At 27.5% G+C, this 576716-nt stretch overlaps 4 protein-coding genes and 1 long non-coding RNA gene across 5 annotated transcripts; 3 read left to right on the top strand and 2 right to left on the bottom strand.

Moving 5' to 3' along the window:
• Window positions 1-211531: 211531 nt before the first annotated feature.
• On the bottom strand, window positions 211532-448077 carry LOC129966150 (corticotropin-releasing factor receptor 2-like). The gene is made up of 12 exons (XM_056080542.1): window positions 447850-448077; window positions 259105-259245; window positions 255968-256059; window positions 248789-248892; window positions 246533-246662; window positions 245416-245572; window positions 234302-234432; window positions 229600-229685; window positions 226460-226595; window positions 221517-221558; window positions 218667-218911; window positions 211532-213136 (listed from the first exon to the last, which is right to left on the bottom strand). The coding sequence occupies exons 1-12, from the start codon at window positions 447959-447961 to the stop codon at window positions 213100-213102; spliced, it is 1413 nt and encodes a 470-aa protein (XP_055936517.1). The 5' UTR covers window positions 447962-448077; the 3' UTR covers window positions 211532-213099.
• Window positions 448078-483146: 35069 nt separating this feature from the next.
• Window positions 483147-489926, top strand: LOC129965970 (protein-lysine N-methyltransferase EEF2KMT-like). Its single transcript, XM_056080284.1, has 8 exons — window positions 483147-483422; window positions 483619-483747; window positions 484765-484869; window positions 487052-487129; window positions 487222-487277; window positions 489058-489299; window positions 489587-489724; window positions 489801-489926. The coding sequence occupies exons 1-8, from the start codon at window positions 483330-483332 to the stop codon at window positions 489908-489910; spliced, it is 951 nt and encodes a 316-aa protein (XP_055936259.1). The 5' UTR covers window positions 483147-483329; the 3' UTR covers window positions 489911-489926.
• Window positions 489927-490799: 873 nt separating this feature from the next.
• Window positions 490800-508458, bottom strand: LOC129965969 (mitochondrial-processing peptidase subunit beta-like). The gene is made up of 14 exons (XM_056080283.1): window positions 508338-508458; window positions 503143-503361; window positions 502911-503040; window positions 500446-500644; window positions 499810-499889; window positions 498980-499092; window positions 498779-498883; window positions 497797-497835; window positions 497594-497688; window positions 493908-493973; window positions 493650-493766; window positions 491997-492054; window positions 491820-491895; window positions 490800-491163 (listed from the first exon to the last, which is right to left on the bottom strand). The coding sequence occupies exons 1-14, from the start codon at window positions 508398-508400 to the stop codon at window positions 491099-491101; spliced, it is 1425 nt and encodes a 474-aa protein (XP_055936258.1). The 5' UTR covers window positions 508401-508458; the 3' UTR covers window positions 490800-491098.
• A 12476-nt stretch (window positions 508459-520934) lies between these two features.
• Window positions 520935-524856, top strand: LOC129966510 (uncharacterized). The gene is made up of 3 exons (XR_008784265.1): window positions 520935-521035; window positions 522538-522770; window positions 524301-524856. It is a non-coding gene; the product is annotated as an uncharacterized LOC129966510 (long non-coding RNA).
• A 21863-nt stretch (window positions 524857-546719) lies between these two features.
• On the top strand, window positions 546720-552177 carry LOC129966404 (zinc finger protein 726-like). The gene is made up of 3 exons (XM_056080826.1): window positions 546720-547494; window positions 549503-549601; window positions 551886-552177. Exons 1-3 carry the CDS (start codon window positions 547095-547097, stop codon window positions 552170-552172), a joined length of 786 nt encoding a protein of 261 aa, XP_055936801.1. The 5' UTR covers window positions 546720-547094; the 3' UTR covers window positions 552173-552177.
• The last annotated feature ends 24539 nt before the right edge of the window (window positions 552178-576716 follow it).

The raw sequence follows: 576716 nt of genomic DNA, 5'->3' as shown, positions 1-576716 counted from the left end.
TTTTAGCCACTTGAAATTTAAAAGTCCCAAAGTGCTAAGATGATGAAATTTACTTCAAGGTTATAAATGTTAAAATATTGTTTTCTGAATGTATTGCATACAAAAAAAAATTAAAAAAAATTGTTTTCTGAATGTGATGCATAGGAAAAAGCATGGTGCTTCTGGTATATCAGTACGAAATTTACAGAATTTATACTTGAAATGAGTTTTATGGTTGGTTTTTAAAAAATAAAGAATTAGGGTTGAGACACAACACTAAACTTTTAAGACTTCGAAAGCTAAATAGTATTAGATATATACGCAATAAAAATTTTTAAGTAATAAAAAATATTGCCTTTAAGAAACCAGCACCCGTTGGAAACAAAACAGGCAGTTATGATGCCAAATTTGAAATCATTAATAGAAATTGGTTTTGCGGGAAAAACCACTAGCATATAATTTAATAGGGGAAATATTCAGCCGTTCCTAGGCGTTGAAGAAAATGCGATTCCTTTTATTGTTTGATTAAATCGGGAAAATTCATATCTACACTATAAGCATTAATCTACATATTTAATATGCTTACTTTTATTACTTAACTGTGCTAATTAATGCATTACTTAAAACTGTAATTTTGTTTCTTGAATTCGTTATTAATTTCTTGGAAGTATTTAGTACATGTTAATTTTGTTAAAAGAATTGCTGAATTTTACTATTACGTAATTGAACTCATAAGCAAACATAGCCTTCAGATAAGTGATGAGACATCTTTGTATTTTAAGACCTTTGCAAAATGGCATTATTTCCACACTAGCAGTTTTCATCAACAATTTAACTAAAACTCAATCATTTCATATGGATCACACGTATTTAAAATCAAAATTTCTAAAATATTCTTAAAGTTTCTTTTCAAATATTAATATTTAAAAAGAAATGGCTTTTTAAGTTTTTAACGTCTTTTTTGAAAAAAAAAAATATTTTTCAGTTTGGTTTAAAATAGTTGCAACGGGTAGTAGCTTTCTAATTTTTGGTGTTTCAGTAATGAAATCTTTTTGGTTGAGTGTCTATCACCAGCAACTAGAAGGAAAAAAAAATTAGTTGCATTTATTTCGTCAAAGTAATGAAACTTCTCAAATTTTTAGATTCAAATTCAGGTTTATCGCAATACATTTAGGGTATTTTACCCTTTTACATATTTGTAGTGATGATATTTGATGTGTTATAATAGCAAATATTATTGAAATCTTCAGATAGCAATACATTTTTCTCTTTCGCATAAATCTGCTGAGTTATCTTTGCAGATATATCCTCTAAAAATGTCAGGTTTCATTGAATGCAGTTTACGTTCATTAAAAATGTCACGTCTTTAAAGAGCACATGGAAAATTTCTTTTAAACCTTGATGCTAAAAATTGAAGATGCTTGAAGTAGCTAAAGATCAAAATTCATTTCAAACAAAACTGAGGCGAAATTTTTAATATTACAATCTACGTACTTGAGCCTCTTTCTACTTCTGTATAACTAAAAACTTTCTTCTGGAGGAACTGACATTTTCACAATCGAATACATTATTGATTTCCTAATATTTAGTTATAAATTTAATCGTCGTATATACAAAGTCGCAGAGAACAATTATTGAAGCCTCGGAGTTTTCTCAATTACTAAATTTCCTTTTTACTAGGAGAACGGAATAATTAATTTTCATGTTCTTAACTTCATGACTTAGTGATATTATGAGTTCTTTAATATAAAGGTAATTTTAAATTATGTGTCTAATTTTCTGTACTTTGAACAGTTTTGCAGTGGACTATATTTGAATATGAATTTAAAATTAAATTTAACCGTATTTTAACGAAATTTACTGGATAAATTACCAGGACAAAATGCAGACAATATTTAAACTATTGGGTACAATCATTCTTTAAAAGTAATTTCACTGCGATATTACATTTTTAATTCCCGTTTTCTACTGAAGAAAGCTATAATTAATGTTAACAAAAGTACCTCCTAATAGTAAGATTATTAAACTTAGAGGAATTTGTTTAGTATCATTAAAATCTCTTGAAATTTTAGTGCAAATTATCTAATTATTATTAGAAAATATACTTTAGTAAAAAAAATGTTACTAAATTTCGAAATGTTTTCTTTGTGTCATAAAATTAAAAATTTTCTTTGCTAATTTTTTAATATATATGGAATGCACTAAAGAGTTGGATTTTTAAGTTGTATTAGTTAATAAGTACAATAATAATGAAACAGTTATTTGAATAATGTTGCCATGGGATGAATAAATTCAGAAGCATCATTAATACTGAAGTGCAGTAAGTTGCATTTGAAAAAAAAATAACTTGCATTTTAGAAAATAGAACTGATTTAAGAATACGCTTATACAATATGTAATGGATTATAAATAGAATCAGTATGTCATAAATTTTGTCTATTCTGATTAATAAGACTGTATCTGAAACCAGCGCAGCTAAAATAATTATCAAGGTTGCTCATTTAGCTTTGGGAACCGATTTAAAGGCATAAGTAGAACAAAATGATCCACATTTTGGTTCAGATTTGCATTGTTCGGTTTCTTTTAAATGTTTATTTGTTGATAATAAGTTTGCTTAAAAAATTTCAAAGAACTTTTAAATTTCATTTTTCTCCTTTTCAAATACAGAATTTTGATATTAAGAATTATACGTTATAGCAAAATGTTTTATTTTGTTTTAAGTGCAATTTATAATAAAATGTATTTTGCATCTTCATCCAAAATGTTTAACAAAAAATTTAAAGTGTTTAAAAAATCTATTTGAAATTGGAAAAAAAAAAATCTTGAAGAATATAAAATGATTCCAAAATTTAAAGTGTAAAATATTGAAATTGTGGATTTTATGAAATTATCTATTAGTATTGTTTATATGTATTATATTATTTAAATAAAATGACTGAGACTCCAAAAAGTAATACATAAAACTTTGAAAATAGAAACTAATCTTTGCGCACAGTGTTGAACTTGCAAATTTTACTTCTATTTTTTTCGAAAAGGGCATTTCTGTGAAATTTTCAGAATAGTCTTGTATCAAACATTGGCAGAAGTTAATATCTAAATAAAAGACCCTTAAAAAATTCTTGAATTTAATAATGAAAGTTTGAAAGGAAAATTGAGAACTTGAGTGAAATAATGAACTCAATGTTTAAATTAAAAGATAGCTAGCTTGGAAATTAAAAAGTTAATTAAAAAAAAATATAAAAATGTTTGTAAGCTTAACAAAAGCAAGCTTCTAAAATTAAAAAAAAAGCAAGCTTGTAAAATTAAAAAAAAAAGCAAGCTTGTAAAATTAAAAAAAAAAGCAAGCTTGTAAAATTAAAAAAAAAAGCAAGCTTGTAAAATTAAAAAAAAAAAAGCAAGCTTGTAAAATTAAAAAAAAAAAGCAAGCTTGTAAAATTTAAAAAAAAAGCAAGCTTGTAAAATTTAAAAAAAAAGCAAGCTTGTAAAATTTAAAAAAAAAAGCAAGCTTGTAAAATTTAAAAAAAAAAGCAAGCTTGTAAAATTAAAAAAAAAAAAAGCAAGCTTGTAAAATTAAAAAAAAAAAGCAAGCTTGTAAAATTAAAAAAAAAAAGCAAGCTTGTAAAATTAAAAAAAAAAAGCAAGCTTGTAAAATTAAAAAAAAAAGCAAGCTTGTAAAATTAAAAAAAAAAAGCAAGCTTGTAAAATTAAAAAAAAAAAGCAAGCTTGTAAAATTAAAAAAAAAAAGCAAGCTTGTAAAATTAAAAAAAAAAAGCAAGCTTGTAAAATTAAAAAAAAAAGCAAGCTTGTAAAATTAAAAAAAAAAAGCAAGCTTGTAAAATTAAAAAAAAAAAGCAAGCTTGTAAAATTAAAAAAAAAAGCAAGCTTGTAAAATTAAAAAAAAAAAGCAAGCTTGTAAAATTAAAAAAAAAAAGCAAGCTTGTAAAATTAAAAAAAAAAAGCAAGCTTGTAAAATTAAAAAAAAAGCAAGCTTGTAAAATTAAAAAAAAAAGCAAGCTTGTAAAATTAAAAAAAAAAGCAAGCTTGTAAAATTAAAAAAAAAAGCAAGCTTGTAAAATTAAAAAAAAAAAAGCAAGCTTGTAAAATAAAATCTGTAATTGCTTCATATATTGTTTATTACACTTGAATTGAATTATTTTACAGAAACGCTCGATTTGCTTGCAAGCATATATTAAATCATATTTTGGTATATGGAATGAAAATGCTCTGTTATGCAAAATGTATGTTTTTCACCATATGTAAGAAATAAGGGTTATATAACCATATGTCCAAAATCATGTATGTATGTAATCATGTGTCTACAATTAAGTAGAAACTTTATATACATTGTAATTAAGCTATGTTTTGTTTTTAAAGTGTATTTCATGTGCCGTAGATACATTTATAGAAAATTATTTGTAAACTTTATATTTTAAGAGTAATAGAATATGTTCCTTTTTTCATCTTTGAAGTACTGACATTGAGATGGAAAAAATTACGGTATTTAAAAATATTTTTGTAAATTCTAAAATCTTTATAAATCGTTGATTTGTATATATATAATTTATCATTGACTAACATTAGAATTTCCTAAAATGCTTTCCTTCGAAAAATTTTAAAAATCATTAGATTTGAAATATTTATAAATACTAATATTTTTTGAAAACTGCATCATTAAACTCTATTCGATAGCTTGAAAAATATTGTGTAATATTAGTACTGATTGTTGATGGATTCCAAATATGTGTGCTCAAATACTTTCTGTAATTTATCTATGAACTGTTTGAAAAGGATTGATTGCTGCTCAGAAGTTTCTAAAGCGCTATATTATGTGCACTCGTGTAAAAGTTATTGCTGGAACTTTGCAGCGAGATGTTGCTTCAATTTACTCAACGAAGTGTAATACTTTACAAAGATCTGGACTATATCTCATTCTCATATAGCATCATAACAATTAATATTATGATCGTAAATAGATTAGACCAAAATTTGTGTCCAGGCACAAAAAAAAAAAAAAAAAAAAAAAAAAAAAAAATAATGCTTGACACACACGCATAAAAAAAGCTGTAAAATTAACAGCATCTTTCTGGTGGCACCATAGCTATTAGTGCTGAACAGTATTCCAGAAGGGCACAGAACAAACTTTGCAGATTCATTTATTGGCATGCATGACATGAACCTCTCCTGGAACTGAAGCCTCAGTGGCCGGATATGCTGCTGATAGGTATTGAATACTTTTGAATAAAGGATTCTTAGTCTCTATTTTCACAGATACAGAATATCTTCTATCCAGCACTGTAGATTACAAGTGCCTGCCTGACAACTTTGCAAATTTTTCATCGAGTGAGCCTCTCTTTGGACTTAAAAAGATGTACTTTTGTCAAAGACAATTTTTATGTTGAGAATCTTCATCCGGCTATCTGCACTGACTGCATCAGAAATCTTTAGTCGGTAAACTTAAACAGAACTGGCGAAGTAGCCTTTCTGCAAATTGAGCGGGGGCAAATAGTCTGTTTAAATTGTGATTTGCCTCGTAGTATATTTGAAATGACAAATGACAATTGCCAATTATGTGGTTGGCTTATGCAGATCAAGTGACTTTTATTACTCCTGGGAAGGTTACTACTCCGGTAACTATGGCTACTACTCCCATAGTTTGGAGACACAGGGAATTGGCAAACTCAGTCTGCTATCTGGATTTAGATGAATATAATATGGACTTCCCTATTGGCACATGATATTTTATGATCGTCAAGATGTGCTTCGATATTCTGAATGCCGGACAATACGGTGCGAACATCGTAACAATGCCGTTGAGCATTTCTTGATAATAGTGGTAGACTGTGCAGGATCATTTCCAACACACACTCCTCCGTTAACCTGTGGTCTCCACTTTCCACGAGTGTTATGAATGTGGATTTAAGGAATAGCAGGAGTAAATCATCAGTTATCATTCTATGATTAACTGATAGAATGAAATATATCATAAGAAACTTTCTGAACAGCAGTAAAACATTGTTGTCAACAATGTTGAAAGTAACTAAAAAAAACTGGTTTCAGTGACGATCTGAATTGCTAACTGAAGAAATACCTTCTTCCTGCATTCACTGTACTCACCTTCTATATTCTTTTGGAAGGGACTCCAGTGAATTCCAGATATTTATGAATCGTCTCTGAAGTCATCTGGAAACAAGTGCAAACGAAACTTTTATTAAATTTTTCATATGGAGATTCGGTATTCTTTCCAATGCTAAGCAATAAACTTTGAGACTGAAATTGGATTCAGCAAATAAATAACTGTTCAAATATTGGAATTGTGGATGCAGAAATACATCTGTATTATATTTATCGTTCACTGTGATTCTTCCATGTTTTATGGTGATGCAGTTTTCAAAAATATTTTTCACAGTATGAACTGATCATAACGTTTAACACCTGTTAAAATATTGAATATGACATTTATAAAATTATACAGGAAATTTTTTAAACTATTAACATTAGAGAACCTCCTGCCCCCGCAAAAGAATTCCAAGTTTAGTTATATGCTTGTTAAAAATTCTTTCGAAAGAAATTGCAGTACTTGCTCATTGGCTCAAAAAATTATCAATATTAATATTTCTGAGAAAATTCAGAAATTTAATCTTTTAAATTTTTTGCTCACTTTCAAATATTTTTTTCTTGATTTATTAAAACTTAAAAGTAATGCAGTTTTATTTGAATTCGCAATGGACTGAAAAAAAAAACTGCATTTTTCAGAAGCAGAAAGATTGAGTAGGTACTTTTGATTGCGAAAAATATTTTTCTTCTTTTGATTCAATACTTTTCTAAAATATCAACAAATTTGTTTGAACAAAATACTGTTTGGTGTCTCAGTCTGTAATCATATTTTTATATTTAAAAGAATAAAAATATTATTCAGAATCTTAATATGATCAGTTGAAATGAACTGCATGGGGAGACCTGTCTAGATAAGTTATTTCAGACTTATTTCTAGATTAACTGAAATATCATCACAAAATTATGAAAAATTTTAACCTAAGACTTATAGCCTGGAAGTTTCCAATTTCTAAAATTCTTTAAAATTAAATAAGATTCTGTATGTTAAAATTTGGTGATAGTATGCGGAGAATTCCCACTTCACACGTTTCACTAAAAACTGAAGACTATGCAGTTCTGACAACATTTTGAATGATTGCTTGTAGACTTGTTTATTCTATAACAACTATTGTGCCTTTAAAACTGGTTGATGTTATTTATATGCAATTAAATTTATATATTTATAAGCATGTTTTTTAATATTATACTAATGTAAAATTTTCAAATTGAAAGTTTTTGTTTTGTTTGTAAAGGGGAGAAAAAAAGTATAATCATAATGCAAAAATAAAAAAGTCAAAAGAAAAAAAGAGAAAAATAAAAAAAAAAAAAAAAATAAATAATAATAAAAAGAAAAAAATGAAAAAAAGAAAAAAAAATGAAAAAAATGAAAAAAAAGAGGGAAAAATTAAAGAGAAGAAAAAAAAAAAAGAAAAAAACTAAAATAATAATAAAAATGAAGCATAAATAAAAAAAAATCATACGATTGATCAATACTCCCCTGAGTTATTTTGATGTATTCTCTATCAGTTGTGCAATTTTTAAATCAAAAACTGTGTTTGAAATATTTCTAATATTACTACAATGTGTATGTATCTTTTTATAAAAACTGATAACTCATTTAAAAAAAACTGACTGCTAAAGCATTTTCAGAATCTCGTAATATACAATATATTACAGATTAAGGTAATTGAATACTTTCGAAAAATGCGTGAAAATATTTAAAAATATTGTGAACTAAATTTCCTTACTGTTAGAAACTACGAAAAGTTGTTTGCTCTAGTTGTAAACTAACGTTTTCTTTACTCATGTTTGAAAATTTAGCTCTAAATGCATTTATCAGTGTTATTTCAGAACTTATGTATTCTTGTCACAATTATATTTTTAATTTTCGTATTTTGATTCGCCGATATTTGCTTTCACTATATTTAAGAAAGTGAACAGTTCCAATTTTGTCGTCGTGCTTAGATTTCAATATGTCAGTCAGTCAGTATTTTTTTCATTAAAAAAAATTTGGAATCAAAATGTACTGATTTTTTTTGAAAACTCTCTTTAAATAATAATAATAAAGGTTAACGATAAATGTTCCAAATATGACATTGTACTGAATTCATTTTTTTAAGTTTAAAAAAATTATCTTTTAAAACAACGCGACAAACTAAATTTTCGTAGTTGTTTTATTTTCTGTTATACTTATGAAGATGCAATTGTGTATTACATGAAGTTATGATGAACTTTCAGAAATTCTGAAGAAAAAAAAAATGAATCAGTTAAAAAATACTTGTTTTATTTTTATTATAAATGTTTTATTTATAAGAAAAATGTCATTTTTTGTAGCATTTAATTTAACGAGCAGCTTTTTTAAGTACATAATTTATAAATATAATTATTAGAATTGGCTATTTGAGCAACTTTCCTTTCTTCTAAATTTGAAATTTTGTATATATAACTCATCCAATAATTATAAGACAATTGCTGTTGAAAAAGAAACGAATGAATTGCTGTTGGAAATGAATGAATGAATGAAAATCCCAATGAAAAAATGTTTCTCATTCTTTAATTTTCATTCATAATGTAGAAGCATCAAATATCCCGAGAACGCATGCATTGCAAATAGTCTGCATTCTCTTAAGATTAATTTTCTCTTAAAATTTCAATTCACTAGAAATTCGGTTCACTGCAAAATTGGTCAAGTTCATTTAAATGAGATTTGTCGAAATTAAAACCCGATGGTACATGCATTTGCAAAATTTTTTTATAGATATCATATACATAATTTGTCAGTTTCTATATTATCTTTCTTTATAAAAGTTTGAATGTCTCGCCGTTCTGAATCTTCATTCTGTTTTCTCAGTACAGTAGCTTTCTCAAAAAACTGCAAACGAACCAGCATTGAAAACTGCTCTGATCTGTTAAGCCTGTTTCATTTATTTTAAAGCAACGGAATTCTGTTGCATCTGTAGTTAACTGCATTCAAGTAAGGATGTTTTCACAGATAATCACAGAAAAGTGAGGATAATTTTGAATTTGAAGAACAAAAGAGAAAAATGCATTGATTATAAATGTGCTGAATCATTGATAATTTAGTAAATTTATATATCAGTAATTTCTTAAAATAAAGTGCAAGTTTTTCATTTGAGTGGCTGATTTGACGCAAATTTAAAACGCTGTAGATATCAAATTCTAAAATATTTTTGCATTAATATAGCACGCGAAATGATAGAATTTAGGAAATTCTAATAATTTTCTTAGATTTCGATTCTTTACCAGATAGCTCCAGTAAATTAATAGTTCCCGAATTAATTCTAGGATAAACATTTTCAAGCCTGTTTTTTAAAAATCAGTCTAAATATTTCCTGACTAGTTGCAATACGTATTTTAAAGATTGTATCTTCACGGAAAAGAAAGAACCTTTTATTAAAAATATTATTGCCACAACTATTAAAAAATGATCTGAATGATTACCGCCTAATTAGCAGAAGACTACTTTTTAATTAACTACAATACTTATATAGATGATATTTTTTAATCAGAATTAAACTAAATTCAATGTTTTTGTAGTTAAATTATCTATAACCTTTTGGTCAATAAAATCTGGTTTTTGCAAGTGTTTTGATGAATCTATGTTGTCCAATACTGAAATTTTAATAAAATTGATGCAAAAAAATTGTACAAGTGAGTTATTTTGTTGTATTGTAGATTTCTAGGGTCTTTTTTTAAAATTAATTTTTCAAATTACAAAAATAAAACACATATTTTCTTTTTTATAAACAGCAGCTACATGCAGTTTTGATATTCTTTTTAAAAAATCAAGTTTCCAAACTTTTTTTGACTTACGGTGTTTAAGGCTATCTGAACTTTCACAGTGGAATTTTTCTGCATAAATTTAGTGGCTTGTATGCGGAAAATTAAAATAATAAAATTATTTCAGCATCTTTTTTTTAACTTTGGGATAAAGCTTTCCTAATCATTGCAGAAGTTATTCATAAATTTCAGTATTTTTTGCGCATGAGTGCAATTAAAAGTATAAGTTATGTTATAGGAACATTTTTATTTATTAACCTTTTTTGTATATTATGCACATCATGAAAGTTTATTATTTTAAGTCTAAAAAGAAGTTAATTTCCCCTTTGTTTTTGTTTTCCTGGTTTAAGACGAAAATAGTTTTAAGGCATTTTATAGCTCCACCGAATTCTGCTGAAATTGAGTTGAATTATTTTTATCCTATTCAACAGATGACAATTCTTGCAATAACGACAATCAAAAAGAGAAGGCATGAATGTAATGTAATGGATTGCATATGTGTGATTTAGCAATATATAATTGAGCTCAGATGATCTGATATGAGGTTGCGATTGAAATTCCACAAATGTATTTCGTCCAATCCATGTTATTATAAGAAAAATATATTTTCGACGTATTTTTAAATATTTTTTTACGCACATTATGCTGTGCTTGTATTAGAAATGCAGATGTCTATTTTTACTGATTAACCTTAGATTAGAGATAACAATTGACCTTCTATAATAAAAACTATTTTAAAGACCATTTAACCAACGGGTGCTGGTTACATCAATTATTTAATCTTCCCAATAAAACTGTTAAATATTCAGCAAAAAATAACACAAGGGTTGCAACATAATCCGGCAGCATTGCATATCATTTAATTTGTTGGCTTCAGAATCAAAATTAAGATTAAAAAATTCATTTAATTTCAATGTTCACAATTCAAATAAACAAGTAACAATTTTTCCAAGCACTAATGGAAGTGCTTCAAGCTCTCTTCGTTATTAAATGCTCCTTGGTTTGTAATCGCATCTTTTTGACTTGAATTTTAATATTCGTGAAATCAATGATAAAAGGAAATGCATGAAATAAAATGCATGAAAAGGAAATGCATGAAATTCCACAGAGAGGCCATATTCTTAAAAAAAAAACCCGCTTCAATTTGAATTTTAACATTGGTGAAATTAATAATAAATAAGAGAAAGTAATATAGGACGAATCTCGCCTTTTTCTACAGAAGGGCCATTTCTTTTATTGGATACCCTTGAATTTTGATTCTTAAAGTCAACGATAAATAAAGATTGTATAACAATTTTTTTCACCATTAGAACAGAAACAATTAGGGAGAAGATAATGCCATGTCACTTCGTAATTTTATAACTTCAGCGATATAGGCCGAATCTTCAATTCTTTCATTGAGGAACCATTTCCATTAGTAGAATTCTTCTAACAATTAAACTGGAAGTTAAAATATAAAACTAGAAGGTTTCTTTTAATACTTTAAAAATAACTTAGGAAACAAAAATTGGGTAGATGATAGTAATGATACTCTATATGATTTTTAAATATAATTTTCAAAATTCTACTGTTGGGAAAGAATAAAACTTCTCGTAATCTCTTCAACTGTAAGAACAGTCAGAAAGGTTGATTTGATTTGGATGCATGATTTTATCTGTCGTTACACATGCAAGTTGAATATTTCCGAAGATAAAATTTTTACCTCTGACCTGAAATTAAAATACCCTTCGAAAAATTATCAGAATTTCTCAGGACTTCATTCAGTGATTTCTGTTCCAGGAAAACGATCAGGGTTCTTTCGATTTCATTTTTTTTTTGGTGGGGGGGGGGGTATTCTGTTGGTATTTATTTTTTTCTGTAGTTTCTCAAAACTTGGAGGGTTATAGATGTTACCTCAAATTTTTTTAAGAAAAATAATTTTAAAAGGATCTCTTATTCTTAGGGCACCGCTGCATATGCATTTTGAAGTTTTATGTTTCTAACAGTAAGAAGACGCATGCCAAATTAAGTCTAATTGAATGATCTGGATTGTCTCTTTCCAGTTAATTTCTTTTGGAGAAGTAACTGTCGTTTATGAAGTCAGTCAGGTCCTGATTTTTAGATAATTTCTTAAAATTCAATCCGTAACACTCATCCGTATTCAATGAAAACTCCTAAAATATTTTTGTTAATAATAAAACTTTGTAATTCCTTCGACTTTCCCTAATTATACGACGAATAGAATAATAATAATAAGCTTCTTAAATATGACTTAAGTGATTATTGCAGGCAACATACTATGTTTAGACGAAAATAACGCATTGCTAGTGTTTCCGTTTGAGTAAATTCACTCAATAGAAAATAAGGTAAAAATGTTACTTGGCACACAACAAAGTTCAAAATTGATAAACATTTAGCTATAAAAGCATTAAAACACATATTAATAACGTAAGAATCTTGATAACCTTTCAAAAACCTTAAAGCATTTGTCTACTGGAAACTTGCTAAATTTTATGAAATTCATATGAAAAAAAAATCATTAACTAAATTCGAGACATGTGTATTCATATATTGTTGTATAAATTAGATCCGTTTGGTAGAAGATATGATTTGATTCCATCTTTGCAAGAAATATTTAATATTAAGTTTGAGATAACAAACTACTTTCTTCATTCGGATGATTTATATGCTGGTTCAGTACGCAGAACCGAATCTCTAACCTTTACCACCCCACTTAAAAAATTTGCCATAAAATGTTCATTAAATAGAAATTAATTAAATTTAAAAAATGGGAAAAATTGGGCTTGAACTTTTATATCCTAAACTGTAAAAAGAAAGGAACTAAACTGCTTTGAACAAATTTATTCAAAATTAACATTTTTTAAAATTAAAATTACCATTTTAAATAAAAAAAAATTGCATTACTGTAGAGGTTTATAATTTATAGTATATTTGAAATCGGTAAGTTTTTGAAAATGTCGTCTAATATTATATAAAACACACCTGGCATTCTTTCTCATTAATTGAATTCATCATCATTACCTTCACTATCTGTAGTGTCTTCCCTTAACTTCGTATTGAAATGTATCGTGTTATTTAGGATGTTTAACAATCCGTGGCTTAGTAAACTTGGAAAAAGTTTCCAACTTTTATTTTCCTTAACAAGATGATGATTGTTACAATTTTTTATGACAATCAGTTGCATTTTCTGGACTTTTACAGATGAGAAGTGTCCATATATTGAAGGGAAAAGAGTTTTAAAAAATATCATTGTATAGAGATTATTTGTAGTAATATTAAATGAAATCTACATGCTAATTAAAAATTTTGTTGAAATTTCTTTAAATTATAAATTTTATCGAACGGAAACTACAGTAATAATGGCAAGAATTCGATTCTTTTAAGTGCAGGATTCATGGCTCCTATCTTTCTTTTCAATTGCTAGTTTAATTTGTCATTTGTAAAAATTTCGATTTCCTCAAATGTTCCTTAGTTTCAAAACTGCTGATTCTGTTTCCATTGTTGCTTTAATATTTTTGATGAAGGCAAACTGAATATTTTTTTAGTAATTTTGTTGAACGTTTTCGTTGTGATAAAATTAAGGTGGACTGTATGTTATTTTATTTAGGTACTTACCTTTTATGAGTTTCTATGGTCTATTAAGCTAAACTATAGAACATTTGGAAAAAATATTTTCTTTTATAAAATGTAATGTAAAAAAAATATGTAGTTCACTGGATGCCAGAATTTTTATTCCTTCATTAATAAGTTTGAAGGAAATATGTTTTCTTTCCATAGAGAAAAATGTAGTGGTATATGTCGATGCACATTGTTCTCAAAAATGCATGTGTTTAAATAATTCGATCTATTGATTAAATGCAAATTGTTTAAACGTGAAAATCATTTTTCAAATGAAATTAATTCCCTTGATAATGGAAATAAGGCAAAATATTATAATGTGCACTAGTTTCTAAAGTCGCTTACTAGATTTTTCATTTTCTAAAAGAATACATGATGTCATTTGGTTCTAGACATGTGCAAGATTTAGAGAAAATTACTTGTAATTAAATATTGATACAAGCAGAGTAGCATGATCGAACACATGCATGTTTTCACTTAAATGACACACACACACACTAATAATAACCATAAAAAAATGTCAGTGAAAATTATTTCCGATTGACATGCTTCCTTTATTTCATTATCACCTTTACTTTCTGTTACCTCATTATGTAGGGGGGGGGGGGAAGGGATGCTTTCTTTGCGAGAGAGAAGATCATAGACCTCATACAAAATTTTTGGAAAACATTCAGATCAGGCTTCCACCGTAGGCGAGAAAGCATTAATTTGAGTTCTAACACTTTTGGTTGCTTAATAAGTGATTTACAAATTAATACGATAATTCAGTAGATAACGAAACTCTACTGGTAGTAAACGGTAAGAATTATATTATGTTAAAAATATGAATGTTAAATCTGTTATGTTTAATATGATGCAACGGAGTTCATCAGAATTTTTTTCTAATGATATCCTTAAAATGAGTTTGTGTGACACATTAGTCATAACTTTTCTATCCAAATATTATCAAATCTCCAATAAGCCATGAAACCCAGCTAAAAATAAGATTTCACTTTATATCTAGATGTTTCAAAAATTTTAGTTGATTCTTTGTGTTTTTTCATGCCTTGTAATTTTATCAGTAGAAAAAAGATGAATTTTGTTCAATTTTAAAATTAAATCTCATACATTGCACAAAGAATTTATTAACAAAACATTACATTAGAATTCTTGGAATGAAATGAATTTTTTCATTGCCAAAGAACTTGTTCGGAAATGGAAAAAAGTATACTTCGAGAAACAAATTTGCTTACTGTATTTCTTCAATGGTCACGTTTAAGTTTCTATAGATTAGAAGGGAAATTGTTAGATTTACTTTTTGTAAAACCGTTTAATTTCGTGTTGAAATATTGAAAATGCTATAAAAACATTTCAGAAATTAGTATCGATTTAATCCTTTGCCATTAATTGTCTTGAAATGTCTTTGTATATCAATTTGTTCTCAGAAAATTAATAATTTTTTCACATGTTTTTCATGAAGTTATTTTTCTAAGAAAAGCGCAGAAGTAAAGATGTAAATATTAATGGAAAGGCAAGGTTAAACCTCTCTAGATTTCTTCATTATTGTCTTATTATTATTTGGGATTGCACCAACATCATTAAAATTCAAGAATTTATTATTAACTGAATACTTTTTAACTTGTGTTTAATGAAGACTTTTTACTTGAGTTTAATGCTCTATGAAACCATGTATAGAATCTTCAGGATATCTACTTTTGTCTCCTTGACTTTTGAGCGTCATCTTTTATACAGATTAATGTAAGTAGGACAAGGGCAGCTGGAACAAATGGTTGCAAGAAATATTGCTTCATGTGTCATTAGTTCAGTATATCTTTTCTGAAATCTTGATATACGGAAGACCTACCACATTTTTAAAAAAAAGCAACTTTCAGGAAATTAAATGGCTTCATCGAATTTATTCTTTTTTCCTATCGCAATTGATACCGATTATGAATAATCTAATAAATTTTAAAATGGTTATAAATTTAACAAAATAATTGTCAGAAATATTTTTGAATGTAATAATTGAATAGGAAAAATAAATTTTAGACAAATGGAGAAAATTGCTCTAAAAGTTATTTAAATTCTATTCGTTTGTCTTATAATGCCGTGTGTAATAGGGCTCTTGCATTTCTTTTCTATCCCAAATAAGTATGATTTCAAAAACAGACCCATTAGCGGCGTGGCTAAGCTTTGTATGGAGCCTTTTATTATGAAATGGAAGGAAGGATAATAAATCCCACGAATGCTAATCTTCTCTTTAAGGATAGATGAAGCCAACGATCCCCACTCACAAGATACAGTGCAAGAAGAGGAGGGGGATTCCATTTCAAAAATTTGGTGTCGTATCGAAAGTTGTTCACTTTTTCTCGTGCTTAAAACTCTGCATGGTCCTTGGGCGACTATCTTGCCTTGAATCCCCCCCCCCCTCCTCTTCACTACTTTGGCTACGTCGCTGTTGGGTATTCAATATTTTTTCAAATGCCAATCACTAAAGCAAGCTATTACGATAATCACAAATATGCCATCCCCATTTAAAAATATTGCACAATTTCATTCCATCTTTGTGCACTGCTAAATTCCCACCCCTTCTCACCTGGTAAGCCGTACAGAGGCAACAGAAGTCCTTACTTCCCAACACTGCGGACGTGATATGCCCCCATCCCGAGAAGGGTCGCATCGAGTGAATCCCTTCAGCGAAACGAGATGGACGACGGACCGACACGGGGAAGATCGCGACACGGATTAAAGGGAGAATTCCCTTATATTTATTCATGTGGAGTTCGGTAACTGTGTTAAAAAATTGCACTTGCTCTCATATATTTTAGAATATGATTCTGTAACTATAGAATACGAAATTCTGTTTGTATTATGATAAAATTTAGAAGTGAATTAATTTTTCTGAAGGTGGGTGATATATGGATGTTTTACTTGTGGTCACTTTTAAGATTTCCAAGGCTTCAGGTGAGTATTAAGTTCTAAAAGTAATTGTGTCAGACTTTTTCCGTAATGTTTATAATTTGTTTTAAAAGCAGATGACGATGTAAAAGATTTTATGTGTACACAATATAATAATATATATAATATCATATCATCATATTCTAGTATAATAGGTTAAGACGTTGTCGCACGCTTTTTATTTTACGATCGTACTCAGAAACATGTATTTTTACAATTTTTCATGACTGCATAAGGAAATTGCGCGTCTGTTGTAGGTTTGGAAATGAAAAATCTCATTTTCTCATAGTTTTTCCTATGAAAGCTCTCGACGGTTGTAACTGTCATTAGTTCATCAGGCATTTTTTCTCCGTTATTGCTATTGCCGTCATTTGCGGCAATGTGTTACATAGCTTAAAATCATTTAATACAATTTTGTTTAAAAAAATAAACTTCGATATTCTTTTGTATCGATAGCTGCTTTTTGTTAGGATATTATTCATTCATGGTTAAGATGAAGCCGACACCACTTATGACAGATTGTTTTCAAATGTTGACCAGTGATGAGAATGCTGCAACTTAAATTACATTGTGTATTGGTGTCTTTCAGCACAACTTTGGATTTTCATTTTGTAATTAATATTGAACAATTAAGAACAAGACAAAAAATTATATTTTCATTTGATGCTGTTGAAATTAACAAGCAAAATTTAACCACGCAGTTGCTATATTTAATTTTAATTAAATAATAAAATAAACTTTAAAATAAATGTTAGCAATTATTTTTCGTGCATTTCTTATGTGTATTTTTCTTTAGTAATTCGTTCGCAAAAATTTCCTAATATGTGACCAAAAAATAAATATATAAAAATTTAAAGTTGAAAATAAATGCAAGTGCTTGGAAGTTATTTCCATATTTAAGAAGAATTTTAAAATCTTATTTGACTTACTTTCTCATATAGGTAGTACAGAGAAAGTATTGTAGTCATCAAAAACTTCAAACTCGAGATTTCGACGAATCTCCATATTTTATACCTCTGCGAGTTCGAAAAACATATTTTCTGAAAATGTCAGTCTCTCTGTCTGTTAGTTATCTAAAATTACACTTCCATCTGGAAGGGTGGAATTTGGCATATGGCCTTTACACCAAATTTGCAGATTTCAAATTTTGAGCAAATTCCATGCGTAAGAAGTCTCTCTGTTCCGGCTGTTCGAATGTAAGTTAATACGATAACTGCAAAATGAAGAAAGCAATATGAATAAAGTTCGGTATATAAATTTTAGCGTCTATAGTATAGACGCATATAAAATTTAGAGCAAAATCCAACATAGAGTTGATTGTCTGTCGGTGTGTACTTTCAGAAACATATATACGCAATGAATTAAATATATAAAATGTGTTGTAATTTAATGCAATTGTGTCAAATCTTTATTTCAATAGGTTGGAAAAAATATATCTAAAGAACAAATTCGATTTTCGGATACTATTCGATGTCGGGGATTAATAGCCAAATAGTCGCCAGTGATCACACGAGAGATTCAGTGAAAATGCTAAATTCTCGCCAAAAGTTAATATTTTGTAACTAGTGTACGCCAATGCCATGTAAGGCTCATTTTGGAATAACCTTTATTAGGGAGTATGCGGGAAAGTTTCGGGGAGACTATTCCTGCAGGTTTGTTAGTGGTTTATTATTAATTTAAATCCGATCTTTGTAATTAGTTTTGATTTGATTGTTAGAGATAGATATCCCAAAGAAATGGTAACAAATCTTTAAATGTTAATCTAAATGCATGTAAAGTGTATTACGAACAGTTTTTTTTTTTTTTTACTCATACTCTTCTTTATTATGTCTGGAACTAGCTGAAACACAGCAAGCAGAATTAAAGCTTGATAACAATATTAATTTCTATAAAGAATAAGACTTCTATAAGTTAAATAGTAATTTTCTGTTATTACTTACTGTTAAGTAATAGAATATTTTTTATATTCAGTAACAAAGAGATAAGGGAACGGCGGCGTAGTTGTAAAAGCGGCAGCCTGTAAGTTTACTGAGTGTCAAAATTTTTGCTGAATGCAATTTATAGAATAAACCCTTATACATCAACACAATTAGGGTTCAACCAAAAGGGGCGAATATGTGCTCGATATTTGCACATTAGAGAAAAAAATTATAAAAAATAATTTAAAATTAAAAAAATAATCAAGACAATAAATATTTTGATTTAAGTAATGATTTATCTTTTCTTTTTACCTAGATATTATGTTTTAAAAAGTAGCATTCATTTTTTTCTAATCGCCACATATTTTAGGAATCAGCAAAAATGTCCGAAACTATGTGATGAGGCAAATTGAAACAAAATCTTGTCATTGTAAAAAAACATATTACAATTTGCGAGATTGATCTTCATATGTGTTTCATTCATTTCGTTCAAGGTTTTGTTTGGAATGCTACCATGCGTCCTCAAAATCAGATTTCTCCCTAAGGATGCATTTGAGAAAGAGGTTAACAAAGGCTCATCTAATAATAATAATAATAAGTTTCTAATTGACCCGCCTGCATAGGAACAAAACAAAACAAAAAAATAATATGGTAAACATTAATAGCAAGTGGAAAAAAGGGAAAAGGATAAGGGCCTACAAAATGCGTGCAGAAACTGCGATATCCTAGCCGCCTTTGGCAACCAGCTTGTTCACTTAGATAATTGACTTTTTAAATGACTCTGACTTAATTATGAATAATTATGTCAGAGATTATCTATCTGTTGACGGTCAATATTTTTCAGCTCATGTTAGATTTTCAGTTTGGGGTTCATTTCTTTTACATCTTGTTTTCCTCTGACTTAATTGAATGCCGGCCTTCTCCAAAATCTTTCCAATAGCATTTTATAGCTTCATTAACTAATGAAACATTGAATTAAGCGTAGTTGTAAAAACATTTAATGAAGCAGTTTGACACGTGTAGAATTTGCTTCTATTTCACTGATGCCATTCAGCAATAAGTAATAACGGTTTCTCTGTCACGTAGTTTACGTCTTATGCATATAGATTACACTAACGTCCTGTGATGATGTTGCTAAGGTTATTTTCTGCATTTTTATCTTGGGTTATTCTGGGATGAATCAAATAATTTTAAGCAACGTGCAGATGACATGGATAGGAGATGAGCTGTTCCATCTCCCACCCTTGAATCTTTCACGTCACATTAGCAGGAATACTTTTGGCCTCATCAAATTTAGCGTATTCCTTATTTGCTTACACCGCTATTCTTCGGTAAGTTGTGTTTCGATTCAGGAACACTCCGGAGCCAAGGTATTAAATGAGTCTACTCTGGCGTGCAATTCTCATGGAAGAAAAATAGATTCAGTATTTTATAGGCTTTTTGAAGTCTCGCAGTATCTATGCATAAATAGTCAGTTTCCGAATCAACATCGATTCAGTTTGCAGTTTGTGTTTGAAATATTTAGTTTCTTGCGTATGCACTTGTTGAAGAAATTCTGTCTCAATAATGCTTGTACGATTTTTATATTTTTCATGTTAATCTTCAATGCATTATCTTTCGAATTTTGAAGTGTCGTATGGAATTTCAACGAAATTCATAATTTTTATTAATAATAAAGATGATTGTGTTGACGCTTTATATGCCGGATCATTTGCTATACAGCTGCAAAATTTGGCAGATTGTACCTTGTAGGATGGGAATATAATTTTTTTATGATTTTAATTTGCATTTTAATTAACCTGGATTTTTAGGGTTGCTCACCATAACTTCTGCAAATATAGTCACACAAAAGGGTCATTCCAAGCAAAATGAGCAAAAATGTAAAATAAATAAATAAATAAATAAAGACATTTCCATGTAACAGATTTTTATGAAATTTGATATATGGCTTCCCTTTAGACATATATGAGAATACCCAAAATGATTTTGCTTAATATTTTAGTTTTTTCACGCAACTGAAGAGTTAACACTTTGAACAGCTTCTTCACAATTGCTTAATGTTTAATTTTTAAAGCCCTGTACATTATTAAGTACTGAATATAAACAAAGTTTCTATATTGCTGTAATCTTTGGAACACGGGCTACTTATCTATTTCAAAGTTACTTCTTAAAATAAAACAATCAATCTTGAACTGAAGTGTAAAACTGAAAATATTTATATGAGCATTATTGTAATTAATATCCAATAAAGTACTAAATACCATAAAGCGAATACTTTACTTTTGAAGTTGCTTTTTAATTCCTTTATCATTAAAGTTCTGCACCTTTAACTATATTGCGTGAAAGGAAAATTTTCCTCTTTAAGTAGGCTAAAAAAAAAATTAAATGAAGGGGAATCTCAGTCAACTGTCATGTTTACAAGAATATATGCCGATTCATCGATTAATTGTTTTGAAAAAAATCAAAACTGCTTTTTGATTTCTAAAGTTAATTAATTTCAACAGCGTTAACAACATCAAAATAACAGCATTTATATGCAATCATTCAGCTTAATGAAAAATAAACTCTGGAGATAAAATTAACAATTATTCATATTTTTCATATTATAATTATTCATAATAACAATTTTTCATATACAAAAATTTTATATTTTGGATTTATTCATAGGTCTGAATGATTAACTTAAATTATTATTTTCATTAATATTTAATTTTCATTGACTTTTTGGCCACAAATTATTTGCACATTTCACATATAATGACCCCAAAAGAAATTTCAATTAAAAAAAATACCTATTGATGCCACTAATTTAACAGTCTTGCAAAATTTTCTGTATTTTGGCAATTTCTTAAAAATATTTCTTTGCCAAATTTTCTGTAAGAGGTAGCATTGTTGGACTGAAATTCGAATCGTTTCATTAGTTGACTGATCGTGTGATTTTCTTGTAATGTTGAAAGTTAAATAAGAGTGAATTTGTTTAATATCTATGTAGTTAACGAGATGAAGTGAAGCTTCAATGTTACAAAATTTTATGAAATGAGTGAATCAGACATTTATATTCTTAATAATACCATGGTGTCATGAAGCCGGCCTCCTTTGGAAAGCTTCATGCATACAATGAACGGAGCTTACGCAAAGACAATAAAAGTAACGCATCCTTTTATGTCTAGCCCTTTTACTGCAGCCTGGATATGAAGGTACATCTAAACGATTTAATAGAAATTAAAGATAAAATCCCCAGTTACCAGAGGCGACTTTTATGAAATATAAATAAAGGACCCCAAGACAGTTGGGATTTATTACTGTCTGATAAAATGTCGCAAATTTATTCATTTCGAAAATGGTGTAAGGTGGTAGTCTAAAATTTCATTGACATTTCGTTAGTAACGGTTGATTAAGTTTTTTGATACCGCAAGAAATTTTTTAAAAAGTTCAAATTATTCTGCATTAGAATGCATTGTATTAATTTCTCTTAAGAAATTTTCAAACGTACTCATTAAGGAGAAATGTCATTAATCCATCTTAAATTTGTTTTATTTGTATCCCTGAATATGTCTACTAAACTGTAGAACCTGAAATCACATATTGGAGCTATTCGATTTTTATTCCAAAATAAATAAAATAAGATTGGTCAATGTGTTTTAACTTAAAATTAAATATTTTTGTATTTTTCATTTTTTTAAATTTCATTATATTAAAATTTAGAATTTAGGATTTAATATTTTAGTTGAAAGCAAGTTTTTTTTCTTTCTGATACACACATGATTGTGAGAATATTATAAAGAAATGTTGTTCAAATTCGCAATTTTTACAACTTCTAATTCATCAGTCATAATAAGGCAATGTATAGCCCTATTTGCATTTTTAAAAATATTTAATAAACGATTATTTTTTCAGTTTAAATTCTAATGAAATTTCAAGCATATCGTGAATAATGAAGGTCTTTGAATTTATGAAATATCTAGGTTCCAAAATAGGAAAATAAATTCGAGTCGCTATATAAGGAAAATTATTATACTTAGAGACTCAGTAATGTTCTTAAATTACAAATTTCTATTTAAATGAATTTTTAAGTCATGAAAACGAGAAAAAAGTCGAGACTGATACTTTCCTATTCACTTTATTAATTTAAACACTTGGCATAAACTATAAATTTACTCATCCTACTTTATGAAGTTTTATTGACAAAACGTGCTTCATATATTTTCTCACTTTTATAAATTTTATAACGCAGCAGCACCACCATTTTTCTTGAAACTGCAGTCCCTTTGGTATTGTAAAAAAGGCTTGAGGGTATCTTTTTATGTAAGGTTTTTTGACCTTTTCGTTACCAATTTCGACATTCACTGGAATTTATTTTGTACATTCCTTAATACTTTGCAACACGCCACGATTCATAAAAAATTCAACTAGCACAATATCTTCATTTGCATGGGAAAAATTGTAATTCTATTCCTTCTTTAGTAATTCCCGTGTTTTTCGGTTACAGTAATTTTTTCATGATAGCCGATTCGGTTGATTTTGTTGGAAGATTGACAGGTGAGCTTGAACAAACGCTTAAGATATACGTGAGAACTAAGCAGTACACAGAAATGATCTTATTTAAACTTATTTTATGGATTCTGAATCACATGTAAAACAATGCCGTTGTCTAGTAGAAAATGTAGCGAGCAAATTTCGTAAAATAAGCGTTTGCTAAATGAAAAATTGAATTCAAATGTATTTACACCTTTATTTAAAAAATTGTACAGCAATTAATACTCAATAATATTGAAATTTTAGTTTGCATTTTAAAAAGTTTTCTATAACATTGTCAGTAAAACCGAAATCTGATCTGATTTGAATTGGGGAAAAATTCCAGTTTTTTTATTCTGAGAGCGTTGCATCAATAATAATATAAAAACCCTCAGGATGTGCCTTGAACTGTTTCGTGTACATAAAAAGAATCTATCGCTTTTTCTGTTTCGCAGTGAGGTATTGTAAAAAGTTAGGCCCTATAATAAATGTAACATTTGTTGACATTCCGTTCACTTGAACAGATGAGAAAACCGCCAACTGGGCGACCTATTTGGTCTCAGTTTTAGTACCAATAATTTGGATTCTTCAACCATATGTTGGAATTTATCTATCACAATGCATTTTTGAGTTCAAGGTATTTGCCATTTTTTAAAAATATTTTCTATTTGTGATTATTTTCTATTTATTATCCCAGTGTGTATTGTGAGTAAAGTAACCGTGACTTAATTGTAGATGAAAAATTAGTTTTAATCGTCGGAACTAAATCTGTCTATACCCTTTCTTTGACAAAAGCATTTCGACGTGCGTGGCATGTCTTTCCTCCGCAGGTGATTAAAAAGACATTTTTTAAAAGTTTTTATTCGTATCTTAGAAATAATATTGACTACATTCTTTTTGTTACGAAAGTATATGGTATTCTACGCATTTTAGGCATCTATTAAAAATATTTTAATATGAGAAAAAATTTTGAATTTAAGTTTTTTAAATGTCAAAAGCATTTAAATCTGGGCATAAATCGAAGGCGATGCATTTACGGACGCTTTCCCAAATTTTAACATATTGACAGCATTTCATTTGGCTTTCAAATGCTACTGATCATGCATTTCTTGAAATATAGATTTTGTGCTTAGCTTTATATATATATTTCTTATATTTCAATATAAGAAATATATATAAAGCTCGGTATGTGTGTGTGTGTTGGCGCTCTACAGACCAGACCATTTGACCTACAGCTACCAAATTTGGTACGTGTGAACCTTGGAGGTCGGGAATGTGCACCTGGGGTCAGTGTTTTTGAATTTTTAATTAGAATTTTAATTAAAAATTAACTTTCCCGCCAAAAAATCTTCCATTTTTTTTTTTCTTTCTTCATCACCAAATGAGCAAGGCTTCAGTTTTTTTCCGCACTCTAATGAGGCTAGGGTTAACATTTTTCGGCCGATTATTTCAAGCGACTCATTTTATTTTTAATTATTTGATGCATTTAAAATTAAACATTATTAATTAATCAATCTTTCAGATTCATTCTGAAGTACTTTTGAATTAAAATAACACAGCATAAGGAAATTAAAAATGTCTAGTCTACATAGCGTTACCCCAACTGGCGTAGAAAAACTCACGCATTTGCGTTACCGTAACTGGCGTTGAAAATTCACGCACGCGCATTGTTTTCTGACTGTCGACAACTATTATCAACGGATGATTCTTGATTTAAACTATTTTTAGGTTAGTTGTATGCTTTTGTAATTAAATTGTATTTAAGTTACTTATATATTTTTTGTATATGCTTATAGTTTTAAGTACATCGTTTTTTAAGTGGGTTTTTTTAACCTGTTTTCAACCGATTATTTTAAACGATTCGTTTTATTTTCAGAGTGTTTGAAGCTTTTAAAATTAAACATAGTTAATTAATCAATCTGTTTATGATGAATCTGAGGAAATTTTGGTGACAAATTCTTGAGATATTACATAAATTAAGAAAAATATTCTTTAGTGCCCATAAAGTTTAAACGCTCAGTGACTCTGTTATAAGTAACCATGTTATAAAAAAAATGCTTTGTTTCAGTAAAAAATATTATTATACTAATTGCAGATTAATTCTTTCCACTTTAATTTAAAGCATAAATTCTACGGGAGCTAACAGAAAATTAGAGATACATATTACGTTATGACTGAAGGCCTTTATAATATTATGAGTGAATTATATGACTATCAAAATTTGAAGTTTTAAAATATTTTGATGAAGAAGATATTAAAGTAGGAATTGCATAAAATATTTAATTATTAAAATTTAAACGAACATTAAGATTGGCGAATCGGCTGGTCGCCAAAGGCGGCTAGTATATAATATATAAACTCCATCCATCAAAATAATATGAAATTGAGGAAAGAAAATTGCTTTCCATTGCCAGTATAATTTATTAATAGTTTCTACTTTTAAATGTGGAGAATATTATCTATTCCTTTAGAAGTTTTATTCATTCTCACAAATAATGTCATTTTTTGAAGAAATTGCTGAAAAATGAGAATTTTAATTCTTAATAATTTGTAGAATTTAACTATTTAATTTAAAAAATATTCTGACCAACTATTTCTTATTAATTCAAGCATAGCAAATTCCATATTTTGTAATAAGAAAAGGGCTATTTTTTTATTTAAGTTTATTGATATTTAAGTGCTTAATATTTCTAACATATGTCTCAAATTTCATAAAACTAGCCGCCTTTGGCAACCAGCTTGTTCGTCCAGATTCAATTTTTAGGTTGGAAAATGATTTATGAAGTACATTAAAAACCCCTTTGTTATTTAATATGAATGTAAGACATTGGTTTAACTTAATCAGTTTTCTATTTTTTATTGAGATGCAAATTAAAAAGTGTAAATCCTACTTCGCAGATATTTTCCAAAGAGGACAATTTTTTTTAAATTTTAACTCTTAACAAATGCATGCAATTGAGCGTCTTGATGGATGAGTTTGAATTTCATCATAACATTGTTTCAGAATGAAACCAAAGTAAATAATAATAATAATAATAATAATAATAATAAAACGAATTGTAAAAAAATTAAATTTATATCATTAAAACGATTTTTTTTGTGGTTAAAACAGAAGAACTGGCTATCAGTTTTTCTGGTGAAAAATCTTACCACACTAATACGAAAAATTAAAAAAAGTGAGATTAATGTAATTTACAACTTCTTATCTAAAAATGCTAGAACATGGCTCCATTTGCAACCATATACTCAGTTTTTCTGTCTATTTTAAATTTTAAGATAATGTAAAAGCCATTTTTGTGAGATAATAGTTTTTGAAGAGGTGAATATTAACTTTTTTAGGTTTAGAAACTCGTTATAAGTTACCTATCTCGGATGTTAATGGTATTGCAGAATAGATAAGTAACAACATCAGAGATTTCATTTAATTTAAATCGATGATGCAGCCTCTGATGTTTTGATTATTAGGGAATTAAAATCTTTTTTAATTACTGGTGTTGATAATATTCCATACTTCATTATTAAGGAATGGGCAGAATTTTTTATTTATCCATTGCTTTTTAATTTGTCGTGGAGAATTGTATTATTTTCTCATATCTGGAAACATACAAAAATCATTTGTTTTTCAAAAAAGGAGAGGCACATCATTATAAAAAGTATCGTTTTATTACTATTTGAAATCCTATTATCTCAAATTTTTGAAAATATAAGTCATTAGTCTTTTCCAGGAAGTCAAAAACCTAATTTCTTCATTTCAACATGGTTTTATTCCTAAGCATTGAACTGCCAATAATTTATATTTCTTGACAAATAAGATTACTTATTCGTATGAAGTTGGATCTGAACTTAATGTCCCTTGCGCTGACTTTTCGGATCCTATGACTTGACCGATTTGGGAATCCTTTTAAAGTTGCGTATTTTTAATTTCCATGTCTACCTGACGAATTGGCTCCATTCTGATTTATCTAATAGGTCATTTTAATAATGTTGTTTCACGTTAGTTCTTGAGTATCTCTGATGTTCCTCAAGGCCCTAAATTGGGATCTTTACTTTTTGTTTCATTTGTTAATGACATTGCCTACGTTCTGGTCTATGGGTAGAGCGTCTTCTCCTTGATCTGGGCGTCCCGGGTTCGAGTCATGGTTAGGGCATGGTTGTTCTTACCATGTATTCTATCTCAGAGGTGTGTGAAAGGAGTTGTGCAAGCGAGTGTGGGAGTGTATTCTTCATATGAGCTAAAGTCAGATTTCTGCCCTCGGGTGCTCTGGAGTCTTACCCTCAGAAGCTACTGCACCCTTCTTTCTCCGTATCTTTTGGACTTGGTTTGAATTGGAGTTCAATCCAAGGAGAATAAGCAACAACATTAAGGACATTATTATTCAATGTTTTTAAGTATTCTCAGTGTATTTTATTTGCTGAGTACTTGAAGTTGTTTCTTTCAATATGTAAATATAATTTCAATATGTAATAAATATTTCTTCAATGGGTAAATAAAATAGGTGGTTCAAGGTCGCAGGATTTTCTCCTTCTCCATTACCATGATTTGGACAAATCTTGCTTTTCCCCCGCGTTAGTACGTTTCACTTAGAAGTTGGGATTAGGAAACAAAAATTGAATGGTTAGCTTTCAAATATTAACCAGAATCTGGTTAATATTTGAAAGCTTATATGTTACCGAAATATACAACACCATTTTGATTTTCTGTGATGTTTTTAAAAAGAGCTTTATAAATATTTTAACGCAATTATTTTTCTCTGAAATTAAAATGGCAGTGTCAGCAAACGAATTTTATTCATTCGTCAAACTTCCTTAATAAATTAAAAATTGAAAATTTTACTCAAATAAATTTTCTAACTCTAATTTTCGAATAAACTCACGTTCGAGTAAACATTTACGCCTGTTTCTATTATCCTGAATACTGTTATATATTCTTTTCTCTGACTGGAATCTTTGATGAAATGATAAACCTACTACGAGAAAATTATAACATTTTTTAGCTTCATTAATGATTTCAGCGAAGTGTTGAATTAAGTGCAGCTATAAAAATGTTCTATGATACAGACCGCAACGCTTGGTTAAACATGTCCTGCATTTGTGATTGTTGTCTCTTCATGATTATCAGAGTTAAGAATTTAAAAATATTTTTCTGAGGAAGGCCACTTAGAGAAAGATATGTACAATAGATTCAATTGAAATTTTACATAACCAATACTCGTTGGTTGTCAAAAGGGATTAATATATAAAGCATAACGTATATTCTTTAAAAAAAATACTGATTTAAAAAAAAATATTTTTCTTTACATTACTTGAAAATTAAAATTTAATTTGTGTCAATATTATCTTAAATATGGACTTTGAAATTAATAAATCTAAAACATATGCCAAAATATTAAAATTCTAATCGAATACAATATTAGTTAGCACTCTGCATCTCTAGGTATATATAATATACACTTTGGAAATTGAAAACGCACACATTGGAGTGCAGCTTTTGAAATTTTAAATAGAATTTTAATTAAAAGAATAAATTGAATTTTGAAGGTTTAGCGCAGAAGTTTTGCATGCATTATCGCTCAAAAAGGAAATTTAAACCATTTCAAAATTAAAAAATATGCTTTTTAATAATACCATTTTAATAATCGTGCGAAATTTCGCAGAGTTTTGCTAATTAATTTTTTTTTAAATCGAACAATATGTTACATTATTGTCCTGTCAAACTATGGATAAAAAAAAGTGAAATTAATAAGATAAATGAACCGGACATTTGCATTTTTAACAGCGCCATGATATCAGTAGTCTGGTCTCAATTGGAAATAGAGTACTTAGTTAATACACACAATGAGCGGAACGTATACAATATAATTAAATTAGTTTCTAGTAAATTAATTTAGATTTGTAAATTAGTTTCTTTCCATTGTTGAAAGTTTAGGAAGGAGGACTTTTTTTTTATCTATGTAGTTTAGATGGGTAAAAAGAAAGTGAAATTACAATGCTGCGAAATTCGGAAGAAAAATGAAATGAACGTTTACGTTTCTAATAGCTCTACGATGCCATGAAACTTTTCTCCATTATGAATGTTCTGATACATAATGAACAGAGCATATGTAAGACTATTAAAATAATGCCCGATTTGATAGAATCATAGACATGAAGTTATGTATAAGCAATTTAATTGAAATTAAATAAAACTAAAAATCTATTCACTGTGAAACAAATTGTCACCAAAGACAGCTAGTCCATTAGATAATGTAATAATATTTGCTTTTGGTATCCTACTAACACGATAAGCAGAATAAATTTTATTCAGTTTAAACAGGCGGGAGATATGGTGTAAAGCAATGAAGTGGAAAAATCTTGAACGAGTTCATAGTTAGATAGAAGGAACATTAAATGGGGAATTGAAATATTCACTTCAATGTGCAACCTCTTATAGATGTAAATATCTATCTATCTATCTATAACGCAGTACAATAAATGGCTCTTGTTACTTATTGTTAAGTATCAGTAGTGAACAAACTTCAGACTTCTTCATTGGAGGTTTTTACAGCTGAAATGAATTCAACTTTTGCCTAATTAATTATTGGAGTTGTGGAGTGGAACTCTGGAGAAAATTTGCTGTTTTCTCCAAAAGTTGATTTAACGGAAGGAAAGGAAATTTAAAAGAAAATCAACAAATATGCATCTAAAAGATAAATGAATTGAAGGCAGAAACAGGTTTTACCATCCACAGATAAATGATCTCTATAACTTGCATAGGAAATTGTTCATATCTCCAAAACAATTATCTTTCAAAAATAAAAAATGTTTTTAAGACTAAAAAAAAATTACCTTTTTAATGATATAAGCTCATTTCTGTGCAATTCTTTCCTTCAATTATAATATTCTTAAACACAGTTTGTCACACAATCTTAAAAATAACTATGACTTTAAATGTAAAGATTAAATTCAAATTCATTCATTAAAGCTTTCAATAGTGTTCTTCCGCCAATTTTTAACTCCATAATAATAGTTTTGAAACGTTTCGCCAAGTGAGAATTTTGTAATATATATACTTTTTAATTTGCAACAAACTAATTCAATTGAACTCTTGTTTTTCAATCGTATCAACTAAAAATAGGAAATTTCATAAATCGCGTTTTGTATTAAACATTTAACACGCTAAAAAGTCAATAATCTGAGTTAATAAGCTGGTAGCTGGTTCAAAAATAGTTGAAGCAATTATTGAACTTATTTCTTTATCATGAAGAATAATTTTTATATTAAAGAACTTTGAGTTCATCCATCATTTAAAGTTAATAGCCTTACTCTTAGTTAAAAACACCGCAATTTACATTTAGGTTCTGTTTGCTGGAAGGTAAGTTGTCCTCGTGACACTTTACTTTTCGAGACCGGAGGGTTGCGGGTTTAGTATTTGGTTTCACGGAAGATCCAAAGTGTAAACGAAATTATATGAAAAGAAATCTCCCGTCCAATGCCGGCTTGCCGACGGGAATTTTATTTTATAATTGTTATGAATGTCTGAGTTTATAAACAAACCTAGAACTTTAAATATTACCGTGAAGTATGTAATTAGTAGTAAGTTACGATAGAATTATCTAAAAAATAATTCCTAAATATTAGTATATTTAGTTAGAAATTTATTTTACTATTATTGTATTTTATTAGAATTTAGATGGTTTCTAATCTACAGCTTAGATTCGTAAATTTCAATGTCCATCCATAAATAAGATAAAATTTGAGACAAAATAATTAAATTTGATTTTCAAGAAATATAACTACTAAATGTTTCATAAGACGTTTGTTAAATTTTATACATTAGTGCAGGAGATGCATAAAATGAGTAATTATTGCAAGTTATAATTTTTTTATTATCTTAATCGGGTTTTTTGATAATTGGCTATTGGGATTCCTATCCTATATCGCCTTCTGATGTGTTGGAGTTTTGCTTCCCGTGACGATACGCTATTTTAATATCCCCCAAAAATAATTATCAGTGAGTTGATGGATTTATTTATTTATTCATTCGTTAAATTTTAAATGCATATTCCTAATGCATCTAATAGTGAATTTGAAAAAATTAATTTCAAGATTCCCCAATGTGATAGCAACCAAACATAAACTGAACAAGAAAGAGCAGCGCTCTTATGTACAATATGCGATTACAAATAGGTCGGTTTGTTTGTAACTTTAATGTCGCACAGTTCGGTGGAATAATGAACATTCATTCGGTGGAATCATTCCTTGTGTTAGTTAAAGTTTCGTAGTTTTGTTTATATGATGTTATCGAATGGAGGCAATCTCATAACACCAAAGCGACATTAAAACGCAAATAATTGATTAATTAAATTTCGCAATGTTGAAACTTCATTTTCCTAGTCGAATTCCTTTTAAGAATAATACATAAAACAATTTTTCTCGTGACAAGACTTAGAGAAGATTTCTTCAGTTCTTCACCAAGCATGATTAACCCCTGTTGTTGCTGTGGCTAATCTCCATGGTCTGACGTAGTCAGATCAAATCCAAAAATCCGTTGATAAGAAGGTCAAAAACGAGGAAGGGAGAAGAATACATTTCTCCCCAATGAAATCCTAAACAGTCCAGAATATGTTCAGCAGAGGCCTGATGCTGGCAGCATTTCGGGCAAAGAGGGTAAAATTTTTCACCCTGAGAAAAGAAAAGACATTTAAGGTGGCCACTGGCAAGGCGCGACAGGCAAGTGTTGGTTTTTCTATCACAAGGAAGATTTAAGGACTGCCCCGGCTTATTGGCTCTATACCAATCATGAGTAGGGGGAACCATCCAATTCTTCTTATTTAGGAATTTCGCCTGAGAGAACAGTTCTAAGTGTGTGAGCTCAGCAGAAGATGAAGTCGCTAGGCTGCTCCCTTTCTTTGCAAGCCTGTCTGCTATTTCGTTACCAAGTAGATCCACATGAGATGGGATAAACTGGAAATGAATATCATGTTGAAGTGAAATCAGCCTCAACTTCTGAAGAATAGACAAACTTGCTTTAACTCCAACATAGGTCCAATTGTTAAAGTGTTCCATTGAGCTGCGGCTATCAGTAAGAATCCAAAGGTTCTTATAATTATTTTCGTATAAAATTTTCTTAAGTCCCTCATCGATTGCTAAAAGTTCGCTTCTAAAAACGGAACAGAAGTCTGGATTTCGCTGACATAGAGAAAAACTAAACTGAGGAATTACAATATAGATGCCACTACCTGCAGAATTGTCGATTTTGCTTGGATTTGTCACCCAATTTCAATCACAATTTTTGTCACCCAAGGCGTGAAGGCCATTCCACTATGCCCAGCTAAAATCTGCAGGCGAAGGAGCTAAGACAGTCTTCTACCTCCTGGTGCTCCAGTCTTTTGACTCACAGAAGCTGCACTTCCCTCCCCATGAATCAGATGATTAACCCCTACAACCCAAAACCACATTTTGTTCAAAAATTATATAATATGCGTGTAGAGCTTTAGTTATGTTATCTTTTTAACGTGAAAATTGGAGTAATTTTGTTCGTATTTTAACCGACTTATGTAAACATCTTGGATGAGTTTGTAGTTGAGCCATCTAGCTCAAAGGGAGTAGAAATGGTTGTGGGAAGGGAAATTTTCATTTCGTTATAACATCCTTAATATTGAAGATAGAAAAATAAATAAAACATGACCAATTAACTCCTCATTAAGGCGAACAACTTTTGTATTTAAAGTTTTTCGATAGCTGTCATTTCAAAGTTATGGGTAAAAATATAATTTAGATCCTAGTTTTTGAATCTCCACATTTTAGACCATTCTAAGCTTGAAAACAGAATTTTGGAAAATGTGTATCTGCCTGTGACAAAGATGATTCAAAACCGCTAAGAAATAGATGGATGAAATTTGGTTTACAGTCTTTGATAAAAGCAATCTATACATATTGAGCAAAATACGTTCAGAGGAAATCTGACAATTCGGGTATTCGAATATAAGTTAGCACGATAACTGCAAAATTAAGAGAGCAAGATAGATGAAATTTGGTACGCAGATTTAGCATCTATAGTAGAGACACCTATCCAATTTTGAGCAATTAAAGAATGTGTGAACCATTTGTCAGTCTGTACTTTCAGAAACATGTACGCGCGGTGACTTAATTATATCAAATTTGATAAGGAAATTTGTGACTACAAATGTAGTTTTGTATAACATTTTTGTTTCAATCAGTTGGCGAAAATGCGTCTGAAACGCAAATTCTATTTTCAAATTTCTATTGAAAGTATGCCAGGAAGTAATCGCACCCCCCCCCCCTCCAAAAAAACCCTCTCCAAATACTAGCAGATGTTAGATTAAATAAAAATGCTAAATTCACGCCGAAGATAAATATTTCGTAACTGTTAAATGTTAATGCCATGCAAGATGCACTCTGGGATAACCTTTATTAGAGAGTATGCGAAAAAGTGTTGGCGAGACCACCCCTGCTGATTTTTGCTACAAAGTGAATGGTCCGTCTACTTCTGAAAATCAAATTACTTTAAAATTTTAATGTTGGTTTAGACTACATGTGTGCGCTATATTTTGCATTCTCATATATGTAGTACCGATAAATTATTGTAATTGTCGAAAAATTCGAACTCGAGATTTTGAAGAATTTCCAAATTTTAGATTTCTCTGAATTTAAAAAAAAAAAAAAATGTAAAATGTTTGTCTGTCCGTTTGCGACATAGAAAACTCAAACGCTTAGAGTTAAGCAGATGAAATTTGGCACTCGGTCTTTACATCATATTTGTAAATTTCTATAAAACTTTAAGTGAAATTTATCGAGGAAGTCCGTCTGTCCGAATATAAACTCACACGAAATCCACGAAACAAGCTGAGCTAAATGGATAAAATTTGGTAAACAGATTCAACATTTTTATTGTAGACACTCATCAAATTTTGAGTCTCAAGGGGTTGACCATCTATCGGCCCGTGCTGTCAGAAGCATTTAAAGGCGCTAACTCGAAAACGCAATGAATTAAATATATCCAATTTGACCTGTGGTTTTATGACTTCACTATAGTTGTGTATCAAATTTTGGTTATATTCATTAGAGAAAAAAGGTATCTAAAACAAATTCGCCATTACACGAGAACGTTTTGGTAAAACGTCTCGCGCTAGCTAGTTTTTATATGCATGATCACACATGCTGAATTGCTTTATAAATTTTCATACTTCTTTTTAAAAAATTAATTCTTTAAAAATATTACCGGCCCATGACGACGTTTGACTGCCTAGACGTGATGCCATTAAAAGCGTTAAATATAAATTAGCACTAATGATATTTTATTTCCTAATTTATTTTCCTAACTTCACGTGAATTTACAGCCTATAATTTTGCTTTCCAAACCAAATAAAATACTTTAACTATCAATTTTTGAAGTTAAACACACAGCCTCTAACACATCTATGGCAATTTTTTCCATTGTACAACTATGAATTATTTGGTTACAGCATTTGGGAATATTTCCATTGCATATTAATTTTTTTTTTTTTGCAGTCATAAATTTATTGACGGATGCTGAAGGGATAACTATTTCTAAAGACAGTAACTCTGTCCTGCTAGAAATTAACGAGTTAAGCATCTTCATTTGTTGAGTAATAGGGAAACTAATGATCAGTGATTCAACTTTCTATCGCAAATAATTTTTTTTAGCTGCAATACAGCACACGCAATCGCCCTTAAGAATGAAGTGTCTTCCATTTTGCAGCAAATTTGGCATCAGAATTTCTTTAATATTTGTCACTTCTATGAATTTACAATTCGATAATATTTTAATAGTGAGAGCATTGCCATATAAATTTTGCTGTTCTACCTCACGGCCCCTTATCTTCTGTGATCCGAGTCTGAGCTACGAGATGGGGTGAGAAGTGGAGGCGGGGAGGGTGCAGGTCCAAGATTATATTCTTGAATAATCTTTCGTAACGTAAGGGAAAGAGCGGTACTGATCTCCCTGAATTCTTGCATACATACTCTGTAATAAAGCATTATCTTACTATCGCCCAGATAAAACTTTAGAATTCTGGTAAGGTTGTAAATAGCACGAGTCCTCATATTTTTATTTTCAGAGTTTCACACATGAAGAGTTGTGTATTTTTTAGTATAGAAAAAAAAACGATGTGTTTAATAATGACATGGCATTGGCGAAAAATAACAACGAAATATTGATTTCTTGAACGAATATAGTATTTTTACTGAATGTATTGTGAGAATGTATTTTGTACGCATTTTGACGGCCGATTGATATCAAAATTCTACATGGAGCCTTTTATTGTAGCCATGAGATAACATATTGAATTGTATTGAGTAATTGCGATTATGGATAATTGTATTTGCGAGCACACGAAAGTTCAGACCAACAGACGGCCAACCCTTTTGGCCTTTTTGGCTCAAAATTTGACGAGAATTTACATTTTAGATGCCGAACCTGTGTAACAAATTTTATCTTTGCAGCTTTCCTCATTTTGTAATTTCCTGTCAATACATATTCGAATAACTGGACAGATATTCTTCTGAATGGATTCCGTTCAAAGTTTGAAAACAAATTTGGGTAAAATGAACTAATTCCATGCGTCTAATTTAGTACTTTTGAGTTAACGTATTCAGAGAAAGATATTGTACAAAATGTGTTTTCTAGAACTCGCGGATGTCTGAAACGAAGAGTTTCTTCAAAATCTCGAGTAGGATTTTTTTGACGATTACAATACTTTCTCTGTACTTTGTAAACGAGGATATAAAAATTATTATTAATTCATGCATTTATTAACAGATTATTTGAAAATCCGATGCTACATAAAAAATTTCTCAAATTGAAAACTTTCAAAATCTTGTCTTCTAAAAGGCAATGCAATGCACTCCTTGCTGAGATTACAATTTAATTCCTCGCTAGTGTTTCTGTATTAGCTCTTTAGTTTAGATACAGTTCTTCTTTTTTTAGTTAGATGTAGTTTAGTTCTTTAATTTAGAAACCTCGCATCTAAACTAATGCATCATATTTCACATATTTACTTTTTAAAGTAAAGCCTTAAAATGAAATACCATGAATTAAATTACTGAATTATCATTATTATGTTAAGCTAAGTCATTTTAAAGAGATAAGCTGTCAGATAGCCTCTTCAGTCCTGAAGTACACATATGTGTACCTGCATTTTTTTTCTTTTCATTTTTCTTATCCGGTAAAGTAAATTTTGTCAAAATAATGCATGCATTTCAATATTTATGAATGTAGCTTCCATTTTGCATCAATAAACAGCACTATAGTTCGATATTTTTTTCATATCCATCGCTATTAATTAGAGTCAGAGCGAAAATGCCGTTGAACAGAAAACACAGCAACTATAAGTACATTTTTTAATATTTTTTTATTAAAATAAAAGCTTGTATATTTTTTTTATAAAATACTAAGTGTCTGGTTCAAGTCAGTACCAAATTATATCTTGTTATCTATAATAGAATCGGTGAAAATTCAAATTTTACTAAGGTACATTATTTACAATTTTACTAAGGTGACTGCTTGCGATCCATTGCGCTGTTTATGTTTTGAGCGCTTGTTTTCAAATTGTCATTTCTTGCCCTTGAATATATTGTATATCTTTTTTTATAATAAATAATTCTTATGTTCTGAAATGTAATAAGATATAAATTTAAAACTATTTTTTAACTTGAGTAAGAAATTTAATTTTATAGCAGTCTTGTGGTCAGTAATTGATATTTCAATCCAACATTATGTATAGAATATACGGAATTTTATAAGCTAATAAGCTTTTTTTTCACGTCAATTGGCTTTAATTCAAAAGGAGGTTACTGAACTTTTAGAAAGAAGTGATTTTAGTTGAATCCATAGAATTTTTCATGTATCGAAAATTAGGAAATCTGGCAAATGGCATGAATGAGCCATAGATGATAGTCAAATGTGCCTTGTCAAGAAGAAAAATAATAAATCCGTGACTCTATTATCCACATGTATAGGTAATGAGCCAATTGGAATAGGCAGAATATAGTCAAAATAATGGAAACAAAAATGAAAGGATATGAAATAATCTGCTATTGTAAAAGCATATAATATGGGAAGCATCGATCATTATTTTACATATTACCGGTATGCAGTAATTACAAAAAAGTATCGACGCTAGGATTCACGCATTTTGTAGATTTAGTAGTTGGAAATTGCTTGATATACTATAAAATGGTGGCAAAGTGACAAGCAGAGCTATTAGGAATAAAGCCGAAAATGTTATGAAGTTAATGAAATTTTGAATGTTATAATTCTGTCCCTGTTGAAATATGAGGGAATTCTCATCAATAGCAAGAAAAGAAATAAAAAACAAGTAAAAAATCATCTTTGAATGGAAACAAATTAATAAAAGGGTCATCAAATGATGGAAATGCAACTAAAAGATCATTGGAGATTTCATTACCACCATTTGGTGAAAACACCTTCAAAAGATCAAGAGAAACTGTCCCTTCCCAATTCAAAAGAAATAAGACTAGATATGTCAAGCTATCTACAATATTACATGGGCGATAATTATGAATCAAAATGTATATACTTATGCAATATTTAAAAAAATTAAATTTCATTTAAAATAAGGTTTAATAGATTATTAATATAATTTTTGTATTTTTTTTTTTCATTTATAAAGCTTTAGAATAGGAAAAATGAAGTTCTTAAATAACCAGGAAAACTAAATATTTTATTTTTTCGAGGATGCTTTAACTTTCTTAAGACCCGAGGTACATATATATGTACCTTAAAATTATGGGACTAAAAATTGTTTGATCAGAAAATATTTTTTTCCACAAACTACTGAGATGTAACAAAGGTGAAAGATCTAGAAATCAAATTTTTAAACCAATTTTTAAAAAATCAGGACTGAAGAGGATCGACAAATTCTTCATTTCAGTGGTAAAAACCCTCTTTCGAAATATAATATATCAAACGTTAGAAATATTTTGCGAGTTTGATTCCTCTTACTTATGTCAAATGAATCAAAACTGAAAAAAAATTAATGTTAGTTATTTCTGCACTTAGTTAAAAATTAACATTCATTCATTAACATTTTCTAACCTAATTTTCTCTAGAAAACCATCCACTTAAATACATTTTCTGAACTAAAGCATCAAAAACGCCCTCTCTTAAATTTTAATGTAACAAAATTCTATCATCTAATCCAAATGGGTGTAGGTTGATAATGTTTGATTTGATTACATTTTAAAAAATTATTCTTAATTATAGCAAACTTTAACGTGCATAAGATAACGCATTTAATATCAACACACACGCATAGCTGTATAAAGTAATGAAAAATTATGCAGTAAAATATGGTTTAAAATATTCTTAAAATTATAAAATTGTGTAAAATGGCATTTTTAAAAAGCTATTTTTTACTTTCTCGTATACGCAGTAGAAAGAAAGTAGGATTGTCAAAAACCTCGAACTCGAGATTTTGACGAATCTCCATGTTTTATACATTTTGAGTTCACAAAACGCATTTTTAGAAAATGTCCTATTTTTCAGCCTGTGATACATATAACACCAAAACGCTTTGAGCTAGACAGGTGAAATTTGGTATAATCTTTGCTTCAAATTTACAGTTTTCTATTAAATTTTGAGTACAATCTGTGAAAAAAAATCCGTCTACTCATCTGCTCGAATATAAATTAACGTCATAATTACAAAAAGAAGTGATAGATAAAAACACGGTACACGGATTTAACATCTATAATCGCATTTTGAGCCAAATCCAACTCTGGATTGACTGTCGGTCTGTACTTCCAGAAAATGTAAACGCGATAATTAAAAAAAGAATGAATTGAATATATCAAACTTGGTATGGAATTGCATGACTTCCAATGCAGTTTTGTGCGAGTTGTTTTGTTTATTTTCAATAGATTGGGAAAAATGCGTCTAAAACACAAATTCGATTTTCGGATATTGTTAACGGCATGTCGGGGATTAATCACCAAAAATCTGGCGAAGGATGGTACGATAGATTCATAAAAAATGCTAAATTCAAGCCAGAAGTTAATATTTCGTAACTATTGTAAGCCAATGCCATATAAGGCGTTATTTGGCATGCCTATTAGAGTATAGGAGAAAATTTTGAGGAGATGACTCCGGCTGGTTAAACTTTAATGTAGTGTATACTTTTTGGGGTGCGCTATGCAGTTGCGCTGTTCCTTTAATCTAATAGCTCGAGATCTAAAAGTGGACCTTGTGAGTGTTTTGAATGATCTTTTTACTATGCATATCAAATCGCATAGTTTGCAAATAGTAAACATCCTAACAAACATAGTCATGGGTACTTTGTAGCCGTTTTCTAATTAATATTGTCGGAGCGAATGCACTTATTGGAATCATTAATTACGTTCACGATTCGTCTACATTTAAGATAGAAGACAGACGAGCATTATTTTCAAAAATTGAACCCAGTTTATAATAATTTTATAAAAATAGTAAAATAAATTATATTTGCTCTTATATTAAATTCAGTGAGATTTTATATTTAAAAAATGATGCTTTATCTTCTTAAGATTGCTGTATCTGAAATTATTTTTTCTTACCCAACTCTTTATTTAATGACTTCTGTGTTTTCAGCTCACATATAAAAAAAATTAAAACTGTATCGTTTCTTGAAATTGCGTTATGGTCTTATTAAATATTATTTATTTGAAGGTAACTGAAAAAAGTATTTAGTTATAAAGGAAACTTTGACATAGCATATCGATTACTACTAATATAAGCCGCATCATTAATTACATAAAATTCTTTTTGTAAGGTAGAAATGAGTTGAAAGAGTTACATCATCATTTGTTCGACAATACATAACTTTTAAAATGGGGTTAAAATTGAATTGAAAAACTTAATCTATTTAAATACGAGATCAGCCTTTACCAGAAGAACCGCTCATGAAATTCTCGTTCGTGAAGTTTAAGTGATTACATTTATTTTGAAAAGGGATGCGATGGTCTGATGGTAAGGTCTCGGTTTCGGAATCGAAGAATTTCAGGTTCGACATCCACTTCAACCGAAGAACCATCGTGTAAGCGGATCTGGTGCACGTTGAATACGTCGGTGTCAAACGTCCTCCAGTTGGTGTGGTCTGGAAGTTTGGAGCTCAGCTGTCGTTCTCATCATCTAACCGCGCTTCAAAGTTACGAGGTCTGTTCCAAAATAGCACTAGTGTTGCTTTAAAATGGAACGTTATTGTAATTAAACGAAACGAAACTAAACTAAAATCTGCTTTGAAAAATATTTTCACTTAATAAAAGTGTTTAATGAAAAAAATCGAAACCGCATGCACCATATCAACCGGACTTGGCTAATATTAATAATAATGAAAAACTGACATTTTATAAAAATAATTATTAAAAATGTTACTTCATATCAGCTGCCTACAATTAATTGAGGCTAGGTCTGAATTGAAATCGTTAATGTTCTTATAAAATAATTTTTTGCCTAAAGCAAAATTTTGATTGCGTTCTGCTATTATTTATCTTTTTATTATATTGTTTTGACTTCTTTTTGCACATGTTATTAATGGTCTCTTTTCTTTCCCATATTCCTCGATGTGCATCTGCCGCCATGATGATTGGGCGGATCCTGACGATAGCAATTGCATTCCTACAATTCCTATGATTCCTACAAGAAATACATTTTGCCAAGGACCAGATTGACTTTTATAATAATAGAGGACCCCGTTGGAGTTTGTTGTTCCCAGCAGTTTGCCTTTTCAACAAGCCTATCAGTAACGCTCATGAAATGTTGAGACTGTCGGTTATTGGCCCGTAACACTCCGACAAATACTTTATGTAGAAAGATCTTTGATCATTTAACTTCTTTACGAACTAAACAATTCGAAATCTGGACTTTATAAGATTTTCTACAAATCACTTTTTATCCAAATTCAGTTGTATTTATTTTTATCTATATAATGAATGAAAATCATTTAACCTCCTGCAAAAGAAAAAGGAGACGCGTAAGCAGCCAGCACTAGGCTATCACACACCCGCATCACTCGCATCCAGACGCCACATTATGAGCTGGTATGCGACTGCTGCGTGGCCATTAGGTGTATATTGTATCTTGTGTGTCTTTTTATTTACATACTTTAGGGCACTTCATATTAATACCCGGTACCCATAACTTGATTCTCAAAGTTTCTATCTCCATTTTTTCTTGCAAATCAAGCACATGTCATTTTTTCCCTCTAAAAGGTTTAATTAATACGTGTTTTGCAAAATTGCCCTTTATTGGTTAATTTATTAATTGAATTATATAATTAAACATTAATTTTCCTAAAATATCATTCTACCATGAAAGCCAATAATTATTGATATAAATTCGATTTTAATTCTACTTAATGCTAGTTAGTATTCTATCATTATCCGCAAACAATATTCCATGTAAAAATGCGTTAATTTTGTTTCTTTACACACCTAATGCTTTTCTTAAATATGCTCATTTATTAAATATAATAAATTATCAATCAACATTCAAATTATACCTAATGTTAATTTAATTGCTGAATGCTACATAAAAGTCGGCAAGAAAATTTTTCTCATTTTTAAATGAATAAAAGTATTCTCGTGAATATGCTATTTTAACTTAAGAGTTCTTTCATACGATTTAAAGCCAATTCCATACAAAGTTATACGAAACGCATATTTTTGAACATTCATAAAAAAAAATAAAGGGTTTAAGGCTTTACCAAATAGTAGTAGAATATTCGTTATAGTTTCCGTCTCTCAAGTAGATTATTAAAACCATATGTTAATCCAACTTTCACAAAATGATGAAAAACTGGTTTTGAATTGCTTCTTATAAAAATAATTCGGAGTAAGTTTACTTGTAAAATAAATGTATAAAAAACCAAGATTAAAATATACACGTATGTTACAGAGCTGACTTTTTCCCTCCCAAATCTGCTACTAACATAAGCAAAGCAAAGCAAAACAAAACAAAATTAAAAATTGTCGCTTTTTTTTCCATTATTAAAAAAAAACCTTAGATTGAACAAGAGCATCCCGACGAACAATAATTTAAAACTTTCATTATTGCATAGAAGCGCTATTTATACGCAAAAATATGCCTACCAATATCACACACTAACGTATATGGCACTGAAATCGGTGGTATTACTTGTTGAAGTAAAACATTCATCCGAATGTTTCAATTTACTTCACTGAACGCTTTTACAATAGTATTTAATTCAATGCTGAACTCGGCTAATTAACGGAGCAGCAAAATCTTATCGAAATTCCGAATTAATTGGAATTTCGTCTTACCGAATCCTCCATTCTATTAGAAGAAAGAAATGTAAATGAAATCAAAATCCGAGTCGAGCTCGAAATAAAGCTAATTCATCGTCAAATAGATAATCGCTATGCCATGCTTCATTAACGAATGAATCTGTTATTTCATGCAAAATATTTCGGGGAAAGATTCGAAATAATGCGAAATAGCCAAGAATTAAAAATTTTAATATTAACATCAGCATAATTTAATCAGTAGTATATCAAATGTAGCAGATTATGGAGTGATTTTATATAAACTGTACGCTTAAATCTTATAAAATAATGCAAAATTTAAATGAATAACATATTATTAATTCAGTAGCCAGAAATACTAGTATTCTGGATAAATAAGCTTGTCCCCCAAAGGTGGCAAGTGTATATATAAAACGTTAAGGCATAATGCGCAAAAATTTGCTGAATTTTTCATTTTGCTTCTTGTCAAATGATAAGGAAATGTAAAGAGATAGCTAAGTGAATATTTCGGACCACTGCAATAATATTCTAATAGTTGCATTTAATTCTATGCTAATGAAAGTCAAACTTATCCCTCAAACCATTTACGCGCATGTTTTTCTTAGTGTTAAAATTAAAAAGACACATGCCTTTTTTTTTTTTTTTTTTTTTTTGACATGAATTCCGAAATAGAATTTTTACTTCAGATTTTATTTCGCGATATATATAAATAAATAAATATTAATTTGCACCAAGAGCATTTGCATCACATTCATCCGCCGTATAAAATAAGACGACATTTTTAAAAAGTATTCCGTATTAATGGTTAAAAAAAATTGAAATAATAATCTGGATAACAAATGTGACTATTTATCAAAATTGAGGAATTCATTCCTTAAATTTTAAATTAGCATTTTGAGAGATTTCGAAAGTAATTACGTCTTTAAATACATTATTTAACAACGGATGATCCAAAAGTGGAATCGTTTTTCAGTCATGAATCAAAATTTAGGTAATTAAAAAGAATAGAGGCACGGCGTATTTAGATTGCTGCAAGCTATCATATGAGACAGGAAAATATCTTAATGAATTCTTTAATGGGGAAAAACAAATCTAACTTCTCGCATATTATTAACCTTATAAAGCCAATTAAAATGGTGAAATGCTAGTTAAAACAGTCATTACATTAATTAATAATTCTATTATAACGTTTGAGTCGAAACTAATTAATCCTCCAATTCATGTTTAATTGCCGTTTACTCAATTTTAAGTGAGAGAATTTTGTAAATTTATATAGTCCCTCTTTATTATGTAGGACCCCTATAGTCCCCCCCCCTCACACTTAAGTACATTTCAAAATATCTTTGATTCAATCGCTAGCGGTTTAACTCTAAAGATTCTCTTCCAATGCTGTATTCTAGATATAGCTGCAGTATCGACTATCTCACTCTCACTGAGAGAATTAACATCTTTCACAAACATTTATCACAAATGAATACTGGAAGAATTTTTATAAAACCGATTATAATGCGAGAAGTCGACTGGGTTTTAATAAATCAGTGTCAAAGAAATGGTGCTTTGACACGGATTAAGAAATCTGTGAGGGGGTTTTATAAATAAAAAAAACTGATTCCCTCCTAACCTAATGTGAAGAGTATTTTAAGTAATTTGTTTAAAAATTAAAAGCATTTCATAATTACGGGATTTGAAACGCATAACGTAGTTGAATTATATGTACACAGTGGTTCTGAAAATAAATATACATCAATTCCTCTTCGTTAAAAGTACAAAGAAGTCTTTAAAAAATCGTGCTTGAACTTGAAGAGGGTAGAACATGCGCTAAGAAATTTAAAGACAAAATCAAAGGATGCATGGTATTTTTTAAATCAACAAACTCTTGAACACTCACGGGTTAAACTTGTGCTTTTGTAACTGTGGCATCAACTTGCCAGTCAACAACGTACTCATTTAATATCAAAGATACAAATTGCTTGGTCACCTGATTGAGCATAGAGTTAGTTAGTTAGTCTATTTCGTAAGCAGAAAATAAATTAACGAACTAATATCAAAGTATTCAGTTAACACAATTTTGTAACTTGAGGAATTATTTGAATCAATTCTTCTTTAGGTACAGTTCCTACTTTCTCGTGTATGAAGTATAGCGAAACTATTGGACAAATGAATGTCAAAAAATTCAGACTCCAGAATTTGATGAATTTTCATCTTTTAGACCCCCTTGAGTTCGAAAAACACATTTGGCATTATGCTTCTCAGTTTATCTGAGACAAAGATAGCTCGAAGGTGTGAGCTAGACAGTTGAAATTTGACTATCATCTTAACACCAAATTTGTAGTTTCAATAAAATTTTAAGCAAAATCCGTTCAAAATAAACCTCTGTGTCTGTTTGAATATGAATGAACACTATACATTTAGAAACGAAGTGAGATAGATGGATATAATTCGGTACAGAGTTTTAAACGAAGTCTGTTTTGGGATTTTATGGTGGCAAGGTTCATATTACTATTTTGCAGGTCATCATTTCGAATATGAATCAGGATTCAGGATTTTTTTTTGGTCTTGACGAGTTATTATGCTATCACACATATTAATCCGAATATATCTACAGAATCTTCCATAAATTCTAAGTAAATAATAGAAATTTACAACAAAATGGCTCTAAAAAAATCTCAAATTTTAGATGTCAGTGTGTCTTATCTGCGCAATACGTGCTTCTATACAATATATTATATATTTAGAATAGATATATCATCATATATTAAACGAAGTGCTATTCACAAATTACAAGTTATATCTTTGTATCAGCTCAAAAAGTCTGTATCGTAATGCTATGCTGTCAAGAATAATGTTGCTATTTTGGATGTCTTCATTTCGAATCTGAATCCTTCATTCAGAATTTCCTTTTTTTTATTTTACGGATTTTGTATGCTATCATATACAATTCTTAATATATCTACAGAACCTTTTATGCATTTCTCATTAAATAATTGAAATTTCTATAAAAATCTGTAAAAAAATTATATATATATATATATTTTTTATTTTAGGATCTTACACCTGAGCAATGCGTGCTTATATCTAAATACATTGTGCATTTAGAATAGATGTACCTTCATATATTAAACGAAGTCTAGTTCAAAAATTAGAAGTTATTTCTTCGAGGCCCTTCAAAGAGTCTGCTACATGGTGGTACGTTGACAAGCATCATGCTGCTATTTTGCATTTCGAATCTGAATCGTGTCAATCAGAATTCCCTTTTTCTTGTTTTATAGATTTTTTATACTATTATAATATATATAATTTATAATATATCTAAATGACTTTCCAAAGATTCCTCTTAAATAATAGAAATTTACAACAAGATTCTGTACAAAATTCTGTCATTACTTATCAAGTTTTATATATCTATATCTATATCAATGAGCATTTTAAGATCATGTTCACCTGCTTTGCAGTATGACCGATAGACGTTCAACCTGTTGATGAATTTGGTTTACAAAAACTGAAACGAATGTACTCTTTAAATTTTAAAATTATCTACTTTTTACCATCTGTTTGTAGTTATCGCTTTTAACAGCACAAAAGTCTGAACTCCCTTAAAGCTTCAATTTTTCTCGAATTGGACAATTTACCTCTATTAAATACTGCGCTTCAAAAGAACAGCAGCGTAAGATATTAGTTTTGATCATGGATAATGATGCTTGACAATTTGAATAAGATTATTTCAAAGTAAATTTTTACTTATCTTCTTCATATTGGGTTTTCATCCTTTCCGATTTTCTATCTATAAAATAAATTATCACAGTCTAATAACAGTTTTTTTGTAACAATTCATCCCATTGTGGTATAATTTTAGAGAATTTCAAATAAACCGTTCAATTTAACTCAACTATTTCCTCAAATTACAATTAATTACTATTATTTACTTATAGAAAATAGACAAAATAGATTTTATTTCATTAATCTGCATTGTTTTAAACTAATTAGGACCCAATAAATAAACTGGATTAGGTTTCGTGATCATAAGAAGTAAATTAAACTTCCAACAGAATTTTCAAAAATTTTTAATTTTCGATGGTTTTTTTAAAACCTTCACTTTAACATTCGCAAAATAATGAAAGCACAAGAATCGGTTTTCTCAAAGAGGCTGTTATTTAATTCACACCACTCAACGGCGTGAATTCTTCTATTAATATTGTATTAGAGAAATATTATAAATTCCCTTTAAATTATACACTATATATTTTTCTGCTTAAAAAAAAAATTAAAAAAGTAACAGCATCGAACTGATTTTATAGTGAGGGTGATGGAATTTTGATCATTTTTTTCACTTTAAAAAGGCATTTATTGAGAAACATTGGTACAATATATATCAATCAAAATATTTCCAATCATTTTCTACAATAATTTCCAATTTTCGTCAAATAAGTCTTGCAACTGATTGTCTTCAAATTTTTTTGGTCCTACAGGCTATTCTGTGACATCAAAATCATCATTCTTAATTCGTTGAAATCAAAACCGAAAATTGGAAAATGACGGAACAGCATCACCATAAGATTCTAAAAATGTCTGATGGGCTTCAACAGCAGATTTCACCAAATCAATATGTGTGTGTGTGTGTGTGTGTGTGTGTGTGTGTGTGTGTGTGTGTGTGTGTGTGTGTGTGTGTGTGTGTGTGTGTGTGTGTGTGTGTGTGTGTGTGTGTGTGTGTGTGTGTGTGTGTGTGTGTGTGTGTGTGTGTGTGTGTGTGTGTGTGTGTGTGTGTGTGTGTGTGTGTCTTTATACACTGAATAACTCAATAATACTAAACGGAAAACTTTCAAAATGAAAATAATGAAATAATAGTAAACTGAAAAAAATAATAAAGAAAAGTGTTTGAAATTGATTTAAAATTTCGTATAGGATGATTAAAAGATGATAAATCAAAGACTTTATAATTCACAGATTATTATCTTGTGTTTAGAAGTAGCATTCAAATGACGAATTAGAATAAAAAAATTTTTAAATTTAGATTAACAAGATGGAATAAGAAACAGAAATTTTACCAGGATTTTTATTAATGCCTCTATTTACATCAAATTATTGGGTGAACACAAAACATCATGCTTTAATTTTTTGTAAAGTTAAAAGAATCTACTAAACCTAAATTTCACCATTGAATTACATTAGAGTAAAATACCAAAAATTACGTATTATTTGATAAATATAGTTTTTTTTTTAATTATGGTTGGAAATCGTTTTTATTAATTTTGTCTTGTGATATATCTAAAAATAATCCTAAATTTCATTGTCAAAAAAGTAGCCTTGCTTATATTACCATTCACTGGTAGAAGGAAATAGTTTGATTCATTCAATGTGAAACCATAATATCAAATCCTTCTGTCTATGTGCTAAACTAATAAAGAATGACTCCTGTTACTTTTTCAGTTCACTGATCATCGGATTTGTTTCCAGCCATTAAGTCTTTGACAATTCTATATGGAAGCCATTATTTGAATTTCCAGCAAATTTTTTTATTCCTTCTTTAATTAATGTCATATGGTACTGATTTTATCGCTGTGAGTCTTTATGTTTTCCTATGAAAAGTCTTTTTGCTTCCTTTGCTTAGTTTCATTGTCTCTTCACAATTAAGTTTTAGGACTTTGAATAATTTATATTTCATATATTTACTAGAACCAAAATGGCAACTAAGGAAAAACTTCAAAATTTTTATCCTTTTTATTTACTTATTTCTATTTAATCTATTTGTAATTAAATTTTTCAATCAGTTTTTCTCTTTTTCCCTAATGTGTTGTTCTAAATTTTTAAAAATTTCAATATTTTTGATAACAAACTTTTTTAAAAAACTTTGAGAAAATAATTATTGACCAAGCGATATATTGTAATTAAATTATTATCTCATACGTGTTTCGACACCTGGTAGTGAGTTGCAGTAAAATAAAGATTTCATCATTCCAATATATTTCTCAATGAATTAAAACCCAAACTTTAAAAAAAAATGGAAATTGAAAATTTAACGTTTCAATTTCAATCATTACTTAAGTATACTTCTAATTTTGTTTCTTTTAAAATTTATTTATGAAATTTAATTTTAGTAGGATTCTAAATTAATTTATATAATGAAAAATGAATTAAATTAAATCACTAATAATGTAATAATATAAACAAGCAACTCATATAAATATTTTGATTCTTTTCTAAAAGTAGAACTGTATTTGAGAGTTAAATTTGAAACATGAAATTTAGAGTACTTGAGAGTTAAAAATATTTAAAAAGTCTTCTTCGTATTTACGATTTAAAATTTTATGTTTTTCTGAGTGTTCATCAAATCTCGCATCATTTTTCTACATGGGAAATATCTGTTTTTTATGGTTAAAGAAGGTATAAACATAAATATTTTATGAAGTAATCATAATTGTTTTTTTCTGTTAAGAAAAAATCCTTTCTTATGAAATAAGCGAAGAAAAATGAGAATCAAAATAATAATATAATAGCAAGAACAAAAAAGTAGAAAAATCAAGTGATATCAAGTGGATCAAACTTTTCTACACACAAACAGCATAAAAAATAATTTCTTCTAAAGTCTATGAAATATGCATTAAACATTTTTGCCCTCACTTTACAAATCATCAAAGGAATTTATTTATTATTCATATTAAAATCAATTTCGTGATATAATGTTTCATGCTTCAACCAGTTTTATTTCAATACCACCCACGTATCGCCGAATGCACTTTATCGAAACAATTTTCGGTAACTTTTTTTTAATGTTTTCGTATATTTTTCGTGAAACAAAATTTATGTGCATATATCATAATATTTTAGAAACGTCTGAGATGACTTTTTTCAGTCAAAAAGCTTCAGAATTAAAATAAGCATTTTGTAGGGAAAATATTTTCGATCTTAACAGTGTAGAACAATTTATACATAAATCATCACTGACAAAAATTTTATTTATATTAGTGTTTAGATTGCATTTAAAAAAGAAATAAAATACATTTTGTAGTGTTTTAATTATGTTAATGGGAAAATAGGCGCGAAATTCATTTAGGAAAGTGATTAATTTTATTTAAATAGTAAATATGTAATATTTTATTTAAAAAACATTTTTAACAATGCAGATATGTTCTAATTACATCGATCATAACTAAATCTGTTTATTTTATGGCAGCTTATCAATATTATTAAAAAGATTAAGCAATTATGCTTAAATTCATTTTAACCCTTACAACACTTATCTGATATGATTGGTTTTATGCCCAAATTTTTATTCGAATTCTTTTATTTAGCATTTGCTACCAGGTGGTCTCCAGAAAAATTAATAGTGTTTGTTTTGAATGAAACGTCGTACACGTAATTTGATATTTTTCGCTTCCATCAATGTATTTGTAAGCGTCAACATATTGTTACAAGCCTGTAAAGTTGCTTCTTAGCACGGCTAATTGAATCACTGGAAAGACTGTATTACGATTAGCCCTGCAGGTGCTGTTCGGGTGCTGCGTCAGTGATCTCAGAGCTTGGCGAAGAATTTGGTGACAAAAAAAAAATATTACTGGTAATTTTGAGAATTTTAGCAATCCATCCAATAGGAACCAAGATACGCCTGATTGGTCCCGAAGCTTCTCGGCCGGCAGTCTCAAGCCGAAATGAATCGGAGTCGAAGACAATTAACGAATCGTGTCCGAAGTTGGAGAAACTTGAAACGAGTCTGAGAGGATAACGAAGCAACGGCGGAATAGTGGAACTCAAACGATTGCTGAACTAAGCTGTGTGCTGAGTCCTGGTGTTTATTGTGGTAGTTGCATAGCCGTCCCGTGAGGAGTAGCCAATCGTGTAATAGTCTATCGGCAATTGGATACAGGTAAAGCGATGAGACAGGGGAGAATTACAGCCGTTTTTAGAAACCGTGAAGTGAAGCTACGAAGATTCAAGCACCTACTGAATTATGTCTGACCACTTTGTGCGTTGTGGCTGTTATTACTACCGATTACGACTTGTGGGCTACTGTGTGCTGCTGTGTGTTCCTATCTTCGTTTCTGCTGTATATATTTGTCGTTTGCGTATTCGTCGTCCTTGTATTAGTGTCTTCATATCTAATAAAAGTCGTCGTTGTTTTCTACTAAAGGACTGTTTAATTGAGCATCGACCAACAAAAGAACCCCGACGGAAGAGTAAATCCGTATACGTATTATAAAATTTGTTTAATAGCCTTTTAAGAACTTTTTCTGTTCACTGTGTGTATTACCATCCTAAAGGAGTTAAATCGCATGACGGTATTGTGATTTCTGGTTCTTTCCGATATTCTTTCAGAGTACAATAACTTCGATTTTTTATTCGTTAAGTAAATTGCGCAGATTAAATAGATTTTTTTTTGCTTTGGTTTTAACAATGAGAGTTTAACAATTTAATCACACGATTAAATATTTCATGAAACAATGAATTTAATTTTACAATAATAAGGAATTCTATAAAGCAATAATCTTATGCAAAAACATATTTTTAAAAATCATCGAAACTCAAAGAAACATTACAAGATAATTAAACATTATTTAGAAACAAACAACATTTTAGAGAACATTATTTAGAAGGTAATTTTATAAATTTTTGAAAAGATGTACATAAACATCTTCGTGGAATTTTAGCGATTTGTCTTTAAAAAAATGACAACGAATTGTTTAATTTCTAAATAATTAGAATTTAAATACGTTTCACTTTGGAACTTAAAAAAATTGCTCTGAATTTCCTCTTATATTTTTACCTTATAAGATGTATAGCATTGAATTTCGCAGCTCATTATCAAACGATAAAACATATAGAGCGCAAACACATCTACATAAAGAGAGACTTTTTTTATTAGTTATGACATTAGAGATTTATTATTGTGATCTATAATAGGTTAAAACTTTTTTCAAATATTTTTAAGATTTCTATAAACATCTAACAACAATCAGAAATTTATTTCATCTTATCGTTATACCCATCATCTTATCATCTTATTGTTATTATTATCATCTTATCGTTATAACCATCAGCACATATATATCAGTCTTTTTTACCCATCATTTCTCTTTCACTTAGAAATACCAGGAATTTATAACAATTTACATGCTACTTCCTATACCTTCATGGAGAAGCTAGCAGAAGATCAAAACAAGAGAATTCAATGAAACAGAAAGGAGGATGTCAAAAAGACGCCTCCCTTCTGTTATTATTAAAAATTATTTTTATGTTATGGCTAAGGCAGACAAGAATAAAGATCTTGCAAAATTTCCTACTAATAGACAAAATTGTGCTATCTTAGATTCGACACATATTGATGATATTTCGGAAAATGATCATGAATGAAATGATGAAATGGAATAAAATACAGATTCTAAATAAATTAGAAAATCTGTTCGAGTTATTTTCTGCTCGTAAGAAAAGTATTGAATTTTTATATACAATGCATTCTCTTATAATATAAATTAATTTTCTTGAAATTTTTTGAGGTATGTAAATATATATATATATATATATATATATATATATATATATATATATATATATATATATATATATATAATATGTGTGTGTGTGTGTAAAAAAGTAAGAGAAATGTTAGGAACTTTTAAAAACATATATTTAATCTTTTTTTTTTTTCCAAAAAAATGAAATATAACTAAATGCAAAATGTAGATTTTCTTATTCTTACAGTACTTTTGTACAAATAAAAAACGACTTATATTTTAAAAATAAGTTTAATATGAATAGAATGGGTTAAAGAAAGTCACTACAGGAAAAAACAGGGATAAAACGGTCTAAATTCAATTTTTGTTTTTCTTATTAAGAATCACATTTGTGTTTTAAATATAAGAATCTGGATGAAAAAAATATTCATAGACCATAATCATATTTTATTTTCATACAAATAACCAAAAGGATAAGGCGCAAATGCCGGCAATTTAGGGTCAAAATGACCTCGCATGTGTGTTAATGTTCAATAAAATATGTGAGTATGCTGAATAGTTAATGTGATTAGAAATGTCATTCTTTTTATTTTCTGAAATGTCGAATGTTTTTGAGGAGAGAACATGTGTTATTTTTTGTTTTTGTAATGGAATTTCTGCAACAAAAATATTTGACACGTTTCAAAAGCTTTTAAAGACCTCTGTTTAATGGACAAAAACATATATTTTTTGGTGCAATAAGTATAAAAATGGTAAAGAATTATTCGCGAAAGATCCACGATCTGATAGGTAATCATCTTCAGTTACTGATCAAAATAATAATGAGGTTTGAAAATCGGTAATTGGTGATTGTTGTTTGACAATAAGATACATTATTGAACATCTACTATGCCATTTGGTTCAAGTCGAGCAATTAAAATGATCAATTAGGGCTACGGCGTATGCTTATAGAATTATACTAAGACTTTTGAATCTGTTCCAAGAACATTAATGAAGTAAAATGATAATAAAGAAAACTTTTTATGCCCATTATTTTCTAAAATGCATTAAGAATTGGATATATTGACCAACAAGCTTATAAATGGAAATATTTTTCACTGTTTTTGCAAAGATATTTGTTGAAGGCGCATTATCATGATTTTTGAACACGACAGAGTGCATTTTCACAGTGCAATAATTATTTGTAAGTTTTTAATCAAACGTCTAAATTTAAAGCAAAAAACGACGCCATTTGCTTTGTATTCAGATGATATGGCGCCATGTGGTGTTTTCTTATTTCCTCGGTCGAAATGCTTTTTTGCAATCACTGTTTTCACTCAATTTATTAGATAAAAATATCTCAACGAACTTTGAAGGGGTTTCACAAAAACTATTTTAAGACATATTGTGATGATTGGAAAATATTTTGCATTGGAAGAATTGCATTGGATTTAAAAGAAGTACATTGGAGTGGAAGAGATTACGCTGAAGCAGTTGCAATAAAATTTGTTCAATAAATTGATTATTTTTTATTTTATGCCCCATTCGGAGTTTTTTTTTTTCTTAGTAGTATATTCAGTTTTAACAATAAATTTATACAATATATGTGCAAGAAATTGTCATCTTACAATGTTTATATTTTCAAAAAAGGGACCATAGAGTAAAATTTAAAAAAGGAACTCGTGGTTTGCAAAATTTATGAGACATTTATCAAACTTGGTAATAATTTAAAGAAGGTCATGGAAATTTCTTTTCCGTCAAAAAAAGTTCAAACACTCACCACCAGGGGAAGAAATGGCAATGTATGCAATATTGTCAAACAAAATAGGACATGAAGACATCGGTTTAAAGTGTATTTAATTGTTTCTGAAACGTGTTACAAAGCATGTTCAATATGGCGTCCATAATTTTCTGAATGCAGTTTAAATCGCATTACTGCATTCTCAACAGTGGCTCTTAGCATATCAGGAGGAATGTTACGCACATGTCGGTGTATCGCATCTTTCAGTTTTGTCAAGTTGTTTAGATTATCACCATAATCAGTGCTTTAGACGTAAATCCAATTGAACATTCTTTATAATACATTTCAGAAAAGAATAAACACATTTTAAACCTTTGTCTTCATTTCCTATTTCGCTTAACAATATTGATACAGCGCCATTTAACTTCTGGTGGTGAGTTTTTGAACTTTGTTGCGGGTGGCAGGAAAGAAAATCCCATGACCTCCTTTAAATTATTACCAAGTTTGATAACATTTGGTCCAGCAGTTTTCCTTTTATGACCATTTCAAAGTGGAACTTGAATTATAACCACCCTGCATAATTAAAGGATAGATTTACACAATTTCAAGCTTAAAATAATTTTTATTAAATTAACTATGAATGTAAACCATTCTTAAAATGATAAATTACAATCATGCAAAACCAATATTCCCGATAAATTAGCTGATTACTAATAATGGCTGGTCGAATATATAGGAGTGTCTCATTTGTCTTTCCAAATTATTTAAGCTTAATAATAAGCTCAAAACTTAACAAGCACATAAAGCTAACTAATTCCGTAATGCATACTCTCATATATTTTAAAATCTACATAAATATTCTTTCAAAAGTTTATTTTATTCGTTTTTTTTATATCACCTCTAATTAGTTCCTTTAACTTTACGTCATTATTTCCCTTTATATGATAAAAAAATGGGAAAATGTTCAGAATTCATTTCTTTTAGTGAAAGTAATTATGCTAACGCCGTTTCTTATTCACGTGTTTATAGATAAGTATGATGCTTGGGGAATTCATAAATTTAAAAAAAAAAGATTTCTCTTGTCATTTACTTTGACATTATTACACGTTTCTGCTCTTATGTTCTCCCCAAAGTTGAATTTCATAATTGGAATTTTTGCAGTAATGAGAAGATAATTCAAAACCAGTAACATAAAACAACTATTCATTTATTTATAGCCTAAATTATTTCTTATTTTGTTCAGCTTAGTAATTTAAAAAAAAAAAATATGGGCATTTTATTTGTTGTGGATTTATGTCATTTCCTTTCTCCTTTTAGAGAATTTTTTTTATTTGTTTGATATATTTTAATGACATTGTTACGCTAGGCGCATTTCATTTGACAGAATTATTGATTATATAAAATGACAATTAAAATTTTTGTTGATGAGTTAGTTTTAAAAACATCTTCAACAAATTATTTTTTAATTTTAAATTCTAATAATTTTGATATGTGGACTATTTTAGAAGCATTATATATATTCATAATGTTTTACTCCTGTCTAATAGTCTATTCATTTGAAGAGAAATTTAAAGTTTCATTTGAAAGGGAAGCAAGTGAAGTTCAATTAATCCAGTAACATGCTGAATTGAAAGCCGCTTATAAAAAAGTATGAAGACAGAAAAAAAATATTCATTATTGAAATATTGGATGTAATACAGAATATGTTCTATGATTTATGTAATTAATATTTCTATTTTCCCATTTATAAATTTTTTTTAATTCTAAATATCTTACATTTACTTTTTAAGGATAATGGAAAATTACAAAAATTGCCAATACCCTTTCTATAAATTCATATTATCTACTTCAAATCTATAAGCATAAAAATCATTATAGGTTTAATAATTTTTTTAGAATGATGATATAAAAAACATCTTAGCAAGAAATCAATATGAAATTAAAAATACATATTATTGTTGTTTAGCCAATAAGAATACTAATAAGTTTTATTTAGGAAAATAAAAATTTCTTTTTCGATAGTATAAAAATGGCTTTTAATCAATATTTCATATAAATAACCAATACGAAAACTAGCATAGTTTTACCATACTAGAAAAAAAAGCAGTTGAGATATAACTTGAATTGGTATCAAGAGTCAGTCTCATGTCGATATTAAGGAAATAACCAGCAACGGTAAACTTGATGTAGCCACAAAATACAATTTATTAGCTCGCCACGAAAAATAACACGGATACTAATATCAATTACAAAATGGTATTAGCTGTCCCAACGATGCATAACAGATTCCATATAAAGTAAAACAAATCATTGGCATTAAATTAGACAAAAATTATCCGAAATAAGTGAATACTTGCTTAATTATCATGCAAAATTAATTTCAATATTTAAAATTCATTTCATTCTCCTTTCCCACAAGTTATAACATAAACTTGAAACTGAAATTATAATTTTTTGTAGCGCACACCTGACAAAACAATTTAGTTAAAGCGCGTTTTTGATGTGAATGAATGAAATGCTTCTACTTTCAGAAAAAAAATTATTCCTTCTTGAATTATTTTGTAATTTTTCACCTAAAACCTAATTAAATCCCGGCTAAAGACAGCTTCAACGATAATTAAAAAGTAATGCCTTAATAATAACAACAGATTCCATGCTTTCATTAGAGGATGATGAATTATCTGTCCGTTTCGGGATTTAAACGTCTAATTTATATGATGATTTAATCTGATAAGATGCTGTAAACTGATACGACTTCGATATCCCATATCGATTTAAACTTTAATCTCCTTGTTCTTTATTAAATTATTTTCTAAATATAGAAATCATGAGAAACTGCAATTATATTTATATAAACTGGAGTTTTTGGAAGCTGGGATTATTAATGAAAGTCTTGATATTTGTTTTTACTTTAAAAATGATTATAATTTCAGATTCCTGTAAAAAATAATTTTGAGAATCTGAATTCAGATGCCACTAATTTCATTAAAATTGTCTTGTCTTTTCTTTAAATATATAAATATTCCATTATATTTATTGAAATATGAGGAAAGATTATAACAGTTTACTTTTTGTGAGATGCAATATTCCATTATAATAAACATTCAGAAAAATAAGTTTATAAGGTGAAATCTAATTAATTTTAAAGAAAAAAATCCATTTCATTCATTGGAAGATTTATAAGTAATCTTGCTCATTTAACAAAAAGAAAATTACATTCTCCACCAAATATTTATAATGGCATATTTTTACAGGAAATGCAGGTAGAAAAGATTTCAATAAATATAATTTATATCCAAAACTAATTTATCATCATTAAGCCAGGTGTAAAAAAGTAATATCCTAATTTTAGTTGTAAAAATGTTTCTATAAATTACTCGCATTCGAATCTGGTCAAGTCTAATAGCCTGTAAATTCTAGTCTTTCTTAGAATGCTTTGAGTTTTTGACAATGCTTAACAGATTTCAGTTTTGGGTTGGAAAATATTGTTAGCAATATCAGAAACGAATCACGTATTCGTTAGTAATATCCAAATGAAACATTGGACAAAAACGAAATTCTTTGAAATTTTTGTCACAAGACGTTTATTATGAAGTGTGGTTCAAGAACAATAAAATCAGATTATAAAAATAATTTTGATACATTGAGACGTCCAAGATTTCCATGACGTAATGAACCTTTCTAATGAATATTTCTATAATCCGTCATCATTTTTTGATGCATTATATTTGTGATGATATGACTTAATGGAAGATTGAAAACAATAACAACAACAACAACTAAAATTTTTTGTATCCAAAACTTTCCTAAAGTAACAATGTTAGCTTCCTTTATATTCAGCAACAAAAAATAAATTTTTGAGTTACAGATTTAAAATTTTTATTTCAGAGCTGCACTACAGACTTCTGGTGTATTATTTTATTATTATTTTTAAAAGATGATTATTTCTCCTAGCCAAAAAGCCACTTTTCCAGCAAAAGGAAAGAAGATTTATTTCTTAATCTAATTTTGAAACAATGATAACGCATAAATATATTAAACTTAGAATTAAAAGCATTGAAAGATCAACACAAATCTCAAATATAAAATTATTTGCTATTTAAGCACACGATTTAATGACATGTTTTCTACACTTTCTATATCCTTTTTCAGACAATATTATTTTCAAAGTTCAATTCATGCAAATGCATACGGCTGAAATATAAATCTCAATGGGAATTTAATCCTTAATTCGCAATAAATATTTATGACTTTACTGCATTTCACTTGATACTCCCACACAAAATGAAATTCCAGAGCTCTTGAATCTCATAGAATAAAAGTCTAGAAACTCGGTTCAATCGATGATATTCATGTTACAAATTCTTTGATAAAATATACTTTTACAAAAACATATAAAACCGCTTTTTATAAGAATTTTTGTTTTCTGTTCTGTTTTTACTTTTCGGTATATTTTTACTGGTGGAAAAATATGGAAAAACTTTGTTGTCATTTTTATAGAACTTATTTTTGTTTATACTTGGATGTAGGAATTTTTTTAATAATGGCAAAATATTCGAGACAAATGTATTAATTTTTCAGTTTATTCACATTTCATTCATTTGTGTTTTATCAAAAGTTTTGGATTCTGTCAATTTTGAAATTTAAATCAGCATGAATTATTCAATTTCATGCAGTTCCTTTTTTTATTTAAAACTATGCGCAATGTGATAACCAATATTTGTATTCGCTGACGGTGATTAATAATTTCTAATTATTAAAAAAATTAAGATCTGTAAAACGTATTATATTTTTGAAAAGTAAAATATATGTAAGCTTTATTTTAGTTGAAGCAGAATGAAGTTTGAAGATAGTGAAGAGACTTTTGATTTCGTGACGTCGTTTTATTTCATTTTGAAGACGCAGGCATATGTACAAGCGATGAGCACAGAACGACAAGGAGGGGATGAGGAAAAAGATCTTGAACATTTTATCCCTGGTCTTATATAACCAGAGAAATTGATAGGGGAAATATTTCTTCACAATGCTAACATATTATTACGATTTCGATAGGGATTTTCGTTACACGCGTCGAAGAAGTAGGGGAAACGCGGGGATCTTTTAAAACAGAATGTGTCTCGTCAGCGGTATTTTGTCCCTTCACGCGGAGTGTGGGAAAGTTAGGCTTTTTGCCGATTCAGCAATTTTACATAACTTCTCTTGAATTAATTATGTAGTGACAGTGAAATTGGATCAAGAAATAAGAGAATATTTTAGAATAAAATTACTATGGGCTAAATTAAGATAAAATCTTGGAAATTAATTAAATTGGAAATTAAAGTTGAATATATATATAATATTTCATAAAATTATAATATTATTTAATTAATTATTTAATGAAAAGTTGCACCCTAAAACAAGATATTTTTCCTTAAATTTTATTTAAACATTTTTCATTATCAATTTTTTAAAATATTTATAATTGTTTTTTAAAATCGTCAGTATTGTTAGAAAAAGGTTTAATATTTTTAAATATCTCATTGCTCTTTTCAGGAACCTATTACCAATATATTCCTACGATTTTACCCTCAGAAAAGTGAAATGCAATGATTCTCATAAGTTTCATAATTTCTATTTAATACAGTTACGAATCTTACCTTACTGTTAACATTCCTGGTCTAATTTTTTAATGTGTTCACTTCCACGACTCACCTCTGTTATTCGGACCATCTATCTATTTATTGTATATAGCCCTGTCTTTGGTTAGCAATCCTGGTTACTGGATTGTTAACCAAACTGTTAACTGTAAACTAACAATCCTGGTCTAATGCTTTGTTTTTTTATTGTATATTTCGACTACAGAAAAGAAGGAGTGAACTAATTAGAAGTTCGGAACAATTAGGATGTGGATGTGAAATGCAAGTGAATCACACGACAGTGAAAGTATTACGTCTTTCAAATTTTCTGTTATGTATTAACTTTTCTTTCAACAACTGTTCACCTTTAGAATAAGAATCATCATACATACATGGAAAGATAAGAACTAATGATAGAAATTTATATTGGCTTTTTTTAATCAGATTTTGTATCATACGGAAAAGAAATAAGCATTTGCAGTTCAGACTATATTACATAAAATGTATCCATTTCAGAAGAATAAAATTCTGTATAAAATCTCATTTATATCTGATGATCTTTTTGATTATTAGATTTCAATAAAACCCCCATGGAATTTTTTTGCTTGCTTTATTTAAATTTAAAAAATGGTGATTAAATGTATTGCCAACTAATAGTTAATTTTCAAAATGATTTGCAATATTAGAAATATATTTGTTTTGGTAACAAGATAATCTAAATTTTTGTTATAAGTTCAACAAATAGTATTTTATAAACATACAATAAATTTCCCACGAATGTTGGTGTTAAATTTTTTGAAAAAGCAATTAATCCTGATTTTAATATTGCGGGGAATCTTACTACAAAAATGCAGCTTACTACTCAAACGCAGCAAAGGATTTTATTGCATTTGACGTTACTCTACCACTGAAAGAGCAGGAGCATTATTAATTTTATTAAGAAACTTGGGATGTAAGGTGAATCCAAACGCATTAAACTTTCATTTCATGCTACTTATGAGTGCACTGGGGCGAAAATAAGATATGAAATCTTTCAAAGAGCTCTGCTTTCGGAAAGGTGATATAATCCAAGCTTAAGACTTCCTCCGTAAGATAATATGACACATTCTTCCAGAAAGTACCTTTATGTCGTCAGTAATTCTGTTAAAGAGGAATAACAGTTTTCATTCTTATTAATGAATTTGATCGTAAATTTAATTAATAAAGCTTTGCAAAGATGATTTTCCAAGTATTATTGGATTTCAAATGGCTTGAGATAAACTGTTTAATTCCCTACATATTTTAAGAATTTTTGCAGGTTAATATTTCATTTAAAAAGAATGAAAAGATAAATTGTATTTCTTAGTTGAATTTTTGATAAAATCCTATTGTTAGTGAAACAAATTTTCAAAGAATATTAAGGGCCATATTAAGCATTGAATAAAAACCTATTTCATAATATAGAACTAATAGTTAGACTTAAGATTAATTTACAGTCGCAAGAGCTCAAATATTTTGTGACTATTTCTAGTAAAATGTAATCATGGTTTTTCTTTTCTTTTCTTTTTGCAATCTAAATGCCATTTATTACCATTTCTGTATCTATACAAAATGGTGAGAACCTGAATAGGCTTTTTCCAAGCTTTTGGACAGTTGGCACAATTTTGGCGTGCTTGGTAAGAAGTCATACATTAATCTTTTCTTAGCATGGTTAATAATCTGGAAATGATTAAGTTTATTTTTTCTACTTGATTAAACATTCTTTTTGAAAAAAATTCTTTGTTACTTTTATATATTTTTTTCCTCTGGCAAAATATACTTTTTCATGACACTGCGAACCATCTCCCAAAGATTTCAAATAACATTTTGCAACTCTATTAATTAACTATTATTATTAATGTAGGATTCATTGAAATTGTAAATAGTTCCGGTTGTAAAGGTAAAACAGTCTGAAATTCGTATGTTGGTTTGTTTACGTTTTACTGTTGCCATTTGGCAATAAATAATAAGCGCAATTTCTGTTTCCGATACGTTAGCTTTTTATACGCGTAGATAATTCAACATATATACTGTTCAATTTTCAAAAAATGTAGAAATTTTCTCAGTAAATAAAGCATTCTCGAAGTAATACTAAAATTTTGAAAATCGAATTTGCGTGATTTCCTAATGCAGTGCACATTTGAAGAAATAGGATTGAAACAATGCAAATAAAATTAATTTGTTTATGAAAGATTAAGCATCAATAATTTTATTGTCTATTATTAATAATCCATCTTATTAATTCTTAAAAGGCATTTATAAACATGAAAACAAATCTATAAATTTCTCTTCTTCTGTTGTTGTAGTTTCATAAATTTATTAGATAAATAAAAAAAATGATTTGTATTAAAACAATATTGTATTTTCATCGATTCAACATAACACAAATAATGGTGGTGTAATTATAAACACTTATACTTTACTGTTGGAATGATCATAACAAACATATTATTTTCAATATTCAGAAAGAAGAGACAAAAAAAATGTTCGTTCAAATGCTCAACTATTTCTCTCTAATATTGATCAATTCGACATATTAATGCATTATTAAAAATTATTAAAATTAAAAAACAGTGGGCTTGCAATCAGAAAATGTATTCCTTATGTAGTACTTAAATGTTTACAAACAATCCTATCATTCGGATCAAAGGAACTTCATAAATGGATCTAATAATCGCCAGGAAGGAGTAACTTGCATAGAAAAAATTTAATGAATTGACTATTAACAACTAAATGCTTAATGATTTGTCAGTTATCAAATGTTTTATGATAATATAAATATTTGAAAACATTTGAAAATTTAAATAAAATGACATTCCGATTGATTCGCTTGAGCATTAATAATTACTTCCCTTCTTTATTTATTATTAAAATATAAATTGGAATTCAGTTTCGGAAGCAATTATTCAATAAAATATTCTGAACACTTTGAATGGATAATTGGTTTGAGATAAATAGTTTATTTCTTTTTCAACTGAAAGAATTATAATAAATTCGTATTCATAAAAGTTTTCGCCATTTACCCTATTTATTATGCATCGATCTGAAAACCAAATCAGCTCTCAAATTCTTTAAATTCCAATTATTTCGATGGTACACTTTTAGCATTATAATAGTTTTGAATACATTACTCTGTTGGTTTTCAATTACTTTTTTCCTTTAATTTCTTTTACAAGTTAAAAGAAATTATTTTTTAAAAAATCAAATTGAAGATTTTTGAATAATAATGCATTTGTAAATGTCCATTAGATATAATATTAATTTGGTAATAAAGAAGTGTTTATCTTCTCAAAAATAAATATAATGAAAACAATCATGAAACGAAAGGGAAGAAAAAAATTAGAAATTAATTCTATTTAGGCATTTTTTTGAAGATTATTTCAATAATACTCGAATTATATTCTTTTTTGGTTTTAATTTTTTGATATTTCATGATTGATTTCATTTTTTATTCAATAATTTGTTGAAAAATCCAATTTTTTCTCAAAAATTTAAAATTTTAAAATATAAAAGTCTATCGTAAACCTTCCTGAAACATATGAACTGTAATAATTAATTTTAAAAACTGTCATAATTAACTTTTAGACTGTCATAATTGATATATTATAGATTTGCCTCAATATTTATTGAATCACTTTTGAGAATATATATCATATAATTTGAAAAAAAAGATAATACATAACATAGGATATTCTGCAATTATATATGTTAAAGCACTTCAGATGTCGAAATTAAAGTTTCAAAAATTCTAAATTCAGTTTCCTTATAACATCAAAATACAAATGACACATATAAGAATTTATTAAATTTTAAATTAAAATACATATTTGCAGAGGAATGGTAAGATCACTCAGTAGTTAACGATGCACTTTTGTTATTGCAGCATATCATATATGTTATTGTGGATTAAAAAAGCCTCCGTTATTTTTGTATTCAAATTTTTAACATATTAAAAATTGTGTGCAACGTAATCTATATAAGGTATTTTGTAGAATATACTTTAATTTTTTGTGTTGATAAACATACAGTATTAATACTCTACATCTTTTATCGAACTGCTATTGAAATTCCTAGAAGAATACTGGAGAATACTCGGAGAATGGAGAAGTTTAACGAGCCGCCCTCCAGGCTTCATCAATATATCACTTGGACTACGTTTGAGTTTGACAAATTTATAGAACTCAAATCAAATGTGTATGATGAGACCGAAGTGAAATCGGAAATAATCCCCACGAACCACTTCTCCAGAAGCTGTGACTCAGCATTCAGACACGAAAGTACTAAAATTCTTGGAAGAAATTTTGAATAATTAATTAAAGAAAAAATAATAGGTTTCTGAAAAAAATAAAATTAAATGTAATTAAAATGGGTTTTTCAATTGAAAATTTTTAACAGTAAATTTTATCTATAAAAACGCTGCATCAACAGAAAATTCTGTATTTACTTTCATTAAAACTAATTGCACAACCCATTCACATAATTTAAATCTCTATTCTCTCAAAAGTGGTGGCTATATTTACTCTCCACTTATTTAAGGTGAGTAAATAGAGGCATTGCATTTAAAAGAATGTATAGGGTGTTCATTAATTATTGTCGGGGTTTCCGTACCTCATAACTTTTGAATAAAAAATATTACGCAAAAACCGATTACGTATTCGTAAATTACAACTCAGCTGAAGGAGATTATGTATTCGTAAATTCGCTGAACAAATTTTGACTTTTGATAATCGTGCGGGTTCTCCAAGCCCCATATTCTACAGTTATGTTTAATCACTTTTTCTGACACATGAAAAGTGGATTCGTCACTGAAGAACCATTTCCGAAGGTAATTTTCATCATCCTCAATTCGAGTCAAAATTTGTTCAGCGAATTTACGAATACATAATCTCCTTCAGCTGAATACCTACAAAGTGCAAATTGTGCAAGCTTTACACTTTTATATCATTAATAAAATTCTTTGAGTTGTAATTTACGAATACGTAATCGGTTTTTGCGTAATAATTTTTATTCGAAAGTTATGAGATACGGAAACCCCGACAATAATTAATGAACACCCTATATAACTTAGTTACTTTTGTAATTCGTGTATAATTTTGTAACAATCCATTAAAGTCACAAATCCCCTTTTTATTTTTTATCAATAATTTTCTTCCAGCGACTTGCCAAATTATCAAATTTAATTTAATTTATCAAAATTAATCGAAAATCGATTTAATTAAAATTTAATAAAAATGTAAAGTAAAAAATAAATTTAATTAAAATTGAATCGCTTTAATAAGTAACATTTTATGGTAATTTATTCTATTAACAAATCATTTTTTCGAAAATAATTTGAAATATTTAAGAATGGGAATAAAATTTTGCTTCGTTGGTTACTTCAAATCTTTAATCTACTGATCGTCAAGAAATTGATTCTCGTACCAGTAACAATTCTTTTAGGGTTGAAATAATATTTTTTTCGTAACATTATCTTGGATAAAATAATTCTAATTTTTGTATTAATTATTTGCTTCAGTTTTTTTGTCTTTTTTTCATTAGTTTTTTGTATAATTTATTAAAAATCATTTAAATTTCTGACAAATTCAGTCGTAAATGTTATTATTATGGAGATAAATATTTCTAATTATTTTGATGTGCCTTTATAATTTATAACGTTTTAATTTTAATTATTTTTTTATATTCTTTCAATTATTCATAATTAATGAAACTGAATTCCCTTGCGCTTCTTAACATTATTAAAGTCGAAAAATACAAAATATAATATAGTTTGTTAAATTTCCTTAAAAGTTTGCATTTTATAAATCAGTGCTCATATTTTTAATAAATTAGAACTGTGTAGAGGTAACTTGACATTTTTGCGTAACAATTATCTTTCTCTTTTACACTACAATGGCTGAAAATAGAAAGATAACCCCTATTATCGCTCTTAAAATATTTGGAATAAAAATAATGTAGATATTACTAAAAACTACTTAAATTATATTATACAGTTTATACATTTAGATAGAATATTTTTTTAATGTTTATTATGTGACTGAAATATTATATAAACTGGCACCGTTCTGTCTCCTTTATTTAAAAAAATGGACTTCTATTAAAAATAATTCTCTAAATGGATATATAATTTCATGACATAAATACTGTAGAAATTATATAAGCCCGTTGTTTGTTTCTTATTTAAGAAATAATAAATGTTTCAAAAATATAATGTGTTTCTAATAATTATTAATATTTATTCAAGTTGAAGGAATAAAGAAGCTTGAATTCTTTATATGATTGTAGTTTTATATTAGTTGATGGAAAATATGTTATGCAATTTAATTAAATGTGATTTTGGTTGTTGTTACATAATATACTCAAAGATTTCATGAAATAAGTTATGTACAAAAATGCAAACTATTTTATCATAAAATGGAGTCAGAAGTAAATGTATCCAAATATCCTTGTGCCTTCAAGTGAATATATGACCTGAATGGTTTATTTTATAGGAGTTATTATATATATATAGGAGTTATAGGTTTATTTTATAGGAGTTATTATATATATATAGGAGTTATAGGTTTATTTTATAGGAGTTATTATATATATATATAGGAGTTATTATATATATATATAGGAGTTATAGGTTTATTTTATAGGAGTTATTATATATATATATATAGGAGTTATAGGTTTATTTTATAGGAGTTATTATATATATATATAGGAGTTATTATATATATATATAGGAGTTATAGGTTTATTTTATAGGAGTTATTATATATATATATAGGAGTTATAGGTTTATTTTATAGGAGTTATTATATATATATAGGAGTTATAGGTTTATTTTATAGGAGTTAATATATATATATAGGAGTTATAGGTTTATTTTATAGGAGTTATTATATATATATAGGAGTTATAGGTTTATTTTATAGGAGTTAATATATATATATATATAGGAGTTATAGGTTTATTTTATAGGAGTTATTATATATATATATAGGAGTTATAGGTTTATTTTATAGGAGTTATTATATATATATAGGAGTTATAGGTTTATTTTATAGGAGTTATTATACATATATAGGAGTTATAGGTTTATTTTATAGGAGTTATTATATATATATATATAGGAGTTATAGGTTTATTTTATAGGAGTTATAGGTTTATTTTATAGGAGTTATTATATACATATAGGAGTTATAGGTTTATTTTTTAGGAGTTATTATATATATATAGGAGTTATAGGTTTATTTTTTAGGAGTTATTATATATATAGGAATTATAGGTTTATTTTTTAGGAGTTATTATATATATATAGGAGTTATAGGTTTATTTTTTAGGAGTTATTATATATATAGGAATTATAGGTTTATTTTATAGGTAAATAACATTTTAAAATTTCGAAATATTATTAAGTTTTCGTATTCGTCAGTTAAAACTGCTCATCATACTTAAAATTTCATCTTTTCACTTCAGTGATAAGCCTTTCGTATAAATTATTCATTTATAAGATAATTCTGTTTGGAAAAGTAAAAGCAGCAACATCCCCACAAGAGAAAATGTAAAGTAGTTTGCAATTTCTGCAATGGGAATTCCGTTGATCTCCAGACAATCTTCGGAGTTACAGAACTGAAAGATGCAAGAGCTCTTGTGCATTTATCAGAAATAAACCAAATTTCGAATGTTGAACTGGTTCTATCATTGCAATCAGGATTTTAAATGTACTCCTGAAAATTAAGGTTAACGCTAATTTAATGTGAATGAACCCTAGATGAAATTAATTAAATTTTTTACGCATTAAATATCTTATAATGAGATAGTCACTTTTATAAACAAATAATTTTCGCCTTGCAAAACGCATAGAAACTAAATCAGAAAATTGCTTTAAATTATAATAGCTAGATACAGATGTCTTTCCATAGAAAACAAAATTATTTTTGATTTATTCTTGTACGAGAGAGTAAATCATAAAACAATCGACATCGAGAATTTGAAAGGTTCACTATTTTAAGTGGCCCTGAATTAAAAAAATGCGTTTTTGGAAATTATTTCAGTTATATATATTCAGTTAAATTATTCAGTTACATCTTATAGTTAAATTACATAAAATATATTATATTTATTACATTCAGAAATGCTGTAGTTTCGACAGATGAAATTCTTGCAAGTGGTCTTTACATCTCATTAAAAGATTCCTATATAATTTCGGAAGAAATTCTTTATAGGTAAGTATATTTGTCTTATCTGTTGTAGTGTAAATAAATACTATTATTGCAAAACAGAAAATACAAGATGGACAAAATTAGTTCATGGCTATTCTTTAACTAAAGTGTAGATTCTTACTAAATTTTGAAATTATATATATATATATATCCATGCAAACGTGGTTCTGAGTAAAATTTTGATTTCAATCTGAAGAGAAAGAAAAAAAAAAGAATCAAAATACTACTCTGTTTTTTTCACCATACAGTGAAGCACAAACTCCCCAAGAACTCTAAATATGAGCAATCATAGAAAAAAAACCCTAGCAATCAGAGAGTTTACGATCATACCGAAAGTTTGCAGTTTTTCTGCGAAGGATAGATAACAACATTATTAATGAATGCGCAAGAATAATTTTGGGTTTGATCATTCCTGCTTGGCCATTCACAATATTATTTATGATTAAAAAATCTTAATATAACTATCGTTTTAAAAATACCAATTTTATTCAATCTTAAAATTTTAATGAAACATTTCATATATAGTAATAATTCTGATTTTTTCCTAGCTTAATGTACGTTAGTTTTGAAGTTTTGAAATGCCCTCGTTCAACGCATTTACTATCACAAAGTCAAATGATTCAGATCAGGACTTAGAGGAAAATAAGAAGATGCGTTTTTGACTAGAAATAATTAACGTTTACTTATAAAACAAACAACATTCAACAAATATTGATTAAATGTTGCTCTGATTTATAGAAAACTTTATTAATGACCTATATAAAGAACACTTTATTCATGATAAAGATTAATGTGCGTGTGTTGGTACTTTACAGTCAGGCCATTTGAACTAGAGCTACCAGTTTTGACTTTAAAGATTTATCATGACGTGATTTTAAGTTTTAATTTCAATTTCAATTCAAGTAAGAATTAAGCGACATTTCAAGCTTTTCTATGCCAATTTCCAAAAATACTTCAGACTGAAAATGATTTGTACATCTTAAAATTATATATATTTCTATTTTTAATATAGGTACTTAATTACTTAGGACTTTAATTTTAATATAATTTTTTAAATTTTGCTGTATTTACTATTTAAAATTTAATTTTTAAATCAAACAACTATGATAAATTTATTAAGTTCATCCACTTTTATTCACTGCTTTTCTCTCTGTGATATAATTGTGTATACAAATATATAGTCGTAATTTAAGGAATACATAGTATAATTAATAAAATATCGCGAGTCTTCTGTTTGAACATATGCCTATCGAAATTTGATGTTTTAAATAACTTGTTGTGTTAGTAAATCTTAAAATGTGCTGGGTGCACAGTGCAACAAAACAACACTTTTGAGTTTTGTTTATAAATTTTTCAAATACTCTAAAACATAGAATAACCTCAAAGAAATGTTAAAGCATTTAATAACATTTTACTAAGAATTAAGTCTTTGTATATTGATTTCTGTGAGTATGTTAGATATTACGGTATATGCCTGTATCATTGCAACTAATCCCTAACTTTGCGACGAACATTACTTATTTCAGTATGTATCCACGAAGTACAATGACGATGTGGAATCCTCATAAGCTTCGAACATACACAGCTAAAGAGTTATTCTCAGGCAGTTCATGTTTTCGAAAAGGGAATATAAACAGTGATTAAAATTTCCTCCGTAAGTGCATCGGATGCATGCATCCGGAAAATGCGTCTATGCCTTCGGAAATCCCATTTCATAGGAACGCGAATTTTCCTTGTGTTGACAAATTCAGAGCTAACTTTAATAAAGACTAAAGACGCTGGTGCTCTTTGTGACGTTGACTTCAAAAGGCTGTCGAGATATCTTATAAACTAGAAAGCACATATTTTCGGACCACTTTTGGACATGAGATTAATATCTGATACAAAAGGAGGATAGGAAATGGGTAATATCATTCCATTCAAATCTATTTCGCGCTTATATTAAGAAAGAATATTGAATAACAAATATATTAATTTTAGCTTAAATCTGTTTTAAGTATTATATACATATTATTCAGGTTTGCAATATTACTCCTAATAGAGTAGTTTTAAATAATCTGGATACATTTATTGGTATTCTCGAAGAAGTTTTCTCTAGAGTTTGTATTGGATTGTTTTTCTTTGAAAAGTAATATATTAAATTGATTTGGATGGATATTGAATAATGATATTGTTACGAATCTTTGATGCGACTTCCCAGCATAGTGGGTTTCATAGGAGATCCCAGAGCTTGGCTACAAACTTGGCGACCATTTGGAGACTTGGCGTCGAATTTGGCGACTTTGCCAAAATAGATTATACCCGAAACATCGAGAATGTTCTCGATCCGTCCAGTAGGAACGGAGATACGCCTCGAACGTTCCTGATTGGTTGAGAGGCTTCTAGCCCCGCCTCCTGAGACCTATAAAAGGAAGCAGTCCTGCCTCTGCCGAGTAGTTGTGAACCAGTCATGAATTGAGTCGTGGACCAGTGGAGTCGAAGAGTAGTCGGAAGCGACGGTGAAGAACTCGTCTTCCAGGGACTAACGGAGCACGGACGGAGTAGAGCTGCTGTGTATATTGTTGTGTGCTGCTGTGTATACTATTGTATGCTGCACGTCTCGGCTGAAGATAATCGTCTTCTGTGCTGTATATAGTTGTCTTTGTGCTGTCCTGTGTGTCTTCGTGTAAATAAACGTCGTTGTTTCATTTTCTACTGCTGCCTGCTGATTGAGTGTTCTCCACACCATATAACTCCCACTATCCAAACGAACCCCGGAAATTTCGTAACAATATTTAAAATAGATAAAACTCAGCATTTGTATAATTTTATGTTTTTACATTTAAATTATTAGTCACATATATTTAATAGAGTTAAATAGTATATTAGCATTTTCATTAAGCTTGCAAGTTGATTAGTGCAAAAAATATATGACAATTTTGATTTCAAGCAACTGTTTATATGGACAGATAATATCATCGAAATGTTTTAATCTTTCAAAATGAAGTTTATTTAAAATGTCAATGAAAAGCGGGAAAATAAATATTATGGCAATAAATACTTTCATGGATAACTATGCAATATGAGCCATAATAAATTTTATTTGATTTTAAACTAATAGGATAAAAGCATATGTCAGTTGTATTTTTAGCAGAATAATCAGAAACAAGAAAAATTGCTGAAATTTATAAACAGCTGAAAATAACTTTAATAAATTTATGATTTCGAAAACTGAAACTAGTAATATGTGTATTCAAAGACTTCTTTCCCTTAAATCAAATCTAATTTCTTTTTTTAATTAATTCAATTTTCTTTTATTTTTTTCCTTTTTAAAATTAAAAGGCGGAACACAATAATTATAGACGTATCTGAAAGTTCGTATCTTTCCAATTCAGAAATTTAGCAGTTGATTAAATATGATTTTACTTAATAATGAAATTAATTGCTGAAACATTCCAAAGAATTGGAAAAGTATAGCAATCACACAAATCGCACTGAAATATTTCATATACTGCATGAATCATTTCTTCGTCTGGTAATTTCCCGCTATGATAACGAAATTTAGCAGCTCAAATCATGCAATTTAACGATGTTGGATTAATTATTTCCCCCAATTAACATTTTCTTTATAAATACAGCTGAATTTCTCTGATACAACAATAAGTTTCCTCTTTCAAGTAGGGGGTTTTGTTTATGAAAACATTAGACTTTTCGTTATTCACAGAAAAAAGTCCATTTTTAAATCTCTCCACCGTTAAGTTACAATTATTCAAACAGTGAAATGGAAAATAAAGGATAATCGCATAAATGATGCAAAATTCATATCTTGGGTTAATTTTCTGACGCCTATACTTAGAATATAGATGCACTTAAATATGTGAAACAAACTTTCTAAAAATAAAAGAATTTTTTTAATTAACAGTACATTCTCAAATATCAGACGTTACACCTTCCAGAAATATTTTCACAATTGTTTCATCTTTTTTTATTAATAAGAGTTAAAGAAATGAAGATTGGAATAGAGGTGTCTTGAACAAAAATCTCCTATTAGGACATCTCACGTCATCTTCGAGTTTTATATTTCTTTCATCTTAAAGTTGCCTAATTTCGTTTCTTGAAAGTAAATTTAAATGAACTGCAAATCATTATATTAATAACTGTGACAAATCGATCATAGAAAGCCATCAACATTGGTGATACAATGCCTAAGAAAAAGAGAAAATAAATTTAAAAAAAATACTTGAAAGGCGTTTTATTATCCATGACATAGATAGAAGAACATAAGAAAAGATACAACTTTCCATTCCTTCAGTTTTCACCTCCTTCTTTCATGGCAATACATACCGAATTTGACATTCTCTGTGAAATAAACGTAAAATAGAAGAATAGAGACCTTCCCGCCTCAAAGTTTTCAGGTTTATGACATGAAAAGTCTCGTTGGATAGAGAAGTGTGCGTTTTGAAATGCTGGCATCTATTGGAAAGGAAATGCTGCAAGCGATACTGGAGTACCTTTTTTTTTTACATTTTTATTCGTGAAAGAATTCAGAACGGATGGAAAACGTGCTTATTCTTATTTTTCCTTTGGAAAGAAAGAAAAAAATTGATGCGTGTCGAACGGAAATGGGACACAATAGATATTAACAAGTGGGATTTCATTTCATTTGGTGGTGAATAAAATAACTAATCTGAACACTGCTCAAGTATTATTTGCAATGTGCTGTTTACATCATTATAGAAAATGGAAAGCGAAACTTGAATTCGATTTTGGTTTATAAATTTCAAAATCTCGGCTATTTTTTGCAAAATATCAATTCTTGGATTCTTATAACACGGAGTAAAGCCTGTTTATTAAATTGAAATCTATTTGACATGTCTTCCATCGTTGAATGTACATAGACATTAATTAAGAGAAAATAATGAGAAAATTATTAATATTTTTAATATTTAAGTGTTTTTAATTAATAGCTATTAGCAATTTCACTATTATAAACATTATATTTTGAGTGATATCTCATTATTACTAAAACAGTTATGTGGATTAATTTTTCAAGAAATTTCGAGTGTTTTCTAAGTTTATATTTTGAAATTATTAAAATTCATCAAGAAAAACCTTTTTATATAAGACATATTGATGAAAATTAAAAATTAAAAGATGGAGTTATTGCTAAATATTTTAATATTACGAGTACCAAATAGTAACTCAACATTTCTTGAATTTTTCTAGATTTCCAACATTTGGAAAGAACAATAGTTAAGGCAGGTTTCCTTTAAAAGAAGCATTTCATTTCATTTATTGAAACATTCAAAAATATACAAATTAACAATTTTTATCGTTTCACAATTGTAGGAGATTATATGATTGAAGCCTATGTGAATATGCAAAATTGTCAGAATAAAAGATTTATGAAAATGTATGAATATTCATTTTTACTAAAATGTTCTTTGAATAAGCTTAGAAGAAATAAATTTCCATGCGAAAAAAATAATAATTGAAATGCATATGAAAGGACTGATTTCACCTTCGTGTATAACGGAAAGTTTTCATAAAATTATAAAGGAAAAGAAAGAGATGTAAAATAATTCATTAAAATGTTTGCGAAGTGAATCTTGACAATTCAAGAATTGGAATTCAATTGTATCCAAGATTTAAATAAATCTCGGATAAGTTTTCAAAAAAGGAAGGAAAAAAAACCCATGCAAGTTTGTAGCTCAAAGACATTTCAATAGTCACTTCTTTTAAAAATAAAAAAATAAAAATGCTTAGGAAAATCCAATGTTTATATTCATACTCTTCCTATATGTTATTTATCATATTACGGGACATATTCACCAAAATCGATTATCGTGATACAGATATGTAGATTTTGAAATATTTATGACTTTTGAAGAAAAATATCGGAATTCAATTGATCAGTGCAGACATATTACGAGTAAACTTCACAGCTCTTCCGTATTTTCGATGAAATATATTTCATGATTTAATTTTAAAAAAATCCTTTTTACAATCTTCTTTTCTGTAACTTTGTAGATTGCTTTGCGATTCGAAGAAAATTTGCCATTCAAAAGAATCCGCATTTGAATATTTTCGTTTACAGAAACATAATAGACAAGAAACCTTTAACATAAATTTTTCAATACAAAATGCTCAAAAATAAATGTTAAAACATAATATACAGGAAACATAAATTTTGTAATATAAAATGTTCGAAAATAAATGTCAAAACATAATACATAGGAAACTTTTAAGACAAATTCTGCAATGTAAAATGCTTGAAAATGTATTTAAAGAGGCATGCCTCATTTTATTATGTAATCAATTATAGCTGAATTTTATACCTATGTATTTTCCAATTTTTGAAAGTTTTAATATAATAACGAACTTCCTCACTAAATGTTTAAAAAAATCATTATATCAGTACATATTTACGTATATTATAGCTATGCAATAAAAAATTGCTTGAGGAATTTTAATTTTTGTCTTGCTCTTAAAATATTTATTATTCAGGACTGTTGAATCGAAATTTCACTTGTCGAATATTCTGGACATTTCTGCACTGTTCATGAGCACTTTCCCTGTGCTTTTGTTTACAAAAAATAGACGAATCTAAGCAACAAAAAATCAGGAAACAGTTTTCCCAACTAGTCATCCATTTATTCACATTGAGTTACAGTTTATTCTTATTCGATTTCCGTTAAGTATTTCCAGCTTAGAATTTCTATAAAAATTAGGCTATAAAAATTATATAAAAAGACTATAATTATATAAAAAGACAAGACTATAAAAATTATTTTCTACATGAACTACTAATTTTACTCGCCGGTTTTCCGTCAAAATAAATTTGCTCTGCTTTTCCTCTAGAGCTCACACTCACGGGAACGTCTATTCTTCTTGACTGCCAAACAAAATAAAAATCTTTTCTGAATAACTTTCAAGACATCGGGAATGCGCTGCCATCTGGGGTTAGAAAGTGGAACTAATCCCGGCATCACTAATGGAACATGTTAACTAAGAAAGCAACAAAATACTATGGTGTATAGCAGTAAGATCTAGACTTTGATATTTAAAGGTAGCTTGTTTAAAATTGCTTCTAAATTGCTGTGTAGATAAACAATTTTCAGTCAAGGAAAGTAAAGTCTCATCCATTCTGAAAATATTTGTTTTAGCTGATTGACAGAACCATCATAAACATGGAAGATATGCACCATGTAAAGTAGATTATCTATAAAAAAAATGTACCCATGGTTCCTTGCAATAAAAACCTTATCATAGTAAGGAATGGCGTCACGGTATTATTTTTCTTTTAAAAAAAACGAGACTAGTATTTGTGAACTTATTTAGCCACTTTTCTTCATCATACTCGATTTGGTCTCTTAAAGGAAAATATCTGGAAAAAAAGCTTCATTTGGCAGTCGTTTTTCTTTGTAAAATCATGTTTTTTCTTAGAAAATATTTTGTTACAAATAACATACTGATTGCATATGAATGTTTTACAATATTACCTGCATATGAACTAATTATTTAAACAAAAAATCATTAATGCATTGAATATGTTATTCGAAAAAATCTGCTATATTACATTATTCATTTTACAGTTTATCTATCATTACTTCTATTTTTGAATTTTCACTCCGTTTTACAATGGTGCAATAGGGTCTGAGGTAATGCTACATAAATTGTCAGCATGGGAGCAGATAGAAGAAGACTCTAATAATTAGTTATGAAAAATGTTTTGTGTGTGTAAAATCACGTTGCTTTTTTTTCAGGAAAGACACCTATATAGATAAACTTAAAAAGAAAAAATATTAAATATAAATATGTAAGTAAAATATAAAGCAAAAAGCGCGACTCGAACTGAGGATCCACAACACACGCACCATTCATATAGTTCCGACAACTATGCGGCACTGCCCGCACAGCCTAGCCGAAGTTGAATATACTTATTCTAATAGTTAGTTATAAAAAAAATGTGTTTTTTTTGTGTAAAATTTTTTAGGGGTACCTATATAGATAAACTTAGAAAGCAAAACCTTATAAAAATATAAAATTTAAGTTAGAGCCATTTCCAAGATGGATGAAATAAATAAATTTGTATATATACAAGAATTGCTCGTTTAAAGGTTTAAAGTCATACGTTATTCAAGTTTGAATTTTGCTTCCTGTATTAACTTATATTACATTTATAAGACATGATATTTGATGGGAGGGATGTAACAGATATCGTCCTCCACACTGCTCCACAGCTAGTCAACAGTAATAATGAGGACAAAGTATATTAAAAAGAATTGAAATAAAAAAATTATGAATTGCTTCCTATTGATACCTCCCTTCCTCCATTTAAGCAGAGAGGGTATTCAAGGAATCTTCTTTTTTTTAAATTGGATAATAAACGCTTTTTATTTTGGGTCTCATTTAAACACATCGTTGTTTGCTCCTCATCAAACTTAAATATTTGTTGTTTTCCTTTTCCTTCAGCTAATTTGCTTAAAATTTAAGCCGAAAATTCTACTTTTCGTTTTAAATAAGGCTCTTCTTTCTATCTTATTGAGCTAAGTCAGCTAGTTCAATATGCCTCCTAATTATTCTCCAACTGAATATATTTCTTTGATTTTCAAGATTTCAGCTAATTAGGAGTCATTGAAAATATAATATTAATTAATTTTTTAAAACTCTATGTAAAAAGGCGAACAAAGATGGCGGAAATTTGCTTTTGTTGCAAAGCAAAATTAATTTAATTGTTTGCCTTTTTTTTAAAGTTCGTTGAAAACAGTTAAAAAGATTTTGGAACAAGGATAAATCTGCTTTCAGGCCGTTAATCGAAATGTGAAATTATAGTTACATAACAAGGATTTTAAGGGTAAACGAAGGCATTAATTAGTTTGTAAGGACAAATATAGAAAGGTTTATAATAACTTACTTTAAATTAATGATGTTAAATTTGATTTTTATCCATTTAAGAAAGGGAAATACAAGCAAAGATAGATTTTATTGGTGTCACTAATAAAATATGCCAGTAAACTCCTTAGGGATAAATTCATGCATTAATATCAAGCATATTTATAAAATGAATTTATAAAATTTTATTTATGATAAAAAGAAATTGTAAGCTAAAATGTTTAATTGAAATGTCTTTACTAGTTTTGCAAAAAATATTTAAAAAGTGATTATTTTAATTTTATAATGTTGCATTGAATATATCTTTTTTTAATTTAAGAGTGGATAAAATCCCTAAATAACAAATTAAATAGCAAAAAATGCCACATTTGTAATTGATATTTATGAAACTGTTATCTTATATCCAAAGATTTACTTTATTAAACTTTACTTTATTAAAAATTATCTTACATTACTTTACTTAAGGCACTTTATTAAAAATAGATCTTATTTTCTAAGAAATTTAGATGCAAATATATTTGAATATCCAATTTAGGGAGTATATTAAAATGCTATTATTATAATTACTATTATATAATATTATTTATGTTTTAACATGGAATAATTTAGAGTTTCTCAGCAAGAAAGAGAAAGATAAAAATTATTCTAATTATTGGTTTACATTTTAATTATGCACGTAAAATATAAAAACTATATTAAAATATAATTAAAAAAAACAGATTTTTTAAGTTATGTGGAAGTATTAATTCAATTCAACATTTAATTAAAGACTTTTAATTGAATATGTCGACAATCGTGTGAATCAAATAAGATTACTGCTGAATTTATCTCAAGAAACAGTACAGACATTTTTATTTGTTCACATTTTAAAAGAAGTGCTTATGGTATAGAATTATCATGGACGATTTGAATAAATTTTTATATAATTGGTGCATCAAAGTTTGAATAAAGTGAATTAACACAATCGCAGTGTTTCAAAATATTTATTTCTAATATATATAATCACAAATGCATTATAATTTGTTCTTATATAAAAAATGAAGTGTATAGAATTTATGACAAATTATCACAAGGAAGGGAAGCTAAAATATAATAATATTAAAGATGAGTGTGTATATGTTTGCCCTCTACAGGTCTGAACTTTTGACCTAAAGTTATCATACTTCACACTTCTACATTTAGGGGTGTTGTATTGTGCAACTCAGAGCAATTGATTTGACAATTTTAATTAACAAAAAATTAATCGAAATTTTGATCTCTTCAAATATTTTGTGATGGATAATTTTAAGCGAAATTTTGGCTTTTCAGTTTGTATAGTTTACATGACGATGTCGCGTCCGCGTTACCACGGAAAGGAGGTGCAGTAGCTTCTGAGGGCAAAGACCCCTGCGCATCTGAGGGCAAAAGTCTGACTTCCAGCTTATATGAAGATGAAACTCACACATTCGCTTTCACAGCCCCTTGTTACAGGGGGGGGGGGCACATTCACACACCTCACAGATAGAGCACATATGAATAACAACCATGCCCGGGATTCGAACCCGGGATGCCCAGATCACGGGGAAGATGTTCTACCTCTATGCAAGGACACCGACTATAGGTTATATGAAGAATAAGAAAGAAATATTATATAACTATGAAGGAAGAATAAGATTATATCTTATTCTTATTATTAAATTGTGTTTTTAATAGCCTTCTGGTGTCTTTTGGACATTGTATATACAAAATATATTCGGACATTGTATATACAAAATATATTTGGACATTGTATATACAAAATATATTCGGACATTGTATATACAAAATATATTTGGACATTGTATATACAAAATATATTCGGACATTGTATATACAAAATATATTTGGACATTGTATATACAAAATATATTTGGACATTGTATATACAAAATATATTTGGACATTGTATATACAAAATATATTTGGACATTGTATATACAAAATATATTTGGACATTGCATATACAAAATATATTTGGACATTGTATATACTAAATATATTTGGACATTGTATATACAAAATATATTTGGACATTGTATATACAAAATATATTTGGACATTGTATATACAAAATATATTTGGCCATTGTATATACAAAATATATTTGGACATTGTATATACTAAATATATTTGGACATTGTATATACAAAATATATTTGGACATTGTATATACAAAATATATTTGGACATTGTATATACAAAATATATTTGGACATTGTATATACAAAATATATTTGGACATTGTATATACAAAAGTAACAGAAAAGGCATACATACATCATACAAACACAGCACTGGTATATGTCACACTTTGCAAAAATATTAAAAAATACAGAAAATATTTTGTTGGAAGTAAACATAAAAAAATATTTCCGATGAGCCAATGGGTCACCATTGAGGTTCATATTCAATAATTGATTTCTCCTATATGAAGAGAAAGCGTTGAAATCATCAAAAAGTTGCGATTTTCACGACTCCTGATTTTTCTGCGTATCTGAAAATTTTTCTGCGTATCTGCGTATCTGACTTCTGCGTATCTGAAAAAAAGTTTTAGAATCATATTTGTCTGTCTGTCAAAATGATAATTCAAAACCGCTTTGAGTTAGATGCATAAATATGGGTCTTTATAAGAAATGTGTAGATATCTATCAAGCTCTGAACAAAATGTATTCAGAGAAAGAATGCGTGCTCGGTTGTCAAACTTAAGTTAACTAATGAACGAAGAAAATAAGTGGATAAAATTTGGTGCACAAATTACATTTTAAATTAGAACCAAATCCGTCAAAATTTGACATTTGTAGGTCTGTTATTTTGCATTTATATAAGTTTGATAATTCTAAAATGTGGCAACTTAGGTATAGAAAATTTGTTTCCACAGTTTTAGCACTTCAAGCATAGGTATTTTCCAAATTTGGTGCACAAATTACATTTTAAATTAGAACCAAATCCGTCAAAATTTGACATTTGTAGGTCTGTTATTTTGCATTTATATAAGCTTGATAATTCTAAAATGTGGCAACTTAGGTATTTGAAATTTGTTTCACAGTTTTAGGACTTCAAGTAAAGGTATTTTCCAAATTTGGTGCCCAAATTACATTTTAAATTAGAACCAAATCCGTCAAAATTTGACATTTGTAGGTCTGTTATTTTGCATTTATATAAGCTTGATAATTCTAAAATGTGGCAACTTAGGTATTTGAAATTTGTTTCACAGTTTTAGGACTTCAAGTAAAGGTATTTTCCAAATTTGGTGCACAAATTACATTTTAAATTAGAACCAAATCCGTCAAAATTTGACATTTGTAGGTCTGTTATTTTGCATTTATATAAGCTTGATAATTCTAAAATGTGGCAACTTAGGTATTTGAAATTTGTTTCACAGTTTTAGGACTTCAAGTAAAGGTATTTTCCAAATTTGGTGCCCAAATTACATTTTAAATTAGAACCAAATCCGTCAAAATTTGACATTTGTAGGTCTGTTATTTTGCATTTATATAAGCTTGATAATTCTAAAATGTGGCAACTTAGGTATTTGAAATTTGTTTCACAGTTTTAGGACTTCAAGTAAAGGTATTTTCCAAATTTGGTGCCCAAATTACATTTTAAATTAGAACCAAATCCGTCAAAACTTGACATTTGTAGGTCTGTTATTTTGCATTCATATAAGTTTGATAATTCTAAAATGTGTCAACTTAGGTATAGAAAATTTGTTTCCACAGTTTTAGCACTTCAAGCATAGGCATTTTCCAAATTTGGTGCACAAATTACATTTTAAATTAGAACCAAATCCGTCAAAATTTGACATTTGTAGGTCTGTTATTTTGCATTTATATAAGCTTGATAATTTTAAAATGTGGCAACTTAGGTATTTGAAATTTGTTTCACAGTTTTAGGACTTCAAGTAAAGGTATTTTCCAAATTTGGTGCCCAAATTACATTTTAAATTAGAACCAAATCCGTCAAAATTTGACATTTGTAGGTCTGTTATTTTGCATTTATATAAGTTTGATAATTCTAAAATGTGGCAACTTAGGTATTTGAAATTTGTTTCACAGTTTTAGGACTTCAAGTAAAGGTATTTTCCAAATTTGGTGCACAAATTACATTTTAAATTAGAACCAAATCCGTCAAAATTTGACATTTGTAGGTCTGTTATTTTGCATTTATATAAGTTTGATAATTCTAAAATGTGGCAACTTAGGTATTTGAAATTTGTTTCACAGTTTTAGGACTTCAAGTAAAGGTATTTTCCAAATTTGGTGCACAAATTACATTTTAAATTAGAACCAAATCCGTCAAAATTTGACATTTGTAGGTCTGTTATTTTGCATTTATATAAGTTTGATAATTCTAAAATGTGGCAACTTAGGTATTTGAAATTTGTTTCACAGTTTTAGGACTTCAAGTAAAGGTATTTTCCAAATTTGGTGCACAAATTACATTTTAAATTAGAACCAAATCCGTCAAAATTTGACATTTGTAGGTCTGTTATTTTGCATTTATATAAGCTTGATAATTCTAAAATGTGGCAACTTAGGTATTTGAAATTTGTTTCACAGTTTTAGGACTTCAAGTAAAGGTATTTTCCAAATTTGGTGCACAAATTACATTTTAAATTAGAACCAAATCCATCAAAATTTGACATTTGTAGGTCTGTTATTTTGCATTCATGTAAGTTTGATAATTCTAAAATGTCGCAACTTAGGTATTTGAAATTTGTTTCCACAGTTTTAGCACTTCAAGCATAGGTATTTTCCAAATTTTTTACCACATTTTTCAAAGGGTTGGTCATCTACCGGTCAGTATCTTCACATGCATGCAAACACAATATGTAAAAAAAAGTAAAGACTCAAATTTATGAAATTTGCTACTTAATTTAGTGACTGAAATTGTAGTTCTGTGACAAATTTTGATTTCAATCAGTCGGATGAAAGGTGCCCCAAATTTATATTTTTTTTTTCAGGCACTTGTGATTTTATCGCTTCCAAGAAATTAATCGACAAATATCACAAGATAGATTCAATAAAAATGTTAGGTTAATGCAGAAGCTTTGCATTATTGTTCGCCAATGTGTACCAATTGTTCGCCAATAATGTACATTATTGTACATTATTATTCAAGGCATTCGTGATCTTACTGAAGATTTTACAATTTTATGAAGGGGTAGATGAATAGTACTTTTATTAAAGTATATGTAATAAAGTTTTGGGATGACATCACCTGTTAATTTTTATGTATAATAATCTAATTATTAATAATAACACAGTGAGTAATGAGCTTTGGATAATAATAATAACAACAGCACAGTGAAGAAAATTGTGCACATATGTTGTTTTTCTTTTGTCACTGAGTTCAAAATTCTGATATTTATCTTTAGTGATGGAAACAATGTCGAAAGCTTAACTTCCATTTGTATAAATCATTGAGATTTTCAACTGCAAAACATACATGTCATAAGAGGTCAGCAGATTGATTGGAATGAAAATTTCATACACATTCAGAACTCAAATTGCAAAAAAAAATTCTGATTTCTCGAGGTTTTTGAGATATGATGCTCACATGCATATGATCAAATAAATAGATATTCCATTATGAAATGTTGTACAAAATTCTATAAAGGACTTCAAATTTAGAGAAAAAGACATATACGAAATTTACTAATAGTAGCTTATTACATTTTTCAGTTAATTTGTCCAAAGAAAAGAAAACATTTTCTGAAAATGTTTGCCTTGAATATTTGAATAGAAACACAAAATCAAATATTGGCATCTGTGTGCTTTTTGGAGTGATCTTTGAAGCATATTCCAAGACAGATAAAACCAATTATTCAATTGCGTCAGTAATTTTCTTAATTGCTTAATTGAAGAAAATTGCTGAACAGAACGATTGCAAAACTGTGTGAATGATGGAGAAATCAGATTAGATCCCGGATTTCATCTGTTTACTCGCATTAAAAGGAATAATTGGAAGGTGGCAAGAATACTAATGAAAATTATCGAAAATCAACAGAGAAGGATTGCGACACTTGTGGATGAAGGCATTCAGCAGAGTGTTAAATTTATTATCAAGAAACTAAGGTTTAATCAATCCAGTTTAGATTATTTCATGAAATGAAAACATTCCATGTTGATAATGGGATATATTCTAATAGAATTTTATATTAAATATATTAACATGAAAATTTTGAATATTGATGATAAAATAGAGCCCCTTCCGTTATTGTAAGTCCACATGATAATAATTAAAATTAAATAAATAATTCCGTAATGTAATTTACAAAATACATTCATTAAAAATGTGGATATATCAAAGATGAATGTTATTTTCCCTTTATTAAAAACACAATAGCTTTTTATGCACCTTAACTTCCGAATAGAATCAAAAGCATAATTTCACACAGAGACTATGCATTTGGACTAGTTACTAATTAATGACTAAATTATATTAAATATTGAAAAGAAATTGTGCAATTCCATTAGGAAATCAACACAAATGAAATTTTATAAAACATTTTTAGTTTATAGGAAAATAAGATCGACACTTTTTGAAGCTCAGAATCTTCTATCCCAGATCTGTTAATTGATTTTAAATGTTCAACCGGAATGACGCCAAGGAATTTTTAATCAAAAAACTAAAGAGAATTAGAAAATTATTATCAAAATTACCAAATCATGCTTCTCATATAAAATTGAAATTAAATGTATTTGCTATTAAATAAAATTTTTATGTGTTAAAATTGAATCAGAAATTAAATTTTGTGATATTAATAATTTCTTGGAATATTCTAATCCTTTGGTAATGGGCATGATTGAATTTTTTATCGCTCCTGACATTTTGAATTATATTATATGAGGATAAATCCTAATATACTTATTAGAAATAAAACAGCATAATTCTGATACAAGAAACAAACTGAATAAATACAGTATATCAGTAAGTATTCCTGTGGCAACTTTTCCAGATTGCGATTTCTATAAGACGTTTTTATAAATAGCACCGATCTTTCTTCCTGTATATTAAGATAACTTGTATGTCACTTATTTGGAAGGTTTATATGAAATTCTTTTTTTTTTCATAGGAAGTAATATCTATAAATATCGTCTTATTTCTGCATATGATGACAACGGGGATCATAACTGAACAATCTTGCTTTGAGAGTTTTTGTGCAACAGAGTTTTTATCATGAACTTCGAAATCTTCGAGAATATAACATTGCATATATAACATAGTATAATTTACTAACTAGAATAAATATATGATACTCTTTCTGGATTAAATATGCGTTCATTTTGAATTTCATACTGATGATATGTGGAAGTATGGAAAATGATATACTTGTTTAGATTTTTTTATGTTAAGAAATTACTCCTATATCTTTCTCCGTATTATTGCTTATTCTAATGCCCCATGTAAGGATAGTCAGGTACTCTACGTTACATATAACTTAAAGCTGAAATTAAAGTCTCGATAATCCCCAAAATATTTAGAAGCAAAACATAAGATTTCATTCCTTATGAATAATAAATTTAGAATTTAAGACAATAAAGATGTATTAATTGATATTATAATCAGAATGAAAATAGAAGGATTTTTTGTATTTCATATATGAAAATAAAAAAATAGCAAACATTCGGCAAAGAAATATGATAAAAGGATGGAATTCAAAAATATATATATATTTTTTTTAATATGAAGAAAAATATTACTGCTCATCTATAATGTCCTCTCCTGTAGCATTGGTCAGACATTATATATGAGCAAATAACCACATTCTTTTCGTTTGCATTTTAATTATATATAAATTCCCAACTTCGGTTATGGCATATAACAACTGGCACTTTTTATTGAAACTGTTTGATTTATCGATGAGCGAATAAAGTTGACCATGAATATCATGCATTGACTATTTCAACCCGCCCTGAAGCACACGGATAAAATTGGAATATGAATCGGACAAATATGAAGCATTGGAGGTATTTAAGTTTGAGTCCTAAGATCATTATATCTTGCCACGATACAACTCTTCTCGTGGCTAGAAAGTCCCTTTATCAGTAGGGGTAGTCGAACCCACACCATTTCTGTACTCACCTGTGTAGAAAACTTCTGATCTGCATATTTCCTCAATCCTCATATCTGAAGTGCTCCCGGCTTGAGTTGACCCTGAATATAAAATTAGTTTTGGAATTGTAAATATTATATATTCACTTTTTTTATTGTTCGATTGCAGCAATGAATGAAGATTTGCAATTTTTATTTTAAATGCATGCTTTTACTTCTTTACGGCATTAGTTTTATTATGTATCATGCATTGCATTTTTTCTGTTAATTGATAATTATTTATTTCAATTGGATTTTAATTATTAATTTTCATATCAATGATTGTGAACATTAAGGGCAGGGAAGATCTCAAGAAAACAGGAATTTTAATTTTTTTCCTCTACATTTAAATTTAAAATGGATTTCAAATATTTTTTTTTTTAAGCACTCTGCCAAATTGTATGAGATTTTCTGCTACAACGTTCTTTAGTTAATCTATGACAATCATTGAAGCTATTACAAACATGATAACTGTCTGTTTAGATGGGTATATATCCGAAATACAATACAAAGTAAATATACATACAAGCATAAAATACAAATAATACAATATATAAATGATAAAAATATAAAAGATTATTTTTAATATTGCAAAATTTATATATTATATAAAATGATATAAAGAAACTTCTTAAAAGTAATAAAACAAAGATTCATTGCCACATCCTATTTTGAATTTCGTTTGTCTTTTGATCATTTATAAAGATAAGGAAGAAATGCCTTTCTTTTTTTGTTTCCAAAAAGAACTCCTTTTGTTTTTAGGAGATAAGTTTGGTAAAAAAAAAATATGAGTGACAAACTGATATGATAGGTTCAAGCATTTATTGTGCAATAGTTTTGTCTTTTTATTCCGGTCTTTATCTTACAGGAATATATACTTCCTCGAGTCTGATAGATTGATATAGGGTGCCAATAATTTTGATATTAAACACCGATATAGAGAGTACATGTCATATTATGATTTTTTTAGCAACATTAGACATTTTATTTTTTTCTCTATTTTTTCTAATTATTAGATATTATCAAATGTGTACGCAAAAGATCTTAATTTGTAATTATGACTTGAAAATTTATTTACTACATATTTTATTGTAAAGTCATTTGACACATTTGGAGCAAGCACCCGGGGGTCACCTCGAAATGAGGATGAGATGCTTCCGGCATGGTAGTTGGATCTCGCCACCCTGGAGGGTACACTAATAGGTGGGGGATCTGACTCCTCCCATCGATGACGGGACGCACTTCCTTCGAGGAGGGTTGTACCGGGGCCGGTGATGGCCATTAGGACTCAACCACAGTTCCAGCCAGTGTTGCTGTTGCGGTCCGGTTATTCAGTTTTATGGTTTAAATCCGTGTGCGGTCGGAGAGGCAGATGACTGACTTACACATTTGGAACATAGATCTTGAGTAATTATTTTTGAATAAATACTTATTTCTCTATTTTAGCGTAAAGAGAACACGGAGACTTGATCTTATTTGTATTATTATTTACACATATCTCATTTCTATTTTAAAACATTTCAAACATTTTCACACTTTTTTTAGACAAACCTGCCATAATAGATTTGCCTAAATATAATAGAATAAAAAAGTTGAACTTACTCTTCAGATGACTTTAAAATCTCCCTCAAATTTTCTCAATACTTGTAAGAAATCTTAAAAAGACATGTCTCCCGAAGTAATACCAGAATTTCATAAATCATGAATAAAATTCAGAATACTCATTCCAATGAAAAAGGTAGAAGCAATTTATTTCAACCTCTGCATTTATTTCCGCACTTGAAATTGAATTTGATCCTCCGATGATCAACAAAAAATAAGGTTGAAAAGTTTCAGAAATATGCAAACCTCATCTCTCTTTTTTGGGTGAAACGAATTCATTTTGAAGAGCAGCGTGAAATACGATTTTCCCACTTCATTTACGTGAATTTAAAATCAGCGAAAAGAGTTGCCTTTTTTTCTGAAGTTGGATCAATAATTGATTTATTTTTCAAAAGTGGTGTTCCGTGAAGACATCTGAGATGATAATTCAAGGTGGAAATGGGATATCTTGTATAGAGAAACATCATACAGTCATGCTTTGTTGTCAAACATCAAGAAAAGTTCTGAAAAATTTTGAATTTTATATTTAATTTATCGATATTTTAGACCGCTAGAACTAAATTTACAGAATTCGACACAAATATACATCAGTTGATTGGAATGCACATCTTGGAGTTATTTTTAAATCTTTATTTAATTAAGCAAATTGTCGTATACTTTCTTTGATAACTTCTATATGTAACTATACCTAAAACAAGTACTAATCTATACCGCCGGACAGATGAGCAGAATAAAATCCACATATAATTAATTATATCTCATCCTGGTGTCATAGAAATTAGTAATTTTATAAATGTATAAATAACCTTTGAGTTTGAAGAAAACTTTTGAATATCACAGTTAGAGGAAGTGGAAGACTGTTGTGAGTGAACTTTTAAAGCGTCATAAATAATGTTAACAGGAAATACCATCTAAAAATTAAAAAAAAGAAAAATACCTTCCATTGTTGGTAATTTTCACGCATATTTTGCAATAATTTTGTTAATATTTCTGATTTTTTTTCACGTTTATTTTACATCAATAATTTTCATTGATGTAATGAGTTTCAAATAGTTTCTTTACTTACTACAGATATTTAATTTTGCATTATTTTTCAATCGTTAGTTAGCGAATAAAATGTTGTTAAATTTATTACTGATTGATTTTTAAATCTTGTTTCCTTTACTTTTTATTTAATTCTGATTATAACTGGCTTTTAAAAGATTGAGTAAAATATCATAATGCTTAAAATGAGAAAAAAAATCCATTTAGAATTACATTTAATAAAGATAAAAAAATTTGCATATTAAATCGAGTAAAATTAAGCAATAGCAGAAACCCATAACATAAGAAACTATAATTAGAATAAATGATGTAAACAGAACGTTTATTTATTAATTTAATTTTGATAAATTCAATTTGATTATGATAAATGAAATGAAATTTTTAGCATTTCGTGTAATTTAAAACAATTGATTTTACTGAACAAAAACTTTAAAAGTTCTTTGAAGAATTTAATTTTCTTTGTAATAAAGAAATAAGATCCAGAATTTGATAAGAAAATACATATTACTTAGTTTTTAAATTAAATGAGGATTTAATTGAAAAATACTGAATTTCTCCTCTCAAGCTTTTCTAACTTCAGAGTATTATATTTCTTATCGATTGCTTTAGAGAGACCTTGAAACTATCTTTTATTGTCTTCGGAAACAAATTTAATGTCAGAAAAGTTCGTTATTGCTAACTATATTGAAACAAAGTCCCATGATCTTGAAGTAGTTCGGAATTTTTCAATTTCCTAATCACATACTACTCTAATTCCGCTATTATTGGTATCGAAAATAGAAATAAAAGTTTCAAACAATTGGGAACTATCTTATTGAAAAGATGCTTCAACATGAAGTTAGTTTATCACTTTCAAGAGGGATGGTTTCTGCTTTCTTACTTAGAATAGAATCATTTATTATAATACCAATTAAAAAAGCAAACGCTAGCACGATACAATATTATCCCGAAATTTAATGTGAAATACAAGAAACTGATAGCTTTTCAAGGTTCATTCTCATTAAACAAATATAGGTGCTTGCTAATCTTCCATTTGCAAATATTTCTTAAACATTCTTTCGTAAATATTTGGTTTCTGACATTTAATATTACCTATGTACGAAGTATGAGAGTATTTTTCAAGCGCCTCTCCCAAAATATTGCTTTCTAATAAATTCTTTATTAATTCTCAGTAAATGTTCAGTTATTGCTGATTTTTGAATAAGCCTTCTGTATCTTACTATTTATTAGATCTCAACAAAGGACATTTCAAACACTGTATGAGAAATTCCATTATGATGTTGGTCGTCCATTTTCACGTTGATTAAGGCTTTCACGCCAATGTACCTTCCTTTCCAAGAGAAAAGGTTTCATTGTTGGCGTTGTTAAATTGTATTTAGTAAATAACAGAAATCATCTATTTTGAAAGTTACGCGGAACGGTGGGAATTTTGACACGATTACTCTTTCAAACCGCCAAACTAGGAGCACAGCAATTACATAAGTGAGAATTTGAAGGATAAATAAATTAGGTTATCACTTCTTTGGTGTATATCTCGTTACGATGGTTGGTTCTTGCTTTTTTGTATGTGAGCTCGTTACGTCTAAGAAGTCGAAGTATCTTCCGTCTTAAAATGTGATGTATCTCCAATTGGAGAAGATGTACAGTTACTCGTGATGGCCATTTGGACTAAGTCTAAATTTCCATTTTTCAGCTGCTGTATTTATGGTTATTTAACTACTTTGGAAGTAATGCAAGGTGGAATTAACTTTAACATGGTTACTCTTTCATATTATCTTCGCACCAAAACTACACAAGTGATAAGTTTCCCGACAATAAGTAATTCTCCTCTTCCTTGATGATATAGTAAAGGACTTCCCAAAGAGTGTTTGGGCAGTGATCGGTGATGGTCATTGGGACTCTCTCTTTAGGATTGTTGCCATTAGGACCCAGCATTAGCTCGTGATCTTGTAATATCTTTCATTTAAAAGCTCTAGATTTTTTTGATTTTTTTTATCAGAGTTGGTTAAATGTGAGATGATTGCATTATATTGACCGCCAACAGGGCAGACACGGAGTTTGTGAATGACATGCTGGCAAATAAGTAAGCAAGCTTTCATATCCTTTTTGGGTATATAATGCTATCATGTTCATACAAATGACAGCGTTCAAGAAAGGCTCTAAGATTAAACCTTGTTTTTCGAGGGATGACAAGATTTTAGTTTCGTGATCGCAGAGTTCCTTGTTCGAGAACCGATTCCGCCGAAGAAATGCAGTGTAAACGGGTTTTGTGAGCATTCAGTTATTAGGGAATGTAATGCTGTACTCTTAGTGATATTATAGGGAGGTTGAAGAGTGAATTAAGGCAGAGGTATCGTTCTCGTCATCCAACAAAGTTTCAAAATTACAATGTCGTTCTAAACAAACAGCGGTGTTGCTTTGAAAAGTGAGATGATATAAATGCGAGAGAAAGATGTTCGCGATATGCAATAAGATCAATAAATATTCAAGTTTAAATTTAAAATAAAATAGCAGATTTAAAATAACAAGTATAAAAAAGAGCTAAAGAAAAAGTTTTCAACTGGTCGAAGTTCAAGGCTAAAGAAAGAGCTCAGAAATGCTCCGATCAGCAAGCCCTCACCTCTCTGTAGGGTTAAACCATCCAGATCATGATGTAGGATTTCTGAAATGAACTTATAAAATTATGCTATTGACGATTCTTTGGATGGGAAAGATACACGAACAAGAAATTGTAACATAATGTAGTATTAAATATATAATGTATATTTATTCTAAATAATAATTTTTTTATGCAAAAATGTTTGCAGGCTGATGCACTGTTTGTAAATTTCATCATATGACAAAAGAGAGGGGAAATATTGATTAAATTATTTGTAGAGCAGTATGTAGGGCCCTACAACTATCGACCAGATTTCGAAGATAACGTCTTGAAAATTAAGTGCTCTTATGAAAATAATTACAAAACGGCGGTTACGTTTCAATTAAAACCAATCGAAATATTTGCTTTTTCGAAACATAATGTTACTAATAAACCAATTTTACAAATATTAATAATCATCAATTTACAAAACCACTATTACAAAAACATTTTCCTAATGCATAAAAAAACCGTATTTATAATGAATTATTTTTCTAATATGCAAATATCATTTTCACACTTCACCATTTTCCTAATGCGCAAAATATTTTTATTTTCTCTAAAATATAAAAATAATTTTTACAATAATTATTCTAATACATAAAATTATTTTTTTTGTCTCAAAATTGCCAAACTCATCTTACCAGGTTTTTTTCTGTCTAAAGTTTTCTTCTTTGATTTTTATTAATTTCCCAAAATACACATGAATAATGCAACAATATTAAATATTTTTATGTGCTAGTTATCATAGCTATATATTTATAAATAATTTTAAACACTAAATAAAAACTGAAGAAAATGTATTAAAATGTTATTATTTTATGCTGCGTTAAAAATAACCTAAAACGTAAGAGAGTCTTGTTAGCGTTAAAAATGTTAAATAAAAATGAAAAATGTTAAAAATGCCCTTCGTGTGAAGGCGAAATAATATTATTCTTGGCTTAAAACATTTAACTCTTTAGTATCATTACATAGGAAAATAAGTTTTAGGCTTAATGTCTACAAAGAGTAAAGATCATTGTTAAAGTAGTTAATTATAGTTAAAGACTGACACTTATCCTGTCAAATAACTCTTAATCCTAACGGCTTGAACATCAGACTCTATGGAAGTAGCTCATTTCTCTCGGGTTAATATTATAACACTAAGGTAATTTGTCTACTTAGGATTCTCATTGCTACATTTGTTCAAATAATTAAGTATAAATCCCACTCTTTATCTTCATATTTGAGATCATGTTAGTGAGAGAGTGGGTTAATGCGTTTCTCAGGTAATTTATCCAATTTTGGATGGTAAAGGTATTTTTAGCAACATAATTTTATCAATTGGTTTTTGGATCTGTCCTATTTCTTAAATTTACATCACCTAGTAAGTGTTAAATGAAACACGTTTTTCCTAAGAAATGTTTTCTTGCATCATTTCTCCGAGAATATTTTTTTTTATTATTATGAAATTTAATTGAATGCCTCTAATATGTGTTAATTGGAAACTGATAAATGCATTTATATTCACAAAGTGTATTTATCCTGCCTTGCCAAAGTTTTCAGTAATATATATATAACTTGATTTGTATGATATTTTCCCAAATTTATTTAAACATCAAAATTAATTTAAATTTGTTTTCATTCCTCTGAATTGCATAACCACAGTTAAAAATCAGTATGCTATCTAAAATAGTTAAATATCCATATTCTTATATACTCAATATTAAAAAAATATATATATTCAGAATTTCGCATTTCTTTAAAAAGAAAAACGATGTCTTAATTTCTATTCTTTGATTTCTGGATTCATAAAAGTTTTAACAATGAAAACTCTTTGAAAAAAATGATGATTCTCTTTACTTTCATCACATTACATTCATTATTTATTTTAAACATGCGCAATTAAATGTTTTCATTTATAAATAAAAAGTTAAATAAATATTATAGGACTTTTGCTACATTTTTTCACTTATTATTTTCTCCTGAATATTTTAAAAATTAGTATACATTCTGTAAACTGCATGATAAGTTCATTAAAAAACAAAAAGAAAAAAAGAAAAAAAAACTTACATTATAAAAAACTTGCATTATAAAAAAATCAGAAATATCTATGGAGAAACGGACAGGGAAACATTATTTTCGATTATTATATTATATACAAATTGTTATATTCACATTGCTACAGCTAATATGATGAACCCGACGAAGAAAAGGCAATGAACCAAGCGTTAAACTTTGTTGCGCTGCAATGTTTCCGACTAGAGGTTCTATTATTTCCCTGGATCATTCTTCATCAATGCAACTCAAATGGCATTGTTATTTTGTATAGATATAAATAATAATATTCTTGATTTCTGCCCTTTGAATTATCTTTTGTAATTTTTCTATCACCCCTGAAAATTGCAGTGAAATTCTCGTTCAAATATACAATCAGAGGCATAGTAACAAAGATGTAAGGCAATAGATTTATCTTTTAATGTTTGACTGAATTAAATTTTACTGACAAAAATATGAAAATTTGCATTTTATAGATGATGAGCTTTAACTACAAACGATTACTCCGTATTTGCTCTACTATTACCAGTATTGCAATCTTTCTTGACGAAAGTTTGTGATTCGAAATGTATTTTTAATTGAAATAGTTCTGAAACATATTTCAGCTCATAAACATATTTCAGCAGTTGCATGGGGGACATAATTTACATACAAAGAATAAGGGGAAATAAGACACTCTACATCGCGACACAAGAGCAGAAGAGACCAAAATGATACCCTTCAGTGGTTTTACAGTGAGATTTTGAAAGGTTTTGATTTCTTTGACACTTGTAGACTTAGAAAAGGGAAACTTAGGTATCTTTAAAAGAATGTGATTATCATTAGGGATGTTTATCCCTTCGCTTAGAGCACAAGAACTTGCTGAATGCAGCAGTTTTACAGAGCACGTATAGAATTAATTAAACAAAAAATGGGAATTGCATCAGGAAATAAGAGAAAAAGTCGGAATGAAGTTAATATGAGCTAGATTAAGATAATAATTAGAAAATTAATTAAGACTTAAATTATATTAAGAAATATCATTACAACACACTAATACACACACCACACACACACACACACACACACACACACACACACACACACACACACACACACACACACACACACACACACACACACACACACACACACAACCAAACATAGGTACATATCAAATTTGATAGTTCTAAAACAGCGTTCGGCAATGCAGAGTGGCAACGCATAACATAAAACGCACTCTTGTACAAGCATACACGGTTGTAACATACCATATAAAAGACTACCAATGATGTCTCAACTTTTGTAATGCTGATGCTTCAAACCTTCCCTCATGAAATATGAGATATTCTAAATTAAACGCATATTTGTACAACCCTCGATAGTGAATATGATCTGCACCTGGCAATATTAATTGAGTTCTCAATAGGGGAATAGGTATAAAATTCATCACGTTCGCATGGCTATATCACCCTGGATTTATGAGTCAAACGTAGAATGGCTCATTCATTTTCCGACAATGTGGTCCATAAAAAGGTCGTTACTACTAACTTATTTATTGTTCCCTGCTCTTGTGCGGTCCGATACATAATATTCTAGCTATTTTTATCTATATTAAAAATCATTATTTAAGAAAGGATAAAATAGGAATAGGGAAGAAATTATCACTATTTATTTCAAGGAATTCCAGTGTCATTCAAAATTGTTTTTAATATGAAATTTATAAATCTACGGATCTAGTTTAGTTATTAACTGCATTATATACCCATCAATTTTGTTAAATAAATGTACGTTTTAATTTTATTAGGGTACTTTTTTAAATATGATAAATATCTGAAAAAAGAAATTGTAGTTGATTATTCAAATGCTCAGATGCCGAATTTTTATAAATCATTTTCTCCAAAAAGATATGTCTTTCGCGTTCTGGAATCTCATTTCACACGTGTTTAGAGAAAAACTGTTTACTCAAAAACAGAAAATGATATATTGGAAATTTATTTACCTTTTGATTCATCAGAAAGACAGTAGCTTCATAAAAATATGCAAACGGCGAAAAAAAAAAATTAAAAGAAGTACTCGAAAGAAATGTTTGCAGTAATCTCCAAGAATGTTAATATTTGTCCTTGCGTGTAAACAAGATCGGCGGAAAGACAAACATTTGATTCAAATGCGGCCTTTCAAGGCCAAGTCAGATTTCCTTCATTCTTCGAAATTCTGGAAAGAAAAACTCTTTTTTATATATAAGAAAAAAAGAACTAGTAAAGGAATCATATTTTAGGATAATATTTTCGGGAGAAAGCAAAATTTTAAACAGTACTCTTTACAAGCTAGTAAGCAGGAAGGAATTAAGTGCAACTTTTTTTCTGAAATCCATCTTCTGAAAGGTTCCTAAATCCATCTCTGAAACCATTGAGAGATATATCCCAGAAATGTTTTCGCATTCAATAAAGGTGTTATCCTTTTCCACCTGAGTGATATTGCAAATCTTGGTACAAGTGAACAGCACGCAATTCAGATTTTATTTTCATATATGAGAGTTTGTGCTTATATTATAAAGGAAATCGATACACGTATATAAATTGCTTACCACTGACGAACAATAGTTACAAAAGATAGCTGGATGGATATGAAGTTAATGTACAAGCACCAGATAATTGAATGCTTATTTTGGAACACCATTTTATCAACCAATTGATACCAACATTTGATATAAAATAAGAAATCACAAGATTGTATGTCAAGCCTCATTTTGTACTCACAAAATTATATGACTCATGTCACTTATTTAAGTCTTGATGCTTTTGAGGTATTGTATTTACATCAACGAAAAATTATTGTTCAACGGACGATCAACTTTTTAATTTGGTATCAAAGAATTTCATATCAAATTAAACGTTGATCTCGATTTTAGATGCTAAAACTGAAAACCATAATTTGTCTCTCAAGCATTTAGTGGTTACCATTTCATTTATAATCGATAGCCGAATAGACAGATTCTGAAAAGCGGGTTTCGTTCAAAATTTGTTAGTTCAAGAAATTTAGCGCAAATGCCATATATCTTCTCTTGTTTAGCATAAAGCTTTTTTTTAAAGTTATTGTGTTCACATACAGAGAGATACATTTCCAAATATGTATTTTTTGAATTCATGCAAGTCTGAAACTGGGAAATTAAACAGAATTTCGAGTTCAAATTTTTTAACATTTACAATACTTTCTTCTTATTTCCTTTAAATAATAAAAAGTAAATAGAAGAACAAATGATCGATTTCCCCTCTTATTGACGTTTAATGCACTTATTCTTTCCTGTGCACCAACAATGCTGTCGCAAAGATTTACGCGCTAGAAAATTTCCTAACTCATGAAAATAAAAGTATTTTTCGTCCATTGTTTAATTAATTAACAATTTAACTTATTAGATCAACAAAATCGTCTATTGGGCATCTAAAATGGTTAATAGTTTACAACCTGAAAACAGTGGGTAAACTTAAAAAAAAAAAAAAAGAACGGATGAAATGTCGGAAAGGTTTTAGTAACCAGCTGTCATGAATTAACGTTATAGCAGTATATTCAATTTACAGTATATGCTAGTAATAAATATTTCCTTTTCTTAAGCATTGGTTTGCATTAGTTCTCCGACTTTTCCATCATTTCTTGTTATTTTCTGTGTTATCTTGAATTTTAAAATTATTTTCACATAAAATTTGAAAAAAAGTGATTTATAATTGTTTTTTTTTTTTTTCGAAAACATGAAAGATTTAAAACTCGGTAAAAAAATAAGTTTCTTTACAGCTCACCTTAATGCATGAATATTTTAAATTTTGTAATGTTTCATCAAATATACATTTTCTATATTTGGATTAAGTTTTTAAATCCTTTACATTTATAGACGAGACAAAATAAATGTTTGTACTCTTATTATACCTAAATTAACACAAAAAATCCTTTAATATTGGCTTCACAGGAATTTGTAGAAAATAAAAATTAAACTATATATAAAATCTCAAAGGAAGTTTTACAGGAAATTTTTTTAAATGTTATGTGGATCGATCTATTATTTCTATTTAGCAGGGACATTCAATATTATTTTACATTCTGAGTAAACATTGTGAAATATGTATCTATATATTTCATGTTAACAAAAGAATCTTCAATAATTATAATACTATTTTTCAATGTATATAGTCCTAATTAGAATTTTTTAGTGTTAAGTATAAGACTTTCATTACTTATTCATACAAAGACTAAAACACTTCCTTCCTTTTTTAAAAAAAAAAAATGGAAGTCTAATTTTAAGCGCATTTGTTCTTCAGAAAGACGATTAATGAGAGTTTGACTTCCTATCAGGAACCCGAAGCTATCAATTTGTTTTCTTTTCCAAAATCTCAAAGAAAATTAATCAAATTTGGGTTCATCCATATTAATACTCCTTTGCGTTTCTCGTGTCATCTTACGTAATTGGACCGAAATTCCTTTTGTGAACTTTGGCTTGAGGCCTTGTTTGTCGAGAGAAGTGATTTAATTAAAATGACATCAGTTTTTTTTTCCAAGTATGCTAGAAATTTCAAGAGAAAAGATTATTCTGAAAGAATGGAAATGACAATGACACCTTTTTAAAGGTCAAAATTGTTATAAAATGAAATCAGATTTTAACAGATGGAAATTTCAAAGCTGGTCAATAACATCATGTACTTATATTGCAGAATTATTTTTGGCAACCCTAAGCTCCACCTTCATCGTCAAGAATTAATACGACGAAAATAAAAACTAAACAACATAATGCATGATCTTCATTGTTTCAAGAATTAAGGAAGATATCAAGAGTGAATTAATGTATTGCCATTTTAATCTATTTATGTTCAAGAAGTCAAAGTATAAATGATATACTTAACTTTTATGTTTTGCACAGATTTTGTTTGATTATTGAAAAAAAATGTAATCAGGAAAAAAAAATCAAACAAATTGCAGGAAGTGTCTCATTTTTCTGTAAAATATTGGATTTTGTAATAGTTGCTAAAAAGCTGATATAAGATCGAAAATATTTTGATGAGAGTAAGTCATTTGCAAGCACGCAATGGCTATTTACGTGTCCGATAACGGAATACGAAATTAAAATTACAGAGAAATTGTTTATAATTTATCCAAGATAAAAGGATTGCACAACGTTGCATAGTTTATTGAAAAAGGAATTTTGCTTATACATTTAGAGTTCTGGTAAAAAAAAAAAAAATCAAAGATTTGAAATTATAGCGGTTTTAAAAACAAAATTAAGTGGAATATTTTGATTATAGTTGTACGACGAACTAGAAATCATTCTCATTAATAGTATTCCTTACACTATTCTCGTGTTTAAAAATTGTATGCCGGCTTCCTGGCATAGGGGTAGCGCGTATTCCCCGTGACCTGGGCGTCCTGGGTTCGAGCATGGTTGTTCTTCCTGTTCTATGTGAGGTGTGTGAATGTGCCCCCCTGTCAAAAGGGGTTGTGCAAGCGAATGTGATGCGTGAGTAGCTAAGACGTACTCTTGGCCCTAGTTGGCGCTACTAAAACAAGAGACGCTCCCTTGGCTTAAAATCACTGACTTCATCAGCGAGCTTGTCCATGGCAAGTGCCATTATAAACAACAACAACAACAAAAACTGTATGGTCAGGATACAGATCCAAATCTGAGAGCATTGTAAAAATGATTTTGAAGCTATGAAATTTACAATAGTTTATGCATTTTAAAATCTTCAAAATTCTTGCGTTTTAATACCTCATTACTTCCTTTAAGATGAATGTATGTTTCCATCATCTATGAATGACTATGATGCTTTATTGTTCTTTGAGAGGCGGTAATCCGTTTCCTCCCCCCTCCAAAAAATGTTAATAATTATGAGAGATTTTTAAAAACTTGTTCCGCAAAAGAAACTATTTCAAGAAATATTTAAGATTATGCAAATTATTTTATATATTCAAGGAATGCAAATTATGCTTAGAATCTCCACTTATCTATATTATTTCAGGTTTTCGCAAAGCGGTAGATTTTTTAATTCTTTAAGGTGTATGTACACACATGAAACTTCGAAAATCGTTCAAAATACTGAATATGTTTTTATTGCTTAATAATGTTCTCTGATCCTTTAGCTTTCAAATGATACCAAGATATCGTCAATATTCGAAATATTTCTCGAGTTATAATTATTTTTCTTGAGGTGCTTTCATTAAAAACTCTAGTTACGGTTTTTTTTAAAAACTCATTTTGTGAAGAATGGTATTTTCCCACTATGTTGCTTCATTCAAATAATCATAACTCAAGAAGAAATTTACCAAATACAATTATTTATATATCAAAATAATCTGTATGAAATAACGGATGTTTTGTGTCTCAATCAAATTAATATTTATAGAAATAAATTTTTTATAGCTGTTTAAAAGTTAAAATTACAGAAAAAATCTCGCTTTTTCTATTCATTGTTGATGGAAAAATTGTTAAAAAAAAACTATATATTTTTATAACTTGGATGAGGCGGACAACATGAAGACTAATATTAGGCATAATTTCCAACTAGAATTGTGAGTCTGTACAAATTAGAATTTAAGATATCATGTTTCAAAAAATAGGCTAATTAGCTCATTAAATATTATTTAATTAATAAAAAATTAGTGTAATATAGTTTTTTCTCACTGAAATGAGTTTAAACATAATGACCTACTGTAAAAAAACTGAATTTTTAAAGTTAAAATTTTAAAAAAATCTTCTAGTGTGTACGTACACCTTAATCTGCCTTAACATTAGTGAGCTGAAATAAAAGCTAATCATAAAGGAGTTAGTTAGCCATGCTCTTCCGAAGAATCTGTGGAATTCTGAATGATCTTCATCACGACAGCACATTGAACGGGACTAAGGTTAAGAAAGAAGTCACACCATTGAATTAGAGGTAATTCGATTCCACATTATTAATATACAAGTGAAGATAGAACCAATCATTGAATAGAAAACTTTCCATATTGATTTGGAGAACCACCTTGTGGAAGAGGATTATAAATGTTAAGAGGATTGGAGTGAATATTTATCTTATTTTTGTAGAACACATTATGAAGGATAAAAATGAAAATATATTTTCATATGTAATAATATAATATTTTGTTTACGTTTGATAATTTAATTTAACTTTTATTGATTAATAAGATAAATAAAATGAATCTAAAATATGCTTGGATTCTGGAATCATTTGTTTTAAATTTATTCTCGTACAGTCCAATATTTTTTATATCTGAATATATTTTTTTCTTACATGAGCATTAAATTTCAGCATACCCATAAATTTTAAAAAAGAATGGATCAATACTAAGTTACCCAGCACAACTAAAAATCTAACTTTTTCCATATTTAGAACAATAAAAAAAGACCTAGCAAAAGAACAAAACTAAGATGTATTTTTGCTTTTATTAAAAGCTTACTAAGCAGATTTAAAGTAAGAGGAATTTTCATATGTTCACGAACTTTTTCCGTTTAGCAAAACAATAAAATTAAAAAACCCAGAGAAAAATTGTTTTAAGAAGAAAAAGGCTTTTTGCTGATTTGCATTTTTAAAGCAAACTTTTTAATCCCTTATAATTTGAATGATACTTAAAAACTATTCTTGTTTTTTTATTCGCCAATCTTTTTTAAAATTAATATTTTTCGAAAACAAGCTATTTTGTTATATTTCGCGTGTATGACTAAAAAAAGAATTTTCAGAAACTCTAGACTTTACTTTTTTAAGGTTAAACCTCAAAGACTATTTCTTCAGTACGCGAGAATGTGTTGCTTCCGAGCGGAAAAATAACTTTTAGGAGAAAACTCCATTCATTTTGATAAAAAAAAAAAGTGCAAAATCACATGTATGCATCATGTATGTACATATAAATATAAAAACAACAGATTTCAAAAATGTGCAAAACGAAATAAAATAAAATAACTTTAAAAATACATGGGAAAGAAAACTTTTTAAGGAAGGGTAAACTTCTGTAAAATAAATATGGAAAGAAAAGAAACGCGAAAAAAAAAAAAAGATAAATGAAGGTCAAAATGACTAAAAAATGAAAACTGGGGTGTTAATGCATGAATTCATTTCAAAGTGTAGTGAATACATTGATGCAAATCTAAAAAAAAAAAATCTAAAGAATATGTAAATGAACTGTTAAAATGTTTTTCGAAACTTCATCAATAGAAAAGTTTAATAAAGAATTTCTAAAAAGTACTGCTTTCGGCTAAAATTTTAAACATTAGTAAAAAAAATATATATTGACTTTTATTTTAATTCATTGACTTTATTTTAATTGATTTAATTATTGGACAGACAATTTCTAATAGCGGAAAAATATATTCTAACAACTTTCTTGAATATATGAATTCTTTACCCGATCCTGAAATGACAATTATTCCACTTGAACAAGATGCGGTTAGTGAGAAAAAAAAAACTTTCACAAATAGTAATGCATATGAAACATCTGGGGATATTGATATTTGTGATACTGCTGGAACTATAGAGGCTTTGACAAATATATGTGAAGAAATTAGGTTTGATACAAAACCACATAAATGGAAAAAAAAATGTGAACCAGAATTTTCATATCATTTTGTTTTTTTTTTTTTTCTTCTCAAGATCATCAACGTATTGCAAATACGATATTAGGAAAAACTCCTATTGAACTTTTTCACATGATGGTTAATGATATGATATCGTGTACAGGTACAGAGATTAAACGATATGCAGCGCAAAAGAAAGATCATTCTTTTGAAGTCAACCAAAGTGCCATCGAAAAGTTTATAGGCAATCTTTTTTACAGAGGTTATCACATTTTATCACGTGAAAACATTTATTGGGAAAATGCTCCCGACACTTTCACAACCTTAGAGAATAGAGCTATGTGCAGGAAACAATATAATAGCCTAAAAAAATGCCTACCTTTGAAAGGCAATTCGGACATCAACAAAGAGGAACGTTATTATAAAATTCGGCCACTTTTAGTAAATCTTAATATTACACTGCAACAATCTGGAATATTTTCAGAAAATCTAGCAAACGTTGAAAGAATGGTACTCTAGTCTGGCAAACACGGTTGTAAGGTGTACATGAAAGATAAGCCTCTGAAATTTGGATACAAATTATGAATGTTGACATACTATAATAGATATCCCTTCTTTCTTATTCCTTATCAAGGAGCTAAAGTAAATTTTTGGAGCCCCTTTCTCAACGTGTTTGCTCTCTATTGTAAAAAATCCTATGTTTCACAGAATATGTATAGACATTTTTTTTTTCTTCACATGCGTAACACTCAAATTAGTAACAATAAATAACCTTGGTGAAACAATTTCGATAAACAACATTAGACCAAAAGGTGTGCTGCAAAATAATAAAGAACTTCGTCTCTAAATTGTGAGCATTTATTAGTAAAATACCTAAATGGTCGTTAAAGACGATGTCAATTGAAGTCCTGCAAGGAAAAAAAACAAACATATTACAATTTGAAAAATTTTTAATGTTGGACTATGTAGAGAATATTTTTTGGATTTGCATTGATAAATTCTTTTTTGTAAGGTAAATCAAACTTTCTAACTTTTAATAGTGTATTGGACCGTTGTCTTATTTATCGGACAGTCTGTGTTTTTTAAAAAAATATTTAACATTTTTATTTTTTATATGTAAAATTACCCTTGTACTGATCAAGCCTTTAAAAATTTACGCTTCTCCTATGCTTGTTTTTATGAGTGATAAAATATGGGTAAAAATTCTTGTGATTAAAGGAATTATAAGGAAATTAATGTTTTTGAGGTAATGGGACACAAATCATTATTTTGAGCGATTACAAAGACTAATTGGAATCGCGCTGAATTGCTGAGTCCGAAATGTCTTTTCCTGCGTCAAGGTCTTCGGGAGATAGCCTATTCCACAATCCCGTTAGAATTCAATATTTTTGAAATGGTTTCCAAGGAACAGTAGGACATACGAGTCTTATGTTAAATTGGACGCCATGCTCGCGTATAGAATTATGCCAGATTTACACTTGGCCAGTTATAAGATAGCCAGTATGAACCGCATAAGCTGAAAAATGCCATTCGATCCACGGCAACTAATTAATTAGTTGCCGTGGATCGGGATTAACTGTTGCCGTTGTACAGTCGTACAACAACATACCGATGTATTGTATTTTTTATCTTACATGCGCGTCGTTTGTAGAAATTTTCTTTTGGCGTGAAAAAATTGATTATAATTAAATTCCGACATTTTATGCCCTTTGTTTTTTCTGATGCGAGGATGTTTTTTTAAAATTTTATTTGCCATTTTTTCTGTAGTTTTCCAAATTTATATATGTTGACTTTTTTTTATTTTATTTTACCATGTTTCTTTGTGTAAATATCCATCATTTTAATACAATACGCAGTGAAAAAGAAAATTACAGGGCCGTCAAAATGGCTGTTTATAGTCAAGAATGGAATGCCTGCATCTATCTTATGAAATTGTGGCACACATAAATAAGTCAGACCTTTTCTACGCATGTGCTGCCTACTGGCCGTCTTATAATTGGTCGAATGTAAGCCCGGCATTAAAGACTGTAAAGGCGCGTTGATCTGCGCTACCAGGAATTTTTCGGCGCAGGCACTTTTCTCCATAAAGGATATGCATGTTCTCAGAAGACTGGTTATTTTATCATTAATCGAAAGCAAACAATGAAGACACCAGACATTCAGGAAGATAGTCTATATTGTGCAGAAGGCAATGCGAAAAGGAGTACGTATTCGAGATTAAGACAGAATATTGGCAATTTCCTGGTCCTCTTGAGTATTCTGTCATCTAAAATGTCTCATACCATTCTGAATGTGTTCAAACATTTTACCCTATGATCTCAAACCTTCATTCGGCAAAACCCTGAACTTGGGCACATATGCTGGAATCTAGGGGTGAAAAGTAATTCGCTACTGCCACTAATATGGATGTGATGATTCAATTCTGTATTCGTACAAGAAAAATTACCCCGGAATTGTTGGCAATGTTATTTAATCATGCAGAATTATCTGTGTTAACGGCTAACCGTGTCTGACGTCACTGCAACTTATGCTTGTTGCTTATTTGTCTTGCCGTCAGAGACGATTAGTTATAAAATGTATTTTTCTTTCAGAGAATTTTTAAGCAGAAACGAATCCTCCTCTGTTCATGATAATTTTTTTGCTTTATGACCCAAGTGATGGTCGTAACTTTTTCTGATATGCCTGTGCTTAATAAAAATTCATTTATTTCTACTACTGTGTAGTTATTGCTTCGTCCTCTGCGTAAACGTAATGCAAACGTCCTCTGCGTAAAACATACGTTACCGTCAAGTTTCCGGTAACATGAATAAATCTAAAGTGGAAAAGAAAGTGTGATATAGAATACCTTGTTAGAAAAATATTTCAACTTTCTACAAAAAAAATGGACCGGGATCATAAAACCTTTATTCATAATATATAATTCAGGTTGAAAGGCCCATAACATTTATTTTAACGATACTAGTTGAAATTAAATGTAAACATCTTACGATACTAGTTGAAATTAAATGTAAGCATCTTAAAAATTGTAAATAATAAAATTAGAACTGTCTGAATTCATCATCTGACTTTAATACGTTTATTATATCAATATATGAGTAGCACAAATATTTTTTTTTAATTTATTATTTAATTCAAATTTATAAATGATTATAATATTTTATCTGCTATGTATTAACTTATTAAACTTTTACCAAGACATTTCCCTTGGTAACTCAATTCAAGAATAACAATACTTAAAGTTGTAAAAAACTTTAGTGAAAATGGGGCTCATGTTAAATAAACCAATTTATCCCAAATTTCCAATTTGAGAAAATCAAATCATTTAACATGCATTAAGAGAAAAATAGATGCCAGTACCATCTGCAATTTTGTAGTTTTATTGACAGCAAATTTAATGGAGCAAAAAGCCTCAAGAACTCAATTCATTTCAGTTCAGAATAATTAATGCTTTTAAATGATATGCATTTATCATATCACCCTAAGGCAAGAGGTGTTGACTTTATATATCGTTGCCGATGGTATATAAAGATATAAAGAAGATAGATACGTATGATATATTATTACTGAAACATGACTAATGGTAATTTTGCAAAGTATTTTGTTTGTTATTTGCGAATGCATTTGAAATCATTCATTTTCAACCCTAATGGATTTTAGATAAAATAGCATTTGGATAATTAGTAAATGCATTCAAAAATTGAGTTAATATTGCTCATTTGAAAAAAGGCTAAATGATACTTTTCTGTGTTTAAACTCGCTGGATTCATTTAGAGATTTCTTATATAATATTATAATATTAATGACACCGACATGAGTGTTAGAAGTGTAGTGAATCACCCCCCCCCCCCCGGTATGCTATTTCTAGTGTAAAGATAGTTCGGATGCATAACATAATTTTCACTTTCTGTTTAATTCCTTGTAAAGGCACTTTGCCGTTGAGAATTGTCTTTTGACGACAAAGTTTCGTAACGTTTAATTTTCGAGAAATAACATCGTGATTTTGAAATTTAGATAAAGCCCAGAGGCAATAGTTGTTTTGTATTAATTGCTTTAACCCATTCTAGGGTCGTGGGAAGTATGCTTCCCACCAACTTTATCAATCTTTGTATGAAATTATGTAGGTTGGCTTAAGTTCTGATAATTTTTTTTAATAAGTCAGAAACTTAGATGCTTCAGTTCTTTATCTCGGACAAAATGGTGAGTCTTGATTGGTTACTTAATTACTAATTAACCAAATTAATTAATTAATCAAATTAAATTCATCTTATAAGCTAAATGAATCTCTTTTCTCATTCTAATTTCAAACCTAAAAATATTTTAATACAATATTAGTAGAAAAAAATGGCCCTTTAAAGGGTTAACATACTTTGAAATCAATGGTATTTTATTTCGTTAATACAAAAGTAAGCATTTTCATTAAATTTCTCTTTCAAAATCTTTTTTTTTTCTTAATTTTATATAAAGTACCTACCATTTGACTCACACTGAATAAATCTGTATAAAGTATTGTATTACTATCGAAATATATAGATGTAAAAATGCTTAGTCTTATATATTTCCATCATATTTTCAAATTTTAGAGCTAAAAAAACAAAATTATTTAAACGTATTCATATTAATTATAAAAACTTTAAACTTTTGCCTTTGTTTATCTATGTCATCTAAATATTTCCCTAAAGGAAAAAGAATAAACTTCAGTGTTTAACATTTATTCATAAGATGCATAAATACAAAACTGTATGCGAGCGAAAATGAAAATAAGAATAAAAAAATAATGATACATAAAAGCAATAGACATTTTAGATTACATTTTATATAATCTTTTCACACTGATTAATAAGCATTTTATTTCAAATAATCAAAAATTTCTGATAGGAATTCTTTGTTAAAGAAAATATTTAATGAATTAAAATTCGATTATTTTCAAAATTAACAATAGCTGCAGAAGCAGGAGTAATATCAGTAAAAAAGAAGATGATGCAATTAATTATATCTTATACGTTTCTTTGTTTAATATATCTGTAAAAAGTAATAAAAAAAATTTGGATTCTAAAATAAGCATTTTGTTGCAAATAGCTTCCAACTTTTTCAGATAGTTTTATTTCAAATGTAAGCAAGAATAACTTCATTTTTTTCATTTTTAATGATAATTTACTATCAACTAGTCTGGGATTGAAACCATTTGTTTTCACAGATAAGTAAAAACTGCTATATTACCAAATACGCTGAAAAAAAAATAAAGAATTATAGCCAGAAGGTTTTAAGTTACACACTGAAGAATATCTGAAGGCAAAATTATACATGATAAGAAGATGTGAATCATTTTGAAAGTAAAATGAAGAATGTTTTTGTGTTTTTCAAACCCAGAGGCTTCTGAAATTCAAAAAGTTAAGGAAATAAAGATTTTCTGATCCAGCAGTTAGAACAATTTGTTTATTTTTCTGACTAGATATAGAGATTTGAACTCATTTTCTTTGAGGCTCTTATATAAAATCTCCTTACATTTATGCGAAAAAAATCTTTGATATTTCTTTTATTTGAAACATTTTATGTTTTCTTCTGATTTTATACTTACTAAAATGAATAGAAGGTAACAGATTTTTTTCACTTATTTGAAACAAAATTTCCCAGAAATAAATTGTTGCCGAGCAAAGAAATATGTTTTTGCAGTACAGAATCATTTTCCATGTTATTATTTTCTTTTTGTAAATATTTATATACAAGTATAATAAAATTTTAACAGAACCCTTAGAAAATTTCATCCTAGATTATATGGCAAGCATTTGAAATACTTCAATATAAAGTAACAAATGCATCGTTGTTTTTCCATGTTTTCCATGTTTTTTTCCATGTTTTCCATGTTTCCATGTTATTATTTTCTTTTTGTATATATTTATATACAAGTATAATAAAATTTTAACAGAACCCTTAGAAAATTTCATCCTAGATTATATTGCAAGCATTTGAAATACTTCAATATAAAGTAACAAATGCATCGTTTTTTTTATAAAATTGTGCGACATTACATAATAATTAGAAAGTAAATGTTTATTTTGTAAAGAATATCAAATTAAATAAATAATATATTATACCCTCTCCTCCCCCCGTATTATTATTTTTTTTTTTTTTACAATAACGTGAATGGTTTTTTCTCTCTTTCAAAAGAATAAATGAATTTAAAAATCCAAGTATATGGCACTTTTATCGGTTAGAATAATTTTACTATACAGTGAGAAAAAGAAAGAATGCATAAATTATCTTTTTTAAGAAAAGTTTTCTCACCCTGTCCAATGGACAGTGATGGAAAAACAATTGAAAATAAATGAAAGACATTACCATGAATTCTGATAATTATAATCTATAATATACAAAAATGTTTTATTACTAGGCAAAAACCATTTTCCCTATATCTAAGAAAAAATATATCAATTAAAAATCAAATAAATTAGAGTATCAACATATAGGGAAACTTATTTTCTTCCAGATACATTTAATTGAAAATTGTTTATATGAAGTTAATCATATGACAAAGCAATAATATAATCTTTGTTCTAAATATTTTTATAAGCCATGATTTCAAATCTCTTTTATTAATATTATGTACATTTTATGCAAAAAAAGCTTGAGAAATAAAAAAAAATATTCCAATTGATTCGATATATTTTTAATGTGCTGTTTGAATTTTTTAGACAATATTTGGCATTATTTTTACATCTTAAATTATAAAAATATTTTGAAATACAGAATCAATCCCTTAATAGCTAATTGCAATAATTAGAAAACAAATGTAAAATATTTATACATTGATTTCAACTGCTTTTAATTTAGTAATTATGTTATATGATAAGGGCTAGATGTTGAGATATTAAAAATGATGGAATAAAAATTTAATTCAAGAATGCATAGGTTACATACAAAGAGTATTAATATATACGTAAAACAAAACTATTTGTTTTTTTTAAAGAAAAATTATAATAAAATTTTGTTTTTTTGAAATGCAAAAACTAGAATGCGAAATATCTGTTTCTTTTTCTTCACGTAGATTATAAATTTTTCATGTCTTCCATCAGTTAAAAGTAAATATATCACGTTGCTTTCTAACTTAACTTTTTCAGGTACGAATTAGGTTTTGATGTTTTATAATTAGAAAATATAATAAGTAGTTCTAATAAAATTATTTTTATTTAAATATTGCGTCAAATGTTAAAGATTTCTAGACCAATAATACAAAAAAAAAACAACATAATGCAACTTTTTCATAGATGACTATGATAGCTATGACTTTTCAAAATTCAAAATTTTCAATACACAAAGTTTTCAAATATTAAATTCATTTAAAATAATTCATATATTTTCATTCATTTAAAATATTCATCTTTATTAAAACATTTCAAAAATTCTTACCCAAAGATATTAGAATAATATTTATTTTTTATATGCATATGATGACATATATAATTAAATTATTCCATATATTGAAACTATTTATTTATCTTATTCAATAGTTTCAGCAACTATTTAGAGATTTAATAGGAAAATCAAAACAAAATTAAAGCATGATATGCAGAGAATAAAGATTACTCTTTTAAGTTTAGTTTTTATTTCGAAAATTACCGGTTGATTAACATATTTGTAAATTAGAATTTATTTGAATAATTCTTAATTTAGTTGTTATACGCCAAAATTGTCTTCTTGGGCTAAAGTTGTTTTTCATGATTAGAAATTTATTTCCTTTTCGAAATTAGTTGAGTTTTTAAGAATTATCTTATTACTTAATACAAAATGCTGGGTTTGACAAAAAATGTGTTTTCTGCGAATTTTTTCTCAATGAAAATCTTTACATGATATTAGCATAAAAGATTTTCGACTTTAAAAAAATATATATATTTAAAAAAATAGTTTCTGCTTATAAATTTCTTGAATTCAAAAAGTAATTTTCGTTTAGATTTTTTAATGTTTACATCATCTTGTTTATATAACTTATATCCGTCACTTAATTGCTAATTGTTAAACATTTCTTTTAAATTCAAATTGCTCAAATATCTTTTAAAACATATTATATTAGAAGTAAAACATCGTTTTGATTACATTGCTGTCAAAGAATTATTAGATGTATTTAAAAATGAGCTCATTTTAAATATATTTGGAATTTTTCCTTGATTCTGAAGCTGAACTTTAATAGCACGTAGAACACCATACTAAAAAGTATTTAAAAGCGTGGCCTGATATGAAAACGAACTCAAAATGGAAAACTCATATGAATTTTCATATCTTGATTACGAACAATTGGAAAAAAAATACCAGCATTAAATGTTAATACCATCATGCAAATATATTTCAGCTTCACTCCAATTAAAAATGTATTGTTGCAAAGGTAATTTAATATATTTTTTAAGAAAATTAATTAAAAACAGAAAATATAAATGAAAGACAATCCGTGTCAATGTGTTTTTAATTATAAGATGGTGCAATCTTTATTTTGTGATGTAAAATTTTCGGCAGTTATCAGAAAATAATCAAAAAAATTCTTTTATTATTAATCACTTTAAATTTAAAAAAAAATGGCACCGAAGTAGGCATTTATATCTTCAAAAGTAGGTGCCTCGTGTTACACTTTTGGTCAAATGGCTTCGCCTTACGACAAGTCGGTTCGCCAATCTTAATGTTAGTTTAAATTTTAATAATTAAATATTTTACGCAATTCCTACATTAATAGATTCTTCATCAAAATATTTTAAAACTTCAAATTTTGATAGTCATATAATTCACTCATAATATTATAAAGGCCTTCAGTCATAACGTAATATGTATCTGACTAATTTTCTGTTAGCTCTCGTAGAATTTATGATTTAAATTAAAGTGGAAAGAATTAATCTGCAATTAATATAATAACATTTTTTTACTGAAACAAAGCATTTTTTTATAATATGATTACTGATAACAGTGTCACTGAGCGTTTAAACTTTATGGTATAATTCTTAATTTATGTAATATCTCAAAAATTTGTCATCAAAATTTTCTCAGATTCATCATGAGCAAATCGATTAATTAACAATGTTTAATTTTAAATTCATCAAACACTAAGAAAATAAAATGAATCATTTAAAATAATAGGTCGAAAACAGGTTTGAAAAAACTACTTAAAAAACGACGTAATTAAAACTATAAGCGTATGCAAAAAATATATAATTAACATAAATACAATTTAATTACAAAAGCATGCAACTAACCTAAAAATAATTTAAATCAAGAATCATCTGTTGATAATATTGTCAGCAATCAGAACACAATGCGCATGCGTGAATTTTCAATGCCAGTTACGGTAACGCAAATGCATGTTTGTTTCTATGCAAGTTGGGGTAACGCTATACAGATTACAAATTTTTAATTTCCTTTATTCGGTGGAATTTTAATTCAAAAGTACTTCAGAATGAATATGAAAGATCGATTAATTAACAATGTTTAATTTTAAATGCATAAAGCATTAAAAAAAAAACAGAATCGTTTGAAATAATCGGCCGAAAAATGTTAACCCTAGCCTCATAACTGTTGCGGAAAAAAACTGAAACCTTACTCATTTGGCATTGGAGAAAATGAAAAGATTTTTTGGCGGGAAAATTAGTTTTTAATTAATAATTAAAATTCTAATTAAAAATTTAAAAAAAAGGGACCCCAGGTGCACATTCCCAACCTCTAAGGTATAAATGTACCAAATTTGGTAGCTGTAGGTAAAATGGTCTTTCCTGTTGAGGACCAACACACACACACACACATACACACATTGAGTTTTATATGTAAGTATAGATATAGATTAGAAGTTATGAAAAAGATATTTTGAAAAAAAAATCTTACAGATATTTTAGAAAAAAAAATGACTGAAATCTTTTGTGTTTAATCAACTGAAATTATACTTTTTTCCGTTATAAAAATATAATCTACAAATCATTGCTTATAATAAAGTGTACTTTATTTTCAAATAGTTTTTATATATATATTTAAGCTACAAGAAGATTAATTACAACATAATTAATTGCTAAATTACAGGAAAGGTAAATACTTTTGATATTTCTTGACTTTTGATTGCATATTATAGAAAAGAATATTAAATTGGAAATTTGCAATGGTAAATTAAGTATTGAAACGAAATTATAAAAAGAAATAAAAACGAACAACAAAGCTAAAAATAAATGTATCAAATAATAACTAACAATGAAGAAACAATTTGAAGGAAAGCATATACAACAGTTTCATTAATCACTTTATACTTAGAAAAGATATTAACACACTTATGCTTTTATAACTAACCACCCAATAAAAGTGGATATTATATTTCTACATAAACAATTAGAACATCATTCTGGCTGTAAGCATTTTTTTTTTATATATACTCAACTGAAAACATATTTATGCAGGCTATTAATTTCCAAAGTAATTGTCTTCTGAAGCACAGCTTTCTTCATTTAAACAAACAATGTAATGTAATTCATTATATTTGAATATAAAGGCTAACGTATTAACATCTCTTTGCTTGTTTCATTTCTTAGTAAAATTTGCATTCTCAATTCTTCTGAAAAATTCATTTATATTCCCAACTGAACTAAAAAAATTATTTCAGCTGGTATTATGTGTTATATTTTTCAAATAATTCTTTGGAATAATATGAACTATGAAAATGAAAGCTGAAAACACATGAACTGTAAAAAATACTTCCAAGAAAAGTTATAATCTCTAACTCACTTCTGAGCTTAAATTCGTCAAACATTTTATGAAACTAACGAATTCTTTTTATTCTGAATGGTCAGTGCTTGAAAAGAGCAAATGTTAGTGCAAAATATAAAAAGAATTCAGAGTTCTTATCATAAGATTGTCTATTTTTAATTATCATTAAACAAAATCCGTGTTTCTTGCATTTAAATGTGTGATATGTTCCACAAATTATTGTTTATTTATACTATTCCACTTAATTTTTCTTCATTTTTCTGAATTGCTTGAGAAATATTTGAAATTTATTTCTGGAGAAAGTAGCTGAAATCAAGTTTTAGTTTACATAAGGACACCAGTAGTTTGAACTTTTTTTTCCATCTCACAATCTATACGAAGAACAATTTTCTTTCTTGTTTATGTGTAAAATAAAGCTTTAGCAAACTGAAAATAATTGGATCATCACATAGATGCTTGAAGAAAAAGGGTGGCATTATTTTGGGATTTTCCTTGTCCTTTTTTATTCCTTTTTATTATTTTTCCTTTGGTTTATTTTCTTCACGACAAGAAAATAGTTTTCAAAATCAATCAATCGTTCTATTCCTAGATTTTTTTAAATTCATAATAATGATACTAATCATCATTAAAAATCAAATAAACGCATAATTCATAAACGTTATATCCAATGCTCTTCATTGACAATTGTTTTGAACAATACATTTAGACGAATTAAATTACTTCTCCTGATTTAAGAAAATAATTAATTATAGTTTCTTGTAATTTAGACATGCATAAAAATGGTTTTTAATTCATATTTTTATTAAAAAGGAAAATGGAGTAAATAACTTTTATAATAATGCCTATAGGTGGTTTTATTGATCATTTTTTATATAAAACCAAGATAAAATTAAAAAAATATATATGATCCATTATATACTGTAAACTATGTAATATTGTTAACCACAAGTACTTATACTTTATTTTATTTGAATATTAGATCCCTTTGGTGATTAGTTAGTTTTCTAGAATTAAAGATTGTTGATAATTTAAATTAAATATTTTGTTCAACTTTATTTTCTTGGCTTTAAATCCATTAAACTGCACATGCTTTCTACTCACGAAAGTCGCATTTCTTCAAAGTAAATGCAATGCAAGAAATTAGTAAATTACATATGCTTTAAAACTCGACAGACATGGAATCATAAATAAATACAATTTGTGTTGCAATATTTAATGAAGGGAGTGAATTTTTGTAACACGGAAATATAAATGTATATCTTTAAGACAAAAAAAAAAAATAAAAAAATAAGTGCACTTTTTTGCCAGTTTAAAGAAACATTCTTTATTTTCATTTATTATTGAGTAGCCTCTTAGCCGTTGCAGTTCCAGAGAACTGCACCGTTGCCCAGGGAACACCGCGTGGAGGTGTGCTACTCTCGTTCCCCCCCGCCAACCCTCCCTTTATCGCTGCATCTGACGGCTCTCTTGCTTCCAAGACAGCATCTTTTAACTGACGACAGTCTGTGAAAGAGCATTTTGCAATCGATGACAGTCTTTGAAACCGCATCTAGACGCCGACGACAGTTTTTGATGCAGCATTCGGCAACCGAAGAAGACAGTTTTAAACGTTAGTGGGCAGCTGAAGACAGTTTTGATGTTATACTGCAATCTGCCGTTGTCGGTACTCAGCTGGCAAGTCCAGGGCCATGCAAAATTTGTAGACCGCATAGGACTCCACAACTGGAGTTCCTATAGGAGGCAGGCGTGCAGGCAAATCCAGTGCGCAGCACATTTTGTAAATCGCAAGCGATTGTACAATTGGAGCCCCAATCTTTTGAACTTGAATAGGAACCAGTTCAGCAGGTAGCTCCAGAGCCTGGCAGATCTTATAAACTGTATACGAGCCCACAATAGCGACTCGTTGAACAGGCGGATGAGATGGTGCATCCACATCAAGATCCAAAACAACATCTCCAAAAGATGGTGCATCGGAGAAGAGAAAATATTCCAGTATTTCACAAATCGTCATAAAGACGAGGAACACAACGATGGCCGAAGCCTCATTGAAATTCCCGAAAATCGCACTAAGCATTATTACTCAGCAAAAAAAGTCACACAACGTTCGGTTGCAAAACAGAGAATGAATTTCAATAGAAAGAAACAGAGCAGGGATTCATTGTTTATTCTGTTAAATTGTTTGCATTTGTAACTTTGTTGAGCATTTAAACAGTCATGCTGCTGTTCATAACAATGACAGCTGGTGACTATTGAGATATTTTGAGTTTATTAACAATTGAAATACGGCGAATAGTTATTACCATCTTAACAATTGAAAGGCAACAATAATGCTTTGGAAATTGGTTGGGGGGGATAGGAATAAATATCTAAATGAATTATGAAGAAATGAATATAAAAACTTATTTAAAAGTGATTAGTCATTAGAAATTCTAAGGACAGTTAAAATGACCCCATTTTATTTGAAACTGCACGGAAGATATAAAAATAATATTTTCATTTCGCTTTGTAAGTGGGAAAATATATTGCACCTTCTTACATCATATCTGGCATAGGAGAGATGGAACAAAGAAGATTAAGGTTACGAAAAGAAGTGGGGAACAAGAAGATGGGGAAATGAGTGTTGAATTGATTACTTGCATATTTGGTAAATTTTAATGCATCAATTTATAATTTATTAATAATCAGTCTTTTAAAGGGACAAGCATTTAATGCAACTGAATAAAAACGCATATTATCATGAAAATAAAAATTTTGAAATTTTCATTGACATGGGAAAATAAGTATCTGTTTTATTTAGTGTGCTGAGGTATGTTGAATTATGAATATAGATTAAATTAACGCATTCTTTCAAATAAAAAAAAGATCGCTACAGTTCGTCAACGAATGTTAATAATTTTAGATGTTACAGCACTATCAGTTTCTTTTAAATAAAGGTTTTTAGAAATGTTCTTACAGAAATCCATAATGCATAAATCAATTGAATAATTTACAAAATTATTATGTACTTAATAGTGACCAGTATCTCATCTTCCGAAGTTTATAAAGGCTTACTACTTTCGATTTTCAATTTTCGTTGTTACTGTTTGGAAGTAATAATTTTCCCTCTTCTAAATAGTGGTAAGGCTGTTCTAAATTGTGATATAAATTAATACTTCAAGGTATACAGTGGGCTTACAATGTATTTCTGTTAATTTTTAAAATATAAAAAAACTATTTTTTTTTAATTTACAATTTAACGAGAAATTGGACAATTCCCTTTTCGATTTTTTTAATAGGGCGGCAAATACATGCTAAAATAACGAACAATTTAATAAATAATTAAAAAAAGAAAAAAAATCTTAATTATTTTTAATTTGAATTGTTTTTTTATATTGTAACATGATAACTATAATATATTTCTGATAACTGTAACATGCTGTATATATATGTATAGCCTGTTACAGTTATTAGAAAGCTAATAATATTAATGATCATTTTTAATGATCAAATGAAATGAATTTTTAATGATCTTTATTAGAACAGTTCGCTTTACGAGGACAGATTATTTCATTTTAAAATTATTTGCAATATTTAAATTTTTTTAAGAAATAGTATTAACAATTTAAATGCGTTTTCTTAATTTTGTATCTATCTTCACTATAAAATATTTGAATTATAATATTTTACAAGATTACACATTAAATTTTCTTTACATACAAAATGCTTTTTTATAAAAAAAATTGTAAAAGGGATATTTAAATAATAGTCATGTAACATATTTTTACTACATGTCTCTAATCATTTTAGTAAATATCATGAAAAAGCCTAATTTGCTTTCGTATTTCGAAAAATAATTATATTAATATGAAGTACATACCTAAGCCTAATGGCTTAGAAATTAACTTTTAGCCAACAATTTTGATGAGAATCCTATATATATTAAATAAAATTAATTAATCATTGCTTTTCTGAAATAAAGTAAATATGAAATTTTACATTCATTTTCCTTTATTACCGTCTAATTATGATATATTAGCTGGATTCTTAACACTGATATGACCAATAGACAGATATAGGAAATATACATTTTACTGCTAGAAAAGGCTACATATTGCTGTTATGTAAATCATTTTAATTTGGCAGAATAATTAATTAAGTAATAAAAGTTATTACAAAGAAGCACCAATAAAATTGGCATGAAAAGTGTATTTGTAATTTATATAGTTAATTCCAATCACTACGAATATTTCTATTTAGGCTGATTTGTATTGATGAGAATAATTGTAATTATTGTACGGAACGGATCTAATAGGTCTGAATAACAACATCAATTAATTTTAAAAATTAAAAAAGTAATTTAAAGCAATTGAAGGATAGTATATACTAGTAATATTGGAATTTATTTAGATTCCAATTCTCTTTGACGCTTTTAATTTGTACAGTCAGAAGATAAACTTGTGGTAAATAACTTATAAGCCATTTAACAGCTATGCTGCACGAGCAGTTGCTTTTGTATTGTGGTCTGTTACTAAGCTGAGAACCACAAAGTCCCAGGTTCTATCTTCGCTCACTACACTCCCTTACATTGGTGACCCGGGACGATGAACCTTCAACCTTCGTACAGCTGTTGTGGCGCCATCTAACCACAGCAAGCCACAGTCGACAGATTCATTTGACGCAGCAACCCAAAATCGTCACTTGACGCAGCAACCCAAAGTCGTCACTTGACGCAGCAACAGCAACCACACACGCTCGCCATAACGCTTGGCGCTTCTTAAATGGGTACAGGTACATTTAACTCAACAGCCAAATACATCACCACTCAACAGCCATATCGTTCGTCTCATCTCCGACTCACTAGAGGGAGAGTCTGTGGTGAATAACTTATGCGCCAGTTAAAAGCTAGCTTACACGAGCAAATGTTTTTGTATCGTGGTCATGTTACTGGGCTGCGAACCACAAGGTCTCAGGTTCTCTCCTCGCTCATTACAATCCCCTACAAACTCCTGAACGAGACTGTATATCGAGAAAAAAATATCTCATATCTGCTGAAACTAATAGTTTTAACCCTAATTAAATAATTTTATAAAGTTATGGAGACTTTCATTTTTTTAAATTGGTAACGAATTCAGGCAGAAAGAGGCTAATGTTCGAAACAAAACGTTATTAGTAAAATTTTATCTAAATTACAGATGTCTTTGAGGGGAAAAAATAAAGGAAATATAAAATGAAATAATTATTGGATTCGTGTTCCCTTATCTGAACTGAAAATTCTTTCCTTCGAGTTTGTTTTCTTAAATTTATAATTGAAAGAAAATATTCAAAAAAATTCAGTGTCTGGAGAAATTTTTCGAATACAATGTGTCATACAGTATCATATGAAAAGATAAAATTTACTATTTAAATTATAGAAAAAAAAATTATCCGTTATTTTCTTTCACTATAAGTTCTACTGTTATTGTTATTGTAAAATGAGGAATGAATATTTCCCAGATGCATGAGTTGTTTCAGAAATTTTCTTTCGACAAAAAGAAATTTTGCAGAAATAAAAATAATATGAAACTATATTTAATATAAAACTACTTCCGCAAATTGAAGTATTTTTTCTTTTAAAATTCATGCACTGCCTTTCCACATGGTATTTGTTTGAAAGGAAAATAAAAAGCTAAAATAATACTCAGTTTAATATTCAAAATATAATGTGAAATGGAATTTGGAATGCCATTAAACTAATGTGTTATATAATACGGTTATATAAAAATTAATAAAACAATTGAAAGTGAGGATTATAACAAAGGAACTTGTAAAAATCTAATTTTTAAATTTATAAAAGGAAGAATATAAAAAGAAACACCTTTTTGCGATTTTTTTTTCCATCATGTAATGGAAAATCTTCCATATCTTAGTTCACAGAGGAATTCTCGTTGCTGAGTGTATTCTTTTAAATTCCCTCACTTTTTTCTATTTACAAAGAGGTAAGAATAAAACAAGAGAATGTTTTCTATTACGTAATGCAACTGTTGTTTCATTTCTGGATAAATTTGAAGAGACAAATAAAGAAATAAAAGTTAAAACGGGTAAAGGAAGTGGAGTCGCATATTAAATTAAGATGTAAAAACTCTCAGATGAAAAGATAAATTTTTTTATGTTTCTTTATTGCATTTCAATCACAAGTTATACTTTGAGATTTCCCATGTTAGAAAGTTGTAAGAAAGAGAAATTCAATAAGGCTTTTAGCTAAAAGGGAAATCACTAAAGATTCTGATATACATGTGCTCTCTTAGTTATTGCATATTGATTATATTATCTCAGAGTGTTTTCATAAATTTAATTAGATTAAATGTATATAAAATAAACAAAAGAAGTGTAGTCTGAAACACAGTAACTACATAATATTTCAGACGTTATTTGCATATTTTTTTAATTCAATCTTAATGATGTAGCATGAATAACGATTATCCAACTTTTTTTCTCATTTCAATGAGTGGAAATGCAGTAACAGAAAGTTCTGTTGTAAGATATTTTGACTCTTTAAAATTGAACTTTTTGTATTTATTTTAATTGTTAATTGCACATTACTTCTCAGCAAGTACACCATGTTACTTCATTTGTATAAGTAAAAGCTTGATCAAGGGGAAATAATAGAATAAAATATCTTCAGTAGTACAGGAGTTAGTTGTTTATTTATCTAATTTCAATGAGTTTTGTATACTTTGAAGTTTCAAATAATATAAAGTGAAAATTTAATTTTTCTTTTCATACTCATACGCAAAATAGCAGAGAGAAAAAATAAGAAATAACACTAAACGACTATTATTCTTTAAAAGTACGGTGATAAAATTCAGTTCAAATATCAATTCAAGTTATTTTCCTACAAAAAATAAACTAATTTTAAATTAAATGGCAAAAAGAACGTTAATTAATGCAGAACATTAGATAATATTAGACCTTAACAGAAATATATTATTACTACTTTTAGAAATGAAATTATCTGGTGCATTTTGCTTATAACGCTTAGCATCATAAACTTTTGGAGGTAAGATATTGTTAGTAAATGCAAAACTAATCTATAAGTATATTTTCTTACGTTTCTCACATTCAGGAACAACGTTCTTCATTTTAATACACGTCTATTGACTCAAATAAGTAATTTTTGTTAAAGTGAATGCTTTAGAGTTGTTTCATTTCTTTTCTCAACAATGCATTAATAATATGCAAATATTGATATGATTATGCTAGATAAAGTTAGGAGATGGTTAATGGCCTTTTTTAATGACCTTTTAGATTCAAAAACAATAATAAAAAATTTAGTTGCAATATTACATTATTTTGAAGTGCTGGAAAGAGTTTGAAATTTGTAAAATAATGGAAAAAAATAGAAATTTTTAATTATATCACAAGAAAGCTCAGTTAATATTTAAAAACGAGCTTTCTTGACCACTTTTTCGCCCTTTCTTTATTTTGAAGTTAAACTTTAATTGTAAGTATACAACAAAAGGCTCAAAAAACTTTATCAAAAACAAACTTATACTGGAAGCCATTATCATAAGGGGATAAAAGGCGAATTCTCAAAATACTTTTTTATCAATGAAGAAACAAGCACGCATTCATTTTATTATTAGAAGAAATGGTGAGGTTTCTCAGATATATGACTTGCATCATAATTCAAGCTCAGATTGTTCTTCCTGAAGACTTCATCTCACTCACTCTTTAACCTCTGAGATGCAAAGATTATCCAAGTTAAAAAAATGAAACATTCAATAAAATGATTTAATTAAAACAAAACTGTTTTGCGCATTTTTCATTAAAATAGATTAAAAATCATTATCAGCAATTCTTGTCATTTTTTAATTACTTATCCAATGTGCTTTCATTATTTAAATATTCAAATGAATTATTTTATACACAATAATCTGTTCTGATTATACACAAATATAATGGTTAAGAATCATTTTTGTTTGAAAAGAGGACATACACATATGACAAATAAAATGTTGATTTAGCTTGACATTTTTAAAAGCATGTACAATTATCTAAAAATATGATATGATCATAAAATTTTAGAAAATCAAAAGTATTTTATTTCTATTTTCTTTTAATGGAATAATTGCTTCACCCGGTCGTTAAAAATCATTTCTTAATTTACAACTAATTAATGCGATTAGTTTGAGCAGCGGGCATTAAGAGCTCATATTAGTGGGGCATAAATAGCGACGGAACCAACAAAGTGTTATTTTAAATCTCTTTTAATTGAATATTTTTTAGTTCACCAAAGCGTTCGTCTATGACTTAAAGAAATTTTGTATGCAATTTAACTGTTTGTCATTCCGGAATTTCAGAGATTAATTAACGTTTTCCTGCATTTAAACTATAAAGGAATAGCAGCATTAAATTCTTTGTCTGAGTTAAGAATTTTATTTATAGAATCTTCTTTTAGTAAAATAGTTATAAATAACTTCTAAAAGATTTATTTCATAAAATAATTGCATTTAAAACATCAAGGATTGTATATTTTAAACTTAAACTGCAGATTTAAAATGCATTTTGTTTTTATACTGTGGTATTGAAATCTTTTCCATTTTTAATATTATTCAAAAATGATGGGTTTTATCATTTAACATGTTAATGGACAGTATGAACATGCGTCAAGCTCATGAAAATGATACGGCAAACAGTTTAATCCGTTCTGTCATATCACATAATTTTATAATTATGCGTTGTGATGCTACGCTTATAGGCAATGTATGAAGTTTAGTAGTGCACAGTGAAAATTAGTTGCACTGTCCATCAACGTAATAATTAAAAAGTCCAGAAAATTTTCAAACCAAGGACGTGGTTTTGATTTTTAAAATAATTCATGGGCCAATATTCGTAGCAATGTAGGGTGATTGAGTGCACATGCATCTGGGCGTCCTCTTTAATTTTTTCATAATAAATACTGGATACTGGAATTTTCAAATCGCGCATTGGCATCTTTGGATATATTTTCCATTCAAAAATAATTATGACATCTTTCGTCACGCTATAACGGATAAGAGGGGAGATTTTAATCAATGGAAAACATTTAGCAACTTTGAACATGAAAATTTCTTCACTGAAAAGACATTAAAATTTTTAATTAATTTAGATATGCATTAGTTATATTTCACAATATTCGATATTTCCCAATAATATTTTATTTTTCTATTGTTTAATGAATGCTTTTAGATTATAAAAGAGAACTTTAACATTTCTTAAAAATTTTAAATTGCTCGTTATGTTCCAAAATCCTTAAAAATATTCAGATGCTCAGGCATGAATATGGATCGACTAAGTGTTCCCCTTCAATGCTGCACTAAATATTTGCTGTCAGTAGCAGAGACAGCAAAGGAATAATGATTAGAGTGGCAACTCTTTAACATCATCTACCGCATATTGCTATAAAATTTTACTTAGTTAAAGTATTTATTTCTTTTCGAAGTTTATGTACATTGATATGAAATATATTTTATACATATTCATGTAATAAGTAATAGAAAAATATTCGTCAGAAACATAAAAATTAATAATAATGTTTAAAATGCACATAATGCGCGTAATGTTCCAAACGCACTTTAGATTTATTGAATTAATTTGCTTTTTCAAAATTTTTAGATGTAAATTTTAGCGAAATGCTATGCAATGTCAATATTGTCACGTTTATAGGCTTAAGAAGAGAACACTTTTGAACAATATCACTTTATTTAAAGTCAACCAAAGACCTCGGTTACTACAAATGAAGCTCTTATATATACACATGTAGAATGTTCTAGAACATTCCTAGAACTAACTAAAGAGGAAATGACGTACAAGGATTAAGGAAATAATAATTTGAATATTCCAGAAACTTCTGGAAGAACTGAAAGGAAAATAAATTAATAAATAACAAATTTTTTTCCCGAGGATCGAACCAGCAATCTCTTTGCCCGCAGTCCGATGTTTTATCAACGAGCCACGGAGACATGTGGCTAGCTTCGTTGCATTGCTTCCTCCTCAAGAGAACAGCGTCTCGATGTTATAGACGAAGGTCCTTAGAGCGTGATCTTGTCATGGGTCCGGTATAGGGCGGGGTCGTCTTCTGAAAATCCACTTCGTCTAGATCAGGATTCCGTATGTCCTGTCCCACGGTCGTGGAATCTGAAAATATATCCTCTTGGGCTTCTGGAGCGTAGTAGGGCTTCATCCTCAGCACATGAACAATGTCCTTTGACTTACGTCTCCTAGAATTTGGATCAAAGTCCTGGACCTCGTAAGTGACCTCCGAAAGTTGACGCAGGACTTCATACGGACCGAAATAATTCTTGAGAAGCTTTTCGGAGCGGCCCACCTTCCTTATAGGAATAAAGATCCACACTAAGTCACCAGGCCACACTAAGTCACCAAGTCAATTATAATGACGTCGGTCTTTCTCTTGGGCATCAAAGGTGCGGATTCGAGCCAACTGACGCGATTCTTCTGCGCGGGTTACTAGCCCCGTGACATAGTCTTGTCCTGTATCCTCGATTGGGTGATGGAACATAGTATCGAGTGTAGTTTCGGCTTCCCGCCCAAATGTCAGGAAGAATGGAGTATACCCAGTGGTGCTCTGTTTAGCCGTATTATAAGCAAAAGTGACGAACGGCAGAATTAGGTCCCATGTTTTATGTTCGATATCGACGTACATCGACAGCATATCCGCTAACGTCTTGTTGAAGCGTTCCGCGAGTCCATTCGTCTGCGGGTGATAGGCGGTAGTCATCCTATGCACCACGTTGCATTGATTGTTAATTTCGGCTACGAGCTTTGACTGGAAAACTTGACCTCGGTCCGTGATAATGGTTCTAGGGGCTCCGTGAGTTAGAAGAATCTCTTCCACGAAGAACTTTGCTACTTCTGGTGCTTCTGCAGTGGGAATGGCTTTTGTGACGGCGTATCGTGTAAGATAATCCGTACACACGATTATCCACCTATTTCCTTCTTGAGACTTCGGAAATCGACCAAGCAGGTCCATCCCTACACGCTCGAACGGGACTTCGGTTGGAGGTAGGGGAACCAAGTATCCGGGTGGCTTCAGAGGAACCGTCTTTCGTCTTTGGCACTCCCTGCAATGCCTTACGTAATGGCAGACGCTTCGAAAAAGTCGGGGCCAGAAGAACCTCCTCCGAAGACGATCGTACGTCCTTGAAAATCCAAGATGTCCAGCTGTAGGCTCGTCGTGAAAATGACGAAGGATTTCTAACCGCATTTTCTTAGGAATGACTGGAAGCCACTGTTTTCCGGATGGGTCAAAATTTTTCTTGCAGAGTATGTCATTCACTATAGAGAACCCCGAACTTGATAAATCTGGCGACTCCTCGCAAGCTTTGATATGCTGGGCCAGTGATGGATCGCGACGTTGTTCCGACACCAAATCAATCATTGCCGCCAGGGTCTCTGTTTTCAGCACGTTGTCGTCAGGCACAGGATTTCGGGACAGACTATCAGCGTCGGCATGCTTCTTTCCACTTTTGTGAACAATACAGACGTCATATTCCTGAAGCCTCAAAGCCCATCTTGCTAATCGACCAGAAGGATCTCGTAAATTAGCTAACCAGCATAGCGAGTGATGATCCGTAATTATTTTAAAGGACTTCCCAAAGAGATATGGACGGAATTTTGCTATCGCCCATATAACTGCAAGGCATTCGCGTTCAGTGGTCGAATAGTTTCGCTCTGCTTTGGATAGGGTCCTTGAAGCATATGCAATGACTCTTTCCTTTCCGTCTTGCTGCTGGACTAACACAGCTCCAATACCGTACCCACTGGCGTCGGTATGCAGTTCGGTGGGAGCGTCTTCGTCGAAAAGTGCCAACACAGGTTGCGAAGTCAATGCTGATTTAAGGTCTCTGAACGAGTCTTTTTGAGCTTTATTCCAGCAGAATTTAGCGTCCCCTTTTAAGAGCTCTTGGAGAGGCTTAGCCCGAAAACAGAAGTTTTGGATGAACCGTCTGTAATAAGAGCACAGTCCCATGAAACTTCTTACATCGTGCACAGTCTTCGGTGTAGGAAAGTTGGTGACAGCGGACACTTTATCGGGATCAGGTTTCACGCCTTTTCCGGAAACAAGATGTCCAAGTATTTTGATCTCCTTGGCTCCAAAATGGCACTTTTTCGGATTTAAGGCAAGTCCGGCTTCCTGTATGCAAGAAAGTACGTAATGCAGCCGATGCAAATGTTCAGAAAAGGTCTTCGAAAATACAATTATATCGTCCAAGTAGCAGAGGCACATCTTCCACTTTAAGTGACGTAATAAATTGTCCATAGTTCTTTCAAACGTTGCGGGTGCGTTACACAATCCGAACGGCATTACCTTGAATTCATACAGCCCTTCACTAGTGATGAAGGCCGTTTTCTCCCTATCTGCCTCGTCCACTTCGATTTGCCAATACCCCGAGTGCAGGTCCATCGATGAGAAGTATTGAGCTCCTTTCAAGCAATCCAAAATGTCGTCGATTCTGGGTAAGGGATAGACGTCTTTTTTAGTAACTCTGTTCAGACGACGATAGTCCACGCAGAAACGCCAGCTGCCATCTTTCTTACGAACTATCACCACTGGAGACGACCATGGACTCTCCGATGGTTGAATAATATCTCGCATCAGCATCTTATCGACTTAGTCGTTGATTATGCGTCGCTCCACTGGCGATACCCGATAAGGTCGTTGGCTGATCGCAGGGTGGTTTCCGGTGTTTATCCTGTGTTTTACGTTGATTTTGCGGTTTTGGCGCTGTGGTCCACCATGGAATGAATCTTGAAAATTTCGCAGCAGATTTTGCATCTGCTTCCGCTGCTCAGCACTCAGGGTCGCGGCCATCATTTGGGAACAGTCGATTGGGTCAGTGTACGTCGAGACTTCCACATCGGCAAATGAAGGCACTTCGGTCAGAGTATTTAGGCCGTCGGTGCTGAAAGAATTAGCGTAACCAACACACATGCCTCTTGGGATGTAGCGTGCTTGTGTTTGCCCGTTGGCCACCCAGAGCATACCCTTGTTTTGGAAAAAAGAGGCTATATTGGAGGGAATGGCAATTCCTTGATTGATGCTTAGACTTTTATTCCCTTCCACAACTAAATCAGTGGCGTCATGTACGTCCGGTGATTGCACTATAATACGTTTGAAGGAACAACCAGGTATGATAAAGTCCGAAACGGCATACAAGTTGAAAGTCTGTGGCGCCGTCTGTTCTTGAAAAACGTCATCAAATGCGAGTTCAGCTCGGCCACAGTCCAAGACAGCTTGTGATGCTTTTAAGAAGTCAAAACCCAAAATGATGTCATGGCTGCAATTCGGCATAACAATGAACTGGTAGGGCTGTGTTCGGTCATTTATGGTAAGTTGAAAGACACAAGTTCCTAACGGCTTTGCATAATTGCCGTCGGCGACCTTCAGAATAATGTTTTCCGAGTCGCTGAACATGACTTTCCGCCGTTTCCGCCGGTATGCTTCGGAGACGACAGAAAAAGATGCACCAGAGTCTACCAGCGCTTTGCCGGGATGGTCGTCAAGAAGAACGTCGATGCGATTCCCGTGCAATTTAGCGGCAAATGGAGGATTCTGAGAAATCGCGGCCTCACCTCCAACACAGGTCGCGGAACTTAGTTTTCCTCATTTCGGCGGTTCGGCGACTGGCTACATCTTCTGTAGGGAGACGGCGATCTATAACGGCGGGTAGGCGATCGTCCTCGACTCGGACTTGGTGAAGGATTTCTGCCCGTTTCTCGATTGATGTCAGCGGTACGATTGTATGTCCGGTAAGAAGTTGCGTCACGTCTGTCGTTCTTGAATTGGTCAACAAATGAAGATCTATCTCTGCAATAGCGTACTACGTGACCTGGGCGGCCGCAATGGAAACAGACTGGCCGATTGTCGGTGGTACGCCATACGTCGGTTTTCCTCGGCATCTGGTTCTGTTGAGGCCATGAAGTCTGGGCAGGCCTACTATATATTGGTTGCATGCGGCGTTTAGGTTCTTGAGCGACTCTTCCCAAGTTTTCACGAGATATAGGAGCCAACGATTGCTCGATTTCCTCTCGTACGATGTTTTCGATGGATTGTAGTTCGGAATATTGGCTTTCGACTTGTGGTGCAGTCATTCTTTGTATTTCTTCCCGAACAATTTTGCGTATCAGCGATGTTAACGGTTGGTCCTCGTCCACGGAAGCTATGGGAATAACATTGGGTAAACGAGAAAACTTCTGACGTCTAATTCTTTTTTGTTGCATTTCCTCGATGTACTGGCAACATTTAATGAAATCGACTGTCGTTTTTACCTCTTTAGGTAACAGTGCCTGGTACACATCTTCTGCGACTCCTTTCATTAGGTGGGACACTTTTTCTTCGTCGGACATGTTTGGATCTATTTGGTTGCAAAGTCCCAGTACGTCTTGAATATAGGATTGTGTAGCTTCACCAGTATTTTGCGCTCGGCCTTTCAGACGATCTTTTGCTCGCCTTATATACAGTTGGGTGTCACCAAAGGTTTTTGTCAGTTCTTCTTGAAATTCGGCCCACGAGTTCAGTTTATCTTCGTTATTATCAAACCAAGTCCGGGCGGTCCCATCCAGGAAAAAATATACATTAGCTAAGCAAAGTGTGTCATCCCATTGATTAAATTTCGATACTCTAAGGTATTCTTTCATCCATTTGGTCGGATCTTGTCCAGGATCCCCTGTAAAAATTGTTAGCTTTTTAGGCTCCCTTATTATGGCAGGAGAAATCAGAATAGGTTGAGGTTTTTCTTCTCCTTCCGGCATTTCCGTGCGATTGGGCAGTTTTCGTGGGGCAACAACGAAAGGTCCAAATTCCGGAGGAAGATTTAAGAGTCTGCGGCTTCGCCGTATTTCTTCCGCTTCCAGACTGAGAAGTTACCCGGCGCCTCCACCAAACTTGTCACGTTTATAGGCTTAAGAAGAGAACACTTTTGAACAATATCACTTTATTTAAAGTCAACCAAAGACCTCGGTTACTACAAATGAAGCTCTTATATATACACATGTAGAATGTTCTAGAACATTCCTAGAACTAACTAAAGAGGAAATGACGTACAAGGATTAAGGAAATAATAATTTGAATATTCCAGAAACTTCTGGAAGAACTGAAAGGAAAATAAATTAATAAATAACAAATTTTTTTCCCGAGGATCGAACCAGCAATCTCTTTGCCCGCATTCCGATGTTTTATCAACGAGCCACGGAGACATGTGGCTAGCTTCGTTGCAATATAGATTCAATTTTTTTTTTAATATATTTTTCTGATTTTGAAAAGTTGGAATGCCTATGGACAATATATTTTAATTAAGAAAGTTAATGAAACTAAATAAATGTAAGTATTCTATTAGGAATTTTTAAAATTAATATTTTGTTTTACCCTGAATTTAATTTTTAATTTACTGTATAAAGGTGGCATCGATATCAAAAGCAATAAAATATGCTTAAATTCTCTGTTTTAGCTATAGTTTAATAAATACTTTTAAGTTCTTTATATTTAATGAGAAATGTCAAAGGCGATTTCTAAGTCGTGCGGATTGGTTTATCTCATTTATTTTTATTCCAGAACTGAAATATATCGTCAGTATGCATCGAATGATTTGATTTCATAATCTTGAAAAAATAGAAAAATGGCATAATGTATTCTTGTTTTGCAATTACCATTTCTATAACAGTAAAAATCAGGTATTTAATTTACACTTGGTTGTAATCTATTTCGTCACTTACTGCCCAATTACATCTTCTATAGCAAGCACCGCTATAGCAGACGTAATTAATTCATTACGCATAAGTAATTAATTCATTAAGCATTCTATAGCAAACTTAATTCATTCATTATTATAGCATAACTAATTATTTTTTTTTATTTTTGGTTAACACTGGTTATTTTTAGATTTATATCGACCATTCTCTGAAGATATGATGGAAAAATACTCAATTACAATAACTATTTTTAACTTTCATCAGAAAATAAAATAAAAAAAGCTCTCATATTTTAATTTCCTGAAATATCAAAACAAACTAGCAAATGAAAAAAAAAAAAAAATTAAAATGGTGCTGTAAAATGAATGTTGATTTATTCGGCAATGATGATGTTTTTCTCCCATATCTAAGAAATTATGCAAAAAATTGGGTTTCGTATAAACTATTATTTAGTAAAAAAAATGCATGCGAAAATTTATTAAAAAAAACAAGAAGTATTTTCATAATATACTTAAAGATGAGTGGATTATTCAAAATTCTAGAAACATATTTAGATATCTACTGCGAAACACATACTTTTTCAGTCTATATTTTATAAAATGGAAATTTAGTTTTATGAAATACTTTTTTATATTGAAAAAAATCTTATCTACTCCCCCTCCCCCTCCCCATGGATGAGAAATAAAATTCGTTAACACTGACAGACAGTAAATAGTTGCATGGATATTTTAAACATACTTATTGAAGCATCATTTTCAATAATCTTGTTCCTAAATCACGTCTTCTAGGAAGAATTCAATCCCTGTGAAGTAGAGTGATTGATGCAGCGTTTCTAAATATAGAATCTAATCACGTATTCAAATAAAGACAAATAGCCTAATGTTGGCACTTAACGTAAAGGAAGGGATCGATTATCAAGATTAAAGAAATATTAATCACTCTTTTCATGGATTCGAGAATATTACGAAAGCATATTTGACTATTTCTGCTGATTTGCTCTTTAATATCGCTTTATTTCTTGGCTTGTCATTATTTTAATTTTTTTTTCCTTTCAGTTAAATAGTTTGTGCTGGTCATATTCTGTTCCGTGCCTTATAATTTATTTTTTACCTTCTGTGAGAGATTAAACATATAATTTATAATATCTCGATTTATTTTTGGTGAGTGTGAGGGAGAAAGAAGCATATGTTTTTTTATAGAATATAACAGAAAGACAGAAATTAGAATTAATTTTGAAAGTTTTTATAGACTAATTTGTGTATAACGTAATCTGAAATGCATAACGAGTCAGAAGTTTTGGTTTTAATAAGGGTAAAACACTTATTCGAATATGAATATAGATTATTTTTAATCAAAAGAAATTAAGGAAGAAAGAAAATTTATACAAGTAGAGTAGCCGATGTAGACTTTTAAAATGCTAATGAAGATAAACTAATAACTACTGCGTTGCTGAAAATGATGAATACGATGCTTCTATAAAAAGCGGTTCATTGAACTTTGAGAAGGGGCATAGAGTCACCCAGTTACCAAGCGCATACATCGCGATCGATCTGCTAACTCTAGTTCTGGCGGGTCATGACCCACGCATTTACAAAAAGGAGCAGCCTAGAATGTGAGTTCACCAACTTGGCGCATTGGTAGCAAAGAACGTAACAACAAGGACAAATTAAAACAACTAATCAGCTTTTATATTTCGCAGCAAAAAATCAGATGTATTTATACAGTAACATGTTGTCGCACAATATACGTGATACATCAAAAACGTTTTGTACTGACTCTCTAGAATAGTAATATTTACCAGAAGTGGCAATCTGAAGTCACGCAATGTACAAGACAAATATTTTGGAATGCTATAAGTAATATAACATGTATAAAATGGGAGCTGCTACAAAGATTATCTTGTCATTATATCCAGGTAACAATCTGAGGATGTAAGGGAAAAAAAACTAGAATTAGATAAAATGAAATGCAAATAATACGTTGTTTTATGTTAAATTTAATGAGAATCTAAATTATATTCTGCGATTTGAATTTAGCGTAAGAGTAAAGACGATGCAATAATTTTCATATCTCACTCACAGAGACTATATTATAGTAACTTTTGATACTCGCGGTGTTTTTCCTTTTGAATTCATTACCAAGTATTATCAGACTTTCAATGAATTTTATCTCAAAGATGCCTTATCTCAAAAATCTTAAATGGTTTAAATCCACATTTAGAGGAAACACGAAAATGTAAAGGAAACTGCATAATGTTATGTTTAAATTATCATGAAATTTTTAGAAACCAAGTATATGAATTTTATTTTTGAGCTGTTCTAAAAATATTTAATTTAATCTAATTTTATTAAAATTAATTGGAAATATTATCCAAATTTTCCGACCTATATGAGTCGGTAATAATATTTATTGATTATTTAGTTGCAATGAAATATAAGAAAATGCATCGATGTCGAATTCCTATATAGTTTTATTTCGTAGTAGTAAATTACAGAATCAAAAAGAATTAGTTTTCCTTAGATTAAAGTCACCGTATTAACGACTGAAATGAAAATTTCAATAAAGGAAAGTAGTTATAGAGTGTCATAATTGCTACTTTTGCATATATTAATATAGCCTCTAAACTTTTTTTTTCGTATATTATAGATTTATATTGGGTCGATTTATCTTAAACTTTATATCTATCATTTTTCAGAATAAGTTAAAAGAGTGAAAGTTTGGAGCTGCAATCGGAAATTTTGGAGATTATGCAAATATAAATAAATAGTTGGCCCCCAATTCAAATGCAATTTGTATTCTAAATCAATGCCTATCTTTTCTTGAATTTTATAAATCATCTGTACTATTAAGTGTCCGAATGCTTTTTGACGGATTGTATCGTCAACATAATCGATCGGAATATGAATATTTATTAAGAACTGAATCATATCAGATTACTCTGATTGATAAAGGGTCTTCAAATTAATCTTACAATATATATATATATATATATATAAGTAGACCACAGGTAAGTATTTATAAGTATTTAAAAATTTTGGTTGGACAGATTTTTTGGAGACATAAATTATGTCTCCAAAAAAGTAGAAATGGTATGGCATTCTTAAATTTAATATCATTTTTCACCATATAACACTTTGCTCTAAATGCATAAAATTATTAGTAAATATAAAAATGTAAGTTACTAATAATAGAAACTTACTAATAATAATATAACTTATTATTGCATTATAAGTTACTATACAAATTTATAACTATTTCAGACTGTTCATAATAATCCCACCATGAAAATTGCCATTGGCATTTCCAAATATTATTCAGTTTAAGAAGAAAACGTCCAGAAATGATAATTTTATAATTTTATCTTGCTTGTAACGATTATATCCCGAAGATCTAAAGAATATAACATTGAAATTTATCATATAAATAAGGTAAATTGTAACGGAAGGGAATCAGTAATGATATTTAAGAAGATTTTAATTAGCATTTTTTGAAAACCATTACAACTAAAGTCAATAAACACTAGTAAATAATATTCAAATGAAAAAAGAAGTGTTGTTCGTTTTCCACGAGAATGCCTTAAACAAGACAGCTGTTTTCCAACTCGCTTTCATCGAAGAATATTGTAGTCACTGTTCTCAATTACCCTTTGTTCCGAATTATCTTTCTGGTCCTATTGTTTCTCGTGTCAATAAAATGCTGTTATGAAAAATTATGCTTTATGAAAATTTACAGTTTATATACAATATTTCATAAAGATACAAATTATTTAAATCAACAGGGATGTTTTCCCAACTGGTTTATCATATACTTAATTCTATAAACCCGTAACTATTTTCTTCTCCATTAAATAACAACCATTTTTCGCCCGACACATTCCGAATCACCATTATAGGGTTAAAAAGTATAAGGCCTTTTTTTCGTTTGTTTATAAGAATTGGTTTAGCTCGCACATATCACGAAGAGTAGGAAGAAAAGCAGAAAAATCTCGCATGTCTGCAAAACCACAAAGTTCGCAATCAAGAATCTCTCTCTTTCTCCTACTCAAATCATATAACAATGCAAAATGGAGAATTTTCGAGCTTCTTATTACATTATAAAGAAAACCGATCATGCGTTATCAGTGCCTTATTTTCGATCAGTTGAAACAAATGTTCAATGCAGATCTATTGTTTTGATTGTAAGACCACATGTCAAATTCTATAAATGTAATCTTTCTGTTGTTAAAGTATCTTTTTTACATGAGGGAGAATATACAAACCGTCAGATATTGATTTGTTTTTTATGGATTAGGTCAAAAATGTGACATATATATGTATAATTTTATTGATAAAATAGTCAAGTCCTTTGTAAAATCTTATCCATTCAGCTCACACTTTCATTAGCATGTAGACGGAAAGTATCCTTCTTGATGCGTCTTCGTTCAAAATTTGGCATAAATCTATAATCTATAAAAATTGAAACTTGGCTTTCAATTCAGATACCCAATCTCATTCTCCAAAACAAAGCATTTTCGTATTATCACGTAGATATACAAACATATAGACTTAACTCGAAAAATGAGTTTTTCAGATTTAGGAAGATCCAAAGCATCATAAATATCTAGAAAGTCGAATTTTTTCCTATTAAAGTTCCCTTTTTCCATATTTCGCATATGAAAAAGTGAAGAAATTTTTAATAAAATATTTCTTATCTTAACAATGCTTGAAGCTCAGCTTGAAATATGAGGAGACGTTCTTTTATGCAGTACTCGATTTTCTATACAAATCAGTTTTCCATGGAAATTTCGCACTTTTTCTTTCACATCACGTTTTCCTAACAGGGTAAAAGTTTTCTATAATCAATAAACTCACGAAACTACGTTAAAGGTTCGAAGTTGTTCAACCAAAGAAACAATCAGACATCGATTTCAAGCAATATTTAGTTTCCCATTGAGTAAGAGTTGCTGAGGAATTTAAATTTTTTTAAAGTTAATTTAACAGAAATGGAAGAAGTAATAGCAAATAAGAATTTATTATCATATATTACTGAATAATTTATTTCATCTGTAGGAAAAAAGTGTAAAATTATTTCAGAATTCTTTATCAATTAAGCTTTCTTTTTATGATTTTGAGATACCATTTTTTTCTCCTTAATAAATGAGATTCTTTTCTTCAGATACTCAGAAAAAAAAATAGTAATTTTATTCATAAGTCCTTTTTTGATGTAAGTCGATGTATCCTTGTCCATTGTTGGAGACCAATTTTCTCCCTTACTGAGATCTTGTAAAAAATAATTAATTAAGAACTCTTTCAATTTATCATCTCTCATTATTCATTCCATCTTTACGAAATTATAAGAAAACTCCGAAGGCTGTTAAAATAAGTCGAATAAAAATCAATGAAAAATTATTCATTCTTGTTTCTATACAGAAAAATGTTAAAATAATGGTGTCACTTAACGAAAGCTATAAACCGTAATGAGTTAAAATGTCGTATAGAGTAACGGTTTTTCTGATTATTATTATTTTTCGTGAGAAAAATGGCTATTTTTAGAATGCAGTGAATTATATCTATTTTTTAAAATTAATTACATCTATTTTTTTAAAATTAATTACATCTATTTTTAAATTGAAGTGAATTATATCAGAGATAATTATATTTTTAGAATTAAATTAATTTTTTATGTTGCTTTGTTTTTTTATCGTTTTTGAACTGGCGGCCTGGCATAGGGGTAGCGCGTCTTCCTCATCATCTGGGCGTCCCGGGTTCGAGTCCCAGTTTAGGAATGGTTATTCTTCCGTTGTTCTATCTGTGAGATGTGTGAATCTGCCTCCTGTAAAAAGGGGTTGTGCAAGCGAATGAGTGATGCGTGAGTAGCAAATTTGTACTCTTGGCCGTAGTTGGCGCTACTATAAAAACAAGAGACGCTCCTCCTCCGGCTTAAAATCGTTGTCTTCGTAACAGCGAGCTTGTCCGTAGCAAGTGCCATAAAAAGCAACAACATGGTTTTTGATGTTGCATATTTTGTTTTTAATTATTAGAAAAATATTTCTGCATTAAATCTTAAAACCGATTGTTATTGTTCCACATTGTAATTTTGGGGCTAACTTTCATGAGATATTTCTTGTCTGAAAATGGCAAACTCGTATACAAACTCATTCTCTGTAAATATAGAGGAAATTAAACAGTCAATATAGGCAATCAAAAAGAGGAATGAATATTCTTTAACAACGGTTTGAAAAGAAGAGAAGATGATTTATCAACGTTTTCTCGATGCAATAACAATTTGCGAAAAATATTTTATTGATTATAAAGGAAAAAATATATTTTTCTCTTTATCTGCTGAAATTCCATTTTCAATCAATGCTCTCGGATGTCTTAAAGCTGTATCAAAAATTTAAAGAAAACAAAGGAATTCATTTATTGTATGTAAAATTCATATTTCATTACGTGAATTATTATAACTACGACTCCAAAATGGGCACTCCATACTTCAGCAACTTTCTTAGTTTTTCAGTTAACATCTCAGTGTAAACAGCGTACATTGTTAATTTCAATAAAATATCTAAAAAAACCAGATTTGAGCGCTTCTGGACACTAACATCATGCATGTTTATTACTTTAATGAGACCCTGGATGCTTTAAAAACTTGATTCACTTATATTAGTTTAAGTATCATTTTAAAGTATTCTAAATTGCCATATCAAGATAAAGAGGAGATACTCACTATTAGAGATAAAATATGCAATTTATAACTCATACAAACGATGAATAATTTTCATTAAGAATATTCAAATGAAAATCATGAGTTTTCATACGTTAAGGAATTGTATTAATTCTATCATTATTAAAAGCTCCAAAACGAACTGCCAACGAAACAATAGCTGGCGCCCGAGATTGTGGATCTGAATATATCTTTGAAATTCCACCCCTTATGTCAAACGTGATTGATTAATTACCCAATGTGCGTGCATTCTTCATTAAAGGCACTTACCCAAATGGGTTTGAAGGATAGGGATTTTTTAAGAATCTTCAGCAGATATCCGAACATAATTTTGCTTATTAGCTATCAACTAAGCGGAGTCATCTTTTGTATAACAACTCTTTAAGATGACAGTCTGCCATTGCGGTTTTTCAAAGACAGGAGGTAGGGAATGTTTTCTATCTTTGAAAGAGAAATTCTGTACAAGTATTCTGGGGTACCCGAACTCGAACGATCTTAAGAATAATAGTTTGCTTATATAGTAAGCTTATTAGTTTGATGATGTTCAACGTCACATTTATCATATTGAATAGAAGAATTAAGAATTATGGTTCTACTTTGATAATGTAAAAACTCTGCCAAAGAAAATGCATTATCAAGGATTTGTTGCTCGAAAATCGAAGCAAATTCTTTAATTTGCTGTTCAATATGATGCTGTTGTTCAGTAAGATAAAATTAATTTAACTCTGTCAAAGAAAATACATTAGCAAGGATTTGTTGCTCGAAAATCGAAGCAAATTCTTTAATTTGCTGTTCAATGTGATGGTGTTCGGTAAGATAAAAGTAATTTAACTCTGGCAAAGAAAATACATTAGCAAGGATTTGTTGCTCGAAAATTGAAGCAAATTCTTTAATTTGCTGTTCAATATTATGGTGTTCAGTAAGATAAAAGTGATTTAACTCTGTCAAAGAAAATACATTAGCAAGGATTAGTTGCTCGAAAATCGAAGCAAATTCTTTAATTTACTGTTCAATATGATGGTGTTCAGTAAGATAAAAGTAATTTAACTCTGTCAAAGAAAATACATTAGCAAGGATTTGTTGCTCGAAAATTGAAGCAAATTCCTTAATTTGCTGTTAAATATGATGGTGTTCAGTAAGATAAAAGTAATTTAACTCTGTCAAAGAAAACGCATTAGCAAGGATTTGTTGCTCGAAAATTAAAGAAAATTCTTTAATTTGCTGTTCAATGTGATGGTGTTCAGTAAGATAAAAGTAATTTAACTCTGGCAAAGAAAATACATTAGCACGGATTTGTTGCTCGAAAATCGAAGCAAATTCTTTAATTTACTGTTCAATGTGATGGTGTTCAGTAAGATAAAAATAATTTATTTTCAACGTATTTATTAAAAAGAGGCAAAACAAAATCACTGGAAATGCGCATCTGTCCTGTTTATTCCCAAAATTATATGAAGGGATACTTTTTGTATGTTATGTAATACATTTTTATATCAATGTGCTTTAAAATAATTGGTGTTAGATATAAAAGAATGAAGTGCGCAATTTGATAAAGGGTAAAATAAAATATTACTTCCGAATTTTCATAATATATGTTGTTAGTAATTCTGTATTATAAAGCTGGAATCTAAGAAAAGTATTCTGTAATACATTTGCATTTCCTTTTTACAACACAACAATGAAAAACCATACGATAATGTATTCTTAAAACGGTTACTGAAAATATAAAAGGGTATTACTAAAAGACATCCCCTTTCTAAATCTTGAAAATGTATGCTTCTGTGACTTTTAGTATAACTATATATGTCATGCGACAGTGATGTCACATTATTATAGCCAGTTCTACGAGACACAATTTCATAATTGTTATGCAATTATGAAATACCTTAATTTCTTCTTTATCAAATTATATTATATTTCAAATAGCCTTTTTTAACTTTGATGAAAAATGTTAAGAACTTAAATGTTAAATGTTAAGACACAGAATAGGATGTTAATGACAGATACATGAAATTTAATGAGACATGCTTCGATAATATGCACATGCCTATATATATAAGTGGTTGTGTTGTCATATAAATATATTTAATTCTCATTGGTATATGCAGAGCACTTTTAGAAAAAAATTAAAAGTAATTTCCAAATTTAACATTAATTTCTAAATTAAATTGCTAATTCTTTAATTATTTGTGTTTCTAATATTTAATATTTTATTAAAATGAATACAACAGATTCTTGAGTCGTATTAAAACCTCACCGCGACTACGAAAGAATATGAGCTAATAATATTAAAAAAAAGTTTTTTGACAAGGTAATATATAACTAAATATTATTTCGAATATTGTTATATAATATATTTAAGAATCTTTATGAATAATGTAATATTTAACAAGTAAATTATATCATTTCCCAATGCAATTGAAGTCAAATATTCCATACCGCAGGATGTCGGATTTTAAATGAAGAGTTAATTAGAAAATTTTATTTGATAAAATAGAGGAAGTTAAATAGCATGGCTTTTGAAATTAAATCAACCTTTCTCTCTTAACTAGTGTAAAATCATATATTCGTGTCTTGCATATAAATTATACTTTAATAAGCTAATTCTATTGGAAAACAGTAAAAGCTGTTATTCCCCAAGAGAGAAAATGTAAAGCAATTCCAAAAATTTTGTAATGGGATTTCTGTAATCCCGAGACTGTATAATGGAACTCTAAATTGGAAGATGTATAGGCTCTTGTGTACATATTCACTATATTTAGAATATTTAAAATGTTGAACTGGATTTCATCTTTGTTGCTAGATTTTGATGGATATTAATTAGAAAATCAGCTTCATCTATGAAAGAAAGTCAGTTAAAATTAATTGAACGCATGTCATATGGTGTATATCATTTTATGCATGAGTACTTTTAAACTTATGATTAGTTTAAAAGTACTTGCACCCCTTGCGTGTGCTTTGAATGCAACGCGATTCAAATTTCCTCACTGTCTAAATTAAATGTACTTCTATACAAGGATTTTATTTTCTACGTTTTCGCATACGAAATATGAGAAGATGGAATATTGTTATCATCAAAAATATTCGCCCAAGAATGGAATTTTGAATTGAATAAAATGACTACAGTCTGCATAAATTAAAGATATGTTGTTAATTTGAATTTAATGCATCAACTGTTTCGGATTGAACTTCCCGTCGTCTTCTCATTCGTATGCAATAATTCAAAAATGAAATAATTAAAGTAAACGAAATAATTCAAAAATATAGCTATATAGATTAATATTAGAACTACCAAGACTATCATTTTGACGGTTTTCAAATTTAAAGCTTAAAATTTTTGATATAACTTATGTATTGTTTCAGAACTTTATGACTACTTTTAATGAACTATGGGAACTATTACATATTCCTATTCAGTTTCCACCTAGCCATTTTAACTTCCATAATCAGTATGACCTATACCTATTTATACCAAGTCACGACAAAATGACCTTCTTTAGCAATTTCAAAGTTTATAAAATTTTATGAATTATTTATGCAATGATGGGCATCATTACGTATTTAAATTTATTTATACATCGCTGTCTGACATTCCCTGGAAAAATTTAATCACATTTTCCATATTATTCGAAGTATTCGGCAGCCGTTATGAGGGGGTCTATTTTATACCGATTATGATTCAGCTTAGGACTAAAAGCTCTAACTGTATATTCTATAAAGACAAATACAAGCTGTTTTTCTCGGTGTTTTTATTAATAATTAAGGAATTATTCTATTAAATGTTTTTTTTTTGTTAAATTATATTCTTTTATTTACATAAGCCAAGCCAAAAGTTACAATAAAAACCATAACGATAAAAAAAACCCATCAATTCGACACGTGTAGTAAAACTAGTATATATTAACATCGGTAGTTTTAGTATTAAAGTCTACACTTAATCGGTAGTTCTAGCGTTTATATATATTATATAGTCATAAAATTGTAATTGTTCTCATTCAAATGTTCGTTTCCATCATGTGAAAATGTCTTAAATGCGGTTTTCTTCGCTATAAGAACAAAAGTTCATTTGCTGGAAATAACATTCTAGGTATTCCTTGCTTTTATGGTCTTACTCAAATTCCCCATATTTTATGCAAGGTAACGTTTTTATTAAGGAATATAAGGGAAAGTTCGGGGAGATCACATCGGTTCTGACTATCAGGGATTTCTTTTTATTCCTCAGATTTAAATAAAAGGAAGAGAGCGAAAGACTGTTAATATCTGTTATAATAAAGATGGATATGTTTGTGCCAATGCATATGTGTGATCTACAGATCATACCGTTTGATCTAAAGCTATGAAATTTGGTCCATGTATACTTTGGAAGGTAGAAATTTAGGACGAATTTTTTGAAACTTCAATTAGAATTTTAATGATTTAAAAATTAATCTAGATTTTAATAGCTTCTTTGATATAATTTCTAAAAATACTCCTTCACAAAAAAAGGTTTTTCACAACGCTTAAAAGTAAAAAATACCGTCTTTTCAATGATACCAATTTAATAGAAGTAATATTATTTAGCCCAGAATGAATTAAGTTTTCAGCATACTTTTAATATACATATTTCACAGCAATATTTTCTTGGGTGTGATTGAAACTAGAACTGTTTTCATAGTTTCGTTGAATTTTGATCGCTAAATTTTCTTTCATTGTTGAAAGGTTAAAAAAAAATATTATTAGCATTTATGATGTCGTAGAATATGATGATATCATTGAACTGGTCTCCATTAGAAATGTTCATATACAAAATTAATAGAACATGCGTAAGATTATTAATATAAGCTTATTTAAAGTACGGCAGTTAGACAAAATCATGCAAATGAGTTTTTACCTCAAAGATTTAATTGAAATTAAATATAAGAATTATCTCCGGTGTACCAGCTGGTGACTAAAAATGACTAATCAATAAATGGGAAACCAAAAAAATATTTGTTTGTAAAGTTTTCACTAAATATTTTGAATAGAGGCTACCTTTTTTAATTTATTTCCCAAAAGAAATCTAACATTTTCCAAACAGAATATGTGTCTATTGTACATGAAACAAATGTAACGCCATTTCCAATCAGGATAGAATTGTATATAAAGTCCTGATTTTACTCATTAACTCTACAGACTCTCTGTATTTAAATACAAGCAATAAAGTACACTTAATTGGTATGAATAATGAATTTATAACATTGAAATTAGTTTCGATACTAAAATTGAAGCATTAGTGGGAATTTTAGCATAGTCTTTTTCACTTTTCATATTTAATTTTTATTTAATTCGCTTATACAATTCGTTTTTAATAAAAAAATAGAAAGCGAGGAGCCATAATTTTTTATCTATCTGATCTTAATCCTTTTGATTTTATTAGTATAGTAATTTCAAACTTTTTTGTTTTGTTTTGTAAATGTAAATAATTTAGCCGAGTTAAACAATCATACAACATTGCACACGGAAATGCTGCACACATAGAATATCGGAAAAAGTTCGATATTCTATGTAGCGCAATAGTTATTATTCGGGGCTAATTGTTCTTTGATTTTTGTTTCCCTTTTCAGATTTTTTTTAAGAGTTGTTGATGTCGTCAGAAACTTCAAGTCATTAACCTTGAAAGAATAGACAACAAGCGATACAAAGAATAAAAAAAAATCTTTAATGAAGAAATCAAGTAGACAAAAGCGCCTGTACGTGTGTTAAAAAAGTTGCGTGACTTTAAAAGGAACTTTCCAAGACCTAAAAGTATGTCAATAAATTGATATTCGTCGGTCCTGAAAAGATTAACCATTGCATGCCACTAATTTTCTTTATATTCAATGGGACCTAAATCTATTATTGGCAATGATATCATTCTCAAAAAGCTCCCACTGTTTAGTTAAATTTCCTTTCCAATGACGTTTCGTTCTTAAATTTAATTGAAATATTTTTAATAGTCTTAGCTGTTTCAGAAAAGTATTATTTAAATTTATTTTAAAATAATTTTCCTGACCAAAATGGCTTATAAATAGTTACCAAGAATTACTTTTATTTGTAACGTTTGATCAATATTTTACTATAAATCTCAAGAAAGATTATATTATCAATTATATTTTTAAATTATTCCAGAATTCTAAAACTTTTATTTAAAGAAATAAATAAAAATTATTTTGTTTTTGAAGTGTTTTCAACGAAGACTGTTTATTTTCAAGCTCTAATAAATAATACAAATGGTCAAAAATCGAGAAAAAAAACTGATTTTCAAAAATTATAAATTATATTAAAGAGTTTACTTTTTTCATAAAATTCAAGATTGTGCACAAGATTTGTAAAAATTCTTATAAACCTGTGAATAATTTTTCGGAAAGGAAATCTAAAAAATGACACTGTATGAACTAAAAAATTATTGTTTTTTATGGATTCGACAGTAAAATTTCAAAACTAGAACCAAGTGAAATGGTTTGTATTTATTTTCTAGAAAGAAATATTCTACGTCCAACAAAAATAGATCTTACAGCATAAAACTCTTTTTTAACCAATGTATCTAAGTTCAAAAATGCTTCAATATTGATGAAAAAGTAAAGTAAACAAAGAACAACAAAAAAAAAAACCCCAAATCATATGGGGGATCTAATGATCGTCTCAAGAACTGTAAAACGCCATAAAGCAAAAACCTGCAGTTGATTAAGCAGCAATATTGCCCAATCGCCTGCAATATTTTCTCTCGTAGCTTAATGCCACCGAAAACAAAAGTCCTATCAATTGGTTGGAATTGTATTCTTCGAAACTTTTTTCACTTCTGTCGGAGATTAACAACAGTAGATAAAGTAAAGGACGAAAATATTTTTTTTATCAGAAACATTGTTTTAGTATATATTTTTATAAAATGTAGAATTTTTTCATTCTAATGTAATGTTTATTCGATTGCAGACTAATAATATTAGAGGAAAGAACATTTTATGACATTTAATTTTAAGCTTTAAAAACATACCATTATTTTATACGTTTCAATAAATTATGACTTAAAATCAGTGTTAGTTTTATTTTGAAGTGGGATTAATATAATAATTACATGTTTATATATAACATTTTAAACGGTAATTTGCTCAATCGTTTTAAAAGTTGCCTTTTTACATTCATGTTTAAGAAATGTCTGCGATGATTTTAAATGGCCCAATATTGTTTAGCATTCTTTATAAATGGATTTTTTTCCATCTTATTTTCATTAAAAATATACCATATAAGTAATATAAAAATTTAATACATAGATATCATTTTTAATTGCATAATTACATAATCTTGTGTGTTTTTTTTTAATAATGTCTTATTTTTGAACTTACACATTTTTTAAATATACATCTCCTACAATTATGCACATCATTAAGCTTATAAGAAAAATTTCAGAATTACTTGCCGCCCTTAGAGACTTACTTCTTCGCTCAATGAATTAATTGTATTTGATTTCAATGAAATCTCTTATATATAGCATTCATTTTACCTAGAAAAAAATAATTTTAAGAAAATTCCTTTTTGTACAAAGATATTTACAGAAATTATCATCAATAAATGTTAAAATTTTTACACATTCTAAAATTATTTTGCAATAATTATCAAATATCTTAAAAATAATATTTTTATTTTGTATGGATCAAACCATCAATCATGCGCAGATACGCATTAGTAGAGATCTCATCATAAAGTTCCACATGCATGAACTTAATTTATTTTTTTTTTTTGTTTCAGAATTTGTAACATAGTTAAATAAATAAATACTTCCTATACGTAATATGAACATCTTCTCTTATTCACGAAATAATTTCTTATTCATTGAGGTGATAATAAGAAAGCTCAAACTTAAAAAGAAATAAAGTAGTCTTTCATCATAAGATTTTCGTCATTTTAAACTCTATTCTTCATTAGTGATTAACCAGACTGCGGTGTTACGTGAGGTATATTTTCTTCATGTTACAGCCATCATAAATCATAATTACAGAGGCAACATTTTGGACGTTGGTTAATTTTAATGTATCTTATCTTTTCAGTTTTTCAATTTTTTTCAGCAGAAAAAAAAGGGAAAAAGATTTATTGTGCTTTGAATTTCGTAAATATTAACGTTTTATAATAACTTGTAAAACAAGTACGTCTTAAAACCAAAGGAATTAAACGAGTGTCGTCAATTCTTTTATCTGAAACTTTTATCTTTTATGTTTTGTATTCCACATCGACACAAAGATTAAAAAAGACGATGTGGGCTGATTTACTTTATGGATTAAGTACTTTTTTATGCTGATTGAGGCTAAAACATTCAGCATCTCAATTAGTGATTGAAAAATAGGAAATTCAAGCTTTTCTGTAATTATAAGCATGACAAAATTTCGTTTGTCATTAAATATGAAACTTATTTTCTAGAAAGTATATCAAATAAACTAGCAAATTAAATGCTATACATTTTGTTTTTAAAAATTGTTGTAAGAGTGTGAAAATATTTTTAAAATAGTTTAAACAAGTTAATATAAAAAATAATTTAGTATTTTTATACTACCTATTAAGATTTTTTTTTCAATTTAGAACACATTGTAAAGTTTAAAACATGAATAAATTAACAGGTGGAAAAACAGATGCTATAAGCATTATCTAAAATATAATATAAGGTACATTCAATTCAGTATTTTAGCAAATAAATGTACCATTGGGAATTTAAAAGTAAATATTCATATTCAAAAAAGACTGAAATAATTTTTTTTTGTGGAAAAATAAATACTTTTAAAACAAAATTAAGTATATACTCTTAAATAATATTCAACTTCTCAACCTTATTTTTTTTATAACTGGGCTAGAAGTTTCATTGGAATTAATGAATTCCTTATAGTCTAACAAACAAGACCAAACACTATTGAGGTAAATACATCAAATAATACAGTAATTAATAACATTAATGGTTTTATTTTATTTATAAATTTTCATATGTATGTAACAGTGTTAGTAAAAATTCTAACCCATTTCGGTCAGCCAAAATATTCAGCTCGTGTCTAATATTAAAGAATTTCCAAAGTCCATTAAAGGTATAGAACAGCATTTGGTTGTGATCAAAACGATCTAAGAATTTCTGTTTGTATCTCAAAGGCTTGAAAGAACATTAATATTTTCCTATATTTCTTATTGAAGTAACTGCGAAAACTGTAGAGCATTCAGAAACCAATACAAATGCGGTAATCGATTCATTGGCCAAATTATATGTCTGTCTAACTATTTTCAAGTATTGATAGTTTATAATAGAGCAAGAGAAAAATAACCACTTCGTCTTCAAGTTTTTTCTTTTCGGCCATTCCCTGCATTAACTATGATAAAAATAGTGAATTTAGTTATAAAACCCAATCAGCACGAAATTTTCAATATCATTGTTACGATATTTGAAATGGATAGACTGGCATTCAAAATATCGTACAGCATCATGGAGATATAATGCAATATTTTGTGCTTAGAGGTTTTAGGCTATTATCTTTACTAACAGATAATACTCAATAATAGAATAGTTTTGAATAATTAAGGAATAGAAATAACTTTTAGAAAGATATGAGTAACCACGAAATAAGTTAAAGAATTAGGTATCTTTGTATCAAGCTCCTACACTTCTCTTACCAAGTATAACTTTCATATCAGATAAATTGATATAGAAAAAGGATTCATGCAATCAGTTGTTGAAAAGAAAATGAATTTAAAATGCATTAAAAAGTTTTTAAGATGTACTAACTTTTTCATTATGCATTTAAATATAAGTTTTCTCTATATTCAAATCTTAGTTACAATCTTACAATTTTCCATAGATTTGGAACGTTTTTTTTTTTTTTTTTGAAAGGAATAAAAACTAAGCCTTTCAAACTCTTCCTCGAATTTATTAAAATGCCAAGGGTTAGGAAATGTAGGTCATCTAAATATCCTCGGTAAAACTTATCAAAACATGTTTGGAAATATATTTCAAAGCCGACGAATCAGTACTCTAAGGGATAAGTTTTGAAATCCCAACACGAGTGCAATCCATTTCTTGGTATAAAATATTCTAAAGAATTCACATGTTATCACGCTCCTGCTTCAATTTATTCCTCTTGATATGATTCCGATATAAACCTACATTTGTTTATCATCAACCTTGAAAATCAAACTGAGCTGGGGACACTTATAAAATATCTATAGTCCATCTGTTAATACAGTAATAGTTTATTTAATAGTGATTAAAATAAACGTACCTAGCAAATAACAGTAATTTAACATCAAATAACAGTAATTTGCATTTTATAGAAAATGGAAATTGATGCTTTCGAATGTTTAACTAATTTTTAATAAATATCAAGTTCTATTTTTATTGCTTATCTAATTAAATATTCTAATTACAAGAATTTAAATTTCAACCATCTCAAGTATCCTATTAAAATTTCTATTCAAATAAGAGCTTATGGTAGTAATTATAAAATAAATATGATCATATATCTTGCTTTACATACTAATTTAAATAACAACTTTATGTCTTTTTTATTTAGTTTAGATTTCTTTACTACAAATGAAAAAACAATAATATCATAAGGTACAAAGAAAAGTACTGTTTGTTTCCAACTGCAATCTACTTAGATAAATCAGAAAAAAATCGCAATATTTCATTCAATCAATTGCTTTGAGGTGAAAAATATATTAAAAAATCTTTTCCATTGTATGATGGAAAAAATTTTATATCTTACATTCAATTTTATTTCCCATTCAGATGTTTCTTTTGTATTCTTTTATAATGATTTTTCCCTCAAATTTCATTCAAGTAAATCCTTTGATATTTCAGCTTGCAACCAAAATTTTTTTATTAAAAGATTTTTTTTTTCAAATACCTGGAATATTTGAACCTTAACATTCCAAATTTGGTTTTAAATTTCGTCTCCCAAATATATTTTAATAACAGTCTGTTTGCGTATTAAATTGAGTAAGGTGATAATATTTCATTATGATTTGAAATTTTTAGGGTATAAGGGAAATAAAGTAAAGCATTAAAATAATTCAAATTAATAGTTGTCCTATAACATTTATAATTCGATAAAAATGTGTACCTACATTAAACTAATTTTTTTCACCATTTCACTGAATTAAATAATGCATATTTGTAACTTCAAAGGCAGGAATAGTTAAAGAAACTTAGTATAAAAGAAAACAAAAAATAAAATATCTATAATGTAAAGATAATAATGTTTTGTCTTTGGCAATCCTTCATATGTGTGATTTTTCTTTAATTTTTCGTGTTATTTTTAGTTTTATGATTTTTTTTAAACCGAAAATAAAGGACAAAATGTCATCAGGAATAGGAATTTAGTTTAAAGGACAGTATGAGAAGAAAATTGATTAAGAATCCAATAATATGAAAATATATTAATTTCAAATATGTAATTTAAAATACAATTACAACAGATATTCGCAACAGAGGAAATCTCGCTTCAAACCACTACATATTTTCAACGAAAGCATAAAGTAGATCGTTGTAACAGATTTACGAGTTCAGGGTAAAAATATAATTTAATATTTTTACATGGTTTTCATAACTCGCTTTCTTTTCTATCTGGTTGCTTTTTAGGTGCTAAAACATTCAAATGTTAAATGTAGTTCAGAGTTGTATGACAATGCAATATTAACTCTCTTTATTATCTGTCAGTTTTGTTCTTCTGTTCTGTACAAATTTGCAACCGATTAAAAATTTAATTACTGAAAGAATGAAAAAATATTAGCTCATCGGGAAGTTAGTTTAAAATTGAATGTGCATTTTACACACATCAACTAAAAAGTAAAAAGTAAAATATAAAAAAATTAAATTTATTACTTAAAACATTAAAAAAAAACATTAAGTTTAATTCTTAATATTTCAAAAAGTATAATTAAAAAATTCACAAACATAAAATTTAAGAACAATCTGTATGCATTAAAAATCTGCAAGCTGCAAATAGAAATTACTTTATGTCTTTTAATTCGTTAAAAAATGTGCCATATTAATTTTTTATTTGAATAATTTAATTTATAATTTCGATTAATTTTTTAACAGAACAATTACTTTTATTTATTTACTTGCCGCCTTTGGCGACCAACTGGTTCGCCGGTATTAACGATAGCTGAAATTTTCAATTAAACATTTTATGCAACTAGGTCTCTTAATAGCTTTTTCTGCAAAATATTTTTAAGATTCAGATTTTGATACTTATAAAATTCAGTCTTACTATTATGTAGGTCTTAAACAGTTCTGCTCATTGTACTACTTCTCTCTCTCTCTCTCTAATTTTCTGCAAGCGTCCATGAAATTTCTACTTTAAATTAAAGCGGAAATGCTAAACTGCATTTAATATAAAAACAATTTTTACCATAACCAACCATGCCTTTTTTTTCTAAAAAAAAAAAAAAAAAAAAAAAAAAAAAAAACGAAAATTTAAAGCAGAGTCATTCGGAATTGAAGTTGTATGTGCACATCAGAATAATTTTCGTATAATTTATATAATACATTAAATAATTATTCAACAAAAATTTCTCTAAATCATCGTAAAATTCAGCTTTTCGTTTTACTTTCAAAAGATTTAAATGATGTAAATAAAAATATTTTATTTTATTTCAGTCAATAAATGTACTTATGAAAAAATGAAAAAGTATAAATTTTACACAATCCTTTGGTTCTAAGGAATCATATTCTATGAAATATTCTTGACAATTCATCTTTTAAATAAGTAAATAAATATTTCTATTTTCTGTGATTAAATCTGACTGATTTCTGAGTTTTTATATATCAATTTTAAAATAATAAACATATCAGAATCATAGGCCAATCATTGTAGAGAAGCCCTGGAAAACGATTAGCGTATTTTCTTTCAGAGGTCGATGAAGTGGTCTAAAATTGCCAGTTTTTATAGAAGAGTGATATTCAAATTTCATAAATTGGTCAGTTTTAGTGATGGATTTAGTTGATTGGAATTCAAGAATTTTTATTTAAAATATTGGTGTCCCAAGAATATTTTGTTAAATATGACTCAAAATGCAGAGGACTTATGTAAAAATTTAAAATTCGTAATTCATCTAAGCATTTAATGACTCAAGTTAAATGAAATATAATTATTTAATGTATTTAGGCCATTTTCTTTCCAAAAAGTTCATGGGGACTAATTAGAATAATTATTCAATATATATCAAACCATGTTTGCCTTAAATTAAACTGTTTTATTGAATTAATAATATAGATATTGTAAAATATCATAGAATAATTTTCCTCCATTTACTTTTTTAGAAAATATATTTCAAATTTTTTCACTTCCTACAGACACGTGCTGAAAATTACACTTTTATATATTTAATTGCAATAATAGTTGATTTATTTTTCTTTAATTTTAACTATTGTCAATGTGATGGCAACACGTTGATAAAAGTTAATATTTTCCTGTGCTCGTGCAGATTAATTTTTATTTTGCGCGAAATATATTATTGAAAAAATGGTGAGAATATTTCTTTTAAAATTCTTTAAAAATCGAAACTTAAATTTATAGATTAAAGCATTGAAATCATAAAAAAGATAATTTTTTGAGCTGTAGCTTGATGAAACAATCAATTTTGTGCTGTAATATTTTCGAAAGTTATGTCGAAAAAACGTCACAATTTCACCTAATTTTTCATTGATTAAAATTCTAATTAAAAATTAAAAAAAAATCACTCTGAGGGAGCTCCAAGCCTCCAATGTATATACATGCCAAATTTGGCAGCTGTAGGTCTGACGGTCTGGTCTATAGAGCGCCAACGCACACACACATTGAGCTTTATTATAAGTATAGATTTATTCCGGTTTTTTTCATGCAGCGTTAGATTTGAAAAAAATGGAGGATAAGCATCTCACCCCGGGCTCTTTATTTTTTCCCGAAGCAGTGTGTATTTTTTAATCCAAAATTTCAATTTTACTTAATGAATTCAATTTCAAAACTTAATGAATGACAGTTTAAATGTTCTTCTTTTTCAATATAAAGTTAATAAAGAAAAAAAAACCATTCGCACATAATACTAAATAACAAGAAACCAAAATTATATATTATATTATTTTTTAAAAATATCACATAAATATGATAGAAAAAATTGTTATTTACAAAAATTTATACCTATTCGAATAAATAAATTCAAAACGTTAATGAAGAAAAATAAATTAACTGGCGATAAATTAAAAATATTTTTTCTGATCATAAGAAAAAAATAATTTATTATAAGATAAACCCGAATACAAATTTGTATTCGAATGAAAAAAAAATAAGACTTAAGGATCTAAAATGAAATCTCTGTTATTGTTGAAAATTCCAAAATAAGCCAAGCAAAAAAAAAAAAAAAAAAAAAAAAAAAAACTGTTTTTGAATTGGATGTTCCTATTTTCTCCACCACAAACTTGCAACTTTGTTTTATAAAAAAATTTTGTATATAAAATGACTTTTATTTCAATAACTTGTCAAACAAGCAACAAACTTAAATTACTTGCATTTGGATTTAGATGTAAAATGTTTTTTAATATACTGTTTATTGTAAGAAAAAATACATATAATTTTCCAAAGAAATTCTCAAAAAAGGAATAAAAATACTAAACAGAATATTGTAATTTAAAATCATTAGAAGGAACAGAACAGCTGACAAACTTGAATACTTAAAAACTGTGTTTCTTGCTAAAATAATGAAGAAACGCTTATCTGATAAGAATAGATTTAAATTCTTTTCCTATTTCATCTTCTTTTCACGCAATAAATACTAAGAAAAAGAATTCCCTTTCTTGGAAAACTTTCGATGGCTAAAACAAAAAAAGAGAAAAAAATATTTATGTGGGCGCATGAGATTTCACACAAAAATGCCTTCTTGGAATATTCTCTAAACAAAGAATTTGGAAAATTTAATGATAAAAAAATATTCGAAATATGAACTGAAAGTTTTCTGAAAAAGTCTGTAAAGGGTATTGAGAAAATGCGACGCTATTTTTTTGCTAATAAGACAAACAAAATATCAGACACTAGTGCTCTAGATTCAAACTACAAAAATAGTGAATAAATCAGAGAAGAACAGAAAATGATTTCATTGCTGATGCAAAAAATTAATATTTCTTACACATATATCGCAAGAATTAGAGCAGTTAATACACACACACACACACACACACACACACACACACACACACACACACACACACACACACACACACACACACACACACACACACACACACACACACACACACACACACACACACACACATATATATATATATATATATATACACACATAATACACATAATAAAATTATTTAAAATGTAGGGTGATTGTAATGGAAGTTGACCATTCAAAATGTTGTAAAAAAAAAAGAAAAGGAAACACAGGTTAGAAGGACTTGATATTTCATCTGAGTATATGTGAAACCAGGGGAATCTGTTTTTTGAGAAATGCAAAATGTATTCCATAGCAGACCAATAGATGGCTCTGTACTATAATGTGATGCCAATTAAAAACATAATATGTTAATTGCGAAACTCTTTGATCAAAGCCTTCTACAAGGACAAGATGGTGCCACACAGGATATGAAAAATGTCGGTCTTCAAATGCCTCTAGGTCAAGAGCCGCAGAAAAAATAGAAATTATACATTTTTTTTTTTTAATTTCCGTAAGTAAAAAACTGGTGAAAAAATTAATATGAAATCGATTTTTAACTGTCCCTATGCTGAAAATTGTAGAAAAAGGCAAAATCGATGAAGGAAAGGGAAGAAAGTCCGACGGCTTGCTTACAAAATGTTCACTGTGCGGAGGGTCGTTTTCTCTTATGAGCTAAAAGAGCAAAACAGTATGCTCCACAACAGATCGGATTGTTTCAATGGTGATATTGTAACGTGTTGCATAATGACTATTTTTAATTCATATAAACTCGCCATCGGACTCCCGTTTACAATATATTCAAAGTAAGCGTACAATTGGAAATAACAATACTTCATATCATGTGATCGTTGTGACCAGGCTGTTGCGATTGATAATTGCGTTGTTTCAAAAATGTAAATTCAACAGCTGCTGCTCTAATGTTGCAATATGCGGAGCGTCTAAATTACATATAAATTATGATGTCCACATATCCACGCTGCTTCAATGTTGGAATGAACTGCTTATGCAAAAGAGATTCATAACGTGTACTACTAATTCTATATGTTACAGGATCCGAAAGCCAATGTTTCTCAAAAAAGAAAGGGTCAACGACAAATGTTACCTTGAAGTCACACCACATAGTGGCACTTTAAGAATGAAAAGGCAATGGTGGCATTTGGAACGGATTCTCTTTTCCTCATATTCCGCAATTTTAAGTATTGACAAACCCTTAGAGATGGAAACGATCATCATCTGTCCATAAATTGTTCTCTGACGACGCAATGCCCATTTCCATTCGAGCAAGGAATTGCAGGACGAAATCTTTTCGTTTTGGTAGGTCTGCATAAACCAATCTAAGAGAATGAATAGTTTTAATGGATAGCATTGCAGGATTTCTCTTAAAAGTTTACGAACAGCGCTGACAAGTATGTCTAAAATACGAGAAATATCCCGCACTGGATATTCCCAAAGCATTGCATGAGGCTTCCTGACGTTCTTGTAGGCTCCTCTTCCACTAACGTCTAAGCAATTGCTTCCGCCTCGTTTTACATTTCATGTCAAATGAACCCGATTCTTTGCATATATCAATCGTCTTTTTCAGAATGAATGTATTCTTCGGGTCAGGATCTAAACAGATTTCTTCAATACAGCAGTCGCATAGCCAGCAATCGCGTAAAAAAGTTGTTTCACAAGCTGAACCCTATTCTTCAGTGATAGAATCATGATTATCTCCTCAGATGAAGAGTAACAGGGATTGAATGTTCCCTCCTTTTTATTATAAGTTTAATGAGCAGTACACATGCCGCGTCTTTTAATTAGCATCTTAAAATTAAGTTATCTTTTAAAGCAATCGCTACTTTTCTTTGGCAGAACAAACTCTCATTGCTTTATCTATACAATAAAACATATTTTTGTACGATCCTTTTTTATGCCAATTTATTCTTGTGCGATTTTTTTTTATGAATTCCAATGGTGGTGGCATTATAACATCATTGTAATGTTTTCTATATCTGTACATATGTACACTAATGCAATGTGCATAGTATACAATGTAGTACACATCACATCAGTTAATTCCAATATTCCAAAATAATATATTTCGAAAACCAATAAACTAATATGAAAACGATAAATGAAAGTAATGGAAGAGATTTTAAATCAGTTCATCATTAGAAGATGCCCATTTTGTATTACATTCAGTAATATTGAGTTTCGCGCATTTTCTGTGTTTAAAATAAGACTTTAAATTAAAAAAAAAAATGTTACCATATGTAATTTAATTATTTATTTTGTTTGGAAAATGCTTTCCCATTATTTCTTTATTTTTCGACAGATTTTCTAATAAAGACATTTTTCTTTACTCTGTTGTAAAAATTGATTGTGGCGGATATTAAAACAGATAGAATATCAGGTTATTCTGATTAGTGGTTCTTACCGTTTAAAGCCATTTCAAAGCGCAACTTTCACTATATTATAATAATACGTATGCATATTTCTGTCATTCAATACCTCGGATAATTCACAATAAGTGTGCATAAAAAGATTTTAAGCTTTTTCTCGATCTAAAGTATAGCTGAATTATTGTTTCTTTCATTGGAAAAATAGTGATAGTTACATTTTTGTTAAATTTTTGTTTCTTAGAAAATCGCAAACGAGAATTAGTCGTGTTATTCAAAAGTATGATATAGAAAGTTTTTAAGAACACAAAACTGAAGTAAGTTGAAAATTTTGAAGATGCGCCAATACTGTTTTTGCAAATCGTCATTTTATATCCTATTCAAAACACAAGGATCATTTTAAATTGTATTCCAATATTTCATAATTTCGCATTTCCACTTTCTTCTATTCTTAAGACACAATTTTTTTCAAAGTGTTGGCCAACATTTATGAAAGATAATTTCTTTCAATTTATTCTGAATTTTAAAAAATAAAATTACAGAAAAATTGGCTTGTTTATTGATTTATTGAAAATTTTTGGCTTGTTTATTCAGCATTTTCTTATTACCTTTTAACATTTTGTATGACTTCGGATTGTTGGAATCAGTTGGGGAAAAATAAAAGAAAAGCGCTCAGCAAAAGCAACACCATTGAACTGTAAAATAATAATAATAATAATAATAAACATTAAAAAGCGTAGATTATTACATATAGATATATACAACTCTGACTATTTTCCATACCAATTTTCACACAAAGCTATCTATATATTTAGACCGTAAGTCATTTACCTCAGTTTTGTTATTTTTTAAAAGATCCCAAGCTGTCAAACGAAATGCTGTAATTTTAAAGTAATTCTGGAAAACATAGAAAACTTTAAAAAAAATCATTCAAAGTTATTTTCCTTTCATCTTCACGACGTAAAATGTAAAAAATAGCTAATTACATATTGCATCAAAAAGGAGAGCATTAAAAAAAATATTAAAACAAACTGTACAAACTGAAATTCATGAAATATTTATTATTTTGAGAATTTTTACTATTTAGCATCTATAAGGTATGAAAAAGAGTAATTAAAGGTAATGAAGTTCTTTGGATTTTTTGATTGACAAAAACCATCCTTTCAAAAAATTAACTGATAGCTTATTTGCATATTAATTTGGCGCTTAAATTAATGCGTGTTTTCTTCGTAAATTATATTTGGCATAAAACAGCTTTTTCCATGTGTCAAATCTGTATTCAGTTTGGTATTTGATGTGTTTCTTGTTTCTTATGCTAAATGATTATTTTATGCTTGAGAATGTTTTTTTGTCATATTAATGATTCATAAAATATTTCATACTAACTTATAATCAAAAGGCTTTCATTTTATAGCAATTTTTCTAACTGACAATCTCTTTTAATAGTGTCCATTTAGTGAAAGTTATTAAATTGCAAATTTGAGATTATTATTATTTATTTTTTTACTTATTGATGTACGAAGTATAGAAGAGGTATTGTAATAATTAATGAATTCAAACTCTTTATTTTGACTAATCTACACGTTTTAGATCTCCTTCACTCACGAAAAACATATTTTTTGGAGTATGTTTGTCTGTGAACTCGATGACTCAAAAACACTTGAACTAGATAACTGAAATTTCATATATAAAATTACAGTGCAAGTTCATATATGTCTATCAAATTTTGAACGAAATCCATCGACAAAAAGAATTGTTTGTCCAGCGTTTTCAGTACACTTGATAACAACGAAATGTAAAGAGTTAGTTGTATAAAATTCGGTACGCAATTTTAGCATTTAAATACAAATACTTATCAAATTTTCTCAGAGTACGTCAACTGATCGACCTCCTGTCGGTCTGTACTTTCACGTACATATAAATGCAATAATTCTGAAATTAAATATTCGTATAGATTCTATATATCTACTCGTATAGAATCTATACTCGTGATAGATTCAGTAAAAAAGCTTGACTCAAGTCGAAGATCTATATTTCATAATTATTGTTCACCAATGCCATGCACGTTATTCGCAGCCTTTCCCAAGATCCTCGATTTTATGCGGATGAAGAGGGATAAGACCCTTATTAGAAGGGATGCGTGAAAAATCCGGAGAGACCACATCCGCTGGGTTTTATTGTTGTAGACATGCTCTGTTTGAAGAGAGCATTTTGTTTTGTAATGCCCTCATAATGCATCATGTTCTTGATATAAACAATTTATCTTTACATATGAGGAGGGCAACATTGTTCCATGCAAAGAATACTAAAATAGTTAAATTTTAAATATAAGTTTTATCTTTTAAGTTCTAATAAGTATCTCATAAGTTCAAGAAAGACTGCTCAGAGCACTGTTATTTTAGTGAAAATCGCTCTGATTATGGGTAGATTATCATTAGATTATGAATTAAAATATGATAATAGTATTTGACTGCCTCTGTATTGTATAATTTATATATTTCTAATAAGTATCTAATAAGCTCAAGAAAGACTGCTCAGAACACGGTTATTTTAATGAAAATCGCTCTGATTATGGGTAGATTATCATTAGATGATGAATAAAAACCTGATAAATAGTATTCGACATCCTCTGCATTATATTAGTTTGTTTCATGTAATAAATAGTATTGAGTTCTAGGCTTATGTGCAGATGATGACCGATAATCAAAAGGGGGTTTCATGAAAAGACATGATGAAAAATGATACAAATATCAAGGGTCTTGAAAAAATAGATAAGAAACTTTTGAAAATGTAGAAAAATATTTTTATCTCTAAAAATGGATTATAAGAATTCGAACACCATATAAAAATAGAGAAAATCGAGTTTAGAATTTCTCAAGGTATTGGGGTTAGTTTTCTCCTCTCTGCCGTTGAAAATGCCTTGCATCTTAGACATATTCAGTAACACTTCTTAAGGTTTTTCCTATAAAATTTAATTATTTAGAGTCTTATTGTTGCGTTAAAATATTCTAATAAGATTAAGATTTATTACTGAATCGCCACTGAATTTGTTTCCCGAGAGAACATTTTCCACATGCCAGCGATATGAATTTTACTTCGAAATTATCTCAAATTTGTGATATGTTAATAGTAAAATGAAAAAAAATACTCGCCAAGAAAATTTTTTTGCCAAATTATAAAAATATACTCAAATGCATATACTCGCATGCTATATAGTTTGACTATTGAAATCGCCAAATTGGCAAACATCTTCTTGATGCTTTTTGGTCGTCGTTGCAAACGACAGGTACTAAGAAAATTTATATTTCAAGAATCTTTACCTGCAATTAATTCAATTTTGAATAAGTCTACCTGTATGGTATCTGGTTACAAGTGGACACGCTAATTGCAAAATTGAAACTGCTAAATAAATAAAATTTCGAATGCAGGATTAATATCTAATTGCAGATTTGTATCAAAATTGGAATCAAATTCGTCTGTTTATCTATAATTTCGCTTTTTCGTAAACAGAATGCTTTTAAAATGTAACAACTTAGGTAGATGAAATTTAATTCATGATTTTAGCATATAAAATGTCAATTGTTGTCAGATTTTCAGCCAGATTGTTGACAGTTTTTCAGTCTATTCTTTCGCATGTATATAAATGCGGTAACTCAAAAATATAATACTTTAAATGAATATAACTGTAGCTATGTGTTATATTTTAATTTCAAACGGTTGGAAAATATATGTCAATATATATATTCAGTTGTATGACTACATGCCAATGATTAATCATTAAAAATTATTAATATCGACATCTATAAGTATTTTCGTTATTATTGTTCATCAAAAGCAAGCGATTAGCATATAAGCACCAGTTTTTATTTATTTATCAAATTCTCATTTCATATTTGGATATCCAGTTCCGCGAACTTGATCATTGATTAATGTATTTTTTTCGTTTGTTATTTTATTTTAAACATAATTCTCATAAAATTATTTTCAGAGTTTTCAAATTAATAAGCTTAAAATTATCTACTGTTTCTTTTTATAAAATTATTTCTATATTCACTATTAAAAACATTCCTGAGTTCAAGGGAATGTTTTAATTAAATAATTATTTAATTTTTATAAAATTATTTTTAAAATATTTTAAAAATAATTTTAATTAAATAATTGATTATCTTTAATTATTTTTTTAATTCATTAAACTTGTTAATTTTTTAAATTTAATATCGATTATTAACATTAATTTTTCAAAATTATTTTTTCTTTTTTTTCCCTCATTTACATAAAATTTTATTTTGGTAGCTTTCGAAACATCCTTTGCACCGTATGATAAATGTGCATTATTTATCACTATTCAACAAAAGAGTGTAAATATAGAAAATAAAATTTATAAAATACTTCAAAATGATTCATGTTAAATATTATTCATTAATCAATCAATTTATTTGCATTATTATTTCTCAATTAGAACTGGAAAATGCGGAAGCTTCTAAAAGATATATCTTTTTAAAAATATCTATTTTTAATCTTTTTTTATTAGCAGAAAACACGATTCAGGTTATACGTCTTCATATAAACATCAATAAAATATCGTAAAAATGTTCAAGAATTATTACAAAGTTTACGTGAGAATTTTTCAATTTATTAAATGTAATAAAATTAAGATCATATTTTTGAAGTCCCCTTAAAATTATATTCTACTGCTTAGAGTTTCTAAATTAATAAGATAAAATTCTTCTAACTAAATTTCATGTAAAATATATTCAAGTTAAAAAATAGCATCTTGAGAAAGAAAAAGAGAGAGAGAGAGAGAAAAAAAAAGGAAAATCAAATTTCAAATAACTGCCATCTCATGCATTTTATACCAGAAAGCTATTCAGAGAATGAATGAAAGTATTAAGAAAATGACGATAATCCATGAACTCAATTCATTTTATTCACTTCCTTACTGTAAAACTGCTATCTACACATGAAATTAAATTTAGTTTTGGTGGGAAAAAAACTATTTGAGTTTAATGAATTAAATTTTCAGAAATTTATTTTACCTTAAGGGGAATTTCATTTTCTAGCTCTACGACCGAATGTTTTTTATATCATGAAAGACTCGCTAAACAAAGTACTCATGTCTAAATTGGAATTCTTTTTGTTAACAGAAATAATAACATCCACATATGATTTCATTCTTATGTAAGGCACATTTTTGATAGTTAACATTTTAACAAACAAGCAAACTTTAACGTTTAGTTTAATTATACTAAACTAAACGTACTAACTAATACCAACGTCCTGTTTTAAAGCAACGCTAGAGTTATTTTGGAATTGCGGTCGGATGATGGCACCTGGGTTGGCATCCCCCTCTCCAAGCTTCAATGTCACGTCAGCGGGAGGGCGTTTCGTCCAGATGGATTTATCGTTCGCCAGACCCGCTTATACGACGGCTCTTCAGTAGTATCAGGCATCAAACCTGAAGCCCTCCGGCCCCAAAGCCGAAACCTTATCATTACGCCACCACAACCCCAAACTAACGCTTAGATTCATAGTTTGGGCTATTTGCTCTTAAATATATTGCCCAGTAAGATAGCAGTTATCTGAATCCTACTTGTTTTCGATCAAAATTCTGAATGTCTTTTATTATTCATTTTCATGCAGTGGAAAGCAAATGTTCATTGTCATCTGCTTTAGAAAATTAAATGCATAATTTTTAGAAAAGTAAATTAGTCTGTTTTTAACGTTTTGTTTTGATATTTTTGTCCAATAATATCTTCCAAATTTGTAAAATATTCATTATTTGTCATATTTCAATTTAATATTTCAGATATTTTCTTTTAACTTTTATACTTTAAATTTAACTGTCACATTTGCATTTGCTTAGCAGTCTGTTAATACAATAAAATAAAGAAGCTTTATTTTTTGGTAATAAAGAAGGTAATAAAGAAGCTTTAGTAATCATGCATGACATTAAATTTTGAAAGACTTCAATATGATGAATTTTGAAAGTATTTAGATTGATATATAGGTTATTTCTTCTTCTTATTTTTACAAAGTTTCTCATTTTTTAATTACTTTAAAAAATTGATCAGAATTTTAAAAGACAATTTTGATTTGAAGTATGCATTTTTAAGATTATTGGATTGATATGAATTCTTAAAAGAAAATACCTCGCATAAAAAGCATATTTATATTTTTAATTTAAAACTTTTTTCACTTAAATAATCCTTTAAGAGTTTTTTCATATGAACATAAGTTTAACCAATTGAGGCACATAGTATAAAACTTCTGAATTTCAGATGGAAGTTAATTAAATGAAAATAAATACACAAAAAGGAAATGAAAATGACAATTTATTAATTTTTTTCGCACATTTGCACACAAGTTAGGGAATTGTTTAATTTGAAGCTATTGTGGCAAATTTTAGCGATATACACGGTTGGTTAGGTGGACTCAAACAAAGCCGCTATGTTTCAAACAGTTGAATTGCGTAGAAATAACAATTATTTTTCTAGATCATTTCATTTCATAGGTGATCTTTTTAGAAGGCATCGTACTATAATAATCACTTTTGAAAATTATTGACTTTTAATAAAGAAATATTGTATATGTTGAGGTATAACATAACACCTTCTTAGTATATGCTGTTTTATTGTAGCAGACAGTGGAAGTAATGCAAGAAATACTCATTAATACTTAGTAGAAATTTATTATTGCTTGCCTTTTAATTTTTGCTTATGAGATTGACTACGTAAATGATTTTTATGAGAACAGCAAAATTTTAGAACTAAATTCTTTTTTTACAAATTTCTAGAATTTTTAAGGGAATTCAATATGATTTAAAGAATAAAACACATATGTCTGCAAATTCGAACTCAGTCTATAAAGATTACCATCTTCTGGAACTAGATCATTCTATATGGATCACTGAACGAAGTAAATGTTATTATTTATCACGATATTTTTCACTTTATAGTTATATTTCTTTATTTATAAAATTCTAGAATTATCAAATAATTTCATCTATATATTTCAATATCTGCAATATAATTTGGTGAGTAAAATGACATAAATAAATTAAATATGCTTTTTGTAAAATCGAACACAATATAAGAAATGTGTATGCTAAAATTTTAACTCTCACTTTTTCTACTTCGAACATTAGAGCATCGTGTTTTAAAGATCAATGACCGAAGTAAATGATGTTACTTATCGTGACGTTTTTCAGTTTATAATATCATGTTAAAAAAGAAGAAAGGGAAAAATAATAACGAATTACTGATCGAGGTGAATGATGTTACCTCTTGTGGCCCTTTTCAATTTTTAATTTCATGTTAAAGATAAAAAGGGGGGGGGGAATGAAAAAGAATCTCCGATCGAGGTAAATGATGTTGCTTATTGTAGCATTTTCCAGTTTGTAATATCCTGTTAAAGAAGATTAAAAAGAAAGAAATTTTTAAAAAATATATATATTCATAAACTACAAAATAAAATGAATATAGCTATGAAAAAATGATTAGATGAATTAGAATAAGTAAATTTCAATTGAAGGGTCTTGTAAAGTATTTAATGCGAAATTTACAGTGCTAGTCAGCATTTGAATGCTTTTAAAAGTTTTCGAAGGAGAAATGGAAATATAAGCTTACAGGCGACACGTGAAAAATATTTTCAGATAAATAAACAAAACAAAAAACAATTAGAAGAATAGATGGACACAAAGCTTCAAAGAAGAACTGTGTTCGGATTATAAATTTGTAGCATATTTTCAACAAGAAAAATTGACATACCAGGCTCAACGAAAAAAAAGTGGAGAGTAATGGTTTATTTATTTTTGAGAAGAAACGCTTCTCCTGTATCTTTTAAACTCCCAAGTTTGTCCCGATGAAACTATTTAAAAACATCGAAGAAGCATAGCTAGAATCAATAATTTTATATCAGTTAGTAATCTTGGGATTTCTTCCACTGAGCAAGACATTTTAATGTCTCGAATGAACTAACTCCATTTCATACGCTCATGTAACTATTATCAAAAAGAAAACCGGCAAAAATCGTTGGCGTCTACTTTGGTTCCCTTCAACATGCTGTATCCTGAGGTCAACTGCGTTCGGCAAACACAAAAGATATTTCAAACACTGGCTGGGTAAACAAAAGAGAGTTACTTTTGCACCCTCTAATATCGAGAAGGCAAAGAAACTTCAAGCGAGTGCCAGCAAAGCATTAAATCTTGCCATCGGCTTGAGTGCCGAATGACATCGCGTACAAATATCGTATCTCGATAGAATTGAAAATTTCTGCATCAGTTTATGTCTTGAAATGTTTAGGTAAGTAACTATGTTGAAAGACGAATATCTTGCTAAAATATAGTATTTTTAATGTTAAAACATTTTTTTTTTATAAAACCAGTTGAATAGAATTTCTAAGACCATTTTTTGGGAAGTTATATCGATTTTTATATCTGTACTTCATACGTGTTTATGCTATTTTTTAATCTTTAGCCACTATTTTCTCAAATTCAAACCTTTGGTAGAATCTTCCTAAGAAAAAAAACTTCATAAATTAAAATCCAATGCATATTTTTTCTTCAAATTTAGTATAATGTTCCGCAGTTCCAGAACAAGAGAATAAGTAATCTATTCATTTAGAAATATTCTACAATAATTTATGTAATATGTTTCTAAGTTGTCTACAAAAGTTTAAATAAATCCTTTAATAAAAACTTAAACTAAAAGAATTTTGCTTTGTATTTCTTTATAAACAAAAAAAATATTTTTCCCAATTTTTTTAAACGTTTGTCACTTAACTATTATATAATGGCTTCATAGATGCCGTTTTATAACCTTTTATGCAAAAATAAAATATTTCAGTGTGGGTTGGAAGAAATTCTTGTCGAACATAGCCGTATATTTTAATGATAGTGGACTATCTCGTATATTTGTACTAAAACCATATTTCAATTATGAGAATGCATATATTTGTCATCCGGTATATTGGAAAAAGTTGGTTCTGAAATATAATGCTGCAATAATCATTTTCATAAAGAGGCAAGTAAATTTAAGATCAAAAATTATTTTTACTTTTTTTATTAATTATGAATTAGAATAACAAAAAAAATCTATATATGCATCGATTCCTCAACACCATATTTTAAATCATTATTTGAATGAAAACAATTTTTATGCCATCTCCATAAATTTTACTTCTTGCAGAAAATTTTAATTTCCTAAAAAATCAATATTTGCATTTTTTGCAACAAATTATCACTACAATCATAATCACGTAGAGGAGGCATAGAAATTGTTTTAAAGTTTCATTTCAAATGGAACATTTGAACTTTAAAACATAATGAATAACAACGTCAAATAAAAAGAAATCCCAGAAATTATTTTTAAAACTTATATATTTACTTTATATTTTAGTAAAAATATTATTCATTTTAGTAATATATTTTGTTTAGCTGTAAAACTGTCATTTTACACTACCTATAAATTTATTTGATGTAGAAAGAATACACTATTTTTAATATGTTATTCTACTACATCAGTTTAACTATTTATTACCAAACATAGAATTTGGCATATCTCTCTATTTTTTTTATATATCAGATCGTAAACAATTGGTGAAGATAATTATATACATAATTCTGATTAAAATAAGATGAACAAATGCATTGTTATCGCGAAAGAAATCTGATGGTGTTTCGAGTAGAAGGTCAATATCATCAAGAATTTTGCTTTATCTCTATATGCCCGGAAATGCACCAAACCTCTCTGTTTGACAAAAGCCGATTTCAGGTTGTTTAAAGCACTGAAGCGAAGTTTAAGATTGAAAGTTAATGCATGATCAACAGCAAACATATCTTTGTGAGAATTCGCTGCCCTGATAGTGATTGTTGTCAGGTTTTCAAGTCATTCCATCGGAGGGAAGAATAAATGGGACAGGGGTGAGTAACTAAGGAGATGAAATACTTCCTTCAATAAAATAAAACTCTAAATTCTATAAAAGTATTTATTTTTCATACATTTCATAATGATCGATATAAATCTATTCTTTAAAAGTTATCTTTGAGCATAACTTTTTAAATTCTTAATTTCTTTAGTATAATTTTTAAAAAGTTTTATTTTCCCTTTTTTTTATTTATTTCTGACACAGATTATTCAAATATTGTTCTTTTTTCGAAATCATTTAAGCGATATTTTTTTTCTCTAATAGTCATTATTTCTAAATTACTTTTCATTTGTGATTGCTGACATTTTTGGTTTGCCAAAATATGTTGAGACTAAAAAAAAAAAGTTAGCAAAAAATAATAAAATGTTCAAAAGCATTGCTCCGATATCCTCTCTATATTACATTCAAGATATCGAACAATAGCCTGGATATTGTCCAATACATTTGATAATCGGAAAATTCTTATTTGCATATTTTAGATTAATATGGTGACTTAATTAGAGTTAAAATCAACCTCTCATTAATATATTGAAATAAATAAAATTAGATGCCCTCAATTTTAATTTTTAAAGTGATGCTATTTCATAAATTGAAAAATTACAAATTGGTTGGAAAATGGCGTTTGGTGAGTAAGAGGTGCAGGTAAACGTATCGTATTTAACTGGAAACTTTCTAATGTCATGCAGATATAGAAATTGCAGTGGTTAATTTAATATTTTTTGACATGCACTAATTATGAAATTCAACTGTAAGTATTAAATTTGATTCGCCAATTAATTGTAGCATAATTTGATCTAAGGATAAATCAAACAATACTTTTGTTGTTGTGAGTGAATAAAATGAAGGCAGTAACAATATGACAGAAATGAAGACAAATTCAAATAGAAATAAAGTTTTGCCAAAATATAGTCTGAACATACATTTTTTTTATTATTATTATTTATATTTATGGGGAAAAGAACACATTTTTTTAATTAAAAAGAAAACCCGGGATTAACTGCTAATTGTGTGTGAGTCGAAAACTTGAACAAAAAAAGGAATACAATTACATCGAAACTAACTAAAAGTAATTAGTACTCTACAATAACATTTGTACTAGAGCTTCAAATACAAAATGTCATTCCTTCAAAATTAAACGAACAAATTTAACTAGAATATGAATTTTTCCGAATAACAAATTTCCATTAAGATAGAATTATATGAGGAATTAAAATTAGGTTACGCATCCCTATTTTCCTCAAATCTAATTTAAAATGAATGAATATGTGGGTCATTCGTTGCATATTATTTTTATAAGACCCGTTATTAGGGTTCATTAATTAGCTGCGACACTTTAAAATCTGACGAAAGTTTAATGCAAGCCCTGTGAGTTTGTAAATTTAGTAAAGCCTTACTCAGATATCTACATAAATGAACCGTTATATAATTGAATATTCCAACAATGCTTTTATTTAAACAACAAAATCTAATTACTGCGCAAAGCCCATTAAGACCAGATATCAAGGGTTTCGCCAGTAACTACAAATGATATATAGCAAGAAAGAAAGCAATTGCCAGTCCTTATTTCTTTATATGCCTTCAGCATTGTTTAATAAAATCAATACAGCGAATATTAAAGCGATAAAATGGATAGTTGCCATTTCAAGGCATTAATTTATTAAAATTAAATAAAGCTTCTCGGCGTCATGTATTCGTCTGTCTTGCAATAAAGTTGTAGTTGCCGTTAGCAACAATTTTTCAATGAATGAAACTTTCATGAAAAGTGCTGCATATTAATTTATATCTTTGTTTCTTTAAATCTGAAACATACCAAACCTTGGAATTTACAGTTTTACATTCAATTAACTCACACATTGTTTTGCGTTAACGTTTTGTATGTCATTGAACGTTGCTTACGTAGGTTTAGTTCATGAAATAAGATGTAAGGAAAGTCGTGTGAATAATGAATTTAAAGAAGATTTGATAATAAATACATAATCGAATTTGCTAAGAAAAAAATGCAACTGATAAAAAGTAAATGAGATCTAGATAATGGAACGATTGTGAAACTGCATTGATAGAAATTGCCTCTGTTATATTAGACAAATAAAAAATAGTATTTTTACTTTTTGCCATTATTATTATTTTAAGAATAACAAAGTACTTTGTTTTTAAATATTTGTAAGTATTGATAGAAATAAAAAAGTAAATAGATTAGAATAAATATAAATCGATTAACTCCTTGCCTGCCGCGGGCGTATCACGTTTCCCTAAGCCAATGTGTTAACTATCCCTGGCGTATATATACGTCTCGCTCGCAACTATATACATATATATACTTGGCACTGGGGACCGAATTTCGCAAGTTATCTTCGGCAAGTAAGTGGTTAAAATTGGAAAAAAATATATTTATCATATATTACAAACCGAGTTATAAAAAATTCTCAATATTCACATCGTCAATTATAATTTAAATTGATTTCTATTAACAATTGTACAAAATTAAAATCGGGCATAAAATTTAATGTTAAATATACTTTATTACTGAAATATTATCATTTATATTACCGCTGGTTCATTGTCCCTTTACATTATTTTCATTTAAGCATTTTCCAACCATTTTAAACAAATAATTTATGTAAGTAAAGAAAATGTGTAATAGGGGAATCAGATTAGCCAACTTGCAAAAATTTTGCGCCCATCATAATTTATTTTAATTGATTATGGAATAGAACTGGGTAGTAATTTTCAAGTATGTCAAAGTATGGTATGGTGTTACAATTTTCATTCTTTTGAAAATGAATTTTTCAGATACCGGTGACAATTATGTAAACCTGCGAACATTCGAAGATATATATGATTGCAAGCTTACATCAATAAATCTATTCTAAGAGTAGTCAGTATAAACCTAATCCAAGTTAAAGCAATGCCAAAAAAGCATTTCATTTATAGAATTAAAGAGATCATTTATCTTCTTGAAAATCGAAAATTCTTATTTTATGTGCCTTAAGCTAAAAAACGCATGCTAATGAAAGTTTATAAACTATGCCTTCTTTAGGAGCTTGAAAGTATCATTCAGAAATGTAATAGCAATTAATTCATCTAAATTTCTTAGCTCAGAGTTAAGCTGTTTGCATGACAGAATAGGGAGATACGTTGTTCTTTGGAGGAGTGGAGTTAGAGAAAGACGTCTGATCTTTCAATAAGGGCTTCTTTCTTCTTCGGAATGTAATAATATATTCTGAAAATCAATTTCTTTTTTTTTTGAAATTTCTGAATATATTATTCCATTACAAACTTTTTTGATCTTATCCAGAAAACTGAAATTTTTGCATTATTTTGAAATACTGTAATTTTTATTTTAAAATCATAAAACTTTGATGATTATTCTACGAAAAATATTTTTTGATACATGGCAAATTTTATGAAATGGCAAAAGAATTATAAGCATGCTAAATATTTAATCTCTAAAATGGGTCTTCTTTCTCAAAACCGTAGAAATAATACCTGACACATTCTGTACAATCTATCTCGATATAATCTTAATATTACACATAAATAAATGTATCGCCACTTGTTGCAAAATTATTCAGTTTATTCTTAATTGACTTATTTTGAATTGCATAAATGCATATAATCTATAATATAATTTTTGTATCTGTACTTATTGCATTGAAGGACATTTGAAATATAGAAAAGATGTATGGTGATTGGTTAGCCTTTCTCGTATGGAACCCTTACATTGATTTTGTGAAGTTAAACAATTTTCATTTGTATAACGGAACGTACCTACTGCGTGAGCAGTTATATCATGACTGGTAATGGCAGTATTTAACAGTTTTTTTTAACCTTAGCTATTAGGACTTAACCCTAAACTGTCAAACCAATGATCATTCAACCCTCCGCTTGCTAAGTCCTGTTTGCTCACGTCTAAATTACTCTTTAACACTCTTGACGGAGCGTGAGGTAATTTAATAATGATATATATACTTAAATATTGTATATCTACTTTTTATAACAGAAAAACAATTGATACTTTATTTTGCTAAAACGCACATCACATAAGATCTTAGAAAATCCCATTGCAATATCTACTACACTCGTAGTAAAATTTAAACTTACGTATTGTTCAATTTATTATTGGCCGATTAATTTTAGTATTCATAATATAAAAATAATCTAGCTGATGTCATGTGTCTTATGAATTGGTTTTGTATTATCGCATTTATTTTATTACTTCTGGGAATTTTGTCACATTTTTTTCAAAATCTAGTTGCATTATAATAACATGAACTTCTTTTGGTTCACGATCGTATGTCTCATCTATTACATAACTGATTTCATTTTGTCTCAGCCTTGATATTTTTTAAAGAAATATTATTGGCAGTTTCATTATTTTAAATTAGTCTTCAAGTTTCTACCAAACATGAGAAAAACAAGATGTCTTTTTAATTAAATCACTCCGCTTTACATACAAGGCTTTAAGCCAAAGTTCACGAAAGGAACTGCTGTCCAATTATATCACATGACACGATAGACGTGAAAAAGTTTTAATACGAAGCAACCCAAATTTGATTAATTTTCTTTCAGTTTCCTGATAAGCAACAAATTGATAGCTTGAGGATCCCTGGAGGACCTAAAACTCTCACTCAACTCTTTCTGAAGAAAGAGACTTCTTAATACATTTTTTTTTATAAAAAAAGAAAACCTATTTTGACTATATGGGTAATCAATGTTAGTAATAACTAAATAATAAGAAATGTGTGCATTTTAAAACATACTTCCCTCTAAAAAAAATTGTTATATAGTTTAAAATATATTTATAAAAATATATATTCCTAATATATAAAAGCGTCCTAATTAGAAACATTTTACGACACCAAAATTAGAATTGATTGGAATTTTCATCAATTCTAATTCTAATCAATTCCCCTTGCACTTTTATATCTGTTTCTTTGATTGGAATTTCAAAGAAATAGATATAAAAGTGCAATGGGGGTGCAAAACAGCTTGAAATATATCTATTTGACGCAATCACTAAATCACTAAGTAATTGATACTTTGATTTTAATCTAGGATAAACATGTTGACTCTGCTGTTCTGCTCATATTTACGAAGTAAAATTAACTATCCAGCCTATATATATATATATATATATATATATATATATATATATATATATATATATATATATATATATATATATATATATATATATATATATATATATATATATATATATATATATATATATAATACTTTAGTTTGATAGATAAACAGGAAAAACGTTTATTACTCAATTGTCAATTAATAGTTGAAGTTATATCATTTTGTATTTTACACTATAATCTTTCGTATATATTACGCATCCATTCATGTCTGAGGTGTTTTCTCTCGCCTAGTTTTTAAAAGTAAAGTTATTTGGGGCTCAATTTATTTTCAATCCATTTGATATTCACTGATTACCAGAGAATAAATGAGCTACTAGAAAGGTGGTGTGTTTTTCTTTTATAAGTGCACGTTTTATAAAGCTGATCAACCGTAATATTTAAGCATCTCATTCCTAAGATCATTCTAGTACAAAGAACTGAATCCAAATACTGGAATGTCCGAGTTTTTTCTTTCAGAGATTAGGAAATAGGTCATAATGACAAATCCTGTTTTAAAATATTATATAAAAAAGGAGGAACCGTTTAGCTGATGGTTACTAAGCACATGTATGATCAGTCATCTTTTGATAATTATCAGAACACTCCCTGTTCTCCAAATCCATCTGAGTCAGTGTACTAATGAATCAAAGTTCGAGTCTTGGTTATTATCACTCTAAATCTATCACATTACTTAAATGGCAGGCATTCCTCAGTAAGGTCCAGCATTCAGGGCGTCTGCCGTGTTTTGTCGAAAAGAGCGTGTGGGGCACCTTTGCATAGACAAATTTTTTGGCATGAATTAACCTTGTTTAGATTGTTTTATGATTTAATATACATTTTGAAATAATAACAACATGTGTTTGAGAAATTAAAATAAAGCAAGAAGTAAAAATATTAAGGAGCAATTTCAAATAAAACTATTAGAGGGTTATCATTTTGTTATTATTTAATAACTATGTAATACAAAGTAACAACATAATTATTATTTTAATACACTGTTAATTCGTATTATAATAGCAAGATAAGAACATAAAAAATATCTGTTTCAAAATAAACACGTTATAAGAATTTTTATGTATAAATTAGTTTTTTTATGCAAAAAAAGATTAACTGTTCGTATATTTATGGGGGTGATTTTATTACGAAATTATGATCATCTTCTTGTTTTTAAAAATGTTTCATGGATAACTCTTTACTGAAATCAAATTTCAAAAATTCGGGTCATTATAAGTTTAAAATACATTCTTGCTATAAGTAAAAATACATTCTTAAATTTCTTTCTATACGTCGATTTTAAAAAGTCAGAAAATGAGATAATTTTTATTTCTTTCTTATTATAATATTCACCATTTATGAAGCCCTTAAGTGACAATTATGTACTTCAAATAATTGGAAACAACTTTAAATTAGTTTCTATTTTTAGCAAACTTAAAAATATACCATTAATAAGAGGACAGATATTTTTATGAAAACCTTCTAAAGACTTCTAAATTCCTGAAACTTGGAAAATAAGTTTATAAACCATTCAATTTAACTTATTTTTTTAATTGCATAAAAGCAAAAAAAAAAAAAAAAAATATTTTCCAACATTTATTCAAGAACAAATATTTTAACAAGAAAAAACATTTCAATTAATTTTTACTGCCGGAATTGATTTTAAAAAATGGCTGAAATATAGAAATAGATTTCTGAAATGGCTTTGACGCTATCCTTAATTTTATAAAAAATTGAATACAGAACTTTATTAATGCATTATCACCCTGAATGAGGGGCTGTCCCATAAATAGAGATAAAGATCTAAGTAGGAACTAATTGACTTTATCGGTTGCTAAACATATTAAGGAGACTGTATCAAGTCTACTTTTTTGATACATTTACGGTATTTATCATCATTATCATTTTAAAATTAAATTAAGTTTACTAAACTAATCTTGTAGAGCTCTGAAAGGAAAGAGGAATCTTTGAGTTTGGGAGTAAGGTCTTTTAGAAGATAGCGGGATAAAGCAATTAGAAAACATAGATGTGTTAGAAAATAATTTACAACTATATATTTTTTAAATCTAAAATTTTGCTTTAAGTATTTCCTTAAATGTTTTTAAATTAATGTTTTTTAAGATAGATAATGTTTCTAAAATTCTTTTTTATTATAAATTACAGTAACATAAATGAATAGGTCAAGGCAGTGGACAAGAATTTTCTTTTTCTGTTATTGTGCATTTTTATTTATCCTTCAATTTTAGGAATTTCTGTTCGTACTGCATCATGCAAATACTGAAAGGATTTAGGAATTATTCTTAATGGGGATGACAAAGATTGTTATTTATTTATTTTGTCCACAAATTCATATTAATAATTTATTACACTAAATAAAATATTCCTGTTAATTCTGTGTTCCTCTTATCTTTTTATCAAACCAATTTAAGATATTTCGGTTTCGGTATTTATTTATTTTTAGAGCCCAGATTCATTTAAGGATTTTCAGATTACACTGAAATCGCCTAGTTTCATTATATATAAGATGCCGAAATTTTGCCAAAATGGTTTTACCTATTTATCTACCTGGGTAATTAGGTAAAAATTACCTAGCGATTTTCGGATTGCTACAAGTTTTCCTATACCTAATTGCAATCTCCAAATTGGCAATGATTTGAATTTTTTGGCTATACTTTGCTGGAGCCGTAAAACTGAACAATTATCTAGGAAAGTCTCAGGGAAAAATTTGAACTGAATAAAGGTTTCCTCAAAATAGAAATATTTGCTTAAGAATGAATACCTCAGTTATACCTGATGTGCCAATTAAAATCAAAGTGAAAAGTTTTAACTATGCAACAATTTTCACTACATTTATTTTAATGATGACTTTTCATTGAAATCTAGAGGCTTAAATTAAACATTTCTCATTAATAAAGTTTATGTTAATGAACAATACAGGGCAAATACATAGTAAATTCTTCTTGAAATTCTTTACTTCAAATAATGATCAAACCCATACTTTTTTAAAAATCTGAATAGGTTCACTTTTTAAGAAAAAAATTGGGTGCTAATATTAAAACAAAATAAAATTTCACTCTTTATCAAATCATGTAATATATTCCAAAACATTATAAAAAATTGCTGTGATGCCAAATTCGATAATCAAAGCAAATGATCGAATATGCTTTAAATCATTTTATAAATTAAAAAATATTGAAAGGGAGATTGTGCAATAAATAATTAGACATTCTCTAAATAGTTATATAACATTATGTTAAAAAAGAAAAAAATAGTTGAACTTTCTCAATGAACGAAGAAGAGTACATACTCTGATAGAATAACTTTTATTCCAGGTAGAAGATAATTGCACGGCTAGTCATGCTTGTCCTATGAAAGTGACATTAATTTGCTCCTTAAGGAAGTGTAGTTTCTCATGCTGTCTCTCATTTGTTCACATACTTAAAGAAGAAACGACCGATAAAAGAAACTTTTAACGAAAAAAAAAAATAATTGTAACAAAAAAAACCCGTGATGCATATTATTTTTCTTAAACCATTAGATAGTGAAAGTGAAGAAAGTAACTATAAAGCTGCCAGGATTGGAAGTATAGTAGATGAAATAATATGTAAATAGGCCCTAAATATGCAGTGAACTAGCTTTTATCATAGACCATTAAATAATTTTTAATTTTTATACATGTGCATATACTTTAATAAATTTAAAGAATTATATCTTATATTGTTTGAGGCAATAAATGCATTGCAGAAAAATTTAGGATGCCTAAATTTTTATGCAGTCCCTCGGCCCTGTTATTCATGTGTAGTAAAATATTTCTAACTTTTATGAGGCACTAACAGGTCTAGTTATGAAACTTTGGATATCATAATTTTACACCATTTGTGGCAATCTAGAGAAGGATCGTCCAATCTACAGATATTTTCTGCTAAAATTTCCCTTTGATTGGCTGCAAATGATGAAAGTTAATGCTTCATAATTCGGTCATTTTTGATAGCAGAAGAATCGATCTTTTTCCTAGTAAAAGTTGGAGTGTCAAAAATGTTTTATCAATAATTACTAACACAACCAAGTAATTGTATAAGAAATTAGATATGATAAATTTTTCAGCCGTTTATTTATTACTCAGGCAAGCAAAATATAATTATTTTTGCCATTTAAAGTATTTTTTCAATTTGCCCAAAATAATTTAATGCAAATGCTTAATACGGATTATTTTTCAGAATATTGTTATCTAGTAGAATATTACTAAATTTATTTCTATTTTTTAACTTCATGACATGATATCCAAACTTGTGAGTTTTGATGCAAATTTGAGAATAATTTAAATATGATTTTTGATTTGATAATCGTCAGTCTGAAATCAAGATAGCCTCTAAAAAAACTAACATTTCAGAAATAATTAATTCTCTTATTACTATCGGATTCATAATGACATTCCGAAAAAAAAAGGATTAGTAGAAATTAATTTTTAAATGATTATTGGTTTATTTTTATAATCATTATTCTGAAATGTAAAAATGAATATGAGAATTTATTTCTAAAAAATATTGAAATCAATTATATATAATTTAAATTCTGATTTAACGTTAATTGAATAAAAAAAAAACACTATGAGTTACAGGCTTCTTAATTGCTATTTTAACCGTTTTATATAAGATGAAGAATTATTGTATTTTATTCACATATGATCATTGTTTTAAAGTTAAAAAAATATGCTGTTCATAAAATCTTTCTCAATATAAAATATTCTATTCATCAAGATAAGTTGTTCACTTACCATCATTCTATCAGAAAGAAAAATATTTGGATTCTTTAATTTCTATAAGTACAAGAAGGCTAAAATATGATGCTATACTGTATTAGAACCGAGTGCACACTAATTAAATATATAAAAACATTCTTTCATACAACGAATTCGTAAACATAAATAAAATGGAGACGTTGGTCCTTATAGAAAATAGTAATATTTATACTTTCAGAACAAAATCGAAATAATACGATAAAAGATTTTTAATTCTTCAGAAATTTCAAATTCCTTATTAACTGCAAACAATTCTGCAAGTATTTCAATTACCATAAGCTCAAAAAAAAACCAATAGTCAGAATGAAATATTATGATTTAAAGTTACTGAAAAGTAACTAATTATCTTCTACAAATATATTAGCAATATAAAATGTTATTAATCATTTATAAAATTACGAACACATTCCTTACTGTATTAAGAAAAATGACAAATTGTCTTTTACAAATATATTAGCAATATACAATGCTTTTAATCATTTATAAAATTATTTACTATATTAAGTTACCATTACTATTATATTAATTTATTATTGAAAAATTCATTCAAAGAAATTATAATAATTATGAGATTATCATTATATTATCAGAAAGAATATTCTAATGTATTATTCTTCCGAATATAATTTATTGAATGTCATTTAAAAAATAAGATGGTTAAGTTCTTCACCATTTTTTGTACAATTTCATTCAATGCTTAACAATGATATAAAATTTTCTTAATATATCCCATCATAAGATGAGGATATTCCATATCCAAGGTAGACTATAATCTTCGATATTTCTAAAGCGAATACCTTTAAAAAAATAAATCAATTATCGATCCGAGCATGGAGAAACTTACAACATTCTACTGATTTCTAACCCACGCAAATGAAGTGGCAGAAACATATTGCAAGTTGCGCTTCAAATCAATTCGGCTTATTGAAAAAGAGATGAGATCTGTATATTTCTCAGACACTTCAACCATATTTTGTTCCATCGACCGTTTGCAGATCGAATTCTATTTCATGTACGGAAATAAATGAAAAGAAATAGCGTTATCTTTTCTGTTGGAATGCATATATGAAGTGTTTTATAATTCACCAGATATATTGCTGTTTTAAAGCGATATTTATTAAAAAAAATATTGTGAAAATATATGAAATGACCTCAAATACGTTACTGAAGTTCAACCTTAACATTTTTTTAGATCACAAAGGTTGGAAAATTATGCATAATTTGGTCGGAATAATAAATCTAGAAATTGTTAACTAATTATATACGACTAGAATATATAATTTTTTAGAATTAAATACAGTGTTTGATATTTATCTTCGATAATTAAGAATAAACATGACCAAGCACCGAAAATATGTAAAATAACAGCTGGATAAACATACATTCAGCTGTTATTTCATTTATTTTCATATTTGTTCAAGAAGTTAGTTTGTAGAACAAATGTTTGATATTGTATTTTGAACAATAAGTTCATGCATCATTAATTTTTTTGCAACATCGGCAATATTCAACTTTTTTTTAGAAAATTGTTACTAAATGAGCTATTTTAGTTGTAATACAAATATTATATAAGGAAACACTTAAGGTAGAAATCGTAAGATTTAATACCTATATAACTAATAATAATAATATCGATAATATAGCCAATTATACTCAATTATGACCACAATTTTCTGTATTACCTATATTTTCAGTATTTCTGTATTCTGCAAGCAGTTTACTAATAACTAATTTATTAAATATGTAGTAAACAATTTGTAACAATTGTAGTAAATTCACATATTATCGATATAGCAATATCGAAATATATTAGTATGCTTCAAGAAAAAACAGTTAACTTCTACCCATTTCTTCATGTTAGAAGGTATTATAAAATTTCAGACAAATTAGAACTTTCCTCACAATGCTTGTACAATGGTCTATTAAAGATGCGAAAGTGGTTCTCCTTTAAAACAGCATGAACAAAAATATACAGGACGAACAACCAAACCAAATCTACTTTTGTTGAGAAGGGTAAACTTGTTTGGTAAATAGACTGAATGCATTGCAAATCCATGAAATAGTGATGAAAAATCTCTTTTTATTAAACTGTTAGAATTATTCCTTGTATACTTACTGTTTAAGCATTCAGAACACAAATATTCAATGTTTTCTATGTCTGCATTTATTATTTACATAGCATGATTAATTAAATGTCAAAATGTAAATGTAATTATATAACGATCATATAAAAAAGTATATTTTGATTTGGAAGTAAAATAAAAATAATTTATTACAATAAAAAATCCACTTTTAAACGACTTAAGCACTTGCATGGATTAAATTAATGTTTCAAAATTCCTTATGATTGCTTTCACTATAAGATAAATTTTGAATATGAATGTAATCTTGAATTAAATTAAATATATATATATATATATATATATATATATATATATATATATATATATATATATATATATATATATGCATTTTTTGACAGAAATATCACTGCACTGAGCCATGAAAATCTCTCAGAATCAGACAGAGAAAATTTAACTATAATGCTCTTAGTAATATCGTAATATAAAATTCACACACTGCAACTGTGATCAGCATAAATTTAGGTGGCACCTGTCATCCGTCTGTCAGTATTAATATCGTTCCTATTCTAATAGCATAGCAAAACAAATCTTTTACTGACCACATAATTTACACTTGTTCCTGTCAACTGCTTTATTCAATTACTGTCTAGTCAAAATGAGTTCAACAAATATTTCTAATGGGATATCACTTGTTCTTCGTAATTATAGTGTCACTACACCATGCATGCACATTGAAACTCCAAACATTGCAAAAATAGGATTTAAGCTAATTTCAAAATTAATTGTATTATACAACTTCATCGAATTTCTTTATTCCTCCTAATGAATCATATTAATCCTGTTAAGCAAATTGATTTTAAGTCCTTTTTATTTAAAATATTTTTAATCTATTGCTAAAAGCACTGAAAATATAGATGTTATTTTACTACACTCCATAACTGTTTTTCCAGATATATATCAGAAAACAACAAGAATTCAAACATATGTAACGATATTTAAAGTAAAAATGATTACTTTTCTTTGAGAATAAACATTTTAGCCTGCCCATCTTATTATCATTATTATTAAAATCACAAAAAGGGAAAATTATGTGCAATGACACTAAATAAATAGAAGGATAATAAGTTTATCATTTTCTATCTGCACTTTAAATAAATAGATTTGAAACAGAAACTTTAAATTTCATAACCTTAGAAACAGCAATACAATACTTAAAGGTATTCAAGGTAATTAGATTGAAACTGTACATCTGTAAATTTATTGATTTGTCAGCCAAGTCGTTAAATCAATTTTTCTTCTTAAATCGATTATATTAAATACTTAATGAATGATTAGTTTTGATGCTTTCTATTTAATTTATGTTTTAGATTATAAGCTTAGCTTAATAATAATTTCGCATTAATTTAATAATAATTTTGCGCTTGTACAAAACAAATTATAGGATTTTACTCCAATTTTAGATAAAAATGTGTTATTGATAACTAATTAAAGATGGAGAAAAACAATTGTGATTACTGAAAAACAAATGCTTTTACTTATACGTAATTAAATAATAAAATAATTGTATTCCAATAAAATACTTTTATTTCACTAGATATAGAATATTTTTATTATATTTCCCTTCATATAAAAAAAATAATTTTATCCGTAAATGAATTTTATAGACAAATATTTCTTTGTGATTTTTTGGGACATATTACAATTAACTGAAGAACAACCTCTCTAATATGAATTAATAATAAATTGTATTTTATTATAGAAAACAAATTTAATCTTAATCTGGTGAAACGTCTTTATTTTTGAACAAATAATATCAATTAACTTCGTTAATTTAAGAATAAATGTATAAGTGTTTTTTTTCATCCTCCTTCTGGTGAGTTGTTAAGCTTGCTTTTGAAGACGTAAAAGAAAATATATATTGTCAGAAATGATAAAGCTTAAAGCACAATATGGAATATCACTAATATAGATTTTCTACACTGCATTACTATGAGTGTTTAGCACTCTTCTTCTTTAGGCCGATTTTTCTTTTTTGACAAGTATTATCTTACACGACAGAAATAATCTGAGATAAAGGCATTCTTAGTTTCATCTGTCTGGATCTTTTTTATAGAGGTCACGGTTCCATAACATAGAAAAAGAAGCATTTTCTTCCTATCTCATTGCACTACTTCACAGCGACAAAGAATAAAATAACAAGAGGCGATAAAAGTATCTACGCCAAAAATATCTTTTCTGGGAAGAAAGTTTGGCTAACAAGTTATAGTATTGTTATAAAGTTATTGTTCTTTAGATAAAATACATTCAGCTATTATGGAAATATATGTAACCAAAGAAAATATTTTAACTAAAAAAATAATATTTAGTTATAAAAAAACTAAATAGTTTTATTAAATACTATTATATTATACTATAATATTAATATATTTTAGAATTTTTTCAAAATATCATGTTATATTTGAACATGCATATCAGAATCAGTCAAATGCGAACTTTCATCGAAAAAAATCTTCTGTCCAATTATATTCTTCACTAAAATCCCTTTCTACTTCATTTAAAACTCCCTGGAGCTCTGCTTTCATAAGGGGATCAATAATTTGGATGATATTTCAAGGACAAGTTTTAGAGCCATCTGCTAAACTCTGTATCGTACTAGAACACTAAAATGGACTGTCACACAGACGTCGGTCAAAGAAATAGCTGAATTATTTTAAAAAAAAACATCCGGTTGAAAAAATGCACGTCTAGTAAAGGTCGAGAAACAAGAAGCTAAAGTGTCAATCCATTCAATTGAGCTAAAAATAGAATAGGGGTGACCGAAATTGCAACTTTAGTGGTCTGGGATACCTCCAGACTTGTACTTCCAGATCTCCCCAGTTAAGAGTTAAGAAGAAGAGTGTTGTAATTTTAAAGAACTCATTGCCCTTTTCCTACCACAAGTAATGCATTTTGTATACATATAAATGTGTTCATCAAATAAATTATTGACAATAACATAATAATTAATTTTTGCTGTGATATATTCAATATATTTTACTATTATTTAACTGTTTAAAGTAAAATATTTCATCGGTAACTATATTTATTTACCAATTCTCAATTTCTCATCAGGTTTCCTTGCTGCAATATTCGTCATTTCAAATTATTCTATGCGTACCTGCATAAAAGATTCAGAATATTTAAAATAAGTGAAATTTTTCACCAAACATCAGATTATAGTACAAATATACTTACTTCGAGACAGTCTAGCTCATTAGATAAAAACATTTTTTCCTTATTCTTTCTATTTCAAATCTGGGTATGTTTGCTGTAACATGATTAATGTTGTGGCTTATCCCACCTGGTCGACAGTAACATGAAACCAGGTCCATGAGGCCGAATGTCTTCAAACAATGTAGCACAGCCTCGCAGTGTGCTCATTGTCTCCTAATTGACGAATCATGATAAAAGGCTAAAAATGCAGCATCAAGAGGTCAAGGACCCAGAGGCTTCAAAGGCTGAAGTCTGACTTTGCTTCATGCCTGCATTGCATTTAGTTGAGCATAATGGAATGCCCTTCACGTCTTGGGTGACCCAACCAGGTGAATACTCTCCCGACGTACTTCGCCCATTCCGCCCAGGAACACTCCCCCACCGCGATGAGGCAGCAATGCAGGACTTTAGGGGAGACATGATTAATTCTAGTCTTTAGTTGTATTTATATTTTCTTTGTTTGTTTTTTTCAATGGAGTATACATTTTTTCAGTCCTTATCGTTTCATAACTCGCATAAAAGTTTAATAAGTGATGTCTTTTATGTATGGATTACGTTGCTAATATTTTTTTAGTTAGTATAATAATAAACATTATAATATTTATTGGTATGCCAATAAATTTTGTATTTTATATGTATATGCCACCCATGTTTATGATCCATATCGCCCATGGATTTTTATTTATATATCTTTCTATATTTTTAAATTATTGGTTAAATACAAAGCTTTGTCATGTATTTGTCCCTTAAAAACTATTTTAAGATGTTGACTGGTGTACTAACATGTATAATCCCAATGATTACACTGCTCACAAAAATGAAAAGTACTTTAAAAACGAATGCGGAGTAATAAGAATTCATTTTTTATCGCTTCACTTAAATTTCGAATAATTTAATTTTTCGTAAACAATCTAACTAGATTTTTAATTATTATGTGAATAATATAACTAATTTTTCCGGTATTGCTATCCTTAATTCAATTTCTATTGTTAAAACTTCTATAGAAAAAAAGTATTTATATGATACTTAAATTCCCTTAAATTGAAAATAGAGAATAAACAATATCATTCATTTCTCTACAAAAGTTCTATAATTAGATCCTTTTTAATAACACTAATAATGATGACCATTGATTATTCCGAGCATATGGCAATTGAAATGTATGAGGAATTGTTTTAAGTTAATAATATATTCTAAATTGCTAAAGAATTGAAATCTTTTTTTATATTATTTCAATTTTGCTTTGAAAAAAATATTACTATTCGCTATAATGAGCATCTTATGTATTTTGTTTATGTTTATGAATTCGTTATATGAAACAGATTTATATATATTTCACTAATTGCTTCCTTCTTGCTCTTGTCGAAATTAAAGAATCAATCCCATCATTAAAAAAATCCAAACATTTTAACTTCTGATGGATTGATGGTAAGCAGACTTGATAGATATCTCGGAAAATTTTATATTGAAAAAGATTTTATAAACAGCATATTTTTTTACTTTAAAACAGTGATCATATGTGAATAGAATAGAATGATTTCCATCTGATTTAGAATGATTAAAGCAGAAATTGAGAAGCGTATAACTCATGGCTTTTCTTGATTCAGTTTTGGCTTAAAATCAGTATTGAAATTATTTACAATTAATTTTAATATTTTTCTGAAATATTGCCCTGTACAATTTTCAACACTTTAAAGTAAAATTGCAGTTGAATTTAAAATATTTAGAATATTACAGGAAATGTTTTTGGCGTCTATACCATACCGCCAATCTTTCTCTATATATAATTGTACAATTCATTCTAGAAATTAACGATAGACATTTTCGTACAAATAAACAAAACTATCATGTTTAGCAAAAGTTAAAAATTTATCTTGAATAAATTAGTGGCTATAATTAATATAATTTATTACAAAATATAAAACCGTTGCATCACTCAAGATATATCTTTTCGTAAAGTTATATGTCATTTCAATAATCATATTTGCTTCAAATTTAAAAAGAATTTCATCTACATATAAAAGCTAAACATAAAGTTTAAAAAAAGTTCATAGCTATCAAAAACATGAGAAGAAAAGTTGAATGAAAAGATTTAAGAATTTCTTTCCAAATTTATTCTTAGAAGACAAAAACATATTTTAACTTTGTAAATGACACTGATACTTGATCTTTTATTTCATTTTAATGAAAATGTTCTTCCTGTTTTAAAGCCGTCTAGAATTTATAAAGTTTTTAATGTTCAATTTATGAAACATATCGTATTGTCAGAGATTTCATCCAAATCTGCATAATAATTAAATTCACATTTAAATGTGTTAAGGATTTATTTTCAGGGGACTAAGTAATTCAAGAATTATAAAAATCCTCAGTGAAAGATAGTAAATAATGTTTTATCGTATAAAGTATTCCTGGATCAGTAAAATAAGAGGTTTAGACAAAAACATCAACTTACCTAAATTCTTATTTAAGAATTTACAATTCTTTTAGTAGAAAAAAATATGAAAGTTGACATACAAAGCCCTCAGAAGGGAAAAAAAAGGCCTAAGTAATCGTAAGTAAGAATAAGAAGAACATTATTAGAAGATATATATGGACATTGTTTGATAATGGAGAAAAATGAGCAAACGTTATAGGCCTATCAAGTAAGTGCGAGACCATTCACATTGACTTTATATATAGAGTGCCTGATAAATAAGAATATGAAAGTGATGTAGTTATCGTAAGTGTTATAGGTATCGGAACCTTTAAGAGATCCTGCAGAGTTGCTATATATAGCATAGTATAATTATTGCTATCATTTATTGCTAGTCGCCTAGATAGAATTGGTATTCCTTTTTTAGATCTAAAATATTAAAGATAAAATATGCTGGATCTTATTGAATATAACGTTGAATATGTTCTTAAAATCAGTGATTTGTAAAAATTAGAATATAATTTCTTGAATTTTATTTTTGTCCCCATTTTAACACAGAGACATTTTTTACAGTATTAATAAATTTTATTATTTCTTATAATAGAAGATAACATTAATTATATTTTATTATTATTTTCTGGTATTTTCCCTTTTTACACATTCAAATCTATTCAATAGTTTAAAGCCATTTATGGACCGCATAAATTTGAAGGGAAAATATGTAATTGGCTGGTCAAGTGTCCAATTCAATTCCATTTACCGGAAACATCATACTTGTGTCAGCAGACTTTGCTCTGTCATCCATATAGAGATATATAGTACTTCCATTCAATGATGTATTATTAAAATTTGGACAAATTGTGCATGTACAAGTGATTACTCCATCATCCAATCAAAAATGATTAATAAATAATTAAACAAATAATAAATGAACTGCATCTTTCTAAATTGTCAATATTTCAAAAATTATTCCTTAAAAATAATATTTAAAAATATTGAGGAATTGTTAATGAATCTTAAAGAGTCATTTTTGGATTATAACCTGGGAGCTCGAGCCTCACGTGGCAGGTTTTTTTCCTCCTTTATAAAATTATAAATTAAATCCTTTCTTATGTCTCGTTCAAAGTTATAAACGAAACCTTATTCAATTGCAACCGTAGGATCAAATATAAGAAAAATGCATGAGAGTCCGAAGCCCTAACCATTACTCCATCTCGTATACGCTGATGCAGGTCATATATAGCCACATATCACTGTATAATTATAATATTTTTATGTGTAATGTGGCGGATTGAATTGAGCGAGGAAAGAACCTAGGACCTTGTGGTTCGCTGCCCAGTAACATGACCACAATATAAAAGCAATTATTCGTGTAGTGTAGCTGTTAACTGGCTTATAAGCTTTCGCCATAGACTCTCCCTCCAGTGAGTCGGAGGCGAGACGAACCATATGGCTGTTAAGTGGTGATGCTTTTTTTAGCTGTTGATTCTAATATGTCTGTACCCATTTGAGCAGCGCCAAGTGTTATGGCGAGCGTGTGTGGGTGAGTGGTTGCTGTTGCTACGTCAAGTGAGTCTTGTGACTTTGTGTTGCTGAGGCCTTTTTGTGTTGCTGCGTAAAGTGAGTCCGACGGCTTTGGCCTTCTGTGAGTAGATGGTGTCACAACTGCTGTATGAAGGTTGAAGGATCACGTCCGGGTCACCAATGTGGTGGATTGAATTGAGCGAGTACAGAACCTAGGATCTTGTGGTTCGCAGCCCAGTAACATGACCACAATGCAAAATTAATTGCTCATACAGCGTTGCTGTTAACTGGCTTATAAGCTTTCACCACAGAAAAAAGATTTGTTTTCAGAGAAGACAATTATATAGATAAACCTAAATATCAAAACCTTATCAAAATATAAAATTTTGTCTAAATCGTTAATGCTGTTTCTAGATATACGATAAATATAAGATATAAATGTGTATATATATGTTTCACTTAATAAAAAAATATTCAGATCAGCTACAGTTAGTTACAGAAACTACAGAAAGTTTCGAGTCATTAAATAAATAAGAAAATATTGTCTATAAAATTTTTATATATAATGATGTATTCCTCAAAGAATTATTTTTTAATGACAATTTAATAAAAATGGTAATTATTATTCATTAGTAGAATTGTTAATAGTTCACAGGAGCCTCAATCTTAATTTGAAATTTGGAATGAGGCAAAATATTCCTAGAGAAATATGTTAACTTTTATAAATACTTACTTGCAGAGCATTTATAAAATAATTTTAAATACCATTGCACATTTTCTTGGAAACGAAAACAATTTCAGGAAAGTTTCGAGGAAAACATTTCCTGGAATAATTATTGTGAATTTTCAAGGAGTGCTATAAAGAATACATTTGTTTTCTTTTAGTTCAATATAAAACTAAATCTTAGAAGTCATTAACAATGTATTGAAGAATTAAATTATTTTTCAGATATGAAAAACAAAGTTTTTTTCATTTCCAAGCAATTGATAAGAAAGTTTTAATACATTTTATAATTATTATTTTCTTATCTCTTAACAGGTAACTTCGATTTTCTTTTATTTCTTATGATATTTATGGTGCTGTGAAATATAACCATCTGGGTCCTATTTGGGAATGGAGTATAGTAATACATTACCTTAACGTAGTCAGCAAACATTCTTTGAATTTACATATAAAATTTCATCATGAAAAAAGTTATATTAGATTAATAATTTAAATAAAGAATAAATATTTAAATTGCATATAATGAGAGTATTTAATAATTCATTAGAATAATAAATATTCTAATAACAGTATTTCGATTCTACGAATGTTTATTTATAATGTCTTTGTTTTTTTACATTAAATATATTTTATGAAAAATAGGGATGCCAAAACAAATAAAAATAAAATCCTATGATAGAATTATTCTTAGTAAATTGGAATTTAATTATATCTATAATATATTTTAGCTACCAATGTATATCCATAAAATGCTTTCTTATAGATACATTATATATAAATTTTTGACTTTTCAGAAATAAATCAAAATTGATTTAAATTAAATTATTCAAAAAAAATATTTAAAGTCTATTTATGTATACTATCAGTCCTATTTTTCGAACATTGAGAAAATATGTGCTAAAATATATTAATATATGAAAAAAGATTAATTTTTCCTTCCATTATCATAAAAATAACAAAAACAACAAAAAAAAAAGATTTTCAAAATGATGAGCAATCTCTGTTAAAATCTTGCTAATGTATAAAATATGCCGGTTGAAAATTATTTACGTTGTTGACATAATTATTATTCCTATCTTAGATATTTGATGAAACGATGAAAAGAATATAAGTTTAACTTCAAAGAAACTAAATATATTACAAAATTTTTTAAAAAAATATAGCATTTAATTTGTATCAATAAAAAATGCAATTTTACAAATTTTTAAAACTTGTAATAATCACTACTATACAGTAATATTTCAAGAAGTTAGAGCGGAAAAATTTCTATTTATTTTTACTTTAATATAATTCTAATCGAATTTCTTTATGTATACTTCCCAGATGCGCATTTCCACCATCAAAATACACTTGCGTCAGATTTGGCAGAGTTGCGCCAAACTCTTTGGCTTGCAAAACATTGGCACATATTCTTTTTTACTATCAATGTAAGATGCGAACAAAAAATGTGCGATTTTACTACAATTAAAATAAATAAATACCGGGTGTCCCATAAATTTGTAAATACTTTAAAAATTCATAAAAATTGAAGGACTGGGTATATTTGAATGCGGTTTGCGAAACTATTACTCTCGTGAAAGGGGATTTTTTTTTGATACAGAAAAAAAATAATTCAAAAATTTGTCAATAGAGGGCGCTGCACACTAGCAAATCAGTCTTATGAAAGGCATAGTGAGCGATTGACACATCATTTCTAAAGGTTTACATAAGGTTTGTATTAAGATGTTGACACTGGTGGATAAAGCACTATTGATAAAGTTGTTTTATGTCAGCAACGAATCGGCGGCTGAAGCTTTAGGAAAGTTTAGGACCCAGAAAAGATTGAAGAAAGGTTTAGGTCCGATCACTCCTGCTGAACTTGTTTCCCTAGTACGCCATTTAGAAGAAACTGGAAATTTGTGTCATCGGCCACGCAGTGGTGCACCTCGTTTAACAACAGTCCGTACCCCGATGTCTCTTCGCAAATGGACACTCTAAGGGAACAGTCTACAAGTGCAGTCAGTAGCGCACGAGAAGTGACACGAATAACTGGTATACCAAAGATTTCGGGGTACCGTATCCTTCATGGTTTATTGCAATTGTACCCATACAAATTGCAATCGCTACATCAGCTCTTACCAAATGATACAGCTAAGAAATTGGAATTCTCAAATTGGGCTTTGGCGAAAATTGAAGATGATCCGCGATGGCTGCTGAAAATATTGTGGACAGATGAGGCTCATTTTGCTTTGCATGGAGCAGTTAATACCCATAGCTGTAGAATATGGGCACACGAGAATCCACATGCTTACACTGAGAAGCCCCTGCATTCACCACGGGTTACTGTTTGGTGTGGTTTCACTGCATCCATTATTGTAGGCCCTTTTTCTTTGAAAAGTCCTGTAAAAAAGCAGGATGGAAGACATATTCAGTTAATGGAACAAGTTACTTGGAAATGTTACAGAAGGAAGTGATACCGCCCTTATTGGAACACGATGTCCTTGACACAGTGGCATTCATGCAAGACGGGGCACCTCCTCACATCGACACCGAAGTGAAGGCATTTTCGAGAAGAACTTTTACTGAAGAACGGATAATCAGCCGTCACTTTACACATGAATGGCCCCCACGCTCACCTGATTTATCACCCCTTGATTTTTGGCTATGGGGTTACCTTAAGTCTCGGGTGTACCGCCATAGGGCAACTTCGTTAGTGCAGCTAAAGGAAGCCATTCGCCACGAAATCTCATGCATTCATCCGGATATGCTGTATGATGCAGTTACCAGTTTTGTCTCTCGCTTCCAAACTGTTATTTGTGGTGATGGCGGACACATAGAACAAGTACTGTACTACTGGTGTGATACGCATGTAAACAATTGCTTGCATGCAAATAAAAGTATTTTTCCCGAAAAATTGTATGTTTTGCTTGTGTTTAGCGCCCTCTATCGACAAATTTTTGAACTATTCCTTTCTTTCTTTCTTTTTTTTTTGTATGAAAAAAAAATAAAAAAAAATCCCCCTTCATGGGAATAACAGTTTCGCAAACCGCATTAAAATATACTCATTCCTTCAATTTTTATGAATTTTTAAAGTATTTACAAATTTATGGGACAACCGGTATTCTAAGGTTAACTTAGTTTACTTTTATTAATGGCCCGTTTGGAAGCAACATTAAGGCTACTTGGTACTGAACCTTGTAAACTTGGTCAGTTGATGAGGATGGCCTTTTAACCACTTCGGCTCTCTTCTTTAAACATTTATACCATAAAAAAGATGGGGAAATTACAATTTTTATAAACAGTTAGATGAGAAATCCATCAATGAAATTTCATTACGTAAAACGTACTCGTTATAGATTATGTTTTTTTAGGGAGAAATGGTTTTCAAGCATTATTTGACAATGAAATTCCAAAAGCGGTATAAAAACAGGAAACTAAACAAGAAATTATACATGCTACGTAATTCACGAAGAAATAAGTGTGTTTAATTTTTAATTTGCTAACATAGCTCTATCAAGGATCTTTCTCTTTTCGGATTTAAGCATATTGCCGCGTTGAAAAAGAGACAGTCGCATTTCTATGGCCGAATGGTCATAGCACTGGTCTCATAATCAAGAGACCGTAAGTTCGAAACCCGCGAGAGACAATGTGACTCCTAGTATGTGTAAATATTTAATCCCTTGATTTTATGTTTTCCTTTATTTCATGTTCCAGAAGATTCTGGGCATTTCTGTAGTTTACCAGACAAGTGTTCTGAACTTTTCTTACTGTCTCTAGAAAAGTATTCTGGAACTTTCTCTGCTAGTAGAAAAGCAGAAGATTTGTCCGTTACTGTGTTCTGAGTTGAGTTAATAAATTAGTTTAGCTCTACTTCTTGTGTGTGTGTGTGTGTGTGTGTGTGTGTGTGTGTGTGTGTGTGTGTGTGTGTGTGTGTGTGTGTGTCATTGAGTTCCACACTAGACTACCTACGTGACAATTTGACAAATGACTTTTGAATTTCTCCATATAATATTATGTCGAAAATTTAGTTAAAGAATGGGAACTTAATAATTTGAAGTTTCTTTTCATGTTTTAGTCTATTTTCATAATTTGCTGTTTTTTTTAAAAATAATATAACTCTTATGAAAATTGTGGAATTTATTTTTAACATTTTTTATATACTTCACCAGTACATTAGCTTACTCAATGATATACTTACAATATATGAATATTTTCCTATTAACATTAAAATAGTGAATTCCCAAGGGCTTTCATTAATCAAATACTTGGCAATATCATTCGTCTCATCTATATTCAAACTTTGAATATTCTCGCGAAATGCACCGCAATGTGTTAAAATAGCTAGAATATCTATTGAATTAATATGAAGTTGAGTACATCTATTAATTGAAGAGATTCTGCCACCTCGGGTCACAATGTCGTCGTTGAATTCTCTCATAATTACAATATTAGACTACAGACATGTCTGGTCTGGTCTTTTCATCAGATAACAAATTGAGTCATATGTGACCCAGCATTAGTGTGTGTTAATAGATATAGTAATCGAAATATAAATACTTAGATTATAAATCACGTTCCACATGCGCAGATCCATATTATCAATCATTGAAATGTATTTCATTTTGTGAATCATCGAAATGTATTTCAAAAGCAAATTGCTAATCATTTGTATTGATTTTTTTTTATGGTTTGCTGTTTGCTAATATAAAAAAAATATATTGTAATGTAAACATTAAATGCGATTTATAATCATATATCATAATAACATAATAATTAAAATCGAATTTTTATGCAAAGACCTAAATTTAATGCTTTACTTAATGACAGAATAATCTATCTCTCTGAATATCAAGCGAATAGGAGAATTCACAAATAATAAAATAAATTGGAAGATTAGTAAAAATATTTTATTTAAACAAAACTCGTTTTGTTGGAATGTCTGATATATATATATATATATATATATATATATATATATATATATATGTGTGTGTGTGTGTGTGTGTGTGTGTGTGTGTGTGTGTGTGTGTGTGTGTGTGTGTGTGTGTGTGTGTGTGTGTGTGTGTGTGTGTGTGTGTGTATAATGATATTTTAACTCTAATATCAATTTAATTAATTTTCAAGATTTTATCTTAATTTAGCCCATAGTAACTTCATTCTAAAATATTCTCTTATTTCGTGATCCAATTCCACTGTCTCTACTTAATTAATTCAAGAGAAGCTTTGTTAAATTGTTGAATCAGCTAAAATCTAACTTTTCCACATTACGCGTGAAGAGATAACATACCGCTGATCAAGCAAATTCTTTTTTAAAATCTCCCTGTGTTTCCCCTACCTTGTCCACCCGTGTAATGAAAATCCCTATCGAAATCTCATAATACATTAGCACTGTAAAGAAATATTTTCCCTATCAAAATCATAGGTTATATAAGACCAGGAATAAAATGTCCAAGAGCTTTTTCCCTCATTCCGTTTCTGTTTCGCTCTGTGTGCGCATCACTTGTACATATGCTTGATTCTTCATAATGAAATAAAACGACGTCACGAAATTAAAAGTATCTTCATTGTCTTCAAACTGCATCATGCTTCACAACAAATAATATTATATATATATATATATATATATATATATATATATATATATATATATATATATATATATATATATATATATATATATATATATATATATATATATATATATATAGATAGATAGATAGATAGATAGATAGATAGATAGATATTATATGCAAATAAACAACAACAATCGTTTTAAGAAATATATCCAGGTATAGAAAAGTTAATTGCAAAAAAGTAGTCCATATATACATCCTAATGCTATTTAAAAGTTAAATTCTTATTCGTTCGTTCAGTTTGGTAAGTGGAAATAATAATTTGCTTCGTGTACAAGCATATCTGGTCAAGCACTTTCTTCAAACAACAAATTGTGTGTGTGTGTGTGTGTGACTTATTGTGTGTCTGAGTATTCATGGCTTTCCAAGGGTCAGACGGTTTGATCTGCTGCATCCACCACACTTGCCACATATAATCTTGGGAATAAATAATGTACACATGTGCATCTCGGATCGATGTTCTTGAAATTTTGATTCGAATTCATTCAAATAAAAATTAGTTCAAAAAATAATTAAAATTTAATCAAAAGTTTATTTTTTGGAATTATTATACAAGGAGTTATTGCAAATAATGATTTTTACACAGTCTGAAAATGAAAATAATTATCTTTATAATAATATCAATGTAATCATTATGCAAATTTATATTGAATTTTTGCAATTTTTTGAAAAGATTTTTTTTTTTTTTTTGCCTAATTCTCAACAATAGGTTACATTGTTTCTCTAAAATTCCTCTAGTTTTGTAGTTTCATCAAATATTTAATCTCATGATTAGCATCCATTTTGAAAAATAGGGAAAAGTATTCGCATTGATATCTATCTAGTTTACAAGATTTATAAAAAATGATTTTACAATGCTTTTAAAGTCAGAAGAGAGGGAACCGGACAGTTACATTTTAAATAGAATTATGATGTCATGGGATGGTCTTCATTACGAAAGTTTATCTACACACTAAATGGAGCAAATAAAGACAATTTGGTTCTTAAAAGTTGCTTAATGATGGATTGATGAACTTATGTTTAAAAGAATTAATTGAAATGAATTAATCTAAAGTAATTGAAATTAATTCTTTTATACATAATAATATCAGACGAACCAGTAGGTCACCAAAAACAACTAGTAATGCAAAATAATGAAACACATCAATGAATACAGAAGACTTTAAATCAACAAACCATTTTAAATTCATATCATTTGATTAATGAATAATGGGTACAAGATGTCACGATATCAGTCAATGAGTCAATTGAAAAGACACAATAATAAGGTCAGATTTTATATTGTCCATATTTTCGTGATCATATTTATCTGTAATGGGAGGAGCTCATGTACACGTTGGTCCTGACCATCTTACAATTGACCATTATATTCTTGTTACTGCCCGAAAAAAACCCAATTATTTTGTTACACCTACCATCTTTATCCCAGGGTGAAGTGATATCCATACGAATTATTTACCAATTATATAAATTTATATATTTCAAAAATAATATCTTAGGCTTAATGATGAGTTTAACATAGCATATGATTGAAGTTACAAAAAGTGTTACATTTTGAAATCTTAAATTTTCTCATTTTTTAAGCCAAATAATACTGAAAATTGCATAAACGTTAAATAAGACAAATAAGCAAAATAAACGTTAAATAAGAAAACAACTGCAAAACCGAGATATAAAGCGAAGAGCATTAGATGATAAGATTCTTACATACTTTATTAAGTAAATAAATTTTACATCCACATAATTAAATAAAAAAAAGAGTTACTTGCATAAAATAATACTTGTAGGAATCAATTACAAACATAATTTATATGAACATTTATAATCTCATTGATCAATTATTAAAAGAACTTGTTTCTGAAATTCACAAAAGTCAATTTTTCAGTAAGTTTCCTCAAATGGGATTTTTTTTTCAAATTCAAGAAATTAAAAAAGAATGCAGTTCTATTACCCTCCTTAATATTTATATGAAAGAAATTATGAGAATTTTCTCTTTTCTCTGCTTTCACATTTTGATTCAACTGGAAAGTTTCATATCCATAAAATATCAGAAATCATATAAAAGTTTTCTGTACAACATTTTCTTAAATTTAAAAATGTTCTATGAATAAATTTACCATTCATTGCAAAAAAATCTCACCCCCATCATTTTATATTTAGTATTATAAATTTTACATCTTTATGTAGGATTTCAAGTAGGTAGAAAGCAAATAGCTTTGAAAGCACATAATTTGCACATGTAAGAAATTTCAAATATTCACCGCTATCAAAATGAAAATTATGTATTTAAGAGTAGGCGAAAACTACAACTTTTGAAAAATATTATAATTAAGTGTGAATAAAATTTCCCTCGTGTCAGAGACCAAACTTTCTGTCTTGGATTGAATTTCCAGAAAGTGTGGGCCGTCAATTCATTTTTAATACTTGAATATTTCTTTACATTTTTAAATTGTAAAGAAATATTCAATACAGTTTTTTGCTTCCCGAGATAAGACAAAAATCACATCCAAATTATTTCATAAAATTTCGTGAGCTAACATTTTTCTAGTTTTATATCCAGTCATCAATTCACTTAATTACAATGATCCTTTAACATAATATTATATACTGTAATAAAATAGTATGAAAAGTTATTTGGCTATTTGGATTGAAAATTGTGCAGGCGACTAGAAAATTTTTTATCTAATTGAATATCTTTCAAATTAATGAAGTTTCAGATATTGTTTATGTCGAATATAGGGGACATTTCTCTAACGAAATATTTCTGCACTGTCCGTGAGCACACATCCTGCTGGCAAAAAAAAAAAAAAAAAATAGAAGAGTCTACGCAAGAAAATCAAGAAATAATCTTCTTGGTTAGTCATCCATTTATTCACATCGGGCCACACCTTATTTTTATACAATTTCTGATAAGCAATTAAATATCTCGCTTAGGAATATTTCTTCAAGACAATAAAAATTATTTTCTTCTTAAACTACTAATTTCACAAGAAACTCACTGGATTTCCTCGTGATCATTAAAATAAATTTGCTCTGCTTTCCCTCGCGATTTACTCATCGCTCACACTCACGTGGACGCCTACTTTTCTTGACTTTTCTTCACAAGCAAAAAATCTTTACTGCATAGCTTTCGAGACAACGAGAATGCGCTGCCGTAGGGAGTTAGGAAGGGGAACTAATACAGACATCCTCTCACCTGAATTTACAGTTTAAAATGACATATTATTCTGATATTAGGAGTTCATTACAGTTACTATTTTCTTTTCAGTAAGAGGCGTCAGAGAATAATGCTACAGTTTTTTCAGCCTTATTGAATGAATTAGCATAATTTTTACAATGCCTCAAAATATGCTAGACCACAGAATATCAAAATCTACTCTTGTCTTTATACTTATATTGAAAATCTTAGAGGATATATGATAAGAATATAAGTAGTACTTGAGATATATCATGTACTTGAGAATGAACACAACAATTAGGAAAATATTTGTAATTTATTATGTGGCTAACATTTATCAGGCTTGTTAGTTTTGACTACAAAAATTAATATTTATTGCAATAGCTTCTATTTTTTTACATAAGTATATATATTAAATGGCATTCTTTAGTAAAAATCAAATGCATTTTTTTTCTTTTGAATTAATTAATCAATTAAAATACCCTCTTTATATGTGTTAATCTCTGGTGTTTCCATCCTTCATTTTTGTATTTTTATTTTTAATAACTTTATACTCCCATAATCTATCACTCGTTTATTGGAAAAAAGTATTGTTTAGATCTTAATTCATTACATATATATTTATACCTACGTGTGCATATTTTTGTGTCTTAAAAAAATTCAGAGTTTGGTTAAATGAATTATTTAACACCTGCTTCTCAGAAATTCCATCTTATGATTCAATTTCAAGCATCTACGAAATGTATATCTACACAATGAATTCTATCTACATTCAACATTCATTTTATTCTGATTCTATTACTTCACCCTCAATGCATAACTTTTTTTCTCTCTAACTTACCTAAACTCTATTAATCAAACTTTTACTTCATAATGTTAATTTCAAGGGCAGGAGAACATATCCACCTCATTTTCCCCTTCTGTTAATTCTAGATAATTTACATTAATATTCTCATTTTCGAGGTGATTAATAAAAGCAAGCAGAAGAAAACAAGAATTTAAATTAATTTTTCCACCACCTGTTCATCAATTTCCGCGAATTAAGCAACTGATGACTTCATTGCAACAACTAATTAATTGGCTTCATCATACGCTTCAGATATGAAGATTGATTTAGAATCCTCTTTTAATACTGGCAGCTTTTGTTATTTAAATCGGATTCATTTTGAACACATACCTATTTACCTGATTCCAATGAAACTGCGTATTAATTTCCAAAGGTTGAGTTGAATTAAGGTATATTTATTAACATAAATAAATATCTAGATGTATTGCAATTTCATTTTGTAATTATCGATTAACAGGGTGAAATCCTTTAGAAATTCGTTGTAATTGTTTGCACTTTGTCCAATTTAAAAAAAAAAAATATCCTAAAAATTATTGTTTTCACGTCTGCATTTACTTTTTTTTTTCTGATGATTCTTGTTTGTTTCTCAAGCTAGCACTTTCATTTTCAAAATCAATTTTATTTTCATTTTCGAGAAGCCATCTTAAAAGTATACTAAATAAATTGAGCCTACAGAGATGACAAAAAGAATGGGGCAATGGCTCAACTGGCAGAAACATCTTTCAAATTATCTCCAAAGTCTCCATTAACCCATCATCTTGGAACAGGCTAGACATTTTTGAAATTTAATATTAACTGATAAGATTAGACTGAAAAGTTTATAAGGACGACAGAAAAAAAGAAGTGACTGAAAATTATAAACTTTAATATATAAATTATTTCTTTCATTCTATCAAAATAAACTAATAATGATAATAATAATCAATATAAATCAAATAATGGTGATAATAATCAATATACAATATATAATAATGAAAAATCGATGATATTTAATTGAAAAAATGATGAAAAATTTAGATAATTGGTATTTATTGGCATTTAATTGCAACCACAAAAGAATTCAGCACTTCACTAAAATATTCATCTGAGTTTTTTTTCTTGAATACTAGGAAATCCTAAAAGGCTTAGTATTATTGTTTATTGCGCAAATGATATATGTATTAATCAGCGTATGAAGAAAAATAATAAGCTAAATTCACAGACATATTGATATAAATTAATTAACTATGAAAATATTTAATAAAGAGATAGTAAAAAAATTGTCTACTTCAATTGCCTTAATTTTTTTTTTAAATTCTAGAATTTATAAAGAATTCCTTTTCATATTCAATTTGTGTCAGACAACTTTATGCTTTTATGTCTTTATGCTTTTTTCAATAAATTTTGCATAAATGGATCAAACTTAATATAAATAAGAGAAAATAATCCCCAAAAAATATTTCGAATTTAATATTCAATGAATAATATTTAATAAACATATTTATTGTTTCATAAAAAAAATCCTGAAAAATCTCTAAATTCAAATGAAAAAAAATGAAGAGAAAAGTTTATTAATTAATTAATAAATATTTGTCTTATACCAAGAAAAATTATGGATATAAATATGAACCACAGTCCAAAATAGAAAAATTAGGCTAAACAAGATGGTGTAAGGAATAAAATTATGAAGATTTACACTCAAAAAGGAGATTCAATCCTTAGAGGTATGAAATATTAATTTATTTAATTATGAAAGTTACTAAATATAAAGCACTTAAGTAAATTAATTCACCTTTAGTTTCAAGCAATTAGTGATACTTACAACAGGAGAACTGATGTCTTAATCGTGTAATTAAATTTTCCAAACATTGATTTAGATTTAAAAACAATAATTTTACTACTGTTTGTTAAGTGAAATTGTTTTGCAAGTGCAAGTGGATAGTATTTAGTTTCAACATTTTCTAGAGCTATGAGCTTTGGAATTTTCTCTTTGAATCTGCATTCTCTGTACCGTGAAATGATTTTTCCATCTCGAATTTGGGAATTAAATTTAGATTCTAAGAGAGAAAATAGCACTCTTTTCATTTCTAAAATCCCTTCAATTCAAATCTTTATTTGACAGTCAGAAAATTAAAATAAATGCTGATAATGGTTTTCTTTATTAATTTCTGAGTACAATAAATAATGTTATTTGTTGATTCTATAATAAAATCAGCAGCTTTTTTAATCAACATACAAATTTAATTTTGGTCAATATTGCTTATAATAGTAAATACTGTTGTTCATATTTAAATTTTTTTATAAATAGTTTCTTTTCTTTATTCCAGAAAATTTAATATTATTTTTATATTCCAAATATAAAACTCCAAAAGCACCAAAATTAATTATTGTGAAATAAATACACTCATTAATGCTTAATATATGTTGATTCTAAATTTTCTGAGTTAATAATAAAAAATATTTAATACAAAAAATGTTTATTCTATTTAATTTTTAAATTAAGCAATAGGATCCATTTTTGTTACGTTTTTTAATGCGAAATTTTAAGAATTATTTTCTTAGATATCGAATGAAAAACCTATCAGTATTATATCTTTATTGGGCATTAGTTTTATAAGTTAATATAAATAAAAGTTCTATAAATTTATAAAAAAACAACTTATTAATTAAATTATGTCAAATATTCTAATTTTGTTTTTATTAAAATAAATCAAATTAAATGCAGCGTTATTTACTGAAAATTTCTGCAAAAAATTATTTGTTCATTCATGTAATCATTCTAATAAGTGACTAATTATGTTAAACCTTATTATTACGTCATAGGTATTTTATGAGATTAATAAAATACCTAATATTGACTGAAAAGAAGCATAAATGTAAGCAATATGAATACGAATCATTTCCAAGAGCATCGTTAGAATAGCATAAACTGAAGCCTCCGAGACGTTTAAATAAAGAGAAGAACAAAAAGCTTATGATTTTATTAAAGTAAAAAAGTAAATTGTTTTAGACAAACAATAAAAAAATAACCAATCTAAACAATTTCATTTCTTAAATACTGACATTGAATAATCAATCCGTCTACATTTCAAGAGCTGTTTTTATAAAAAAAAAGATTTTTTTTTAATGCTATTAGGGTGTCCCAAAAGTTTTTTGCTCTCGTGCGATGATTGGCATCATCTGGCACTGCTTAAGCAAACATGCAGACTTATCTATAGCCGTCTATGTCACTTGTTGTAAAGAAATAGGCTTTTAACTATCGCAAAACCAAGATTATATTCCAAAAATGTTCTTTTGCCCATTTGGTGGGATTGGAAAGGCGTAATTTTCTGCGAGCTCTTTCCTCAAGGTGAAACAATAAATTCTGAGAAATACTGTCATCAACTGGATCAATTAAAACCTGCCATAGCAACCATAGCAAAAAACAAGGCCTGAAATAATGAACTGATGAGGCGTTGTTTTTCATCATAATGCGAGACCACATATTGCATTAGTCGTCAGAGAGAAGCTCTTACAATTTGATTGGGATGTTTTACCGTATCCTACATACTCTCCAGATCTCGCTTCATCTGATTATTACTTCTTTATACTCTTAGAAAATTATCTTTGCAATAAGAGTTTTAAATCCATCAGCGAAATAAATGCTCATCTCGAGTATTATGTCTTGTCCAAAACACCACAATTTTGGAAAGAAGGCATAAGGAGTCTTCCTGAGAGATGGAAGAAGGTAATAGATCGAAACAGTTCTTATATAACAAAATAAATAATATCTTAAACAGTAAATATTGTGTATTCATTTCATATAAGAAATAGGAAAGAAACTTATGGAACACCCTAATATTTCCAACATAAACAGTATTTTAATGTTTTCCAAAAATTATACTAAGAACTTCCGATATTCCTTTTTATACTCTGCCAGGTAGTATTCATTTGCTGAATTTTCAGTCCTTCATCATTCTGTCATAGATATTTTTTCCTAGCTTAGTCAAAGTCTTTTAATCCATGGAATCTTTTAGAATATAGGCATCAAAGTAATTCAGCTTTTATCAACTCCTCAAAAATGATCAACTCTTTTCTTACTTTAGTAATTTAACTTTATCCAACAGAAGTTTAAATGTTCTCTTTGTTCTGAAACTTTTTCGAAACAATACCTTCTACTTAACCATGCAACAAGCAACTTTTAGAACTTTCACTTTCTTCGTTAACATTCTGTAGTTAAGCAATGCAAACAAAGATGTTTCATTTTTAAAGTAGGTTTCTCTTAAAGGTTCCGAAATCTCTGTACAAAATACTTGATAGTTTCTGAAAAATCAATGAGAAGTTTTTAATTGAAATGTTACTGATTGCTGATTCTGAAAATTCTAATTAGGATTTGAGACTGTTCTTAATAATAAAGTATATTTCTAGTATTAAAAAGTGCTTTTTAATATTCTGCAGCATATTAAGATATCCAAACATGTTGAAAAGGACAATTTTCGCTAAAAATGGCATTTCTTTCGTCTCCTTTATTGGATAGACCAGTCTTTGAGCTACCCAAAACAAGTTTACTTTTGTCTCTACATTAATTAGAAGTCAAGATATTAATATGTTTGTAATGATTGGTAAACCGGAAGTGGACATTTAAATATCCGGAAGCACCCATTTAAAGGGCCAAAAACATGTTGAAAATTTATATAAATACACTTTTAGGTTTAAATATGGAAAATGTTTTGCACGGGAAAACGCAAAATGCTAATAAGAGTTCAACGGTATTTTGGGGAAATTTGAACTAAAGATGCCTTTGTTGAAATCCAAACCTCAGATTAGGGGTATTTATGTCTGTAATTCATTTTAACGAAAGTTTTATAGGATTACTGAATATTCTTAAGGTTATTGTAGTTTATTCTAGAGCAAATGCAGTTAGAGTATTTGCTGAGCTCGACAAAGACAGAATAAATGATGATGAAAAGGTACACATACAATCAACATTTCTAATAACTCCTTTATTATATTTATTATATAAAAGAAGAGTAATTATAAGTAAAGAGTAGTATAATAGAGTATTATAAAAAAAATTCTCAGTTTTAAAATACATGAAAACATATTTTATCTGATGAAAAAACGGTTTACAATTTGTCAGTTATAGGTTTAATTTAGGTATTTATATATTTGCCTTTTTTAATTAATTTAATAATTCTCTTTTCTTTAAAAATATATTTAAAAATTTCACTGCTAAACAAAAAGCCCCAATGAAAATATTTTAAATACCTTGAAGTATTTAGAAATGCTATTTTTGAATAACCATTTTGTTCCATTTTCTTTCAGAATAAAATTATGACTGAACTATAACATCTTTAGTTCTAATTATAAGAACTATGCTTATTACTAAAAATATAGAATTAACAGATGGACTATTATTATTTCTTGTAACAGTTTCTTAAAGGCCAGGATAACCTGGTTGATAGGGCGTTGGATTCGAATCCCACTGGTGCACGTCATAACCTTCAAGTAGCCACAATGTCCTCCAGTTTGAGGCAGTGCCGTTGGGGGTAAAGATCAGAAGTGATCGCTCTCTGATTAAAAAGCTGGTTTTTGGGCTAGGGGTAGCTCATTTTCCTCATGATCAGCGCATTCTGGGGTCGGTCATGGTTGTTCCTCTCAGTGAGGTGTAAAAGTGTTCCCCCCCGTAGAAGGGGGTCGTCTCAGTCTCATCTTAAGATGAGCTAGAATTCAGACTTCTGTCCTCAGGCGCTTTTACCCTCAGAAACTACTGAAAACGCTCGGATTAAATAGCTGCATTTGTCAGCGGTCTATGGCAAGTGCCATAAGTAACAACAACTTCATAATTTAAAGTTCACAAATTTTGTTTCTTGGGACGTCGATAAACTAGAAACATTCTTAGAATACAAAAAAAAAAAAATTATAAGAAATAGCCCACATTTAAGTATGTGTGTACTTAAAAAATAACTCATATTTTTTCAACAGGTACAAAATTTATAATGCCAGAAATGTACAAAGAGCACGAAAGAAATCCATTTTAAAAGCTTTGAAGTACCCAGAAATGCCATTTTTGTATACCTCTGAGTCTCATTTTCTTTCAAAACATAATAAAACTGTAACATTTATTTCCAAATAAGCCACGTTTCACATCACTTTACAATTTTTTCTTTGTTGGAAATGAAAAAGAAATATTCTTCAATACCATTTGAACCATTTCTACTTCAGTAGATGATGGTAATACTGTTCCCACGCTTTTCCAAAAGGCGATAACTTTTTCTGCTTTCTTTTATAAACGAGGAAATTTGCACTGATATCTCTCTACTGCACTATTCTGCATTTATTTCCCGAGGAAAGTCAACACTTTGTATGTATTTCCAAAGAAAGTAAGGAAAGTAAATACTTTAAGAATGGGAGGAAGCAACTTTTGTATTTTATTCTTTTCCCTCCTCAGTAAGGATAACAATACGTCCCTTAACGATTTTTCTGTGTCTTCTTCAAAGCTTTGTAGTAAAACAGTGATGGCTTCCAATGCTTCTTTCATGTGCCCCAGTTAATACATAGACCAACGGCCCCTATTTCTTTTTATCCCGCTCTGAAAGAAGGAGATTAGTGTTAGTGGTGACGGAGAAAGGAGCTTAAAAACAGCAGGATGTGTACTAATAGGAGATTTTGGTTCACGATCGGACACTTCATTTCTAATCTGTCTTTCTTAAACTCTCATTAGAGGAGAAAGAGAAGTAATTGTGAGAATGTTACTGGAAGACACAAAAAGTATACTCAGTTCTACAGTAGATGAGTAGATTAACATGCATTGCCTTTTATTAACTCTGAATATATGGTATAGTAATCTTAATAAAAAAATAGATGTTTCTCCCCAATAATTTTCAGTTAAGGAATTCTTTTATAAACCTAATTTATCTCTTTATAAATAATATCTCTAAAATCTTCGATATTTTATTTTCCTTGTTTAAAAGGAGAGATGTTGAAATTTTATCCTAATATTTTGCCATAGGCTAGTGATCCACAGATGAAAGATGGTTAGTTAGGAGAAAAATTATAACTTAGATATCCATGTCTTAATCACTTCAATTTTAGTCCAGAATGACTATCTCAAATGTTATTTTTTCCTTTGATGAATGTGTTTTGACTGTTTGTTAGGCGGAAAAAGTGGAGTTAAATGGGCTGCTTTTATAGTTCTTACAAGAGATTAGTAGAAATCTACGTATTCAATTCTAAAAATAGCTTGTATAAGTTGTAGAAAATATTCTTTTTTTAAACGCAGCTTGCTCGTGTAGATTATTTTTTTATTTTTACTTTATGTGAAATATATTGCAGGGAAATATGCTTAAATTACTTTTCTAAAATTAATAAAAAATAGGAAAAAATAAATCAGCAAAAAATATAGGTACTCGTACAACTGAAATTTTATTTTCATTTTATCTGAATATTGTGGGAAATATACATGAAATACTTTTCTAAAATTAATAAAAAATAAAAATATATATATAAACGACAAAAATATTGATCGCGGTGAATAGATAATTTTTTGAGTTCTAAAATGATGTAAACATCGATTCTGTGCTATTATATTTAAAAAGTGTAAATATAATTTTGTAAAAAATATTTTGTGCTTATTTTTTTATAAATAAAAACTTTAATTAAAATTTCCAAACAGTTTTTCCGAAGTGTACATTCCCATATTTTAAAATGCATGTGTATCAAGTTTGAATGCTGACGGACAAATAGTTTGAATGTAGAATTCACACACACACACATTTTTATGTTTATTATAGGTAAAGATAAAGATAATAGTAATAAAGACCAAGTTAATAGGAAAAAATTAAAATTAAACCAAATAAAAAAAGATAAGATGCATTTAAGATAAAGATAAATATACATATAACATATCTTGCGTAATTTTCATATTTTTCCTTGTGATATATTATGTTTATAGTGATGTTTTCTGTGTATCAATACTGTTTTTCGCATTTATTATGATTTCGTAATATTATAGAAATCTGTTTAATAAATGCCAGTGGTTTTCTTATGACGAACAATTAAATAAACTGTAATACAATTTGCAGTTAATGGGCAGAGCTTTAACAAGAATACATGGAAAAGTATTTGATGAGTTTAGTTTGGAATTTTTAGAAGCTCCTTACATCTAAATAGTAAACATTAGTCGAGCGTATTTATATATTTAATTACGCATGAGGAACGAGTAACAACAATTACCGGAATTCTTTCTAAATGAAATTATCTCAACATTTGTAACGTTACCATAATCCATATAAACGTCAGAGTTTACAATTAGAGCTTAATCTAATTTAAACTCTAATTATATGTACCGTTATGAAATTGTAAACCTCAAATAAGACATGAAACCTTTATAAAATCCACATAAATATGCTAAAGTTGCACTTTCAGACAGTTCTGTTGGAGATGTAATCCGAGCTTATAACTTCCTCCTTAAAAGTTTCCAATATTTCAAGCAGAAAATTCTCTTTGTCTTATCAGAAATCCTCTTTCAATGAATACGTATTTTAATCATTATATTAAATAATTCGGTATAAGCTATATGGTGACAGTCTAAGCTGTATTTGACATTAAGTGCCTGGAGATAATTACATTTATTTCAGAATAAACGTATCAGTCAAATTTTAAATGTAAGTTATGTGACAATATTTCATTTAACACTGAGTTTACCATGAGTTGGTTTATACCTATTTATATTAAAGGATTCAAAATGATCGATTTCGGTATTTAATTAGAAAAAATATTAATTAACCTATTTATTATGAAGTTAAAGTAGAAAAATTTCTATATTTTCAATATATTTGTTGAGGTGTGATGCGATGAAAAGGTAGCTCCTCTGTGTTTATTTGCTAAAAAAAGTGATTATTTTCTAATCTAGATCTTCAAGATCATCTCATATTCGACCATCATCTTCTACCAAAACATTGTCTCACATATCTTCTTACTAACAATCTATGATGGCTTCCATCTGACTGACTTTCGACTTCGTCTTCTTGCTTCTTATATACACGCATTTTACTAACACATACTTATTTCTATATTTATACTTATAACTATGTGTTTCCCTATCAAGCCGTTATATATTTAACTGTAAATATATGTGTTTTCAACAATATTTTTTCGAATGGTCGATTCGGTAAAGGTAGGTATACTATATACATTCCTCCGAAACTATTAAAAGAAAAAAAGATAATATTTACAATTATATGTCTTATAAATTTAAGTAAAAATTAATTAAAATATTCTCATAAAATACGACAACAATTTTCTTGAAGATAATTAACGAAAAGTTTTTTCAGAGAGGTCAAAATGACCCTTTGTTAATCCTAGTGTTAAATATCCGACATATGGTTTTATTTAATCTCCTAATTAAATTTCATATCTTGTTTGGAACATTTTTAATTATTTCAATACTCAATTAATGGTACCCGCGATAGGTAAATATATCCAAGTTTTTTTTTTTTTATTTCCTGAATGTCTTGTTCTTTTTATCAATTGCAATTTTAAAAAAGCATAACTCCCGCAGTTTAATGCATGAGTGGGACATAATACGGCAAGCGAAAATGTTGAAAAGAAGATGAATTGCAAATAATTTTGCATGTTGAGCGAGCATTTATTGAAATTTATATACTTTGGAAACAAAAATTAAAATAAACAGAAATATTAAAAATGCATATAGACATATATGCAATGCATATAGACATTGATAAAAATAATGTATAATATTTTTGGGTTCTAATGTATCGTAAGTTTTCTACAATTGATGTATTATCAGTCATTTGAACATGTTTTATTAATATATTTATGAAAGAAATTTTATTTAAAATCAAATGAAGAAAGCTACTTCATTCAATTAATAAATATATTATTACAACAACTTAAGTGACTTCAATTTAATAAATAAATTATTACAACAACTTAAGTGATTTCAATTTAATAAATAAATTATTACAACAACTTAAGCGAATGAATTTTACTCTTGATTATTTTCTTACATTTATATTAAAATCTTTCATTTTAATGTGACTTAGAATTTTTCGATTCAAGCAATAATACATCGGGAATATTAGTGAAATGTTTTTCCCACATAGCGTATTGTAAAAAGTAAGTATAAAATTAAATTTTATGAAATAACAATTATAGAAACATTATATTATTACCGAACAACTTTTCTAGCTTGCTACCTAGCGGCCGCTCGATAAAACTTCAGTTTGTGCTAAGGAGCCATAGATTTAAGCATGATGTTTACCCCCGAGAATCACGGCTTGACTGAGGCAGGAGCATACGGGACAGTTGCCCCGGGTCCCCACACCAGAGGGGCCCCCAAATACGAAGTTTATTTTAAGTTTCCTTCCTTAATGAACTTTTTTTAAACAAACTATCAGTTCAGTGTAAGCAGAGAGGGCCCCCAAAGAAGTTTTTGCCCCTGGTCCCAATTAGGCTATGTCGGGCCCTGCCGAGAATTGTACTTTTCTTTAAATGCTTATATTAATAGTTTGTCCTATTATTGTTTTTCATGTGTTATATCCATTAATGTTTCATTAAAAGATTTAAATCATTTAAGCTTCTTTCCTTAAGAGTTTTGTTTTTTCCCTAGCAAGAATAGTTTTTGGCGCCCAACGGTAACTAGTTTTGTTTTAAGGTTACAATATTAAGTTACCATGTTAAATTAAATTTATGTATTTCAAATGTATGTTTTTGTATTTCATTGTACATTTCAAATGTTTCCTATTTATATTTCAAATACAAAAGGGTAAAAATGATTAAAATGATAAATGTAATCTTTCTTTTGTGAAAGCAACTAAAAAAATCAGTGATCTCAGTTAGTAATGTTTATTTTAGCAACTCCACAAATTTTACAAAAATGTCAAATCGATTACAAAAATAACTTGTAATTTTCTTAAATCAGAATATTGTAATTTAGTATAAATAAAGTAAACAAAAAAATTGTTTTAAACAACCTAAAAACTACGATTCTTTTTCATCCATTCATATTTAATTTATTATAAAATATTCACCCTTAGGTAAGTGCTAATTTATAGTTTAAAATATTGCAGTACCTTAGTAGATGGAATTTTCGAAACTTAGGTATAAAAGCTTTGAATTAAGGTATAAAGCTCTTCTAGGTATAAAAGCTTTTGAATAAAGTTAACCGTATGCATAATTGGAAAATTAGACGAAAAATTGGAAGGGGGGGGGTCATGTCTGTACAAATTAATAAAATTCTTCTATTAAAAACTTTGCAGTATTAATCATTTATTCCATCAAGCCTTCATCATTCGTATTTTATCATTCAAATACAGATAAAATGCGAAAGTTTTATAAGAGTAGAACATACAAATTGCAGAGCTATATTTAGGAAGATTTGCTCATATTTCAATTAAAGAGGCTTAAACTAGATATAATATATCCTCCTCCAGACCTTGCATGCATTTCTCCAATAATATGCTGTCGGAAATCCCTTTTAAATAGAATACAAATATTCTTGTTGAAAGTAAATGTGGAATAAATTTAACTACTAAGTAGTAAAGTCGTTATCAAGCAACGAATGGCTGCATCAGAGCTCGTCTTTCTGACTTCACGTGAAAGGAATGAGAAGACCAAATTAAATTAAAAAGCAAATATTTTCATCGTGATTTAGATGTGAAGCGTAAGCAACATTTCATTTAAATGGGCTACAGAATACGCAGAATATAAGCAGTTGTGAGTATTTTGTCGAAACCCATTTATTTGTAATTTTAAGGAATTTAATTTAATTTAAAACAAATTTAATGAAAGAAGAATTTTTTAATACAGTTTTATTAGAGTAATATAAAAGCAGTGTTTGAAATATTTTCTAAGATGTGTTATTTAATTTTTTATTTCATTATTTTAATCAGCACAGAACATAATTAATTTTTTCTCAGATTCACTACTAGATGGCACCACGTACTCGCATTCAAAATTTCATTAGTTAAATAAATTTACTGTTAGCAAAGTATCTAACTAGATAATTCATAAAAAAATTCCAAATTTTTAGTTTAGTAACAAGTGAGTATAAGCCTGATTACTGATTTACATCCTTCTAAACATGAAAAAAGTTAAATTAAATTAAAATTAAAATGTTTTTAATATGCATAAAAGAAAATGCATATTTTTTTTTTTTAATACAGAAAAGACGATTGCAACATATGTTGAAAATAAAATTAATAAAATCATTTGATATGGAAACTACTTTGAATACATTTCACCCAGAAAAATAGAAGTGATTTAATTCAGAAAAAATAAAAGGAATCATTTGTTGAATGGTATTTAATTTATTTTTTTCTTTCGTGAATTTACACTTCGAAAATTTCATTATTATGACAATTAACTGTTTTGTTTCAGTGATCTTAACATTAGCATTAAAGATAGCTCTATTGTATATTTTAATATGGAATGGAAACTACTTTGAATATATTTTATACTTATATATATATTTCATTAGCAAAGTTTGGGCGATAAATTATTATTTAAATAATCTGTTCCATGTAATTTTGCGAAAAGGCAAATAATTTTGCGAATAAAAAGAAAAACATATTACAATGTTACATTCTTTTACATCTTATTTAAAAGCATTTACCCGACTTCTGAAACAATATTTATTAATACAACTTAACTAAATATCCTTAATATTTAATTAAAATTAAGGAAATATTATTTTGTATTATCACAGGGAGACTTAAATTAGTACAGTTAATATCTGTGTAATTCTTCAACATTTCATGAGAAATATAAATAAAATTGAAAAAATATAATTCAATATAAACTGCCCAATTAATGATTCTAAATCAAAAATAACTTTATTATTTAAAAATGTTTATAACTTTTGTTTTAATATTATAAATTCATAGCTTTGTTTCCAGGAAAATATTTCTAAGTTAATTAACATCTCATATTGGTTTTAACTGAGCATAAGCATTTTTACTGCTTGCAACAAATGTTAATTTTAATTGCTCAAAATATCTAAAAATTTGGATAGGAACTGAAGATCCTGCTTTCTCCTTTGTAAGAAGAGAAACTTCAAATGAAAGAATGTTTAGTGAAATGAATTAAATCTACATGAAAAGAAAGAAGTCAAATGGCATATTATGAAATTTATTCTAAAATCTATTAGCTATAGCAAAGCTTCCATCACTGTAGATAATTTGTATTACCATTGAACTTTCTACGACAAATAACTATTTAATTCCAATTTTATAGTTTGCTTTTCAGTAGAGGTGTTACCTTTAAAGTATATAACGCAGTTATTTCATAGAATACCTAGTTATTCCATGAAATAACTGATCATGTCCGTTAAAGTGTGTAATATGTTATTAATTTGACACTTTAACTAGTTATTCTATGAATTAACTAATGAGAGACAGTTAAAGTGTAAAATAAACAATTTATCTAAAATGAAATTAAACTAATGATAGACAATTAAAATGAAAAAGGAGCAATTTATCTAATTTATGCAGCGTATAAATGGCATTTATGGAAACATACCATAAAATCATTTGTTACAACAAGGATTACTAAAATGACACTTGGAATTACAAAGAACATTATTTCTAAAACAAAAACATTTTTTATTTCTAAAACAAACAAACAAAAACATAAATGCAGTAGGGGTGGAAGGTAAATGTGTTTGTCGTGCGAGATATATGATATAGATTATTTTACACTTTAACGGACATGATCAGTTATTTCATGGAATAACTAGTATTCTATAAAATAACGGATTTTATACTTTAACGGTAACAGAGGAAAAGATATAATGGCTATTATATCCTTTCCTCTGTTAGTATAAAAGCGAATGCTACGAAGAGTTAAAGCATACATTTGCAATTACAAAATTTTCGGTAATATTTGTTACAATTTTTGGTAATATTTATTTATTTTAACAAATATTACCAAAAAGAATATATACTTTAGCTTAAATCTCTTATTTCCATAAGAAAATTTATTGAAACAATTTGAAAATTTTTATTAGAATAAATAATGTTATCTTATAAATGTAAAGGTTAAAATGTATTATTTTTGATACACAAATAGAAAAGTACAAATTATTACGTTTACTCTTAGGTCTATATCGAACTCTACCTCATGCTCGAACCTTTATTCAAAATTTAAGCTTTCAAGTTCATCCGATTCCTTTTGAGCCTTTTGAAGTCAGCGCCAAAGAGTAGGTCACCAACACTGGGCTTTATTAGTTAAATTTAATTTTGAGTTTGCTTACACAAGCAAAATTCTTCTTTCTTCAAACACGGATTCCGACGACATAAGAGCCTTTTCCGGAGAATGCATTTGAGACTTTTGTAGAGGAAAATTTAAACTTTGTTTAGGTTTTGTATTCGGATACATGATTCGAAAAGTATCATTTGGCCACGAGTATCCAAATTTAATAAAGATTTCATTTCTTACTTGAGGCTTATGGATGCATTACTTGATGTCAACAAAATGACATACGATTATACTAAACACCAAACAATAAATTTCATAGAAATATTACAAATACTTGCAATAAATACAGCTTACAAATAACTTCAAATCATGAAGGCTATCTCGTTTTTTTGTACAATAAAGGATGTAAGAATTTTTCGAGCTTTCGAGCGACTAAAAGAATTTTTTTAACATTTCAAAATTATTAGTGATATGATTTTATGCGACTTTCGGTCGTAATGAAGATTATTTTCGTTCTTTCATGTTTCAAGCAACAAACTCCATAATAAATGAAAAATTGTATTTAATTTTGTAATCTTTTAAAATGCATAAGGTATTCAAGAAATATTTGTTAATTTTAAAACAGTGACCCATACCGGCATTTTTACGCTACTGAATACTTTATTTTTACATTATTTTATCCGTTCTTGAGAATAGATATGTACATTATTTACATATTTACTCTCTAAATTCTAAATTGGTTGTTAAGAAATTCGTTTCAAAATTTTGTCGGAGAATTAAACACGTTTAATTCAAGCATTTATACAACACAATTCATTGTATTTGATTTTTTATATATAATGGAGAGAACATTTAATTGGAAGAGAAATTTTATATTTTTTTAATTGTTTTTTTTTTGTATAAAAACTTCCTTGTTACAAAATAAAGAGTAATTTTGAATATTTTAATGGAACCTTAATTTTTTAAAAACAACTTTGAAGTTGAAAAAATCTATAAAAATAAAATTTTGATCTGAAATATCATCGCTGAGAATCAAAAAAGTATTGTATATTTAAATTTCACTTTCACCACTAAAATCCTTCAAATATTTGCAAATAATATTTTCATATAGCATTCAATTGGTTGTTTTATATTCGTAAGGGCCATAACAACAAACAAAATATCATTTTATAACCAATTTCGAAAACAACATTTGATTAAGAATTACTCTAATATTTTTTTTAGGAAACAAATGTTGTACTATCAAAGTTATGTTTGTGTTTTAATAAAAAGTTAAATAAAGGAAAACATCAAAATATGTTTTTAAGTTTCCAAACTATCTTTAGAAGACATTCTCATCGAAAAAATTAGGTTTGAAATATAACTTAAGTAAAATAATAAATTTTAAGCATATTCGATGACAAAAAATGAAGAATATTTTATTATCTGCAAGCGATAAAAACGCAGATTTAATACAACCATAATTTTCTGTTTCATAGTTTCAGCTCATAAACTTTTAAATACATTAAAATAGCTGGAAATTGGTCTATTTTTGAAAAGTAATCTGAAGATAGGTCACTTTTCTAAGTAAGTAGAACACAAAATTAGCTTAAGTATTATATCTGTTTCTTCTCTTATGTACTTTAAACATTTGTAATTTTGAAATCCTTTAACAGTTAATGAATATTCCATTCATTTTACTTGCAAACATTTTATTATTAAAAATAATCATGAAAATATCCTCAAAGCAAGAATTGATCTTATCAAAGAACATTTGATAATTTCAAACTAACTTAATTAATATTTCATGAAAGTGTATTTATGCACTATTTATATTAAAAGTGAATAAAACCAAGGAAGCAATTTGAAGGTGTAATCTAATTTATTGACGATGTATACAGATGATTCAAAATTACAATACTTGATTATTAAAAGTTACAATAACGTAACATCATGATGCAATGCACTAATATTTTCACATTTCTAGTAACACAAGTATTTATTCTAGCACTCGCTACAGCTATCACATAAAATCACAAAAACATTGAAAATAGTATACATTCAATAACTTAAGTTGATTCTAGAAGATGAATGAAATAAAATATAAAGCCTATTTAGCTACACATATTTACAATTCATTTAATTTCCTTTACAAAATAGCTGAAATGTGTATGCAAGTCATTCTTATCAAAGTTTATCTTTTGAATCAATGAGAGAGTGAAAATTTCAAACATTTATTCATTTAAAAATCCTTTAGAAATATGTGCACAATTTTCGAAATTCTTTAAAACTATTTTAATACTTCTGCTCTGGTAGAAATATTGAATTGAAGTATTTGAGATATTGGAGAGTAGAAACTGCACTATGGGAACCGAAACTCTCGAAAGTCCATGTATTCTCACATCAATATTTTTAATTCTAAATTAATCTTTCACACGAATATCGAATTAAGCTTCCATTCAATTTGTAACAAAGAAGAAAACTCACGGAGAAATTGATCGTAGATTCTGATCTCTCAGTTGTAAATCAAGTGCAGTTTTTTCCAATCTAAACTATTTATTCCCTTACTGTTTAAACAACCTTTTTTTGTAATTTCGTTTGACAAATTAAATAATACTTTTAATTTTGCTTTGTTCAGTTTGGAATAATTTTTAACATGAGCGAAAATGAACATATGCATCAAGAACTTTAACTCATATTTTAACCACCCGTGTATGGTCTTTTCATATTAGAAGATGTATGTTTCTTGTTAATTTTCAAAATTAATTCAGAAAAATTTAATATTTAATTTTCAAAATAACTAGCTTATCACATTTCTGATTTAAAGTGTAACACGATTTAATAAATAATTTTGAATTAAATAATAAGTCTTTCCATTGAATGAATTTTGTCTGGAAAATAGAAAATCAATTTTTAAAATTATATTAACTTCTTTTTCCACATTAATTTATCCGATAAATGCTGGCTATTTTAGAAAGATAACGACAAATGTTGGGCTATTTTAGAAAGAATATTTATCAGATCCCTTGGACAATGTTGTTTGAGTTTCAGTGTTCTACAACTGTTTCTTATGCCAGGAAGAGCAAGAGTACTGAAAATAAACTGAGTTCAATTTAATCTATATTCTAGAGTATTAGATGATAGAGAATTAGATGATAGAGAATTTATAGAAAATATGCGCATCTTATTCTTTTCTGGCATGGAAAAGTAATAGAATTCTTTTATTAAAAAAATGTGTGTTTTATTCTTTCTTAAATATTCATACGTGTGAAATGCTTTTCGTACTTATTCTATACCCTTTACAGTTTTGATATCGAGTTTCTTCATTTTTTTTTTTTGGATATCACTTACCGTACTAAAGACAAATAGTGTTAATCTAAAAACCAGAAATATTCTCTAATTGATAGAGAAATGACTGAATAATGAAATTAATATTCTCTAATCTTGCTGTGTTTTGACCTATTTTAAAACGTAAAAATCCTCAAAACATAAATGAAAGTTTTATATATTACTTAAGGTTTCATGCATGAAAGTAACTTTTTAACATTATTCGATAAATCTATATAGCTTTACTGATGCATTTTTTTACAAAAATTTCGAAATTGTTACACAAATTTCTGATTTTGCTGATAGGAGAAACGGTAAGAGGTCCATTAAAACAAAAAAAAGTCCTCAAAACATAAATGAAAGTTTATATATTACTTAAGGTTTCATGCATGAAAGTAACTTTTCAACCTTATTCGATAAATCTATATAGCTTTACTGAGGCATTTTTTTACAAAAATTTCGAAATTGTTACACAAATTTCTGATTTTGCTGATAGAAGAAACGGTAAGAGGTCCATTAAAACGTAAAAAAATCCTCAAAACCTAAATGAAAGTTTATATATTACTTAAGGTTTCATGCATGAAAGTAACTTTTCAACATTATTCGATAAATCTATATAGCTTTACTGAGGCATTTTTTTACAAAAATTTCGAAATTGTTGCACAAATTTCTGATTTTTCTGATAGAAGGAGCGGTAAGAGGTCCATTAAAACGTAAAAAAATCCTCAAAACCTAAATGAAAGTTTATATATTACTTAAGGTTTCATGCATGAAAATAACTTTTCAACCTTATTCGATAAATCTATATAGCTTTACTGAGGCATTTTTTTTACAAAAATTTCGAAATTGTTACACAAATTTCTGATTTTGCTGATAGAAGAAACGGTAAGAGGTCCATTAAAACGTAAAAAAATCCTCAAAACCTAAATGAAAGTTTATATATTACTTAAGGTTTCATGCATGAAAGTAACTTTTCAACATTATTCGATAAATCTATATAGCTTTACTGAGGCATTTTTTTACAAAAATTTCGAAATTGTTACACAAATTTCTGATTTTGCTGATAGGAGAAACGGTAAGAGGTCCATTAAAACAAAAAAAGTCCTCAAAACATAAATGAAAGTTTATATATTACTTAAGGTTTCATGCATGAAAGTAACTTTTCAACCTTATTCGATAAATCTATATAGCTTTACTGAGGCATTTTTTTACAAAAATTTCGAAATTGTTACACAAATTTCTGATTTTGCTGATAGGAGAAACGGTAAGAGGTCCATTAAAACAAAAAAAAAAGTCCTCAAAACATAAATGAAAGTTTATATATTACTTAAGGTTTCATGCATGAAAGTTACTTTTCAACCTTATTCGATAAATCTATATAGCTTTACTGAGGCATTGTTTTACAAAAATTTCGAAATTGTTGCACAAATTTCTGATTTTTCTGATAGAAGGAGCGGTAAGAGGTCCATTCCATTAGTGTAAGTATTATAACAGTGTTAGCGCAAGATTTTGTACGATATATTCATGATATATCTTACAATATTTTTGAATACCATATAATATTGTAAAGATATCATAAAAAATATTGTTGTTGTGCAGTTTTTGCTAAAAGAGATAAGATTTATAATTATAGCTCGTAGAATACAGATTTTAGAAAGTGAGTAGAGAATTAGCAGAACACATATTAAATGTATCATATTTTAAATTTTAATGTGAAATATATTTTACATTCTACAGAAGTAAAGCTCCTTAGTATAACAAGAATATGAAATTTTTGCACTTGTATTCTCTTTTGACTGTAATATTAAAATTTTTTTCTAGAAATTGTTGCACAAGTATACATAAAATGTATAAATTCTTATATTTAATGATTCTAATTGAAGTACTCAGAATATATTAAACTTTTGAAGCTTAGAAAGATTGATTAAAATTCTTTCTAACTAGTTAGGAAATCAAATGAAAAATCCGAAATCATTTTGAACCTGGCTTATATATAATTATAATGCATTCGCTTAAATAGTTGTTAAGAATTGGTTCCTTGAATTGCATAAGAGAAGTATAAAGAATTAAATAATACATCGCAAAGGATTTTCAGCCGAAATATTTGCAAATTGCACTTATTTACAAAGCTTTTTGTCACAAACAGAAAACAGCGACAATTAATACATTTGCTCTTTTTATGTATGAATATATTCTATTCTATTAGCACAATTTAACAGATATGTTGAGTACAATAAAAAGAACATTCATTCTCACATGTTATTACTACAGAGATATGCACATCGAAATGGTTGTAGAAAATAATATTGTGATACAGAAAAGACAAGCTCGATATAAATGAATGATATTCAATTGCAAGTGGCCATTACTATATGTGCATGTAAATTTCTAGTGACCATTGCCAATTACAAATATTTTCCTACAATTACAATGGAATGAAAACTACGACTAATTACATAAAGACTTTCCTAACAATCTACCACTAAGAATTCCAGAAAAATTACAACTTTTTTTTCTGCTTTTAAAGCTGAATATCTATTAAAATTGAATCCGATGTATTTATTATCATGCATAAATTTAAAAAAAAAATACGTCTCTTATTTCACATGCATATTTAATTCAAATAACATATTTTTCTAATCTATTTTATCTTTAATATATTAATTTTTAAAATTAATTACAAATGAAAATATTTTTTATTATAGATGCAATTTATGATTTAAATGGCTATAGTAATGTGATTTTACTAAAAACCTGCAAAACATTTAACACATAATTCCAAAATATCTGCTTCTAAATATTTTCCAATCCATTATGAACAAGCTGTTCAGATGAGATTATTACTTTACAAAAACAATATTATCTTGTAATAAAAAGATATATATAACATAAAAATTTAATCTTATAACCTTACATTGTGAAACAGTGCACATTTCCAACGTTCACACAATTTTAGATTTTTAATTAAATGATAATTAACAAATTTACTTACTTGCCTCATTCCTGATTTGCAGGTAAGAAAAATGTTTCATTGAACATATTTAATTTTAAAATTAAAATTTATATTAATTCTAAACTCTTATTTATTACTTGGCTTCAAAAATAAGTTTTAGTTATTTAAATTATTCTATAATATATTGGTTTATATCTTTACATAAATGCTGTAAAATAAAAAAAAAGTTTCCAGTGTTGGTAAAATTTATTGTTTTGACTTAAGGAATTGTGCTATTGAATTGTAATTAAAGCCAGTTTAGACCTTTTTTACACAATATGAATCTTATCAAAATACATTTCTTACAAAAGTTAAAAAAAATTATTTTTAAATATTGAGGTTTTATATTCGCTAAACCATATCTAAACATTCATGCATAATGCCATATTAATAGATACATATTTTTATACCAACACTTCATCTAGACACAGACAGATAAAACATTTAATAGGAATAAATATTTATTAAACTGAGCAATTATAATGTATGTTACATAGATTTTTCTTTATATAATTAGCACCTTGGAAGAAAATGTAATAAAAATCTCTTCAAAATCTATTTATATAATTCCAAATATTATAAATTTTATTCAAGAAAATTAAATTTCAGAAACCTTTAAAATTAACTTCACTTTGCCATATCTATATCAAAAAAGTCGTTGCCACTAGTAAAATATTGATTAAACTGATATCTTTTCAACAGAGATATAGCCTTAATTGCAAATAATAAATATAGAAAAAAATTGGTGGGTATATATTTTCCAATAAAAGAACTTAAATTCGAAAATGCCCTCATATTTTCTTAATTTTTAGTTAGTGTTAATTTGCTATTATGTATCAATGTTAGCTTTTTTTGTGATTAATTGCAAAATTAGATAAATTGCAAGTAAAAAAACTGAATTTAAGTTGGTGGTATGTATTATACTGTATAAGAAATGAACAAAGACACACATTCATTTTATTTGAATAGTTTGACATTTTAACTTAAACTTACCTAAGTTAAAACAATATCTGAAATATTATGAATATACCTTTAAAAATAAATCAATTCAATAGCAATGACAAAAATCTTCATAGTTAAATTTAGTTATTGATCCATTTAATTTTCACTACAGCTCCTATTATTTAAGTAACAATAAAGTCTTACAAGGAATCTCTTCTTGCGAGAAATCAATCTGAAATTCAAGATGGTGTATTTATTCTAAAATATAATTTTCTGTTTGAAAGACTATTATTTAACCGAAAATTCATTTTCTGTTGATATTGGCATATAACTCCATGACTGGATTAGTTTATCGACTTCAACAGTCTTCATTTTATCAAATAATTCATTAAATGATTCATTATCAAAATTATATTAGCTGTGTCCACGATAAGATAAATAAATTTAACTGTCTTCTGAATTTATAATAAAGCATAACAAACTAAAATTTCAATATAATTTTATATGTTTTATACATAAGTTTATAAGTTTTAAGTTCATAAGTTTATAAGTTTTGCTTTTGATTTAGTTGTCCAATGTAAAATACTTCAGATCAACTGTTTTCCACACTTTTAAGTTAAAAAGACTTTCCCCATTTTTAAGAAAGTTAAGCCAAATCTTTATCTTTTATTAGCTCTTGTGTTATTCGATGAGGATCCATGCAAAATAATTAACCCTGTATGGAAACATTTGGTTACAGAACTAACGAATGGAATGAAAACGAACGAAGGTTGTGGAACGTATTCAAAATGAATTCGAGAACAAAATCTATCGTAAATACTGGTGCAATATCACGCACACAAGGAAGCAAGAATATCTTTCATATATCTAAGAAGAAAAGCTTTCATTTCCGTATATGTAGTTTTGGTTATTTGATGATAAAGTAATGAAATCTTGAGTAATCTATTTAATATACATTCAATATGCCCTGTTTTTGCACAGTCAGTACCATATCTCCTCCGCAAATGGTCTTAGTTGCTACTTTTATTATTATTATTATTGTGGAATTTATTTTCTCTTGCCTTCCACAGCTTTATGTGAAATTTATCTGTATTCCATTCTTAGTTTGGACTGCAAATACTTCGAAGCAAGAAAAATTATTGTTTCTCTTATGACCTCTCTACACCTTATTATATCAAAATTATGATTTTTTTCCAATTTTTTTTCAGACTCAGACCCAAAGACAGGATTCAAATAACTTATTAATTGTTTTAAAACATTCTTATACGTAAATATATTTCATGGAATTAAGTGCCGAAATAATATAACTGGTTTGTGAAGGGAATACCATTTACATCAAAATATACACATATCAGGTCAATATTTCAATAGAATTTAGTTTAAAAATCAATCTTATTCATTAGTCCAAAATGTTATGTTGCTGTTAATATATTAAAAACGAAGCACTGCATATTTTACCTAAGCAAAAATAAAGACAGTCACTATCTAAAACTGTTCAGCAACAAATATGCTATCTTCTTGCTGGAAGTCAGCTCCAGAAAATGCATTCAAACATTGCTTACATTCATTCCGTTGAGATCGCACCTGAAAGATAATTCTATGTTTTAAATCATAACAGATTATACAAATTCTTATTATTTTGAAACAAATATAAAACTCTTTTATAGAATCAACATAAAATAGTTGAGCGTCACTATTGATAAGAAGATAAAGAACAAAATATTTAATTGTTAACTATGCCTTCTTTCATAATAAGAGAAATATTTCCATGATTCTTTTTATTAGATTCTGAACTGAGAACAAATATATTTGTTAATTATTTCTAAAAAAACTGAAAATATAGAAAATTTTAAATGTGGAAATATTTAAAAATTTTGTGAACATGAATATAAACGTATATATCTTGTAAAACAGTAATTATTTGTAATAAAGGGAAAAGAACAAAGGTTGGAAATAACGGAAAGCATTATGCATACTTCGGTTTTTATTAATGTGTGTTTATAATAAACACTTAGTTTAACGGTATTTTGTTATATGCAAAATGAAAAAAATGAGTATATTTAAAAAAATAAATGCATAATGTAAATTTAACTTATTCTAAGGTTACAAATAGCGAAATTTTATTTTAAAAAATCAAAATATTTGTTATTAAATTCAATATTTTTAATCATTTTGTAAATGTCTGTATAATTCAGTTAAGATTGAAAAAGATTCAATAGTAATCTATAGTTCTGATCCAATGGTTGGGCTTCTGATAAGTATTATTCAAAATCCGAAAGAGCCATATGTGCTTTAACAATGAACGAATCATTCCTGGAAGCATTTTTGTTTTCCACCCAAGAAATAAATAAATAAATAAAATAAATGTGTCAAGTTTCCTTTGACATTTACGTCAGAAAAAAAAATAGTGGGAGATTTTTCTTTATATTTCCTTGTATACTTATCATCATCTTTTCTATTTTTTTAATAAAATTCTGCGCCCTTTGAACCTATTATATAAATAGGTGTGGAAAGAGAGACAACAAATTCTCGTATAGCAAAACAACGAGAGTGAATAACTATTTGACGATATCTGGGTGCTGTGACTCTATCGTTTTGCGTTTCATAACATAATAGAGAAATTCTAGAGTGAATTTCGGTCTCCGTTTTAACGGATAATTTTTTTTAAAAAAGGTTATCTTTCGTCACAAAGCACATTTACAACGGATTTAATTTACAGCGTTTACATGAACAAGAATATGAATATCGACAGGCTATCCGATTAAAAGATTTGGCAGACAATTGAATGCACTTCCCCATTATTGATGATAAAGCTATATGCCAAATTTCATGTGCTTTCTTTTTTTATGTACAAATAGAAATGAAGAAATGTACAAATATGGGTTAGGATTATATTCCAGAGTTCACCTCCCTGCTCAATGTATTTTTGAATTTTCGTGTTTATATACAAACATGCATAATTCCAAAATTGTGTTTTTCGAATTCAGAGAAATTTAAAACGCGAAAATTCATTAGTATCACCAAGGCGATTTTTTTTAAACATTACTATATTTTCTCTTTAAACACTTCGCAATCTCTTCCGATGCATCTTAAAACAAGGGGTGAATATGGTAATTGCTTCGCCTTCCTGATTACAATACTTAATTAGATAATCATGCATAATTCCAAAATTGTATGTTTTTCGAATTTAGAAAGGTCTAAAAAAATATGAAAATTCATTAAAATCTGGAGGCCGAATAGTTTTTTTTTTTTTTTTTTTTTTTTTTTATAATTACAAAACTTTCTTTTTAAATACTTTGCAATTTCCCTTTGGGGTCCCACAGGAAAGGAAATGATGGTAAGGAGAGTGGAGCATGGTCATTGACTTTCGCCATCTTGGTGGGAACAGAAATGGTGTGTGGTTGGCTACCCCATAACGATGACGGTACGTGCTTCCAACGGAAGAGAGTACTTCACTGTGACAGATGAGGGCCTTTGGACACAACCATAGATCCTACAAATGTTGTTGCGATGCTTGGATCATTCAGATTTTTCCAAATCTCTTTACAGAGGGGAGGAGTAGCCCTTTGTAATTATATATAAATCATATCCAAGTAAACAATAAAACAGTCCTAGATGACCCAATTGGAAATCGATAGCATGGAAAATAGATTGAATACCAAGAGAAAGAAGGTCTTATCAAATAATTTAAAATAATCATTTTAACACAACAAAGAATGCGCAGAATATTTGTAGTAATTTCTTCACCCCATCATTATTATAGAGGATTTGAGATAAACAGATTCTTATATTTTGAATTCAGCATTGATACTTCTGACTTGAGATAAATAGAACCTGATATTTTGTTTTTGGCTTTGCTAATAACAGCCCATATGAAAATTTTATTGAAAATGTAACAATAGAATAGAATTTTCTTTAAAGAAAAATACAAACAATTAATGAAAAAAATAAGAAATGTATCTTCTTAAAAATTTTAGACTAAATATTCAAATTTAACCAGCAGAATATCAAACAAAGAATATATTATTGATTACTTTCTTTCTATCCTTTTTCATATATTTTTAAATTCTTTTCTTATATATTTTTGGCTCATAACAGAAAATTAGCTTCATTTCATCAATCATATTTATATGCTATATATTAATAATGTGATGAGCTTTCAAACTAGAAACTAATATTCAAAGGAACTAGCTTACAAGAAGTAACTGAAGCCATTAACTTAATGTTATTAATATGACCAAATGATTCGGAAAAATTTAATTAATATGTTAATGCAACTTACATTTATGACAAAAGGCTTATAAAAGTAAGATATTCAGTGGATAAATTGGTAAAATTTCTTTAACTTACATTAGAAATTATAGAATTGCAGTATTTAAAATAAGCTACAGCAAATTCGTTAATATGATAAATACTTCTTTCACAAATTTTCAGGGGAATAGGGCTAATTACAATATAAATGGTATTAGAATTAAAATGAAAGCTGCATACAAGAAAACGGATGGTAATTTTGATAAGAAAATTAATATTTCTTAAATAAACAATTATGAAATAATAATGTTAAGAATCAAATTCAAAATCCTATAAACCAACAAAATTGAATTAGAATTAATGAAATCATTGAAAAATAGTGAAATGAATTAGATTAGATAAAATCTTTAAAATAAGAGAAAATAGCGAATTTTTAAAAAAATAAAATACGAAATTCAGCTTCAAGGTAAATATTATTTGAACTATTATATTAACATATAATTATTTGTTCCTTTGTAATACTTAACTTTATCTCATTCTTATCAAAAGAAGTTTTAATGAAATTGTCAAGAAATTTTCAAAAATTATCATTTTATTTTGAAAGCATAATATTCAAAATCAAATCAGCGTTCAGTTTTATTAATATTTCAATAATTTTTATTGTGCTTGTTAAAAATGTAAATACTTTTCAATGTATAATTATACTCTTTATAAAAAATTTTTTCTTTTATTTTATTTATACAAATGATACGAATAAATTCATTGCCATAAAAAGATAGAAGATTCAATTTGAAAAATAATCCATCCGTAAACTACCTATTACTTTAAATGCTAATTCTACTACAAAAAAAACTGAAAACTTCACTGAAACAAATGTAATGGAAATAATCATGAAAGAAAGGAGCATAGAAAAGATAAATTATTTCCCAAAAAGCACTTTTGTCTGAGATTGCTTCTGTAGCACTCGTATTTTATTTTCCTATAATTTCAAAGCTTTTGGCCTTATTTCAATGATTTGTTTCATTATTTTTTGTTTATTAATTTTTCGATAAACTCAGAAGTTTTACTAGAACGTTTAAGAATTAAAAAAAAAAATTCCCCAATTTTTATAAAAACTTTATCCTAAATAGAAACAGTGTCATAATGGTCTTCCGAAATAATAGTGTTTAGAGTAGTGTATAGAAAAGTATATAATGCGATCAAAAAGGATATCTATTTAAATTAACGTCATGTCTAACAGCAGATTCTACAAAACAATTAATTGTTTATTGATATACGTCTAAATGTCAACAAACATCTTTTAAAGTGAAACTTTAAGTATAGCCGAAATGGTTTTTAGTTTTTTTTAGTTCATATTTATGATTGATTCTGAGTGCAAATGTTTCAAATATTGAAACAAATAAATGCTCTAAACTGTAAGATATCCGGGTAATATTCATTAGTATGAAAATATTTGCAATCGCATTTTTTAATTTCAACCGAAAAATATCAACAAATATCACATTTTTACATTTAGAGAAAATTAACCTAATGAGCAAACTACTTCTAGAGATTAACGTTTAAAATATCTAGAAATGAGTTCATTATTGGAAACATTTTTGAAGAAAGGAAATGCCCTAGTAGTGAATAGATGATGTCATTAATTTCAACAGTTTTATGGAAATATTTTATATCTTTATAAAACACACAAACACACTGAGGAAACAGAAGTTATCCAAATGACATGTCAGACCTTCTTTTCCGCGTCTAAGAGCCGCAATTCGACGTAGCCTGGACAAGACGTTGGAAGTCCCCTGCAGAAATATAGAGCCATACTGTCTCTATAAATGTCCATAAGTGAAAAAATATTACCGATGCAGAATTCTGAGTCGAATTGACCTCAATTATGTCCCATAAATATTCGTTGGTATTCATGCCGGGCGATATAGGTGGTGAGATCATTCATTGGAATTTTCCAAAGTGTTCTTCAAACAAATCGCGAGCAGTTGTGGTCCGGTGAAATGGCACATTGTCATTCATAAAACTTCGGTCATTTTTTAGGTCTATGAGGTCTATTAAGGGCTGCAAAGGGTGCCAAAATAGCTGGACACAACCAATTCCAGTCAATGATCGGTTCAATAGGAACAGAGAGCTAAGACCATTCCATGTGAAAACAGCCCACACCATTACGGAGTCAACATCAACTTGCACAATGCTTTGTTGACAACATGGTTTCATGGTTTTGTGGAGTCTGTGCTACACTCGAATCCTATCCTCAGTTTTTACTAATTGAATTCCTGATTCATCTGACTAAGCCACGGTTTGAAGTCGTCTATGATCCAACAGATATAGTCTCGAGCCCAGAAGAGGCTCTGCAGGCGATATCGTGGCACTATAGGCACTTGGGTCGATCTTCTAAGCTATATCTATTAAAGCCAAATTTTCGTGCTGTTAGTAGAGACACTTGAATCGATCTTCTATAGCTATAGCCTATTAAAACAAAATTTGCGTTCTTACGGACATGTCTGTCGTATGTCCCATATTCATTCCTGATGTTATCTCTCACAATGATGCTGGTTTGTTAACAATGATATTTCTTCGCATACGTGGCTGGTCTGGGTAATTAAGTGAAGAGAGTCGGCCACTGTGTTGTCCATGGTGGATGGTTATGCCTGAAATTAGGTATTATCGTGACCCACTTGACAATGTGGAGCTCAGAATGTTAAATTCCCTATCGATTGGCGAAATGGAATGCCCTATGCATCCATCTTCAACTACCAATCCATGTTCAGTCTTTTTATCCCCGTCGTGCTACCATAATAACATTACAAACCTTTGCACATGAATCACTTGAATAATGAGTTATAAATGAGTCCAAACTTACCTTCTTCCCCCACCGTATTTTCTGAGACCGCCTTTTTCGTACGTCCTGACTTCCCTCAGTAGATGCACCGACCTGGGACTGGCCCCAGCGCGTACGTGGGCGGTCTCTGTGACCGACGTGTCGCAGTTGGAGACGTAGGTGCTGGTCTGAGACGCTCGGGTGGTGCGGCATTTCCATGTGTATCGGTGGTTTGGATTGCGGCGCAGGGCGGCTCGGACGTACGCCTTGCGGAGGACCGTCTGCACCTGAAAATGTATCGGGTAAAATTATACAGCTTTATTCATTGCGTAGAGATTTTTTTTTTCATTGTTTACTTACTTAGACTTTCAGAAATCTTAAACTATAATTTTTTGTTGATTTTACCCTGCAGAGTGATAATACGTTCTGAGTAAGTACTTATATTTCACATACAAAATAAGGGAAATTCATTTCGTCTTAAAAGAAAGATAAAATATCTTCTTCACATTCTTTTTAATATCTGAGATCATCAGACAGTTATCTTCTATTACTTATCTTCTATTATCAATGGCATCGAATTCCAAAGCCATGATATCGATTTGACATTTCATGTATTATTCAAAAATCATCACTGCTCTCTAAAAATTCGTCTTTTTCAGAAACAAAAATTATATACACTGGGAGTTTTTTCGCGTATAAATGAAATACTTTGTCATTACAATGATGACAAACAAATCAGAATAGCATTAAAACTATGAATAAATGAGAAACATAAAAATTATGCTTTAGTTTTTATATATGTATGAAATTAATTTGTTTATATAAAATTTATAATAAGAAATAGCAAGCAGTTAAAAATAGATTCTACAATTTTAAGTTTTCGACAAGTTGATATAAATATTTGATCAATATATTCCCTATTTGGAACAAAATAGTAACCTTTAAATTTTTTCCAACAATCCAAGATATAACAACAAGAAAGGATATTCCCAGATGTATCATTTTGATCCTAAAATGCATCTTCCGATAAATATGCAGTCCTTGCAATATTTTGAATTATTATACAGACAAATTCATCCGTTCATCTCTCATTTTCTGCTCTCTAATTTTAGACTCACTGTTCACTAACTCACTGATTAAGATAAATGAATTTTTCATTTAATCTTAATATACCCATGCTATTGCACTGCAGAAGTCAAAAGTATATCATTGAAATTAATATGCATTTTCTGAAATGTAGGATAAAACTCAATATGATGATTAACATAGAGGGGACTATTATATCCGTTCTCATTGATGTGGTCATCATGCTTTTAAGTAAGTCCGTCTTCGATGTTTAATAATTTACATTTCGAGAGTTTGTCAATAAGACTTAGTTTATGTATATATTCCTATATCAGAAATATCATATATTTATTGTCTTGGCAACTAAATTTGACAATGAAGAAGATGCTTAAACATTTTATATAGACTCTTATAAGAAGACTACCGATTGCAATGGTTCTCATGACTTCGGGGAAATTTCTTCAGTTCTTCAGTGGAAATGGTGAGAGTTGAAATTTTCATTTCGCTACAACATTCTTAATTAAAAAATAAATCTAATTGGCCAAATTAGCGCCTCATTAAGAAGAACTTTTTCGATAACTGAAATATCTTAGGTCTGAAAAGTGATTTTCACGCTGTAATTTTGACTTTTTCTAACATCAACAATTTATGCTGCCAGATATTAACTCAGATGCAAAGGAATCTAACTTTTTAATTTTAGGAATCTACCTTTAAAATTTTTTAGAATTATTTTGAAGCCTTTTTATAAATGTTTAAAATGTAACGACTATTTTATAAATGTTTGATTTGAGCGCCTTTACAATGCACTGTAATGCGTCACGATTTCCATGATAAAAGTGCCTTTTGTAAAATTTACAGGGGGTATTGATTTCCATTCATCCTCTATTTGCCATTATTCGTATTGGCATTCCTGTTAGAAAGAATTATTTTCAACACATTCTAATCACATTTGTTCAGAGGTAAAACGTCGGGGAACCTCGCAATAGCATGCTAAAAATAATGTGCGCAATACTTTTTCTTTTAATTTCGAGTGTTTTTAAGTTGTAAATTCAAGTTTATTGTTTTATCTATTATTGCTACATATTTATTTAAATAATTTGCAATTGATTCCTGCGCCGACGGATTTTCTCTTGCAATCAGCGATTTTACTTTAAAAATATTTGAAATAGTACATTCCTTTTCGGATATTAGTTTCAAACCTCCTTTCCATATAGAAAAATTATTGACAGTTTTTTACTTTTGGATGGACATTATTATTTATTTTGCACTTAGGTGTTTTAATATCATGCATTTTGAAACGTTTTTGAATTATGGTATAGAAACATTTTGAAAACACAAAAATATATTTTTCAATCTGCAATTTTTTATATACGATATTTTGAAAGGAAGAAAAATTTAAAAGTAAAATAATAAACTATTGTCAAAAATATTGATTCCAAAATACTTGCTTTGTTTATCAAATTCGTTCAAAAGAATATGGAAATGCTCTATCTTCAATGAATTATTTGTGCAATATTGTGCGGATGATCGTATTTATCACTATTTACATTTTTGAATAGGAATTAAATGATATTACAATTATCGATCGTCTTTATTTTGTTTCATTTTCATATAATATATAATTCAGATATAGGTAATTATTAAAAGTTCCATTCGTGTAAGAGATTTCATATTATAGTGAATTCTCTAAACAAAACTTTTATGTTAATTATGGATTGATACAAAAATTATACCATAAATATTTGCTATCTATATAGTTTAATGTAAAGCAATGTCATGTCACATCAAGACACATATAATACATAAGTTATTGCTATATGTACTTACCTCAACGTTCATGAAACAATAGAGAATGGACACGAAAATCCCCTAGAACACATATAAAGCTAATATTACGACTAATTCTCTTAAACAGAAAAAGGCTACAATAATTGCGTGTGAAAGATTTTTAAAGTAGAGATAATAAAAATAGAATTAATTATTTATGTTCTATAAAGAATTAGGACTCGTAATTGGATGCATAATTATTCATGTAAACATAAAGTCGCAAATTAATGCTTCATGAGATTAAAATTAATTTTTTAATTAGATTTTTTTGTTAAGAATTAATAAGCAGTTTCTTATAATTTTGTAATTTTTATTTTGAATATTGAAGTCAAGCGATGTCAGATGATGATCGATCTAGAATGTAGCTTGAAAAGTATATTATATGTACAAAAGGTTTATGAAATAAATAACTTCATCACTATAACATTTCTTCGGGAAACCGCAACAACCTTTTCTAAAATGTGTACAATTGGTTTGATGTATAAGTTAAAATGATTTATATTAAGAACATTTTAATAGTATGAAATTGTTTTGTTTTAGTTTCATTTATAGATTGTAAATTCTGTAGTTTGTAGAGAAGAATACTCCAATTCTATTATCTTTAGAAATAATAAGAAGACATGGATGAAGCAACATATTTATGTTTCATTACAGACTTATAATATAGATTCCTTACTACGTTTCTAATCGCTGCAAAGAGAGATTTTTAAGGTTCTTAATAAATAACATACCAATACTATGACTTTGGTTACAAAAATGAAGATTCTGGAAACATAGAAAAATTATGACTCTATCTATACTAGGATCCGTGAATTAGAGATTCTTTGACAGAATTATACGTGCCGTTATGCCATATCAAAGTTATATATAAGGTGATGCAATCATGAGAGGATTTATTTTTTCTTTAAAGTGTTAACAGCAGAGCGAGATAATTAATAAGTCCTATAGATAGAGTTACCTGTATAAAAAAAGGGGGAATGAAGTAAATTCTCTTCATGATAATGTATTTGAACAATAAAAATTAAATGGAATAACTGAATAAAATTAACAAATATTTTTGTAGTAATAGCTGTATACCATACATACTTCTAATTATCGTATTTTTAAACTTATATGCTGAATTTAAGTAATTCTATTGAAAAATTACATAATTTGGATAAACAATTGTTCAATGAAATATAAATTTAATTATTCAAGATGTCATAAAATATTTCAAACATTTGAAAAAAAAAATGTTATGAAAATACCAAAGAATGCAATATTGTAAATTATTCATTGTAGAATAGTCGTGCTTTTAAAATTCTTTTAGTTCAACGAACAGCATAACGAATGCAGAAGCAATAATAATATATTCAATTGTCATCAAAAAAAAGCATACAGGTAGGGAAAATTTCAATATACTCATTGATTCCAGTAGTTAAAATTTACAATTACTATTCAGTTTCAGTTTTAGTATTACATAAAGGACAGACTGGATAAACTCAATGTATGGGTCACAGATAATATGTAACAGCAAAATGTTGAATAATACTTGGAGGGACTGGAATACCGCCTTGACTTTTTTGTAGTTCCCAAGGCTGCTCACATTTAAAGTTACTGAAGTAAGTAGTTTTATTAAAGATTTCATACACGGCCTTTAAAACGTCGAAACAACCGTATTCCGTAACAACAGTAATAGTTATTTTTACATTAATTTTTCGCAACCAGGGAAATACTTTGCGACCAACCTGCATAATAACGATTCGTAAACAAAAGATGTATTTTAATAGGTCGTAGAATAAATAAAAATTCAGTTATCTTCTCAGAATCTGAATACAAAAAATATCTATATAAATTAAATAATTTTCATTTCAGACTCAAGAAAATTAATTATTTTAAGAATCTATGAATCATAAACTTGATGCATGCAAAAATAACTTGGAATTGTTTATCAAATTAATTAAACTAGATTTCTTTAAAAAATATTTACCGAGAAACATTCGAAATAACTTATTTGTCACTCTTACTTTTTATTTATAGATACTACAGCTGAAATCATATTTTTAATTAGTAAAATTTTGCATCAGCTTTGCATGTAAGACAGAACACAGAATAATGATAGGAATAAAAATGTTTCTTTAAGAAAAGGTTTGTCACTGCGGATGTGAAAGAAAGCAAAATAATGAATAAAGAAAAGAAAAGGTGTATAGGTCTTCTAACTTTGAACTCAAACTTGCAGTAAACATGAAATTATTACTAAACTAGCTATTTAAAATATACGAGATTTAAATATTGTAAGAATTTTCTTTCCTACCTAAATGCTATTGAAGATTCCGTAATTTAAATTCTAGATAATAATGTAATTCGCATAATTATGCTTCATAAAAACAGTTCAAATGTGTTCATTTAAAGAGACACACGCAACTGATTTACACCTTATACAAAGTTTTATATAATACTCCTGAAGAAAACGCATGATATGAGTTTCATCACTAGGCAGTCAGCTGAAAAATTCGTTTCCTTTTGGCATGCTTAAAGTTAGCTTCACTGCAGAAAACTTTTGGAGTCAATATCTAACTCTTTTTGGAGGAAAGTACTTTTTCCATTCACTTTCTCCCACTCCCGTTCCTTTTCGCTCAAAAATGGAATTCAGAAAGCGAAAAAATTTCAGTAAACGGTTTTACTCCTCGGTGTCAAAGTAGGAGAGTATGCTTTTAAGAATTCTTTCAAGGGATATTTTGTTTTGAAGGAAAACATTTCTTCCTTTCTGAAGGATAGCAATAAAGTTTGATAATTGAATTTCCCTGAAACTTTCCCATGCTTTAAATTATCTGAGGCGTTGAAGGTTAAAAATGAAGTAATGAAAAGATGTAATGCTGAAGAAATATAATTTTAGATTTTATAAAAATTTCCTTTTTTTAAATCCCTTTTAGTTTTGCAGTTTCAGATTCTTGGAACAGATTTCAATGTAAAAATGTTTTCAAGCGTTTGTCTAAGTTATCATTTCTGATTGGCATAATTATTATATTTTACTGAAATGTGCGTTTTAGATTATTAGAATCTGTTATCAGAAATATTACAAATAAATAAATTTAAAAATAAAAATAAATTAATAAATAAAATATTTAAAAAATATAAATATAGAGAATATCTTTTATTAATTATTATTATTAATTATTAATATTAAAACAAAAATATTTTTTGTTTAAATTAAAATTGTTTAAATTGTTTCTTAATTGTTTGTTTTAAATTTAAATTAATTAAAACCATCCTTAAATTTTAACAAAGAAATGCAATGTAAGATTTTTAATAAAATAGCTAAAATTTAGTAAGAAAAACAATTTCGTTTGTTTATCTTGTTTCATTTATTCTATTTTTACAAATTAAGCAGATAGAATTATAGTGATTTAAAAATACCATTCTTCGATATTTATATAAACATGTGTATTAATTTTAGACGTTCTAATTATTATCATCAAAACACTGTACTATAGCATAGTTATATTTGATTCATACATGAAAAATTGCAAAATTTTGGGTTAACCTGCTGTTTAAAAATAAAGAATTTTAAGCTTTGGAACAGTTTTATCATATATTAAGTGGCGTCACTTTATTGTCATGAGAATGATATTTCAATGATAGAACTTTTAAATGCTCCAGTGGAATTGATAATCCTTGTATTCTAATAAGAAATTCATTCAAATGTTTTTAATTTGAACAGACTAAGGAAACTTATTAGCTATATAAACTATATATTTTTAAACTAAAAAATGAAGTCAAGTATTCAATTTGAAGTGATTAAATACACTATTAGAGAAAAGACTTGTAATAATCATGACTTTTTTTTCACGGAGATAGTTAATTTGATTTTACTGAAATTATAGTCCAGTTGGAAAGGAAGGCACCTAATAGTACTTTAATAGAAAAGAAAATTGACTTTATTCATATTGAAAAAATATAAATGATATATGAAAGAAAACAAATATGTGCTTATTTAAAGTTGCATCAAAACTAAACGAAGTAAAAATTGATTCAAATTTGAAAATAAAACGAGCTAAGCATGACTTATATATTAATCGATATTTATTTATTAATATATTAATATTGTCTTATTTATATGGCATATAATGACATCACAAGTTTATTACTTCGATACGACGTGAGGCACATTGAAAAATTTGAATGATTGAATCACCGCGATAGCAATAGCGAGATTTGAGGTTGAATCCTAAAGGTCATTACCGCCTACGTTATAACTCCTCACGTGGGAAGTACACCTCTTCATCGGCAGGGGGTAGCCGACCCCATATCTTTTCTGTACCCAGCTGGGTGGCGAGAAGCAGTCACCATACCGGAAGCTTCTCATTCTCATATTTGAAATAGCCCGGTGGGATCGACACAATGATATGGCACACAGTGGCATGCGTATAATACCATGAGCAATAAAAAACAGAATCAGTTTCATAAGATATGTGCCACCTGATGATGGAACTGTTGGTGGAAAAAAGGGCATGTATAAACACGTATGATTGTTTCAATGCTAACAAACGGAATCGGCTCAAAAAAAAATTGAAACAGGTATGTTTGAAGATGCGAATTTAGTCTGAGCCCGCGTCAAGTCAGCTAATATAAACGATTCTATTAGACCTATCCAGTAATATAACAATTATGTACTGTGGAATCGGCGGAACTAAGATTTTGTAACCAAAAAACAACTGACCATGGATCTCCGTAAAATAATAAAGAATTTATAGAATAAAGACACTTTTTGGACTAAAATCTGAAGATATTGCAAGAAAATAAAAATAAAGGAGGAGTTTTGCGATTAAATAATTTACCCATCAAAAAATGGTACACGTCATTTACACGCCTTGGTTAACGATTAAATCAGTTTTTTTTTTTAAATGATGGCTAAAAAACTAACAACAAAATCTATTCTAATTATACTGAAAAACAACGTTTACTTGAGATGACTGAAGAGCTGCATTGGTTATCATGTACGCTTCTTCTAATTTGCTGTCATCTCTCGGGTTTACGCAAAACAGAAGATGAGTTATTCCAAGAAGTGGAAAGAGTAAAGCTGTGGCTTTCATAGCTCGTCTGTAAGGAGAATAAAGGCAAACAATGAAGAAATTAATGTACTAAGCGTTGATGTATAAATGTAAAAGAATTTATAAGTATTTGATATCTTGTCAAATGTGTTAGTTTAAATGATTAATACATATATGATACAATACATTTCTTTTCGATTTATTTCATTAATTTTGTATAGCAAGGAAGTTTTTGAAGAAATTTCACTTCTTTTTAAAGAATAAAAGGCAAACATTGGATGACTCTTAAACAGAAATTAGCATTTTATAAAATTTAAACTTATTTAATGAATTATACTTCATGGGAAGATTTCACGTTTTTAATTACTGCAGTCAATTCGTATTCAAATTTCGAATTGCTTTATGCAATCAATATATTTAATGTAAAAATACTTTGAAAAATTGTCTGTATATTTTTTATGTCCTTCATCATTCTTAATATAAATTATTTATAAATTTAACTATCATTTACTTATTATATTTCGTTTAATAATATCTGAATGATATTTAATGAAATACTATCCTGATATAAAGCTATCATGTATTATATTATTCTTTAAATATCATCATAGAAAAAATGTAAATTATAGTATCAAAAAATTTATCTCATGTAAACTCATTAAATCTGAGCTGCTAAACATTGCATCAAATGCAGATAGTTTCTAAAAGATTTATTTGAAAACAAAGGAATCTTTAAATAACATTATAGAAAAAATGTAAATTATAGTATCAAAAAATTTATCTAATGTAAACTCATTAAATCCGAGTTGCTAAACATTGCATCAAATGCAGATAGTTTCTAAAAGATTTATTTGAAAACAAAGGAATCTTTAAATAACATTATAGAAAAAAATGTAAATTATAGTATCAAAAAATTTATCTAATGTAAACTCATTAAATCCGAGTTGCTAAACATTGCATCAAATGCAGATAGTTTCTAAAAGATTTATTTGAAAACAAAGGAATCTTTAAATAACATTATAGAAAAAAATGTAAATTATAGTATCAAAAAATTTATCTAATGTAAACTCATTAAATCCGAGTTGCTAAACATTGCATCAAATGCAGATAGTTTCTAAAAGATTTATTTGAAAACAAAGGAATCTTTAAATAACATTATAGAAAAAATGTAAATTATAGTATCAAAAAATTTATCTAATGTAAACTCATTAAATCCGAGTTGCTAAACATTGCATCAAATGCAGATAGTTTCTAAAAGATTTATTTGAAAACAAAGGAATCTTTAAATAACATTATAGAAAAAAATGTAAATTATAGTATCAAAAAATTTATCTAATGTAAACTCATTAAATCTGAGCTGCTAAACATTGCATCAAATGCAGATAGTTTCTAAAAGATTTATTTGAAAACAAAGGAATCTTTAAATAACATTATAGAAAAAATGTAAATTATAGTATCAAAAAATTTATCTAATGTAAACTCATTAAATCCGAGTTGCTAAACATTGCATCAAATGCAGATAGTTTCTAAAAGATTTATTTGAAAACAAAGGAATCTTTAAATAACATTATAGAAAAAATGTAAATTATAGTATCAAAAAATTTATCTAATGTAAACTCATTAAATCCGAGTTGCTAAACATTGCATCAAATGCAGATAGTTTCTAAAAGATTTATTTGAAAACAAAGGAATCTTTAAATAACATTATAGAAAAAAATGTAAATTATAGTATCAAAAAATTTATCTCATGTAAACTCATTAAATCTGAGCTGCTAAACATTGCATCAAATGCAGATAGTTTCTAAAAGATTTATTTGAAAACAAAGGAATCTTTAAATAACATTATAGAAAAAATGTAAATTATAGTATCAAAAAATTTATCTAATGTAAACTCATTAAATCCGAGTTGCTAAACATTGCATCAAATGCAGATAGTTTCTAAAAGATTTATTTGAAAACAAAGGAATCTTTAAATAACATTATAGAAAAAAATGTAAATTATAGTATCAAAAAATTTATCTAATGTAAACTCATTAAATCCGAGTTGCTAAACATTGCATCAAATGCAGATAGTTTCTAAAAGATTTATTTGAAAACAAAGGAATCTTTAAATAACATTATAGAAAAAAATGTAAATTATAGTATCAAAAAATTTATCTAATGTAAACTCATTAAATCCGAGTTGCTAAACATTGCATCAAATGCAGATAGTTTCTAAAAGATTTATTTGAAAACAAAGGAATCTTTAAATAACATTATAGAAAAAATGTAAATTATAGTATCAAAAAATTTATCTCATGTAAACTCATTAAATCTGAGCTGCTAAACATTGCATCAAATGCAGATAGTTTCTAAAAGATTTATTTGAAAACAAAGGAATCTTTAAATAACATTATAGAAAAAATGTAAATTATAGTATCAAAAAATTTATCTCATGTAAACTCATTAAATCTGAGCTGCTAAACATTGCATCAAATGCAGATAGTTTCTAAAAGATTTATTTGAAAACAAAGGAATCTTTAAATATCATCATAGAAAAAATGTAAATTATAGTATCAAAAAATTTATCTCATGTAAACTCATTAAATCTGAGCTGCTAAACATTGCATCAAATGCAGATAGTTTCTAAAAGATTTATTTGAAAACAAAGGAATCTTTAAATAACATTATAGAAAAAAATGTAAATTATAGTATCAAAAAATTTATCTAATGTAAACTCATTAAATCCGAGTTGCTAAACATTGCATCAAATTCAGATAGTTTCTAAAAGATTTATTTGAAAACAAAGGAACAGTTATATTAATTTCATAAATTTTAAATTTAAATCAGTCTTCTTTTTCTTTATGATTTTAAATATTTTATTATTATATAACTATCATAAATTCCAAGTATTATTATGTTGGCACATCTTGTACATAAATTTTTATTAATATGCTAATTCTATTAAAAGATGATATATGTTGTATTCTCGCGAGTTGAAAAGCGGCTTTATATTAATTTCCTTACTGTCTCGTGGAATATAAATTGAATTATTTAAGCTCTTTTTTACTTACCTGATTTGGACTATTTCGAATGTTGAGCTCGTTTTCATTTTTGTCACCAGAATTCGAATGATATTCACGAGAAAAATCAGGTTTATCTGCAAATAAATATTAATTTAATTGTTTACTTACTACTTTCATATGTGTTTATAATTATAGATATGCAGATTATTTGAGAGCTCTCATATACTGTATCAGGAGTTTATTTTCTAATGAAACAACAAATTCTTATACAGATGTTCTACCTGTACTGAAATACAGATCAAAATTATCCTTTTTTCGTTTTTTTTTTCAATTCCTACTATTAGTTCACACTCTCCCTATATATATTTATATATCTTGTTCAAATTTTCAATCGTTAAGAAAATAATTTTTATTCATCCACTCAAGTACAAACACATTTTTTAAAACCTGTAATGGATGACACTTGATGTTAATACAGTTTATTCAAATATTAATTAATTAATTATTAAATTTAATTTTTTAATACTTTTAATAGAGTTTTAGCAGTTTGTAATGAAAATTGAAATCAACAGGCAGTAGCTCAATCAGTAAAATGCAAGGATTTCAGTATTTTTCACGTGAAGGTGAAGAATGCGAATTCAATTCTTGCGAAAGTAGGAATTGATTTTAAAAAAATTGTTTCTTCTAATCCCATTAAAGCTAAAAGTGAATCTTGGGGTTCAATCTTAGAGGTAGACTTTTTTGCATCATTTGTGAAATAAATAATAAAAATAATTAAATTTATTCCTCTGCAAAATTTGAACACGATTTTTTAAATGTGCATGCAATTCTGCCTTTTTAAATTAAAGAAATAAAGAGAAATTCTCGTTGCCAGTATGCATTTCCAGTTTTCGAATTACTACTTTGTGGCAAGATTTATTTTTAAAAACCGTATTACTTGACATCACTTAACTTTCTACAACCAATGTTTAATGGGATGATTTTTCGAGTTCTTAAACAAATGTGTGGTTAATAATTGCAAAAATAAAATTTTGGCAATTTTCGTTGTCGTCAACGTTCCAGTTCCTTTATTGGCCTTTTATCGATCCGCCGAATTCAGACGGTTTAAAGAAGTACCACAATTAATGATTAGAGCTCAGAACTGTTTTAAATGCTTCAATTAAAGTGACATAAATTTTTAATTAAATCCCGAATTCTGAAAACTAGTTATGAATCTTTAGGATTTGAAAGGAAATAAAAAAAAATAATCAATATCACTATTAAACTCTAAAGCTAAAGAATTTACTTTTTAAATGCGAAAAACTATGGTCCAAATTTCATTTCTTAAGTTGTTAAGATTTTCGTATTATCGCGTCTATACGCATGAGATTACGCAATTCAGATCGATAGACGGTCATCACCTTTGCTTCTCCATTTGATATAGATTGGCAATTTAGATGCTAAATTAGAGAACCAATTTTATCTGTCTAGTTATTTGCGTTTTCTAATTATTCTGCTCACCTATGAAGAGCTTCCTATAAATGGATTTTAGTCAAAATTTGATAGAAATCAACTAATTAGTTGTTAAATCCATATTTCAGTAGTCTATTATCCACTGTATTTTATCGTGTTTACAGCAGACAGACAGGATTTTGAATTCCTCTGTAGTTATTTCTCTTTTTATGCCAGAAAGTAAAAAAAAGGCTGCTCGAACTTTTTAGGTACCCAAACCAACAAAATGGCACCTATAAAGGATTCTGCAATGACCAAGAATTGCCAAGAATCCGTCGCTGACCGAATTGTTATTGTTTTTTAAAGTTTATTCATTACTTTCTTTCTTTACTTACTTTTATCGTAATAATGTTGAATTGAAGAAACGAATAAAATGACTTTTATACATCGCAGTATCTCATACTCTAGAATTTTAATTTTTGGAATTATTTAGTTGATGAAATAATCCTGTGGAATCGAATTAAGTATTTAATTATAATCGCATTTAATAATTATTTAATTTATGATTATAATCGCACTTAATAATTATTTAATTTATAATTAGAATCGCATTTTAATTATTATTAATAAATATAAATGTTTTTTAAAATGTTAATTCGAATCTTGAAATTATTATTTTAATTTGAAAACTTTAATCTCTACCTCTTATACTGAAGTTTTCATAAGATTTTAAATCGTTTTATAAAATTTTTAATGAATAATACAATTTCATCAAAGATATTTTAGGAAGCTTCGTAAAATTCAGGATTTTCCTCTTAAAATTATAAGTTTTTAATGTATTAGAGAATATTGTCTGCGATTTTGAAAATTCTTTTTATTTTGTGCACATTTCGTAATTATTGAGTTCTTATTATAAGTTATTTCAGAGTTTATATTTTATTTTGTTTATTATTCGAAAAAAAAACAATCTAATAATATCAGTGATATCTGTTAAGTATATATAATGTTTAGAAATTTATTCTTTAACATTCTATTTCTTATAAATTAATTGATCGATAAAAAAATCGTTTATTAATTTGGATAGAGAAGAGTTCGTTCAACTCGGATATAAGGAAAATATTTCTATAAGTAATATCCAGGGTATCCAATCGAGAGAATTAGTTATAGTTTCAACAAGAAAAATTATTTGAAAATTACAAAAAGTGAACCAAACAAACGAAAAAAAATAACGAGGTTATAACATTTCTAAGGATAAGTATGTTACACTTTCAGAAACAGAGAAGCAATCCAAGCGAAGCAATACGTAAAGAGGATTTAATGATCGTCTGGAAGAAGTTTTTCGTATAGCAAAACTAATATAACACTTTGATTAAAAGGCAACATTTCCTGATAGTCTGCGATATTTTCTATAGTTTATAATGACACGTAGAAAAATCAGCACAATTTATTAGAATTGCTTTTCGAGGATCTTTTTCAAAATGAGAGATTGGATCATGTGAAGGAATCCATACCCTTTCAAAAGTTTTCTCTTAAAAGAACTTTATAAAATGTAGAATTTTATACGACAATAATTTTAATGTGTTAGCAGTTTTAAAACATTTATATTATAATAATCGGAACCTGAATAATTCATAGCTTATTATGGTATAAAACTGATGCTTATCAATATCATATTATTATTTAAATGACGTAATATTTTATAATATAACAATAAAATATTTTACTCTATAACAACAGAATTATTTTGAATTTATTATGATATTCCGGGTTATGCTGAGATTAATAACTAGTTCAATCGTATTCTTAATTATTATTCTTTTACTCTTACTCGTTTTCCAAGTATAAAATGTGAAATCATTATAATTGGCAAAAGAAATTAAAATAAGAAATTTTGATTAATTTTCACGTTTTTTGTTTGTTTGTTTCAGTTCACATCTGTCATTTCTGGTATTATATTTATCTATGATCGTGAAGCTCATAAATGAAACAGACTTAATCTAGGTGAGCAAATTTTTTAATAGGCAAATTAGTAAAGAAAGGCCGGCGTTCTGGCATAGGGGTAGCGCGTCTTCCCCGTGATCTGGGCGTTCCGGGTTCGAGTCCCGATTTGGGCATGGTTGTTCTTCTGTTGTTCTATCTGTGAGATGTGTGAATGTGTCCTCCTGTAAAAAGGGGTTGTGCAAGCGAATGAGTGATGCGTGAGTGGCAAAGTCGTACTCTTGGCCCTAGTTGGCGCTGCTATAAAAAATAAGAGACGTTCCCCCTCAGGCTTAAATCGCTGTCTTCGTAACAGTGGGCTTGTCAGTGGCAAGTGCCATAAGAAACAAACAAACAAACAAGTAAAGAAAAATTTGAAGACTGATAGAATTTCTTATAAAAAATGAATAAATTTTATTTTAACTATTTTTTAAAGCTAACGCAATGCATTTTTTTTACTAAATTTGTGAAAATTTCACAAAATTTCATTTAAATCAGTATGTGCTGATGTTACTATTATCTAAATAAAATACACATTCCTGTTAAAAGATAAATGCAAAATTCTGCATTTTACAGAAGTATATCTGAAATCTGATATTCCTTTATTCTCCTTAAAACCTTTCTTTAAGAAACGATCTGTAGGTCATTCCTTAAAATAATTGTTGATTTCTAAGATTTCAGCAAATCTTTTCAAACTACTCTTGTAATCACTTTGTAGAGAACAATTTTTATGCTTTCAGCCATATTCATAGCTATTAAAGAAATGCAATGCATAAGTAGACAAAAGAAAGCGCAGATTTTAATCTACTTTCCAATTTTATTAACCCTCTCATTCCCAAGATTATCCGAATTCATGTACCACAGATACTGGAGCGCCCAGGTTTCTCTTTTAAAGATAAGAAAAATTCCTTAGCCCCTAAAAAAACCCGCAATAAAACTATGTGTCTTTTATGGGTCAATAAACAAAAGAGGAGCTGATGACTGTTAAATAAATGAATGTTCTTACATGCTTTAAGAGTTTTTAGAAAATCGCCCTTAATTCCCAAAACATTCTAGGTAAGCACCTCTTGTGAACAAAGCATGTGATAATCAATTATACTTAACTAAAAGGGGTGGAAATTTCGGTGACAGGAGCTACTGCTGCAATGAACGAGCATTTGGGGTTTTTCAATATTGATAGGGTAACTTCAATAAATTTACCGTTGCAAAAGTATTTATTGATATTTAAGATAATACATTTTTTTATATGTACGGAATAAATCATTTTATATTAAAGGTAATTTTATATTCCGCAACCTTTCTTTGAAAGTCAATTTAAAAAAAAAGAATATAAATTTCTTACCCCGAGAGCACCGATCATAGGTCCTGTGATGATCCACACATAAGGAGATCGCCCGTATCCTTCCCAGCAATCTGTATCTAAAGTGGAACTCATAGCACTGCACCAAGTTATGATCAAAGCCAGTGGAATGCCTGTTAAAATAAGACAAATAAATATTAAAAAAAAGACAATTTCAAGTAATTAGTGTGTATGGAAATTATGTATCTTTGACCGAAAGATGAACGTGACATCATGATGAAGGAAGTTTTAACTCTTAATTTTTTTTTTGTCTTTAAAGGAAATAGATATTAATAGAAATTATCGTGAAGCAGTTACAGAAGTGAAATTTTTTTTCCTTCATGACAAATGTCACTACTTGGAAATTTACAGAATTTTATCTTATTACATGACTTCTGATAACAACTCTTATTAGAAATTTTGACTTTTGTCAGCTGATTTTTTCTTATTCTCCATGTATTTCGTCAAAAGGAGAAAAATATTCTATAATCAGAAATCAAATATTATAATAAGAATTATTTGGTGATTAGATTTTTAATTAATTTTGAAACAATCGAATTTGTGAAAAATCTAAATTTTTGTTATAATTTAAATTTGATTATTTTCCTTAATTTTATAGTAGATTCTTCAGAAATGATACAGTTCATTAAATTGCTATTGTTCTTGCTTTTCACTTTTATTATTTAGCATGTCTGTATACGACTTTTTTTCTTATAGAAATTCGTAAAAGATCATGTATATGTGCCTCCAGGTCAAAAGGCCAGGATTGATTTAAAATTCTGTATCACAGCTGCTACCGCCAGCATCGAAACAGAAAATACGCGCAAAATTTGGCAAGAATTACATTTCAAACTTGATGTAAACCATATAACAAAAGGACAGCATAACGAACATTTGTAAGTACATTCAAAATTTTCTTATATTACTTCAGCATTATGCGCATTTTACTGAAGGCATTTATTACGTTTTGCGTATTGCACATATGAAATTGGGGCATTCATTTTGACTTACCCGGTACTTTTTTCACATTTTATATATGCGATTCTAAAAAAAGATAAAATCAAATTCTTGAATTTAAGATCAAATCAATAAATGCACGGAATCAAATCTTTCTCCAATATCACTAAGAATGTCAATTAAAATCCATTTATTAAAAACTAATTCATGGTATTATAAATACCTAAGTCTTTATCGGAAAGATATGAAAATCAAATATTTGCCCAGACGTCTGAATATACCTAATGAATACTATAGTTTACTTATAAGTTATTAAATTATTGATATTTAACGTGCATATATTTAAAAAAAAATCAATACCCAAAAGCGAAATTAAGAAAGGAATAAAATGAGAAGCAATCATAATATTTTTATATAACTCGAAAATGTAACCGTAATATTTCAAATAATTTATTTTTCCTTTTCTAGTAATAATTACATAGTTTATGACAGAAATGGATACTATCCATAATTATTCCAAAAATATAGAAAAGTTTTCATTTAATATATATATATATATATAGAAAAGTATTAGAATCAAGTTATGTAACTATGTAACTACCATTCCAATCTAAACTCTAAAATTTTCAAAAATCTAATTTTCTCACAAGTTAACAGGATCAAAAGGGTTTGCAATAATAAAAATTCTTATATTGAATCATCAAACAACCTCCTTAAAAATTTAATTAAAAATGAATTTCCTAGAAATTACTGTAATGTCAATTTTTTAATTAAACAAGGTATGGTTTGGGATTAATCCTTTGGCTTAAATAAAAATAGAACTTTCCTTGCATATTGGATTACTCAATAGATGGCGCTGGGAGCCTACATCTGTTTACATAATTTACCGCTAGTTTTTTAAAAAACAGGGAATCACAATCAATAGTTTAAAGTTTTCTTGACTGTTAATGGTATGTACTGGCCTTTTCGTTTTTAATTTTTAATTTTAGTGCTATTGTTTGTTTTTATTGTTATTTTTGTTTTTGTATTTTTACTTTGTTGTGGTTAATTTCTTCTTATTTGTTGTTTTATATTTCCTTTCTGTTAAAATGGTATATCTCTTGAGCATAATTTCAGGGGATTTTCGGGTCACGAGGAATCATTTTTAGACAATGTCTGTTTTTTCCTCACAGAAAAAATCATTTTCTTTGAATCCCTGCCTGAGGGTGACCCTTGAAAAAGTCTTCAGGCCGGATTCTTTTTTTATATTTTTTATAATTTTTTTTTTTTTTTTGATTTTTTGTTTTTCCTATTAACTTGATTCTAATACTTTTCTATCAATTCATCTGTGTTTTAGAAGTAGCTGCAATTGCGCTCTCTAAATACTATGAAGTTCTTTTTTTGGTTTTAGTTTAAATAGGTTATAAATTTTAGTTGCGATTTCGAAACTGTTTTTGTTTCGTTTTCGTTTTCGTTTCGTTTTCAAACTTTTTCTTACTTAAGATTGGTTACTTATATATATATATATATATATAAATTAAAATTCCGCAATCTACATCCATTTTCTGGAGGTATGATTCAGAAGAATCGGAATATTTAAACCCTTTGAGAAGAAAAAAATATATTATGTTTCAAATTACAGGAAAGGATTGTTAAAATAATGCAATCTTATTTATCTCCAAAATAAAAACTCAAGCTTATATATCACTAATACTATGTTTTTTTATCATGAATTCTTCCACAAAATAGGCGAAAACTAATTTTTTTAAATAGAAGCTTGCAATTTAATTAACGATTTGTCTTTATTATTTCTTATTTCAAGGAGTATTAAAAATTAAATCAGCATTAGAATCTATCAAATGTTATAAAAATATGGTAATCCATTGTATACGGACGTTACAATAATTTGGACACAAAACTTTGTTTGGCAAAACGATGTTTCATAATTGTGAGATTCTTTCAAATAAGGTTAGCAGTTTTCGTTTTTAATATGCCATTCTCTGGATTTTAATATTCATTCGATTGAAGTGCAGAGTTAAATTTAATCTGCAATAATTTTTAAACCGTATTATGTCCACATATATTTCCTGAATCAAACTATAAAACTTCTTTTATTTGAGAATAACTAATATTTTATTAATTATATCGCTTATGATCTCAATTTGTCCTGAAATTTTCCGCCCGATAAATCTCTGAATTATATATATATAAAATTTTAACAATTTTCAAAGAATTTTGCTAATTATTTTCTCAGAGATATAGAAACAGAAAACCGCATTTAACTCGGAAAGCTTAAAAATAATGCTGACTTTTTTTTCTATATAAATATGAATAATTAATTTGTATTTATAATCCGAGAAAGGATGAATTTCCACTAAATTAACACTTTATTTAAGAAATTCAAAATATGTAAAAAATATTTTCCAAACTAAATTTTTATAATTTAGTAGAGCATTTATTTATAGTACCTTTTCTTAGATTCACCTTTTGAAATTCTAATAGTGTGGATTATATTTGAAATATTAAACATTATAGCATATTTTATTTATTGTATTATATTGTCCTTTATTGTGGGAAACATGCATTTACATTACAGACAAAAGATAGAATTAAAAAAAGAAACTCTTCAAAGTATATTGCAATAGTGGAAACGTATTATGGCTCAGAAATTTCACATTCAGTATTGCCTTATTATCGCATTCGTTAAAATTAATTTTCATTTTATATCTATATTTTCAATTATTTGATATCTCCATTTGCAGATTTATTTTCCTGAACTTGAGACTTATTATGAAAAATAGAAGGTATAAAATATTTTGTCTAGGATTAAATATAAAAATTCAATAATCAATTAAAAATTATTATCATGTAAGAACTAGAAGCGTCCAAGCATGCTTGTTTTGTAATTGCCAACCACTTCAGAATTTTTTTACGGAATTCAGTTTCAATGGAATGGATTGAGATTTAACGAAGCATTAAGGATTTATTTTTTAAATAGATAGTTATTCCATCAAAGTGCACTTCATTATATAAAAACAAATTATTCTAAAGGTTTCAAACTAAATAATAAAAGCCATCTAATGCACTTGGTGTTTTATTCGAGGAGTTGAAGATTGTTTTTTTTTAATTCAATAATTGTTTTTGAAGTAAGAAAAATGTGATCAGTGTCAAATATTAGAATAAAGCCTTGGAAACTTCAAAGATTTCTGAAGTATAAAAGTCTAATTAGAAAAAATAATCTTTTAATTTGATATTCTTTATTATATGAACAAAAAGGTTTTAAACACATTTTATTAAAGCTTTTTTTATCATTGAAAAGTTGTCAAAGTTGAAAAGAGTTTCTAGTATAAATTAAAAACGATAAAAAGGTGTAAGTTACGGTACTTCTAAACTTTATTTGAAACTTATTTAATCATAAAACTTGAAAAAAAAATACTGAGCTTACATCAAATATATATAAAAAAGGGCTTTGCTCAATCAATTAAAAAAAGAATTTACAGAAACCTTGTAGATTCTTAGATTCTAAATGAATTTGCAACTCAATGTCAACTTATAAAAAAAAAACACTTTCATGAAGTCTTTCATAATGCGAATAAAAAAGTGGAGCAATTTGTGTTTCAAGTTGTAGTTGCAAATAAGTTATTTAGCACACGAAGTTTGCGTGTGCATTTATTTTTGGATCGTGAACTTCTAACTTCAAGATAAAAGAGCTCTGTTAAATAAATTAAAAAAAAAATTTGATACATTTTTTTTTGTAAGTAATGAGAACTTATCTAAAAAAAAAAGAATGGCACTTGCTGCAGTTGGATAACATGATGAAAGTGCGGAAGTAATTTTTCCTTAAGCATTTTCTAAATAAGTTTCAACAAACAGGGTCTTTGTTTTAAAACGTTTTCCCCTAAAAAGTTTGACAAAGCAAAAACAAGCAAATAGATATTTTTTTTAAATACCTGAGTACCATATTTCAACTTGATTTATCACAAAAAATAGCGGAATCAAAGTAAATATACAATGAGTTTATTTGTAGGGAATAAGAAATAGAAATTAAAAAAACTATCATTGCAATGAGCAAAGATGTACAAAAGGGGAAGAAATTAGATTGATGCAATTTGTAGAATGAATGTTCAGCGTTAAAGCTACAAAAAAGTAATTACAGACGAACAGCCTTATTTTTACTGCAGTCATATGAAGAAAACAGTAAATGCCACAGCATTTAACTATCAAATTTTATTAATCATTGTAATAGAACGCATTTTCCATTATTTTGATATGATTTTTGCAAATTTTGTTTGATATGGAAGTGAAGTCGAAATAATACGTTAAAAACGCAGATGATAATTAACATCATCCGGAGATGTGTTCAGGTTTAATTTTGTTTCACAGTATAGGTAATATACATAAAAAATGTATCTTTGATAACAAATTTGAAAATTTTCCTCTAAATGAGTATTTTGTCCAGAAATTATGAAGTAATTATAACAATAATGGATCAAGAAAATTCTGAACAATATATTTGATGCGTAAACTCTATTTACTAATTATGTGTATTATTATTTGTCCTAAAGAGTTAAAAATAAGTCATTATATTGATCCTCTTTTTCAGTTTTTAGATTTCAAAGCAATTATTATTACTTTTGTTTATTAAAAGAAGTAATTTCAAAACTGAAAGTCAACTGAAAATTCTAATGATATTTTGAACAGAAAGTTTTCACGTCTAATAGTAAAAATTATTATATACAAATCTTGGGAGTAAGTTCGTAACCTTATTGATGTATTAGAACATTTTTTTTTACAAATTTCAAATAAATATTTTATACATGAAAAATATTCTAGCAATAGAGAAAGGTGCTAATTTATAATTATTATTACGTGTTATTCATTCATATTCCAAAAATAGAAAAAGAATTTTGTTGAAAAAAATGAATATTCTTTCTCGTTTTTTTAATACCTAGCTGAATATGTAGAAAAATCTCTTCTAATTAGATTCAAATTATTTTGCGATTTCAGCATAGAACTCGCACATGATATTCATTTTCTAGCATAATACATTTTTTTAAATGCAGAATTGCATATTTTTACAAATAATAAATTTAGATATAAATATTTGAGATGTCATACTAAGTAGTATAAGGATATATATCATTATAATCTTTAAAATACACATAGAAAAAAACTGTTTTATATTTATCCACTCGTAATTGATTTGAAGCAGTTTTTCATGCTATATATTATATTGTTCAAGAATACCCACTATAACAAGATGTATTCATCTTGAACATGAATACATTTTGTTTCAAAATGCATTCTTAATGAACAACATTTAAGTACAGGAGAGGGCTAGGTCAAATTACAGTGATGAAAGTCATTGTCTTAATGAGTCCCATACTTATTCTTTTAAAGTTAAAACAGGAAAGCATGAAGGCCACGAATTTGTTGTGAGTGTAATGGGTTGGAGACCAGGTTTATTTTTCATCAAGAAAAAGTTTTGACAGTTTCATTCCTAAGCAATATAACATGAAGATTGAATGCCCATTTTTTTGTACTTCAACACTTATAGTTGTTTTTATAAGACGTTGAAATCAGTATAGCAATTTAAAAAAACAACTACTTGCACTATGACCTTACATATATGCACCATACCATTCACTGATATTTTCATATTATATGATTTAGTTTCACTCCTTTCTGAATGTAAATTATCTAAATTCACTCCCTGAATGAATATATCATAGAAAACACAGAACTAGATGATAAATGTATTGTAATTCTTTAATAAAGAGACTTGTACTTCCATCCATGCTACTCCAGTTCCGATTGTCTCTACTCTACTTCAACCATGTGTATTTCAGAGCCTCTGATAGAGAGAAAAAATCATGACTTTCCATGTAAATGGCTTTCTTTTTTTTGAGCCAATCACTTATGATATATTTGCCTTTTGAGCTCCTGTAACTACAATAAATATCCTTTCAGTCTTGCTTAAAATCAGTTTTTAAAAATTTCTTTTAGAATTCATTGTGGCATAAAAGATCATAGAATCATTTGTGACATTTTCTTTTTTATGTAGTTGTCCTAATAGTCTACATTCGTCATAAGTTTATTTATATTATTTTCAGGCTTACGATAGAATGATCTGGGCAGCTTTCAAATATTTGCAGACTTGCAATAACTTTGCTGCTTTCATTCTCTCAATAACATATTATTTCTTCTTATTTATTATTATCTCAGACGTGTACTATTCTAACAGTGTGTTTTTATATCTTCCATAAGTAGCATTTTATCTAAAAATCTACACCATCCATAGTAATGAGATTCTGCAAAATGTATTTCTACATAATTCCCCACTTACTGAAAGAACAATAGCAGAATTTTGGAGAAATCGAATCCCGCTGTATAACATTATCCTTATTAGCACCAGATATGGAATGGTATATCTAAGATGTTGATCAATGCTATAAATGTAAAACAATGTTGTTGGACATTTTATGCTATTAGAGGCAGCTTTGCTGTTGTTGTTTCGAACGGTACTTGCCATGGACAAGCTCGCTGACGAAGGCAGAAATGTTAAGCCAAGGGAGCGTCTCTTGTTTCAGTAGCGCTTCCTAGGGCCAAGAGTACGTCTTAGATACTCACGCATCACAGTCGCTTGCACAACCCCTTTTTACAGTGAGGCCCAGTCTCACATCTCACAGATAGAACAGTGGAAGAACAACCATGCCCGAACCGGGACTCGAACCCAGCACGCCCAGAACACGGGGAAGACGCGCTACCGCTACGCCAGGACGCCGGTTGCCGAAATCAGTGATTTTAAGCCTAGGGTAAGACAGCTTTAAGACTGAACTACAATCCAACTATTTTTAATTAGACTTCCTGAATCAGAATTAATATAACGAAACATTACATGGAATATATTAATTATTTTCAGTGACTATCATCGTTTTAAACAATATTTTAGATTTTCTAATAAGTTTTAAGAATAGTATGCTACAAACATATTGATTTTACTGATTTCATATTAGCTTTTATTTTATTCATTTAGGATTCAACTATTATCATTGAAATTCTCTTTTATATATATTATTCGCTGGAAGACTTATAAGTTATCCTCGAGTATCTTCTGGCGATCATTAATGCTCAAAAATAAGTGATCCATCAGATATATTTTTGTTTTGTGAACATTTGTTTTCAGTAAATTGTTTTTATCTGAATCAGTTTATTATGGAGTGACATATCTGAACTATTTTATATTCAAATAATGAATTTCTTTTCTCGTCATACTATTATTTCCAAATATTACAGCATTATTTCATATTGCAAAAAAAGGCCTTAGGAACAGACTCATACTATTGTGTTTGTTTTTCAAAATGCATTCATTATTTTCATAGTTTGAGCGTGCCAAAAACGTAGTTTCGCAGATTTTTTCCGACTGAATTCTCTAAACAGATGTTACCGAAAATCAAATTTTTCTGTCTTGGCATGCTGCATTGAAAGTAAAAAATATATCTTTCTCGTTAGACAGAAATTCAATAAAAAATGCATTTCTTTTAACAGCGATTGTACATAATCAATGCAAAATTGTCGTCTTTTAATATTTTTCTTTGCTAGTCTGCATTCGTGACTAACAGAGACCTACCGAGTATGGTCCTTTGACATTTTTGTCAATTACATATGACAGAAACAATTTGGGAAGCTTCGCTGTCGCTTTTCCTAGCGTCTTATGAGTAAATGTGTTAAATTGTAATAGAAAATCTCTGTATCATTATGGTACATATTCACTAACAAGAGAAATACTCACTTTAAATATTCTATAATTATGAATACATAGAATGAATTTTGATTTAATTTTTAATTTTGTCAGAAAGAAAAGCATGATTATTTATGCACGTTTCAAAAAACATATTTCTAAGTACTTCAAAAAGTCTGTTAATAGGTTAATTTCAAGCAATTATATAGTAGGAACCATTTACAGATTTCTTTGAAATATTTTTCCCTATATACACAAAGAAATAGCAATATTCAGTATTTGATTTCATGTTATCTTCTGAAAATAAATTTCTTTTTGATAAAATGTGGAATCTGGCTTTGCCACTCCGAATGTTGAATACTAATGAACAAAAAATATTCATTGAAATTTACTGCTCCATTGAAAAATGTAATAAAAAATTTTTAAGATTTTGCAAAAGTCTTTAAGGGCAAGTGTTAATCGAAATCAAAAAATGTTTGAAAAAAATAATGGTAATTATTATAGCTATAGTAAAATATTCATTTTGGTCAATGAACAGTTCTATAAAATTACAGAAATGATGCTGGATCATAATAGTTTAATTTTTAGATAGATTATTTAACATATTTCTATATCAGGAAGAATATAGTCCTATACCAGAATACTGCGAAATACCACATGGATTATAAATATCACGAGCAATATTGACCAATAAATTGGTCAGAAATATTGGTAACATTCTTATCATAAAACAAATTAATATCAGTCTGGTAGTATTTTAATAGTATTGTTGATATCATTTTTGTCATAAAACCAATCATTATAAGATGCATGAAGTATTTTACCTTGAATTCCATTTATTATCGTTTTATGTTAAAATGACAATTTAAAATAATTAAAGACGATTTATAGGATAATATAGGCATTAAAATGTTCTTAGTTTATGGAAGATGTCGAGAGTAGCTAAAATTTCCTATCTAATTGCATTTGGGACAGAATTGTTGCAGTCCACTTCATAAAATTTTGTCTCATGTATCCTTCTTTCACAGTGGCGAATATTTTATTTATCTACAACAAGTTCTACTTGAATTTTAGGAAGAACGCTCTTCACTCAATGTATTTCCAACATGGTGAAATAAAATACCCAAGCTGATTCAACAATAACGGCAAGCAAATGTTTATATTACATATGAATATCTGAAGATCGGCCGTATTGGTTTGGTTCAGGGGCATGGAATTATTCCTGGAATTCAATGTTAATAAGAAAATAAAAGTTTATGATCTAATAGTTGAAACTGTTGAATTTTCCTAGTCTTTTTTAGCTGTAGGATATGTCAGATATATTTAAGAAATTGAAAATATTAGATTGGATATGTGAGCAAAAGATCAAAGATGCGATAAAAGTAAGAGTCAAGAAAGAAATCAGATGATGAAGGTATGACAGGAATCTTCAAAAATGTTTGGTATTTCTTGCAATATAAGTGTTATTAAGTAGGTATTTACAAATTTAAGTCAACATTTTGAGTACATTGCATAGTCTTAGAGATTCAAGCGTACAAAAGCGAATGATTGAAATATTTTATTACACTTCCACGTTACTGTTTCATTTTGAATACACTATTTCTTATTTCTTTCTTTCCTAACTCATGATTAAGCTACTTCCTATACTGCAAACTAAGTGAGTAAGAATAAGATATATACTGTCTATCAAATTTTCATTAATATTAATTCAATGGTATAATTATTCATACGAAACATGAATGCATGTCTTTATTTCGCTCATTAATCTTCTTCATATATTTATGATATTTCTTTTTTTATTGTTACTGATTTCTTAAAATATGTCAATTGCACATTTAATTTTTTTTGAATAAAACAACTAATTTTTGAATACATTTAATTTTTTTGACTTAAACAAGTACTTCTTGAATAGAAACAAATATAGTTTTAAATGAAAAAATGAATAGAAGGGAATAAAAAAGAAGGACACGTTGAATCTTTACTTATAATTTTGTTAAAAAGTTATTTTTATTTGTAAAACAACGTTTAATTTCCCTATTATATAATACAAACTTTATATATATATATATATATATATATATATATATATATATATATGATATAAAGTTTTAGAAAGGTCGCTTTGTTTTAAGCTCATAGAAACTGCTTTAAATTCTGATCTTTTTTATTAACACTAATTTATTTTCATTCTTGCATATTTAATAGAATAATGCTGATTTAATAATTAGATCATTTTAAAGACGAAACACTCTTGTACAAACTTGGACAATTCACGAGTTCAGAATAATAAAAATGCAAATAGTATTTTTTATATATATAAATAACTACTTAATAATTTTTAACCTAATAATTTCATAATTTAATATTAACAATATAATAATAAATTGAAATAAATACTAATAAAAAGAGTAATATATGAATTTCTTAATTAAATGCTTACCCCAACCAATGAAATAATAAAGTTTGAATGGTGCATCCTTTTGAAAAATGTTCGTAGTGATTCGGCTGTGGAGCAGCATGCCTTCAACGAACATCCAATTGATGCTGGACAAAGCTGCGTACATCTTAATAGAAACGACAGTTTTGCACAGCCAGCTCTGTAACAAAATGAAGAGAATAACAACTTATTAATGTATGAATATCATTGAAAAGGAAAGAAACTATATTTGCTAATAAAACCTGCAGCGAAATATTTCTATTAGATATCTACGAATTTCTCCAGTTAAAATAAATCGTATTAGAAAAAATAAGATCAACATGTTTTCTTCAGTAGTTTCTGAATTTTTTTCTAGGAGCTTTGTTTGAAGCCAAATTTCTTTCAGAATCTTCCAACAAGAGCATTAATTTTATACAAATTAAATAAAATTAATTTTAGATTGCAAACATGTCAGTTTTAAAAGAAGACCTGTTATGAAAATTATATTTGTAATCATTACGTGGAAAAGAAATTGGGAGCTACTTGAAGACATTTTAACACCATTTCTATAATTTTGAATAATCGTTTCCTTTTTTTTTTCCATGCAAGTATTTATTTTTCTTGTATTCCATAACGTAAGTTTTCCAAAAGAAAAATGGGAGTTGTTTGAAAATGTAAAGATGTGATTAAAATGCACCGTAATTAATTAAAAATCTATGTTAAACGTAATTGTTGATCAGTTAATCATATATTAAATTGGAAATTCTTAAGATTGAAGGAGAAATTGAATTATAGGGGAATTTGGATTAAGATTTTGAATAAGCTATGTACCAATTATTATTACCTATTATTAAATTATTAGATTACCTATATACCAATTGTTATTACCCATTATTAATAATAAATCCACTATGATTTGACTAAATAAATAATATATCTATCATGGAATTTTTAAAAAGATAAAAAGTTTATTTAGGCTATTTAAGATTTAGTTTTATACATAACAGCTAATGCATAATTATAAGCCAGGCATGTAGTCATGATTTTAAACATAATGTAAGTCATTATTTACAGCACTGACATTATTCCTTGATGTGTATTTTTCTAGTGAATCATCCAATTATTAATACGATTTGCTTACCAGATCTCTGTATGAGGGTATGTCTGGCCCTCCCACGATAGGAAGAGATATAACAACAAGCATCAAGGAATGGATTATGAGTGCGACGACAAGATTTCGGTGAACACGAAGTCTTGAGCATTGCAGTGACCTAGATAAGAAAGTAATGTATGTTTTTTTAAATCTTATACCTGAAAATCAATAGTAATTTAAAACAATCTTGAATTCCTTGCAGAATTTATAACTCTTCATTTATATGAAGGAAATAAAATAATACATTCTAACTTTACAATACTTCTATAAAATCAAATAAATCTAACAAAGAGATTTGAGTTTCTTAATTTTATTTATTCCATAAGTTATTTCCTTCAATTTATTATTCATTACAAAAAAAATGTTAAAAAAAATGGAACTGTAAATGAATTTGTTTTCTGAAATTTACTTTCAGGTATTGCCAAATTTATTGAATAAACTTTAATTGAAATGCCGAAATAACTGATGTTGAAATTTTAAAACTTTACAAAATCAAGAAGTGTTTGTAAAATCTACTTCCAAATCTCATCATCACCAATATAAAAAATGTTAAATATTTAATGAAGAAGGCTTCTATAAGAAAAAAAAAATTAAGAATAAATGCACTGTTTTTTGCATGAATAACATGAACGCAGAAATTTGTTGCGTTGTTCTGTGTTTTATTTATAGAATATTTTAGAATAACGCAATGTGAAATGAAAAATAATAAAAAAGTTTTGTAATTCCCTTAGAGACAGTTTTCGGTGTGAAAGCGAATGATCTAAACAAAACACAAATTCAATTATTTCACATTATGAGTTTCAATTGTAATAAGATATAAAAGCAAAGTTATAATTATTTAAATGTTATTAATTTTTTTCACATTATGAAAAGCCAAAACTTTATTTTCTTTCACAATAAATACATTTTTAAAAATTTTAATATTAGAAGAAAGACGTTTTGTTCACAAATCGAATTTATTTAAGTTAGGAGTCAAAAATTTAACAAAATAGTGTACGATATTAAAAATTTTTTATATATATATATATATTTAATTTTCTAATATAGCACATTATTTTCTTGTTTGTTTGTTTGTTTCTTATGGCACTTGCCACTGACAAGCCCGCTGTTACGAAGACAGCGATTTAAGCCTGAGGGGGAACGTCTCTTATTTTTTATAGCAGCGCCAACTAGGGCCAAGAGTACGACTTTGCCACTCACGCATCATTCATTCGCTTGTACAACCCCTTTTTACAGGAGGGCACATTCACACATCTCACAGATAGAACAACAGAAGAACAATTATGCCCAAACCGGGACTCGAACCCGGGACGCCCAGATCACGGGGAAGACGAGCTACCCCTATGCCAGGACGCCGGCACATTATTTCTTAAATTTAATGAAATTTAATTTAATATAAAATTTTCTTATAAAGGGAAATCGATAGATTTTTAAAAAAAGCGCATAAAATGAAGCATATATAAAGTTGATCAAGATATGTAAAAAAGAAAGCAACATCTTCATGAAATATAATTAATGTTTTGAAAGAAATTCATAATTATTAAAGAAAATCAAATAAATAAATAATTCCTCTTCATAAAAACTATGGATCTATAAAAAACAATTACACATTGTAAAACAGAACCACTTTAATCTAAGTACAATTTGTATGGTTAAATGAGGGGATGTGAAGTTCATTCTACAGTGTCTGCTGTAGTTCTTTTATACAGTGTCTGCTTAAGTGGAACATGATTCGAATGCATATGAAATAAAAATACACTGACATACATCTTTAAACTTCTATTCGTCAGCTATACTCAAAATGCTAAAATCTGATATTATTCCATTATACATATGAAAATATTGCCTTTAATTTCTTTTGTGTTGAGTAATATATTCCGAAATTGCTCCTTGGATAATTATTCATATTTTATTAATTATTTTATTTCATCAAATTATCTTTAGATGTATAAAATACTCTTAAATGATATTTTTTTTATTTATAATCCACATAAACTATTCAAAGCAAATACTTTCAGCACAAATTCCCGCTAAAGTTCCATTCTTTCAATTAAATCATGTAACCGACACCAACTTCTTCCCTTACAAAAAAAAATAAAAATAAAAACGAAACTTTCTGAATATTTTTGAATTTAATCATCTTCCATAGCAAGTAGTGAATGAATGAAAAGCAAAGAATTTACTTTTATTCATTCACTGAATAAAAGTAAAGAACACGGCATGGAAATGAATAAAACTACTTACTTGAAATAAAAGAAAATAAAAATGGTGACAGCCAAGAAGAAGAGGGATATTAAAGAGCAGACCAGCAAGATGAGACTCACAGTCAAAGGTGCTTTCGGAATACCCTGAAACAAATGAGGAGAAGGGTGAATAATTTTCCCTCATATCTTGGTGTTCGATCGCTGAGGCCATTTGTCTTTATTTCAATACGTAATTAAATTCTATATTTAGAAACACTTCCTTCTGTTAGCTCCAATTTACAAGGGATGAAAATGGTTCTAAGAGACGTGATCTGGGAACAGAATTATTGAATACCATGATGATTGTGATGCAAAGGAAAAAAATGGTTTCAGCTTCTTGCTGTTAATTATCGTGAAATACTTTAAAAGAACTAAAGAGTGCATATTTTTCAACAAAAAACTTCTTTCCTAAATTAAGTTATCACTTTGGTAGAAAAATAAAATTTAAAGATAATAATGGCTGTAATATCTAAAATGCTTCCATTTTTCCGAATATTTTATTCATCTCTTAACATTATTCTGTAAGCATTACTTTGAAATTTCTTTTTACTCTTATCATATTTTTTTCTTTTTTTAACAATTATTCAATGAAACTATCAATCATTATCTGCTGTTCTGAATTTATTGGAGTGGAGTTGAAAATTTGAGATGGAACATATTAAGCATTAGAACATTTTTTCTGCCCTTCAAAACTTTCCTTTTATATTTTAAATTCTCTCGGTATTTTTGTAAATTATTCTTTCTGAATTCCTTAATGTGGTTTCAGACAAAAATGATAAGCATTTATGACTCTCATGTAGTTTATTTTAAAAGATGATTCGAAATTTTCTGATCTTAGTATAAAGAAGTTTAAAATGATATTTCACCTCACCCTTTTGCAATTTTTTATAATTTTCTTTAAGGCACACTTTGCATACTTGACGGCTCTTTGGGAATTATATGCAAAATGAATAAAAATGGAATGGCCTTATTTAAAAGCCTTAGCATGAAGTATTTCGAGTAATAATATATTCAAAGATTAAATGTAATCTTTATAAATGTTCAAAGTTATCTTCTTTTCTAACACGGCATACATCAAATATCCTTTTAATTTCTTGCTAACTCATCATTAGTGTATTTAAGTAGATTCTGATGATAACAGCACCGGCTTTCAAATCAGTGACAGTTATTGAATCTGATACATATAAGATCCACTAAAAATTTGAGACTTTCAACAAAATTACAGTATTCTAGCTCTGTTAGCTAAATGCACAGAGTATCAATATGGCAACGTGTTATTGAGGTAATTTCTGAAAGAAAATTGCCGTGGTGCACTAGCATGTCAAATAAATTCAGGCGGTTCACTTTAAAGTTATGTCAGAATTTATAATTAATGTTCACCGAGATACATGAATACCTTCCTAAAATCCTTGCCAAACGTCAGACACTGACTTTAAAGTATTTATATTGTTATTGTCAGAATATACAAAAACAAGTCAAAGAAGTTTTGACGAAAACTTTATTACATATTTCATGTACGCCTTGTTTATCCCTTCAGCACATGAATTCACTTTTGAAAATTTAGCACACGTGCTGAATCATTTTGTCGACATTTGTCTGAATAAATTCGGGTGGTTCACTATGTAGATTTGCCAGAAATTATAATTAACATACATCCAGATACATGAACACTATCATAAAATACAAGCACAAAAAAAAACAAAAAAAAACGATCAATTAAAACTTAGCGTTATTTTAATACAAAATGTTTTATTCCAACAAAAGTTCCAGTTTGTAATTTTAAATTCTTTATATGCTTAGCGCAGTATAGTCAAAAAATAAAACCCAAAATCATATATCTATTCCAGCGATTCTCAACCTGGGGGGCGCGCCCACCTATGGGGGCACAAGCACACACGCGAGAATATCCAAGAGAAAATATTATTTAAAACAGTTGATTAAAACAGTTGACTGAAAGGAAAGCACCCATACACATAGAAATAAAAATACATTTCGACATATTTAACAACTTATCAACTTACTAAATCAAAACTTACTTAATCAAAACATACTAAATTAAAACAAATTTAATAATTATTAGTGACTTCCTGGGGCCTGTCTTGCAGAGCAAAGGTTTTCGAAGGAAGGCTTAATATTACAAATAGCCACTCTCAGTTTTGCCGAGATCTATATTTTGTCTTCAAAGAAACAACAGTAGAAAATCCAGTTTCACATAGGTATGATGTTGAAAATAGTAATAGAATGCGAAATGTCCTTGTTTTTAGTGCAATTAAAATCATCCTCTACTCCTGCCCTAAGTCCAAATAGTAATTTATTACTAAATTGTCTTCTAGTTTCGCCACTTGTCGTGAAGTCTATGAATTTTTCTTCCTCATCAATTGAGAGTCCTTCAGGAGTCTTATGAAATGGATCCCTAACTCACTCGTAACTCGCTATCAGTTTGTCGTCAGCAAGAAAATACTTTTTAAAATTCTTTGCCAGCATGGCTAAATGATTTTCAGGGATTACAAAAACAATTTGTACATGTTCTTCTTCAGCCTTATAAGTTTTAGTACAATCATCCACATTTGCAAACATTGTTAGATTTCTTTGCTTTAAATTTCTGCTCCGCAATTCCAATTTTCCAAAAAAAGCATTAACTTTATCACTCGTATCCAACAAATGTGTATTTGCTCCTTGGAGTTGAAGATTCAAGTTATTTAATTTCTCGAACATATCGACCAAGTAGCTCAGTTTCATCATAAATAAACCATCGCGAAAATTCTCGGCCTCAGGTCTGTTTTCTTCTTCTAGGAAAACGGCGATTTCTTCTCTTAATTCATAAACACGTTGTAAAAATTTCCCACGTGATAACCATCTTGCCTCGCAATAAAATAGTAAAGCTGAATATACTGAACCCATGTCTTTACAAAGTGTGGAAACGATTCTCAATTTGAGGGGGTCTCATTTTTATATAATTTACTACGGTTACAAGCGTAGTTAACACAATATTCAGACCAGTACTCGTTTCTTTCAAAGCCAAAGCTTCTCTGTGGATCATGCAATGTGTCCAGACGCACTGAGGCGATTTTTGTTTTACAAGTGCTTGTATACCTTGGAATCTTCCGGACATTGAACGAGCACCATCGGTGCATATTCCGACACAATTTTTCCAATCCATGTTTGCCTAGTTCATAAAATTATTTAAAATAGTAAATAATGCGAGGGAGGGTTTTGAGTTCTATCGGTTTGCAGAAAAGTCGTTCTTCTACTACTGACATATTAACACAAAATCGAACATAGGCAATGAAATGAGCATCTTTATTACTATCTTTTGCTTCATCAAGCTGTACTGAAAACAATTTGTCACGCAACTTCGAGAAAAGCTGACACTGTACATCTTCAGCTATTTCACCAATTTGATGAGCAACAGTATCATTTGAAACAGGTATGGACTGCAATTGTTTTGAAAAATTATCTCCAAACATAGTTTCTACAATCTCAATTGCTGCTGGCAAAATAAGCTCTTCACCAATGGTGTGAGGTTTATTACATCTGGCTATTTTATATGAACTTTGTAAGATACAATAAAGCTTTTTTATTCAAAAACAAAGTTTCGTTAAAAAATGATTTTAATTTTAATTCCAAGAATTCTCTGGGTTCTTTTACGTACTCACTATGAAGCGTTTCCAAATGTTGTTTAAGTTTATTGGGTTTCATGCTGCCTGCGGTCAACATTTTTGAGCAAATAATACACAGGGGCCTTTCTTCTTCATTTACTTCAGCACTGGTGAACCCAAAATTTAAGCATTCTTGAGAATATTTTCTTGATTTTATTTTCGGAACCACGCTCGTCATGTACTTGTTCATGCTTGACTGTCGTCTAATGCTCGTTTACTTCCGCTTAAAAATTCATCCATGAGTTTGCATAAATCTGCTGCCGTAAATATTTAATGTGGTGAATTGCAATTAACACGGAAACATATATAAAATACACATTCACGATATATTCGATAGCGATAGAAGGATCGACTCGAATGAGACTGGCTGAAATTGAAACTTAAGTTATCAAACATCTCCCTTCTTCCTATGAGAAAATATCTGCGCATGCTCGAGACGGCAACGGTCGTGTGAATTCTCTTCCACAAACATTACTAATTTTTTTCTCTTTTGTTTAGTCATGCTTCTGTTTTATTTCTTTTATTATTCGAAAAAATGTATTCCCAGTTTCTAAATTTAGCTCACCCCTTCTAGGTTAACATTCATTGACGAATTTTCTACTTTTATATTCTTTTAACGTTATCTCCCTGTTTGGTTTTCATTTCAAATATAATAATTAAAATTTCCCCCTTTCATTCGCTTCATCAGTTCACTCCCCGCTTTACAATGGGGTTTTTCGCCAATGTTGGCTCGCTTTTACTCTTTATTTGGCAGTTAGTTAAAAATAATTTAAAAACAGAATACTCAATATACATTATTGTTGTATACTTTTTATTGTAAGCTCGGGGGTGGGCGAGATGAAAATTATGATTGAAAACTGGCCACGAATACTGAAAGGTTGAGAAACGCTGATCTAATCCATTTGACAAACGACAGTAACTGGTTTAAAAAGCCTTATCACATTGTTGCTGTCAGTATCGACTAAAATATGCCAAAGAAGTTTAACAAAATCTTCATTCCATACTTTTTATACGCCTTGCTTATCCCTTCTTGCATATGAATCCATATTTAGAGAATTAGCACACGCGGGTATTTGTTTTGACCCCAAAATATCTAGGCACATAGTAGTTATTTTGCTGGCTATTTCTACTGCGAATGATCAAGATATAAGAATAAATTTTGCGAAAATATATTCCACTTAAAAAGCAAATGTAATTTTTAATATGAGAAACGAAAATTTACAGCTATCATCTCCATTTCTCAATGCTTATTTCTGTGTTTACTTCTTTATTCCGCATTTCGTTATCATTTTTAAATAGGTACCTTTATCTGTATGCAAGTGCAGAAATTATAAGAAAATCGATATTTTGGAAATAATTATTATTTGAATTCTTTTGGAAAAAGTAGCTTAAATATTCAATTTCGAAAATTTATAACTTATATCTGTAATTTTTATATACGCTCTCAAAAGCACGTATCATTCCTGATCTAGAATAAAAAGAATTTTTATCATAAATGTCAGGGGAGATTTTGTATATCATCAGATAATGAATTTTATATGAGGATTTATGATATTTTTCATAAGATGAAAGGAACTTGACATTCAGAATTCTTCAGAATGACTACATTTTGTGTTATGATAAATTTCCAAATATTCCTCAATGTCAGAGAAATCTGAGCAATCACTTTTTCAGAATCGGTTGAAATATTTGCAATATCTCTGACTCTCCACTAGTCACGTTCCTACGTTGTCATAGTCATTATAATAAATGAAAATAAAACGCTGAGGCACGCACGCATTAATCTGACTCCAATTCTTCTATTAAAATGAGATATCCCGTTTCACTAATTTGTCTGCTCATATTTTTCTTCGAGTTCCCCGTGATAATATAGAAATTTAAAAAAAAATATATAGAAAAATAGTATAAAAAGTAGTTATTTAAATATTGTTATTTATAAATTCTTAGAATTTCTAGATATAAGAGAAAGGATGGGATATAAAAAAACACCGTACATGTACTGATGATTTAAAAAGTGTGGCATATTAAACCTCTTTTAAGCTAACATTCTAATTTAAATATACTCTCTTATGAAGTATAATTTTCAAATAAATATAGCTAACAACTAATGCATTTTCAAACGAGAATCCCATTCTTCGTCAATCGTTCTGCATTTCGGTGAAGTACATTTTTTTCGATCAAACATTCCTTTATGGGAAAGAAAATGTTAAATTGTATAAAAATTTTCTCGATTAAAAAAATTTTATAGAATAGCTGTGCCAGATTTTTTTTTCTGTTATAAGGTTCAATAAAGTGTAATATCAAAAACAGATTAGGATTTCTCATACTTTAAGAGCTATTAATCTTGCAAGTAACCTTACCCTTCTATCCTGAAGTATCGCTATACATATAAATCATGTTCATACTTATACAATAGACATGGGTTTCAAAAATGTCGAGTCTATTTCAAAACTTAATCTTACTTTTAAACACTAACATCATGATTCTTCTAAAGTCAAATCAACTTCCTTATGACATTTGAATCCTATTATATTCTTAATTAAATTTTTAATTACTTTCTGTTAATTTTTGATATCTGTTATTTCAATATTGCATAAATGTTATTCCTATTAAAAAGTAAAATATTTTAAAAGCCTCATGAATTTCTTAGATTATCAGAATATGCCTTTCTGATAAGTGCATAATTGAATTATTGTAAAATATTTTTTAAAAATTATAATTGATTTTGCTAACAATGTTCAAGCAGCCGACCTTTTAACTATTTTGATAATGCTGAAGTTATCAACCATAAGTTTGCATGTTTGAAATTTTTTCAATTACTATAGCATCATTTTCTTAAAGCATCAGAAATTAATCGATATTTTTTTCTGAAAAATACTATTTTACTGCAACTATACAGTGACTCATTTCTTTTAAATTTATATATTTATGTCATAAGCATATTTAAATAATTCATGTAAATCTTCAAGCAAAATCATAAAATTTCCTTTTTTTAAAAAAAAAAATATATTTATCCAATGTTCAGTATGAAGTTCTTTCATATAATTTTCTCTTTATATGAATTTTTTTCTTATAAACAACAAAAAATCGTCATTTCAACAAGAGTTCTAGAAAGCTATTATTTCCAAAAAAATTAAAATCGCAAGTTAATTTCAATTACAATGTAACAAAAATAATATTCTGTTTTATGCTCGATTAAGTAACTCAACATAAATTAAATAAACACAAAATAAAGAAGCATTGCTTTTTTCCAGCCGATAAATTTTTTAAAGAGAATGAAATGAATTATGTTGTTATTAGAATCGCTTTATAAAAATATGAAAAAGAGCTAATAAAGCTCCATATTCTTGGAACACAATTTAATTCTCATAGCACCAAGGCATTTTCGGATGAAAAGAAATTAATTAAAATTTTTTAGTTTAATACTATTTTGCTAAATTAAATGCCTTTTTGTTTACAATTCCTCCAGGATTATTTAATAATTAATTCATCTCGTTTTTAAATTCGAATAAAATACTTACTGGTGTCGTGAAGTTTACACATGCATCGTAATTCGTCCAATTTCCCCAAAGCCAAACACCGTCCTCGTTGCAAACTCTATAGGCCTTGGCTTCTGTAAAGAAAAAAAGCATTTTGTTTATGTTGCTAACAATGCAAAAAACCGGAAACAATGTTTATTATATATACTATTATCAAATGGCATATATAAAAGATGACCATTGAAATCTGGTGTCTCCGTTTGAGTTTCAAAACTGCAGCCCACTGAATGCCTTTGTTCTTTAAAATGTAGTTCTTTTAAAATCCAAAATGGCCGAAAGTAAAGACGATAGAAGATAAACATTTCCTTTCCCCTTCATACAATCAAAACGTCATGTAGGTTTTTGTGTCACCACGTTTCTAACATCCAAACTATTGTTGACATTTCAGAAAATTGATTGCAAAATTCTGGCCCTTAATATTTTTAGACGTTTTTTAAAAATGTTTTTCTTGATACTGTTTTTGAAAATTCAATTCTTCCTCGGTTTATTCTCACAAAATTTTCAAAACAACCTATTAATTCTTTCATTTACTATGCACAATGACATGATTATTTTGCAACTTTTTCCAAAGTAAAATTAGTGAGTTAAATGTGACTACGAGCGTATACTAAAATCAGAAACGAAATGTTTCATTTCAAAGTAGGCATGAAGTAAGTAAAGAAAAAAGCAATTAGTATAATTTCAATTTTCATTTAATTCGTATTTTTTAATCTTATAAAACAAAAATATCAAATTTTTTAAACCATTATATTTTATATATTAATAGTCTAGCAGCCAAGGAAATCAATTTTCTGAGCTAACATGCTTGCCGAAAAGGAAATTATTCCATCAATCAAATAATATTAATTAATGACATGATTTTAAATCATATAATTCCATTTCCAAACTCCAACAACTATTTTAGATCATAAGGATAAATCTACGCTATATTCTGTCATTTCATAATTAAAAAAAAAAAGGATATGGGGTCAACGTATAAATTCAACGTAAAATTTCAAACGTATAAATTCATAAACAATATTTTAATTGCTTTTGACGCGTTTGACGTTATAATTTTTGTTATATATTAATAGGGTTTGGAAAAAATTGATTCGAAAATACTATTACATTTTTAATAATCAATCATAAATTAAAGGCTAAAAGTTAAAAATGAAATAAAATGCAACATTTTAATGCAATAACAAAAGAGTATTTTGAGAAATTGTCTATATTGAATGTCTGTAAAGAATGTCGTAATAATTAAAATATTTGTGTTGAAGTTAAAGCTTAAAAAGAAATAAATTAGAGTTTCATCAGAACATTTCTTCTATTTCTTTTCTTTGATGTTGATAGAATATGACCCTTAAATGTGCTTCTAAGTTACAGACTACTCATAAATTGCAATTACTGTGACAGAGTGTTGTATACTGGTTAGTCCTAATGTATCTTACCTTTCCAACTTTTCTTTATTTTATGAATGAAAAGGTAAAAGTATACAATATTTAGTGACAAGCATTTCGTAAGCATTAAACTTTTATGGAATCTTGTGAGACAGAAAAAAGTTTTTAGCCTCTGGGGATTGAAACAGTCTCACCAAATTTCTTTGGTAGAAACTGTAATTTTTGTGAGATTTTATTTTCTCTCCCTCAGAGTAAAAGTTGAAAAGAAACTGATGTTTTCTGATTAGCTTTTTGAATGTAAACATGATTTTCTCTTAAGGTAAAATATCATGTTTAATATAAGTGTAAATAAAAATTTAGTCCCTGATGAAGTAACCTATAATTGAAGAGCAAGAAACGAGTTTACAAGACAAAAAAATTTGTGGTTGTTCCCAGAATATTATCTATGTGAATGACATTAAATTATTTTCTCAAAAATTAGATATTAACTATTCATGTAGTAATTGTTTTGAAATATTTATTTTTTTAAAAATTGAAACAATTTATAAAGAAAAGCAGTTATCTGCATTTTCTACTTGTAAACCTTTTTGGCATTAAATTAAATATTTACTCGTTAAAATCAAAAATAATGAAACAAATAAAAAAGTTCAAAAGTAGTTGAGAAAAGAATTTAAATGAAGGCACAAAAGAATTTATATATAACAAATTTTTAAGGTATATCAAATATAATTTAAAATTATTTCTTAAGATTTAAAAAAATATATAATGCAAAGGAATCTGTAAATTATCACTTTAAATAAAGTTATTTTATTCCTTCAAGTTTTTTTCATCATTCCGTTATGTATTTATTTATTTACTTATTTTTTGTAAGTTTAAGACTGTTCTTGACAAAAAAAAAAAAAAAAAAAAAAATTGAAGCTGAGCAATGCAATGAAACAACTTTTTTTTTCCCTTTCTGTAAGCAATTATTACCACGCCTTGCCTCTTTCTTCAATATGGGAATAAAAATTTAATGAAACGTTGGGATCAGCGCCCCAAACACTAATGGTAGGCATGTATTGTATGAATTTCTAATATTGTTTCTACAGTTTAACATGTCTACTAGTAAGAAAGATTATTTTGTAGATAGTTCTGACGGATGCTGAATGAAAGGAGATTCAGTGATCTCAGAACTTGGCAACCATTTGGCGACTTTGGCGTCCAATACGAAAGTTCCTGAAACTGCTGGAATTTCGAGGATATATCGTTTAGGAGTCAAGATACCACATGTCATCCTTCTAGAACATTCGAGGCTCTGTTGCAAAGGCTATAAAAACTCGAATGACGAAGAGATGCAGTCAATATTAAGTGAGTTTGTAAGAGCAACAGAAAAGTCGAAAAACGTGACATGTTACGCAAAATCTCTCTTGCTAATTCTGCCTGAGCGCACTGTGCTAGTGCGGTAGCTTACAATCGGTTTGCTCCTTATATGCTGCGCTATTGTTGTTCTTATGTACGTTTTGGCTGTGTTTTATTACATGTGTATTCATGTTTTCTTATAAGGTAAAGCGTTGCTATTTGTTATCGCGCCTGTTGAATTTTTTACCGCACATGTGACCGGTTGGTTTTTGGATATTTTCATAACACGTAAAATAACAATAAATTGTTTTGTTCCATTGAAATTCATGTACCTGCTGTCGGCCAAAGCAAATTTCTCTCAGGATATATTTATTTCTATAAATAATATATTTTATTAATTACCTATAGGGAGTACCACGTTCTTGACATCAGGGATGGCTGCATATTGCAACACTTGTTGACAAGACCTCCACGCTGTCTGCCCGGCAGGAATTGACGGCCAACACAGAACAGAATCCCAGACGGCTTCACAGTATGCTTGACCTAAAATAAAGAAAAAAGACAAAAATTAAGTTAACACCTGTGTGGAATTATCTACATAAGAAAAATGTTCTAGTATTCGAGCTACATTTGAAAAGAAAGATCTGTAATAAAAAGTATAATTTTTACATTCTTCTGATTTTTACTTGATAATCAGCAAACAATAAATTATTACGATCGCTAATATGTAGTTGTTATTTATTCGATAAATACTCTGTAATTTATACAATATCATGAATGAAATAATAAATTTGAATATTTTTACAATGTTTTGATTTTTTAATAAGCAAAAGCTCCCTTTTTTTCATTATGTAAAACGTAATAAAAAAATTAAATATCTCAATTTTTAAGAAATATGTGCAAATCTAAGATATATTTATAATATATACTTGCAGCTTTCAAATTTTCCTCAACATGACTATTCCTTTGCATTATTGACAACATTTTTACTTGATTTTCTTATACTATACTCACAAATGCAAATTAATAAAAAAAATTTAAATAATCTAATTCCTAACAAAGAATAATTTTTTTTCTGTAATATTAAAGATCATGCTTGCATGTTTTAAGTCAATGAGTTTAAATAAAATATTAATAATTTTGAATTTTAATTTAAATCCTACAATATGTTTTAGTTTTAACAGACAAAAATATGAACATCACAAAATTTAATATAAATGTTTTCTCTACACATTTTATACTATAACAAATGATTTCTAGGAATATAACAACCATTAATTAGATTAGCCATTGATTTAATTAATTTTTTGAAATTTTTGAAAATACCGCAAACTGTTATTAAGCATTAAAGCAATTCTACAAGTTTTATTTTTTTGAATTCCTGAATATAAAGTGATTTGATAAAAATTAATAATTTCTTGAATTTTTACATTTGCAAATATTTACCAGTCTATGTTTAAATTATTTTGTCTTAGACTAACCAGACCTGTTCTTTTTCATTTGAAGAAATTCCAGGTAATTATTGAAATACAAGTCTTCATAATTTGTTAAATTCTTAAATTAGCAATCTTTAAATATGTCAAACACCTACCGAATATATTGTGGGTTAAATTCTTACAAAAACACGCATGGAAGTATTTACTGCCGTATGATGGTCTAAAATTTCTAATATATCATGCGAAAGCGCATTATTTTAAATTGATAAGAAAATATTTTTTGTATCATGCTTAAAAAAATTAATAATAATTTTTTTGAAAATTAATATATATATATATATATATATATATATATATATATATATATATATATATATATATATATATATATATATATATCTTAGAATGTGGTTTTAATAAAATTTTTAAATTCAATAGTCAGCTTTGAAAAATATTTAATATCTGATTTCCAACAAGTGTCATACGTATATATTGATTTCTGCATGTGCATATAATTACAGTTCCTTTTTCTGTTTTATAAAATTTTATTATTATTTTATGTAGGAAAGAAATAATCATTCTTAATTATATTTATAAAATACAATTTATTTTTCTTCCTTTGTTAAGTTAATTTATTACAAATAATGATTAACAATAAATATTCTTTCTTCTTAGGTTTCTGATTTATTTTACTTAAAATCACTGTTATGCACTTTTAATTAAATCTCTTAACTCACTGGAGAAAAAGGCTTATTTTATGTTATATAAATTTTTTTAATTAAATACAAATACAGAAAAACACTAATAATTATATAGTAATTTTTATTACGTAGAGAATATTCTTCTTTTATTACGGTGACGTCATGTGAGAATTTTCGTGCATCAAGAAAACTCAAATCGAGACACTTCTCATCGAGGTCATTTCAATTTTTGCTATTTTTATCCTTACAAGGGATAATCCTCTTTTGGTAAAGCCTGGGAAAAGAAAATCTAATTCTATCTTTGGTGAAGAAGAAAGAACTCCAACGAGGATTACAACCCAGTAGTGATTGCTTTTTCCCCTTTTCTAAAGTCTTTTTATGTTAGCGATCCAATTTTGAAGTCTTAAATTAAATTTTGAATAATTTAAACAGTAATAGAACAAAAGAATTGGAACTCATTTTTTTTTTCTATTTATCAAATACACTCACCCAGAGCAGCAATGCTGCGTTTCAACCTAGAAATATAGTAAAGCACATAAATTACTCAGTTTCTTTATAGCTTATCTATAGCATCTATACGAAATTTTGTTGATCAGGAACTGATTGTTTCAAAATATAGCACTGATGCATACATATTCCTTACATATAAGCTTTCGAATGCTGTTTTATTTAAATTGTATAATAGGATAGTGTAATAAAATTTGGTTTCGTTTACACAAAGAAGATTGCAGGCAAGTGAGCTACAAATTCTAGTTCAGTTAAAATGGAAATTCCCCCAAACTGAATTCCTGTCCCCTTCAAAAATATTTATCTTCCTATTTCTTGAAAAAGTCAATTTAAGAAAACAGACTGAAAATGCAGATTTATGACCAAAAAGAAAAAGGAATTTACTTTTGCTTTAAATTTATATATATATATATGTAAAGTTATTTTGGTTGAAGCAGCAGGTTTAACAAACAGTGAAGATAGTTTGTATTTTTAATTTCATTTTAATATCCATTTCGTGAAAGCAATTTATTTACAAGCAGACGCAATGCGACACAAAAGCAGAAGTAAGAAAGAAGTCCAAATTGGACGAACAAATGATCCCTAGTCTTATATAAGATGGGATTTCCGGCCACGCGCCAATACACGTGGTGATCTTTGATACCTTGGCGAGGTCACCGAAGGGATCACTTTCATTTGATACGTAGTACTGATGGCACATTATTTTTACAAAGGGATTAATTAAACCGAAAGTGGAATTAGATCACGAAATAAGAGAATATTTTTAAAATGAAGTTACTGTGGGCTAAATTAAGATAAAATCTTGGAAATTAATTAAATTGAAATTAGAATTAAAATATCATTACATATATATATATAATGTTGTATCTTAGATAAATTTTTGCGAAGAAGACTAATTCATAATTGTTTAAGAAAAAAAAAAGGTACATTAATCAGCTTGTTTTATCAATATAAATATCTATGAAAATTTTCTATCCTAGTTTTAGTAATTCAATAATTTATTAAAAGGCTCATAAATTTAAACATAATTAGAATTAATGTTATAAAATTATTGATATGAATTAGAATACTTCATCTTTAAAAAACTTTAAATATTTCGCCATATTTGCTTGATGGCAGATTCTAAATTTCTAAGGCCTAATTTTCACAATTATCCTCTATGAATTAGAAGTTAGTACAAATTCATCGGCAGTGTTCCAAAACCCTTGGTTTGAGATAGAGCATAAATCTGGAGGTATGTTTTTGGTCGGGTGCTAAACCAAGACTATAAAATCGCGAGATATACATAAACATGACTTCAAGTAACTTAAAATAGGGGTGTTCAAACAAATACATAAGGAAGCACCATACAACTACACAAGGAAATGCCAAAAAAAGGAAACAAAAAGGAAACATCAAAATGTTTGGAGACTATAATATGACATGAAACTTATTTACTGAATTTCTTGAATCTATTATTACTTATTTCTTAGCGCAGCAATTTTGCATTTTATGTTTTGGAAATCTCATACTCGAAGAGTGTTAAGCACCTTTTGAAATTAGAATTAGATCACCACTATTAATCAATCGTCCGTTTTCTCCCTTCCTTTTCATTAAAAAAAAATGCCACTCGAAATACTTTGCATGACTCAATGCAGAACTACTATAAAGTTACTGTATCATGCTCCCTATTTCAACTTTACTTTGGTATATCTCATATAAAATATTATAATTAATAACTTCAATTTGGAGTAATTTATAATGCTATCCTCAATCTTATGGAGATATGTAAGACGATACGAATTTATAAAAACAAAAATGACTGAATTGACACAAAAAGGACTGAAGAAACACTGGAAGGAAATAATTAAGATTTAGAATTAGGTGGGTTTAATAGTTGAAATCACTCACTACAAGTAAAACGTCGAAATACTATTCATTCAATTTTTATTTGTCATTTACGCTACCAGAAAATGTTTACTGAATTAATAGGATGTTCTATAATATATTTTACTTGAATCTCGAAAGCCTCAAACTATCATTGCTAATTATACTACTTAACACTACATGATATGTAAAACATTAAATATTTCTTAACGCGAAATTTTTTTATTTGTTTAACAGAAATATTTGTACCATTCCGACAATGTGCACGTTCTGTTTAATGATGGATATGAATTTAACCCCACATAAAATTTGTGAAATAAATATATCATTGAATAAATTATGCTCAAAAAAGTATTTTACGATTGTTGCATGTTGTCTAAAGTATTCTAATTTACAAATTCAACAGATTTCAAAAGTTACATGAAACTTTTGTCGCATGAGTGAAATAAAATTTGAATTGAGAAGGATGTATTTCTATATTCTTTTTTTTTTCCTTTTCTACTTTGATATTTGATATAAAAAGTTTCATATAAACAGAACAGGAAGAAATAGAAAGGTATGTAAAATCGTGGATTTTGGTTTGAAATGAGATTGATTTAATGGATGTATAAATTTTAATAAAGATATTAAAAAAATTGATTAAAAAATGTAAAATGCTTATTTTAATAGTGTATTTAGGAGAATAAATGTTTTATTCCAAATACTATCAACAATACAGTTTTTAATTTATACTTTATAATTAGATATAAGAATATTATTTTTATTAAATTTCAATATCTAGTAGCATTATTATTGAGAATCATGGTAAATAATTCAATTTACTGATGATTAATTTTCTTTGATATTAATATCCGTTGAAATAGTATATTATCATCAGGAATAAACAAGTTTATAAACTTTCACACCTCTTGCGAATCAAGAGATGAGTAAATTATAGATTCAAATTTTTGTCTTCCTAATATGAAACCAGACAAGTTCATAATATGCAAAAGGAGTACATTTTAAGAAACTTTCTTCAGTTCCGAATTAAAGCAACCAATCCTGAAAGTTTTTGACTATCAACTCATTAAAGAAATCAAATATTCAGACGCCGCTTATAATCACTCAAATAAAAGTGAATTCGTGAAATAATCTTCTTAAACTAAACTCGGTAGTGGATTTTCAAACTCGTTTACGCTCTAACTTTCAAATCAAGCCATTAATTACTCTCTCAAAAGTTCAAGTGTCTTACAAAGAATTCAAAAATAAAAAGACTTGAAGTCCCTAATAATTTGATGAGAGAATTAAAAAAATTCAATTAAAAGAGACTTAAAATACTACTTGATTCTTTTGTTGTTATTTATCCAACTGAAATTTAAATTTTTGATATGTGTCCTTTAAGATAATCGCATTAATTAGCACTAAATGAGGAAGAGATTTTCATGCTTAGATAAAATTATAAGTCCATTAATGCAGAAATATGGAAGAGGCTTTCATTCAATTTTTTTTTTCATTTTGTGCCCATGTGGCGTTTCTTTTTTATGACACACATTTGGAAAAAAAAAATATCTTACTTATCCTCCTGCATCTTTTCTTCTATTCAAAAATACCAGTAAAAACTGCGACTGCGTAAGCCTGAGAGTTAAATATTAAACATATAAATATTAAACATAGTTTAGTTATATTAATGTCCCATTTTAAAGCAACGCCAGGGCAATTTTGGAACAGTGCTCGTAATTTTAATGACGAGGGCGATGCCTAAGCTGACACCCCTCTCCAAGTTTTCACACCACACCAGCTGGAGGACGTTGGGTTCCGACAGATTTAACGTGCACCAGATCCGCTTAAAAGATCATTCTTCAGCGGAATCGGGTCTCAAACCTGAAACCCTCTGGTCCCGAAGCCGAGACCATACCCCGTCCCAAAATAGCCCTAGTGTTGCTTCAAACGGGACGTTAATATAACTAAACCAAACCAACCGAGATCATACCAACAGGTCATCATGGCCCCTTCGATATTACACATAGAATAAGACAGAAAAAAATAAAGTTTAATTATTTAACAATTATTACTATATACAGGGTGTCCCAAAAAATGTATACACACTTTAAATAATTGTAAATTTGGGGTTTATTATAATTCGAATAATTTTCAACACGTAAAAGATTCTACAAATATCATTCTATTGTCTTGTTATCGCATGTTCTCAAACTGATGTCCGTTCTGCTCCAGACACTGCTGACAACGCGAAGCGATGGAATAGCACACATGATGGAACAATTCTCTTGGGATATTCGTACATTCATATTCAATGGTTGCCCTCAATTGAACAACTGTTGCAGGTTTATGGACGTCCTGAACAGTTCCATCAGCTTCAAACTTATCTCTAATTCGAGTGATGGTAACTCGTGTAGGTGGTTCTTTGTTAAACTCCCTCTTAAATTGTCTTTGCACTTATACTGCATTTTCATACTTCCTGTAGCATTTTAGAATTAATTTCCTTTCTTCAAATTTAAGTCTGTCTGCCATCACTCGGTTCAATGGCTTGAGTATGTAAAGAAAGAAGAAATAACTTAGTTATCAGCTGCTAAAATGTGTATGCATTTTTTTGGGACACCCTGTATGTTAAGAACAGTTCAAATAATTAAAATAGCATCATTTTCATTTATGTTTAATGATTAAGGCGACTTGGTGCCCAAATTATTATTCTCAATTAAATTTACAAGCAGTAACTACATTATTATTTTTGAAATAAGATTATTATTCTAATAGCAGTTTACAACTACAGCATATTGCCTTCAATGAAGGAAGCCATTAAATTGATCAATTTGATATGAAATGCATCAAATGTTAATTAAATAAGATTCAGTCGATGCCTCGAGCTGTAGTCTGCAATAAACCAAATTAAACCCCGTGCTGTATGTTCAGATATGAATGGTTTAGTTCGATGAACTAATTTCTATTGAACACTTTGAACTCAGACAAACCAATTAATTTTGCCCAAAGGACTAGGATATATGTTTACATATCCGCTGAAATTTAATCACAACGGGATTCTCTAAGATATCCATTCCATTTATTCGAAATTAAAATTTTGATATTGTATTTTTTGAATTTATTATTCATTTTTGATTAACTTAAATATTTTGGAACATTAATATAATTTTAATATTTCTTATAACTGATCTCGAGAAACTTAATTACAAAAATGCTATTAGCAGATTGCATCTTAAAGCAAGTAAAGCTATTTCGAAAAAAAATATAGAAATGTTTATTATATGCCTTACGTAATATATTATGCAAAAAATATAGTTTAATCTAATGATTTTGTGAATATTTCTAACTTTTATTAAGGAATTAAAAATTTTCTTTTAAAAAGGAAGGATTCAGTGCTCACTATAAGAGAATACATTTTTTGGGCGACTTAAACACGAGTCGTGACCGAGGTCATACGTTCAATACTCATTTACTCAGAGAATCCATAATTTATGCATGCGTGGTATACATATATTAAATGTGAAATATCCTATATTAACTATGTGTTATGCAGAAATTTAAAGAGGGGATATTCAGTCAGGTATTCCCCTCATTATCTGATCATTATTCAAGATTACGAAGTGGTACTAGATTACCACTTATATAGCTTCAAAAAGGGAAGGATAATTCAATGGCATAAAATTGAGTGGCTCATAGCATATATTAATTCAAATAAAATGCATTCTTAGTAATTATAAAATTTTAACATATAAATTCGTCTTTTTATTTAATGTTTACATTTATTTCCGATGATATTTTTTAATGGTTCTTCATTGCATTCACATATTTCGTAAAACAAATAATTTTATGAAAGTAAGTTGCTCAAAAAAATAAGAAAAATAACATTTTTTTTAACTGTTAAATTTTTTAAAAAAATCTTTTAACGAAAACTCTTTTTAAGTTTTTGCAATTTTGAACCATGAAGATGCGTGTTATGGACTACGGCAAGCAATATTAAATTATGTGTATTGTTAGGAAATTTCGGCATTAAGGTTATAAATTCCAAATTATTTTGTCTCCCGTAATTTATTGAAAAATGATGCAATGCATTTTGAACCTGCTGGTGTGCGTCATTAGTATGAATAAATCACTTCACGTGACATTAAACATTTAACTATTTAATCAGTACCGTATATGATATTTATTTAACCTGGCAACTGTAATTAATATACAAATTTTAGAATTAAAGACATGAGTAAAATAAGTGTCGTTATGTTTGTAAGATGTTTTGGTTCGGTATTGGTCTCAGGTCCTGTAATGACCGTTTATGTATTTATAAGTTTTCCCCGTCATATCTGTAAATAGTTCATCATGTGTTCAATTCTATTTCCTCGTAATAAATTGTATTTAAATTAAACCTTTCCTTTTTTTGGACCCAATCTTTGGAGACTTTTTATTTGTCATCATTTCCACTGCAATACTCTAATATCAAACGGCTGTATTCCCAGCTGTTTTATAAAGTATCATGGTAACATGTATTTTGAAAATTTCTCTATGTTTAAAAGGAGAAATTAAATTTTTAAAGAACGTTTCCATTTGCAATTTAATTATTTTTTTTATTCGGAAAGCATTTTTCTGCTATTGCTTGAATCTCTGACATATTTTCTATTTACTAGTTTTATTTATGCGGTCCTCATTCTACCATATGAAATAATCCTTTATTATAAAAATTTATTTGTTGTATTTATTTATAGAATTTCTCTATTTTTTCTGAGCTTTCTTTTTGGTGGTGCCTATTTATCACACAAAAATAGGATTGTATTAAGAATGCGCGACACATGCAGCCGATAATAATAAGAAAAGGTTTTGAAACAAGAAATACAATAGTTCCAGCTGATTATTTTAGATTTATTGGTTAATAGATAATAGTATGCAAGTAAAAAGATGTATTTGATAACCATTTGAAATTTTGAATTTCACTCCATACCGGAATTTTAACTTTTAGTTGAATTTGCTTAACCAAGTAATCAACTTTCCACTTTTTCAAGTGCCAAATCAAATTCATATTGATACATGATATCTTAAATATCTTTTTTTCGTAAATTTGGATAATTAATTAATTAAAAATTAATTTATCATCAAATTTCATTTCATCGTTTTGGCTTACATACACGGAATATATGGTGTAATGTAATAAATAGTAATTGAAAGCATTTTAAATGAACCACAAAAAAAAAGAGTTATGATATTATTACAAACACTTTTTTAAAGCAAACTATTGTTAGAGTAAGGAAAAGGAAATTATTCAAACTATTGTCTGCATTTTTATCTTAAATTTATAAATCAATATTAAAAATATTATGCAGTCTTGAATAAATTCTTTTCTAAAGCTCCTTCCAAATGAAGGTAAGCATATGGAATCAAAATTTAATTGAATTAGACAATTAATTAATAACCACATTTTGAAAATATTAAAATAATTTTTTTACGAATTTGCAATATTATTATTAGCCTATACAATAAATCTCCTGGTAACGAAGAGAGGTTTACAAATACTGTAATGGCTCTTTAATGGATATTAGGATACTGATCCCCATCCGAGCTTTGGCGATAAAATTAGTAATCATTAAGCAATTTGACAAAAAAAAAAAAAAAAAAAAAATTCGAAACTGTTTGAATATTGACGATATCTCCATTACTAATTCTTGAGTTCTGGTGTTTTTTCTAGAATAATTGATGTTCTATCACGGGAGCTGTCAAAAGCGGAAGCGTACAGAAGAGAGAAAATAGTAGTCGAAAGTGGTTAGTAGTCAAATGAATTCTCTATTTCGAGTGTTAATCTCAGCGGCTTGTACTTGCGGTTGTTTAATAACCATTTTCTGTTTGGTTTGGTTATATTATCATCCCTTTTTAAAGCAACACTAGGGCTATTTTGGGACGGACCTCGTAATTTTGAGCCGCGGTCAGATGACGAGGACGACACCTGAGCTGGCACCCCCGTCTCTATACCTACGGGAGGACGTTTGGTCATGACGGATTTAACATGCAACAGACTCCCTCACACGACGGTTCTTCGGTGGAATCGGGGCACGAACCTGAAACCCTAAGGTCCGACGCCGAGACCTTACCACCAGGCCACCGTGGCGCCCGACCATTTTATGTTTCTGTGTTATTGGTTTCTGCAAATTCTATTGTGTGTACACTGTTTCATTTTGTGCTTTCTTGTAGAATAAAACATAATGAGCCATTATTATCCGTATTGTCTTCAAACATACGCCTGTTCAAATTCCAAACTTTAAGGATATAAGAAGCAGAGAGAAAAATCAATTGCAAATTTCTATTTCAATTAATATGAAAGAAATTATTTAAAATAAAAATGTATAAGAATATTTAAAAAAAAATCTCTTCAGACAGTCGCAAATATATTTCAAAGTATGTTCAGAATCAAAATTCTACAAGTTAAACACATGATTGAGAATTGGAAGTATAAAAACAAATGCAAGCTCATGTATAAAGTTTTTCAACAAAATTCAATTTAAGGCTTCGCTTCTTTTCCAACTGGTTTATTTTCTCCACTCTCTGTCAAAAATAAAATTTTCTCGAAAATAAAATAACAATGAAACTGCAGATATGAAAGAAGTATAGCTCGATCTTTTATAAAATTTAGTTGGAAGTATAGAATTTCTACGGAATAATTCACACAGAAGAGATAATTCCACGGAGATGACTAAGATATTGAATATTTTACCATTTTATCATAAAAAAAGAGTTTTACTTCCTAATTCAATCTTATTTCGCACAGATAAATGTCTTCTTTAGAACTTTATTTTCACGAATTTCCTTTAAGTAAATATTTTGATTTTATTATGGAATATAAAGAATTTTTGTTAAATTTTTCCCAAATAGCAGTATTATAACGTTAAGATGAAATATTGTATTTTAGTCTCAAGTTTCTTTTCCTTTCAAGATTTGACAATTTCATAATTGAGGAAATTCATGCCTGTAAATTTCTTGATGATTCTACTTACAAAAAAGTGTTTCACAAAATTCTAAATTTTTATGGAGTGAAAGTTGTATTCCACAAAATTCTTGTATACTCTCGAATAAAAACTGTATAGTCATCCAACTACACTCTTCAAAACATTAAGGACCTTAGTAATGTCCATGAATACCATTAGTGCTCAGATTTTTATTTTTACAGCCCTGCACATATAGATTTTAAGATTCCTAATAAAAAAAACGAATATAAATTTTGGAGATTTTTATACAAACGATTGAAACCAAAATTTGTTTAAGTTACAAGATTGGAGTTACAAGTTGAAGTTACAAGATTGGAGTTACACGTTGAAGTTACAAGATGGCATACCTAATTTAACCCTTTCTAAGGCCATGGGAAGTATGCTTCCCACTAAATTTATCAATCTTTGTATGAAATTATGTAGGTTGGCATAAGTTCTGACAATTTTTTTTAGAAAGACAGATGCTTCAGTTCTTTATCTCACACAAAATGATGTGTCTTGGTTTGTAACTTAATTATTAATTAACCAAATTAATTAATTAATCAAATTAAATTTATCTAATAAGCTAAATGAATCCGTATTCTTATTCTAATTTCAAGCCTAAAAATATTTTAACATAATATGACTAGAAAAAAATGGCCCTTTAAAGGGTTAATTCATTTAAATCATTGCATTCATCAGCTATACCGTTTATACATGCCAATGTACTAACAGATAGAATGTCATCATTTGAGAGATTTTGTTCAAAATTCGATTAGAATCTAAACTTTAAATGCTACTTAATTTCATTTTCTTAAATTGTTACGTTTTAAAATTGTTCGCAGTTCCATGCATAGAAAAGTACAGATAGACAGTCAACCAACCGATGGGATTTGGCTCTATGTTTAAAACACATCCGCAAGGTATATGATAAATATGTGCAAAAACTTTTATTTATCTAGTTTTTTTCAGGTTTATTTATCGCATTCAATAGTGTTCAAAGATATAGATTTCCCCTGAATGGATTTCGTTCAAAATTTCGTAAAAAAACTGCATATATGATGAAAAGACAAAGGTGTTTTTGTTTTAGTTTAATGACTCAAGAGTCATTGGCTATGAAACGCTTTTAAGCGTTTTTAAACTAACTTGTTCACACAGAGACAGATGGAAGTTATTCCAAAAATGAGTTTTTAGAATTTGGAGAGATCCCAAAACAGGAAATTAGTTAACATTTCGAATTTTTTCATCATTACAGTATCTTTGAGTACGAATAAGTAAAAATTACTTGAATAATGGTAGTATCTTTCATTATATTTATACCACATGTTCTTTAAATTTATTTATACTTAAAATTTTACTGTTATAGGATCTGATAAAGACAACTGCTCTCATTTTGTGGAAGATCTATGCGTAGCTTTGAAGGAAAATTAAATCAATCGAAGCTCTGTAATAATTTCACGTCAAATACAATGATATGCTTTAGGAATGTTTAACTGAAGTCATGAATTTTCCAATCTATTCAATTCTTATTGATTTCTCAAGTATAAAAATACAATATAAATTATCATTATATTTTCTGTAAGATGTTTGGAATTTGAACTGACTCAATGTAAACTTTTAAAAAAGATATTAAGCAATGTGCGCTAATTTTACTGAGATAAATTGAAAAACCTGATTACAAAAAAAAAAGGACAAGGATTCCCCCTTAATAATAATCATCTGCTAAGCGGTGTCTTTCTATGTATAGCGATTCATTAAGGACACGAGCTGTCATTGCAATTTTTGAGGTACGGATAGGCAATTTTTCTTAGCTTCAAAGGTAAGAAAAATCCAAGGTTCTAGTAATTTGAAGTACTTGAAATAGACAGAACTTTGGAATCAGAAGATTATAGTTATAGCCGTTCCATTCTAATTAAATATCAAAGAAATTTAGAGAAATCGAGAATAATTATGTTTCAATAGAATTTTTGAAAAATCGAGAATATGTTATCAGTATTTGGATGAATTATGTAATATCAGTTTTTCACATTGATCGTAATAGCACTTCAAAAAATTGCACGGAAAATATTATATATAATAAGTAAAATTAATTTTTACTCTACAAATAATAAAGAAGTGTGTGTGTGTGTGTGTGTGTGTGTGTGTGTGTGTGTGTGTGTGTGTGTGTGTGTGTGTGTGTGTGTGTGTGTGTGTGTGTGTGTGTGTGTGTGTGTGTGTGTGTGTGTGTGTGTGTGTGTGTGTGTGTGTGTGTGTGTGTGTGTGTGTGTGTGTGTGTGTGTGTGTGTGTTTACTGCCATACCCGAAAGGGCTATGGTGGCTGTAAGAGACCAGCTTAAAGTCACTGCCCTTAGCCCGAATATTTTTAGAAAATAGAAATGTGCACCTCGAAGTGAGTTTTTTTTTGTATTAAATTTGAATTTTAATTAATTAAATATCAAGCAATATCCGCGATAGCTTCAAAATTATATTAATTTAAATCATTGAAAATAATATTTTATTGATAATAATGTAATGGTCAGAAAAGGTTTTTGCAGAATTTTGAAATTTTTTTAAAAATATTTTATTTTGCGTAATTTTAAATAATACACTAATACACTGAAATTCAAATTGTTTTCATTGTTTCGAGAAATATTTAAGAGCTTGATTTTCTTCAGTTGTTAACATTTTGTTTAATATATTTGTAATTTACAGAAAAGGTATATGTAATAATTTAATTAAATATATCTGAAATTTAAGAAAAGGAATTAACATAATTTCTTAAGTTTAAAAAAAATTAACCAGATATTTATACTTTTGATTGTATAAGTAAGGCTTGGTACTTGATTTCATTAGAATAATCCACATGCAAAGTAAACAGCATAAGGCTTTTAAATTGACACGTTTTTATGTCAATCGTAAAAATTATATTTAAAAAGAAGAACTCGTGAACATGATGTTTCGTATAAACGATTTTCATAAAATTAAACACTTCCAGTAAATCCTCTGATCATCAAAAGTGGATTTTGATGATCAGATCATTTTTTAGCTTTCTTAGCAATTAAAAAGTTAAGGAAAAGTTATGGAACTAAATTAAGTTAAAGTTATGGAACTAAAAATCACCTTAAAGTATTATTATATTATCTTTCAGTACCATGTATATTTCTTTTAATAATTATGAAATGTTTCATACTATGTATCATAATATACCTGATTCATGCATCAGATTATTTTATCTTTCATTTAATTATATTATATGGTAATATGACAGGATTATAATTTACGTGATATAGAAGGAATTATAGATGGCCGTCTGAAAGAAGAAAATTATTTGTCAAAAGTATTCCTGTGTGTGTGATTTAATACACATTTAAAGATACATTTTTTACATTTAAATAAATAAAAGTCATTTAATGTTTTGTTTTATGTTTCATTAACATTACCAGATTGAAGTTTTACAACATATTGAAAAATTTACAAAAATATACTATTTTTGTGAAACTTATCATTACGATACATTTAGTAAAACATTTAAATAACAATCTTTTAAATCTATGTTATTTCAGTGAAACTCTATACATTTATAATAATTTTTAATAAAGCATTTATAAGTAACAACCTTTTATATCTATATTTTATCATAGACTAGCAACCTTTGTTGATAAGTTGGTTCGTCGGGTTAAAAATTTTAAATAAATATTTTGTGTAGCTATATCTTAAAAGCTTCCTGTGCGAAATGTCTGTAAATTTCAAATATTGATATTATAAAGTCTGTATTAGGAAAGTTCTTTTTATATCCCTTTATATAAAATAAAATAGAAGCAGTATTTTAGAACTTTAAGAAATTTTACAATTTTACATTAGGCACTTTAAGAAATTTTCACATTTGTATTATTAAAAATGAAACCTTGATTTCAGAAACAAGAAAATTTTTTAAATGTTATTAAAACTACACCTTGTACTGAAGTATAAGTATGTACTAAATATGGAGAAATATGCTTTTTTTTTCTTTCATCCTCAATGTAAAAGATACCAGCATGAGACATTACTAATGTCCTTGAAAACGATACGAATTCCACTTCAACAATAAAATATAATTTGTAAAATAAATATAATTTTTCTAAAAAATTAAAAAAATATATGCGGTTTGTTTTTTAAAAATAATTAATGTTTTATCTGTTTAATACCGAAAGATTAATTTTTTTTTAAAAAATTTGTAAGATGTAAAAAACATTTTTATGGTATTGAATTCCGAAATTTATTATTGAAAAATGACAAATTATTATTATTTAACTAAAACTCAAATTTACAAAAAGAAAAAAAAATATTTTCTCCCTCCAAACTATATTTGTATTAATTTTGGAAGCCAAACGAGTTGGCCTAAAGAGGACCCATCACAGGCGCTTTCATCTATATTAACAGCAGCGAAGACCAAATTTATATTTTAAACAAATGAAAAGATCTCAGAAGCATACTTTTAAAAAAACGAAGAAATTCAAAAATAAAATAATTATTTTGCCTCTCAACATGAAATTAAATCATCCACCTTGCATTGTTTTTTCCCTCATATAGTTGAAAAAGCTTTTTAATTTTAAAAGGGAAGTACTCAACTGCAACCTCTTAGATTTAAATATTATTTCTTATGTGTTACTCTAACTCTTTATCTTATAAACGTATACTTGTTAAGTGCTTGCATTAAAAATGCTGGTAATTCGGTTAACTACGTGCATTATTTGGATTTCAGTAACTTCCATTGAACTTGTTTGTAGTACAGAGTTCGGAAAAAGCATTTATATTTGAAGATAATTTACAACAGTCATTCTTACCCTAAAATTACTATCTTATTTTTCAGTTACTTTTAATTTTCTAAAACTTTATTTTAAATATAAAAAATAATGGATAAATTTTTTTATAGATTATGCAACAAGCAACAAACCTAAATTAGTGGTGCCTTATCTTAAAATTTGGTTTGATTTTAATTGCTTTCTCAAAAAGCAAACTTTTAATATTTTCAAAATAATTTTCAGAAGTACTAAAAATTAGGAGAAAAGTTATAATTAAACAGAACTTTAGAGAACTCACCATTTTGGCAAGCTCAAAGACGAGCGGGCTGAATTTTATGTTACGATAATTAAGAAACGTCAATCCGATGACAAGAATTTAAAATTCTTTCGTTATTTTGCCTTCTTTTCGTGCAATAAATAATCAGAAGAAGCGGCATTCATTTGCTCGTAAAAAGTCTGACGGATTAAGGAATGAGATCTGAGAAAATAAAAAGAGATGGTAATTTTTTTCAGAGAAATATTTCCTTGAAGACATCGTTAAGCAAAGAATTTGGAGACCTTAATGATAAAAAAATTCGGAGTATAAGATAAAAGAAGTTTCCCGAAGAAAAAATTTTGAAAAGGACATGGATGAATTTGGATGCAATTTCCAGGTAACAAGTGATATAAGCAGGCAAGCGCTAATGTTTTAGGCTCTAAAGTCAGATATAATAAACGAAATCTGAATGCATCGTTAAATAACGACAGATACGCCACGAAAAATAACTTCTTTTGAAATCAATTTATCTTTTCATACGTCCATTTCAGTGAATGAATCCAGATTGTATCCAGAAATTCTTTTTATTTATGAAACCGAACTGGATCTAAAAGTCATATATATATATTTAATTAAAGAAAGTATGATAAATACGTATTTTTTTTTCTTAAAATTATTTGTTATATAAAATGATATAAGAAACTATTGGAAGTTTGTTATGTCGGTATTTTGGACCGAAATATTAAAAAGAATTTTATTAACCTAATTTATTCATCTAATTTATGGTTAAAATTATTATTAGCCTATAAGAAAAAGGGTCATCTTATGATATAATCACTAAAATGAAGTCTAAATATACGATTTTTGACCTCGATACTTTTGATATGACCAACTTTTTTACATTTATTAAAATAATAATTTAAGATAATATCATGAATTGGTTTTCATAAAATATATTTATTAATAATGAAGCTCCTTTTTAAACATGATTAGCAAACAATGGATTTAAATACAATTTTTTAATGAAACAACATGCTTCTTAAATATGCAACGTAAGATTTTTACCCTATTTTATAGGTTAAATTATTAAATTAGGTATTTAATTAATCGTGTAATACATTTCAGACATTAACATTACAACTTTTCAGACATTAATTAAACAACTTTTAATATATTTTAGCTAAACACTTTTGATATAATATTTTTAATTATAAGAGTCTCATAAGCAAACTCCTGAACTAGTTAATTAAACCCTTTTAATATAATATTTTCAATTATAAGAGTCTCATAAGAACTCCTGAACTAGTTAATTAAATACTTTTAAAACGAGTGGCATTTTCTTTCAATAATGTGAATTTGTTTTCCATAAAGAATCATTTGTAAATTCACATTCAACGGTTAGAACTTTTTAGAGTGGTTTAAGCATCCAATAAAAGATAATATGCTGAAAAATATGTACTCGTAAATTAATTGAAGAAAACAAGTTCTTTCCGATATGACTTCCTTAATTTCTTAAAACTTGTACTCCATTGAACTGATTTCCATTAAGTTGGTTTATGAATATTATGAACAAAGTATGCACATGGAAATATGATGCTTAAAAACAACAATTTATTGACTGAAACATGTTTATAAAGTTACACATAACAGATTTAATTGAAATGAAATGTATCCAATATTTCTGGTGAACCAGCTGGTCGCTAATATATATTATGAAAGTAGCTAGAAATATATATTATGAAACGTCTTTATCGTCTGCCCACATGGTAAAATCGTCTGCCCACATGGTAAAATCGTCTGCCCACAGGTAAAAAATAGAAGACATTCTAACGAAAACATTTTATTACAATTAATTAAGCAATTAATTTTTTCATTGATTATAAAATTAAAAATTCAAGGAATGAAAGCGTTTCATCTCTCAGTTAGCAATCGTCGAAATACCTAAGCAGTACATGTGTTAGGCTTGCATTGTTTTTAAATTGTACTGTGGCGTCCAGGTAAATCAGAAAAAAAAATCGATGAAAGACTGAGCCAGAATCTGCTATTTTGAAAAGAACAGCTGATTGTAAATTTGCTTCCTTTGCAGCAAAACATTAAAAATGAAGTAAATATTTAGATATTGCAGATATGAGAATGTTCTCATTTTGGGGCTTTAAGCTTTTAATCGGAGGTTGGGCGATCGGTAAATGTATGTTGCCATCAAGGAAAGTTCAACGAATGGCTTTGATGAATGGAACTGACGAACAAAGTGTGCAGTACCGGAAATCTACAATATCGAATAACATCGGGGTTGGAGAGAGAAAGCAAGCAAGGGGGAAATCCCCTAGTTTTAAATATAAAATTTATCCAACCAAAGAAGCCCTTTTCTCTCATGTAACGATCCCTATTTCTGAACAGAAACCAGATGGTACTTAAATAATAAATTTGGTGTTTAAAAAGGAGGAGTTTTTAAAAAAATCTTTAATTTTTATAGTTTTTTTTTGGTGAACACCGCATCAAAAACCGTTAAATCTTTAATTTATAAAATTTTGAAATAAAATTTATGTAATTCCTGAAACCAATTTTTCTAACTTTCACCAAGGAAGCACAATGCATATGAAACATTATTTAATGTAGTTATAAATCTTCATTATATTATTTAAAATCAATTAATATAATAAAGATCGGAAAATGTTATAGGATAGTAATATAATCGGTAACATACAAGATTTGAAATCTCAACCCTGTCAGAAAATAAATAAAAAAAATCCAACTCAAAATTCCTTCTTTACAAATATGAAGAAGTCAAATAAATTTAAAAATCATGAAAAGGAAGAAACAATGGTGTAATAGATGGTTTATTTTATAAAAAAATATCTAATATGTATTAAGCATTTCCAAATTTAATCCAAGAGTTTCCTTGCTTTTATTTCCAGCAACTAAAAAGAATTCGTTTCTACTTGTGTTTATTTTAAACAACAAAAAAATATACACTTCAGAAATTTCTTATTTTATTATTTATTTTAAAATATCAAAACAAAGCTCCTTGTTTTGATAAAACTAAAATCACGAAAAATCTTCCTCTCTAGTCATCAAATTGAGAATCTTCAGTTTGCATGACTGAAAACCTTCGATGGCTGACTATGCACGAAAAAATAATTGAAAATAAATTCTCTTTCTCTAACATTAGCAATTTGTCCCTTAGCGTTTCATCAGTGGTACTACTGAAAGCCTATAGGCTATATTTTTTTTATTTCACAAATAACGTATTTCAAATCATATCAGTATTTACTTAGTTGTAAATGAAATTGGTTTTAATCTAAAACTAGTTTTAATACACTGGTAAAGAAAACAAAAACCGAATAATTCTTATTTACGTTTGAAATAAAACTGGCTGAATAAATTGGAAAATATTCTGAACAGAATAAGTATTTCCGATTTCGATTCAATTTTCATACTATACCTCAGAAGGTTGCTTTAGAAAGAAACAAGTGCCACCCAATTAATAGTGCGTTTCAATTCTTTTGTTTATATTACTCCTGTTTATCTATTTTTTGTTTCGTAATAGAAATATTTTCTTAATTCAATAATGTTTTCATTGGTAATTTTCGGCTGCTTTTACAACTTTATGAAGATTTTTAATTACTTTGCATTGTGTTAATTTTCAATGTTCTTTTTTTTTTTAATTTTACATTTTATAGACACAATTTTGCTGTTATTCAAGATTACATATTCTGATTTTAAAGGAAAAAAATTTTGAGCTCTTTGTAAAAGATTAAGTTCTTGCATAAAACTTTTGAGATCTTAGCAAAAAAAAAAAAAAAAAAAAAAAAAATCATCTTAGCAGTTTTGTTATAGTAATACAGAATTTATATAGGGAGCATTCGCTCGTAGTATATAGATTTCAGGAAAAATTATAATCTTAAATGTGCATAAATTTAATTAAATCATCTGTTAATCTAAAGATTTGAAATAATACTTCCTAAATCGATTTACCAACTATAATTGAGCCGACTCAAGTAAAATTTCTGTTGTTTGAAAGCATACGAATTGCGGTCAATTTTTTAGTAGTTTTTATAAATTTATTTCTGACACCCTATTTTAAATTAAACTGTTCACATATTTAATTTTTTTTTTATAAAACCTTTCTAATCAAAGTAAATTTTGTTCGTAGAAAACTCCATTTCTATTTGCATGCGTTAATTTTATAGATAAAGAAATAAATTTGTCATGATAGCTAAAAAAATTTAGTTCATTTTTTTTTATTCTTGTATCTAAACACCTATAAGTTGTTTGAGATAAAATTTATATTATGAAAGAAAGATACAAATTAGAAAATTCTAATGGTCATAGAGTTTTTTTTTTTTTTAAATATGGTGTATTTGGACAATCGTCTTTTAAATGCTTTTTTTATGAAATTAAATCTTTATTGCAAATATAACAGTTTTTTGAAAATTATATTAAAAGCACACATAAAATAATAACTTATTCATTTTAGAAAAATAAGACATTACTTCATATTTTCTTCAAAAAAAAAAAAAAAAGAATGAAAACTCCAGCATAAAATATTTGTAGCTGCAATATAAACGATTTGTGGAGGAAATATATTGTTGTATAATGAGCAAAAAATATTTATAAAGACTAATAAAAAATATATAAAGCAATTAAATTTCTAGCATTGAAAAGAATATATTATGGATTTTAAAAAGATAGAAGAAATGTATCTGCATTTAATAAACATATTATTTTTTTAATTAAATATCTTACATAAACTTAGTGTAACAATTCTTCAAGATTACATCTTTAGATTTCGAATGAAAAATATTTGTTATTTGTATAAATAATATTCGTAGAGTTTTCATATTTATTCTTTTTTATATAATTTTGGTATTGTAATACAGTTCTTCTCATGGAAGTATCAAATTTTATATTATAAAATTAAGATTTAAATTAGTTTTCTAATAGTTATAAAGATTATTTTTAAATACGTTGCATTTGAATATTTGTCTTTTAAACGCTTTACTGAGCTTTATAGAGATGTGTTTGATAAACTGATGATTTTTCAATTCTAAAAACAATGTTATGTATCTAAAATTTATGTGTATGAAAATGGGGCGTCGTCAATTCGTATGCGTGATACGATATTGTTTAAGAATAAAATATAATGAACATATGAAAAGTTTAATATTAATTACAAAATAATGCTAAATAAACTTATCACAAAATAAAATTATTTAAATTTCATCACAAATAAAGGAGAAATATATAATTATATCCTTGCTTAAAAAGAGAGACAAAAGAATACTTAGAGATCCAAATTTTATCAGTCAAGTGTGTAAAAAAATGATGCACCCTATTTGAAATGAAACTGAAACAAAAACGTATTTTAAGATACAACTTAATCTCAATGTAACTTAAGATGACTAAAATAATGTTATTTAATAGCAGTAACAAAAATATTTTCTAAAGCTAGTCAGAAAATATTAGAAAATCCACATAAAATAATTGATTTTTTTATTCTGGAAGTTTTTTTTCTTAAAATAATATGTTTTGTCTACATATTTTTTTTCACAAAAAGATTAACTAATAATATCATACCTGCGACTCGTATAAAATTGATTAAAACTAAGACAACGAATGAATTGATTTTCAAAATGTCTATAAGAGCATTGATTTAGATTATGTTCAATATAATTTACTAGTATGATTTTGGGGAAGTAAAGTCTTTTCATAAAATGATTAATCTAAATTTTCAATTTATTTTATTCTGTTTCATTATTTTATAAAAATGTTTATTCCATTTTAAGGCACATTTAGTTTTGGAATAAATTGCATATTGGAATGTAACAAACAGAATCTGTCGAAATACCAGCGGGGAAAAATGATATTCTAATATATAAAAAACATCTTTTATTATTAATTTAAAAATAAATCAGACAAAATACTCAAATCCCATTTGAATTTCTTTTTGTTAACAATTCCGATTAATGTTTATAGATAATATAAATTCTTAAGTGATGTAAAACTTTGATTATCAGCTTCTTGTTTGACAGTTTTGTTCAATAACATTCTTCTTAAGTAAATAATTTAACGACATAATGTTTTTCTAGATTGAATTTGTTCTTAAGAAAACTATTTTTTCTATCTGAATTTTTATTTTGATCCACGGATAGAATAGTTTTTTTTTTTTTTAATTTTGATCTGATTAGAATCATGAATATTTAATGTTTAAATATATGGCTTTTCAAAAGTTGTTATTATATGTCTATGATTCCCAATTTTAAAATCTGTCAACTAACATTTTCTTCTTCTTCTATTACAATCTATTAGAATCTATTCATAAATATAAAAAGCTAAACTTCAACGTTTGTGGAGCAACATTTTCGTCGGATTTATGATGGATGATAATTTTTTCGAACGGTGCATGCAATCATTATTTTTTGAAGTTATTTAAATAAGACGAATTTTAAATCTTATTTAGTTTGGTAAGCTGGAGGCTTTATAAAGCTTACAACTTCATGATATTTAGAAAGCAATTTCAATCTTTTAATATTTATGAACATTAGTTTGATAAATATATGTATGAAACAGAGATATTAATAAAAGACATATTTTTGTATTTTGGTGAAAATCCTATTAATTCAAATCTTTTTGTTAGGTCCAGTTACTTAAACGTAAAAGTCAATTACATAGTTCTTATATTTTATAAACGAATTTCTTTTTTATATATTAATATTTTATTCCTCAAGAAAATAAAAATAACAATAGGACATAGATATATAGATTTTAAATTTCTGAAGAGATATTGAATATCATATGCAAAAGTAAGCTTGCCTTTTTTTATATTATCATGTAATTTAAAAATTGCATTTAAAATCAAACATAATATTTATAGCATCTTGTGAGAAACATATTCCATTTTATATACTGAAGAAACTGAAACAACAATATTTATCTTCGGTAGCATGGTAATACAAAATTCGCTTACGATTGCCTGTTGGGGAGGGAAGTCGGAGAATTGCACCCTCAAGTCAATACCGGTCAGCTTCATTCGGCAAATACAACAGATGGTTCAACCGCCGGCTTAGTAAACAAAAGAAACTTACTTTTGCACCATCTAATATGAAGGAAGCAAAGAAACTTGAAGCTTGTGTCATCAAAACATTATGTACAGCTACAGGCCTGCCTGCCAATAACTTGCATACTAACATATTAGAAGATTCATATCTCAAAAGGACTAGAAATTTTTACACTGGATTGTCTTAGAATTTTTAATAATTTCAAACTCTCCAACAATAGAATATGGGATTTTTTTAATAGCATTAGTAGAATTGTGATTTTTACAATTGAAATTTATTGAGATACATAACAAAGAAACTTAAAGAAAGACATTTAATCTTTTATATAAGTAGAATTTTAAAAAATGAAAGTTTGATATGTAAAGTTTTGACAATTACTTCTCTACTAATATAATACCGATAAATGTGTGTATTTGTATGTCTTCATGTTTTAGAGTTCCACAAGTCATATCGCTTGATTGAACAGCTCTACGTTTTGGCACATGTGTACTTTGGAGAATAAGACTGCACATGCCATAAGATTTTTTTTTCAAATATAAAAAAAATTAATAAATTAAAATCAAACCTTAATGTTACCATTTTGCACTAATAACTTCTAAAAATTTTATTGCTCAGAAATAGATTCTACACTGTTTCAAAATAACAAAATTTGACTTTTTAATGATTGGGGAGAGAGACAATATATTATTTTTATTATGTATATGTTATAACATAATATATCGTCAGAGTTGCTATAGTTTTAACAATGTTCGGAAAAAAAAGTTATATTCAGTATGTATTTGCGATCTCTTGACCCGTTTACGGAACAAATTGTAATAGTGGGGTAGGCAGGTTATAACAATAAAAACAAGGATAGTTATAATAATTTTCTCTTTGCCGTTCTTTTAATAATTATACATAAGGCATTTATCAATTATTATCACTTAATATAGTGGTAATAAATTACATCAGGTGGTTAGAGTGATTAAATTAGAGTAAAATGATTGTGTCTCTGGCTCTAAATCCGATTTATTGAAGAATCGAGCTGTAAGCAGATCTCGTGTACGGTAAACCTATAAAAGTTAACCTCCTCTCTGCCATTGGAGGCGAGTGATTGCCAGCAAAAGCACTATCCTCGTCATCCGGCCACTGCTTAAAATTGCATGATATATCGGATGGTAATTCTAACTTTGATTCATAACGGAATGCTAATGTAATATGTTATAACACAATATATGAACAGAGTTGCTGTACGCATCTCCACAAGGTACAAGAAAATTTTCTTTTAATAATTTTTTTAAAATAAAATTTTTTTCTAATGAATAATTTTTTTCAAAAAGCGATCAAAGCTCACCATTAGAGCTGAGAACTTGAGAAAATTGTTTTTTTTTCTTTCGAAACATTAATAAGAGCAGTTTCAACATATCAAATTATTCAATTTTTTCCACAAAATTCGATGAAGTATTGCTAACTAAATGAAACAATTTCTTTTTCATTCTATTTTAAATTCTATTTTATTCTATTTAATTAATAGAATGAAAAGATTACTGTTAAAAGTGCATATTAATTCTAAATATGCACTTTTAACATGCATATTACATCCATATAATGCAATCTTAATACAGTTTTAAACACAAGTAATTTTAAACATAAATATAATTCACTTTTTTAATATTAAAGGATATGAAGATGAATTAACACTACAATAATGTGGGGCACTTAAAAAACAATTTAAAATTGTACCCATTGCACAAATTAATTTATTCTAACTTCTATATTATAAATCTGTATTAAGAAATATAAACAACAAGATTAAGATTACAGCATTTTTGTTCTGGATAATACAGTACTTTTTGGGAAATCACAGAAAATGTGATTTACACCACTATGTTATAACTTTAACAATTCCCATGAAATATTTTACATTTTATCTTACAAAATAAAATAATGGTGGTCATTTATTTTCCTTTAATATTATTCTATAAAATTCTTCTTCTTCTAAGTACAATAAATATCATCCTCAGCGCTTACGTTAATAATGAAATTAAGATACATTTTTGATATTAGTATTTCATATTAGAGGAAAATTTACTACTTCATTTTATATTATATTTTTTTTAATGTGAGGCCGAACTAAAAATATATGCTCTCAAACTATAATTTTTAAAGACAATAATTTTCAAATATGGTAACCAAACAATACACTTTTTTTAATATTTGATGAATTTTCTATAATTCGGTACGATTTTAAGAAAATTCTGGAAGAGGTTTCTTTAACTTTTACCAATTAATAACAATTAAATAGTATACATTTTTATTCTACTTTTCTTTCAGAGCATTAATTTTTATTTAAATTAACAATATTTTCATGCTGCATATTAAATTTTTCACTAACTTCATACTGTTTAGACATACTTGTATTTGTATGGTATTCAGGACACAAAAATTCAATATTTTTATGTGGGGCAACAGGCTTAGGAACAAATAAACTCGCTTTATTCTACAGGAAAAAACAATACACAGTAACAAAACAGAGTCGAAGCTTAGAAAAGACCTTCAGTTAACAGCAACACACAAGTAACAAAAGGTTATTAAAGTGTTTGCGTTGAAGATTCGAAAGAGATGCTGCGCTAAATTACCCACATCTCTCGACTCTAATGATAACTGATTGACTTTCGTGTATACACTCCGCTTTTTATAACTTCCTTGACAGGCGTAGAACATTCTGGAAAGTTATTATATACTCGCTCTTAACCGATATATTGATAAAATTCCAATAATTTTAGTAAAAGCTAGATTTTTTTTTTGATTTTGTCACCCTAATAAGCAAATTTCTTGCCTAGACTGTGGATAATTAACTTGGCATTATTATATCTGTTAAACTACTTTCTTATCAAGAGACTTACTGCTTAGGAAAGCTATATTAAAAATTTTATATATATATATATATATATATATATATATATATATATATATATATATATATATATATTAGAGGAGAGGTATTTGCAAAAATTTAACAAATTATATTTCTTTAAATATTAATATTTTATATTTTATTAAAACATATTGATTATTAGAATGATTTTAAATAAAAAAATATTATCTAAAATATTTTTTTGTTCTCTAAACTTCTATCTAGGAATTAACAAGCCATTTTGTACTAAATCAATTAATCGTTTTGATGTAAAAAAAATATTCAAGAAAGAACTTTTAATATACTTATTATGTAACTGTAATTCAATAGAACATTATAAATTATTCACCATTTTATGTCGAATATGAGCCATTTTATTTACATTCAATTGTTCTAAAAAATGTAGAAATTTTATTTGCTAACATTTTTTAGGGATTTTTAATGCTTTATTTCATTGTTATTGAGAGACGTGTCCGAAAATATATTTGCATATTTTGAAGATGCAAGTTATTGAATGCACTTCCTTTGCATTAATGGAGTTAAAGGAAGTACTGAATTTAAAATACATCCTAGCAATTAACACACGTCGCTTATTCTACTATTGCCTCTGGACTTAAACTCACTTCTAAAGCAGAGCGTGATTTACAGAAACTAATCTATCTATCTATAAGGTCATAGGACTTTAAAGCAAACTTGTATTTGCATCAAATATATAGAGAGTTAAAATAATGTTGTGCATTCGAACTTTCCGCTAATCAAAATCAAAATGGATGTTTAATAGATTGTACATTTCCAACATTAATTTTTTATTTCACATATAACATCAATTTTCTTTAACTTCTCAAAATTTTATACAATTCTTTTCGATCTTTATGGGTTCTAAAGTTCAGGGATGCTTTATTCACGTTTTTACAAAAAATTATCGGTAATAACATAATTGGCAGCTTTTATCAGCTGGAAGTGAAAATTGAAAACATCGATCGGAACTATAAATAAATTAATGCAAAAACAAAATAATTTATCAAATTACCACAAACACAGATTCAATAATTAATACTCTACAAGTTTTCTTTACTTATATTCAAGGCCGATATTTCAAGCCTTAAAGCTATGAAATGAATGAACACCATTTAAAAGCTTTAATTATCCATGGCATGATTACATAGAAACTTCTAGTATCGTGCTTGTGTTGAATTTGTTTTCATTAAGAAGAAAATTGCAGATGCCGTTGACAATTTTTTTTCTGTGAATAAGTATTAGACGATGAATCCTACATATTTATATGGATGATAATGAAATTTTGGATAAATAGTCTTATTTTCAATTAACCCACGCTTCGCTTTCGCTTTCAAGTTTTTGTTATTCCACCGAGAGTTATTTATATGCAATTAATTATCATTTATGAAGCAGAGATAAAAGTTTAAACAGTGTGTACATGGAATAAATAATGAATGCATGAGTAAATATAATTTAGTACAACTAAGAAAAATATGTTCTGTCTTGATAATGGAATAATAAAGGAAATTCAAAACTGGAAGTTGATTGGAATTGGTTGGAAGTAAGACTTCATTGCTTCAAGCAATTAAAAAATAATACATGTTTCCAGATCAATTATTATTTACAGATATAATATACAGGGTGGTTATAATTAAAGTTCCACTTTAAAATGGTCATAAAGGATTGGATCAAATGTTATCAAACTTGGTAATAGTTGAAAGGAGGTCATGGGGATTTCTTTTCCGCCAAAAAAATAAATAAATAAAAAAAAAAAAAAACTCACCACCAGGCGTAATATATGTATGCAATATTTTTAAGCAAAATATGACATGAATACATTGGTTTAAAATATGTTTAATCGTTTGTGAAACATGTTACGAAGCATGTTCAAAGCGTGCTCTCTCAAAAAGCACTGGAGATGGGAATAATATAAAAAATTTGGCGCGAATAAAAGATACGACTGAAAGATGTGCGTAACATTCCTCCTGATATGCTAAGAGCTACTGCTGAGAATGCAATAATGCGATTTAACTTGCTTTCAGAAAATAGTGGAAGCCAAATTGAACATGGTTTGTAATATATTTCAGAAACTATGAAACACATTTTAAATCAATGTCTTCATGTCAAATTTTCCTTAACAATATTGCATACAGCACCATTTCTCCCCTGGTGGTGAGTTTTAAATTTTCTTTTCTTTCTTTCATTTTTCCTTTTCCTTCTTCTTCTTCTTTTTTTTGAGGGGGGGGCGGAAAAGAAATTTTTATGACATCCTTTAAACTATTACCAAATTTGATAGCATTTGGTCCAGTAGTTTTCCTTTTATGACCATTCAAAGGGAAATTTTAATTATACCCACCCTGTATTTCAAGGACTTTGAAAGGGGTGCATATATTATTATATAAAAATGAAAACAATTAAGAATTAATTAAAATATGGTGTTCCAAAAATCCTCAATACATATTATATAGAAAATAAATAAAATTTGCTAATGTAAAGACATTAAAATTCCATTAGACATATTGTGATATAAAAATCAGACCTACTATTTAATGGCTAATTATATTTCTAATATATTTCGTTTTACGTCAAGCTTTTTTCGTTTCTTTTATCTTCATTTAGTTCTTTTCTTTTATCTTATCCCTATTCATTTCTGCGTGATAAATAACGTATATTGCATCAAAAGCAAATAAAAAAAGAACCAAATTTAATAAAAATTGTAATAAAATATTTAATAAAAATTGTAATAAATAATTTAATAAAAATTGTAATAAAATATTTCGAAGACTGACAGATTTTTGTGAAAAAGACAAAATAATATTAAAAAAAGCATTTCTTCACAATATAAAATTGCACGTACGCTTTCAATGTCTTTCCGTCTTTATTTAGGCTTAATGTTTTAAAGCTGAGTTACTACATTTCCATTGTCATGTAAATCTCTTACACCACAGAACTCAATTTTTACTTTCTCTTCATTTCAATTTTCTCATGAATTATATTTATTTTTGTAAAACTTATTTTTGTACATTTTTTCTTGTATTTAAATGAAATATTTTATTACAATTTTTGCTCTTTCGATGGGAAACAATTAGTATCAAATATTCAATTATGCGAATAGCTAGCTACTTACACAAATAATAATCGTATAATGAAATATTTTAAATATATATTTATTTTCACCACTTTTTGCACTCAATTGTTTTTCTTTATTTGTTTTTAATGCGTTTCCAATGTTAAGTATTCTTTTGTTAATGAAAAATTCTGAATTCAGATGATACATTATTCTTTTTGGATGTATCTTCAGATAGCACTGATATAGAGAAAAATCCAAATTTGATATATAAATTGCCAAAAATATCGGAAATTGAATTCTGAAAAAAATTAATAATAAATAAATGACAGATAGTGAAGATTTTTGAGCTGTTAGGACGACAATGTGCCACAAGATAACAGGATAGGGATTACGTGTTAGACTAATAAAAAAATGCAAATATATATAATTGCTAAACAATTCTAAATTGTCTTTTACTCATAATCCCATATATAATATATTCAGTGCTCTGACGTTTGCTATATGCAATATATTGCTTCAGTAACTTCAAACCCTTTTTTTTGCAGACTTAATCTTCTGGCATTTTCCATAATCTGCATATGAAATTTGATTTAATTCAACTCATTAGATTCAGCTTCAAGGAATCAAAATTATTTTATGGCAGCCTTGCTTAGATATTAAATTAAACGCAACCTTTTCCTTTAACACCACTTTTACTTATTCATTTAATTATATTAAAAAGAACGCCATTATTAAAAAAGGGTCTTTCATGAAAATTAAAATATTAAAAATTCAAATAATTTTTCATTTTGTCATCAACTTGGTAAAAATATTTTTTAATAAAACGTAATTAGAATTTAAAAAGAAATCTGAAAACATATATAAACTCTTGATTAACCCTTTAAAGGGCCATTTTTTTCTAGTCATATTATTTAAAATATTTTAGGCTTGAAATTAAATAAGAAAAGGGATTCATTTAGCTTATTAGATAAATTTAATTTGATTAATTAATTAATTTGGTTAGTTAATAATTAAGTGACAAACCAAGACACATCATTTTGTGTGAGATAAAGAACTAAAGCATCTAAGTTTCTGTCTTTCTAAAAAAATTTGTCAGAACTTATGTCAACCTACATAATTTCATACAAAGACTGATAAATTTTGTGGGAAGCATACTTCCCACGGCCTTAGAAAGGGTTAATCTGAGCAATATTTACTGTATTTACTTCTTTGTTTTTATTTGCACATCAAGATTTGAAACTTAAAATTTTCTCAAAATTTGAATTGTTTTTTTTTTAATTTTTGATGCCAAAAAATAAATCATAAGAAAATTATCCTCTTTAAGAACTAAACAGCAATTTAGAAAAAACTAAGTTTAAGGGGAATTGCTTTTACATCTCACTCTTACACGCAACTTTTCAAAAGAAATTACAAGTATGTTATTTAAAAAACAAAAGAAGGAAGTCTCAAGTATTAATCAACTAATGACGGATTATAAAATTTACTTTGAAGAATGAAATCAGTAGCAAAGTTTTTTTTCTCTCTCTCTCTCTCTTTGAAGCGATTTCCACACCTCACTACTTCTTGACTTCATTGTTATGGTTTACAACATTGTTAAATATCTAATAGATATGAATTGTTACTTCTAAATAGCTATTAATTTTTTATTTGAAATTTATTTATTAAATAATCTTAATTAAAGTGCCATTTTAGTTCCGCTTAAAATACTTTTACATTTTTAATAATTTTTTTTCTATATATGATATTTTCCATTCTACCATTCTGTTATCATAGTTAAAACATTGATAAATTTTGCGTTTATGTAAAAATTTATGCTAAAAATATGTTGGGGAAGAATTAATTAAAGGTAAAATATCATTAAAAATGAACACAATGTTTTAATTTTTAAATCCAATAAAAAAAGAAAATAACAAACATAAATAAAGATTGCTGGTCAGAAACGAAAATGAAACATAGAAAAATATATTAAAAGTTGATGAATTATTATTTTCTCTCCAAACTATTCGAAATTTTTTATGTTTTATTTGATAAAATATAAAATTTCTTGTTACTGAACATATGAATCAATTGGATTGAATTGGATTTTTAAGACACAAAAGCCCAAACTAGCTATGCTGCTCCAAAACACATACATATGAATCAAAGTTTAAAACAAACAAAATTATTTTAACTTCAATTTAGAGCAAAATATATATTAAAATATAAATGTATATTTCGAATTTCAAAATATGAGTTTAATATTGAAAAATTAATATCGAAAGTAATCTTTATTTTGTCTACCAAAAAATTCTACAGATTTCACATCGATATATTTTTCAGAACTATGAATTTTGTAAAAAACAAGTTTGATTATTTATCATTTAAATAAGATATTTATCGCATAAATATCTTAATTTCAGAAGAAAAAAAACAAATATCATTAGTCTGAAATAAATTCAAACAATACTGATTTCAATGCTGAAAAAATATCACGATTCAAACTGAAATCTAAATTTTAAAAATATATCTTTATTTAAATTAAATTCAAAATCAGTAAATAACACAAATTAAAATCTAAAATAAGAGACGTATTGTAAATAAAATAATTTCATTTATCTTCGATTTTTTTTTTTTTTATCTTTCGAAAAGTAAAATATGTGCTTAAGTCATTCTATTCGATTTCGCAGCCAATGCTAATATGCAATCATAGTTTAAAAACAATTACATTTATTTTAAAACTATTTGAAATTATTCTGAATATCTATGCCTTACACATATGCAAACCAGTTTAATAATGAATAAAGGTGCTGTCGGTTTTAGAGAAAATTGAATAAAATATTGTAACATCTAATTTCTAAGGACAGAACGCATAATTTTAAAAGTATAAACATGGAAAGAATATTCTACAACAATGAAAAATAAATTCCAAGTAGCTTGTATATTATTGCATTTCAAAATGTAATCAGCAGATTAATTTTTGCATGCTCATAGGAATTCTAAACTTTTTCATGCATTATATTGATTTCATGCATGCCATGTTTCTTCTTTAGGCAATTGGCCACTACAAGTGTTTCATTATCAGCATGCTATATAATTATATAAAATTAATTGGCTTATTAATCTCTTCTATAATGAAGTCAAATATATAATTGCATATCAAATTTTATTCCTTTGATACACATAAATAAGATGACTTTAATGTTACGGTAAGATATTGACTGATTCCATATTTGACATGATTCTTCTTTGGCACAGTTAACTACCACATGTGTTCCAAAATCATAACGTAATATAATAACAAAGATATTTTAATTTTGTATGCATCATCTGTTAAACAACTTATTTCTTTTTATCCTTAATTTAACTTTAGAAAAAAACATCTTAGTGGCTTCTATCTTTTCAACTTAATATCTTCTCTTTGACCATTCAAAACATGTGAAAAAGTAGATGTCGTCTTACTTAAATCACTCTTTTCGACAAACAACGCACAAACCAGAGTTTACAAAAGTAATTTCGGTCAAGTTACATAAAATGACAAGCAAGAGGTGAAAGGGCTTTTAGTATAGAGGAAACCAAATTTGATTAAGTTTCTTCTGAAATTTTCATAAGCCACAACCGGATAACTTAAGAGGAAATCAAATTTCAATTCATCATCTTCAAGAAACAATAAATTTTTATAAGCCGACTTTATTTAGAAAAATAAAAACTTTTGGTCCTTTATAAAACTTTTAAAACTTTTGGTCCTTTATATTGTCGGAATGGGTAGAGGAAATAATATCCTAAAAAAATTGCATGTCTTTAAACGTATTATATGTAAAAGAGAAATATTGTGATGCTTCAATACATATTTAATGGTGCAATAGCTTGTGCAAAATGCAATTGCAAGTTATAAAATATTTATTTAAATTTTAAAGAAGCAAATTTTTATCTTCCCTGACATTGTAAATCACTAATGATGGAGTATATTTTCTGGATTTTTTAAAAAAACTTTCAATAAGCTGTTACTCAATTTCATTTTTAAAAATTGTTTGTAAAAATCACCTCTTCAGTATTTTATTTATCAATATTTTATCAGCATTTCATTTATTTGTAATAGAAATTGAATTTTGTAATTGTTAGAAGGCTAATTTAAAATCTATTCTTTATTTCAAAAAATTTAGAAATGAAGTACAAATTTTAAAAAATGGATTCCAAATTAAAAAAAGGTTTATATAGGTTTATTCATTAATTTAATTCATTCATTTGTATTCATTTTAATAGATTTATTCGCTAAAATTTTTATTCATCTTGATAGGTTTCTTCATTAAGATTTTTATTCATTGGATTTATTCATTAAAATTTTTATACATTTTGATAGGTTTATTCATTTAGATTTTTATTCATTTTGGCAGTTTTATTCATTTACATTTCCACTAAGCAGTCAATAAATTTAAAAATAGTATCATTCATCATAATTTTACTCAGAGCTACACGTTATCATTTTCTTTTTCATGTTTTTCATGTTTCTACTATAACTTCTTCAATATCATGTAAAATATTAATAAATCAATGACAGTAAAGGAAAAAAAAGAATTGCATTGTTTTGTAACGGATTGAATTGAGCGAGGATAGAACCTGGGACCTTGTGGCTCGCAGCCGAATAACAAGACCACTAAACAAACAAATGGCTTGTGTTCCTTAGCTGTTATCTGGCTTATAAGCTTTCACCACAGTATCACGTCCGGGTCACCAACGTAGCGGATTGTTATGAGTGAGGATAGAACCAGAGACCTTGTGGTTCGCACCCTGGTGACAAGACCACAAGACTAAAGGAATACTCATGTCTCGTAGCTGTTAGCTGGCTTATAAGCTTTCACCACAACCTCCGACTCACTGGAGAGAGAGTACTGTGGTGAAAAGCTTATAAGCCAGATTACAGCTACCAAACACGGAAAACTGCTTTTGTCTTGTTACTCGGCGTCGAACCACAAGGTCCCAGGTTCTATCCTCGCTCATAACAATACGCTACTGTTTCATGTTATCATGAGTGCCTACGTTTTAAATCGCTGTATTAACATTCTTCCATTATTTACCAGCAAAGACATTTGATAACAGTACCTTGGAAGTTAATTATTATTGGCTAACTCTTGGTAGCAAAGTCTGTTAAATTCTTTAATATGCTTACAATTCCATTTAATATAAAGCAACTTTCCCTCTTCTTTTACGAATTCTTCATATTTAGACTTAAGAACACAAAATCTAAACTTCTGAATATAATAACAGAGTATAAACTATTCCATTAATTGACGGACGCAGAGAATAAGCGAATAGTTTGCAGTAACAAGCTAATTTATGGACCTTACTGTAGGAAAGTCAATAGATCAATCTAAATTTAGCGTCGTAAATTCAGACACGAGGATGTGATGAATCCTGCACATACTCCGCCACTAATTCAGGGCTCATTTAGTAATACTAAGTATAGAATATGCTCATTTGCTGCTCTCCTAGTATATTACAAATTGGCAATATTGCATTTTCGATCTGAAGCATTTTGAGCAGAAACATACCACGGTTCAATAATGCATGTTACAGACTTCAATGTATTGAGATTATTAGTAAAGAGAAGGAAATTCAGATATGAATGTAAACGGGATTTTACCATTCTTTTAACTTTCCAAGCGCTTGATTATTTATATGTAATAAATTTAAAATTTATCTTTTTTGTAATAACTAAAAATATTTTAATTTGAATTATATTAAGTTTTAAGATTTTAGTTCTACTCACGTATTAATATAAAAGAATGTGCCCTCCACATTTTTTAATAAATTATCAGTTGGCAGTTTTTCAGCTTAAAATATGAATTTTTTAAATTATTTTTTCTTAATAAGTTATGATAGTGCATTTCAATCTAATTTTTAACTATTTTTTTAAGCCTAGCAACAGACGAATTCTATTTCTTTTTTCTTCAAAAATATTTTTACTGGAGTCACTTGTAGGGAAATTTATCAAATGTAGACTTTTACCAAATGTGTGTGTGGGGGGGCAATAGCAGTTACAGATTATTAATTACTATGAATTTGCATATCATTACCGATTCTAAAATTTGGCACTAATATTATAAATATTTAAAAATTTATAATATTAGCGAGATTTAAAGCGTTAAATCTTAACATAAATCATCTAATTCTTATTCTAAATTGCATTCATTAAAAAAATATACAAAATAAGATATATAGTTTGATACTTATTCAAAATATATTTATTTTCTATTTAATATATTTTTATTCATTTAAAAGTGTAACTATTCCTTTAGTTTATAAATCCAAAATAAAAAAAATAAAAAAAACTTATTCTTATAAAATCATAATTGGATTTGGTGGAAAATATTAGTATTTTTTTAATTGAAATATACCTGGCATATGATTTTTCAGAATTTATGTAGCAATATATTATATTTATTAAGAATTTTATAAATACACTGACTTAGTTAAGAGGGTACATTATTCGAATTATTCGAATTTTAGATTTATTTCGAAAATCATAGTGCTAAATAATCTGATGATAAAGAATGAATGCTAAACTGCTTTTACATTATAATTAAATAATTGAATTTCAAATAAAACAATAAGAATAATACATAAATAATAAGAATTTGAGAAAGTTATTATTTTTCAGATATTAAAACATACTTAGATTAGCGATGTGTCCAATGATTAAAACACTAAAAGCTGTTAGCTGGCGACATTTCAAGCAAAAAATAAAGTTTAATAAATAAAAAATGGCTAATAATTAAATAAAATTATTAAAAAAAATTAAATTGTACATAATACTTTGTGATGCATCAAAAATTCTTTAAATGTGCTTAGTTTTTTGTTAATATTACTGACTTTTTTATTTTATGCTTTCAAGTTCATTAATTAGTATTCGGATTTTTTATGCCTTTAAAGTATATTAATATGTTTTTAAAACCGAAGTTTAAAAATTCGTTTCACCAAGATTAAGATACTTTACAGTGATTAAATTTCAGCAAAAAATTCGTCGATCTTGTATGGTTGGATTGTTTTTCTTAAAATCACTTTACGTTTTAATTAAAAAACACACAAGCTCTAAAGTAGTTAATCAAATTTACAGCGCGTATGTTTTTTTTTCTTACATTTAATCCGCAAATCATGTTTTTGGCAGATTTTAATATTTTTTTTTCGTGTTGCCAAATATAAAAACAAGAATAAGAAAATAAAAACAAAGGAAGAGAAAGAAATGCTCAGAATAATTTCAACAAAGCTGCGTCAGCTCATTTTTACATTTTTTTCTGATGAAGAACAACAATAATTTCTTTCATTCATTGATATATGTTTTTCTCTTCTAAATAAGTCCTTAACCCTAACAATCCAGATATCATCTTTTTGATATTATATTTTAACGACAGTTGCTATTCGTTGTTTCAAGTGTTTTGAATCTCTTGAAAATGACTTGTACATGATTGATTATTGCCTTTTAAGCAGGTTTAATTTCTCATGTCGTTTGTTCATGGTTTGCATTCGACGAAACTGCGAATGAAATCTTACGTTACTGTTCAGCATTTTTTTATGTAACTTCGTCATGAAAATAATGCATCTTTTGTGTTTCATTAAAATCACAAGGGTGTAATTCATTTGAAACTGAGACAAGAAGTTAGAAGTGCATGCAATTGAATCATTCTTTGGAGAGTCGTGTTTTATCATTAATATAACGCTTAAGACAGCTGTTTTATAATTAAGGACTCTACCCAGAAAGTGTCACTTATGACGGTTTTTTGTCAGATTTTTCAAAGCATATGCATAAAAAAGATTGAACAAAAAAATTAATTTATTCTCCTTGATTTGAAATATTATTAAATGCAATCGTTTTAATTTTTGGTTATTCATTCATAATTATTATTATTTTCCTATAGAAATTGTTCTGATTTACATAAATATATATGACAAAATTAATATTTAATAAAAACTAAATAATTAAGAAAGTATTTTATATTTAAACAAAATTACTTATTAAAATTTCTTATTACATTATTTATAAATAAATATTATTATGAATCAAGCATTAAATTATTAAGAATTAGAGCAAACAAAAATGAATTGTAGTGGAATATAAAATTTTGCTTAGCGAAGTTTGAAAAAAAATGTCATTATATATCAAATTTTATCCTAATCTTTCTCTTATTCTTTAAAAATATCACTTTATACTTTATTGTATCAGAAATCTATTATACAATAAAGCATAAAGAAATGTTTGCAAATCTATTAATAATAACAAAAATAAAAATAATGTAAAATTTCATTAATAAATAGCTTTTTTTTGTACATATTATTTTTATCACATATTCAGAATAAATTTTATTTTGTAAAAAAAAATTACTTTTTCTCATGATGAACATTTTATATACCCTATATTTGAAATGATTTTAAATATGTCAAAATATGTCATTTTTCATAACAAAAAATTAAATTCATTCATAAATTGTAAAAACTAACGTTATCAAGTATCATATTATATTTATTCAAAAAGATTATATCTTTTGATGCAGAAATTTTGTACTTTAATTCGCAAGACTAATAATTTTTTGAGACATGTGTCATTTAATTATGTCGAAAAAAGAGAAAAATTGAGAAAAGTTGCACGCTTTACTAGATTTTCCTTTCTAAAGAAACTGCAGAAAGTTGGTGCAAGCACCACATAATTCTTTTCACTTTAAAATAAAATAACTTAAAAAGTTCCAAACTTTTCGCGAATTAATTATGGAAAGCAAAATATTTTACTAGCCTATTAGCATTTTGTTAAGTTATAAATATTAAAATTGTATATAAACATGATTTAAAAAGTCATTAAAGTACAAAAAATTAGAATATTTGTGACTGGGATATTTGTAACAATATAACTGAATTTCTGTACATTAACACATTAACACATTTTCACATTATATTTTTAAACAGCATAATAGTTTTATATTACATTTGTATGCATACATTTCTCAAATTTGTCTGTGCCAACTTCCTTAAAAAGCTCTGGCCCCATATAAAACATCACATGATGCTCGTCAAATAACTGAGATAAACTAATTTTGAAATCTTAACATCATATCAACATCTCATATTAAATTAAAATAACATGAGAAAGGCATGGACAGTTTTATCATCTGCATACATCTGACTTTTCGCAAAATAATATATTCTCTAATCTTAAATTTTTGTACTTTCATTTTCGTTTAGACAAAAATTTAAATTAAAAAGTAAAAATATATATATATATATATATATTATTATATTCTTACATTTTATTTCGTCATTATCAATTTGTATGTGCCTGTAGTTTTAAAATGTTTGTATGTGTATGTTTCTTAACCACATTAAGATGTCAATACGCAATCATGTGATGGGAGATAAATTCTCAGTGTAAATTTAATATTTTTCATACAATTAGAAGACATTTTTTGATGTCTTAGCCCATGTCAAAATAACGAGAAGTGTGAAAAAACATGCTCGGTACCATATGGGTATGTCTTTGAATTGATGAAACTAAAATTTGTCATAAATTTCATAATTTAATTTCTGTTTGGAAAAGCCAGTATTGTTCTTTTTTAATACAATAAAGTGAAAAGAGAAAAATAAATTGAAAAGTAATTTCAATTAGAATTGCTGAAGGGTCATGGGTTCACAAAATTTTATAAACATTGCCATTCTCTGAATACTAAACTAATGTTAATATGATGAATTATAAGAATACTAATATCAATATGATGATGACACTTTAAAGAAAAAGTCCATCAAATGTATTATCACACAAAACATACAAAAACGTATCTAGTATTTCGACATCAAATTTGTGTTTTCAACGAAATTTTTGTTCTTAAAATGAAGGAAAAGTAATTTCATATAGAATTCATGAAAGGTTAAAGAATCGTTTTATTCAACTATCATATTCTTAATAGTACAATACTGAATAATAACGAAACAATGTTATTAAAATTTAAAGGATATTACTATTATGTAAAGACATATATGCGGAAATTTCATAAGAAAAATACCATTAAATTCTTTTGCAGGATAAATGGCTACGGGCAATTTAAATTTAAGAATTTAGATACTGAAAAAAAGAAAACTGATAACTATCAATTTTAATGGTTATGTTTTCAGACTGGAGAAAAAAACTATCCAATCATTGGTGAAGGTAGAAATTTAAATGAGCAGTTATCTATTATTTATCTCTTTCAGAAATGGAAATTTCTAAAAGTTCTTTCAGAAGTTCAAAAATATGTTACTTATATATCTTCTTATAATAATACCCATTTTTAGAGAAGCATTGCAAATTCTTTAGCGACAGTTATGTAATTTATATGATTAAAATAAATTGTAATTTAGTTTTCCTTCCAAGTTCGGGAAATAAAATTGATATAAAGGTAGATATGAAATTTCGATTTAAATTTTCTTAAGACAAAGTGTTCACACTTCATGAGAATAATTTTGCAAAACCCTTTTGCGAAATTGTTTTAAATAAGAGTCATTAATTTTAGTATCCGAAAATGATTTAAGAACAAGTAATCTTTCAAGAAAATATTTCAATTAGCTCTCACCAGGAGGTTCATTTAAAAAGAATAAGACAAATTTAGAAACTAATTTTGAAATTCACTGAACCTTACTTTTCTTAAAAACTGGAGACCTTACTTGATAAATGCTTGATCACAAACTTCAGGGACTCTATCTAAGTATTTTACTGTTAAACATGTGATGATTGCAAATGAATGATATGGAGAAGAATATAATTTAACTTAAACCCAAGCAAATAGAGTTCTTCAGTAGAAGCTTAATGTTCGAATCGATATTCATTTGATACGATAATATCTTCCATTAATAAATGTCATTTAATATTATTGACAGAATTCTTTATTTTCTAAGGATTTTTACTTAAATCGGGCAATGTACAAGTATGTCGGAATATTAAACTGCCTTATATTGTATGGTGTTTGTACAAAACAGAGAGTACAAACAATCTTAGAGCATATTTTAAGATTTTCAATATTCTGAACCCCTTTTTAAAGAAGTCATTTATCAGAACATTATATCTATATTACAATCGAAAATTGAAAGATATGCGTACATATTGCTGTATAAATTAATTCTTGCTACTAGCATTGTTATCAAGCAAAAAAGAAAAGCATTTAGCAATACTTTGCCTGGAAATTTCGTCTCTATTAATTTGTTAATTTTAGATAAAGAAAATGTTTAATTTTTTTTTATATTTAACTAAGACTTGCTGAACTTTTCCTTCGGTGTATTATTATTTCATTGGCTGATACCTCATATAAACTGAGCGAGTAATGAGAAAATTCTTTCTACTTTAACATTCAACAAAGAAAGAAAAGCAAAGGAAGACGTAATTTAAATTACAATGACCTAATAAATTAGAGAATAAGCATATAATTTATTAATGTAAAAGCATATTCATCTTCTGAAAGGCCCATTTAACAACGCTTTTCTACCAAATTAATTTAACAGATTTCGGCTATAGCGATGTTCATAACTACTCCGACATATTGCCAGCAACAACAGAGACCATAGGACAACTGAAAACAACATTTGGACTTCTTATCACAGTAATAAACTGAATTGAGAAGAATATATTTGGAATAAGATATCACAGAATATTCTCTCAGAATATATTTTACTGCCTATTTTCAACTATCCTAAGTTATTAATTTTTTTTCAATAAAAATATATTCTATTCAAATACTGCTCTTGGTTTTCAATAAAAATATATTCTTTTTCAGGGAACATAGCATGTAAGTTAATATATTTAGTTAGTACTTAAAATGTGAAGTAATTTATAATCAATCTATCTACAATTTTGTTGGGAAAAGTTGGAAAATAAACCATTAGGTAAATAGAAAAGACTACAGATTATGATATACTTGAAGGAAGTAATTAAGACAATTTAAAATGAATAACGGTTAATAATTCAATTTAACTCTAGAAAGTGCAGCTCTCACTTCAAGTAGAAAATTTAATTTTGTTCCGCATTTATTTTACTTGAAAAAATCTATTTAAGTGATGTGATATGGTAAAACAATTTGTATTTGACTCTTCGAAATCGCTAACTATCAGCAACCAGAAAAACTAAATTTGACTTAATAAAATTCGTGTATGTGAAAACTGTTGCATTCTATTTACTACCCTCAATTCCATAATTTTCTCAAATTTACTCAATTACTCAATTTACTCAAATGAAAAAATAATGGGTCTTCACTCCAATACTTTCAACATAAACGATGGAAATATCTATATTTGTTGCAGTCTTAAACATGAGTGATTTGAAATAAGTTACTTCTTTTATCTCCATAAACATTTTTTTATTGAAAAGAATCATCATCTTTAAACTTTTAACTTAGCTTCATATCTTCTTATTTCTCGACTTGAGTTTTCATCCATATTTAAAACCAAACAGAATCAAATCATCATTAATAACTAATCTTCAATTTGAAACCTAATTTGTATGTAGATACGTAAAAGAAACTTTAAAAATGCCATTTCTTAAATTGACATTAAATAATTGGATGCTATTGCTTTTCTATATTCAATCGCATTTCTAATCATTTTATACATCAAATTATTTTAGGTCCACAAAAAATGTAGGATTCTTTATTAAAATAAAAAAAAAACTTTCAAAAACAATTACAATAAAAATACAATCAAATGCAGTAAAAAATAAATACAATACAATACAATAAAAAAATAAATACAATAAAATACAATACAATAAAAAAATAAATACAATACAATACAATACAATAAAAAAATAAATACAATAAAATACAATACAATAAAAAAATAAATACAATACAATACAATACAATAAAAAAATAAATACAATAAAATACAATACAATAAAAAATAAATACAATACAATACAATAAAAAATAAATACAATAAAATACAATACAATACAATACAATAAAATACAATACAATACAATAAAAAATAAATACAATAAAATACAATAAAAAATATGATACTGAATTACAATTCCTTTATCACCTTTCTTATTAAATGTAAGAGTTCATTTCTTTCATATCGGAATACTGTTTCCTTTTCCAGTCTATATCTTAACAAAAGAATCGAAGAAGGAAATGAAGGAATAAAAGGATTCCCTTGAAAGTGATAAGAGAACTTATGTTGAAGAATCTTTTCCAGAAAGATAGTTCCAGTTGTTTGAAACTCCCGGCCTTATTTCCAAAAGTCAATCGCAGCAGTTTCAGAATCGTGTGTGATTAGGAACTCTCAAAATGGAGCAATTCCGAACTATTTCAAGATCGCAGTACTTTGTTTCAATACAACTAACAGTAATGAACTTCGCTAGCGTTAAATTTGTTCCAGAGAACTTGTTTCCTGAGCAAACTGAAATCATCGAAGATATAATCTCTGACATCTATTCCTTTTACGTGGGTGTAATGTGTATCTGAATGTGTGCGTTCATGTGTACACGGGTGTGTTAAAGCAATAAATTCAATTAGATGATTAAATGCCATTTATTACTTATAATATCATGCATAATTATTCATAATAGCTATTTAAATATATATAGTTAATATATATAGTTAATATATGTAATTACCTATTATTCTTAATAATAATAACCGTCTTTTTTATTAATAATAAATGTAATCACATTTACCATAAATTATATCTTGTTATTAAATGGAAGAGAATTCCTATCTGAATATATATATATATTTTAATATATTATTCATTTAATTTATTATTGTGCATGTCCAATAGAACTTGAATATTGCGATTAATTGGGAGAGAAAAAGGAAAATATCAAAATTAGGAAAACAGTTGCCATTGGGAAAATTAAAGGGATCTTGCAGCAAGGAAAGGCATTAAATCTTTTTGGCATTGTTTCTAATTTGTTCCACATAAAATAAAATACTCGCATACGTAATTTTAATTTTAATACTTTAATTTTAATTTTTATAATAATACATATAATAAATAATATTAATTTTTATAATAATATATATAATAAATAATATATATAATTTATATAATTTTATAATACAATTACATTTTAATTATACTAATTTAATTTTAATACTTTAAATTTTAATACATATATGTGTTATGTATCTTCATACGCAATTAAAATTGCAGTAGGCTTTTTAAGTAAATTTAATATTACTTGCAATTTTCTGCAGCTTACATTTATTAAACTTAATTTCAAGAAATATTGTTGGTTTTATTTGTCAAACGTCTTATTTATCAAATACCAAATATATCCACTTTCAGTATATCCAAATTTAAGCATATCTGACTTGATCTAATTATGACTAATTAAGGAAAATAGCTCTTCAGTATTGTTTCTTTTTTATAACTGTTATTCAATTAAATCATTTCAATGAAATTTGCAAGGTAATCGAAATTAAATTAGCTAACTACTACTGCTATATTAACATAGGAAGCTTAATCTTTTTAAAGCATTTTCAAAGATTTTATTCAAGTAAAAACATAAATTATATCCTGTACATATTTCAAAATAATTGATTATTTTTATAAAAGCTTTGTCATAACAGCTGAATATATGTAATACTATACTTAAAATAAAATTTTTTCTCCAATATATATTAATATTTAATATTGAATGACTTATTATTTTTCTCTTAGATAGGAATTTAAAATATAATATATATACATTTTTGTGTGTCTCAATGTTTTATGTACTTTAAATTATTTACATTTTGAACAGATTTTATGCTCCTTTTGAGTTTGCTGTCACAAATGGGAAACGCATAGTAAGTAACTGAAATTACATTTTTTTTAAAAAAATAAGTTCATAAATAATCTACAAACACTTGTGAATTTGAAGAATCCATTAAAATAAAGCATAAAAAAATTTTAATTTGGTCTTAAAGACATACTGAGATTTAATCTTTATTTTATAAATTTGATGAATTACATCAATAACATTATAAAACTTACTTGTTTAAAATATTAATAAAATACTAATTAAAAATATTTTTTCAGAAAAAAAAATAACTTTCATCACTCAACCTTGAAATAAAATTACTCTTGTCAAGGATTTAATTTGCTAGCTAGTATTTTCCACGAAATAAGTAATCTTAATAAATCGGAATAAACTAAACGAAAAAAAAACATTTAAGAAACATGAAATGTAAACAAAAATAGATTTGTATAAAATCTTCCAGTATACAACCTGCTAATTTTAAACGATTTAAAGAATTTAATATGATTAACCAAATTTTCTTTTTCAAAAACAGTGCAAGATCAGCTGTGTCCTAAATTTAAGCAAGTCAATGTGTTTAGCGATGTTTAAATGTCTCGAAGTTATAAAGAATAAATAAAAAATGAATTTAAACTAATGACATGGCAAATGTATTCAATTATATACAACCGTAGAACAACTGCAGTGCACTGTAGGGACACATAACCGAAATGCTAAATAAATTGTCCAATTTAATATAAATGCTTAAGTTTGCAGTTACTTTCACAAAGTAAAAATATGATTAGTAACTAAAAAAGATAAAAACTTGCAAGTAAATTACATCGTTTCTTACGCTATTTGTTAGTAATATGTTATTTGCTTTTTAATGATGTCGCATCGTTTTAAAATTTTATGAATGAAATTTAACTACAGGAAAACATCTGTATCATGTTTGAATATACATATCTATGTTTAGTCTTTTTCATTGAATTGTATATAAATATACACAAAAATAAATACTAAATTCCATCAGAAATATGCATCTGAATAAATATTTCTTTTAGATAAAAGAAAATGTGAAAACTGTTGATATAAGAACTAACACCAAGATAAATCTTAAATGCTCATAAAATTATATTTCTTTTGTAAATTAATTAGAAATTTTTCACCCTTTTTAATGCCAGCATTCGATTAACTTTCATTTATTCCTACTTATTTTATATTTCAAGACTTCTTAAAAATACTGCAAATATCAATCGAATGGTTTATCTTAAATGTACTTTTATCATTAAATAAGTTATTTTGAAATCGATGCAGCGAATTCTTGAAACTGAAATTTTAGCGTGATAATGTTTGTGAACTGGAATCATGTCTTTCAATTGAGAAATGCGATATACAGAAAGAAGAAAATCGTTCAAAAAGCTCTTTAGAGCATATAATTGTATTTAGAGCTACCACATTACTGCATATTTAGGAAAAGCACTCAAAGAATATGTTTTTTTAATGATTTTAATTAAATAACAATCAAAATATTAACGTACTTCTTATTCGTACTTCTCAATAATTTCAAAGATTCGTATTGCTTAAAAACTATCTTTATTCTACTTTAAAATACAAAAAATAATTTCCACTCTATCTATCTATCTCATTCTCACATTCTTTTTTTTTCCTTTTTCCCCTCTTTTTCTCTTTTCTCTCTATCTATCTCTATCTGTCTATCTATCTATCTATCACTCTATCTCTATCTTTATCTCTCTGTGTATGTGTGTGACTAATATTTATGAATTTTAATATTTTTAAACATATTCTACTATACATATATCCTTTATTTCATTACTGTAGACAAATAGATTATCACTGAATTGAAATTTGATAGAAGTTACATAAATTAGATAAAAATGCAATAGAATTAAGTTTAGATATGTCTATTAGATTAGATAGGTTTAAAATTTGATGGATATCTACAAATTTTAAGTATATACCATATCCCAAATTTCATCTGCTTAGCTTAAAGCCTATTTCAGTTACTCCGTTTATAGACAGGCAGACAGACATAATTCGAAATATGCGTTTTTCTGACTCATAGAGGTTTAAAATGTGGAGATTCGTTCAAGATCTTTAATTCAAACATTATAAAGAGTGTACTCTTTTTCCTCTTTGTATATTTCGTATACTGAAAAGTAAATAGACATTTGTAAATGTTTATCATTTAAAAGTAATAATTCTTTTTCTATTCTACATTTTTGTAGCTCTTGGTCATCTGTCTTTTGTAGAGACATTGGTTGAAAATTTCCTGACAAATATTTTTCATAAAGACGAACTGAAAATAAATAATGACTATTGTCATAATTACTTATTTTCAAGGATACACAAAAAAAAACTTATTTTGAGTAATACGGAAATAATTCTTGATCCTGTATATATCTTTAACTAACAAGTGAATAGTAACATTAAATACAATTTATTCCCGTTTCTAGAGTACCAAAATTTCTCTGAAAGATGAAAAAGGAAATCAGGTACTAAATATAATGAGTAATGTAAAGCTCTGAGCAAGCATTAAATCATTTTGTAAAATTAAATGAGATCGTAAAGGAGACAGTTCAATAAATCTTTCTACTTTCCATAAATAATTGTGCAAAATTAAGATAGGTTATTATAAAAAGGGAAAATTAATTAAACTTTCTGAAGCGATGAGGAAAAATGCATTTTTCCTAGGGAAAAGATAATTACATTGTTAATCATCCTTGTCCAATGAATGCAACATTAATTTACTAGGAAAGAGTTTGGGCATGGTTGTTCTTCCGTTGTTCTATCTGTGAGATGCGTGAGTGTGCCCTCCTGTAAAAAGGGGTTGTGCAAGCGAATGAGTGATGCGTGAGTAGCAAAGTCGTACTCTTGGTCCTAGTTGGCGCTACAGTAAAAACAAGAGACACTCCCATCAGGCTTAAATCGCTGTCTTCGTAACAGCGGGCTTGTCTGTGGCAAGTGCCATAAGAAACAACAACAACAACAACTAGGAAAGAAAGGCATCATTCTAGCCTTCATATGTCTCACATAGTTAACGATACAGTGATTTTACTTGATGAAAGATTTCAACTGTAACGAAATTATGAGCAATAAACAGCGTACTTTTGACATAAAAAAATGCTAGAATGATAAGCTAAGGGAAATCTTTATTTCTAGATTGTCTTTTATAATAAAAGACAATCTGTGTTTATGTGTGTATTAGGGCTCTGTAGACAAAATCGTTTGACCTACAGCTTTCACAGTTGGTACAAATATATCTTAAATTATCAGAAATAGCTCCCTAGTCCGATATTTTGAAATATTAATTTTAATTGATTAAAATTTAAATGATATTTTTAACTTACTAACGATACCTCCCGATAAATATTTATTCCAACAAATTGATTTAATTATTGTTGTTAATTATTATGATAATCTTCGAAAAAAAATTAACATTTCTAAAACACTACACAACTAATGTCCTTGCGTTTCTTGTTGTGTTTTTTAATCTGAGATATATCACATGAAGTTTCTCATTATTAAAGAAAAAATTATTAAACAATTTTAGGTTGCCAATTTATTTATTTCAGAAATTCATTGCAGACTGCATTTTACATATTTTTTATGTTATCTTGTTAATAGCATGCTAGAATATCTTAGCAGATTCAGTTCACTATGGGAAAATACTTTCTGAATATAAAAGAGGATTAAAGTAGTTTATAATTGAAATTAAATTCTCATTTTGTGGAACTTGATCAGTTTTTTTACAATAATATAATACTTTTATATCTTTCAATCAAAGATATCAGATTTCCACTTCTAATTACCATCTTTGATGTCTTCAAAATGCATCGCTTTTCAAAAATGATTCAGTTATCAATCCAATCTTCTTTCTCACTCTCTCCGAAGGGTATTTAGATCTTTCCTTTGAATTTTAATCCGCGTAAATGAAGTGGCAAATTCATATTTCAAGCGGCTCTTCAGAATAAATTCGTTTTTTTCATAAAGATATGAGGTTTGCATATTTCAAAAACTTTTTCAACTTTATTTAGATTTGATGATCATCTGAGGATCAAATTCTATTTAACTTCTGGAAATAAATGAAGAGATGGAAACGAATTGCTCCTACTATTTTCGCTGATACGCATATTCTGAAATTCAATAATTTATGATTTGCTGAAGTTTTTTTAAATGTGTTTACGCGACAGAAAATGCACGTTACTTAGAAAAAGTTTATTTAATTGTGAAATCATCTGCTAATCAGTCACGTTCAGAAAATCCAACGTAAAATTTTAAAAATAATTTTAATTTGATAAAGAAGTGAAATTATTAAGTTTGCTATTTCGATTCCTATATCCAGAGAAAATTCTGTAATAAGAGAATGATAATAATGCCGCATTGAAAACGAGGCAGTCGAATCTCCATGGCCGAATGGTTATAGAACTGATCTCATAATCAAGGGATTGTGCGTTCGACTCCAGCGATTCACAGTTTGTGTAAATATTTAATTACTTGATTTTATGTTTATCTTTATTTCATGTTCCAGAAGATTCTGGACCTTTCTTTAGTTTACCAGACAAGTGTTTTGGACTTTTCTTACTGTCTCCAGAAAAGTATTCTGGAACATTCTCTGCTAGTATAAAAGCAGAAGATTTATCAGTCCCTGAGTTCCAAGTTAAGTTAATAAATTGGTTTAGCTCCACTTCTTGTGTGTGTGTGTGTCATTTAGTTCCACACTCAAGTACCTTCGTGACAATAATTTGGAATATTTATTATAACTAAGTGATATCCAATGTTATATGAAGATAAATAACTTGAGAATCTAAATCTGAATTAAATATATAATCTTGATGATAAACTTAAAAATACACAGCATAAAATACAAACATGAATGAAATTAATATTAATACACTCTTTTGACAGAAAGTTGTTATACCAAGGTCTGGGTTTAGCTGGAAGGTTTCAGACTCGAAACCTAATTTCCATCGAAGATACAAGTGTTGATTTGACACCGGCTTAATTTACAATGGATAGTTAAATTTTCTTCAGCTGTGGTTCAATAACAGTCAGCTCATGGTATTCCTCGTTATCTTACTACGGCTCAGCATTATCAGACCAAATTGTAAAAAAACAAATAGGTTGCAGGTACGAAACCTAATTCTCGTAGAAGACCCACAAGTTGATTTGATTTATTTGATGAATTTAACATTGAGAGTTGAGTTTCTTCTTGGTAAAGTTCAGTGGTAATTTGAAAAATGGGAAACAGCTAAAAAATACTCCTCTTAATCCTATTACGGTTCAACATTATCCGACCAAATTGTTAAAACACAAGGTATCAGGTTCGAATCCTAATTCCCATGGAAACCCCTCATGTTATATTGACGTATGTCTATTTTTACTTGGAGAATTGAATTTCCTTTTGGTAAGGTTTAATGGTTTATAAAATTGGAGTCATCTGAAGGCATTCTTCGTTATTCAAATACGGTTCAACATTATCAGAGCAATTGCTGCAGATCTGGTTGCAAGTTCGAAACCTAATTTCCATAGAAGTTTTATCTTCATAAGTAGTTTGAAAAAAGGGACCCAGATCAGGGTTTCTCTCCGGATTTTATTACTTATCAATATTTTCAAATATGGCTCAAAATAGCTCTAATGCTGCTTCGAAATGGAACAGTTAAGTTGAAACTTTACCCTGTTAGAGAGCCAGTGAGGAGAAAAAGGGTTTGATGTCCTAATCTATATCTTAATTTGACATTCATTTACTTCAGCGATACCTTTATCGACATCTCCTATCTAGCTGTCAACTATGGGACATTTCGGACCTGACTAACATTCCTAAAATACAGAAAGAAATTTTCATTCTTTACTCATTCCACATTTGTTTCTATTATCGGATTTATCCACATTTTATACAGCTGCAATAATTTCATTCTTCTTATAACTATTTTATTTTTAACACAAATTCTCTTGCCCCAGTCGTTTTGTTGTGAATAACCCTAAACGAGACAACTTAACTATACAAGAGTTCATAATAATAGAGATGTTTAACATCGTTTTCCGGTCTTTAAATCTAGGAACACATAAATATCACCTACAGTAGAAGAATGAAGTTTAACTTTTGCACACGGCGAAAAAAGCACACATTGACATATTTGTATTTCCTTTGAGAAAAGCCAATAAAACATAAAACAACAAAACGATCACAACGAACAGTTCCCTATGGACGAATAATACCTAAAATATTAGCTAAAAGCAAAGACTAAAAATAGAACTCACAACTTTTACACAGCGAATAATCCTCGTAGCTACAATGCCCAAATCCGTTAGACGACAACGAAAGCTTTAATATTTGAATATCCACATATTAAAACTTTTATTCAATTTCTTAAGATCTTATGAAGAATATACATAAAAACGTCCTCTTTCACCTCTATTATTATTATTTATCGACAATATGGTGGCTCAGCACTTGAGTTCCTTAACTAAAGATCAAAACTGCAATTAATCTGAAAGACAGATTATTTGAAAATAAAGATCTCTAAATTGATTAGTATTTGCATTACCCTTTAAAAATATAAAAATTAAAATTTTAGATAATTTGACATGAATGAAGAGGTTAAAGATGAAAATTAAACTTTTTATTCCATTATTTGAAAAATGAGATCATTTTAAAACTTCGGAAAATAGAATTAGATTTGAATTGAATATTGGCAGATTTTAATCTATTAATTTTATTGTTAAAACTATTTGTCCTTCAAATCTCGAATGTGACAAACAGTTGAGGAATTTTATGGTCCTGCATTTTTACATAGCAGAAACTATTCTAATGTAGTATAATACTAACTTAAAGAAAGTTATTTGGATCTTTTGAGAATTTGAGTTTTTCAAATTTCTGCTTTGAATAGTTTGATGTCTAACCTGTTAGTTTATTCGTCTTGTTTTAACATTACATTAATATGAAAAAATTTCATTTCCAATAAGAAAAATGGGCCTTGTATCTCCATGTACAGAGAAATAAAGACTCGCATCAAACTAAAAATTCCTATCGTATCTTTGCTAAAAAAAACCCGAATATTTAAACTGTGTCATCTTTTTCAAAATTATCTTAAATTTATTCTAAAAACTTTTGTAGAATAGAAGATAAAAATATGTTGTGTAATCAAGGGCAGAACATATTTCCGAAATAAAGATAACAGACATTGTTGCATAGATATAACCCTACATGACGAAAGATTATATAGGAAGATTACCTAATTAAGATATCCTATTGTCAGGATGGATGAAACAAAAAATGATTATCGGATGATATTTATGGATATTGCTTGCCTATGAAAAACTATTTATGTCCTTGGCCAATAAAGTAAATAGAAGAACATTATGTATTATCTTAATACCCATTAGGAATGATGGATGCGGTGTATGAAAATGAAGCAATTTATGGTAAGTGTTATAGGAATCAGGACCTGGCAGAGACTATAAAAGCTCTATTTTGGTATAGTTTATCTATTTGGTTTATTGACCTCCTCCATGACAGAATTGACATTGTCGTGACAAACTAACACATAGGTCAAGGGCGAAGTAGAATCGACTTTGATTTGCTTCACAAGACATATTCGATGGCAAATAATTATATACATCTCTATATTTATTTGTAAATTTGATTTCTAAATAAATATTATCGCAGAAAATTTTTGTTCAGATCTAATAGATATATCCAGCATTGCATGACTGAAAAATAATTTCATTCGTCTTTGAAGAAAGTCCACCGCTGTGTTTCAATGAATTTATGACCGAAATTCGGAAATTTATTCAGGTTGCTTTATCCGAACGGAATTTGGTTGGGACGTGGCTATTAATGTTATATTCGGGTTGCTTCAATTTCTGTAAAGTATAAATTATTTATTAATTGCCAAGTTTTTTTATATAAATCAGTTTAGTTTTAATTTTTCATAATATAAATAAAAGATATAGATCTAACATTGAAAATATTTCGATTTTAATATCATTTTCGTATTTTTTTTAGTTTTTCGACTACAGTTTCTTATAGTCAATTCATTCCTTTTAACGTTTTAAAACTCTAACCAGAAAATTTGATAGAAAAAACTGTCAGCTTCAGTCGCTGATTTAAGCATTTCCTGGCTTTATGCCCCTTTTTAATGAACATCAATTTATTTCCACATTTCAATACATTTTTAACCTAACAAACATGTTAATAATTTAAGTTTGATTAATTTTCTTTTTATTCTATTAATTTCTTCAAAATTTAAACCCTTTTATTGATTGAATATAATTCGAAGATGAATGTCATCATTATCGGATTACTAATTAAACGGAAGTTCAGTATTTATAAATAATATTATATTTAAATCAAAATAATGAAACAGATAGGAATATGACATTAATTCTTGGCAAAAAGAAAATATCATCCAAATATACTATAATTTATAATATGTGAATTTTTACAAATTTATTAATCTGGCTAATAATCTAAAAAGATCTTTTTTTAATAGATTTGCTTGCTGCCTCCATCAACAGACCAACGCAAAGCAGATGCCTAGTTTCAAACGCAATTGTGTTGGTGTAGTATGGAGGTTTGAAAAATTGATTTCAGTTTAAATACCTTAATAATAATTTTATTATGGAAATAAAAAACAGGGTTGAGTTGATCTCCAAATACTCTTAAGTTAATTTTAAAAATTATTGTTAAACCACGATCGTAATATCATTGTTTTAAGAATTTTTTTAATATAAAATAAAATTGCAATAATATGTAACTTTTGTGACTGTTAAAATATCACAATTGTTCTTAGAAGCGGTTTTTTTAGACGACTAAATTTTATTAACGGTGAGATTACGAATTTTTAAGTTAATCAGAAACAGGGACATCACAAAAATTATTGTTTACTAATTTCCTGAATTTTATACATAATCAAAATAAAAAAACACGTTTTGTGAAAAAAATTTTATAAAACAGTTTTTAAAACCCAGAAATAGTTTAAATTATTATTAATAGATAAATTGCCAACAATGAAGGGAGTCCAAAATTAAAACCGTAGATTATGAATAGTTGGAAAAATAATTCGAAAGAAACATTAAACTTTGAAAATTACTAATGCTTAGTTTAATAATAGTTTCATAAATTATGTAAATTTAAAAGTTGGAAAGAATATAATTTTTCTTCTTTTAGACGCATTACATGGAAAAAACACTTAAACCATTTTTCAGTAATAGTGTGCACTTTAATAGTATATAAGATTTAACAATTTTACAATAAGTATTAAATTGATATTGTAAAAATAAATATATAGAAACTTTTAATTTAATAAAAATTTTAATAACTGATATCGCTTTTAAATTTTTTTTTGTAATTGTATTGAAAAAATTCATTTCCATTAATTAAACATCAATTCTAGAATGTTATGCATGTAGCAAGCTGCTAACATCAACACTAAGCAAATTGGGAAAATTTATAGGTAAACTAAAAAATTATGTCAGCGAAATGAGTATAATGATGACACAGTATGCACGTGAACAAAAATGCACCTGGCAAACGCAAGAACTGAAATCTATCAAGCGCATGTTTCTGAGACTGATAAATGATTGTTCCACAAAAAGAGCTATGCAGGTCTGCGTGTTTCCTTTTGAAAACTTTAGATGCATTGTCATTTTGAAAAACAATCTTCCTCTCACCCCAACATTGGTCAGGCATCCTGAACAATGCCCAATTCCGCAGCCCGTTGATATTCTTCATCACTTCCCTGATCGCTTTCGTGTCAGCTTAAGTGATTAATGATGACCGACGAAGAGCTCAACTAGAGCTCTTGGAAGTGATCGATGGGCAACAAATCTCTGCTGGAGGATGTTTGGTTAGGTTAGAATTTGTGCAAAAGCGATGGTTAGAAGAAAATATACCAAAATATATTTAAAAAATATTTGTGTCTTTTATTGATCATTATGCAAGCAGGGTGAATTTTATTTTGAATGAAAACAATCATAAATATGCACGTTTTATGATTAACAGTCTATATAAATTTCCTGATATTCAGATAACTTTACATTTGATCTTTCTTGTTCATGATTTTATTATGATTTCTATATGCTGAGGCTTGATTTATTGTTATTTTTGATTCAGAGGCTCAAGTTAATTTCTGAATAAGGTCTTATAAAACGGATGATCGCACTGGCATGTTTGATTATTTCGTTTCATTCAAATAAAAAAGAGCATTTAAAATTTATGAAAGGCCGATTTTTTATGCATATAAAATATGTAACATTTAGAAGGAATTTACTTATATCAATTACAGAATACGGCAGTGAAATAAAATTACAACTACAAGCCGTCCATATAAATTTCTACTAAAACGATCGACGATTTTGCTCAAAACATGATAACTATTTTTGATTGGACTTTCTAATTTTGAACAGTAGTGAGATAGTGAGGATGAGACATGAGCCTTTCCGCCAGAGCAGTAGGAGCATATTTTACTGTAGACATAGGGTTTAGATTGGGCAAAGCCGATTTATATATCTTTGGTGGAAATGGGTTTTGTAGCCCCCCCCCCCTCAATCTCACAGCCAAAAGCTCATCATCAAGCGACATAACCACAAATTATCTTTAGTATTCATCTCGAAATGTTTGCAAAAATCACGTATGGACTCCAAAACATGTAAAACATCTAAAACATAGAAAGTAGGAAAGTATATGCAGGCGAATGATTGAAGTCTGAAAAACCAGAAAATCCAATAATCTTCTCAGACTTTGACTTTCTGAACTCAAAAGATGAGTTGTAAGCGTGTACACATTGTTAAATATGTACACACTGGGTCTGAGTGCATTACAAATGCAAATGGGCGAGGAACATTACAAATGATTAAGATTTTGTTTTTGTTATTTAATATCAATTGCTCTATAAAAATTTATTTATATTATAAACACTATAATTCTCCCATTTTTATGTTACAAAATATATAATTATATTATATATGTGCGATTTCTTCGATTTCTTCTTACCAAGGTTAGAAAAGCATAGAAAATTTTTTAACTTCACTTGAATTGTAGTTTAAAACAATCTTGCGTGCGAACTTTATAGTGTTTATAAAATCTTTCTTATATATATATATATATATATATATATATATATATATATATATATATATATATATATATATATATATATACAAAAGTATTAGAATCAAGTTAATAGGAAAAACAAAAACCAAATAAAAATTAAACCAAAAAAATTATTAAAAAATATTAAAAAAGAATCCGGCCTGAAGACTTTTTCAAGGGTCACCCTCAGGCAGGGATTCAAATAAAGGGATTTTTTCTGTGAGGACATACAGACATTAAGTCTAATAATGATTCCTCGTGACCCGAAAATCCCCCGAAATTATGCTCAAGAGATATACCATTTTAACAGAAAGGAAATACAAAATAACAAATTAGAAAAAAACCACAAAGTAAAAATACAATAAAAACAATAACAATAAAAACAAAAACAGCATTAAAATTAAAATTAAAATTAAAAACGAAAAGGCCAAGACATACCATCCAACAGTGAACGAAACTTTAAACAATCGATTGTGATTTCCTGTTTTTGAAAGTTAACGGTAAATTATGTAAACAGAGGTAGGCACCCAGCGCCATCTATTGAGTGATCCAATATGCAAGTAAATTTCTATTTTTATTTAAGCCAAAAGATTAATCCCAAACCATACCTTGTTTAATTAAAAAATTGACATTACAGTAATTTCTAGGAAAATCATTTTTAATTAAATTTTTAAGGAGGATATTTGATGCTTCAATATAAGAATTTTTATTATTGCAAACCCTTTTGATCCTGTTAACTTGTGAGAAAATAAGATTTTTGAAAATTTTAGAGTTTAGATTGGAATGGTAGTTACATAGTTTTGTTATTTTAAAGTTGAAATCATCCCTTTTATCGTATATACCAACTATTGTTTTATCATTAGCAATTTCGATTTTTAAATCTAGAAAGGTAGCCTCAAGTTGATTTATATTTGTATCTTTTAGAATTAAATCTTTTGGATAGCAATTAGTAATAATATTAGTATTGTCGAAGTTAATCAAAAGTAGGTCATCAATATATCTCCACCCGTTTATTAAATTATATTTAATTATTTTTTTCTCATAGTAATGCAGGAAAATATTAGCTAAAGCACTTGAGAAAGCTGTCCCCATTGGAATGCCCTTGACTTGTTTATAAAAATTAATACCATTAAACACGTAATTTTCAGTAATATTAAAATTACATAACTCAAGCCAGTTATTTTTAGGAATGATATTTTCATTTAAATATTCGTCATATATAAAAGTGCAGACCTTTATTAATTTTTCATGAGGTAGATTAGTGTATAAATTTTCGAAATCAAAAGTATTAAGTTTATTAATGTTGTTATCTTTAAGAAAATCCAATACTTCTTTGTTACTAGAAATAATAAAGTTGTCTTCATTTTTTATTTTGTCCAGGATAATTTTTAAGTATTTAAAGAAATGTTTACCCGTATAGTAATTATAACTACCAGTGCTACAGGTTACGAATCTGAATTTTAATGGATTTTTATGAAATTTAACTGTTGGGAATAAATAAGGATAGTTAAGAGAGCAAGTCTTAGTTTTGGTTTTTTTTGCGAAAGCTAGCATTCTTTTATCTAATTCCTTTTTCCCGGTGTTCTTTAACATATAAGTTGCATTAGAGTTATATTCATTAATTAAAAGTTCTTTATAATAATATTTACAAATTAAACAGAAATTATTTGCTGATTTATCTATTACTGTAATAACAAATTTTTCTTTTAAATTTTTTATTTCATTTTTTAATATTTTACTAAAATAAATCCCACGTTCTTTAGATCTGTCAAAATCAGTATTCAATTTTATTTTAATTTCCTTTAAAATTCTCACTTTCCATTCCCCGAAACCTTCCGCAGGCCAGTGGTATTTTCTAGATAATTTGGCAATAAAAACATCCAAATCATTACCAATAGAAATCAAAATTTTGTTATGGTTTATTTTTTCTCTTAATCTAAATTTTGTTCCTCTTCCCATCAAATCTCTTAAAGAGTTGGATTCAATAATTTTTAAATTACCTGTAATAATATGACCTTTATCAATATCTATAAAATCTTTATATTTTTCCTTGTTACAGTAACAATCTGTTTTATTTATTTTATCTAAATTTTTGCTATAGTAATTATAATTACAAATTTTTTTCTTTAAAGTTGAAGTGTAACTAAACGCTATTGATACATTAGTTTTATCTGCAAGAGGAAAAAATATATTATTATTATGTATAATTTTGGGTAATTTAAGATATTCGAAGTAAATATCCAAGAATTTAATCACACAGTATTCTTTGTAAACATTATTTTTATTATTAAAAAGTAAATCGTTTTTTCCAATGTTAAGTATATATATATATATATATATATATTATATAGAATGTTTAAATTTATTAGATGTCTATTCCAAACATAAAATGAGGGGATTCTAAATGTACAATTTCAATTTACTTCATATTTTAGGAAAGAAAAATTTTAATATAAACCGAGGAATACGTGTATTGGTATTTTTCAAGTTAGACTTATGTAAGTTGCTTTTTATTTCAGTCTAACAGCATTTCTCAGCCCATTTTCTTCATTTAATTTCTTCGTTATTTAATCATCAATATTATATTATTTAAAATATCTAATGAATTTATTTTTAAACAAGTTTATGTTCTTCTTATAAGTTCTTGGTCGCTTTCCAAAAATAATTATGTGTCCCAAATTAATGTAAAGATAATGCATTTTTTCGCAATTGAATCTTTTCTTGTTCTATATGAGTAATTTATCTTTAAACCCTCTATTATTTCTCCAAATATACTTTAAGATATTAAAGTGGATAGAGGATACCTATCGAATTAATACACTGCTGAGTAATAGAGGATATCCAATGAATTAATACACAGCTTAATACCTGAAATAATGGAAGAGATTCTACCTCATCAACTTCCTATCCACATGGTCGAATTCATCCATAATCATATTTAGGCTATACACATGTTGAATCCAACGTTATTCGTCAGATTAGGAACTGGAACTATCTGAATCATATGAGTGTCAACAAGTGCTGCTTAACTAATAGTCTCCGCATTTAATAATAAATATATAGAGAATAAATTTCTATAACAGCCCATATTAATTATAAAAACTGAAATAAAAAATTAAATTTTATAAAAATATGATAAAATTCTTATTTAAATAAGCTTTTTTATTTTATTTCTTTATTTTTAGAATAACTATGAGCAGAAATAGCTAACAAATGAATAACAAAAATAAAAGATTTTGGCAAATTCGTCTTTTTTTTTATAATTATTATTATTTTTTTATATAAGCATTTTTATATAATCCAGTAGATTTGGAAACCGCTTGAAAGAAATATATTTATTAATTTAATTCAAAAATTTTGCATATTTCGATTGTTTATAAATTTATTCATTGTTTAAATTTCTTGATATAAATTATGTAAAAAATTAACATAAATTTCATTACACTCTAAAAATCTACACTATCAAAAATAGAAGGAAAACCATGCTGAGAGATGTAAATTCTCATATTAATAAACAAAACTCCTTCTTTAATTAATAATGTTGACTTTCATAATTTCGATCATTTGTTACCGTAAATGGCGTTTGAGAGTGTATTCAGCATATTTTAAAATGCATATGCTTTTTGAAAACCAGTAATATTGAAAATTCTTTTTTGTTATGCCATGAGGCTTTATGACTGTTACAAATTAATACAAATTATATAAATGCTTCTAAGTAAGGAGATAAAACCGAGACTAAAATTGATAAAATACAAACAAATGATGAATTGAAATTGATGAAAGATTTTTCTAATTCAAATTCCACCTCAAAAGAATTTATAGAAAATTCTCTACAGTTCAAGATTCACATTTTATAAGAATTTGTAATATTTTTAATTTTAATTTTTTTTTTAAAATACGGTTTTACTAAGACATTGTTTAGCTGAGATTTAAAATCTTCTCCGGATAGTTTTTTTGCATTCCTTAAGTGTCTGCAACTATTCATGTTTTAGTAATTCTGAAAAAAATTTACTGATTTCTTTCTAAAAAAATTTTAATTAAAAATAAGTATGCTCTATAAGTAGAAATTAGCATCCCATAAGGATTTTTTAAAATATTTGTAACATGTATATAACACGGTATTTCTTATAAATCTTTTCTTCTTTGTGGAAGCTTTGGAACTAAAAATTAAACTATTCTGTAAAACGAGTTCATATTCTATTAATTAGCAATTTCTAATGCGATTATTGATTACTATTTTTAAGAATTTGGGAAGCTAAAAACTGATTAAAATGTCATTCGTCAGTTAAAGATTCAAGAATGTATTTAATTACAAAAAAAAAAAAAAGTCAAACAAGTTGTATTTTCACTTTAAAAATTCAATCGTTGCATACTTAGTCTCCAAATGCCAATGAATGCATTTTTAGCTCAATATATACTAGAAGTTATGTATTTTTAGATCCAAAATTTGCTTCATTAGTATATTTAATGATATAACATTGATTTTTAAAAGTATTTCATTGCAAATATTTATTTTCAAATATTTTTTAATTCACAGAAAGCAAATAATTTTTCTTTGGTTTTGCATGAGACATGTGTATTTTCCTTTCGCCTTATATTTTTTACCATTTTAGTTTATTTAAAACAAATGTTAGGTATCGCAAATAAATATGATTTCAATTTTGAACATTTTTTCTCATTCTCTGACTATGAAAATTCTAATGAAGCAAACTTATAAGAAAATTATTATTCTGTTTTCTGTTTACTCAAGCTGATCTTATGGAATATCCGAATGATAATGAATTACGTTAAAGTTTGCATTTTTTTTAAAAATCCGATACAGATCTTTCTTACATTTTTCAACGTACACTTAAAAGTTTTTTTTTTAACTTACAGTGCGCTAATCATTAATATCGTCTGTTATTTCGTGCTTATTAAATGAAAATACATTTAAAAGTCGAAGACATTTTTGAAACTAATCTCACTCAGAATAAGACCCAATAACGATAGAACTACATCTTACTCTTAAGAATTTGTGAATAAAATTTGCAACGCTAGTATAATAAATATCAATAAAATTTGGAGACGAAAGTTATTAAAAATTACATAGTTTAATTAATATTCTAACTGAAAAAGATTCAGATGATATTTTGAACATTTCGTTTATTATAAAATTTTATTCAAAAGTAATTTTTTAATTAAAAATATTATGCATGAAAGTGTCTGAATCCTGAATAACATTAAACTAATTTACACGTAAAGAATATATAAGTTGCTAATTAGTCAAGAAAAGCCACGCTTTCCTAGTGGAATAAGCAGTGATATTGAAACTTCATAAATCTACACTCTTGACGCAAGCCATTTAAGTCAATTTTAAATTATTCATGTAATTTTCTTCCGCACTCACTTGGCCAAGGAATTCGCTTGCAAATAAATACTGTTCTACACCTACACTAGAAGCCACACCGTTACCAAAATTCATTTTATTCTAATGTGTCCCATCCCAAAATAGAATTTAGTTTCCCTCAAAATTATTCAGGCTGTGCTGATCAAAACTTTGTTTCGTGGTGATAAATTCAGGTGGCAGATGAATGCATCTGCCCAGTATCTCACTCGCAATCTGTTGCTTCTCGATAATTTTCGTTAATGCCCCTGCCACGCTTCGGTGAATCTCTTTAATGCGAGCGGGCAGATGAAATCCCAGCTTTAAATTGATTTCTCCACCACCCGCCTAGACGTCTGTTTGGAAATTTCCGTGAATTAAACGACTGATGGAATCATTGTAGCAGGCGACTAATTGGCTTCCTTAGCCTTGGGATATCTTTCAACAATCATGCCAAACAGCACAGAGATTCTAAAGATTTAATATTTTTTTCTGCACTGGGTGTAAACGTCTTTTATTTAAATTGAATTATGTTTTAAATATGTGAACTGATGAAGGTAAGAAATTTCTTAAAGTACTTATTCGTTTGAAACTTTCGATATCACCAATATATATATATAGCATTTTTATATCCCCATTTTAATAAATAATACTTCAAAACTTGTCAACCGTTTACTTTTAATAAATATGGGTCGCAGTTTAATAGGATTCGGCAATTATATCGTTGAATACCATTGACTATTATTGACAAACGAATTTTTAAATGAAATAAATTTTGAAATGGAAAAAATTACTCTATTATGCTGACAGTTATAAATTTCATGTAAATATTACACTTTTTGATGTATTTTTGTAAAATTGATTGATCTAGAAATCGATATCAGGATTACATAAAGTCATACATAAAACATTTTGCACAAACATTTATAAGTGTTTCTATAAAAAGGCACATTGCTAAAAACAGGTAAATTAGACTAAAACTTATTTACTCACATGCTCCTAATAATTCACTCGTATGTCTTTAATTGGAAAAACCTTGAGTAAAAAGAAAATGCTTGCTCAGCAAATGAAGTATTTTTATGTGATATTTGTATTAACGTTGTTTGCATGGCGAAAGTTTTACCACTAAAAAATAGAAACATTTTCAGAAGAGTCTTTAACCTTTAATTAACTACAAATAAACTTTACTAGGCCATTAGAAGATATTGGAATGATCTAAGACTGCTTGAGCTCAAGAAGATAACATTTAGCTAAATCCTGTTATTTTCATGCAATGAATCTGCACAGCAACAGAATCTAGTAGCACACGTAGTGTCCTATATTTGTAATGGAACAAATTACAGCTCAGACATGAATTACCAAGAATGAATACTGTCAAAATTCAAGGTTTTGCAACTCGGGCTCTGAATAAAATTTTACAAGGACTGAATTGATTTTGTTCAGCATAAAATTATCAATACTCAAAGATGTGTCATCTATGTAACTTATTATTTATTATAGCACAAGCAGAAATCTGATATTTCCTCCTGTCTGAAAATATAATATGGATTCATGATGTTTTTTTTTTTTTAATTTTATTTTAGGTCTTTTTCAAAAAGTAACAGGTTTACTAGATGGCTGGATGACTTTTATGGGCAAAACAGAATTTGCAAGAGCATGAGATCCCCATAGAAAGACAAACTAAATGATCTCTCCGGTACTCTACAGTGTTTCAGTAGGATTGGCGAATAAGTCACGTTGTGAAAAAATGCCAACAAATTCTTCACTGATAAAAGCCTTTGCGGAAAAACAACATACGTGTTTATTCGATCACATACGCATTTTAACTCATTCGCTCACCAGATTTGATTCGGTAGTCTTCTTTGGTAGTGGGAGATTTCAAATTACGTGCTCACGAATCATTATTATCTACTTTCAAAGAGAGGATGCATTTGTCCCAGAGGTGCTATTCCAGGACGCTGGCGTATCACTATCTCCATTATATGATACAATGTATCATATAATGCAGTGGAGGCTATATGGGACATTTATTTTCGTAATAAAAATATTAAAGTTACCATTCATTTTGTGTATCCATTTATTCACTTTTTATCAGCATCCTCTATTGATAACGTCTTTTACTATTATTTGGGATAAAAATTATATATATGCATAAAATGTTTCTCTAGTAAATTATTTATAATTTGACACTTTTTCACTGTTTACATTATGTAGTATGCATTTTTGACAATCTTATATTTCTATATGCATTTACTAGAGAAATTGGTATAAAATATTATATAATAAAGAATGATAAAGTTCTATGAAAAAAAATTATTAAACATTTCAATAAATTCACAGCAAATCAGGTCTTTTTTTAACTCATGATTATGATAAGTAAATGGTTTATTCTCTCAAGATTAAATACCATTTTGATTTAATAAGCTAAGTTGTTCCGTAGATTAATTTCTGAAGTCCTAACAGATATAAGAATATTACTAATGCCTAACTACATTAACTAGGTGTATCATACATTTTAAAATTCAATGAAGAATCAGCTAATTTGATGTTAAGTGTATCAGCGTATCAGTAAAAATAATAATCTTAATTCTCAAGTTTTAGGTGTTTTGAGTTAACTAGTTTTAACAAAAATAAAACTAGAAACAAATAAATACTTGTAAAATAATTATCTTGTAAGACTTGCAAGGCAATTATCGTTTAAAAAATTAGAAAAAAAATGACTTTAGGCCTAAAATTTATAATGCTTTTTATTCATTATTTAAATTAAATATCTTCCTATTTTAGTTTAATAGAACATTGTTTTCATCTACAATTTTGCAAATCCATATAAATTTTTGTAAAAAATACTGGAAAATATATAAAAACTAATTTTTATATTGAAATTAAAAATAACATCGAATGTTCAAAATTCTACTCGTTTAGAATTTTAAAATTTAGTTTAAAAATACTTTTATTAAATGTTCAAAAAAAATCTGAATAATTTTTATTGTAAATTAATGGCATGGTAGTATAATATAAAATAAAAACATTTTTTGAAAGTTAATTACTTAAAATATCCTTTAAATGTAATAATTTATTTGAAGGAAATTTATTCTATCATTCGAATTAAATTATCCAATACGAAATTTCAAACGAGGAGTCATTCTTATAAAAGAGAGCTTAGTTCATTAAATCCGTAATTAAATTTTCCAAACGTTGTTTCAGATTTCAAAACAATCGTTTCATGATATATCTGTTTTGAAAATGTAATTAGATGTTAGCAGGCTTCGACACTTTATAAAAGTGCTTCTTTGAAATGCATAAAACCGTGAAAACGAATAAAATTCAAATACAAAGCTATCTTAATTGTTGTAACTCCCCAGGTCGAAGATCTTTCTCAACTTTTCCTTCATTTGGTGAGTTTTCCGGTGAATGGTATTTTTATAATTTGTTTTAACAATGTGAAGAGATTCACTGTAGCATGTATTTAAGAGTTTAATTAAAATTTGTTGGAGAGAAAATTGCATTCGTTTGTTTTCTGTGCTCCCTGGAAATCAATTCTTTATTAGCAGTCATATAATGTATAAACGGCAACAGCTGTTTTCTTCAGCAACTTATAGAATTATTAAATAATGCTTATCGTTAATTGTGTAAAAAAGGTGGCAATCATCTTGTGAGTGCAAATAATTGTTTCCAAAATTGTTTAAAATTGTTTGTGGATCAGGAAGTAATATTTATGTTTATTTAGATGAAAACAGTTTCGAGTCTATTGTTGTTTTAAATATTTAAAACAAAAAAAATTAATTACATTTTAAGTCACAAATTAACTCTTGAATATTCAATTTGTATTTTTATCCCAAGAGTTTTCATTTATAATATATTTAATGTAAACATATATAAAATTTTTAAATATTTACTTAGGTACTCTTATAAATAATGAAATTAAATACTAATATTGATTCTTCAAGTATATTTTTTTTTCTTACGGATTATTTGAACAATCGGCAATTAATTCATTTATGCCGGCGTCCTGGCATAGGGGTAGCGCATCTTCCCCGTGATCTGGGCGTCCCGGGTTCGAGTCCCGGTTTGGGCATTGTTGTTCTTCCTGTTTTATCTGTGAGATGAGTGAATGTGCCCTCTGAAAAAGGGGTTGTGTAAGCGAATGAGTGATGCGTGAGTAATCAAGTCGTGCTCTTGGCCCAAGTTGGCATTACGATAAAAACAAGAGGAGCTCCCCCTTAGGCTTAAATCTGCTGTCTTTGAACAGCGGGCTTGTCCGTGGCAAATGCCACAAGAAACAACAACAATTCATTTATTTCTTCTACATTATTTTATATTGTTTAGCAAAAGTTCTACAAATGGTTCTACAAAGTTCTACAAATGATTTAAATAGACGCATGTAATACCTATTACTGAAGTTTAGAGACTGATACCTTACGAGTACCTTATTACTTACTGATACCTTAATAAGTACCTTTCATGATAGCTAGATAGCAGGCTTAAGTGTAAAGACATACACATTCTGCTTCTTTGAAACGAGCCATGTTTCTATCATGAGTGCTCATATTATTTTGTTTCACATTGGCGTACTTGTATGTATTTACAAGGCGGTTGCGCTTTAACTAAAAACCGTTTAGAAATAAGAAATATGCAATAAAAAAATTCAAAACAGTGTTTAATTCCTGATAATATAATGATTTTCAATTTTTCTATAAAATTTCCTTGTGGTTTAAATATTTATGATATCGGATTTTATAAATCTTTCACATGTATCTCTGCCACTGTGGTAATATATAATTATTCATTATCGTTTTCTCTTATTCATCAGTTTCAAAACGACTGCCATCCAGCGGAGGAAGAAATGTTAATCACTGGGCGCAAGTTTCAGAATGAAGAGCAAATGAACGCATACCTCTAAGCCACATGATCTAACCAAATTATGAGCTCGAATCAAGTATACGAGCTTGCATAAAGCGATTCATCAAGTATGTACTTCCTAAACTCGTTGAATATCATTTTTGTATTTTACTTTTACACCTTTTATTGTATTATATACTTCGGATATTTGATATTGAATATTCACAGCTTCCATATACTTTTCCATTAAGAATCCTATTACTAATCCTATTTCACAATCGTCGGGACATTCATTTTCTTATAAATTATAATCTCGTACTTTGATTTTGATTCATCTCTTATTTGAAACATTTAGGATTCAAGAAAAAATATGTTTCGAACTAGTAAGAGAAAAAAATACTACAAAATTTAATAATACAAGAAGTTTCTTATATCACTGAGTGAAACCAATCAGGTAGTTCATGATATAAACAATAATACACGAATCATGTTTTCAGAGGTCCTATAATTGAAACAATTTTGTTTAATGAAAAAGAAGTTTCATGCGACTTTGTTTAATGCGATTTGTTTCTGTATTTTTATCCCGCACTTATAACACAGAGTCGCACAGTGAATGCAAATAGTGTCAGAATTTGCGCAATGAAAGCCTGGATTCTGAACGCAAATGCATTCTTACGCCCATACAAAATTTGAAACAGCTTTTGCAAACAGTAATTTGTTGAGCTTATGGGAATGGTCAGTCCGGAGTTTTCTCAAATACTTTATTCCACATTTTGTTATTAATTTTTTGCTATACTCTATACTCTTACTCACACTATATATGTGAAAATAAAAAAAAATTATAACGCTTTACTGAATTTTATGTTCGTGTCATTTTATTCCATAAAGATTTTTTCTTCCATCTTCATCGAAATCACTCATAATCATAAATTCTTTTAGAGTATGTACTTTTATCAAAAGTAATAATCTTTTTTATCTACATTGTAATTTAGCTTTATTGAATAGGAATTTCGCTTTCATTTATTGATCTGAAAATCTTTTGAAACATAACTTTCTACTTAATTAGGCAACAAGTAACTCTCAAAATATCTTTCTCCTTTCATCACTAAAACTCAATAGTTAGAACAAGAAATTAAAACTATTTCTTTTACGAAAGTGTACTTGTTATTAACAAAGTATTTGAAATTCCTCTATAGTTTAGCTTAAGGTTTCCTTGCTTAAATAAATCAATTTTTAATGAGAAATTTTCAATTAAAGTTTTATTCTTTTACAATTTCATTCATACATTCTGAAAATATTAAAAATAACTTGATGCAAATTGTACAATTAATTAATTTTAAGATTACAGATTTTTATTAATAAAAGAAACTTACTTTATCCTAATCAGTAATTCCTAACTTTTGTGAATCGAAATATACTGTAAATCGTTGTAATAATATCTTTAAGATACTCTTTCTAACTTTATCGCAAATAGTCTGCATGTTTACATATTTTAATTGTATGAAGAATCTTTTTATGTCATAAATTTAATATAGTTCCAGTAATTTAAAAACTTACTGCCATGAAATTTAAAAAACAATCAGCAAAATAAAGAAATTGGTAACTACAAGTTATGACCACATAATAGATCGGTAAATGTTTCAATAATTTAATTTAATAATTAATCATTAAACAATAATTATCAATGTACTTAATTAAATTAATTACCTATTAATAATTACTAATTAATTTAATTAAATAAGGAATCAAATAGTTAATTTTATTTAATTAACTTTTTATAGAGTTTGTCTATAAAAATGATCGTTTGAAGTAGAGAACATGTTAATAAATTACTTTTACAGCTTATGAATTAAATCGCCAAAAATTTCAAACCATTACCGAATTTCTTGGCAATGTTTGACATCCTTTGTATAATGATGCTCGCCAATCGTGACATAATCTGAAAATCTCCAAATAATCCAGAAATTTAATTGTCTTTGACATCTTCTATATAGTGAAACTTGACGTCTTTGAAGGTTTATAAAAATCGTCAAGTGAGCCTGGTGTAAATAAACAAGTACAGAAGACTTTGACTATGCCATTGGGATGTACAGTTTCTTTTTAAAGGAATTACTTATTCAAATTTGAATAAAAGTGACTTTATGTAGATTATTTGAAATTATAAAGGATCGGTTATATTCAAAATCCCTACAATAATCACGATCCAATAGGTAAATTTTAAATCGTTGCTAAAGGCTTCCACTTAATAAAATGCTTTAAATGTAAATAAAAAATTATATTTAATTTCGTTTCGGATGTAAATGCACTTCCATAAAAATTATGAAATCTAAATTTATAAAACCATATTTTTTTAACTATTCAAGGCCAACTAAAATTGTCAACAAAAAAGTTCCATTCTTCTAAATACTAAAACTGCATGAATTTTGTTTTCATTAATATTTTTGACTAATTTACTTAATTTTAGAGGCTGCTTGGGAAAAAAAATCCGCCAATCAATTCGTTGCCCTTTTTTGATAATAAATCTGAAATAAGGAAATTCAAATGTTAGTGTCTCCATCAGTGCTCGGGAAACTTTTTTGTTTAAATATTAATTTATCAATGTTATAGTTCACTAAATGATATTAATTTGTTAGAAGGATTGTATATATATTTAGACCGTAAACCTTTGAGAAATATATTTACTGGCCTCAAAAAGCCTTATATGCAATTCTTTAAATCATTTCGCGTTTTTCCAGCAGGAAAAATTAACATCTGTTTAAAGAAGTTTAGATTTCAATTCAGCACAGTACATTTATAATATTGTCCAGTTTTAAGGCAACATTTGGGATTTTTTGGGTCGTTTCTTCAAAATGCTGAACCGCGGTCAGATTATGAGGACGGCACCTGAGCTGGCATCCCTCTGTTCAAACTTCCGCACCACTTCATTGAGAGGACCTACCGCCCCGACGAATTTAATGTGCACCAGACCCACTTACACGACTGTTCTACGGTAGAATCGGGTCTCGAACTTGAAATCCTCCGGTTCAGAAGCCGAGACCTTGCCACCATGCCCTTTACAGGTTTAGAAATTATTGAAAAATTTCAGTCAATATCAAGTATATTCCATGTTGAAACACTACTTCCAATGCTCATCAAGTAATTATTATTACTATTAAAGAGTAATGGAGAATATTTGTTTGAATTTTAATCGAATTACTTAAAATGTGTCTAAATATAATTTAAATATTCATTTTTCATCAAACACAGGAAACGCATTGGAAGTTTCTTTTCTTTTTCAAACCCCATTTGAAAATACTTAGAAATTAAATATAATCTTGACATATTAATTGTGGATTTAGAAATATAAATCAAGTTTTATCTAAGCAAATAATCTAGATATTATACAAATATTTAAATAGCTTTTTTGTATCAAGACGCATTTTTTTTTTTTTACTTAGAAAATACTTTTCTGGAATAATTTTCTATCGATTCTACATAAACCACAACTCATTTCCAAATGATTATAGTTTGGCATCCAAAATAAATATTTTGTCTTCATCAATGCCATTTCTTTTCGTAAAAAAAATGCCATTTTTTTTTTACTTAGAAAATACTTTTCTGGAATAATTTTCTATCGATTCTACAAAAACCACAACTCATTTCCAAATGATTATAGTTTGGCATCCAAAATAAATATTTTGTCTTCATCAATGCCATTTCTTTTCGTAAAATAAGTTCACAAAACGAAGTTATTTACTCACAGTCCACCAGCCCAAATGAAAACTCGTTTTGTATTTCCGGTTACTTCCATTTCAATCGGAAATGTTAATCCTCTAGGGTTTCTCTTTCCCTATCTGCACGGGTCATTTGAAAGTCAGAAATGGTTAACAGAGGCTATAAATAGAGCTAAATGGATGTTGTGATGGATCATTCAATGATTTCCTTTATGCAATGCTTGTTGTAGATGGAAAAACAGATCAATATCTTTTGGTAAATAAATTTATTTAACATAATTCAAATCCATTTAATTTGTCTTCATAAATTATTCAGGGAGAAAAAATATGTATTTCATGGTTTTCTATAACGAATGATTTTTTGTATGTTATATGCAATTGTAACTGTTATCGGAAAGCAAAATAAAATTAGCTCTAATTTGACGATTAGAAACTCAATTAAGTTTTTTTTTCTTTTCGTTTAGTAAATTAACATTATCTTCGACTACAAAAACCTAATTTAATACTGATATGGACACTGTCAATTATAGGACCACTTTATTTTTAAGTAATGATATGATCTTGTTTTGTGTGATTGATGTTCATTAAACAAAATATATTAATTTAGCATGTTTGACAAAATAAATTTAATTTTTGATAATGATATAGATAAATATTCAATTAAAAAAAACAGGACAAAGCAATATGGTTTGAGATATAAAAGTGAAAAATCTAGGGGATTTGCCAAAAATTAGACAAGAAAGTATGCCTTTCTTTTGGCGCATACTCATTAATGCATACGCTTGGCTGTAATAATAATGAATTGATAATTAATTTTATTGTGAAAATCACATTATGTGGTAAAAAACTTTATTAAACTATTTGTATAATTTTTGAAGTTATTAAATATAACTCTATAATAGGATTTTGTAGCATACAATATACATTTAAAAATAATCAATTAATTTGATAATAAATATGCTCCAACTGTATTAGAAGGGATTAGGTAAGAAAAATGTTAGAAGCAAAGTAAGAAATTTCGAAATTTCTTATAAACAAAGAAATGAAATGTTGTTATTCATTGTATTTCGGCCAAATAAAAGCAAGCATGGGCATTCATTCGCTTTATGCCCTATGAATGATTTTACTTGGTCACTACTGTTCACAAAAATAATTAAGAATGCCTTTAAGAATAGAGAATTTCATTAAAATTAAGAATCACTGCTAGAATTTATTAACAAAATTAATTGATACAATGTACGTGCGATAGTTTTATCATGTTCAATGACTTCTAAGAAAAAAAGTAAAGATCCGGAGTTTTCGTCTTTGACTTTTTAGTATTCCTTCTAAGACCTTTAAACATGCCCACAAAATTGATTCCGTATATGTTGTATAGAGTCAAAAGCTACTGATGTTCTCCAAGAAAATCCTCTAAAATGATATAAAACTGTCTTTTCCATCGAAAATTTCATTATGATTATTATTATTCTAATTAGTAATGAATTTTTAAACTTTTGCTATTATATGTATTATAGAATTATATATATTTGCTATTATATATATTTTTCTATTATAGAACATATTAAGTAAGAAATAAATTTGATATCATCTAAAAATCTGCCTGCCTAATGGAATAAACTTTATTTTCTTCAATTTCTGCATTTTTTAAAATTATTCAATGTTATAACTATAAGAATTTTCATATCAAAACACATTTAAAATTTGCCTTTGAAGGAGTGGCATCGTGAATGGAAACAATTGTTGAAACTGAAAGAATGCATTGTAATTAAATTGGCAATATCTTGGAAATTAAGCTCGCAATTCGTGGATAATAAAATTGTATCATAATCATTTTAATTATCAACAACCTTGATTACATTTTTCTCGACACCATTATCAATATTAAAGTGTATAATAAATATATTTTTAAATAAAACATTTACACTGTCGAATGATTTGTATGGAAAAAAAATCGAATTTTACCCCAATTGATATATTTGTTCAGAAATCTGATTTAATGGTAATATTCAAGTTTTCATGAAAAACTGTTCCTCTCGTGAATTTCATATTCCTATATAGTAAGATAAAGTGAATAATTTCAAAATTCAGTTTTCTGGATTCAAGGATATATATTGTGTCAAAATTCATTAAAATTTCTTAGCAAAATAACTTAGCAACACCTACTGTTCTTTAGAGAATCACGCTTCTACGCTGAGATCTTTGTACGATTTTATTTTGCATGGGGTGATAAGCAGTGAAAAGAAGAATGCTTTTCGGGAATTTTTATTGGGCACTTTTTCTTTCATAGTATCTCGATCAGAAGTTCATTTTGATTTTTTTTAACCTGTATTATTTTAATTTGAAACTTGCTCCTTTTTTTTTATTTTGCTTTGCTAAAAGGAACCATCTCCAACTTCCGTCTTACCACTTGTGGAGAAATGAATACTATCTGGCGCGTGAGCAAAAGCTGGGTGTGTTTACACATGCTTCAGACAGGTCCTAAATCATGTTACCGCTTAAACAACGGAAAACACATAGGGTTATCATATCCAATGTAATCAAACCACCTGTTAGAAAGGTGAATGTGTGGAGTATAATATTCCCTTCCATCTGAAATTGTTGTATTATTTTTCATTTCTCTTTATTCTTGTTCTATATGGCTCCTAATTTCCATAGCTTCTATACTCGTTACGATATCGTTGTGAGTTAGACGCTCTCATTTCAATTCTAACTTCAATTTAAAGCGGAATATCATTATTTATCTTACGTTTTATGAAGATCGCATATTTTATGAATTTTTATAAGGATGTCTAGCCACAGAAAACCAAAGATAGAAAAGTAATCAAAATTCCTAACTTTGTTGGAAATAGTTGTTAAGAGAGCAAACGAATAGTAAATTTCGAGTTAAGAAAAATGACAATCACTTTGAAAACACTGACTGCAATCAATGCAATATGCATGAGAAAAATCTTGAGAGGTTTTGCATAACAATATACACTATCTAGTAAAACTATTTTTATTAAAACGAATTTAAAAGTTAGCTTGTCTGAGAAATATACCATGATTAACTGCGTATATGAAAATAGAAGAAATTTCGCTTTGAAAATAAAATTGCGTTTCTGAATTTCAGCTGTAAGTAGTTTGAAAATGAGTTAAAAGCAATTTTAGATTTCTATGACATGCAGTGTAAATAAATGTAAAACGTGATTGAATTTTTGAATAATTTTGGATTTCTAAAATTTAAATGCAATTTTATTTTAACTACCTATATAAATTCGTGGTATTTATAATGAATCTTCAAACGTTTACTTCCATATGTTTAAAAACCAATTATAATTTCTATTCATTTTTAATATGCGTTTATGATATGATATCCTCTACTTGCACCAGCAGATAGTTTCTAAACTTTTTTTCCATGATTTTTTTTTATTCATGGTCTTATGATCTCGCACATTTTCTAAAATAATTTGTAAATCTATAAATATAAAGTAATTTCAATTGCTTGGCCCCACCTTCGCATTTTTTTTAATTCTTATTAAAAAAATTAAGCTCTGATAAATATTTTTGACCTTTGATTATTTATGCAATCTTACCTGGCTTTAGAGATTTAAGGTGTATGTACACACTTGAAACTTCTAAAATCGTTCATTTATTGCTTAATGATGTTCTCTGATCCTTTAGCTTTCAAACGATACCAAGAGATTGTCAATATTCGAAATATTTCTCGAGTTATAATTATTTATCTTGAGGTGTTTTCATTAAAAACTCTAGTTACGGTTTTTTTTAAAACTCATTTTATGAAGAATGATATTTTTCTACTATGTTGCTTCATTCAAACAATCATAACTCAACAAAAAATTAACCAAACACAATTATTTATATATCAAAATAATCTGTATGAAATAGCGGATTTTTTGTGTCTTAATCAAAGTTATATTTATAGAAATAAATTTTTAATAGCTATTTAAAAGTTAAAATTACAGAAAAAATTTTGCTTTTTCTATTCATCGTTGATGAAAAAATTAAAAAAAAACTATATATTTTTATAATTTAATTGAGGCAGACAACATGAAGACTAATATTATGCATAATTTCCAACTAAAATTGTGTGTCTGTATAAATTAGAATTTAAGATAACATGCTTCAAAAAATATACTAATTAGCTTATTAAATATTATTTAATTAATTAATAATTAGTGTAATATGGTTTTTTTCTCACTGAAATGAGTTTAAACATATATTAATGACCTACTGTGAAAAAACTGAATTTTTAAAGTTAAAATTTTTTAAAAAAATTTTCTAGTGTGTACGTACACCTTAAAAGTGCAAATACAAAATGTTTGTAATAGCATAGTGATTCTATTGTATACAATATAGTATGCAAATATGAAATATTTGTAATAGCGTAGTGGTTCTGTTACATTTGTTTCATTGCACAGTTAATAATTGCAAACCATGTTCATTATTGAAGTAATCTCCTTTGGTAATCAGTTGGTTCGCTGCGTTATATGCAATTGCCATTAAATCATTTAAATATAACTTCATGCCCATTATTCGGTCAAATTGACAGGCATTGAAGTAGTTATCTTAATTGTCTTACATATGTTCTCTGCAGTGTGCGTATGAGCCTTTCTAAAGGAGATCAACCCTTGGACATCGCTGTGCTGTTAAAAATGCAAATGTCCAGTTCCTTTATCTTTTAAATTTCGCGTATTGTAATTCTCTTTTTTATTCCTATTGAAACTACAGAGATACTGAACAGAATCCTTCTTCTTTAGCTTTCAACAACATAAGAAAAATTAAGTGATTGTTTACATATTTGATGAAACAATAAAAACAATCTGCATTTCAGCTCAACTATAAAATCCGTATAATCCGTTGTATTTCCTGTTAAATGCCTTATTACCAAAAGTCTATTATTAGATATGTGCAAAATATTTTAAGGATAAAAATATTCCGAATCCTGATTAATGTTTATAAAATTAATTTTAAATTGGTAATATGTCTGTTTAAAGAAGACATCATTAAAATAAGTTTGTTTATGTTCTTCAGAGCAAAACTGAAAAACAACACATCATTAATTCCAAGCAGAAAATAACAATAATCAATACCAAATATGTTTCTCATCGAATATTAAACATCTTTTTTTAACTTTTAAAATGATTCGTACGATACTGTAATTTCTCATTTCAATTAACAATCCGAAAGTGGTTTTATCCTCAAATCACAATCTCTCCACAAAATTGTTTTCAACAAACATTAAAGAAAAAAACCTCAAACAATTGGATTAATTTTACTTTAATTGCAACAAAAGCTAACTTTTAGCATCTCTGTTTACCTTTTGGTAAAGTTTCAAAAAGTAATTAAAATTAGATTTTCAGGGACTTCCAATTAGCTTAAATCTTTAAAAAAAATCAAAGAATGAGATTCAGACAGCGAATAATTAGAAAGTATCCATTCTCAACGAGAGAAATAAGTACTTTCTTCCCCTGAGAATGAAAGAAATGCTTTATTCAAAAAGAAAAGTAAAATTTTCGGCTTAGGAAATGCGAGTTAGCAGAAGAAAGAAAGTATCATATATTTTAGTTTGATTGGGGAAAACAATGCTGACTTTAAGCGAAGCACGGAATAAAAAGGTTTTAATATCCAATTAAATAAGAAAGTTTTCAGAGAATGCCTTCTCCGTGGAACAGAATTTCAATAGGAAGTAATTGCTAAACTGTTTACTTTTGTTCTTCACGATGTCGTTAGCTGGCAGAGCGGCAGATGAATAAATTTCGCTTACAAGAAATTTTAAATGGCAATCAATAATTTTGATGAAATACAATTTGAAAATGAAAATGTAAATGATATATTGCTGTAATGAAAACATTTGTAAATTTTAGAAATCCATTAATAAATTCATTAATAGTTGAATGGATTTACTTTATAAGAAATTGCAGATGACAATAATTAATTTTAATTAAATACAATCTGGAAATGGAAATATAAATAATGTATTTCTGTAAGAAAACCATCTGTACATTTTAAAAATCCATTAATAGATTGCATAATAGTTGAACAGATTTCCTTTACAAGAAATTTCAAATGCCAGCCGATAGTTTTGATGAAATACAATTGGGAAATGAAAATACAAATGATTTATTGCAGTAAGAAAATCATTTGTAAATTTTAGAACCTCATTAATAGATTGAATAATAGTTAAATCATTAATAGTTAAACAAATTTCTTTTACAAGAAATTCCAAATGTCAATCAATAATTTTGATAAAAAAAATCTGGGAATAAAAATATAAATGATATATTATTGTAAGAAAACCATCTGAAATTTTTAGATATCCATTAATAAATTGAACAATAGTAGAATCCATTAATTAATTCATTGATAGTTGAATAGATTTCTTCAAATTTAAAAATTTCAAATATCAATCAATAATTTTTATGAAATACAATTTGGAAACGAAAATATAAATGATTTATTGTTGTAAGAACCGTCTATAAATTTTAGTAATACATTTAATGATTTAATTTATTTTTCAATGCTTTTATTTAACTTTAAACGTTCTTGCCAATAAAGTTAGAATTTTATAATTGAATTTTAACTCTTATTCTGAAGTATTAGAATTCTGAATTTTTTATAGCTAGTGGCTTTTGAAATCAATACAATACTTTAAAATTTAGAGTTTTTAATCTTATAAAATTGTATACTGATTTAACTAAATAGAAATTTCTAGGAGGACGCCATCTAGAATTCATTTGAGGAAAATTAACTTTTATTTTGAGACTCCACAATGTCTGGAAATGAATTAAAAAAATATGCAATATTAATTATAAAAAGTCATTATAAACAGCTTTTTAAACTTACTTTAAATAGCATTGTAATAAGCAGAAAATAATATTTTTATTTAAAGTCAAGCATCATAAAAAAGAAATTACAAAACAACCAATATCACGAGAAAAACAAATTCTTGAATATTCTTTAAAAGTTAAAAAATATTTATAAATGTGATTAAACTCTGAAATATTGAAAGTATTTCATTAGAATCGCACGCTTTAAAGATTTTGTTTTAACGTCTATTTTTTTTTTCATAAATAAAAGTAAAAACTAAAAATATTGTGAGAACACAAGAAATAAAATATTCATTCTTCAAATATGAATGCCACTAAAGTGTATTGGAATATTTAATATCCAAATGAAATTATGCTTTTTTAAATATATATTATTTTAAATATCCATTTTAAGTAACACACAAAAACTTTAAAAATAAAAAAATAGAAAGGCCTTTAGATGACCTTTAATATAATTATTTAGCATATGAAGGTTTATCTCAAGAAATTCGCTTATTAATATATAAAAGATTGTGCCCGAGACAGCAAGGAAGGTTTGATTGATTAAGTTTCAGTTTTTCATAAAAGTGAAATTCGAACTTAAGACCTAACCAGAAGAGAAACGCAGAAATGCACATGATTATTTGATGAATATATAAGAATGTAATAAATAAAAAAATAGCTTGGAAAGAAACAGTTAATTAATGTATTAAAAATGAAACACGATATTTTATTTAAAAAATCTACAGGAAAAAACAAGAATCGTAAGAGATCGTGGAACCAAAAGTTGGGCATTATTTGGCATTCAGAAAGTCCTTACTCCAAATGAGCTGTTACGATCCCAGGCTATGCCTTTAAATGGCGTAAGATTTTTTTTCTGCGATATGAGTTACCTCGGCCTGAGGGGGGGGGATTAGATCTCAGCATTATCAGGTATAAACAATTAAAACGCTCTTTAAAAAAGTCAGCAATAAAAATCGTATGGAACAACTATAACTGTTCTCATAAGTTTAAATAAATAAGCCAAAGTACCACTTTTTGAGTATAAGCTATTAAATTTATAAAAAAATATATATATTTTTTTTAAGTCATTATAAATACAATTTTAAAAGTCTTAAATTGCAAAAATCTTATTAGATAACACGTATTTTTTTTAATAGCAATGGAAGCATATGAAATTTCAGATGAACTGTTTATATCAAAATAAACAAAGACTTAAATAATTTTCTTTAAAAAAATAGCGCTGGTGGAATCTATTTCATTGAAAAAAAATGTAAATATATAAAAATGATGTAAGGAATTTCCATAAAACTAATAGATTTAATTATATACGTATACGCGAATATAATTTGCATCTGAATACAAGTACTTCCAAGAATGCTTAGAATTTAAAATGATTTTGGTAGTTTCAAGCTACTGAATATTCTTTTGCAACTGTGTGTATAAAGTCCACTTGGATCAATAACTTTTGTAAACATTTTAATAACTATATATTTTTCATTTTATTTGATCGGGAATTTTGTCAAATCAAATCATGAGGTATAAAAATACAATAAATTTCTTTTATGGACAATTTAATAAATTTCGATTTCTGAAAAAAGTTATTTTATTTTATTTTTTCATGGAATATTCATATAAGGCAAAAAATTTTTGTATTGACTAGCTCATATAAATTAGGATATATGCATTTTTATAAATGCTATACTAATACATATTTTGATTTTTTGTTAAACCATCACCAATACTGTGCTGAAAAACAAAATCGTTTTGCTACAATTCTTATTGAAAATTATGAAAACTTGAAAAATAACAGAATACTTTAGTTCAAGCTCAAAAGATTATTAAAGATAACTTCATTCTTTAATTTCATCTCAAAATTCTCAAGTAGAAAATAGATGATCGTTGAAAGGCTTGAGCAAAATTATTAATGATACACAAAGATTAAAATTTACTTATAATTCTTGAGAATTAAATTAAATTCTACACCTGCGCATTCAGATTTAATCGTAAAATAGAGGTATAGCTATCATATATAATTGCTTTTAACTTCATAATAGAGAATTAAAAATTGTATACAAATTAAACCATTATAAATTTCATGTTTGTTAAATTCATGCATATTTAAAATAATTATACTTAATATAAAAATATTTATATTAAGCATCTTTCATCAAGCAAGTAAATATCAAATAATATTTAAGAAAACAATAATAAATATTTATTTTTTATTATTTAATTTATTAATATATATGTATACAAATAATTTTATTAACAAACATATTATAAAAAATATTCATTATAATATAACTTATATTAAAGTATTTATATATTAATATTAAGCATTTTAATTATAATATTTCTCATTATTACCAACTAATTGCGAAATCGTGTTTATCATTAAAAACAGAGAGAACAGACAATAACAAAACTTTTAAAATATATTTTATCTGATAAAAAAATCGAGCACCGATAAAAAAGGCCAAATTTATTAATTTGTATTCCTTAAAGAACCAATGTTGCTTTTAGTAATATATAAAAGTTACACTATCAGAAATACTTGAAAATTAAAAATGAAATATATTTTATTCACCTTCAAAAATACCACTCGCGTAAATATCCTTTCGGCTCCTTTTTCTTTCGAAATATATTAAAACTGTGCCATTCTTCTCAAGAAGTATAAGAATAAACACCTTTTCAACATTTCATACCCTTTTCTTCAGTGGAAATGTTGACGGAAAAAACACTTTCCAATACCGCTTGAATCATTTCAGTTTCGGCAGATGGTGGCATTTCAGCACCCACGCTTCTCCAATCAACGAAACCTATTCTGTTTTATCTCATAAACGAAAGAACCTTTAGCCGGAATACACTATTCTGCATTTATTTCTTGAGGAATGTCAACACTTGGTATGTAATGCCAAGTAGAGGAGGAAGGCAAATACAAAAAGAAAGGGAAAAAAGCATCTTTTATATTTTCTTCTTCCTCTCTTCAATAACGGATAATAAAAATTCCCTTAAGTATTTTTATTTCTCTTTTTGAGACCATTGTGCTATCAAAGTCAATGACTTCCAATATAACTATCTGTAGACGATGTGCCCTAGTTAATCTATAGATTAATGAAACGCCGAACTTTTTTTAACTTGTTCTAGGAGATGAGGATTAGCATTAGTGGTGACGGAAAAACGAACTAAAATATAACAGGAATGTACAAAAAAAAAAAAAAAAAAGGCTTTTGTCATCGACAGGACTTCTCTTTAACACGACCCTTTTCTTCCCGGTTTTCTTTTCTTGGATTTTGATTAGTGAAACAGGAAAAGTAATCGCGAGAAAAGATAGTGAAAGATACAATATCATTAGTTTTTTTTTTTCATGTATATATTTTAAAGATTCAATTTGTGTTATTTATAAATTTTCTATTAACCTTCCGAATGCTACTTTAAAACATACAGTAGTTAAGATATAATATTATGGATTTGTAATTCGATTTTCAGAAACCTGCCCCGCCAAATACAACGAAACATAATTTATATATTGCTCTGCGTAAAGGATTGTGATTTATGAAAATAAAGTTCTCTAGCACCATGAATTCAGTTAGCTACATTTAGTAGATAAATAAGATACAGAAATCAAAATTTAACATCTTTTTTTTTTTTTGTTTTGTTTATTTTGACATCATTGGTGCAAGTGATTCACTGGCTTTATACTTCTTACATTGGGACAATGAAGTGTTAGAGCATTTATACTGCTTACATTGGGACAATGCAGTGTTAAAGCATTTATACTTCTTACATTGGGACAATGCAGTGTTATTAAATACATTAAATAAATAAGTCAAAGTATCATTTTTTGAGTATAAGCTATTGATTTTATAAAAAAATATTTTCAAGTCATTATAAATACCGTTTTAAAACTTTTAAATTGCAAAAATCTTATTAGATAACATGCATTATTTTTAATAGCAGTTGAAGCATATATTTTGAAATTTATCACTATATTCAAGAAAGTAGCAGCACCTCCTCACACTGGAGTAATTACATTTTCATTAAGTTACCATGTAATTATCTACAAACCGGCGGATAATCAGTAGAGTAATTCCTTGCAGGTGATCGTCATGTCTCTTGGATCTCATGTCCTGTGATGCTTAAAAATAAATTTATTTGAAAAACAGGATTTACAAAAAGAAAATTGATAATTTCCCCCCTTGAAGAATTGCATAACGCAGGAATTTAAACAAAATAACTTTGAAGTCTTCTTTGAAAAATCCTGCAAACTCATCAATACGACTTCTTCGATCCGAATAAAATATGCAATTCAAAAGGACATTTTTTTCGGAGCACTTACAAGAATATAATTTAAAATAAATATTATTATTTCTGCAATTCTTTTAACTGCTTGATTAGGCCATCCTACTCCACAATGTCGTATTTCAGTTGGGAGGGAAATCAAAGTTAACTATGGATACAAATTGTGTTAAAAAAACCCAAATTCAGTTAACTTTGGCTGAATAGAATTTTTTTAATGTCGAATTCGAAACATTTCAACATAAGTCCATCTTATGTCTTAAAAGTAAATTACTATTTATAGTAAAAAGTATTCACTAGGGAAGATTATTTGAATATTCTATAAAACTTACATATGAATATAAACTATTAGTAGTCCTACTACCATGAGAATTTCTTCAAATTGTTTTATGATGTTGTATGTATATGCTTTATGTATGAATATTCCCAATAATGTATAATATTGTCAAAATATTATGAATTGTCTTTTAACTATTGCAAGTGATTTCGCTGCTTTCAGAAATCGAAAACCATTTATTTCTGGAGTATAACTACAACAGGTGGTTATCAAAATAATAAAAACACCCAAAGAATTATTAAAGGCTATTTATTTTGATATCATTTATATTAAAATATTTACATATTAATATTAAATCTTTCAATTATAATATTTCTCATTATTATTATCATCTATATGCGCAATCATGTTTATTATTAAAGACAGAGAGAACAGACAAATTTAGAAAATTTTAACAGAAAAACAGAATTTTAGAAATCTATTCGATAAAATGAAATTTCGAGCATCGATATTGTATGAGAAATAGGTTAAATGTATCAATTTATATACCTTAAAGAAGCTGATGTTGTTTTTCAGTAATATATAAAAGTTACACTGCCTGAAATGCACGAAAATTTAAAAGAAAGTATATTTTATTCAGCCTCAAGTATCCAAAATACAACTCGCGTAAATATCCTTTGGGCCCCATTTTCTTTCAAAAGATATTAAAACTGTGCCATTCTTCTCAAGAAGTATAAGAATAAACACCTTTTCAACATTTCATACCCTTTTCTTCAGTGGAAATGTTGACGGAAAAAACACTTTCCAATACCGCTTGAAGCATTTCAGTTTCGGCAGATGGTGGCATTTCAGCACCCACGCTTCTCCAGTGAATGAAACCTATTCTGTTTTCTCTTATAAACGAAGAAACTTTCAGGCAGAATATGCTATTCTGCATTTATTTCACGAGGAATGCCAACCGTTGGTATGTATTGTCAAGGCAAAGGAGGAAGGCAAAAACAGAAAGAATGGGAAAAAGCATCTTTTGTATTTTCTTCTTCCTCTCTTCAATGGCGGATAACAAAAATCCCCTTAAGTATTTTTATTTCTCTTATTGAGACCAGTGTATCACAAAAGTCGTTGACAATACCGCTTTCAATAGATGATGCACCCTAGTTAACGTATAGATTAATGAAGCTCCTAACTTTTTTTAACGTGGTCTTAAGGATGGGGATTAGTGTTAGCGGTGACAGAAAAAGAAACTAAAATACAACAGGGATGTACTGAAAGCAGACTTTTGTCATCGACAGGACTTTTCTTCAGCACGACCCTTTTCTTTCTAGTTTCCTTTTCTTGGATTCTGATTAGTGAAACAAGAAAAGTAATCACGAGAAAAGATTTTTTTTTATTGAACATTTATAAATCCCCCGTGCACCACAAAGTATCACACGGGGCTTACAGAAGTAAGTATGTAACACAATACAAAAAGAAAAAGAAGAAAATTTTACAGTTATGAAGGATTACAGATGTCAACAATAAATTTACAGAAATTTTCAAAAGCACTTCTAGTGTAAATAAGTTGGTGAAACTCTGTAGGCCAATTTAAATTCATGTGCTTAAGAGCCAGTCTTAGGATCTGTCTTTCTTTGACAAACTTGGAACATAGAAGGAGCACATGTTCAACATTTTCCTCCCCACCAATATCACAATCGCAGGAAGATGGCGGAAACAAATTAAATTTGTACAAGTAACTTTTAAAGTTACCATGACCAGTTAGAAATTGGGTTATTTTGTAATTAGTATAAAAATGATGGCATGACAGTCTCTTAATAATGGATGGAAAAAATTTCTTTGCTAAGCCCCCTTTATTTGAAAGGAGGTATTCTTGATTCCAAGACTCCACCATTTTTTCTCTCGTAATCTTCTTGTAAAAGGATTTAGGAATATTAACGTCAATGTCGATTTTGCGCTTAGTGGCAGCTTTAGCAAGCCAATCGGCCCGCTCATTTCCATAAATGCCCGTGTCCACGAACAAATGCAAAAACTATTGAGATATTTTTATCTTTCAGGCTTTTAATTTGCTTTTGGATTTCAATGATTATGTTGTTAGACGAAGAAATACACTAGATATTGGAAGATAAATATCATTAGTTTTTCTTCATGCATATATTTTGAAGGTTCAAATTTGCTTTATTTATAAATTTCTTAATAACCTACAGAATACTTCTGTATAACATAGAGTAGTTATGATCTAATATTATAGATTTGTAATTCGATTGCTGGAAACCTGTTCCGTCAAATGCAACTCAATATCGTTTTTATATTGTTCTGTGTAAAGAATTGTGATTTACGCAAATAAAATTCTATAGTACATTGCATTCAGATAGCGCTAGATAAAAGAGCTGCAGAAGTCAAAATTTCATCTCAATTTTTTTTTTCAGTATCTTTGGTGCAAGTGATTCATTCAATTTATGCTTCTTACACTGGAACAATGCAGTATAAATAGTCTCTAATCTACCGTTTTCAGAAAAGTGGCAACATCTCCTCACATTGGAGTGATTACTAATTCATCAATTTATCACACAATAATCTGCAAGTCGGCGGATAATCAGCAAAGCATTTCTTTACAGATGATCACCGCGTCTCCCGAATCTCAAACCCTTGATGCTTAGTTGATAAATCGTTTAAAAGACATGAAGAGATTATATTATAGAGAGAGAAACGCTTAAAAGCTGGGATGTTTCAGCCACAGTTGCCCCAACTATTCGAGTTCCGATATTTTAGTAGCTTTGAAAGCCCCTATTGTCTGACATTTTACGCATTTGATAAAAATCCGACATATAAAATTTCACTAAAACTTAGTCATATATATTATGATTTATACTTTTTATATTTTAAATGACACAACTATTTATACTTTAAATGACACTTTTATTCACAGATATCATCATTTTTTTGATTACACCTATATTTAAAGAAGAATTATAAATCACGAACAATGCGCCATTTGGGAAATATAATTAACATTTTTTACAGTCATTCAATAAAACTTATGTTTAATATTGTTAGATTTAAGACTAATAATTTTGTTATTTTTCATTTAATAAGTTTTTATGATTTCTCTCTCTAAGAGATTCATAAATAACGCAAAGACTTTATTTACCAATTTCTCTTGCATTCTACATGTTGCAAATATATAAGATGTGTTGGTATAAAAATTATAACTCAAATATATTATATTCAGAAATTCCCTTTTTTAATTATATTCATTTTGGAATGTATGAAAAAATGTGGTAGATTTAAAACATTCTCGAATGTATCACGTTTTATTAGCATTGTAGGCTAGAAAATACAGTTAGAACATTCTGTCGACATTCGACGATATTCAGAATACCTTACAGCATATTGTACGAATATATATATCTGTAAAAAATAGAACTGACTTTTGAAATTAATCTTTCATTTGCAAGGTTGTGCTTGTTACAATTAGGACAAGGCCTTATCAAAAGGAAGTATATGATTTAGAATTTAGTTAGAAATATTGCCTTTTTAAAAGAAAAACAAAAAGATAAATTTCTAAAAATTCCTTTAAATTTTACAAAATAATTAGCAGAAAGGTTTTTTACTTTTCAAGGCAATTTAATTTTTGTCGAATCAGCAATTTAATTAAATAAATAATAGTAATGATAATTAGAACAGCAACAAAGAAATAACAAATAATGCCACAAAATTAATTTACTAAATAATGCCACAAAATTATATAAAACACTTCAAGAATTAATCAATTTTAAATGAATCATTCCAATAATCAATAATTACATTATTCATTATAAATGAAAACGAATTGCAAAATATTGATAATGCAAGTATAAAAAATGTGCAATGAAAAATTAAAATAATATAAAATAAACAAAGAATGCTTTCACCTTTTTATAAACACGAATCATAACCACTATTACATGTGAAAATCACATTCTTTACAATATAAAAAGAACAATGATTTATCGTTTACAATAGTTTTTGATTTATTTCCCTATAATAATCAATTGTAGAATGAATTCACTTTTGAAAGGTTAAAGAAATATTTAAGTAGAGATAAATCTCCAACTTATTGACATAGTGACTTTCCTCCAGACACTATTTAGCATTCTTACCGTCACTCAGGCATAATTATAATAGGAATGATAAATTTCTGTCAGTTCAACCATAAATATCATTAGCCCTGAATGAGCCTCACTCAAGTGTCTCAACCTACGCTGAGCTATTTTGGGCCACTTATCCGAAGGGATACTTCGTTCCACTGCTGCTTGTTTGACTTTTTTCTCGCCAAAAGATGATGCTTTTATGCATGCTAACTTACTCATAAATTTTGACAAGCAGTGGGTCAACAAAAAAAATATGCTTGTCGTAACAAGCTTTTAGTAGCAGTCTGAGTGACAGCCTTCCTTCCTTCTTAAGATAAAAAACATGTTCAATTTCCTGATTTTTTTTTGTTATTATTTATAAAAAAAGGTTAAATAATGTGATGGGAACGAGGAATATCAATGCACCAAAAGTTGGTAAAATATCTGCAGCGGATCGACCTTAATTTATGTGTGATTTTAATGATCCTGTTTTTATGCTTCATTAAATATTTTTTGCTCATAAATGCAAGATTTCAATTTTTTTTCCTTCGATATTTAAATCAACATTCTCTGGAGAAATGTCTAATATATATTTCTTTGCACTTTCCATTATTGATATAAGTAAATATTTTGGTTAAATAATATTCAAACTGCCTGAAAGATAGGTTTTCTCTAAATGGATTTCAAGAATTTTTTATTCTTTATTGTTTATAAAAAAAAGTTTAATAATTTGAAGAGAACGAGGAATATCAATGCTCGAAAAATTTGTAACTTATTTGCAACGGATCAATTTTACTTTATCTGTCCTTTTGATGACAATCTACACATTTGTTATTAAATCCAAATACTAAACTTCATCCATCTAGCTGAAAACCCTTTTGAGTTAAGATATTCATAGGCAGTCAGACACTATTCAAAAGATGACTTCCTCGTACTCAAAGAAATTTGAATCGTGGAAATACGTTAACTCAGGAACTCGAATTTTTTAATGATTACAGCTTTTTATATTTATATATTTTGTACATTAAAAGGTAAAACTGAAGTAAATAAAATATTTATTTAAACTTCAAACAAAAATTTGCTTAAAATATTATTTAAACTTCAGTCAAAAACTCCTTTCAACCTTGTGTAGATACTGATATACATACTTACTATCTAAACTCAAGAAACTCAATAGATTTGTAAACTCAAACTAACGTACTCAAATAAATTTGAATCGTAGTAATTCGTAAACTCACGAGTTCCAATTTTTTTGACAATTACAGTATTTTATTTTTTTATATTTTGTATATAAGAAAATAAAACTGAAGCAAATAAAATATTTATTCAAACTTCAATCAAAAATAAAATATTTATTTAAACTTCAAACAAAAATTTGCTTAAAATATTATTTAAACTTCAGTCAAAAACTCCTTTCAACCTTGTGTAGATACTGATAAACATACTTACTATCTAAACTCAAGAAACTCAATAGATTTGTAAACTCAAACTAACATACTCAAAGAAATTTGAATCGTAGTAATTCGTACACTCACGAGTTCCAATTTTTTTGGCAATTACAGTATTTTATTTTTATATATTTTGTATATAAGAAAATAAAACTGAAGCAAATAAAATATTTATTCAAACTTTAATCAAAAATAAAATATTTATTTAAACTTCAAACAAAAATTTGCTTAAAATATTATTTAAACTTCAGTCAAAAACTCCTTTCAACCTTGTGTAGATACTGATAAACATACTTACTATCTAAACTCAAGAAACTCAATAGATTTGTAAACTCAAACTAACATACTCAAAGAAATTTGAATCGTAGTAATTCGTACACTCACGAGTTCCAATTTTTTTGGCAATTACAGTATTTTATTTTTATATATTTTGTATATAAGAAAATAAAACTGAAGCAAATAAAATATTTATTCAAACTTTAATCAAAAATAAAATATTTATTTAAACTTCAAGCAAAAATTTGCTTAAAATATTATTTAAACTTCAGTCAAAAACTCCTTTCAACCTTGTGTAGATACTGATAAACATACTTACTATCTAAACTCAAGAAACTCAATAGATTTGTAAACTCAAACTAACATACTCAAAGAAATTTGAATCGTAGTAATTCGTACACTCACGAGTTCCAATTTTTTTGGCAATTACAGTATTTTATTTTTATATATTTTGTATATAAGAAAATAAAACTGAAGCAAATAAAATATTTATTCAAACTTTAATCAAAAATAAAATATTTATTTAAACTTCAAACAAAAATTTGCTTAAAATATTATTTAAACTTCAGTCAAAAACTCCTTTCAACCTTGTGTAGATACTGATAAACATACTTACTATCTAAACTCAAGAAACTCAATAGATTTGTAAACTCAAACTAACATACTCAAAGAAATTTGAATCGTAGTAATTCGTACACTCACGAGTTCCAATTTTTTTGGCAATTACAGTATTTTATTTTTATATATTTTGTATATAAGAAAATAAAACTGAAGCAAATAAAATATTTATTCAAACTTTAATCAAAAATAAAATATTTATTTAAACTTCAAACAAAAATTTGCTTAAAATATTATTTAAACTTCAGTCAAAAACTCCTTTCAACCTTGTGTAGATACTGATATACATACTTACTATCTAAACTCAAGAAACTCAATAGATTTGTAAACTCAAACTAACGTACTCAAATAAATTTGAATCGTAGTAATTCGTAAACTCACGAGTTCCAATTTTTTTGACAATTACAGTATTTTATTTTTATATATTTTGTATATAAGAAAATAACACTGAAGCAAATAAAATATTTATTTAAACTTCAATCAAAAATTCCCTTCAACCCTGTAAAGATCACTGATATATATATATTTACCATCTAATACATACCCTGAAGGGGACTTGCAAAATGATAAGATAATTAGATGCTTGACATTTGAATTAGCCAAAAGGGTAACCATGAAGTATTAAAATAATTGTTTAAACACAATTTAAGTGAAAATGCTTAAAAATATATACCTTTGATTTTTCACAGCATATATTTTTCCGAAAAGACACCGAGTTCATATTTAAATTTCAACCCAAAGTTTGTTTTGAATAAAACAAAAATGATTTTTCATTGTGTTTTTGTCCAAAACATTCAAGCTAATTATAATGTTACATTCTTACATTTAATTGAATCTACTTAGCTGAAATTCAATTTTTAATTTGTAGAATTCGATAAATTATATCGATGAAATAAACTTTACTTTCCATCTAAAAACTTATTAAAAATTTTATGTCTATTGCGAAGTTTAATTTATTTCCGGCTGTCATGAACACTATGTTTATATATTTTTGACAAGAAAGCTATCATATTTTGAAAAAAAAAACACTGGTAAAATAGTTAAGTATTTTTATCCAAATATAAAGAAAAATTTCCCCTTATGCTCCTCGGTTTCAGAAGACGATAATTCTTCTAGACGATGAAGAATTTTTCAATCTGTTGTATTTTCTTAATATATCTTAAAAAACGCTTTTTATCTGAAATATCAAAATATATCCTTTAGTCACTCTTTCGCTTCAGTTTCATCTTCTATGTTTAAGCCACTAATCCATCACCTGTGCAAGTTCAACGTCACTTAACTCTAATGGAAAAGTTTATTTTTCGTACCAAGTATTAGTTTATTAGATTGAAAAACCAAGTTTATTACAGTTGTATTTTTTTCCGCTTTTGATATTTTTTCTGTTTGATTTCAAGATATATAATAAGTTTGTGCAACTGAAAAATAATATTCGCTTCTTTTAAGGGTTTTTTTTTTAAAAAATTTCTAGTTTATCTATTATTAGAAATACACAGAGTTAGATCATATTGATATATTTATATAATATAAAAAGCTTTTAAAATCTTCTATGAATAAAACTTGATTGATTCTATGAATAAAACTTGATTTTTAAAATAGTGGTAGGCAGAATATCGAAAAAGAAAAAAAAACTTTCAATATTGACAACCTGGCAAAGAAAAGGCAGCAATCATTTGCCTTTCCATATGTCTACCGTGGAGTTGTCTATTTACGTGTTTACTAATACATACGAGAGAGAGTCAAAAAGTAAAGGGACATTTGATAAAAAGTGCATTTATTTTAATCATAGAAAATTGAAACATATACTATTTTTCTACATAACCACTTTGTACTTCAAAGCACTTTTCCGAAAGTTTACACGTTTTTTGATTTCGTCGGGAAAAAAAGTTTTTCGTTTGTATTTGTGACCAGTTTTGCACCACATCAATGATTACTTTATCGGTTGCAAATCTTCCTCCCCTTAACTCTTCCTTCAATAGTCCAAACTTATGAAAATCGCTTGGAGCCAGATCCAGACAATTGTATGGCAGGTATTCCAACATTTCGAATCATAACAACTTTAGTGTTTCGGCCGATCGTTGGCCAGAATGTGGCCTATCTTGCTGAATACGCTGAAACATGATTGATATGTAAAGTATTGGCGATTTCGTCTACTTTGTTTCGTCTTTTTTCCTTCACCATACCCTCTTCCGCCGTTACATAAAAAAGTTCTTCCTTGTTTGAAGTGCTCTATCCATTTGTAGATGTTGCTTCGAGCTAAACAACTATTACCATACTGCGCTTGCATTCAACAAATGATTTCCTCAGGTTTAATGACTTCCGCAAACAAAAAGCGAATCACTGCCCTTATTTCCACGTTCATGCAGATATTTAATAGCTTGCTACAAATCAACGACTAATGAGGAAATAAGAGTGGCATGTTCCATAGAAGTGTTACCGACTACACTAATTCAGCGCTGGATACTAGCAATGTTATCAAACCATGGAAAGAGAAATCGCAAAATGCCTTTTACTTTTTTATTCTCCTCGCATAATCATCAATATGAAATGATACATGGAGAAGTTCGAGAAAAATTAGCTAAAGGAAAAATAAAAGAGAATCCAAATTTACTCAATAAGGGACTGTAAAACAATTTTTAGTGCAACTTATTTGTAAGAATGAGGTTCCGGTTCCATAAAAAACTTAAATTAAGACTATTTTTTCTAGTAGAAATAATATGAAAAAAGATTTATTACTGAAAAAAGGACACACATATATATATATATATGCGACTTTTTTATTCTAATTAAAGATTGTGTTAATGTATAATAATAATTCATAATGATATTAGGTTGAACAAGTATCTCCTTGATAAATTCTTAAATCTTCTGTAAATGAATTAATGAATACATCATAATGTAAAATTAAAATTGCATAGATCACCGGAATAAAAATTAAATGTCAGAAAGATTATTTAATTTTTATTAATAGAAAAAGAATAATTCTTTTAAATTCATCTTTATTAGGGAACGTTTGTAACTTGTCTGATTAGATTTTGTACAAAAGATTCAGATTTTTTTTTTTTTTTTATTCACAAAAAAATTTTGTTTAAAAAATTTGAATCTTTTATATAATTTTCAACATTCTTAAGTATGCACTGTTTCTAATCTGATTGTTTCATAAATTTTATTAGGATACACATTTAAATTTTCTGCAATTACTCTCTTAGCTTGTATTGACCAGCAATTTTTCATAAACTTACAGTGATAGTACTGAATTATTTTACAAATACGCCAATGAATCTTTAGGGTATCTAAAAAATCTTGATACTTATCACATAATTAGGTAAAAAAATAATGGTTTTTGTACATTTCATTTCATTCTAAAATTCTGAAATGACAGAATTTTCAAGTCACAGATATTTAATATTCATGTTATCACTAATTTTATGGTATTCTGATTTCAGATGTTTTACTTCTAACCATATAAAAATATCAAATATTTTTAAAAATATTGTGAAAAATTAAAAATGAAAAAAATATTGAAATCAATAATATGCGCAGCACTTTCAAAAATAATCAAAATGTTTTTAAAGAAAGCGTCAATGTTTTGGAAATATGTTTTGAATGAAATTTGGAGGCCGTGGAAAGAAAATTCATCTTACCATTTTACTTTTTCTTTGAGCCACACTGATCCAGAAAGATTTCATGAAATAAAATTCCTAAAGAAATAAACATTTTCTTTTTAGATTCACTTCCTGAAGTAGTTCATATCTGAAAGAAATATTCCAAATCGTAATAACTTTTTACTAACCATTTCTTCCAACCAAAAAAATATTTCAAAAATATCAGTTCCTATTTTATCACGCAGACAAATGATTTACGCTTTTTCAGATCAACAAGGAGTGATAGGATTGATATTTTCAATTTTCTGAGCTTCTGCGTAAAAATATAAAGGAAGATGTATTTTTTTTTTTTTGTATCCAAATAGAAAATCTTTAAGTTTCTTTCTTTCTTTCTTTTTTTTTACATATTAAAAACATTTCCTTATTCTTTATTTTTTTACCAATTTCCTCATGCAATCAGCTGGTTCTCTGGGAGTACTGGTTATATTTAATTTCAGACAAATTGTTTAGATATTGTCTGATATTAAAGCTGTGTTATTTTGTGTTACTTAATTTCTGTTTATTGTGTACATGAACCTGTCTATTGGAAACAGTGCTATAATATCTCACAATTTTATTTGCCTTGTTTTTTAAATATATTTTGTGAATATGAATAATTTTATCAAACAATGAAACCGATTAGAATTTCTGAGTAACACTGTAATCTATTGTTGGAAATCCGACAAAAAATATTTTTTAATAATTATCAAAATTTAGCAAAGATTTGCATAATTATTAAATAAGTATAATTAAAAAAATAATTTTCGTAGTTTTGAAGTAATATTTATTTTTGTAAAATAATACAGAGTAATTCAAAATGAATATAGTGATTACAAACAACTATTACTATTTAATGAAAAATAATTTATCGATAAGATTAACACAGAATGTAGACGGAACTACAAACTTTCTTTACGTAAAGTGCAGGTGCAGTGAAGCGGAAGCCTAAGCATGTGGGAGTTGAAACCTCGCAACAAGAAACCTATTCATTGCGGGCATCTCATTACTGAAAATGGCGAGTCCGGACTTGACACCCTGCGATTTTTATCTATGTAGTTATGTGGAAGACAGGGTGTATGTGCATACACCCTGTGCTGAAGAACTCAAAGTACTCATTTATAATGGGCTTGCGTCGGTGACTACAGAATGTATGGCGTGAAATGGACTACCACATAGATATTGCTATTGTGAACAAGGGAATTCTCATAGAACCTTTATGACGCATGTATACAAAGTTTTGAAGTTCCATCTACGTTATGTGTTAATCTTATCGATAAATTCTTTTTCATTAAATAGTTATAGCCGTTTGTAATCGCTATATTCATTTTCAATTACCCTGTATTTTTGAAAGTTAAGTGATAAAAAAAAACGTCAACATTCGGCTTAATTTTTAATTAATTAAAATTTTATGAACTCGCTTCGACTTACAATGTTCAACCTCCAAGATATATATATGTACCAAATTTGGTAGCTAAAGGTCAAACTATGTAACCTGTAAAGCTCCAACACGCACAACATATACATTATTATCAGAATTTATTTGACGCCTCAAATCCGCAAATACAAATATATTCACCAACAAATCTATTGATGACATTTAAGTCAATCTTACAATAATTTTAAGAAATTTATAACACATAAAAAAATTTAATTGCTGAATTATATTACATTGATTTAAAATAAATAATGACTTTAATTAAAAATACTGATAAATATTTCCATGTATCAAATGATATTTTAAAAAAGCTATAGTTTAAGTGAAAAGTTTCTCATTAAGAAAACTTTTTAATAAAAACTTAAACATGAATTTTCAGATAATATCAGCTAAAGTTTCATAACTATTACAAAGACTACTATGTTTAATTACTGAACTTATTATTAATACCAGATAGTCTACAGATATTAACAGCCTTTTTCTAAAGATAAATGGATTACATTTTAATCACTCTTGATAATTCTTTTTCCAGCAGTTTATCGAACATTCCAAAAAGATCAAAATACCAAGTCTACACGAAGCCAAAGAACTCATTTTCAATGAAAAAAATCCGAAAGAACAAAAGGAAAAAGAAAGAAAAAAAGAAAGGATAAAAATAATTTCGAGATTATTTTCTCGGCATTTCAGTAGAAGTAAAAGAAAATAAAACATCAACAGAATTTCTTCTTGTACAGAAATAATTGTGTGGAGCATGGAATAATAAAGAAAAGAAAATGACTTCAAGTTCGTCTTAATGTGTTTTTAGGAATATCTCTTGCAGTTTAAAGCGAGAATCGTATTTCAAAAGCCCTTTATTTTCTTTCTTTCTTCTCGCATTGCCTTTCACATTCAAAATCCCAAATGCCAAGATCGCATTTGTTTGTTGACATATTGTTGTCACTTGGAGAAAAAAATGGCAACGCAATAAACGATTTGCAGAAAGCCATTGTTGATATCAAATTGGAAAAATGAATTCCGTATATTTTGAAATTCTTGACAACAGAAGATTAAATTAACAAATTTTTTTCCCTTTGGATTCCAGACTGCTAATGTTGATTCAAAAATACTGACAATGAAACTATTCAAAAATATGTATTCGCATAAAAAATTATTTTTGGGGTATTTTTGTTTTCGTATTTATAACAAAAAAGTTATATGCAATATTAAAAATATAATAAGTAGTTAATTATTCAAAAAAAGAAAGTATGAAATAACCAATATGAATTTAAAATTAATCCATTACTATATACTTCAATTTTATGAAAGCCATTTAAGATACGATCTAAATATTTTGATTTTCTCTCTTATTTTCTAAAGCGTGCGACAGATATTTTTGAAGCAGCTCCTAGATCAGAAGGTTATACTGTTTCTTTTCTTAAATCGTTTGCGCTTCAATTGCCATCATTAATCGTGATTATTATTATTATCCTAAATCGTGATTATTAATCGTAATCATTAATTAATTAAAATTATGTATTTTTATGTACAGATTTTTCGTGAGGCATGGCTTACAGTTACCTGGTTTCCTCGTATCATTCCTCTCATATTAGAAAATCATGGTAATGACTATTTTCTTGCCTATGTATTCGTTTTAGCTTCATGACCAGAAATTTCAAATTCAAGTCTACTTTCCTTCTTAATTAGCCATTTGCCCGAGCTTGAAATGCGTAAAATTTTCTCTGTAATGCTACGTGAAAGATTAGAAAAAGGACATGCCCACTCGAGTGTTGTCCTCTTCAATCGCGCATGGTCTGAATGAACGAAGTTTGTCTCCAAATAACTACTGTATTTTTCCGAAACAGGTCTTTTACATATAACTAAACTAAATTCTAGTGTATGAAATATTAAAAAAAAATGGTTATACTCATCAAAAATCTTTTCTAAAGTTTGTATTTATATTCCCAAAGGCGGACAAATACAAAATGAGAATTTCCTGCCCCGTTTATTTTTAATTTGAGTTGAATAATTCCTCTGATATCTTAAGGAAATACATTAAAAATAAAAATATTGTACAAATATATAACCGTTCCATTCTTCGCATTAATGTCCTTTTTGTACTAAATTGATGGTGCTCTACATCTTTGTAAAGCACCCCCCCCCCCCCATCTCTTTCTGTTTTTCGAGATAGGAATGCTAACTCCGCTGTTTCCCACCAGGTGACGCCATGAGCCGTTTTAACTATTAACGCATGGAAATTTTACTATACCTAGACCCTACTTTTATGAATATAGCAGCAACCGTCCCGAAGTTAAGAGGGTTATAATGTATGATACCAGGATAATGATTTATACACGAATTTGTTAATTTTTTTCATCATGGACAAAATTATAAACTGAAAATGATAAATCATTCATAACGCAATGACATAGATTTCCCCCACTAATGTATATATTTAGATGATTTAGACCATGTCAGGAATTTCAACAGTTTTTTGCCCATTTTAGTGTTTAATCTACTGATTTAATTTAATTTTTAAGAATAATTGCTGCTTTACAGTTTTTTTTACTATATCAGACTATCAAGGGAAAAGGGAAACATGTTTCTTAAGATAATCTGATATAAGGATTTATAGAATTTAATTTCTCATAAACTCTGAAGCGGAAAATTCCCACGACTGACCTTTTCTATGTTACCCCAAATATTAAAACTTGGTGACCTTATTAAAGTCACTGCGCAAATCCAGTTTTGTGATCTCTTGTGGGTCTTTGTTTGTGTTTATACCGTGTAAATAACTGGAGCGCAAAATAATGTCGAGATGTTATGAATTTTGATCTCAGTGTTGCTCCAAACGAAAGCATTGCTACATTCTGCAGCTACCTGATTTTCTTATGATAACTTTATCAAAGTGACAATAAATTTATTACGTTTTACTGATATTTAGATATATTAATTTCCTTCAGCAAATTCTAAAATCATAAAATCCAATTTATTCAAGAGCAGCATATTTAATAGTGGTAATTATACAATACAGTCGATATAAATTTTATGGCAACTTGAAACGCTCATAGTTCTTTGATGAATTCAACAAAGTTGTAAGCAACTTGCTTTAAGCGACATAGAAGTCATAAAATATATCAAGCAGTAAAATTTTTGTTGATTAATTAGATAGAGTGACCTATATATATATTTAAACTCTTTTGAACATTTTAGTAGCAAATGCCGTGAAGAGTTTCCTTCTTTCTGGAATAAAATCTTTATCATTGGAACTTAAATTCCGGATGAGTAGCTTCCAATCAGAAAAGAGAAAATCATAAACAGATTACACCAAACTATTTCGTAGATTCTTAAATAATAGACAGTTCCATTGGAATCATTGTCAGATTTGGTATTGCTTACAGTATTCTACAACCTCCATAGCCACTATATGTGGAAGTTGCAGCTGGAAACTAGTAGTACACAATCCTGGCGACTACATTGAAAAACTATGAGCGTTTCAAGCAGGTACTAGTGTGTATCGATTGTAGTTATATAGTTGACATTATTTTTTGCCCCCTTGAATTGAAAATAAATAGATAAACTACCTATCCAGTCCCAATAAATGAACAAATTCAACCAATTTTTATTTTAAAATCTTATGCTTAGCCCACCGATACATTTTGTTCACAGAATAAAATCATTATACTGCAAAGCAATTTTCCAAATAAATTTGCCATTTCTATGTATATAACTAACCATACAATATGCATTATGCTTATTGTGCAAATGTAGTTTAAAGAAAGTCTTCATTTGCTGTAATATGATATATTTGATCCATTTTTTATGCCTTTATGTAATTATATTATGCAGCCCAACTATTCAAAAACTAAAATAGAAATATTTTAAATACCTTATATTGCTTATACTTGCTATTTTAAGAGTGGATTTGCGATATTTAACTTCTGTTACTTTTACTGCATTTGTTACAACAAAGATGTTACCTATCGAAAAGCTGTTGCGCTAAGTAAATGATAAATGCCCTTTATCCTAGCCCTTAAAGATATTTATCTTTTACACCTAATAATTTTTTAAAAATATGTGCAGATGTTCTTTTATTCAAGGATAAATACACCATATTTCTGACTTAAAGAACTTCAGAACTTCAAAGAGTAGCGGATTTTTTAGTTCCGAATGTATAAAATCTATGAGCACAGTTCCCATGTTCTCTCTCTTTAATTTCATATCACCGAAGAACATGCACGTTGAATTTTCAGAAAAATGTTCATATCTTGGATCCACTTAAAATATAATCTGAAGAACTTCAATAAATCTTGTACTATATTAAGAATACGCCAAATTTGAAATAAAAGCATACTGAACTTAAATTATCTCTATAATTTCGACCAGCTTACAAAACCATTATAACTAGTCCATTATTAAATTTGAAATTTACAAGTAATCTCTTGTAGAAACTGTTTATCAGAATTTCACGAAGTGACATAACGAGAAGATGAGAATTTTATTTATCACAAAAAAGTATTTGCAAGATATTATTTCTCCATATATAGCACATTGTGAGAATAAGTGCAATGTTGCCTTTTCCTTGACGATTGTATCATCAATCATCGTTTTCCAATAATCTGGCCTGCTAGAAATTCTGACTTACGATTTTTGACTATGGAATAAAGACTAGGTCTACCGAGATCCTATTTCGTCTTTCTTCTTCCTTAGAGAAATTATAGTCAACCTTATCATTATTGCCACCCTTGTTCATTCAATGGCAATTAATTTTGACTACTGCCCTAGAAGCACGCATATATTACACAATATTGTATGATATTAAACAATATTCACAACAATATTAATAATATTATGAAAGAGAATGTGTTACCGGGATACAAGTAATTTTTCCAAATGGTAGCATATAATAATGGGCAGCATATCGAATATATTTCATTAGCATGAGATTCGTAAATTTTCCATCTGTTTTGTTAAATTTTCTATAAAGGCATTTATCTACATTTAATGGCATAATTTTTGTAAAAAGCAAAATTATGTGTGTTTTTAAGTGCTAAATAAAATTACCGTCAATTCATTGTACTGTTCTTCAAGTTTCATAAACAACAGCTTTTGCTACACACGCAGTCCACAAATTTCAAATTTAATTTTACATTCATATATTTTCCATATTTAATTATCTTAACATTTATAAATAATGAAATTGCTACCCTGAATCCTATTGAAAATTTAGCAAACAGCACATAAGTCAAGGGCAAAAGAAATATTAGCTGTTCAGTTGTTATTATACAATACAGTCTGTCTCTCCTTTAAGGACCCATCTTTTAAATGAATTTCAAACAAACAGTTACACCGAAATCTTTTTCTGTTTTACAAAATGCTGATTCAGCTGTGCTCTGATTTGAAATAATTCATTTTAATTGCATTATCCTGCAAATGAGAAAGGCCCAGTTATTACAGCGTGAATTTTCCTGCAGCTATAGTGACAAGACAGGTTAAGCGACACCCTTGAACGGCACTGGAATACAAGGCTAATTGAGAGATCGCGCGTCCGTCTGTTCTGTCAGTTTCACGCATTCCGTCAATTACATCCTGCTCCAATTTCGGCGAATCCAATCTCATAGCCTGCAGACTTGCTGGATATGCAAAACCTGTATGCTTTAATGTGTAAGCAGATATAAAATAGAAAGAATTTACTGGGTGATTAAAATTAAAGTATAGGTGTTTAAACCCGAATTACAAAGAATGAACAAGGAAGAAAACAACGCCATTTTGCATATATATTATTTAAATAATGTGGAATCTATTTAAATAGCATTGAAATGTAATTCGAAGCTTTGCTGATAGAAACAAAATGAATCACTGTAAGCAGAATATTGACAAAAAATTGGCCTAATAACTGAATAATGAAAGAGATTTATGTGTTTGATTAGAATCTAACAGATATTTAAAGACAAAAATAATTCTAAATAGTTGCTTTTCATTTTTTATTTAATTGCATTATAAAAAATTTATAATTTGCTTGTCGAATATTCATTTCAAAGTTTAATTATTATATATTTTGCTTCGTTCGATTTAGAATTTAGTCTTAAACATATGTCCATTATATTCTCTTTGAGTATCTTGTACGATGGTTATTGTGAAAATGGCACTCACCATTGCAGAATATAGCAAGTTTCCCTCTATCTATTTCATGTGCAGAATGTCATTTATCTCAGGTATATTATCCTTGTTTTCAAAGTAGATAAACTAGTTTAAATGACTCGTAACAAAATTCGCAGTTATTAGAAGTTCAAGCGAATACGAATGGCCCTTAAGCAAAAAATGAACACTCATATTTCTATAATATCTTTACAATATTGTATGGTATACAGAATGTATATTGACATCGTAGGGAAATCAAGAAATTTTTATCACAAAAATTTCTATTCTTTTAAAAAAGCTGTCAAGAGAAAGATAAAATATAATATTAAATATAATATCACTCCTAAATTCTGACGAACCAGATGCTCACCAAAGGAATACAAGTGATTTTCAAACTCATCCAGCTGGTCATCTAAAGCGGCAAAAATTAAACAGATTACCTGCACAAGATCACTCTATTCTGTGAAATTTTAATAACTCTTTTCAGAAAAGGATTGTATTGGTTGCTTGTAAGTTGATAAGATTTCACTTCTTGAAATTAGTGAGAGTGTAGCCATTGAAAAGTAAATACAAAAATTAGATACAATCTAGAATTGTACATTGTTTGGGCAGCATTACATAACTTAGCAAGTAAGATCATTGTTTTGATCAATATATTCATAGCTATGCAAAATATATAGTTGTTTGTTTCTTATGGCACTTGCCACTGACAAGCCCACTGTTACGAAGACAGCGATTTAAGCCTGAGGGGAACGTCTCTTATTTTTTATAGCAGCGCCAACTAGGGCCAAGAGTACGACTTTGCCACTCACGCATCACTCATTCGCTTGCACAACCCCTTTTTACAGGAGGGCACATTCACACATCTCACAGATAGAACAACAGAAGAACAACCATGCCCAAACCGGGACTCGAACCCGGGACGCCCAGATCACGGGGAAGACGCTCTACCCCTATGCCAGGACGCCGGCAAAATATTTAGTAACATTAGCATAGGAAGTTTATTATTGTTTATAGCTTATTACTCATTTTATTATCATTTTAAAAATCAAAAATAACAAAATATTTCATTATTTGCGGAAATCTATCAAATCACTTTTTAATACATTTTATTGTTTTTAAGAAAAGGAATTATAAAGGTTAAGCAATAAATAATAATACTGCATTTAATCATAATTAATATTTAATGCACATAATTGTAAAATGTCTTTTTAAAAAAATGAAATTAAAACTAATATGCAATAAATTAAATTTATAAAAATATATTCAATTACATAATTAAAAAAAACATCATAGCCAATTTAAAGGTAAAAAACTTCTTCTTCTGTCACTTTAGAAGCTCAACAAAAGACAATTAAAACAAAATTTTCAACTGAAATACAACTCATTCAACGTATTAACATGCAAAATCATCTGAGTATAAAATTAAGCTGAAGAACAGAATCAGAATGTCATTGTTTCTAAATGTCACCTGGAAGGAATATTTTTTTTTCATGTTTTTGTTTGAGTAATGTTTATATTTCTAATAATTTCTAAAATTCATATTAAAATCGAAGTAAATATAGGAGATCGACCTAAACTGAGAAGTGTTTAAAAACACGCTAAATTAATATTTTAAAACTCAACAGTAACTCTGCAAAAGTAACTCCACTTAAAACTAGCATTACATGAAAATTTATAACCAACTCCTTTTCTGAATCAGATATTTTAAGCTACTAAGTTTAGAAACTCGTATATGTTTTATGTCATAATTTCATTAAAGCGGGGGAAAGTATCCATTTAACTCTGAGATCTCCTCAGATAAACGAGTTCCTTGTAAGAAATATGAATATTTTACATCGCTCTTAAAAGCATGATGGTTTTAAACGGATACTCGCAGTTCATAGATTCGTCAAGTATGTCTTGAGAAAGTGTAGATAAGATTCCTATAAAGTTCTTGAAATATTGAGTAAACGATAAGGGATAAGAGAGCGTGGATAAGAGAGCAAAAAGTTTTTTGCGATGTTCAAAATATAAACATTTCGGTGTTAAAGGGTGTTACTTAATTTTAATTTATTTCATTTCAAAATAAGGAAAGAGAGTTAGCATTAATCTTCTGAGCGCTGGGATTTCTTTTACTAGAAATTTGAGAAAGCATCAAATTGATGAATTGTTTTAGGTTACAAAATACAAAAGCATAAACTTTGAATTGGCACTTAATTATTTTATTTAGAAAAATTCAATATTTTTGGTTAAATTACATGCATGTAATTTTAATTCACACATTTCAATAAATATTTGCAATTCATAGCGAGATAATTTGTTTTTATGAGTTTTATAGATATTTTAGAGACCGAATGTTTAAGCGGCTGGCTTGAAGCTGAAGACCGAGTTTAATTGCATGAGATTTATTTTGAGACAGACCCATCATTTTGAGTTATATCTAGATGATCAAGATTTCTCTGGTCATAGATTTACATCAACAAGACGGTGTTTATTCCACAGTGATAAATTTAATTTTACGAAACTCAAGAAAACAATGGGTTTCGGATTAAATTACTTTCTTACAATTAGGGGAGATATTTTCGAAAAAGGATTTTGAAACACTAATTCGCTTGTAAAGCAAAGATTTTAAATGTTTTGAATAAACTGTAAATTTTTATAATTATTTGAATAACTTACGCGTAATAATATTACAAATGAGGTAATGAAAATCAAGTGGTTATATATATATATATTGAATAAAAATATTATATAAAATTTATACTTTTATTTTATATGTAATGTAAAAATAGTGAATATAATTTATAATTTTATTCTACATATAAACTTTATATAACTATTTTTATACAACACGGAAATAATTATTTAATCTTTCCCTGCTCTATAATTTATTTGGAAAATATTATTTGTAACAATTACATAATTCAATTAAAATATTTTAAAAGTTATTATTTATAAAAGCAAAATTTATGTGCATTATTTATTTATATTAATTTCTAAAAAAAAGCTGTGTAAATAAATTTTTCATCAAGTCAATGAATATAAATATATGCTTTCTATTTAATCCATAAGAATCCAAAGTATTACAACACTTTGAGTTATTGTATTACAATATTAGCATATTATATATGTTTGTGTATATTAATTAATATATACAAAGTATTGTGTATTACAATACTTTGTTGAGGTTATAATTTCTTTCTAATTTAGACTGCGTTTAAAGATTTCTACCCAAGGAGAAAGAAACGCACAATTACCGAGATGACAGAGAAGAAACAGAACGGAAATGACTTCACTAAAATCCTCTTAAGAAGTATTAATTCTTTTTCCACTTTTTTTAAACACTTGCAAACAGCGTTATGCAATGTGATTGCTTGAAATTTTGCTCTTGATCAATGCTTTAATTTCAAATCGCAAGTCTTTATACCATTGGAAAATAATGGCAAGATTTCAGTACTATTAATACCACAAAGAAACAAAATATTCAAATTTATTCTCATGTTTATTCTTTATTTATCAGTTGAATCGATTTGGAATTTTTTTTTTAATTTTAAGCTTGAGTAATTCTTTTGTTTATAAAATTAACCGTGTTACAACACAAATTTATAATTACACAATGTTGTTGTGCAAGCTATAAAGTATCTCCTATAATCTCTCAAAGATATTATGATAAATTTTAAATTATCTTGTGTTAATAATAAAAAAAAAACAATATATTTCAAAAATAGAATAACAAGAATTTCATTTCAGTATTTTTCGGTAGAAATATATGACAATCGTGATGATTAGCAATTATTAATTGAGGTAATATCAAAAATAAGTAATCTCCTATAATCTCTCTAAAATATTGTACAAAAAATTTAAATTATCCTGCGTTAATATTTTTTTTTGTATGAGAAAATATATTTTTACAGATCAATAATTCTACTCATTCTAAAAGAAAACAATATATTTCAAAAATAATATAAGCAAGAATTTCAGTTCAGTATTTTGTCTAGTAATATAGGATAAGTATGATGATTAATAATTATTAACTGAGATAATTTCAAAAACAAGGCATCACCTTCTTGCGATTCAAGAATCCAAAGTAATTCATTGACAGTCGTTATGACAGCACTAGGTCGGACACTAACACTGGACACTAATAAGCATCGTCGTGCACGGTACAAACCTTCTATAGGAGGTACATTCTGCCGTCGGAGAATTTTGGACCCACGCCTGGCTTCCTTTCTTACTGACACACATATTTGTTGAAAAGAAGCGAGAACCAAACACCATGCCAGAAGCTTCATAATCCCATTTTTTAGATGTTGCCAATTAGGAGTATTAAAGAAGATAAAATTGATTTATCTAATTTCAATTAACATGGATTGAAGAGACTATATATATGTCATTTGATAAAATATCACAGAAATGCTGCAATATTTTGATGAAATATAAACTTATTTTCAAATGGCTAACAATGCTTTCAAAATAAAAAAATATATTTGTTCTAAAAGTATTTAAAGGATTAATATACATAAATATTTTGATTAACAGTTAATTAAATTAACCTTTTTAAAATGTCACCGTGGAACAATTGCTCCACTTAGAAGCTGTTTGCAGATTTTTAAGAAAAAAATCGTTAAAATATATTGTGATCAGAAAATAAGGATAACGTTTGAACAATCACTCTACTGCTAATCTTCCATATCGCATCACATTTATGAAAGCTAAATATTAAATATATTAAAAGTACATTTTACCGATACATGTATGAAGGACTTCAACGGAATCAAGTCTTGAATCTGAAATTTGGAAGATTCAGTTGCCAGGTCAGAGACAATATTATCTTATTTGAAACAGAATTGCTCATTAATGTGAAAAATTAATTTTAAGCGAATTATTTTGAATTCTGATTTTTAAATTTTTTTATATTACTTTCAATATTTTCTATCAAAAGTTAAATTCAATTATAATTTGAATTTAAATCTTAATTAAAAAATCCTCTTATATCGCAAACTTATAAATTTTTTGAATCACTTTAAGTAAATACGAATCTATAATATTGCTTCTTGGAGCAGTTATTTTCTAGGCAAGAAAGAATATTTTAATGAGCGCTGATTCGAAACAGGTTAATGATCCCTGGCATTGGCGATAAATTTGATCATCATTTGAAGATTTGGTAAAACATTTGGTGATTATGGAAGCAATGATTTCTGAAACTGGAATGTTGAAGATGTTTTTATTAGAAGTGAAGATACGATATCTTTCTTGAAGCGCTAGTTCCGTTGATTCCTGCTGTACTGTTGAGTGTAAGATTCGTCTGTGGTTTCTACTTTTGTTTTATGTTTTCGTGTAGAGAAAAATATCGTCATCCACTACTTAGCATATTGAGCTTTTCACCGTAAATTCATCGTACGGATCGAAACAAACAGCGATATAATTTCAAAAAAAATATCATCATAAATATTTAATAAAAATGATGCTGAAAGAAACGAGAAGAGAAGGGAAAGAAATGAGAATATTATGAATCTGCATGAATATAATATATATATATATATATATATATATATATATATATATATATATATATATATATATATATATATATATATATATATATATATATATATATATATATATATATATATATATATATATATATATGAATATATAATTAATCGAAAACTAGTTAAATACTCTAATTAATATGTAATATATTCTATACGAACAAAAAGTACAGATATGTACTTATATATTCAGAAACAATTTGTAAATTATGATAAATAAATTTCAGGATTTAAAAACCACATGGATGCAGTAATGTTTTCGCTACATTAGAAAACTTTTCATAAACGAAATTTTGAGAAATATTTGTTACAAGTATGCGCTCTATTACAATAATTTTTTTGTATCATCTCAATTCTCACTTTTCATATGAATCTATAAATAACTGATTCATTGTTTCTTAATCTAAACTATCCTTTAACAACTGGAAAGGCAGAGATTATAATGAAGTCTTATTAATCCTTCTCGTTTCGTTCGGAAAGGCTCGAAGTCATTGCAGATATTCGATCGGCACGTATTATCCGATGAGGAAGGGATAGCTTTGTGACACGTGAGAAGTCTATAATGATGCCGAAAGGAAGTATGTTTAACAAGCCTCGGGCGCAAGATCCTGTCAGATGGAATTTAATCGGGTACTGGGTTTGTAGGTGTTAACGAACCACAATTGTCACATACATGCATTGATAAAAGTATAGGATTTCATTGGAAAACCAACTTTAATTCGAGGCACTGACAAAAGAATATGAGTCATGGGAATAATTTTTAGAAGTCTTAGTAATAATATAAAGTTTGTAAATAAATAATAGGGTTATATACTTTTGATGTATGAAAATTAAAATTAAAAGACTTATAATTCCTTTCAATTTTTTTTTCAAATTTGTTAGTCTGTGCTTTAGATAATTTTCAAAACATCCGTGAAAAATTTTCAGGTATTTTCAATTCTTTTAATATATGTGATAACAAAAGTATATAAAATGCTTTCCCTTTTGGCTTCCAAAATTTTATTACAAAATTTTAGTAACCTAACATAAAATTTAATTATATGTTGAAAGTTCTGCTGATCCATAGGTTCATTCGAAAAGAGAAAACAATTGCATTTTATATTTCGTCTAATTAAACTTTGCTACCATTTTCTTCAGAAATAAATAATATTTTCCTAAATAGTAGCCTAGTTGGTTAAGTCAACGTTTAGAAGAGCAGGAATTTTAAAAAATGTAATAGTTTCTGTGATTGTACTCTTTATTAGCATTATCCAAAAACCTAATAAATCTATTGCGCTTGGAAAACACAAATGTAAACCAGTTTCCTATTAAGTTCTCTTGAAATGGAATCCATCCATAAATTGGAGCCAAGTCAGACTTAGATCTAAGATGATATTCAGGCATTCCATACTTGCTTTGATAAATTAAATGTAATACATTACATTTTTATAATGCTAGACCAAAAATTAAAAATTAATCTTTCAAAAAATATCACAGAAGAATTTCATATACAAACAGATGAACGAAGTAAACAGATTCTTTATTTGTTTTATATCAAAGCTCCAGCATTGATTCAAAAAAATGAATATGTTTTCGCTAAATTTCTAAAATACATTCTAAAGACAACAAAAAAAGACCTAAATACATACATTTTCTTAATTCCTTTTACGAATTCATTTTATTATGGATATACAATGTGAAAGAATAATAAATGTAGACCACAAATGAAAGAATTGCACATGCATATCATACAGATAGATAAATGAAACATTAAAGCTGTTTTGAAATATATGAATTTAAGGGGTTACAAAATTAAAATAACATTTGAGTTATTCATTCTTTTCAGATAAAATTGCAAGTGCTGAACAGATGTAAACAACTTATTATTAGCATGTTTACTATTTTGCTCTTCATAAAAACATGTTTAAACTTAGTAATATAACAATCAATTCCAGTATTGCTGCATTTTTTTATTATATGGAATATTCGCTGAAGTAAAACTCTAATTAATTGCTTTTTTAAAGTATATGCTTCTTTAATCTAATTTCAGAAATTTAATCATGTGTAAAAAATTCATGCTAAAAAATTCAAAATTCATGCAAAAAATTCATTCATAAAAAATTTTTCAGTACATGAACTTTTATTTTCAAAGTCTTTTCTCTTTGAAATAAGATTTATTATTTGTATTCTTCTACAAGTCGATATCATTTCATATTTGAAAACAACATCCAAAACAAAGGATTAAATTTTTCATAAATTAATCATTATTTTTAAAATATATTACAATGTCATCATAAATGAAGAACAAAAATTATAAATCAATTATAAATCCTTATTATTCTGGACTATTACAAATACATCAAAAACTACATACATTTTTTTTATTTTAATTTAAAGTCATTATTATTCTAGTTTAATATGATTGCATCATAATCTAATTAGAAAGATTCTCCTTTTTAATTAATTCTATTTAAACTTTATTAAGAAAATGTTACCATACAATATAATGTATAATGTATAAAAATATGAATACGAGTACATGTTTTAGAAAAATATCAGCACATATTAATTTATTAAAATTTTATTGTAACATTTTAAGAAACAATTAATCTAGTTTACATCTTTTCATAACATGTTATAAATCCAGCTTATAATATTTAAAAAATTATGCTAATTTATTGGGTTCAGAACAGAATAAAAATTTGGGTGTATCTCATGTATAGTTTACGTTCAAAATATTTCCATCGCAGTGACCTCGTACTAAGTAACTTGGCATTGAGGTTCTTCTGCTGGAGAAAATAAACAGATGTTAAAATGGATCAAATCTATCAACAAAACTCTGTTTAGAACTAGAATTTCATGTTATTTATAAATAACATAGTAACATTTCTTAACAAGTATTTCGTAGTTATTGGCATTGTTCTTAAATTGCAGATTCATATTACCAATGATAAAAACTATTTCGTTCTTATGTTTATAAGACAGGCATCAATAACAAATAAAAAATTCAAACGCTCCATTAAAAAATGAAATCTTTATAAATTATGCAATTTTTAAAGTAGTATTTTAAAATTTTTCATTCTTAATTATCGATAACCAAATATCTCACAAAAAGTAATTTTTAAAGTAAGTATCAAACGTTTTATTAGATTAATTTGATTTTTTTAAATCTTAGTTCGTTAAAAATGTACTAGTTTTCAGGGTTGCTTCTTTATTTCTAATAATAATAATTATTATTATTATCTTAAATTACATGTCTAGTTAAATTAATTTTCACAATTCATTTTATCTTCTTTGCATTAATTTTATTTTGTAATATAAATGATTATATTTTTATAACTATTCATTTCTAGTTATATTTTTAATATGACGGCTGTTTTAACCTTGAGTAAATTCGGGAATGGTAGGGCATGGGTTTTCCACAAGATTTTTCTCTTGCACCCGAACCTGTTACGCGTTAATTCAGATGATTAAATCTTTCGTTGGTGTAATTTATGTAATTTGAAGTATATAGTAAAAATTATCTTTTTAACTTTTCTAGACTAACTTATTTAAAATAAATTCGAAGCTAATACAAAAAAAAATCGATTCCTCAGCGAATTATAAGCGTTTAGCTTCAATTTGCAGTAAACTATGGTAAAATTTATAAATCTAAAAAAACAAAGTAAGTCAAATTTGAAAACTTTTTCAAGAAGCTAGACAAATGTTTAAATACTGACACGCTTTTCATATTCTTAAAAATTTAAGAATACCATATAAATCTTTTGATGTAAAAAATCAAAATATAGATTGTGAATATAAATAACTTAAATGTTTCACTCACCGACTTTTGATGTCTGAAACTTATTATGCTGAATATCTGAAGAATTGGCATTTCCAAATCTATACATATTCTTTAAAAGTACTTTAAAACATTCATGTAATTTTAATAAATTGAAATCTAATGTTTCTAAAGAAATTAAGTTCAAAACTGTAAATGCAAGTGGTTGTTTTATACAGTCATAAAAAAATACCTGGATTACTGTAGAATGTAATAAATAATGAAAGCATTCATTGAAACTAGGACTAAAAATTTTGCATGAATGAATATTTTATAATTGAAGAATTATTTCATTGAATATATAAATAATAAACAAATATTTTTTAAAGAATATTTTTTTAATCCCTGGATAGAGTTAACAATAAATTTCCTTGATAAACATTAATTACAAAAAACGATTAATATTTATATTGATCTGTGTGATCTTAAATGGATTCAAAGAATAAAATTCATATCAAAGTATAAAATTCATAATGTTCATCACTAACTATATGTACTATTTATAGATTTCGTAACACAACATACGCGATGAAAAAATATCTTTCAAACAAGACAAAACACTGGACTCGTTGCTATGGAAAGTTCGTGAATATCTTAGAATATTAAAGATGCGTCAATTTAAATCGATCGTAGTATATAAAAATATGTGAAAATAAAGTCTGTATCTGTGTATATAAAAGGATAAAATTGAATGGATATTGAAAATGCAGGAAAGTTGCTTATAAATATTTTCACGAAATTGAGCAGATTATGAAATAATATTAAACTTTTTCTTTTTACTTTCTCGTATACGAAATATAGGGACAGTTTCCGCGTTTCAGACCTTCCTGAATCCGAAAAAAACACTTATGTCTGTATGTCTGTGAGAAGAATAATTTAAAATTGTATAAAGTTAAATGGATAAAACGCGTTTTTCTACAGAATTTTGAAAGAAATCCATTCGGGAGAAGTCTGACATTCCGATTATTGAGTTTGTAGTGGATTGGAATGAGCAAGGATAGAACCTGGGACCTTCAGGTTCGCAGCCGAATAACATGGCCACAATACAATAGCAATTGCCCTTCTAGCGCAACTGTTAACTGGCTTATAAGCTTTTACCACAAACTCATGTGTATACAATATTTACAAAGTTTTAAGAATTAGCTAAAGAGGATTTAGTTTACAAATTTTGCATCTAAAATATTGATTCGTATAAAATTTGTTCAAAATCTATTTTGTCAATTTTTCTGCATTTTTCCATGCATTTAATTAGCTAAAATGCAGCTAAATGTAGCTAAATTTAGCTAATATATATATATATATATATATATATATATATATATATATATATATATATATATATATATATATATATATATATATATATATAATCGCATAGCAATGATTAAACATCAAAAGAAATTGTCTCACTCCAGATTCATACTAAAGATCAAATTTTTTTCCTAAATATTGTTCGCCAATGCGTTATAATTAATACACAAGTACTGGCGTTACTTACTACACTGCGAAGAGCATAACGATTAGGTTATGTATGGAATCCTAAGGTGAAAATCTGAGTACAAATGGTGCTCACGACCAGCCCACGACCTATACGAGGGATACCACACTTACTAAAAAGCGTGCTAGAAAGTTTCTGGGAGACCATTTTCGCTTGTTTGAAATTTAAAAACTAAGAAATATCTTATATACTGTCCTCATAAAAGTTAAAACTGTCTCTGTTTCTCTATCGTCCAGGAGTCCTTCTGTTATAAAAACATTATTTCCATTATTAATTACAACATTATTTTGTTATTAACCTTTATAAACATTATTTTTCAATTTTTTCGAACTAATATTTGAAATATTTTAAAATATTTTTATCCTAATATTTTTTTTTCCTAGTAGAATTCAAAGGGCAGATAACCACAGATTTTTAGATCTAAAAATGAACAAGTAGTTAAAATTCAAAAATGAGTGCTTATACTGAAACTTCTCTAAATTCATAAGACATGCAAACTTTAATCTTTACTGAGACTTGAATAATATAGAGAGCCTATTAAATATTCCCATAAGCGCTTTCACCTTCAAATCTCTTCAGACACGCCGTATTCTCAGAAATAAATACTGGGATAGATTCATCTTAATGCTTTATCCTTGTATCCCAGCAACACGGAATAATGCGATACATCTAGAAAGTTCCACATCTTGTCGTCATGGTGATGAGATATACCATTGACTTGCCACTTTGTCAATGCATTAAACCGCATCACCAGCTCCGAGATGACAGAGGTTGTACTCCTAATGACATAAGATGATAATAATGAATTGAAAATGCTTCTGGAGTTTCACGCTTGGACTGACTCATTCCGACTGCAAGGAGATTTATTTGGGTTCTACATAAAGCTTTAAACAGCTTAAATTCTTATTTCAAAACTCGTTTTTTTTATATTAATTGGAAACGAATTTTTGGAAATGAACATTTCTTAAAACAGAAGAATTAGTGAAAATCGTATGCAAAATAAACGAGAACAAATTTCATTGTAAAATGCATTTTTAATCAATTATTTTTCATATTTTAAAAATAAAAACTATATTTTTGTTTATTTATTTCTTGTATTTCAGATTTTTTTTAAAATTAAATTCTTGGAATTTAATTTGCCATCATTTTACTTTCTTATTTCAAATTTTCATATTCTTTTAAAGTCTAATCTAAAATTTGCATTTATTTCAATTCAAAACAAATTTTTATGTCTTAATTATCAAGGAGCATTCAAATTATAAACAAAGCAAATATTCACAAATTAAATAAAAAAACTATATTCAAAAAGATTTCTGTAACTATTTTCGACGTTTGTCTAAGAAATTAGAAGACATTTCTTAATTTTGTCATTAAATTATTTTTAAACTATTTTAGTATTTTTAACTTATCCTTTAGTCTCACCAGAGAGCATATCACAAACAGGAATGAGAAGCTTCCGGTATGGTGACTGGTCTTGACTATCCTGATGGGTAATGTGAGGTCAAATCACCTACTGCTGATGACAGACCATGTCTCCAAGGAGAATGATTGTACCATGACCGGTGATGTCCATTAGCATTTAACCATGGTCCTTGCCCACTACTACTCGTGGCACCTGGATCATTCAATTTAGCCGTATACCTTCGGGTGTTCGAGGTAGATCAAGTAGGCCAACTGAATATTTCATTTAAATTTTAATTAGATATTCTCTCTTTTTCCTTTTTTTTCTAAATATATCGGTTATCAAATGTAATCGCAGCCCAAAAGCTTATATATAACCGAGAAAAATACTTCAAGTATGAGAATATATTTTTTTATTTATAAATCATGGCGTTATATGAAGTCAGTAATATTGTTATTGTAAGTTCTACTTGTGTCAATAAATATTTAAAATTCACGAAATCTGAATATTTGTATAGTTTCCTGGAACTTATTAATTAAAATATTCTTGATACATTAATATTTTATTTTAAAAATTCTACATTCCTGAGATGAGACTGAGTTATGAGATTTGAATTTCATTATTTTAAACCAATTAGTGGAAGATGTGTCTTCCATTGATTGGAAGATTTTTCTTGAGACGACAATTGAAGTCAGCTAAAATAAAGATATTCATAGCATAATAATTTAATGTAGTCGCATTTCTTTTATTTTCCTTAAAATGTTTGTGTTTCAAGAATATTTACTAAATATAATTAATAGGACCGAGCTCGTTTAAAAGTTTTAACTTCGTAATTTGCCAGAGATAGTTTATGGACTCAAACAACATCGTTATTAACTTCATTTAAAACATTATTTCAACTGAACCTATTTATATATTTTTAACGGTTAAGAAATTAGCCGTTGGGATAATAAAATATAAATAGAAAATACAGTTTCAAAAAGTAAGTTTACAGCTTCAACTTCACACACATCTCTTCTTTTACGGAATGAAAATCTTTCCTGAAATGGTATTATCACAAGAATTTGGTATATAAAATAATATTGTTCTAGAAAGGATACTACAGCTATAAAACAATGTTTATAGTTCAGACCAATGTTTTAATTATAAATATAATTAAATACTTGAAATATTCATCGTGGCTTTGTTTATAGCTAACTCAGACAGAGAAATTCATCTTAAAGTCTTAGAAATTTATCAATAAATCTTAGCTATGTGACAAAAATGCCCTCTTTAATTAGTTTCATTTCCGTTTTTCTATTTATAATAATGAAGAAAAAAATTCATGTCTGGGATATTTACGATTCAAAATGATTTTGTTGTTTCTTTAGTCCATTTAAAATTCAATTACGTATTAGTTAGAAATAAATACTGTGTTATAAAATTCCGTGAAGTTTAATTATAACTGCGACCGTCAAGTATTGGCTAAGAAAAAAAGAATGAAAATATAAAAATTTCATTTAGAATGAAATGAAATAACTTCAAAATAAAATATATCAAAAATGCTAAATCAGTTTAACAATCACCATTTAAACTATTTCTCAAAGGATTTTCATTACAATTTATTAGAAAGAAAATGCTAAAAACTGATAAATGAAAGGAGCATTTTAAAGTTCTTTAACATTTTTGTTCTCTAATAACCAAAAAGAGAGAGTGAAAATTTTTTTCGAATGGATAGCCAAATTGTTAAATGATTTTGAAAATGTCAAGAAATCTTTGAGAAAGGAATTATCTGACAATTCTTCCTGGCATTAGAAGCGTCTGATGATCTGTTGCCATAAGCACAAAAGTAATAATAAAAGTCAAGCTTCTAATAATGGAGTTGGATATGGACTTTTGACGAGTCTTTCGTACTTGAGGGTCTAATACAGAGCTTTGCCTTTATTGTCTGCAGCCTAGTTCTTACTCTAGTACCAATCTAGCAGAGCAAACAGAAAAAAAAATTTAGTGAAGATTCATATTGTTTGAGAATGTCTTTTTTGCTTCGACTTTATTTTTTTTTTCTGTGGTGTGTAGCTTTACTTTTTGATTAAGTCCTTTGGGATGGCTAAGAATTTATCTTTTACTTGTACTTCTTCTGAAATAATACATCTATTTATTACAAAGCAAATCAGTATTTATTGATTTCAATCTTAGTTGTAAAAAAGGAATCTAAAAAGAAAAAAACCCCAAAAAGTAATTAAAAATATCTTTTTCATGTAAGTAATGTATTAAAACATGAATTGGAAAAAAGAATCTTTCTGGTAGTTAAACCAAAATGGACCTTTCAGTTTATTTCCTTTTTAAGTTAAAATTTATTTACTATCCGTCACATTCAATTTTTTTTTTTTTATTTCATCACATCGCGCACGAAGTGAAGACACCCTTAGTGAGAATCGTTTTACATCCGACACCACTCTTTTGAAACAGAATCTGTCCCAACGGGATAGAATTTCCAAGGCTGCTTGGAAAAAGTAGTAGTAGTGAAAGATTTAAGATCAGTTTTTCTTGGTGCTTTATAAAAAAAGTTATAGAATTTATTCAAGCAATTTACATTTATTGGCGTATTTATTTTTTAAATGTTTCTCAAGATTTAAGATGTGAACGAAATATAATTTCAGCTATCCCAATTCTAGTTTCTGTATCGCCAGTTATCGGGGTCGTGAATCCTACGAGTGTTCACATTTTTACTTTCAAAATCCCATTCATGAGAATTGTATACTTTGTATTGCATTAAAAAAACGAAATATGCATTTTAGACTACATCTTTCGGCCGATTCAAATGAAAATTTGGCACACTACTGCAATATTAGTAACAAGATAGCATAACAAATTTCATTTAGTTAAGTCATTTCGTTTTTTTCAATAGTTTGTTTGTTATCTCTTTAACAAGCATGTGAAAGAACAGGCCGTCATGCAGTCAACTTTTTGAGCTAATTTTTTTCAAAATTTGACAAATATCTATGCTTTAGATACGAAAATTGAATACCAAATTTAATTTTTGGAACCTTTGAGTCATTGTTTTTTTACAGTATTTACAGGAATACAAAATTTCAAACTGACTGAGATCAGTTGTTTGATGGACTTGGTACACGACTTCAGAAGATTCTATGCCTCAAATGATAGAATTGTAAAAATATTTTATTGTTTTGATTCTTAATATTTTGTACTTATCATGTTTACTTGGATAGCCAAATATACAGACTTCCTCGGATTTTATTCCTTTCACAATTCGATAGCAATCTGCAAATTTAGGATAATAGCCATATACCTAATTTCACCCATTTCGCTCAGAGCATTTTGATTTATCATATTCATAGACCAACAGACGAATTCCAAAAATGTCTTTATAGAAGTCTGAAACGTGGAGATTGATTAAAATCTATACTAGACGTATAAAATTAGATGAATAGAAGAAGTTAGATGATTGGAATGTTTAATTTATATGAATAGAATAATTTAGATAGAACTAAATGAATATTACTAACCTTGTTCAATATTAGAGGATATAAATAGATGAATAAAATTTAATATACGATTTCTGTTCTAAATGCTAAATCAGTGTCAAATTTTGGACCAAATTTACCAATGGGAAAAAGTAATCTTCCAAACACTACATTTCATTCTTATTAGTCTATGGCTGAGTAGATTAGCAGAATAATTTTGATGAATGGAATCTTTTAGATAGAACAAAATTAATTTTATTCACGATGACGTATGCAACTAGATGAATGATTTAGATGAATAGAATAATTTAAATAAAAAATGAATTTTATTCTTTTAGTTCTAGACTAGATTATAGAATGATATGAATAAAATTTAGCGTGTAATATTTAACTCAAACAATTTACCGCTGTTAAATTTTGGCTTAAATTAATCGTTTGGAAAAGATAACTAAAAACATATTGGTCTCTCATGAAGCGCATGAAAAACTGCACAGGAAGGAATTTAACACACAAAACGCACCTTATTTTACATAATTCATTTGATGTCCCATTGTGTGGTAACAAAATGGTTGTTTGGGGGCGTATCTGATGGGATACTGCCATTTTGCGGAAGTGCATGAGAAAATCGAGAAAAGAGAGATTCCATTTCCTGATTCAGAGTCTCATTAAAACATCATCTATAAATCGGTGAACAGGAAAATTATACTCGTCTCCTTCCTAATGGAATTTAATCAGGTGGAATTTAATTGTTCTTTTCGTTTTCGATATTTTATTAAAATCTACTCTGGACTGCATAATAAAAATATTTTAATTTAATATCCACTTTATATCTTCAGTAACCAGCTGTAATCAATGGAGCTATTTTTGGAGGGTGCTCAATTTTCTTCTCTAATATAAACTTCCCTTATCGCGTGCGGTTACCGGAGAAAACATTACTCTCCTTCCTAATTTATTTTTTATCCAGGAAGTTTCAGTCGGCTATTTTATCATTAGAGCGAAGTTTTCTTAAAGGATAAACTACATCCGAAATTTTCATTATCTTTCCGTTCTCATTTTATAAATTTGAAAGTTTGCGGAAAATATAAAACTTACTTTGTGAGATTACTGCAAACTTACTTTATTTTTAGAGCACAAAGACATTTTTATATCCATTGGTCATTTGAATTAACGAAATTAAACTACGTATCTTACAGTTGTTAATAAAAAACGAAGTTATAAATTAATATGGCTTGTAATTATAAGAATCTACAAATTTAAAATTCCATGATAATCTTAAGATAGATTCTTTTTTATTTCATGTCTTCAAAGGCAGTGCAATCTCTCTCTATATATATGTATATATACTACTACTACTAAATCTTTTTCCATAAGGATTGATTAAAGTTACAGCGGTGTATGTCACTTTTCAAAAATAGAAAATGTTTCTTTAGAAATTGTGCGGGTTTTATTTAATTCAAACTTTATATTAAATCCAGATCATATGACCCCCCTTAAAATAATAATATTTCAACATCTTTGTTTCAGAATTTATTACAGTTATATTATGCTAATATTTATAAAAGTAAAAGAAATATGATTTATATCATTCTAAATTTTATCCGTTTTAATCTAAAAAAATTCATACGAGGAAATTCTTTAAATATAAAGAGCAAATATACTGTTGCGTTAGAAGAAATCTCGTCCACTAAATTTTATATACATTTTGATGCAATAAAAGTCTAACTAATTTTGAAATATATTATTTTTGTATTCTGCTGCAAGGGTTATTATATAAAGACTGGAAAGAGTTTTATTCAGTTAGATTGAGGCAGCTATGGTTTGATTATTAATGGCCATCTTTTGTATTTTTTGCCTTCTACTTTACTAAAAATAGCATAAATGGCAACTGAAAAGGCAAGCACTCGTGGAAACCAATTCATTCAAAATTCTATATATACTAATACAGAAATCCAAATTAATATTAAAAATAAGCGAATTTTTATACATTTAGTACAGAAACCGAAAATCATTTTTAAATATATAGCAATCTTAAGAGAGTCGTATTATACATAAAAAAATCTCCTAAACTAAAAGAAATTTAATCTGAAGTAATTTATAAGGAGAAGTATAAGTGTCTCTTTTTGTTGGATTTATGACAAATATGCTTCACTGTGTTATCATAGATTTATTCATACGTAACATAATAAAGAATTCAAATAATATAAGTCAACTCAAACATTTCTTATTCTTAAATATTCTCGAAATGTTTAAAGTTGTTAAACAAACGGTCTTGGTATGGTACATTTTCTTTATTTACATTCTAGTATGATATGTCGAGAATATTATCCTGGAATGTTTTATTGGCATAAGAGGTTCTATTTATATATCTTTCTTTGCTCACTTATGCTCCAAATATGTGAAAAAAACACTTATTTGTCATCTAGGTTTAATGCAATGCCATGTTTAACCAAAATGGAATTACTGTTTCGAATTTTACGTTTTTTACAATAGCCATGATTTTATTATCACTTATTTTACAGAATCATATTATCTTCCCACACCTCGTAATACCGTTTTCAGAAAGGAATGGAAGTATTTTTGTAAATTCTTCAAGAATGAAATAGCAGCAAATTGGTGTATTATTACGAAACAAAATGTTTAAAAAAAACTAAAATATCGTAATTTTCTTTGAAACATCATTTTATATAATGAGACATTTATAATCTACAAGAAATCCTGTAATGAGAAGTGCATTTACTCATCATCTTATCTTCGCTCCAGCACGCATTCCAGTTCATTAAATATCTTGAGCTATAATAACGTGGTTGACACGTGCACCGAATTCTTGAAATTTTAATATTAAAAATGAAATAAAATGTAAGTATTATGTCACTTAAAACGCAAAATCACTTGGTAAAGCTTCAATATTTCAAGTGTCTTTTATGTTTTTGTAGGATTTGAAATAACAATTGTATGTTCCAAATCGGATATGTCCTCTAATTTGTAAGTTAAATAAATTCGAAGGTGAAAAGATGAATCGAGGTTTATAAAAGTATTTTTTTGTGTGTGCGTTTTGTTGTAAAATATAGTTTTTCAAATGTTGGTAATAATTTATGAAAATTATACCAAATTATTATTATTACATTTTATAGACATTTCATTCAATAAAAAAGAGCTCACTATATATATGTTTCTAAATGCCTCTGTACTACATTTTGAATATTTCACTGAAAAAACTCCATAGGAATGCATGAATATCTCATAGAAAATCCACTAATACAAAAGATACATAAGGCACAAAACCTCATAATACTACAATATGTGCATAGCAGTCTGCTATAAATATAAATGCGTACAATGTACGAACCACTTGTACAAAATGCATATATAATCAGAACAAACAGAATACTTAAAGTACGTTTAGCACGTAGTACATTATACAGAAAGAAAAAGTTTTAGCTCAGAAGCCATTCACAAAACATATGTTTAAAGAGATATAATGAAACTATTATTTTTGGAGAATTCCTATAACAATTCTTCAGCACAGAAACAATTTTTAAATATTTCTTTCATAGGTAAAGAAATTTCCACAGATATCAATCTTAAATGAGAAATAAAAAATAATTTCATTGCTTCATTAATTATTAATATCGATATCTTAATAACACAGTAAATCATTAGCTTTAAAATTCACTGTAGCATATATTATGTTAAGTAAGAATTTTTTTTTAGTTTTCTTTTCCGAAAAACTTTTTTTATGTGGCTATTCAATCTTTTAAAGTTATACGTCTAAAATAAAAATTACCTTTTGTTTCAGTATGAACGAAAGAAGTCATTCGTGAGCCACCAAAACAAAGTGTTTATAAAAATACTTCGTCATTTGGTAATGGCACTCCTTTCTTCAACCTTCCAAATGTCAATAAACTCTTGTCAAAGGACAGGAAGCATTTTTTCTCAACATTTTCGAAACTTTCCTTTTGTTCCTGATCGAATTTGGACGTGATGTTCCCTCCGGAGAAATTATTCTTCCCCACACACCAATGAGAAAAAAGAGACAAAAGTTGCTGAATCTTCTTGCGTGTTGAAGTTCGTGAATTCCTAAAACTATAAAATATAACAGAAGGAATGTGTTTGACTTTGTATTGCAATGTGCATTTTTAGTTCTGCATCTGGGAATAAAGCAAGCTGATAAAAAAAATTTAAGATTGGAAACTAAAACAAATTTTGGAAAAGAGAGAAAACTAAAGAGAAAGAAACCAAAATATTATGCACATAAACAGCCTTAATATAATTTTAATAATTCCATCGCACAAGCATTTGAAAGGACTTCTATTTTCTTTCTCGTATTCATAGTATATAGAAGTATAGCAATCGTTAAAAAATTCGAACTCGAAGTTTTGATGAATCTTTTGAATCCTGAGTTCGAAGCACACATTTTCAGAAAATGTCTATCTGTCTGTGATAAAGATTACTCAAAAATGCTTTGTTAAAATGTTAGACGAATGCAATTTGGTATACAATTTTTATACCAAATTTGTAATTTCTATCAAATTTTGAGCAAATTCCATTCAGAGCATCTATCCGGTTGTTCGACTTAAGTAAACACGATTACTACCAAAAAGATAAAAATAGATAAAAATCGGTGCATAGATTCAACATCTCTAATACAGAGCACTGATTAAATTTTGAGCCAAGCCCAAGAAAGGGTTGACTGTCTGTCGGTCTGTACTTTCAGAAACATGTAAACCTGGTAATTCAAAAACGAAATGACGCAATGAAATAATCAAATTAAATATTTGATTTTGGGACTACAAGTAAAATTTTGTATCGGATCTTTGTTTCAAACGATTGAGAAAAACATGTTTAAAGAACAAATTCAATTTTAGGATATTATTAAACACATATCAAGGATTAATAGCCAAATATGACACGATAGATTCAATAAATTCACGCCAAAAGTTAATATCTTGTAATTTTTGTACGCCATTGTCCTGCAAAGCGTTCTCGGACATGACAAGTTTATCAGAAAGTAAACGAGAAAGTTTTGGAAAGAACTTTCCACCTAGTTTATTGATATTTCGGTTATTATTTTTTCCCTCGTAAATCCAAATTTTATCTCGCGTAATAACTCCTTAGTATCAAATGTCAGTATTTATTTGTGTAAACTCCTTGCATGCGGCTAAAAGTATCTAAATTGCAAAAAAAATTATTTTTGTCGTTTCGAAATTTATAGATTTTGTTTCATGTATAAAAAATTGTAAAAACTTTATATTTTGAAGTATTTTTTGGTATTTTTTGTTTATTTATTATTTTTTTTTGACTCCATGAATTTATTGATGTAATCTCAATACTTACTTTGCTCTTAAAATAGTACATGGATGATAAAAAAATAACTTGATAATAAATAAATAATAATAATAAAATACTTATCTCTATATCACTTAAATCCCCATCATTTTTTAACTAGCTACCTTTTGTTACTACCTGGATCCCCAGAATTAATGCTCACTAAACTTTTCAAATAAGTATTTCATTTAACTTCTCTCTTAATAATTTCGTCAGCAAAATAATTTTAAACTTCTTATTTTGATAAAAATGAAGCTCATACTATTATAGAAGCCTTATGACATTTTGTTTATTGTATTATATATATCTTGAATTTGTTGTCAGTTTCCGTAAAATTTGAACTTTAAATTGAAATAGAAATTATTAAACTTCAATTAATACAATAATTTTCTTCTGAAATTTAGCATGTTTTTAATATAAGTATAATAAACAGTGCGGTTCAGCATCGAAGTCTCATATGCACTAACTGTTTTAATAGTTTAAGCACTATCTCAAGGAATCCTTAAACCAAAATTTATTTGATCCATCTTAAAATCCAATCTCTAGTTTTACTTTCAAAAGCATAAAAATAATGTAAATAACAATAATTTTTAGCCCATAAATGTACTTCTGAAAAAATTATGAAATATGAATTTTATACAATATTATAATTTATTGAAAAAAATAATATAGATATTATAAAAATTCACAGAAACCTTTATCTTGCTTCTATTTGTCAAGGAAATATGTTTCATGTTTATTTCACTACTTACAGATTCATGCTGAAAATTAATTTAACTCTTACTGCAAATTAATCCTTTAATTTTACCTTTTGCCAATAATGGCAACGAATTGATAAAAGTTAGTTTTTCCCCATGCCTGCCCATAACTTGCTCGTGGATGTAAAATCTTATTTTTATTTTGCGTGAAATAAACGGTTATAAAATATGCTTAAAGTAGTTTTTTAGAAAGAGTAAAATTAGAAACAGTTTATATGTTTAAAAAATTACTATCATTGTAAAGACTTTTTTTTTAATTTTAAGAATTTACAAAATATTTTTTGCACTGTGATATTTTCTGAAATCCTCTCGGGAAAAAAAAATTGCATAATACTTTAATTAATTAGAATTTATAAAATTAAATTTTCTCTATTCTGTGCACTAAGTATATATATGCCAAGAAATATATATATCCAAAGTATATATATGCCAAGTTTGATAGCTCTAGATCAAGCTGTTTAGGCTATAGCGAGCCAATACACACGAATGCACATTAATCTTAATTACAAGTAAAGATGTACCAATTATTTTATCTTTCAGTTAATAATAATAATCCAAATTATGCCTCGCAAACTGATTTTTTTCTCTCTAGCTCAAATACAGGTATTTAAATATTACATTAATGTTGCTTTAAAATTGCAGCAAACAGAGTTTTAGGAGAATTTCTCTTTTCTTATATTGTTCTAAGAAGAATTATATGCAAATAAAAAAAGAAAATTATATAATTTAATACTGATTTTTGCCATTAATTTATGTTCATTACAATTATTTCGCAAAACTTAAACAAGAAAATAATTATTAAACAATAGTATTTCCAGTTAAACAGTAGATAATAGATTAATTAGAGATAATTAAATTCAATAATTAATTTTCACTCTAGCAACTAAGATATATTTCTCTGAATGACATTTTCACAATTTCAATTTAATATTATCAGAACGAAGAAACGACGTAGGATTTACTAGATTAAAAATGTTAAAATTTAATTCATTCTCCTCAGTGTCATCTGGGATCAGTTATAATGATAATATATAAATGAATTTCTATTAATTCAATTATATCATAAAAAAATATTAACAAAAAAGTATCGTAAATGGACATATAATTGAGTCGCACTTTAATTGATTTCACGGTATATAAGGAACAAATAGACAAATTAGTGTTTAACAAATCAAATAAACAAAAAAGGGCATTAGATGATTGATGCAGAGGTTACATGCAGATAGATATTTTATATTGATTTTAAAATAAAAATTATTTTTCAAGAAATTTCTTAAATTATTTTCATACCATCGTATGAATAATGTAAGTACTAATAAAATTTGATACAGAATTTAACCTTAAATTAACATTTAGAATTATTTTTTTTTCAAAATACCACACATGATACCCTTGAAACTTTCTTATATAGTCTAATAAAGGTGTTTATTCACCAATCCCGGCATAAAACTATGAGTGTTGGGTAAAACCATGAAATCCTGAATGCTTAGATTTTCATTCAGTTTCAATATAAATGAGAAATATATTCATCGAAATTTGATAAAGAGAACAGGCACTTGTACATTAATAAGCAATAATTACGAAAGAGCATATTAGTGAGCTATCTTTGTCGACTTATTTAATCATCTTAAGATAATTAATGATTGGTTTACGATTAATACACAAGAGCCAGAAAATAATATGTGTGTATTAGATGTTATTTTTTAAACAGATTGGGAACAAAATTTGACACAAAAAAAACTACGATTATATTCCTAAAATTACATGCCGAAATACATTTACTTAAGTCTTTGCGTTTTTTTGTATCTTAGCAGTGATATCCACCCGAAATTACAGAGTAATTGATTGTCAATGCTTTGACAAATTTAATTCAAAATCTGATAATAATCTATAGTTTAGAGGTAAAAACAGTAAACTGTGTTTCATTTGCCTCAGTTGTAAATTTTTGAATTGCTATGTTTACATTATATGTAGAATTGCGGTAGACCTAATGCCAACTTCTTGAAGGATTCCGTTTCATATTTGCTGCGGACCTGCCTTTTAGTTACTAAATCTGTAGACCAAATTTTGTCTATCTAGATATTTATGTATTCTAATTACCAAAGACAATTATATTCGAACAATCGGACAGATATACTTCTTCAGAATGGGTTTCAATGAAACTTTATATAAATCTTTAATTTTGGTATTAAGACCATATACCAAATTTCATCCGTCTAGCCCAAAGCAGTTTTTGAGTAATCCGTTCACAACCAATCAAACAGACATAATTCCAATAATGTATTTATGAACTGAAGGGTGTCTAAAACGTGCATATTCTACAAAAACTCTGAATTCTAATATTTTAACGATTGTAATACTTCCTTTTTGTGTACTTCCGACAGATGAAAATAAAATAATATGATTGAAAATCTCGATATTTTTTCCGATAGTAAGTAAGTTGTATAATAACCCGTATGTGAGTATATTAATTCCTTGAAATGCTTAGGAAGCTAAAAAAAATAGGTATAGATTTTGTTTTAATTCCTAAAAATTAAAGTAAGATATTTTGCTATGATACGGCTTTTATAAAAATTGTTTTCTAATAAGAATCAGAAAAAATGTATCCTTCAGAATGTAAATCAAACTCGATATAGGTGAGCAAAGGATATGCATAATTCAAGAAATTCATATAAGCACATTTCAAGTTCTCACGTAAGGCACTGAAACGTTATTCCAAGTAAGACAAGCAAAATATTAAGAAACGTAAATACATGGAAATTGAAATATTAATAATTATTCCTATTAAAATTATTTCTAATATTAATTTTAACGACACAGTCTCAGATTGGAATTAAATAAAATTATTATCACTTCTAAGAAAAATGACAAAAGGGAAAAATAAGATTTTTTTTTTATTGAAAACATTTTTAAAATTTACAGATCCGAAGTGAGTAAAATTTTGTATTCAATTGCAAAAGGATTTACCTTTAAATTAATATTATAATTACGAGAGAATTTTAAAATACGAAATAAAATAATTTAACTAAAAGCTAATGTAGAAAATGATGATATTTTTAAGCATATTCTATGCGCATTATTAAATAGTTTCAATTTATAATTCGGAAATATATTTCAATTATAATGATGATTATTTTTTTCCATAGTGAAAATTTGAAATATTTGGAATGACTTTCTCATGTTGAAAGATAGCAATTTATTAGTGCGATTCGGCCATATAATGTATTAGAAGGAATTTCCATTTTATTTTAAAATATAATTATAATAATGATGTGTTGGTGAAATATTTTGAAGTTTTCGAAATGATTTTCCATTTCCCAAATTTTCTCTGAATTTGCATCAGATTTTTTTAATATATGATGTATTGTATTTTAATATACTCGAGATTGAAAAATGATGAATGATTATGGGCAACATCTTAATTCTTAATATATATGGTACAATATCTTAGTACAAAAGAAGAAGATTTTAGTCTAGCCATTTCTATGGACTTGGCCTATTAAAGCATGTTCACAGAACAAAAGTTGTTATAAGTATCTTTTTTATATTTGCTTCAACTATTGAAATACAGTGTGATTGGATTCAGTTATTTGGAATGAAAGAAATTATCGCCAATGTGGCAATCCAAGTAATCTGGACTATTGAGCTGCCAATCCTTTCCCTAGGATTGTTGCGTAATTTTTAGTGGCTTGTTGAACAATGTATCAGAATAATTTTTTAAACTGTTTTTAAATAATGATTTAAAGAATAATTTATAGAATTAAATGTGCCTATCATAGAATCATGTGTTTCTAACCTTAAAAAGATATGAACTTGAATGATTTCATGAAATATATTTACTTTATGCTTAAATGAGCTATCAATTTAGCAGAAGAGCATATCTCATTCTTTAAAACGTGATTCGGATAATCAAAATTATCTAGAAATATTAGTTTAGTTTAGTTATTTTAACGTCCCGTTTCAAAGCAACACTAGAGCTATTTTGGCGAGGGACCTCGTAATTTTGAACCGCGGTCAGATAACGAGGACGATATCTGATCTGGCACCTTCCTCTCCACACCACACCACACGAGCGGGAGGACCCTAGAAATATTAGAAAAGTTAAAACTAGGATAAAGTCTTTTAAATTTTCCTAAAGTATAATATTATATTTTTCTACTCATCATATATGCTGATAATAAAGATTCATTCTAGTCATGCCTCAAATATTCAAAGTTAGTATAAAGGGAAAATTAGGAATTTTTAGAGGTTAGAGAGGTTTGAAATTTTTAGAGGCTGCGTTTGCTATTTTTCCGCGTTCCAAATCTGGTTATGAACTATACATTCAATAGCATACAGTGTTATTACTTACAGGACTATTGTTTTTAATCCAGTAAATACCTTTTATATTTTATTTTGTGTAAAATAAAAATGCTCCAGAAAAAATGATATTTTTTAAAATCTATTCAATTATTTATTATTATTTATTTAAATTAAAGTTTTGAAAATTGTGTTAAACATTTGATAATTTCAATTAAAATTTTCAGATAGTCAGAGAAAAATCTATTTAATAAAAATCTGTATACAACATTAATTATAAAACTGGGCATTTCAGTCTCGTAAATAACAGTAAATAACAAAATTAGATGCTAAAATGATAAAAATAAAGAATTTGATAAAAATATAAAAAAAATTGATAAAAGTAAAATATTTTGATAAAAATTAAAAATTTGAAAAAAAAAAAAATTGATGATAAAAGTAAAACATTTTGATAAAAATAAACGTTTTTGATAAAAATCAAATATTAAAACACCAAATATCGTTCATTTATGAAAATAAAATATCAACCTTATAAATTCATAAATTCAGAGAAGTGAAATAAAAGATAAATTTCAGCTTCTCTAAATTCCAAAATTAATCTTTAGAGGGTGTGATTAAAATGCATTCAGTAAATTAAGACTAATTTCGTCTGAAAAAAAAAGATAAAAAATGAGATTTAATAAGTTGGCGATATTTCTCTCAAAAAAGAATTTAAAGTCCACAGCAAACTTTTAGCTTGCTTTTGTGTGAGGCAAAAGCAATAGATTAATTCACTACATAATGCAACTCACTGGTGAATCTCTGCTTCTAGCTGAGCCAAAATTTCGCCAATTACACGAAGAATGACATCTGTTACTCTTTCAGTCTATCCATCAATGGCTTTGTTCCAGTCGTTAAGCCTCTGACAACACTAAATGAAGGCGGCTGTTTGAATTGTCAGTGATTATATTCTCTTATCTTCGTCAATCAATGTCTCCTCGTTGAAAGTCTACGGTCCATTATTGCAAACTGACTTCTTGATCTCCTCGGGGAATTGAAAGTCTAATTGTTCCTATTGAGTAAATTTTAATTCCCTCTTATAAATCAAATTAAAATTTACAATTGTAATTTTAAGTTAAAACTCTTTTTTTTATCGAAATATCAATGAAAAATGGTTCAATGAATTTTTTTATATTTTTTCTACATGAAAATAAATCTTAGAATTAGAAATTGTATAATTTTCTCAATTATTGACTTAATAAATGGATGTAAATAATTCTTTTTAAAGCAAAAATAGAAACAACAATTAATGTAATTCCTGCATACCTCGTGAAGGACTTAATAACGCAGAATTTGAGTAAATTATTTTTAATGAAAAATTAATATTAAAACTTTAAAATTCGTTTTAAAATATACATGAAATTTGGTGATACTACTAGGCATTCATTAAATGAATTTTATAATTATAATTTTCTGAAGAACACTTTTATTAACTCTCTCAAGAGAGAGAGGTGGTTTTTCTTATTTCAATCATTTTCCGGTTTTTCTTCTTTGGTTTATAATTCATTACTAAAAATATTACAAATCCTTTTTCTAATTACCACCGAATAATATTTTTTTTTAATAATTGGAGATAATGTTTTACCTAATTTACTACTCAATGACTCCATTTGTAAAAATAATAAGTAAACCAAATTGTCTGTTAGTTATGTCATAAAAATATTAAAATAATATAGTATCGTCAGAAATTCACAAGTGTACAAATTTTTAGAATTCCAACATTTCAAAAGAAGAGAGCAAAAATCAATTACAAACTTTCAACTTTATGTACATAAGTGTTTTCAAGTAAAAGAGTTTAAAAATTATATCTTCGTACTATTTCAGAAAATTCAAAAATTTTAAATTTACCAAATAATCGAGGTCAAATTTTTTGACAAATACAATATTCACTTTAGATAATTTATATACAAATTTTTTATCAAGCTTTTGGATAGTAAGTAAAGAAGTAAAAGAATGTCTCACCATATTTAAAGGAGTTTTTATAAATGTCTCAGACATGTATTTTCTTTCTTGAAAAGGACCAGAAAATATTAAAAAGATGTTATTAGGAAGAGTTGTGATAAAGTATTTTCGCTGGAGCGTGATGTTTAAATATAAGTCTGGATGGAAATATGAAAAATTGCTAAGAAAAATCGGGTTGAATGATAGTATTAAGTAAATTTCCTTCAAACTCTTGATAAATGAAGATAGAATGTATGAATGATGCATATTTAAGCAGTTTTAAGTGAGAGTTTTTTCATCTATATGCAGAAAAGAATGGTTCAATCATCTCCATATTTGTTGCTCTTCAACACTTGCTCAGTTGTTGTTTCTTCATTTAATAAGACATTCTATTTTACAAAAATAAAGGAGAAATGTGCTTGAAACTGAAAAATATTATGTTTACTTTTTGCTTCGTTTATATTTTTTGTTGATGCAAAATAAAATATATTAGAAACAGAATAATGTGAAAAGTTACAAATCTTATGAAGTCAGCGAGATATTTAATAAATCTTTATCATTCTGAAATACAGTTTAAGAAAAGAATTCGCCATTTCAAGTTTATAATAGTGTACTTAATGTTATAAATTCTAAAGAAAATATGCAGAGTGATTCAAAACTACTAAAGTCTTCATAACGAATTTATTTATAATAATGTATTTAATGCTACAAATTCTGGAAAATATATACCGGGTCATTTAAATCTGAAAAATGACTATTGTTTATTTATAATGATGTATTCAGCGTTATAAATTCTAAGGAAATATGGAATCAAAATTAATAAAATTCCCATTGTGAATTTACAGTGGCGTATTTATTGTTACAAATTGTATAAAAAATAAGAAGATAATGGAGTATTTAATGGAGTATTTATAATGGAGTATTTAATGCTATAAATTCAAGAAGAAAATTGAAGATGGATTCAAAATTAATAAAATCTCTATTATGAATTTATAGTATATTTAATGTTTTGAATTCTAGAGAATATTGCAGGATTATTCAAAATTAACAGAATCATCCTTGTGAACTTACAGTGGCGTACTTAATTCTATTTTATTTTACAAAAATTGTTCAAGATGATTATTACAACAAATTTTTACTGATAATACAATCAAATTCAAGTTGTATCTATTCTTAGATTGTGACAATAGACATATTTCGACACAGATTTTGAAAAAGTAAAAAAGAATATCATGCCGTCAACTAGTGTAAACGAAATTTTGCTTTTAGCAATTGTCAGAAAGAATATAAGATTCCCACAAATTCTTTTTAATAATAAAACTGGAATGATATAATAATAACAATAAAAATAATAAATGGACGTTTTTTTCTTGCAAACGCTTGCATGCATCTTGGATAACTTAACCATACCTTTTGAAAGTTTCCGGTCCAAAATTAGTTTCTGCCTAGTAAGTCATCTTTTCTCCTAGCACAAAGGTTTTTGTTTTTTCTTCTTTTAAGCCCTTTTTAACTTTTTTACAAAATTACTTAAGGAAATACTATGCAAAACACCTGAAAAAATTCAGTTTAAAATAGCTTTATTTATAAACTGAATGGCTTTGACGGCAGACTATTTGCCCGAAATATTGGAAATACTTTGTTGTAGTTTATGCTTCAATAAAAAAAAATATATTAACGTTGAAACTTTAAGTAATCTCAAGAAGTGAATGCTGAGTTCAAATATGCCCTTCAGAAAAAATATAAGAATAGTAATTATAATGATTAAGATCTTCAATGTTATTTATATTATCTTTTTACAATTTTAAAAATAAGAGATGAATACTTTGGAGAAATTAAGGATTAAATAATTAAAAGGGCTTCCTAAAAAGGAATTTTAAATCCAATACTATCGCTTCATCAAAACAAATAAAGATTATTTTACAAAATACAAAACATATTGATTCTACGTAAGTCACAATATAATGTAAGGATATAGCTCACATAAAAAGAATGAAAAAAGTTTTAAAAGTTTCTGAAACAAATCAAATAATACGTAAATAGTTTTCCATAATTTAAATCCATTAAAATGAATACTTTTGAGAGGATGTTTTAAATATCCCTTCTTTCAAGTTAAAGCCGAAACTGATTGATTTAAAATTAAAAAAAAAATTTGAAAAGTATTTCCATAACCATTTCTACAGCGTATTAATTTTTAACCCGATAGTTCATAACATTTGGTACATTAAATAATTAAGCTTTAAATTTTTAACTGAATTTAAAGTAAAATGTTTTTGAAACAATTATTAAAATATATAAAAATGTTAAAGAGAAACAAACTAAATCATTCCAGTAAATTTATAAACATCGACTCATAATTTTATTGTAAAATAAATTAATAATTTTTTTTAATTTTAAAAAAGATTTTGAAGAATATTAATTTAAAATAATAATTTTCCTCTACATAAAGTCATGAATTTATAAACCAGTAATTCATAACATTATGTAGATCAAACAATTACGATTTAAATTTTTAACTGAATTTAAAATAAAAGGGTTTTGTAAAAAGGGATTTAAATATAAAAAATATTCAAAAGATACAAACTGAATAATTAATGAAAATTTATTAAATTCAACTGAAAATTTTATTGTAAAATAAACAAGTGATAATTTAAATTTAAAAAAGTTTTGAAGATTATTATTTCAAAACGATAATGTTTCCTCTTATAAAAAAACAAGATTATGTTACAAAACATATACATGCTTCAGTTTTATTTTTGAAGTTTATGTGATTTTTAAATTTTTTGCATCAGTTTATCCCCCAAAGTGTCTCCTGATTTAGATACATCTTGTATTAGAAATACCAACTTTCAAAAGTTGTATCCCTGAAGATTAAACTTTAAAACTTCAAATAAACTTCTGCATAATATTTGTATTTTCCTTTAAGAAATGTTTTCGTCTTAAAAAGTATAAGAAGTCGCATTAAAAAAACAAATGAATTCTTTAAAGCATATATCTGAAACTTCTGTAAGAAGGAGAAAGAAAAAGCAATATTAGATAAAGTTTGGAATTTATCCAGTTTAACTTCAATATCTTACTTTAAAACGTTCATAAAATCCATGAATTATTTGATTCAAGATGCCTCTAAACAACTTTTATTAAGTTAAAAAAAGTTCTGAATAGTTGATTTAGTATTTTAGCTTTAAAACTTTTCTCAATATCAACTCTAAAAGCTCGTACACTTTTTAAAGGAATTTGTAATTAAAAATAAAATAATATTAGAGAAATATTAAAAATTAATATTTTTAGAATTTTCTTTGAAGCAAATGATTTTAATTGAATTAAGATGAACTGTATTACTAAAACACTTCTTTAATTTTTAACTTTAAAAATTTTCTTTCATATACGAATATGGCCTTAAAAATTATCAAAATAGGAGAATAATTATTCTTAATTTATATGATGTAATTACCACTAAGTGGTGTAATATTAAATATGGTGTAAAACTATGCATGGTCTCAGAAAATAATCCCAGTCTCTTCAAAATATTCAGATATTAAATTACTCTCGCCGAAACAGGTCACGACAAAATAACCTTTGTTCAAATTTTGAAAGATATTAAAAATATAACTGAGAAATTCATATACATTTATTGATATATCAATACACAAAAGTTGCATTTCAAAATAAAGTGAAATATCACAAAATGAACAGGCTCCAAATCCGCATAATTTTTCATTAATACTTCCACACATTGATTCAGTTATACAAATTTAGTTTTATTCGCATTTGTGTTATACACACATGTATAATGAGCTGGATAAAGTTCCAGAAATGGTAGATAAGTTTGCAGACGGATGAATGATGGCAGTGGATAGTTATTTAGAATGAAAGTTCGTACCCAATATGATAATAATAGTATTATATTTCTTAGTTATATTTTTAAAATTTTTATTTTAATTATTTTAATTTATTTATAATTTAATTACGTTTTATAATGTAATTTTATTTTTATTTTTAAATTTATTTTTAATTTTATTTTTAAAAATTATTTATAAAATTAAGATTAATTAAAAATATTTTTTTAACATTTTTAATTTAATTCCTTTGTATTTTAATCATATTTTATATATTTTTTTATTATATTTTAAAAAATTATTTATATAAATTAATTTAATTATTATATAGATTTTTATATAAATTTTATATATAAATTTTTTATTTATATATAAAATATGAGTTAGGACTATTTTGGAAAGAAATATGTAGTCTTCAACTATTTTGTAGGAATTCTAATGGTGTAGTGAATAGCATATAAGTCAGATAACAATTACCTCAACGCGAGCGTATGCTTTTGTATCCTAGTTATGTTACGGGACTGCGAACCACAAGTTCCCAGGTTCTATCCTCGTTCATACCAATCCGGCACAATGGCTTGGACTTTTTTTTCGCTGTGGTACTAAAATATGTTGATATTAAACTAAAGAGAATGGTTTCCTCGAACATACTCTAATATAGGTCTATCCCCACTTCGCATACCTTTGTGAATTTCGCATATCTTTGTGACTCCGACTCCTCTCACACACACAACTTTTTCTGAAAACACACGACTTCCGACGATCCACACCACTTCTTTCGTAGCTTCTGAGTGCCCGTCTTTTATAGTTCCGGGAGGCGGGGCTAGAATCTTCTGACCAATCAGGGCGCATGTGAGTGTATCTCTGTTATTACTGGATGGATCATGAAACTTCTCGAACTTTCTGGTATTATCCATTTAGTCGCCAAATGGTCGCCAAGCTCAGCACGCCGTGCGGGATAGCAAAATTACAGATTTGTAACATTATGCATCAAACATTTTACTGAGTTTATCTTTATTTGTGGTGGTGGGGGTTTGTCGATTTTGTTATCTTTATGTTCCAAAAAAGCGTGTTTTGGCCTCAAAGAAGTCAGAAACGTAAATATTCAGCAAAATATCGAATCCCAATTTTTGAGGATTAAAATTGTGAGATACTCATTTCTTACACATGTTAATAATACAAAGATGATTCTTATAATATAATAAATTTAATAGCGAATTTTTTATAATTCAATTTTTTTGTTACAGTTCCATTTACTGAAAACATCCATCTGAAATGAGGCTTCTTAATAAGTAGTTCTTTAGTCCTAGCTACATTCAGATACACCTTATCAGTTTTATTACTTTAACGACAGGTTTATTACTTTACTCGATCTTATTTTTGATTATTATCATTGATTATTATTCTTAAATGGGGCTTGCACTCAAATGACATCATTAGAAAATAATCCTAAAACCTGAACAGAAAATTTATAGTCAAGAAATATTAATAAGTTCTGAAGTATTTCCCATGCAATTTTCGTTTCTTAAAAAAAAAAGAAATATAGTTAAAAGTAACTTTCTTATAATAATAATTTGATAATATACAGGTTAAAAGAAAAAATATCTATAAAATGTAAAATATATTTAAAATATATAAATATGCAAAATATATATAAAAAAAAGAAAATATATTTAAAAGTAACTTTCTTATAATGATAAATTGAATAATATATAAGAAAAAAGAAAAATAAATCGGTTAAATGTTCTTGTAGGTTTTGTATATTATTATGCAAAGCCAAAATATTTACATAGATATTTTAATCAATCCTATATTATTTTAAGTATTCCATGATTTTTCAGACCTTCTTCTTTAATTTGGGAGGCATTGTGAAGAAAATAAAACATTTTTAAAACCCACTACTGTCTTAGTAAAATAAATTCTGGTCACTGTGTAGAGCATTATCGATGGAATTTGGTAATGGACATGATTATATTTCTGGCTGTGATTATTCATTATTCAAAACCTAATAAACCAATCACAAATATCAATATCAATTACAAATTACAGCGAATTTCTCGCTATTGTCTTGCTGGTTGTTGGAATGCTTTTACCTAATTTTCTGTATAGTATATCACAAGAATCGCCAGTTTTTCCTGTAACTCAGATCTAGGACGGGAGCTTCCTTGATATATTGAAGCTTAAAGCTATACAAACTTTTATTTGGATGTTCCAAGGTCGAACGAGGTCTCGCTGGGGTCTGATTCGTTATTGAAATTCCTTTACTTAGTTTTCTTTTCAGTGATTCACTAAGACCGCCAGATTTTACTCAATTTATCTAGATCAGGAGCTTACTCAATATACTGAAGCATCGAAGTTATGCAAATTTTTATTTGAATGCTTCATGGTTGTCACTTTAACTTAAGGAAGATTTCATTCCTTGCTTTTATCACATTTGCCAGAATGTCAACCAGAATGTTGACTGAATGACCTTTAAAACCTAACACTGATTGATGGGAACAATAGCTAATGATAACCATAAATAAATTATGAATAACAAGTGATTCTTTGTTTGATTGTACAGATAAACGAGATAACCCAAGAAACATTAGCAAATTTAGCAATGTTAAGGCTGCCATACATCTTTTTTCTTAATTTTGCAAACCAATGGATTAAATTATATACAGTGTGAATCCTTTCCTAGAATCTCTTCCTAAAATTAGTTATTTTCACAAACTGAATACTACTATATTCCATTCTATTGTTTTCATTTTTATAAATATTTTAAATTCCTTAAATTTAAATACTCGACATTTTCTCTTTATTTTTGTTCTCCTGAAATTTTATATTCCCATACTTTATTTTAATAATACTCAAAATAAAGAGTTTGCCATTGCATTTTGGAGATTTATATGATTGCGTTTTCAATCCAAGTCTCCAAAATAACAAAAAAAAAAAAAATGCAAGCATTGAAATCTGTCATTTCTGTCATTTTCAACATATAGTGTAAATTAGGATTTAATGATACTTCATCTACCTGATATTTAGTGCCAAAAGCACAAAAATGACATTGATTAAAAGTATCAAGTACTAGCTATCAGATTTGAGAAACGTTTGATACTGATTGATAATCTTTCTATCTGATGATACTATTTCATACCGATACAAGTTTAGGAAATACTACCTCAGCGATGCTATGAGCATGCATAATGTTTTTAACGATATATATTTGCCTCTCATTTATTATTGCTTATTATCCCATGCATGTACCATCGAAGTAGCTTCGCCTTCTTCTATACTAACTATATTAAAGAAATTTTTCCTTTCCTCTTCTCACCAACCCGTCAATTACTGTCAAAAATAAGGCCGATAGCACATCATTCTCAACGCCTCTTACAAAAAAGCGAGATCCCAATTTGGAATCAAATTCGTATCAATATCATCTCCCAATCTAAACACAATTAAAAGAATCTATACCCACCATGTATATAGATATCAGATTTCATTCTGATAGAAAAATAATCGGTTATCGGCTGTAGCAAATATAAAAGCATCAAGTACAGTCTTCAACCTGCACTTGATACAATTAAACATGATATCAAATCAACGTTACCGTAAATTCGACGATAAACTTTTTTGAATTTGCAAATTCTTAAAGCATTCTGTTTTCAAAAATTAAACACATCGCCTAAAGGAGCAATTAATCGTTCGCATCAAGTTACTAATTATATTGTGGCTCATGAAAAATTAATAAGCCATTTTAAATATTTTTCATGCCCAAAATCTAATCATTGATCCTTAATTAATCCACAGATAAATCATATAATCTGAAAGAAAAATGAGTTTTCGCTCTCAAGAGAGCTTTCTATTTTTTGGAAAGTTCTTTGGAAACCCAAGATAGTGAAGAAATCAATTAACCTTATTAAATCTCATTAATAACTTTTTAGGCAGATAATATAAACGATGTTATCCTCTAGAGAATATTTCCACGTGAATAGGAAAGCAATAATATGTATCAAATGAGAATTTCTCTCAAGAAAAATTATGCTTTTATCATTGGAGATTTGTTCATAAATAAAATGCAAAATATATTGAGGGCCATACTATCCAAAATATAAAAAAAAACTAATATAGAATTTCCGAACGCTGATTTATCTCTTAAATTAATTTCTTGCTTAATTTGCTTGAATTAATTTTTTAATTAAGGATGCATCAACCATAAAAGCATCGCTTCAGGCAAGTGTAAAGTTTTTAGACGGGAAAATTTATCACAGTTGAGAATCTTGTACAGAAAAATCAAATTTTTGTACAAAAATTCTAGGAACCTATCTTAAAATCTAGAAGGATTTGATTTTCCAAAATGATAAAACTTCATTACGGTCAGTATTTAATTTTCACTTTTTTCCCGTTTTGAACATTTTAAAATTAACCTTAAACTTCCAAATTATGCTGACGAACTTTAATTACCGAAAAATGCTAATAAAAAAAAATAAAAACAGCTGAAAATTATTGAAAAAACGCATAAACATTAAATCTTCGTGTTAACGAAGGTCTTTAGATATTTATATTAATTTTTATGTTGTATTAACGAATTTAACATATTTTACTACGCTTCTCATTTGTTAATTTTTACTTTAAAAATTTAAAAAATATTTTTTATTTTAATCAATAATAATTAAATTAAATTTTAGATTCATTTAAATTAAGTTTTAATTAATTTAAATTATGTTAATTTTATTTTTATAATTAAGTTTTAAATAATATTTATAAAATTAATGATTTTTTTAATTTGAAGTAAATTCCTTAAAATTTATATTTTAATTTATTAATTAAGGATAGTTTTTATTTAAATTACTAAACTGATTTTACTTTAGTAATCCTTTTTTTCAATCTTACCTTAAAAGTGACAAGGAAAATTTTTTTAACTACTGAAAAAATTTGACAAAGTGGAAAACTTAAGTGCAGTTGGATTAATGTGCACTAATTCTTAAAAAAAAATACTAAGTATCTGAATTGCAATAAGGCGATTTCCACTAATAAAAGTAATAATATGAAAAGGTATCCCTTGAAGAATTAAATATGAGAAATCGTACAGTCTCTGTGACCAATCATTGAGTACAGTAACTGTGACCAACAGTTTAAAAACTTTTAAACATTTTATTTTGTTAAATATTGCGAATGGACATCTTAGATGAACGAAAATACGGAGAAAATGTAAACATTGTTTTGACTCAAATATGGAAGATTACCGATTAACTGTAATTACACCAATGTAATTTCTCTTTCAGCTTCCACATATTAGTAGCAAGATTCCCGAATAGGATAAATCTTTGGTGGAATCGTTATTCAAATTTACATTCTTAGCATATTCTCTGCCTAAAATCACACATGAAAAACATTATACTTCCTTTTTGTTTGTTTTGTTAAATCTTAACTACAGCAGATAAGGGATTATCTAATTATGTAGATAATTTTGTACAATTAGATTGTAGGTGTGAATCACATGTGAGTCACACAGCATTCAATGTATTAAAATGGCGAACCTGAAACTCTCTCACTATCTTACCTGAATACAGCAGAATTTTATTTAGAAAGTATTTGAGACTCTTTCCCGGAAAATTTTCCACATATATAAAAAATTCTTCGTTTTCTTTATAAATGATTTCATTCTACTTTTTATTTGTAACACACACACACATATGCAAGCTGAATTTCTGTGAAGTCATCAGAGACTAAAACACATAACCACTTAAGTGCTCGCAAGTAAACAGAGAGCCACAACTTCATGTTTGCCAGCTAAAGTACTATCAGTTGTACAACCAGATAAATTTCTTAGTAGCACTGTAATAGAAAGCCAGGTAATCGTTTGAACGCTAATAAGTAAACAAATATATATTTTCCAAAGATTTCAAAGTATATGTCAAATGCAGCGTTCAACACTGAACCATGTTCTAAAAACTTCTGTTATAATACTGTTCCGAGGGTATGAAAAGAGAGAAAATTACTTTCACATTTCATTATAGAATTCAGTTATTCTCAGAGAATATTTGGAGATTTTTTTAGTTGTGATCTAAAATTTTAATTTTAAAATATACGTTCAGTGTCAGATAAAATGTGAAAATAAAATTCTAGCACTACACAGTTCATATTTAAAATGTAATAATTTTAGTGTGACTGAAAGTAAACCCAATAAAATCTATGTGTGTCTTATGAAATGTATTGTAATGTATGACGAACGAATTACATCAAATTTATTGTTTTATTGTTATTTTATATATATTATTATTAAATTTATTGTTTCCAATTATAAGATATTTCAATGACTGAAAATAAACTCAATAAAATCTATATCTGTCTTATGAAATGTAATGTATGACAGCCAATCAGACATATCAAATTTGTAGTCATTTTCAATAATAAGATATTTTTACGACTGAAAATAAATCCAATAAAATTTATGTGTGTCTTATGAAATGTATTGTAATGTATGACAACCCAGGTATATCAAATTGGTAATCGTTTCCAGTGATGAGAAATTTTCACGACTGAAAATATACCCAATGAAGTCTATGTGTGTCTTATGAAATGTATTGTAATGTATGACAACCAAAGTATATCAAATTTATCATCATTTCCAATCATAAGATATTTTCATAGCTTTAAACCCAATAAAATCGATGTGTGTCTCATGAAATGTATTGCTAAAGTATATCATATTTGTTATAATTTTCAATGATAAAATATTTGCATGATTGGAAATGAAGCAAAGAAAATCTATGTATGTCTCATGAAATGTATTGCAATGTATGACAACCAAGGTATATCAAATGTGTCATCATTTCCAATGATAATATATTTCTATGACTGAAAATATACCCAAGAAAATCTATGTGTCTCTTGAAATGTAATGTGATGTATATATCAAATTTGTCATCATTTCCTGTGATAAGATATTTTCAAACAAGCATTATTTAATATAAAATAAATCCGACATAAGATATTATTCTTTAAAACATTTGAGGTAATTTCCTTGCCTACGAATATGAAACTAAAATTTTTCTAAGCATACCTCAGCAAAGCAATTTAGTTACAGCAGTTTTACCCATGTGAACGAATAAGACTCTCCGATTTTCAATTTGCAACAACTCTTCTTTCCTGAATTACTTCGAGGATTTTCGCGGATTATCTAATCAAAAGGCGATGAAAGCCGGCTTTATTCATCACTGAAAGGGGGTGCGTCTTAATAACGAAGCTTGAGAGTTCGTTAGACAATAGCGAATTCCCTGTTGTTTACTTCCTCGGTTCGACTAATTTATCTAAAGCTCTAGGCTGCCAAAGAGTTGATATGACTCCAAGACATTTTGCATCCTGATCTAAACTTTGATCTTTTTCCCCATGGTTATATCCTTTGCAAATATGGGAGATATAGGAAATGCCTAGTATATTTTACTGTAGGAGAGATTGTTCGTGAAAATTGAGAAAAGTAATGAATGAATATGGTATTTATTTTGATATTAAAATTATAAAAAGGTAATAAATTTTGATATTAAAATTATAAAAAGGTAATAAATTTTGATATTAAAATTATAAAAAGGTAGTAAATTTTGATATTTTGAATTTGGAAACGAAACCTTATATTTTGATGCATTTAAACTACCTATTATTTATACTTTTATTTAATTTGATTTGTTTTATGTGTATAAAAATGGAATTTTAAATACGATATTAGTTTACTTTCTAGAATATTAATTCGTTTACAAATTAATTTTTATTCCATTCGGGCGAGACACATCGTAGTAAATTTGGAAAAAAAAAAACGAATTTCAAAGGGCCATAATATTTGTAATATTAAATTATAGATAAAAATTTTTAAAAATAGAAAATAATTTAATTAAATAAAGTTGTTTTTAGATGAATAATTTTTAATCGTTATTTTTCAGCTTATTGTTTGCTAATTTATTATTTTTATATGTATTTTATGTGTTTGATTAGTATTAATGTAAAACAATAAAAGTCTCACAAAATTTTATCTTTATTTTTTAATTTAAGAAATGGCTTTATTAAAATAATTTTTTGAGTATAATTTTTGTTAATAAAAAAAATTAACATGTGCTGTAGCAAATATATATTTAAACAGGGATATTCATATGAAAACATAGTAATTACATTATTTTGTATAATGTTTGCCAATGTTTTATCCAAGCAAGAACATTTGCAAAATATCACTACCTTGACACGAAACATCATTTAATGTCATAATCCTTCATTTTCATTCATTATGTCAAGTACACTTTTGGTCATGTCCAATCTAGCATTTGAAGAATACCTACAAACATACTGAATAAAAATTCTTTATACGCACAGCAAATTTTTTTACATAAAATTAATGGGTTGTTCGATAGATCTAAACAAATAAAATCCCCATAAAATATTTATTCAGTCGATTAAATATTAGAAAAGTTATCAGTTACTACCTGATATTATCTAATACTGAAAACAATAAGATGAAAAATTCTTATGAATTCATTGAATACTTTGGCATCATAAATCTTTGAAATTACTGAGAAATGAGAACGCCAACATCATCGATTTGGAGATCTAATTACATTGGCAAAATGCTAGGGATTTTTCGTGTGATAGCTACTGTAATCTTAAAATAAAATCTTCATTAAAATCCATAAAACAACAGTAGTAAATTATTCTGTTCTTCATAAATGATATTTATATAAGAAACTGATCGATAATGAGAGACCAGATGAAAGCAGTCGCCATGATAACGCTCCATTCTACAATAAAAGCGCCTTCTTACGTTATATGCAAAATTAATAAATGATTAAAGAATAATTAAAAGTTAAATACTGATTTCTTCGCCTTTACGTATTATTTTTTCTTTAAAATATATACATAGAGTTCTGAAACATTCTGCGTCATTACTTCAATAAAAGTTAGTTAAAACGATATTTAAATTATCTCCATATCGTTTCATTTCAGTTTGAAGGATTTTTTTATAACACAGTTTAAAGCTACGACCTTTTGATACATTTATAAATACCATTATACAACCTATCGAGCAATATTGGTATAGTAATATTAACCGATTTTCTCAATATTCAAAAGGTATATAACATGAATAAAATGCTTTCGCGTCTGATGAAATATGATGGTTCATGTTAAGCTATTAAAAATGGAATATTCTGTTATTTAAAAAAATTGATTTTATAGCTAAAAATAATTAAAAAATTTCAAATTTATAAAATGAAATTCTTTCCTAACATTACCAATTTTTCAATAAAAATTTATATAGTAAGTACATTATGCACCGCAGAATGTTTGTTATTGTTAATTTTTATAAATATCTAATTAATTAATACAAAAATAAATGAAATAGCTAAAAAATAGTTTTACCACTTTCGATTTTTAGATATTTCAATATATATATATATATGTTACTGCCAAAGCCAAAGTGGCCAATGCGTGAACTGGCCAAGAGGTTTGGCCAACGTCCGAAATACATGCAATTAATATTGTATTTTCTACTTTAGCTGGCCATTTCGCGAAGTGGCCGGGAATCCTTGGCCAAAGCCCGATGTGATAATCTATACTAATAAATAAAGCTCAATGTGTATGTGTGCTTTAAAGTCCAAACCGTTTAACATACAGTTATCAAATTTGGCATATATATAACTTGGAGGTCGGGAATGTGCACCGTAAAGCGATTTTTTAAAATTTTTTAATTAGAATTTTAATTAAAAATTAAGCGTAATTTCGGCGTTTTGTCGCCATAACCAGAAAATAATACAACACAAAATCGATTTTTGCATCAAATTAAAGCTTTAAAAAAATTATCTTTTTAATGATACCAATGTTTTAATTTATAAATTATGCTTAGATCTTTAGCGAATTTTTAAAGAAATATTTTAACCATATTTTTCAATAATATATTTCGCTCAAAATAAAAAAAATTTTATCTGCACAAGCACGTCAAATTAAAAAAAAAAGCTTTTATCAACGTGTTGCCATCGCATTGATAGAAGTTTAAATTGAAAAATACATCAACTATTATTGTAAATTTAATAAATACAATTGTAATTTTCGGCAGGTGTTTGTATAAAATGAAAAAAAAATGAAATAAGACATTTTCTGAAAAGTAAAAGGAGGAAAAGTTTCCTATGAGCTTTGACAATACCTATATCTATACTTATAATAAAGCTCAATGTGTGTGTGTGTGTGTGTGTTGGCGCTCTACAGGCCAGGTCATTTGACATACAGCTATCAAATTTGGTACATGTATACCTTAGAGGCCCGGAATGTGCACCTGGTGTCCCTTTTTTTAAAATTTTAATTAGAATTTTAATTATTAATTAAAAACTAACTTTCCCGCCAAAAAAATCTTCCATTTTCCCCACCGCCAACCTTTCCGCCAAAAAAAATCTTCCATTTCCCCCACCGCCAAATGAAAAAGGCTTCCGTTTCTTTTTTCTCCCAACAGTAATGAGGCTAGGGTTAATATTTTTCGGCGGATTGTTTTAAACGATTCTGTTTATTTTCTTAATGTTTTATGCATTTAAAATTAAACATTGATAATGAATCCATGTTTCAGATTCATTCTGAAGCACTTTTGAATTAAAATAACACAGAATAAAGGAAATTAAAAATGTATAATCTGCCTAGCGTTATCCCAACTGACGTAGAAAAATTCACGCATTTGCGTTACCTAACTGGCGAAGAAAATTCACGCATGCGCATTGTTCTGATTGTTGTCATGACAACCGCTTTCAATGGATGATTTAAATTATTTTTAGGTTAGTTGCATGCTTTTGTAAGTAAATTGTATTTATGTTAGTTATATATTTTTTGTATATGCTTATAGTTTTAAGTACATCGTTTTTTAAGTAGTTTTTTTTTAACCTGTTTTCAATGATTTGAATTATTTTTAGGTTAATTGCATGCTTTGGTAATTAAATTGTATTTATGTTAGTTATATATATTTTTTGTATATGCTTATAGTTTTAAATACATCGTTTTTTAAGTAGTTTTTTTAAACCTGTTTTCGACCGATTATTTTAAACGATTCATTTTATTTTTTTAGTGTTTGATGCATTTAAAATTAAACATTGTTAATTAATCGATCTGTTCATAATGAATCTGAGAAATTTTTGTTGACAAATTCTTGAGATATTGCATAAATTAAGAAAGATATTCTTTAGTGCCCATAAAGTTTAAACGCTCAGTGACTCTATTATCAGTAATCATATTATTAAAAAGAAATGCTTTGTTTCAGTAAAAAATATTATTATATTAATTGCAGATTAATCATTTACATTTTAATTTAAGGCATAATTTCTACGAGGGGTAACAGAAAATTAGAGAGATACATATCACGCTATGACTGAAGGCCTTTATAATATTATGAGTGAATTATATGACTATCAAAATTTGAAGTTTTAAAATATTTTGCTGAAGAATCTATTAAAGTTGGAATTGCATAAAATATTTAATTATTAAAATTTTAACGAACATTAAGATTGGCGAACCGGCTGGTCGCCAAAGGCGGCTAGTTAATTCAATAAAACAATTTAATTTAAGGCAAATATAGTTTAATATACTTATAATCATTCTAATCAGCGATCATCAGCTAATTTGGGGCATACATTTGCTAATAAAATGGTCTAAAGGAACTAAATAATTATATTTAACATACCTTTAGTCCATATATGCTCAGATGAATCAGGAATTTTAAATTTTTACATAGGTTCTCTGCCCTTTGAATCATATTTAACAAAATATTCTTGAGACACCAATATTTTAAATGAAAATTGTTGAACTCCAACCAACTAAATCAATCATTAAAACAGTACACAGAAGTACTCATTTTTAAATACTTCATTTTTAACAGTGTGTAAAACAATCTGCTCTTGATTCCTTTCTTCCAACTTTGGCCGATCGTTCCAAGCCACTTCGCGAATTGGCTGGCCAAAGCCCGAAATCAAGAAAAGATCGGACATTGGCCAGTAAGTTTACAGCAACTTTGGCCAGTTCGCGAACTGGCCGATTTCGGGCTTTGGCCATAACATATATATATATATATATATATATATATATATATATATATATATATATATATATATATATATATATATATATATATATATATTAAAGCGAAAAGTGGGAAAAACAAATTCATTATCCAAATTTGGATAATGGATTTTGAATTGCTTTTAAGCTAATGCTAATTTTTTTTCAGTGGTTAGTAAGACACTTAAGCATTAGTAAAGTTAAATTATACTCAGTGGAGTCTTTTAAAACTTTGCGTCTTCTAAAAATTTATTTCTCAAAAGACAATGCTCCTGCCTGGATTTATATGCACTTGATCAAATCATATCATTGATTTTGCAGTTACCCACAATGCCAAGAAATGGATTAAGTTGTTATTTTGTTAAATACTCTGCTCAATAAATTTTATCTCCGTTTTAATGATAATCATGAAGACTTCTTATTCCTCTTAAGCTTTTAAAAACGTATAAACCGTGAAAAAACTATTTCTAACACAACGTTTACAAATGCCTTAAGTCTCAGAAGAGCTTTAGTAGTATTGCAGCATAGATATATTGCTTTGGACCTAGGAAATAGAATTTCAGCAATAATTCTTTAATTCTTCCACTTTAAACTAAATTATATTAAAATCGACGTTTGGAACAAGACAAAAGCTACTTCGTAATTTTGAACAGTGGTCAGCAGATAAGAACCATAAATTTCATCTCTAATCACAGAATCTAATCTCTGTGCAAGATTTAACTTACATGAAGTTTAAATGAACGGAAAAAATATCGGATTCCAAACTTAGAAACTTCTACTTCCTAAAACCAACCTGAACATGAGAATTTCGTGGTGCTCATAATCTTTTCTAAAATCATTATTGACAGAGCGAAGTGAAGTCTTTTTTTAAGGCAATCTTAAGCATTTCGTCTGTTTTTCTGCATTCTTTTTCATAGTGTAATCGTGATCAACTGCATAGATTAATTTAGCATAAATATCTTGGGAAATCATAAAACAATATACATATGTGAATTTCTTAACCTTTTCCTAGTGTTTCAAAAAGCTGAACTGTATTAATTATTTAAATGTTTTGCGAATCAGTGACAAGTTTGGCACAATTAAAATATTTGGTAATGCGAAATATTTATTTTATGAATAGTGATAAAGGCAAAAATCGTTTGGACGTGAGGTCTATTCTTCACACAACTTCTACTCAAACAATCAAAATTAATTTCTAATACCAAAACAAAATGCTACGTTTAAATGTTAAACTTTAATAGAACTAAGACACTAACAAAAATTGTCAATTAAAACTGTTCGTGAATATGACTTACTTTTGTGCGATTTTCGTATTTTACTCGTTTTATATAGATATCAAATCCGTCCAACAAATCTTGCAGTTATGGAAAATTTTATGCTTGATAAACATTGAAATAAATTGAGCTCACGCTCATTGACGAATTTCAAGTTCACTACATCAGTTTGATTTGGAATGCCTTTCACAACTTGTATCTCTTAGAAGAATGTGGCATCACACACACATAGATGGAAGTAGCATTATGAGATATGCGCAATAATATTTGTTTTAGTGTGCCAGTTTATAGTATTTATTTGCCATTATGAAATAACTCTGATTCGATTTTTAAAAATAATATAAAGGCCATTTTTATAAAACGTCATTCATAATTAAAATATTGTAATTCATACCTTAAGAATAATTAAATTTTTATAAAAGCTATTAATAATTTAATATTTTTAAATCTTTGTTTAAAAGAAATATATCTAATAATATATTGATTCTAGATGGTATATAAATCTCAAGCACTTAATCTCAGAACAAAGACTTACAAAATGTTATTAAAACCAGTGTGAGTGGACTCCCCAAAACTTCCTCACATCTTTCTAATAAACTTGTCACACCAGAGAACGCCTTTCATGGCAATTTCATATAACAGTTACATCATATTAAGCCATTGAATTTAGCATTTTTACTGAACATATTGTTTCATCTTTGGCGATTAATCCCGGGTATACGTTAATAGAATCCAAAAATCGAATTCTTGCTTTAGACACATTTTTCTCAACCGATTGAAACAAAAATTTGTTGTAGTCATAAATTTCCATAACAAATTTCACACTTCTAGGAAATTTCGGTGTTAAGGTTCTAAATTCCAAATTTCTTTTATCTCTCATACTTTATTCTAAAATGATTCAAAGCATTTTTATCCTGCTATTGTGCGTCATAAGTTTGAGTAAATCACTTCAGTGGACATTAAACATATAGCTATTTAATCGGCATCGTATCGGATATTTATTTAACCCGATAACCATAGCTAATATGCAAATATAAGAACTAAGACATGATATAAATACATATCGTTATGTCTGTAATATGCGGTTCTGGTGGTCCTGTAATGATCGGCGATGTATTTACAAGTCCCCCCCCATCATATCTATAAATTGTTCATGTGTTTCATTTTATTTCCTCTTAATAAATTGTTTAATTTAAACCTTTCATTTGTCAGACCCAATATTCGGAGACTTTTATTGTCACCATTCCACTGCAGTTACTCTAATGTCAAACGGCTGAATCCCTAGCCATTATATAATATATCTCTTTAACACATATATTTAAATCAGTGTGTTTTTGAATTATAGCGTTTACATGTTTCTGAAAGTACAGTCCGACAGACAATAAACCCGAAGTTCAATTTCACTCAGTTTGGCAATTGTGTAGATGCTATATTTGTATACTGAATTGTATAAATCTTGCACTCTTCGTTTCGTAATTATTGTGTCAATTTATATCCGAACAGGCGAACAGACGAAATTCCTCTGAACCGATTTTACTCAAAATTTGATAAAATCTGAAAATTTCTTTTAAAGACCCTATAACAGATTTCAGCAGTATAGCTCAAATCGTTTTTGAGTTATTTTTGTCCAGAAGATGGATATTTTCCAAAAATGTGTTTATCGAACTCAGAGAGGTTAGAATTTTTTACGATTACCATATTTTCTCTAAACTACGTATACGAGAAAGTAAAAAGATGGTAATAATTTCATCTCATTTTGTTTTCATTGCATAACCCTATTTTTTAAATTTGTATTATTGAACAACTGACTTAACTAATCCGTAAAAGTAAGAATGGAGGAAATTTTAATTTTGATCAGAATTGAGGTGACAGATAATGGGTAATGCTTTTATAAAACAAATTCAGTCATTTCTGTTCCATAGGGAGGGGGGCATTTTTATAAATGTCCCTCACACCATTTTGTAATAATCACTGAAATGTTAAGCAGAAAATGTAAAGACAACACGTGCTGTGTCTAATATTGCATAACAAAATTTAGACAACGTATAGTGAAAACTGTAATAAAACTTTGTGGGTTTTCGAGCTACTAAGGGAAAATACGTTGTAATTTTCTAGACTAATTCGTCTATTTATGAATATAATTAAATTAAAATTTAGAAAAATAAACAAAAAATAGAATAATCAAAATAGAATAATTTTTGGGTAATAAATATTTATAATCAGAGCTCTACTACTTACTATACTTGGAAATGCTCGCCTTTTAAAATCTAACAATTAGGAAGACTGCAGAATTATGCTAGTTTCCAGAGATATTAAATAATTTTTATCTGGATGTATAATATTATTTTTTACAAATATATTTCGACTGCTTAATAGAACAAAAGCATGTTCGGCGTTTTCTTTGAGAGTCCAGGGCAGGTATTGTGCAATAGACCTAAGTTTTCGGCTTTATTCATCAAGCAAAAAAAGAAGAAGTTGGTCTTACGAATTACTCCAGATAAATGAAATTACTTAATCACTTTAGTTCCCGTCTCCTCTCTTTCTTCCAGCATCTTATCAAAACACGATTGCTAAACCGGTTAGTTTTCACATGAAGCCCTTGGTACAGGGTTGTTATTGCAGTTAATTGAGAGTCTTATTAAAGGAAAACAAACGGTTACAATTATTAGGAGTAAAAGGGAATGAAATAGATGAGAATCCATTCCTAATTGTCCTAGACATATCGAAAAATAATGAATAATAATTTATAAGGATGAATTTTTGCATTTGTGTTAATTATTAAATATTCATCACAGTAAATAAATATTATTATAGTAAATATCAAAAGTTTGAAAAGAAGACAGGCAGTTTAATTTTAGAGAATGAGAAAATAAGTATTAAATTATACAGTTGCAGGAATCTAAAAATTCATCCAAATGATGGCTAGACTAGAACTTAAATATAATGAAATGTAGCAATCGTAGAGTAAATAATTATCAGTATTCGTTTCTCCTATTTCAGATGTCATTAATTTCATTTCAAAAGTATGCTTACTTCTAGTATGAAATTATATAAATACTCTATTGTTGAAGGAAATATTATTTAGAACACAACTTCAATTCACAGTGTACATGGAATATTTTAATGTTCGGTGGTTTATTACGTATGACATTCGAGGCTTAAGATTAAAAATCCTAAAGGGCTATTATTTTAAAATTAATAATTAAAATTGTTTATATAATTCAATTCATATACCATATAATATTGAAAACTCTTTCATTTTTATGATGCAAATTTTCAGATAATTCCAAACATACAACTAATTTACATCGATATTTTGTTTTTTGTTCATTGATGTCATAAACTAAATTCAAATTATATAAAATAATTATGACTAGATCTAATCCAGATTACATTTAACCAATCTATTCAAATTTTTATTAGTGTGTGTGTGTGTGTGTGTGCATTCATGTCTTTTTAAACCATGTAAAATTTAGAGACATTTAATTTGATTTTTAAAATTTGTATTTAATTCTTTTTTTACATTTTAGTCGATTTTTTTATATATCTAGAAATGAATTTACTTTTCTTTTCATTTCATATTTCGAAATATAGTTACAAAACAGCTGAAAAAATCGTAAATAAAATACAGCAAAAATGATTATCTTATTTGAGACTTTGTTTTTGGTTTGAGTGAACTTCAGGTAGAAAATAAAATTTTGTTCCTATTAAATTTCTAACCCAAAACAAACCTGATATATGATAGAATATACAGTAGAAATGTAAAACCTATTATTCTTTCGCAATTTTTTGTTAAAAAATAAATAAATTTATTATAACTTGAACAATATTATTAAAACTTATTTTAAACCTTGGAAAAACCAGAAAAAGGGAAAACTTCAGTTCAAAAGAACGCATCTGGTTCTGCAAAAGTTATTTTGAAATATCAAAAATAAGAAACACAGCTACAGTATTAAAGATATTTTTTTTCCGAAAAATATAGAAGTAAAGGCAATTTCTTCGATATATTAACCTGATTTTTTTATTACAAAGGAAAAGCAGCTGGCTGTGATGCGAATGCCTTCAAAAATCAACAATAAAACTTACTGAAAGTGGCTGACTTTTATACTTCGGTTAGTGATGCACTTGAAAAGTATCTCAAAGAAAAGTTAGATAACTTTTTAACTGCAAACCTTTTAATGTACAATTGTCAAGTCCAAATGATCCCCATGAAAAAAGAAATATTTCAGAGACATAACACTACAAATAAATACACTTTTTTATATCACAAAAAAGTCAAAACTTTTAATAATTAAATATAATATAATATTTATTTAATATATTGAAATGAATGGCAATGAAAATTGAAATCGTTTCTTTCGAAAATTATTTTTAGAAATGACCAATAATTCTTATCTTTATTTTTCATGTATTGTCTAATTTATCGAATTAAATTCATAAAATTCACCATGTATCGATCTGACTCAAAAAGCTGAAGAAAGAAAGAAATTCAAATAAAAATTTTCAACTGCCTATATTTTACCATTAAATTATCCCAACTAATTGTATAAACAAATAAAATCGCTTTTTCTCCTTTCGTTGGTTTTTCACACAATTTGTAATGTCTTTACTTTTTATCTTCCTAAATAATCAAATTGTACCAGCATCATTTAGCTTACTAATTTTATTTTGATTTCTTTAAAGTGTTTTGATATTTCAATTTGTTTTACATACATCTTTTAAATAAATTTACTTTGTTAAATTCTTATGCCATTTTATCATTCATATCTTGTTATGTTATAATAGGCTTTACCCTACTTTTTTCTTTTATATGAGTTTCATTTCAGAAATTTTCAACAATTTTTAAATATTTATTACGTGATTTTTTTTTATCATCAACATTTAATTTATACATGTGTTTGGCGCAACATCCTGCACCATTAATACAATCACCTAACCCCACCTTAATCGAAAAAGATAGCATAAATATTTTAAATCAATAGCCTTGCATAGGAATATAAAAATAAAATAATATTTTCTTAGTACTAATAGCATAATATTTCAAAAGTAATTTTCTTAAATAAAAAAAACTTCCATCTCGATTCTATAATATAAAAATTAAGTACATCCGAAAGCAAACTGATAAAATGAAATCTTATTTTGTCAGTTTTAATCTTATTTTGTAGTAGAGGAATGTACGCTACTATAAATAGCTTATGAAAATGTTACTAAAAATAATTTTCATCCAACAATTAAAAGTATTTTTACAATTAAAATTAAATAAAAAATATTACAGAGAATTTGTTAGTTACCAATTATATGAAATTACATTTTCTTGTTTACATTACATTTTATAAAGTCAACCGTGTACGCCAACATGAATAATATATACTTTTATTTATTTCTTTGCAAAGAAACAAGCATTTTCCTAAAATTTCAGCTTTACAAGGAATAGCAATCAATTTTTTATAAGTCTATTTTCTAAAAATTAAAGTATTTTAAAATTGAATTTCAGAAATATTTTAGAAGTAGAGATGGTTTCAAATTTCAGATAACATAGCTTCCAATGTGTTTTGTAAATGTATGAATTCATATAAAGCATTTCTTTTTAAAGTAAATCTTTTTAATTAATGGAAAAATTGAAAAAAAATTTCATGACAGATGTAATAAACGTAGATAAAATAAAAATTGTATTGTTTGATATCAAAATGCATTCAATGCTATAGTCTGGATAGACTGTAGATAGATTGACTGTTTTATAGATGCAAAAATTCATTTAAAGCATATTTCATTTAAATAAACAAAGTTAATTGAAAGCTTTCCCTAGATGTAATAAATGGCAGATGGCAAATGTATTGAAGGTAGATAAAAGAACAATTATAATGTTTGATACAAAAATGCATTCAATACTTCAGTCTTGATAAACTTGGCAAGCGTTTGGTGGTACCTCGAAATCACGAATAGTTGTAACAAGAAATCTGCCATGTACAGTTGAAGTAGAAAAATATACCTTTCCATATTTCAGAACAAGATTATTGAACAACGAATAAATTTAATTGTTTGATTTCGTAAATTCAATTTTTAGTATTAAATATGAGATAGACGAAGAAATACTCTACAGGTAATACGAAACAGGGATCAAACAATCTGAGCATATGACATTACATGGACCAGAATTGTATCGTATAAGGCGCCTATATATAGTAAGCTGTCAACGCGATATGCAATCAGTGCCACAGAAGTTGCTACGAAGTTAAATTTACAGTAAGCTCACGTGATGATAAAAAATTCCTTTTCATAAAAATATTACTAATTTTTTTTGCATTTGAAGTACGATTAAAATTTCATACATGGTATTTTAGATTATAAAACTTCAACAGGGGGAACAAAATAAATGTAAATACAACTGCAATAAATATTGAATTCTTACTTTGTAGAAAATTTAAAGAATAGTGGATGAACTATATAATCCCATACGTTTATATCATAAAATGTTTTGTCATATTTTTCTGAAATAATTTTAAAAGATTAGTCCTCCATGAAAATGAGGATGGCTGCGAATACATTTTATAATTTTTTTAGGAAAAGAAATTAATCCTGATGTTATGTTGAATTGAAGATTGTAAGTAAATTATATACAAATAAATATGAACAATATATCTGAATAAATGCATTAATAAAATGGTGAAATTGCAAATAAAATGTAGAAAGAATATACAGTAATGACGGCTGAAGAGTGGTCTTCTACAAAACTTAACTAAAGTCAGAAATAAGAAAACCATTTTTAAAATCGTTAAGAAATGAAAAATAAAAAAGGGGCTTCTAATTTGGCAATTTTTGAATCTTCCAAATTGCTTAAAGTACAATGAAACTATTAGAAATCAGATATGAATTTATAATACTATTAATTATATTTGAAAATCCATAAAAATATGCGAATGAATATCGCTTCATCCAACAATTAAAATTTGCAATAATATAAATAATACTTATATTATTAAATTTTCTAAGCATTTCAATCCATAGGAATTAGCAGGCAGCATATAATTGAAAATAAATGATACGAATCTTTAGATTCAGCGTATTTCAGAAAGCTAACTCAGTATTTTCAAAGTATCATTAAGGGAGTCAAAGGCAATTATGTGCCATTTAAATAATAAGCATTCGAAATTAGAGAATGCTATTATATTTAGGTATTGTTGTGAATTATTTACTCTCAGGATAAAATATGTTACTATATTTTTTATTTGTTTTTAAAGAAAATTAAATTCTTAACTCAAAGATTGAGTGCAAGGATAATTATTACAATAAGCACTAAATTCTATTTAAATATTAAATTTATACGAAATACTAGAAATTTATTAGAATATATATCACTAAAATATAATATTCTTATAATCTCGATTGTGAAAATTTTCATATTACCAAACATCTTTCTGCAATTTCAAAAATGCCAGTAAATCTAATTTTCGTATATTAAATGGTCTTTAAAATTTTTTAACTAATAAAAAATTTTTAATTACCTTTCTCACGTGAAATCCTTCAAAAAAAAAGAGAGAGAAAGATATATATATATATATATATTTTTTTTTTTTGGATTTAGGAAATTTCAGTTCATAATTGTTTTCAATCACGTACAAATGAATGGAAAAGATGAAATAATATATTTAAATATCATTCTAATTGAATAGAAGAATATCTAAAACAATGAGGAACAGAACTACATTTTTAATCCATAATTAACTCATCTGTTTTAATTCTCAAGTAACTCGAGCACTTTGTTCTGAAAAGAAATGATTTCGCATAAATTTTTGGATAATAAATGACTTTTAGAAAATTTCAGACTGAAACATAAAATTTCTATTTTTCCTATTTCCTAGAGCAGAGGGTAAAAGTCAAACATTTAAACTTGTCTAACAATTCAATTCATTTATAAAGATATTTAGTAACATGGAAGTTGCCATAATGGGCATTATAAGAATTTATATTGAAAATAATAATAATACCGATTATTTTTTGATTTTACAAAATTAAGTAAACTATTATACAAATATGAGTCTGAAATCTATTGTGAATATTTAAAAAAAAAGACCGAAAGCATTGAAATAAATTGCTTTCCTGACGGAAATATATGATTGGAAATATCAAATATAAATTTTTGCACTTAAAAAAGGTTTTGAACTATTTATAACGACAACACATAATGGCCTCCTACCTTACCTTAAGTACTCTAAGTAATCTGAATGATAATGTCACGACGTAAACACGAAAACTGAGAATAGAATCTTAAAAGATATCATTGTCTTCTTGGTCAAAATACATCCAAACATAGAAGTGTGTTAAAATAGTAAAGTTGCTCAATCAGAAAATTTAAGCTCATTACTCAAAACTTTTAATAACAGTTTAATAAAGAAAAAAAAAGTATTTGTGCAAAATAGTACTATTATTCTAACTATTAGCCTCCTACCTAATTAATAGAAAATGAATCCAACCATTTATACAGTTTACTGGCTAATATCTGGTGATTATGCGAAAATCGAAAACAACCATCTGCTTTAAGAATGATCAGTGTATAAGGTCAAAGATATGAATAAAGGGGAGGGGAGGGGGTACACAACATCATAATATTATTATATTCCCAAGATATACTTAAATCATATACTAGTTAAATAGGAAGAACCAGCCTGTCGCCGTCCTCATGTCTGTGGTTCTTCCACCCTCCAAGAAGTAAATAATAGGGTAGAAAACATGGAAAGTGAAATAAGCCGAATGTCTCGATGATTTTATATTTTATATTGGTGCTCGAAATCATGGTTACATTTATTTAAGATAAATATCCGCGATATATAATTCGGTATACAGTAACAAAGATCTCAAATTTTACTTACCAATTCTTATAGAAAATGGAAGCCCCGCCAATAAACAATTTTAATGACAAATTTAGACCAGGGTACCCTGGTTAGTAAAGCGTCGGATTCGCGTCCCTTAGGTTGCGAGCTCGAACCCCGGAGGCCGAAGATTCTCCGCGTGCTTGGTGGCTGACGTGCGTAAAATCTATCGTGGTCACAAAGTCCTCCATGTCGAGAGTAATACCACTGGGGGTACTGGATCAGGGGGGATCGTTTTCTGATTCAGGTCTAAATGACGATCTGTAGTTGAGTGAATGAAATGCGTGAATGAAGTCCACCCCGTAAAAAGGGTTGTGACGTGTGTGGCTAAGTCGTTCTCTTGGCCCTAGATGGCGCTACTATAGAAACAAGAGGCGCTCCCCCTCAGGCTTAAATCGGCTGTCTTCGAAAAGCGGGCTTGTCCATGGCAAGTGCCATAAGAAACAACAATGACAAATTTAATTATTACCAATACGCAAGTAATTTATTATTTAACAGTCCTTTAATTTTTTTTCTGTTTCTTACCTGCTTAGTTTCAAAGGAAACAACGTACTAAATTGTAAAAATCCAACAAAATGATGTGCGCATCACGCTTTAAACTTCATTGCTTTAACTTAAATAAAATGTAAAAATAACAAAATCAAATAATTTAAAACTTTAGTTAGCACTAAAATGATCTGATATTATTCATTTTTGTAGGGATGAGTAATATTTTTCGGTAAGTATATGAAACTTTGTCACTAAAGATACCCAAGAAAAAGCTTATCTTTTAGCTCCTTTTTAGAAAATGATAATAATAACATTACCAGAAAAAAGGGAAATGCTTATGCATGAGCTCGGCTATTTTTCAACTGGTTGGAAATACAAGAACATTAGTTTTCCCACAGATTCAAAATTTTCAATGATTAATTTAAATTTAATAATAAATGATAAATTTTAAAAAAATTTAACACCATTGTGGTTACGAAAGTATGGATAGGAGCAGTTAATACAAAATGCTGAACTTATAGAGTATAGAGGTACTGAAAAAACAGCAATATAAACTAATAAAAACACTATGAAATCAACAGTGAATAAGCAGATTAAGATAGCAAATAGTTCAAAAACTATGTCACATTCAGTCTAGTAATGTTAAATATATTTGATATATTAGGTCTTTCATTGTGTGTAATGTAATCTGATTTGTTAATGTTTAATATTGTTTATTTTGAAGCTATATGAAGATTACTTAGGAGAGAACCTCGCCTTTTTGATCCGCAGTCCAAGATACTCGAGCTAAAATTATCCTTTCCAAACTTCTCTTTAATTCAATCTGGCCCGATTAAAGGTAGAATTTTTAATAATATGAGCTTCAATCCCCCTCATTCCACATTGGTTCACTGCTAGCCACTTTGTTTATGTCAAGCTTATATTAAGTTTAAAATATTAACATTGCTTCTAGTAAAATCACATATCAATAATTATCAGTATCATTTATATTAAGTCATATTAAATCTCCAGAAGTCATATAAAGAAAGAATCTATTATAACTATGTATAAAATCAGATTCCATTCGCCAAAAGAACTAGAATCTCTGATTTAAAGCAATGAAGGAATCTAAAACATTAAACCATTTTATAACTAGATATATATTAAGAAAGTTATAGGCCTCCAGGGATACTATGTGGGACGTGATCCAGACAGGAACAGAAAAAGGAAAGGAAATGAACAGGGCAACCAAGAGAGAAAACTACTACAATAACCGTAGGGCCAAAACTTTATCTACCACAGACAGCAAACATCTAAAGAGGTAGAAAGGACCTTACATATCACGGGACTAGAATACTAAAACTCACCCAAAGGAGATGAATTTCCTAGTAAACACAATGCTTAGAATCTTTTGAAGAACAAGATCTGATTTATAAATCAAATGCAGAAGCATTCTTTCTACAGAAAAAAATTATGTATAATGTCAGAAGATTCCTTCGATAGCAAACTAAATTTTGAAAAAAGTAATTAAATAAGTGGCATTTTAGATGATAAATTTCCCTCCGAATTTCATGTTTTAACCGAGACAAATGGGAATTAGATTGATTCGCCAAGTAAAAATTTATCTCTTTCAGTTTTTTTTTATTTAAATTATAAAAAGTGTTTCCACAATTGACCCATGGTACAAACTAATGCAATTTAAAAAAAAAAATATCTAATTATCTAAGTTTTATGAGCACGTTTATGCATTCATATAAAAAATGCAAAATATTTATTCCCAATCTTGTGCAACTTATCTTATATTGAGTTATCTTTTAACGATGCAAAGAAAGAAATAGATAATCTTCTAATCATTTCATAACTGGATATTGTTAATGTTGTTGTTATTACAAACATGTTTGTTTATTAAAAGTTCATGGAAGGCTATAGATAAAATAAACTAATAAAATATGAGAACCTAAATTTCTTATTATTATGAATGAAATATTTTAATAGCTGCAGTAGTCTTAATTTCTCAATATTCTTGACATCCTTCAATGTACTATGGCTGAATGAGTGAAGAGATTTTATCATATTAAAACTAATTTATTAAAAATTCTTGAATACAATTGCAAGATATGTTATATTATTCCGGATTGTTCTGTATTATTGCTTAATAAAATCTTTTATAAATGCCACATGTATTTATTTTGTAATAATCTTTTTTCCTTCTTCTTGTTCTTTCAAAATTTACAAAGTTATAATTTATCCCTTTAAAAAGTCAAAAATATTATTTTAAAATAAAGTAAAAATGCTTAGCTTTTATAATTCAAATAAGTATTTATAAAAGATAAAATAGTGGTAACACCCTATTCTAATTATGAAAGATTTAATCAGAATGTAAATTTGAAAAGAAAAAAAAACTAGTTTGCAGATTTTTTTTTAGGTTCTTTCCAAGAACAACTGACAAAATTGACAACATCAGGATAGATTTCAATTTGAAAGTTAAAACCTCGCATAATCAGTTTTTTTCCCTGTCACGGAAGAAGAGTAGAAAAAGATTTTTTTTTTTTTTTATCTCAAGGTAAAAAGTTAAGATATATTGAGAAAAAAAGTTCAAATATCTGACGTTAGAAATAGCACAAGCTATCGTTGCCAAGGAAACACTTTCCTACTCACCATATCTGAATTTTTTTACCTATAAGTTTAAGAAATTACTTTTGGCTTCCGACAAAAACTTTTAAAACAAATTCTCTCGTATTTTTTTCCAATTAATTTTCTTTTGCTTGAATTTATGGGAATTCTTCATTTAAGATATCAATTATCTCTCGGATACGATTGTCTTTCAATCTACTTATCTTAAAAGGGCTCTTAAACAATTTCTTAAAGAATTCTATAGTTGAGTATGGGATTCTTATCAAGACCTAGCCTTTAATGAAGTCAACATTAAGTCATTATCAATTATCGATCTTAATATCCTAATGCCTAACTACAACTTAGAAATATATAATTATTATTAATATAGCAAAATTGTATTTCTTCCATGCCATAATTTTTTCAACATGTTTTTTTTTTTTTTTTTTTTTTTACTATAAAGTTAATTCTACATTATAACTCAAAATGTTATTTTGAGAAACATTTTAGCAACTTTAGCATAAAAATGGGCTTCTCATTCAAATATTTCAGCCTATTTTTAATATTCAAAATAAGAAAATTAATTATTACAAAAACTTAAAAGTTAGCTCTTAGACATATTTACAATCACAGTTTATATATCATCGCTGTGAAGCATCTAATTATTTTACAGTATCTGTTTGATATTTGGAAAATATAAACCAATTTTATCGTGTTTTGTTTTTTATGAAAATTAATACGAAATAAATAAAAGCATAAGTTTCATCTTCTCTTTTAATATGGAAGCATGGCATTGTGTCCTTTTGCATTATTTTCTCAGAAATAATTTTAAAGAAATTTATGAAGCACGATACAAGAAATCAATGTTTGACTAAGAAATTTATGCTCTCTCTTTTTCTGTCTCCTTTTCTTTATAAATTGTAATCAACAAATTAATTACAATAATCCTCTTTTGGATACAATGCTCAAAAAGCTAAAAGCCTGAGATGTAGTGATATAATTAAAATAATAAAAACTTAACAAGCGCGTTTGTTTTTTAATAACTCAAATAAACAGCCAATAATATGAGACATTCAAAAATAATTCGAATTTCATTGCATTCGAAATAGTGGCAAGTAAATCATTCTTTTTTGTTTCTTTAGTAAAATGTATTTTTTTCATAAGCTTGAACAAGAAGGGAATTGAAGTTTTTTTTATTGTTGATACCTGAAAAAAGTACATTTGATTAAGACAACTTTGTCTGATTATTTAATATCTGATATTCCTAGAGACATATATCTATACTTATTAGTTCACCACATTGCTATTTAATATTCAGAGCTATGTTCTGATCTTTCTTTTTATACAGAAAATGCAGAATATCTCCGTTTCTAATTTGTCGCTTGGTAATATCTCTGTGAAATCAAAGTGTCGCATGTCAAATTTGTTAATATAATTTATTGACGCCAAACACCTGCATATATTATTTTTATCTGCTCTTGCATTACTGCACCTTTTCATAAAATAACATATGTTGATATTGATTTTATCTGCTATTTCAAAATTCCTTACGTCGGCAATTTCTCCCGTACGACATTTTGATTATCAGAGATGATAAACATGTCATTGTACAAGATCTGAAAAAATTGCACATTTGTATTACATAGTTGAATTATCAGTAATAATAAAATTTTTCTAATTGTAACCAACGAAGATTAACTGACTCAAATCCTACTGACGGTTTGGTCGTCCTGCTCTTTAACTTCGTAATTTTGGTGCCAAAATTAGTAAGTATTTTCTGAAAAAAGATAGCGATTTTGAATCCTACTAATACAATGGCCTTTTTTACGAACATTCCACTTTTAAGTAAGTTAATTATATTAAGTTATAATTAAAGAAAGAAATGGCTTAAAACTACGTTACCCTCATAATTAAAATATAATTATATTAAATTTCCTTTAAAACTTAATTTTTAATTGGTTTTTAATAATCTGCAAAAAATAGATTAATTCTTGGTAATAACAACTACACTAGCAACACATTTTCTTTTTCAATTTATTTTTCTGAAATTACTTACAAACTACAATTTTTTAAAAAAAATGACTTATTTATATTTTGAAAGAAGATTTAATCTTGAATTCGCAATAAATATTTATTCCTTGAAATTTTTACACTCAATTCTTCCTGAGCTAAAAACATTAGAATTTCAATAGCTCAAAGCATTAGATTTTTGTTCATTTTATTATATTTAATTTAAGTCGCCTAATGTATTGCTTATAAAGTATAAAAAGGTTTATTTCATCTTTTACTTTCTCCGGCATAATTTTCACTATTTTTCTCGCCAGTGGTCGTAATGTAATGTTATTTATTCAATGATCTAGAAATTTTTCATTCTGATCTAGTTCTAGACACTCTAGTAAATCTTTCAGTATTAAAATCTGAATGATTTTTTTTTCAATTGCTTGAACAAGAAGGGAATTGAATATTGTGATAGATTTTACCCAGTGAATTAGATAAAAGTTTCAGAGCCATGATGTTTTATTATATGAAAGTCGCATTTTTATTTTATATATTTGATAGATGCAAACAGGATTTTTATTTAGTATTTTTAACTGCAATATTTAACTATAATATGATGTTAAAAAAACTTTAACATTTGTAGAGTAATAAAATAAACGTTTTGATTTTTGTATATGCATACTTTGCTTTATATTTATTTATGCATATGAATAAGAATTTTTTATAGTCGAAAGTGTTGATTTTTTTATTCTAATTTTTTCATATCCAGTGCTTTGGAACATTTTTGGCAAAAAATTCAACATGCAATCTGAATTAAAATGATTTCGTATAAGTTACAAATTGATTACCCCATTTTTTTTTAATTTTCAAATATATCTTTTAATTTATCTATCTCGTATCAGTTGAAAGACTAATTTATTTTGTCTATCTTTGAAGAGCTTATTCATTGGTTTTATTTGTGTAAATTTTAAATTTGCTTTATAATGTTTTTAGATTAAGTGCTTATGGACAGTGTTATTTGATTGATTTAACGTGCTTGCAATATGGCAACTATTTGTATTGCTTTCTCCAGAAATTTAAAGTACTTTCACCATTGTACTACAGGCACATCTTCAGTTACCTTTCGCGAAACTAGTGTTTTCCTCATCTAGAAAAAATACCCAGTGCTTTTATTGTCATGAAAATTCGATTGTGTTATTTCCAATTTCATAGAGAGGAATCCTGCTGTACTGAAGTGCTTTTCTGATCATATACCAAAAGTTATAAGAAGATTATTGACTCTCGACTGAGTTATGGATCTCAATCATCTTGATAATTTTTCCAAATGATTTATGTTACGTGCGTCGCAATCATTTGAGTAAACTCCCAGTTAATACCAATTCTATCATTTAATTTTTAACCCATCATCTAAAAAATTCTCTTCTTGTCATACTATTTAGCAAAAGGTGATACATTTTCTTCATAAAAAAATTATTCGAATCTTAATACCGTTGAATAATTGCTAAACTTGCTGAAACTGAAATCTGTAATGTAATGTAAAACTGCACCTGAGGATTATATCTGCGATGAAAATAAAACATCTTTTTCTTTCTGAAGCTCTCACTAAATTTGTAATGGAGTAATCAAAGAAATTAGCATATAATGGAAGACTAATCAATTCCATTTAAGTTTTATAATCCTTCACCTATTCGTAAAACACATTAAGATCATGTAAATATTACAAAAACCGTTTAAGATTATCCTGTTGCAATTTATGTTTCTAGTTGTTCGTTTCTTATAAGTAATTTATTTGATAAACCGAATTACAGTAATATCTAATTCTAGAAAAAAATTACTTCATAACTGCCATTAACTCATAAAAGAATTTCAAATAATACTCGTTTAAATAAGTTCTGAAATATAAATATTTTAAGTTCATTTATTTATTTGCTTATGGTTTTAAAAATTCCTTTAACAATATTCAACTATTATTTTTCTCCATAGATGTATGTTTTTATTATTCACTACATTGATGAAAATTATTAATATGACTGTAGAATATAAAATGTAAGTCATTCTAATTACAAATTTATACATTTTTATCAAATAGACGTATTTTTAAACGAATATTGATTAGCGTAAAATTTATTTTATAAAAAAAAAGACTGAAACAAATCAAGCAAAACTAATATACTCGATATAAAACATTCTTATTTAAACTATTTTGTAGAATCGAAATCAATAAATGTGTTAAGTTATTATTATATCTTTTAGTAATTATTTTAAGATGAATATTGGGCCCATATAACAATTATAATTTTATACATCACAGATCGGAAAGATAGAATTAATGTGCATTTTGCAAAACAAGTGCGTCCAATTGTCATCACTTTACCATTCCTAAATTAAGACTCGTTATAATAAAACTAAAGCAGCTGTTGCCTGGTGGTAAGGTCTTGGCTTCGGAACCGCAGAGTTTCAGGTTCAACACCCGATTCCACAGAGGAACCGTCGTGTAAGAGAGTCTGGTGCACCCTAAATCCGTAGGATCCATACATTCTTCTGCTGATATCGTGTAGAAGTTTGGAGAGGGAAGTATCAGTTCAGATGTTGTCCTCGGTGTCTGACCACAGTTCAAAATTACGAGGACCTTCCCAAAGTAGACTAGTTCTGCTTTAAAATGGGATATTAATATAACTGAACTGAACTTATAACAAAACAATAATAATTAGTCTAAAACGATGCAGTATTTAATTATTTTGTAAAAAAATAGCCTTATCTCAAAATTTATATTTACAGATAAATATAAATTTATAATAAAAATGAATTTATAATTTGTTTATAATACATATAAATTTATAATAAATAGATAGATAAAATAGAATACAATAATAAATAGATAAAATAGATAACAAAAATGGCTCTCAATAATTTGTTCCGAATTATTTAAATACTAAAATCTAATCGAAATTGACCTTCAATTCTTCAAAATTAAGACTTCATCATAAACAGAGTCAGTAAAATACACCATATACTCTCTGTCTCGAAGAAAGCTTTAACAAATCGCAACTGAGGCAAATAAATTTTTATTCCCAAACTAAAACAAAGGTAGTCCGTTCTAAATCATCCGACTGCCATTCTTCCTCACTTCTTACTTTTACTAGAGTGGAAAACGTTTCAGCAGAAGAAGTCGGTAATATCTGCCTTTAAGGCAAGAAGAACTGGAGGCACGTAGGCATTGTGTCTTTACATCGCGGCGTCAAGTTATTTATTTAGCTGTCTTTGAAAAGTAAAGTGGCATTGTGAGACACAATCTTTGGATTGCCAGACAAGATGTCCCCGGTATTCAAGGAAAGTTTTTTCAAAAGTGTCCATTTATATTTTGTGAAGAGCAAGTCAGGAAAAAGAGCGGGAAAATCTCTTTCTCGCCCTAAAAGCATCAACAGCTACAAAAATTCGACGAACGTTTGTTTAGTTTTTATGGAACGCTATTTACCGATATTTTTGACGACTGAGAAATATTTATCTGGAGGAAATATCAGGAAATTTAAAGGTAAACAAAAGTGAAAAATAAACTAAGACTGTAACTTGCACGAATCTCTTTCTATATTTTAAAATTACATATATTTTAAAACTGACATTAGATATTTAAAAATGTATTAAAATCATCTCTATGTTTTAAATTATTGAAAATGGCAGTTCCAATCTTTAAAAAGATCAATCATTTTAATCAAATTAATTCTTGGGAATGAACATTTAAAATAGGTACTTTTTATTTTGAAATAATATTTATTTATTGCTACATAATCCACAAAATATTTTTCATGTAAAAGCATTGAATATTCAGATAATGTCACTCATGGGATTTCCCAACTATACAAATAAACTATACAAATTTGCAACAGATTTAAAATTGCAAAAAATTAGTTTCGCCATTAAGAAGATTAAATCTAGTAAATCACAATTAGATCTTTAACCTGTAATTACCATATATCATAAAAAAGGAAAAATTCTACTAATTTAAAATTCAAATTTCAGATAAACTCTATCCTAAAGAAAATAAAGTAGCGACAAATCAGAATATTCAAAATGCACCATCTTGAAATTTCCATATATAAATTGCAAAATCTAAAAGTCTAAAACTTTCTCTCAATTCAAATAACCAATATGTTTACCAAATAGGATGTTCTCCATGATTTCACAAAATCCAGAAATTTATGAACTTTAAATATATATATATATAACCTTATAATTTCAAAAATATTTATTCGACATTAATGCCTGTTACTTCAAAAACAATAAAACCGAATGCCATTGGTACGAATGCATTTGATGTTGCACAGTATGGTTTGATTCAGGTGCGTGATGTTTTGCTTTTTCTCTTTATATAAATTCAATATTGTTACGAATCCTTGATGCGGCTTCCCAGCATAGTGGGTTCCATAGGAGATCCCAGAGCTTGGCGACAAACTTGGCGACCATTTGGCGACTTGGAGACGAATTTGGTGACTTTGGTGCCAAAATAGATTATACCCGAAACATCGAGAATTTTCCCGATCCGTCCAGTAGGAACCGAGTTACGCCTCAAACGTTCCTGATTGGTTGAGAGGCTTCTAGCCCCGCCTCCTGAAGCCTATAAAAGGAAGCAGTCCTGCCGCTGCCGAGTAGTGGTGAACCGGTGGTGAATGGAGTAGTCGTGGACCAGTGGAGTCGAAGAGTAGTCGGAAGCGACGGTGAAGAACTCGTCTTCCAGGGACTAGCGGAGCAGCGACGGAATAGAGCTGCTGTGTATATTAATGCATGCTGCTGTGTATGCTGCACGTCTCGGCTGAAGATAATCGTTTTCTGTGCTGTATATAGTTGTCGTCTTTGTGCTGTCCTGTGTGTCTTCGTGTAAATAAACGTCGTTGTTTTATTTTCTACTGCCGCCTGGTGATTGAGCGTTCTTTACACCATACAACTCCCACTATCCAAACGAACCCCGGGAGATTTCGTAACAATATTTAAATAAAGGGAAATCTTTCATATTTTACCATCATTAAATCTAATCGAAAGAATAATAGCTCATTCTAATCATAAAAATTTGTCGGGAATTATTTAAAATAGCTGTTAATTTTATTTTAACTTTATCCTGTTTGTAGTAGCTACTGTTTGTAAATTACAGCTTTCATAGTGCAACATGCATCATGAATCTAAAATGGTTGTTAATTTTATATTAACATTATGTTATTTATAGTGGTTACTATCTGTAAATTACGTCTTTCATAAAGCAACATGCATCATGATAGCATATCGCTTTAAACGTTCTAAACATGGTCCTAGAACTGTCTAGAAAAATTAGTTTCTAGAACTGTCTAATAAGACATATAGTTAATTTTTGGGTATTGAGGAGATACTAAGAAAGAGTTTTTATTGAAATTTTCATTAGATTTTTAATTAAAAATTAGTCCAAATCTGCCCATTACTCTTCATTAACGTTGGAATAGATTCCAAAAGCCAGTTTTACATCGCATTAATATTATTTCCTCATAATGCTTTCTCTAATTTAAAAAATTAATAAACATATTTAAAATATATTTTACTGCAGTATTTTTGTAACTGAATTTGTAATCTCATATCTTGCAACAGTATTAAATGATTTTTCATTATATAAATAAGAGCAAATTTTATAAATAAAGACAGAAGAATCGAACCGAAAAATTTTATGATGTTACAATATTTCAAACTAGGGGCTCGAATCACTTTTAATTTAAAAAAACAAAAAACAATATGCATAAAAATTTTAAACTCTATCTTAAAAATTTTTCGTAAGAGGATATTTTTGAGCATGTAATATTTCTTTATAAACATTAAACATGCGAAAATGATTATTTAACGAACATTTTCCTAATATTTTAACTTATTCCGTGTTTCTCAGCAATAAATACTTAATTAATATATTAAGACTTCTTACAACTTCGTTGTATAGGAAGCATATGCAGAGAACTTACTATAATTATCAAAATCTCTTTGCTATATTTTAATAAATTTCGAAATTTTAGATCTCTTAAACTCCTAATAAACTACTGCTGGAATAATGATTTATTTTTGTTTATAAATCTAAGGCACACTAAGCTGATTTATTAAATTTATCTGTTTATCAAAATTGTAAATCAAGATCATTTTTTTTCAATAATCACCAATGAGGGCACGTACTTTCCGAAAGAAAATTAAATTTTTTTCATGTTTTTGAAACTAGACAAATAACAACACTTTTATACAGACTACTTCAGCATGCCATTCGTTAACGGCATTTAATAAAAATACTATTTATATTCTTAATTAATTTAACGCTTATTTATTAAAGTGTTGCTATTCCTTTTGGCAGAAACAAGTTTATTTGTGTGCAAGTTTTTGTATTTATAATTCAAAATGAAATCTTAAGGGGTTAAGAATCTGAAAAAAATAGAACAACAACCCAACGCATATCATTAAAGAAATTAAATGAAATATCTTTTTTTTAAGTTGAAGTCAAAATCTTTATTTTTTTTTTCAGAAAGTGCTTTCTGATTTTAGTGCCAAAATTGCAAATTTAAAGAGCAGGACTACCAAACCGCCAGTAGGATTTGAGTCAGTTAATCTTCGTTGGTTACGATTAGAGAAATTTCATTATTACTATCAAAGCAATTCAACTATCCAACACAAAAATGCAATTTTTCCACTTCTTGTATAATGGCATGTTTATCTTCATTTTATGAAAAGATGCAATAATGCAAGAGCAGATGAAAATAATCTATGCAGGTATTTGGCGTCAATAAATTATATTACAAATTTGGCATGCGACACTTTGATATCACAGTGATATTACCAAGCGACAGATTAGAAATGAAGATATTCCGCATTTTTTGTATAAAAAGAAAGATCAGAACATAGCTCTGAATATTAAGTAGCAATGTGGAGAAATTTAATGCCTTGTTGAAGAAAAAAAATGAGATATAAAATCTTCAATATAAAAATCGCATGATATCTATTGAATATATAAAATATACCATCAGCTTCATACATATAAATAAAATAAACAATGTGAATGAATAATTCTCGATTTCTAAGACGATTTTAAAATATCTTACGAAACCTTTTATAAAGATTTGCTTCCAAAAAATATCTATCAATTTTAGAATCTCTCTTGCATTAAGCCAATTTAAAAATCAAACAAAATAATTCTTCAGAATTTTCGATACGTAAATAAGCATAAATATCAGTAAGAATCATAAAACAAAAAATAAATATTTTATGAAAAACGATGATGATTTTTGAAAGAAATTAAATGTTCTATTAATAATTTTAAAGAACAGGTTGGAATGTAGAAATTTTTAAAATTTAGCACTTGTGTTTGGAATTTTTAGACTTCAAAGTTCTTTATAATGCGAAAATATTGACATTATGCAAAGATCTCAAAGTTTTTCAACTGAATAGTTTATTTCCAACACTTTTGACAAATATTTACTTTCCATTTTGAATATAACAGGATCATCCCGCCTACTTACGAGTTTATGACTTTATGGAATTTCCAACTATGTCAATGAAAGCAGTGGCAAATGTAAATTCTTTGAAGGGGAAGGGAGGATTTACTACATTTTACAAAGAAATTACTTGGCTGCTTACTTTTAAGAAATTAAAATTATTTTTTTCAGAAAAAGTGCCAAAAGTCTGATGAGTTAATAAACATTTATATATTTTTTAAAAATATTTATATACTAAGAAATATTTTTTAACACCTTTGAAGATTCAAAATTATTTGTTTGCTCTCATAATAAGATTTTTCAAGGAAGAAAGCGTATTTCTTTGTTTGTTGATGTTGCTTATCAGTAATATGTTCGCATTAATCTTTGATGTGAGATTATTATATTCTTGTGAATATGATACACAAATAAGTTAAAAAAAAATCAAAGAAAAATGCCAAGTTTCTTAAAAACATTTATAACTCAGAAATAGTAATTAGCAATTTTAAATATTTGATAAATTTTATTTTTATTACTTTAAATAAATATTTGTCGAATTAACTCAAAATTTAAATTATATATATTAACTAATAAATATTAACATGATATTATTCATATAGGATAAGTCCAGTTAATAAAAACACTTTAATTTAAAATGAGCAAATCTCTAAGGGTTTTAATATATGTCGAACAATAAATTTAAGTAACTAAGAAACTTTATAATAAACTAAGCATTCTTGATGTTGATTATGATTTTTGCTCAGGCGCACGGAAATTATTGGAAAGGAAACTTTTGACTCAATCTATCGAGCCAATGGTTCATTCATCGTTAGGGTTAGCTCTAGATTCTCACTAAGATAAAACTCTACATTCATTTTAAATGTCAATATTTAAAAATATTTAAATTTGTTCGCTGAAAGTTTATACATTTGAAAACAAATAATTACTCTACTTCATAAAAAATATATTCCTTTTTTCTTTGCTTGTTTTTAGAGACGAATTGACGTGATATCTCGTTTATTATCAGATCATTGTAATTTTTTTTATAAAATTAACTTACGAAGTAGGGAATTTTCTTAATGAATCAAAATAAATCTATTTGAATTCTGATAAGAAATGAATGCATGAACAAAAAAATGAATGCAACAATGAACAGAAAAAATTCCAAGGCATCCATTTATGAAGATAAGAATAAATATTCAAATTTTTAAGAATAAATAAATAAGAATAAATATTCAAATGCAGCAATCAATTCAAAATTGATTGCTGCATTTAAAAGATTCAATTTTAAATTGATTAGTTAAATAATTAAGAAAACAACAACATTATCAGATCTTTCGAATTTTATGCGAAATTTTGCTTATCTCGCAGTTGGAAGTATTTAACGTGGATGCACTGTAAGAGTAGAATTATAATTGTATCATTTCTCAACTATACTCATACAGCAGTTTCTGAATTATTTCTAATATGGAAATATCACCCACTATTCCACTAGAAATAAATCGTCAAATCATTATTGTAAATTTAAGCTTTTAGAACAACGTTTTGTTTTTCTTCGGTTATTAAGTTAAATTGGTTACGCTTATGCTTCATTGAATCGAATCAATTTTATTCTCCCGCTCCTTCTGTGGCCTTAAATACTTGAAATAATTGCCATCATTTGCGATTCTGTCTTCAGTGTCTTGAACAAATTTAAGTTCTTCTAAATAATAAGTGCATACAGACTCCTAAGAATTCATTATTAAACAATATCAATGAATGATTTCTGATTTAAATGTAACAAATGCTTTCTAATTTGTTGCTATTTTAAGAATTAATCTGATATTTTCTAAGCAGCATATCCTATCTCAATCTCCCACTTTCATTTTAAATGAAAATAACAATCAATCAATGAATATTATATTAGTAACGTAAATATTAATTTTATTTACTTTGTTCCAATTATAATTTAATAAACTAGAGAATTTGCTGAAATATGCGGAAGATCAAATTATGGGCTTCTGAAATGCATAGTCTAAAAATAATTTTATGGTATCTCAAATCTCAACCAACATTTTCTAAATTACAATACATTGCTTAAATTAGACCTTTCACAATCTTGAGTATTTCTTAATTTAATATATTATAAAGAATGGTACCAATGCCTAATTACTTATTTTAAATTTACTTTAGAAGAAAGAGGCATTCTTTTCTCTGTTTATGAAATATCGACGTTAACAACTTATAGGAAGAAAAGGAATTGTTCCAAAAAGCATTAAGATTATTAATTGTATTCGCAATTTTTTTTAAATGTCAAACATATCAAATAAAATGTTTCACCAATTTTGTTTCGATTCATGACTTCATTTTTTCAAATATAAACCATGAAGTTGTGCCAATCAAAGATAAATGCAGATATAGGACACCAGATTAATGATGTAATGTTTTATAATTTCAAAATTCGAAATATACTTAGAATCCAATAGATAAGAAATCAATAGCTCAGCATTTTAAAGAGAATTTCAAAGCTCAAAGGAATCAACCGATGTCATTGTGGTAGCGAAATTTACCCATAGTTGTAATTTTAAAATCGCGATCGAAAAAGATTCATTAAATGTATATATACAGTGTAAAAGCTGTATTTCATTGTACTGAAACCCATAAATGCTGTAGAATTTATTAGTATCAAGAAACAAACTTTCAATTTAATTATGAAAATCCTAAATTCATTTAGAACGGTATACGGTAAATGATAAATATCATGTAATATGATAAATATATTATCTGTCTTTTGCCGATGAAAAAAATTTTCGTTAGACTTGAAGTTTTTCAAATAAGCAGAGTCGATTTGGATGATGCTGTGTTAACCTGATACTTTGTATTAGGAACACAAAAGTATCAGGCACACAAAATTGATACAGAATAAGAGTATCAAGTACTTTTTTATCAATTTTTGGACTCCGTTGATTCTAATTTTTAATCTTCTCGACCTCATTCATTTTCATTTGGATCTATATCAGTTGGTTTTGTTATAGCAATTAGAAAGAAAGTATCAAGTCGATAAAGAGCAATTCGCCGTTCTGCCTTAGCAAGCATGATGTCCATAACTATCCTTTACCCTATGCTGTGGAGCATATACCACAGAAAAAAAAACCTTCCTTTTTCTGCATTAACCATATTATCGAAGATTTTACTTTTTTCTTCTTACCAACTAGTCATTCACTGTCAAAACCAAATCCACGCTCTCCTTGGGAAAATAGCAACTAGCAGTGTCAGCGCAGTAAACGAGAACCGATATCATCGAGTATCCGGTTTCATTCCGACGAGAAAAGAATTGATTAATCGCTGCATCAGATACAAAAGTATCAGTATCAACCTGCACTTGATACAGCGACACTGGGTATCAACCTAAACCTAGAACAAAATTTATTTTGGTACATTTCTTGTTATTTTAAATGGCGGCCAAATGAAGAAAACACTAGAGACGACAACATTCTGCAAATCTACTTAACAACATCACCAAAATGAAGACTGACACACGCTGTTAAATATAATGTTATTTATACAGAAATTAAAATAATCGAGTCAGGAATACTGAACCACAGATTCCGAAACCTTGACCTCTCTACCAAACGATCATAGCGATACATACATACATAGTCAGGAGTTCTGAAAATTGTCTAGTCAGAAATCTATTTAGATTTTTGGATTCAATAAAATATTTTTCAAACAAAATTTGTCAAAGAAAATTTCTAATAAATATCTGTATACCTACCTATATTCTCGATTTGTTGATACAGTTACATACAAAACTTAAGTTTTACAGGTGAAAAGAAATACCTCTTTCCAATTGTGATCTAATTTTACAATCTTACTTTTTAAGAGTCTTTTTTTTAATTCCTTAATTATTTAGTATAATGCCTCAAATTGCTTTAAAAAAATACTGACCGATACCAAAATATTTTTCTGAATTACTATTGTTATAATCATTTATTAGTAAAAATGTCTTAATTAATAAGTATAAGTTTTGCTAATTAATTAAAAATGAGTACAACGTAGAAACAATACATACTGTTGTTTCGTTCATACTTCACTAAACTTATCCATATGATATATCATCTACTATTGTATACAAATATAGCATAGAAAATATAGTCTATAATATTATATGCATATATATAGTATACTAATAGTAGTCAAAAGCTCTTGCTAACAATTACATTATATGATTTTTTTATTGGTTCTGAATATCCAAAAAAATTTCAATGAACTCTTTTCAATATTTTCCGCAAAAATCGAATTCATTGAAAATAAATACGATGCCAATAAACAACTTTCAATTTTATTTTCTTACACTCTCTAACGTAAAATATATTCCTATCTCGTGTTTCTTTCTAACTAACTCTCAAAACTGTTTGACCGTATACTTAAATTAAAATTCTTCAGTCAAGAATGCTACAGGAATAGTTTCTAGCGTTAAATCGCTGACGCAAAATATCGATTGCTTTCAAATATAAGCTTTAAAAGTGATATCCTGCTTCTTTTAAAACGAACGTTCATAACTAATTTTTCTTTTCCAAATAACATACACGTTCCAATAAAGGAAAACTTTGCATTCCATCATTTCTCATTACTTTTGAGCTTCATTTTTTACCAGAAAAATAATTTTGGGACTCATTGGCAGTTTTAAGAAGGATAAATAATTATTCATCGAACAACGAAGAGCATTTCTATTAGCTAAAAGTTTCCAGACTATGCAAGCATTTTATTTGGTTTTAAGTGTGCAAAACACAAGAATACTTAGATAAAATACAATTAGCTAAAATTTTCGGTGGCGATGAAAGCATAGGTTTTTTCTTGTCTCCATTAACTACTATCTTCAAACTAATATTAAACTACTTATTTTCAAATTAATAATTAACATTTATATTACTCATATGCCTTACTCATTACTCATATTTTGAAGTCTCTTTCTTTTCATATATACTATGCCAATTTTCAGGCTTTTTTTTTGTGTGTGTGCGTCTGCCTGTCTCTGTCTGTGTGACTGAAATTCATCATTCAACCAGACAGTTAATTCGAAATAAAAATATAATTTAAAAACTATGCCTAAAAATAAATATTATATTCTTTCTTGTACAAATATAATATTACATTAATGTATAAGTTTGCGAAGTGTATCATTGTTCTCTTATATATCTCTAAAAACCTAAAAAGAAATATATTTACCCCTTTTTTTATTTAATAAAAAAAGATTAAAATTCTTTCGAACGAAGAATATTTTATAGTAGGTAGAGTTTTATTAAAAATCAAAGTCTAGCGAGCCTTATAAAGGCTCCTACGGCTTTGAACTAATTTTGAAATGTCCTACTTATCAAGAAAAAAGAAAATTTCTTGTAGATAGAAAGAAATTTAAACACTTTCCACATTGAATACTATAGAATAGCAAGTTCCTATCTTTATTTTAACTTTTTAATATTTTTTAATGTAAAAATATTTTTCAGACATTTTGTATTACGCTATGACGCAAATGTTTAGTAATATGATGATGGTAAGATATTATGTGCTTCATCTAAGATTTCTTTATACAATATTTTCCTATCTAAAAGCTTAAAAATATCTACACATTTTTAAAAATTTGGGCTCACATAAATGGGCAATTTCACTTCATTTAAGTAACTGATTAGTGACAAGGTATGGTGCATCACACCTAAAACTGCTGTAACAATGGTTAAAAAATTACTCATGCAAACTTTAAAAGAAACTGAAGAATTTGCAGAAAATTACAAAAAAGTAATGTTTTCTAGAGTGCCACAGGGTACAGTAAAGAGGCAGAAAAACACAGAAACAAAATGAAAGTATCAAATAGCCATGATATATTAATTAGTCTAAGTAGTTATGTAAAGAATCGTTTAATTCATTTTGTATATAACATTTATAGAGACTTTGAAATATGATACCACCAAATAAATCAAACCGCAATTTTTGATTCTTAAAAGAATGGTTCAAACATAAAAAGGAATTTATGGGCATTCACAGGACGTCATCCTATCGAAATAACCACATAACCCAATCTGTCTAATGGACATTGACAAATGGGGAATTTACGGTTAAGACAAAATTAGATTTCAGAATATGTCGTATATTTAGAAAAGATTATATGCCAATTTTTTAATTTATTATTTGTAATTCTTTGAATTAAAATTTAATTTTTAAATACCTACAATTTAATTTGTGAGAAAATTCAAACTGAAGTAAGGGGAAATGGTTTTATTAATATCTCCAAAAAAATTTTTTATTTATTTATTTAGTTTTCATATTTTTGTATGTCTTCTTTTATTGAACTTTTATATATCTTTTTATTATTCCGTGGTTCATTATATTTTATCACTGCAACTCTATTATATATATTTTATGTTATATATTCGTTATAACAATAGAATGCAATGAAGTAAATATACTGCAATGTATCTCTGTCGCACTCTCATTCTGAATTCACTCTTCAGAAAAAAGAAAATCAAGAATTCGAATCTCGTTTTATTGCTTTGAAATAATTCTTAAGTTCCCAAACTTTCCACGTGATGAAATGCTTTCAACTTGATGGTCTTTTAAATTGCTGGAGGGAACAAGACATTAATTTTATTACCTTCTTTATTGATGGGAAAGCTACGTCTTGGTTTAATATCCTACTGGACATGGAATGCATGTTTAAATATTCAAAATGCTTGTCTGAGATTAAAACGCCATATTATGAAGTTCTAAAAATAGAGTTTTGAGGAAGGAAAAATTTGCTTGGTTGAAAAACAAATGAATTTTTTTACTTAAAAAAGCTAATCAAATCTCAAATTAAAAAACGAAAAATGTCTGTGCAATTACAAATTGATAAAAAGAAAGTGAAAAAAACCAAGACAATGGGTTGAAGATGTCATAGTTTTTTTTAACTAATTCATTGGACTTCTAAATGAAGAAGATGAAGCAATCCAAATATTACATGAATGGAATGATAATGTATGTTAAATCAGATGAATTTACAAAGGCATTAAGGCTTTAAAAATTTTATTAATTCTTTGATTAAAAAGAAGTTCAATTCATCTTAAATTAAATTCAGTTAGAAAAGTGAAAATACATCTCCTTTTGCTTAGGTTAAGAACAGGTTTGTTATTCTTATCTCTGTATAACACTCAACCCTCCATTCTTTCGATTCTACAATGAGGCCACTTCATCTCCGGCAACACGACAATAACAAAACTTAAATGCGCTGTTTGTTTCAAGATCCCAAGTTTCACACTTTTCGAAGACTGTAAGTCGTCGAATACATCGACGACTTTCGACTTAAGGCAGAAAGCAAACAGATGAGCGGTTATAACGCTTCTTAATTCTAATAGTCTAAGTTCACCTTATAACTAAATGCAAACATCTTTCTTTTCTGATGCCCCCCCCCCTTCTTTTACGGAAATAAACGCCTTCTGGCGCATGTGCAAAAACGCACAGAGCGTTTCCGAATTCAAGAGTAAACAGTATTTTGACCTTATATATAAGATTATTCACTCCCAGAGTGTGTCAGAAATAAAAACAGTTTAGTTCAAAAATTGTTTATTATAGTGAGGTAATTATTCGCCTAATTTGTATAATCGTTTCATCTCCACTGATTTCAGAATTATAGAGGAATTAAAATTGTAACCTCCCAGTATTTCATCTCCCTTTGAGACGGATGATCCACGTGAAAATTTGTCAGGGATTTTCACTTTCCGTACAAAATATATCTATCCTAATTCAGATATGGAAATTTTAAAATGAAGAATGGTTTAGAGTTCTTGGAACCGTGATCGGAAAAGATAAATCTAAGAAAATATATTTTTAAATGACTTCTAAATTAATATGAATTGAGAATAGCAAGGAAATAATAATTGGAATAAAAATAATAGAAATATTAACGATGGGAGAATAAAGAAATGTTTAAAAATAGAATGGAAAACTGAGAGTTCTCTTCTCAACTTTCTTGTATGCTTTTTACTCATCACGTAAGCTAAAAATTTATTTAAGCAGTGTCCAATTAAACCATACAGATGAATGCGAAGAAAATTGTAAAAGAAAAGCGAAATTAAGTGTCCACTATTTTTTTTTTTTTTTTTTTTTTTTTTCTTTTTGCATATGATGTTATGCAAAGAGAAAATATTGTGATCTTCAGAAAATTCGAATTCCAGATTTTGAAGAATTTCAACTTTTCAGATCGCCCTGAATATGAAAATCGTATTTTCGGAATTATGTCTGTCTGTCTGTGAAAACAATATTTCAAAACTCCTTTGAGTTAAACATATGAAATTTAGTAAGAAGGCTTAAAGTCGAATTTGGAGATTTCCTTACATCTTATACGAAATCTATTCAGATGAACTATTTTTGTCCCGATACAAGTGAAAATGTTAACTAAGTAAGTGAAAAACTATGTAAATAAAAATTGATAAATCGATTTAGCGTTTATAATGTAGATTTATATCGAATTTAGCAACAAATCCATCAAATATTCTAACATTTGTCGGTCTGCATATAAAAGCATTAACTCAAAATCAAAATTGCTTATTAAATGAAATTTGATATGTGATCCTGTGACTACTATAATAGTCTAGGATAAATTTTGGTTTTTCTATCGATCTGAAGAACAAAAATAAAAAATACATATTTGATATTGATGCATTCGGATACTTGTGCATTAATCATCAAATATCCCAAAAGATTCAGTAAAAATACTAAATTCAAGATAAATATTGATATTTTTTAAATTTTATTCGCTAATGCATGCATTGAATAAACAAGCATTGGATTTCTTTTCAAAGAAATACATACTCTCATATGTGGCACTCAGAAAATAAAAATCTGAGCACTTTGCCATTCTTGGTTGTGCCAAAGAGTGTAGAAGGGGATTAAATTTTTATTAAAGACTATACGATTAAGCTTTATGGAGACCACTTTCGTTGATTTATTGATTTCTATTTTTTGTTGATTTCGTAATTTCAACGCTTTCTTGTAATTCTTTTGGAAATTCCATGTTTTCTTGATTCAAGTGACCAATCATCCTGTATTATATATTATAAAATATAAAGAATGCGTATGATATTTTTAATCAAGCTGAATAAAACTCCAATGCTAGAACATCTTTTTAAATATGTAAATTATGTGTATAGTTTCTTAATGTTTCAACAAAAATAATTGGAAATGTGATAACCCCCCCATTGACGAATTTAATCTTTAATCCATCATTAGTAGCAAGCAGAAAATACAGATCTACAATCTCATAATATGTATAAAAATAACATAGCCAATTTCATTTTTCATTTTCGCAGTTCTTTCCAGAATCATATTAAATATAGCCGATTAGTTCCTTCAATACGAACTTCCATTGACTGTTTTTTCAGTTTTGTCTAAAATTTACATATTTGAGTGATCTTTATTTTATCTGTGCACTACAGCTTTTGATGAGTGTTACATCTGTTATAAATAAAAGCTTCTAATACAATCCAGTGGACTCTGAGATTATTAACCCTTTGACTACTAACCTGGCCTATATATCCCCCATGTAATTAAAATCCGTTTCAAAGAGTTATTGCAATCATTTCTCAACAATATATAATAAAAATAACATCTTTTTCTCAAACACTCAAATAGACGAAACCCCAGAACATTATTTTTCTAATTCAAGGAAATGTAAAACATCTTAAAAATTTCAGGAAACCTTTGACCATTTCAATGCTTCTATCCATATTTACTTTATGCATGGGAAAATGATAATTCATTTTCATTCTAACTATAATAGTTTTCTTAAATATGTAATGAAGCATGCTTCTTTGTACCTCTTAAATAATTTACCTTGCACACCATGCATTCCTACTAAAAGACTATCTGACCGACTTCAGTTAAGAATTATCATTAGTCTTAATTTATTTGGTAGGAATGTCATTAAGTTGAAGGAGCATGTATGCTTCCAAATTCTTTCATTGCGATCAGAACAGAATGTTACATATTTATGAATGAGAACGTAGTAATTATATCGCATGGCACAACTTCAGTTCATTATTAAATGAATGCAAGTTAGAATTAAATTAAGATAAACAACCATATCAATAATATACCTTAAGGATAAAATTCTCTTTCTTCGTTAAGCATTTAATCCCTAAGATATATCCATGATATAATTGTTTTGTTTATTTATCTCGGAATTCGAAAGTCACTGTAAGTCTGAATGAATTTATAATTGATTTCATTCTTCCATATGAAATAAATAATCTCTTTCAATCTTTTGGGATTTCATCCATTTCAGATTCGGGGAAAATAAGTAAACATTTTGAAATGTAAATAATTTTCTCTGTGTTTAATTTTCTTTAATTAAAATGATAAGGAAAATTTCAGATAAGTTACATCTTGTGTCTTTTCTAACTAATAAAATATCATTATAAATTGATATAAATTGTTATTTCTAATATACATTCAGTAGATATAACTACACGCGGTTGTATATTTTGCCATCAAAATCATTTGAATCATTTATGTGAGAACTTGAAAGCTCAGAATAAGAGAGAAAAATGGCTACGTGAAAGAAGATGCCTGTAATGAAAATTGCTTTGTTGAAAACTGCAATGGCGCCGTCTGTTCTTTTTGTAATGGTAAACATGCCCATGTATTGTGTTATAAATAAGAAAACTCTAAGAGGCAAAAGGGTGAGGGCGAATCAACAAAAAAACAAAAAAAGAGAAAAATTTGAATGAGGTTGCATCTACTTCTTCGAATCACATGGCGAAAAATCTGAACAACTGGTAAGATCTTTTTCGGTCTGAATTATAAAAGTATAATTGCTTTTGTTCCATTGTTAGTTAATAACTACAAAAATAACTGGGTAAGCTACAAATGATTTGAAATTACTCCCATTTTAATGAATCAATTTTGATATTGAAAAAAGTCTATACGGAATAAAAGTTAATATCAGAATAACAATAATAATATATTAATTTTTATCTCATGCCTAGTATTTATCATAAAGTCAACACTTAAAAATTTATCATAATATTATGTGCTAAGTTTGATCTAAAGGAACGATGACACTAGATGACGGCTTGCTTTGAACAGCTGTTATCCGTCTTCCAAATCATTCTTCTTTAATGCAAGCTACGATAAAAGTAATAAGTTTCTTAATCATTTGAACTGATACAACATCTGTGTTATCGTCTTTTTTTCTTCGCGCGTCGCATATTAAAGCTAATCAAGCTTAAATCTAACTTAAATCATGTTTGCAGCAAGGAGAGAAGAGTTTTGGAATTCATGGGAAGGAAAATAGCTGTCATTATAATACAATCACGAAGTGCATCTGATAAAAACATGGTAAAAACGAAAATCAATAAAAATTCATCAGAAATCGATACAATAAAAATTTTAAAAAATTAAGCAACTTCCAAAAATCATTGAAGATTTTATAAATGCTTCTAAATTTTGTTATTTCCGTTCAGACAACTATTTTAATTGCATTTTAAGATACAATATTATCTTTTGCTTCTTTTATTATAGATTAAATTTTAAAGAGAAAAAAAACGAATTCTGGTGAATTTTAATTTATAAAAATTTTTATTTTATCAAAAAATGTACCAAAAATATATTTGACAAAAATTTGAAATCTTCGAGGAAAAAAGTACAAAACTCATTAATTCAAAACAATTTATATGTTTTTCAAATAAAAAATGTAAATTACATGTTTTGCAAATTTTTTTGGCAATTTTTATTTAAAAATATTAATTTTATCGTGTTTACAAGAACATAAAACTGAAAGTTCAACAAAATATTTCTAAACTTAATTTTTTAAGACTGCAAAGGCTAATGAAGAATTTGGGATGAATTTTTAAATTATTTTTTTGGATATGAAAATATTTCTTGCAAGTAAAAATGCAAAATGCATTATGTGCTTTAAATAAACATAATGTTTCATCCAAATTTTACATGTATCATGTATGCGATTTTTAATTAAATACTTACATCCATAATTGTTTTTAGTACTGCGTCATCATGCTACCATTCTGAACACCACATTTCGCTCAAACATTTGATTTCGCAGACTCTAATCATGGGGCTATTTTTAAGGTACTGAAATCATTAAATTATGCTTCAGTCTAATAATTATACAAGTGTTTTCTATTCTTAAACGATCTGCCCCTATCTCAAAATGCATGGTAATTTTAAAGTAATTGAACCTGACATGAAGAGATTATTAAAATTTAAAGCTAACAGCATTTATCATTTACTTTTATCATTTCATTTTTAAAGATTACAGCCATTGCAGCTTATTTATATTTTATTTCTCTTTCTTTCGTTAGTGATAATTTATAGTGTTTTGTCTTTCAACTTTGATACTATTTTGCATGTTTTCTAATTACATACATTATTATGTTTTTCTTTTGAAAAAAAATAAAATTTTAAATTCAGATTGTCCTTAATAAATGGCACTTTCACGATTGAAAAGTGTAAAGTAAATTTGTATTAACTATTAATTGAAATCAGAGTTTCTAAAACTTGAAAATAAATTTTGCTTCTTATAGAAATGCAAGTCAAATATGAAAATTCTTTTATTTTCCTAGTTGAATTTCTTCATGATCTATCCAAATTTGCTAAAATATAAACCTATTTCCTTTTTAAAAAATTTCTTACAACCTGCAAATTATGCTATAAACAATATTATCAGAAAGACTGCATACCTCCCCATCCATTTCATAAATACTAAAATTCATCATGTCCTCAAAGTCATGATCGTGATTATGCAAACTTTACCCAGGATTTTTATTCCATCATCTTGTCTCATATACCTGGTGATTACCATTCGATTTTCTGTCATAATGATTTCTGAGAACAATCTTTGCGCCAGGCCCAATTAGTTTGTCGTTGCATTCCAAATATCTCGAGGCAATTGAATAATTCACAAATTGGACAGATAAATTTTCCTTTGACATTTATACTGACAAAGGTATTGGATTGGAAATTCATTTAGGAATAAAGCTTCATATATTATTAATATGACTTTAAGATATTCGCTTTTTACTGTCTCATATACGCAGCATAGAGATAGTACTGTAATCTTCAAAAAATTCGATCTCGAATTTTGACAATTTTTTTTTTTTTTTTTTTTTGACGAATCCTCATATTTTAGACCCAATGAATTTAAAAAAATTGAAAATGTCTGTATGTATGTCTATCTGTGACAAAGATAACTCAGAAACGTTTTGAAATTTGGTTTTCAAAAATGGTTGAAATTTGGTATACGGTAATCTGTAAATTTGGTGCAAACACCAAATTTGCAGATTTCTATCAAATTTGAGAAGTTTGTTCAGAAGTCCGTCAGTAAATCATAATAAAATGAAGAGAGTCAAACAGATGAAATTCAGACTCAGATTTCACATCTATAGAGTAGGCACCTGTCACATTTTGAGCCAAATTCAATCATAGATTGTGTAAAGAATTTGACCCGAAAATTGCCAGAAGATAGATGTCAGCACCGTATTGGTGTAGATCAAAAATATGATGACATCACACCGGTAGTGCATTTATTTGGCAGACGGAGATTTTTTTTTCGGCGGGAGTCAGCGTGGTGTTGTGCAGTGTGATGATGTGTGGTGTTAGGAGGTGTTGAAAGTAAAAGGCATTGATGCCTGGTGATGGTGTTCTATCTTGTGGATTAAGATAATGGTAGTGGGAATGGATTTACAAATATTGTAATGTATGAATTTCCTTTTGTGTATATGGTGTGAATATTTTTTTATGTTATGTGTTTTATGTTGTGTGTTTTGTCCGACTGTGATGTTATAAATAAACAAATTTAAAAGACAAATTTGGCCTATTCACTAGGCAGTATTTTCATGACATCACAGTTGACTTTCTATCGGTGTGTACTCTTAAAAACATGTAAACGCAATAATTCAAGAACGGAATGACAAATATATCAAATTTTGTATAAGATATGTGTGATTACAAGTGCAGTTTTTTCCAACATTTTACTTCATTCAGATTAGAAGAATGTGTCTAAAATACAAATTCCATTTTTGGATACTGTATCGAATTGTATGAGTGAGGAAAGAACCTGGGACCTTGTGGTTCGCATCCAAGTAACATGGCCACAAGACATAAGCAATTGCTCGTACAGCGTAGCTGTTAACTGGCTTATAAACTTTCATCACAATACTATTACTGCAAGCCAGGGATTAATCGCCAAAGTGACAAGATAGGTTCAGTAAAAGGGCTAAATTCACAGTACAAGTTAATGTTTCATAATTATTGTACACCAATGTCATGTAAGGCGTTCTCTGACATGATACGTTTATTATAGGGTATGTGGGAAAAAATTTTTCAACTCCCACTGGTTGAAATATTAAAGCACAACTGCCAGCTAATCCGGAGAAAAAAGTCTTCAAACATTGCGCCATAGCTTATGTAATGTTAAATAATCTCTCGGGATCAGCAGCAGAGCTGCACAGGTAGAAGTTGCGTGCCTGCCAAATGGATGATCTGGCTTCAATTCTGCTAATGTTTATAACTGCTTTTGAAAGAAAATAAAAAAAGTTACGATTATTTGTTATAATTAATAATTATGCTGAAGAACCTTTATGATAAATAAATTATAGTAGAAACCATATTTTTTTTTTATTTTTAGGTATATACTTAAAATTATTTTTTAATTAATGAATTAAACATTAATTTTTTATTTAGGTAAATATATAAAAAATAGCTTGGCAATAAATAATAATTATAGTTATTAGTATTATTAAAATAGTCAGTTATTGGAATTATTATTATTATTGGAATTATTTAAATTATTAAAATAGTCAGTAGGTATAAAATTTCTTTCTAAATATATTAAACCGTTTGGAACCACATTTGCAATAAAGAACAGGTGTTAAGCTGTATAATTCGTAGGGAAATTATACAAAATTTAAAATTTGATTTGCAGCAGATCTTCTAAAGAAACTGGTCATGTGCGAGCACATACACCTTTTAGTAATTGAGCAAAATGTCACAAACTGTTTTGATTCAAATGTTTTTATCACAATTATAATTATTATTCTTTTAAATAATTAAAATTCTCTTAAATTCAAAAAAAAACATCTAAAATTTATGAATGATAAAAATACACAAATTCTTTCAAGACGAAAATAATCACACTTATTATTTATTTCCAATAAAATATAAATTCGATGTTGGGTACTATTAAAGCATGCCGGGAATTAATCGCCAAAAAAGTCGCCAAGCATTACATGACAGATTCAGTAAAAATGCTAAATTCACGCCAGAAGTTACTATTTCGTAACTATAGTACATAAATGCAATGTAAGGCGTTCTCTGACATGACAAGTTTATTAGAAAGTATGCGAGAAAGCTTTGGAGAGACCACTCCCTCTGATTTCTATAATTCATTTATAAGTAAGTAAAATGTCAAAATTGTACAAATTATTCTGCTTTAAATCTCATCTACTTTAGAAATATCCATCACACGTCTTAAGATTATGCAATATATATAAGAATCACACTACTTCACTTTCAGCTTTTGTTCCAGAATCTTACTAAATAAATCTAATGACTCAGATTCAATTTCTCTTCAAACACAATTTCTGGGAACAATTCCAATGCCGCAATTCAATTAGTTTCCCATTACGTTCGCCTATATTATGAGGCACTTGAATAATTCACAAACTAGACAGAAGAGCTTTCCATTGTAATTTAATAGAGAGTGAGAAGAAAGATGTTTACCACACACATCTATGCTCTTTGTAGAACTTGAAAAGTCTTGCAAATTCCTTCGTCTAGAAATCTTTTAAACTGTTTCTTTGTTTCAGAAAGAATTTCTACCGTTATCTTCTGTAGTCTTTCGTTTGCTTTGCGAAGTTCTGGTGTTAAATTTTATTTGTTTAATGTTCGGTTTATTTAATGATTAAGTAGGTTCCCGGCTTTGATTCCGTAATTTTAAACGAATTAATTATTCTTAGAGGTTAATTATCGTTAAGTGACTTTTGAGTTTACTCTAACAGTAAAGTGATGCTATTTTAACTTAAAAGTCTTTGCTCCGGATTTTGAAAAACTATGCCTTCTATCGTATTGATTAGAGAATGTTGGATAATTAATTTTGCGCTGAAAGGTTAACACGTGCGCTGCCATGATTTACATTTATTATTCAGATCATATATCTAATTAGATTATCCATTCTTTGATATCACTTAACATGAGTATATAAGGTGCCATCTAATTAGATAGTAGTTTAAATTAGAGCTAATTAGATTATTAGTCACGAGGTGGTAAACGTGTTACAATTAATAAAATAGTGATTGAGAAGAACTTGAAATTTTGAAATCTAAAACTTTATTGCATATTTTGTAATAAATATTTTTGTGTAGTATTAACTCATTAGTGAACTGTAGTAAGGGAAGAGTCCATTAAAAGTGAAATCTTTAGAGAATATTTTTAACGATTAATCATTTAAATATTGTAAATAAAAAGCACCAGAAAAATGAATGGGTATTTTGGACGTCTTTTTTTTTCTTCAGCACTATTAAAATAAAAAAATTTCACTCAAGATTACAACTGTAATGGCAAGATCACGTATGAAATTTTATTCATTTATGCCATTGCGTTTTTGGGTTGTCGCTTTACATGCTTGTGAAAATAAAAACTGACAGACGATCAACCCCTTCATGCATCTATTTTTACATCTGACATCTATAAAGGCTTCAGATTTTAAATCTGTGCGCCAAATTTTATCCAAACAGCTTCTACTTTTTGGGTTATAGTGTTCACTTGTACTGGGTTATAGTGTTCACTTGTACTTGATCAATGGATAGACACACTGTTTTTAAATAGTTTTTTTTTTCAAACTTTGAAAGAAATCTAAAACAAATTTCATCCATCTATCTCAAAGAGTTTTCGAGTTATCATGTTCACAGACAGACAGGCGTACGGATGATAAACCACTCAATGAAATTCCTAATTTGTTTTGGACTCAGAAAGATCTGAAGCATAAAGATTCATCAAAATCTTGAAATGGTATTTTTAATTAATATTAGAATTTCCTTTTGTAATATTAAAAGAAAAAATAGGAAAAATATCTTTAAATTAAGGCAACGAAAACAAAAATGTCTCTATTTGCAGAAAATCGATATCTGATAAACAGTAGAAATTCGTTCATTAAATTACATTTTTAATACAAATTTTTATTATTAATTTTTGTTTTACTTCGAAACAGGATTTTATGATAAAACTTTATATGAAATCTTAATATAAAAATATCGTTTTTATTTAACTTATATAAAAGTTTTGATACATTTATTCTAAGAATATACGCTCCTTGTTACGAAAAAAATTGGACATTTTTTTTGCTATTTTAAAAATAATGTTTCTCTCTCTAGCCTTTTTTTTTTTTTTTTTTTTGAAAAAATTGCTTTGAATACATGAAAATTTTATACACCATTTCTTTAATATTTCGTGATTTATTCACAGAATATTTCTGACGTCTGCTACATTTTTAAGCAAGTAAATAGATTAGCTGCCTTCATTCTGTAATGGCTAAAGAAATATTATTATAAAAATCAGAATTTGGATTAGATGCATTTACGTACATTTTTAAAGCAACGCTAAATCTTTTTGGGAAGGAACTCGCAATTTTTTACCTCAATCAGATGAAGTGAACATAAGACAGAAGACGCCTCATCCCCTTCTCTAAGTTTTAGCACCACGCCGGCAAGAAGATATATGATACCACCTGATTTAACATGTGTAGCGGTTTGGGATGCACGAGGATAGAACTTGGGACCTTGTGGTTCTCAGCCCAGTAACATAACCCCGATATTGCTCGGGTAGCGTAGCTGTTAACTGGCTTATAAGCTATTTACTACAGACTCTCCCACCAGTGAGTCGGAGGTGAAACGAACGATATGACTGTAGAGTGGGGATGTATTTATTGGCTGTTGAGTATAATGCGCCTGTATCCATTTGAGTAGCGCCAAGCGTTATGGCGAGCGTGTGTGGGTGAGTGGTTGCTGTGTCAAGTGAGTCTGACGGCTTTGGTTGCGGATAGATGGCGCCACAACAGTTGTACGAAGATTGTAAATTCATCGTCCGATGTCACCAATGTAGCGGATTGAGATGAGCGAGGATAGAACCTGGGACCTTGTGGTTCGCAGCCCAGTAACATAACCACGATACAAAAGCAATTGCTCTGGTAGCGTAGTTGTTAACTGGCTTATAAGCTTTCACCACACATGCACTGGACTCACCTACATGGTGGTTTCATGGTGGAACCGTCTTGAAGCCGAGTTCTTACCGTGCTATATCTATATCAAATCGAAAAGGGGCCAATCGGAGGTGTGGTCTTAAGTATTAAGTCCTTACACTTAACACCACACCATATATTATTAAGGAGGACCATGTGGCCACCATGGTCCTCCTTTAAAAAAATTAGAAATCCTACCACGCAGAAAATACTTTAAAAATATTGAATAATACTTATTGAAAATCGTAATAAAATTTAGATGTATCAATAATATGATTTTGTACATTTAATATTGCGAGTAGTTAGATAACCTGGTAAGTCTCAGCTTCGGAATCGAGGGCTACTCTTTCAGCATCTGATTCCACTGAAAGATTCTTATGCAATAATTATGAAATAAAAATATTCGCAAGAGCATTGCATGTTAAATCCAATCGTAGAGTTGTAAATGCGAGTGATGCATTACTTGTTGGCTGATATAATGAGGTGTGAAAGTTTATAAAAACTCAGTATGCACTCAGGTGTCATTCTCGACATCTGACTACAATTCAAAATTATAAAATTTATTTCTGCAATCCCTTCATGTAGATTCAAATTGGGATATTAGCATTATTTTATATTTTACCTCGTATATTCTCAGAATGGGATATCAATCTAAAAAATGTAACAAGATTGAATTACTCAGATGCTCCTCTTATGTCACCTAGAAGAAATTATGAAATTTCCATTCACCCAGATAGCATGATAATTTGAAGCTACATAATAGACAAGCTTCCAGACTAGTTTGAAGTTAATATGATTCGAATACATATAAATTCATTATTAATATTGCTGAACTATTTATTGCTTATAATCTATAGAATAATATTCAGAGAATTCAAATTATAATGATTCAATGAAATTATCTTACGCTGACAATGCACTATATTATCATATTAAATATTTTATGAATAGGATCGGAAATGCAGATGACTTTAAGCAGGATTTTTAATTTCTGATAAATTATAAAAAGGTATCGAGACAAAAGAATTGTGATAAATTAAAAAATATTTCCCATAAATAGAAAAAAATTTGTATTTATTTCAATTTTCTTAGCAAAGTAATTTTGAGCTATCAATTAAATTCCTATCGATAAGATTAGAAACTTTTGAAATAAAGGAAACTTGGGAAATATTTCATACATTCTAAGAATAAGAATAAATTGATTCATGCTAATCTATTACTTTACGGATTAATTTTTGATATCGACTCAAAGACATAAGGAATACTCATGTCTAAAATTCCTATATTTAGCATACCTGCAAACATAATAATTCATCAGAAAGATATGAAACTTTTTGCAAGATTTAATAAAGAAATATAACAATAAAAAAATTAGTTGCAAATAATGTATAATGTGACAGAAAATTGAAATTTTTCGGAAATAGGTATTGAAATCCTGTCCGACAATCTGTATATTTCCGTTGACAATACATTATTTTAATACTTTTAGAATTAATTACTTTACTATTCATTACCTTTTAATTACTAAATAATCATTAATGAAATCAAATTTTATTTGTTGATAGTGACGTCATCTAATAGTGAGTCCGAAATCAATATTCGATCGATCTCAGAATTCAGAAACGTAGAAAATGACTGAAATAAAAAGTTTTTTCTATTTATTGCGCGCATAATAATAAAGTCAAAAACATTTTTCGTAGTTATTATTGTATGTGTCTTTTCAAAAAAATACTAGAATTCATTTGTACACTTCAAACTAAAACTATCTTAAAGCCTTGGAGCTCAGATATGTATCGCATGATTTTCGAATTCTGAGGTAAATTTCAGTTTATTAAGTCCTTTAAATATATTAATAGAAGTAGTAAATAATATTATATCTCATATTCACATGATAAATTTTTATTAAGTTCATGAAAAAATCTATGTCATATTTTTATATTACTGAAGTAACAATGATACATGTTACAAACCTAATTACACTCTCAATGGAGCGACAGATTTTTCCATGAATAAATTTCTTCAAAAAAATTTCAAATTTCTGTAAATTTCTAATTTTTTATCCAACTAACGCTTCCGATTTTTGAATTATCATAATTTTATAGAGACCCCAAAGACATGACTCCAAAAATATTATCTTTTTTTTCTTTTTTTGGTTTTAAAAATATATTAAACTTAAAAAAATATAAAGGTCAAACGTTTTTATGTTTGTTTTCCGTTTGCATACTCTGTGTAAGAGAAAGAAACTTGTTATTCAAAATTACTTATATTATCACTTCATTTTAAAATAGCAGAATTTAAATAACAATTTTATAAACATCAGTAATAATTCTTCAATGTTTATGTACACCATATACCATTAAGAGAGCATAAATAATTTAACAAATGTACATGACTTTCACATCCAATGGAATAATAAATCGGAAATCATTATAATCATGCTAACAATAAACCCTTTTATTGGGTATTTGTAGTGCGTCTGTGAAGTGGAACACAAATGACGTTACTGTATTTCTCATAAAGAAATAAATAGTAAATATTAGAAACATTGTATTGCCATAAATGCTTATTTTGTTTGGAGTTATGAATGAGTTAATCTTCATATTTATTTTATAGTTAACAAAGCAAACACCATTAATGTTTCTGTTTGAAGGGGCATTAGAAAAATACCAGATAACTTGTATAAGAGAAAAAAATCATGCGCCTCTTGTCAATACTTACATTAATATTCGCGTGCTTAACCAAACATAACACTATTAAATATAGGGATTCAATTCAAAATATAGATTTTTATAAAATACAAGAACATTTTTTTGCAAATAGTGAAAAAAATATAATGTTTTCGTCAATTTGTAAGTTAAACATTAACAAAGAATTAGCATAGTTAATTATTTTAGTGACAATTTAAATACATGTTAAAGAAATGTTTTTTTGCACTCTTACAAATGTTTTGTATAGTATTTGTATAGTATAGTTTTGTATAGTATAGTACCCATATCAAAATTCATTGCAGTTTTGTGCTCATGGTACTCATGATTCAAAAGTGCAAAATATTTATTGAGCTTTCCTGAATCGAGTATATACTTTCATTTTAAATTTCGAAAATGTTTTGTCTCTAAGATAGGAGGAGTCCATTTGGGTGACAAAGCCTAATTATCATAAAACAGGCTTAAATTTTTTTCCATTTATAGACAAAATGCTCATAATTTTATCAAATCTAATAACTTAAATCGATTCAGTTTCTAAAATTTTTTTAGTCAAATACATATGTTTACACAACTTAAATAGTCCGTACGAATAAAAAGAATTTTGAATCTAATAACACAGTATCATTCCAGTAATTCGACACTATACTAATAGGGATCCTCTTAGAATCCTATGTTTTAAATTAGGTAATCAGGTAGCGTTTAAATGTAAAATTTTCACTGTATATGGACTTTATTGACCCTTGCGCATCATAAACGGTAAGATTTCGAATTATAATTTATAACAATTAATATATACCTCTAGGACCAAATGCAAACATAGAAAAAGACTTCATTCAAAGAATTTAGCATTCCTCTTGAAACACGGGGATGGCGAAAAACAGTCGAACATTGATGATATATCTAGTGATCATGAACCTTCACATGAAATAAAACATGGCAAAATCAGACCAGTATTTAGAGTTTGAGCAAATGATCTTCTAATTCTCCTAATTATATTATTTATATTAGAGAATATAATTGGGGAAATCGTGCCAAACTTTGACGTTAGTGGTTCTGTCAAACTTTTATTTTGCGATATCTCTCAAAAATAAACGTCAGGAGTTAATTGGGAAAAATTATTGATATTTATAAGCATAATAAGCATTAAAATAGAAATAGACAAAAGCAGTACAATGATTAAGTATGGAGAATTCTGTCGTGATTTTTATCCAATAAAAATTTACAATAAAGTAGTGTTTTTGAGATATCTCTTGAAAATGAAGGAGAAACAGATTATTGATAATATATTTAAATATCCTTGATCTAAAAAGTTGTCCGTTTGGATAAGTGGTTAAGTGTGAGAAACTGATTTGTCGGCTTTCTCATTATTTTAAATGCATGAATAGTATAATTCCCGGTATAATTCTGGGACATTTTGCAGCACTCAATGCATTAGGTAAAAGTTTTGCAATTAAAATGCGTTTCTTTAAATAAAATCCGATAAATCTAGTGATTCGATTATTTCGGCAGTACTCCGGTTTAATTTTTGACAGGCTACTTTATATTGGAAGCAAGAGAACGAATTTGTTAAGCTCTCAGAATTGCTTCAAAATAAATTTAAGCAATATGCTAAAGCGATGTTATTTTCTTTACATCTAGAACTAATGTATATACGTATTGAGTTTGATTATAAATAGAATGAATATTATGAAGGAAAGATATAACTAACTATTAACTAATATTAATCAACTAACTACCAGTTTGAAATTAATGTTATTGAAAAATTATAAGTAAATTCAATTCAAACTGTATACAATATTTGAACAAAAAGTAACAAACTGTATAAAAAAAAATATTATTACACACAAATTCCTCAAATGAATATTTCTGAAATTGTAATGTACACTTTTTTAAAAATTAGTGCTGAAATAAATACAAAATTTATGAAATATTTATTCATGAAGTGAAACAGCCTACCAAAAACCTAATGCTGAGAGAGAGAAATATCTACTGTTTTATTGTAATTACAAACAACTAGAATAATATACATTAAAAACCTAAGAAGAAAAAGACCAAAAAATATGTGGTTCTCTCAGCAGTAACCAGTCTCGAATGATAATTCGAATATAATTCGAAAAAATAGTTTATCGACACATTTTAAGTTTGTAATAACTAAAAGAGTCTTAAAAGATAACATTTTCCCGACCAAAAAACATTAAAATAAATAATAGAACAATTTACTAAGACTTATTGCCTAATTTTGTATGATTTGCAAAAACTATTAGCATAACATAACATAACAATTAATAATAGCATAACAATTAAAATATTTACATTATTCGTCTTTTTAAGGGCTAATTTAATGTCATACTACATAGCTCTTATCTCTTATAATCATGAGAAGCTAATTATATAAATTTTATTATATTCATGCCATCACACATAATCTACTTGAGTTTAAATATCATTAAATTATTCGAAATAACAATAATTTTAAAGAATTCCTTGAAACAGTAATTATCTTCCGTAATGAATTTAAATAGAAGGTAGATAGGAAATCGGACAACAAAGTTCTTACTGAAATAATAAATATTCAAATTTATAAGCAATTCAGCTTCTGAAAGTTTACATTTTTGAAGAAAAATTAAATTAAATCAAATGAATAATATTATAGGAGTTCTATAAAATTATATTAATATCATCTTATTAAAGATTTTACTTATTACAAATGTGCTTATAAACTATCATTATCTCTCATTTATTACTTTAGAAACATATTAAAAGTATGAAACCTAATAAATAAATGTCATATAATTCATCGATCTCTTTCTAAAAAATCCATAACTTTTATACCAAGTAATAAAAAAATTTAGAAAACAGATACAGTTTCTATTATTTATCTACAAAATTGCGAAAACTGTAATATCTAAAAGTTCCAATTGAACAAAAACATTTAAACAAAACTCAATTTAGAAAATACAGATTAAACTCCATTAGCGAATTAGATACCATTAATTCCACTCAGCCCTTCTATAATACAGCATTCTGATAATACGGTTTTAGAATTCCAAAACTTAACAAACAAGCACATTTTTCAAAATTCACACATTCAAAAAACACAAACTTTTTCGCCATACTTTTTAAAAGTTGCTAAATATTGTAATTTCACTTAATACGGTCTGAAGGTAATGCCGTTGCTTTAACCGTTCAATAAAAGTTACTGTGAATTTACCATTCCATAAAAGTTGCGAATGTAAAAATATCACACTTAATTATAATAAACTTTAAAAAGTGAAAAATAATCAATAAATAACTTACCATTTTGCAGGGATTCATTTCTTCTGAATCTTTCCAAGCAATCTTCAGGCGATGCATGAATAAATGGATCATCAGGTCCAAGTTGAATTAGGTTTTGTCCACTGTGCAGCATATTTATGATTAAGATTTTCAGTAAATTACAAAGTCTTTAGAAGTGCACCGATACCATCTTTATAGAAACGATATATAAAATACTTTCAATCGATGAATTTATTTCATTTTTTTCAAAAGTTGATTAAATCTGAAATCTTCTTTCAGTTTAAATTAATTATTACAATTAAAGTACTTCACACAATTTCTTTACAAAATAACAAGGAATGAAATTTTACTATTGCTAGGCAAAAGAAACTATCGTCAATGAAATAAAGAAAATCATCATATTTTTTTAACTTAACAAATTCTGTCTATAAAAGACTCTCTAAAAAAGTTTATCTTCTGCATTTCAAATATATTGTCATCATGAATTACGTAATAATGCAGTAGACGTTCCTTCAATTCAAACACAATTTGTATGATAAACTCTTCATATCTTTCATATTATAATATGCATTATATATTTCGAAAATGAAAAGATAGATATATTTTAATCTTTTTAAAAGTTATCAATAAAAACCAATCTCTTCTGATAATTTTAAAGTTACTTTTTTCATTCCTGGAACTTTCTTCAGCTTTCTATTAAATTGATTTCTTTCAGAATGGGGAATCGACTAATTATAATTTAAAATATCCAGATTTCAAAGCTAAAAATGTATCGATTATTCGTAAGAGTAATATTGAAAAACCAAAGAATGCATGAAAAGAAATCAAAATAGATAAATTGCAAGAAAATAAAAAGTTTTCTAAAAGTTTTCTTACTAAATAAAATTAATAACTGGCTTATATTTCGTTCTGACAAACAGTAAAACAAATATTTCTTTCACAAACATCTTTTCAAAACTTGAGCAATATGCTTCCACCATTCATTTCACCCTCACCATCGTTCTCTTACATCTGTTGCTCCGGCGGATGCTTTCAGGGTGCTGTTAGGACGCAACTAGCGCAGGTGATGCTGCTCCTAGCGAATGACTTCTAGTTGCCGGTTGGCGCGCTTTTTCACAAAATGCCGCGAATCATGTGGGAGGAAAAGAAGCGAGAGCGCATGCGCCATTGTTTCATACTCTTCTGTTACTTTTCATTAGGAAAGCTGCTCAAGTGAAAAGCTTCGTGGGAGTTATACATATTGGTTTGAGAGGAGGAGATAATACCGGCGAGGATTTCCACTTTGAGATAAGATTGTTATTGATGATAAGTTGGAGCAACAGGTGATCGAATGATCTCAAGAAGTCTACATGCGTTTAGAATTCAATATTTTGAAAGATTAGAATCTGTATAAATATTTCTCGTTCGCGGCCCTCAGGAGGATTGCGTTAGCGAGAGGGGTAAATAGTATTATAGTATGAATCGTGAATGAAATAAAGCACAATAAAAAATATTGGATTAAGGATTTATACTATTGTAATAAATATCAGAAAAGGAAACATGTTTACGAGACAAATTTTGTGAATCATAGAGCTAAATGACATCTATCTAAATCATTGAAATGAATTTTCAAATCGTTAAGAAGGTAATTTCTGTATGATAATCATTCAAATACTTAACTATACTTTGTTTTTGGTCATATTTTTCATCATATCACGAAACTGAATGGCATTTAATTACGTAGCACCAAGTCAAAAACATATATATATATATATTTTAATTAAAGGGTTGAATATTCATTTTCCAAAAATTAATAAACAGCATTTGATTTTAAACTTTGTTGTATTTTGAATTTATTATAAAGCATTTAATGAAGTGGATTAGTTACATTTATGACACACAAATTTTTTAAAACAAAAACTGTGCACAACATTAATTTGGTATCTATTTAATATAATAATTGTTTCAAAGCGTTACCTGATTAAAAATTGATAAAAATTATTGGATCTTTCTATAAATCATGCTAAAGACTGATTCTGTGTTCGTCTTTTGATAATGATAATGAATTTCTGATTTCTGATAATGTTAATAATAATAATAATAATTGAAAAAGCAAGAAGGAAAGTAAACCTAGAACAAATTTATAAAGTAAAAATGGTTCTGGTTATTCATTTTATAGCGAAATTCTTAAGTGATTTAAGAAATATTTGCATTAATTGTATCATTTTAAAACTTTATCTCAATATTAATTACAGTTAAATACCCTTAAGGTACTATTTTTCCTTTTATTAAGAATTTTTAAGTATTTTCTAAAATTTTGTATTATTATTATTATTATTACCGTTATTCGAAAGTAAAATTTAGTATTTTTATACATCTGCAATGTAAATCTTTCTAAATGTTAGACAATAGAATTTTCAACTAAATACTCTGAAACACAATTGAACATCTACTATATAAAATTAAACTTCGACACATTTCTTGAAATTACTTTCATTAATTTTATATATACTATTTTTCATTATATATTTATATAAATTACTTTTCATTAATATTTATGTAAATTACTTTTCATTAACAATATTTACGAGATGAATATTTTGAGAAATGTGTGAACTAAGACATAACAACATAAAAAGTAATAGCTTTGATTAGAAATACCAGAATGAGATGCAGATTCTGATTATTTCAGAGAAGAAAGTGGAATTCTAATATTCTAGGGGCTCAGTCTAATTCATAGAGAAAGAAAAATTCATTTTAATCAGCATCTGTACTAACCACAAAGAAAAGATTAAAAGCAATTTTTTTTCTTTTATACACATGAATAAGAGACGATTAGAGATTATACACTTTTCCTATGTTCTTAACCAGTACTATTTCTAAAATTGAAGTACTTACCTAATGATTGCCTTTTTGCAATCGGGATGCTTGGGGAAGGTTTTTATGGTTTAATTATAAGCAAAAAACAAATTAGGTGTATCTGTTTCCCCTGCAAGCCATATGCAAAAGCAATCTAAAGTCATATATTAGAACAAAACCTATTTGAGATGATGAGTACTTTAATGACGCTTTGACCTACTGAATTTTTACATATTTATGAAATTTTGACTCTGGAATCTAGCTTAGCTCATAAGCCTAGAGATAAATTTATTGTATTCATAACATTAAACCAATAATGAAAGCTCAATCTTCCCGATATTTTAAGAAATAAGAAGCAAATAAAAAAAATTACCAATATGTAAGTTTATGCTAAACCAAAAAGGATTAGAACCACCGCCAGGTGACGATTAGGGATTGCAATACCGGTATACCGGGATACCGAATACCGGTTATTTGAGCCATTTGTGCAATTTTGTAAGACCGGTATTCACAAGTTTAAATACCGGTTTTTCGGTATTAACTAGAAATTTTTAAAATTTCTCCACTAAATGTTCAGGTATCGCGAACATAGCAAAATAGTACGCGTTTTTGTTTTTATGTCTCCATAACGGGCGAAATTAATTAGCTAAATAACGGCTTAATTAATTGCTTAAATCTAAATTAGCGAAATATGGATTATCCCTGAAAGAAAATATTGTATCCTTAACGACTGATGGAGCAACAATTATGAAAAAAGTTGGAAAGTTGATTGGTGCACATCAGCAGTTGTGCTATGCACATGGAATTCAATTAGGAGTAATAGATGTATTATATCAAAAAAATAAAGAACAGAAGAATCCAAATACTGTGGATATAGAAATTTCGGATTCCAACTTTGAAAAGAGTAAGAGTGAGAGTGATATTGACAATGAAGATAATGACAATGTAATTGCTGAAGAAGATATCGCTAATGAGGATGAAATATTAACCTATCAAGAATTGCTTCCTATACTTTATAAAGTTCGAAAAATTGTTAAGATATTTAAACGTTCCCCTATCAAAAGGATATTTTACTAAAATATATACTAACTGAAAATAAAACAGAATATATGTTAATATTAGATTCTAAAACACGTTGGAATAGTTTACTCCTAATGATGGGACGATTTTTGAAACTGAAAAGTCCAATCCAAAAAGCAATAATCGACTTAAACCTGTAAATTAATTTTTCAGATAGTGAATTCGACTTAATATCCAGAACTATATCAGCTCTACTTCCAATAAAACTAACTATTGAGGCATTGTGTCGGAGAGATTCTAATTTATTAACAGCTAATGCAACAATAATAATTTCATGTTGCAGTCACTGAAAGAACAGCGCACACCACTATCTGAAGAATTATATATTACATTGAAAAATCGCGCAGAAGAAAGGCATACGGAACTAGAAAATGTCTTACGGTATTTACATAATTATAATGATTTTAAAAATGAAAATGAAAAAGAAGAAAAGAAAATAACCAATTCAAATCTGATTAAGTTTAGAGTAAATTTTCTTAAAATTTTTTACCCACAACCCTATCTACGTTCAGAAGAATTCGTTTCAATTATCGAAGATTATGATGTCACTACTGTCGATAGTGAAAAGGAATTATCTCTTGAACAAAAATTAGAATTAGCGATAAATAAAAAAATTTCAACGAACCAAAATACAATACAGAAATCAGCTATATCCAAAACCATCCGACGAGAAATCGATTTATTTGAAGATGAGGGATTTAGAGGTAAATACTTGGAAAAAGTATATTGCGCTTTGCTAACAGTACCACCAACTAGCGTAGATGCCGAAAGAGCGTTTTCGACAGCTGGTAATTTTTACACAAAATTACTTTTCAGGCTTAATGACAGTACAATTGATGCATTATGTCTTTTAAGATCACATTTCAGAAAGTTGTAATAGTACCCCAGACGGAATAGTGATATTGACACTTTTTTGGTGATTTAAATAAATAAGATGTTTCTTTACTTTTTTGTGATTATATACTGTTATAATTTATAAGTTACAAATTATTTTTTGTGATATTTACACTCTCTAACAAAACTGGCAAATAAAACAAAGAAACACCTGTGTTTTCTTTCTTTTTCTAAAATTTCTAATACCGGTATTGAACTTTTGGTCCGGTATTGCAATCCCTAGTGACGATAAAATACAACAAAAATTCCAATTACATTCATATAATAAACCATTATCGATGTATTTTATGTGCGTTGTAAAACTAATAATAAAAGCTTAAATATATTAGTAATTTATTTTATCTATTTCTGATTCCTAAAGTAAACTGTGATAACATGATTAATTTAATATCATGAATACCATAAATTTTCTCGATGTTTATACAAGACAGAAAAAAGAAATTCATTTCCATATTTCCCATTCATAATTTCAACTAGAAGATTAAAAACTAACAATATCAGATTATAATCTGATAAAAATGGAGTGCTGAAAAAATGAAAAAATATATCATTTATCTGTTCATGAAATTTTCTGTCTAATAAATCACCGGAGGGAGTTGTCTTCAGGAACTTGGAGAACTGCCACCATGTCGTCTGTAAAAGCAGCACATGAGATTAAAAAAATCTAACTTTTTTGCAATCGAAATGGTTTTGTTTTCAATTTTGATGAAATAAATAGGGATGGAAAAGATTTTTTTGCATTTTTAAGAATTTTTCTGCAAATTTCAAGGATCGTAGAAATGTATAGATCTTTGTAATTTAATATAAGATTTTCACCAGCCTCTTTTAAAACTTAACAACTCAAAAAACTTATAAAGCTTTAATTAGTAAATATAATGTATTAATTCTAATTAGTTTGCATAAATTTTTCATGTACCATAAAATGAATTTACTTAAGGTAACTATTCTTATAATGTATTTTTCTTAATCGTACTTATTTTATATCTTTTTCTTAATCTATTCTATTTTACAATCCATTTTTACTCTGTAGTTCATCTTCTGCCAAGTTAATTTGATCAATATTAGAGACTTTCTACCAGTAGAGTATGAAACATATAAGATAAAATAACTCAAAAGGAACAAGAATTTTTGAAAGAGTAATTAGGTAAAATAAAATTCGAAATCAGAATAAGAAAAAAGTAGAATCAGTTAGGATAACTTGGAATGAATTTTGCTGAAGCTATCATTGTTTTCAAAATGGCAACATTAAATTAAGAAAAGAAAACTTTAATTTATTATGAGTGCTTTTAATAAAATTACTTCCTGTTATATAATAAATTATTTCAGATATATAAAAAAAATATACTTTTGTTACTTTAAAACATGTGCCGCAAACATCCTGTGATGATAATAATTAGAGGCATTTAAGAATATTATCCAGTTTTACCAAAAAAATGCAAAAATGAAAATTGATGGATGTATATTATACATACAAACAATACATAAACAATTTACCATAAATATAGCCGAGGTACTGAACAAACAATGAAAATCACAAAAGCTTTGGTAATTTCTCTGGAAACAGTTGTAACTGAATTAAATGAATATAAAAAAAATACCATCAAACAACACTATAAAAATAGGGGGGGGGGAGTTTTCTCATTTTCTTCCTGAGTCCGTCAACTTAAGTACACCCATTTCACTAAGGCTGCATGAATACGCTCCATAATCTAATCACCCGTTCCCAATTGCCTTGTCAGGCATTATATTTTATAATAATACGATAATGAAATAAATACTGATGCATTATTTTTCAATCGTCAGTTAATGAATGATGAGTAAGATTTATTGCAGTCCTACAATTTTAGTATAAGAACTACAAGCCAAATTTCATTTACATAGTTCGCTGTGCAGAGTTATTGTGTTCCATTTCCTCAAGATCAGTCAAATACCTAATTATAATTTGAAAACTACTTCTTTTTCAGCTCAGATGACTCTAAAGCTTAGAGCAACAAAATCTCAGGCGTTATTTTTTTTTTATTTCAATACATTTTTAATCTTGGCTAATATAATGCTGCATTCCATTTTTTTTGTTGTTGTTGTTGTTGTTGTTGTTGTTCAAATATATTATCTGTGCTAAAATCAATTTTTTTTCAAATGATACAATAACGTGTTTACTTATTCTGTGGTAAAAGAAATATTCATGTATTAATTTAATGCAAGAATTTGTTTATAACGTTGATGATATCTGACTGCTCAAGAAAAGGATCAGTTGGTCAATAAGTCTCATAAATTGTTTAATAATTGCGACAGAACCTATTCTGTATTAAATCCGGCTTTTAAGAAATATATATAAGAAAAATAGATAGAAAATTTAAAAGTCACAATTGATTAAGAATTTGATTTGATTTTCTCCAGTAACTACTTCGGATACCGGAAAACTCTTTTGACTACAGTTTCTTTATAAAAGTTAATTTAATTACAGAAAGTTGGCTTCTAAATTAAATATGGAGAGACACGCAACTACAGTAGTTATACTGTTTGAAGTTTACTGTTAAATATCAAGAGAAACTTTTCGTTCATACAGATAAAACATTTAAGACAGATTTCAAGACTATCTGTGGGTAACAAAGCTTGTGACATTTATTACGAATCATTTTAAAAGAGCTAATTTTCTAAATGAAATTATAGTCAAAGAGATAATTATGCATCAGCATATTAATTTCATATAGATATTGAAGTTGCAGTTAATCTCAAAACTTTTGGCAAATATTTTTAAGGCTGGTTTGTCAATTATGTTTTGAAGAAGTAAAGCCCATGTTTAATTAAATTGCGCCATAATATTTTTAAGAGTAAATATTATGGTGTAAGAGTAAATATTATGTCATAATATTTTTAAGATTGGGATCTTTCAGTTCATTAAATCCCAAAAATAGGCAAATATGAAAAATGGAATCTTTTCCGATAATGGAATAAATTATTTTGTAAAATTCTTCTTAATTCAAAGAGAGACCAGAAATTGATCCGTTGATTGTGGCATCATAGTTCTAAAACTAATTTGGCTAAACTGTGCCAGAATGTTTTTAAAAGGAGTTTATTTTCAGTTCTTTTGGCGAAATGAAATGGACGAACATGAAAACTGAAATTATTCTGGCTGTGAAAGTAAAATAGTTTTGTTAACTTCTAATTCAGAATTAAAAAAAATATTTTGGCACCAAATGTCTTTTCATTTGAAAAAGTGGAAGCGATTTAATGAAAATTCATTCTGAAAGTAATGGATTTGTCCTGTTGATTTATGTACTTTCATTTTTTTATTCTATTTTTATAGATATTTTCTCCTGAACTTATTTAGAAATTAAATCAATAAAAGCAAATAATAATAAATAGGGCGATTATTTAATGTGATATGTGCAATGGAAATGAATGTACTGAAACCTTCCCATATTATTCTTGACTTAATATGAATCAATATTCTTTTTTAAAGGAATTTATGAATAATTGTTTAAACTATCGGTTAAGTAATTATTACAACGCAATTATTTTCGCGTTATTCTGAATATTTCGCACTTGTGTAATCGACAGGAGTAATATCTCACATCGTATTTAGCCCAACCCAATGATGACTTTACCAAATGACCACTGCCATGGCAACTGTATTGACCATCAAATGGCTGTTGATCAATGGAGCCTAAATTATATTCCTAAAGAGCTGTTTCCCATATAACAGTATTGCAGATTATCTCTTAATTCCCTAATACTTTTTCTCTCTTAGAAATTGTTGGTGTAACAATTGTTAAATTCTGAATTTTCAGTTCTTCATAGAATGAAAAATTAAATGAGTAGTAGTAGTAAAAAAATAGTAGAAAAATTTAAATCTGTAAAATTCTGAATATTTTGAGATAACCTTTTGAATAAATCTCCATTAACCTTCATATTACTCTAAAAAAAGTTTGTTAAATCTCGCTGATTGAAGAATTCAAATAACCAGAAATTTAAGTATCTAAATTTTCAATAATTCGGTAAATATATTTTGAAATAACAATTGAATGACTGAAATCGATTTTGCACCTTTATTTGATGAATCGTGTAACTATTTTGTAAACTTTTGGAAAATTTATAATAAAGTTATAAATTTCCTCGTCTAGAATAATTTTTTTAAGTGATTGACGAAATGTCAATAGCAGATAAACCAAAAGACAATTCTTTCAGTATTCTGAAGACAATCTTTACTAATGAGTTGAGCCTTAAAAATCATTTTATTTTTATTTATACGTGATCTTCAAAGAATATTTTATATTTTTATGATATTCTTAATGATTTTTGCGTTCACTAAAACGGTAAAAGTCTTATTAATGAAAGAGAAAAATAGTTCACGATTACAATGTAAAACATAGTTACATGATTTAAGGAAACATTTGATAAAGGTAGAGTAGCCGCCATTTTATTTGCAAATAAATATTCATTTTAAGTCTTAATAATCCTCATGGAATAAATTATAATGCATTTTATATACAAAATAATGATCTATATGATTTATTGAAAAAAGGAAGCATGCAATCCTAAAGGAACATTTATTTATCCAGAAAATTGTTAATTGTCTTAAAATCGATTTAAAATAATATCAGCTCTGATTAGGGTTAGATAAAATAAATGCCTAACTAAACTGAATTTATTAAATGGGAAAGTTAATTGTAAATCTTTAAAAAAAATTAAAGAAAACCACTCAAAAAATCAAAGAGATAAAAAGAAATGTATTTGCAATATTTCTGCTTTCTGCAGCTTCTTCTTTTGCAATCTTCTAGCAAAGGAAATGAACCAGAGAAGAAGAAAATTTACATTCTTCCTTCCTAAGGAAATGAGCCATAAATGGAGCACATTTGCTATCTTCCTGGAATGGAAATGAACCAGAAAATGATGGTAACCAAATGTTTACTTTTGCCTTATTATGTTACAGAAAAGCATATGTAAGAATTATAAAAACAGTAACATTATTAAAAGTGACAAATTTTTGCGATAAGATTGTATTTTATCAATCATAATTTCTAAAAGAATTTGAAAAATTCCATAGAAGTTAAATTTAAAAACACTGAATTTAAATTCTAATTTGCAGTATCCTAAATAATTCTTATCAACAGCAATTTTCATTTCATTCTTTATATAAGATTTTAACCTCTTTTCATGTTTAATTTAACTAGAAATAAATTATTTTAACAAAATGTATAAATTTGTTTGCCATTTTCTAAGATTGAAAGATTTTCCTTTCATAAAATATTTCATACAGATTATGAGACAACTATGTTTTAATGGCATAAATTTATTTTTAAAATTAGTAAATATTTTCATTATACTTAGTTTTAAAAAATATATGACATACATATTTAAATCAAAAAAAAATTATTTTTTCGTCCATTTTCTGAAAATAAAAATCAATTTCTTAACTGAACAATGAAATCGAAATCTTTTTATCTAATTTATTGAAATCTAAATCGAAGTCTGAAGCTATGAAATTCTCAATTTTCTATATCCTACCTTGGATGAAGAGACTGAATGTCACAACAGATAATCCAAATTCTTTCAAATCCTTACATATATTTTCGATTAACAATATTATGTGCATTAAATAATCGCACAAATCAAGAAGTAAATCATTCAATCTAATTATAATAATTTCATAATTAGAAGATAAATTTTTGAATGAAAAATCAAAACGTATTGTTTTTAAATATGCCGTTGTTTTCTATAATTTCATGTTTGCTACTATTATTAGCAATTATTCCTCTTGGGATTTTTAATGTTTTTTATTTCGTTATAATAAAATTTGTCTCGTGGTTTGCGAAGATTTTTCAATCATTTGATATAAAATATATTTTTTTCTGCTTTGAATGCTTTGTAAAGCATTTAATATATATTTTTCATTTTTATTAAAAAGTTATTTCTTGTTAAAAGAGCACATTTTAATCTGAAATAACCTTAAATCTGCTGATCTGCAGTTAATTTATAACACTACATGTATGTTTCCTCATTTTAAAGCTCAAAATTTTTGTTTATCAAAATATGATTTTAGTTCGGATAAACAATAAAAAATAATTGCAGTTTTTTCTTTAAAAAGCACATTCCTCTTCTTAATTAGAAACATACGAGATAAAAGAATTTTTTTTCTTGGCATGGAAAAATAACAAGCTTGTTTCTTTAGAAAGTAAAAACATGTTTTAAATAAGTATATTCGGTAAATGAATTTCTTTGAATTATAATTACTACCGCTTCTTTAATTCTGAATTATTATTTTAATTTTAGTATATGTATTAAAATAGAGAAAAATTATTCATCCTTTCACTTTGCATTAATTAAATCTTATTTCATTGTTAACAGAAAATTTTACAAAGCCGTAAAGCTTTAATTCAACCAAGAAAAAATATTTTAGACGTCAATATTTTAAAGGTTGAGTATTTTTATTTTTATCAAAAGCTTCATATTTGATACAAAAAATGTAACAAATAAATATTGAATTTTACCGGGACATATTAGGTTGCTAAATATGCTTGATCAATTAATTTTACGCTCAAGTTGGTTAATGTACTTTTTAGTTAGCGTTTACGCCTCAAGAACTATATTTGTATATGTTGCACCGACAACAATGTATATAACTAAGTCTATATATATATATATATATATATATATATATATATATATATATATATATATATATATATATATATATATATATATATATATATATATATATATATATATATATATATATATAATTTTTTTATTTTATAATTTTTTCTGCAAACATTATTAAATAATTAATTAAAATGATACTGTCTTCAACCCAAATTTTACAATAGACCAATTTTGAACAATGGGAAAGTAGTGGAAAACTGAGATAATAATAATTTAATAATTTATAGTTGTAATTTTAAATAATTTATAATTATTTATGTAAATATTTTTTTAAATGCATCACGAACAAAAATGAGTCAAATATCGATATATACAGAAAAAATTCAAAGAAAGTGTTTATCACAAAAGAAAGAAAAAGGAACAGTAGAAGCCCCTTTTCCTTTTGTGCCGGTTGAAATAATGGTTCTTTATAGTGTGTCGTATTAGGGAGCTTGGGGACCTTTTTGTGAAAGTTTCCAGACAAAGGTTATATTTTTTGTGATGTGTTCGATGCAGATAACTATTGAAGAATCATATTTGAAATAAAAATGTATTAAAAAAATATGATATAATAAAAAAATACTTTTTGAATAAAAAAAAATGATAAAATGAACGAATAATTCATTAATTTAATCATTTGAGACCCATATGAAAGAAAACTGGAAATTGAAATAGATGCTGAAAAAAAATCTTACATATTTCGAAATATTCCAATAAATTTCTTTATTTCAATTAAATAAATATAACGTATGTCCTCGAATAGCTATCATAAAACTTTCCAAAATTTAAATAAATTACTTATTTTAATAAATCTAATTAATAAACAATAAAGTTGCTGACATTTATGCTTTTATATATTTCTCATAAAAATTTTCAAAAATCAATAATCTTCAATTAACTTTCAACGTACTTTTTGGAATCGAACTTTAAGGCACATTCATATTAATTCAAGGTATCCATTAAAGTGTAAAATTGAAGATTAAATTCTTCCACATACGAAAGCATTAGTGGTTGAATGTTATTCTTGCATATACGAATCATCGAAAAATAAAATATATTTTTCCAAAAATCAGATTATTTTCTATTTTTCTGGAATCTTATTAACAAACATGAAAGCTGGCTTATTTTGGCATATATGAAAATAAACAGTAATATATTTTTCTCGGAATTTGCACAAGTAATTGATAAACATCAAACCTGGGCTATATTTGCATGTCAATTCATAAAGCAATTTGCTTTTGAAATATTTTATTGGCTGCATTTACAATAAACATAATGGTAATAACCATTTTTTTTAATTTTATTAAATTCAATGTAAGCATTTTCATCCATGATAAAAATGTACTTCTGTTTATGCAAATAAATCATACATTTAAAATAATTATCATTAATAAAGGCAAATAGCAAATTTTAATAATTAATATTTTCTAACGAATTGTTTTGAGAAGCAATAAATATTCATCATCAAATATTTAAATTTTATTTCAAACTAATTTTTTTTGCATCAGTACAGAATTATTTTTTCTCTTTTTATTCATTCTTTCTTTTATATCAAAATTTGTGTGTAGTGTGTGGGGGGGGGGGGGTATTACATATGACATTAAAATCTATGGAAGTTTTATTTGAAATTTGCTTTCAACTTTCAAAATATTTCATTATATTCATTTGAATCGAAAATCTTCAACACTCTTTTATTCATCCTGAATTGCTGAATGTCAGTACAAAGAAAACTGAAAACAGTTTTTTACCCATTTCTTTATGTATTTTAAATTCTAAAATTTCACTCTGTTGTTTATAGCCAATGACAATTATCAGTTAATCGCTAAATTTTTATTAAATTCTTATTCCATATATGGAGGACCATTTAATAGGGAGTTTGTATAAAGGTTTTAAGTTTCCTTAATATTTATTATAACAGATTTTGAAATATACTAAAGGCTAAAAATAAAATAAATATAGAAATGAAAAAAAAGGCATTTTAAGAAAGTATTTTTCAATTTCTCAAAAATTGATAGTCAAACCAAAAGCCCCTAATTTTTTTTTTTTTTAATATTTTATATATTTTTAGTATACTAAGAAAATTTTGTTTTCAAAGTCTTTACAATCATTATCCTTTGCCATTTCTAGTTGTGAAATATATATGCAGGAATTTCCTATGCTTAAATTCTGAAAATCCTGAAGTTCACTAAGTTATAGCCTACGCTGTTCGAGTTACCAAACTAATCTCACTTCCATAAAACCTTTCACCTTTTCCATCAACATCAAAATAACGCCTTCGCGGCTCTATTTTGAGAATTTCTTTATTGTTTCTAAAGAGCGCTGTTAAAAATTCCTACGTCAAGTCTTTCATTTTTTCTGAAACATTCGCAGTGTGGAAAGCCCTCGAACTATAAACACCTTCTTGAAAAGTGAATAAATCATCAAATCCCGGATTTGCAAGAGTTTTCTATTTACCTGAAGTTCTTTAACAAGCTGGATGCATGGGTGTTAAAGCTAACTTTTTTTAGCCTATTGATCGGTATAGGAAGACAGCTGTTCAAAAAAAAAAAGGAATTGCTTTTAAATAACCACATTTTTGAAATAAAAATATTGATAATTTTAAATGAGATTCAAAAGAAAATCTCAGAAATAAATATTAATTTTATTAGATTTTAAAAAATAAATTTTATCATTTTTTTAAATGTTTTTAATTTTGAGGAACGGCTTTTTCTTAGAATATTCTTTTTGCTTCATGAAAATTGAAAACAACATTTTATTTTCAAAGTTTTCTTACATCTGTTTGAAAGATATTTCTAAACATTTTGTATAAATTTCTACTAAATCGAATCCTTAGATATCCTCTTCAAACAGAATTTTATCAGAATGTGAAAAGAAAGAAGATCTGCAAAAAAAAAAAAAAAATTGTTCAGAGATAAGGAACAAGTTCCCTTCTTCAAAACTTTATTTATTTAGTTCTCGCTTGATGCACGTTTCCAATTAAATGTAAAATACAAGTAAGACGTAAATCGTTATCGTTCATAAATTGAAAAAAGAATACAATTAAGAATAACATAAATAGCATAAATCGTAGAATAAAATTTAGAATAATAGAGATAACATAGATTATAGAACAGAATTCAGAATACTATAAATAATTTAATAATTTAAATAATATAGATTAAGATTTAGAACAAAACATAAATAACATTAATATTGAACTAAAATAGCATATACAAATACAACGGTAACTACAAAATATTAATATGAAATATCTATATATCAATTTCTGTTTCAAAGAAAAGTACCTTTTAATAGGGTTTTCATTGAAGCATTTGAAAATGTATTTTTAAATTTAACAGAATTGGTTGTTCCCTTGTAAATCGTTTTTCACCGTATATTTATATCTGATTCACTTTACTATTTAAAATAATAATTTATGGCTCAGAAGCTTTTTGGTTAAACATCCTATGGGGTACAACATCAGCTATTAGTATGAAGTCTAATGTTTCCAAAGCCATTCCTCTATCTTCTAGTAAGCAACTAAAAGTGCCTACAGTTTTAGTTACTTATTAGAAGGAAGGTACACACCGTTCCCCCGAAGGCATATGGAAATTTTGAATGATCAGAACGCAGCTACAGCATAGGCAAGGAACTATTGTTGAGTCCTATCACCGGCTAAGGTACAACCTCTCCTGAAGAAGGTATGCTCCATCATCGGCAGGGGGTAGCCAATCTCACATCATTTCTATACCTATCATGGCCACGAGAACCAACTAGAAGCAACCAATATCAAAAGCTTCTCATTTCCATATCTGTGGTGCCCCCGGGGGAGGGAGGGAATCTTTTAGAAAGTAAAAGTAAACTGTATGTTGTTGGTTTATCCTCTGTACACCAAAACAATATGCAAATTATATTTTAATAACAAATATATAAATTATATTTTAATAAAAAATGAACAATTCTGCGGTTGGTTGTATATTTCACAACCAAATTATAATTTTTTTTAAAAAAAACAGCTCTTTGGTATGAATTCTATGCAATTCATTAATCTATAAACAGAGCGACAAATTTATGATTTCTGCAAATAACTTTTAATAGTCGACATTTAATCACGAAATCGAAACCTCATAGATTTTATTATTTATTTAATTACATAAATATATACGAGAAATGTAGATATTTAATTGAAAAACTGACTTTTTAAATTAATATGCGGGTATAAAGAAGCGCAAAGAGTTCTGGGATTAATTCTCAGGTTTATTCGTTTCTTTCTTTCATGGCAAAAAGAGGACGACGATGGTCAGTACCGTGCACATTATATTGCTCATTATTTCTTTGTTGTGATTTTTCTGGACGCGATAGAAGCTTCATGATGGAAGACTACGGATTTAAGATCCAATTTCACTAAAGATCTGTTTGTTTGTTTGTTGTTTGTTTCTTATGGCACTTGCCACTGACAAGCCCGCTGTTACGAAGACAGCGATTTAAGCCTGAGGGGGACGTCTCTTATTTTTTATAGCAGCGCCAACTAGGGCCAAGAGTACGACTTCGCCACTCACGCATCATTCATTCGCTTGCACAACCCCTTTTTACAGGAGGGCACATTCACACATCTCACAGATAGAACAACAGAAGAACAACCATGCCCAAACCGGGACTCGAACCCGGGACGCCCAGATCACGGGGAAGACGCGCTACCCCTATGCCAGGACGCCGGCACTAAAGATCTGTTCTGTATACACTCCTGGTGCACGTTATATCTGATAGGGTGAGCCAAACGTCCTCTCGTTGATGCGGTGCGGAAGTTTGAAGAAGGGGACGGCTCATCTCAGATTCGTCTTCGTCATTTGACCGGGGTTCAGAATTGCATGTTTCGTTCCAAAATAGCCTTGGGGTTTCTTCCAAACGGGACATTAATATTACTTAACTCTTCTGAGAGCTCCTTATCATCATAAAAATATTGACCTCCAATAAATTCTTTAATCTTTGCCAGATCTACAGTTCTTTACTCCCAAATGAATTTTTCAATAAATAGCGCAGTTTGATTAAGATACTTTATTCTTAATCGAAATACTTTATTTAAATATAATGTCATGTTAATATTTCAATTCGAGGAACGAAACTAAGTAGTCATTATATTCAAAACCAAACTTTAAATCTCCAACCATCCTTATTTCTTAACTCAATAATCAGGATTAATAAATTAAAATGAGAAAAATCTGCTTCACATCATATCAAAAAATTATCCTATTTTATTTTTTCTCCTTGTATGGTACAAAAATGTTTTTTTCTAGGCATAGATATCAAAATAGTGAAGGAAAAAGAAATCATTATACATTGCAACATTTTTTTAAAGAATTTTTCTTGCTTAGTACACGATTATGAAATTGCTGTAAAAAAGAATCTTTCCATTTAGTTATCAAAGTTAATTTACAATTAAACGAAAAAGATCAATTTTAGACGCATGTAAAGCATGTGTTAAAATACAATACATTTTAATTCTCAAAGGGCAATTGAACAGATAAAAAAAGAAAAGATATTCTGTTTATAAACTAAACGAAAACCAGGCGTATACTTTTAAAGTATTTATATAATTAAATATATAAACTTGCAGTAAATAAATTTCTATGAAAAATGTAAACAATATTTAATCTTCAACTTTCTTTCATTTTAAATTGAAAAGAATTTTGATTAAATAATCAGTCATTGTCAGTTATTTATAGAAATGTCTTTAAACAAAGAAGATTTATGATTCGGAAAATAAATTTAAAAGAAATAAATACGCTCTACTCAAATGTGTTTTTGAAAAATGAAATCTATGTTTAGTAATGATTAATTTCTTACACATATAAAAAGTTAAATCCAATGCGGTTTTTAATAGAATTCATTTTCTGCCAAAACAAACATCAAAAGATAGCACTCTAACTTTTGTATATGTTTAATACTGCCTTTAATTTTTAATATGATTTATACATTAAATGAATGCTTGAAATTTGGAAGGTAAAGAATCGAATTAGAAATTTCTTTTTCAATAGTCTGAAAAATTAAATGCCTTTTAATTTAAACTTTGATGATAAGAAAAAATTAATAAAATTTAAAAATATAATTAATGAAAACTATAGCAGTGCATTTGAAAGTTTTAAATATCACTAAACAGCACATACAGGTTTTTGTAATAGCAACATAATTTAATTTAATGACTATGTAGTGCATGTTTATAGCTTTTAATTAACAAAATAATTTGTAATGGTATTAAATCTCTCGTATTTTGCTAGCAATATTTATTTTCAATCACAAAATGATTTCTTGTGAAAGGTAAACTATAGTTGGAAAGTGAAATATTGTCTTTATATATAGCATTCCACTGTTTGGTAATATTTTCCTTTAAAAAATAAATTGAATTATTATATTTATATATTTAAATTAATAATTCAATATATAATTATCCTTTAATTATTAATTTTTTATATTTAATAGTTCATACTTTATCATTTTAAATATCCCAAATGCATGGTAATCATAACCAACAATCATTTATAGTTTCTAGTTGCAGAGTTAATTTATTTATTAGGATTGGGGAGCCCAGGTTTTCAAGAGCTCTGCAAAAAGATCCTATGTTTATAATCAGAGCTCAAGTACCCAAATGCTTTTGAGCTAACTTTTTGTTTTTGAAAAGATTGTACCATTTCTTTTTGCTCGATTAATTGAGTTCGTTGTCAAACGAATGCTTCCTAAAACACAGTATTTTCGTCAAACCGCTTTCTAGAAGAAAGATTTTTTTTTCAATTAGTTACCAGTTTCTTTCTTTAGAATATGTGTTACAAGAAACATCATTACAAGCAAGCTTACAAAGCATTTATCAATAAACTAATTTGTTGTCTGATACTTCTTACGTAATTGAGTTTCGGTTCATCAGAGCTCTACCTTTGTGCAAAGGAAATCGAACCAAATCACATCAGGCCTAAATCATATTACTTCCACTTTCCACCGTTCTATTAAATAACAAATAATTGTGGCTTATACTAGGTATTCATAGGATAATTTAATACGATATAGGGTGCGAATGAGTGCTAAAATTATAGATCCCAACTTTAATTCAAAATGGCCATTTAGCTATAATATGTTGAATATATATTAGCTGTAATATGTTAAATGTTTTAACTCTTCCTAATTTAATAAAGATGTATTTTCCTGCTCTTATGAGGGTATTTTCTTTGTGAAAAAATTATAATATACAATTTTTAAATTGAAAAAAAACTGCTCTTGTTAATTTAAGGAGAAATAATTTGACTTAAATTATGATTTCAAAGAAATAAAGTACTTAAATTGGTTAGACGTTGGACTATTGTTCTCAAAAAGCGCAGATTTCAGGCATAAAAGATTGAAATGCTAATCATTTCATTCTAGTTGGATACTTCAGAAAGTTTTCAAAGCAAATTTAAGTGATGAAGTCCAAATGAATCAACAGTCTACATTTAGATTAGGGAAGAAGCAATTAAAAGTTTATGGAGGTGAAGTCAAAGTATTTGAATTAAATATATTGCTTAACTTTTAAATTCGGTTCTGTATTTATTTTGTTGATACTGTTGAAAGTTTTGAAAGACAGCAAGTCTAAAAGTCTCTGCCGTTCCTGCCTGAATTGTCTAGTCTATATGGGTTTCTGTCTGATTGTTTGTAAATTACCCCCATATCCGTTGTGAATTGGTGGAATCCCGTCTTCTTGGGTATCTCTTAACTTTCTTTTCTGAATGCTAATCAATATTAATACTAAGAGTTGCTTTGGTAACTTTCATTTAAGTCAAGTTCTAGAACACATATTTGTTTTGTGGCTAATCAAAGCAGATTTTATGATATATTTCCAATTTATGACTGTAGAAAAGAAACTGATAACGATGGATACTATGTTTCTGATTGCAAAAATGCTATAATTCGACAATTTTTTTGGCAAATAATTTCAATATTTAATTTTGGAATTGTGCCATGATAAACTGTTTAAAATTGGCATAACAATACAATTTAAAATGTCGTGGAGAATCATTTTCATTTGAATGATCATTCGAATGAAGATTCTAATGATATTTACGGTAGATAAACGGTTAAGTTAATGGAAATTTTTTCTTTATTTTCCCTTTTTGTCTTTATTTTATATAATTTTTAACTGCTTCTCTCTTATTTTATTAATTAAGGAATTGATTAATCTTTATTACCATTTTCTCTTTCTGTGTGCGCGTTATTTTATAATTCATTATCATCTGTAAGTTATAAATCCAAATTTTATCCATATTTTATTCCAAGTTATAATTCCTATATCTTTAAATTATCTATATAAGTATCTATTTATTATCTGTATAATTATGTATTATCTATAACATTTAATTATGTGTAAAAAGTTTTCTTTAATAAATAGAAATCTACCTGTTTTACACATTAAATCCAGGTATCAATTTGTTTTTCTTCATGAAGCCAAATCATTTTTTCCCTTCTTTTTTTTTTTCATAAGCAGAAAAATGATTTCAAAGAGAAAGGCTTTATGTACTTTTTTTTTTAGTTTTGACCATTCATTTCAATAAACAAGAGGATGAAATGTTAGAAATTTTGAACAACATTTCTACTATCTCGGGAAGCGCTGAAAAAGGAAATAATTGATTATGACTGAATGTTTTGTAAAACAGTAATGAAATATATACTTGCGCGGTCTCAAAATCAGGCCAAATTTGTTAATCTCCATTTGGTAACACTTCGACCTCACCCGGTTTGATAAGATTTCAAGCGAACACTATTCTTGAATCGGTTTGAAAATTTTTAAACAAAAAGTTAGCTGTCAAAAAACGGACAGAATTTTTGCGATGAGTTAAGTCGAACCATATCGATTTTAAAACGAAATCGTCGAAAAAGAAAAGACAAGTCAAATGAAAATGCTCAAGAATCTTTCATAAGAAGATCCAGTCCTAATGAGCGAGACAGGATTAAACGTTTATATGTACGGAGCGAAGTTTCCGTTCTACATGTGCATAGTTGTGGGACTATATCACGACTCTGTTCTTTAAGGAAAAAACAGAAGAAAATATTAAAGGGTATAACCATGTATCAAAGAAAATTTACAGAATCTATCAGAATAGATAGGCATTATTATTATTATTATTATTATTGCAAATATTATTTTTTTTATTCTGTTTCTATGGTATAGTTCCCGAATTTGAAAAATTGTGAGAAAAGCACATTTTTTTTTTTTTTTGGTGGATGTATATATTTATTTAAATGAAAGGTTATTTGCGTTTACGAAGAACTTTGATGCAGGTGATTTTTGCGACTGTACTTTTTGTTTTACATTTTTTTATTTCTTTCATTGTTTTATCATATTTTGGAATAAATTGAATCTGAACATATCTGTTGCTAGACTAAAGTGGTTTAGTAGATGGCGAGCGAGCAAAGAAAGCTTGGATCGCGAACGCGATCCAAGATTAACTGCATTAGCAGTTCCTGGGGGTTAGCGAGCAAAAGCGAGGAGGGGGTTGAGCCCCTAATTGTGTTTAAAATTTAGGTGAGCAAGAAGATTGCTATAAACTTGTACATAAAAAAGATCCATCTAAATTCTGAAACTTAAAAAATACACTAGTCTTTGACACGAATAAATAATTCATAAGATATAATTATTGCAGAAAACAAATATAATAATACATATAGAAGACCCTCGTGTAGTAATCTACGCAAAGGTAGTTTTAAATTTTTGTTACGTCAGAATTATTTGTATATTCTATTAGGATATTGCAGTCTCACATTAGTCATGTTGGTTACTTGTATTATTCTTGTAAAATTTGTAATTTCAATCTGGTTTGAGAAATCGAAATGGGAAATTTATAAATCTTTTAATTATCAAAAGTTTTTGCCATTTTGACATCCAAATATATGCAGTTCCTTATTTGTCATTACACATTACCCTATAAATATATTAATTTAAAAGATTGTCGATCTGTGCCGAAGAAATTGCCAACAGCCAATAAATTAATTTGCAATTATTTAAAGATGAGCACAAATAAAATAATATTCTTTCACAAATATATATTTAAACAGATACCCACATTGTCCTAAATGTGTTTTGAGTAAATAACAACTTACTTACCTGTAAGCTACTTAATTGCTCCGGATATTATATTAAAATCGGATATGAACCTATATTTAGAGTTGAAGTTAAGGTACCTGAATTAAAAGTTAAATTGTAATTGGTATACTTTTGTTACATTCATTTTAGGTTTAATATTTTCTAACATTTACAAATTTAACAAAAAAAAATCTTAAAGACAAATATTTGTTTTAAAAAGTTAAATTACTTTATTTTCCAGTTTTTAGTTTTTAACTTGAAATTCATAAATATATTTACAGAGACATCAAAAAATGATTGTTTTTGACATGACACATCATTTTGTGGGAGATAAAAAACTGAAGCCTCTAAGTTTCTGACTTAATAAAAAAATTTGTCAGAACTTATGCCAACCTATATAATTTCATACAAAGATTGATAAATTTGGTGGGAAGCATACTTCCCACTGCCCTAGAAAGGGTTTTAAATCGATTGATTATTATATAATTTCCATATATAATGGAAATAAACAATTTATTTTTCTCAAAGTCTCATTCATTACTAATTATTAACTAACTAGATCATCACAAATATAAAGATGTTTTTTATTCTCTTTACATCTGAAAGTCGAATTTTCCTTTTCTTCTTTTTCTATTTGGCCTGTTTAACTACTGAATGATTCTTGCAGTGGAAAATTAGAAAGAATGACAATTATCTTTTTTTTTTACTTCACCTTCCTGGAGAATATTTTTTTCTTTCTTATTTAGTCCAAAATAAAAGAGATTTTAAGGAGTTAGTAGGTGATGGTGACGATTTTTGACATCAAATTCGTTTCCTAAATATTTTTAGTGATCTTCTGAGTTATAATGAATACGATGTTGCTTGAGGTGTCAATCCGCATCGTGAAAGTTTTTTTATGCCAAAAAAATGATAAAGAAATTGTAATAAGGAAAAAAACAGAAGCTTAAGAATTGGTTAGAGATTAAAGTATCGTAAGATGGATAAGCTCATTAGATTTGAAAAAGTGGAATTGAGAAACTGAAACTGAGAAATCTAAATCGGAAAGAAATTTCAACTGAAAGTTTGTAAGAGAAAGAAAAATTGGAAGATACCACATATAAAAGTTTAGTTACGTATCGAGAAAACTTAAAAACCAATATAATGCCTTTTAGTGGAGAATGTATGCCAAACAAACTTTCATAGATTTGTGTAAAGTCTCGATCAGAAAACCGCTAATTCAGGACACAGATTCAAGTAACGTTTATCATACGACTGATGTTGGAGTACGAAACACATGTGGATGACATTTCATAAGTTATTGCACCAATATGATATAGAAGTTCAAATAATAAAATGTTGCTTAGATGTCACACCTCAACATTTGATTAATAATGGTTTCCAGAAGATCTTTTCAGAGGATAAATACGATAAGAAAATGTAATATTTATTGAAAAATACTTTTATTCAACTAAATGATGAATAAACAAATTCAGTAAAAAATAATCCAGACTCGTGAAGAACGGCTTTAATACAATCCCAGCCGAACTCCTAGCAGTATATTCTATTTATAATACGATATATCCTGAAAAACACTGCCATTTATTTTCCGTTTCATCTTATTTCAAAAAGACTTCTTTTTATATATTTTCCTGTCTTTCATTGAAAACAAAAAAAAAATGGAGAGGGGTGGAGAAAATAAAATATGTTTCAATAATATCAAGCAAAAGCCATTTAAATAACTGTCATATTTTATTTCTTCATACATTTTATATATATTACTCTGTATCTGAAGGCTAATGAAAATAAAAAAAAATATTATGAAATTCTACTCTAATTTAAGAAAAAGTAAATACATAATTATTGAGTCCAGAATAAAATATTTTTTCATTACTTCATGTTAATGCAAGGACTTTTCTATTATTTTATTTCTATAGATTACAGGGCATTCCCTTCTTAAGGATAGTTAAATCCAAATTCTCAAAATCAAATTCCTTTATGTAAGAGCATAATTCATGTTAAATCTTATGAAAATTCAAATCAAATGACACTCAAAAGTTTAAATTCCAGCGTGGAGGAAAGTTAAATAAGAGAATGTCCATTCACACAGATATTCATCATCTCATCACAGATCGAAAAAGGTAGTCCGTATATAATTAGTCTCTACGCAGCACTTTATGTAGGACTCCAATTGAATAAATAAAATCTAACTTTTTCAAAAATTTAAAATGCTGTGTGTGTGTGTGTGTGTGTGTGTGTGTGTGTGTGTGTGTGTGTGTGTGTGTGTGTGTGTGTGTGTGTGTGTGTGTGTGTGTGTGTGTGTGTGTGTGTGTGTGTGTGTGTGTGTGTGTGTGTGTGTGTGTGTGTGTGTGTGTGTGATTCTTAACCAAAATGGCGTTTTCATGTCATTCAGCCATTTAACAGTTATAACACTTATACATACTGAGCATGAGACGGTATTTGAGTATTTGTGAATGCAAATATCATTGCTTTAACTTAAGGGTAATGATAATACTTAAACTCAATGCTAAAATTTATAAACGAAATGTTATAGATTCTTTACATACATTTTATGTGTTATCTAAATATATATAAAGATAATGTACTAATTTTCAGTCTTCATGTCTTTCTTCTTACAAAAATCAATTAAACCAATAGATTGAATTTCCAAGAATACAAACTTTCCTTGGAAATGTTTGAAAAAAAGTGCAATTTTAATACTTTTTGCATATCTATTTCTTCCTTACTTTGTCATAGAGGAATTCAACTTTACGTTTAGCAAACCGTGTTATGAAAGGATAGCAAATTTATTTTCCGATCTTATCCTTGCTCTTGGGCTAGAGCCAAAACTAGGTGTTTTCATTTTGCTATATTTATCGTCATGTCCCATCTATCACAATGCCTCCAACACCCCAATGTGAGAGTGATTTAAATAGCTCATTCTTCCTTTCTTTTGTTGTCATTAGCTTCAGAAGTTCTTGATTTATTTTATTCTTCATTAAATAATTCCATTATTGTCACCATTATTATTCTTTTAAAATAAAAGAATGACTTCAAAATAAAAGTTAATAAAGTCTAATCCATCTTTGTTTGAATAAATAACAGAATCTGATAATTTTAGTCTTTCAGCACTAGTAATTGAAATGTGTTTCATTTGTAGCATTTCTGCGTTACCTACCGGCTCTGTTAGTACCAGTAGTTACCTACCGGCTCCTACAATTTTATATTTTCTAACTGCCTTTGACGACCAGCATATCACCAGGGTAAATAGTAGCTAAAAATTTGAGTAACATTTTTTGTGAAATTTAATCTAATAGCTTCTTCAGCAAAATATTTTTTCTAATTTTTATAGATATAAAACTCGTCTGTTGCTATAAGGTTAAGACTTTAAAAGCTATAAAGCTTTCAAACACATACAAATTTTGGAAACCTTATGTTATCATGCATTTTTCTTTTTTTTTTTGTTTGTTTATATCTTAATACATCCAATTATATGTCTATATCATTACACATCCAATTATATCACAGAAAAAACCATCGGTGTTGTTGTTTTTTTAATTTTGCTATTATTCGATTTTCAAGCTAAACTTTAATTATACGTACGTCAAAATTTCAAAAAAATTTATTAAAAGCATTCTTTAATTTGAAACTTCTCAACGTTAAAAAAAATGAGCCGAATCTGCATGTCTTAATTAGCAAGAATGGGGAACAGACACATATAAAGTGTTATTAGCAAAAAAGAAGACGATTTGAGCATCATTTTAACAATAAAATTCATTGCAGTAAAATGCACTTGAAATAATACCAATAATTAATTAAAAGCTTACAAAATTTAAGGCAAAGAAACTAGCAAAATTAAAAACATGTTTTATTAATTTTAAGAGGATGTAAAAATCGTTTTTGTGAAATAATATTTTCGTAAGCTATCGCTGACAAGCTCTGAAATTTCTGTTACTTTTTAATTCTTTAAAATTTTTATTAAAATATTTGAAAAAAAATCTCTCCGGGATCCTCATTTTCACCTTCCAATGAAACGCGGGAGCCTGGTGGTAATGTTTCGGCTTCGGAACCGGAAGGTTTCAGATTCGTGACCCGACTACCGAAGAACCCTCGTGTAAGGGGTCATGTGCATGTTAATTCCATCCTGGCTAAATGTCCTCCCGCTAGTGTGGAGAGGGGTGTGCCAACACAGGTGTCGTCCTCGTCATCTGACAGTGGTTCAAAATTACGAGATCCGTCCCAAAATAGCCCTAATGTTGTTTTGAAAAACGAGACGTTAATATAATTAAACTAAATTGAACTAAATTCACCTTCCAAAGTATAAATTGACGAACTTCAGTATCGCTAAATTCAAACAATCCTGCCGTTGGAACTACACCACACACATGCACATTCATCTTTATTAATAGTAGAAATAGAAATAAATATTCAGTTTTCTTTGAAATGAGAAATGGTGAAATTCAGTCTAACAAGCTAATTAATATACTTTATTATATCTTTTATTCAAATTTTTATATTCGATATGAATGTTGTTCTAACAATTTCGATGGAATATCATTACTAGTCTTGATTGAAATATTTTACCATTTAGTTAAATTTGCTGTTTTAGAAATTTAGAGCAAATACGAAAATTATCAGGATTTCGAATATTTAAAGGATAAAATAATGAGTAGGTGGAAATGTAAAATCAACTCACTTAGAACAAATAAGTATATTATGTATATATTACCTTAAATAAAATTTAAACATCAAATTAAGCAACATTTGACATGCATAATTACAATTCTAAGCATTTGAACAAATTCGGGAGAACTTTCTTTAACATATTACTTTTGTTTCAATTTAATACAGTCGAACAAATACAAATAACGGAACATGGGAGAGAAATTAAATTTCGTTGAAATGGAAATTTATCTTTGTACCCATTACAACCATTTTAAGTTTTCAAAGCGCAATTTCTGTATTATAATACATTACTTGCTACCTGGATCATGTACATAAAAGTAAAAAAGCGACAAACAAGAGGTGGATTCAAACGTACAAGTCGAATTGTAAGTATTCTTTTCTGATTTTTGTTTTCATTTCATTCACTTTACTATTCTCTGATTCAATTAAACAATAAAATCTATTTTATAGTCTGAAATCATCTTTCTAGCAAAGTCAAACTGATATTTTCAAGTAAATTAGTAATACTAACAACAGCTTAGAATAATTTAGAAGAAGAAAAATAGAAACCATATTATTAACAAGGGAAAATTCAATTTAAAAAAGTCCATTAATTTATATAAATTTCTGAATTATGTTATGTACATATTCTTTCAAATGACGGAATATTTACTTTAAAATATGTTACATATTTTTAAAAAAAATACTAATAAAATTCCATATGAATTAGTTAAAATTATGAATTATATAGGGCATACACTTTAATCATAGACTATAAATAATTTTAATTAAATTAAATAATTTTTAAACCGTTAGAAAGAGACATATACTTACATTCAGTACTTAGTTAGTCTTTTGAAGAATTTAATAGACAAAAGCCACTAGCAAAGCATCATAAAATAATTTGTTTTGAATAGTAAAGAAGCGTCAAAGATTAATAAAATAATCTTGATGGACTAACATAATAGAATTTATATTTTATGTTGTATGTGTCAAAAAAAAACCATTTTATTTCTAAATTTGTATACGGTTTTATGGTTCTACTAGCCATATTTAACTCTTAACACTCCACCTTTGCTACGAAGACTCACTTGTATATTTTAGGCTTAAAATACATGCTATTAAATTTTTATTTAGATTTCAATTACTAATTTTGATTCATAATCAAAGTAATTGATTAGTTAGTCTTTTGAAGAATTTAATAGACAAAAGCCACTAGCAAAGCATCATAAAATAATTTGTTTTGAATAGTAAAGAAGCGTCAAAGATTAATAAAATAATCTTGATGGACTAACATAATAGAATTTATATTTTATGTTGTATGTGTCAAAAAAAACCATTTTATTTCTAAATTTGTATACGGTTTTATGGTTCTACTAGCCATATTTAACTCTTAACACTCCACCTTTGCTACGAAGACTCACTTGTATATTTTAGGCTTAAAATACATGCTATTAAATTTTTATTTAGATTGCAATTACTAATTTTGATTCATAATCAAAGTAATTGATTAGTTAGTCTTTTGAAGAATTTAATAGACAAAAGCCACTAGCAAAGCATCATAAAATAATTTGTTTTGAATAGTAAAGAAGCGTCAAAGATTAATAAAATAATCTTGATGGACTAACATAATAGAATTTATATTTTATGTTGTATGTGTCAAAAAAAACCATTTTATTTCTAAATTTGTATGCGGTTTTATGGTTCTACTAGCCATATTTAACTCTTAACACTCCACCTTTGCTACGAAGACTCACATGTATATTTTAGGCTTAAAATACATGCTATTAAATTTTTATTCAGATTGCAATTACTAATTTTGATTCATAATCAAAGTAATTGATTAGTTAGTCTTTTGAAGAATTTAATAGACAAAAGCCACTAGCAAAGCATCATAAAATAATTTGTTTTGAATAGTAAAGAAGCATCAAGGATAAATAAAATAATCTTGACAGACTAACATATTAAACAAAATCGATTCACCGATTTTATGATTAAAATTACTGAATATATATTGAAGCGTTGAATTTCATTATTATAGAGAAATCCGCTGCCGCTTTGAGAAAACTATGTGCTTTGATTGGCGGATCTTCGAGGTGGCATTTGAAAATATTTAAACTCTACGAAAACAAATATTTTCAAAACATTAGAACTCGCTTATTTTTAGTTGTACAAAGGTGGAACTTTTTTTTAAAATTTAGTGTGCTAATGATATTCTACTAAATATAACTAATAAGATATGGGAATTTCATAACTGTTCAGCAACACATAGACTGACTCACAATGTAAAATATAATTCTTAACTTTCATTTAAACTATTTTTTTGATGAGCAGTTTAAAAATCTTTAGCAATTTAGAAATCAGTTATTATTAGAACGTGGTTAGAATGGACACCTTGTATATTAGCTAAAGAGGGGTAGAATTGGATTTTGCGATTTCACTTTAAATAGCATTTTTGGAAAGCAATCTAACATGCTAAACGAAAATTGCATATTGTTATGGAAAACCGAAAATCCATCAAGTGGGTGTACAATGCAAAGAGTCTAACACCCTAATTAATGGATAAAGACAATTTATTATACATGAAAGAACGCTTTCACAGCAACAGAGCACTGACGAAGTACACAGGACTTGCAATAAGCATCAACAACAAATAAGCAGTAAATCACTAATAAACAACCACAACACTACAAAGCGCTCAGAGAAATATTGCTGAAACGCTCGTGTAAGACTCGTGACTGACTACCTATTCGACCACTACTGATTAACTTCAATTTTTTCTCTCATTTTTTTTTATAGTTTTCATGACAGAGCAAGGAATATTCTAGAAGATTATCGTATCTTCTCTCCTAATCGGTATATAGTCAAAATCGAACAGTTCCGGGAACATTCATTTTTTTTTATTTGCCAAATAGTCGCCGAGGTCGGGGAAGGGTCATTGATTCAGCATCCATTCAGAAGGCATCAGAGCTATCTTAAAACTATTTTCTTTACCAGGAATCAACATTACAACCTCATAATAATAAGATTACATTCAGAGTCATTGGTTTACAAAATTAGATATAGATATATATTTCAATCAGCATTTCTAATGCATATTGGTATAAAATTTTCTCAAAATGGTGGCCATATGGAAATACTCTGTAAGACTGATCCATTCTTCTATGCCAAAGAATTTTTCCTTTTTCTGCTTTTTTATTTCCAAACTTTTTTTCACAAAATTTCATTCTTTCCTTCTCTTTGTGTATAAATCGCTTTTACTGCTTTTAACAGCTGCTCTCTAATATACTGGACCATTCTTTAGAAAATTAGATTAAAGCTTTAAGTAAAGTCCTTCCATACTCATTTACAGACTTTCGTTCCAATAATCGTATAGAGCACTTTACTGCTTAGACTGAATTTGAAGCACAGTTTTAAGAAGGAAAATAAATTCAGTTTACTTTTAATTTAAGATGAAGCAGGTGCATAGGAAAAGCCTTATAAATAACAAAACTTGTTCCTGAATTATAACATCACGAATATGGGTTCATATTTATAAAGAAAAGTTTGTGAAATTTTGCTCTCAAATTCAAGAAGTGCTATGAGTGGTTTTTTATTTTTATTTTTATTTTTATTTTACAACACTATATTTAAACGCAAATAATTTAAGATTTTCATTACTCAAGGGATTTCCAAATTTTCTTTCACTGTGTATAGAATTTCATGCTCTTTAGGCTCCCGCAAACAAACAATTGTTTAGCTAAATTCTGATTCTGTACTGCAAATGTTCAAAATACTCGAATATATAAACACTCATTTTTAATGTAGCTAGGCAGAACACTATTGAGTTTCCACATTTATAAATCTCTAAAAAATCATTTTATAAAGTATGCTTAAAGTATAAAGCATTTAATATTCATAATACAGTAAATAAAAACTATATTGGGAATATAAAAATTTTGAGCATTATCCATAAAAATTGTTTCAAAAATTAGATTAGTATATAAATAAAAAAATTAAAATGCTTGACTCTTAAATAAATTTTAATATAAATTTTTGGCAATTTGTGTTAAAAATTATAATTTCACAAAATAATAAGTGTGCTTTTTTTTTTTTTTTTTGAAAAATAAACATTTTTAGAATCTATATAATTTTACTGTGATACCCTTCTTTCAATGTCTCACAGTAACATCATATATTGTGATAAGCTTAATATAAAATCTTAGAAAGAAACCAAATATATATATATATTGCTGACGCTTTTTAATTAAAACTTTCATACCGAAAATTTGCGAAAAAATATTAAGTAGATTTACGCTCACAATCTCGAGGTTTTCATTTTAGCAACTGTAGGAAATTTTTGTCTTTAGCTATCTATATTATTTTTAATGGAAGGAAAATAATTCCATATTTCGATAGTGAAAGCCATTCATACGATGCACTTTAATATTAAAAAGAAAACTGAAGCTTCAAAAATTAATGACACAGGGAAAAAGTATTTAATAGCAAAGCGAAAGATGCGTAAACTGAATTGTATTTTTATATCAACCATGTGTGAATGAGTTAGCAGGTTTTACATTATATATAATTACTTACAAAATATGTGAAAAGAAAACTTGAATATCTGCATTATTCAAAATTTACGAAAATTACAATAATCTCTGTTGCATCGAAGAAAATAGTTTCAAAATTTAAAATATGCTGTTGATATAATAAAAGAATAGAATATTTCCAATTTTATCAGCAAGAAAAATTAATATTTCTTACATGAAAATGATTATCTGATGTTTTGTATTTTTAGTATGTAAATTGAAATTAAAAATCTTCTTATTTTTGTTAATAAAGATTTAAAAAATAAAACGGTTTTTACTAAGTATTAATTTGTTTCATAACGTTGGAGTAATATTCTAAACAAGATAAATAATTCCGTGAAGGAAATAAGGGTACAAGTCATATTTTCATTATACTTCTGCTACAGATTTTATTGATTTCTGAATCGGTTCTTTACCAAAGGTAACAAAAGCTCATATCATCAAGTTTCAAAGAGCTTCTGAAATTTCTCTGAAAAACAGCGAAATGATCGAATACTGACATTTGAATTCTGCATTTTGTTCGATAAATGGATTTCATATAATCGTCTTCAGAAAAAATTACGTTTCTAACTATTTTCTGATTTTCTATAGAATTGAATCGAAACAAACTCGTAATACATTATGGAAATGAATACTTTACTATACTTATGAGATTATGTGGCAAACATGTCAAACTCAAATGAACCAAATAAATAAAATCTATGTGGTCCTTAAAAAATGATAAAAGTTTTCCATTTCCATTCTTAAATTAATAAAATTTAGGAAACTTCACACATTTTAAGTAATTGTAGTTAATAAAACATCAAAATCCTTCTCCATTCAAAAGTGTGTGTGTGTGTGTGTGTGTGTGTGTGTGTGTGTGTGTGTGTGTGTGTGTGTGTGTGTGTGTGTGTGATATTTTTAATCTAATTTAGATCTTGATTTCTTTTCTTTTTTTTTTCTTAAATTAGTCCATATTAACTTCATTCTAAAATATTTTATTATTTCCTGATCCATTTCCCGCTATTTTTTATTTAATTGTTTCCCACACGTGCTCTAGAAAACCGATGATTATTGCATTTTCTCACTTACGGCCGGGAGAGATCCCTATCACCCAATGTACCTTTCAAAGATACCTAAGATTACTTTTCCTTAGTCTACACGTGTCAAAGAAATCCCTATTGGAATTCATTTAGTAAAATTACTGAAAGGAAAATTTCTGTCACTTTGCTCTGATATCGCGATAGTAAACAGATGTTTTATCATCGCTTCTCTCTTGCACAAATTATAACTCCATGTAAAATAAATCAATTTCTAAAGTTTCTTCGTTTCGGCCACGGATCTGCAAATTTATGTTTATATATATATATAAATATATAGAAACTAAAGGGAGAGGAAATAGCATGGGAATTTTTTTTATTTCCCCGTAATTTCTTTATGATTCAAAAATATATTACATCAGACAAATTAGCGTCTTCTTAAAATGAACAACTTTTGTATTACATTTTTTTACAGTAATAATTTCTTAGAATTTCGGGGCTGAAAATTGATTCTCAAACACTAACTTCGACTATCTTTAACATAATCTTTACTGCAAATTAATAAATGAATAAGATTTCTTATGCTTGCTTTCTGTCTTTAATTTGAAATTGATCAATTGTCTAAAGCTTGAATAAAACTAATTAAATAAAAATAAAGGAACAGAAATATTTTTTTGGAAATCTTATGTGAAAATGTTAGTTTTAAAAAAAATTCAGATACTACACGTTCTCTAGTTGCTTTGATTTGATTTTAATTAATTATTTACTTAAATGCTGAAATGCAGATTATGCTATATATTTATTTAAAAATAAATGTTGAATTGCGCGATATCAATAAAGCCATGATCTAAGTCAGTTTCAATATGAAAAATATCATTGTTTCTGTCTAAGGATTGAAAGAAATTTGAAAATATTAACTGAAATGATAAAGCATCTACATTTGCCTTTCAAAAAGCTAAGGGGAATTGTATTTTTTTTTTTTTTTTTTTTCGAAACTAATTCAAAATAAGTATCGGCAATTCTCGATATTGTAGAAGGCATCTTATCCTTCATAGATGAAAATAATTACTCGTACAAGTGAGTAATTTCAAATAATAATGCATAGAAAAAGATTCAAGCAGTTTCAAACCTGTCTACAAATATTCGCATAATTTAGATGGATTATGCGAATTCAATCATCCGTTTGAATATATTGAAAGTTTATTCTATATTCGCGAAGAAAATCGAAGTTTTGAAAAGAAAACCCTATTTACCTAAGGATTTAAAGACCTCGAATCTTGTTTCACATTCCATTCCTAAAGTTTTTTGGGGTAGCATAGATAATCATAGACTTATGTCGAATATATGATTCGATATTAATAATTGTATATAATTAAGAATTTTAAAAATTAAAGTACGAAATTATTGCTAAATGTTTCATTTTATTTTTTATTAATTTTATGTGAATTAGAAGTTCTTGCTTTAACAGTTTCATTCCATTAATAGAACTTTTGTTTAATTAAAGTATCCCTGTTTTCTGACTTTTAAGTTACAGTTCCCTAGATATAATAATAAGAAACAAACCAGCCGAATGAAAAGTTATTAATTGGAATGTCACAAATTTTTCGAGGAATCTTATCCATTTACTATAGACAGACTTTAACAGCGAAATCCTAACCGCTTAATAACAGTGCATATAAAGCGGTTTCGTAGAAGAAATAGATCTATTGATAATGCATCTTCAAGAGTCCGGTCAGATGACAAGGACGACACCTGTGTTTACACTCCCTTTTCAAACTTATACACGACACCAGCAGGATTTTGCTTTTTAAGTTTCTCTATATGGGTATCTTTCCTGGGAAAACGTAATTTTATACACAAAAAAATATTGACATATGGCTATACTTAAGATAACATTGACATATTGACATATGGATTTCATTGACATATAGCTTTGAAATGCTTAAGCGTATCAAAGATGGAGTAATGTTTAAGGCTTTGAATTTTCATGCATTTTTCTCATGCATTCATTTTATTTATGATTTAACAAAATAATAATAATGACCCAGCGAAGTTTGGTCTCCCAGGTATTCAATATTGTAAAACATTGCTGTACGATATTCTCAAATTTTACATTATTCAGTATAGTGCACTATTTGGGAGTTTTTGGACCTCTTGTGAGATACATTAATCAATTTCTGAATTTATAATAATCGTGGATTCTACCTACCTACTTCAAGATAATAAATATATTTTTTTGTTCTTAAAAATCTTTCAAACGACACTCAAAGATAATGATGAGTTTTATTTCCCGCCAGGTCAATAAAAACGTTCGAATAGTTAACATGAAAATTGTTATGATTGCGCAGAAACAAAACAAAACAAAAAATTGCTTTTCAAGGAAATCTTTTTAATTGTCAACATCAGAGCACAAATCGAAACTGAATCAATGAAATATTGGAATTGAAAACATCCGATTCCGTCCTATAATTTTAGCACTTTATTCTCTTTATATACCCTAGGGATGACGAATATTTTACGTAACCAATACTTTATTACGTAACCAATATCAAAAAGTCACAAATACCAGTGATCAATACTTTTCAAAGAGGGGTGTGATTCAAATCCTTGATACGATCTTACTGGTGATATTTCGATTACAGGTTTTGGATCACGATAGAAAGTAACAATCGATACGGTATCACTGAAATTTACCGGAACGGTGACTTCACTGGAAAGTAACAAACGATACGATCTGTCCAAATGGAAGGCCCTCGAACAAAACAGAAAAGGAGAAATCTGTGAATGGATTGAAAAGTGAACGGACCGGTTATTGGATTTATCGTATCATTGAATTGCATATCACTGAAATTTATCGGAGCAGTGACTTCACTGGAAAGTATGAGGTCGCCGCTCCACGTCATGAGATTAACTTTAAGATTCCGATATTCACATTTGATGATGCACTATTTCATACAAATCCTTTTTAATTGCTTGTGATATGACTTTGCATATATTCCGCTTACTGCTGGCGCCATCTATTGGTAGAATATAGAACTAAAATAAACAATTTAAAGCAATGACATATATATTTAATTCAAATTTATCAGAAAATGGTTTACTCCAATAAATAAATTTTTAAAAAATCAAATTTAAGAAGTAAGCTGAAATAGATATATTAATTCAATCACTCGTTACTTGAATTAGTAAGTTAAGTATTAATTACAATTAATAAATTTTATATTTAATATTAAGTAATAATTTTTAATGAATAATGATTGAAATAACAGATATTTGGAAGAAATATTTAAAAATAAAAATTGCAAAATTATTTGTCATTCAAAAAATTGTTGATTATACATCTCTAATCTACCCTCACATGTTTGTTCCGAAATTCACTCTTACTAACATGAAAAGAATTCAGAGTTCCAAATTGTTATTTTAATTTCCGTACATAGCGATAAAAATATTCTTTAGTATTTTTTCCCCCTCTTTTATTTTTTCAATAACTTATTTTTTTTCAATAAATATTAAACGATCCCTAGTAATTTTAGCCATTTCAATTTGGCAATAAGATGTAAAAAGACTTTGTAAACAAAAGGAGCATGGTTTCGTTTTTTCTGGAAGTTGCTTTTTTTCTCTGTAAATACTATGTTTGATTGTATAAGGACATTTATAAACATAATAGCTGCTCTAGTCCTTTAAAACTTTGATATTTCTTTAAATTAATTTTTTTTAATAAGGATAATAATATTTTGGATGAAAATGCAAAGAGTTTTAGATTTAATAGAAAAAATATTTCTTTCTGTTACGAAAAATAAGAAACTTATATTGTCATGCTTTGAAAATGAAGTTAGTATTTATATCTCAGTTACAATTCTATCATCCATAATTTCATATTTAACTGTGGCAGTATAATTAAATCCCAATATTATATGCTTAGAAAATTATGGTTTTTATCCTTTCCTCAACATGTTAATTTATATTAATTTCGCATATGCTAAGAAATTAGATTGTTGCATTCTCAACAAATTCCTTATTTTTTCAGGCATTAAAATTATTAAATTGCGATGTTCAAGCGAAAATTCTTAATATAACTGTGAAAAATCCGTTGTGTTTGAAATATCCTCCTCCTGTATCATATCAAAAATTCTTTCTTCGATGCCTTTATGACTGTGTAAGTTCAATTTCGTATATACTTTGATTAATACTTTTAGTTTATCATCTTTATATGAATAATTTGTATAATAAATCATATTTATTGGTAATCATGCAATATGCTTTTTTTTTATTATAAGGATTATTTTCTCTCTTGTTACACCAAAACAATTTATTAAAAGCATCCATTAATTTCTTTCACTGCATTGGTGATTTTTTAACTCTACACCAATCAAAATATATTAATGAATTTTGTTGATATTTAGGTGACCAATTTCTTTTAATGTTTGATTTAATTAAAGTGCTATAGCTATACTTCTTAGTCAACTTAACTGCTTTTAAAATTTACTTGTATCATCAGTATTATAAAAGTAAGAAATTAAATATTTCAAAAGTATTCAATATGCATAGTTTAAAAGGTAGGGATTTATTAGATTACTTATAGTTTAAATAGCATTTCTTGCACAGTTAAAATGTCCTGCTTTTCTTATTATGTTAAGTGAATTTAAACACATAATTTAGACTGAACTTTTAATAAACTTTATTTATTAATATGGTTATTAATTGGATATGTAGCTTAAGTTTTATTTTGCATTTCTAAAATATCTTGTAATTCATAATGAAATATATTTATTAAGTAGATAATTTCAAAATATAATTTTAAAAAATCAGTAACATTTTAACCTTACTGCCTTGTTATTAATTTTATGATTTATAAGTTAACATTTTTCTCTTATTCATGAAAGAATGGTCTCTATTTCACATATTGGTTGCTGATTTTATTATTGCATTTGTATCTGATATGGTAGGTTTCCTTATTTATTTCATTATCTTGAATGTACCTGCATTTTGTAAGCTTGTGATGGACCACTAAATAGATTGTATAATTAGAATTTCTTGGTTCTTACAACTGTTCTGTAAGATTATAAATCATTTTATAACTAAGTTTGTAATTGAAATTATCATCAAAATGCACCATTGATTTTTATCCTCGACATTTTATTTTAGAAATTATTTTTTTTACAATTTTTGGTAGGTTGAGAGGTTTGGATCTGAATGCTCTGATGATCTTGCAAAAGTGTATACAGATATTTTGTTGGTACAAGATGTTCAAAATGTTGGTTATCATTCCTACAAAATAGTAAGCATTTTAATATAATTTAAATTATTATAATAAATATAGTCTTTTTAGATATATTATTTGGCAGTTTAAAATGAAGGATTTGATTAACAAATGTGTAATAACATTAATAAATGATATACATTTTTTTAGTTATTAAATAAATATAGTATAGTATTTCAATATATATGCTGCTTATAAAGAAGATTACTGAAATTTAATCATTTGGATATTGTTTTATACTTAAATATTTACTTATAGAAAAGGTTTCATTCATTTGAACATGGAATACTCTATTACTGTCTCATTCAAATGAAGCTTATTAATCCCACTGGTTATTTAAGACATAAATAATATTCAACCATTTGAAATGCAGTTATTTTTTTAAATTATCGTATTAAGAAAAAATAATTCTGTGGAGGAATGAGAATTTTAACGGATTCAATATGAGCAAGGATAGAACCTGGGACCTTGTGGTTCGCAGTCCAGCAACATAACCAGGATACAAAAGCATATGCTCGTGTAGCGTAGTTGTTAACTGGCTTATATGCTATTCACCACAGACTCTCCCTCCAGTGAGTCAGAGGTGAGACAAATGAAATGGCTGTTGAGTGGTGATGTATTTTAGCTGTTGTCTAATGGGCCTGTACCTAGTTGAGTAGCGGCAAGCGTTATGGCGAGCGTGTGTGTGTCAAGTGAATCTAACAACTTTGGTTGCGGGTAGATGGCGCCACAACAGCTGTACGATGGTTGACATAACCAGGATACAAAAACATATGCTTGTGTAGTGTAGTTGTTAACTGGCTTATATGCTATTGACCACAGAATCATTTCAGCGATTTATAACCAGACACGTTTCATGACCTTCTCGCTCACAGGGAGACTGGCCAAGTTTAATTTCAGTTCAGTCTTTTGTGCTTAACCTGATTGTCTTGATTTCTGCAACAAAGAATTTCTAATTATTAGATTATTATATAAATTAAAGTACTTATATTTTAATAACCATACACTTGTTCTTTGTATTGCATACATGGACCTTCCAATGGAATCAAGTTCATTGAGTCATAGCACTATTAAAAACTTAAATATCATGATAATATAATTTCAAATTGCACATTGTCTTTTGTGGTTGTTTAATCTGATTTTCTTATTTCTCATATAAACTGCACTGATAGTAAACAGGACTTTCTTCTCTTAACTTTCACCAATAGGAACAAATTAAGCAATTAAATATTTGATGAAACATTGAAAGTGATTACATTTCATTGCAACAATAAAAATATTGTTACAAATTATTAAATTGTTGTTTTTAATAAAAATTGATAAAATTCAAGGGAAAAAACCTGACAACAAACTTAAAATCATCAAACAGTATGTATATTAATTTTTAAATAATGCAAAAATCAGTTTTTAATGATGGTATCATTATTTTGGGATTATCACAGAAAATGCCTAAATCTTGCTGAAATTTTAATTAATTAAAATTTCAGAAAAAAGTCACCTTGAGGTGCACATATTCTTTCCCTTTTAAGTATATTTGCACCAAATTTAGTAGTTATAGGTCAAAGAATGCAGCCTATAGAACACCAAAAACACACACGTTATCCTTTATATGTGATTACTTTACAGAGATTCTATGAATGCAACTTTATAATCTAACTTAAAAGAACTTTTTGATACATAACATAATCAAGAAAAATATTATAAAACTACACAAAAACCATTATTTTAAAGAACAAGTCAAACTTATAAATTGGGAAGTTAAAACTACTTTAGGATAAAAATTTTATTTGTTTTTAAAGGAGAAATCAGAAAATTTTATATTAAAAAATTTATATTTCATTGGTACAATTGACTATAGAGGGAAATATATTATCTTATAAATATTTTCACTAAAGCTTTGAAGAAATAATTTATATTTTCCATTTAAAATTTTAAGGTTAATTTTCAATGAACATTGCAGTATTTTAAAGAGAAATTATTATTTCCTTTGTTATCATTGCATAAGAACATTTTCTGTAATATATTTCAATAATCTTGGTGTACAATCTAATGATACAAATAATTTGGAGAAACATTTTATTGTATATTTATGGATAAAACTGTTTCTTCATGCCAATATTCCATATCATTATTTGCTAGAAGAGCAATAATAGTTTAAAATGTAATAAGATAGTGGAAATTGTTATTATTTATTATAAAGGATGAAAAATGCACTATCACTCTTCAAGAAAACTCCTGTTTTGTTGCAAAAAGTACAACTGGCCTACAAACATGGGAGGTTTGTGATTCAATTTATATATATTAAACATTATTTCTTTTCTTTTGGGGGTTAAGAACTGTTAAAAATCAATTTATTTTGTATACTTATAGGCAGCTAAATACTTATCTGAATGGTGCATAAGAAATAGATCATATTTTGAAAGCAAGTAAGCATTCTTTATATTTCCCCCCTCATTTTCTTAAAGACATTGGATTGATGGACACACAATCAAATTCACTGTCAAATATATTACCTGAATATTTTTAATTTAATATTTGCTTAACTGAAACAACTTTATATTTTTGTTCAAATAAAATATATCTAATGCATCAATTTTTTTCTCGCTAGTTTGATGTAAAAATTGGATAGGAAGCTCATAATTATTTTCTTAGATCTAATTAAGTTCAATTATTCATGATGGGCAAAATTATACCTATTCTCACATTGATTTAAAACTGAATGTCAAACAAATCAAATTGTATCACTGATCATTCCTTTTTAAAACTTAGATGATACAACTCCTCTGTACAGAAAATAAGTAATGATCCTATATCACACAGGCTTAGAACAAAAAAAGTTAAATTTCAAAAAATAATGAATTATCTCAAATGTAAACATTCAGAAGTAAAATATATATGATTAATTGAACAATAAAATGAATAAATTTATACAAAAAGTTTTGAAATGAGAAAATACCACAAGTTACAATTTGTGGATGTTTAAAAAATTCATTTTAAGAAACCCAATTATCTTTGCATTTTGATTCAAATATTGAGAACTCTAAACAAAGATATAATTCTATATATAATTCCCAGAAATCCTTCATTTATTCTTTATCTAGAAGAGCCAGAACAAATTTGATAAACTTTATAGATAACAAATGAAACATAGTATTAAAAGTTTTTATTGAATTGCTTTTAAACATTATTACTGCTATATTTTTTGTAAATAGCTAATTAGTATTATTTTCTTTTTATACTATAAATCACATTTTATAGTAATCAATTTTTTAATTGTTCATATTTTATGATATACAATACTTTAAGTTTTACTTTGAAATCACATACATTTACAAAGAAATATGTTAAGTGTTTTACTGAAATGTGATACAATACTTACAAATGAAAAATATTTAATAGAAAAGTAAAATAACATTAGCACGCTATTTATCTGATCAGTGGTAGATTTAGACAGTTTGCATTTCTAAATAATGCATATTATGAAGCCTCTTTTTTTTTAATGACTAGTCAGTTTAGCTTCATATTTTAATCTTATCCTACATATGATTTATTTTAATTTTTAATATATACACCATAAAACAAGTATAACTAAATAAAATTCTTCAAAAATTATTAGTTAATGATTTCCTTACTTCGAAATGTCAGGATTTAAAGATGAGGAGATAATTATATCAACAAATATATCATTGAAAATTACATAAGCAGTTAATTAGTAATTAATATTCCAATAAATTAGAAAAATCATGGTTTTAACAATTCAATGTATAAATTATCTATAGTTCCAATTATAATTTTTTTTAAAATTTGTTTACTTAGATATAATACATTTTCTCAAAAATGTTTTCAACATTTTTGGAATAGAATTCTATTATTTTTGAGATTGATTAATTTTTTATGTAATAATCCTACAATTCTTTTCTCATTTCATCCAATTTTTGTATAAATTTATTTAATCATTCAGTTAACCATACTTTTTTTTTTTTTTAACCTTTCTGTGTTTTTGTTTCAATTTGTCTGGTGTAACTTATTTTACAAACTTTTGCTTTTCTTTGTTCCAAGTTTGTTTCCTGCCTGATTACTAGATTAATACCTTTTTTTTTTTTTTTTTTTTTTTAATTAGTCTGCCTGCAGCCTATCAGAAAATTGTATATCATAAATCTAAAATCTTTTAATTTGGAAAGTAATGTTGTGTTTATATTATTCCAGGACAATATTAGAACTTGGATCTGGTATTGGACTTTTAGGAATAATAGTTTTGAAATTCTGTGATCCTGAAAAATACATATTTTCAGACAAAAGTAAAGAAGTATTAAAATTATTGTCCTCAAATATAAAAATCAATTTGAAAAATCATGGAAATGGAGTTACTGAACAACAACAGCTGACATGGGCAGATATTAACAATGAAGAAGCTGCAATAATATCACCAGATGTGATTCTTGGAACAGGTACTCTTTCCATTACAATAATACATATCTATAACTTTATAGTAGTCAGTGGCAATTCAGATAATAATATATAAAAATTAAAATAGACTAAAATGCTGTTTATTCATCTTAAGGGTATACAAAATAGTTAAATAATTTTTAACTATAATTTTTTTTACATATATAAGGATCCAATTTAGGATTTCTTTTAATTAAATAAAATGGTACATCACAGGAATTTATCTGTATTTTCTTGCTGAGTGATAAATTACCATACTTATCTAATTATATTTGTATGAATTTAATAGATATAGTTTTTGACATCAACACAATAGGAAGTCTTATACAAGCACTGAACATACTTATGATTAAAAAGGGAGCCTGTGCTTATATTGCTTCAACCATAAGGAATCCAGAAACAGACCATAAATTTCGTGAACTTTTAGGTAATATATTATTCACTAATTATCCAAATGTTTATCAATAGATCAAAAGTTTTAATTTTCCTTTTATGTTTTACAGGTACATCAAGTTTAACATATCAAATTTTGGAAAGTCACCAAAAGACTATGTTTATTTATGATGATTCTTCTACTTTAATACTATATAAAATTTTTAAAGAATCTAAATAAAATTTTTATATTGCAGTTATATAAATTGTTTTTCTAGAAAAATATAAGATTACTAAATTTCTAGTTATCTATATAATTTCACCAATATTGTAAAAGATTTTTAAGAAAACCTCTGTTAATAATAAAAATTGTCTTCTCTTTATAATATAATTAACATAACTGAAATTATAAATTGTATTTTGAGGTGCATTTTGTGAAATATTAAGAATTAAGAATTTGGTACCTGAACAATGAGCAAATACAAGCAAGTATTGGATATTTTTCTAATTATTCCACTTTCTTTATGCAATAGTAAGATATTTCAGCTACAAAATTATTTTATTTGAAACACATAAGTTTCAGGACTTATAAGATTAACATACAGTATCTTATGTAATATCAATTAATTGAAAACTCATTAGAAGGAAGAAAGTAAATATTCTGTTCATAACTGTGTCTTGGAAGTTATTGTGTAATACACCACAGTATTTAAAATTCAGTGATTATGTCTTCTTAATTTCATAAAGAAGTTAATCCTATATAATCAACTTATTTTTTATAAATCACCAAACAGACCTTTATCCTTTGAGGCCTTAACTACAAATTTCTTTGCCTACATAAAAAGGTTAGCCAAAGGTCAGTAGGTTTACTGACCTTTGGCTAATAATAAAAGTTTGTTATATAATATTCTTGTCTCAGAAAAAGATATTAGCTATAAAAGAAATTTTCAAATTATATTAGTTCTTGGAATAATCATGAAATTGATTACAATACAGAATTTTGTTAAGTTGATTCTCAGTCTCCTGAACAATGCTAAATATTCATTCAGCATATTGGAATTATTAGAAATTTTTACAAGTTATAGAAAGTAATTGAAGTTTAAATAATTAGTGAAAGAAATTAGACAAAATTACAAATACTATTTTATTCATATATTTTACAGTTGAAAACTAAATTACTCCTATCAGGTGATGTAAACCAATATTTTCCCACAAAATTTTTTAAATTCTTCTTAGCTTAAAATGTTTGTACAGAAATCAATATTTTAAATAAATGTATGTAGTCTAATGGAAAAAGAAAAATTACTTCATAAAAAAATAAATATCAAGCAATGAATTTTTGTGGGAAAACAGTTCTTTTTTCATAAAACTACAACTTCATGATTAAAGAAAATTTTATGATAGTTTATGCTCCAAGATTTAGATATTTTTAGACTCTGAGCCAGTACATATTGGCACGGACACGATTATAATCTGTCATGCCTTCAATTGGACCTAGAAAGAAAAAGAAAACATTAATAATATTGCTAATTTTTTTTTTAAATAAAAAGTTCATAAAAGGGACAAACACAAAGATTTTATAAAGTTATTTTTATATTTTATTCATCTATGTAGTGACAAAAAAAGAAAACTGAACCAGTTATTCAAAATTATATAAATACACAACAAAATAGATACAAAGAAACTTTACAAGGAGCTTTTAATATTTATTTTCAGAAATGGATTGAATGACATATAGCATTATTTTTGTAGTTAATTTGCATGTCATCTAAATGTTCTTGTTTTATAAATGTATTTTCATTTTTTAGCATTTTTACATGAATTAATATAAAAATGAATCACTAGGAAAGTATTTGTATACTTTTGAAATTTTTTATTATAAATGAATAAACGAGATTTCCAAGCATGACAGTAATATTTACAAACTATTATTATTACTAAAATTTAAAATAGATTATTTCTCAATCTAATACATTTATATATTTTATAATATATAGCCATTTTAAAATAAAATTAAATGGGGGAAAATATAATATAATAATAATAAAATATAATATACATAATAAGTCATATGAAAGAATCCAAAGATTTTTTCACAATAATCATGATTATTCTTTATATAGATAAGGAGAAATATGCAAATTACTAACCCACTGCAGCTATTACTGGGCATCTATCATAAATGTACTTAGAGCAAATAGCTTTCAATTGCTTCAAATCTACAGACTATAAAAAGGAGGAAAAATATTTTTATTATAATAATTCAGTAAGGTAGTTTTTAACAATAAAAATTCTTTAATTTTAAATACTATTTCAGAAATTTTTACCTGAATATGCTCATCAACTTCAGATAATGGAGTTCTTTTCCCATAATGGAGAACTTGCCTAGTAATTTAAAAAACAGTTTATAAAAGGAAAACACAAAATAGTTAAAAAAAAATTAAACAGGCAATACATACAAATAATCTAAATTCTAAATTTAACTTTGCATTAACAACTTTATATTAGTTAATCTTTTCAAATTAATGAATAATAATTTCTCAATAAAATATAAACCTCTAGAATATATATATATATACACAGCCCTAATTTAAAGTACAGGAAACATTTTCATAAACTGATACTTTAAAATCCATTATAAAAGTTATTAATTCTGCCCCATCTTATGAGTTACATAAAAAAAAAATTTATGCAAATAAGATTTTCAAAATTATTGCAAAGTGCTAATTCTATTTAATAAATTTCATTTACATTGCATGAAAGAAATTAATTTCCAAATTGTTACTAGCAATTTTTAATTTCAAATCAAAATTAAGTTTCTGACTATTAATAAAGTGTTCCGTCCCTCAAAATTAAATTTTTAAATTAAATAATATGTAATAATTATTTTTAATCTAATAATGTATAAATTTATGTTGAACATTTTTTTCACAAATCATAAAGAATATTTCTTACTCTCATTAAATGTTTATCTTTTCTCATTTTGAAAATTACTTATCTACCATTCATGTATCCAATGTATGATGAAAAAACAGGTTCTTCCTTCATCTTTCTCACATTTCTACACATTTCATTAAGGTATGTATGTACACATTTTAAAATCAAGTTATTATGCTTTTGGATTGGAATCATAAAAAATGTATTAATAAGATTAACTATTAAAAGTTCATTCACAAATGAATTATTTATAAATATTGATAAAATAATTAAATTTATTCACCTATTTTTTTTTTAGTATAAGCCATTTTAATTACCTTATTTTAAATAAATATAATTGATATATAGTTTAAACAAATCATCCAATTTGCAACTAACACATTCATCTCTTTCATACCAAACTCCATTCATTCTTCAGTATGATAAATGTATTTTTTCAAAGCCACAGTAAATTTAAATTACAATATAACTTTCATAAGGAATTCGGAAATCTATACTAATAATAAAGATGAATATATGAGTGTGTCTCTCTGTGTGAGTATTAACATTCTATTTGCCAAACTATTTGATTTAAAGCTCTCAAATTTAGCATGTATCCTGCAGAATAAGATTGTGCAACTTGAAGCCAGTTCTCAGTTTTGTATTTTTCTGCACTCAGTTCTCAGAGTTATGTATTTTTCTGTGCTAACTTCCAAAAATATATTTGCACAAAAATGAATTTTGTACCATTTCAAAATTTAAAAAATGGTATTTTTAATGATACCAGTTTAATAGCTGTGTGAATTTTTCCAGAATTTTGGCAATTTTTTTTAAATATTTTTTTGTTTCTGATTTCCAATATATAATATTGTTTACAGTTATCTCAAATCAAATACAATTAATAATCCCTATAAACCAGCCACTAGTATCAAATTTTATTAATCCATCATACAAACATTTTCAAAACAAGAAGCTTAAGAAATTTCCAATAAGTAAATTAAAAAATTCATTAAATGCTTTAAAAACAATGTACAGCAGCTAATAATTAAAGAAATATTTCTTACCTTCCAATATCAGCACAGTTTGGAGTTGTGCCATCCATGCTTTCCAAAAGATTAGATCTCAATTGATTCTTGGCTACCTGGAGATCAGTTTCAGTGATAGCTACACATAATCTCATCCTAAATAATTTCAATATGAAGATCATAAAATAGACCATAACAGGAAAAAAAAAAATTAAGCATTGTCATGTAAGTGGAAAGTATTAATGAATAGAAGTCTACATAAAATAATAATACATAAACAGTTTAAAATAAAATTACCATTCATTTTGCAAGTTGAACATAAAATCATCCAGGACCAATCCATCCATAACAAAATAGCAACCCCTAAAAATAAAAGTATATTTAATTATAACAAATGTAAATTTGTTTTCAAATAAGAACCAAATAAAATTTCTTTTGCTACAATCAAAAGCCATAAATCATTTTCTAAGGATAACATGACAATGAAACTAAAATATATTGTTTTTAAATTAACATAATGAAAATTTTAAAAATATCCACATTGTCAATTCACCCATAAAAGAATAATAATAGTTATTTCTTAGAAAATACATGCTGCTTTACATCTATGACAGCAACAACAGTTCAATATATAAATATATATATATATATATATATATATTCTTAATATTTTGTGTCCAAGTTTAAATAGAAGTTAGTTTGTAAAATTTTTAATTCAGTTAAAAAAAAAAAAAAGTTTTCAAAAATTCTGAATAATTGGTTTGTTAGAAATAGTCAAATTGCTCAAAATTTATCTCTCAAGTGATTTGTTTAAAAACTCCATAATTTTCAATAATGAATCCTACTGAACAAGAAAGTACATTTTAAATTTAAAATTATTGATGGAAATAATAATAATATTGTTTTTATTATTAAAATATTTCAAGCATATTTCATCAGTAAATAAAACACTGCACTTAATTTATTTTATAGAATGAAAGTCTAAAAATGAAAAACATGTATAATAAATTAAAAAATGTTCATACACAATCCTTATAGTATTTGAAAATTTTAGAGGACACTGGTGAACTCAAAAACTTTACCATTTTGTCTTTCCCTTAAATTTTAATTACTTTTACTTTATACAGACTAAAGGAAAACTTTAAAAAAAATCTTACACTGAAGAAACAGGAAAATATTTAATCCTTTTTTCATGTAAATAAAAATAAATAGTTTTTATCAACTATCATTGGATCTATTTTTTTATTTCTCTCATAAACAATCAAATTGCCCATAAAAAATGGATGAAGAGAAGAGAGAAGTAAAATGATTAATTGATAACTAGAGATAGATTGCTTCATGTAAATGAAGAGAGGGGAGGAAGGATACAATTCTAATAATTTAATGGTTATCATTATATGAATCATAAATGCAACTAATTTTCGTCAAGCTTAGACAATGATCAAAATTGAACATTATTTTTGGGTCAGCTCAACTGCAAAGATATTTTCAATCTAATTGCACTAATCTGCTTTATTAAAAAAAATTAATATACATGCCAACCAAAGCACATTAAATGCAAATTTTACAATAACCAAGGCTACCCAAATAAAAGCAAAGCTAGTGCAAAAATGAATAGCAGATCTCTAAAAACAAATTTCACATAACAAAATTAAGAGTTATTGTATTTTAATAATTATTGCATTACACAAATTGGTACAGCAAAGATTTGCAGAATACATTAAAATGAAAACTAACTGAATAACTTTAATAAAGTTAGCATTTTAATCATGTACATTATTGTAAATAAAATAACCAAAATTATTACCTCGTAAACTTATAAAATGCAATTTGATATGTGACACATTCTAACAATATATGATTACAATACAATGGTTAAACAAATATGGTTACAATATATGATTTTTGTTTCATTTTTTTTACCTACTACTAGCACATTCATTAATAAAATCGTAATTTTGGGGGTTTCTTAGGATATAATAAATAAAATATCTAAAAAGACAAATCGTATTTTTTTTTTTTCTACTGCTGGGTTAAGTAATCCTCTCCCCCCCCCCTTTTCAATGTTGAGAAAGATCTTTCTGCTATACAAGAATGCTATACAAATCTGAAAAAGAAAAAAAAAAAAATCTTTGTGTTTTTTCTGTACATATATTTGAGAGACATGTGGAAATGTGCGAATAGCACTCATGTGTTAGTTATAACACAACATGATTTTAAGGACAGGAAAAAGCAAGTAAAGGAAGAACAATTTAACATTATTTGAAATAATAGTATATTATAATAAGGTTTATATTTATATACAAAAAAACATCTTTATTTATTATCTAGAATTTAACAAGACAAAAATTATAAAATTAAGTGGGGAGGGGTATATTACCTCACAAGCTCTTTAATTGTAAGTCACACAAAATTAAGGATTTAGGTGAAATAAAATACATTCTTTTTGGCATGACTAGAAAGTGTATGTTTTCACATATTACTTAGGTTTATTATCTTCTTACAATGCGAGCAGTTTGCAACAAATGGATTTTGCAGGACTCCTCGAACTATTCAGCAAAATCAGGAGTGATTGTTTTATTTGCTTAGTTCATATTAAATATGGATTTTCAGCAGTACATTGTTTTAAAAAATCCTCTAATCTACTTTGAATAAGTTGACAGTTTCTCAAACAATAAACTAGTTCCACCATATTTGAATTTATTGAATAAACACCACCAGGCTGCTTATGCAAATTGAATATTCCCACTAAAGAAATGTATTATATTCTTTCATGCAGTTACAGAATTCTTGCATATGCCTATTCAGGAATCTTACAAAAAAAGAACAACTGTCTCGCAAATCAAAACTGGAATTATCTATACAGAAAAAAAAAGGGAAAGAGAAAAAAGGCAAATTACATTACATAATCACAAATGATATTGTTTTGTTTTTAGAAGCTATGACTAATATTTTATTCTAGAAATCTTTATAGATTAGTATTTTTAGATGGGAAAAAAATAACTAAGAAACTCAAAAATCCCTATATTTTCACGGTTTTGATGAAAAATTTGAAATTTCTTTGGTTTTCTTTGTCAATTTCTAAATCTTCTGTGTTTTCCTGGTTTTATCTGTTCTCCCGGTAGTATGTCAACCTTGTAACAATAACTAGTGAGGTCAATATAATTTTCAATACAGTAATAAACAACAAAAATATTTTTTTTATTTATTTTTGAAAAATACTAGTATAATGTTGTGATCCTGAAAAGTAAAATTCAATAATACACTTTCATTTTATTAAGTGAATCAATGCAATTAATATCTTGCAAAGTTGTATTTAAATCTTGGCAACATTTGAAAAGATTATCTTCAGTTAGGTTATGAGCATTATCCAAATTATAAAGATTTCTCAAGTTTATGATAAATTTAGAATCTTTTCTTAAAAGAAACAATAGCGTTCAAAAATTTTTTAGGGGCATAGATAAGACGCAAATTACCCAACTTTGCTCCAAATTGGTGGATTTGAAATCTGCACAAATTGCATTATATTTGGATTGAAATAAAACAGCAGCGGCAGCACAGGTCTTTTAAAAAAAACATAAATGCTAGTGCAAGTGCATTGTTAGTATTCCCCTGCTTCTCTAAGCAGACCATATCTAAAATATTTAAATTATATTTTAAAAATTGTGATATTTTATAATATAACTGTTTTTGCAGTTTCAATCAAATAAATAAAAGAAATACTGCTTACTTCATAAATAATTATCTGATAATAAGTATTGATAAATAATCAGTATAAAAATAACTTGCGACATAAGTAGACTGTTTTAAATTTTAAAAATTGGGATCCTTCAAATGCATGCTTACAAAGATTTCTATCCTTTCATAAAATATACCTTATTACATATAATACACATTAATATTCAAACAAAATTCAACAGAATTTTGTAGATTTTTTATAGCTATTTAAAGAAAAATCATCCATAACAAAATGTGATTCTCACCACAATCCAGTATCTCGATACAAAGTATGGAACGATTCAAAACTGTGGCAACGTTTTTCCTTGTAAATATTGTGGATCAATTTGTTGAGAGTATGCTTAGAAAAGAAATGAAGCATGAATTTACATAAAGCAATATTAAATTATAGAATTTACACAATAAGCTATATTTTCAATAAGAAATTAAAGACTTCAAATGTACTTACTTCACCAGTTTGAAAGGTTTTGTCCCAATTTCCTACAATCTGAAAAATATTAAGATAAGCAAAATAAATGTGTAGTTAATTAATTCAGAATTTTAAAAAAATTTTGTTTGCTTATATTCAATATAAATTTTACAAAAATTCCTATACAAATGTATTATATTCTTTTACAAAAATTTTTGATATCATCTTTAATATATGCAGGATGTCCACACACTGATTATATCGCAGTAGCAAATTTCTAAACAATTAGATACAAGAAAACAATCACACACAGAAAAATACGATATCAATGATTTATATTTATTTTTTTAAGTATATAAAGGCGCTACTAAAATTATTATGGTGTTTTAACTTTAATAATCTTCTGGTTCTATTTAGTAATATATTCTTAACACTTCTACAGTTAAAACTGACAATGGAACTTTGAATATACATATACATAGAATGGTCTCTAGGAAGAAGATCTGCCAATTTAGAGGAAGTACTCACTTGAGACAAGTACTGATTGGTTTAAAATAATGAAATTTAAAACTCCAGGATTTAGTCATTTTCAGTCGCAGAAGAGTGGAACTAATTTTTTTAAAAATTTAAATTGTTAATATATTAAAAATATTTTATTAAGCATAAGTTTGGGGAATTGCATTAGACATTACAACTCTTTTTAAATAAGTACTAACAATATAAAATATAATTACTTATAACATTTAAAGAATTATTTATAAAGAAGTATATGGCTATCTTTAAAGGTTTAGAAATTAGCTAATGGTCAACAATTAAAGAGAATATTTTGTAAAAGTATTTTATTGTTTAATGCACTCCATATCAAAATTTAAATACTATTTTTATTTCATTTTTTCAGTTCAGAAATTCAATATTTTATAGACTGAAAATATGTAACTTTTTATGTAGAATAATAACTTCATAAAGCTACAAAAGCATCAAAATCCCAACTACAATAATATTTGATAAAGTATTAAATTACCGTTTTAGCTAACATTAATCCATATATATCATTGGAATTGTGACCACATGTATCAATAGCAACAGCTACATGGGCAAAAGGTAACCAATCGTCTCGATCTCGAATCTACAAAAGGTAATATATAATGAAGGATAATGCAATAATTGTATAAAGTTTAACTTTCAATAATATAAGAAAGAATTGATTAAATTATTTTATTACTTCACTGCCAGTGTATCTACAAGGTTTTACAACAGGTATTTCTGTTGTATATGTATGAGGAACTGAACTAAAATATTTCTGAGCTAGTTTCACAAGTTCATCATGATTGATGTCTGAAAAGGGAAAAATTAAACCATTATGTAATTAATGTAAAATAATAAATATAACAGATAATAAATAGGAAAATGTATTGGTAAACTAAAATGAAAATTAAATTATAAATATTTAAGTAGAGATGCAACAAAGAAGGAAAAACATTGCTTATTGTTTTATGGAAAATTTAAACACTATATTGTTAACCACATTCATTATAAATCACAAAATATTTACATAATTTCTTTTGTTGATCAGCAGTAATAGTAAAGAATATTTATTTCGCCAATAAAGAAACAGATTTTATGAAACATTAAGAACTAACAAGGATAAACTCACAATTTTTCCAAAATAATACATCATATTGAAATGAAAAATATTGCCTTTTTTCCCCACCCCAAAATCCAAGAGGATCAAAAGAGTTTTAGCTTCCTAATACTAGGAAGTAAGACTAGTGAGGTAGGCCCACCTCAGTACTTATAATATATGATGTTTAACTCAGTATAGAAAAAATTCTGGTTTAAATTATTCTAGTTCTTAATGCTCACATTCAAATAATGCACAGATATATTTCAATAGTCTGCTCTATAATTTATTATTAAACAACTAAAAGAAATTTTAAGAAAATTCTTCTTTATATTTATAAAATAAGTATATTTATTCAAAATGCGACAATTAATGCAGAAAAATAAAAGATGATTTATGATTCATATGAATTAATGAAAATGACAGGATACCTCCTGATCCAACTAATGCCATACGAGGTGCAACAAAATTATTCCTGACATAAAATTTTATGTCTTCTTTACTGAGTTTCCTGAAATAAACATGGGTATAAATAATAATACAAATATATAAAATCAGAAAGAATGTGAAAAATTTACGAATATATTATGATATAACTGGTAGATTAAATTAAAATTTCTTACTATACATTTATATTATGGTTGTTTATTAGATTCCAGATCACTCATAAAACAAGTCTTGGAAAAAGAGAAAGTGACTTAAAAAGGCAAAAAAAGAAAAAAAAGGAGATTGGTTTATTTATTCAGAACTGCTCTCTACAAATTGAGAATCCATAATCTTCATTAACTTATTACTGTCATATATCAATAGTTTTACTGATTTAAAAGGTTTAATCTTATTCATAATCATGATATCTTTTGCAAACAAAATTAAAATAAGAAATGAAGCAATATTATTACAGAATTCATTTTATAGTATAAGTTTCAGAAATGAGAAGAAACTGATTTGTAACTTTAATTCTAAATATCTAAATAATTTATCTTCATTAGAAAGCATTAAAATAAAAACAAATATGTAAATAATTTAATTACTTCACACCAGCTTAAAAATTAAGCCAATATATTTACTTGATATTTTCAGTTGGTCCCAAAATAGTTTTACCAAGAGGAGTTCCTTGGTAAGCTGACAAATGTAAGTAATCAAATGTCACTAATCTGTAATCACTCTCAGCTTCTTGTAATCTTTTTAAAATAGCACTTCGTTCCTCTTCAATTTGATGTTCATCAAGTTTGGTATTGGTTATAATATCAGCTAAAATGTCTACAACTAAATGAAAAAAATATATATATATACATATTAATAAAGTTTTTCTAGAAAAAAATTAATTTCAGAAAAATTATAATTTAAAAAACACTAAGCAACTTTACATAAATGCACAATGAAAGTTCTACATACCGAATTTGAAGGTCAAGAGAAAAAAATCAGTATACAGAAATATAGAATGCAAAAATTTCATAAAATTTTTACGATAATTTTAAATTAAGAAAAGGAAGATTAAGAAAATAAACCACCAAATAATTGTATTTTTAAAAAAACAAATATGTATACAATTTTGTAAATTTGACTACAATATTTTAACCAACATACTCATTCCCTTCAAAACTTTTAAAAATACTAATCATGAAATCAAAATTTTGTACTAAACAATACTCCACTATTTTTTAAACACTTTCAAAATTCTTTATTTAGCAGAACTTCTCTTTCACATTTTAAAAGTATTGTTTAGGATCATATTTGCTTTAAGAAAAATCTAAAGCTAAAAGAAAATTTGTAACAAAAATCTTGGTCTAAATAAGGGAAGAGCAGAAGCTACAAATAATTTATAAGATAGCAACATTTATAACTTTCTTACACAGCTTTTCATTTTTCTGTGAACTCTTACCGCTTTAAGAACTATAGAACATTTTTCCACTTGATTTAATTTATATCATTCCCATGAATGAAATACTAAGAAGTGTTTTAAATATAATATGTATACTTAATATTTTAAGGAAAAATTGTTCTAAAAAAGAAGGGGGGAGGGTGTAGAAAGAAATTTTATTCAATGTAATTATTTTTCTAATAAAATTTCAAGTTTCTTGAAATTACACAACATTTAAGATTTTCAATTTATGGAAATTTTCAATACATAGCAATTTCACTTATTTAATTGAAAAATCTGTACAATCAGAAGCAAATTTAATTTCTGGTTTACAGAGCTAATTTTTCACAGAATTAATTAATTACAAATGCTCCCCAGTTTTATTATGAACTACCTAAACTATTAATTTTATTTCTACTTATATTATTTATATTATGAACACTATATTACATACACTTCTAACATTTCTAAAACAGTAAGCTCATCAATAACAGATATTAGTCTTTAAAAAAACATATCTTTTAATTGTAAGTTAAACTTTAATTTATTTTGATTATCTAATAGTCTAAATAAGCCAGTCTAATTTAATGTAATAATAATTTTTAGAAATATTGATAAAATACCTTAATGCAAATAGAAAAATTTTATAATACATCTAAAGAGACAAATTTTAAATACTACAAAACTTACAGCAATAAATTTATATATATATATATATAAACAGATTCTTTTAGGCTAGCTGAACAGACATGACTAATTTGAAATCACAATTTTAGCCATTTTATTTATATATTTGCAATTGGAAAAAAAAAAAAAAATCAAACGCTTTTGTTCATTGTTGAATTTTGTTTATATTTCAATATTAATGTTATGTAAATTAGGAATAGTTACCTTTTGAAGTTTTGCAATCAAACTATATTAAAACTAAACCGACAGGAAAGGATTCAAAAATCATTAAAAAAGTTTTATCATTAAAAAAAATGGATCAACTGCCAAATGTTTTTTTTTAAATATTTGATACAAAAAAAAAATCAATTTTCATGAAATCTCATTTTTTTATAAAACAATTAATAGTAAAATATTGCAAAAAAAAAATGCTTATTAAAATTATCAGATGATTTTTTTAACAATATTTTTTAAAGCATGTGCATGCAATTTAATGTTTTTTAAAATTCAAAGGCCTGATTAAATACCAAACTCAATAATAATAATAATAAAAAAAAAATCAAAAGTACTAATGCAACATTCTCTCAACCAGCTTGTTCATAAATTATATTAAAAGTTGTTTCAACATATGTAGAATAAAAACATTACATTCTTATCTTTAATTTTTGCACAAAGCTTTATGCCAGTACTCTCAGATTTCTATTTTCCTAATGCATGTAAAAGGATTCTCTTAATTTATACTTTAATCTCTACAATTATTCATCTGTTTCTTGAAGAGTGAACAGAAGGGAATTTTTGATATACACTTATGTTTCTTACAAGTGATTTTATTTGATTCATTAATTATAAAAGATATGGAAAATTGTACATATTTATTTCTTAATAGATTCTATACAAGTAAAATTTTAAGGAATTTTTATAAATATAAACTTCTAAAAATTAAATATTTTTTAGATTAATAAAATCTTTAACTCAAAAATATATCAAAGTATAATATTCAAATACCTTTACTCATATCCTTTGAAAGACATTTTGCATAGAAAGCTGTTTCTTCCCTGTCAGTATACGAACGGATTTGTGCACCAATATTAGCAACTTCAACTTCTAAGTCTTTTTGAGATCTGTTAGATGATCCCTACATAAAAAGAATAAAGAAATTAATAATTAAAATTAATTAAGAATTAAAAAGTATGTATAGTTTTAAAACATAAAAATTATACTAAAAATCTTAATTTACCTTAAATACCATATGCTCAAAGAAATTAGCTACTCCGTTGTTTTCAGGTGTTTCATACCGACTTCCTGCATCTACCCACAGACCAATAGTAGCAGATGGTGAATCATGATATTCAGAAGCTACTTTAAAACCATTATCAAGCACTGTCACTTTAGTTTCAGGTAAATTCAACAGAGTTTGAGCATATGTGGCTCTTGAGAGTTGACGGACTCCAAAAACCTTGGGTAAAGAAAAAATATAATTATAATTTAATAAAAATTAAATTAATAATTAAGTAATTAAAAAAATTAATTTTAAAAAATCTGAAAAATTCTCATATTTGGAAATTTCTATTTTTATTTTGAAAGATGTAAAATACAGAAAGCTAGTAATAATAAATATTAGGCTTTTCAAAAATGAATGATGAACCTAAAATGAATAATAAAAGACCTAATTTATATCCTCTTTTGACAACAAATACTTAATTATTTACAAGTAAAATTCTACTCAGTAATCTACTAACAGTTTATCTACTAACCTTAATTTATGGTTTAAAAACATTTCAATATTAGTAAAAAAAATATTAAGCATAAAATCATATTATAAAAAGATATTAAACTTGGATTATTCACAATGAATTCATTCTCTTTAATTTAGAATAACAGACATTTTTAAGAAATATAAAAAGAAATAAATAAACTACTTGCTTTCCCTCCCCATACTGTTTTAAAAGCTAATTATCACATATATCACAAAAACAGCATTATTTTAATTTCTTTGTAAAAATTATCATATAAATTAATCAAGTAAAAAATCTAAAATACCAGCTACCATGCTCATTGAAATCATTCAGAATAATAACTTTATTTTATATAATAAGTATATATATTTTAGCATGAAAATTTTGTGAAGCATTTCAAGCATGTTGTGCAAGAGTAGTGAAGAATAAACAATTCTGAAAATGCAATTTATTTAAAACATTTTAAATCATATTATAATAACTTAAAGGATAAATAAAATTAACATATCCAACATAAAATAAATTAACATTTTATTTTTTCATATCATTATTTTATTTTTCTTCATAGAAAAACAACCAGAGATATAAAAATTAACTTTACAATTCTAAATATATTTTTAAAAACAAAATTTAGGAAATTAATTAAAACTTTTGGAGAAAAACTGAAATTAAACATTTTTAATTTCAGAAATAATCCAAAATTAAATTCAAATAAACAAAAATCTGATAAGGTTGAAAGCAAATGAAATACCATAACCTAATAAATCATTATAATGAATAATACACCCTTAATTTAAAGTAATTCAAAGGATAAAAAAATAATGCTACAAGCAGAAAATGTTAAATTGGAATGCAATAAAATAAAATACCGATCATAAAAGAATTAATTTAAGCTACATGTTATTTATTACTTCCTTCACAATGGTTTAGATATTAGTTTTTAAAATTATTCTTTAAATAAATAAATTATTTTACTTTGTTTGCATCTTGTTTTGAAAACGATATTACAAATCGTATTCTCAATATGTATGAAATTTTGCAAGCCTTTTTCTTGGCCCACAAAATTTGAAAGGAACACTTTCATTATTTTCAAAAAATTAATAGCTTCTTTTGCTGAAGAGATTCCATGCCCTTCATTATCATTTTGAACATAGTTCAAACTATTTGATTCTGTACCTATCAAACCACTTAAGAGTCAGATGTCTGCTGTTAGGAGATTTATATTGCAAGCTATATAATTCTGAAAGTTATATGAAATGAGAAAGAATTCTCTTTTATTAGAATTTTTATTCTCAAATACATCAACTCTGATCTCTGAGAAACTATCTTTTATAAAAGAACATAAGATGCATTTACTCTCCAGCATGTTTATCGACTTTTTCTTGCCTCTATATTCAATATTAGAAAAGTATTTTTCAGAAATTAGTTTCAATAGTGCATTTTAAATAATCTTCTAATTCCCAAATAACAATAGCTTTACTTATGCAGTTGGCAGGAAAAATTGGATTCATATACTATGCAATTTTAAATCTATAATATGGACTGTACATGGATCAACAAAAAAATAAATAAATAAAAAATCTTGCATTTCATTGAATACATTTGTCTGTACAATTTGAGAGGATAGCTTTTAAAAATTGTTCTTATTAACTATTTTTTTTAAGCAAATTTAACAGGCAAGCTATTCACATTCTTGAAACATCTTGATTTTCCAACTTTTCATTTTTATGAAGTGAAGATATTTTTAATATGGTTGAGACAGGATTATCAAGAAAGGTAATATCCCCCCCACCCCAAAACCTGGACAGTTTCAGAATCGATCCTGGACAGTTCAGGATCCATACCTAAAGTTTCTAATTTCCAAAGATCAGCGATGGAGCTATTTTGTATTAGCATTGAAATCACCAGTTGAGCAGAAGTATTTTTCTCTTTTCCTCCAAAAACTTTACCCATGATCAGCCAGCCTAATTTTGTTTCATATGCTACTAATCCACATTTCAGAGCATATATATTTCTTGAAAATAACTGTCTGCAAAAGTCAGCACTTATCAGCAATTCAATGTCAGGACAATCTAGCCTTGATCAGAGAGTATTATATTCTTTTTCTTCAACTCCTTTTGCCAATTTCCTTTTTGGATCCGAGGTATTTTTCCGCATATAATTGGTTGATCGAGGACTTGCATATCGTAAGTGAATCCCGTATTCAAATTCTGAAGGGTTATTTCATATAGTCCATGATCTTGTTTTTCTAACATAGATCCACCAAATACCGAATGTATGATATTTTTAATTTCAATGGGCCTCAGATTCATTTCTTTAATTGTTTTCTCTAATAAGTATGATCGCTGCGAACCACTGTCAATAAGAGCTCGTACTCTGCGTGTTTTTCCTTCTGCTTTAGAATTAATACCTAAACACAACAGAAAAAATATGTGCTACCCCCCCCCAGCCCTTTTACTGGGGGATTCTTGCAGGGTTTTCTTTGAAACATGTTAATTCAGGAAAAAAAATCTTATGTATGGAAAGGCATGAGCATTAGGGATTTTTATCTAATTCTAAACAACTGAAATGACTACAAAATGAAAAGGGGAAACAAAAAGAAAGGGGCATAAATACTTTACTTCAAAAAATATAAATAGGGAAGAGTTAGGAGGAATGAGAGACAAAAATACAAAAACAGCAAAATACAAACAACTAGCTTATATTTTCATACTTAAAATTTTTTGATTATTTTTGAATTTATATGACTGGGGTATGGGACACATATCAGGGAGGAATGGAACAAGATTTGAAAAAATTAAAATAAATAAATAATGCATTTCAATACCCTTTTCATTGAATGATTTATGGGTTTGGACATGCCAAACAAGAGCTGATTTTGAAATCTTCATTGGAACTGCTACATCTCAAAAACTTTTTTCTTTTACAACCATTTTCACTGATTGCAATATTTTATTAATTAATATATTTTTCTCTTTCTAAATGCTTTTACTTCCATATTTGGGGCTTTTTTAGATATAAAAAAAAAGATAAAATTATTAATTATTTTTTATTTAAAAGAAACATTTTAATAAATAACTTTAATAACTTACCTTCATTTTTTAATTATTTATTATATTACTTATTATTTAATTTATTTATAGTAGAATTTACTTTAATTAAAATTAAGTGATAAACATGATTTTAAGTAGAAAGTATTTTTGTGAAGTGATATAGAATAAGCTACATTATGAATTCAAGCTTTGTAAGATACAATTATTGACAAAAACAAAGAATAACAAAAGTAATTTAAAGACACAGGTGGTCTTAAGTTTTTGAAAAAGATTGGATTTTATGCTTTTTGTTTTGATTAATGGAAGCCCAGCCTTTTTATTGTAGTATATTATTTAAAATACATGTATGTAAATATGCACCATATAACATAATTATGTATACTAACTTATATATTTTAATAAATTTAAAATCATCAATATGCTGTGCATTGTAACACACTAACAACTAACTTTAATAAACAACACCAAGAAAAATTAAAAACTTTAATTGTTACTACATTTAGCTATTTAGAGAATGTATTGAAATGTAATTGAGTATGTCCCATTCCTCCCTCTGAAGAATTTCTTTTAAAATGCATGCAACATAAAGTATGCTATATTTAAACTTAATTTGACTGCTTGTTTATAAACACTATATCTTTGAGTTTATTATATATTTAAAATATTTTTATTTCACAAATATAAGATTGAAAAAAAAATCATTGAAAAAAATAAGAATGTGCATTTATTTCTGAGGCATGAAAATCATTTTCTATTTTAAATACAAATATTATAGCTGGTTTGACAATTAGAATCTAGCAAGGGGCTATAGTTGCTCTTTCTATGGAGAAATTAGAAATAGTATCTAAACTTTTATTTAGACATAAACACTGCTGCTCCATTCCACCCAATTCTTTCCTACTATTCCAAAAGTAAAACAAAAATGAAGGAAACTAAATTTTAAAATTTAGTAATATACCTTACAAAGTTTAAGTAATATCCCATTACATAATGCAACACAATAAGGGGTCATTTAGTTATTACAATAATAAAAAAGTGAAACAATATGAACATTGGGTAAAAGAATTTTCAAACTGCCATTTTTCTATAAAAAAACTCAATATAATTTTTGTACAAAAAAAAGAATTTTTAACTAGTTAAAATTAGACTACTTCAATTAAAGAAAACACTAGATAAAATTTCATGCAGTTTCTGAGAGCTTAATATTTATTATACATAAAAAAGTATAAAAATTTTGAAATCATAAACAATTTAAATCAACAATACAGAAGGTTAAAAATGTTATATGTAGAATGCATATTAGGATAGAAAGTTTTCTAAGAAATAATATAATTTACATAATAAATTAAAAAATGTACTGCTAATGAATTAGAAGCAATTAAATGTTTGTTATATTTGTTGAAATAGAAGTGTATAAATTAATGTTTATAACATATAATATATTTAAAATGGTTAAGGTCTCTTCTAATTGGTATCTTTTAACAAAGATTATAATGAAAATTTTAAGATTTATATGAAAAAGAAAACAGAAAGGGTATAAAAGTTATAAAACAGTTGAAAGCACGTAATAGATCATTAAGAAAAAAACCTCCATCGGAGAAGAATTTGGAAGTTAAATTAAGAAATCTGGAATTGAATCTTACAGAGCGAGGTTTGAATAAAGTAGAAAAAGCAGACGAGATCTTCAAAATATTCATTGCAGACATGTTTCACCGACCTGCTTACCCGTAACACAACCTTGTAAGCAGTTCAGTTCAGTTCGTTAATGAATTTATTGCCACTGTCTTATGAAGATTTGTTACTTTAGATATTCATAATTAAATATATAATGGAACCAAATTAAATAATGTACTCATCGAAACTTTAGAAACTCACTAATTTTATGATCCCTTATTGAAATTATTTTTGTAGATATTTTATTTAAATTGTTTATTTACTCTGAGTAACTTCAATTGATGAAAAGATGTAAAGTGAAGAGAAATTGTGGAAAATGGAATTCTTTCTTAAATAAATCTGTCTGAACTGGAAGTTCGTGTTGTGGTCCAACGATGTGGCATTTTCTTTATTTTTAATAGGAAGATAATTTATTTCTGTATATTATTATAATTTTTATAAACTCTGAAAGTTCATAATCTGTAATTTTAATCTAATTTTCAAATCTGAAATTTTTTTTGATTAATTTCATTCATATGGAAATATTGTTTACTTTTTTTTGTTAATATTAGTTATCGTATTTTTAATAAATCATTTATTTATCATCAAACCAGCATTTAAAAAAATCTAAAATACTTCAGATTTGAGTGCGTGTGTGGTACTCTTCTGTAATTTCTAATAATATTTAATGCGGAAATTCTGCTGCACTGATGGGTCATTAAAGAGTTGAATGCCCTCGCTTATATGTTGACCCCTTCGTACCGATTCTGTTAGAAATGTGTTTTAAGTAAACTTTTTTCATTAAATTATTTTTTGCTTAGACATAAATTAAATGTCATTCTGTAGTTTTCATCTTAGACTTTATGATCATATACAAAAGTTTAAATGATACCTATTTTATGCCTATTATTTTTAAATTCTAGTGAAGTTGAAGTTTTCTGTCATTGGATTAAAGATGATATAAATTGTTGATTATGTTTTTAATTTTTTGGCTGATTATATACATATTTTTAGTTTCTCTCTTTTACTTTGTTTTTTCATTAAAATTGAATTGTATAGAAAAATATGAGATGAATTTTTTGGTAATTCAAAATGCACATATTAGTTCTTGCAGAATGAAACATCAACTGTGTTATTAGTTGTTAGTATTTTGAAGTATTTATGCTTTGATATCTAATCAGATTTTGAAGAGCATGGTGCTTATTTGCCAAATTTTTTTAATGAATGCTTTTATTTCAATTTATTTTATGTTTGTTATATTTTTCTAATATTTTTTAATTAATGATATTTATCAATGTCAAAGTATATTCTGAATTTTTATTTTGATGTATAAAAATTAAATAAAATTCATAATTTACATGATTTTAATTCTATTTAAATTAATAGCATTATTTCTAAAACTATTTGCAGATATTTAAATGAAAGAATTTTCTGATTAACTTTTTAGTTGAGACTTTTTTTTTTCCCATTTATCTTTCAGTTGCTTATGATTTCTTCTTGTATTGTTATAACTTAGAGAAGTTTCTTATAATGCTTTTGATTAAATGTACAATTTAACAAAAAGTAATCAGAGTAATTTTTTTTTTCTAGTTAATTAAACTGAAGTTTGTAATGCCTACTATTCAAAAAAGGCCTTTAATAATTCATTTGCATTGTATGCTATTATCAAATCATCATTAGATTATAATAATGATTAATAAAAGATATACTTTTTATTTAATTCTAACAATATAAAAAAAATTTTAAATGATGGTTGTCCATTTCTTTTGCTATTATATTATTTTACTAATTTAGCATGTTTTACAAATGTGAATTCATTTTTTATTACCTATGATGATATCAAAATGCATATCTGAATTTCTTCGTATTATTACAACACTGATAAGCAAAAGTTTATTCTGCAGTATGTAGATTTTTGTTATGTTTTGCAGTATCCTGTTACACCCAGAGCCAACACTTGTACTCCTGAAGCCCCTATATTAAATTACACCCACTTTTAAAACCCTTCCTTTTGGTTTCAATGGATAGAAAAGAAAACAATAAAGGCAATGCACATAATAAAACGCATATAAACAAATAAATGATACAAAAAAAATGAAAGGTAGAGATAATAAAAAATTGGTAAAAAAGTAAAATTACCCTATATTAATAACCCTTCAAAATTATTTTATAAAATTAAAATGTGCAATAAACATATGCCAATAGAAGAATTTAATAAATTTGTAGATTTTGTATCCTTAGGAAATTTTAGTTTTAATATAATGCAAAATTTAAGCTATGAGTTTAATTTATAAAAATTATAATGAAAGTTATTTTTCTACCATATATTTTGCCTTAATGGTGATTGAAACTGCTTTCTTGTGTTTGTATGTGTGTGCGCTTCCTTTAGTTTTATCTTCGAAGATAAAATGGATATTCAAAAAGAAAGAAATTTTAAACTTTTATTTTGAAAAGAGCATTTTTTCCCCTTCATCTTCAAGAGCAATGTCATGTTTTTAAAATATTTTTTTCAAAAAAAAAAATCTTTATTTTGTTGAAATATTTAATTACTAAGTTAATTATCATAATTCTTTAAATTTTATTTTTATTCTTGGTTTGCAATTTCCTTATACACTGAGGTTTAACTGACATATATGGAAGAAGTTAAGATAGATTTTAAGTAGTTAAAATATTAACTATTAACTTGCATTTATTTTTTACTTAATTTGGTGACCTGAATGAACAAACAGTGTATATGTTAATAGTAGTGATTTACAGTTGAATAGTGTAGTCAGAAATAAAAGCATCACTTTTAATTTTCATTTGATTACTGTTTGCTTTTTCTTAGTTCTTGCATTTTTTTTAATCTATATATATTTCTGTGTCATTTTCTCTGTATGAAACATACACACATGTATTTATAATAATATGCACCAAAATGAAATACAGAAACAAAATATATAAAGAATAACATATAATAATCTTAACTGAAAGTTAAATATCTAATATTGTTCAGTTGTTTGATGTATGTATGTTTATATATATGCATCTATATTCATTTCGGTTTTTATGTATTAATTATATATATGAAATAAGTTATCAAAAAGTGTAATTTTTTTGTAGACTGCTAGAATATACTGTCATAATATGATAAAATTGAATTGTTTCTTTAAAGTAGCGATTCTAAAGATTCTAGATTATATATATATATATATATATATATATATATATATATATATATATATATATATATATATATATATATATATATATATATATATTAGCTTTTGAATGAAAGAGGTCAATGAGATTTCAAATAAAATCATAAAAACTGAAAAGTGCTCTAGTATTTTTTCCCCCTTATTTGTTAACCTTTACCATTATCATTATACAATTATATTTTTACTTTCATCTTCCTATTAAATATTATTATATCATTCAAAATCTCTAATTGCAATTTTAAAGTTGTAAATATGAGCAAATATTTTTAATAGTATACTGTATATGTTTAGGAAAGGAAATTCCGCATGTGACTGCAGATAGTGAATGAATAATTTTAATGTGTATCACTATGACTTATACAAATAAAAGAATATAGAAAAGAACAATTATTATAAATAATCAACATTACATTCTGTATTTTAAGGAAATTGCTTTAATTTCCATTGAATATGGAATAGTTCTTTTGATTAGAGATGTTGCCATTTAACTTTTGTAATTTTTGCAAAAAAAAATTGTTTGTTTATTAAGTGTTTGAATTTTGCATGCATATTAACATTTAATAAATTATTATTTTTTAAAATTTTATTTTAAGGACATACCGAAGAAAATGGATATCGTATATCTACATTTGATTCTCTCCAACCAAAACAGAAAGCACGAAAATTTCAGTGCTTTGTTTGTGGAAAATTGTTCATTTGTAAAGGTCATATGTTGGAACACATTCGAATACATACTGGTGAAAAACCATTTCATTGTGATTTTTGTTCTTCAAAATTTGCAACACGTGGAAACTTAAAGAATCATATGGGAAGATTGCATAAGAATTGTATTTAAGTTTTTATATATGTATATTCACTGTAGCTCATTCTATATGTAATAATAATATGAGTAAATAATAACTTTTATGAATTATACTTTCTTCTAAACTGTGGAATTTTAAGAAATGGTTTGATTATTAAAGACTTATCATTCAAGTTTAACTTTCTGATCATAATGAATGATTTAGATTGCAATATTATAGAATTAGCTTTTTAATGTTATTTTTATATATGAACTTAAAGTAAACATTGAATAAATTACAGGAATAAATGTAAAAGCTTTTTTTTTTTTTGACATAGTTATTTCGAACATATTAAATTGCAAATGTTTAAAGATTGAAAGCACTCATTTTTTAGCTTGTTCTCTAAATGTTTTCTTTTTAATCTTCATGTGTTTGCCATAAAATTTGTATTTGAATGTAATTATTTTTTCATTGTTAAATATTATTATTTGACTGTCATATGCATATAATTGACTTATAAAGCATATTTATATCCCATATTTCTTAGATGTAAGCTGCTGAAAATATTCAATAATATTTTATTTAACTTTAATGTAAGTTATTGGAAAATTTTCATGATATATGTTGGGTTACTTTGTATCAAAAACTATAAATGTGAGCATGTTTTGAAAGTATTTTCTTTTTTTATTTCCTGAATAATTTTAAAAACTAGTTATTTACTATCAATGCATCATCATTTTGTTGTCATTCTTATTAATAATGTAAAAAAAAAATGTCATCAACAAAATATTAAATGTTATTAATTGTTAGATTTTTTACTGCTTATGTTTTATAATGTATTTTATTAGTTTTTATACTGTAAAACATTTATAAAATTTTTTCTATGAATGAAAATTGTTTTATTATAAATGTTAACTGTAATTTTTTTTTTTAATAAATGTCCTTTTTTTTTTTTTAAATGTATATTTGATTTAGGTTTAAAGAAAAATAGATTTCTGAAATAATTTTGTCTGAAAACTATTTATTATTTTCAGATGCATCCACTATTGATTCTTTTCGTACTTCTTATGATTTGAGATTTTATTCATCGGTTTCTCTTCCTTGTAAGCTGGAGAATTGTGGAGATGATTATTATGCAATTGGTGAAGAATTTAGATTGCATCAATTTAAGCAGACATTGCAGTTAAAAAATCAGCAATTCTCTTCAAACCCTTTCTCTCATTTTGTTTGTAACTTTTGCAATAAAAAATTTAGTCATGATCATTATTTACAAGAGCATATGACTGTTCATGTAGATGAAAAATTTTTTACTTGCAAATATTGTGGATTGGATTTTACTTCTAAATCTCATATAAGACTTCATGTTTTGAAACACCGATTAAGTGAAAGATTTGCATCTCACTTGCTAAATTTTCTAGGAAGGGTTGGAGCAGCATGTGTATAAGTATTGTTTCTTGTTTTTCACTATTTTGTCATATATATGCTTAAAAAAAAGCTTAAATTCAATTACACACAAAAAAATATATATTGTTATATAATTATATACCTACATTGCAATCAAATATATTTTCTTTTTTTAAAAATAATTTGGCAATTAACGTTTAAATATTTCTGTAAAGAAAATTATGTTAGATACTAATACTTCTCTATAATATTTAAATTATAAGTATTATTTATCTTATAGTTAAATCTTAAATTCATCATTTAGAAAATTTCCCATTTATTTTCATTAGTTCTAGTTTCTCTATGATATTCTACTAAATATTGTTAAAAAAAATGTTTGCAGTTATTTTGATATTGTTATGTTTTCAGAATTGTTATATTACATATAATATTGATGCATGTACTTTCTGTTAATAAAATTTATACTTTAGATTCCTTGATGTTTTTTATCATAATAAATAAACATCATAATAATTTATCTTATAAACAAATGTTTTATTAACTTAAAATATTACCAATGAATAATTTTCTAATTTAGATTTTTTTTATATCTGATATTGGAAAAAATTAATATGATTCTTATTTTCCTCTTGAAGAATACTCTGTGGAAAAGGAGAATAGAATATTTTTATAGAAGCATATCTATCTAAAGAGAGATGCCTTCTCTATAAAAATTTCACATTGAAATAAAAACATGAAAATATTTTTTTAAATGCTTGTTTCATTCTTTATTGCATTATGCCATATTATTTTAAAAAATTTAGGTTAAAAATTGAGTGTTTATAAAAAAAAAATTTAAATAATTCTGTCATCCCCTCTCTGCCTGTATATGGGATGCACTCTGTTCAAAACAATTGAAAATGTTTGTATTTTTCGAACTTCTGTATAATGTGATGTTTTATTTTTGCTTTTATTTTTCTAATAAATTCCAGTCTTTTCTTCTAGGTGCCAAAAATGAAATTTCATGGATCAAAAACAAAACAACTTGTAGTGGAACTAATGTATTTCACCATGTTATTAATTACACTGAAAAAAGTAGTTTTAGATTTAACTGTAGTATTTGTTCCTATGCTACAAATATAGTGTCAAATTTTAAAAGGCATTCACTGTCACACACAAACCGCCGGCCTTTTACTTGTGAAGTTTGTTCCAAATCCTTTACTCATAAACATCATTTAAAAGAACACATGTATATTCATACTGGCGAAATGCCATATAAATGTAAAATATGTTTTATGAAATTTTCTCAAAGATATAATTTGATGAAACATACTTTAAAATTTCATATGTGATATAAAATCATGTACATATGTAGTTATACTCTTCATTATTTCTCCTTTTTAGTTTAGCTGATAAATATTCTTAGAAATATATATCTTATTTTCTTTTGTAGAGTATAGAAAAATCATCTGTTTCTCATATTTTTGAAATGCTTTCAAAATATCTTTGTATAGTATTGATTTATGAATGTACTTGCTCTTAAGCCTTTTAATTCTGTTTATAGTAACTGCCTCTTTTACTTTAATAATTATTTATAGATGCATAGAATTTTCCCCCCAACTTCATATTTCTTTTGAAACCTGAAAATTTCAAAATTTAATAAGTTAATGTGATTTTGTTAAATTATCTATGATGGGTTTTTTATGTACTAAAATAGCTTAAATATATTTTAAGATAATATTAAAATTTTCATAATCTAGTTATAAAATCACTTTTAATCTGTTGCTGTCATTTAGATTTAATTTCATTATTCTTATTTAAGCATTGTTAATAAATATTTTTTTTATTAGAATAACTATGAAATCTTTAAATTTGAACTAACTTCAAATGATTTGATTATTCTCCTGAAAAAATGAAAGCCTAAGGAAATTATTTGTTATAGATATCCATTCATGAAAAAAAAAATTTTATTAGAAAAGTATAAAGAAAAAAACTATTATATACGTAAGAAGATAGCATGATGTATAAATTGCATTGCTATTAAATAAAAGTATAGACAGTCTTATAGAATTAAATTTAAGTGCATCTTGGTTACAGACAATAAGTTTATTAGCTTCAATGTTAAATGCACTTAAATAAACTATATTGCTGGGATGACATTGGAAAAAGAGGGAAGTTATTAAATATATATATATATGCAAATCTCTTTAAATTACTTTTATATTCATTTGAAGTTCATTGTAAACTCTATTAACAAAAGGGAATTTTTATTGTTTTTAAATTGCTTTAAAACTTTATCATAATAGTAGTGTATAGTTTTTTTTAAATACTAATCGAACTTATTTTATTTCATTCAATACCCATTATTAAAGAATAAAAAAAAATAAGCAATTGATTCATTTTGGGTTATTACATTGAATAATAAAGATTTTATTGGGGAAAATTGTTTATATAAATAGACAATAATTAATATACCATTTTAAATTATAAAAATATTAATTACCCCCCTCCCTCCATCCCTTCAAAGTGATAAAATTCCTCATTACTTCTTATCTTATCTCCTTATAATTTTTTATTGTTTTTCTGGAAATAAAAAGTGAATGTGTCATAATAATTCTCTGACAGTCCCTTTAAACTCTTCAAAGTAAATTTTAATGTTTGTTGTGCATGTTTTACTAAGTCATTTTTTCATATTTCACATGATACTCATTTAGCTGTTAGTATTTTACTGCATACAAATTAAATTTCTTGATTTAAAATAGTCTGTTTAATCATTGCAAAATTATGACTTCTTGAAAAGGTGATGTTTTATTTAATTCAAATTGATAGAAATGTTTAATATTCTTTTATTGCTGTAAGAATAAAGTTGAATTAAAATACATTATGTGTCATTGATGGTGACTTTCTTAATTTTCTCTACTAAATAACTACAATAAATAAATAGAACCCATGATGTTTTAAAACTATTTTTAACTGTTTTATATTCTTCAAATTTAGTTGAAATATTTTTATCCTTCTGAACAAAATTGTTTGTATCATTTTAGCTGCTCAGGATAATATTTTAATACAGGTAAATTATTCTTTTGATTTTTTTATAAAGTTGCTTGAATGTGCAAAATTAGCTGCATATGTAAAATATGTATTAATGCATTACTTTTTATATGTTGTTATTATGATAAATTAATATGTTATTTTTCTTTTGTAGATAGCTGTTAGTTTTTATGTATGTTGTTAATAATTATTTATTATTTAAGTTATTCCTCAGTTTAGTATTTTATTTTTAATTCATTTTAATTATGATTTTATTTGAAACAATTTTTTTAATTAGTGATATAAGATTATTTTATTTGAAAAGCTGTTGAAAATAAGTTTTAAATTTATTTTTAGCGATTTTAGAAAATTGATTGGTGAATATATGTGGTTTCATACTTATTTTCAGTTTGTATCAAAAATCTTTTATGTATATATTCATTCTATGTTTTCATGATTTCGATTTTATTTTTCTTCTTTCACATCAGATTTTTAAAAGCATTTTAATAACCAATTTGAAAAAATTGTTTTTGTGTCATAAAATTGAAATTTAATTTGAGATTATAGATCTTTTTATTGAACTTTTTTTAATATAAATTTTAAAACTGCTTTCTTTTTTTCTTTTTAGATTCTAATAGTATGTCACCAGAAAGTAAAAAAATGTCTTACAATTTAGTGCTGTTTGATTATTTCAATTCTGAAGATGGTTATAATATGCAGAATTCACAATATTTCTGCAGTCATTGTCCATATACCACAACTCATATCCAACAAATAAAACGACATTCTGGGAAGCATAATGGAGAGCGTCGTCCTTTCACATGTGATGTATGTGGTAAAAGTTTTACCAAAAAATGGCATCATAAAATACATTTAAGAGTTCACACAGGTGAAAAACCTTATGAATGCAATATTTGTCCTTCTAAGTTTTCTGATCCAAGTGCTTTTCGAAGACACCAAGCTGCTCATAAAACACAATTGTTTTGAATTTTAACTTGTTAAGATAATTCTTATATATTTGTGACTTAATAGAAAGTTTTATACCTGTATTTTTCCTATTGCAAGTTTTGTAAATATTTTTAACTGTTTCATGATAGAAATTCTATTTTTAAAATTCTGCAGGGGTGAAGGTCATTAATAATTATAACTTATATTTTGCTCATTCTGAAGCAAATAATTAAATCTGTTATTTTGCATATTAATTAAATGATAGAAGTAATTTGAAATTTCAGATTTTCAGTTAAACCTTTTTCTGTTACATCTTGAGAATTTTAACAACTGATTAACTCAATATTAGATGATGAAATTTAAAGGTTTTTAAATGTATGCTCATTATCCCTTCTTCCCTTAAACCAGTTATAAAAAAGCTGGAGGGTATTTATGTATGAGTGTTGTTAATATTATGATCAAAAAAGGAGAATCATCATTTTGTCGGCTCCAGAATGTTTGATTAGAATATCCTGTCATTGCTATTAAGTTTTCTATTTTTACAAAATTGATATAATTTTTTAAAAAATCAAAAAATCAAAATTATTGTAAAAGGGTCTAGTGACAAATATCATTAAAATGTAATAAAGTGTGAACTTTAAATTTATATCTAAAACTATTTTATAAGAAAAAAATGAACAGAAATAAATTATTTTTCATTTGCGTTTTAAGCATTTCAGGTGTATTTAATTGCATAAAAGGTATATTACAGCTAAGCATATAGATATGTTACATTGAGCAAATTCATTATACATGAATGTTTTCTGATTTCAGACTGTTATCTTTTGAAATTTAGTAAAGCTGAATTAAAAATTATCTTATTTTTTAATGGATGTATATTATTTTTTTGCTGCATGGGGACAGCTATGTATTAATTTTTCAATCATTATAAACACATATCATAGAATGCATTAATTGCAAAGAAAATTCTTTCACATTTTGTTAAAATATTAGTATTTAATATAAAAGAATTGTCAATTTTTATAGTATTAAATTCATGATTATCCTTTATAGAGTAATCTCTTCTCTTAATGAAAATACAGTTATTTTTAGGTTTACAATCTTAGCCATAGTTGGTTTCGTTTTTGCCTCTATCTTGCACTAATTATTTTCACCTTCATTCTTTTGTTTACTTATGGATTATTTGATTTCTTAGAAATGTCATTGTTTATATAGTTAGGCAAAATATTTTATTTTGCTTTTAATATTTCTAAAACTTGATTTTCTTTGTTAATTTCAATTAAAATTTGAAAATAATTGCTAAGTTTACAATTTTGCCTTTATAATGAGGTTTTTTAATTGCATCTATTATTCCTGTTGTGGTATAATCAATATATTATATTAATTAATATAAAATAGTGTATAATCTGCATTGAATGTGAATGAATTTCAGTATTCTAAACAGTAGTATTGAAAATTGCATGTATCTCCAATTGTATATTTATTATTGTTGTTGTTTCTTCCTTTCAATGTTACTATTCTAAACAATCCTTAATAAATCAATTTCAAATCAAATGATCATCCTCGTGTGATGTTTAAATATTGTTTATGAAAGAGTATTTTTTAAATTTTATGGCTTAGAATATCTATTAAATATATATTTATTTATAAAAAAATATATATACTACCTCATAAATCTGAACATAAAACAACTTTGAAACATTCCAGGATTTTATTATTCCAGTTTTTGTTCATTGTGTATTCTTGTAAAAAGAATTACTAATGATTTTTGTAAATATATATATGCAATTTGTTAAATTAGAAACTGCAATGAAAGTTATGTTTGATTTTGAATGCAGATTAGTTCAGAAATTTCAGCAGCCTGGTTATGTTCTGAAATTGTAAAATGTATTCAAACTTCTTAATCTTTTTGTAATTATATAGATTATGGTAAGTAATTATGACATTTCACCAAATTTTTAAACAACAATATCCAGGAACTTCAAGTGGAAGAATTTGTTTTTATTATCGTTTATCTTAATTATAACTGCCTAAGGCAAATCATTGTGATCAAACATAGTAAAAATAATGTTTAAAATTTTTGTATGTTCCTTGTTTTATGTATAAGAATTTTAAAAAGAACTGTCTCCTTCAATTACTTTTGCTAGTTGTTTCAAAAGAAATTACTATGTGTATTTTGAGTTTTTTCTATTGTTAAAAATTATCTGTTTCTCCAAAAAGAAAATTGTTTTCTTGTTATGACAAGTAAAAATATTGTGAATATAATTAACTACTTTGAATCTGAAAAAGCTTTATTGTAATCAAAGTAATACAGATAAAACTTTACATACATTTGAAAGAGAAAGATGGTAAATCTGCATTGTTTCCTTAAACAATTTTGTGAAAAGCATAGTATTGTTTTATATAATTATTCTTTATTGCAGAACTTTGATTACTGTTAACTTAGCTTTTTTTTATAAATTGCAATTTATACAAGAACCTTATAATTAAATTAAAAATATTCATGTGTAACAAATTTGTAATCTTTTTTTTATATTTCTGCCTAGTTTTTTAAAATACATTTTCAATTTGTTAATAATTTATTTCAGAATTTTAGTATTTTATAATAATGCTATATATAGCATATTTTGTCCAATAAATAGAACATATTATTGTTAGTAATTTGTTCATTTTTTAAAATTCTGATACCTTTAATTTATAATATATCCTTTTAAGACTAATATCAGATTTGTACTTAATGAGCATGTTTTTGATTTACATTATGGTAAGGCAGTATTTGATCAATGAATTTGAATTGAATTGTTGTGAGTGTTGAGATTATATGCATTATTTTACTTGTTTTACTCATTTCATGTTAGGAGATATGTTTGTAATTTTTAATAACTTTTTATTTTAGATGTGCAATCAAATTACTTATTACAATTTGCACTGTTGGTTTTCATTTTCTTTTTGCTTATCATACATGTGTCAGTTGTTAAGGGTTTCTTTGTTCATAAATTGTAAGGAATTTATTAAGATTTTTGCTTTGATCAATAAAGTTGAATGGATTGAAAAGGCCTTTTTGTAACTAATTCCATTCTTTATATAATTATATTTTATTCGTATTCAAGTTAATCTAGAATACTATTTGGCTATGTAAGTTTATTGTTTGTTCTTTTTCTCATTATTTTACTCAAATAAGTTTGTAATGGATTTACAAATGATTTTATTTAGCTTATTTTAATTTATCTCTGTTTACTTTTCATCCTGTTTAGAATGTCAAGAAAAATCTCATGTACTTTTTTTTCTTTAATTTTGAAATCTAGTTTGAAACAATTTAAGTACAAGCTAAATCAAGTAAAATCAGTAAGTGGTATTTTATTTGCTGTTATTGGTAAACATTAATTAATGGTTTAAAATTTTGTTATTTTTATATATTCTGTACTTGTTCAAAATCAAAATTCAAAAAAGGTGAATAGTTTTGCATCACTTCACTTCCAAAGCATAATTATTTAAAATATTTGCTTAAAGTAGTTTTTAAAGTGTCAAATTTTCATCATATTTATAAGAATTTTATGCTACAAAATTATGCTTTAATTTACTTTTTTTTTAAAAAATACTAATTGTTTCACAATTTTGAATATATAAAATTTTTTAGCATTCTGCAATTTTGTTCATGGCTTATGTATATTTCTTTTAAATGCAGCAAAGCTATTAGCAAGTAAGTAAAAATAAGAATTAAAAATTTTTTTGAAACAGATTTATTGTATTTTTAGAAAGTGTATATTTAAGTGTTTGGTCTGTTTTACAAAATAATGATCACATGTATGAAAAATATTATATATTTCTTTTGTATTTTCTCATTTCTTCATAACTATGAATTTCTTAAAAGGAAGAGTGTAAGTCAGTTTTTTCTTTTAATAGAATTTCATATTTTGACTGTCTTAATTGATTTTTAATAAATAACAAATGAAAACAAATATCTAAAATTAATGTAAATTTAATTTAAACATTCAATGATAAAAAAAATTGATGAAATATTTGACTTTGTATTATAACTTAAGAGATAATATTTTAAGAATAGATTAAATGTGTTACAGTTATTGCCAGATTATGTTTTTACTTTTTTGTATTCCTATCTTACGTATCTTTTACTTTCCCTATTTTTACTATAAAGTGAAAGATATTTTTTTTTTTAAATGTGCATAAAGTTTAAAAGGCAGTTCCATTGAAAAAATATTTCTGTTTATAGAGTATTAATTTTTTTTCTGTACTTAAATTTAAAAAAAAAAAAAAAAAAAAGCTGATCTTGTTTTGAAAATGCATTTATTATATTTAAATATATGAGCCTGTAATTGCTTGATGTTCATTAATATAGCTTCAGTATTACTCTAATAAGTGCAGTGCACATTATAGTATTTTATTAGACACTTGAAGCAAAATATTTGTATTATTGATATAATGGAAAAGTTAGATGTTGAAAGCACTGCAAATACTTTTAAAAAAAGCTTAATTATGTAAAATTTGTGAATCTTGTTACATTAATCTACCGATATGTGAATAGCTGAAATAATTTATCAATTACATATTTTCAGAATTCTCCAATTTGTTTGCATCTTGTTGTTTCAGCATCATTCCTCCCATCTCATTTTAGCTGTAAAAATATCATATTAGTTGTAGAAAAAATCAAATTAGTTGTAGAAACTAATATAATAGTGTTACAGTCCTAATTTTGTAGTTAATTTTTATTTAAGTTAATTATTTTAAAATTTGATTTTAAATATTATTCTTTTTTTGTGTTATAGAATTCATTCTCTATACTTTATTTCTCTATGTAAATATTACATTTACGATAATCTGTTTTTTAGGTCGCAGAAGAAAAGGCAACTTCATTGAAGGACACTACGTAGCATATGCATATACTGGATCAAAATACATTATGTACAAATGTGATCAATGTCCATATAATACTAATAATAGAGCTAAGTTGATTCGTCATTACAGAAGGCATACAGGAGAAAAACCTTTTGAATGTAATATTTGTTTGAAGAAATTTACAAGAAGAGAAAGTATGATGTCTCACTGCAAAATTGTGCATTGTGTAAGTTGATCGTTGTTTTTTTTTAAACATCATGTACTACAGTATGTATTAGTTGGAGTATACTCTAAAACATATAAACTGCAAGAAAGTCAGACCAGTAATATTAAATAAAAAGTCTTTCTGTTTTTTTTATTATTATTATTATTATTATCAATTTAATGAACCTAGCAAACATTGACAAACAAACACAACAATTTATTTTTATATAATTATATGAAAAATATCAAAAGTTTGGTATAATCATTCTAAATTATTATCTGTAGAATTTACACACTGAAATTTCTGAATTTGCACGTTCAGAATTTTTTTTAAAATTTCAATTTAATTTTTTGTTTTCTTCCTTTCCACAAATTCAAAATAAAATATTGTGAATAGAATTAGTACCTAGTGGCTCACTGCTTCCCTTTCTTATTATAGGGAAAGCATTTTAGGTAATTTTCTCCATGCATTCTAGAGAATTTTGACTTCTGTGTGAGTGCATCAACTATTTTATAATTTTAATAATTTTATTTACTTTCCTTTATATTAAATTCCATTTATTAGTACTTTGTATTCATAAATAAATGGCTGTAATGATGACTTGTACAATTTTTAATTTCCAGCGCTTTTCAGCATATAAAAAGTTTAAATGAAAAGACTGGAAGACCAAAGTACCAAATATTAGTTTATGGCAGTGGCTTGCAGACTGCTCTAATTCTGTTATGCTAACAGTCATGTGAGGAAAAGATATGCTTTAATTATTTTATAAAGGAGGAAGGCATATTCTTACATCTTAGTAATTATTCTATTTATAACAAAATAAATTTTTATATGATTTAAAATGTTTTTTTTTTTTTTAATTATTAACCTAAAATAAAAATTAACTATTTTGTAAAAAGTATTTGTCGAAGTTTTCTATAGGGTACTTAGAAAAATCCACATTTCCTTAAGGATGCACTGAATTGATAAAAAAAAAAAAAAATTGAGAACTGCTGATTTATATAGCAAAAGCCAAAAATGCCACATTTTTTTTTAAAAATAAAATTATTCTTGGTTTATTTATATCATTACATATATATTGCATATTATTAAACATATATTACATTCCATTCATGACAGATTGGTCTTTTCAGAATTTTTTCAATCTGTAATTGCTTAATGAATTCTTAGAACTTTGTTAGTTTACATTTCAATAGTGTAACAAAATGTAGAAGAAATCAGTGGTGATGAAGGAAAGAAGATTAGACAGCTTCAAGGAAAAAGGGAAAATTTAGGAAAGAAATTTTTTAAAAATAATTGTGTTAAAAATTTTAAAGTCAATAGTTAATGGATTGAAATTCAAAAAAGTAAATCTTCAATACTTAGGTCTCATTAAATATATTAGCCTTCTAAATTGAAATTTTGATATATTTTTCCTATATTTTTTATGTGCAATTACCATAGAAACTCTAAAAGTAGAATTGAAAGCTATCTATAAAAGATACTGCTTTCTGTGCATTATATTTTGATGATACACAAAGGGAAAAAATTCTTTTTCTGTTTTATTTCTAGGAATGAAGAGTCTTCTCAAAAAATAAAGATTGTGTTTATGACGTCCATGAAAAAGATATAAACCTAATATTGGACTTAATGCCTCAAGTGATAAGCTGCAAAATTACACATTTATATGCTTTAGGGTTGCTGTTTTTGTTATTGAATATATAAGACAAACTTTTAATGACTTTTTTTTGCATAACAAATCATATTATCACTTGTGCAATTGTAAAATAAATAAGAATATTTGAAAATAGCTTATTTTTTAGAAACTTTTACGAATCTTTATGCATGCATTTGCTTATCACATATATATTTCTATATTAAAAGAAACTTTAAAATATTGTATACATTAAATTATTTATTCTGGGTGCAGTGGTTTTTATTATTAAAAAGCCTATATGTTATGACTTGAAGCAATTATTTATTTGAATGTTACAAAAGGATATATGTATTCATTTATTTACACATGTTAAATTACTTTTTTTAAACTGATATTGTATGATGATATAGAATAGATACTTTTCTCTATTTTTCATTTTATAAATACTAATATATTTTGTAGCTTTTTCTGCTTGGGCTTTATGGAAACTTTCATAACTTTTTTTGTATCTCTGTTGTATAACTTCAATAAAATATGTGATGCTTTGTTAGTGCTTATTTTTATGTTTGTAAATTTTAGTTTATTAAATTAAAGTAACTAGACAATGCTAAAAACTCTCAGTTTCCTTATTTGTAGTCTATTGATAAATTCCATTTGATATATGAATGTTTAATATAACCTTAATTTCACTACAGCATTTATCTGTTTTGTGAATAATAATGTTATATCTGTGGGTAGTTTTAATTAACGGTGATTAAAAATGATTGAAAAAAATTTTAAATCCTTAAATTTATTGCAAAACCATTCTTTAACTAGAATTCAAAATCGACATTTGAAGGAAAGTATTTATTTGAAGTGATAGTTTTTCATATATTTAATAGAGCCTTTTATAGTTGCAGTTTGCCTTTTACAGTACCATAATGATTTTATTTGGGGGAATCTAAGAAAAGTTTTGTCTATTATTTTAGAAATACAGTACTTCCCACTTTAATGTGTATGTATTGAATGATCTTACATTAGAAAAAAAGTGAACATCTAATATTTTCGTAGGAATAAATATATCAATGGAATCATTAAATTTAATAAAAAATAGGCTTTCAATAATGTTCCTTTTAGAGTTTGTTTTAATAAGGTTTTAATTAATTTATATTGAGCATCATCAGGTTTGATGCTCACCTTAATATATTATTTAAAAAGATTGTAGGTCACATTTTTGTAAAAATAAAATGGGTCAATTGTGTTATATGGATGGGAATGTTGATTAAAATATATATAATTATTTGATTATTATTTTATAAAAATCAAAATCAAACACAATTTTTATTGAATATTGCTTGAAAATAAAGTTTGTATATTTTCTTACCAAAGGCAGAATATCCATGTTAATATGATCCAGTATCTTGAATTATAAAGTGCATACTTATTTAACTTTTTTCCACATTTTATTTATAATAATAATGAAACGAATTGTATTTATAAATGAAAGAGTATAAATCAAAATATTTTCAACTACGGTTTTGGATGAATTTAACAGTTTTCTTCATTGTATTCTAAAATGTTCCTGCTTTGTTTTTCAAAGAAACTATCAGTATTCCCCCAGTAATTATGCAGATAACCAGGTGAATAATGCTATTTCTGTTACATTATTTTATCAGATTTTAAAATGCAGTTTACAATTATTCCAATGAGAAGGTAGTTAATCTCATAAAAATATTTCTGTTGTTCATTTGAAATTCTAACTAATATATATAACATTAGTAAAAGTTTCAAATTAAATAAAACTTATATCTAATAATTTAAATTGGAAATTGCCTGTGTGGAGATTAGTTTGTATCCATTATAATTAAATTGATAATGGGTGCTTTGATATTTTTAGAAGTGTTCTTTATAAAATAAAGAACATTAAGATGCAACTGTTAGACTATAATAGCAGTAACAGATTAGTTAATTAATAAAACCAGACTGAAGCATTTATGGCACTGAAGTAGTTTTTATTTATTTATTTACCCAGCTTTCAAATATGAAAGCAAATATTAATTTTTTCAGATTCAATTATTTCTTTTAAAAACATATTCTTTCTTTATATACATTAAATTGGTATGATTTTATATTAGAAATTTTTCTGCAAACTACTGAATGGCAAATTATTTTTTATATTATGTAATTTGATTTATTAAAAATTAATTGTTCTTCTAAATTTTTACATTTAAGTATAGTTTTCTTTTTTTCATTGCAGGTGATAATGACGATGTACTATACACAAATAATTTATTTTCAAATTACTTGGGATCAAAACGTACTGTCTATTCATCAGGACAAAAATTCACAATGCATTTCTGTGATAAATGTTCATATTCTACTAATGATAGTGCAAAATTAAAAAGACATTACAGAGTACATACTGGAGAAAAACCATTTATTTGCTCAATATGTTTTAAAAGGTTTACACAGAAAGGAAATTTGAAATCCCACTGCAAACAATTGCATTGCATGTTTTGATTCATTTTATTGAATTTTGGTATCAAGAAATCTTTGCATTTTCATATACGGGAATTGGAATTGTACCTAATGAACATGTTCTTATATTTATAGAAAAAAAAATTCCTTGTATTTTAAATATGCCTTGTGATATTCGTGTTTCAAAATTATATATCATCTTCCAGAAAAAGGGACTTGGCTTTTTTTCTTACCATCCATGTACTTCTGTTAAAATTCATGTTTCTAGTTAATAATTTAGGAAATGTATGGCAATTTGGTTTTGTATTAATGAAAAGTAAATGACTTATTTAAGAATGCTGTATTCATTGTTGTTCATATTTTTTACATTATTACATAAACAAAATCACTAAATTATATAGATCTGAAAAGTGTTTCAACAATTATAACACAAATTTTCTCAAATTGGTTATTTTCTTATATTATAAATATTGTTATTCTGTTATATATCTGAAAATTTTTATCATTTATTTCATTTTCTATGTGTAATTTATTGTATATTTATTCTTGTCTGTTAGCTCAGCAGTAACCAGGTTCATAAACCTTAACTTAAATCGTATGATATGCAGATTTGTTTTTAAATTTCCCAGAATTGTTTTTTTATTCACTAAACTTTGTATATAATTCATTTAAAATGTTGTCTCATATTTGCAAACTTTTTTTTTTCCAAATTGTAAGTAAAATTATTAAAATAATATAAAATTAAAAGATTATTTTAATTAAATCAGAAGAAATTAAAGTTACTTGAACCCTTGATTAAGCAACAATAAATCAGTTTTATCACTGAGAATAAATAGATTTTATGTTAATAGAATGTATTTTCTTTATGAATTCTTTGTCTATTATAATTCTAATTTCCTTAACTGTTGTAATTTTATAAACCACATTTTGATAATTTATAAAAGTTTGAAAAAAATTTATAATTCTTTCATATTATTATTTCCAAATAAATTAATAGCATTTAGAGATGTGCAAAAATTTCCCTGTGATTTTAAAATATAATTTTCAAATGTGCCTTGTATTTTTATTGAAAATATTTCTTCAAATGACTTAAAGGCAAATTATATATAGTCTTGTATTATTCAGTTTGTGTTTAATAATTTTATAAAATAGTTTAGATTTTCGCATCCAAATAATTTTTTTTGTTGTTGTTTCATTACAGGTGATAATGCTGAAGTACAATACACAGATAATATATTAGAAAATAATTTGGGATCAAAATATACTTTTTATTCATCCGGATCAAAATTCACTGTGCATTTTTGTGACAAATGCTCATATTCATCTAACAATAGTGCAAAATTAAAAAGACATTACAGAGTGCATACTGGAGAAAAGCCATTTGTTTGTTCATTGTGTTTTAAAGGATTTACACAAAAAGGACATTTAAAATATCACTGTAAGCAATTACATGGAATGTTTTGATTTATTTTATTAAATATTAATATTATTGATTAAATATTTTAAAATTTTATTGATTAAATATTTTAATATTTTTATGTTCTGTTGTATTTGTTTTTCTTTTAAATCCTACTATTTTATATAAATTTTAATATTTAAATATTATGTTATATATCTACTCTAAAAAGGATCTTAAAACATATATATATATTCATATATCTTTAAATTCCTTCCAATCAATGGCTTTAGAAATTCTGATTCAGAATGATAAAAGGTGTATATCTAATTTGAGAATAATGTGTTACCTATATGCATTTTATGAACTCTTAATATATTATTAATATATTAACTTATTAGTGAATTTTAAGAATAATTCTACAGTATCTATTCTTTACTATAAGTTTTGACTTTGCTTATTATTAGCTAACTCATAATCATCTTAATTTAGTTAACTTTAAAATCTTATCAGAATTTCAAAGTCATTATCTTAAACCTTATAATTAGTCATACAATTTGGATTTGATGTTCTAAATTCTTTTCCTTTAATAATTAAAAAATTCGTCCCCCTCCTCCAATAAATTTACTGTTTGATTTATATCGCTGATAGCTGGTATTTTCAAGTACTCATTTTCATTTCTTGTATTTAGGTGGGTGTGTAAATTATTTTTTAGCATTTTTCTAATTTATTTATTAAAATTATATGTTTATTTTATTTATATTACCTGTAATTTTTGAGATTTCTTATCTAAAAAATTACAGTGTTAAGTTTCTGAGGATGTTTAGATTTTATGAGCTACAAAAATATCTTAATATTTTGACTGGAATAGTAACATTTATTTTATGTAATTTTTATTAAATTTTAAACTAAGAAATATAATAAAGTAATTTTGAATGCTCTTCAGTGTTAAATGATATTGACAAGAACAAATCTAATATGTTGTTAATTGGAAAAAATGATAAATAAATTTGATGAATTTATACTTAAAAATAATTTAATATTACAATTGCCAATTAATTTGAAAAATTAGGTCAAAAGCTTAATTAATAAAAAAATATCACTTTTATTGCTACAATTTATTATCAGTGATTATTTCTGATAAATGTAAACTTATGTTTTGATTTCTTAAAATTTACCTAATTGTTGATTATGTCTTGGGAAATTGGTTAGTAATCTTCTGGAATTAATCTTTTCATCTACTGAAGAGTCCATAGAGACAAGGTATCTAGCACATACTCAGTTGGATTTAAATCTGGTGACTAAATTATCTAGCCTATTGCATGATATCTTTTTTTTTTTTTTTTCTGAGTATTCTGAACAAGAGAAGCTTCATGTAGATAAATATTGTTGCCAGTTACTAAAACAAATCTAATGAGTAGTACTTATAAATAGTCTGAAATGTTTATTCAGTACTTTTCCACTTATCTATAACCAATTACAGAATCTTCATCAAGTATAGAAACCAAGATTTTCGGGCCTTAACCATGAACTTACTTGCATAGAAACAGGCTTTTGTTGAATAAATGATGGCAAGGTATGTATTTCTCCCTTTCTCTAAATTGGAATACCTCTAAAATTCATATATATCAAAATTGAGGCTTATTGTATACATATTGCCTCCTTTCTCATGGTAGAGGATTCCAACTTAAATAACTTCTTTGGAAGATGAAGCCATTGGGATACAAATTACTGGGTTTCACATGTAAAATTTAATTTTATGAAGTAATGGAAGAGTTCAACAGTGCATTTTCATTCCTGTGATAACTTGATGAAACAAAAACAAATGCCTAGCAGTTGCTTAAGTCTCAGGGTAAATATGTTCAAGAAATCCATATGCTTTATTTTCTCAATCAACATTTTGCTTTTCAGATTCACTGTAATAATTTTTTTTTTTTCAGAAAAAAATGTATCAGTTTATAGAAATATAAAAGTTATGTACCAATTTGTAGAAATGTAAAAATTATATAAGTTTGGTAGAGTATTCAAACCTTTTGTGAAAAAAAAAAAATTTAAACAATTATGTCATTTTATTAAAATAAGTGTTTTTCATTAACAGTTTAGTTATTCAAAATCATATAAAGTATAGTATTTAAAACTTGTATGCCATATTAGTTTTGAGCTATTTTAGAATTCAATTACAATCACTCTTGTAATTGCTTCCTAATAGTAATGACAGATAAGTCTATAATGTTTTGTGCCTTCCTTAAATTTCAAATGATTTTTCTGCTATATTGCATTACTGAATTCTTGAAATAACATTCAGTTCTCCTTTACTTACCTTAAAAATCATAACTAAAAAATATTTAATCTTGTTAAGAAATTACATTAACTCTAAACATTTACTCAGCTCTTGAATTCCAAAATGTGTCCATTGTGAGAAACATTATCACTTCATTTGATACTTTATACATTAAATTTTGAATAGATGCCCAGTTGAAGATATTAATTAAATAATTATGCTATTGAATACAACTTTAAAGCATATTTTTATCTTGCAGTTTTTATGTATTCATTAAATTTAAAGTGGTGTGTATTTGTAAAACAAAGCTTACAAATTCATAAGTTTTAATTTCAAATATTTTGTCAATAAAAACTTTCTGAACCTGTTTTGAATTTTATAGCATGAATTAAATTTCAATACCATTTTTATTTAAGAATATTTTATCATTACCTGGAAAGGAAGTTGTATATTTTTTCGTTAGTTTCTCAAATGAAAGAAAAATGAATACTTTTGACTCGCAAAACTAAGACCTTGTGTTTCTAACTATTTAAAATTCGTTTTTCAAAATTTTAACTGAATTTTCATAGTTATTTTACAAATCATATGATATTATAATTGACAAAATATATATTTAAAAATAAAACTTTTAAAGTAAAATATTTTTGTATATGAATAATATCAGCTTTGTACTAATTAAGGAATGTTTCTTTCATGTAATTAAACATATATATTTAAGGATTTATGAGTAATTTAATGTTTTTGCTGTATTTATTGTTTGTAAAAAAAAAATGAAAAGACAAGCTTTGTCTTTGTTTCAAACCACAATTTTTTTTAAACCTGTATGCAAAGGATTAACTTACTTTTTATACATTATGTATGAAAATTGTTCAAATACCAGTGTCCTTTTTGATTTCTGTGGATAAATATAATTATAATTGATAGTGAGTATTTACATAGAAATAATGTGTCCCTGAAAACATTATACAAGTAACTGGTATTGATAATAATTTTACATCATTTCAAATTCATTATTTTTGTTTTTAATATAAAGTAAATAAATTTGATATAATTCTCTGTTTTAACTTATGTGTTTAAATTTATTATTTTTTAACGCTATACTTTCCAAATATTATATTATCATATTTTAAATATGTAAATTTAATACAAACGCTTTATCCACCATTTTATAACATGATTGGTGAAAATGAAAGCTACTATTTTTGTCTGAACCTTGTTTAAAAAAGAATTGTACAATAATTATTTAAAGATTCTTAAGCATTAATTAAATGGAAATTCTTGGATGAAATGTGAGGAAATGAGCTGCATTCTGAGATTTCTCTCAGAATATACATTATTATTATTATTATTTTGCATTTCATTCTAGATTTCTTTTTAAAAAATTAGAACTTAATATCGTGAAAGAAAATACTAAATTTTATCATCCATTGACTTGAAAAAGATTGAGATTGAAAAACAAAAAGCTTGTAGAGTTGTCTTCTTGAAAACAAAAATTTGTTTTAAGTTCCTTTAGGGAAATTAAAATTATATTTCAATCATTAAATGTTCGCTGTTTTATATACCTTTAAATATTGCTTGTCTACTTATTTCTAAGATCGATCTAACACAAAATTCAGTGTATGAAAAACCTACAAAAGTTTTTCATGTTGTGATTACAAAATATGTGAAATGAATAAGTAAGTTTCAACAACTTTCATAAAAAATTTTCAGTTTTATATGAAATCAAAGAAAATTCAGTGATTAAATGATTTTGGTTAGAATTTTTGTTGTGTCTTTAAAAGTAATGACATTCAATCTAAAGGCAATTTTTTTTTTCAAAATAATTAGAAATCTTAATAATGTTAATTATTGTAATTTTTTATTTACATAAAATAATATTTCATATAGTTAATTATAAATTAAATATTTGCTGTCAGAAAAGAAAGAAAATTATGATACAGAATGATATCTATAAACAGATTTTCTATGATGAATCAATGGAATTTATAAATTTTGAGTAATTTAAACAGAATAAAGACTATTTACTTTGTGAATATGTGATAAATATTTATTATAAATAAATATTTATCACATATTATAAAAATTAGAAATATGTGATGAATCATTTATTTTATTTGTTTTCATCTTCATTCATTCAGTTCATGATAAATGTGAAAAAAAGATGAAAAAAATTTTTGCTATTCAAACTAAACTATTTCTCATATGTTTAAAATTATTTTCTGCATTCCTATAAGCATTTTTAATTAGTTTAAGATCTAAATTCTTCATCCACTTGTATTAGTATTATATATAAATTCTATGTGCACGTGATGAGAAATTTTTTTGCATCTATTTGTCATATCAGCTTAAAAGTTTTGCATACAACTTGATCATTTAAGACCATAAAATGGATCAAAAATAAGTTGAGTCTAAAAACATTGATTTTCAAAAAAAAAAAAAAAAAAAAAAAAAAAAAAACTTTATTTGATTGCAGATAAATGACTTGCATACCTCTAGAGAGAGATCATTTTGTTTCTCTGATACTAAAAATCATTCAAACACATCTGGAATGTGTGGTAATTGTCATTCAAATATTGCATGCCTTTAAATTTAGACAATCATGTAGGATTTGAAGATTGGATACTTTAAAACTTCCTCATCATGATCTAACTGTTTGAATAACAGCTTTTTTGTTGGGAGGAGTATTTTTTTTTTTTTTTTTTTTTTTTTGCCAGTATGCCATTTTTGCCAGCACATTTAAATAAACTCAAAATATGAATAGCTTTAAAAAATGATATCGGATATTAAAAAGTATTTGTAGATCAACTTTAGAGTTGTGGATACTGACCTCCATGCATAAAAATGTTAATTGGATCATTTTGTAACTTGGTCATTTTTTTTAATTATTAAAATGAGGAGTAAACTTTCAATACAATCTATATATTTCACAGTTTGGGGTACTTGCTTCTTTGAATGTAATCTTTTAATATAAAAATTAAGTTCTAACTTGTTATCTGTTCTTATAGTCAAGTTAGCCAGTTTTCTATTATCTTTTTATACTTTTTTTCAAATAATTAAAGATTTTTAAGTTTTCAAAATTCTGGGATTTTAATTTAATCAAACAGGTTAATTAAAAACAAAACTGATTTCAGGATAGTATATTTGCATACTGATTTTGATAATTTAAGAAAAAAATGATAAAAAATAATGTATTGAAATTTAATCAATAGATTGATGAATTTTCTTCTTTCTTTTTTTAAGAAATTATTATTTAGTTACATTTGCCCAACTTCATTTTGTTCATTGTCACTCATTTAAAATCATTGTTGATGTCAGTTTGTAGCATGTAATTCATGATGTGCAAACTGGTATTAAGTTAAAAGAAATAAGAGAGTTAGCAGAAATTTATTATAATACCTCTTCAAACATTGTATATTTTCCAGATTTTCAGAATATAATTAATATAAATTATTTGTCTGTAAGGCATAAAACAATAATAAATTTTTAATATATTTGGGATTAATCTTCAAAATTATCACTTTCTTGTAATTTTCAATGTCATTTTTTTTTTTTTTTTTTTTTTTTAGTCTTTTGAATTTTATATTATTTTACTTCTGGCAGTATCGATGTTCAATCTATATAAAACAACTTTCTTAATCTTAGGAGATATAATTATATATATATTTCTTTCCTAGGCAGTGGAAAATCATATGATTGTTATAAAAGAAATACTTCCTCTTATCCACTTGCATCAAAATGTGTGCCATATTTCTGTGATCAGTGTTCTTATAGCAATTACAACAAATCGAAATTGATTAGACACTACAGAAAACATACTGGGGAGAAGCCATTTCAGTGCAACTTGTGTCTTAGAAGATTTACTCAAAAGGAAAGTTTGAATACTCACTGCAAAACTTTGCATGGCTGCTCTTTAGCTATTTAGCTTTATTTACCAAATTTTTATTGATTATAGTTTTATCTATTAATGAATGTGTTTTGAAAATTGCATGTAAATTGTTTAATGTCATTAAATTTAAGAAGAATGAATGTTTTTAATATATATTAATTTTTATAGTAGAATTTGTTAAGTAATAGTTAATTGGTAAAATTGTTTTGTTCCATTATGTTCTAAATTTAATTAGCTATTTCATTCTAACTTTACTTTTTCAAATGTTTTAAACAATTGTTGCTGGTTTTATGAGCATAAGTAAAAGAAATAAACATTTTTAAAATATATGAACTGATTTCCTTTCCTAAAATGAAAACATGTATGCAGAAAATTCATATAGCTTTCATTTTGTTACAACAAATTTATTTTGCATGCTCAGACATTATCAGTTCAGAAATACAATGTAAAGCATAATTCGCTTAAAAGCATATCTAGTTTTTGCAACTAAAATATGAAATAATTCCAAATTTGCATGTTAAATAATTAAATCATCATTTGTTTAAATTAATATTAAAGTTACATTTTAAAATTCTAGCATTATTATATGTTTGTTGGAATTTTGCTTTTACTTTATTCAAAAATTTAAATATAAGACCATTATTTATTTATTTTTTTGTTTAATTAGATAGTCCTTTTATGAATGAAATTATGTTTTTTAATAAACAATTTGTATAGTGTATATTTTTAGAATTTTTTGTTTAATATGCTAATAGTTATTGAATAATTAAAAATAACTAATATATAGTGCTAGATTTAATTAGTATCTTCCTGTTTTTTAATTGATATTACAAATTGATTTTAATTTTTATTATTATAATAACATTTTAAAAAGTATTTTCTTATATTTTGTCTTTTTATAAATATATTTATTAATGAAATTGTTACATTTGCAATCTTAATGTCATTTTTCTTGTAACATTTAGATTGTTTCCTACTGAAAGTATTGTTTATAAGGATGTAATTAGGATTTAATGTATCTACCCAATATGACTTAAAACTACTACATTTTTTACTCTTTTTTAATGTACTGAAACTTAATGATAAAAAAGTTATAATTTCTCTGTGAAAAAATCGTTACAAAAAAACTATTTTAGTGAAGGATTTGTGTGTGTATATGCAGGAAATTTCTGAAGGCAAAGTATAGTTTTAACTTTGGTAGTGTAACATATAATTTGTATATTTCCTTTTCATTTTAGTGCTTAAGTTCTTCTCAGATCATATTTTTTTTTAATGGAAAAGCAATCCAATTTTATAATATTTTCAGAATAATTCTTAGATTTACACAAATGTATATAACCTAATACATGCCAAAGTCTGAAGTTTTATTTTGATTTTAAAAGAAAAAAAAATCTTATTTATTATAACACGTTTAAATGCACTTGTAACTGTATCTTAAATTTTCGTTAACGGATTACAGAACTCTTAATTTGAATGGCTATTAAACAAGAATCTAAGTATTTTTTTAAAATTTACTGTACAGAATATTTAAAAAATTACTTTTCTTTTATTTCAGCTCTGTGCTTATATAAGGTAATTTTCAAACTTTTTTTCTTGCATAATTCTTCCTCTTTTTTTAATTTTACATCCATATAATTACTGCATGCATAAATTATGAGTTTTTTAAAAATTTTATTTTTATTTATTTATTTGTTTGAATGTTATCTCTTCTGCAGAAATGTATTATTTGCTTTGTTGAACATTTATATAAAACATTTTCTTTGCATGTGTTTATGTTGTGCTTGTATACTTTTTCAAACTCCTATTGCATGTATTTTTGTATTGTGTTTATTTGCATTTGTGTACTTTTTTGTTTTGAAATTATTATCTCAGTAGAATGTCTATATAATGATAAAGATGTTTTTCTTGTGTTAAAAATATTTATTATATGCTTTATATATTATGTGCTTAATATATTATTTTTCTTTAATATTCCAAAGTATCAAATCTTTTCAAGTTAAAAGCAGTATAAATTCCTGATTTTACTTTTAAGACCATTAATTAATATTCCTTTCGTTTTTTTTTTTAAGAGTTCTTTTGTTTATTTTCGATAAATTGTTTTTTTAATCACATTTATCACCTTTGAAATTTTGTAATGTAAAATTGTTTATTTTTTAACATACTTTCTGATGTATGTGAACAGGTTTATGAGCATTTTATTTCAATTAAGATTTTGTTTATAATGGTTCTTGTATAATTTATTTTGTTTTATTTTTCAGTGATAGTTATTTTATTTCTTTTTCTTTATTATGTCAAGAACTAATTGTATAAATAGATTGCTGGAAATTTAGTTTGTTTAGAATGGAGTTATTTTTATTTTTTTAATTATTAATCTGCTACCTTGTAATCTGATAGTTTTGTTTATTGTTTTTTAATTATAGAAAAAAGAGTAGAAAATTTAGTTTATATTAGAAATTATTACTTAATTGAAGAATTTATTACAATTTTATAAATTTTTATTTTACATATTATCTTTCATTTAGTTAGTATACATGTAGTATTATCAAAAAGTTGTTCTCTTTTTTTCAGTAATTATGAATATTTATGTATTGGGCATTAATTTTTTAATTTATGTTTCAGTTTCTCAATATTGCTTTTTAATGGGTTCTCCAAAAAAGGATTATCAAAATCTGCGCTACAAGTGCCAATATTGCTTTTATGCAACGAACCGTCCTTCTCATTTGAAAAGACATTACTTGACTCATACTCAAGAACGTCCGTTTACATGTACAGTTTGTGGCAAATCTTTTAATCAAAAAGTTAGCTTACAAGAGCATTCTCGCATCCACACTGGTGAAAAACCATTTCAGTGTGATGTCTGTTTTGTTCGTTTTACACAACGATCCAGTTTAAAGAACCATAAGCGATTGCATATGAAAAATGATACTACTGGTGAAATTCTGCCACTATATTTTTCAGCAGATTAATAAATTTGATAAAGGAAATATTTATTGTTCAAGATTTATATACATATTATATTTTCGTATTTGTATAATTCTATGGAAATGGTTGAAGTTTATGTTAAAATCACGGTTGAAACTATATTTATGAACTGTATAAAACCTAATAGTTTTATGAAAAGTCATATCTTAGCAAATGTATAAAAACTTGGGTTTTAACAATGAACACTTAATTGTTATAAAACCATAATTGCAATATGCATATTGTATAATGTAATAGCGATGTTTTTTTATTACTATGCTTAGCGTTTTTCTGCATCCAGTTTTCTTATTGGTTATAGAACAGTAGATTCTAAATTTTCATAAAAGAAAATTTTTGATGTAAAAATTTAGCAATTTCATCTTTTACCTATTTTTATGATACTAATGCACTCATTTTATTAGACGGTCATTAAAACTTTAAAATGATTTTAAATGTTTATTATTAATTATTAAGAGAAAAATATAAATTTATGTTTAAAAATTTCAGAATTTAGTTATACTTATTAATTATATCTCTCCCCCCACCCCCTCCTATTAATCCTTCCGTCGTCCTCTTCTGTCCGCGAAATTTCTGTTTTTCCTCAGTTTTTCTCCGCATTAAAACAAACAAAAATAAAAACGCAAACAAGGTTTTAAACGTTTAAAATTTTTAAAATGTAGAAGAACGCTTGAAGCGCGTTACGGCAGCCTTGCAGAAGTTTCACTTGAACGCGCTAGATACGTTACGAACGGCGAAGAAGTTAAATGGATCTTAATAACATATATCATTCAGCTTATTATATATAGATACTAGCTGACCCGGTAAACGTTGTTCTGCCTTATAAATTATTTCTATTGAATATTTTGGTTGTTAACGAATGCATTGTAAGTGTGTGGGTTTGGGATCTATGACAGAAAGAGGAATGGAGCGCTGTAGATGACGATCGCCGATAAAAACAAAAAAAAAACACCAATCATTCATTTTCTCAATACAATGTATCTCATTAACATAACGAACATATACATTGTTTGATCTCTTAAAAGTTAAACGTAAAGTGAAAAAAGTAATATATTTTTTTGTCCTAAAGTATAAAAATGAAATAAAGAAAATCAATATTCATTTCGAAGAGCAATTGAGTGTACGATATTTTTTCTCAGTCCGTCTTTAGCCAAAACAAATAACCTCGATAGTTTGCCCACGCGAGAACACGCCACGAGTGAAAAACAGGATGTGCCTAAATCTAAACCGCAAACAGACATCGTTTGGTCTTGCGACTTATTGATTGTCACTGCGAATGCGAATCTAGTAGGAAATTGAACGCATTTGAATTCAATTGCTACGTCTGTGAGAATCATTGGAATTCGTAGCAGCAAAACATTTTCGGCTTGGAATTTACCATTCAAAATGGTGTCTTCGATAACGTTTTTCATAAATTTTTTAATGACAAATCGCGTGTCATTGCACAACCATGGTGGGTTCAAATTCCGAAGTAAAATAACCGGAGATCCAACTTTCAGTCGTAGAAGGTGTGGTGGCATGCCTGGCAAATCCAGTCAGTTCAAAAACTCTGTTGGATAATTTACAGCTTCGTTAGCATCGCAAACTGTATCGATCAATTTGTATGATACCAAGTCGCCTGGCAACGACTGCTGTATCTTGAAGTTTAAATCGTCGACGTCCACATGTTTTGCTGCCAAAATGGTTCTTTTTGCCAGCCACGCATGATTTATGTATTATGTGCGTACATCGGGAAATATGTGGAGAGCATTTTGCGAATCAACGATAGTGCAGAAATTAGTGGCAATTTTATGCATCCAATATTTTATTAGACAGCAACTTTTCCATCGCCGATATCTAAAAATTGGTCCGAGAATGTCTCAGCCGATGGATCTTGTAGCATTTGGAACTCGCGTCTTTATTTTTAGCTGGACTGTTTCAACATTACGTCACAGTGGCGATGATTTCAAGCAAGGGTTGATCTTCTCATCGTACGGTGAACGGGGATAGGAACACCCTAATTACCTAGCGTTATGAAATATACTTTGCGACCTATTCTCGTACTTACCAAATACACATAAAAAATTTCATAAAAATCGGTCGAGCCGTTTCGGAGGCGTAGGAACACAAACACCGTGACATGATATTTTTATATATTAGACCACTGAAATAGTTCTTATGGATTAAATAAAAAATTTTCGCCCCTTATTACTAGATAAACTTATCTTCAGATGCAAATTTGTCATGTGTGCTTATTATGTTATAACTAAGATATATAAATATATAAGAGTTCAATTACAAAGAAAAATACGTCCATATGTAACATCATTCCACGCACACTCTACTTAGACAATAAGAAATTGATTTATAAAAGATGAAAAAGAGAGGGAAAAGAAATCACATTTTCATCATCAGGAACAAAATTAGCATGAATTTGAGCAGTGAAAGAACATTTTGTTTCATCATTCACTGTAATTTAATTTCAATTCACTTGTTAACTTTGCTATTCAGATGGACTTTTTTTTCCCAACTGTATCTATTATTTCCTAATTTAATTTACGAAATTTTTAAGTATATTTACCTTGATCAAGTTGTACCTTGTGCATTTTCAAAATAATGTGTGTCTGCCAATCTATCTAAATACACAATGTTATATGTGACTTAAAATTAACTAAATTATCCGCATTTTTGGCATATACAAGTCATTTTAAATTACTTACAATTCAGGTTAATTGCAATTAACAAAAATTTGTATAATCCAAAATTATAATAATTACTTTTAACATTAGAAAATGTGTAACAAATATAATTATTGAAAAAATCTTTTCAGTGTTAAAATATCAGTGTTAATATTTATATATAATATGAAATGGTGTTGTATTTTGAGCAGTACTTTTTTTATAATTGAATTCTTAGCATCTGTACTTTAATTATGTTCATCCTGCACTTTTCGAACATCTTTGAATTGTTTTGTTATTTTAATAAGTTTCAATTTCCTAAAAATTTATTTTCCCATGCTTCTGTTTTGAAAATTGATTGCTTTTCTGTGTTTTTTATAGAATGGAAAATATTTGATATTTTATATTCATCCTTTATTTATTTATTTTGAAAGTTCCTTCATCCTTATAAATTTTTCTTTACAAAACAATGAAAAAATATTTTAAAAGATTTATTTGTTTAGTTGTAGTATTTAATCAAATGGGGGAATGTCTATTTTTTATTTATAGCAGATGTTTCCTTAAAAATATTGCAATAACTATTTGTAGCTTTCCATGCTCTTAACTAGAATTGAGAATGATAGTTTGACAATTAAAAAAAAATATGTATATGACAAAGAAGCTTTAAAAATATAGGGTTAATTTCTTTTCAGTTATAATTGTAAAATCTGCATTTGTCTCCATATCTTAGTATAATATAACAGTTCAAATTTCTGCTTCTACAGTATCTCATTTCTAATAAGAATTTTTCCCTCGCCTGAAAAATATTATCAGTTTGAAACACAAATTTGTCATACAGTCATTATCTCGCTAATCTTATAATTAAAGAAAATCTTTCATTCAATAACTATTAAAGAGGATTAAATTTTTATCTGTGAATTTTATTATCTTTAAAATTGTGAATAATAATTTTTATTATTATCATTTGAAAACTGTTTGGAGGTTCCTAATATTTAATAAATGTGCTAAAAAGTTTTAAATTTATCATATATTTTAAATGCATTGTTTTGCTTATTTTATAATGTAAATGTTGATTAATAAGATCGTCCCTTTTTTTCCCATCTACTTAATTTTTAATATTTTACTTTTATTTAAGTAAATTTTACTCTATATTTTTATTTTTTAGATTGCTATTTAAACCTACATATGTAATTATTGAAAAAAAAAATTGTGCTGATGTATGAATTTTTAAGTAGCAGTTTCTCAGATGTAGGTTCATTTTGTCTTTCTGAAAATCTTTATCATTGGTGGACATAAGTTCAATCATTAAATTACATCCATATTTTTGTACTTGTTGGTACATGTAAGTGGCATAAGGCTTAATTTTCAAATCATTTTTTCATTGTATGCCTATTTTAGATACAAGAAATATTGCAGAGAATAACACTTAAAATAATGAAGATTTTGCAATTAAGATGTAACTGTTTTATTTATATCTAATAATTTTACTTAGCTGTTAACTTTTTGCTAAATATCTTATTAAAAATGAATGGTCATTTTTAAATGACTATTTTACTTAAATTTTACAGACTTAATAACTTAAAATTAGTTAGGATGTGACTTAATGCAAAGAGGTTATAAAAGTATAGAAAATTTAAAATGTTACTCTTGCACGGAAAAAAAAAATGCCAAAGGGTTTCCTACACATGGAGTTAATTATATTTAGTATATATTTATATACTTTACAAATCTACAGTATGTTTTTCTTTCCTCGTTCATTTTTGAATGAACTTAATTTAATTATTTAAAGCATTTGTGGGTATAACTCATAAACACTATGAACTTATTCTTACACTACTAATTATAAATATATTGGTCCCCACTCCCCTTTTTATAGAATTTTCATTGCAAAAGGAACTTAAGTTGGCAATATTTAGAAATAAAGTAATATATATATCTATGAAATGTGATTTTTTACTGATTTTTTTGTGTTCATTATAAGTTATTTTATTTTTTATTATATTTATGCTTTCCAGAGTTATGATATTGAAAAATAATCTTAAGTGTTAGTTTTTCTTAATGTTGATATTAGTGATGTACTTAATTTATTTTTAAGAATATTGATATATTCTTCTGCATTCTGTTTCCTGATGTGTTTTGTAATCTAATTGGAGTCTGGTTTGTGTACATAAATTTGGAAAATATGGAAATTTTATGCTGAAGCAATATTTTTTTCATTAATATGTAATATTTAAAATTTTGTATATAATTTTCTTTTCACTGTGTACCCAAAATTGTCAACATTTATTGGATAACTGTGTGCAATAAATCTGTGTTTATTATGCTTAAATATATTTTAATTATGCCTGCATATAAATTGTGAAATGACAGATGTACAATACCCATATTTTTTTTTTTTTTTTTTTTGTTATATATAGTAGAAAGGTTTGCTAACACAATTTTCTGGGTATTCTACTAAAATAAATCGATAAATATTCTTCTAATGTCTTTATTTTAAAATATTTTCATTTTAAATGCAGATTATAAATATTTATTATTTTTCTTCAGAATGTGTTTGAAGTGTATTTATTTTATCTCAAAATGAGGTATACAATAATTCCTGAATGATCATATGATTCTAGTATTGTGAAATGACCTATTTTTATGACTAAGAATTTAAAAATATTTCCTACTGATTGCTGTATAATATTATTTGTGTTAAAATTTCCATTTTTATTATGAAAACCTGCCTAAGATCTTACTAATTTGGCTCTCAGTTTATAAAATTCTTCATCCTTACAAGGATAAGCTGCATTGCTTTATCTGTTAATCTAATAAGGAATATGCAAATAATTCCATGGATTTCATTATGAATATGTGGTATAAAATGATTAAGGGACCTGAAGAAATATTTATATGGTCTTTAAAATATGTAATCATGATTATATCATGCAAATGTTTAATATTTTTATAATGAAAAATCTGTATATGCAATAAAAGTGTCGATTTTATAAATAATCTAATTTGACTAATTTTTGTTATGTTAATCAGAGGGTAGAATTTCTTGAAGTTCTATATAAATTTCCTTTTCTTTTTTGAAATATTTTGCAGGATGGTATATATGTCCTACACTACCTGCATTATGACTTTTTAATTCTTGTTAATTTTAAATATCTGACCATCAATTAGTTATCAACAAAATTATTGCTTATTTTTAAAGCATGACCTTTTGCAGTGTTATTCCATTTAATAAACTTTTTGCAGCTAAAGTTGTTGCCTAGTTTTTGATATTAAAACTAATTTTAATATTGATACCTGAAAATTTAGCAGAATTAATTTCATTTTAGATACTTCATTTTTATTATGCCAATAAATAATTTTGATAATGTTAAAAAAAATTCCATTTATATAAATCGTCTCACTGATTATATCAATAAAAAGTATATACAACAAATACTAATACATTTTAATGATGTATAAAATGCATTTTATGCTTAAATTATTTCACATATCGAAGATTTCTCAAAACTTTAACTAAACTGCATATGTTTTTATGAAATTTCACTTTAATTTATTATTTTTATGATTTATTTGACAATGTTTATATATATTAGAATATATAAATGTTTATATGTTTGAATCGAAAATGTAAATTCATTTCTGTATTTTCATTTTTTGAATAAATTGAACAATTGAGCTTTATTATTTTTAAAACTTCATTTATGAATAAAGTTGATTATTGAAAAATTCCTTGATTTGAATCTAAAGTTAGCTTTAAAAGTAGTTTTTATCTATTAATAGCTATTGTAATAACAATTCAAAAATGTGATTGCATGAAATTATTTTATAAAATGTAACTTTTCTTACTGATTTTAAAGAATGCACCTTTGGAATTGCAAAATCATTTAAAAAACATTTCTGTTTTGACTATAAAAGTGCACCTAATATTTAATTAAAATTGTTGCATGTTTGCTACATAATTTATAATAACTTGTTGATCAATAATTTACATGCATGTAATATAATTGGAAATTCATCCCCTGACATCATTCATTTTACTGCTTCTAAAATGTTCTTGGATGTTTATTTGTCATTCATTCTTTCAAATAGTTTTTTTTTTTTTTTTTTCACTGTAAATATTTTCCAAAACTTGTTTTTAATTTATTTCAGATTTCATTTGGTTGCAAAGACAACATAGACCATTTCATCAGCTGTCCAAGACTTTGGTTCAAAAAACATTTCGACATAAGTGTAAAGTATGTCCATATTCAACTAACTATACTACAGCTTTAAAACATCATATTCGAGTTCATACAAATGAAAGACCTTTTGTTTGTGAAGTTTGCCATAAATGTTTCACTCAAAAATCTAATCTTAGAGTACATTCTCTTGTGCATTTCCAAGAAAAGTAAAATACTTATTTTGATCATATGTCATTAATATTTCAGTTGGTTAGAATAAGACTTTTGAAATAATTGTATTTTATTCTGTACAGTATAATTTTTAAAATAAAGTATTGATTTTTTTATGCACATAGTTTTTGTCTTTAACTTAATTTCATTAGAATCATATTTGTTAATTTGCTGTGTTATGGCTTGAAATTTTTTATTTTACTTATAACCCATATAGTATTCCTTTTTTTTTTCCATGCATATTTCATAAATTATTTTAAAAATGAAACTTAAAATATTTAGATTGTAATCTTTTAAACAAATTAATTTAAGTATGGAAGAGAAATATCAGTTCATTCAACAAAATATTGAAAATTAATCATTATTTTTCACTAAGTTCTAAAATTTTGCTAGTTTCGGCTGTGTTGATAGTAGTTCACTAATACTTTAGAATGTTATATGAGTTATTCTTTGCATTTTAAATATCAGAATTTGGGTGAAATTATAGTCACCATGGTATATAACTACTTTTTTTGTATTATGTCTGTTTAGATAGTATTTCTAATATGCATATTAAATTATGCATGATGCAATTAACATGTTGTTTTCAAAAATATTATTATGATGCAAATTTTTAATTATTATGTTAACAACAGCAGTAAATGTTTTATGTTAATTTGTAAATAAGATTTGAGATCTACATCAAATGAATCACATGAAACAATGTAACATTTTCAAATGGTAGTATATATGTATCAGCCAACAAGTGGCAGCTTATTTTATTTACAAAAATGATTCCTCAACCATACCTACTGAACTTCCTGACAAAATGTATTTCAGTTACTTATTCTAAGTTATTGTTTTATAATATTTATTCTCACTAATTAACCATTTGTGTTCTGTAATATTTTTAGTATTAATCATTTTCTATATAAAATGTGCATAATATAGTTTCATTTTTCATATAATTAGCAGAATAATAATGCTTTTTATAAAATAAAGGACATGAGTAATAATATTTTAATATAAATATATCGAAATATCCATTCTATAAAGTTTAAGAACCTCTTGATACTAGAGGAAAAACTATCATGTCTTTGTCTGCAAGACCTGTGATGTAATTTCACCTGTGATACAGAATTTAGCTAAAATCTCTAATTTCATGCTAAATTCTGTATCACAGGTGAAATTAGTAATTTGTACTCTAATTATCTTAGAAGGACAGAAAAAAATTTCATGAAATAAAATAATGTTATGTATTCATTTTACTGCCAAGAATTGGATTCAAAACTAGATTCTGTTAAAGTAGATCTATTTGTTTACAAATGCATTATTACTTATCTTTATACTGTCACTCCTGCATTCTTTATATGATTTCACATGTATGTATTGTATGATTCACATGTATGTATAATTTATGTATCTTTAACAGAAAACTGTTCAAGCTTAAAGAATTTCTTTTATATGATAACTGATGTTATGTTTACATATACACATATAGAATTGCTACTAATTACTTTGTGTAAATAATAAGAAATTTAATTTCTGCTTATAATCATGCTGAAAATATTTTCTTTAAATTTATACTTTAAGATGAACAATTAGTGTTTGAGATCTTATTGTTAGTGCCCCACGACTTTACATATGCTTTCAAAGTATATTTCATTAGAAATTTCTCAAAGTAATGAAAGCTAAAAGGATGGATGATAAATTAGCTGATTGCCTAACAATATATAGCATGGTTTTAAAATACACATAAACTTTTTCTGATGGGGAAAAAAAAAAAGAGGAATCACTAAAAATTATATTCATATTGATGTCATCTTTTGGTACAGAAATTAAAATGTGTACTTTTTCACTATCTTAAATTTTAAAAAAGAAAGAAAATTGCATATTTAATTTCAATGTAATTATTTACATTTTCACTCATCAAACAATCGCAACTCTTTTTTTACTAAAGATTACTTAATCAAATTAATGAGAATTTTCTATTTCTGTATAAAAATGAAGTTCTAGAGTTTTAGATTAAAAATTTAAGTTAAAGTTTAGAAAGTTATCAATTATTTTAAATTATAAAATTATTATGAACTAATCATTACTGCATCTGATGGTAAAAATTTTATTTTTAATGACAAATAATTTCGTGGTTTATTTTATGCAATATGGTTTATGTTATGCCTCCCTTTATCCTGTGAAACTAAAAATTAATGTTTTTTATTTTGTTTACGTATTTCAATTTTAAGATATTTAATATTTTTGTGGATTATGTATATTAAATCATAAGTTATGTGCATTATTTTTATGTTTAATCCTTTTGTACAATACTGTGGTTTTGATATTAAATGCTATGGTTTAAATCTTATAAATAAAAATATCAATAAGACATGTTTTCATTTCAAGGGGTGTTTTTTCCCCCTCATGTAAAAATAATATCCACTCAGTTTTGATGTTTCTTATGTGATGACTTATTTTGTCAACTATATGCAGTTGAAAATTATGCAGATAAAGTCTGCAATTCTTTTCTCACAATTATTTTTTTAATGGGAAATATATGCCTATATTATTTTATTAATACTGTAACTATTTGCGTTTCATTTTAAAATTGTCTGCATGTGTAAAACATGCTATATCATTTCTTTTCGTTAATCTAATGCTTTAATATTTATGTGAAGTTGGATAATTAATGTTTTCATTAGTTTTAAATATTTTTATTGCTGATTCGTTGCTTTTTTTATACATAGGTGTCAGTGATCTTGAATATTCACGAAATTCTGATGGAACCTCTGGTATTAGCTTTACTTCATTGAGGAGTAGTGATAAGTCTGATATATACCAGTGTGATGCTTGTTCATACTCCTCAAGATTTTTGGGCAACTTAAAGAGACACTACTTGATTCATACTGGCCAGCGTCCATATGTCTGTTCATTTTGTGGCAAAGCTTTTAATCAAAAAGTTACTCTTACCACTCACAAACGATTGCACACAGGGGAACGACCATATCCCTGCAGTAAATGTCCGCTTCGATTTCACAACAGGGCTTCACTTATAAGACATTTTTTGAAACATGAAGAACAAAGTTTATGTCCAGAATAATAATTATACAAGAGCTTATTCTATTACATTCTTTCTGAGCTTCCATTTAGTGCATTAATGTCCAAGAAATAATAGATTTTTGTGAAAAATACTTAATTGATTTAAAAATTATCAAAAAGAATAAATAAACATAAAACTTTTTTTTAAAGTTTCATCTATGAAAATGTTCTGGATTTAAATAAAAAATCTTTTTTTTTTAAATCAAGGTATAAGTTTTTATTGTTGTTTATTTAAAGTTTTATATTTTTTCTGTATAATAGAAAAGAATTATTTAAAAAATATATACATCCATGATATCTAATAAATTTATCTTGATACAATTACGATTGTTAAAAACCTACTTTTGAAAAGTGTATATTCTTTATTTTGGATGAATAAAAATATGTTTAGTATGTTTGACCTGGATATGCTTTTACTGTTAAAATAATTATTCATACTGTATAAATTATTGCTCAGTGTTTTAAATCAGGTCAAAATATTTGTTTTCAGGCTGACATTAAGGTAATTAAATACAAGCAAAAAAAAAAAAAAAATGTTTGTAAAAAATATTTGTTTTTCAGTTTGACATTAAGATAATTAAATACAAACAATGAAGGTTTGTAAAAAATATTTGTTTCTCAGATTGACATTAAAATAATTAAATTTTAGCAAAAAAAAACTGTGAAAAAAAACTTTGTTCTCAGATAGATTTTTTTGTTTAAAAGGCTTTGTCATATAACACATTGTGTCATTGTTTATTTTTAACACTAATTGCAGTGAATATAAAATTACAATAAAAATGCTATAAGTTGAAAGCCTCTTGTTTATGTGAATTACAGCTTAATGATTTGATGAAATTAAAATTAAACATTATATTTACTGAGAAGCCAACAATAGTTATTTTGTTTAGTTACTTAGAATTATTGAAAGGCAATATCAGCATTTTCAAATACACACTGACCTTTATAAGTGGTAAGAGAAATGGCTTAAATATATTATCTGAAACAATAAAAATGCCATCAAAATGTATCTTAATGCCTTTTTTAAAAATAAATTTATCATCAGAAATCAATTTCTATATTGCTGAGAATTCTGTATTTATTAGGAAATCTATTAATATAACTATTTTTTAAGATTGCAGATAAATATAGCTGTTTTTAATTACTATATTTTGGTTAACAATTATTAATATCAAGAATTTTTTGAAGTTATACCTTTGTAATAAATTGCATATTGTAGAAATGCTAAAACATATTTGTGTATTTACTGTTACTCATGTATAAATTTATTTCCTACTAATAGTGTATTTATTTTTTTTATTGTTCTTTAAATGTGCTGGAAATTAGAATATGCTAATATCATATAATTCTTTAAATTAAAAACAGAAAGATCATTTAAAATTATTTTGTATTATTTGAATGCAATATTATCTGTTCCATGTATTTTTATGGAGCCTTTTTGAATACTAAACTGTCTTACTGAAGAAAAAAAAAATAATGCAACCCTTTTTTAATCAGCATTGTTTAAAACTTTCTAGAAAATTAATATACTTAATTATTACATATCTTTGAAATATACTCAAATTTATATATTATTTAAATAAATACTTCTAGATAAAGAGGAAGAAATATTTGATATTTTTATGAACTTTCAAAACGATGGGTGTAATATCTGTTAATATATATATAATATTTACACATTTTTTTTTCCATCAATTTGTGAATGTAAGCTAGCTTTCTTATGTGGGCTTACTATGTCTAAATTGAAAATATATCTGAGCAATTCTGTGTATATTTAGAATTTTTTTAGGAAGTGAAAGAAGAGTATCTTTTAATAAACTCAGCTTATCTGCTTTCTCTGAAATGTAGAGGTATTTTTTGTATTTAATAATTATTAATACGAAAATGTTATATATTCTCATTTCATTAGTACCATTTGTTGCTTGTATCATGTTAATTTTTTATAATTTTTTTTAAAGTAAATATACTATTTTTATAAAATATTATTTCTTGTTTTAGTAATCCCTGTCATTGAAGATTCTGGAACAATTCTTCGTACCTACAAGTGTCCTTTCTGTCCTCCTTCATTGCCTCATACTGAAGAGCGGCAATTTGCTTGTCCATTCTGCTTAAATTCCTTTAAACAAAAAAAACCCTAAAGATGCACTGTCATCGGAAACATTATTTACTATTTAACAGGACTAATTCATCTTCATAAATTTTTTGAAAATTATTTCTGTGCTTGAAAATTGTAAATAAAGTGATAAAACAAATCTCTACTCTTCTTTTTAAACAGTCACACATTTATAAACTGTTGCATTAATTAAAAAATATATATATTTTTACTGCTGAAATAGCTGTGTTTCACAGTTTTATCAAGATTAAACGTTAGTAAAAATACAAATATGGAAAAACGATAAAATTTTGATCATACTCCTAGTGGTGAATTTAGTAAACATTTTTTTTTTTTTTTTCGCTTAAATTATGTTTTTTTAGATTTTGTATAATTTTGAGAAGCCAATAAAAGTCATTTATATTACTCGATTTAGTTTAGCTTAAATACTATGCAGTTTAGCTTACTGTTTCATTCATTTCCTTTTATCTCTTTATACATTTCTTGTATGCATATTAGATTTTGTTGGAGTTTTTTTTTTTTTTTTTTTTTTTTTTTCCTTTTAAAGCTGAATACATGTTGAATGTTGTATATTTTAATGCTATCTATTATATATTGTCTTGAAAATGAATTATGGATACTTGATAACAACAGATTAAAAAAAAAAAAGATAAGTTGAACACAACTTAAACAAATGCTATGTGCTTTTGTTAAAACAAAAAGATTTTGTTAAATTTTGGATCTTTTCAAAGCAGAATGTTCTAGTAAAAATATTGTTTTGAAACCCAAAATTATGATGTTAATACATTATTTTCATATTCCTTAAAATTTATAACATAGTTCATATACTTGGACTCTTGTTTAGCAATAAGAATTGTATTTAAATATACTAGTGCTGAAATTTAATAAATAATGTGGAACATAATTATAACCAACGATTGATTGTAATGAAAAAACTTTTAAAATTTTTCCAACATGCATATTAGCTTATTTTTTACTATGTAAGAATAGCCAAAATAATTATTATTAAATTTATTTTTTGTGTATGTTTTATTATGGCAAAATGTAGCAACTGATGGAACATAAAAATATGGAGTGTGGGAAATAATGTATTCATTGAGAAATAAATATTTCTAGAAAATATATATATTTCAAAAAATAGCAAAATAATAATTGTCTAATAAAGATAGAAAATAATCAAATGTCTTAGTAGAATTGTATTAATTACATAGAACTGAGGAGCTTATTTAATAGTTATAAAAAATGAGAGCAGTTTGGTATAATTTATATAAAAATGAAAATTCTTAAGAATATTTTGAATGCATTAAAATAAATGTAAACTTCTTTAATATGTCTTTTGGCTTAGTTATCATTAGAACATGTTGTCTTCTTTCATATAATGTTTGATGTATTGTTGATGAACTGAGATAAGTTGTATCTAATTTCCAATTTAAAAATGCTAACTCCCATGAAAAATTAATTTTTACATAATACCCCCATTTTTCAAGGGAAAGGAATTCTGACACATAGCATATGTATTAGAACACTTACTTATTAAATTAAAGAAACATTTAACTGCTATTGTTGTTGATAAGTAGCCTTAGAATTTTGATTTCTCTTCCCTAAATTGAAAAAGAAGTACCAATTGAAACTCTAAAAAGTGTTTAACAATTAGAGAGCAATCAGATATGGTGATAAGAAATCTGGTATTATTAAAAATTTCAGTACATATAATCTTGTTGTTATAATATTTTTCACGACGATTTCTGTTCAAATTTTTTGTTAATATGATATATAGACATTTGTATTTACCGCAGGAAAATTTGTGAATTTTCAAATGCAATGCCATTTTAAAAAAAAAATAAATAACTGAGTTCGGAGATTCCCCCGCCCCCTCATTTCAAAATGCAAATCATGGTTTGACGTTCCATTCACTATGTTTGCCTATTCTTTACATTTAATAAATATTACATGTAAAGTTTCTAACTAAAGTATAAATGATAATGTATTTATGTTGAGTTCAGATTTTTAAAAAAAAGTTGAATTCCTTAATATACCCCAAATAAATTTCATTACTTTTGTGATTTCCCTAATGTGGGGCATGTTATTTAATTCAATGAATTTGGAGAAGAGAATGTAATTCGGTTTTATTTAATTATTTTATTAAATATTTTTTTCCATCAATGGGTACCTTTTTTTCATTCTTAAGTCTGTGACTGCTACGATAATTCTGAATATATCAAAGAATTTTTTTAATAACTGTTTGAATGATTTTTTCAATTGTTATAGTTGCTATCTGTTTATGGTTTATTTATTCGAATATTATTATTTCTCTTTTAATTCCAGGTGGTGATGTGTTAAAAATGTTGACTTTTTCATCTCGAAAAAGAATTATTAATGGACGCTACCGCTGCAGCAGCTGTTCTTATTCCACAAATTATTTCTCAAATCTCAAAAGGCATAATCTAGTTCATACTGGAGAATGTCCATTCTCCTGTAATGTTTGTGGTCGATCATTTAATCAAAAAGATTCTTTGAAACGCCATTTTACAATACATTTTAAGACAGCAATGTAAAAAATCGTGTGCATTTCTTAAATAAAATTTATTTTCAGAATGTAAAAGAATTTGTTAACATTTATTAAATGTGATTACTTCTATTGGAATCATTTTATTTTATCACTCGAGCGGGAACGTGATTTCATTTTATTAAATTGCATTTTTAATAGTTAAATGGTATTTTATCGTTTCCTTTACAAGATATAACAATTTTAAAAGAAGATCTATATATAAAGATAAAGGGGTAGTATAATTTAATTCTCAATGAATGAATAAGGGTTGCGTATTTCAAAAGTGAGAATTAACGAAAAAAAAAAAATTAAATTAATTCTGCTAAGTACGATAATTTGATCATTTTGAAGATGTATATTTTAGATTTGTTTAAACTTTTATTCTTTAGCATTGCTGCCATTCTAAGGGGTCACTGAATTATATATATATGTTTAAAATGCATATAACAGAGTTTTTGTTACTTTATCGTATACGTAATATGTAGAAAAAGTATAGTAATCGACAAAAAAATTCGAACTCGAGATTTTGATGAAACTCCACGTTTTAAATCTCCCTGAGTTAGAATTTTTTTTTTTTTTTTTTTTTTTTTTTTTTTTTTTTTTGAAAATATGTGTCTGTGACAAAGATAACTCAAAAACGTTTTGAGCTAGGTGGTTGAAATTTGGTATATGACTTTTCCTCTTAATTTGCAGATTTCTATCAAATTTTGAGTAAAATTTGTGTGGAAGTTCGCTTTTTTCGAATATAAGTTAAGGCAATAATTATAAAATGGAGAGAGCTAGATAGATAAAATTTGGTACCCAGATTTAACATCTATAATGTAACACCTGTCAAATCCAACTACGGGTTGATTGTCTGTGGATCTGTACATTTAGAAATATGTAAATGCTATAATTCAAAAATGCAATGACATAAATATATTAAATTTGATATGGGATTTTGTTACTACAAGTTCAATTTTGTGTCAAATTTTTTTTCAGTAATTTCAGAAAACGTGTCTAAAATACAAATTCGATTTTTGGATGCTATTATCGCATGTCAGTAATTAATCGTGTCATGAGAATGACACGATAAATTCGGTAAAAATGCTAAATTCTTACCAAAGTTTAATGTTTCACTACTATTGTATGCCTTGCAAGGCATGACACGTTTATTAAAGAGTATGGGAAAAAGTTTTGGAGAGACTACTTTATAACAATATTCGGCAGACTCTTACTCAGATAGCAATTTCTAATTTCGGTTCTTAACTATTCTGAAAATATAATATATTGTTACGAATCTGTGATGCTGCTTCCCAACATAGTTGGTTCCATCATCAGAAAGACTGTTTTACAGTCATCTGTATTGGACGGAGTCCGGGTGTCACGTCAGAGTCTCAGAGCGTGGCGACGACTTTGGCGCCAAAATAGATTATACCCGAAACAGCGAGAATTTTCCCGATCCGTCCATTGGGAACCGAGATACGCCTCGAAAGTTCCTGATTGATTGAGAGGCTTCTAGCCCCGCCTCTTGAGACCTATAAAAGGAGGCAGTCTGCAGCTGCCGGTGGAGTAGTTGGAAAGATCTCGCAACTTAAGAACCCAGACCTTTTACCCCATATTCCTGATAGAGATAAAAAAAAAAGTAGGAAATTATAATAATATATACAACATTAAGCACCTGTCCTACATGAGGATTAAAATTGAAACTTATAGTAAGCCAGCCAATTCCACGATGTGTTTTAGATGTTCTGGATTTTTTCACATCGCGTGGAATTGCAGATGCAATCCGCGCTGCATTAAATGTAACGGAAACCCTCTGACGGCGGAATGCAGCATTAAAGAGAAACTTCCCAACCCAGTATGTATAAACTGCAAAGGGATAGGACACTTAGCTGTTTGGAAGGGGTGTCCTGCCTACCCATCTATATCAACAGAACCCAGAAGGTCGTATGCCGAAACCCTCAGACAAAGAATCCCAAGAAGTAATCCCGAAATAATCCAGACCCAAGCAACACTACAGCAGCGACCCAGAAACCAAAGAAAACCACCTGAACCCAACCCAACTTCAGCAGCCCATACCACCATCCCGGATGTCTCTGATATATATAGTATAATTGAAGCTTTTAAAGAAATAAAGAAACTCATAGAAGAATTCCCTGGCCTCCTGACAATAGCAGCCAAATTAAGAGAATCAAAGTCCAAAGAAGAACGCAAACTCATCCTTCTGAATGCACTTCTAGAATAAACTCCAGCCCTCCTACTCACCTCCAAGTAGCAAGCTCCTGATTCGCTGAACTCGAACAATAGCTTATCCACCACCTGACCCTCGGAACCCTGGAAATCCAGAAAACCTCACCCACACCTACTCCACTGTCTCGCTGCTTTCCCATTGGTCAAGAGATCTCACCCCCTCTCCCACTCCCGGACTCTGCTCCTCGTTCACTGTGAAGATCCATATCGTCTTCAGTTTGCCACCAGTTCAGGGCATCATCAGACACCAGGTCTTAACTGCTGTCAGGAAGGAGATAGCCCGGCTACGCCGGGCGGGTGCTCCATAATCGCTCAAATCCCGCTGCCGGTGGAGTAGTCGGAATCGACGGTGAGGAACGAGTCTTCCAGAGATTAGCAGAGCAGCGACGGAGTCAAGCTGTGCACTACTGTCTGCAGTAGAGTCGTTGTGTGCACGTCTCGGCTGAAGTTAATTGTCTTCTCTGTGCTGTATATAGTTGTCGTCTTTGTGCTGTCCTGTGTGTCTTCGTGTAAATAAACGTCGTTGTTTTTTTTTCTACTGCCGCCTGCTGATTGAGCGTTCTCCACACCATATAACTTCCACTATCCAAACGAACCCGGAAATTTCGTAACAATATATTCGATTCTGAACTATTCTTCTGTTACTGAAAATAATTACATTGTTTTTGAAGGAATTTTATCAGTGAGTGCGTCTCAGTTTTTAGATAGTAGAAGTTAAAACTTTTGATTAAGCTTCCCCAATTTATTATTATTGTTATTTATTTTTTTCCTTCCGTACAGGATTTTTATGATTAAACCCAGTTTCTTGATGGATGCTGCGATTGCTTAAAATAATTCTTCAAGATCTTTAAACTTTGAGTTCAAAACTTACCTTTTGTATTTCGCTGAGAAACTTTGATTCGTTATTTAGTTTTTAAATGTCATTCTACTATGAATAACTTAGTATATAAAAAGCAGTAAAATCACTAGAATTAGTTTTAGATTAAGGCAAAAACATTCTTCCCGACAATTGCCATATTGTTAATCGCCATTCCACTTTGATTTTTTTTTTTTTTTTCAATAATGCCTTTTTATAAGTAACACAAAGTTGCCCTGTCCTTTTTATTTGGTATTTTAACCTTTTCACTACCGATCCGACCATGCAGGCTCTATAATAATGGGGCTTTCTTGGCCGATTTCTTCTTCAAACGAGGAGTGCAAAATGTAAAGCAAAGGCATCCTGCACCGCTTGTTTGAAAATGGAACCGGCACCAAAGTGGCTCATTAGTACAGAATTTTCATGGATTAGGCAGGATTAGTAGTAAAAGCGTTAATAAGATTCCTGACTTCTTGAATATATATATTTTTTGGTTTTCAATAAAGCCCTTTTATAAGTAACACAAAGTTGTCCCGTCCTTTTTATTTGGTATTTTAACCTTTTCACTACTGATCCGGCCATGTAGCCTCTATAATAATGGGGCTTTTTTAGCCGGTGTCTTTTTCAAACGAGGAGTGCAGAATGTAAAGCAAAGGCATCCTGCACCCCTCATTTGAAAATGGAACCGGCACCAAAGTGGGCCATTACTATAGAATTTTCATGGATTAGGCAGGATTTGTAGTAAAAGGGTTAATAAGATCCCTGACTTCTTGAATATATATATTACTTTCTCATATGCGAAGAAAGCAGAGCCTAAATGCAAATTTAATATCTTCTTTGAATTATGATGATGTCGTTTCTGCGTCTGAGCATCCACCGCGTCCACCCGAGGGCAGAAGTCTGACTTCTAGTTCATATGAAGATGACACACACACATTCGCTTGCACAACCTCTTTTTACAGGGGGCGGAGGCACATTCACACACCTCACAGATGAAAAACAATCATGCCCGAACCGGGGTTCGAGCCCGGGACGCCCAGATCAAGGGGAAGATGCGCTATCTTTGAATCTTCTCCTACCTTATAGCAGTTTTTAAACTATCCAGGGACATTTGTATATCAATATTAACCCTTTACACTCAGAAAAGTAATTCGATGCATAATTATTCACTTAATACAAGGGCTTGTTTATTGCTCCAAACAATAATTATATATATAATTGTTTTAAATTGAATTTCCCCGAAAAATTTATGCACTCCTTTTTACCATTCTGCAGGTATTTCTAAGAATCAAAATTGAAAAATAAATAAATAAAACTTCAAGATAATGCACCGTTTTGAAAGGTCACCATTCGAGTGCAAAGAAAGGGTTAATGATCATTGTTTGAATATTTGCTTTTTATAAACTTACTTTTTGTCGTGGCCGTTTTTGTGATTTTTTACAGCAGCACAATTTTAAATCCGTATATTTGTATGCTAAAATGTCAGGAAGCTTTTGATTCCCCCCCCTAAATGTTCACTGTTTTTTTGTTTTTTTTTCTTGGATCTAGAAGTATTGTTTCTGTATGTGTAAGATTTAAATAGCTTCAATAACTTTTCATGGTTCCTTTTTATTTAAGCAATTATTTTTATAAGATGAAGAACTGGAAATGAATCTGTACTACAGAGAAAGAGAATTTCTTCTCTGTGCTTCGTACCAAATTTTTTTAATCTTGATTATGGTCTCATAAATTTCATATCACTTTTGTATAAAAGTCTCGGTTCCTTTTCGCTCTTAATGCAATTATAGTAGCACAATACATCTCCAAAAGTAGATAGATCCTGCTGAGCTCATTTTGGATACCTATAATAGAACATTTAATCTAATTTCTATTCTAAGCCATAATTCGAATTTTCTAAATGCATATAAATAAAAAAAAATGTATAAGTTAAATAAAAGCTCAAAATCTCTCTAAAAGCATAAACACACAAGAAATGAAAATTGTAATGAAAAGCACATAGTGTTGGAAGCTGCAAAGGAACGCAAGCGTACTTAAGTCAAATTGCTACGTATTACAGCCAAACTTTTCGATTCTATGCTATTGTTGTGATCTCTCAGACGTTTTGCAATTAAAAGAACGTATGAAAATCAAAGTAATTCGAAGAATCTATCTCCAAAATTATATGCATGTGATTTTTTTTAATAAGAAGTACGATTTTAATGCCATAACAAGGAAAGTAATTTATTACTATGCTCATTTGATAAAAGATTACATATTAGGAAACTGCAGTTTACTTGGAATTATTTTCGCAAAGGTAGGAAAATCACAATTTCATTTGTCAGTAAGTTGAAATACCAAAAATTAGAAGTAAAAATATCAGTGCTGAATAATAGTTAAAAGAAATGCTATTTCGTCATAAATAAAATAATTTATAATTTAAGAAAATTGCTAATGTGGGTTTTTTAAGTCAGTAATTAACTAATGTAATTACAAAAAATTGCCTCAAAATATAGGAAACTTTTTAAGTAAAATTTAGAGACTTATGGAAAATAAGATGAAGTGCAAGAATTTTGAAGGAATTCAATAGTAATATACTAGTAAGTAGACAATTTTTGTCGCCTAGTGATATTTGATATGGTAATTTTTAATTTTTCGATTCGACCCTATGGTTCAAGGTCCGCAGTTTTATACTGAGGAGTGAGATAGAGTCTTTATTAAAGAATATACAAAAATATTCTGGTCTTACTATCCTCCCCTCTTGGCTTTTCTCTATGTTGACCAATGGATCTCATCTCTAGTAGACGTCTGATCGTAATGAATAGGCGAAAGTATGTTGGTAAAGATGAAAAACAAAACAAAGGGGGTTATAAGCGAAAGAAGAAAAAAAATAAGTAGATTTTTGATTCTTTAAGTTCTTAATGTTGAAGCATTAAAATATTTGGTATATTTCTTGGACATTGAATTTGAGGAAATAGCATTTTCGTCGTTTGTATATATAGAGAGAACGAATAACGCATTAAGCTTGACGCAACTTCAGGCATGAGATAATACGTCCTCATTGAAACACATTATCTCATCCTCATTTAAACTCTATGTAACAAACATAAGTATGGCATTAAATCAATTTTCCATTTGAATAGTTGAATATAAAGATGAGTAATTTTTAGTTTTCTATCGAAAAATTAATGCAAAGTTCAATTAAATATTCATTTCATTTATTTTGGCGTTAAAATAATGATATAAAATGTAACACAAAAAAATAGATATTTAGTTAATTTCACAAGCTTTTCTAAATCGTTAACATTATTAATAACTCCCCCCCTGTAATTGTTTGGAAGGGAGCGATGTTACAATAAGGGCCCTCAAAAATAAAGAAAAATCTAAGGAATAGAATAAGATATTGGAGGTTTTGATGCAAGAGTCATTTTTATGTCAAACTTACGGTGGTGAGAAAAAATTTAAGAGATTAAGAAAATAAAAACCTTGAGAGTCGTTGATTTAGACTATTTTCAAACTTCTAAGATTTACTAAACAAATATACTGCACCTATCGGATTTATGAATGCAATAGCCCTTTGAACTCGACTCAAAATTTTATTATCATCAAAATTTTATTTATCAAGAAATGCTTAAATATCAAATGCTTGTTTTTAATGCTTTTGCGCTAAAGATATCAGTAAATAGAGAAACTGTAAAAGGAATTGTATAAAATCACTTTTATTGGGATGATATTTATTTTATTATTTAAAATATATAATTTTTGAACAATTGTTTCTTTATTTTTATTATTTCATTTGTTTCCACCACGTGATTTCATTTTTTCCCTCTCCTCTGAAATTAATTTTTAAAAAGTGTAATAGCGCCTTAAATGTATTCAAAACTATTCGTGAGAAAAATGAACATGGCATATACCCAGTAGAACGCAGCATTTCTGTATGTCTAATTGTATGGTGACATCTATTCTCCTCTGCAAAATATGCAGTGGATTCCGAAATACGATAGGAAGAACGCATTACTTTGCATCCCTGTTAAGACTGATTTTTAGTTTTATTATGATAAATCGTTGTACAGGAATTGTAATTTTATTTATTATGGCAAATATTTTATGGCATATCTAAAATAAAATATCTTAATTCGATGTTATTTATTGGTATTATTAAAAATTGCTTAAAAAATGTGATCCATCTTTTTTATTATTTGTTTGTCTTCTTTGTCACCAAAGAAAAGATCAGGAACTTTTATCTTGATGTTCGAAAAAACATTTTGATTGCAAAAAATTTAATTTAAACTTAACTACTATAAGAAGACTACTTTAAATTAGTATTTTTATTTTTCTTTAATTTATTCTTCCTTTTCTTTATTATTTAAAATTTTAGGCTTGAGAAGAATTTTAAAAAAATGTGTAAACATCATTTTTAGCATTTGTAGGACTGAGTTTTTATACATTACCTTTTCATATTGAAGTTTTTGAAGAAACTGAATAAGAAAGAGATAAGAAAATTCTGAAGATCGAAGATGCGCATATGCAATTAAAAGAAATTAGAACTGAGAATTTAGGGTACTTAGGGACTGTCCCGTCGACCATTTTCGCCAAAAGTTAGCTTTGTGCATTTTTGCCAATCCTTTGGCTCATTTCGCGAGGATTGGCGCATTTTCGCGAGCATTGATAGGTCGACCGGATAATCCCAAAGTACCGAAATTAGAGCTGTATTAATAAACGCTAAAAGTGCTCGAAGTTAAAAACAATCCTATTTGTAATTTTATTGCTCTGTAAAATTTCCTTAAATAAAAATTCACTAAAATTATTTCGTCAATGAAAAAACAAATCAGTTTCTAATCTTACCTTTCATTTCATGCGAGAATTAAATTATCTCTTTTTCAACAAAAATGATGAATATTTTGACATCAGACTTCACTAACGTTAATCCCATTTCTGTCGATTTGGTATTTTCTTGTTCCACACATAAGATTTAGTCAGAAACTTATTCTTCCAATACTTCTCATACTTCGGATTAGGAAGCTAAAATATCTTTTTTATCTAAAAACTTCAAAGGATTTTGGATTGTATAAATTCTTCGCCAGTATTGCTTAACAGTATAAATAAAGAATAAAAGAAATTGGTCAAAATTATAAGGGATGGTATAGAATATGTCACAAATAATAATTTCCGTGATACTTGGAAGTGAAGAATAAAAATAGAAGCACAGAAAGAGTGAATGCAGTTTAGAAATAGGAAAAATTTCAGGATAAAATAGTGAACATTTTATAGAATAAAGGGAAAAATAGTGAAAATTTGAGGGGAAAGATTAGGTAAACATACGGAAAATAGGAAACAATTATAGGAAAAAAAATGAGAAAAATTGTATCATAAATAGAGAAAATTTTAGTGAAAAATGGCCATTTCAACCCTCTTTTAGTCGCAGTATCTGCCGGCGTCCTGGCATAGGGGTAGCGCGTCTTCCCCGTGATCTGGGCGTCCCGGTTTGGGCATGGTTGTTCTTCTGTTGTTCTATCTGTGAGATGTGTGAATGTGCCCTCCTGTAAAAAAGGGGTTGTGCAAGCGAATGAGTGATGCGTGAGTGGCAAAGTCGTACTCTTGGCCCTAGTTGGCGCTGCTATAAAAAATAAGAGACGTTCCCCCTCAGGCTTAAATCGCTGTCTTCGTAACAGTGGGCTTGTCAGTGGCAAGTGCCATAAGAAACAAACAAACAACAACAAACAAGTCGCAGTATCTGATAGAAACGCATACCACTTTAGGCTGATCAGTTTTGTTTTATCTTATATATTTTTAAAGAATTAGTTATTTTACAGATTTTTTTTAAAATTGTCTTTAAAAATAATTATTATAAACGAAGCAAGGAAATAGTATCCCTGAAACTTTCCCGCATACTTTCCAATCCATAAAGCTCTGCACCATCGTTTCTCGTATTAAACTGTGGAACTTAAGTAAGGTCACAAAAATCTGTCAAGGCATTTGCCAACAATAATTACGACATGTTGAATCTACTAATTTTGGAGAATCTATCGCGCGAATATGTAATTTGGGCGCCTTTTTTTCTCAACCGATTATAACCAAAATTTGGTGTACTCATAAAATCATTGCGTTTATAGTGCAGACCGACTCTGCAAATGAATTCAACTCTTTAACAGACGGTCAACTATTTAACAAATTTGGTTCAAACTTTGATTAGAATCTACGTTTTGGATCCTAAACCTGGGTACAAAATACCTTTTATTGAGCTCTTTGAGTTTTGAAGCCATGAAATTCATTTGCATTTCAACAGACAAACATTCTGAATGGATTTTGTTCAAAATTTAACAAAAATCTACGAATTTGTTTTTAAGTCCATATAATCCAATTTCATCCATGTAATTCAAAGCGTTTATAAGTTATCTTGTTCACAGAGAAAACATAATGCCATTTTTTTTTTTTTAAATTCGGGAAGATCTGAAATGCAGAGATTCGTCAAAATCTTGAATTCAAATTTTTTGAGGACTAAAGTACTTTCTCTATATTTCGTATATGAAAAAATAGAAATTACTATAATAGAACGAAGGACAAATTAAATAATCGTAATATATTTTGCAACCATTTAAAGGTGAAAATGATTGCTCCAAATGTATGGTAAAGTAACGACATTTGCTAGAAATAATATCTGTCATACTTAGAAGAATTTCCCAAATAAATAACTAAGGAGAGGGAGTGAGTCATTATGAGAATGACTAGAATTAACGCTGCTATTGTGGAAGAACGAAGATACCTCCATTTTCTCCTAACTAATGTTCATTGGCATTCATATTTTATCACACATATTATACACATTAGTATATTACATACACACATATATATAGTATATCTATATATATAACTTGTATTGAAGAAATAGTTGAATTTTTAAGCGCTTTTTATTCTTTAAAATTTCTTGCATATAGTCCAATTTTTTAGCTTTTTTTAAGATTCTTTGTTCAAGCCGTGGTGGGTGTAGTACATCGAACTGAGTATATAAGCAGAATAGATGAAAAAGCAGGCGTGAGAAAGAATTTAGATCTTCCTTAATTTTAGAAAAAATGTGCAGTGCTGAACTTTTTAATCCCGCGGGATAATTAAAAGCCTGCGCAACTGCGAAGTCAAAGTTACAGTGACGACAAAGTTCAAGCAATGAGGAAATCATTTAAAAGGCATAACTAATTCGAAAATATTACACATTCATACACAAACAAACACTGTACTGTATTGTATAGAACATTGCACTTTATTTATTTATTTTCATTCATTTTGTAATTTTCAGTGAATAAATATTGTTAAAAAAACGACTTCCAAGTGTATTGAGTTTTCAAATATTTCGAATTGAGATTAGCAATTTATTTACTGGCGAGACTTAGTTATAAGTCCCATCAGTTTTCTCATGGTACCTTATTAAACATTTTGAAATCTGTTGGCACTTGAAGTCCTCTTTTATGAAATTCGTTTTCCAATTACGTACTTGTGAGCAGCAAAAGATTATTTTTCTTCGATTGCTTGTTTCCATAGGAAGATGTGAAACGTGCGCATCTAGGAAAGTTGAATCAAGACAGCATTCAAAGTGTTCAGAATGTGATATATTACATTGTGTAAAATACAGAAAAAAAAAATCTTTGAATATCACAAGAAATTGTAGCAATAAAAGTAATCTTCTTTCTGAATAAAAGAAAATGTAATAAATAAATAAATATTGGCTTTTTATCCTCTATTAAATATTTTTATATCGCTCATAGAACCATTTGATAAATTTATTATTTAACTTTTTGTATCTTTCCAATTACTGTTAAATTCAAATATTACCAAATAATATAATATTATTATTACAAAAATAGTGCTTTTATAAAGTCTTGCTTCGATGTCCAAAATTTTTTTCAATCACCTTGATGACGATTTTCAATGAAGATTGTGCTTTAGGTTGTTTATTTGCACCTAAATGAAGTGTTGTAACCAGCAGGAGTAATGTTCAAAAAGCTTCCCGCATTCTCTCTAATAAAAGTGTTTTCTCAGAGACCGCCTTGCATGGCATTGGCGTGCAGTACTTACAAAATATTAATATTTGGCATGAGTTAGATTTTCTGCTGAATCTTTCATGCCATCCTTGGCGAGATTTTGGCGATTAATCTCCGGCATGCGGTTAAACGTATCCAAAAATCGAATTTGTGTTTTAGAGCCCTTTTAATACCGATTGAAACAAAAATTTGACACAGAACTACTCTTGCAAATACAAAATTCAGTATCAAATTTGACATATTTCAGTAGCTGAATTTTTGAGTAATCACGTTTACAAGTTTTTGAAAGCACAGACCGACAAATAGTCAATCTCTTGTTGGATTTGGCAAACGATTTGAAAAGTGTCTACATTGTGGATGGCATCTTGCTCTCTTTGTTTTGTAGTTATTATGTTAACTTACATTCGAACATTTGGAGGGAAAATTTCCACCAAACGGATTTTGCACAAAATTTGATAAAAATTTACAAATTTTGTATAAAGACCTCATACCAAACTTCATCATTCTAGCTCAAAGCATTTTTGAGTTATCTTTGTCATAGACTAACATACAAATATTTTCTAGAAATTTGTTTTTCGAATTCAGGGAGCTCTAAAACGGGGAGATTTGTTAAAATTTCGAATTCCAATGTTTTGACTATTACTATACTACATATACGAGAAAGTAAAAAGATAGCACAAACTTCAAAATCTTTTAGGAAATTCATTAAATAAAGGTCAAAAACTTTTTTGATTGAATCGCTCCAAATTATGAAAATCAGACTACCTATCAGAATATATTTATAATTCGTCTGTTTAACTCTTTGTTTCACGTATTGAGCTTCCTGAAAAAAATAAGTTCACACGTACGAATAGTATAGCAATAAATAAATAAACAGGAAGACGAAATGGCTTATACGTAGCCATGCATCACATCTTGGGTTATTTCTCATGTGTTCTAGTAAGTAGAAAATTTATACGATACGCCACATACTAGAATTTCAAAAGAAAGTGGCTGCGCAGTTTATTAAGAATTAACTAAGCGAATTATAACTTCTGCATAACTTTGTTAGTAATCGGATGAAAGCATAAATGTGAATTTATGATTATTAAGCTGGGGTGCAACTGGCCATGATCGCCTGCCATGTGAAATGAATCGCAATTAGCGAGTAAAGCTAGCTGCATTAACCTAGAGAAATGTATTCGTGTTCCACTTGTTAAGCCTAAAATCATTGTACTGAAAATTGAATTATTTAACCAGAAATATAGGAAAGAAGTTTTTTTTCCCCTTCTCATTTATAAAAGAAAAGAACGGCGTTCTTTGGAATTTTTAAATCAGCAGTTCTTAACATTTTACTTTATGGAAATCAAGTTTTCATGTAAATTTTAATTTTTTTTACTTATTTCATAAACTATGGAATTTTAAATACGTTATATCCTAATGTATTAATTACTTATGTGCATTAACCTCTTTTGAAGGAAAGAGATTATATATTTTTTATTAAGTTCGTTTTATAACAGAATTTAATAATTTTAGTTGCAAAAATTAGTCATTTCTTTTATTTTTATTTTTGTTTATTTATTTATTTTGTGCACGTAAGGTACTAGAAAGAACAATTGTAAGCGCCAAATAATTCGACTACAAAATGTTGGTGAATATCTAGATTTAGATCATTTTGAGTACAAAATAAATGCATTTCTATAATAATCTATGAAAGTGACGACTCAAAAATGCAGCAATATAGATGAAATTTGATATGCAGGTTTCACATAAAAATTGTAAAAACCTTTCTCATTGTACGATCACGTTTTATAATCTCCATAATAGAGCAATCTTGAAGAAACTAAAAATCTCGAGTCCTAATACAGATAATGTAAAAATTCCTTGATTTTCGAGAACTTTCGAAAATTCGGTTTTGCCACCAAATGTTTGCTAAAGCTGGAAGCTATGAATCTGGCATCCATTCAGCAGCCGTAAAAATATCTGTATATATTATTAAGTTTAGAATTCCTGTCAGAGACATTATAAATGTACCTACTGATATTTAAAATTGACTTATTTTATTGTTATTTAAATCTTTTTCATTGCAGATTCCTGATTTAAGTATCAGGAATAGTCTACCCGAAACTTTCTCGCATTCTGTCTGATAGAGATGCTATCCCTCCTATGCTCGCCACATAAAACCAGGAATGCTCTCATTTTTATTTTCATAGTTTCACACATGAGAATTATGTGCCCCGTAAAGAAAACTGTATTTTTATATTAGCTGCACAGCATTGACGATCAACAGTTACAAAATATCAAAATTTCGCTGAATCTAGTATTTTTACTAACTCTAGCATGCGATGTTTAGTACTTTAATTGCTGGCATACGATTAATATTCTTGCATCAAAAAATCGAATATGTATTTTAAACGTCCTTTTTTTTCCGACCGTCATTGAAACCCAAATTTGACATAGAATTAGAATTGAAGGGTTTGCTGCAAAAAGGATATAGCTCCAACTTAAGGGAATTTGAAGTTACATGCACTATCATGTGTTAAAATAAAAAATTGTTCATTTGGTTCCAGAAAGATATAGCCCCAGTCGTTAATTCTCGCGTTGCTCAAGCGATGGAATTGTTTGTTTCATTAGTTTGTTGCAATATAGAGGTAGCTCCTGGAGCCACCGCCATTTTCTCCCATCGATCGTGCCTTCGGAAACAAAGAAACATGTACAACGAAAGTAGAAGAGTTTTTCTACCGTGTGAGTATATTGGTATCAGAGAGAAGACAAGTGAAAAGTTTGTTGTTACTAGTTATCCAAGGAATGATCTTCAACTTCGTTGTTCTGTTAAAAGGTTTCTTGCTGAAAACTCCTTACATTATTTCTAATGGTAACAAAAATATTTTATAACGAAATGTAGAGATTTTGCTTATGAAAACTCCCAATTAATACTGGAAACATATTATGTAAAGAAAATTTTGGACTGCTAAAAAGCCAGTAAGAATTTTCAACATCCAAAATATTACTCCGTTAACCCTCTCGATTCCAGCGGGGCGGTTTGGGGCGGTTTGAGAATTTGCCCTATAATATCCACGTGGGTCGGTTTGGGGCGGCTGTTAGCCGTTTTAGGGGAGATGTGTATTAAAAGAGGCTCCTCTACTGAACACTCCAGGAGGTCCTCGTTATCTTCGATAATCGCGGCTTTTTCACAGTAGTTTCCCCTGTGCCTTAGGGCGGTAGGGGTTGAGGAGGGATTCAGTAAATAGGTTGTTGGCGTACATTTTGTATTTTGAAAGGGTTTTAGTTTCTATTTTCACGTGTTGTTAGCTCAAAATTGGAGAGATTTTATGGCCATTTATAAAAGAAATTTTCCACTGAAGTTCTCTGGTAACGATGAATGATATATAAGGATACCGACACGTTGTTTATTTTTCGGACAAGCATCAGAAGCCCTTTTCAGTAGTAAGACTATTGTAATGATATAAAGACAAACCACTGCATTGACACTGCGGCCTATTCTCATCGCAGTTTTCTCACAAAATGGGTAGCGACAGTTGTTACTATGGAAGGAAGTCGTTTTACACTCCAAGCATCTTATTCTTTCATCAAAGGACTGTCGGAAATTCTGAGGCCGTGTACAAACTACCGCTTTTAAAATAGAATTAAAAGACAAAAAAAAAAGTGGGGGGGAGTATTCTTTATTGCCCTCTTTAAAGAGTGAGATAAGTTATATAAATACTGAGTTCCTTTTTAGAATGCCATTCTGAAAATTTCTCTTCAGTTGTGAATTGCTACTCTTTATTTTATGTACTGTGAATCGGGTGTTTGGATTATCAGAGTAATTTTTCTATTGAAACGCTTATTATTTCTTCATTATGAGTAAAAGAAATCGTGAACACACTGATGAAGAAATTAAAGCAATTTTACTTGATTCTGATGAAAGTGACAGTGATCTATCAGATGATGGTTGGCCAAAAAATGATACTTTAGCTGATCTCTCGTTTATTCTAAGCAAAGAAGCAGGAGATGAAACTAACGTCGGTCAGATGAACGAGAGAGAGAGAGATGAGGAGTCAAAAAATGTTATATAATGTACATATTATCAAAATGATTGCAAATGATTCCCTCATGTGTAAATGTGTGGAAAGTTAACATGAAGCTTTCGTTCAAAAATTTAACTTGTCTTAACAATACTATAGAAAACTTCACATAACATTTTAAAATCAGAAATTCAGCTTGAAAAATTCAACATGATAGTTCATACTAAAAAAGTAATATTTATGATTAATGTAATTTTAAATGTGTTAAATCTTCATATTTAGTTTATGAAGAATGTAATGTTTTAGTAAAATGTTCAGGCTGAAAACTGAAGGAATGTATTTTCGAAATATATTTCGCTGAGTAATTTTTCCCCCGCATTTTATTTCATAAATGTTTGTATTTCATTATTAAATGAAGTTTTAAAAATATGTTAACTCATCTATCGAAACAATTCGATAGATGAGATATATAAGATTTGACGTAATACATTCCCTTGGTTAGAAAAAAAATTTAATAGTTATATTTTAAAAGATTAGTAAAATGAGTGGCAAAATAAAGATATTTTTGGAATTTATATTTACCCTACATTCTTTTTCAATTATTTAATGTAAAAGCAAGAATGCGTAAGGTTTTAGGGAAAAAAATGTGAAAACTTTTTTAAAAATTTTTCTAAAACTTTTCTCTTAGTATCACTATCGTAAATGCAAAATAATATTTTATATTTAAAAATTCAATAAAAATAATTTTTATATTGAAAAAAAATGCTAAAGACAATAAAAAAAAATCTTAGCTGAGTGTTGAAAGAACATATTATTTTCGAAACATCTTTCAAAAAGAGCAATAACATTTTTTTATCCGATTGTTTTTATTTTGGTATTAAATGAAGATTTAATACATTATCTTGTTTATCACTGAAAAGCATTCACATCTATACTATGTTAAAAAATGAACTAATTGCATTGATATATATATAAGTATGTTTTACATTACTATTCAAAAAAATTTTACATGGTAATATATGACATATTATTTAATTTTGGCAACAAAAAAATGTAAAAGCCTATTGAGAATCAAATGAAACATAAAAATGTTTTTGAAATTGCTAGTAAAGCAAGTTTTTATTTAAATGGTTTGTAAGCCTAACATAAAACTTACAAAAAAAAAAAACTATTTTCTAAATTATAGAATAAATTTCAAATTTTTTGTAAAAAAAAAAATACCCCACAAAGATAATGAGCGAAACACTTCACACTAAAAAATATAAATACATTAGAATAAAACTCTTAAGCTGATGGAAACTGAATCTCGTTGTCGAAAACCGCAAGGCAATTATTCAAGGTAGAGCGTCGACAGTTTTATTACTTCAGAGTGAGGGGTTAAACTGCCCCTCAGCTAGGAAGAGTCTATATCTTTCAGAGCCACGCTGAAAAAGTCTGGATGTTAAAGGGAGTGCCACTTGAAAAGTGCTTGGATGTTAAAGAGTTAATGTTAAACGAGATTCAGCCATCTTACTCTCACTCCTTTCCACTTAAGAACGCAAAATGTAAAGATGTAATGGAACTCGCAAATGCGTCCCCAAAATGATATGTGGCTCTACGAAAGACTGCGGCCCGATGACGCAGCAGATGAGCTCGACTTTACAGAGGGGGCGTGTGATGATTAATGGGAATATAATTTTTTGTTTTTAAAGCCAAGTTGTATGTATATTTTGTTAGTTTACTTTAAATAAAATAATATAGTAAAATGCATTTTTATTGTGAAATGTTTTTATAGAGGTAGACAGATCATCTATTTGGATGCAAGAAAGAGGTAGCTCCAACATTCTAATATGTGCCACGTCATCTGAAAACATATTTTTGAGTGAAAATACTGTCATAATATGTAGGAACAATTAAGAAGATTGCTTAAAAGAAAAATCTTCACACAATTTGGAATTTAGAATTTTCAAACGTCTTTTACGGTTTTCTGCTAACTTGAATAATTGGAACTACCTCTTTTTTGCAGCAAACACTTCAATTGTAATCACAAGATCATTTATCAAATTTGTGGTTGTTGTTGCTTATCCTCAAAAGATCTGGCGTATGTCAGATCAGTTCCAGTAGTTTGTTGACCGTCAAGAAATCTTACTTTCAATCTTACTTACCAAATTTAATGTGTTTAAGTTGTTGCGTTTATATGTATGCGCAAATTGACAGACTGTCAACTCTTTGACAGATTTAGTTCAAACTTTGATACTTATCTACGTTTTAAATGCCACATCTATTTATCAAATTTTATCTACATACTTCTTTAAATTTTTTAGTTATAGTGTTTACTTATTTTTGGGCAACAGACTTCCTGCAAACAGATTTTATTGAAAATTTGAAAGATCTATATATTTGATGTAAAATTCCTATACCAAATTTCAACCTTCTCAAAGCGTTTTTGAATTGTCGTGATAGATATAATCCAAAACATGTGTTTCAGGAACTCATGGAAGATGTGGAGATACGTCAAAATCCTGCTTTCGATTTATTATTATTATTTTTTTTTTACCTTCACAATACTTTCTCTATCTATAGTTCACGTACAAGAAAGTAAAAATAAGCATAAAAAGAAATTTATTTCAAAAAGAAAATTTAGATTTACACAAATATTCTGGAAAACAACATGTAAAGTAAAAAATCTGGTCCACAAAGATAAAACACTGACTTTGTCAATATTTTTACCACCTCTGAGAATCATATTTATTTTGAATCAGTAATATCAGATCGAAAATTCTCCCCTAATCATTTTTCAGTTTCTTTTTTGCAACAAGAAAGGTTATCATCTCCATACAACTGTTATGGTTCAAAATTACAAAATATTGTTTAAACTTTTAGGCAATGTGAAAGCGAAAATGAAGTCAAATATTATCCAGAAAGTTATTTAGCAAAGCTAGTGGTAATAAACTTTCTCGCATATACCCTAATCGAGTGTTATTTCCATATAAAAATTGTGGACTTCGAACAAGATCGTTAAAGGCACGAGTGTTGTTTTTCTTAGTTCCACACAAATTCCTTTACGATTATTTTTTTATCATTTTAAAATTTAAATTTACGATTATTTTTGAAATTCTGCAATTTTATAAAACGTTCTCTGTCTAACAAAAAGTTCTTCAGATTTATGAAAAATTAATTCCATTATTTCAACTATATGATCACATTGAATTGTTGCAGACTTATTAAAAGTAAAGTTCGTCATTTTATAAAATATGAACTTTTATACCAGGAAGAAATTTCTTTCATAAATTAAATTTCGATCAAGGCGATAATAATTCAGATTATAAACTCTAATCCGAAGCGTCGTAACATAATAATGTTTAAGTATTTATTTGTCTACCTTATATTCGACAACAATTTAAAAAAACACGCGTGATGATTTTTGTATTAATTAATTTACATGTAATATGCCAGCCAAAAAATATATTGTAGCAAAAAGAAGATCTGCCTATAGTCAACGTGGCTTATAGATAAAGTAGAGCTTGCTACGCACGTGTAGGGTTCGAATTCCAGGGAAGCCACATTAATTTAAGGGTTGAACTTTAATTTGAATTTCTTATTATTCATTTGTTAATGTTCTAGAAGCTTCTAGAACTTTCTATAAACTTCTTTATAACTCTAGATTATTCTGTAAAGGTAATAAATTCTGAGTTCCATAATCAGTGAAGTCAGTTCTTCGCCTGAATGTTACGAGTTGCTTAAAGCTAATAAACTTGATATAGTGTTAGATTGTGACTTGTTATTCTTTGCATCTTCGTGATAAGTTTGGTGGAGGCGCTGGGTAAAAACCATTTAACCGTGGATTCGGTGATAGTACTAATTCAAGCCTTAGTTTAAGAGGATTACCTCCTGAATTTTGGCTGCATTTTCTAGAATCAAGAAAATGTACAAAAATGCCCGTAGTGACAGAAACGTAACCAACGGTATTTACGTCCGTATACCAACAACTAAGGAGCCCATCAATATTTCGGGGAGAATCTGGACAAGATCCTAGCAAATGGCTCAAAAAATAAGATAGAGTGGCTAAATTTAACAAATGGGACGACATCATGTGTTTAGAAAATGTTTACTTCTTCCTTAGCGGCACAGCAAAGCAGTGGTTTGTTAACCATGAGGACACCTTAAATTCTTGAGAAGCATTTAAAACTGGACTGGCTCAACTTTTCGTGTGATCATCAGAAATATAAGAAGAAAGCCGAGGAACAATTAAAGTATAGAGCTCAACGCGTGGGTGAGAGTACGCAGTCCTACATCCAAAGTATCTTAGCACTTTGCCAAGAGGTAAACCCCCTGATGCCAGTGAATGAAAAAGTTGCACACCTGATGAAAGGAGTGGCTGAAGACATCTATCAGGCGCAATTAGCAAGAGAGATCGCCACGACAGCCGATTTTATAAAATGGCGCGACTTCATCGAGGACATGAAGGAAAAGAGGATCGGAAGATGAAAATTCGAATCTTCCCAACGTGGTACTAATGACCGCTATGACGAAGAACGAAACCTAGTGTTCCTAATACGCAGGATTGTGCAGGAAAATGTCCAGCGGATGATTAAACCAAGAGAGCAACCTTCGGATGTAAATCCACAATCATTGAAAGAGATAGTACAACAGGAAGTTGAAAAAATTTTGGTGCTGTTTCTGCAAGACCAACGCACTACAAATTCATTTAAAAGTAGGGCTGTGTCTCATTTTTGCTAAATTTTGAAGTGCAACCAAATACAAATATTTTTAGACAATTTTCCATTTTTTTAAAGCATTTATCATAAATCATAAATTACACTATTGCAAAATTGTCTGAGTACTTTTTTTTTCGGAATGAAATGCATTGTTCTATTTTACATGGATTCCTATGGCGAAAAAAGTGTTTCGCCTAACTAGTAAGATTTCGGGAAAGAATTATGCTCATTCAATAAGGTTTTGTTGTATGAAGTTTCTAGGTTGATTTTGGCACTTTAAAAAATTAAGTTTGAAGAAAAAATAGTGTACACGATTTTTTTTTTTTTTTTTTTTTTTTTGCTTTAGATACTTACGATTTCTTTTATTTAATACTTGACGTAATAGTACACGTAAACACCTTAATTTCAACTGTTCCTAAAAACAGAAATTTAATATTTATTAAATACAGATAATGCTTAAGTAAATAATAAATTTCAAGGTGCCAGATGTAATGTGTGTTTAATAAAACACCAACATGCATGCAAATAAAGATTTTTTAAAAAAGATTATTTATTATTATATTTATTCTTGTAAGGAAATATTTCTTGATTCGTGCAGATTTTGTAATTCAGAGTTTGGATTTTGAGGTCTCATGATATGACAGTAATGGTTAACAAGAAAAACAATGCCCGAATTCTAGATACTACAAAGTAAAAACGAGGGCAAAAATGTATAGTTAGGAAATGCAAACGTAGAAGAAAGTGTCTGTTGACACGTTTTAAAAAGTAGGACTCTGTAACTAAGACGATAAAATCTATAATAATTCAAAGAAAATTAATAAACAAATTAAATGAAATAAAGTCTTATTCAATGAACTCTAATTAAATAAACGATATTTAATAAAGCATATAATAGGCCAATTGGTTACATTAAAAAATTAAAATTAGCGGAATATAAGACAAAATAAAGTCGAAAGAAACTGCAGCAATTTTAAAAGACGGCATTTAAAGATAAATTATTGGTTAAAAGCATTAAACGTTGCTCTTACTAAAAATTAAAAACAGAAGTGGAAATATTCGAAAGAACTTAGCTATAACGTAGGTAAAAGCTGTGATGTAATTAAGTGATAGATGTAATTAAAAAGTGAAATAAATTCAATATTTCTACTATTTTAATAATATGAAAGGAATTGTTACGGATCGTATTTAAATTTATTTGGAAAAATAGTTTTAAAAATTAGGAAAAGAAATTTAAAAAAAATTAGGATTGCTAAAATGAAAAGATCAGAAAAATAATATAAAAATTATCGTTAGAGAATTAGTTACAGAAATGAAATTGATGTAATTAAAAAAGATAATTTTCTAATTTTAATAATTTTTTTAACATTTTTTTTTGGTGTAAAAATAGATTTGTGCAATGTTCTGAAACCATTTAATAATAATAATAATAATAATAAAATAAAAACATTAAAAATTACTCACTTTTATTTCATCCTCTTCCTTTCCCCCTTTAGAAGGGGCATAACGATTTTTTAATACCGTAGTTGATCCTTGTTTATGATACATATATGTGCCAAATTTCATCGGAATCCGTCAAGGATTGTGGAAGAAAATAATCAAACAAATAATGCATTTAATTTCATATAATTAGATTAAAAAGTTTGCCTTCTGTTAATAGCCGTGGTTAAATATTCATCACTAAAATCATGCATTGTCATGAATACTATTTTTATATAAAAGACATTGATTCAGTGAACCATATTGTATCAGAACATTTCCAAAATTTTTAGGATATAAGTAATCCAAAAGAAATAAAATTCAAATAATTCGATAAATTGGTCAAAGGTCAAATGTTATCAAATTTAAAATTCCAATAATCATTTTTCATTATTCAAGAATTTCTAGTGAAACGTTTGGTTTGAATAACTTTTGGTAAGTCAATAAGAGACAATTTTTAAACAATTTTAATAAGACGTATGCAAAAATTTAAGTTCATACTAGGCAGGGAAATTTTTCTCTCTGATTTTTTAAAAATAAACTCGGACAACAAATTATAAATTCGAAAAAAAAAAATTAATATTTGCATTGCTTTTTCTCGGAATGAAACATAACTATCTCTTTTAAATTTTCTATACTCAAAACATCAGTCTTAAGAGTAAAATTTAATTACTAAAACTGTTTTGAATTATCGGTAAATAAAATATGTCAAGTCGACATGTCTTCATTTATTTTTAAATAATTCAGTGTCTTAAAAATTTATTAATCAGTGATCAGTGCCTTAAAAATTTATTAATCAGTGATCAGTGTCTTAAAAATTTATTAACATGCTTTTCAAATGTAGTGCTTATGCTAGGATATTTATTTTGAATTGCATTAAAATGTACATTCTTTATGATTATTTTAGTCAGTTTTCCAACTACACACATAAAAAGAAATAAACAATCAAAAAAATTTTATGAATAAATTCATAATCCTGAATACCAGAAATTCTCCACGGAAACAAAATAAAATATCTTTCCATTTACTATTCTCTGTGAAAGAAATAAAAAGAAGTAAAGAAAAGAAAAACATTTCTTTGTGAACACAGATATTTTACGCGGGAATTTGTAAAACGAGCATTTTCTTCCTGAATCGAATGAAAAATAAAATACAGCGAGTGTTGCAAATTATATTCCTAAGACATTTGGTCTTGTACTCGGTTTTCAATTTGGACTGGAACATCACCATTTTAAAACTGAAACCAAAACAGAAACTTCCGCGGGATTTATGAATGCGTTTTGATGGCAGCAGATATCTTTTTCATTTACCAGCTGTTTCCTGATTTGAAGGAACCGCTTCATCTGTCAACGACACGCTTACTTAGGCGTTTCTGCTGCCACTTTTTCGGCACTTTTCATTGGCCGCAAAGCAGTGACGTCAGGTAAAAGCAGATGGAAGCATGAGCTCCGTATGGGGTAAGTGGGAAATGAAAATGACACAAGATTTAGGAACTCGGTTTTTTGAAAATAAAGTGATGAAGTTGCGCAGTTAAAGATTATTTTTGTCATAAGAATTTTTTTTTTTTATATTTGGTTTACAAACGAAAAAAAATGATATAATTTAGCAAATTAACTGTATAAAATAAAACTTAAATTGTAAGTTGTAAAAAAATAGATGATGCAATAAAATTTTAGGAACTGTTCAAAATTAAAAGTTTAATAAATTTGACTTATATTTGTTTTGTATATTATTGTTATCTATTCGTTATGTAATGTCCGTAATTTTAATTTTGTTTAGTAATACGAATTTTATTAAATCTTCGCTCAATGAAACCTTAATTTTAATTGATTCTTATAGCTAATTTTGTTGAAAAATTACTAATATTCGAACGAAGGATTAATTTTAATTGATTCTCATAGTTAATTTTATTGAAGAATTACTAATATTCAATTTTTCTAATTTCAAAATTGTGCCATAAATACGAATATCTATAATAATCAATAAAAATCTAAACAGATTTTAAATGGATTCACATCTTTATGAGATTTCAAATAATTAAATAAACTATACTGCAAATAGCAACTATTATGCACATAGAATTTTATCTGAAATATATAATTTAAATTTAAATTTTATGGTATTTATATATTGTTTTGTAATTGATATAGAAATACATGAAATAACATTAATTATCCCATTACTTAATGGTATTAAAAAAACTAGTTACTGAGTGATTATTTTTATTTGTTCATAAGATCGTTTATTGATAGGAAATATATTTTTGGAAACGAAAGGATGCAAGCATTAGATAATCACAGCTTACATTTAAGGAAAAATAAGTCCTTTAGACACTTTTTTACTTTCTCATAAACGTAGTATAGAGAAAGTATAGTAATCGTCAAAAAATTCGAGCACGAGATTTTGACGAATCTCCGCGTTTTAGACATCCCTGTGCTCGAAAAACACTTTTTTGGAAAATGTCCGTCTGTCTGTCTGTAACTTTCAGCTAGACGGTTGAAATTTGGTTTTTACGTTAAATTTGCAGATTTCAGTCAAATGTTGTGTAAAATCTGTTTAGAGGAAATCAGTATATGTCAGGCTGTTCGAATATAAGTTAACATGATAATTAACAAAATGATGAGAGCTGGATAGATGCACAGATTTAAAATCTATAGAGTAGATACATATCAAATTTTCCCTCAAATCCAACAACGGGTTGTCTGCCTGTCGGTCTGTAATTTCAAAACATGTAAACGCAATAATTTAGATCATATTTAGTATATCAAATTTTGTAAGGGAATATATCAAATTTAATAATCAAATTACTTAAATATATCAAATTTGGTACCGGATTTTGTGATTACAAGTGCAGTTTGGTACTCAGATTTAACATCTATACTGTAGACGCCAGTCAAATGTATACAGTAGGATATGGCTTGATTGTCTGTCGGTCTGTACTTTCAGAAACATGTAAACGCAATAACTTCAAAAATCAATGACTTAAATATATGGAATTTGGTGTGGGATTTTGTGACTACAAGTGCAGTTTTGTGCCAAATTTTTCTTTCAATCGGTTGAGCAAAAACACGTGTGAAACCGAAATTCGATTTTTAATACTATTAACGCATGCCAGGGATTGATAACTCGCTAATGACTACATGATTCAGTAAAAATGTTAAATTCATACCAAAAAATATTTCTGCCATGACAAGTTAATTAGAGAATAAGCGAGACAGTTTTAGGGAGACCACTGCCGCTGGTTTTATTTATTTGCTTATTATAGCTTTACTTATTA

This window comes from Argiope bruennichi, chromosome 4 (assembly GCF_947563725.1).
Source record: "Argiope bruennichi chromosome 4, qqArgBrue1.1, whole genome shotgun sequence".
Taxonomy (NCBI): domain Eukaryota; kingdom Metazoa; phylum Arthropoda; class Arachnida; order Araneae; family Araneidae; genus Argiope; species Argiope bruennichi.
This window is presented reverse-complemented; position numbering and strand designations above follow the sequence as displayed.

Coding starts and splice junctions, on each gene's coding strand:
- LOC129966150 (XM_056080542.1), bottom strand. CDS start 447,961: ATGCTGCACAGTGGACAAAACCTAATTCAACTTGGACCTGATGATCCA. Junction 246,663..248,788: donor TTTATTTTCTTTTATTTCAA/GTAAGTAGTTTT, acceptor TTTCTTATCTAG/GTCACTGCAATGCTCAAGAC. Junction 221,559..226,459: donor CAGCTCTTCAGTCATCTCAA/GTAAACGTTGTT, acceptor TATGTGTTCTAG/GGGATTTTCGTGTCCATTCT.
- LOC129966404 (XM_056080826.1), top strand. CDS start 547,095: ATGTTTTCATTAGTTTTAAATATTTTTATTGCTGATTCGTTGCTTTTT. Junction 547,495..549,502: donor ACATGAAGAACAAAGTTTAT/GTCCAGAATAAT, acceptor TTCTTGTTTTAG/TAATCCCTGTCATTGAAGAT. Junction 549,602..551,885: donor TGAAGAGCGGCAATTTGCTT/GTCCATTCTGCT, acceptor CAATTGTTATAG/TTGCTATCTGTTTATGGTTT.
- LOC129965970 (XM_056080284.1), top strand. CDS start 483,330: ATGAAAATGCAAAGAGTTTTAGATTTAATAGAAAAAATATTTCTTTCT. Junction 483,423..483,618: donor TGTCATGCTTTGAAAATGAA/GTTAGTATTTAT, acceptor TTATTTTTTCAG/GCATTAAAATTATTAAATTG. Junction 483,748..484,764: donor TTCGATGCCTTTATGACTGT/GTAAGTTCAATT, acceptor AATTTTTGGTAG/GTTGAGAGGTTTGGATCTGA.
- LOC129965969 (XM_056080283.1), bottom strand. CDS start 508,400: ATGTCTGCAATGAATATTTTGAAGATCTCGTCTGCTTTTTCTACTTTA. Junction 498,884..498,979: donor GTAGATACACTGGCAGTGAA/GTAATAAAATAA, acceptor TACCTTTTGTAG/ATTCGAGATCGAGACGATTG. Junction 493,974..497,593: donor TATCGAGATACTGGATTGTG/GTGAGAATCACA, acceptor TTTTATTTTTAG/GGGTTGCTATTTTGTTATGG.